Source organism: Hemicordylus capensis, chromosome 1 (genome assembly GCF_027244095.1).
Source record: "Hemicordylus capensis ecotype Gifberg chromosome 1, rHemCap1.1.pri, whole genome shotgun sequence".
Taxonomy (NCBI): Eukaryota; Metazoa; Chordata; class Lepidosauria; order Squamata; family Cordylidae; genus Hemicordylus; species Hemicordylus capensis.
The window spans coordinates 331,959,956-332,507,164 of NC_069657.1; the positions used below are offsets into that span (position 1 = coordinate 331,959,956).

Below are 547,209 nucleotides of genomic sequence, written 5' to 3' on the forward strand. Positions count from 1 at the left end.
CACATGGACTGGGCAAATTCACATGTGGGTACTGACAAAGAGACCAAATTTCTAGACATGCTAAATGACTGTGCCTTAGAACAGTTATTCACAGCCCTTGGACTTAATCATGAATGGTGCCCAGGACCTGGTGCAAGATGTCAAGAGTTGTGGAACAACGCTGGGGAACAGTGATCACAGTGTGATCCAATTCAGCTTATATATGAGTGGATCACTGCCAAGGAAGTCCAACACAGATGAGGTAACTTCTCCAAAATGAGGGGACTGGTAAAAATGAAGCTGAAAGGGAAAGTCAGGAGGGTCAAATCACGCTAGAAAGCATGGAACTTATTTAAAACCATAATAATAGAAGTTCAGTTCAAAAGTATACCAAGAAGGAGGAAAGGTACCACCAAGTTCAGGAGATCGCCAGCATGGCTAACAAGTAGAGACAGGGAAATTATAAAAGGGAAGACAACTTCCTTCAGAAAATGGAAGTCCTGCCAAAATGAGAACAAAAAGGAACATAAACTCTGGCAAAAGAAATACAAGGAGACAAGAAAGGACGCAAAAAGAGTTTGAGGACCATATAGCTAGTAGTGTCAATGGGAATAACAAAAATTTCTTTTAAAATATCAGAAGCAGAAAACCTGCCAGGAAGGCAGCTGGATCCTTAGATGATGACAGTGTGAAAGAGATTATTCAGGAGGATAAGGAGATTGCAGAGAGGCTGAATGAGTTATTTGCATCTGTATTTATGGCAGAAGATACTGACCATATACACACTCCTGAACTGAGCTTCTCGGGCTTAGAGGCTGAAGAACTGGGCCAATTTGAAGTAACGAGAAAGGATGTTCTAAACTGACATAGTGTCAAGCATTTTCATGCATGGGAGGGGCATTTTCAGCTGCAATGCCACATTTTCCATCATGTATAGTTCTGCTCTCAGACTAATATTTAGATAAGGGAGACGCAATAGCTTGCTGGACCCCTCCAGATCTTAGGAACCATTTTAATTACAGCTCTTTGATACAGTATGAGGCAAAATATGTTAGCCTGCAAATTTGCTTTGAGATTCTTTTAAAAATGAAAGGCAGCCACAGGAGGCTGTATTCTTGTGAAGACAGACAGATGGGGAATGGCTGCTTAATCCTTTCCCCTTCAGCAAGTGACAAAACAAGGTTGGAGTGGGCTCTGGGACAAAAAATGAAGATGGGCCACAAAAAATGAAGATGGCCCCCACCACAGCCTTCTTCTTCAGAGAAGTGCGAGGGCTGAGCAAAGATCAAGCTGTTGCCCAAGCATGGGCAGAGGGGCACCTCGCTCCTTTTGGAGCCTGGACCTAAAGGCCTTTGGAGGGCCCCCCCCAGTATTTAGAGGCCCCCAGGGGGTGTGGAGGCCCTGGTCTTTGGCCCGGAAGTCCAGGGGTAAGAACGCCTCTGGCCATGGGAGCCTCCCTCCTCCAGGGGCCCAGAGACATATATCCCCCCCCGCCCTTGTTCAACTGTAGTTATGCCCCTGCATTCAGCTATTTTTCAATTCAAAATAATCCTCCCCTCTTTGCTATTTTTCTCCCCATGGGAAAAAAGATACAAGTTGCTGTATCTCTCCCCACACAGAGAAAGAAGCAGCTTAGGGTGGCTTTCTTTTTCTGTTCTGTTCTGTTTTTTAATACAAAAAACAACTACAGCTTAGTGACAGAGCATATGCTTTGCATGCAGAAAGTGCCAAGTCCAATTCCTGGCATTTCCAGTTGTTGGATTTCAGCAGTATCTGGGTATCTGTACCTATTTGGAGTTAAATATGTGATAAGTTGGTAGTAAATGGAGAACTACTAATTCCTTTTTGGAAGCCCAGCCTGTGGAAATCATTATTTTCAGCAGTAACTTCATTCTCTTACTATTCTATACTTCCTCACTTATTTCTCCCTTTGGTGTGGTTTCCCAACCTCTCCATTATTATCAATGTATATATCAAAAGTCCCCTCTGCTGTATTGCTTTGACACAGAATTACCATACTCTTCAGTGTGAATCATTTACTAGGGATGTGTGAAACGTTTTGGATACAAAACGTTTTGTACCCAAAACAGCCTGTTTCGGGTGTTTTGTAGACAAAACAAAACACCCATTTTCCAGATCCAAAAGTTTTGTATACAAAACAAAACGTCCCTGTTTCGGCTACAAAACATTTTGTTGTTTCAGACCTCCATTTTGTGTTTGACATCTCTTTGAATTTCCCACCCTTCCAGCCTTCTGATCGGTGACCTAAATCATGGGCTGACCTGCTGACAATTCCCTCCTTGTTCTGCATTGGCTCTTTTCTGCTTCTTGCCACTCTTTACTGACCCCACATTGGTCAGGGGAAGGATTGCTAACCCATGGGGTGCTGGGTTCTGTTGATTCTGTGGTGTTCTGAGTGTAGATTTTCTGGTAGCATATGAGAGTGGATTCTTGTTTTTCACTGAAAATCTCATATGCTACCAGAGAATCTACAATGAACACCTCAGAAACAACAAAACCCAGTACCCCACGGGCTTGTGGGTATGGAAGTGGTTGGCACCCTATGTGCACTACACAACCCCTCACTCTGGGCAACCCCAGTGCCCCCCAAGTGAAATTATGGGGCTGCTGAAACCTAAACCTCCATTATTCCCTATGGGAGAAATCTTAGACACTTAAACTTCATCAAATCACAACAAATCAGCCCTTTGCCCAATTTCTTTGAAATAATTCTGGAAGTTTCCTTGCCCCCATTGGGCACTACCACCCACCACACTCCAATCTGGGTCATCCCTTTCCCCTTGATTTGAAGTGATACATTTGCTGGAATCTCCATTATTCCCTATGTGAAAATTCTTAAAGATGTGTAAACTTTAAAAATTCACAAAAAATCAGCCCTTTGCCTAATTCCTTTGAAATTTGGCTGCTAGCTTCTACCCATTGGACGCTACCACCACCCCCCACTCTTTTTGCCCTGGGACCCTTTTTAAAAATTCAATCGATTTGGATTCGGAAAATTCGGCTACAAAACAAAACAGGGCTGATTTGGATTCAGAAAATTTGGGTACAAAACAAAACGGGGGTGTTTCAATTCGGATACAAATCGAAACAAGAAAATTCCAAAATGCACACCCCTATCATTTACCCATGATCTGGTTAAGATAAATGAGTAGACAGTGCTGAAGTCAATGGAATTGGAATCAAAACATGAATCCCAACCCTTCATCTTAACTGAATTATAAATCAGGTTATTGGCCCTTAGTAAGCATGTGATGGACAGGATTGTTTTTTTACACAGCACTGGGGCTCATCACTGTAGGGCAAGCTAACCTTCACTGCAGATCCTTTTCTAAATCTACTTTACTTCGGTGTACAATGGCTGCATCACTTGTCATCTCATGGATCAGATGGAGTACCTCCAATAGCTTTACGTTTTGAATTAAATAATTCCCATTGTTCCCTGTTTCCTCTACATTTCTCTCTCTAAAGGTTTAATTTAAGCAAGGCTAAAATGGTTTGTGGCACAGGGACAAGAAGGATTAAGCATTAAGAATCAAAATGTGGATATGGAGGGTTTCAAAAGAATTGGGTCAGTGACAGAGCAAAGAAAGAGCAATATAAACTATCAGACTAGAAATGGGACAGCTAATAAAATACCCATTGCACAACAATTGGACAGAAATATATTTACCTGAATCAGACAACTCTGAATTTAAGATGGCCCCCTTTAAAAGTAGAGGTTAAATACAGGTTGTACCTACATTTACTCAAAATGAACAGGACTCTGAATTTAAGATGACCTCCTGATTTCTAGTATCAAAAAACCTTGAAAAAAACCTAGTCTTGAATTCAGGTAAATACAGTATGCAGGTTTTTTTCATTGTTAGAACAGGTGCATCTTAATGGATTTGGTAGACTTTTCAGGTAAATAAGTGATTCACTGAACAAATGAATATAGTAATAATAAACTACATACATACAAACTACATACCATACATACCCAGTCCGTTCCCATTCAAGGGCAGAACAGGGCATTTATGCAGCATTTTTAGAATGTTCAAAGCACTTCACATATTTTCTTATAAACCTGACAACAGCCCCATAAGACCTTATGTTTTTGTGGCACAAGGCAAAGACATTTTTATCTTCTCAGGCCTTTTTCAGTAAGAGCAGAATAATGTTTAACCTGTTCTTGCTGCTGCTGCTTTGTTTTCGTTCCTGTTTTATTTTTGTTGTAGTTATTGATGTTTTGTTTAAATTGTTTTTAGTAAATGAAAAGCCACCCTGAAAGGATTTTTCTATGGAAGGGTGGGGCACATTTTTAAAATAAATAAATGCATTTTTAAAACTGCATTGAAGTAAGTTGTACTGACATCAGGGGGAATTATTCCAAGTAAATATATTTGGGATTCAGCTGGAAGTCAACTAAATAGGTGTCTAAACTGAACACATAACCATGTAGAGGACATTTGGTAAATACCGAAGGCCTCAACCTGGAAAATAACATACTGGCAATTCTGTAAGTGCCCAAACTGGATTATATAGCTTTTGAGTCCTGATGTTGGAATCCTTATAGCATAAAATCATAAGTTCAAAAGTACAACATTGCTTTTTTATGAGAGTGGGGAGAAAATTCATTTGTGGAATAATTCCTCTTCTACTACCAATACATACTGTGGTTAATTTGTTAATTAGCACATATTAGTGCACCTTTCTATATACCTGAGCTATATAAGCATTCCAGGGAGCATGACAAATAATGCTGTATGCTTATCTGGACTTCTTAGTTATTTTCCTAACAGCTACATGGCTACCAGTGTTTGAAACTCAGGAGAGGATACAAATGAACACAGGAACCTGCCTTATACTGACTCAGACCATTGGTCCATCTAGGTCAATGTTGTCCACTCTGATGGATAGCAAGCGGCATTTGGGGGTATCAGGCAGTTTACAGCCTTACTTAGAGATGCCAGAAATTGAACTGGAGACCTCCTGAATGCAGAGCCTATGATTTTCCACTGAGCTACAACTTCACTCCAGCTTCATAAGCAATGTTTAGGATAGTATGGGAGGCTGCTGTTCAAATAAAAAGGTCTGAAATCTTGCTGAGCACATGTTTGTTGAGTACACCTAAAAGAGCTCTCTGGACAGTGGCCATAATCAGGGATGTAGGGAGCTTGGCAGGGGGCAGGGGACAAAGTCTGACCAGCGCCTCCCCCCACCCCCTGGGTCCAGGGAAAGGAGCTCCCTTTCAGCAATTCCACCAACCACTAACAGGCAAAATGAAACTCTGCCAGGGCTGTCACAGCCCTGCTCTTGGAAATGGGCCCACCCTCCTTGTGTCTGACATCAGGCACAGGGGAGGGGCCAATCCCAGGAGGGTAAAGTCCATTCCTTCCCAACCAGTGTGAAACATTGGCTGGAGAGGAGAGGGGCATGCCTCGTGCTCCCAGCTGGCAATCACTTTCCTCGCTGGCTGTATGCGGGAGGGAACAAGAGGGAGCTTTGAGGGGGGCCCTGACCTTTGGGGCCTGGGGACAATTGTCTCCCCTTACTCAACGTTTGCTATGCCTCTGACCATAATAAAGCATTACATTAAATTCCTGTGACTGCATTCTGAAATGTAAAGTGCTTTTTCAGTTAAAGTCTTTGGAATGGAAAAGGGCGCCAGATGCTTTAGGTTTGTTTTCTATAAATGAAAGGGATACTTTTATATTTTCCAAACATTTTCCAACAAACATAAAACCTATGATCAGAAAACAAATATTGTTATGCATTATAGGGGGGAAATATCTAACTTCTGTAGTCATGGCTTAAAAACTCCACAGTTAATAATTTTACATTCTACAACTGGCCTCTCATTGAATGTTGATGTTGCTTCCAGTTTCCGGAGAACCTCTGAACCTTCTATCACCTGTCTAAAGCAGGAAAAACCTAGTAAATACTAGGAAATCACAAATCATTTCTAAGTCTAGTCACTGCCACAATACTGTGCAAGTTTAAATGTTTCATTCTTCCATTAAACAGTGCTCCCTCCCACATATTTCAATAGTAACACTTAAAAAATTGGATCTGGAATTTACTAAAGAGATCTTATACGTACCCAAAAGCCACATATTTTTCATTCAAGTAAGGTGCTGGCTGCAGTGTGACATAGAACTGAGAACCATTGCTGTGGCGCCCTTTGTTGACCATTCCAAGAACCCCTCTTTTGTCATGTGGAACTGCAAAACTTTCATCTAGAAAACAGTTCATAAATCTGTTTTTATAATGGTTGCAGTTTCTTCTTTTTCACTGGTTTCTTTTTTACACTGATTCAGTTTTCCCATTCTACATCTCCCTTTCCTACATTTCCAATATCTGGTTCAGACATAATGCTGATACATGGTTTAGCATTACAAGAATGTGCATCAGCAAACCTCAGACTCACAGGCTCTTCCCTCCTCTTCCATCCTCTGTCATACTTGAGTGAAGAAGGTTTAAAGCTTCCATTTGTGGTTAGTAACCAACGACAGTTTCCTATTTCATCCAAATACAGGAAATTGTGGTTTGTACAAACCATAGTGAACAAAACGCTAAACAAGGATCAGATCCTGGTTTGTTAATTAACTATGGCTTGCAAACACCAGTTCCCTATATTCAAATAAAACAGGAAACTGGTTTGTTACAAACTACTAACAGAAGCTTTTAAATGAGTGCAAAGGAGGAAGGAAGGCGAAGCATGCATGCCTGAAGCTCACGGCAGCACTTCCTTGTAATGCTAAATCATGGCCCTGTCAAGGGTTCTGTCACTCTTCATAATAACCCTCGTAGAACAACAATATTTTAAAAGAAACCCTCAGTTTCCAGCAAATTCCTCCTTGAAACACCCCCTTGCCAATTAGTATAATAATTCAAGCTCATTGCACTGAAATGTCAAATCATGCTATTCATTTCACAGGGCAGTATCATGTGGACACTTTTGAACACTGTGGAATGTCACAGATAATGTTATTATGTGAAAGGTGTATTTGTCAGTCTCCACAGAGCATTCAGTCTTATTTCTGCCAGCCTTAACATGAAACCTTGGACATCTAACCATTGTTGTAGCACTGCTCATTACCCACACTTATCCATTGCTGCAATATTGTCTATTTACAAGCTTCTAGTTCAGTAAAGCTGCAACAGATTTGCCCTTCACCTGTAGAAAAAGGTTGTGGAGCTATTTGGGTTAGCACGGCATTCTACCAGGACAGTTTTAAAACCCTAATTTAAGGCATTCACAGTTCTAATACTGTTCTATCAGTGCACATACTGTGGATTTGCTAGCTGAATTTTGCTGCATATATAGACATGGGTGTATCTAGGGCGGGGCAGGCAGGGCACATGCCCCAGGTGCCACTTGAAGGGGGTGCCATTTTTTAAAATTAAAAAAATGGCTGCCTGAAACAAAATGGCCACTGCACATGCTCAAATGGCCTCTGTGAAGCCCTAGGCCATGCCAGGCCTTGCAGAGGCCATTTGAGCATGCACGGTGGCCATTTTGTTTTCAGCAGCCAATTTTTAAAACAAAAATTATTTTTAAAAATGGCCACCGCACATGCTCAAATGGTCCCTACGAGGCCCTAGAGGTCAGCAGGGGGAGGGGGAACCTTTGCAGCCCCCTATGGCCTTTAGGAAGCCCCCTGAAGGGGCTACAGGTAAAACAATTAAAAAATTAATATAATACAAGTCACTGTACACATATCTAGTTTGGCACTATGTACAGAGAATCAGGGCTTGTGAATACTGAGTGGAAGCTTATGAGCTAGGATTGTATTCATTTGCTCTTACTTTGCTTCTTGTGATAAATGAGTTAAATGTGATGTCTTAATAATATTAATGGTGAATTTGTCTTTGAATCAGTGTGAAATCCTTACTATTAAGGCCCACTGGAAGTTTCTTGCTTTCCTTCTCTCATTTTAACTGTCTTTCTGAAATACTAGAATATATTCCAAGCAGTGACACAGTTTACTCAGCATATCCTTTACTCTGCATATCCTGGGAAAAGTCAAATTCTCCATTTGTTTTTAAAACCTATGTAATAGTGATGCTACAATGCATAGTAGAGACAGGCACTTCTGTTTAGTTTTCCAAGTACACCTCCACATAGTATTTGGGTATTTCATGAGCCCCAGCATACTGAAATTTGTAATTTTCAGCATTTTTTGCTCTGGCTATGTCCACTGCTAAATAGTTTTTGAAATATTAAAAGATTAATGAGCTTGACTTGTATTTTTCAGCTGATATTATGGTAAAGTTATCTGAAAGATGGGTGTCAGATGTTTGGACAGGGGGCACAATTTCAATGTTTGCCCTAGGCACTATTTTCCCTAGATGTGCCTCTGTATATAGATTATTGCTGTGTAAAATAACAGATTAACAGATTTATTTTATACTGCACATATAAAGGTCATTCACATGACCTAAGCTTACCTGGTTTGGGGAAGGCTGGGGGGAAGGCAGGAGCCATTAATAGCCAATATCCTCATTTAGACTGTTGATGCTTCCTAATTTGATGTCAGCAGGAAATTTTAACATACTCCTACCTACCTTCAAATACAGGTCCATAAATTGACTCGCCGCTATTCCCTTTTCCTCCATTTATGTCTGCACATTAATTAAGAAACAAAAAAAAAGAGTATGGCACATTATTAACCTGGCACATTATTAAGTATAATTCATACATTAACATGCCCCAAGAGTGGCAAGCAGACTTCATAGCATTGTTGGTAGGTAATTTTAACAGAGATCTCTATTTTGTAATTTTTGGCTCAAGTATTTTGTGTTGGATGGTTATTTGTTTAGGTTTGGGTCTATCTTACCAATACACTTTCACAAAATTCTGCATAACCCCTGCTAACTTGGCAAAGAGGCACCTTTTAACATTGTGATTCTCTTTATTTTGCAGGGGGACTGTAATTGGCCCTATCCATCCCCAGCACAGTACCTCCAGTGACTGTTGCTGGTGTCTATCTTGTGTTTCTTTTTAGATTGTGAGCCCTTTGGGGACAGGGAGCCATCTTATGTATTTACTATTTCTCTGTGTAAACCACCGAGTCATTTTTGGAAGGGCGGTATAGAGGTAAAATAAATAATAATAAATAATAATAAAACACTTAGTAGGCTTCTTTACTCAGATGATATCCTAATTTCTCTTAAAAATGTGTGTGTCATCTCTTTTAATTTTTGTTTTTTGCTGACTCCATCCACTTCAATGACAGTTCAGACCTCTGTACACAAAGGAGTGGAAGGTCTGCTAGCCCCACTGAAATAAAATGGCGGGGAGCAGCATTCGTACATCAAACTGCTCATGCTTGCAGCAAATCTCTGGGCTGACTTGTTTGGAAGTGTTTGATTGAAAAGGCTAAGGGAAAAAAATATGGCTTTTGTTAAGTAATAATATGCCATAAATACTATTAGTGTAAACTCCAAGTCTGGTTTGCCTGTAATGTGTGAACAATGATCCATGCTACATCAAAGCTGTAGCAAACCTTTATTTTCTGAATAGGTTTTCAAACCCACCTCCTCCCTGTAGCCAGCCATTTTGTACAAGTCGGTGGAAGATTGAATCTTTGTAGGTGAGCACCAGCCCAGATGCAGACGTCCCTTTCTCTCCTGTACACAAACATTGGAAATTCCAACATGTCCTGGGGCAGGTATCAGAATAGAGCTGCCAAACCAAGAGAGAAAGAGCATAATAAGACGGAGGTACTGACTGGGGTGGGTGGGCCGAGAGATGGCCTGTTCTGGATAGGGTTACACTCCTCCTGAAAGATCAGGTATGTAGCTTGGAATTGCTCCTGGACCCCAAGCTCTCTCTGGTTTCTCAGGCTGAGGTGGTGGCCAGAAGTGCCTTCTATCAGCTTCGGCTGATACGTCAGCCACATCCATTTCTGGAGGTGAATGACCTTAAAACAGTGGTACATATGCTGGTAACCTCCAGGCTTGACTACTGTATTGCACTCTACATGGGGCTGCCTTTGTACATTGTCCAGAAACTACAATTGGTACAGAATGCAGCAGCCAGATTGGTCTCTGGGACAACACGAAGGGACCACATAACACCAGTTTTAAAAGAACTGCACTGGCTGCCAATATGTTTCTGGGTGAAATACAAAGTGCTGGTTATTACCTATAAAGCCCTTAATGGCTTGGGTTTAGGGTATTTGAGAGAGTGCCTCCTTTGTCATAATCCCTGCCGCCTGTTACGATCTTCTGGAGAGGTCTGGTTACAGTTGCCACCGGCTCGTTTGGTAGTGACCCAGGACCAAGCTTTCTCTGTGGCTGCCCCCAGGCTCTGGAATAAGCTCCTTGCTGAAATAAGAGCATCTCCTTCTCTGTTTGTTTTCAGGAAGAACCTCAAGACTCTCCTGTTTTCTCAGGCTTTTAATTAGAATTGATTTTAATAATTTTAAAAACTTGCTTTAATAATTATTTTTATTCTATTGTTTTTATTGTCATGTATTCTAAAATTTGTGACTTTTAAATATCTTAAATTTTGTACACCACAATTTTGTATTGTTTTAATATCTGGTTTATTTTTAAATTGTTAAATTGTTTTAAGTTTTTTGTATATGTTTTTAACTTGTTTTATGTTATTGTTAACCACCCAGAGACGAAAGTTTGGGGCGGTGTACAAATTTGATAAAGATAGGTAGATAGATAGATAGATAGATATTATTATTTACATTTTATATCCCGCTCTTCCTCCAAGGAGCCCAGAGCAGTGTACTACCTACTTAAGTTTCTCCTCACAACCACCCTGTGAAGTAGGTTAGGCTGAGAGAGAAGTGACTTGCCCAGAGTCATCCAGCAAGTATCATGGCTGAATGGGGATTTGAACTTGGGTCTCCCTGGTCCTAGTCCAGCACTCTAACCACTACACCATGATAAATAAATTTCCACCAGCTAAGCCTCAGTGACAGCCCCTTATCTTTTCATTGAGGCGAGGCAAGATACATGTCACACTTTGCAGGCATTGCAATGTAGTTGCTTTGTGCATTTGTTTGCCCCCCCCACCACCACCCACACACTAATTTTAGTTGAGGTTTTGCTATAGTGAGAGATAAGCATACAGGCACTTCCTCCTTCAAAGCTGCAGTGGCGTGGAAGTGGCATCTTGGAACAGTGAACAACTGCTACTTACTGTGCCTTCCATACCCCACACCCCTCACCTTCCTTACCCCACACCCCTCACCAGTTCAATTTTTGGTATGTATGTATGTATGTATGTATGTATGTATGTATGTATGTATGTATAAATAAATAAATAAATAAATAAATAAATCGAAATTCTACCAAAAAACCAAACAAGCTAGCATTTAAAAGAAATGGATACAAATTCTGCTTTAAATTCAGGGGCACATCAGCTTCATCACTGGAATGAGCTTTTCAATTTCTTGATGTAGAATTTGAGTCTGCAAATGCTGAGCACAGGATTCGAGGCTGGGCTCTTCTGTAACTTACCTCAAAGAGCAATTGTCCTATAGGCTGCTCCTGAATAGCAATGTCCAGGAACACAAACGTGTGCTGCCAAGAGAAAGAAATCCAACCCAATGGGCAACATGGAATATAATGAATAACCAGGTAAAAGACTTCTAACCATGAGTCACACTTCAGAAGGTGAAAGGTTGAATTCCAGTCAAAGAAGCAGCAAATTTGTTTGGAACTTCACTGAAGCAGTGGTTTTCAACTGTTCTACTTTCAGGAAACCCTTTCACCAGTCTGCTGAGGAATCTCTGCATTTTGCAAATGATTCAGGTATATGTGTTCGGGTAGACATTTATTGTATGAGAAAGAGGTTTCCAATTTTGGGGCCTCAGATGATGTTCGACTACAACTCCCATCATCCCCATGCACAGTGATAGGAGAAATACATAGCAATTCAATGCTTGCACCCTTGTAAGCAGAATGTTGGTGCTGGCTGAAGGAAACAGCACAACTTAAGATAACAAGTCTAAAAGAAATTGAGGAAGGAAGTGATAATGTACACAAATTATTGGGTTGTTGTTTTTCAACAGCCTCTCTGGATTATTAGAATAAAACTATCTTTTCTGTTGTAATATATCTGTAATATATATTTTTAATGGTAAAAACTCTGTCAAAACTCTGTCAAAACATTCCTCTCTGGAACGGTGTCACTGTGGGGTTGTTCTGTGCCCCACCACTCCTCCTCTCCAAGACATGCAGGGTCTCATGAGCCCTCCCCCTCACACAGGCTTGTTTTGATCCAAAACTTGAGATGAGAACTTAGCTGGCATACAGCTCTCGCACTGTGCACAGCATAGCATATTTTCCTCACCCTTTGTGGCCAAGAATGACATCGGAGGACATAAAAATTATTCATTTATATCCTACCAGGTGGTCTCTGATCTAGACACAGATGTGCTGAGCTTTAGAAACCATGCTCGGGGCCATGGGATGCAAATTGGACCTCTCTGTTGCACTGCTAGAGGACAGCCATGATGAAGCAAAGGCCTGTACATTTACTGGCTGCCATTGCAAGGAAGCCAAACCATACACTGGCCTGGTTCAAATATCATGTACTGATCATCCAGTCCGTAGAATTAGAACATACTGCAGGTTCTGACTCTTCTTCTTCTTCCCTCTCACATGTAGATTATTTCCTCCCTTTTGCACATGTCTTCTAACCACAGTTTGCTGCAATATCTGAATTTGACAGACCGGTTAGTGCTAACCTACAAACAATTATTGGAAGGAGCTTGCAGTCCATTATTTGGAGGTTCGCACTAAGATTTGCCTGATAGCAAGCTATGGTAAGAAGTTCTTAGCATAAGAACCCAAAAATTCTTACCATAAGGACCTCAAATTGAGAACCCCTGCCCTATACAATAAATATTTACCTGAATTGTCTTTACTAAGTACAATCTGGAAATGAAGGAGTGCACGAGTGTGTATTGGTGGGGATGTGCAAGCTTGTGGTACATTCCTGGTCCTCCAAACTGATATGGAGGATTGTTTGAATTGAACCTATACAGATCAAGGAAAAAAGCCAATCTGAATCCAATCCCAAATTTGGGAAGAAACATTTTGAAAAGTATTTAACAATGCTATTATTTTGTCATGCCCCAGGTGTTCACAGACCATTCTATTTCCTTTTGAAAACCACAAGCCTACCTGTTTTTGTTTCATGTATTTGGTGAAGAAATCCTCTGTAATAGCTTCGTATAGTGCTGTAGGTTTAAAGTCCTTATAATCCCAAACATCATAAGCCCACTGTAGCAACATTTTTTCATCTCCAATGAGCTGGTTGTCAATAAAGCACATCACATTGGAAGGATATTCCCATGTCTCCCCTCTCAGCTCCTGCATTTAGAGGGCAAAATGAGAATGTTTAACCATCAATCAGTACCACCTTAAGTGGTGCAGTGGGGAAATGATTGACTAACAAGCAGAAGGTCGCTGGTTCAAATCCCCGCTGGTACTATGTTGGGCAGCAGCGATATAGGAAGATGCTGAAAGGCATCATCTCAGACTGTGCAGGTGGAGGCAATGGTAAACCCCTCCTGTATTCTACCAAAGAAAACCACAGGGCTCTGTGGGTGCCAGGAGTCAAAATTGACTTGATGGCACACTTTATCTTTCTGATGCATTTAGCAGAAAAATAATGTATTAAATGTGCAGGTTTTGCAGTGGTGAGCAAATTAAAAATACAGAGAAGAATGAATCTCAAACTAGGAGATGAAATTCTCTTGAGAGTGCAGCAGATACTTCCAGCCTCACCCTGACCCACTCAAAGTATGTGTTTTGCTATGCTATGAAATACATTTCGTCTGTATACCTGATCTTGGATAGTGTCCCTAACGAGCGCTTTACTTCTGAGTTTTCGTACTTGGATAGCCAGTACCATAATATTAAAGTACTTGAATATTATACTCCTGCTATTTTCCTCACAGTGCCTGGGCACTTTGGGCAGATGGTGAGAGAAAAATTGCCCCTTTCAGACGTATCCCTTGAAGCAGCAAGCTGGAGCACCAACCAGAAAGTCAATCGTGTTGTAAGGAGGAGCTTCCTGTTTCAAGCATCAGCATCTACCAGTGAATAAGACTGCAGTCCTAAGCTTGCTAGGAAGTATGCCCTATTGAACTCAGTGGGCGTAGGTGCTTCAGTTTACTGTTTCAGGCCAGTCATTTGTTCCTCATTGTGTCTCTTAATGTTCATCAAATCTTTGCTGACTTGTTTTTGTGTGAGTTTGTGCTGCAAATACACCAAAAACAGTACAGGGACAAGGACAGACAATGAGGAACTGATTTGATTTTTTTTTAATGCAACAAAAAACACACATGTTTAAGTACAGATTTAAAATTAAGGCAAGCAAAAAGTATTCAGATATTGAAAGCTATATATGCATTCAGGCATTTCTCTGTGCTCAGTACACTGCAGATCAAGCCCCATTGCCTTAAAAAGCTTTTATGAGCAAAATCTGGAGAAGGAATAGAATATTCAGTCACTCTGAACCTTATGTTTGCTTGTAATACAATTCAAGTCAAGTCACTCTGCCTTGGAAGCAAAATATACCTTTTTTTTCTCCTGTAGGTATTCATCCCATGCAAATTCCAGCAAAGGAAGCACTTTAGGCTCTGCTATTTTGGCTGGAAAATTCCTCCTCAGAGACTAAATATTCAAAAGAAAGAGAAGCTATAAAAATCCAAGTACTTGCCCAGTTATAGTATATAATGGTGATCTCAAAACACATACAGGTTGAGTATCGCTTATCTGGACTGCTTGGGACGAGAAGTGTTCCGGATTTTGGATTTTTCCTGATTTTGGAATATTTGCATAATGAGATACCCTGTACTGTACCTTTACCAAACAGAGCAGAAACCAACAGAGCTCCAAAACAGATGCCAACAGAGTAGGCACCAAACTGAGCAGGGAGTGGAAGATGGGGTCTTTCCCTTTTCCCTCTAGCGCCAAAGCGAGAACATCAAAAACATTAATAAGCTTCACAATAAAAACAGAGCCGCAACTAGAGAGAATTACAGACAAAACCCATCACTAACAGCCTTCTGAAATAAGTAAGTTTTGACTGCATGTTTAAAAGCAGCTAAATTGGGCATCTGTGAGTGAGTGAGTTGAGGCATTTTGTGTTTTGTTTTTGTTACGGTGTGGTGTCCGGATTTCGGAACATTCAGGATTTTGGATGTCCGGATAAGGGATACTCAACCTATATAAATAGGTGGTGATAGAAGCATGCCAATTATGATGCTTTCATACAGCATCATTTCACTTGGAAACTGATTTATATATAACCAGGTTTCCATAGTGGTAGAGTTGTGTTTGTGGTGAAGTAGAGGCAGGATACATGCAATCCCATCTATTAGCAATATGGTGGTAATAATACTGTCCTGATAATAATGCTGACCAGGTTTGTTGGAAATATTACAAACCCCAATCTTAGAATAAATGGTGAAGATGCTCCTTTTTATACAGTCGTCCCTCGCCAACCATGAGGGTTTCATTCCGCGAAAACCTCACGGTAGGCAAATTCGCAGTTGGCGAGGCATTACAGTCAGTGGATAGGGGGTGGTGTTTAGGGAAATCACAGTTGCGAAGTGACCAAAAACAAGGTAATAAATTGAAAAAATTGATCCCTGGAAATGTCTCCCCGACCCCTGGAAACGTCCCCCCTGAACCCCCCAAAATCAACCCTGACCCCTGAAATCCCCCCCAAATAATTTAATTTCACCTGAAGGAGAAATAGAGAGTTATCTTAATATACGTATTGCGTCACCTGTATATCAACTAATACAGAGATTAATTCTCATTCCCTTCCCTTTCATTCCTCACAGATATCTTTCTTGGAGCTGCCTGGGGCCCTTCTATTGTTACAATCTGTGCTTAATACAATTCTCTCCCTTGTATTCAGATATCATGAGTGTTAGTATATTTTAAAATGCGAAAGGGATGATTCAGACAGGGAGAGGCCTTATTTTTCATGCACCTGCAACCACAAGGCAGAAGTAGAATCTGATCTGTCACATCTGCAGAGAAACTGTTGCTTTCCAGCAGTGCTATCCGTGACCACAAGGACTGGCAAAAGTGCTGTCATGGCCACATGAATCACTGTCAGAGAAACAGTGGCTGAAGCCATGGATGATATCAAAAGCATTTTACCTCATCTTTTCATTCTGTAGAATTTACAAGGCAGCTTATAGCATAAAAATAGTGGCTGACATGATGTGCAGCATTACAGAGCTATAATGCTGTGCTCCGGAGTTGCGGCAGACTCCGAAGGCAGCCCCAAGACTGTAAAAAAAAAAAAAAAAAAAGGATGGCAGTGCAAGCAATGCTTCTGCAAATTTCCCCATTTGTGACAATGGGAAAACATGTGGAAACGCTGTGGGGTGATTCTCAGATTGCCAAAAGTGGGCGGGCAGGGTGCGGGCAGGGGGAAGGCTGCTTTAAACACACCTTCTTCCCAGACAACCAAGTTCTCTTTTGGGAGCGTGAACTGTGCTCCCAGATGAGCAGTGCTATGTGCCTGCCGCGCTGAGGCTGGGATGATGTGTCGTCCCCCCGCCCCGAGATGCCACAGTGCACTGTGCAAGTGTGGGGTGCATTGTGGGGATTCCCCCAGCGATAGCTGGGAGCCTGTGCCAGCGCCAGCACTGGTTGGGAGCAGCTGGCGCTTGCACACGAGCAGGTAGCCCGAGTTAAGTGTGCATTCATGCCCTTAACCTTGGCTAACTGGTGGGCTCAGTAGGTGGGATTGGTGCTGCAGTGTCACTGGGATGCACATTGATCCAAGTGGTCCGCCCAGGCTTCAGTGCCTTAGCCTGGTCTTGGCTGCTCCCGAGATCAGCCTCTGCTTGTGCTACCACCTGTTCGTAACAGCCTTTAGAGTCTGCAGCAGCTCCGGGCCATAGAGTTACAGCTCTGTAATGCTGTGCATCATGTCAGCCATTAATAATGAAAACAAGACAAAGTATTTAAAAATGGAAAGGAAAAAGAATAGCAATAAAAGCAGCAGTAGAGGCAAAACATCTGTTATTAAAGCTTGGACAAATACATCCTTCTAACAAATATAAAATTCAACAGAGTTGCTACCAGAAAAACATCTCTGTTGATGATTTTTCAAAGCCAGGGCACCATCACAGAACAGGCCTTGTCTGCAGTTGCTACCAACCTAACCTTGTAAGGTGGAGGCAGCTGGACAAGGGTATATAAAAGTGAACTTAGGGCAGCTTTATATGTGAGCAGGTAGTCCTTTGGATACCAAGATTGCAAGCCCAAATCCTACATCCACGGATGTGCCCATTTGGATGTTGTTTCTCCCTATAGCTACACTCACAGGGAGATTTGCAAACTACTAGCCCAACATTGCAAACCAAATTGCTAAAAAGCTGAGGACTTATCAGTCTTTCTTATGTTCTAGACACTGATATATTCCGACTTCAATGTAAATTCCAACAGGAGATGCAATGATGTGTCCACATGATGCTAGAAGTACGTTGGGTAAATGCTTAGTTCCATTTGCTGACAATCTGTGAAAACACTATGTCTTTTCAATATGATGTTTATTCTAAGCTGAAAAGACACTTCCCTACCCCCACCCTTACCTATAGCATTTAGGATACATATGATACATTTCCAAAATAATGTGGATGCACACTCCTGTTGAAATTGTTGCTGAAGTTGGAATATATCACTGTCTGAAAGAACTCCAAGGGAACAGAAAGATTTTTGCTCCTGCATTAAGTAAATGACATCTTTTCCAAACTTGACAGATGGGCCTTCAATCCCTTTCAGCTCTAGAAGACAGCCATAGCATGTACTTTCAATACTACTGAAACTGTTGGAGAATCATAGGTAAATATGCTTCACAAAAAATTGGATGAGAAAATAATTACAAAATGATACTTTTTAAAAATAAAAATGATACATTTTTACACATGACAAATAACTGCCACACCACGGTTCTGTAACAGAGCCTCTGGGTGCGGGGTCTATATGACTAAGAGAAAGGTAATCATTTACAGTTCTGATCTACTTTGGCTAGTAGCAGGGTAGAATGGACATGCTAGTTTGAGGGTGCCTACCATATTATATTGTCCTCACAACGCACGTTTTCTGTGAAGCCTTTGGCACAATCCCGCTGTCCATCTCCATACCTTATGGTAACTATGCATGCTTGTGTGTGTTACTGAAAAAAACTACACATTCCTTTTCCTGTTTACCCTTGCCTCAATTTCTCCCTCCTTCCTCTGTGGTCTGCCTGTGACTGTTTTCTAGATTGTATGCCGCTCTGGGTAGGGACCTGCTGTCTCTTCCTTTGTAATGTAAATTGATGGCTCTATATCGATAACAGCAATGATAAAAGAGGCAAGGTTCTAAACAGACCATTGTTAGTGATTAGCCCAAACCACAGTCACACTATGGGAAGATAGAAATTGATTGTTAACGCTCAGAAATCAAGCAGAAAAAGAGTGCAAGAAATTGAAAAAGTTATGTTAGCAAACTGTTGCTGCTATAGGAGGAAGCGGGGGGTGGGTGGGTCTGCAAGTTACCTCTGCTGCACAGGCTGCCATGTGAAAGAAGGGTTCTTTGAGAATCCCCACAACCTCTATCTCTTGCCCCACAGGCCCCTTGACACCTTTAGCTGACATAATTCACCAGGTGCCTGTCTTTTTGCCTTGCCGTTGCTACTTCACTTGTCCCTTCCCCTCAAACAGCTGAAGGAGGAATATAAACAGTTCCATTCACCATAGTAACACCAATCAGATGCAGCCATGCTGTACAGCTGTGAGTTCTACTAGTTTATGATTGGTCCACTCTTCTCTTTTGCATCTATGCAACACAAGAGCATACAAAAGCCGTGGTTATCTTGTGTGCAACATAAGTCCGATTCTGGGAGATGTTAGAAAGACAACATTCAGAGTTTCCGTCTTTAATTTAATGTAGGAATGGTGAGACTAGGGACTTAAATTTCATTTGAGTAATGTAAATTGTGATGCTGATCAAGTTATTTACATTGTAAAACCAAAGTTGCAGGGCTTCTTTTTACCATTACATGTGGAGGAAGTTGATGTCTGTAACAGGATTAACTCTAAAGTCTCATGTAATACAAGTATTATGGTGATGCAAGAGCTTTTAGAATAGCAGATGGTGCTTACCAATAGGCACATAGTAACGCCGCCCACGCCCCCTGCCCCTCGCTACTGGCTTTGTTTCAAGTCACACACATAGGATGAGAGTACAAAAACTGATGGAGATAGATTTAAAATGAATATTATGCTGGACTTGGGCCGAAATAAACAAATACAAAAAATACATTTAAAATGAATATGTATCCACACTTTTAATTAAAAATTATAGATTTTTGGAAAGCATAATCTGTGCAAGGCAGTAACAAAAGCAGGTGTTACTCGAGTAGCTTTTTCTCTAAGCTGGTCTGGAAAACAGAACTCTTACGGTTATAGTCTTCAAACCACGAAATAGAAGTCAGATTTCCCCAATCTTAATTTATGGGGAAGATAGGGTGTGGGGGACGACGACTATAATTTTACTATTCTTCTTTCTAGGCTCTGGTTAACTACTTTTTATTTACTGGATTAGTATATAGAAAGGAATGAGGATTAGTATATAGAAAGGAATTAGTATAGAAAGGAATATAGAACAATATTGGACCTCTGAAAAGTATAAGCATGCATATGTATTCAGTACTTGGTTTGGGCCCCTTTTGCAGCAATTACTGCCTCAATGTGGCGTGGCATGGATGCTATCAGCCTGTGGCACTGATGAGGTATTATGGAAGACCAGGATGCTTCATTAGTGGCCTTCAGCAATTCTGCATTGTTTGGTCTCATGTCTCTCATCCTTCTCTTGGCAATGCCCCATAGATTCTCTATGGGGTCAGGTCAGGCGAGTTTGCTGGCCAATCAAGCACAGTATACTGTATACTTTTCAGAGGTCCGATATTGTTCTATTCTACAATCCTTGTCTTCTTGGTTCCATGTAATATTCTAATTTTCTGGGATTGTGGATTTGGGGTTTTCATGAGCTGTACGCCATGATCATCACAATTATAACAAATTAAGGCTTGACTTATCTCGCTTTGCATGTAATGCGTCTGTCTCATATATCAGTTTCACCTTTTAATTTGCATTACTGAAATTAATGGACTTTTGCACGATATTCTAATTTTCCGAGTTTCACCTGTAGTGTCGCCAAGTACTGTGCGGCTGCAATCAGCATTTGTTGGCAGATGACAGGCAGGGAGTCCTATCAGCCTTAATCTGACTCTCTGTGACTCTGGGCAGGCCCTGCAATTGCTCACGCACCTCCTTTTTTACTGTTCCTTATAACCTTTAATCTGGCTGTTTTCCAGTTTTATTACTCAGGCTTTTATATATTTCTGTCCTCTCATGTCCTTTAACTTTATTACATCCATTTTTATGCCCCCCCCCCTTTATGCCTTTCATGAATTTTTATGTCTTTTACCATTTCTCAGGCTTTTAGGCCCTCATGCTTTTGGTATACTATCTACTGTTTTTTAGTATTTTTAGTCCTTTTAGTATTAATATGTACCATTTTATATGTAATCACTTTTTATCTACTCACTTTTAACATGTAATCACTCTTATACTTTATGCTGGTCTGTGACCATAATAAAGATTGATTGCAATTAAGATATTAGCCACAGTGGCCATAACTTATAATTAGAGGTGTGTTACTAGGAGTAAGCTGGTAATTCCGGATCCGTTCGCGACCTTCAGCCTTCCTCACCTTTGCAGCTCCTGCTAATGTGGACCTCTGGTTCTGTCCATTCTCTCTCCCAGCTTGCCTTCCCTTCAGGCTCCTGTTGGCCTGGTTTTGCTGCTGTTTCTTGAGAGTATTAAACCTAGTCAATGTTCCTAAGTCCTTGGGCTTTCTGCCATTTTGTGTCTCTGCCTGCTTGGTTCCAAGAGGTCTTTCGGCCAAGCCTGCTCTCTTTAGAATTTGAGCAGCTCCACCAGTGACAGCCATCCCTTCTGCAACATTAGGACAGATAATTCAATCACACTCAAAGACTTTATTATTACTACCAAATTCCTTTGCACATTACACTATTATTACATGACTTTATCATCTGATCATGGATGTTGGCTAAATTGTTAACCAAGGCATGCACATGCTTTTTAGAGTTCATTTTTTAATCATCATAATCATATGGTAGTCCAGGATTTTTGCCAACGTGCAGCCTTTGGCACTTGAAAGAACATAATGAAGATCCTTTATTTAGGGTAGATTAATAGGTTGACTGATGATGATATTAGGAAAATATTATATTGCTTTGCTTGTGATTTTATTCCCTGGTAAGACAAGAGGTTTTTTATATTATGGATCTCCTATCTGATTCAGATAGAGCAGTAACTCAAAATACAGCTAAATATCTTGTCATTACAATAAGATCTCAAGTAATTAAATAAGGTTACACTTTGGAAGTTTATTTAATTTTTAGGTACTATATTGGGTTTTAATAAAATAGTCAGTGTTTCATGAAGTGTTTTATGAAAGATTCTGTTTTTTCCTATGAGTTATGAGATTATCTTGGATATATTAGTTTTATTTAATGTTTGAAATTTTAACTTTATCTTATTTTTTATGGTGGAAACGTCTGTGGATCTAATAAACACTGATTGACTGAGTTGAATTGGCAAAAATTTCTAACTGGCAATCAAACACAGTTCTAAAATGATAATGTGTAGTATGTTACAAATATGTATGATAGTTCTTAAGATTAAAAAAAACCCTCCTTTGTTTTATTTTCTAATACCATGGCACAGGTGAACCACCTGAGAAAGTATTCCCAACCAAAACATATTCACTTAATGTTTTGCATGATCAGAATCAGTAGTTTTCCAGATCGTCCACAAGCAATGAGAAATAAAGTCATAACGAAGTCAATATATAAGAGTATTTTTTCCACAAGTAAAAGCAGATAAGATGAAATGTACTCTTGTCTTTGAATAATTAATTTTTCTGAAATTTTCTCATTTTCTTTGGTAAAAGTTCAAAATGCCTAGAAGAAATGAGAGCAGGGCCAGCATCAGCAACTTTAGCATTTGCCAAGGGCCCGGTGCCCCTACTGACGCCTGCCTCCCTCGGCCCTCCAACAAATTAGATCCAGGCAGTAATTGCTGGCTGGCCGGGCTGGCCTCTCCACTTACCAGAGTGGTGGAAGTAGGTTTATTTGGCTGGCTGCAGCAGCAGCATTCTAGCTCGTGGCTGCTTCCCACCAAGTCTCCTTTGCACATGGTGCCCTGAGTAGTATCATGATGCTTTGTGTGTGGAGGCGGGGCGGGAATGGTAAGTGGCATCTGCCACATAGAACACTGTTGTGCTGTTGCCAACCCACTGAAAGTGAAAGAAACCCACTTTTAGTCAGGATGGGAAAGGGAGGAGGGCTGACCCAGGTAGGCCTGCTGAGGTTACCTTGCATAGGGCCCCCACAAACAGAGCCTGTCCTGAATGACAGCATGAGCTTCTCATTCATATTCCAACAGCACAGTAAAGCTGACCCGTATGTTTTTCATTAACATCCAGGAGAGTTGACAAAGAATTGAAATCCCTGGGAAGGAGCTTCTGATTAACAAGCAGAGTTGGCAATATGCAGATAAGCCACATATAGAAAAATGCTAATAGGAAAAGTGTGGAACATCTTTTATGCCTGTTGGCTTTTGTTTTTAAAAACAGAAAAAACAATTTTACAGGTGAGAACAGACAAATGCATCACATTTCTTAACAAGTCTTCCATTTAGTGGGACAATGGTTCATTTCTAGTGGCTGAATTTCTAGATTGTATGTCTCATTTCCAGCCCCCCCCCCCCATTATTATTTTTTAAACACCATTCTAAATTTTCTCCACAAGAAATTTAGTAATTTTGTTATATTTATGTCAAGTCGAAATCCCAAGTCAAAAAACAAAACAGTTTTCAGGAAATGAGTTGAAAGATGTCCCGTCTCAAGTCTTTTATTGTGTTTTGGAAGGATCTTTATTAACAGCTAAGGCAGATTGTATGAAGCCACTCTAACTTAGAATAAAAATAGTATTTCTCTCATGGCAAAATAAGATTGTGATTTAAATCGCTGTTAAAACACTTTGCATTGATTTCCAGCATGCACTTCCAAGGATGACCAAGAAACTCTGCAGTGGTGGCGTTTGTTCCCATTTTGCAGATTAAAAGCTACACTACCAAAAGTTTAAATGGTTTGGCTGTGGTTGCAAAATAAATGAACCCAAGATTCCTAGTCTAAACAGCTAATTGCCACATTCACTATCACTTTTGCATTCAGTATGTTAGCTTGAGTTCACATAAGGAGTAAGAAGTTGCCCTGAAAGTTTGCTGTAGGAGATGTGGAGTGTGCGGGGGTGGGCGTGCGCGCGCGCGCACACCTCCCACCCAGCCCCCAAGGCATCCCCATTTACTTCAACAGAAGAGACAGCTCTGTGCAGAGTTGCATAAAACAGCCCCAACCATTGAAGTGAATGGTCAAGCTGCTCCAGGTACGCAGCATATGTAGGGCTCTATGAAGGAGTGAATAACAGTCAACAGATGAGAGTACTACAAAATAATAAAAATAAAAGAAGAGCGTTTCCAGAGAATTGGAGAGTAGTAACACCGAGCCAATGCAGACGTGATGTAAAATAATGCTGACTCTCTAAGCCGTAGTGAAGAGGAAGAGGTTGCAAGACTGCACATTTCATACCCCTCCTTCTTCCCCCTGTGCACAAATTCCCACTGCCTTCCATTACTACAGTCAAGCACTGCATCCAATCAGGATGGAGGAGGGAATAGTAGCACAGTGGTAGAGCACATGCTTTGCATGCAAAAGCTCTCAGGTTCAATCCCTGGCATCCCTCTCCGGGTGGAGAGGTGCCGACAGCCAGCGCAGACAATTCTCAGCTAGATGGACCAAAAGGTCTGAATTTGTATAAGGCAGCTTCTGATTAACTGTGATTATTACAAAATCCTGCAGTAACCTACAACAGTCAGTGTCCAGCATGGATTATTGTTCCAGTGTTGCTGACAATTATACTGAACATTCCTTATATCCAAGTGCATCAGATTTACTTTACAAAAGGAAAAGAGATAATGGTGGCTGGGCGTAAAAACTCTTGCACAACCAAGGCAGAAGCAGAAAGAGCATCAGAATGTTTATCCGAGTGCGGATTTGTATTAGCATGGCACTACTTCCAATGTATGGATTTTTTTTAATGTGCATACCCACCCACAACTAGAGCTAGATCAGGATGCATATGGGCAAGCATAAACGTACAGCATAAATAAGTAAAACAAAAAACCCACCAAATCCAGTTTTGTACCCGTAGTTGGCCCTGTGCACATATGCTTGAAGGTGCAACTTTACTCTACTCACCTTTTCAGAGTGTGCATGTGTTTGCATGTCAATAGGCAAGTTTTCAGTGTGGAATGAAAATGGTAACACAGCCAGCAACATTTCATTTGCTTATATGAAATGGCAATATGCATGTGCTAGCCTATAATGCGCAATTTCTTTTTCAGGGAGGAAAAAACCCTCAAATGATACCTGAGGCACTTTATAGACTTCCAAGAGTATCCATGACTACAGAGAGGCAGAATGGAAAACTGTGGATATAGGAAACGTTTTGCACATCCTTAGTTGACACAGGAATATTCCAAACCTATTTTTAATAATCCAGAATTAATCTGAGCTTTCACTGGCCCATGCTGTCATGAACTAGGCACATAGGAGAAAAATTATTAAAGATATCTGCTGTTGGCTAAAAATAAAGGGCTTAATCCAGCCAAAGTTAAGCATTTTAAATATAGGGCAATTTCAATGGGAGAATTAAACATGTGCCTAGATCTCTCACACTGAAGTCGATGTGATGTTGGAGTACTTAACTTTGACTAGATCAGTGATTCTCAAACTTGGGTCCTCAGGTGTTATTGGACTTCAACTCCCATAATCCCCAACCAAAGGCCACTGAGGCTGGGGATTATGGGAGTTGAAGTCCAATAACACCTGAGGACCCAAGTTTGAGAATCCCTGGACTAGATCATATCCACAATACCTTAATATTTATTGTAATTTACGTAAAACAAATATGGATGCTGGGTAGGAAACCATCCTATTAAGTTAAAACAAAAACAAAACAAAAAAAATTCCCCAGCTACAATAAAGCTATTCGTCAGTGTTACCAAAATGCAAAGTTAAAGAGATAATAGATGAAATACCACACAGGCTACATGAAAGAGCTCATTTCACTCTTGCTAAATAAATATCTGAGAAGCTGATCAGCCTGCACTATAATACATCTGCCCCGCAATAAGATGATCACCAGACATCTAGTCTACAGTCAGAGATGGCTGAGGTGATTCAGAGACTTGTACAGTTTGGGTCTGTCTTTTGCTAATTGGAGGAGGCAGGCCTGTGTCTTGGCTGAGGCGAAATGGCTGACTAGGCTCTGGGGCCGCCTGCATGGGCTGGGTTGGATGCGACGTCCCTGTCGCTATCTGAAGCACTCCTGCTTGATTCTGATTGGCATGGAGGTGTTCCAGGGCTTCTTTCGAGAGTGTGATGACATGCATCTGCTCAGCCTGAGTGGACTCGATTTGGTTGCTCATGAGATTGAGACTCTGAATCTGGTCTGTTGGTTCTGGCTGGGTTGAAAGCAGCAAGTTCTGCAGCTGTTGTGGTGGCTGCGTGAGAAGGGTAAGACTACCTGCCTGGTCTGCCATGACATTCTGGGAAGCGTCAGCAGTGACAATGCTAATCCCTTGGTTATGGCTAGGCACAAAATTTATGTTGTGCACTGAATCCGAAACTAGCAGCTGGATCTCTTGTGCTCCCGAGGTGGACAGCTGATACTGCTGCAGCTGAAGAATGTTCTTGTCTTCCTCTGCACTGCCAGGATTGGGAGTTCTGCTCACTTCCTGTAACTGTTTCTCTTTGATGTGGATCTTCAAATGAGACTTCAAGTTGTCTAAGCGTGCAAACTGCACACAGCACTCCGAACAAGAAAAGGGTTTTTTGCCAGTGTGCAAGATACAGTGTCTCCTCTTGGCACTGGAATCAGAAAAGGATTTCCCACATATGCCACACGTGTATGGCTTTTCTCCTCTGCAAGAGAAGACATTTTGATTTCATCAGATATATTCATACTTTGTAAGACACAGATATTTTAAAATAAAAGATGTACAGCATCGGTCCAAATGTGGCTGCAATGGAAATGTAGTCCATTATAGGCCTTCCTCGAAAGGCCCCAAACCGGCTGCAGGTGGGGGCATGTACTCCTTTGGGAGGGAGGAGGGGAGCTGGAAGGAGCTCTCCATTGCTGCCCCGCTATGCAGTAGTGCTGCTTTAAGGTAAAAGGGGAAACTTCCCCCTCGCCCCACCACCACCCTCCCAGCTGCCACCTCATTCCACTGCACAATGGCGTTTTAAAATAAAGGGGGATTTTCTCCTCGCCCCCTGCAGCTGCCTCCATACCACCACTGCAGCAGCTTTTAGAAGAAGAAAAAGGGGGGGGGACTTCCTCCTCGCCACCCCACCCTCACGGTGCAGCAAATCCTTGGCTGCCTATGGGCGGCAAAAGGCTTAATCCACCCCTGCCTGAAGGAGCAACCATCCTGTCAATTAGTCACCCATGTTCTATCTTCTTCCCAGAAGACAAGAGGATGGCTATCAAAGAAATGCAATAGGAGAATTTGCCTATCTAAAATGGCATCACAAGTTTTAAGCTTCCATTTAACTTGCCATTCTTTAGCCAGTGTGTGTAGTTACATGTGAACAGGAAGTTTACATTCTACGGGAGTCAAGAACTATATTCTGCTACTGGATACTTCTCAATCTCTCTTCAGTGGAGCTGAAGCCTTTATTAAAAGGAGTTCCACAACATCAATATAGTAAAATATGGTGCATAGTATGTATTAAAAAATTGTGGAGGGAAAGAGATGCAAATCAAGTTGATTAATCACTGAATTGTTAAACAAACAAGGAAATTAAATTAAAACAAAAGATTACTGTAAAATATATTGTGCAACAAACCACTGAAACCCAGCCAATATTTCTGTAGCAACCACAGTCTAAAACCTGAGAATTTAACTCTAGTATATTAGTTAGTCACTACATCTAAGGAGGAATATGTTTTAACTCAAAATCAGCAACCAAAGGAAGACAATGCACATTTGCAACAGAACATTCACTGCCCAGAACTCCCCTAAATGATAACACTTAGCATTTGTATAGCGCGTCTGAGTGCTTAAAGCACTTCACAAATATTATCTTCTAATAATTATTAGGAGGCTGAGAGTGTGTGTGGCTTGTCTCAGACCACCTAGGGAGGTCACTGCAGAAATAAGATTCAAGCCAGAGATCTGTAGCTCAGTCCCTTAGCCACAACACTTCACCAAAATTCCCTCCGACCACAAATTGTGTACAGACTCAACCAACATTTTGCTCAAGAAATATTAAATGCTGGATACCAAGAGTATTCCATGGGGTTGGTCAGTTCAAAATGTTACCTACCTTCTGGAATCCAAGGACATGTTTATACTAGCCAGTCTTCAAGCCAGTTTTAAAGCCAGCTTCACTGTTATGGCTTTTGCCAAGCAATCTTAGAACTGAAGTAGTTTGAAGGTACAGATAATTTTATATTATATACAGGCAACCTCATTACTTGTGGACTCTATATCCGTGGTTTTGTGTATTCACGAGTGTCTAATTGACACCCAGTTTCATTATCCATGGATACGAAAGTGTTAAAACCCACATATCTGCAATTCCGACAGGGCTGGAAGTGATCACGGAGGTAACTTCCAGGCATCATTTTTCTGGAGGAATCATTTTGTGACTCGTTTGTTTCTTTTTCTTTAAAAAAAACCCCTTTTCCCTGTGATTTCTCACAATTTTGGGGGCATTTCGTGTGTGAGAGGGGGCATTCCTGAGCAGATGGGAGCATGAAAACAGTAACCAGTTTTAATTATTTTTGCTCTTTTTTTGGTGTTATGGGGGCTTTGGGGGGCATTTCATGGATTGAGAGGGCATTCCTGAGCACATGGGAGCAGAGTGCAGCAAACAGTTTTAATTATTTTTGTGTTTTTTCACATTTTTTCCACCTTTTGGGTGCATTCTGGAATCTAACCTCTCTTTCCCCATAGGCATAATGCCTCGTTACTTGTGGTAGCAAGCGGGGAATGGAACCCCTGCGAGTAATGAGGTTTGCCTGTACATCAGCAAAGTGACATCAGTATAACAGACGGGTTAAGAGAGGTACGGAGGATTTGCGGATAGTTAAGTAGAGCAACCTGGATTCAGAAAAGGACCTTGCTACTCCAGGCTGCTACTAAGGTGGCAAGTAAAAGTCTATTCCTCCCTCCTGTTGTAGTTAGAGGGTAATTATGCCCTGACAGTTTCTTGAACCCAGCTGGAAAGCGGACATGGGAAGGAATAGCCAGAACACATGAACAGAGGGAGGAATTCCACTCTTTGCTTGTATGGTACAGTTTTTCTCTGCTTCTAGCTTCCAAGCTTTAACACTGGACATGGCAAGTGGACCACAAGTCCCTACATTTTATATACATGAGGCAATGTAGTTTCCTCACAGAACATGGTGTTCAGAGTTCCTTTGGAGGAAACCATCACATTTAAACTGCTGCTAAAAGCATTTCTAATGAGGACATGCCCTCAATTTTGGGAAGAGGGATGTGCTGTGGGGGCAGTGTCATTTCTCCTGCTAAACCTTTCCTTCAGGAAGACATGTAAAACCTTTGCTCTCTGAGTGTGTGTGTGTGGCAGTTTGGTGAAATAGTTAAAGGGGGAAGACCACTCTTGCCTCAAATTAGCTTGGTTGCAATTTGTATCTTGTTTTTAAAATGTTACTTCAAAATACTGTAATATATAAGAAAAATCACAGAATAGAATTCATGTTCTTCAATCTTGACTATGAGCAGCATCCAGACCATTAGTCATGACTAAACACCATTGAAATGAATGACAAATTAGTTATGACTAATATTGCAAAAACAGCTTTATTTGGGGGTAGCAGACAGCACCCCACCATATTCTTGGAACTGTGGGACCACAGCTTCCATTTTGGATACCTGAGCTCACAGGGTTGTGAACTCTGCACATGCCCATATGTGGCAAGACATAATGGTCACTTAGCAATAAGCAAGACATGGGGCAACACTATCCTGAGGTTGTAACTACAGTGGCGACTGGAAGGGAGGAATTCCTCTCTTTGCTTCTCTGCCAAAGAGAAGGAAGCTGGCAAGTCCACTCCCCAAGCCAAAAACACTCTCTAGGGAAGTAAACTCCCCTTTACCAAAGAGATAGCACCAGCTAATCTTCACCACAGTAGCTCAGATAAGTGCAACAACTCCCCACTTCACAGTCAACTGCTAATGAGCTGGCTGCAACTAGGAGAACTTGTTAAAACTTAGGAAATTTATCTTGCATCTGGAGAGACATCTCCTGTCCAGATAAGCTTTGAGTACAACAATTTGAACCTTCCACATACACTTTGCCCAAGCCATTCAAGCCTTTTGTTCAGTGGGTCTACACACAAATTGACCAGTTCATGCAACTCTGAATTACATTGTTCAGTGCGAGTTTCAGCCCCTCCAGTGAGGAAATGACTTATGTATTACCTCAGGACATGATTTTGACTACAAGCATCCCTGCCCAGCCACATGGCATTGGAATCAGAATTGAAATCTGCATGGGAGTCCAACAGGATCCTTACCATACTGGCTCTTAAGCTTGCGAGTGGTAGCTCTATGCAACTTGCCCTTTCCTGCTCTTCTGCTGCTTTCGCCCTGCAAGGAAATCTGCTCGTCTTGTGGTCTTGTGTCCCCTTTTAAAGCAAAGGTTGCATTTGGATGGGAGACTACATGTGAGCACTGCGAGATCTTCCCCTTAGGGGATGGGGCTGCTCTGGGAACAGCACCTGCCTGCTTGCATGCAGAAGGTTCCAAGTTCCCTCCCTGGCATCTCCAGGATAGGGCTGGTAGAGACTCTTGCCTGTAACCTTGGAGAAGCCACTGCCAGTCTGAGTAGACAATACTGAGCTAGATGCACCAATGGTCTGACTCGATATAAGGCAACTTCCTATGTTCCTGTCTACAAGTGCACCGGATAAACCACCAAATGATAGGTAACACTAACCTTCAGTCCCTCTAAATCTCCTCACCCCCTTCACTTTCCTCTCAATTTCTGCATCCAAACCCTTTCTACGGCAAGCTTTATGCTGACTGATCTACAATTTGAACCTTAAGCTAAAATTCCTCTTTGTGAGATTCTTGTTAAGACTGTTAGTTAAGATTTTATTACTTTGCCTAACCAAACCTTTTCACTTCCTGTACCCCAATTTTATACCCTAATAAATATGTTGTATTGTATATAGGTGGTTTGCTATGAACCACACCGCCCATTGAGATCATCTGGAGAGGTTCGTCTGCAGTTGCCACCGGCTCATCTGGTTGCTACTCAGGGATGGGCATTCTCTGTTGCTGCCCCGAGGCTGTGGAACATACATCCTGCTGAAATAAGAGCCTCCCCATCTCTTACAACTTTTTAAAAGGCAGTCAAGACACATTTGTTCACCCAGGCTTTTAATCAGATATTGTTTTGTGTTTTTAATAGTTTTAACATTTTAAATTTTGATTATTGCTTGCATAGCTTAATATTTTTATCTGTTGTTTTTATTGTTTTGTTGTAAACCACCCAGAGACTTGTGTTTTGGGTGGTATACAAATGTGTTAAATACATACATAAATAAATACATACATACATACATACATGCTTCCTCATCATTTCCAGATGAAAGCTTTGCTCAAGTTTAATGCTGTGACAGACTGCTCCCCCACAGCCAAGTTGATTCCCAACGATAACCCAAAAGTATAGTTGGAGTGTCTAGCCAGCACTCTGGAGCAGATCTATTATTAAGTCCTGGTGGAACTAGTTAAGATTAACTTAGTCTGGATGTTGCCCGTAGATTTGGACACCAAATATAAAGGAAAACCTCGTTATTTGTGGGGGGTTCCATTCCTCACTTACTACCATGAGCAATGAGGAACTGTGAGTAATGAAGCATTATTCCTATGGGAAATGGGGGGGTTAGGTTCCAGGAAGGAGGAAAAGTGCTTAAAAAGCACAAAAAACCAGCACAGGGGAAACACAAAATTTTGTACTGTACTGTGCTCCATGTGCCCAGGAATACCCCGCAAAGCTGCTAAATGCCCCCTCCCCCCAAAAAAAAATCACAGAAAAAAAGAGGTTCTCCCCTCCAAGAAATGAGGCACAAAATGGCTTCGATGGACAAAATGGCAGCTGGAAGTGACCTCCACAGTCACTTCCAGCCCTCTAGGAACCACAGATATGTGGGTTTTAACTCTTTCATATCTGTAGATTCTGAAAACATGTGTCAAACAGACACCCCCATGGATATGTGGAATTGCGAATAGCAGATCTGCAAATAACAAAGTTCTCCTGTACTATGGACACAGGTATTTACTTGCTTCAAAAAGTGACAGCATGTGTAACAATATTCCTTTATTTAATACTTGCAACCTGAGTTGTCGTGGTTAACCAGGGTGTAACATCTTTACTCATAAGCGTTTCCTGTGATACAAACTCACACGGAATGAAAGAAATAGTGGCATACCTGTGGATTCTGATGTGAGTCTGAAGGGAGCTTTTTGCTGTGAAAGACTTGCCACAGATTTCACACGTAAATGGTTTTTCACCTACAAAAACACTTTGGTTAGTATGCTATCACTGCTTAATTATAGGATATCATAATTAAACATCTTCACTTACAATGTGCAAGGGTTTGGCATTTATCTTACTAATGAAATAACAGCAGCTCAACTCTAAATATTCTTTGTCATGCACATTATATGCAAGAGGCCCCACAGAAACGCAGAAGAAAGGGAAAGCTTGCTTTAAAAAAAAAAAAGCAAATAAAAGAAACAAACTAGGGTGCCCTTCTGATGTTAACGTCAGAAGGTGTGGAAGGTGCTGTAATGTATCCTTCCTCCATTGCTGCAGGAATGTCACAAAATCTAGGCCACATGGGAGGAGCTCACAATGCAGCTTCTTCTCATGCCAGTGCTGCTGTTCCTGAAACTGGGGCAATGCTGGCATCAGAAGGAACTGCACTGTGGACTCCTGCCACATGACCTAGATCTTCCAGTTTCTTAGAGCAGCATCTCCCACACCACTAAGGTAATATTGGGAGGGTGCTTTATTTCCAACTGAGAGTTCCAGTAGAAGAGAGTTTCACAGGTAAATAGAGTATTATAGCATTTGCTGCATGTTATTCTTAAGTGTTCCCTAGTAATATTTTTATGCATCATCATCATCATCATCATCATCATATTTATTATTATTATTATTTCTTGTTTACACAGTCAGACAGGTGTTATTGACTGGTTTGTTTTATCCAGACATCGAGTCTTTCTCAAGGACCTGGGATGGCTGAATTTTATTGTCAATTGTTATATTACTACTACTACTACTACTACTACTACATTTTATATCCTGCTCTTCCTCCAAGGAGCCTAGAGCGGTGTACTACATACTTGGGTTTCTCCTCACAACCACCCTATGAGGTAGGTTAGGCAGTAACCCAAATCAGTAAGCCATTTATTTATCTGTTCTTTTTGCAATACACTCATGGTTTCCAATCACATGGCTCTGTAGTTACCTATTTTCTAAGCTGAAGAGTCTGACTTCCCATCTTTAAAGTTCCGCATATCACATATTCACGGCAAGATTGATGATTCTCTGGGGCATGTGGCTGCCTCCTAGAATACATCTGAGTGATGTATACATCTGAGTGACACCTTGTGGTGTCTGCTTTGGGCCTAGCTGGCACTAGAGGCAGGCCTCTTCTTCAGCCTGGCACTGCTTACTCAAGATTCCTTGCCTAGGGCTATGTTCAGGAGCCAAACACATGTCTGACTTTGTGTGGTATCACTCAAAGGAGGACTTTCTTTACTTTAAAGAAAAAACAAAGGAAGTAACATTACCTGTATGTGTTCTTAAATGTTTCTTTAATTGAGCTGCATCCATGAATTTGCGATGACACAGGCTACACTCTGGTAACAAATGGCCTTATGATAAAAGGAAAAAAGAAATGGCCATATTTATTTATTTCTTACATTTCTATGCTGTCCCAAACCTGCGTGTCTGGGCAGTTTACAATTAAAATAATTTAATGATCACTTAACAATTAAAATCATTTAAAACATTAAACGTTTTTAAAATGTTTAAAAACCAGTATTAAATAATAATATATATATATTTTTAGAACCATAGATCTAATTAAAAGCCAGAGTGAATAAATTTATTTATTTATTTATTTAAATGCATCTTTAGTGCCTTTTAAAAAGTTGCCAGACATGGGGAGGCTCTTATCTCAACAGGGAGCGTATTCCAAAGTCCAGGGGCTGCAACGGAGAAGGCCCGTTCCTGAGTAGCCGCCAGACGAGTTGGCAGCACCGCAGATGATCTTAATAGGTGGTGGGGCTCATAGTGAAGAAGATGTTCTCTTAAATACCCAGGGCCTAAGCTGTTTAGGGCTTTATAGGTAATAACCAGCACCTTGTATTTTGCCCAGAAACGTATCGGCAGCCAATGTAGTTCTTTCAACATAGAAGTAATATGGTCTCTCCTAGATGACCCAGAGACCAACCTGATTGCTGCATTCTGAACCAACTGCAGTTTCCGGACTACATAGGCAGCCCCACATAGAGCACATTACAGTAATCCAGCCTAGAGGTTACCAGCATATGTACTACCGTTTTGAGGTCATTCATCTCAAGAAACAGACACAGCTGGCGTATCAGCTGAAGCTGATAAAAAACATCTCTGGCCACTGCCTCAACCTGGGATACCAGGGAGAGGTTCGGATCCAGAAGCATCCCCAGACTGCGTACTTGTTCCTTCTGGGGGAGCGTGACCCCATCCAGGACCAGCAGATCAAAACTGTCTCCTGTGTTCTGACCCCACACAATGAGTACCTCCGTCTTATCTGGATTCAGCATCAGTTTGTTATCCCTCATCCAGCCCATGACTGCCTCCAGGCAGTATAATTTTTAAAAAGTGCCTGTGATCTTTTCTAGTTGATTTAAAATTTCTGTCCTATCCTTCATCCCAGTACAGATCCTCTATGTGCCTCACAACACCAAAGCAAAACACAAATTTAACACATCTAAAACCTGATCAATACCACAATTAACAGCAGCAACATAAAATTGTAAAAATCATAAAAGCAAATTACTTCCTTACAGTATTCACTTCAACCTTGAATAAAAGATAATAGTTACTCTATCTTCCCAGAGCTGGAGCTGATTAACAGATTTGTTGTCTATCTTTTGGCCTTAACACAGATTTGGGTTGGATAAAGCAATAAAACTAGTAATTATATTACATGTGCTATTCTCTGGACTGGCCATCAGCTGTCAATGGTCGAATGTACTTGGGCTCATCTACCTACGGGCTTTCCCAACTCCTAGTGATTGAATTGTGTTTGCTTCAACTGACTGATTTCAAACATATCTGTTTTCGGGAGATGCTCCTTTATTTTATTTTATTTTATTTTCATCTTGTAAAACATATTTTCTATCCCAAATAGCCCTATTCACATGTTCAGTGCATGTATAATCTGTGTATTGTGTACACACCAACAGATCTACAATTATTCACACATGTTCAACACACACAGTAGTACTTCCTATCTGCACCCTGCACTTGAGAGGGACTTCTACCCAGATTCACTTTTTTATTAAAGTGAATGCATGTACAGTCAGCCAGTCAGTCATACAAAAACATGTGCAAGTGTACAGACACCTGTATACACGTACAATATAATGATGAACAGAGCTAATGTAGCAGCCTAATTTATTAATGGAATTGTTGCAAGAATAGAGTGGGGAGAGAGAGACGAGAGCTACATATACTGCCATGAGCTTCTTAGAACAGGGGATCAGTTCCAAGGTATCTGTAGTCCAACATCATCTGGGAACAGTGTTCCCTCTAACAGGGGTTCCCAAATGTTGTTGACTATGACTCCCAGTATTCCCTGCTGCAATGGCCTTTGGCTGGGAATTATGGGAGTTGTAGTCAACAACATCTGGGAACCCCTGTTAGAGGGAAGACTGTCTGGGAACCCCTGCCTTAGAGGGAGAGTGGAATAAAAGTGTAACCAACACTCAGCAGCTTTGGTCTCCATTTCCAATTATCTCCTGAAATACTCTTATCCCTGAACGCTTATTAGTCTTTCAGGTGCTTGTCCTCTACTTTCATCCTTGCTTTTGTCAACACATTTCTATTTTAAAATTACTTATTTCTACATTTTGTGAAACCTTTGTTTCTTCCTACTTGGTGCATTGCTGATCCTGAAACAATCTAAGACTACATATTGGCAGGAAGTATGTAGAAGGACAGCAGAACACTACAGTTCATGCCCAACTCCACAGCTCAGGAGCAGTGTTCCCTGTAACAGGGATTCCCAGATGTTGTTGACTATAACCCCCTGAATCCTCAGCCAAAGGCCATTGTAGCTGGAATTGCTGGAAGTTGTAGTCAACAACATCTGGGAATCCCCGTTACAGGGAACACTGATTAGGAGGATAATGTTAGTCCTTCCTAGCGTATCTTTGGAGTCCAAGGCCAGAGATAACATTGATTATATGATCTGAGAGACATAAGTACATACATTTTTACATTACATGGAAGTGCCAAAACAGGAAGCACAAATGAGTCTCCTATTTCTGTGCCTTGCGGGTGGTAATCACACATCTTCTCCGTGAGGAGATCCATGGTCACCCAGTACAGGAGTAGTATTTTCATTCTTTAGAAGGGAAGCAAACATCTCCATAGGTTTTACTGCAAGCACAGAAAGAGGAATTGTAACTCACTCATGTTTCCTGGGTCAGTGCTTCCACACCAAAGCCAAGTGACCTTGAGAACCATGGATTTGCCTCACTGACTTCAGTCTTCACAATAAGAATCCTGAAGATTACAAAGTAATGATCTATCCCAAACAAAAAGATATGGCCGATGACTATACTGTATGGGGTGCACCCTGCCAGCCACAAGGTGGCTACCACAAGACCAGGAAAGCTAGTCTTGAGGTAGCAAGCATGACTTGTCACCTTAGCTAAGCAGAAACCACCCTGGTTGCATAGGAATGGAAGACTTGACGTGTAAGCACTGTAAGATATCCCCTTTAGGGGATGGAGCCACTCTGGGAAGAGCATCTAGGTTCCAAGTTCCCTCCCTGGCTCCTCCAAGATAGGGCTGAGAGAGATTCCTGCCTGCAACCTTGGAGAAGCCGCTGCCAGTCTGTGAAGACAATACTGAGCTAGATGGACCAATGGTCTGACTCAGTATATTCATTCATTCATTCGATTTCTATACTGCCCTTCCAAAAAATGGCTTAGGGCGGTTTACACAAAGATATAACAAACAAACAAACAAATAAATATAAATAAGATGGATCCCTGTCCCCGAAGGGCTCACAATCTAAAAAGAAACACAAGATAGACACCAGCAACAGTCACTGGAGGTGCTGTGCTGGGGGTGGAGAGGGCCAGTTACTCTCCCCCTGCTAAATAAAGAGAATCACCACGTTAAAAGGTGCCTCTTTGCCAAGCAGCTTCTTATGTTCCCACAGGGTGGAACAACCTTTTCTCAGCTCCGCCTTCTGGGAAAGACTCTCCAGGAAATCACTGAAGAACACTGCCCGGTAACACCAGCCTCACAAAGCAACCCCAAAGGATACAATGACTGATAGTATCAAAAGCCACAGGTCCATCTCCTAGTGCATGTCACTCACCAGGCAGCTCCAGTTCAAAAACTCAGACATCCCAACAAAACCCACCATCCCATTCACAGGTATTTGTTATACCTGTGTGAACTCTGTAATGACTCTTCAGTTGTCTCTTCTGGCTGAAGAATTTCCCACACTGATCACAGGTAAAAGCCTTCTTACCTTAAAGAAAGATATTTTTAACAGAGGATTTCAGAAGACATCACTACAGATGTTAATATATACTTTAGATTATGTTTAGTCCAGGTACTATTTAAAAATATGACAATACATTGAGCAAAGTATATTTTAAGGAAGCTGAAACATGCAATTAACATGACATTTCCTAATGCAAGATGTGGCGATGATTTAAAGCCATTTTAGATGGCTTTAAAAAGGGTTAGACAAATTCAGGAAAAATAAATCGGTTCTGGCTAATAGCTATACGGAACCTCCATGTGCCGAGATAGTATACCTATGAATATCAAGTCAGAGACAAGCAACAGGGGAGAGACATTTCTTTCAAATCCTGCTTATGGCTGCCTATAGGTATTTAAGCTGGACTATCTTGGAAACAGTACTACGCTAGATGGACTTTGGACAGATCTAACCAGGCAATTCTCATTTTCTGGCATTTTCATTTTCAGCACTGCTAGATGGCTTTGGACTTTGGTTATGGCTTACCTGTATGCAAGCTCATGTGTTCCAGAAGGGAGTGTTTTGTGGTTAAAGCCTTATTACAGACGGTGCAAATGTATGGCCGTTCTCCAGTATGCATTCGCTCATGAACCTGGAGAGAGTGCTTCTGGGAAAAGCCCTTGCCACATTCACTGCACTTAAATGGGCGCTCCCCTAAAAACAAGGTACCAGGTCCGTGAATGGCAAATAGTTAGATGTTTCAAGTCGACAGAAAGATGCTTCAAAGCAATTACTTAGAGAACAACCACCACCAAACAGTATTTTTAGAAGTGTAGAAAGAATAAGAAAAACAAAGGAACAACAATACTTTGGAGCAGGGCTGCACAACCGCAGCCCTCCGGCTGTGGTTGGACTACAACTCCTATCCCAAGCCACAGTGGCCAGTAGTCAGGGATGGTGGGAGTTAGGGTCCAACACCATCTGGAGGGCCACAGTTGTGCAGCCTGACTTTAGAACATTTAAAGTGCCTGACATATATTATCTCAGCAATCTTCACAACAACCCTGTACAGTGGGCCAGATTAAGGGGCAGAGGCTGGGAGACAGGATTATCTAAGCTCAATACAATAAAGGTAAAGTTGTGCCGCGGAGTCGGTGTCGATTCCTGGCGCCCACAGAACCTTGTGATTTTCTTTGGTAGAATACAGGAGGGGTTTACCATTGACATCTCCCGCGCAGTAAAAGATGATTCTTTTCAGCACCTTCCTATATAGCTACTGCTCAATATAGGTGTTTCCCATAGTCTGGGAAACATACCAGTGTGGATTCGAACCAGCAACCTCTTGCTCCCTAGGCAAATTACTTCCCTGCTGCACCATTAGGTGGCTTCAATAGCAATATCTAAATGTTGACCCTGGGACACATCTCAGTTTATTATACAGCAATTGATGTGGAAACATTAGGCTGGTTTTGTGAAAGATATGTTTGCCAGGTTCTTCAGCCTGGAGGGCCAAGCCTTCCCCCAGCCCAAGGTGTAGGAGGGTAGCTGTGACATCATGGTGACGTGGGTCTGGATCTCCCACAGGATGTACAAGTTGGCCCCTTCTGCATTTAGCTGGATAAAAAGTATTGGGAAGTAAATCCTGGAGGTGCCACCACTGTCAATCATTGGAAACTTAAGAGCTAAAACATTTATTTGTCAAAAAAACCTCACAGTTGAAACAATCAGAAATCAGTCTGCCTTTCACAGGACATGAAGTGGGAAACTATTTTTCAGTACTTACCTGTATGACTCCTTCGATGAATAGCTAAAAAATGGTTATATTTAAAGTGTTTCCCACAATCTTTGCACTGAACTTCTGAACCTGTTCGCTTTCTTCTCCCATCACTCCTCTTTTTCAGCCCACTCTCCTCATCATCACCAATCAGTTTATAATCTCTTAGCTTGATAGACCTTCGTAGCCTGCGCTTGCTGTAACGACTTTGACTGGTCTGCATACTTTGGCATTTAGGATCAGAGTTCTCATCTTTTTCAGTAGAGGGAGAGATCACAGCATCTGAACTACAAGCGTGCTCCGTTTCTCTTGCTTCTCCGTTTACTGGAATCCGTTCCTTGGAATCTCGGTCTCCTACTACAGTATTTTTTTCCATAAAATTTTGCTCATTGTGAACCGAGTTGTTCTCTTTTAGCTGTGCATCATCAGCAGAAGATGTCCCTGCTTTTTCCTCCTGGATGTTCTTCACTTTTCTTGGTCTTCCACGTTTACGCTTTGGTGGATCTTCATTTTTCTTGTCATTCACAAAGACGACGACTGTGGATCCACTGTTAGGCATGGCAGGTAACACATTATTTGGATTACAATTCTTCTGATGGTCTGTGTACGCTTTTACTAAGTCATTTACTTTGAGGAGATGAGCGGTGGCCAAAATTTGCTCTGTACTTTTTTCACTAGCTTGCAGACAGCCGGTGTAGATAAATTCCAAAAGGGCACCAAAAGCATCTGCCACCATCCCTTCCAGCATATAGATTGACTGGCCAATCTCTCCCTCATCAACAAACATCATTGAGAAATATTCACTACTGGCAGCAAGTAAAGCTTTGTGAGCTCTGAAATGGACATTTTCTACAATTAAAGTGATATCACACAAAAAATCCTTTTTCCTCTGCTCTTCAAAGTTTGCCAGAATAGTATCCCTGTGAACCTTTGAGTGAATGACTATACACTTCTCCAAAGCATTGGGAACTGCTTCAGCCATTATTGCTGGAAACAAACAAAGAAAGAAAAACATTGGTCATGATCCAAAGAATCCCTGCGTGAACAGAAAGTGGTTCTGCATGTAAACGGGGTGCATCCCTTCAAATTTCATTAGAAGATTATCTAAAGGATCTCCCAACCTTCAGAAATGATTTTTTGGTGGGTAAAGCTGTGGTTGGAAAGTGGATTGGAAAAGCAATAGTGTGCACATAAAGTACCATACACGGGCCTTTGGATTCCAGCCATAATTATTAGAAGTCAATACTAAAACATTAATTTGCACAGATGACTAAACAATTATAGACTAAATACAAACACTGGCTGAACTCCTAACCCCACACAAATCATATGGTAAATTTGCCACTGATTTCTACAGGACAGAATCCACTGCTATTACAGACAGAAGTGCTTTCTTCTTCTTGTTAAAAAGGTGAACTACAATTATATACGATTTCCCTCCTAGCCATATTATTTTTTTTTAAAAAAAACTTTGCTAGTAGTGAGTGATGTACCATTTCTGGAAGTGTTTTATAGGAAGAGAGAAACTCCAAACGTTCCTGGAAAAACTGAAATGTATGTAATGCTGACTTTATAAATCCAAACGTTACTTACTACTTTAAGAACATGTTATATGTTAACCATGTGCAAACTATATGTATGCACAGCAAATACATTATTTATTTTGATGTAAACTACCCTGAGCCATTTTTGGAAGGGCGGTATATAAATCAAATAAAACAAACAAACAAATATCTATCATATCACCGCCTGATCTCTTTGCAGTGTACATAGATCAAAATACAATGTAAAACAGAATCAGAACAATAAACCAGATGCAGTTGATAATGGAGAAATAGATTTGGGTGTTATCAGCATATTGATAACACCCTGCACCAAATCTCCTGATGATCTCTTCCAGCAGTTTCATGTAGATGTTAAAAGAGCATTGGAAACAGTATGGAGCCTGCAGAACTCCTTACAGTAACTCTCGCTTTGCAAAGCACCAGTTGCTAAGAGACACCATCTGGAATCTACCCGAGAGGTAGGAATGGAACCACTGTAAAACAGTGCCACACAATGCCATCCCCCTCAGGCTACCAAGCTGCAGAGAGATGCAAAAGAATCAGCAGAGTCACACTCCCTCTGTCATTACCTAATTGAAGACCATCAGGATGACCAAGGCAGTCTCAACCCCATAGCCTGCTCAAAAGCCAGTTTGAAATGGGTCTAGATAGCAGGGCCTATAGCCCTAGGGACATAATAAGAGACCAGATCCTCTATTTAGGGCAGCACTAACTTTCATTCACAGTAACTCCTGCTGAATACGCAAACACCACTGTGTTCTACTTTTTAAAAAAATCACTTCATTTTCATTTCACTCTTCTTCCAAGGAACTACATGGTCACCCTGAGTTGATCATCACAGCAACTCTTTGAGGCAAGTTATGCAGAGAAAGAAAAACTGGCTCAGGGTCATCCAGTGAGTTTTATGGCTGAATGAAGATCTGAACCTGGGTCTCTCCAGTTCTAGTCTGACACTATAACCACTACACTAAGTGCATAGATTCCTAGCTGTTGACTCAAGCCAGGAACCATACATGCAGCTCCCAGATGAGTGCACAGTGCAGAAGTCTCCATCCATGTCATATGGAAGGAGTGTGGTGTAGTGGTTAGAGTGCTGGACTAGAACTGGGCAGACTCGAGTTCAAATCCCCATTCAACCATGACACTTGCTGGGTGACTCTGGGCCAGTCACTTCTCTCTCAGCCTAACCTACTTCACAGGGTTGTTGTAGGGAAAAACTTAAGTATGTAGTACTCTGGGCTTCTTGGAGGAAGAGCAGAATATAAAATGTAAATAAATAAATAAATAAAAAGAAGGCTTCTAAATATGTCATATGGCCTTTAAAGACACATCTGTTCAGCCAGGCTTTTAATTCAATACCGTTTAATAGTTTTAACATTGTCTTAAAATATTGTTTTAAGGTTTTAAATTGTTGTAATGTTATAACTTTTTGCTGTCATTTATTTTAACCAATGTTTTAATTCCTCTGTTGCCATTATTTGTTTTATCTAATGTTTTAACTTTTCTGTTATTTTTTATTGTAAGCCACCCAGAGACGTAGGTTTTCGGCAGTATAAAAATATGTTAAATAAATAATATATTTATGCAATAAGAAGTATAAATTCTTCAATTACCAGACGTAATTATTTGTTGGCAAACAGGAGAACAACCCACCAAACAAGATTAGAGGTCTGGCTGGGCAGACAGGCAGAAATTAAGAAGTGATGGGAAATCACTGGCGTTGAGTTGCTAATGTTCTCCCCCCTCCCGCAGGGGAAAAAAGAAAAAGAAACAAAGGCTACTGTGCCTTTTAAGTGTTGCATAATAAGGAGCCATGCACCAGATGATGCTTTCCCCCCGTGCTTGCACCTGACCCAGATACCTATCATTAGAAGGCTAATCTGATGGATTTCTGCTTCTGAAGCAGTTGCTAAAGGCAAAGGACGCGTGCCAGCAAACCAACCAACGCTGCAACCTCACGTTAACAATTACTGTCAACTGGAAAGTTAGAGAAGAACCAGAGAAGGCAACTAGAGCTGGGGGGACAAACGGCTTCTTCTGTCATTGATTTCTGACAGCCTCCGGAGATTAAACAAGACCAGGGAAAGGGCAAGTTCCCCCGCGCCGCAACGAAATCAAATGTCTGTCGTACAAGCAAGGGGTGCAGGGGACTTACCACGTCATAAGAAGACCCAAGGACGGAGCCCAGGGATAGGAAGCAGCTGAGCAAGATGCACCGCAGCCCAAGGGGGGCGCGCAGGTCTAAAGCTGCCGCCGCGCATCCCGGAAGTGACGCCACTATGGATGTGGAAGCGGGCCCATAGAGGTAAGTAAAAAACAGAGTGACCAATTTCATTCTCTACGGGGAAGTCTTCCTGGTAATGATTTGGAGCCATTCTCCTTGCCTTTTCGGCGACGAAAGTGAGAATTTATCGTCGAAATTAATGGAGAAATCTGGGATTCCCCCCCCCCCACATGCCGCTTCCCTTTCAAAAGGTAGCAACAAAGGCATGAGTTGTGACCTTTTCCAACTGATTTCGTGTGTAGAGAACTGGATTTTAAGCATTCCCCCGTTATTGTCTATAACCAGCAGCTCTCAATCTTGTCCTAGGAGAGAAACTGGACGCTCAGAAAGCCTGCCACTCTAGGATTTTTGTATCGCTATGGGTGGAGCACAGAGAGCGAGAGAGCGAAAGTGCAGCGATTGGGGAAACGGGTTAGAGAAGAACTGAAGCAGCCATTGGAGGGAGCGTGCGTGGGGCGCGGCAGCCAGCTGTAAAGAAGGAACTGAAGGGGTCAGATGCTTGGCCGGTTCCTTGTTGCCACGCAGCAGCTGCTAAACAGATGCTGGAGACTGCTGAGAGAAGAGAACCGGCACGTCCCGGTGTTACAGTATAACAGGGACTGACTGTAAAGTTCTTGTCACTGCAATTCATTAGAATCTAATAAAAAAGGACTGGATACGCACAGCCAGGGCCGGTTCCGGACACGTGGAGGCCCACAATGTACAGGCAGGCCTTGATTGTCAGGAAGACGTCGGTGCTGTGCTCTCGGCTTCTCTGGCTGTTGGGGTGGGCATGGCACCATGGGGGCTGTCATGGAGAGAGCGCCTGCACATCTGAAATTGCAATAACATCACTGGTGCTGTGGAACAGAAAATTACATACTATTGCAGAAACGGGCCTGCAGATATTGCGCCACTCATTTGAGGGCTATGGCTTGGCTACTTTAAGTGCCTTAAGCGGCAACCTTCTGCTTTTTGTTGTTATTTTATTATTATTTATTCACTTGCTATACCGCCCTTCCGAAAATGGCTCAGGGCAGTTTACACAGATAAATAATAAATAAATAAGATGGATCTCTGTCCCCAAAGTGCTCACAATCTAAAAAGAAACATAAGATAGACACCAGCAACAGTCATTGGAGGTGCTGTGCTGCGGGTGGATAGGGCCAGTTACTCTCCCCTGCTAAATAAAGAGGATCACCAGTTACAAGGTGCCTCTTTGCCAAGTTAGCGGTTTGAATACCCACTGGTATGTTTCCCAGACTATATTGGGCAGCAGCAATAGGAAGATGCTGAAAGGCATCATCTCATACTGCATTGGAGGAAGGCAATGATAAACCCCTCCTGTAATCTACCAAAGACAACGGCGCCAGGAGTTGAAATCGACTTGACAGCAAACTTTACCTTTATGGCTACTTACTGAATAGAGGTTAGCCCAGGCGTGCAGCTAGGAGGCAGTTGCTTTTCCTCTGCTAAATTTAAGGGAGTCACCACTTTACAAGGTGCCTCTCTTTGTTCAGTTAGCAAGGTTAGCTAGCAGAGCGGATCTAGCCTTCCACAAAAGTCTTAGACAGATGTGATCTAGGGCAGAGTACTGTGAGATATCTTTGAAAATGCAGCATTTCTTATTTCTTATCTCTGTCTGGTATAAATGTATTGTAAATTAATACCCACCAGCTTTGTGCATGTCCACTAAGTTGCATTCAAATGTTCCCAATGCCCCCATCAAAAGGTATATTATGTTGCAAATGATAATTTGGGTTTCACCCTTTATTGTTTCTTCTAAATCCCAAAGCATCTATAACTGGGAAGTGGTAGTGGTGAGGATCTCAGGGTAGGAGAATTTAATCTGTCCCCAAATTAATTTTGGTTCAGAGGTCTTTGAATATATCCTGGTCACCTAACTAGACCAGTGACAAAGTGCTGGGTTTCTGATGTGATAGATTTTGGATTCATCCCATATGTTATTATTATTGAAATTCCTGTAGTGCAGCTAGGGACATAGCAAACTACCAAGCACAAATACACACATGCCACATTAAAAAACAACAACCACCCAACAGACTCTTCTTTAAACCTGATCGTTTTGTGCAAAGCTCTCATGGATTCCAGGAGAAGATGGATTAAGGAACTGAGAGTCATCCAAAGCCAAGGGCACTGGCAGCTCAGTGCATGAGAAGCAGATGCGGGAAGGAGGATAATGGAGATGGAGGGGTCTTGAAGCCTGGGAAGGAATGTGGACACTGTATGACCAGAGGCACTGCCCTAGGCTGGTGTGTGTGAGACACTGAAGGACCTTGGAGCAGTTGAAGTTTTTACAGAGGAAGTGTGCCAGCAAAAACTTCAGCACTACACCTCCTCGCCTCCCGGAAATGTAGGGCCAAGTAGGTTGTGCTCAGCTGGCATCACTGATGCGTAATCCATTCAAGTTGAGGAGACACAGCATGCTATCAGAACAGACGGGGAGTCACACCCACAGCACATGTGTGGTACACAGCCACACACACAAGAACGCACAGCGAGTTGCATACACACAGAGCTTCCTTTATATTCTCTCAGAGCCATACACAACACACAATTCCTCATACTGCTGCTGGGAGTAGGGGGGCATGATGGTTGGCAGCTAGGCTGTGCTCCTAAATCCCTACAATTAGTGCTGGATGTTCCCTCCTTTCTGACCTTTGCTTAGGCAATACATATCTTTGCCTTCTCCTTTTCTACCAACAATAAATCCCTCAAGTATGATTGCCTTCCTGGAAGCCATTTCCCCACCCACCCTGATTGCCCTGGATGCAGAGTCTGGCAGCTCCTGCAAGTTGCCTGGGGATGCATTTGCTGAAGAAAAGGGCTACTCCCCTGGGCACTGCCACCACAGATGGCACTGCAGGCACAAACATGGCCCCAACAAGCAAAGGGTGGGGGAGACACGCACTGAGAGCACACCCACCCTGACGTTATATATACATTCAGGTGAACCCTGGTATCCGTGGGAGTTCCGTTCTCCGCTACAACCGTGGATAACGGAACCACAGATACTGAGTCATTGTGTCAACGGGACTTGGGTGGTTAGGTTCCTGGAGGAGGGGAAAGGCTAAAAATGGCTAAAAGCTTTCTAAATTCAAGAAACAAAGTGCTGTATCATGCTCTGCAGGTCTCCAGATGTCCAGCAATGCTCCCCGCTGCCCAATTTTTGGTTAAAAAAAAATCCCTTGCAAATGAGCCACAAAATGGCTCCTGTGCTCAAAATGGTGGCCAGAAATGACCTTGGCGATAATTTCCAGCCATCCCAAACCACAGATATGCAGAATTAACCCTTTTTAAAAACTGGTTTCTCCCCTGCTGAGATTGAGTGTCAATTACCCTACTGTGGATATGTGAAACTACAGATGTCGGATCCACGGAGAGCAAGGTTTCTCTGTTAAGCAAGATTATCACACTGTGCAAAATGTGACACAAAAGTGCAAAATAAGACCCAATTGGTTAGAACTGGTCTACAAAAAAAAAAGCAGAAGAAAAGCAATACTTACAAGCTGAATATTGTTTTATTTGAAGTATAAGAAAGGTGGAAGCTAGTATTTCACTAACTGAGGAAGTAAGTATTTAATTAGGAAAATAAAGTAATTAATAAAAGAAAGTCAAAAGCATGCTCTAAGGCCATATAATACATTTTAAATAAAGTATTTTAAATAAAACTGTATTAAATGTATACATAGCAATAGATTGTAATAATTTTGCATTAAAACTGATTTTTTAAAATGATAATGTAACCATTTAAAGAGAATGGGGTTTTTATCATTAGTTGAAGAATGTTGTAGGAGTATGCCTCACTTGTAAATACATACTTGGAAGTAGGGGCCATTTAAATTGATTCAATGGATTTCCAAGCAGCAGCAAGAATGAGTAAGGGCTGCAAGATTCACTCGCCAATGTCTTTGTTGACAGCAATGTCTATTGCTATCATTTTTGCAAGTAATCCGGTTAATTTCCATGAAACTACAGAACAGTCTTTTGTAGGGCAAGATCCACATGTAATAAGTCCATTTCTTCATAGTAAAGCATTGAGATATGAATGCATGACTTCTTCACAGATGTGCAGCATTTCAAATTAATAAGACATTGGGTCCACATCTTTGAGAGACAAAAAGGTCTGTAATTTGTGATTGAAGTCAATAGGTCGATTTTGAGGCTCCTTATACTTCTGTGTCATTTTGATACCCAGATAGGGGATAAGTTCACAATGATCTATGAACCGTTCTAACTTCCTCTTGTATTTCTTCCGTACATAATCTGAGCTCCTGGGGTTATATGCTGCAGGAATTTAAATAAAACTGATTATCCTATGTCATTTTCATTTTGTAATTCATACTGCTTTTGTAATTCATACTGTATGAAGTCAATTGTAGAATGACTTATGCCAACCTGAGGACATCTTATAGATTGACTTATTATAACTGAATACAATTCTCCATGTTTGTGGTATTGATAATCATAGTGCTACAGTTACCTCTGGCTAAAAGTCTCTTGCTGCACTTAACTCAGTTATTCTAGTATAAGCTGAAGTCCAAACTATTCACAAAAGTGGCAGACATATCTCTAAATGTGGATCTGGTCCATTTACCTTTAAAGTAAAGGGAAAGGTGTGCAAAGGGCCACAACGGCAGGGGCTGCTGAACCATTCTCCACCCAGAGCTTTCCCCTTGTAGACCCTCCCCTCAAGAACTTTCCCAGCAGGACTCCTGTCTAATATTGGAGCCTGGTTGGAAGAACAGTACCTGGATGAATTGCAGGGAGACACTTTGCTCCTTTAATTTGATCCCTCCACATTATATGTGAATGGAGCAGGTCTGCATTTAAGTTTATGAGTCTATCACCATCTCAGTCAGTGAGAAATGTTTTTTCTATAACCTACCTCCACATTCAGAGGCAGGGTACCTCAAAATATGAGTCACAGGGGAGTAACAGCAGGAGAGGAGGCATGCCTTGATCTCCTGGTTGTGGGCTTCCAGAGGCATCTGGTGGGCCACTGTGGGAAACAGGAAGCTGGACTAGATAGACCTTTGGTCCTACCAGCAAGGCTCTTATGTCCTTATAACTTGTATGTCCTAAAGTAGGGCTGCACAACTTCAGCTTTCCAGCTGTTTTTGGACTATCACTCCCGTCATCCCCACCACAGTGGACAATAGTCATGGATGATGAGAATTGTAGTCCAACACCTATGGGATGGCTAAAGTTGTGCAGCCCTGTCCTAAAGTGACAAATCAATGCTACAGATATTGGGGTAACTGATGCATGCTTTAATCTGAAGCATGCCTTGGAATGATTCAGATGTTATTTATCCTGTATGAACCTTTTGGGATTCTGCATAGGGAAGCTATCAGAAAATTGGCTGAAGATGTGAATGTTTCCATTCTTACAATGGGCCTATATACAGTAAAATCCAACTAATGCAACTGGCAAAGCTTCTCAAAGTGGGCTGCATTTATCAGACTTTGACCTAATGTTCCACCAGCTTCAAGGCTGGTGTATTTGGCCATTATTGTCTATTTCCCTGAGTCATAGAGTTGCTAACAGGTAAATGTAATATCAGAATTGTCAGATTTACAGTATTTATTTATCCTGTACGTAAAAAAAATAAAATTAATGAACTCATGTATGAAAATTCACAATTATTTAATAAATATTATAGCACATATTTTACTGTACCTTTCAAATGATAGGCTATGAATAGCAGAGCAGTTTTTTTCACACTTAGAAATGGAAATTTTGGCTTTAAACAACCTACTTCATTCATAGCTTTTATCAGAGCTGTTGCTACTCCCTGCAGATAAAATATTATTATTAGTGTAGCAGTGCTTGTTCATCATTTGAAGAATCATACTCCAGCTTTCCAATTTCAAAAACGAAAACATTCAAGGCATGAGGGGCTGTAGCAGGAAGAGGAGATTTCAATATGAAACCAAGATCAATTAGTTTGATCTTGGCCAAGATCAAAAGCCAAGATCAAACTAATGGCATCCCATTAGGGATTTCAGCAAGCAATTTGGAAATTAGAAGAGAGAGGTATTCAAAAAGGAATGAGGGTGGGGAATAAATCACATGCAACCAACAACATACCCATTTGGAGCCCCCAAAGTTGAGTCCTTTTAAATTTGAGCACAATTAATACAAAATAATGATAATGATAACCTGTTCAAGGTATCCAGTCAAGGGAAGAGCTGTTAGCAATATTGGCTCCTTCTTGGGGGGAAGTTTTTGTGGAAGTGTCTGATTCCAGTATTTTTCTGGTAATCTATGAATACAGAAAGTACATATTTTCAATATCTACACACTAAGCAATGGTTAGAAGTAAAAATATTAATGTATTCAGTACCTCATAAACTTCTGAAGTTTTTCTTCGCATTCAAAAATATACAGCTTTTGGCGATAAAGCACAGCATATTCAATGCTGCCGGGTACCAGGGCTTCATACCTCAAAGGAGATAGTGAAAGGAAGACATTATATACTGATGAAAGTTCTATGAGTTAAAAGATGCCTGTGCTATTTAAGACATAGCTACTCAAGAGTATCCAGAAAATCTACAGTTTATAAAAACATATGAATGTAATGGAGTATACAGGAGGGCCTCGATATTCATGGGGGTTCCATTTCATGGTACCGCTGCAGATACACAAACTGCAAATATCGAGGCATTAGGACAATGGGGAATTTGAGGTTAGGTTCCCGGTTGGGGAAAAGCATCTAAAAAACATCGGATTTGAGGGGGGATATGGTGGTGGTGGGGAAGCTGCCTACTGCTCTGTGCCCACAAATGTCTCCAAATCAGCCAAAAGTAGCTGTTTAAACAACAACACAGCCATTTTGAGGCTCCAAAACACAAAATGGCAGCAGGAAATGACCTCTGTGCTCATTTCCGAGCACCCCGACCCACAGATACGCAAGGTTGACAGGTTTTTCTCCCCTTTCCCCCCACGTATGCCAAGGTCGGGTGTCTTTTACCTGACCATGGATACATGAATCCATGGATATAGAGGTCCTCCTGTACTCTCACCATATGATTAAGCCATTTTAAAATCTGAATTAGAAAAACTGCCTTTTTCTCATTGCTGAAGGGCAATCTGGGGAATTTTTCAATCATCATCAAAGTTTTTATTGTAGGATTTCATATCATTTATGTTTAATTTCCATTTCCATTTTTGAATGGTGACAAGTTTTTTAAAAGCAAAATCTGGTTCTATAGATTTGTATAGTGATTGTCAGCTTTAATAGTAATCTGGATGTTTATCCCTCAAAGGTTAAAGGTCTGATTATTTTTAGGAAGTGAGTTTGTGTCTTATTGAAAGGCATCCAGATCTTTAGCAGAATGGAGTTCCATTAATGGAAGCTCCTTTAGATCATGGAAGGAATGTTGTGCTCTCACAAGGAGAATGAAAAGGAGCTTCTGCTGATGGAGCACGGCTCTGCGAAGGGGCTGGATGCCACCTACTATCTTCTGGAAGAGAGCCAATAGTTCTTGTTAAGGAACTATTCCTGTATTTTTTCCCCAGGAGCTGGTGCTGCATCATGAACGTCTTGTATCTCCTGAAATAGAACATGCGCACAGTAACAAGGAATTGCTAGTAATTGGGATATCTTGAAAGGAGGCTGGAAGGCTTGTTGCTGACTGTATTAGGAGAGTCAAGAGACAGAATCCAAAGAACTGTGACCGATATCCAGACTAATAAAGCAGCAGTGCTTCTGACGAACACTCCTTACCTGTCCTTGCTTGTCTCTACTTTATGACCCCTGCTTTGACTCCTCAGGTACTTCCTGTAGTGAGTCAGTCCTCTTCCTTTCCTCTTAGAGAGAAGATGGAAACATCTCTCCCCCCCACCTATTCATTATGTAGTTGATAGATAGGATAGGTCTTTCCTATTTCAAATATACTTCACCAATAAATCAATTTAGTGTAGACTCTACTGTAATCTCAATGTGTGTTCCTTAAATAGCTGCAACAACTAAACTCTGCATTCTGTAATTGGAGTGGTAGCTTCCATGGACTTTGCTAAATAATCTCAAACTCCAACAGTGTAGTGGGAGGGGGGATTTCAACAACCTTCCCTTCCTCCCAAAACTCCCAGTGCCACCCAAAAATATGTACCTGAAGGTTGTGCAGCCTACAGGCACGTATTTTTGGGTGGTACACAAGGCTTTTGGGGGAAGGAAATGTTGTCAAAATTTGCCACCGCTGCACAAGCAATGGTGCAGCATTAGTCTGTAACACTTAAGCAGCACTGGTTCTACATCAGTGCTTCTCCCATAGCATTAGGTGCTTCACGTTAGCCTGTGTGACATGAGCTTGTTCAAGAGTTCATGCTGATACTACAACAGTTCGTTCTATAACATTTTCCTAGCTTTTGCTTGTGTAAGAGCCTGTACATGTGGAAGAACATCTTTGGATTTCACTTTTCTTGCACAGTGTTCTAGTGCAAGGTGTAAAACAGCTCTTCTGTGAGCAGAAGATGCTTTTTGCATGTAGAAGGGCACTGTTGTCTCCACACAATAGAATGCAAGGATTCCTGGATCCTATGTAACGTCAACAAGTTGACTCCACATATACTATTTAACTAGTTATCTCCACTTTTGGTTTTTAAAAAATTCTTCAAAGTTGCAAGTCATAACAAAATGAATGCTGAATCTGGTGCATTGCAGAATACTGTGCTTCAAACATAGTATTCTTATTATACTCCTGACCATTTGTTGACAATCTGTGAAAACTGTCCCTTTTAAGCACTACTTTAAAAGTAGTACAGGAATCCCTCCAGTATTGCAGGGGTTACATTTTGGGAAAGTCCTGCAAATAGTGAATCTGCAATATTGGCGTGCTTAACCCAACCCAAAAAAATAGTTTAGGTTTTGCATTCAGGTGGCTTGAGTGGCTGGGACACTTAAAGATCGCTCTTGCCACTTGCGCCGCTTGTTAAAGCCTCCCATTGCACCAGCTGGGGAGTCAGGAGAGTGGCCATTTAAACAAACCCCCCATAGGTGGGGAGGTTTAAAGTTTAAATGGCTACTCTCCTTACTTCCTAGCTGTCATTTAAGGATGCTTAAAGAGGCAATGTGAGTGGCCAGGTGCCTCTCCCTCTCAGAAGCACGGAGGCTTTAAGAGGCAGCGTTAGTGACCAGATGCCTTTCATGCTATTTTTTAAAGCATCTCCCATGGGAAGCAGAGAAGCTTAAAGAGGCAGTGGGAAAGGCACCCAGCCACTTATGCTGCCTCTTTAAGTCTCCCTGTGCGCCACCAGCTGGGAAGTGGGGAGAGTGGCTATTTGAACTTTAAATCTCCTCACCCACCCATCAGCTGATGGGTGGGGAGGTTTAAAGTTTAAATGACCATTTTCCTGCTTCCCAGCTGGTGTGTAGGGAGGCTTAAAGAGGTGGTGTGAGTGGCTGGGATAGTTTCATTATCGGTGTGTGTGTGTAGAAAACCACGAATAAATAAGACTACCCCCCACCCCATGACAATTAAATTGGTATACAGGCAGGTGGCCTGCGATTAAGCGAAACCACGGGAAATAAGTCTGTGGATATCAAGTGCCACCTGTATTTAAAGAGGATGGACTTTTGATGGATTTTTCATGGAATATCAGCAAATTGCCAGCAGATGGCACTACGAAATAGCATGATATCCTTAAATGTCATCTGGACGACCCAGAAAATCTCTTGTCACAATTTGTTCATGTTTGGATAAATTGTCATCTGGAAATGCCATACTAGAGGGCTCCTTGCTAATACATACCATATTTTCCTTCATTATATTGTTAAAAAAAATACTTGGAAGTGCATGTATTTACCTTTGCTTGCCATCTAGATAGGTGACTGGACAATATCCTTGCAGTTCAGCTTTCATAGGGAATAAAGCCTTAACTTCTGCTGCAGTCAGTTTCTTTGGTAGCATATTTGGAAGAGGAAGTGGATGAGGTGCTAATGGTGGCACATACAATTCTGGTGCATTCAGGAATTTCTGCATTGAAATAAGTAGGACATTTATAAGAAAAAGAAGCGGTTCACGTTTTAATTAATAGAAAAATGCTCATGAAGTTACTATATTAAAGACTGGGTGTATCCTTTTAATTCTTCATACCTTTTTGTTATTTACAATTTATTAACAGCTCTCCTTTTTAGGTATCCTCCAGTACAGAGACAGGATTTGTTCAGAGGACAAGATCCAGTTAGTAAGGGGGAGGGAATAAGTCAGTTATAGTGGTTTTGATGAAAGAGGTGGGTAAGGACAGGAAGGCAATATGATAGAGGTGGGAATCTATTTTAGGAAAAGGCAGGTGTTTGTGTATCACTCTCCTTCCTCAGAATCACAATAATTTAACATATATATGGAGTGTGAGTGTTTGAAAGGGAAATGTTAAAAAAAGCAATTCTTTTGACTGGGATAATTTTTCAACTCCTTTTGACTACAGAGATTATAAAAAGACAAACAGTATAATTGCTAAAATACAACAAAAAATTACCTTTATTAGAAGAAAACATTACTTGTAGTCAACTTCTATGTGATTACTTACCAGATCAATAATATGCATGTTCTAACCCATTTTGTTACTCACATTCAGTTCTTCTTGTCCAGCCATTTTGTAGTAATGTCCTCGAAACTCTGCTGCAAACTGCAGAGAACGAGTTCCAGAACAATCAACAAGCTCTCCCTTTTCTGCCAGACTGACAGGACAGTACTGCCCAAACTCTCCCAGCCGAGACAGCAGTTCTTGTGGTGAAATACACAGGTCAGCAATACTGGCTGCTTTTCCTGTCAACAGTGGAATACAATTCTGTTTTGTGGAAATCCACAGCTACAAACTGAGAACTGATATTTGCAAATAGCTCCGACAGAAAGTTAGTTTGATTAATTAGTGTGAAAATCAAGGTTAGAAAGCGTTTAGTAAGTGATTTTGACATGTATTAAGCAACTGCTGGAGAAACCCTTTCCTGAATATAGAAAATGAGTTACTTATACATGATTAATTTATTAGCATGCTTAGTACGAGTTAGCTATACTAGCGGTATCATCTTTCGTCCCTGCTGAAACATTTCATTTAGCAAATGATTTAGCAAATTGATTTTTTTATATGGAGGAAACTAAATCATAACTTGACTTTGCCAAAATATCATTTCCCACTTCGATTTTAAAACAATCTCAGGTCTGCTTGCAAGTTTATTCAACATGTCTTCGAGAATTAGAATACTAGTGATTTTCTTTTCAACTACTTTGGCGGAAACTTGGCTGACCTGTGCTTGTTTATTTATTATATTTCTATCCTGTATATCTTCCATGAAACCGTATTTTGTACCGTGGGGAGTGGGACTCAGACAAGGGATTCCAGAAATCAGCCTCTGGAATCTTACACACACACACACACACACACACACACACACACGTGCGCGCGCGCACACACACACACAGAGTTTCTGTTGCAAGCCTGGTAGGTTGTGTTTCTTAGGTACCATTTAGGCGGCAATACCAGCCTGCCTCATCTGGCTGATGTCTTTTGACCCTCATAGGCTATGTACTGTATAGCCTTAGCTTGAGAACTTGCTCCACAGTCTGAGAAACCTGCCTGTTCTGGCTCAGACTTGCTTTTAGTCCAATTGGTCAGTTCCTCCCAGACTCCAACTGCTTGGAGTCTGACCCTTGTTGAGGCTGACAGGTTCCCAAGTGGTCTCAACCATGTACTGAACAGAATTGCTTAGCTTCAGTAATGTTGCTGCATCATGTGCCTTCAGACAATGCTCTATCCCTTAGCTGTTTCCTGCTGTTAAGAGTAAAGTTCTGTTTTCTCCCTTGTCCCAAAAGCAAACAGCACCACCATCTCAACTACTACTGTATATGTGGGTTGAAATCCACATTGAGAACCATTGTAAAAAAACAAGCTATACATTTATTAAATTAAAAGTATGGCTGTAAGCAACAAAGTTCATATGGTGCAGCTTTGGGCTGAGGTCTTTATCTCACCCTATTTTACTCATTATTAAAAAGCATTTGCCACCTGAATGGTGGGCTTTCTTCTCCCTTTCTCCTGGAGATCAGTGATCTTTTAATGTCCCAGGAGACAGAGCAGGGAACAGTTAGGTGCTGAGTACGACTACACACAGAGGAACGCATTAAGTTCTTGACATTAAACCTAGCTGGTTTCAGAAACATAAATAAATAAAGGGTTGCAGCTGGTAATATAACAACATTGCAGCCAGTAATATCACAACAGAAGTACACACATGGTGACTATCAAGTTAACGTCTTGACATTAAAATATTTTACACATGCAAATCTTGTCAGAAAATGAAAACTAGGATTGTTTGGATGTTACTTACCAGGAAGAACTATCCAAGGCCCTGAATGTCTGTTGACAGCTGATCCACATTTTTCAAATGCAATATGCTCCATTTTAATGGAGAAAGTCTGGGAGTTGGACAGGGAGTAACTACATTCTAATACAGCTGAGATCAGACATTATTAAAGCCCAAGACTCTAACTGAGTTCAGATTCTCTTTAGTAAGTATGTCTGAACAGGTCATTAGTTTCCTCCATAAGATCTGAGCCTCTGTTTTAACCTTCAGAATTACTCTTGCTTTTTATTTAGAGGCAAAATCAAATCCAAATGTAACTCAATGGATTTTAAAAATTCTAACCCATTAACAGCCCCACCCCATTCATTTAAAACAGGATTCTTTGCTTACCTTGTCGTATTCTTTCCAGATAGATCTGGATTTGTTTAGTGATCTTTTGAGTTTCCTCAAGCACTTTGTTCCAGATCCACCATTTGCTATGGGATCCATCTATCACATACCAGTTCTCGTGCTGGTCCTCATAGTAAGCTCTGATTTCTTCAGTTTGTGCTCTGTAACATGAATTCTTGATAGAAAGAATACTGGTGCTGTCGTGTATGGGATAAGGAGGCCTGAGAAGACAATTAAGAATGCATTAATATAAGGCTTAACTAGATTGCCTCCTAAAAACTACAGTGTTTCATATCTTATTGGTATATTCACTGACTAATGTGCCTGTGTAAGTAGGGTGTACAGGGACACAGCAGCACCCTATGCACAACTCCCCCACCCTCTTATGCTGTTGCACAAGAGGGCTAAGAGTCCAGAGCACTGCCTGAGCTCCAGAAGACAGAGCCATCCATTTTTTGTTTCCGATCTTACTGAGAGCTTCTAGAATGTGGAGGATGCTCCAGACTCTTAGCCCTCTTGCACTATAGGGCAAGCACAGGGAGTTGTGCCAAGGGGTGCTGCTTTGCATGCCCTGCTTACAGGCACACTTTGTTAGCCACTGTTCATCGTGATTGAACCACCAAGTAATGAGGACATCCAAATGCCCTGGATATTGTATCATGGAAGGGTATAGAGGATCCAAGTCAGAAGGTTAAAGATACAATGTAGTGAGCAAATGGGGGTGTTGGAGAGTTTGTAATAAATATACAAACACGGCTATTAAGGGTGTATGGAGAATTTAAATGAATGGGAAAATTATATATAACTATGAATAAGAACTCTGACATGGCTTATAGTCAAACAGCTTTATCGTAAACATCTTTTCAAAAAAGGTAGATTTAAAAAGGCTTATGTTGCTATCATTTTAGGGAATTATTAAGTCAAACCTTAGTAGCTACCTGTTAGGGCTTTGCTTATCCTGTAGTGCTCTTCTGAAAACCTCCTTCACATCAATGTCTAACTCGAAGATTTTTACTGGAATTATTTTAATATCTTCTAAGTGGCCTACTTGTTTTCTTGTCACAGGGTACCCATCAATAACAACTCTGTAGAAAAAAATGAATCCAATTCAGATTTGACTTCAGGTTTATTTGTGGGCAGTATCAGCTCCTGTACCATTAATGGTTGCTAATGAAGCACACAGATATGACAGCAAATTCTGAAATGGGAATAATCAAATACACAGAGTCAAACTGCATGTTCACTTACCATTATCTTCAATGGCACTGTACAGGTTTATGGAGTTATCTGAAAGCTTATAGTCAGCATTTTACATAATATAATAACTAGAGTAATACATTTTGATGGGCTTGAATGAAACTAGAACAAGTTATGACACTTAGAAGCCCACTTGCACCAGGGGAGTACGGAAAACGAAACTATTGTTTTATAGGTATTTTTCAACCACTAGGAACTAAAATAAAATTCTGACACCTATACATAGAAACAGGTTACTCAAATATAATTTATGATATGGAGGTGATCCGTTGTATTCATAATGAATGAGTTCTGCACCTGTGCAGGGACCTTGCAGATAGATTGACTAGCTCCTTGCTACACCTCCAACTGCCCTGCACGTGCTCCGTGCTTCCATTATTTTCAGCAGTTGGGATGTGTTCTTGTTCAGTTTCTTGCAGACTGTCAAGTGTTGACGATCCTTTTGTCTTTCCTTTTCTTAAAAAAATTTGATTGCAGGGAGGTCCGGGTGGGATTTATGAATACAAAGGATCACCTCCAGTTCATAAGTACAGGTGAGCAACCTGTTTATCTGGATCGTGATCTGTTGCATTCATAATGAATGGGTGATTAGCCAGCTCCACATCTGTGGTGGACACAGTAGAGCCTGTCTTTATGGCAGTACCTGTTTCAGAACACTCCTTCCAAAACTTGTCTCCCTTTGTAAGACACAAATCAATGGCGTAATGTCTTATAAACGGTTGGTGCGAAGACCATGTTGCTGCCCTGCAGATTTCTGCCATTGAAATTCCTGCCAGATTGGCTGCTGAAGATGCATAAGCCCTCTTTGAGTGTGCCTTAATGGCCTTTGGAGGTTCTTTCCCCTGATTTTTGTATGCTAGCATCAGCTGAACTAACCACTGGGACAGCCTCTATCTTGACACTGGCTGCCCCTTGGACCTCCCCTTGTGCACCACAAATAACTTGTTTGTCCTTCTTATGTCTCTTGTCACATCCAGATAATACAGCAATGTGCGCCGCACATCCAAGGAGTGCATGGCCCTTTCCAGTACTGTCTCTGGGAAAAGGTTGGTAAAACTATATCCTCATTTAACTGGAATTCTGTTAATACTTTTGGTCTGAAATGTGGATCCATTCACAACACCACCTTGTGTGGATAAAACGGAGTGTACAGGTGGTCAGCTCTTAGCGCCGCTAATTCACTCACTCGCCGTGCCATAGTAATTGCAACTAAGAACACTGCTTTTAAAGTTTTTATTCACAATGTCGCCTCTCGTAATGGTTCCTATGGGCATTCAGTGAGGGCAGCCAGCACAAGCTCCAGCACAAGCTCCAAAGACAAGCTCCATTGCTGCATTGGTCTCTTTACAGGTGGGTACAAGTTATTCAAGCCTTTTAGGAATTTCTTACATTCCTGGTGGGAAAACACGATTGTGCCATCCCATCCCTTGAGTTCAGATGATATCACTGCCTGATGGACCCTGAGGGACGTGTTTGCCAGCCCCTCCATCATAAGAGTTGTCATGTAGAGCAGGACCTGCCTAACTGAAGCCTTTCTTGGGAAAAATTTCAAATAATTCTGATAGCTACCTGGCCCCCCTTGGGCACTACTACCCACCACACTCTGCTCTTGGACACCCCTTTCCCCCCGACGTGAAGCTATACATTTCCTGACACCTCCATGCTTCTTTATGGAGAAAAGCCTTAAAGTCGCGTAAACTTCAAAAATCACTTAAAAATCAGCCTTTTGTCCAATTCCTTTCAAATAATTTCAATAGCTTCCTTGACCACCTTGTGAACTACCACCCACAGCACTCCACTCTAGGACACCCCTTTCTCCCCGACGTGAAGCTATACATTTGCTGCAATCCTCATTATTCTCTATGAGGAATTCCAAAATAATTTTAAAATCCACCAATAATCAGAGGAGTGTCTGATTGCCTTGGAACTTTGTGGATAGTAGGCACCCCTGGTTGTCTACCACCTACCCCACTTTTGTGCTCCTAGGTGCTCCAAAATAGGGGATATGGGCTGGTTCGTGTCCTATTATACCCTATGAGAAAAATAATTAAAAATATTTCAAATATTCATAAAAAATCATAGGGGTGTCTGATTGCTTTGGGGTTTGCATGGTTGTTGGCTGGTTGGAATAATGGGCTGGTTGGAATACCATTATAGCCTATGAGAAAAAAATAGAAATAATTTTCAAAAATTCATAAAAATTGTACGAGTGTCCGATTGCTTTGGGGTTTGGGTGGCAGGTACCCCTGGGTGCGAGCTACCATCCTACCAATTTTTGGGTCTCTGAACTGGTTTGAACCGGTTCGAACCAGTTTGAATTTGAACTGAACCAGGGGGAGGTTCGAGCAAAACCAAACCAAACCACCCCCTCCTGGTTCGAACCTGGTTCGAATTTGAACCGAACCGGGCAAACTGGTTTTGTGCACATCCCTAACCTAGCGTGTGGGGATCTTGGGTTCAAATGGCATTCCAGATTGTAGATGTGAACTGACAGTCCACCAACTCAGCGCCTCCATTATTTCTTGTGGTAGAGTGAGTAATTTCGGCTGGCTGTCTTGGTTGGGGCAAAAGTTTTTTAGATACCACATTTGCAATGTTCTCATCCGCAGGCATGTGTTGCAAACTTTGGAACTGCAGAATGCCATCAACCTCATCAGCCTGTGGATCACTTCTGCTGGTTGCCGAGGTTGTTTGGTGATCTGGTGTATTAGGTCGCTTATTTGCTGTTATCTGTCCAGTGACAAGTAAGCCCTGTTTGTCTGCATATCCAGCTCTGCACCTATGTAGCTTATATGTCTCTGTGGAGTTAAGTGTGACTTTTTCCAGTTCACTTTGATGCCTAGGTCCTCCAATAGGTGTAGTACAAACTGGATTTGTGAAAGTAACTTTTCTTTGTCGTTGCTGACCATATCCAGGAACTCTAGAGACGATTTTGATCTGCCTGTTCTAGACGGGGTCACACTTCCCCAAAAGGAACAGGTTCGCAGTCTGGGAGTACTTCTGGATCAACGTCTCTCCTTGGTTTCTCAGGTTGAGGTGGTGGCCAGGGGTGCTTTCTATCAGCTCTGGCTGATACGCCAGCTGCACCCGTTTCTCGAGATCAATAACCTCAAAACAGTGGTACATTTGTTGGTAACCTCCAGACTGGACTTCTGTAATGCGCTCTACGTGGGGCTGCCTTTGTACGTAGTCTGGAAACTTCAGTTGGTTCAGAATGCGGCAGCCAGGTTGGTCTCTGGGTCATCTCGGAGAGACCACATTACTCCTTTGTTGATGGAGTTACACTGGCTGCCAATAGGTTTCCAGGCAAAATACAAAGTGCTAGTCATAACTTATAAAGCCCTAAATGGCTTAGGCCCTGGGTATTTAAGAGAGCGTCTTCTTCGCTATGAGCCCCACAAGCCGCTGAGGTCACTTGAGGAGGTCCGTCTCCAGTTGCCACCAACTCGTTTGGTGGCTACACAGAGACGGGCCTTCTCGGCTGCTGCCCCGAGATTGTGGAATGCGCTCCCTGCTGAGATACGATCCTCCCCATCTCTGGCAATTTTCAGAAAACACCCGAAAACACATCTCTTCAACCAGGTTTTCTCAGCTTTTTAAAACTTGTTTTTAAATTGTTCTGATTATTTAATTGTTGTTTTATGATGTTTTTAATAGTTAATCATTGCTTTATGTTTTATAATTTTTGTTTAATTATTTATTGATTTTAATGGTGTTTTAATGTAAACCGCCCTGAGCCTTTTGGAAGGGCAATATAAAAGTTTTAACAACAACAACAACAACAACCCCCAGGGAGGCACTACCTTGACGTGGTTGTGGGGCTTGTGTGCTCTGATGAAGGTGAGAGCTATGCCAGAGGTCCAACCATACTGGACAGGTCTCACCAGAGGAGCCAGACAAAGAGTGCCTCTCCCATCAACAATATGGTGAGACGTAACTTTAACAAATCTATACCGGATCGGTCGTCGCCCGAGTCAACAAGGACCGCACCAGGTGCTATAGTCCCTGGACATCTGGTGGCAAGTGGGCTACAGGACTCAGGATCTTCAGTTGAGCAACCAGGGCTGGAGACAGCAAAGCTACTGGAAGAAACGTCGCTTAACCGAAAAAAATATACGAAAAATGCCAACAAGGAAATAATGATCTACTATTACAAGTCTAGTCCAACTAGAAGACGTTATTTAAAAAGAATGTACCAAATTTGGAAAGAGAAGCATCCAGATACAGAAATAACAGAACAAAGGCTAGCAGACCAGAGAAGATTCATAATAAGAAATAAAGTATTCACAGGAGTTGAGCTGGAAGAAATGCAAAGATCAACACAGGCTCAAGATATGGAAGAAGAATTATCACCAATTGAAGAAGTTGCTCAGGCGCAGATGGAGGAGGTGTTGGAAATAGAGGATACCGCCATTGCTGAACTGTTTCAAAATCAAAACCAGGCAACCTCCCCTTTGCCTTCACCTCAAAAACCCAAATGCCGTTTAACAGAAAAGCAACAAGAACTAAAGCAAAAAATAACTGAGCACATGAACCAAACAACCACCAGGGTTCGACTTCCTGCTCTAAAAACAGTTGCCAAAAAACAACTTGCTCAGGCATTAAAAGATGTCAATGCTGCACTTGCAGAAATAACAACCAATAATTTGCAAGAAACAAACCAACTAATATACAGTGCAGCAACAATAACAACACAAAAGCTCGGATATAAGATCAGTGGACCTGTCAAAAAAGAAAGCAGTACATCACCTAAATGGAAGATTCGATTAGAAAATAAAATCTCCAGGCTTAGATCAGATGCTAGTAAATGGAAAGATATGAAAGACAAGAAGCTGAAGAATGAAAACACCAAACAGTATCTGATCCAAAAATACCACCTAGATTCAAGGAAAATTAGAGAAGTCCTGGAAATAATAAAGCGGCAAATAACAGCAGTGTCAAAGAAGATTAGCAGATATGAAGCCAGAATTACACAACACAGGCAGAATCTCCAATTCCAGTAGAATCAGAGATGTTTCTACCAAAGCATAGAAGGAGAAACTGCAAGAAACGTAGAAACACCAAATAAAGAAGAAACAGTGCAATTCTGGCGGAAATTATGGGACAATCCAATAGATTATAATAAAAAAGCAGGCTGGATGAAAGAGGTCAAAAAAAGTAACCAACAAATGCAAGATCTAATAATAACACCAGAATTAATAAGTGAAAGAGCAAAGAAAATTAAAAATTGGACTGCGCCAGGCGACGATGAACTGCATGGCTTCTGGCTTAAACACTAACAAGCCTTCATAAACAACTATCAAAACAGTTCAATCACATTATGAAATGCGGTGATATTGAACAATGGCTAACAACTGGGAAAACTCATCTCATAATGAAAGACCCAGCAAAAGGTGCAGTTCCAAGTAATTATAGACTGATCACCTGCCTGCCAACCATGTTCAAATTATTAACTGGAATAATAGCAGATGAGGTGATGCAACACTTATTAACTAACAAACAGCTTCCAGTTGAACAGAAAGGAAATTGCCCGAACACCAGAGGCACAAAAGACCAGCTGCTGATTGACAAAATGATTTTAGAAAACTGCAAGAGAAGAAAAACCAATCTAAGTGTTGCATGGATTGACTACAAGAAAGCCTTCGATTCATTGACTCACACATGGATACTAAAATGTTTAGAAACGACTGGTGTCAGTAAAAACATTCAGATATTTATTAAAAAAGCAATGAGCATGTGGAGTACACAGTTAACAATCAATGGCGAGGCACTTGGACAGGTTAGCATTAGAAGAGGCATTTTCCAAGGGGACTCACTATCCCCTCTATTGTTTGTAATCGCCATGAACCCACTTTCACAAATACTAAACAAAACAAGCCTCGGATACCAAACATCTAAAACATCCAGTCAAATCAACCATCTGCTGTACATGGACGATCTGAAGTTCTATGGAAAGTCCCAGTCGGAAATCGAATCACTGCTAAACACTGTCCGTATATTCAGTAGCGATATAGCAATGGAGTTTGGACTAGACAAGTGTGCTGCATTAATAATGAACAGAGGGAAAATAAGAAAAACAGAAGGAATAGAACTGCCCAATGGAAACAACATCAAGAACCTGGAAGAGAAAGAACCTTACAAATACTTGGGCATTCTCCAGGCTGATAACATCGCACACACTGAAGTTAAAAGAAAAATTGGAAGTGAATACATCAGGAGAGTCAGAAACTTCCTCAAGTCCAAATTCAATGGCGGGAACATCATACAAGCCATAAACACCTGGGCTATACCTGTTATTAGATACACTGCAGGAATAATAGACTGGACCCAGGCAGAGCTAGAGACGCTAGATCGTAAGACCAGGAAAATCATGACCATCAATCATGCTTTGCACCCCCGCAGTGATGTAGATAGGCTCTACATCCCTCGCAGCTCAGGTGGAAGAGGAATGCTGCAAGTCCATCAAACAGTAGAGGAGGAGAAAAGAGGCCTTGAAGAATATATAAGGGACAGTGAAGAAGATGCACTTCAGATGGTCAATAACGCGAAACTATTCAACACCAATGAAACAAAGCAGGCCTACAAGAAAGAACAAGTCAAGAATCGAGCAGAAAAATGGAGAAATAAGCCCCTGCATGGTCAATATTTGCACAATATAAGTGGGAAATCAGACATCACCAAGACCTGGCAATGGCTTAAGAATGACAACTTGAAGAAAGAAACAGAGGGTTTAATACTGGCTGCACAAGAACAGGCACTAAGAACAAATGCAATAAGAGCAAAAGTTGAAAAATCCACCACAAACAGCAAGTGCCGCCTTTGTAAAGAAGCAGATGAAACAGTGGACCACCTGATCAGCTGTTGTAAGAAGATCACACAGACTGACTACAAACAAAGGCATGACAAGGTAGCAGGGATGATACACTGGAACATCTGCAAAAAATACAAGCTACCTGTAGCCAAGAATTGGTGGGACCATAAAATTGAAAAAGTTGAAGAAAATGAAGATGTAAAAATATTATGGGACTTCCGACTACAAACAGACAAACATCTGCCACACAATACACGAGATATCACTGTAGTCGAGAAGAAAGAAAAACAAGTCAAAATAATCGACATAGCAATACCAGGGGATAGCAGAATAGTAGAAAAAGAAATAGAAAAAATAATACAAATATCTACAAATTGAAATTGAAAGGCTGTGGCAGAAGAAGACCAACATAATCCCAGTGGTAATTGGCGCCCTGGGTGCAGTTCCAAAAGACCTTGAAGAGCACCTCAAGACCATAGGGGCCACAGATATCACCACCAGCCAATTACAAAAAGCAGCTTTACTGGGAACAGCCTATATTCTGCGACGATATCTATAACCATTGACAATAAAATTCTGGCATCCCAGGTCCTTGGGAAGGACTCGATGTCTAGATAAAACAAACCAGTCAATAACACCTGTCTGACTGTGTAAGAAATAATAATAATAATAACAACAACCCAGTCATCTAAATATGGGAGGATCACAATCCCCTCCATTCTTAAATATGCCATTACGACTGCCATTACCTTTGTCAACACCCGTGGTGCTGTTGACAAGCCAAATGGCAAAATCACATATTGGTACGATGTATCTCCTACTGTAAACCTTAGATACCTTCGATGAGCTTTGTGTATTCCCACTTGGTAATATGCATCTTTCAAGTCCAGTGTAGCTGCCCATTCTTCTTTGGCTAGAAGATGTCTCATCACCACCTCCATAATCCATCCCCTTCAACTTCATCCTCATCTTATGGGGATAAGTCTGGGAGTAGTTTCTTCCTTGTTGCCTTCTTAGGTTGCACTGGCACTTGTGGCTGCTTGGGTGGAGTCAGCGTTTGACTAGCAGTAGATGCCTCTGTGGGCACTGTTTCTCGTTCTCTAGCAGGTGCTGGGGTTGTATGCAATGCTGCGTGCTGCACCTTTTGCAAAGCCTCTTGCTGTACTTTACAAATTTGATATTCTGCGTAATCATCTGGGTAGACCACTGTAGGGGTGTGCCTAAACCCACAGCTATGGGTGATTTGGCAACACTGCACGCCCTCTGATATACTGGTGGAAGTTAAGCCCTGAGTGGCAGCATACTGTAATGGTGACTTCCACGGGGCATAGCCTGGTCCTGGACGTGCAAAAAGAGAGATAGGTCTTGACACACCTGTTTGGTCAACTGTCTGTCTCAATGGTGACATTAGACGTATTGGATTTGTACTCATGGGTATCAAGCGTATAGGGTTAATTGTCAGAGGCTGTGTTCTTACTGGTGACATCGATGGGATTTTCGGTACCAATAACGTTCCCTCAGCATCGTCGTGCTCGATATCAAGAACCCACTTGTGAATCCTTGGAAAGTTGAGCCAGATGGTGTACTGTCAGTAGATTCTAGGATTGCAAGCAGTGATGTTGTTGTCTTTGGGTATAAAGCAACATCCTCCTCTCCTGCCGCCTCTTCTCTGAAATCTACATAATCCACTGCCTGGTAGGTTTGTTGTGGCGTTCCTGCTGGTGAATGTATAGGCGTTTGTGCTGGAGATAATTCTGTTGGCTTTCTGTGTTGGTGGTGTCTCTTCTCCACCGTCTCTGGGCACTTGAATTTCTGCTCCTTGGTGGCTTTAGACTGCGTTGAAGCAGGTTCCACTAAAGAAGTAATGTCGACACTCGATCCCGTGCTCTATATTAACCTTGACGTCGAAGGGTGCGTTGGCCTCGGTGTCGGTGTCTGAAGTGCCTCATCATACAAGGCTGCCCTTAGTCAACGCGCTTGGTTTTTTAGTGTTTGTTTTGAGAACGAGCAGCATATCTTGCACGACACTGGACTGTGTTGCTCTCCAAAACACTGAAAGCATGCGCCATGACTATCCATAGTCAGCAGCTTTGTGCAGCACTCTGTGCAGCGCTTAAAAGTTGTCTTTGCTATAAGTTTTGAAATCTTGTGTGTGTGTGTGTGTGTGGATGGATTTAGCTTAGAGAGTAGTTATTTAACAGTCCTTTGTCAGTAGGGGTTGTTCCAATCCACTCACCACCAGACAAGTCCGGAGCTCACTCAGTTTATTTTCTTGCTCCTTTAGCCATGCTGAGGAGTTGTTATTCTTGTCAGTCCTTAGTCTTTTCTGTTTAAATCAAGTTTTTACTGAGGAGCAAATATTACGAGGTGTAGACACTTAGGCAGTCTAATAGAAACTGAACAAATAGACACCCCAACTACTGAAAATAACGGAAGCACGGAGCATGTGCAGGGCAGTTAGAGGCATAGCGAGGAGCTAATCAATCTATCCGCGAGGTCCTTGAGCAGGTGCAGAATGCATTCATTATGGGTTCATTATGCAGGCGCGGAACCCATTCTGGTCCGTCTCCATTCATTATGCAGGTGCAGAACCCATTCTGGTCCGTCTCCAGTTGCCACTGGTTCATCTGGTGGCAACGCAGAGGCGGACCTTCTCTGTAGCTGCTCCCGGGCTGTGGAATGCACTCCCAGCAGAAATTCATAGTTTGAGATCACTGCTGTCCTTCAGGAGAGCCCTTAAAACCTTAAAAGCAGCGGGCGCTGACATACGGGCAAGTAAATGGGGTTAAGGAATTGCTTACTCCCTTAACCTCATTTAAGAGCCCAGTTTCTTAGCTGGGCTTGCCATTGAGGTCCCACCGGGAGGCTCCCAGAGGTTTCCATGGGCAGCCAAGCCTGGGCTTAGCTGCCCTAGCCCAGTTTTGGCTACTCGTGAGAACAACCTCTCTGTCTTGCTGTTTTATCAGGACTTTAAGCAGCTATAAATATATAATTGGAAGGTCAGACAGCAAATTATATTATGTCCTTCAAATAAGGTGCTTATTGTCATTCTTCCATCATACATGATACTAGAACAGTCCCACCAGATATGCTTGTAATTTTCAGTCCCAGGAATCTCTAGTTCAAAAAACCTGTGTGAATGCTTGGAGAATCATTGCCAACCAGAATAGATGCACTGGGTTAGATGGAGCAATGTTCTGAATCAATATAAGGAGCTTCATCTGTTCATGTGTTTACTTTTTGTACTCTTAGTTGACTATGACAGAGTACAGATGTAATGTCTTTATTTAAGGTTAGTACATACAAAAGAGCAAGGGCCACTTTACAATCTTTCATCAAATCGATGCTTTTAAAAATCAGATTCCCATATCTGTCTAGTTTTAATATCTTCTGACTATATTTCCAACATAGTGCAAATCTTAGACTGTAAGAGTTTGCCCATATAAAATTTGCACACAAAAAGCCAGATCCCTCAATTAATTGATAGTTTCTTGGCATCTTATCACAACATCAAATTTTGAAATAACTTGGGATACTTTGTTCAAAAATAAATAGCTGTGGAATATTATTGGCAAGGATGGGATCACAGATGAGGAAAGAGACTGCAAGAAGGCCAGGTGAGAACAAAATATTTTAGGGGGGAAATGTACATACTAAAGGGACTGAAAAAATGAACAAGGGATGAAAATATTTGCTATTTATATCAAAACCCAGTCTTACTTCAGTGTTCAATGGCAAGGGGTAGAATCCTATGCTATACTTCCAGCAAAAAAGGGTATTTTTAGGATCATAAGAAGCTGCCTTAAACTGAGTCAGAACATCTAGCTCAATATTGTCTATACTGACTGGCAGCGATTCTCCAAGATTTCATGCTGGAGTTTTCCCCAACAGCCCTAGCTGGAGATGCCAGGGATTGAACCTGGGACCTTCTACATGTAAGCAGATGCTATACCACTGAACTATAGTCACATCTGGAAATATCTTACAGCCAGAGGTGCACCTAGGTAATTTTGGAGCCTGCCTCAAGGCCTTTTGCCCCCGCCCCCCACTGCTCCTGCTGCTGCCAAAAGATAAGCTGCAATGCATTATTTTTTACACTGGAACATGCTCAGGGGAAGCTGGAAACTCTTTTTGTTTTTAAGAAGCTATTCTGAATAAGATACTTCCCACTGACTTGCAGAGAGATATCACATTTTGCATGGACAATCCTGCAACTTAAATTAGTGGACTGCTCAGCATTTGGAGGCCCCCCAGGCCTGCAGGGGACTGGACCTCCACCCAGAAGTCCAGTCCAAACAGTGCCACTGCTTACAGCAGACACTGAACAAATGTAGTCACCCATCCAAATTCAATGAAAGTGAACCCTTCCTAGCAAAGAGGACAATTCATGTTTGCTTACGCAAGACTGGCTTCCCACAGAAGGGTGGTAGGAGAGGGGTGGCTGGCAAGAGCAGGTGTAAACATGGCTGCATTGATGATTTTGGAAATTGCTGTGCTACATAGCCTTTTGGGAGGGTAGAAGTCTAGCTTTGTGCCAGCAGAACACAGTGGCTGGAGGAGCTACTTATGACAAGTGGGAAAGAGAAAAACACAGTTGCTTATGAAGGGTTTTGGAATCTATTCTATATCAACATGGTCCCAACTACCCTTCTGCAAACAATTTGATGTGATACTAAAATGAAGGTCACTCACCCTGCAGTGTTACACACAGTATCCATCAACGCAATATCTAGAGCCTTCATGGCAAGTTCATCAGGGGCAGTCAATCCTTTGTGAAGGTGCCACTTCAACACAAGTGCTAATTCGGTGTCTGGCTGATTATTTAAAATCATACGGATGGCATCTCCCATGGAAAGGCGCATTACTCCATATACACTTGCAAACTTCTTGGCAACTGCAAAACATGTTTGTTATTACTGAGAAGATTTGATCAGGTCAGTGCAATATATTGATCATTTATTGATCAATACTGATCATTTATGTACATAAATTAAATAAAAAAATTGATTGTGAGTTGCTTATGTTCTCTACAAGGAAAACTCACAGCAATAAAAGTTAAGAGAAGAGTAGGTTGCATATGATTGCCAGAATACAAGGCTTTCCAGGAGTAGTCTTCTGAAGGTAATCCTTGTGCATTTTATTATCTATATATATAATTCTCCTGGGTGTGCCTTAAAATGTGTGTCCCAGCGCCCAGCTGATTGGCTGGGCAGCAGACGCGCCTGATTTGCTGAGGTGCACCCAGGAGGATTGGTTGCCACAGCTGCAACAGGCCCAGCCGCGGAGGAAAGGCCCAGGAGGGAAGAAAGAAATTGGCGGGGGGGGGGGGAGAAGTGGCCATGGGGAGGAGAGGTGGATGGGCCCGGAAGCGGAGACTGGGGCAGAAAGTGGGGAAGAAGAGGTAACCGCTGGCCCCAAAGAGCGCACAGATGCTCTATGCAGGGTCAGCTAGTTATTTTTTATTTTATTTTTACACTTTATATCCTGCTCTTCCTCCAAGGAGCCCAGAGCGGTGTACTACATACTTAAGTTTCTCCTCACAACAACCCTGTGAAGTAGGTGAAGCTGAGAGAGAAGTGATTGGCCCGGAGTCACCCAGCAAGTATCATGGCTGAATGGAGATTTGAACTTGGGTCTCCCCGGTCCTAGTATTTTATGTTTTGTTTTCTTGATTAAACAGCAGAAGCTACTGATTCAGCCAAATTAAACAGCAAAAGCTACTGGGTGATGTAACTAAATTATTTGACAGAAGTCCTTTTGAAATTTGGCAGTCCTTTAGAGCAGGGATTCTCAGTGTTGGGTCCCCAGCTGTTATTGGACTTCAACTCCCATAATCCCCAGCCCCAGTGGCTTTTGGTTGGGGATTATGGGAGTTGAAGTCCAATTACATCTGGGGACCCAATGTTAAGAATCCCTGCTAGAGTAACTCCTAAGTAGTACTATTGAGTAACTTAGTCTGGATGTCAGCCACTGATTCCAACTGATTGGAAACTAATTTTTGCTTTTTCTTCAGACTAAGATAGCTGATTTTTGTCAAAGTATTACAATTCTTGCTGCTATCCCATCGCTATTTAATGACACCCATGTGGTAGGCAAGGCATTATGCAAGGTATAATAAGAACCTGCAATCCTAGACATAGTATAGGCAGGGAAGAATTATATAGCCAGAACTGTTTAGAAACCTGTTGTTACAGTCAATTACCTGGGACTTTTACACACAGCAGACTTTAACGTGAGTTTATTGGTAGGCTTTACTGCAACCTCGAAGTTGTCCCAAAAACCAGACGCAAATAGTGGATTTTTTTACCCTTGATATAAATTGGGCTACGCTCTAATGCACAGTGAAAAACCTGAATTGTGTGTGAACTGCTCCCCAGGACTTCGGGGTAAATCTGTCCTATATGTGAATGCACCCCCTCCATTCTGGAGGAGATGCGAGTGGGCTTTAAATGCCCCATGTGAAAAACTTCTTGGCTGAACAAGCAAGCCAATTTTAAATGAAAAAGCAGCTTGCCTGTTTCATAAGATGATTTACTACAATAAAAACCTTCAGAACAGCTCCAGTTTTGTGCGTATTTCTCCCTTGCCAGCACTATGGCTGTTTAATAGCATAGTCCAAAGTAGTATCTCTGACAAAAGAGGGAAATAAGACTCTCTTTATAAATACAAATGTGTGCCCTGAGGCAAAGACCATGTTTTTTCTTTAAACAGCATAGGCATATTTCAGATGCAGGATGCATAGATCTGTTGTGGTTTGGTGACAGTACCATAATCTAGCTTCTTGACTGCCTAGTAAGTTTTGACTGACATGTACTATCACACACCTATTTATGAACTAAAAATCTCCTAAGAAGCAATGCCATTACCTGTGGTCTTTCCAGATTTTGGAGGCCCAACAATTGCAATTTTAACTGGAACAGTAGATTTAGGTTTGGGCTGGCGAAGATATTTGATGGGATTTTTCATGAATTTATCTCTATTTTCTTTACTTGTAAAGAAATAAACACAGTTTCGATGGATAACTGGAAAGCTTGGAGTAAACTGATCTTGATAAGGCTTGATTGCATCTCCTTCACTTAGCTGCAAAACATACAGAGTTGCTGATTTCCATGACTACAATGGTAACCGTAGCAAATGCTTATGTACATTTTAGGAAACAAATATTAGTCTTTGGTTTGTAAGGTTTAGGCAGTTTCCCCATTCTTCAGGGAAACTCACTTATAGTAGCTCAAATAATTGTTGAGAAAAATTGATTAGATTGGTCACTTACTCACAGTTAAAATATGCTACTGACGGAAGCAGCTTTTTAAATGCATGCATTCAGTTGAAAACAATTACATAGTGAGAATGGTAATAGTTTAACAATCTAATATAATTTTTATATTATAAATGCAATAACATTTTTAGTGTATCTGAAAAAAATACATATACTCACATTGTTTGAAATATTTTACCTGAATTAAAAGAATCTATCTGTTTGATAAGTGTCTGCCATGGAAACATTAAGGATGCCAAAGGGGAGGAGGGGAGCAGCAGAGTAGAGCAGAAGAGGGTCTTAACTAAAGGTTGTATAAAAAGTGTGTGTGTGTGTGTGTGTGTGTGTGTGTGTGTGTGTGTGTAACTTATGTCTCATCCCAACCATCTCAGGAAAGAGTTATATATGCATGCTTCCTTCAGACTGCTGGGAAGTATGCCCTAGAGAAAAAGTCAGTATGCTATGAAATGTAGCATGTGGAATGTGGCAAAGCAATAGACTTTGCTTCCACTCAGCCAATACAAGAACTAGCACAGAGGAGCAATTAAGAAAGGCTATCACTGTTGTGACTGGTTGTGTTTTGTGTCAGTTGTTACATGTGCTCTTTATATGTGTTTAACTGTTAATTTATTCAATAGAATACAACCAGTTGTTGTAAGTCTGTGCAGGAGGATGACTGGCATCAGGACTAGGGAGAACCTTGCAGGAGGAACTAAGAAACCCTGCCTCCGGAATACCAGAAGAGGCAGACAGAGCTGAGTGCTTTCCAGATTAACTCTTACAACAGTGTCACTATGGATCTGCAAAGTGTGCTTCCATATTTCCCGTGTTGTGACACTGCAGAATGACAGCAAGGTGCCATTCACATTTCCAGTGCCTTACTTTGGATTTTATCTTTGCAATTTAGTGCTACAATGTTGCAAGTCCGTTACAGAGAAATAGCTGTATTTTCCCGTTGTAGGAGTTTGAGATTCTGGGGATCGTTTTCAATATGATCTTGCCAAGCCGAAGCATTTTATTGCTGTTCTATGATGTAATCTGGAAAGCGCCTGGGGAGACCATTAAAGTAAGTTGAGGATAATTTCTTGGTGAATGAAGAAAGGAGAAGGTGATCTGTGGGCTTGATGAGTTAGGGTTTCTGAACAAGGAGGATTAGCTGGTGTGAAAGTCAGGACCTGTTCAGGGGGAAACCCCAACAGACCTCACAATCTGTCGGATTTGAGTCGAGTCTTTCTCCACTTGCGTTCCAGTTGCCTACCTTGCCACTTCAGCCCCCATAGATCTTCCTACGTATACCAAGGGGCCAATTTTGAAGCGGGTCGGAGGGGAAGCTTGGGAGCAAGTGTGTCTACTGCCCTAGTGAGCAAGTTGTCCCAATTCTCAACCAGGGCATCAACAAGATCACTGGCAAAGCCAACATTGAATCCCTCCAAGGCTTCTTGGAATCTTATTGGATCCAATAACCTCTTCGGGTGGACCATTCTAATAGGCCCCTCACCCCTGAAGAGGTGGGAAGTGGTTGTAAGTCCAACCTTAACCAGATGGTGATCCGTCCATGACAATGGGGAAATCACAGGAGTCCCCAAACCCACGGAACACCACCCTGATCCGAGTAAAAGACCAAATCAAGCGTGTGACCTGCAATATGTGTCGGTCCAGAGACCACTTGGGATAGGCCCATAGTTTTCATGGCCGCTATTAACTCCTGAGCTACTCCGGACAGTTTGGTCCCGAAATGAACACTGAAGTGTTCAAGCACCAAGAGTCTGGGAGACTCCAATGTGAGTTCTGCAACCAAGTCCTTGAGCTCAGTAAGGGATTCTGCTGGGCAGCGGGGCAATCGGTACACTAACAGAAGTCCCAATCTATCCCTGGTCCCCAAACTTAAGTACACACATTCAATATGGTCTGATACCCTAACAGGGACCCTGGTAAGGAGATGTTATCCTTATAGCTCCTCTTGAAAACTGTAAGGGAAACCAGGAGATCTAGTACCCATAGTGCTGACACCAGTGTCATCCCTGCAGCCAATGAATGTGTGAAGCCACATGTATGCCATGGAGAGGGGTCTGCCAAATGGGCAGCAGTCAGTGTACCTGGTGTCGTAGTTAATAGTGTATTAACAGTCCTGCTATATGAATCTATGCACACTGTTATTACATACAAGAATCAGCAAAGACATTCAAATTATTGGTTTTAAGGTATTGTTTTTAAAAGCAACCAAAATGTACTTCTCTAAATGCTCATTACCTTGATTGGGTCCCACTGACCAAAATTACTTGGATGTTTATAGGAAAGAGCTATTATCTTGCGTGCAAGTGATAAACTTAATGGATAACACTTCTCAAAAATGCTTTCACGATTTTCTACTAGGTCCTTCAGCTTTTTATGCAATTGGTAGCACACAATGCGAGGTTTTCGCGTGCATCCAAGTGTTATTTGGGGTATCAATAATTTTTCCAGTTCCTCCTGAGAAAAAAGAACATGACAGAAATCAAAAGCATGCTAAGCAATGTAACAGAGTGAGAGATATACATCAGCATCCTTAGTGTAGGCTTGCAGATCATGCAACAAATTTACCAGTCCACACAAATGGTTTTACTTGTACTTGTGTATAGTGGTACATCTGGTAAATTATTTGTTCCTTGCAAACTGCATTCTAATTATCTCTTAGGAAAATCCACAGCTAATGTTAACTACTGTATAGCATTTTTATCTTGGAATTTGGCTACCTAGGTATTTATTTTGTCTGGAATCACACACCCTTTTACATATGATCATTTTCATTGTTTTAAAAAGTCATTAAAATATTTTCACAAATCCTTATTCTATTTTTTAAAACACATCTTATCATGATATTTGAAATAATCACACTTTGATTATTTCTCTATTAGTCATAGGACCAAGGGCTAATTCTCACAACAATTTCAGTCCTGCCATCCCTGGAAAAAAGCAAGCCTGTTAAGGCTTCCAGCCTCATTAGCCTACGATGGGGCAGTTATGAGAGAGAGCTGTTATGCACAAAGTTCAGCAGATTAGCTTTGGCATATCATGTCGGTTGATATAGCATTTTCTCCAGGCTGAAAAAACTTCACATGTTGAATATCTTAGGAACGTAGGAAGCTGTCATACACTGAGTCAGACCAGTGGTCCATCTAGCTCAGTATCTAGCTCACAGACTGGCAGTGGCTTCTCCAAGGTTACAGGCAGGATTATCCCTCAGCCTTATCTTGGAGGTGCCAGGGAGAGAACTTGGAAACTTCTGCATGAAAGCATGCAGGTGCTCTTCCCAGAGCAGCCCCATCCCCTAAGGGGAATATCTTAAATGCAAACCAGAGCAGACCCTGCTTAGCAAAAGGGACAATTCATGTCTGCTACCACAAGACCACCTCTCCTCCTTGTTACACATCTCTTCTTCTTACACATCTGTTAAAGGTACCAAAGCCATATCAGAAAGAATAAAAGAGGAAACCCCACTCTCATGCTTATGACCTCCCCCCTCCTACTTTTCTCTCACATTCAGGAAAAAGCAGAACATTGGCTTACATGTCCTGCAACGTGACACAGGCATTGCAGAACCAGCCATGTCCCTGTGGACCTAACACATGCAGTGACAGTCCCATTATTCCCCATGGAAGTAGTTCATGATGTGTGACTACACAAGAGCTCAGTAGTTGCAGTACTGCCCTGTTGCACAGCACTGTCGCCACATGTGTTAGAGCCCCACAGCGGTGTGGGCGGTTCTGCAATGCCCATGTTACGTTGTGGGAAATGTAAGCCAGTGATTTCCAATACAAGAGAGCTAAACTATAAGAAGCCAAATATTAAATTCCAGTGGCTGACTTCTTGACTAATGAAGGATATGTATTATTAGGGTCTTCACGGATGCAGCAGGAGCCTCATGCAACTCCCTCACTCCTTTTGCGCTTGCACTGTTGTGCAAGCATGCTAGTGCCACCTGTGCTCTGGAAGCGCTCTATGAAAGCGGAAACACATCAATGGTCTTTGTGCTCTTACAAAGTGCTTATGTAGCATGAGCAGTGCTCAGAAATATTAGCTAAGGTTCTACCGCAGCTCTTGTATGGGGCACAGCTTGGTCCATATGGGAGGATAGCCCCTCTGGAAGCTGTTCAGACAACATTTTTGAGAGCAGGGCAAAATGAGAGCAGGGCAAAATAACTTAGCCTTGCTATCAAACCGAATTAAAGTCTGGAGACCAGTGTTCTCTCTAATTTTTTTTGTCTGTGTGAGGAATGAGTTTTGTTCTGGGCAGCAGTATCAAGGCAGTGTATGCATACATGAATTCAGAGTGGGGCCTTCCAGATTCAACCTGAGCAGAATCTAAGATTAAATGAGCAGACATCAGGAAACATGTGAGCGCACACACCTTAGAGAGAACACTGCTGGAGATGGGCCTAAAATTGAGCCAGCTGCATATCTTATTTCCCTTATAATTCCAAATCACTGTAGAGCTTTTGCTATAGCAAGATTTGATGGGCTTCCACTGAGTCTTAGACAGATGGTTCAATAGAGTACCTTATACTGATCAGGCCTGTTCATGTGGTATGGAGAATACTTAGGACATATTTTATTATATTGTTCATTCTATAAGGATCTCAGAAAGGACCTGATTACTCCTCTTTTAGTGGGCTACATGGGACACAGAAGATTTTTTCTCAGATGCCTCTGAGAAGCCCACAGGCAAGAGGTGAAAGCATGCCCTCTCTCTTGCTGTTGCTCCCCTGCCACTTGTATTTAGAGACATCTTGCCTCTGAGGCTGGAGATGGCATATAGCTCTCAGACTAGTAGCCACTGATAGACTTGTCCTCCATGGATTTATTTAAGCCCTTCTTAAAGCCATCTAGGCTGGTGGCTGTCATCACATCCCATGGTAGAGAATTCCATATATTAATTATGTGCTGTGTGAAAAAGTACTTCCTTTTGTCAGTCCTAAATTTCCTGGCCATCAGTTTAATGGAATGACTCCTGGTTTTAGTTTTGTGAGAGGGAGAATTTTTTCTCTCTGTCCACTCTTTCTACTCCATGCATAATTTTATACACCTATCATGTCTCCCCATAGTTGCCTTTTTTCCAAACTAAAAAGCCCCAGATGCTGTATCTTGCCTCATAAGGCTAGACTTGTCCCTAATAATCTTAGTTGCCTTCTTCTGCACCTTTTCCAGTTCTACAATGTCCTTCTCAAGATATGGTGACCGGAACTGTATGCAGTACTCCAAATGTGGTCACACCATAGATTTGTATAATGGCATTATAATATTAGCATTTTAATTTTCAATCCCCTAATGATCCCTAGCATGGAATTTTCCATTTCCACAGCTGCCGCGCACTGAGTCAACACTTTCAATGTGCTGTCCACCACGACCTCTTTCCTGCTGAGTCACCAATAGCTCAGACTCCATCAGAGTATATGTGAAGCTGGGTTTTTTTGCTTCAATATGCAATTACTTTATGCATCACCATCACACTGGAAATGATAGAACTTATTTCTGAGTAAATATATGTAGGCTCAGAGTGTTGTTAATATGAATTACAGGTGTGTTTCTGATTTGGAAGATTCAAAGATATGAAAAAAATCTTGCCCCTCAGAATGTACTTTGCCCTCACTGCCTTCCCAAGGTTTTTTCTGCTGCAGCAGCTGAGTCTTAACATAACCCCTTCTCCAACCAAAACATCTGAGCTACAGCTATCAAATAGATACTGTTTTGTCATTTCTCTTTCCTTCTGTTTACACATGCGGTTTTCAGTTATTTCACATACAAGGACTGATCAGGTCCACACTTGCTTAGTTTCAGAAATGCTGCAGCATCAGACTAATCTTCTTAGGGCTTATGGAAGCATTGGTGATACTGAACTAGATGGACCAACAGTCTGTCTCAGCATGAGGTAGTTTCATATATCATAAATTAATAGAAAAGTATGATCAGATCCTTTAATGATAAGATGGCATTATTTTACCATTATCTCAAAATACCATGGTCTTGAGCAGTGTTCCCTCTAAGGCATGTGCAGGCATGTGCGAGCACTCACAAGTTTTTGGATGTTGGCTCAGTTAATTTTAGATCCCACTCAGTCTGAATCAGGAAAGCCCCATTCTAAATGCATGTGCAGTTGTGAGAGAGTGAAGCAAGTTGTTCTGGTAAGAACTAATCTGCCTACTTCCTTTCATTATAATCTTAATTGATAATTACCATCCTCACAAGTTAGCCCACTTCAGCCTTAAACATTCACACATCCACCATCTTGAATTGGGGTGGAGTACATCATTAAAACCGCTGTTGAGGTGTCCCTATGTGTCGCTACTAGTGTTCCAAATTTGGTTCAAATTGGTTAGGAGGTCCACAAATTATCCCATTTGCACCTCAAACATTCATGTGTCTGTCAACTTGAATCAGGGTGGATGACATCATTATAAACTATGCCATTGAGGCATCCCTATGTATCCCTACATGTATCCCTACATCCCAATTTCGTTCAAATTGGTTAGGCTTCACAAGTTAGCCTACTTGCACCTCAAATGGTCACACGGCTACCATCTTGAATTGGGGTGGATGGCATCACAAACTATGCTGTTGAGGTTTCCCTATATGTCCCTACAGCTGTACCTAATTTGGTTCATGTTGTTTGAGGCATTGCAAAGTTGATAAGGGCACACACACACTCACTCTGCCAGGTTGTCTCATAAGCTTACTTTCCTTAAAGAAAGTAGGCTAGAAAATTGGAGGGAATACTGATCTTGAGTATAGTTTTACTAATGAAGAACAGGTTGTGAAAAGAGATGTTGGTTTACTCTGAGCTGTTATACTCAGAAGTAGGGCTTACTTGCTTTGTTAAAATGGATAACAAGTTAATTAAAAAGAATTATATCACAGCAAAGGAGACTGTACTGTTCGAAATAATGAATCCAAAATTCAGGGGCTTAGCAAGGTGGGAGGTGACTATGAGGCAAGATCTGAGGATGGAACGCTCCCATCTTTGCTGCCCCCTGCTAGCCCTGCCTGTCTGCTCCACACAGTGCCTCCTGCTGCCAAGACTGACACCGTCAGTTCCCCAGAACAGCCCCACCCCCTAAGGAGAATATCTTACAGGGCTCACACATGTAGTCTCCCATTCGGATGCAAACCAGGGTATTTGTGCGAAGTGTAATATACCATAACACATTATATAATCCAAATTTACCTGTATTGTTTGCATATTATTAATATCTGTTTCATATTTCTCTGAAATTTCATTTCTCATGCGATCAATAGCCTCTGCCTCCTGTTCCTCTTCCTCATCTTCTACCTCATCTTCTTCTTTTGGAAACTCATCTTCCAGAAGAGCTTCAATATCATCTTCATCCTCCTCATCATCCTCATCATCAGCAATCTCACCGTCAAGCCTTGCTGCAGAACTCTAAAAGATGAAATATTTAACTACTATTGAAATATTTAACTACTATACAATTCCCCACAAGACTCTGGAAAAAGGAATTTATGGTGCTATATTTCAATTCCTTTCCTCCAAAGAGCCCCTGGTGGCGCAGTGGTAAAACTGCCGCCCTGTAACCAGAAGGTTACAAGTTCGATCCTGACCAAGGGCTCAAGGTTGACTCAGCTTTCCATCCTTCCGAGGTCGGTAAAATGAGTACCCAGAATGTTGGGGGGCAATATGCTAAATCATTGTAAACCGCTTAGAGAGCTTCCAGCTATAGAGCGGTATATAAATGTAAGTGCTATTGCTATTGCTTAGGTCTTCATTTGAATACTGATGATTTGCAGAGATGCTGCAGTGTAATGCCCATGGAAACCAAGATACTGCCAAAGTTAAAAACTGTAAAAGTCTTACTGATTTATATGGGATAGAATTGATTGCATTCTCAACTCTCCCACTGGGAAAAAAGCGACTAAAATTGCTTGTTTACTTATTTATAAAAAGCTACTTTCAGCAAAAGAAAAGAAGCTCAAGCTAGCTATTCCCTTGTATGCACACAGTTTATGAAGCTTGGTGTTATGCTATCTGAAAGCACCCTTGATGATCGGTGCCTGTTTGCATTTGGGCAGTTGTTACAAAAAGCTGGGGCCACTCTATCTGATCAAAAGGCAAGTTTGCTTTCCAACTTGCAACATTTATCCAGAGCAGCTTTATGTTTCTCAAAGGATAAACAATTTGGGCTAATTTTTCATCAGCAAACTTTTCAGTGTTGAGTTTCTTAAGGAAAGTAAGGTTTGTAGGTAATACGGTCTAAATTTTGCTCTGGTGAAAGCCTTATACTTTACGTAGGGGTGGGAGGAGAGAGAACTATCAGTTCAATAATTACTCATCCAAGTTATGATAGTTGCAGCTGACAGAGCAGCTTGTAGTTGAATGAACATGCAGCCTGATTTTAGAAAACCACTGCAGCAATGGGACTCACAAAGGTGGTGATCCTCAGAAAACTATCGCAACAATGGCACTCACAAAGATGGTGAACATACAAACAACATGTAAACATTGCCACTCTGCATTTTTTCATGCTAGACTTTGATGCCATTTGTTCACTCATTTATTTTTGAGAATATCTGTTTCTTCCAAATAGTTGCATTTCTGTTAGGTTCCCCAAGTACCTTCCTGGTTTTTTTAAATGGAATTTTGGAATTATTTTTGGAGCTTTTTCCCCTACTATAGCACAATGTACATCTGTTAGTTTACTTTTCAGTGTGAACTGACGTAGCACTATTGTCTCAACTGCTTTGAGGGAATGTTATGTGATATGATTAGCGAGTAATGCCACCACCATGCCTTTGTCATTATATGGTCCACAATTAGTCGCTTAAGATAAGCTATGCATCTTTATCTCTCTTGTGCTCTTATTTAAAACTAGTATTTTTAAGCCCGATAAAATAACGGGCTCTAGTAGACCTTTGGGGCCAGCCTCCTCCTACTCCATACCTCCTCCACCCGGCCGGGCCCACCGCCTCCTCTGGCCGAGGCTGCGGCTCTGCTGCCGACTCGGCCACATCGCGTCCTCCTCCACCCGGCAGGGCCCACCGCCTCCTCTGGCCCCACACTCTTGCCTCTCTTCCCCTCCCTCCCACCCCAATCTCTTGCCCTCCCTCCCCCTCCCCCTCCCACCCCTCCCCCTCCCCTCCCTCTCAGCCTCCTGCCCCACTCCCTCTTGCCCTTACCCCTCCCCCCTGACCCACTCTCTCTTGCCCTCCCCCTCCCCTTGCCCCTCCCCCTGCCCCACTCCCTCTTGCCCCTCCCCTCCCCCTGCCCCACTCCCTCTTGCCCCTCCCCTCCCCCCGCCCCACTCCCTCTTGCCCCTCCCCTCCCCGCCCCACTCCCTCTTGCTCTTCCCCCTTCCCTGCCCAACTCCCTCTTGCCCCTCCCCCTGACCCACTCCCTCTTACCCTCCCCCCTGACCCACTCCCTCTTGCCCTTTCCCCTCCCCCCTCCCCCTCCCCCTGCATTTTTAAAAGTTGGCTGCTATCAGGGAAATGGAGGGCTTTAGGGCCCAGTGGACGCAGGCAGCCGAAGGCGCTAAAAAGAATAGAGGAACTTGGCTGGGGCGGCCAGCGGAGCCTCTTGAGAGCTGCTGCAGTCTCCACGGCTCCCTCTTCTCTCGCTGCGCTTTTGCACCTGGGGAGGGTCGCCACCCTTGCAGGAGCCACTGCTGCCATGCGGGAGACGCTGTTCAAGGACCACTTCTGGGTGAGGCTGCGGCGCGGGTGTCAGTCCGGCGGACAGCCACCGCTCCCCCATTCCCACCTTCTGTCCCGGTATCGGGGCCCACCACGGGCTGCCCGCCCGCTGCTGGGCCGGCCCCGCAACCACCACCCATCGCCCCACCGCAGCCGCCATGGTCCCCAGTCACCGCCGCCATGCCCCCCCCCCACTGCCCCGCCGCAGCAGGGCCGGTTCCGCTGCTGCCCTCCCCGCAGCCCATCCAGTCCCAGCCCCAACATGGCCGCCTGGTGCCTGCGGCCATTTCTCCCTTGGTCCAGTCCATCCGGTCCGGCTTCTTCTCGGCCCGCTGCTCTCCTGTGGCCTTGGCAGCCGGGCCGGACCCACTGCCATCTCTGTTCCCTGCCCCAGTCTCTGGCTGGGCCGCCTCTGTGCCCCCATGATTTCCCCTCCTGGCCTTGTCTCCTCCTCCCGGTCCCAACATGGCCGCCTGGTGCCTGTGGCTGTTTCTCCCTCGGCCGTTCTGGGCATGCGCTCCACGCATGCCCAGAATGGCCAAGGGAGACACAGGCGCAGACACCAAAGGACACGGGCGCACACCCAGGCACTTTATTATAAAAAATAGGCATGTTGCATTGCTTCAGACTAGTGTGTTGTCATATACTGCTCATGGGGCGGGGGCAGGGTAAGCAAACTACTTCTCCTTCCAGCAACAAAATCAGGAAGCTTTAATGGGAAAGAGGTGGCTGGATGGGTTTAGCCAGCCACAGTGGCAGGAGTGACACAAGTCCTTATTGGGGAAAGGGTCCATTCTCCAGCACCTGCAGCTGGCAGGAGTTCAGGAGAAAGGGCCTTTAACTTAACAGATATAGTGACATATTGAGCGCCCCAGTAGGGGTGTACAGATATACCCCTTTGAAAAAGAAAAGAGAGAAAGAAACCCTCCTCACCCATCTCAAAGTAACAGCAGCAGCAATGGCAGTGGGAAGAGTTTGTGATAGGGGAATGGAGCGCTGGTTTAACTTACCGTGAAGGCTTCTTCTTGTTGCTGGGACCGAGCACACCTCTGGGTTATCCTTCCCGTAAGCTCCAAGGCAGGACAGTTGATTGGATAGAAATAGAAAGCTACAGCTACTTGAAGCTGAGGGGGATAACCCCGCCCAGTTCTTTCAGTTCAAGGTGCAAAAGGCACAAATGTAACTTTAACTTTAACATACCATACAGAAGAGTAACAGATCATAACAAGGCAGTATTATACAGAGTAAGATAAAATACAGATCCGGGCTTAATCCTCATGAAAACACTAATACCAAGAACTAAGATGGTCAACCAGGAACAGGCAAGGACTTCAGGAGGGTTTGTCGAGGTGTCCTTGGTCCCAGCAACAAGAAGAAGCCTTCACAGTAAGTGAAACCAACGCTCCGTTTTCTGTTGCTGGGACCACAGACACTTCTGAGACACACCACAGTGAAGACTCATCTAGGGAGGGATGTCCTTGTCTATTCCTGGGGAAGCACCTGCTGCAAAAAACACCTTCCAAAGGCTGCTTGGGAAGATGCATGTAGGTCAATTTTATAATGACTAATAAAAGTGGAAGGTGATTTCTAGTTAGCTGCCCTACAAATCTTGTGGACAGGAGCATTTGTAGAGAATGCTGCTGAGGTGGCCGCTGCTCGGGTGGAATGAGCGAGAACTTGCATAGGCGGCCGCAGATGTTGGACCTCGTAAGCCAACGTTATACAAGCTCTAATCCAACGTGTGATGGTTGGAGCTGACATGGCTGACCCCATGGTACTAGGATGAAAGGAAACAAATAAGGTATTTGTGGTCCTAAAATCCGTCGTCCGTTTAATATATTTTTTGAGACAATTTATGCCATTGTTTTTCCAAACATCCAATTTATGCCATTGTTTTTCATTGGGATGAGCTGGATGAGGACATAAGGAAGGCAGAAAAATGTCTTGTGATTGGTAAAATGGTGTAGCCACTTTGGGCCGAAATGAAAGGTTTGGAATCAGCTGAACCAAGTCCTCCTGGAAGATGCAGAGAGATTTAGAAATGGAGAGTGCCCTTAACTCTGAGACACGTCTAGCGGAGGTTATCGCCACCAGGAAAGCCAATTTGAATGACAATAACTTTAAAGATATGTCTGCCAGTGGTTCAAACAGAGAAGATTGCAATGCTTTTAATACGGTATTTAGGTCCCATGATGGAAACCTATGAACGGTCGGGGGAGATAACATGGTCGCCCCTGAAAGAAAACGTAGGAGGTGTGGATGGTTTTGGCACGCCGTGCCCGAAATGCTGGAAATGAGCCCTGCTAGCGAAGCTGATTGTCTTTTCAGTGTTTGGATGTAGGCCTTGTCCATCCTTCCTGTAGGAATTGGAGGAGATGGTTCAAGGAGACATTGGTCTTGGGTACTGAATGTCTGTTTAACCAGCGCAAGAAGAACCGCCAAGTGTATTGATATATCCTGTTCGTTGAAGATTGGCAGGACTCTAGCATTGTTTGAAGTACCTGTTTGGTATCTCCCTGCTGACCTAAGATTCTCCACTCAGTTTCCAGGCAGCTAGTCTAAACCAGGCTGGATTGTGGTGCCACACTGGACCCTGAGTAGCAAGATCTTCGGACATGGGGAGAATCCATGGTTCTTCCGTAGCCAGATGAAGAAGTTCTCAGAACCATGGACATCTCGGCCAGAAGGGTGCCACCAGAATGACTGTTGCCTGCATCATGCTGATTCTCCACAACGCTCTGGCCAGAAGAGGCATTGGTGGGAAAGCATACAGCAATCCCAGTGGCCAGGGACTGGATAGGGCATCCACTGCTTCCGCTTCCTGGCAGGGAAAATGGGACATGAACTGCGGAGTTTTGGTATTTTTTGTCGTTGCAAACAGATCCATGACCGGTATTCCCATGCGTGCTGTGATCCTGGTGAACACATGCGTTGAGAGTGTCCATTCCCTCGGTAACAGGTCCTCTCGGCTCAGCCAATAGGCCATGAAGTTGTCTTCTCCCTTTATGTGATATGCATTCAGAGAGCCCAGATGGCCCTCCGCCCAGGTGATCAGACGGGAGGCCTCCTGATGTAGCAACTTGGAACACGTGCCACCTTGCCAATTTACATGGGCCTTTGCGGTGGTATTGTTGTAAATCTGTTGGCTCAGCTAACCCGACAGGATTTACAACCCCTTCAGCTCACTTCTGTGAGTTAAACAGAAAGACTGGAAATAAGAGTAGCAGCAAAGCTGCACGAATGAAAGCGAAAAAGACTCACAAAGAAAAATAGTAGCAAACAAAATAAAGGCCCTTGAACTAAACTAGGTATCCCCCTCTACAATAACTGGAAAAACAACAGAGCAAGGAATGAACAGAACAAGGAGCAGGGAATGAACAGAATAAGGGCAGGCTGGAACATGAAAGGTTGAAGAATGCTAAGTATGAACACAGTCTGCAGTAAGCGAAAGTTGCTAACAGCAATCTGTGCCAATAACAGTCTGCTTAATATAGGGCTCAAGATAACCGGCAGCCAATCAGGCTTTCCTGACTCAGCACTTCTGTTTCCTCTCCTGTGATATCTTGCACCTGCATGTCTCCCACTGAGCCTTTCTCTTGAGATGCCTTCTTAACACAGGTGAAATTCCAGCTTCCTCCTGATCAGCCTCTTCAGCACTCATGTCTGCCAGCTGTCAAGATTCCTCTGTATGCTGCCGTTCCAGCCCAGGTCCAGAGTCTGTTTCCCCAGCCAAATCCTGCTGCTGTGCCTCTGAGCCTGCACTCCCAACCGAGTCCTCCCGTTCCTCCTCTGACTCAGAGGTCTGAGCCATGACAGATATTGCCTGTTCACACTGAGATATGAGTGCCCCGGAGGCAGTGTTGAAATGCCAATAGAACCAGACAAATTGCCCGCAGCTCTTTCCAATTGATGCTGTGGCTCCTTTCCTGGACAGACCATGTCCCTTGTGAAGTTAGTTTGAGACAGTGAGCTCCCCAGCCCCTGTTGCTTGCATCTGTGGTTAGAATAACCTTTGGTGGGCCCAGAAATTGTTTCCCCCATAGAAGGTTTTGCGGAAGCAGCCACCTCCTGAGTGCTAGGTGCACAGATTCTGGGGGGTGTAGCTGTACGATCCATTTCGCAGCTATGGCTTGCTAATAAGGCAGGAGGAACCTTTGGAATGCACGGGAGTGAAACCTCGCCCACGGGACTGCTTCGAAGGTCACGACCATGAGCCCTAGGAACCTCGCCAAGGTGGATAGTAACACCATAGATCTCTAGGAAGCCTGCCAGATTTCTGAGGTGAGCAGTAAGAATCGATCGTGTGGAAGAACAAGGTGGTCGATTTGCGTGTCTATAAGGACACCCAGGTGCTGCAGATGGCAGGTCGATGAGAGCTGACTCTTTGATAGGTTTATGCAGAAGCTGTGATTCCGGAGGGTGCACAGAGCGGTGTTTAAATCTCAATGTGCTGTCTGTACTGATTATCAAGAGAAGTAGATCATCCTAGTACACCAGGATCCGGATCCCCTGAAGCCGGAGATGTGTCACCAGTGAAGCCAACACTTTGGTAAAGACTTGCGGAGCTGACGATAGGCCGAATGGATGTGCCACATATTGCCAATGTCGACCCGCATAGTGGAAACTGAGCAAGGACCGACTGTGATTGTGGATGGGAACGTGCAGATAAGCCTCCTTCAAATCTATGGATGTCATGATGTCTTGATGATGAAGGGCCTCTGCAACTGATCTTAAGGTTTCCATTCTGAACCGTTCCCTTTTCACCCACCTGTTTAGGAATTTTAAATCCACAACAGCCCTTCTTGTTCCGTCCTTTTTGGGGACGGTGAACAAAATAGAATAGATGCCCTCCAACCATTGCAGGGGTGGAACAAGTTCCACTGTATCAATTTCCTCTAGATGATGAATCACTTGAAGAAGCTCGGAGTGCCTGATAATAGAGCGCAGACGTGGGATTGCGAGAAACCTGTGAGGAGTGGGAGCTACTAAATCTATTTTGTATTGCTGGTCTACGGCCGAAATAAAGTTTTACTTACTTATTTTGTACCCGTCCCGTATCACCTTTAAAGTCCAATTGTCTGAAACGGATGCTTCCTAGGCGTGGAGGTGCTCCATCAGACGACCACCCAGTTTTTGAAGCGGCAAGTCATTGTTGGCCTTTGGCCTGCTTATGCTGGAAGAAGGGCTGCTTATTGGAACCAGTGTTCCTATAGGAACGGCGTTGTCTGTTCCAGTTGAACCTCTGGGTTCTAAAGTCTTGACCCCGGCCCCTACAGGACCGGAATCCACAAAAGGGCTGAAAGGAGGACTGAGTTTGCTGATAAAGTCTTTTGAATAATGTCTTATCAGATTTTCTTGGGGCTTGGCACGGCCCTTTTTTGTCTTTGGATTCTACTAGCACATCCTTAAGTGCGTCATCCTCAAACTTTTGTTGAAAAGCGGTATATAAATATTTGTTGTTGTTGTTGTTAAGTGCGTTCTCTCCAAATAACTTGGTGCCGTCATACGCCACAGTGGTCAGATTATTTTTAGAAGTGGCGTTGACCTGCCAATGTTTAAGCCAGAGCTGGCAGCGCCCTACAACCACAGCAGCAGATGCCCGTGAGACAAACCTGATTGAATCTAAAGTGGCGTCAGCCATAAAGGCCCGAGCCTTTTGGATTTTAAGCAGTTGCTGCCTCAGCTTTGTTGGATCTGTGGGTATGTCATTCAAAAGGTCATCCAGCCACAGCAGAGAAGCCCTGTCCACCATTGATGCTGAAGCTGCAGCCCGCGTGGTCAGGGATGTATTATCATGGACCTTGTAAAACAATAGTTCTGCCTTTTTGTCAGTGGGATCCTTGAGTGTGACCTCACCATCCTTTGGCACTAAGGAGCCACTGACCAACAGGGCTATCGGAGCATCGGTATTGGGGGTCTTTAAGAGATCCACATGTTCCTTTTGGTAAGAATAGAGTCTAGTGGCAGCTGAAAGGGTTTTTCTACTAGCCGCTGATGATGCCCACTCCTGCTTTATAACTTCAGAAAACAAATCTAAAGGTAAAGGTAGAAAGCATTTATCTTGGCACCGCTCTAGGAAATACTAAATCTCCCTTTCCAGACTGAGTAAGGTCAGGTCCTGAATTAGCTTGCAGGCCAATAGCCTTGACGATCCTTGACATCAGGGGAGAAAAATCATCTGCAATAAAGAGGCATTGGAAAATATTATGTCCCACACCCTCACCTCCAGACCACTCGCCCTCCTCCTTAGGTAGGGAGTCTGGATCCTGAATGTCTCCCTCCAAATTGCCCATATCATCCCCAAGGACAGTGTCAAAAATACCAATGGGCACTGTCCCTGAGGTAAACTTGTTTTGAACTAGGGGTATGGAATTTGGGGTTTTGGTGATTCGGTTCAGGACCCAAACTGAATCACCCCCGTTCTGTTCTGTGCCCGAATATGGGCTACCTGAATCACCCCTGATTCGGTTCGGATTCGGATTAAATCCGAATCTGAAGCGATTCGGGTAAAAAAATGGGTCCCAGGGGCAAAATAGTGGGGTGGGGTGGTAGTGCCCAATGGGTGGAGGCTACCACCCAAATTTCAGGGGGATTGGTCAAAGGGCTGATTTTTGGTGAATTTTTGAAGTTTTAGTGTCTTTGTGGCAGATAGGGGGTATAACGTGGGATCTGGGTCAAAAGAGTGGGGTGGCGTGGTAGTGCCTAATGGGTGGAGGTTACCACCCCAATTGCAGAGGGATTGGGCAAAGGGCTGATTTTTGGTGAATTTCTGAAGTTTACGCGTCTTTAAGGTTTTCCCCCATGAAGGGTGTATTGCTTCACATCGGGGGGGGGGGAAGGGGTGTCCTAGTGCCGGGTGGGGTTGGTGGTAGTGCCGGGTAGGGGCAAGGAAGCTACCTCAATTTTTTCAAAGGATTTGGGCAGAGGGCTGATTTTTGGTGAATTGTTGAAGTTTTTGCGTCTTTACGGTTTTTCCTCATAAGTTATAATGGAGCTTTCAGCAGCCCCATAAGTGCACTTGGGGGGTGCTGGCAGAGGCATAACTAGGGAAAACGGCACCCAGGGCAAGCACTGAAATTGCGCCCCCTGTCCAAACATCTGACATCAATCTTTCAGATATCTTCACCATAATATCAGCTCAAAAATACAAGTCAAGCTTGTTAAACTAACCCATGTAGTATACCCACATCATGAATCACACATCATTTCCAGGATAGTGCAATCATCTACTTTTGAAAGAGGTGGCAATTTCCTAATGCGATAGTTGCCCACAGGAAAGACTGCAGATCCTCCAATGAAATATAATTCACTTTTTGCAGGACGTAACATTTGAAGCAATCAATAGTCATGTTTGCTGTTGCAATGACACAGCAAGGATGGAGCAACCAAAATGTGCAGGGTTCCTCCTTTTCCAAACTCCCCCGTTGCCCTTTGGTATTTATAAAGTACATTACAGGTCTGCAATCAACCTCTGTCTGCATTTAGACATACTGGAGAAGAGAGACTTTAGCCCACGACATCGACAAACCAAACTTTTGAGTCAGCATTTCTCTCTTTTATCTCCATTTGCACTATCCAACTAAGGCACTGGACCCAGAAACATGCACTTGAGGGGATGCAATCCGTTATAACTGTTATTAGAAAATGGATAGGAGGAGGGGGGGGAAGACAAGAGATCTGCAGCTGCTTCCTAAGAGCATTTTGGGATGCATACCAGACAGTGCATGTTAAGCCTTGCGTTCAGAAGAGCTCTTCCCCTCCTAATTCAGGCGGTCCTGGAGCAGCGTCTGCCCCCCACTCCCTGCGCGCCCAGTTTCTTAAAGGTGGCTTCTCCCGTCCCTCCTGCATACTGGCGATTTCCGCCTGGGAGAGAGGGAAGCGGAGTTGGAAACCTACCTTTTTGTCTTCCTTCTCACTGCCTTGCCTCTTCTCTGGCAGCTGCTGCTGATTGCTGTCACCGGCAGTTTCCCCTGCCTGCCCATTCTGCTGCTGCTGCTGACAGCCTCCAGACCCCTGCGCATGGTGGGGGATGGGCTCCGGGCACTGAGAAACTCCAATCCACCGGATTGCAAACAATCCATCTTCCAATCCACCGGATTGCAAACAAATCCACCGGATTGCAATCCATCTTCCAATCCACCAGATTGCAAACAAAAGCAGGCGAGAACGACTTCCCACCCTCGATACACTATTTCTCAGGATTGTTCTTTTCTTTTCTTTCTTTTCTTTCCTTCCTTTTTTTTAAAGGAGGAAGCCATGCCACACTCACATGGTTGCTCTCCGCCTCTCCTGCACCGATCGGGTGGCTGCGATTTCACGTGCACGCACGCACACACACCCCGCACACAAACTTTAGATCCTCCAGACTTTTGCAGCCAACGTGGGTGTCTGACTGTCCTAGCTGGTGAGGAGTGGCCTTCCGTTGCCCCGCGGCTGGCGAAGCAGATCGCCTTGAAGATCAACTCCCAGTCCTCTGGGGTGATTATTTACTGGGGTGATTATTTACTTTGTTGGAAGACTATCCGTATATCCCAGTTCCACCCTGCCTCGTGGTCGCCGCGAAGACGAAGTCCACGTGCAGGCGGCGAGCCAGGCCAGACATGCATGCGCGGCGTGTCCTCCTCGCCAGGCCAGACATCGCATGCGCAACTGGTGGGGGGGCGCCGCCGTGGGGAGGGGAGTGAGCGTTCCGTCAGCGGAGTGATATGAATGATGATGAAGAAAGGTCCGTTGACAACACCGAAGCAGCAAGCAAGCAGGCACTGCAACTTTAGGTGCCCTCGCCGCGGTGCCCAGGAGCAATGGTGGGGGGCGCTGGGACCCGAGGAGGGGGAGGGGGACTGCTCAATGTATCCGACACTGCCTGCTGCGCACACAAAAAAAATTCCGAACAAAAAAATTTTTTTCCCGGGAAAAGCAGGGGCAAGGCGGGGGCACTTTTTGGCGCCCCCCACGTGATCCAGCAGGGTGGCGCCCAGGGCATGTGCCCCCCTGCCCCCCCTATCGTTACGCCCCTGGGTGCTGGGGTGGCCCAGAGAGAGTGGTGGTGTAGTGCACATAGGGTTCCAACCACCCCCATGGGTTTCTAACCCATGGGGTACAGGGTTCTGTTGTTTCAGAGGTTTTCTGAGTGTGGATTCTATGATAGCAAATTAGAGTGGATTCATGGTGTCTCAATGAAAATCTCATTTGCTATCATAGAATCCACACTCAGAAAACCTCAGAAACAACAGAACCCTGTACCCCATGGGTTAGAAACCCATGGGGGTGTTTGGCACCCTATGTGAACTACACCACCACTCGCTCTGGGCCACCCCAACACCCCCTAAGTGCACTTATGGGGCTGATGAAAGCTCCATTATAACTTATTAAGAGGAAAAACCTTAAAGACGCAAAAACTTCAACAATTCACCAAAAATCAGCCCTCTGCCCAAATCCTTTGAAAAAATTGAGGTAGCTTCCTTGCCCTAACCTGGCACTACCACCAACCCCACCCCGCTCTAGGACACCCCTTTCCCCCTGACGTGAAGTGATACACCCTTCACGGGGGAAACCTTAAAGACGCGTAAACTTCAGAAATTCACCAAAAATCAGCCCTCTGCCCAATCACTCTGCAATTGGGGTGGTAGCCTCCACCCATTAGGCACTACCAGCCCACCCCACCCTTTTGGCACAGATCCCATGTTATGCCCCCTATCTGCCACAAAGACACTAAAACTTCAGAAATTCACCAAAAATCAGCCCATTGCCCAATCCCTCTGCAATTGGGGTGGTAACCTCCACCCATTAGGCACTACCACCCCACCCCACTATTTTGCCCCTGGCACCCGAAATTCGAGCAGACGTCACATCCAACCTTTTTGTATTGACGTCAATGGGATGCAAAAAGGTGGGAAATTCAAATAGACGTCATAGCTCAAAACGGAGGGCGGGGGGGAAGAAGGCAAAAAAATGGAGGTCTGAATCACCCGAATCTTCGGGCCCGAAATTCGGGTGATTCGGCTCGTGCCCGAAATTTCTCGGATCTTTTCGTGGGTGATTCGGTTCGGCCCCGAATCACCCGAAATTCGCTGTTTCGGGCACAGATCGTTCTGTGCCCAAAATGTTTTGCACATCCCTATTTTGAACTAAGGGCCTCAGGTCTGGATCCCCAGAGACCTGGCTGGATTTTTCAGAAGAATGGTAGTCCTTGGTGGCAGAAGCCCTATCCTTGGACTTTTTATGTTTTTTAAGATGTTTCACTTTGGCCTTCGACTTGTGGGGAGAGGGACATGGAGAGCTAGATGAAGCCAAACTTTCTGAAGAAGTTGCCTGCCTCGTGCGCTTTCTGGATCCCCTTTGTTTCTTAGCAGGTCTGATCTGGTAAATAGTGTCAGTTATGGTGTTTTTTAAACCATACCTGCCACTCAGGGGGAACAGACCTGAGCAAATTAGATTGTGGGACAAAAGGAGATGGTTGATTCTCAGTCCTTGCAGCACCCTCTGCTGCTTGTAAATTAGAACTGGTAGATTGGGAGGATTCTAGCCTGTTCTCTCAATTTCCCGCCAAATTCGCTGAGGTACCCTGCAGCATTTTATAAGGGCCCCCTGCTGCCATCTTGGGTGTAGCTGCTCCTTTAAAAATACCCTGCGCCCTGATCTCAGTCAGGGAGGCTGTGGATCAGCTACTGGGTACCTTTTACCTAGGAAAAGCCACTGCCCAGAGGACTCACGATTTCCCACAGTTTGTTTGTAAAGTTGGTGCTGGGCCCACGAGGAAAAAGTGAGGTGCGGTCTCAGTGGGTGGCCCGATTCCCAGACCTCGTGAATTGCCGGTGCTTGCGAACAGGGCGGAGACGCAGCCAGTACAAGTGGCCCACAGGAGGCCGTATCTGGTGCTGAGGGACTCTCCACGTCCAGGGTTGGGCATACGAAGGGCTCGGAGGTGGCTGTGGCCGACTGGGAAAAATGTGGCGGTCGGGGGCATGCACGGCCCGAAGGCGATCGTGGCCGACGACTGAACGCGGCCCTCCGGGAAAGTCAGTGTGTGGGCCTCTCCCCTTTGGAAAGCGAATGCTGTAGCGTGTTAATCACCCCAATCGCCACATGCAGCGAGGGAGGGGAGTAAGGGAAGGAGAGGGACCAGCAGAAGAAAGATGAAAGTAGGTGGGTTTTTTAAAAAAAAGTTATAACATATTCAAGATAAGAAGAGAAGGGAATAAGAAAGGAGCAATCAGTAAGGAAACAATCAGTATTAGCAAAGATATGAGAGAAGGTGCCTGGAGCTTTCAAGGACAGAAAAGAACTGGGAGGGGTTATCCCCCTCGGCTTCAAGTAGGCGTAGCTTTCTATTTCTATCCAAATCAACTGTCCTGCCTTGGAGCTTATGGGAAGGATAACCCAGAGGTGTGCTCGGTCCCAGCAACAGAGAAAGGGTGGTCTGGTGAAATGCATTGAAAGGAAGCAGCATGAGGCTTTTCATTGTGTGGGGACTAAATATTGTGTAATTAGCACAGGGTAAGGCTAGTGCTTCATTTAATATTAGCAAAACTCTTGCTCTGTGTTGTTATAAAAGGAGATCATGGATACAATGTTACATTAGAGCTGGTCTTAGCAAGAAATGTTGGGCTGCTCCTGATTAAAGCAGTGATGGACAGACTTCAGTTGCAATCCAGTGGTGGATCACAGATTGATTTCTGGTAGACTGAAGCCCATTTTCCTATCTGCTCCACTCCACTTTTCCAGAAAATCCCTCCACATATAAAGCAGTGATTCATACATAGTGTCAGTGCCATGTAAGTATAGGCATGTGACCTATGCAATTTTAGAACTTCAGCTTACAGGCATGCTTTAGAAAAGACTGTGCCAATGTTGTGTTTGAAGCATGCCTTGTTCAACATGGTGCTGTCATCACCACATTTGCTGAGAGATTATGTAGTGTTGTGTGGGAGCAATGCCAATGGTACAGTTGGGCCAAAGGACTCGGTAGTTGGCCCATAATGGGTTTCAAGTCAAATGTTTAGGATCTTTATTCTCTTAAGGTCCATGCTGAGAATCAATTTAAGCCAACATCATATTTTGCAGCATAACTTTATCTATTATCAATAATAATAAAATAGCAATTTCAGATTAGTTCAGTTATATCATAATTACATTCTTTACACATTTCATATATGCCATGTTGAAAGAAAAAGCCAAACCTTTTACAAAATAAAATAAAATCCTACCAATTGTTATTTTCTTACCTCCAGTCTCCTTTTTGTTAGCTCTGTTACAAGTTCTGCCCTTCTTTTGGCAATAAGTTCCTCCTGTTAATAAAAGATCATGTGTATGTGTTTTATTTGTTGAGCAACTTGGACTCTACAATTCAGTTTCAAAGTTTTCTCATGGACACTTGATGTTTAACGTGAAAAGATATTAGGGAAAGTTACCGTTTAGTTCATCACTGTGAAACTTGTGAAAAACTATCCAGGTCTTGTGATGGTCATGTTTCACTTCTCTTATACAACAGTAGTTTATGAAATCATTTTGGTGCTTCGTTCTTTCATCAGTCCCTGGCAGCTATAGAAATGACTCTAGGTTTTGACTGACAAATGTACCTCTCTTAATGGTACGTTCCTAATGTGTAGTTTAGCCTTTAAGATCAAGAACCACACTGCTCTTGCTGTTTCATAAAACTCATACCCATAGGAGGTTTAGATCATAGTTATAAGAAGGGCAACTGTTATCTCCTTTTTGGAAGCTGAATTTTATTCAACTTTTTTTTTAGATATTGCAACTTTATCAAGTCAATATACAAACAAAACACAGTACCCAAAAGCAGGTGATCTCTGCTAGATGTGTGGACTGCAATGCTTTATTGACTTGATATCTCATAACATTTCCCCATCTCCCTTTCCACCCACCCCCAACATAAAACAGGACTACTGCAGAGACTTTAATTAAAAAACTGCCATTGACTTTTCTATCCATTGTACATGGACTTTTCTATCCATTTTCTATCCATTGCCTAGCTTTGTTAAATACAACAAACAATACTTACTCTGATTTTTGCCTTCATTTCCCTCAGCTGCTGCCTCTTTTCCATTTTTCTGTTTTGTTTCTCTTTCCATTTTTGTATACAAGGGGGAAGAAGGCGGGCAGAAATGTCATCTTCTTCAACTTCAAGGAACATTGCAATATCGGGACAAAGTGAACGCTCTGCTAAATACTGGGCCTCTTCTGTGGTTCGGGGAAAACCATCCAGTATGAACCCTGTTGATCTAAAGGAAAATAATATGTGGAAATAATACTATTAAAATCCAATTTTTTTCCTACTAAAGGACAAAAATGAAAATTTATTGAGCAGTTCCTCCTAGTGAGTATGGGACAGGCATAAATGGAGAAAGAAAACGTTTGTGGTTTGCCAAACAAATTTCTTTCTCCACTAAATTATTTCTGTTAGTGAATTAATAATTAGATAAGTAATCTAACATAACTGTAAAGATGAGGCAAAATGTAATGTTAGTCACAGGCCTGGTTCAGTTGTCAAACATAACCATGGTTTAATCCTGATTCTGTATGACATTCCTGAACCTGGCACTCATGTACAAGGGGAGGAAGATTTTTATTTCCCATCATGATTTAGAAGAAACTGAGATTAATTGTGACATTCAAATCAGGCAAGTCCTGGCTGGTTTTAACAAAGTTTAGGAACAAGCCAAGATATGAAACTAGAATTTAAATCCAGTTTCCTTTCCTGAGTGGTAGGGGTGTGTGAACTGGTTTGAGTCTAACTGGCCAAATTTGAATAGTTTGAGCTCAAACTGGACTGGCCCTCCAAAAAGGTGGGCCAGTCTGACTTCAGGCTGAACCGGGAGTGGTTTGATCAGTTCCAGACGGGTCGGTGGCAACTGCAGACAAACCTCTCCTGATGATTTCAATGGGCGGTGGGGCTCATAGTGAAGATGTTCTCTTAAATATCCAGGTCCTAGGCTGTTTAGGGCTTTATAGGTTATAACCAAGACCTTGGATTCTGCCTGGAAACTTACTGGCAGCCAGTGTAGCTCTTTTAGTATAGCAGTGATATGGTCTCTCTGAGATGACCCAGAGACCAACTCGGTTGCCACATTCTGGACCAACTGCAGTTTCCAGTTGGAACGAACGAAGGCAGCCCCACATAGAGAGCACTGCAGTAGTCAAGTCTGGAGGTGACCAGCAAATGTACTACTGTTCTGAGGTCATTTATCTCAAGAAATAGACACAGTTGATGTATCAAACAAAGCTGATAAAAGGCACTTCTGGCCACTGCCTCAACATGAGACATTTTGTGAATCATCTGCAAGGTTAGACTGCAATGGGTCTCAGATAGTAACTGATTTCCAAAGGACAGAAGGAACCACTTATTGTATTTTAATATACAATAAGTGGTATTTTACAGAGAAGAGATTAATAACACTTCATAGTTAAATACCAAGAAGATGACTTTGTACCATATTCCAACCAAACTCACTTCTAAAATGTACTGTGAGCAAGGCCTCTCTCATAGAGCTTAGAGCACAGGTGAACTCAGATGAAGAGAGATGTTCCCTATGGTATCTTAAGTAAGGCCCTTACTTAAGAACTATATACAAAATTTTGAGAGAGAGAGCAAGTGCACATGATCATTTTATATACATAATTACCGAAATGGCTCCTTTGTCCACCATTCAGGAACAATATTGTCAAGAACCTCCGCGGGCAAGGGTTCATTTTCTATTAAGTTTGCTTTGATTGCTTCTTCCTCATCTGTTAATTGCATTTCTTTCTGTTAAAATAATCCACAGTATGTGTAAAAATGTGATATTTCCTTTGCTTGACAGCACAATACAGAATCCATCTAAAGGATGTCACTGCTCAACATTTTCTAGCAAAAACAATATACAGTTTTCTTAAATTCTGATGCACAATATTTCACATACAGCAAAATCAAACTAGGATTGATTGACACATGTATGTTCAGCTTTTGATAACTTTGTTATGAAGTAATGACTCATGTGTAAGAATGAGCTGTCCCAAATCAAATGCCACAAATAGGACTTTGAAATCACCTCAAGCACAATTATTTTCATTGGGGTGAGTTCAATACAGGATGAGCCATGTCTCTTTATGTATGAACCAATCGGAAACTCTCAAGAAAAGACCAAGTTTTCAGTTTCTTCTATCCTCTTGTCTTACTTTTTGAAAAACCCAACACCTTCAAGTACATCTTTAATGTGTGTCATTTCAATACCTTCTGCAGTTAGCCCTCAGTTTGGTCACACTGTACTTACTTCAAGAAGAAGAAAAAGACTTAAGTTGCCTATCATGGGACCAATGCAGCTACTTTAGCCCCCAGCCATATAGTGGGCATAATGAATATTTGAAATATTATGTGACTTTTCAACCCAGCACAGCATCTCTCCAGTGGCTTTTGCTTGGTTCTTTTCCTTGTGGTTGGGTTTGGTTTTTTTGTTTTGTTTTAAGATTGTGAGCCCCTTTGGGACAAGGAGCCATTTTCTCATTCTTTTTCTCATTTCATTTGTTATAGAAACTACCTTGCAAACCTCTGTTGAAAAGTAATGTATAAATATTTTTAATAAATAATAATAATAATAATAATAATAATAATTATTATTATTATTATTATTATGCCCCCAGTGAGGCACTACCTTGACCCCCAGTGAGGCACTACCTTGACCCCCAGTGAGGCACTACCTTGACGTGGTTGTGGGGCTTGTGTGCTCTGATGAAGGTGAGAGCTATGCCAGAGGTCCAACCATACTGGACAGGTCTCACCAGAGGAGCCAGACAAAGAGTGCCTCTCCCATCAACAATATGGTGAGACGTAACTTTAATAAATCTATACCGGATTGGTCGTTGCCCGGGTCAACAAGGACCGCGCCAGGTGCTATAGTCCCTGGACATCTGGTGGCAAGTGGGCTACAGGACTCAGGATCTTCAGTTGAGCAACCAGGGCTGGAGACAGCAAAGCTACTGGAAGAAACGTCACTTAACCGAAAAAAATATACAAAAAATGCCAACAAGGAAATAGTGATCTACTATTACAAGTCTAGTCCAACTAGAAGAGGTTATTTAAAAAGAATGTACCAAATTTGGAAAGAGAAGCATCCAGATACAGAAATAACAGAACAAAGGCTAGCAGACCAGAGAAGATTCATAATAAGAAATAAAGTATTCACAGGAGTTGAGCTGGAAGAACTGCAAAAAGCAACACAGGCTCAAGATATGGAAGAAGAATTACCACCAACTGAAGCAGTTGCTCAGGCGCAGATGGAGGAGGTGTTGGAAATAGAGGATACCACCATTGCTGAACTGTTTCAAAATCAAAACCAGGCAACCTCCCCTTTGCCTTCACCTCAAAAACCCAAATGCCGTTTAACAGAAAAGCAACAAGAACTAAAGCAAAAAATAACTGAGCACATGAACCAAACAACCACCAGGGTTCGACTTCCCGCTCTAAAAACAGTTGCCAAAAAACAACTTGCTCAGGCATTAAAAGATGTCAATGCTGCACTTGCAGAAATAACAAACAATAATTTGCAAGAAACAAACCAACTAATATACAGTGCAGCAACAATAACAACACAAGAGCTGGGATATAAGATCAGTGGACCTGTCAAAAAAGAAAGCAGTACATCACCTAAATGGAAGATTCGATTAGAAAATAAAATCTCCAGGCTTAGATCAGATGCTAGTAAATGGAAAGATATGAAAGACAAGAAGCTGAAGAATGAAAACACCAAACAGTATCTGATCCAAAAATACCACCTAGATTCAAGGAAAATTAGAGAAGTCCTGGAAATAATAAAGCAGCAAATAACAGCAGTGTCAAAGAAGATTAGCAGATATGAAGCCAGAATTACACAACACAGGCAGAATCTCCAATTCCAGTCGAATCAGAGACGTTTCTACCAAAGCATAGAAGGAGAAACTGCAAGAAACGTAGAAACACCAAATAAAGAAGAAACAGAACAATTCTGGCGGAAATTATGGGACAATCCAATAGATTATAATAAAAAAGCAGGCTGGATGAAGGAGGTCAAAAAATGTAACCAACAAATGCAAGATCTAATAATAACACCAGAATTAATAAGTGAAAGAGCAAAGAAAATTAAAAATTGGACTGCACCAGGCAACGATGAGCTGCATGGCTTCTGGCTTAAACACCTAACAAGCCTTCATAAACAACTATCAAAACAGTTCAATCACATTATGAAATGCGGTGATATTGAACAATGGCTAACAACTGGGAAAACACATCTCATAATGAAAGACCCAGCAAAAGGTGCAGTTCCAAGTAATTATAGACCGATAACCTGCCTGCCAACCATGTTCAAATTATTAACTGGAATAATAGCAGATGAAGTGATGCAACACTTATTAACTAACAAACAGCTTCCAGTTGAACAGAAAGGAAATTGCCCGAACACCAGAGGCACAAAAGACCAGCTGCTGATTGACAAAATGATTTTAGAAAACTGCAAGAGAAGAAAAACCAATCTAAGTGTTGCATGGATTGACTACAAGAAAGCCTTCGATTCATTGCCTCACACATGGATACTAAAATGTTTAGAATCAACTGGTGTCAGCAAAAACATTCAGATATTTATTTAAAATAGCAATGAGCATGTGGAGTACACAGTTAACAATCAATGGCGAAGCACTTGGACAGGTTAGCATCAGAAGAGGCATTTTCCAAGGGGACTCACTATCCCCTCTATTGTTTGTAATCGCCATGAACCCACTTTCACAAATACTAAACAAAACAAGCCTCGGATACCAAACATCTAAAACATCAAGTCAAATCAACCATCTGCTGTACATGGACGATCTGAAGTTGTATGGAAAGTCCCAGTCAGAAACTGAATCACTGCTAAACACTGTCTGTATATTCAGTAGCGATATAGCAATGGAGTTTGGACTAGACAAGTGTGCTGCATTAATAATGAACAGAGGGAAAATAAGAAAAACAGAAGGAATAGAACTGCCCAATGGAAGCAAGATCAAGAACCTGGAAGAGAAAGAACCTTACAAATACTTGGGCATTCTCCAGGCTGATAACATCGCACACACTGAAGTTAAAAGAAAAATTGGAAGTGAATACATCAGGAGAGTCAGAAAAATCCTCAAGTCCCAACTCAATGGCGGGAACATCATACAAGCCATAAACACCTGGGCTATACCTGTTATTAGATACCCTGCAGGAATAATAGACTGGACCCAGGCAGAGCTAGAGACGCTAGATCGTAAGACCAGGAAAATCATGACCCTCAATCATGCTCTGCACCCCCGCAGTGATGTCGATAGGCTATACCTCCCTCGCAGCTCGTCCATCAAACAGCAGAGGAGGAGAAAAGAGGCCTTGAAGAATATATAAGGGACAGTGAAGAAAATGCACTTCAAATGGTCAAAAACACAAAACTATTCAACACCAATGAAACAAAACAGGCCTACAAGAAAGAACAAGTCAAGAACCGAGCAGAAAAATGGAGAAATAAGCCCCTGCATGGTCAATATTTACACAATATAAGTGGAAAATCAGACATCACCAAGACCTGGCAATGGCTTAAGAATGGCAACTTGAAGAAAGAAACAGAGGGTTTAATACTGGCTGCACAAGAACCGGCACTGAGAACAAATGCAATAAGAGCAAAAGTCGAAAAATCCACAACAAACAGCAAGTGCCGCCTTTGTAAAGAAGCAGATGAAACAGTGGACCACCTGATCAGCTGTTGTAAAAAGATCACACAGACTGACTACAAACAAAGGCATGACAAGGTAGCAGGGATGATACACTGGAACATCTGCAAAAAATACAAGCTACCTGTAGCCAAGAATTGGTGGGACCATAAAATTGAAAAAGTTGAAGAAAATGAAGATGTAAAAATATTATGGGACTTCCGACTACAAACAGACAAACATCTGCCACACAATACACGAGATATCACTGTAGTCGAGAAGAAAGAAAAACAAGTCAAAATAATCGACATAGCAATACCAGGGGATAGCAGAATAGAAGAAAAAGAAATAGAAAAAACCACCAAATACAAAGATCTACAGATTAAAATTGAAAGGCTGTGGCAGAAGAAGACCAAAATAATCCCAGTGGTAATTGGCGCCCTGGGTGCAGTTCCAAAAGACCTTGAAGAGCACCTCAAGACCATAGGGGCCACAGAAATCACCATCAGCCAATTACAAAAAGCAGCTTTACTGGGAACAGCCTATATTCTGCGACGATATCTATAACCATTGACAATAAAATTCAGCCATCCCAGGTCCTTGTGAAGGACCCGATGTCTGGATAAAACAAACCAGTCAATAACACCTGTCTGACTGTGTAAACAAGAAATAATAAGATATTATTAAATATTATGGGACTTCCGACTATAACAGACAAACATCTGCCACACAATACACCAGATATAACTGTAATCGAGAAGAAAGAAAAACAAGTCAAAATAATTGACATAGCAATACCAGGGGATAGTAGAATAGAAGAAAAATAAATAGAAAAAAATCACAAAATACAAAGATCTACAAATTGAAATTGAAAGGCTGTGGCAGAAAAAGACCCAAATAATCCCAGTGGTCATTGGCGCCCTGGGTGCAGTTCCAAAAGGCCTCGAAGAGCACCTCAACACCATAGGGGCCACAGAAATCACCATCAGCCAATTACAAAAAGCAGCTTTACTGGGAACAGCCTATATTCTGCGACGATATCTATAGCAGCAACAACATCGACAATAAAATTCTGGCATCCCAGGTCCTTGGGAAGGACTCGATGTCTGGATAAAACAAACCAGTCAATAACACCTGTCTGACTGTGTAAAATAATAATAATAATAATAAATAATTTTCAATTTTCAGTATGTCTTCATCCTATTTTTGTTCTTTAAGCTTCGAAATAGTCTCTGTGTATTCAGTTTGTGTGTGAATAAAGATTATATGACTCTAAACACTTTAATTTGTTTTTCTTTCTACAGTTTCATCTTCAAAGCCACATATTATTTCAATGCATTATAGTACAGCTGGATGGGGAAATCACATATGCAAAGAGCTGTTCGATATGCAATTCCCCAACCTAATCTGTCAGCTGGGGCTGCTTGTATTAGATATTCTGAATGGCATCCCACTTAGATAACCAAAATGATGCCCATTAGCTGTTTGGGACAGAGAGCAGGGGACTTTATTTAGTCAACAAAACAGGTTGCTCACCTGTAACAGATGATCTGGAGCTGATCTGTTGTATTCATAAAGAATGGGTTCTGCGCCTGAGCAGGGACCTCGCGGACCGACTGACTAGCTCCTCGCGACACCTCCAACCGCTCTGCACGTGATCGTGCCCATACTTTAATAGGCGGTTGGGGCGTGTCTTCCTCAGTTTCTGCAGACCGCCAGACACCGTCTTGCATACTGATGATCCTTCTTGAAACTTCAATTTCACTGCCTTGATGTTGCGGGGAGGCTGGGTGGGTATTATGAATACAACGGATCACCTCCAGATCATCTGTTACAGGTGAGCAACCTGTTTATCTGGATCGTGATCTGTTGCATTCATAAAGAATGGGTGATTAGCCAGCTTCCCGCTTTGGCGGCGGGTCATCAAGGCAGCACCCTCTTCAGGATACTTCGACCAAACTCTGCATCTTTCGCTTGCCGTATGTCCAAAGCATAATGCTTCACAAAAGGATGACATGAGGCCCATGTGGCTGCCCTACAGATCTCTGGCAGTGGCACACCTGCCAAGTTTGCTGCTGATGCTGCATAAGCCCTCGTTGAATGCGCTTTAATAGAACTTGGGGGTGTCACACCGAGCATTATATGCTAGCCGCACGGCACGTACAATCCACTGCGCGAGCCGCTGACGCGTCACTGATAAGCCCTTAGGCTTGCCACGGTAAATTATGGACCTAGTAGCATGCAGATAATACAGCAAGGAACGCCTTACATCTAGCGTATGCATCTTGATTTCCAACTGCGTTTGTGGGCCTTGGAAGAACACGGGTAGTACAATATCCTCATTGATATGAAAATCTGATACTATTTTGGGCCTGAACCTAGGATCCAGGCGCATCACTACTTTCCCCGGGTAAATTTGGGTGTAGGGCCGATCAGCCCTAATCGCAGCCAATTCGCTCACCCTACGTGCTGACGTCATTGCTATTAAGAATACAGTCTTTAAAGTCAGCATGCCCAAGGGCGCAGCCCCCAAAGGTTCAAACGGTGCTTCCGTCAATGCATTCAAAACTAAAGTTAAGTTCCATTGCTGAACGGGACGCCGTACAGGTGGGTACATGTTATTAACCCCTTTCAGGAATTTCTTAATCTTGGGGTGTGAAAACACAGTCTTTCCATCCCAGCCACCATGCCCGGCAGATATAGCCGCCAGGTGCACCCGAAGTGATGAGTTTGCCAAGCCGGACATTTTCAAGGTCGTCATATACAGTAACACCTGCATGATGGACGCCCGTTTAGGGAAGAATCCTTTCCTTCTCGCATAGCTGCGAAATCTCTGCCATTTAATATTGTAATTACGCCGGGTCGAAAGCCTCCTACTATTAAGTAGGATCCTTTTCATTAACCTATTAGCCACGCTGTCAGCTTCAGCGTGTGTAGTTGTGGGTGTAAGATCATCCCCCTTTCTCGACTTAGCAAGTCCGGGTAAACGGGAAATTGGTGATACCGGCCCTGTGACAGCTTCAGCAGAAGAGCGAACCACGGTTGTCTGGGCCACCATGGTGCCACCAGAATCCCCTGTGTCTCGTCCCTGAGAATTTGCACTAATACCCTGGGGACCAGCGGTTGTGGGGGAAACAGGTAATATAGGCCCCCCTTCCAGAGACGCTGGAACGCATCTCCCAGTGAGTGTTTGCCATGTCCTGCACGAGAGCAATAACTCTGACATTTTTTGTTTGCAGCAGTGGCAAACAAATCTATTTGCGGCGTACCCCACTTCTTGAACAGCGGCCGAAGGTAACACTCGCTCAATTCCCATTCGTGCTGCTGGTTCAGCTGAAACGATCTGCTCAGCATGTCCGCCTGAACATTGTCCTCCCCTTTGATGTGCAACGCCATAGGGCGTATGGAGTTCGCAATACACCAGGTCCACAGACGCCGGCTCAAATGACACAGGGTTCGGGACACCGTTCCACCTTGTTTGTTGAGGTAAGCTATGGCGGTTGTGTTGTCGAGGTTCACTTGTACAACCCTTCCCTGCAACTGGGGGCGGAAAGCCTTCAACGCCAAAAACACCGCTAAAAGCTCCAGATAATTTATGTGCTTCCGTTTTTGCTGTGGAGTCCACCGACCCTGCACCTGACAATGACCACAGTGCGCTCCCCAACCCCATAGGGAGGCGTCTGTTGTCACCCAAAAGGATGGTGTCCAGGGTCGGAACTCCCTTCCTGACAGTAGATTGTCTCGTTGAATCCACCACCGCAGTGACCTCAGGACACCGACAGGGATGAGTAACATCTTTTTCTGGCCGTCCACATTCGGACGGAAATTGCGCAGGTACCACAACTGAAGGTTGCGCATATTTAGACGGGTGTAAGCTACAGTAGAATTGCAGGATGCCATTAGCCCCAGAAGCCTCTGGACGGCCTCCGCTGGTTGACGTGGCAACTTCTCGAACAGAAGCACTAGATCCCTGATCTGCTCGTACCGTGACTCCGGCAGAAAAGCCCGCTTCTTCGCAAAATCCAGTATCGAGCCTATAAAGTTCACTCGCCTTTGGGGGTCTAGATTGGATTTCTTCCAATTCACATTGATTTCCAACTGTTGAAGCAGCTGCAAGACCAATTGTGTCTGAGAAAGTAACCCTTCTCTGTCTGCGCTCACCATAAGCCAGTCGTCGAGGTAAGGGTACAGCCTTACGCCCTCTGTTCTTAAGAACGCTACGACTGTTGCCATCACCTTTGTGAACACACACGGGGCTGTTGAGAGCCCGAATGGCAAAACTGTGTACTGGTACGCTGTATCGCCTACTGTGAAACGAAGGAATCCCCTGTGACTCTCGCGAATCCCTATGTGAAAATAGGCGTCCTTCAAATCCATGGTGACCGCCCATTCTTCCTTCAGTAAGAGATGCAGAATGCCCTGTAAAGTGACCATTCTGAACTTCCTCGTCTCTACATAATAGTTCAGCTCTCTCAAATCCATTATTGCCCTTATTCCCCCATCCTTCTTGGGGATCTGAAAATATCTGGAGTAAAACCCCCTCATCCTGTCCATCCACGGCACACGCATTATTGCTTGTTTCTCCAGCAGCACCTGCACTTCGTCCTGAAGTACTGGTGTTGACCTGGTGTATTCCACACCCTGGAAAGGTGGCAAATTCTTGAACTCTATTGCATAGCCATAAGTTATAATCTTCAGCACCCACTGATCTGATGTTTTGTTGTGCCACGCATTGGCGTGGCGTGCCAATTTGATGGATACATTGGCTAACGCGAGGCTGATCTCGGGAGCCTCGGGTACTTTGGCTAACGCGAGGCTGGTGTTGGCAGCCTCGGGTATTGTAGTTGGTGTCGATATGCGCTGTTGCGGTGGATGGACCTTCACTTCAAAGAGACTGCTTAGATTGGTCTTTAGCAGCCCTCTGGCCTTTAGGTTTCTGATAATAGGGCCTATTCCTTTGATAAGGCCTGTTTTGTCTCCTGTAGTCTCTTCGATCCTGCTTATTCGAATACCTATTTTGCTGTCTTCCGTAGGGGTGACTACGAGACTGCTGACTAGCTGAAGAAGTGGATGTCATGAACGTTTTTGCCGTGACCTTCATCTTTTTCCAGGATTCCATGGTGTCATCCGTAGAGCCTGCAAATAGCCCTTTCCCATCAAAGGGCAAATACTCAATTTTATCTTTCATCTCTGGCTGTAAGTTAGTAGACCTCAGCCACGCGTGACGTCGCAAAGTAATAGCTGTTGCCATTGCCCGCGATTCCATCTCCGCTAAATGCTTGTACGTGCTCAGCAACTGCCTGGTCACCACCGTAGACTTTTCATAGGTCTGTGCTAGAGCCTTTTGTAAATCATCTGCGGACAACGTGGACGAGTCCTGGAAAAAAGTGTCCCACAGATGGTGGGCATACCGTGTCATACATGCAGCATAATTAGCGATTTTCACTGCTAAACTGGACGTAGAATAAACTCTACGCCCCAGGACATCAAGCTTTCTCCCCTCTTTATCAGCAGGGGTAGTATGGCGTTGCGCACCCTTTGACGATGCACACTCCACCACTAAAGAGTTCGGGTCTGGGTGCCTCACCAGGTAAGTGTTATCAGCCTCTTTCACCCTATACAAACTCTCCAACTTCCTCGAGGTGGGCGTTGAAGTCCTCAAAACAGCCCATGCCGACTGTGCCGCCTTCGTAATTGCTGGAATCATTGGTAGCGACACAGGGTGAGTAACCTTAGCTTTTGCCATCATATTATACACAGGATCCTTCAGATCTAAGACTGGTAGCTGGACTTCCAGGCCCAAAGCCTCCGCCATCTCACGTAGTTGCGCATGGTACGCTTTTAGTTCCTCTGAGGAAGAGATCGAGGTACCCGGCGCTACCTCCTCTGGAGGGTCAGGCTCTCTGGGCTCATGCATGGTACTTCCCTCAGTGTCTGACAAATATGATGTGTCTGAGTCGCTGTTCCTACTGCTCCCAGTCTCATGTGACGAAACACACTGCGTAGCAGGGACAAGGTTAGAAGGTGCTCCTTGCAACGACACTTGGGGACGTATGGACTCTGAGCGGTGTGGCAAGGACGGGTTATCTTGCGGCAATCTGGCCTCCAATGGACGCTGCCGTTGTGGCAGTGGATCTTCACGAAGTGACTGCTGCGCCTTCCATATCTTGTATTCCGCATAATCTGGTGGAAAAAACACTTCGGGGTTGTGGCGGAAACCACAAGCATGTGTGATGAGGCCCACAGCAAGAGACGTGGCCGTTGATGCATCTGCCGTTCGTGCCAGAATAGGTATGGCTTCGGCAGATTACGATGTTCCACCAAAGGAGTCATGAGCTGTCGAATGGGACTCGTGGCTGCTGAAATGAGTCGAGTAGTCTCTGGAGTATGCATGGACGGTCGCCCCGGAGACGCAGACGGAGTCTTAGGCACTGCTGTCCCACTCAGCTGGTCGAAGGTAAACCCGTGAAAGGTCGACCCGGATGGCGTGCCTTCACTTGAATCCAATAGGGCCAACAATGGAGTCCGAGTTTTCTGCACAACAGTTTGTTCCTGCATGACTCCCTCACCAAAGTCCATATAATCCTCCGGATGATAAGTCACCCTGGGCGACGCCGGAGAGTGAGTTGGGGTTCTTGCGGGAGTTAAGTCCGCCACCAGCCGGTGTCGGTCCCCAGTCTGGAAAACACTCGGTGTTGAAGCAGTACATTGTTCTGTAACCTGAACCCCCGCAATCTGTGTAGACGAGGCTTGTAACTCTGACACCTTCGGTATCGAGTCGAACCCCGTCGACGCCGACAGCAGCGGGTCGATCGATGTCGGTGGCGAAGTCGACGCCGGTAATGCCCGATCTCTAGATTCCGTTCGATGTCGAGCTTTTGATGCCGACGTGTGTTCGTGCCTCGACGTCGATCTCGACGCCGACCTCGATGTCGATGGCGAACCTTCCGATGACGGGGAACTTTGTTGCACCCATGGAGACGGAGTCACCTTCAAAGTAGTATCCCAATCTTCTGCCTTGGTCTGTAAACCCGTCGGCGAAGGAGTCCTACTACGGACTCGTGTCTTTTTGGACCTCTTCCTCGGTGGCGAGGAAGCGCCCTCTTCATCTGTGGAGGAATATCGCGCCTTTTTGTGTTTGCGCCGCTTCTTCTCCACACTCCCGGGCCTTTTAAACTCCTCTTCCACAGTGGCTTTAGACTGCGATGAGGCAGAGTCCACAACAGGAGGAATAGAAGTCGACGGTAGCGTAACGCTCGTTACCGACATCGATGTCGAGGGCCCCGAGCCCGGCCTCGGCGTTGGGGGTCTAAGCGCGTCCTCGTACAGTGCCGCCCGCAAACGCAACGCCCAATTTTTCAAAGTTTGTTTAGAAAAAGAGCAACAAATCTTGCAGTTCATCGGGTTATGTTGCTCACCAAGACAAAGCAGGCAGGCATCGTGTGTATCCGTTGATGGTAATTTTGCTCTGCAGTTAGTGCAGCGCTTGAAAGTTGTCTTAACCGCCGCTTTCGACGCCATAGCGCTCAGCGCCTCACGGCCAATAATAATGTTCCCATTTACGATTTTCTTAAGGGATATCCAAAAGACGTAGTCCAAAACAGTCCAAAGTTCAAAGCCAAACGTAGTTCCAAATCCGTTCCAGTCGTTGTACCGTGAAAACTATTAATTTACCGAGGAGCAATCGATCTGAGGTTTAGACGCAATGGCGGTCTAAAAGAAACTGAGGAAGACACACCCCAACCGCCTATTAAAGTATGGGCACGATCACGTGCAGAGCGGTTGGAGGCATCGCGAGGAGCTAGTCAGTCGGTCCGCGAGGTCCCTGCGCAGGCGCAGAACCCATTCTTTATGAATGCAACGGATCACGATCCAGATCCTTCACTTCCTGCTGAACAACAGATTGACACTAGTATTAATTAAATAATAAATATGAATCAGGACCTATGCCTTCATCTTTCTGTAAAGTGAAGGCTCAGGTCATACTTCACCACATTACTGAGTAGAAGTTTTAGTCTTATCAAATCTTTTGAACTACTACATTAGCGGCTATTCTTGATGTAACAGAACAATGTACAGGAGAACCTCATCAGGGGTGTAGCAAGGTTGGAGTGGGCCCAGAGACAAGATTTTAAAATGCGCCCACCCCTTGAAGCTCAGCCCATGAAGTAAAGAAATCTTAAATGAGGCTGAATAGTGATAACAAAAATATCTATCTATCTATCTATCTCCCCTATGTGCCACAATAGAACATCATCCTAAATTATTTTTTGAAAGTTTTTGTAAATTGTGGATGATGCAAGTCATTTAATGGTACTAGAGAAAGACATGCTGTTCTGGTAGCTCCAGGTCTTAACACTCACATCAATTTCGGAGGATGAATACAACTGAAGGAAGCTCAAGTGGGTGCGCGGCTGGGGGAGTCAAATATTAGTCGTATTCATATCTGTGGCCTTTGGGGGGCTCTAACAGCTTTGCCTTCATTGTCAGGTACAGGATGCTGTGGTGACTATTGCGAGATAAGCCACTGCTTTAAAGTCACAGTTATCTCAGCTTCATAGTACCAGGCTGTTAGTCAAAGTAAAGTAGAGGAAAACGAACAGAAATAGGAACCCTAGTCTCATTTTGAAAAGATTCTTTGGAAACAGCACCAGTGTTATATTAGCCAGTGATAAGCATTTAAATGCCCGAGTTTCCATTATGCCTGCAGAAGGTACTTGTTTGGCTAATTTAGATCGCTATGTTGTTTAGTCAAAATACCATATTGTGAAGTAAGACAAATAAGATAAAATTAAATTAAATCCACCTGCTAATCTATACAGTGAGATTAAAGTTCAGTTGATGCAGTCACTGGAATAAATGATAATGCATTTCCTGAACTTTACAACTTCAGGCTTTGTGTGTATGTGTACATATGCATGTTTAAATCCTTCTCCACGACAAAACCTCCTGAATATAGAAAACTAGCATGATGGCAGTGAGAAGAGATCAGCTTAGGTTTCCCCCTAATATGTTATTTCCTTGTATAAAGTGTGCATGAAGCATTCTCATAAGCAAACCTCCATCTACAGCCTGAAGTCACATATTTGGGAAAACCTTTACTATATGATTCTGATGATTGGAGAAATTGGCTCTTAGCATCTACCCATCCACTTAGGAAGATATTAATGTATTCTAGTATTACATCTTGAGTTCGCCTAGTCTCCTCTTCACTCTCAAGTTCAACTTCAGTTACAGTATCAGGAATAGTTGGACTGGATTCTACGATTTCTTGCATTAGAGCAGCAGAATCTTCCTCATCTTCTTCTTCTTCTTCTTCTGGTCCAACTCTGTGTCCTGTTTTGATCCTGATCAATTCCTGTAAGCGTTCGTCAAACTGAATGTGAAAGATGCCTAGTTTGTCTGCTAACCATCGGGCACAGGTGGTTTTGCCTGCTCCATGTGAACCTAAGAGTAATACTCTTATAGGGGGAGCCTGAAAAAGAAAATGCCAGTATAAATGTTCTGATTGTAAAAGACTATCAGTTTTCTGTTGAATAAATTTATACTTGGATAACTTATTTCAGAGGTAAGCACTGTAAATACTTATCAGAAGTATATTATCTGTTGATGCTATACAGCAGGGGTGGGGAACCTTGGTCCTCCAGCTGTTTTTGGACTACAACTCCCATAATTCCCAGCCACAGAGGCCAATAGCTAGGGATTATGGGAATTGTAGGCCAACATCTGCAGGAGGGCCAAGGTTCCCCACCCCTGCTATACAACATCTATAACTAAATCACATACATAAAGAAGAGATAAAATAACAAAAATTCATTCATTCGCCTCTTACTTTTTAACACTTCCCTTTTTCAGTATTCAACTCAATCTCACACTTTTTGCCTTTAAGAACAGCAGTTAATAAGCAAATAACATACATTTAACAGAGATATCAAAAGTCATAGTTTCATGAAACAGCTAAACTATTAGCATTACAATTATGCCCTTATTCAATGTGTCTGCTCTGTTTTAAGGATATTTTAAAGATCTCACATAGTTGATCAATACAGAGTCTGAGACTGGGGCCTAATCTACTGAGATACCCATGCTCAAGCCTCAAAGCTTTCTTCAGGCACAGAAGTGGGGGGAAATACCTCTATACTGAGGCAGTGTAAAGCCTCTGATTAGTTAGGCCTGGTATAAAAACTAGGAGCCTGGCCCTTGCCTGTAAGCAGATCATTCAGTACCTTCTGACTGCTGCACTTCACAGCCCAGTCCCTGCTCTTGCCTGGCTCAAGCACAAGCCCTTGCTTTAGCTCCAGTGCACATCTTCACCCTCAGCACCAGCTATTCAATTAAAGTTCTTGCTTCAGGCCCACATTCGGGAATTGCTACCAATGACTTTAGCCTGTCTCTGACATTTCTATTTAGTAATATCAATGTGTATCAAAAAGGTTAGCTTCAGTGGAAATATACGGTGCAGCTATCACCCTTCATTCTGGAGTAGTTATCCAGGTGCTATTTCACAGCTGTACCAGGTTTTTGGAACTAAAACAGTTTTTGTAAGCAATACATTAGCTAAGGAATATGTTGTATTGGACCAATGTTTGTGATGCTTAAAAATCCTGTAAGCTTGTGATATAGACAAATGCACTTTCCAGTGTCACTGGGGAAAGAGAATGCCATTACTTGTATTGTTACTCAGGACAGATATATTATTAAAGAACAATAATACATATTTGGACAAAATATTATTGCAATCATTATTAATTTTTGATATCTAATATGGACATATGAAATATTTTTAAAACTTGCATACTTTTAGTGGTTCGTTGTGAGTTACATACTCTTCAGGGTTTTCCAAAAATTTGTCTCTGTTTTCTGGAGTTGAAAAATAGTAGTATTTTTCTCTATATTTAGCTGCATTTTCAGGGCTTCCTGGATAAAGAATAAAGTTTTCCTTCAGAATCACTGGACAAAAATGCTTTGTGTCTCCCATGTGTCTCTTCTTTTGAGCAATTTTTTCCTCATCCTAAAAATAATAAAAATATTTCTGATAATTGAACAATACTTTGATAAAAACCTAACTCAGCATATTGACCCTGATTTAGATAACCCACTATTACATTTGAGGAGTACTTTCCTCATCTTGGATGTGAACATTTTGTTAGCTCCAACAGTGTGGTTCACCCATAAACACATGTGGCGTGGGGTAAAGAGGGAGCTTCAGCTGAGTCAGGGAATCTTCCCTCGCAATACAGGGAGTGGTGAAGGCTGTCCATGTAAGTATCCCAGGTGCTACTTGTAAGGTTCCCACAACCCCCTGACAGTGATATTTTGTGTTCCTAGAAGGATAGAGCTGCATCTGGAAAACATGTTTCTGCCTGGGAATAGCTCTCACTATATTGCAACAATGTGACGTAGTCCAAAGAAAAGTAGGCTGCAGGACGTGTTCTATTAAATTAAGCCGAATGTAAACACATAGGCTGCGTTCAGATGTAGTGTGAGGTCATTGTTTATGTTAAACATCAAAAGTTTATTCCTGTCTAAATTCTATTGAGATGGAACTACTCCTGTTTCTATGATGCAGAGGTCTTCTTGGGACATGGTAATGACCCTAACTTTGGTTTGTTAATAATCTGTGAATTTAGATGCAATAGGAAACCACAGTTAGCATAAAAGCTAGGGATGTGTGAGCAGGTCAGGAGGTTTGAAGGTCAGGAGGTTCGGGATCGGAACCCCGGTTCCATCCGGACCGGAACCGAACTTCCTGACATGTTCGCAATTTTTAAAAATGAATTTAAAGTACCTTTAGCCCCTTTGGGGGTCTTCCTGTATGCCGCTGGGGGTGGGGTCTACAAAGGTTCCCCCTCCCCCACTGGCCTCTGAAGTCATTGCCGCGGCCTGGGAAAATGATCATTTTCGGGCCTCCGTAGTGTGTGGTGGTGGCCATTTTGGCCACCACGCATATGTAAATGACCCCTGCGAGCCCTGCCATGACCCAGGGCTCGCACAGGTCATTTGCGCATGCGCGGTCACCATTTTGGAGAAAACAAAATGGCCACTGTGTATGTGCAAATGACCTCTGCAAGGCCCTGGGTCATGCCAGGGCTCGCAGGGGTCATTTATGCATGCATTGCGGTGGCCAAAATGGCCACTGCGCACTATGGAGGCCCCAAAATGATCATTTTCCCGGGCCATGGCGGTGACTTCAGAGGCCGGCGGGGGAGGGGGGACCTTTGTGGACCCCTCCCTGGGGCATACAGGAAGCCTGCCAAAGGAGCTAAAGATACTTTAAATTCATTTTTAAAATTCGTGAACGTTTCCGGGCCAGACCGGACACGTTGGCCATGTTGGGGTCTAAATCCACACGCATTTATTTGGCTTCGGTGATGATATCAAAAGTAACTGGAGATTGTGCAGTTGACTCTCAACGTTGAGGTGTTGGAACTTTCGGCATCGATGGCAACCGATGTGCCATTGGTGCAGGCAACATTGATGTTGCTTGAGATTTAGTGGTTGATACCGAGGTCAATGTTGAAGTTCAAGGCTGGGTAACCAATGCCAAGATTGTTGTTGATGGCTGAGTCAGTGTCGGTACCGAAGCTGGTGAAATAGGTCAAAAGGAGTCCAACTGCATCCATGACTCGATGAAGATGGTGTTGGCGATGTCAACACTGCTTGCAGACCAGCAGGGGATAATACAGAAGTGCTCAATGTCATCATGGGCACAGTCGGCCTGGAAAAGCTTGGAGGATGGCAGCTTTTGTACCAATGTTTTTTTTGAGCAGGCTCATCTCTCTCTTCTTCAGAAGACTTGCGCTTCTTTTTATGCTTATGTGTCAGCAATCTGGCCACCCAGAAGGAAAGTCCAGGAAGATAGTCCACAATACAAACTGGGCTGCAGAAACGAAACACAGCTCGGAATAATTCTCTATATCAGGCTTGGGCTGAAAGCTGTCGACACGAGGGTTGACAAATGTTGTCTTCCAGCAGCTAACAGAAAGCTGTTGACGTGCTTTATAGTCCAAGCTGATAGTCCAACTCTCAGCTGGCAGGGATTCAAGGCTTATCAGCCCTCTGCAAGAGGCGTTTACTCCTCCTGATAGTTTCCAGCTGTGCTCTTCATCTTGTGACACGCCGTTGCTGTGGAGTCAGTGGGGGTTGCCCGCACAACTCATCCTCTAGTCTGTCCATCACTGTTTCTGCTGCCCCAGACTGCGGTGCCTGCTCTGAAACAGCAGCCAGACCCTCCTCAGCCATCTCTTGGGAACTGACAGCTGGCCTCTGCCCCTCAGGCACCCCTGCATTGGCTGAAAGGCTGTCAGCTTCCCCTTCCTCCTCGCTACCTGAGACCGAGGGCATGACATTATGTCAATGGGAGATAGACTCCTTCAGTTGGCACAGGTTCTTTAAAGACATAATTAGCTGCTGAGATGGACACTCCCAATGTTGAGGGTTTAGACTGCGCAAAGGATGCAGCCCTCAACACAGTCCTCGATGCCAAGATCGATGGATAGGTTGATGGAGATCGAGGCATGGCAGTAGCCAGAGGTGCACCTAGGTAATTTTCAAACCTGGACCTAAAGGCCTTTGGAACCTCACCCCCTGCTTCAAATTAAACATTGCTTAACACGTACGTTCTTGAGGGCACAAACCACACCATCCAGGACAGACTAAAGACAACTTGGGGGCCCCAGGAGGTGTGGAGGCCCTGAACCTCGGCCCCAAAGTCCATGGGTAAGAGTGCCTCTGGGTATAGCGGATCTTAAAGCATCTTCATATAGCACTGCCTGCAGATAAAGAGCTTGATTAAAGGTTTGGCAGGAGAATGAAGCACAGATCTTGCACATAGTGGTGTTCCCCCAAGCAAAGCAGGCAGAGATCGTGACAGTGTGTGGAAGGGAGCTTTCCCCCACACTTTTCAAAGGTTTTCTCAATGTCCATGGAGAAAATGATCAAATAGGTAGAATAAGGTATGAATCAGAATCAGGGCTATAAATTGAAATAATAAATACCGAGCCGATATAATCCAAAGAGAGTCAAAAGTAGTCCAAAGTCGAAGCTGATAATTAGAGGAATTTTAACCAAGCTGATGTCTCTCTTTCTCTTTAGTACAGAACTTATCCGAGGACCTGCAGCCACCAAGGCATTAGTGTTTTGGTGGTCATAAAGGAACCCAACAAAATGGTGCCGAACCACCAAAAATAACAGATGCATGGCATGTGTGTGAGGCGGATTTTGGTGCCACGAGGAGCTAGCAAATTCCACCCGGGAGGTCCTGAGCAGGTGCAGAATCCAGGCTTATGAATGGCAACAGATCTCGATACAGATACTGTGGTTTGTAAACCACCTTCAAACTATGGGTTCAGATTCTGGTTTGTTGACCCCAAAGAAACCACAGTTTGTGAGAAGGCTTGGGTTCAGACATAACATGAAACCATTCTTTCACTAAACAAAACATAGTTTTGCATTATGTCTCAATCAGCTATAGTTAAAACACATAAGCATTCCAGCATGGGGATGCACACAGAACTGGAAGGCTGGGGGGCGGGGATTGCTTTAAGGACCAGGGAGAGTGCTTTTACCCCTCCCCCCCCAGTGCTGTGCTTTAAAACGGTCCTGCTGGATGGCAGCGTACCTCCTTGCTGCCCTAGTGCCTAGCAGACCGGAAGTACCTAGAAGTGCCCAGTACGCGAGAGCGCAATGTGCACACTCAGTGAGCACGTCTGGGTACTTCCAGTCCTCCATGTACCGGGGTGGCAAGGAGGTACGCTGCCACCTCATGGGACTTTTTGAAAGCACAGTGCTGGTGGGGGAAACACAGCGGGCTGTGTGTGTTTGTAAGAACAACCCTCCCTGGTCCTTAAAGCTACCCTGCCTTGGAACTGGCCAGACTTTCAAACCGGTTTGGAGGATCATAGAAGGGCCTCCCAACTGGTTCATGCACATCCCTATTCCAGCATTCTTTAAATCAGGGGTGTCAAACTCCAATTGTTTTGAGGGTCAAATTTTTCACTCACCAAGTACATGGTGCCACACACATAACATTTTCACTAAAAATGTGAATTCTACCTGGCTTTAGCACTAAACTATCAATTCCACCTCAATTAGGCTGCTGCTCTGGCATGCAATAGCAGCCTTGACCATCTGCTCTACTAAATTATCAGCCTCTAGACCAGGGGTCGGGAACCTTGGCCCTCCAGCTGTTTTTGTCCTACAACTCCCACCATCCCCAGCTCTAGACCAAAAGATGCTTCAATAATCTGTGATAGGTTTAGTAGGGGGTGCCAACAAATGAACTGGGAATTCTTAAAAGTCTGAAAAGGTCTGTAGGCATGATGTGACACCCCTCCTCCTGATTGTGTTCACTTTATATACAGATCCACATTTAAGTACATTACAGTAAATCATTGCTTTAGATCAGGGATTCTCAAACTTGGGTCCTCAGGTGTTATTGGACTTCAACTCCCATAATCCCCAGCCTCAGTGGCCTTTGCTTGAGGATTATGGGAGTTGAAGTCCAATAACACCTGAGGACCCAAGTTTGAGAATCACTGCTTTAGATAATGCTGAACAAAAATTCCAGATCATAGCATTCCTGTACATAAGCAAGAAAATGTAAATTTAGAAAAATAGAATTTCTTGTCCTACATGCTTGAAAAATATTAAAATGTATAGCTAGAAATCTATCAAATGCAGGATGCTGCTTGCTGCCTACTTCTTCCTCCTCCTCCTCTTCTTCATCACCATCCTCCTCCTCCTCTTCTTCCTCTGCCAATGCATCTGCTTCAGCCTGCAAATCTTCTTGTTCTTCATCTTCGTCTTCAGGACCCAGTTCCCAGCCATGATACTTAAAAGGTTCTGCAAGAGATATTCAACTTTCTCAATTTAACACTTTAAAAAAAAACAGAAGTAGGCAAGCAGGCAGAACCAGAAGTAAATAATGACAAATACTTGAGTTTGTGGGATCACAAACTCTGCACATGCCCAAATGTGGCAAGACTTGCAAATGGTCGCTTAGCATAAGCAAGACTTGGGGCAACGCTACCATGAGGTCATAATAACGAAGACTGAAAGAGAGTCATCCCCATTAAAAAAAACCCTCTCTTTGCCTCTCTGTCAAAGAGAAGGAAGCTAGCAAAGTAGACCCCAGGTCAAAAGCATCCACTCAGAGGAGAGTAAAAATAGGTTGCTTACCTGTAACAGATGATCTGGTAGTGATCTCATGACATTCATAAACAATGGGTTCTGCGCCTGCACAGACTAACTTCGGGTAAAATTTGTTAGCTCCTCAAGAAGCCTGCAACTGCCTACTGCACTTGCCCTGCAGTATCTTATAGTGGCGGTTAGGCATCCTTCTCTCAGTTTCTTGTTGGCCAACTGGCGCTATTTTCCTAAGCATCTCTGCATGTATAGTACGTTTTGCTTGTGCTCTGTAGTGGGAATGGCTGGGAGGGTTTTATGAACGTTGTGAGATCACTACCAGATCATCTGTTACAGATAAGCAACCTGTTTATCTGGATAGTGATCTCATGACAGTAATTAACTGCCCAGAGATGAAAGTTTGGGCAGTATATAAGTTTTAAAATAAAATAAAATAAAAATCATCATCATCATCATCATCATCATCATCAATGGGTAAATTACGAGCTTCCCTTAGAGAGGAGAGCTGGTCTTGTGGTAGCAAGCATGACTTGTCCCCATAGCTAAGCAGGGTCTGCCCTGGTTGCATATGAATGGGAGACTTGATGTGTGAGCATTGTAAGAGATTCCCCTCAGGGGATGAAGCTGCTCTGGGAAGAGCAGAAGGTTTCAAGTTCCCTCCCTGGCTTCTCCAAGATAGGGCTGAGAGAGATTCCTGCCTGCAACCTTGGAGAAGCCGCTGCCAGTCTGTGAAGACAATACTGAGCTAGATAGACCAATGGTCTGACTCAGTATATGGCAGTTTCCTATGTTTCCTATGAGGTGGGAGCTGCAAGCTAATGTAACACCCTTTTCAGCACTGCTCTTCCGAACTCAGCTGCTGCAACAGAACGAAGGTCTAAAACAGAATGCTTGACAAATGTTTGGTCTGAAGCCCATGAAACAGCCATGCAGATGTCCTTGAACCTAATACCAGACAAATGTGCTGCTGATGTTGCATACGCTCTTGTCGAATGAGCCTTCACTGATCTTGGTGGGGCGACTTTTTTCAGTTCGTAAGCCATCATTATGATTTCCACTAGCCACATCCTTTGGCGTGATGGTGTTTGGCCCTTTTGCTGGCCACTCACACAGACAAATAGATGTCTTGTTTTCTTCATCCTCTGTGTACTCTTTAAATAGAACAGAACTGCTCTATGCACATCAAGAGAATGCATTGCATGCTCCAAAAGCGAGGATGGATTTCTGAAAAAGGCTGGTAGAACTATATCATGGTTCAAATGAAAGTCTGAGACTATCTTTGGTCTGAAGTCTGGATCCATGCACATCACTACTTTGGATAAAATTTGTATATGGTTCATCTATAAACAGTGCTAGAAGCTCGCTAATGCATTTTGCACTTGTTATTGCCACCAGGAATACTGTTTTCAATTCCACCAATTTCATAGCAGCAGTTGCCATTGGCTCAAAAGGTTTTTTCGTTAATGTGGAAAGTACAAGAGACAGACTCCACTTGCCCATGGGCTATCTTACTGGTAGTTATTTATGCCCTTCATGAATTCCCTGCACTTAGGGTGGGAGAACACTGTCTTTCCATCCCATTCACAGTGACGTGCTGAAATTTCTGCCATATGTACCTTAATAGAGACATTTGCGAGTCCCTTTGTTTTCAAGGATGTAAGGTATAGCAACACCTACCTTAGTGTTGCATCTTTGGGTGCAAAGTGTTTTGATTCTGCATAGCTGCAAAACCTCTTCCATTTGGCCCGATATTTTTTCCTGGTGGACCTCTTTCTGTTATTCAGTAAAAAATTTATCAGTAACCTATCCTTCATGCTGTAAGATTTAGTGTGGCTAAGTTCAGGTGCAGCAGTTGACCTTTCTTTTAAGTTATCTGGTCTGGTAGCTGTAGTAGTCTCCTGTTGTTCTGACCAGACAGTCTGAGTAGTTGCAGGAACCATGGTTGTCTCAGCCACCAGGGGGTTATTAAAATTCTTCTGGTCTTGTCCTGCAGTACCTTGGCTACCACCCTGTTCAGCAGGGGATATGGTGGATACAAATAAAATGTACTCTGAGTCCATTGAAACTGGAATGCATCGCCCTTGGAGAGGCTTCCCAGCCCCCTCCTGGAGCAGTACTGCTTGCATTGTTTGTTCTGGTCAGTTGTGAATAAGTTGACTGTTGGTGTCCCCCAACAGGCGAATAGCTGTTCCAGGAGTAAGGGATTCAGTTCCCATTCATGTTGTTGGAGCATATTACTCCTGCTCAATGCATCTGCTAGCATGTTGTCTTCTCCTTTTTTGTGGATGGCCATCGTATGAATATTACGTGCGATGCACCAGTTCCACATGTGTAGACTGAGTTGACACAGTGGTTTTGACACGGTGCCCCCTTGGTTGTTTATGTACGCAATTGCGGTGGTATTGTCCATTTGAATCTGAATCACATGGTTTGTGATGGTGTTCTGAAAAGACTGCAGAGCCTTGAAAGCAGCTACTAGTTCTAGGAAGTTTATATGCAATTGTCTTTCCCAAGCAGACCAAAGGCCTTGCACCCTTAGTTCTGACAGATGAGCCCCCCAGCCCTGCATGGAGGCATCTGTTGTCACTGTCAGCGTGGACACCAGAGACTTGAATGGGATTCCCCTCTGGAGATTTGTACTGTTGGTCCACCAGTGAAGAAAGGCCAACACCTTTTTTGGTAGAAGCAGGAGCTTGTTCTGAGGATCTATACTGGGATGAAATTCCGACAAGTACCACGTTTGCAGTTTCCTCAGTCTCAGTTTCATATAGCGCACCGTCGAAGTGCATGAAGCCATCAGGCCCATGAGTACCTGAACTGCTCTTGCTTTTTGGAGTGGTGTCGTATGGAATACTTCCACTATTTCTTAAATGCGTTTGTGTACCTGTCTTCTGGTAAATACGCCCTCTATTTGTCCATGTCTAGTACCACGCCAATGTACTATAGTTGCTTGGTAGGTTGTAGATGTGACTTTTTCCAATTGATCTGTACCCCCAAGTTGTGTAATAGTGATGTCACTACCTGTACGTGGGAGGTTAACTGTGTCCTTGTTCTTGCAGTGAGGAGCCAGTCGTCAAGATATGGAAAGATGGAGAGGCCCTGCATTCGAAGGTAGGCTATGATTGCTGCCATACACTTCGTGAACACCCTCGGGGCAGTCACCAGGCCAAAGGGTAGCACATTGTACTGGTATGCTTCTGTGCCCACTGTGAAGCGCAGGTACTTCCTGTGGTTCTCCTGTATGCCAATGTGAAAGTATGTATCCTTCAAATCCAGCATTGCAATCCACCTTTCTTCGTGTAGAAGTGGAAGGATTGTTTGCAGCGTTATCATGCGAAACTTTTGCACTTTGACATATAGGTTCAACCAATGTTAAGCCCATTATTGGGCGTATGCGCCCATCCTGCTTTGGGATCTGAAAGTACTGGGAGTAAAAACCTGTTTGACTGTGAGCCCACTGCACTGGCGTAATCACCTGTTTCTCCAACCATTCCTTGACCTCCTTCTTCAGGGTCTCAAGAGTATATTTTATTCCTGTAAATTCTGGCAGACACATGAATTCTAATGCATACCCCATTGTGATTATACGTAACACCCAGTGGTCTGATGTTATGTGGTGCCATGCTGGGGCATGACTTGCCAGTTTGATGGTGACCCTGGCAAGCATCAAGGTGTTGTTGTTCCTTGCGCAGATGGTAGATATCATTGTGTTGTTGGGTGCAGGTGGGCTCTGATTGCAATCAAAGGTACTGCTTGGCCTGCTGTGTGGCCTTGTTACAGTTCTGCTGGTTAGTTTTATTTCTAGCAGCAAATGGTTTGCAGTTGTATCTTTGATACGGTTTCCTATAGTCTTTCCGTTCATTTTGTCGAAACGTGTTTTGTCTCCTTTGGAAAGGTTGGTATCTAGTATTAGTATACCTTTGATTCATGAATGACTTCGCTGCCCCCCCCCATTGCTCCATTGTGGTATCTGTTTCCTCAGAAAACAAGCCCTCACCATTTAAGTGGAGTGCTTCTATACGGTCCCGCATATCCTGTTGTAGCATGGTTGAACACAGCCATGCGTGCCTCCTCAGCATTATTACAGATGTTAGGGTGTGGGATTCCAAATCTGCTAGATGCTTTGCATTACTTAACTGCTGGAGTGATGCTGTCGTTGTCCTTATAAAAGTGCTCTCAGATTTCTCTTGAAACTCAGCTGGAGTCAGATTAGCACGCTCTTCGAACAAACTCTCTCACAAGAAATATGTATATTTAGATAAACAATATAATTGGCAATCTTAATAGTAAGGTATGCTGTTGAATAGGTCCTCCTGCCAAGAACATCCAGAGTACGTCCCTCCTTATCCGATGGGGTTGTGTGGCGCCTTCCACTTCTGGATGATGATGCACAATCTATCACCAGCGAGTTAGGAACAGGATGTTTCATAAGGTACTAATTGTCTTCTTGTATTCTGTACAGCGTTTCCAGTTGTTTCTATGTTGGCGTGGACATCTGAACAACTTCCCAAGCTGATTTTGCAGCTTTGGTAATGACAGGTAGCATCGTTAAGTATACTGGCTGTAGTCCCATTATCCTTTTCATAAAATTGTACACTGGGTCATATAGATCAGTCATTTTTTGTTTAAGGTCCAAGCCCAGTACTTCAGCCATCTCTGCTATCTGTTGGTGATAGGATTTCATAATCTCTGTTGGCAATACCAACGGAATTGTAGATACATTCTGGCTAGGCTCTGGGATGTGTTCCTCAAATTTTTCCACTGAGGAGTCTGTAGCATAACTTTCCACTTCATATGAAGAGTCCAGTTGTTCCTCAGTTGGGTGGCTTGAAGCCCCATGTGTGTCTATAGCACTGTCTGCTGAAGATGCAGGCAGATTTCTATTGTCCCTCCTCTTGCAGTCTCTTACTTGGATTGTTTAGGTAGCTGTGTAGCCACTATCGGTAAGGGAGGAAAACTTGTTTGAAATGGAAACTGTTCTTATTTTCAATCTTGGTTCTTGTAATGCGACCATCTATACAGATGTGTCTCTGCAATCTTGCTTGTTCGGCGTTACTTGTGTTGCGGTCTGTGTCAAATGGCTTCTTTGCATCTGCCATTGTCTAAATAAAGAATACTCTTCTGGGGATAGGGTTATGGAGGTATCCCTCCAACCTCTATGTGGTAGTAACCCCAACACAGGAGTGATCTTATATGGGCTTGTATATGACACCAAAGGAGTCCTTGGTGCAGAAAGATGTTGGTCCAATTCTTCCTACTCCACCTCAATGTCCAGTCCGTGACTAAGGAAACCTCTAAATGGTGTCGAAGGTGACAAGTGTCTGTTCGCTTGTTCTTGATGTCAAGGAAACTGGCTTCAAACGCTGTGGTTTCGACGTTGATGGCAACTGTAGTGTTGTTGTTGCCGATGAGAGAGATGCTGCTTGGTGTTGTAATTCCAGCGTCTGCTCACTTGGCTTTGATGTCAAAGATGTTGATATTGAGTGTGGCTGCCTTGGTGTCGAAGGAGACTGTTGTGGAGTTGGTGCCGGTGAGAGCAATACCGTGCAATGCTGTGACTCCGATCGATGCCGATCTGATGTTGAGGCCGATGGGCTTCTCATTTTTTGCAACCCTGTTGGAGAGGGGGTTGTCTCAGATGTCTTGCTGCTATTTTTTTTCTTGTGTGCTTTGTTCTTATGTTTCTTCGGTGGCAGTGCATCAGGTGATGGCTTGCCCTTTCTTTTTGGGCTGGCATATATGGCCGTCAGTCCCTTGAAGGGTGTTTCATCCCCGAGGTAGAGGCTTCCGACATCGAGAATTTTGACTGCGTATATGTTGCAGTTCTTGGTGCAGATTTCAAGGTTGAACTCGAAGTTGTGGGAGTTTGAGGCAGAGATTTTCCAGGGCAGAGTGTGTCTTCCATTAATGACACCTTAACTCGGGCTGCCCAGTTTTTCAAAGTCTGCTTAGAGAATGATGAGCAGATTGAGCAGGCTGTGGCGCTATGGCCCTCCCCCAAGCACAGCAAAGAGAATTTGTGGCCATCAGTTGAAGGGAGTTTCCCCTTGCAATTTTCACACCCTTTAAAGGTGGTCTTCTCCCTAGGAGCTTTTGTACTCATAGGAGGCACATTAGGGGATCTATACAAGAGGGTAATCAATTCCAGTCCAAGGTCAAGGCAATATATCCCACTGTAAACAAGTTAAAATAGTTAAGGGTCTCTATACTGTTCAGCGTTCCATAGTCAAAGTCTGTGTAATCACTCAATAGTTTCCAAATTTAGTGGGAAAAGCTTAGAATAGTCGTTTCTGTTCCATTTTCTAGCCGTTGAATGGATTTTTTAGTTTAGTTGTTTATTTCTGAGGAGCTCTAGTAATCCGAAGATGTGATTGCTAAGGCGATCAGAAAGAAACAGAGAGAAGGACGCCTAACCACTGCTATAAGATACTGCAGGGCACGTGCAGGAGGCGATTGGAGGCGTCTCGAGGAGCTAACAAATTTTACTCCAAGTTGGTCTGCACAGGCACAAAACCCATTGTTTATGCCTGTCATGACATCACTATCCAGATCAAGAGAGATTGCTCCACTAAGCATCTCTACAGTAACTCAGCCACCAACTCCCCATCCCACCATCAACAGCTAATGAGCTGGCAAGGACTAGGAGAACTCTTTAAAACTTCAGAAAATTTATCTTTGCACCTGGAGAGACATCTCCTTTTCCAGATAAAGGTCTCCCATTAAGACCTCCACATACCCTCCCCCAAAGTCATTCCTCCGTTTTGTTCAATGAGTTCACACCCAAGTCAACCAGTTCATGCAACAATGAACTTCATTGTTCAGCATGAGTTTCAACCCCTCCTGGGAAGGATCATGATCCATGCATTGTCCCTGGCCATGTATACTGGTTTTTGAGAGTGGTAATTTGACACCACTTGCTCTTTCTTTCCCCGGCTTTTCTGCTGCCTTCCCTCTGAGAGGAGATCTGCCCATGTGCCCATCTACAAGCACACCAAATGCGTCTACAGATCAGAATAGGTAATACTAACCTTCCACCCTTCTAAATCTCCTTGCCCCCTTTCTTTTCTTCCTTATTGCTCCATTTTAGCCCTTTCTACAGCAAGCCTTAAGCTGATTTATCTACAATTCCAACCTTAAGCTAAAACGCCTCTAAGTGAGATTCTTGCAGAGACTGGTAATTAAGATCTTGTTGCCCTGTCTAACCAATTTCTGCTTTCCTTTTTTTTAAAAAATGCTTTTATTAGTATTACAAGTAGAAACAGAAAGGTTACATCTCTGAGACTCCAACAAGATCAAACAAGTTTACATACAAAGTCTATCCTTCAAAACCAAAACGAAGGAAAAATACAGTAGTGTTTGTTGAATCTGAAGTGTCCTAAACTAGGCATCAGACATCAATAGCAATCAGTAAAGAATCTTGAACTCCACAATGGGAAATTAGAAAAGAAAAAGTCTGTCCCAATGTGATTGATCATCCCACTATCAAACGGTTTGAGAAGGAGAGAGCCAACCCGACTAATCTATATAAAGTAGATATGATACAATTATTTCGAACTCAGGGCAAAGCATCACCAATACTCTGTGGTTTGAGCATCACAGACATGAAAAATATTAGGTATTATTGATAAGATTCTGTATTCTATAGGAAGGGGAATATAAGTCCCCTTGCTCTAATTTTGTCCTACTGAATTAAGACCTGTATAAGTAATAATAAGAAACAAAATTTATTGAAACTTTCAATAAGTGGGATAACTTTGTCTTGTAACGTATATATTTAATAAAGTATGTTTTGTAATATGTTATTCTCCAATACTCAACAAAGGAAGTTTCCTAAACAAATCGTGAAACTTCTAGCCTTTTCCATCCCATCAATATTAAATGAGAGATATAATATATTAACTTATATGTTAAGCTGGTGGGGTGAGACAATCTAAAATGATCACAGGTCATCCATGATTCTAGCCAAACTGAAAATGAATTCAAAGAATTTTAAATGCCTTGTTCTATCCAACCGAATAACCAGTTTACAGTAGGAATCACAGCAGCAGACTTCACCAGCAAGGTGCTGAACAGTTCTCTTCCAAATGAATTTCAGTGTTATGGATAGCAAATATAGGAATCTAAATAAAGATTGATCCTACATAAGAGCTCAAAAACAAATGTATAATTTTAGTTGTACTTCAAATATGTCTCCAATATATCCTAATATACATTATTAAGTACAGTACCATTTATAATATTGTAATATCCATACAATAAAGGGGAAAGGTATCTCAGGCAAGACATATGTTATATGTCACTGCGTTCAAATCACACCCTGAGTTGCTTCAATCCCTTCATACTAGCTCTCTCCTCCGAAAACCATTCGGCTACCTCCTAAAAAATCCATGGGAGATTCAAACAGCTATACAGAGAAGGCTTGTTAATGTCTGTAGGCTCGACTAAAAACCTAATCGTCAGAGGGAGTAGAGTTTAGAACTCTCACAAAACATTCCCCCTAAATTGAGTTAATTATTGGGCAACTATATATGCAAAATGGTTTCAACCAAGATTATCCAATGGAGAGGAAAATAGGAGTTAAAGAACGCTAATTCTGGCATACCAGAAGTAATATGTGTGTTATAAATATAAAGCCAAATATCCACCAGTTCATGAAATTCAATCGCAAACTGGAATACAAAAACCATAGTAAAATAATGAACAAAGATTAGCTAAACCTTTAGTAGTCCCACTCCTCTGTAATGAAAACCAAATAAACATGCCGGAGAGATAAATGGAGGGAACTAAATTCAGCCTTGACTGATCTTTGTAACCTACAACTGGGAGCAAAAAAATGGCAATACATTATCCCCTCTATACATGTATCTAATCCTTCACAGTTTGCTTCCAATTGTTTGCTTTCAGCTAAACTTCTCAAAGTGTTATTATTAAGTATAATAATAATTATTCAGATATTCATAACAAGTAATAAAAACCCGTGGGAAGAGAGGAGGGAATAGTAAATTGAAGCTAATAGAAGATACAGAGTACTCTTCAGCTGCTTGTCATTCTTATCCCTTTAAAACTATAATGTCCTGTGGTAAGGAAAAACCAATAATCCTGTTCCATATATTTGGATATGTTTCGATTGTTGCGACACTTTGTTTCTAAGAATTAAGTTTGCAAGGATATTCTCAATTCATCCCTAAATCCCCCTTTCTTAATACATTCTCATTATGTCCCTAAAAAAGAAAAGACAGGAAGATATATGTGACAATTCCTTAGGTCTATTAAACCATCGGGTTCCCACAATGCAACTTAATTCCTGATTAGCTTGTTACCCATATTGGACCTTATTTAGAACTCCCTAAATATTATTGTTTAAAATATAAAGGACAGTTAACACAGGGAATGCCTTGAGGGACCAAGTATTAAGGCTTGGTATTAAGTTATTCTCCGGGTTACAGCTACAAATGAAACCGAAAATAATCACATATAATTCAGTTTCAATCATGCTGATACGTGTTAACTCCTTAGGTTAAGACTTTAAGTTCTGAGGTTATTTCAATATTAGACCCTGTATGGAATTCCCTAAATATTATTTGGTAGGAAAAGGAGGGGGCGGAGAGGAAAAGCAATACAGAAATACATTGAAGAAAGTGCATTGAACACAGGGAATACATTGGCAAGCCAATTAATGAGGTACAGTATGTGCTTATACTCAAAGTTAAAACCTTTAGATAAAATAAACCTTGAATTAATCACATGTCTTGAAAAGTCAAATAGAAGGAAAAATGCATCAAAGAAAAAAGTGGGAGTCAACATTTAAAATCTTTGAGGCTTTGAGAATCTATCTGCTCACCCAGCAAAGGGTTAACGTGAAATCTTAGAAACTGTGTCCAGAGACATTTTCTCATACAGGAGAGACCAAACAATGCAAGGACTGTAACCTCGAAATACCTAAGAAAAAGCTTCTGCGCAAAGAAATCTCTCCAATTGAAATCCTTCCGCATGGACCTCACCGCAGCTAAAAGCCAAGTAGTACTGTTAATACACACACACAAAGTAAACAGCTGAAGCAAGTAAACTTTCAAATAAAATTAAAACTTTCAGGTTTGTTCTATTATAAATCTTCATCACTCCAGCTCAGCCAAGTAGGAGGTATGGAATTCTTCAAAGTAAAGTCACAGTCTCAGCAAACTCCGTCCCAACACTTCCGTTTCTCTAGTCAGAGCTTGGGTAGATAGTTAATGATGAAAGGGTGATTATTCAGCCATAAAACACGTTGTCAGCCGTGTAAACAGAAGGAACTGTAAATGGAACTTTTCAGAGCAGTCAAAGACAAATCCTCCCAGAGAGCAGGTAAATAGAGTTTATCCAAGTAGGGCTTTGTAAGACAGACACGAACTGGTTAGATATGTGGCTCTGCAGAAACGATAAGATTAAAAAAACCAAATCAAAAGAGAAAAAACAAGCCATTCTTCTATCCAAGCCTGTCGTCTTCTCCATTCCTCTTCTCCATTGCAAATACATCTGCCAGAAAGTTCAAGGTGGGGGAGGGAGAGGTTCACGAAGAGATAGGGAGAAGGAAAAAAAAACCCTTAATAGTCTCCAACGAATGCTGTAAGTAATTTAAAGTTCAAGAATAAAATAAGAAATAAGTAATTGCTGGGATATCAGACATTTCAAAAAATTCTTCAAGACACAAACTGAAAGCTGTTAGTATTGGAATGCTGAGATCTCCAGCATAGTAAAAATAGTGAAAAGTAAGCAAGAGCTTTCAGTAGAGAGAGATTTAAAAAAAACAGCAACACCATAAATCCGCCAAACTCATGGCCGTGGACATCTCAGAGATGTATTAGTAAAGATAAGAAGAAAAGAGCAGGTTGTTGGTAATTAGGCAGTAGAAGCCTCTCTTCATTCGGTCCGATGATTACAGGAAGGTCTCTCTAGATATTCATCCAGGGTTTTCCAGACTTTTCAGGGTCTGAAGACCCCCTAGACTCATACCTCGAGGGAGTGGACCGAGCCCCCGCACACATACTGACCTCCATCTGACCGATGGAAGGTGATAAGACCAAATGATTGATGAAAACACTGACAGGTGGTTTAGTCAGTAATTTTTGTTCCTGGCGCCATCTTGCTTTCCAATTTCTGCTTTCCTGAACCCGATCTTTATCCCTAAATAAATATGTTGTATTACACTTAGGCTTCCTCATCATTTCTGGATCAAAACTTTGCTCAGATTAATGCTGTAATAGACTGTTCCCACATAACTAAGCTGATTCCCCACGATAACCCAAAAGCATAGTCAAAGTGTTCAGCCAAGCACTCTGTAGCAGATCTATTAACACTGGATGCAAGACTGCCTGGGAACCACATAAAACCTGCTCTGTGTTCCTCTGAGAAAAAGCCAGGTATCAATGTACTAAATAAAACACACACATGTAAGGCTGAAGAAGTCTCTTTGATTTTTCAAATACTGATTGTGGCTTCTTTCATTTCTTTTCTCCCTCATACCCAAAGGCCGAGAAAGCTTCTGAGCCAATCGGATTCTATAGTAGCCCTGAACAAAGTGACCCATCAAGATGAGTATACCTCATCAGTCTTTATTAAGGCCAGGCAGATGCTTATCAACTCTGGTAGGTAGCAAAAACCCTGAGGTTGCTTACCAGGTTATCTTTGGGTGATCTGGGATCATTCAGAGAGTGGGTACTGAGTCTGCACAGTAGCCTTCACTGAAGGATTTTGTATCTCCCCGAAGCACTCTGTACCTCCGCCCGTCATGTGCAAGGCATGCTCAGTATCTTTGGTGGCAGAGCACCTCTTGCTCAGTTCCTGTACGACCACTTGAGAACTTCCACTGGAGATACTGAGGTAAGATTATTTATGGATTATCATCCAAGTAATTGGGAGGTCAGGTGGGTGTTGTGAATGATCCTGGATCACCAAAAGACCACCGTTACACATAAGCACCTATTTATTTTTGAGGTGATCTGGGATCCTTCACAACATGGGTGTTTAGTGAACTCACTGATGGAAAATGGTGGAGGGTGTGAGCGTGTTACTTAGAGCATCTTCTTCAGAACTGCCCACCCAAAGTTAGCTTCAGCCACTGTCTGGATATCTATAGTGTAATGTTTTATGAGTGTCAGATTTGAAGACCAGGTGGCTGCTTTGCAAATGTCCCAAATACTTATTCCAGACATATGCTCTGTGTAGGCTGCCATGGCCCTAGTGGAATGGGCTTTGATGGTAGTTGGATGTTTGACTCCCTGTTGCTTATAGCAAATAAGGATGTGCAAACTGGCTCGCCCTTGAACTGGTTCAACATAGAGCCAGTCCAGCTCAAGGCTCATGCTCAAGACAGACTGGGCCTGGTTCCACTTGAGGTCAAGCTGAACCCCGCCCCCTGGGCTGGCTCAGGGCCAATTCGGGGGGTGGGGATTCTATGATTTTAAAAAGTTTTTTAAAAATGTCTTTTGCCTTGGGGAATGCTGCCAAGGCCACAGGAGGGAATGTCTTCAGTGGTTCCCCTCCCCCCATCTCCCCCAGGGCCTTCAGCCTGTTTTGGGGCTGTTTTGGCCCTTTCTGAGGTGGAGGTGGCCATTTTGGAGGCCACCATGTGTGCGCCCTGGCCATTTGCATGGCTGGGACCAGAATGGCCCGAAAACAGGCCAAAATGGCCTGGGGGATATCGGAGGAGGTTGGCACAGGGAGGGGGAACCACCGGAGATCCCTCTGCACCCACAAGCAGCACCCTCCAGAGGCCTCTGAGGCAGTAAGTCTGCCATTAAACAAACAAACAAATAAACATCCCTGGCATTCCCGAACTCGTCCTGAACCAGCTCGAATTTGAGCCAAGCTGGGCCTTCGTTCGGTTTGTGCCAGGAAAACCGGTTTTGTATACATCCCTAATAGCAAAGAAATACCAGTTCCAGCAGCCAATCTGAGAGTCTTTGCCTGGAAATAGCACCTCCCTTGTTCCTGCCTTTAAAAGCAATAAAAAGACTAAACAAGACTTCCTTAAGAGCTTAGTTCTGTCCATGTAAAACAAAAGAGTCCCTCTGATCAGGGGTTGAAATGTTGGTTCTGTTCACTAGACAGACACACACAAAAATTATCTGTCAAGCTATGTTGGTACATTACTCATCAGGATTTCCCCCCCTCCCCTCATCTGGCATCATTTTCCATTTGTCACAGACTGGAATCTCACGGCGCTTTCTCTGACTGTGTCTCACCGGGTGGAAGACAGAGAGAAACCACAGCTGTAGTTTCTGGATTTTCAGGCAGGCATAGTGGATCACCATATTGCAGGAGGCCATTAGGCCCAGTAAGCGCTTTATTGAACGTGCAGGTTGTACAGAGTTCTGTTGGAACAGAGTCACTAGATCCTTGATTGAATCGTACCTTTCTTCCAGCAAGGATGTTCTTTGGCTTATAGTGTCCAATACTGCACCTATGTAGTTGGCCATCTGCATAGGTTCTAGATGGGACTTCCTCCAGTTGACTTGGATGCCTAAATCCCGAAGGACCATCAACACATAGCGGATCTGAGAATGCAACATGCTTCTGTCCCTTAATGTCAGAAGCCAGTCATCCAAACAGGCATAAATCGTAATCCCCTGCATCCTGAGGTAGGTGATCACTGCAGCCAGACATTTCGTAAAGACCCTTGGAGCGGTGGACAGTCTGAAGGGCAATACGTTGTATTGGTACACTTGGCTGCCGACCGTGAAGCGCAAGAATTTTCAATGTTGAGGTCTGATGTTGACATGAAAATAGGTGTCCTTGAGGTCCAGCGTTGCTAACCACCGTTCCCTCTGAAGGAGAGGAAGTATTTGTTGCAATGCCATCATTCTGAATTTCTTGACGCGTATGAACTTGTTTAATTGGCAAAGGTCCATGATGGGACGGATGCCCCCATCCCGCTTCAAAACTTGAAAGTAGCAGGAATAGAACCCATCTCACCTGTCCGCCCACTGCACTGGGGCAACAGCCCCTTTCTCCAACAACTCCTTGACTTCCTCCTGTAAAGCAGCAGATGGAGGAGTCAACTGCATTCCAATTGATGTGAATTCAGTTCGTCCCTGGGTCCGCCTTAAGCCAATCAAACAGACACAGTGGGAATCAATTAGAGGCTTGGTTTAATGCTCTGCAGAAGCAGGTAGACAATGGGGCTCACGCTCCACATTGAATACAAATTGGTTATAGGTGCATCTTACATTTATACAGACAATCTGAATGATGCTGACATAGTATACGTGGCAGTAAAATGGTGGACTAAGTATCTAGTACGCATGCGAATGATTCATTGTTCATCTGGTGATCACTCCTTATTTGGTTACATCCTGTTTTATTAACTTCTCAGCAAAGAACGGTGAGAACCAAGTTTCTTTAGATACAATTTAGTGGAGAGAGATAATCATGTGAGGCCGTGTCCTTGAGCTGGCCTGAGCTGGGCTGGGTTACTTTAAGTTAGAATTAGGTTTTCTAAGCAAACTTGGAGATGCTTTGGTATTCTATGTAAAATGGAGTTACTTTGGTTTACTCAAACACATCACCGTGAACCATGGAATCGCCTTGAATTCAATGCCGTACCCTGAAGATATGATCTTCAAGACCCAGTGGTCTGATGTTATATGTTGCCATGCAGGGGCATGATGTGCCAGCTTGATGGAAGGCTGTGTCAGAGGTGGATCGATGTTGTGATCCTTCAATTGAGATGTGATAGCCCCCGATGGCAGGAATGGGATGTGGAGAGGTGACGGTGAGTGGCCTTGCACCTCAAAGGCGTTTTTGTGTGTCCGATACTTTGGGATGCTGGGACTGTGATGGTTTGAACTTGTTTTGGTAAGAACGTCTCTGGTAAGGTGGGTATGACTTTCGGTAATCCCTGCACTCCTGTTGACGGAACGAGAGCCATTGCTTGTTGTAGGTCGAGCATTACTTGGTTGAGTAGGTTGAGGTAGATGTTTCCGAGGTGAATGTCTTTGCTGTAAATTTAGATTTCTTGAGCTGTTCCATTGTGGCATCAGTCATTTTACTGCTGTGCTGTCGAAAGGAAGACCCTCTATCTTGTCCCTTATATCCAATTGCAATGTGGTCGATCTCAGTTATGCATGTCTATGGAGGGTAACAGCCGCTGTCATGGCTCTGGACTCACTCTCAGCTAGATGTTTCACAATGCTGAGCTGTTGCCTTGTGAGATCACCTGAGCGTTTTAAGTCTTAAGAAATTTGTCCCTGAATTCTTCCGGAGACAAAGTGTCAAGGTCAGTTTACAAATTTCCCCAGAGAACATGTGTATATTTGGCAGTGCATGCTGCATAGTTCACCACTTTGATGGACAAACATGCAGTGGAGTAAATTTTTCGTCCACGCAGGTCTAACTTTCACCCTTCTTTTTCAGGTGGAACTACATGTAGTTTACCAGTTTTGGATGCAGAAGCACAGTCAATAACCAAGGAGTTGGGAGCAGGGTGCTTCAAGAGGTAGGTATTGTCTTTTCCCATTATACGGTAAAGGCTTTCCAGCCTCTTGGATGTCGGAGTGGAGGTATGCAGGATCTCCCAAGTGCACTTTGCAGCGTGTGTAATCACTGGGAGCATCGGGAGAGCTACCAGTGCTGTAGATTGCTGTAGATTGTGTCTAGAGCCCCTGGTGGCACAGCGGTAAAACTGCCCCCCTATAACCAGAAGGTTACAAGTTCGATCCTGACCAGGGGCTCAAGGTTGACTCAGCCTTCCATCCTTCCGAGGTCGGTAAAATGAGTACCCAGAATGTTGGAGGCAATATGCTAAAAATCATTGTAAACTGCTTAGAGAGCTCTGGCTATAGAGCGGTATATAAATGTAAGTGCTATTGCTATTGCTATTAAGCATAAAGTTACAGATAGGGTCGTCTATAGTTGTCAATTCGGACCGTAGGTCAAGTCCCAACGCATCTGCCATGGCCCAAATGTGCCGGTGGTAGGCCTTCATTTCTTCATTGGGAGACACATATACAGAAGAAGCTACATCAGCAGGGTGTCCTCCCACAATGGTGTCCTCCCCTTCAGGGTCAGATTCGAAGTCCGGCAAGCCAGTGGGTGATGCGGGCTCTGCAGTTTGAGTCTGTCCTGCGGTGGTCATCAGCGAAACAGAGACGGCTGGTATCTGGGTTGCTATGGAGCAAGTCACATGAGGTCTTGTCTGAGCAGCCTGATGTGACACGGTAGGGGTGGCGGTTTGAGTAGCAGCAGGGATGCCAATAGTGGGATGGTCCCTGGAAGAACTTTTAGGTAGTGTAGTCAGCGACATAGCAGAAGGAAGCATCGTCAAGGGTTCCCAAGATCTGACTGCTTCCGAGGAAGGAACCTGAGAGCACGTAGTTGTCACCGGCCCAGAGCCCGATACGTGGGCAGGAGGCATATGGGTGAAACTGCAGGTGTGCCAAGGCAGAGGACTTTGCAAGTGGCCTGCTGAGAGTGACGATACTGGACAAAGTGGAGGAGCAGAGGCGGACCGGGAGTCATCTTCTGATGGAAGGAAACCCTTAAATGTCTATGTTGATGGAGTATTTGCTATTGAATCCAGCAGTGATAGAAGCGTGTGCATTGTAGCAGGATGGAGGCCCACCTTGGCATCTGCAGTGGTGTCCTCGATGTTGAATGTTGGGAGGGGTGACCGATGTCGAGGAGTGACTTGCTTTGACGCCGAAATCACCAGTGTGTGTGGGGTCGAAGGAATGGCAGGACCAGTCGCAGTCGGTGTCGATGGAGGAGATGAAAGGACCGGAGTTGGCGCTGGTGAGAGTGACCTTGCCCTCGGCATCGAAAATGTCGGCATCAAGGTTGAGCTCGGCATTGATGGCTGGGCAGACATTGGCGCCGCTGTAGCCGGTTCCACATCGACCGGCTGATCAGAAGTTGAGAGAGTTGGCAATGCTGCTGAAGAACACTGAATGGCAGAAGGAGACGGAGTACAATCTCGTGTTAGATCGATCAACTTCTGTTGCTTATCCAGGGTCAATGCACTTGCAGACCGAGGTCCAAATGCAAAGGCGGTTGGAAAAGAACTGAGGAACATGGCTCCCAGCCCGCCTTTAAATAGCACGCTCTGCGGGGGGGGGGGGGGGGGCTTGGATGCCTCATCAAGCTGAGGCATGGCTACCGTGGGTTTCCTGCACAGGCGCAGAACCCATTCTTATGGTTGTTGATGGATCTCAATCCAGATCTTATTTGTAACAAAACTTAGATCGTTTTGGCATGCAAGGTCTAGGAGCCTTTGTCTGAGGACTAACTTGGCATGTTCATGGCCCCACAATATCAAAAGCTCAGGAGAGAATCCAAGTGAATAGTTCAGCAGTCAGAAAGAAACTGACTGCAAAGATGCTCAACTACCACAAGAGGGGACTGCAGTCACGTGCAGAAGGTGGTTGTGGGCATAGCGAGGAGCTAGCGAATTCTAACCAAAGCTGATCTGCGCAGGTGCAGAACCCAATATTATGAATGTCTAGAACCACTACCCAGATCCATAAATTACATACCGTTAGCCAGACCCTGGTTTCCACACTTGGTATACCTATCTCTAAACGTAAAATCACATTGGGTACACAGCAAGCACTTGAAATGATCCTGACAGCTAGACTACTTTCATTACTCTCCTCTGCTGTCCCACAGTACCTATGTCACCTACAGAGGCAGGAGGGAAGCAAAACCATGTTGTACTCCTGTGTCAGCACTGATACTAGTTCAATTTCAAAGCCTTGATCCAACCCCTAATTAAAAATGAATAAAATTGCCAACTGCATGCAAGCACACTAATCTCTAAGATTTTATTGTTTTGTCCTTTTGGACAAAATGGTACACAGCATTCACTGAATAAGGAGCTGAAATTTCTGCTATTTCTACAGTCTAGGGCAGGTAGCACACAAAATGTTCAGAGTGTCTCTGAAGGTGGGTTACAAGTACAGATGTAGCTTGAAGCAAACCTTTATGATGATATAATGAATACATACTGTTAAATGCTTCCATATTTTTAGACTAAGTGCCAATAATGGGCTTAACATCACATGTAGTTTGGCACTGATGGCCTTGTTTTTAACTGAGTAAATAGCAGTCAGATTGGGCCCCACCCCTCAAATCAGGAGCATGTAAGAGGTAAGGCACTTTCACCTTATCCCACACTTGGGTCTAAATCAGAATTGAGACTTCCAGCAGCTGCCACTGTTGCATTTTCCCTTGTTAAACAGCAGCCATGAGGTCTCCAGTTCTGATTGGGACCATGGCAGGAGGAGGTAGAGTTAGCCTCCCTGCTCCCCCACTGTGGTCTCAGGCCATGGGGCTCCCAGGCCAGCTTCGAGTTACAAATGTAAAAGTCCACCCACCCTAATCATGAGCTTAACATCATGTCGTTTGGCCCTAACATCACTGCTCTTCTGTTACAGTTTCTTTAACCAAATGTATCGCAGGCCAGAATTAATGTAAAAGTGAAAAGAATTACTTACGCTCCATAGCCAGAATACTCTGATTATACAGCATCTCTGTAGTCTGTCCTTCAAGCTCTAAATCAGCAATCTGAACTAAAGGTGACTCTGTGACTGCTGGCTCCAACTTTTGCCACTGATGCATGAACTGGGTAAGTTTGTTTTTAAGTGGCTCTATTTCTGGTACATCTGGGAAGCCATCCTCAGGAAACTCAGGTAGCTTGACTCCTGAACAAATAAAACTATGTTTCAGGAAATACTTTACTATTGAATGAATCATACAATAGAATAATTTCAACTGATAAGTTCTCATGAGTTGCTTTTCACTGAGAATTTCTTCAAACTTATTGTTCTTCATAACTATATTTTTAATATTTTTTTCTTCCTATCTTAAAATCACATTTTGCAGTTGCCAAGTCTATTGTGTTGGTCTGTTATACATTGAAACTGCTAAATCAAAATAAACTAAAGAGAGGTCCAGTCACTTTATTACATTTGCATTTGCATTATTTACAAAGCAAGCATATTTAAGGCCACAATTGTTCATTGCAAAGTGGAATTTCAGATGAGAAAGCATAAGAGCATGGAGATAACTAAAATGTGCATCTATATTAGATGGCCAGATATAATGGAAGAAGAAAGAATCTTGATCTCTAACCTAGTTCAGATGCAATGCTTCTTGGCTTAACTGGCAACTCCATTTGTTCTTCACTTGCAAGATATTCTGTTGATTCTGTAAGAACAAGTAGAGAATGAGTTATCCTTTTGCATCCTTTATAGGAAAAAATAGAATATTTTCAAAATATTAATGGAGTAAGCATTGGAATACATATGCACTATAAACAGGTAGGGGAGGAAAGGTTGATATTCCAAAAGCAGCCAAAGGTTTTTAAAAACCCCATTACTGTGTCTCTGGGCTCTACTGCCGCGGCCTCTGCAGTGTGGTAATAAAAACCTAGGTATGATGCTGGTGTGTCATTGGCAGATGGTTTCTTTTTTCTAAGTAGAGTTTGTGCTTTCCAGTAATATGGTGGGCTTGTTTAGAAGAGATAACCATCAAATAAAATTAAGATGGCCATTTTAAACTCAGTTCTCATCTTATGTTTCATGTACAGTATAAGGGTACTTTTGAAAACTTCTCTAGATCTAAGCCCAGGTTTGAATGAGCACCATCACACAGTTGCCAAGGCCCCAGAGCCTCAGGAAGGTCCACCAGTGCTGCTGATCTTGACAAGCCAATGCTGCAATTGTTGCAATGCATGTAACAATCTTTGCTGATAGCAGTGAATACTGAGCTCCTTGGGAGGCTTGAGCCCCTTCTACACCCAACATCTACAGCCAACAACTGATACTCCCCCTCCTCCTCCTTGCCTGCTCTTCAGCTGCTTCCCCTCCTGTCTAGAGCGGGAAGGCAGGCAGCACTTGGTTCCCCTTGCAGCACTGCTGCTGTTTACTCACTCAGCTACAAAAACATATGAAAAAGTGACAGCTCTAGGGATGGCAAGAAGCAGCTATTACCACTCACTCACCCACCTCTCTGGGTGGCAGTGATGACTGAGGTCCATTCCACACTGGCAGCTATAGGGAGAGGGCAAGGGTAGGAATGGGAACAAGACAAAGCTTTCTCCCACCACAGCCCATTTGTTATGAGTGGGCAGGGGAACAGAAGGAGTTGAGATGGTTGGGGCAACAAAGGGGGGAAGGGGAGCACTATCTAAATGTTCTCGAGGACCATCCAACCCCTGGAACCAGTCCAACAAATAATCCTTGATGTATCCTTTGCTCTTTACTTTTGGAATAATTTCAGTGAGCACATGATGCTTCACAATGGTCCCTAAAAGTGACTGAAAATTACTGAGCCAGTCATCCTTCCAAATCAGTTCCACAACAGAGTGTGAACATAAGGGAAATGTGTTAAGAATATAAAGAAGAAAGGAAGCATAACTGGAAAATCAACAATCCATTCAGTGGCTTGCTCTAATGAGTATGCTTTGAGGGACACAGCACATATCTTAGAAGAAGTAAATGAGACTCTTGTAAACTGCTATGAGGATCTTGTACATTGGGGATGCTGGGCAACTCTTTCAGAAACAAATAAATAAATGAAAACAATATTACCTGAGTGCAAAAATCTAACCTGTTCTAAGTGTCTGCTGCTCTGTGAAATCAACCAACTGCTGTGTTTCAGTAGATAGCCGTGCTCCAAGAGACTGTTGTGCTTCATCAAGCTGACTCCCAGATACTACTGACTCTGTGATTTGATATACAAAAAAGTATTCCATAAATCACTATTCTAGATTATTATTATTTATACAGCAGCATCTTTGAAGTGCTTTACAAAGACTGAGAAGACAGGCCCCTATCCCAAAGGGCACACAATCCAAAAACAAAACACAAAGGATATAATGGAGGAAGAGGAAGGAAACAGGAAAATCCAAGGAAGAATATGCAGTTATTTCTTGTGACATGTACTTATTGTTATTATTAAAAATGTTTATAAACCATTTCTCATCAAAAAGAATTCTCAATGCACTTCCGGTTGGGACTGCCAACGTAGCGGCTGCCTCCCTGACAAGGGAGGACTGAGCAGGAGAAAAAAGAGGATTTTGAGGCTTCAAAATCCTCCCTACATCGTCCTGGATTAAAGGATTAGATTCAAGATAACCCACGTCTTCTCATATGCTGGTTATTTGATACAGGGACCGGGCTGAAGAGCTCGGTTTGCTGTCTCAAGTTGATCAGCAGGGAAAGGGGCTCCATCTTTGCTGAACTCCTGCTCAGGAATCTTAAAGCTGCCGAGCAGACAATCTCTTTGGCCTGGATATAATTAATGTGCAAAGTTTAAAGAAGCTCACCTCTTCAGTGAATGATGAATGATGATGACAAAAGGTTGAAAATCCTCCTGCGTTTCTGGGAAAGTTGCCACAGATAAGCCTGTAAGTTCTTTCTTGGATTACAATTAAAGAAAGGATCTTTTCTTTTCCTGCTTCTTCTGTTTAAGAGTTTAACCGATGCTTAAAAACTTTTCGTATTTGGAAAAAGATCTTATTAGTGGAAATTATTTTTATTTTTATTTTATTTTATTGTTGTTTGAAGAGTTTATGGAAGAGGAGATTTGCTGTTTGCCACTGAAGCTGTCTATCATTAATCCAGACAATAACAGCTAATTACGGCAAAAAGGCATTTCACACTACCGTGAGAAAATTGAACTGCCAGTGATAAGATACATGAGTTGTGGTGTAGAACTATTTATATTTGGAAAATAACTACAGGCTTCTACTTTCTCTTTGGAGATCAAGGACAGTAAACCCTGCTGTGAAAGTGCTCTACTCCTTTCTCTCTCCTCTAAGAAAGGGGAGTGGGGAAAAAAGAAAGAACAAGAAAGAAAGGAACATAATGGAAAAAAACCAACACTAAAGCTAGATATACTTATAGTCCAGGAAATCTTCCCTTCCAAGTCTAGGTGTGGGGGAAGCCATAATGTCTGCATATTTGAACCAAATACTGAAGGAGATGAAACAAATACTTCAGTCAAACGCTAATGCTCTCCAACAAGTTACTTCTGATATGCTTCAAGTGAAACAAAATTTGCAACAAATTAAACAAGACACACAGACATTAAATGATAAAACATCAAGTATTGAAAAAATAGTTAAAAAATCAACACAAGATAATAAAGAATTTAAAACAAGGGAGGACACCTTGGAGAATGAAGTGGGGTCACTGAAGGATGACAAGGAAAACTTATTGGATCAAATGGCATTGTTGGAATTTAGACAAAAAGAGAGATCTTCAAGGTTCAGAGGTATTTCAGAAAGAGTTGGCTAAAACATCAAAAAATTGCTGGTGGAGGAGCTTGTATTACTTTTGGGAATCCCAGCTGAAGAGGTGAAGTCACAGATTGAGGCAGTTCTTTGCTTAATGAAAGAAACACCAGCCAGAATTCCAAGAAAAACTAAGGATTACAAATTTTTGACAGATGTTTTGAATTCCAATGGAATATACTTCAGGGGGGAATTATTGGAGGGAGTTTCTTTTTTCTTTTTTAAGGGTAAGAAGAACAGATTTACTGAGCTCCTTAAAGTGCAAGAATTCTGGTGGAAATATATATATATTTTAAAAAACGTATCTTTTGAGCATCCAGTTCTTCAACACATAATTCAAATTAGACCAAATGGCTAATGGAGATTAGAGGACTCTCTCTTGGAACATTAATGAGTTAAATACAAAAAACAAAACAAAACAGACTCTTTCATTCTTTTGAAATAAAATTTGGATATTGTGTGTTTGTAGAAGACATATATTAGAAAGCAAGAGAAAAATTTTGTAGTTAATAAGGCTTTTGGACAAGGATTTGTTTACCTAGACAAGAAAAAAAAAGGGGGGGTAGTATCTTATGTCAAATAATAATTTGAATCTAAATTGATTTTCAATGATGAGGAAGACAGGTTATTAGTACTGGAAATTCAAATATTTGGAATTAAAATAGTGATAATTGGAATTTATGCCCCTAATGAAAAGAAAGCTGAATTTTATAACTATTTAGATTTATGAGTTGGATTTGATGATTAGATTTTAAGCTCTGACAATTAGTTTCTAAATGTATAAAGTGTTACTTTTGGAGAAGACAAGAGAGGAAGTGGTTAAAACGTTTATGAAAAAGTGGGCTCAAGATGTGGGGTGCAATATAGAAACGGCAATCTGGGAAAAATTATGGAAAATTGATTTAAAATTCACTGTATCTTATGCTCTAAAAGGAAATTATTATAAAATAATGTATAGATGATATTTGATAACAAAAAAAATGGCATTGATGTATATATGTATAGAAATGGAAAAGTAGTGAACTGCCTTTAAAAGAAGATTGGTTGATAAAAACTTTGGAATATGTGGAGATGGCAAAATTTATAACATGGATAAGAGACTAAAACTTAGAATGTTTTAAAGAAGATTGGAAATTATTTTTGTTGTACTTAAAGAATTCCTACTATGGATCTTACAGCTGGATTTGAAATCTGAAATGCAGGTTGGGTAGATTAATGGTGGTGGAAGGTTTAAATTTGTGTTTTTTATTAATATTATAATAAGGGTAAAATTTATAGTTGTTATCACGAAAAGAGGTGTGCGGGAAGTCAATTTGTAATTGTGTTTATTATGACTGTTATTGTTAAATAAAAATTTGAAATTAAAAAAAAGAAGAAGAAGAATTCTCAATGAAGTTTACTTAGCAAGAGGTATGAGCAAATGGCTCTCTGTCCCAAAAGGGTTGACTGCTTAGGTTTATTTATCGCATAGTGTGGTCCTGGGTTTGTTTGTTTTTTCAGATGGGTGGGTTTTAAGAAAAGATTTAAAGTAAATAGGAGACATGTCAATAAACTAGGATTCACTATTACCTGGTTTTTTTGCAATAAACTCATGGAAATCTTTTTTTAAAAGAACAAACTCCAGACACAGGAGAAAATCTGTAAGTATTGGGTCCCAAGAATGAGTCCAATCTAGGCAATTCATCTCTTTAGTGGGGGAGAATCACACAGATTCGCCAAATCACACATCCAATGTATGTGTGGTTTTAAATTTTAAACTGTTTAGTTGTTTTTATCCCATGAAATTGTTTAAACTGTTTTTATTCTGTGCAATTGTTTTGTTTTTACTATGTTTTATATTTGTTGTGTTTTAAACTGTGTACATCGCTTAGAGATACACAAATCAGGTGGTATATAAATATGATAAATGTATGTATATATGTATGTACAGTATGTATGTATGTATGTATGAGCCAGTATGGTGTAGTGGTTAGAGTGAGGGCCTAGAACTGGAGAGACCCGAGTTCAAATCCCCATTCAGCCATGATACTAGCTGGGTGACTCTGGGCCAGTCACTTTTCTCTCAGCCTAACCTACTTCACAAAGTTGTTGTGAGGAGAAACTTAACTATGTACAATACTCTGGGCTCCTTGGAGGAAGAGCAGAATATAAATGTAATAAATAAATCAATAAATAAATATGGGGAGGGCAGCTTGGAAACAGTTATTCATATTCTACTATTTTGCTCCCTCTATCTTGACTCTAGGAGTGAATTACTGCATCCATTACTAGAGCAATTTCCTGGTAGGCCTGATTCCTTTTATCTTAACTATTGTTTAGCTGATACTAATGATGAAGTCACCAAAGTGGTAGCCAAATTTATTTATGGGGCAATGAGACAGACATCCCACCATGGTCTTTTATAGGTTTGATTCTACGGTAGTTTTAGTTTTATTTCTATACATACTGGTAGTTTTAGTTTTATTTCTATACATACTGTTATATATTTACTCTATTTATTGTAATTCTGAATGGCGGTGTTATTGTCACTTCTGCTTCTGTTTGGCCTATGGCTGCAATAAAAGTAAACAAATAAATAAATATGTGTACGTGCGGACTGCTGGATCACACAATACATTATGTATAGGAGCTTAAAAAGGAATACTCCTAGATCTGATCTTGACTACATGAAGGGCATTGATTGATTGACTGACTGATTGATTAAGTGCCGTCAAGTCGGTGTTGACTCTTAGCAACCACATAGATAGATTCTTTCCAGGATGATCTGTCTTCAACTTGGCCTTTAAGGTCTCTCAGTGGTGCATTTATTGCTGTTGTAATCAAGTTCATCCACCTTGCTGCTGGCTGTCCTCTTCTTCTCTTTCCTTCAGCTTTCCCCAGCATTATGGACTTCTCAAGAAAGCTGGATCATCACATAATGTGTCTGAAGTATGATAGTTTCAGCCTGGTCATTTGTGCCTCAATTGAAAATTCTGGATTGATTTGTTCTAGGATCCATCTTTTTGTTTTCTTGGCTGTCCATGGTATCCTCAAAAGTCTTCTCCAGCACCAAAGTTCAAAAGCATCAATGCTTTTTCTATCTTGCTTCTTCAAAGTCCAGCTATCGCATCCATAGAGTGTCACAGGGAAAACCATTGTCCAAACGATTCTAATCTTTGTAGGTGTAGAGACGTCACGGCATCTAAATATCCTTTCCAAGGCCTTCATTGCTACCCTACCAAATGCTAGTCTGTGGCGTATTTCTTGACTGCTGGATCCTTGACTATTGACAGTCGATCCTAAAGGGCAGAAGCTATCAACCACTTCAGTGTCTTCATTGTCAGTTCTGAGGCTGGTTGCTGTACCTGTTGTCATTAGTTTAGTCTTCTTTACATTTAGTTGTAGTCCCATTTTTTTCACTGCGCTCCTTGACTTTCATTACTAGAGCTTGTAGATCATCTGCATTCTCAGCTATCAGGGTGGTGTCATCAGCGTAGCGCAGGTTATTGATGTTCCTTCCTCCAACTTTAAAACCATGCTCATCTTCTTCCAATCCAGCTTCTCTCAGTATATGTTCAGCATATAAATTGAATAAAGAAGGAGAAATTATACAGCCTTGTCTTATTCCTTTGCCGATCTGGAACCAGTCTGTTTCCCCATGTTCCTTCTGGACTGTGGCTTCCTGTGCTGTGTATAGGTTTCTTATGAGAACAATGAGGTGTTCTGGGATGCCCATTTTCCTAAGGATATTCCGCAACTTGACACGGTCAACACAATTGAAGGCTTTTCTGTAGTCAATAAAGCACTTATTGAGTTCTTTCTGGTATTCTTTGGCTTTCTCAATTATCCAGTGTGCATCAGCAATGATGTCTTTTGTTCTTCGGCCTTTTCTGAAACCATCTTGAACATCTGGCATTTCCTTTTCTATGAAGGGCTCTAATCTATGCTATCCTGCAGCCTCAAATGCTATCCTGAGCATTATTTTGATGATGAAGGACATTACTGCAGCCATTACATGAAGGACATTACTGCAGCCTAAATGTCTGAAAACTATGCTATTGAGAGTTATGTTATTACCAGAAAAGAACTTAGTGAAGAAAAATGAAAAGGAAGACCATGTAAGATACTGATAAAGTGTTTCACAGTCTTTGCTAGATAAAGGGAAATCTTTGACAGCATAATCATTACATTATTTCACTGTACTTAAGATGATAAATTTTAACAATAAGAGAAATTCACTGGTACTTAAGATAACAAAATAAAAAGCAAAGAAATGGAAGGTGGCAGCACAGGGTTTCTTTTGGCAGTAAAATGGATAAAGTGAATAATTCCAACCTTTAGATCTTATTTTCTCTTTAGATGCAGAAGATTCAAATGGATGAACTTGGTCTGATTCAGACAAAGACTGCTGCTCTACAAGATCTATGGATTCTGTGGGCAAAACAAAAGTATGTCCATTGCCTTTTTATATTGCCAGTACTGAGATCCTTTTAATCACTCTGGGTACCAACCCTTTGATGTATCTCACAATTAGGGTATGGATCATTTATTATTACTATTACTACTACTACTACTATTACTATTTTAGATCCAGTATACCACACTAGCTCATGGAGCTATTGCAGTGTGTCCTCCGCCTTCAATTACTTGTGCAATTTTTATGTCCAAAAGGGAGAAAGATGGCTTCACCTTTCTGGCACCTTGCACTGTCCATGTAGTATTTTACACTAGGGCTGTGCAAAAAATTTCGGGCACAGATCGATCTGTCCCCGAAATGAGCAATTTCGGGTGATTCGGGGCTGAACCGAATCACCCTCGATGTCCCCCGATATTTTTTGGGGCTGAGTCGAATCACCTAAATTTCGGGGCTGAAAAATTCGGGTGATTCGGCTCATGACCAATTTTGGGTTTTTGTTTTTTTTTTGAAGTTTTAGTGACTTTGGGGCAGTTCGGGGGCATAGAATTGGATCTGGGCAAAAAGAGTGGGGTGGGGTGGTAGTTCCTAATGGGTGCAGGCTACCACCCCAATTTCAGGGGGATTGGACAAAGGGCTGATTTTTTGGGAATTTTTGAAGTTTTTGTGTCTTTGGGGCAGTTTGGGGGCAGAAAGTGTATCTGCCCCAAAAGGGTGGGGTGGGGTGGTAGTGCCTAATGGGTGGAGGCTACCACTCCAATTTCAAGGGTATTGGGCAGAGGGCTGATTTTTTGGGAAATTTTGAAGTTTTGGTGTCTTTGGGGCAGATTGGGGGCAGAAAGTGGATCTGCCCCAAAAGAGTGGGGTGGGCTGGTAGATAGTGCCTAATGGGTGGAGGCTACCACCCGTCCCCAATTTCAGAGTGATTGGGCAGAGGGCTGGATTTTGGTGAATTTCTGAGGTTTTTCTTCATAAGGTGCAGTGTGCTAGATTGATATTCATAGTAAATGAGAGTGTGAAAAAGTGAAAGTGGGGTCATGAGAGTTCTTTAATTGAAAAAAAATCTCATCTGCTATCATTGAATGAGAATTCACACCTCAGAAAATAAGGGAAAACATCCCTTCAGAAAAACTTCTGAGGTGTGAATTCTCATTCAAAGATAGCTTCCACCCATTGGGCACTACCACCCCACCCCAAAATTTTGCCCCTGCCCCCCCCCCTGAATCAATTCGGATTTGGATTAAATCCGAATCCGAACCAAATCAAGGGTGATTCGGGTGGCCCATATTCTGGCACAAAACAGAACAGGGGTGATTCGGTTCGGGTCCCAAACCGAATCACAGAAAATCCAAATTGCACACCCCTATTTTACACTATATCTATTCTACTGGGGACAGGCTTCTCTCCCCACTCTGCAAAAACTCCTTTCACTTCCAGCCACTCTGAGAGAGTGAAGCCCTTCCTCTACTCTCCTATCACTGTACAACATGTGGGCCTGTATAACAGACCACTGCAGCTCAAATCAAGATGCCAGTTATTTGGCTATTTAATTTTAGTTTTTATCACCATTTGTTAAAAATATATATATGACAAAATGTTACAATATGGTACAATAAATAATCTCCTTAATATTTTATAAGCATGGAAAAGCTACACAATACTAAATATGGCTGATTCCTATAATCATTGCTTGCCATTGATGTGATATTAATATCAGTTGAAACCATGCCTATTAAAGGGTCATTAACTATGCCCATGTCAGCCTACTAGCCTGTATTGTGGCTTGCTAGATTCTTGACCACTTGCCTGTTTCTGCAAAGGCAACAAAAATAGGAGCACTTGGTAGGCCACCATATATAGCTGGTGGTCTGCAGTTTGGCTTGAGAAGTCACAAGTTGTACAGACTGGGCTTCAATTCCAAGAATTCCATTAAGTATTCCTAAGAACCTTTGCATGTGTGTCATAGGACTTCCAACTTATTTGTCCTTGTACAGCAATCTTTAATCAGCAATCTTTTTAACAGCAAATCACTTTTGTCATAAATCATTTCCCCCATTAATTTCATTATTATTGTTGTAGCTGAAGAGATCTAGCATGATTAATAGGCATTATGGTCACTCACACCGCTGCTGCACTTTTTCTAGTTACATAAAATATTGTGCAAGAACATTAATGCCTGTTCATGGGTGCCTGTAATATGTGTGTCCTGCTCAAGCACCAACTTTTGTTGTGCTTATGCATGACTTGCATTTAAGCCTTTGTATGTAGTGGGGAAATATATTTTGACAGGTGGTGTTAGCCATGTATTTACACTGGCTGACATCCTGATTAAATTACACACCAGAAGTCCCACTGAAATTAATAGGATAAATTAGTCATGAATTTGCCGAGTACAGCATAGGCATAATTCCATTGAAAGCCGTCGAATACCTGCACAACTTTCAGTTTTAAAAAGAGTGGTATGAAAGTCTCAAGAAAATGGTATCTTTGTTACTTTTTCCTCAGGTGGCACCACAATTGTTGTCTGACTAGTTTCTGTCTAAATTCATGAAACCAGAATCAGGAAAAACAATTCCAAATACTGATATCACATTGTTTTTTACCTTTTTCTTCAGCAGCTTCTTGAAGTCTCAACAATTCTTGCAGTTCTTTTCTGAAATTAAAAGATTGCACTGATATGAATGATAATATGACTGAAACAATCCTTAATCTTACTGAATGCAAATGATTATGGAAAACACAGTTCATTATTAAAATAAAAGTATGGATTTTCCATGGGACTTGTCTTTTGCTTAAAAGTCTATAATTTTAAAAGTTTGTCTGTGAATATGCCCTCTGATAAATTGGTCGCAATGTAAATTAAAACTCAACTAGCTGACCCCGCACAGAGCATCTATGCGCTCTTTGGGGCCGGCAGTTACCTCTTCCCCTTCTGCCCCAGTCTCCGCTTCCTAACCATGGCTGGCCTGTGCCGGGCCCAGCCGCCTCTCCTTCTCACTGCCACTTCTGCCCCCCCTTATTTTCCCCCTCCTGGGCCTTGCCTCCGCGGCCGGGCTGGGCCTGCCGCCACCTCTGGCCTCCGCGGCCGATCCGCCGCCACCACAGTGACCAATCCTCCTGGGTGCGCCTCAGCCAATCAGGTGCCTCCGCCGCCCAACCAATCAGCTGGGCGCTGGGACGCACATTCCAAGGCACACCCAGGAGAATTAAATATATAGATATTTGAGCTGTACGATGATCTCTCTGTAGCTAATATCTTTAATGTTAATTTCAAATGTTCATCTATACATTTTACCTTGTTTCTTCTTCTTCTTCTTTCTTTTTTAAAGCTTCATCTGTAAGTCTTTTTATAATCTTAGAATCAATTTCTTCTTTATTTGCTAGATACAATCTATTTAACAACACTCTTCCTGAAATGTAATGGAAAATGATGTCATATACTACTCTTTAGAAAACAACATGCTTTTAAACAACTAAAGCTGCTTTATATAAAATGAACATCTCTTTCCTTAGAAAATAAAGAAAAAGCCATGAATAATGGTAAAGGTGAAGCAAGGGATGACTTAAGACAGCGGCTGACATCTTAATGAAGAGCATGAGAAAGTAGGGTCTGTGTGCACTCAGCTGAAGTCCTTGAACAACTCTCAGAATTCTTTTGTGCTCATGCTGTTGTGCAAGAGCACTAATACCTCTGAGTGTTGCTCACGTTCTTGAAGCACTCTGTAACAGCGGAAACACATCACTGAACACTTCCAGAGAGTAAGCAGTGCTTGGAAGTATTCATGATCTTGTACACAGCACAAGAAGACGGAAGTGGGGTGGGCATGTTTCACAAGGGCTCAAGCTGTGTATCCACAGACCCTACTAATGGGATGAGTGTTTGTCCAGGGACTGGGAGAGGACTGTGACCAGCTAGAACCTATTGGAGCTTATTCCTGTTTCCTTGCCTCCTCAGGCCAGGATAAATAAAACCTGCAGTTGTTGAGGCGCGCCTTTATATGTGCCTTGGCATCACACTTGGCAATGCACTTGGAGTACTGGAGGCTTGATTCTCTTTTTTTAATGTACACTGCTTAATTCCTATAGCAAATAGCAGTAGTTTAATAAGGCTATGAGGGAACCTAATTAAGGACTACACTCTGAAGCTTGTTAGAGCTCTGAACTTGAAACTTTCCTTAATTTCTTTCAAATACTTTCAGAACAAGATCGGAAGTGACAGGGAAGATATAGTTATATTGTTAAAACTGTATCTTCCCTGTCGCTTCCGATCTTGTTCTGAAAGTATTTGAATGAAATTAAGGAAAGTTTCAATATTTTAATGTGTTTTTAATGTGAAATAAATATTGGTATTATATAACTATAAGATCATTATGGTGGAAACTAGATCTCAGAAAAACAACCAAAAGATTAATTCCACCCCATTTGATCTGAAATTTGGAAAACAGGGAAAAAAACCAGGTTGCTCACGTGTAACTGATGACCTGGTAGTGATCCGTTGATATCCATTAGAATGGGTTCTGTGCCTGTGTGGAAGCCTCTCAGTGTCGAGTTCTACAGCTCCTTTTCGGCATCTGCGCCCTGCCCCACATGACCACATGGCTATTTAAGGCAGGAGGAAGCGCAGGCACCTCAGTTCCTTGGAGACTGCTGAAGCAGTCGAGTAAGCAGGTAAGTTCTACTATATCAAGGTAAGTACTACTGCAGAGGGGAGGTTCGGGAGGGTCTAATGGATATCAACGGATCACTACCAGATCATCAGTTACAGGTGAGCAACCTGTTTATCTCATTTGTGATCCGTTGAATCCATTGGAATGGATGTTTAGTTAGCTCCGTAAGGAGGAGGGAGCAGTAGAGTTATTGCAACACCCTTGTGAGGACACCTCTCCCAAAATTTGCCTCTGTAGCACACCGTAAGTCTATAGCATAGTGCTTTACAAATGGTTGTTCAGAAGACCATGTAGCGGCCTTGCAGATGTCTTGAAAAGATATGCTGGACAGGTGAGCAGCCGAAGCACCATAAGCTCTTGTGGAATGCGCCTTGATGGTCTTTGGCGGCTGAACTTTCTGTAGAGAGTAAGCCAGACAGATGGCTTCGACAAGCCAGTGTGATAGTCTCTGTCTAGACAATGCCTGTCCTTTGTTCACTCCCTTATAGGCGACGAATAGTCTCTTAGACGACCAGAAAGGCTTAGTCTTAGAAATGTAATAGAGAAGCGCTCTGCATACATCCAAGGAATGCAGGGCCTTATCCAACGGAGTGGTTGGCGACTTAAAGAAAGTGGGTAGCACCATGTCCTGAATGATGTGGAAGTCCATCACAATTTTAGATAAAAAGGTGATATCCGGCTGGAGGAGAACCTTATCCGGGTAGAAGTGGGCATAAGGGACATCCATTCAAAGGGCTGTAAGTTCACTCACCCTACGAGCAGTGGTGATAGCCACCAAAAAGGCTGTCTTCAAGGATGCCAGCTTCAACATTGCAGAACGTATGGGTTTGCAGGGCCGTTTGGTTAGGGCGGAGAGGACCAGCAAGATGCTCCACTGTTCAAGTGGTTTATGGATAGGAGGATACAGATTAGTGAGGCCTTTTAGGAAACTCTTGCATGAAGGATGGGAGAATACTGATTTTCCATCCCACCCTGGATGCCTAGATGACAGTGCAGCCAAGTGGACCTTGATTGACACATTTGAAAGCTTTGCCGATTTTAGAGAGATCAAATAAAGTAGGATCTCATGGACTGAGGCCTCCTTAGGGCGGAAAGCATGGCGAGAAGCATAGACAGCAAATCTTTTCCATTTGCTAGCATAGTTTCTTCTTGTCGATGGCTTACGTTGATTTAACATGATCCTTTTCAGCAGTTGATCTTCCACGCTGTTAGTTGCAGGGTGAGTACTTCTGGATGTAGAAGGCATCTGCCTTCTTAAATCAGGAGGTCTGGACGGTTCGGAAATCTCTGATAAGTATTCGAAGCTAGTTTGAGTAAATGTGGAAACCATGCTTGGCGGGGCCACCAAGTCGTGATCAGGATGCACTTCACATGGCCTGCCAGCAGACGCGCCACAACTCTACTCTGCAAAGGGGGGAACATGTAAGTCCACTGTTCCAACCAGTCCACCTGCAAAGCATCTCTCAAAGGCAGGTGGTCATGGCCCACTCTTGAGCAGAACAGCCTGCATTTTGTGTTCTGTGCTGTAGCAAATAAGTTGACCTCCGGGTGACCCCAGAGTAGGAATATCTTGTGTAGATATGTGTCGTTCAGTTCCCACTCGTGTCGGGTTTCCATCGAGAATGAACGGCTGAGGCCATCCACCAGTATGTTGTCCATGCCCTTGATGTGGATGGCTTTCGGAGTGATGCTGTTCTTGATACACCAATGCCAGATCTGAATGCTCAGGGCAAACAGCAACCTGGAGACCGTTCCACCCTGTCTGTTCAGGTAGGCGATGGCGGTAGTGTTGTCCAAGTGTAGTTGTACTACCCTCCCTCTTAGCATCGGGAGGAAGGCTTTCATGGCCAATAACTCCAGGAAGTTTATGTGGAACTGGCATTAGTCATGTGCATGGACCGGTTCGGAGGCCATTCTAAAGGCCTCCAGACTGGTCTGGACATGAGTGGTTTGGGTTCGGATAGATTGGGTGGGGGGTTCCAATGGGGGGGGGGCTTTACTTACCCCTCCCAACAACGGCACCGTATTTTATTGAGCAATCGGGTGGCAGGATATCTCCCTGCCGCCCGCTTCATTCCCCACTCGGCTGGTAGCCGCCTCCTTCAAGCCCCCTGCCGCCCCCAAGCCCCCCCTTCTTGCTAAATCCCTTCTAATTGCAAGAGGGCAGCAGGAGAACTCCCTGCCGCCCCCTTCCCCTTTGCCGGTTTGGTTGCAGAAGCCATTTGCAGCCAAGCCGGTAAAGGGGACGGCAGGGAGTCCTCCTGCCGCCCGTTTTCTAAAAGGAACTGCTCCTTTTAGAAACCGGGCAGCAGGAGAACTTCCTGCCATCCCCTTTGCCGGCTTGGCTTTTGAGCAGGCGAAGGGGACGGCAGGGAGTTCTTCTGCCGCCCAATTTCTAAAAGGAGCAGTTCCTTTTAGAAAACGGGCGGCAGGAGAACTCCCTGCCATCCCCTTTGCCGGCTTGGCTGCAAATGGCTTCTAAGAAGCCATTTGCAGCCAAACCGGCAAAGGGGAAGGGGACGGCAGGGAGTTCTCCTGCCGCCCTCTTGCAATGGGAAGGGATTTAGCAAGAAGGGGGCAGCTGCCAGCCGAGCGGGGAATGAAGCAGGCGGCAGGGAGATATCCTGCCACCCGAATTCTGAATACAAAAGGAGGAGCTGCCAGCCGAGTGGGGAATGAAGCGGGTGGCAGGGAGATATCCTGCTGCCCGATTGCTCAATAAAATACTGCGCCGTTGTTGGGAGGGGTAAGTAAAGCCCCCCTATCCTTATTGGAACCCCCCACCCCAGTGCCGGACCGTAGCTCCGCGGTTCTGTGCACACTCCTAACTGGCATTGGCTGCTGGTCCAGAGGCCTTGTGCCACTGTGGCATTGCAATGACCACCCCAACCTTGAAGCGAAGAATCTGTTGTGACTGATGGAGCCTGTGCCTGAAAAGGTATTCCCCTGAGCAAGTTGAGCCGTCGTGTCCACCAAGAGAGGGATCGCAGGATTGGTTGAGGCAGACGTAGTTGCTTTGTTGGGCTGTCTCTGTTTAGGCAAAAAGAAGACAGGAACCACAGCTGAAGCTTTCACATTTTCAACTGGGTGTAGCACACAGTTGACTTGCAGGAGGCCATCAGGCCTAGCAAACGTTGTATTTGTCGTGCTGTCTGTAAGGGATTGTGTTGAAACTCCTGAACCATTAGTGCTATGGTCTGGTAGCATTCCTCCGGCAAAAAAGCTCTTCCAGTATCGGCGTCCAGTATTGCACCAATGTAAGATATGGTGGATATTGGGATCAGGTGAGACTTCTTCCAGTTAACTTGTATTCCTAAGTCCTGGAGAAGGTCCAACATGTACTGAATCTGCAAAAGTTACTCTTTTTTGTCTCTGGATGTCAGCAGCCAGTCGTCCAGTTAGGGAAACAGTTTCAGGCCTTTTGTCCTTAAGTGAGCCACTACCACCGCCATGCATTTGGTAAATACACACGGGGCAGTGTAGAGACTGAACAGGAGAACCTGATATTGATATATCAATGTTCCTACCGTGGTGGGATGGCCGAATCCCTATATGAAAATAGGCATCTTTTAAGTCTCACAAGCCACCGCTCCTGATGTAGCAGTGGTAAGATGTCCTGTAACATTGTCATCCAATACCTTTTTACCCGAACGAACTTGTTGAGATGCCTGAGGTCCATAATCGGTCGCATCCCGCCATCTCTTTTCGGGATTTGGAAATAACGGGTGTAAAACCCCTCCAGTCAACGTGCCCATCACAGTGGGACTAATGCTTTCTTGTGCAGGAGTTCCTTCACTTCTTGTAGTAAGGCAGGTGTTGCTCTCGTAAAGCAAAGGCCCCTGAATAGCGGGCATATCTTGAACTCTATAGCGTAGCCTGACGTGATACTCTTTAAGACCCACTGGTCTGATGTTATGTGGTGCCATGCTTGCTCATGACTTGCCAATCTGATGTTGTTGTTGTTCACTAATAGAACCGACCGGTTGATGGTGTAGGCCAGGTGGTCGACCTCCTTGATATTCTGGGAGGGAGAACCTCCTTGATGTTCTGGGAGGTTGATGGAGCAATAGAGATGGGCTGTGCTGTATTTCAGAATCGCTGTTTGTTGCCCTCTGCCTGTTTCCTGCATTGTGCAGGGGTATATCTACCCTTCTGTTGTCCAGGGCGTTTATTAAAAGGTTGGTAACTTTTGTGGAAGTGCCAGCATTCCTGTGGTTTGTAGGATGCACAGGGATGGTAGTAAGATCTTTGCTTGTTAAGGTACAAAGTTGACGTCAATGAAAAAGTGAATATTTTGGCTGTGAATTTTGATTTCTTCATTTTTTCTATTGTTGTATCAGTCTCGTCTGAGAAGAGGCCCTTACCATTGAACGGTAGACCTTCTATCTTATCTTTCACGTCCTGTTGCAGGGCTGCGGACCGCAGCCAAGCATGACGATGGAGGGTAATCGCAGTGGTGATAGATCTAGATTCCGGCTCTGCTAAGTTTTTTGCAGTGCTCAATTGCTGACACATGAGGTCCCCTGCTTTCTGTAAAGTTTTCTGGAACCGAACTTTGAACTCTTGAGGAGACAATGTATCAATACCCTTTTCTAGTTTTTCCCAAATGCAGTAGCTCTATTTAGCCATGCAGGCTGAGTAATGAGCCACTTTGACAGAGAGACAAGAGGTGGAGTATTATTTTCTCCCCATAACATCTGATTTTCTGCCCTCCTTATCCACTGGTGTGGTGTGTTGTCAACCTGACCTGTATGTGGTTGCACAGTCAATGACCAATGAGTTTTGGATAGGGTGTTTGAATAAGTATTATCCTGTTCTTGTACCCTGCAAAGACCTCTAACCTTTTGGACGTTGGTGTGAACGTGTGCGGAACCTGTCAAGCTCACTGAGCAGCATTTGAGATGATGGGCAGCAGAAGTAGAGCCACCGGTTGTGCTGACTGGGACCAGGCCATGAAATTGTAGACTGGGTCATCAATGGTCTTGACTTGTGAGGATAAATCTAATCCCAAGGCGGTCGCCATCTGTTTTACGTGAGAGTGGTACGCCTTTATTTCTTCCGTCAGTGAGATGTGGGCAGGTGTAGCCACATCCAGCGAGGGGTCAGCTTCCACAGTTTCCGTGTCAGATTCAAAGTCGGAAGAACCATGGTGACTGTCATCTGATGCAATCTCAGAAGGAGAGTGGTGTGAAGGCTCACTACCTGGTGACTCTATACATGGGCGGGGGGGGGGAGAGTAGGCAAAGATCAAAGATGGGTCCTCTGTTTGCACCGCTACCGCAGCGACCTGTTGTATAGTTTGTGTCGATCTTGTAGACGTAGGTTGCAAAGTTTGCGTGGAAGCGTTGGAGAGCACCGGTTTTGATGTAAGGGGGCTCCCCCCATAGAGAGTGGATGGAGTGGCAGAGCGGCGGTATCTTGAGACACAGCGGCCGAAGATGTGGCCCATTGCCAAACTCGATCCTCATCGTGGTCACAGGCCATTCCTGGCGAAGTTGTGCCAGGTAATGAGGTCTCTTTAGATGGGATACTTTGTGACTGAACCTGCATGTGTGCCACGGTGCTGTGGTGGAAAGTTGTGCAGTGGTCAGTAATTGTGGGTTGGAATGAGGAGCGTCTTCCTCCGAATGCGGAAAGCCTTGGAATGTAGAAGGAGTGTTAGCTGCCATGTCCAACATTGTAAGGAGAGACTGTGTTGTCCCCGGATCCAAAGCCGTCACCTCCATATCTGAAAGGTCGGCCTCTTCCACTGTAAACGTCAGGGGAGCTCGGAATTGAGGTGTAACAGCAGTAATATTTGTTGGTGTGTTCAATGCTAAAGGCTGTGCCCCGTTCCCCGATGTCGAAGAGGACCGTATAGGGGTCGGCGCTGGCTGTAAATCTCAGAGACTCGGTATCAGCAGTGTTGGTATCGGTGGTGGAAGTTGAGTCAATGCTGTGACGTTGGAAGGACTCGATGCTGAGGTCTCTCTTGGTGTCAAGCTCGGTTTTGGTGTCGATATCCCAGCTCGTTGAGCTGCCATCGATGCAGATGGAGTGGTCGATGTCGAGGGTCCAGTTTGTTGACCTGCTGTCGATGCCGGTGGAGTGGTCGATGTCGAGGGCTTCGATATCGACACAAAGACCACCTCCTGAGTGGACTTCGGCAATGGAGTCAAGCTCGATGTTAACAGCTTCTGCATTTTTGCAGTGGGTTCAGTAGCAGTAGCCATTTCCTCACTTGATCTCTTCAAGGACTTATGGCCTTTTACGGAGGGCAATGGGGTTTAGACTGGGCGGAAGCCAGGGCTCCTGAGCCATGCGCCTGAGATTTTTTTGTTGCAGAAGAAGGTGCTGCCAGATCATCATCGTAGATTGTGGCCCTCAAACAAAGCTCTCTATTTCTCCTCATTCGCTTAGAAAATTATTGGCAAATTTTACATGATGGGGTTACATGAGCTTCACCCAAACAGAGCAAACATAAATTATGTGCATCCTGTGAGGGCAATTTTGCCTTGCATTTCTCACAGTGTTTGAAAGTCTTTTTTCCCTTCAGGGTATCCATAACCATATGACAATACTCACAAAAGACACAGTGGTTAAGCAATCTGAGGTCAAAGGCAGGTAGCAGTTCAATCGGTTCATCAAACAAACACTTTTTAGAGTAGACAGTAAAACGCTAAGCAGTCCAGGGTCTATAGTCAGAAAACAGTCTGATCAGGTGGCAAAAACAGAACCGCGAAGCAGAGAAATCTTTCTGAAAGCCAGTCCAAGGTCAGAAGCCAGAGAGTACAAACAGGGATAGTAAAACTTTCACAAGAGATTAAGGAACCAGAACGAAGGAGCCGCAGAAACCGAGTGAACCAATCTCCATGGCGGTCACAAAGGAACTGAGGTGCTTGCACTTCCTCCCACCTTAAATAGCCACATGGTCACATGGGGCAGGGCGCAGGCGCTGAAAAGGAGCTGTAGAACTCAACACCGAGAGGCTTCCACGCAGGCGCAGAACCCATTCTAATGGATTCAATGGATCACGCACCAGATCAGCCGTTAACTACTATACTCGCAAGAAAATCAAATTTAGGAACTGTAACTCTTTTTAGTGTAGATTGTTATCCTCAGCTGATTAACCAAGATAGTGCCAGACAATAGCAATGTTTGTTAGCTTCTCAGAATGAACACATAGATTACTGGACACAGATTTTCTAAGTAATTTAATATTCTTGATGTTTTGATTAAGCAAGTACATCTCAACCTACTCCTACCCCGGCACTATTGTATAGTCCTATGGATAATCTTCTACCTGATGATAATGAAAAGCTTACAGATATGTTTAAGTTTCTTCGGGATCAGTGCTTTGTTCCCAGACCCAGGCCCAAGAAGACAAAGAGACAAAGTTTGGGGTATAAGGGCCACGCTTTATTTAACATAAGAACATGCATGGCGGACTGCAAACCAGGTGAATAATCACCGTAATAAAACAGTGTGGGCACCTAGGTGTGGGCTAGGATTCTAACGTCCTACCCAACACCTAACAGGGCGACACACCCTGGCTCAGGAAAGAGGCAGGTAAATCCCGCCCCATTCCTTCAAAGTCAACCTCCCCCTTCAGAAGAGAGGACCTGGACAGCTCCTGGTCTTAACCACCCCGGACCGCACTGCCCAAAGGTTGGTGAAGTCCCGAAGCAGGTTTCATGGCAATCAACATTTCCCCGTGCCGCACAGGCAACAAAGGAGCGATTGACCAATCCACCTTTAAATGTCCAAGGGTGCTCACCAATAATCTAAACCTCCCTTACCCATCAGCCCGCACTGTTCCTGCAAATGTGGCCAACCTAAATCCTAACTAACCACTGAGTACAGAACGGAGTAGGTGAAAAAAAACCCAACAATAGCCAATGCGTTGAAAGCAAAAAATTCCTACTCGGCCCCAAAGGCGACCAGTCTCTAGACCCGCTCTGCATCAGGGAAGGGAGGGCGGGGACGCTGAGAAGCGAACTGAGCTACCTCGGCGTGGCCCAGGCGTCTACAGCCCAAGCCACGCCCCCACCCAGCCGATCAACCAATCGGGCCGCTTCTTAGGCCTCATGAGATCGGGCTGGGACAAACTCCCTCCCCCAGCACGAGGCGAAGGGGAGGGGGATTCTTTCAGCAAAGATCCATGAGAATATATTTAACAGTTTTGATTAGTTAGGGAAGGAAATATCAAGATTCAAGACCAGTAAGATGGTGATGCTAGATCTTATTGAAGCAGGAATACTTAGCGGCTCCTGTTACTTTGACAAGACCTACATAACTTCCCTTTGGATCCTGGACAAACAGTAGTCTAACCCTCAACCTACAGATACCAAGGAGGCAATTGAATGAAATTATATCAGACTGAGAGATGCATAAGGTACTGTTGACAGTACAAGTCAACAGCTAAAAATATAGTTTCAAGGAATTATCTAAACCGTGCAGATATGACATTTTCAGACCCTGACCTGATTATAATAGATGAATGGCATGAATCTTCCCTAAATGAGAATAATAAAATTGACTCTATGATAAGATTGGTGGGGGAAGGAGAAGAGGAATCCTTTAAGGGGAAGTTAACACAAAGTTATGAAGATCAGGAGCCTGAAATTTGGAGAAAACTGATCCTCCAATGGGCTCTCCCCTTTGTATTTTGATATTTAATTGGCCACTGAAAAGGCTGAATGGCTTTTGGATAACTGGAACTGAAGTCCTGAGAGACATACTGGTCAAGGTCAGGGAAACTTGGGATGATAAAGGAGACATGGAATGTTCCTGTTTATATCCTGCTAAACACAGGAAATCTATGGGTATTAAAGAGATGTTTCCCCTCCAATATAGACTGTAGCTTGCTTTTTGGAGATTGTTACATCAGTTTGAAGATGAAAGCATATATTTTAAATGGGAAGACCTGCAAAATATCTAGAAATTTAATTCAGCCTATAATTGTCTTTTGACATACTCAAATTGCACAGACCAAAGAAATAGAGACATATTATTAAGAGGATTTTCTGTGAATCATGAAATTTGAGGGAAGATTTCTCCCATTTGTCATATATCCTAATAATATTTTAATTAAGAAGGAAAGATGCTGATCTCGGACATGGGGGAACGCCTCCCACAACCCCCTTAGCTAAAGACCCAATATATCAACAGTCAGCTCAGGTGAATCTAGAATTTAAGGGACAGATAGGAATTTTTTTAGTGAAACAGAGATGAATTATGGAGTAAAGGAAGTGGGCAGAGACAGAGTCTTAATCAATTTTATGCATCAGCCACCCCACCCCAATAAAACCCTGGCTTCAGTTTTTAGGACATTTTTGCAACCCTTTGATATTATTTGTCTTCAGGAAACATGGTTAGGGAAGGCACAGGTTTGTATCTTGAGGGGTTTATTTCATGTTATTTTCCTGCAGTTAAACACTGTTGGAATAGGAGGGGCAGTGGAGGTTTAGTCATATTATTTTTCAGTAAAACTTAAGTTGGAGGCCAGGGTGATTAGCATCTCTAGAAATAATATCCTAGCATTGCCAATTGAGAGTAAATTGAACTGTGATTTGGGTCCCTTAGTCTGTTTAAACTTGTATATTACTCCAAACAGTTCATTGCAGTATTCAGAGAGCCTTTTGGAGGATTTAACTGATGCATTGGAAACTGCACCAAACATTTCTTGGAAACAAGCATTGCAGTCTGTGGTGACTTCAATGCTTGTGTTGGTTCTGATGAAAATTATTTAAATATGGAGGATAGTTATATTTTTCTGCTTACTTGGACTTCACAGGATAAGGTGTTCAACACACAAGGCCAAAAATTGACAGAGGCCATGTCTGGCTTCCAGTTAGTCTGCCTGCATGATAGTGATTTCTAGGGATGTGCACAAAACTGCTTTGCTTGGTTTGGTTTGAATCCAAACTGGGCATGTTTGGTTTTGCAACCCCCTCTGCATGCATGGTTGGAAACAGAGCATACTTCTAACTACCAACCTAACTACAGAACTTTCTGACCTAACTACAGATCCTTCTAACTACTGACCAATCCATTAATTGTATGTCTGCTCCAAAATTTGTAGTCATTTTTTGCTCCAGAAGTTAGTAGATTGGGAAGAAGAAAATTCCATTCTTCATCATACCGGTACAATCGGTACGATCCCCACCACACATTAAGGTCATCTGAGGAGGTCCGTCTTCAGTAGCCACCAACATGTCTGGTGGCGACTCAGAGGTGGGCCTTCTCTGTTGCTGCTCCTGGGCTGTGGAATACACTCCCAGCAGAAATCTGCAACCTGAGTTCATTATTGGCCTATCTGTTTGGCCTGGCCTGGGTTTTTAAACCGTAGAGGTTTGGCCTGGTTTTCCAGGATTTTAAAAACTATTTTAATAAGTGTGTGTGTGTGTGTATACACACAGTTAATTGATTTTAGTGTTTTAATGTAAACTGCCCTAAGCCATTTTTGGAAGGGCGGTATAAAAATCAATCAATCAAACAAACAAACAAACAAACAAATCAATCAAGAACAGGCTGGGTTTAGAAAAGAATATAGCACAACAGACCAGATTTCTGTGTTACATCATTTGATACCAAAGTATATAAATGGGCCTCCCGAAAATGATGTAACACAAAAATCTGCTCTTGATTTTGGAACTAAACCCTGCTGCCAGTCTCTGAGAAAATTATAATGAGAGGTATCGGAGGACCCCATCAGGCAAAAAATGCTATCCAGATCCTGGCTTGACCCCTTTGCTCCTTGGGGCAAGTGCTTTATTTGTCTAACAAGACCCTTGCTTGTCTCAATCACTGAGAAGTTCTATCATATGGGAACACACATTTTGGCTCTTCATTCTTTGACCAGCAGATGGTTCACATCATCCATACTCACTTCATACTGAGGAAACTACCAGCCTCTTTGAACAATTCTATGGCACTCAGGCTACATACATCCTGGCCACCACAAGCCTGGTATAGCCCACTAAATAGTAGAATTTGCCAGAAGCAGGACTTGAAGCTGAAATGTTTTGGATGATGCATGAAACCACAAAAAGACCCAAGAATATATTACACTTAGTTGCATGTAACATTTCCTAAATGCCTTTTGTATTTTAACCAAGAGAAATCTTAGGAGGCTTTCTTTACTGGTCATTTCCCCACTCCCATAATTCAGTTGTAGAGTTCACGTTTATGCCCCTGATTCCCCACTCCCATAATTCAGTTGTAGAGTTCACGTTTATGCCCCTGATTCCCCACTCCCATAATTCAGTTGTAGAGTTCACGTTTATGCCCCTGATTCAGTATCTAGCATCTTCAATTAAAGGTAGCAGAGCTGAGAAAGAACTTTGCCAAACACCTCAGAGAAACCAGCCCCCAATGGATAGTATATGGGTAGAGCAGCCAATGGTATGACCCCATATAAGGCAGCTTCATATGTTCATACACTTTTTACCCTTCAGGGAATAATATATGGATACTTGGATCACCTGGCATTTCGTGTGTCTGTGTGTGTGCCCCCTCCTGTCAACTCTGCAATGTCTGGACCAATATGAACCAAATTGGTACAGTTATAGGGACACAGAGTGATACCTCAAGGGCATAGTTTGTGATGATGTCATCCACTCCAATTCTAAATGGCAGATGTGTGAAGTAGCAAGTGGGCTAACTTGTGGAACATCTAACCAATTTGAACCAAATTAAGTACAGTTGTAGTGACACACAGGGACAACTCAATGGCATAGTTTGTGATGATGTCATCCACCACAATTCAAGATGTCGGATGCATAAATTTTTGAGGCACAAGTGGATTAACTTGTGAACCGCCTAACCGATTTGAACGAAATTTATTACACCTGTAGGGACACATAGGGATGTCCCAATAGTGTAGTTTGTGATGATGTCATCCATCCCAATCCAAGATGGTGGACGTGTGAACTATTGAGGCACAAGTGCACTAACTTGTGGACTGTCTAACCAAATTGAACCAAATTTGGTACTGTTGTAGTGAGTGACTCACAGGGACACCTCAATGGTGTAGTTTGTAATGATGTCATCCTCCCTGATCCAAGATGGTGGACATGTGAACATTTGAGGCACAAGAGATCTAACTTGTGGACCTCAATTTGAACCAAATTTAGTCCAGTTATAGGGATAGTGAAAGGAAAGTAGGCAGATTAGTTCTTACTAGAACTTGTTATTTTTTAAAAGGAGAACATTATGCACAAGTATGCATATTATACAGAAAGTATGCCATGAGTATGCCTCTTAGGAGTCAACATTGCACATTATTTTTTTAAAAAATATTTCAGTAAAACATTGGAAATTGCTTTTATGAAACAAAGGTTTAAATTCTACAGCTGGTGGAGTGGGGGAATAAAATGATGTGTTAAAATGATGAGTAATGCATTTAGTTTATAGTAGTGCAGTTGTGAGGACTGCTCCAAAAATCATTTTACTTTTAGCTGTTCAATTATAAATATTTACTAACCATTTTGTTCAGCATTCTTCAAACAAATCAGAATATCAGGAAGTAGTCCTTTTTCTGACAAAGCTGCCCAGTGCTCTGGCAATGGAGGAAAATTATCCACTACCCATCCTCCTTTTTCTGAAGCACCAGGATATCTGGCCTTATTTGTTTTAGTAAGCTGTAGAAAATATAGAAAATTAGTAACAACAATTGGGACAAGAAACACCACTCCTCCAACTTTGGTGCAAATCCATTGCAAAATGTCTAAGATAAGATATAGCAGTTTAGTTTTTAATTCCTAAAAAGAGGGTTCAAAGTGTTGGCAACATTTTTCACCATGTATAATGTATATTTTTAGGTTTTTTAATATGATTTTCCATACTGGACTGGTGCCTTTTGCTGGTTTGAAAAACATCAATCTAGTGATTTTTGAGTAATTACTGTTCAAAATCCCCATAACAGGGAAAACAGCTCAGTCTGCCCACTAAGAATTCTGAAGCCAAATTTGGCAGGGGCAAGTCTTGGTAATTTCTAGAGAGTGACTTCCTGGTTCTGAACATAGGTGCCTGATAAGGATAAATGGTGAACACTCTGGCACTTGTATAGTTAAACAAACATTCCTCACCCTCTCTTTTCTTTCATGGACATTTATTTTCTCTCTTTGCCCCTTTCTCTCACCCCCACCAAATGCGGAGAAGCAAAGCTCTAGGCAAAGCCCTTGGAATAAATAACTAGAAAGTCAATTGATTCCACTGGAGCTTATTTCTGAGAAAACACACACAGGAATCAAGAGCAGCAGATATCCTAGGCAAGAATGTGGGTTCTGCTACCCCGCCCTGACCTTCAGCAATGCATAGAAGGGGGCAACCCTTCTGAAGAGGGAATTCCATTTATTTCTCTGGGGCTTACTTCTGAGTAAAAATGTATAGGATTGGGACCAAGGTCCCCATGCTAGGAATTTCTGAACCTCAAGAAAATCTTAAAAACCATTCCCACCCAGCACCAAGAAACCATCATTCTGGTGTAGACTGCTCTTGAACATGGGAGGTTGTACATCAGCACCAAACTGCCAGTGAATAAGGAAGCTTCACTTGGCCTTCCTTAAGAAATGAAGCCTCCATATTCACAGGTAGTTTGGCTCTCATGTAGAACCTCCATGTTCAAGAGAAGTCCACAACTCAATAATAGTTTGTTGGCACTGAGTGGGATGGTTTCTGGGATTTCCTTGCTGCACTTCTTTGGAGCTTTCTGGAAGCATGTAGCTGAGCACTGTGAGAAAGAGGATGCTGGGCTAGAGTATACATGCCTTTCCTAGGAGCATTTTGATAACTGAAACTGGAATTCTATATGCACACCTAGAAGGATGTAAATTCCATTAAAGTCAGTGGGACTTGCTTCCATATAATGAGGGAACAGTTAAACAATCCCTGAAAAATGGTCTTGGGGGAGGGGAGAATAATGGAAAGGTCCTTTAAAAATGTGAATAGAAAAAAAAAAGTTAAAATCCTGTGAGGTAAACCCATCACCACCCCACTCAGCACACAGATTGTTCTCAAGGAATCTGACATTAGCCACAGCATCCCACAGGGCATAAGATCTGTTAGTATATTTAAAACAAAAATGCCAATAATCCATCTTCTCCTACTTGGAAAAAATACAGCAAGAAAGAGATCGTGACTGACGTAATGAGGAACATTACTCATAGTTATCGTACTGAAATTAAAGGAACATGTTAAGAAATGCCTAATGTCATTTTAATTTCAATAAGACTACTTTGACTAAGCCATTATCCTATCAGCCATTAACCATTAAGTGGAGGCCCGAGGTTTAAAGGGAAGAAATCTATTTTGTCTATGCTCAGAGGCTTGTGCACTTGTGTACACTTTTAAATATATTCTACTTTCTAAGAAAGAAGAGACAGACACCAATAATTAACATGCCATAACTTTAGTCGTAATAGAAGCAGAAGTAGAAGAGGAGGAGAAGCAGCAGCAGCAGCCGCCGCGGGCAGAAGAGCTTGTATCAGCTCCCCAGGGCTCAACTGTAGCCAGAGAACAGGCCCTAGAAAGATAGCAGGGAGGGTTGCTGCTCAAGCTTTATGTGTCCTGAGTGAAGGAAGGAGAAACAGAAGAATAAAAGGGCTCATATAAGTCTCCATCCAAAAGAGTTGGGGGTTTCAATAATTGGGGGGGGTGCTTTTGTTCTCTAGGGGATCATAAAACAGAGTATGAGTCACTATATATAAATGGCGGCCACTGAAGGTGGTGCTGCGGGGTGTGGCTGACCACACAAATGGCCTCCATGTGTGTGCAGAGGCCAGGTGAGTGCAAGAGCCATATCGCCGCACAGGATGCTGGGCTGAGTGCTGCTGCTCGAGGCAGCTTGCAGATGCGGAAGTACCACTGGTAAGCATCTGCTAATTTACTTCTAAAGCCTCTCATCACCCCCCTCCCCCGCAGCGTTGCCCTCACCAGCCACCACTACTATATATGGTAAAAAGGCAAAATTCAGAGGGTTACAATTTCAGTCAGATTGACTTAAGGCCTACCACTATTTTCCTAATGCAGGAGAACCCCGTTACTTGCGGGGGTTCTGTTCCTTACCTACTGCTGCAAGTAACAGAACCGTGAGTAATGAGGCATTAGGGCTATGAGGTTAGGTTCTAGGGTGGAGGGGAAAAGTATTTTTAAGTGGCAAAATTGACCCAAAACTACCTGAAATGGGCCCTAAACCACCGAAACTCACTGTGGTGTGCTCCACGGGTCCCCTAAATGCCCAGGAATGCCCTCCAAAGAGTGAAGCGCCCTGGAAAATCACGGGGAAAGTCCTTTTTAAAAAAAAGGAGCCACAAAATGGCTCCTCCTGGGCTCTGTGAAACAAAATGGTGGCCAAAAGTTACCTCTGAAGTCACTTCTGGCCTTCTAGGAACTGCAGAGTTTTAACCTCTTTGTATCTGCGGATACTGAAAAAGAGTGTTAATGAGACACCCATGGATACACAGAACCACAAATAGCGGCTCCAGTGCATCGACCTTTTGCACCAACTATCATTCTGACCACTAGGGGCACTGGGAGTAGAGATAGTGAGTCAGGGTCTCCCAAGCTGTTCTAGCTGTCTCTATTCTATGACCTCTGATTGGATTCTTCAGGTATTTCCTGTTGAGAGTGAGATTCCTTTCCTTTCAGAGAGCAGACAGAAACATCTCTCTCTCTCCCTAACTATTCAGTATGTAGTTCTATAGATTAGGATTAGGTCTTTCCTATCCAAAGTGTACTTCACCAATAAATACTTAGTATTTAATTCTACAAGAATCTCCATGTGTCTTCTCTAAATAGCTGCAACAACTAAACTCTGCATTGTACTCTGTAACTAGAGTGGGTAGCTTCTTTAGTGCTCTGCTAATTATCGGGGGGGGGGGGATATTACAACCCCCAACAAGACCTTTATGTTCTGATCAAATAGTTTCAACTGTATAAAAGAACTATGCCGTGAGACACAAATCAACTTGCTTTGAGGACCCACTTCAGACTTCCGCAATGAGTTTTGACAGCTACTCAGCCAGCAGAACTCCAACAAAGACAGAATCTTTGTCAGTAACTTTGTCAGCGGAGGGACAATTGGGGCAAAGGTTTTAATCTGCAGCCTATACTCTAGACCCGTGGACCAAGATTCCTCCACGTACATAGTTTTTCATCAAACTCAAGCAACAAACTCTAAGATTCAGCCTGTTCCACCAAGCTGCTCCTAGATTCTGTAATGGGCATCCTCGCTTCCTCCCCTTTGAAAGATTCCTGTCTCCATGTTCTTCTACCAGCCCCTCCTCCCCTCCTTATAGCTGTGATTCTCGCAGTCTCTGCCCTTCCTTCTCTGCCTCCCCCTCCCCTTATCTCTGCTCTGTACAATGCTAGTGTACAATGCTAGAAATTGATAGGAATTGTTAGCCTTGTTACTTGCCAGCTCACATATTTTTTCATTTATTCCATTGGAATAAACTATTTAACATAAAGTTGTTGTTTGTGCTCTTTTGCTCTTTTGCCAGGAACTGCTGTGGCTCGTAGTTCTTTAGGAACAGACAGCCCCTAGGGCAGTGTTGGCTAAATCTCTTTCACTCCAGGGAGTTTTCCAGATTACTCCTTGCAACAGGTTCGCAATGGGTCCGCTAAGTGCCCCCTGCATTGCCCATGTTTCGACATCACGGTCGCAGTGCTGTCACCAGGGTGCCGTCCATATTTCCGATGTCTTGATTTGGGTTTTATTGATGTGTTATAGCCCTATAACGTTGTAATAACATTGGAGCAAAGTAGCTGTATTTTTCCGTGGTAGGGAGGCTTGCAACAGAGTTTATGTGCTGCAGCGTGTTGTGGTATGGATGGATCCCATGCTTGCCTCTTCCGTCCCCTCGCCATGGGATTCCAAGAGTCACCACAGCCGCATCCCTTCTGGCCCCACTGCTGGTGCTGGTGCCCCCCCACTCCGAGGGATTGGGTGGGGCCAGTGGCACACCTAGGAAATTTTTGCAGCTGGACCACCCCCACTGTGATCCCCACATGAGCCCCCCCTTGTTAAAAACACACTCCTGTATTTGAGGGGGCTCTGCTGCCGCTACCCTGCCTAACTGCCGGTCTTTTCTATAATTTTAGCTGCCATGTGCGTGGTTGGGAGGTGGGGGGTAAGCATGGCAGCACGGTGGCAGGCAGAGCAGCCTCTGGGCCTGTCCGTCTGGTCCAACGGCCCTTGAGAACTGCGAAGTGCGCCCGCGCAGTTGGAATTGATTATTGCAAGCCCATGACATTGTCATTCCTGCTCTGAGACCCCATCAGCCTGAAATGGAGGAGGAGGATGAGGAGGAGGAGGGGACAGTGAATGTGATTCTGGTGGAATATGGACACCCCCGTCCACAAAACCCTTTGCAGTGGTGGGCAATTTGAGCAGCCACAACCCTGTCATGATGCATTGAGAAACACATTGAAAAACGCTGTGCTTGCGGTTTCCAGCTGCTGTTTAATACTGCAAATCTAATAATCTGGAAAATGCCCTGTGTAGCTCTTGAACGTACACAGAGTATAAAGGTGATTTGGCACACAACACTCCAGCCCAATGTCCAACTGAAAGACCAAGGCAAAGTGAGGGAAAACAATGGCTTTTTGACTTAAGGGGTTTAATGTTCAACCATCATCCAGAACTTATCTAAAAAACAGCATTTGTGATATGTGAGTTAATTTGCATATTAGACCAGAGGCTCCCAACCTGTGTTACTCCAAATGTTTCTAAACCTACAACTCACCATGCCCAGCTAAAATTTATTGTGTTTGGATTCAATAAATAATAAATTTATTATGATGGCAATTGTAGTTCAGAAACATCTGGAGTACCCCAAGGTTGGGATCCCCTGAATTAGACAATTATAAAATCATTTAACATTACTGGATGTTGTCTCAATTGATTAAAACTAGATGAAATATTTTGATGTTCAGAACACAGATGACTGAGGAGCCATTCAAGAAAGCCATTTCTGTTTTACAAACACTATATAAAGCCTAAATACATTGCAATCCATAGAGTAGTCTTGCCGTTTCGTAGTCTAAACCATTCAATTTTTATTGTTATCAACTGTAATTTCTTTTCTGAGGAGCTAAGTGATCCAAAGAAGTGATCACATTGGCGGTCAGAAAGAAACTGAAAGAAGGACACCAAACTGCTGATATTAATGGCTGCAGAGCACGCGTAACCAGCAGTTGGGGGCGTCTCAAGGAGCTAACAAGTTTTACCTGAAGTGGTCTGCGCAGGCACAGAACCCATTATTTATGAGTGTTGTGGGATCACTAGCCAGATATATTTGTTTCTCATTTCAAGTGAAGTAACAACTCTCTTCTATTATTATTATTACTATTATTATTATAATATTATTATTATCTTGTTTACACAGTCAGACAGGCGTTATTGACTGGTTTGTTTTATCCAGACATCGAGTCCTTCCCAAGGACCTGGGATGGCTGAATTTTATTGTCAATTGTTATAGATATCGTCGCAGAATATAGGCTGTTCCCAGTAAAGCTGCTTTTTGTAATTGGCTGATGGTGATTTCTGTGGCCCCTATGGTGTTGAGGTGCTCTTCAAGGTCTTTTGGAACTGCACCCAGGGCGCCAATTACCACTGGGATTATTTTGGTCTTCTTCTGCCACAGCCTTTCAATTTCAATTTGTAGATCTTTCTATTTGGTGATTTTTTCTATTTCTTTTTCTTCTATTCTGCTATCCCCTGGTATTGCTATGTCAATTATTTTAACTTGTTTTTCTTTCTTCTCGACTACAGTTATATCTGGAGTATTGTGTGGCAGATGTTTGTCTGTTTGTAGTCGGAAGTCCCATAATATTTTTACATCTTCATTTTCTTCAACTTTTTCAATTTTATGGTCCCACCAATGTTTGGCTACAGGTAGCTTGTATTTTTTGCAGATGTTCCAGTGTATCATCCCTGCTACTTTGTCATGCCTTTGTTTGTAGTCAGTCTGTGCGATCTTTTTACAACAGCTGATTAGGTGGTCCACTGTTTCATCTGCTTCTTTACAAAGGCGGCACTTGCTGTTTGTGGTTGATTTTTTGACTTTTGCTCTTATTGCATTTGTTCTTAGTGCCTGTTCTTGTGCAGCCAGTATTAAACACTCTGTTTCTTTCTTCAAGTTGCCATTCTTAAGCCATTGCCAGGTCTTGGTGATGTCTGATTTTCCACTTATATTGTGCAAATATTGACCACGCAGGGGCTTATTTTTCCATTTTTCTGCTCGGTTCTTGACTTGTTCTTTCTTATAGGCCTGCTTTGTTTCATTGGTGTTGAATAGTTTTGCGTTATTGACCATTTGAAGTGCATCTTCTTCACTGTCCTTGATATATTCTTCAAGGCCTCTTTTCTCCTCCTCTACTGTTTGATGGACTTGCAGCATTCCTCTTCCACCTGAGCTGTGAGGGAGGTATAGCCTATCGACATCACTGCGGGGGTGCAGAGCATGATTGATGGTCATGATTTTCCTGGTCTTACGATCTAGCGTCTCTAGCTCTGCCTGGGTCCAGTTTATTATTCCTGCAGTGTATCTGATAATAGGTATAGCCCAGGTGTTTATGGCTTGTATGGTGTTCCCGCCATTGAGTTTGGACTTGAGGATTTTTCTAACTCTCCTGATGTATTCACTTCCAATTTTTCTTTTAACTTCAGTGTGTGCGATGTTATCAGCCTGGAGAATGCCCAAGTATTTGTAAGGTTCTTTCTCTTCCAGGTTCTTGATGTTGCTTCCATTCGGCAGTTCTATTCCTTCTGTTTTTCTTACTTTTCCTCTGTTCATTATTAATGCAGCACACTTGTCTAGTCCAAACTCCATTGCTATATCGCTACTGAATATACGGACAGTGTTTAGCAGTGATTCGATTTCTGACTGGGACTTTCCATACAACTTCAGATCGTCCATGTACAGCAGATGGTTGATTTGACTGGATGTTTTAGATGTTTGGTATCCGAGGCCTGTTTTGTTTAGTATTTGTGAAAGTGGGTTCATGGCGATTACAAACAACAGAGGGGATAGTGAGTCCCCTTGGAAAATGCCTCTTCTGATGCTAACCTGTCCAAGTGTCTCAACACTGATTGTGAACTGTGTACTCCACATGCTCATTGCTTTTAAAAAAAATAAATATCTGAATGTTTTTGCTGACACCAGTCGTTTCTAAACATTTTAGTATCCATGTGTGAGGCAATGAATCAAAGGCTTTCTTGTTGTCAATCCATGCAACACTTAGATTGGTTTTTCTTCTCTTGCAGTTTTCTAAAATCATTTTGTCAATCAGCAGCTGGTCTTTTGTGCCTCTGGTGTTCGGGCAATTTCCTTTCTGTTCAACTGGAAGCTGTTTGTTAGTTAATAAGTGTTGCATCACTTCATCTGCTATTATTCCAGTTAATAATTTGAACATGGTTGGCAGGCAGGTTATCGGTCTATAATTACTTGGAACTGCACCTTTTACTGGGTCTTTCATGATGAGATGAGTTTTCCCAGTTGTTAGCCATTGTTCAATATCACCGCCTTTCATAATGTGATTGAACTGTTTTGATAGTTGTTTATGAAGGCTTGTTAGGTGTTTAAGCCAAAAGCCATGCAGTTCATCGTCGCCTGGAGCAGTCCAATTTTTAATTTTCTTTGCTCTTTCACTTATTAATTCTGGTGTTATTATTAGATCTTGCATTAGTTGGTTACATTTTTCAACCTCTTTCATCCAGCCTGCTTTTTTATTATAATCTATTGGATTGTCCCACAATTTCCCCCAGAATTGCACTGTTTCTTCTTTATTTGGTCTTTCTACGTTTCTTGCAGTTTCTCCTTCTATGCTTTGGTAGAAACGTCTCTGATTCGACTGGAATTGGAGATTTTGCCTGTGTTGTGTAGTTCTGGCTTCATATCTGCTAATCTTCTTTGACACTGCTGTTATTTGCTGCTTTATTATTTCCAGGACTTCTCTAATTTTCCTTGAATCTAGGTGGTATTTTTGGATCAGATACTGTTTGGTGTTTTCATTCTTCAGCTTCTTGTCTTTCATATCTTTCCATTTACGAGCATCTGATCTAAGCCTGGAGATTTTATTTTCTAATCTAATCTTCCATTTAGTTGATGTACTGCTTTCTTTTTTTACAGGTCCACTGATCTTATATCCGAGCTCTTGTGTTGTTATTGTTGCTGCACTGTACATTAGTTGGTTTGTTTCTTGCAAATTATTGGTTGTTATTTCTGCAAGTGCAGCATTACATCTTTGCAAGTTGTTTTTTGGCAACTGTTTTTAGAGCGGGAAGTCGAACCCTGGTGGTTGCTTGGTTCATGTGCTCAGTTATTTTTTGCTTTAGTTCTTGTTGCTTTTCTGTTATACGGCATTTGGGTTTTTGAGGTGAAGGCAAAGGGGAGGTTGCCTGGTTTTGACTTTGAAACAGTTCAGCAACGGTGGTATCCTCTATTTCCAACACCTCCTCCACCTGCGCTTGAGCAACTTCTTCAGTTGGTGGTAATTCTTCTTCCATATCTTGAGTCTGTGTTGCTCTTTGCAGTTCTTCCAGCTCAACTCCTGTGAATACTTGAAGACAAGAAAATGACTCCACTTATGTCCATACAACTTTCTCGTTGAAGGTTTCCAAGCTGCAGTCAGAACGTCTCTGAGTTTCATCGGGAAAATGGCAAGATCTTCCAGACAGTCAGATGAAGAGAACAGTTCTCTGGATGGAGCATAGAAGAGAGCGTAGAAGATGGCCATCAGATATGTTGACCTGCCTCTCTTGCAACCCAATGGCCACTCAGGCGATAATGGGCCATATGAGAGCCCCAAACAAGCTCCAATGCATTGGTGGTAATGACCCACTTTGGAGGTGGCAAATGAAAAGGAGCACCGAAGCGCAGATGACAGACCTCGACCCACCAAGTGACTTTCTTGTACACAGCTCAAGAAGGTGTGCACTTTAGATGCTCTGAATCCCAAAAGGGGTCAAAAATGTCAAGAAACCAACTCTGAATGATACACATCCTGAAATGTGCATGCGGGAGACCATATCTGGTTGCAGCCATATGACCTAGCAGGCTCCAGCCATGAAAGCTGATGCCAGTTTTACAAGTGTCCTTATATGGGCCTCTGGAAGAAAGACCTTCTCCAAGTGAGTATCGAAAACCAGTCCTATAAACTGTATCCTGCAGACTGGCTCTTACTGAGACTTCTTGAAGTTGATTTGCAAGCTCAGGTTCTCCAAAGTGTCTATGGCTGTGTCGAGGGACTCCAAAACAGCCCTTTTTGAACCTGCCGTGATGAGCCAATCGTCTAAATATGGCAGTATTTGTACCCCTCTTTCCTGCAGAAAAGCCACCACCAGGGCAAGGCACTTCGTAAACACCTTTGGGGCTGTTTGTCAGGCCAAACGGCAGGACCTTGAACTGATAGGTGCCCCCCCCCCCAGCTTGAAAAGCAGAAAACGGCGATGCTGCAGGCGGATAATATGCATCTCGTAGGTCTAAGGAGACCATCTACGTCTCATTCCAACACGACCAAAATAGTTGGCACCGACAACATACGGAACCTCTTGTAGATGATGTGCCTATTCAGGCCCCTGAGATCTAATATAGGGTGTTAGCCGCTATCTGGCTTTGGAACGATGAAGTACCAGGAGTAGAACCCGGGACTCGCCACTTGATTGCATCTTTCAAGAGAAGGGCGAAAACCTCCTCCTCTAGTGCAGGGGTTGACAGTGCAGTCACAATCCCAGACAATAGGGGTGTCTGGTCAAACTCCAAAGCATAACCTATGCATATAATAGAGAGGACACACTGATCCACAGTGATTTTGTCCTTGTTTGCGGCAAAGGAAGCAAGGCGTGTCCGAAAGGTCCAATAGTCACCGCTTCTTTTGAAAAGAGTTTGGTGGCTGCTTCTGGAAAGTGGGCTTATTGGCCTGAAAGCCAGACTTGTATCGAGGCTGAATGAAATACTTTATTACGATCATTGATCAGTTATATATACAAACAGATGATACTGCATTCAGATAAGAAGTAAATCATACAGAATACATCAACATAGAAGCCTTAAGTAACAACATCTAAAAAGAAGGACTAGAGGTTAGCTGTTGACAGACCTTAATAGCTGCTGCACAAAATTTGGCAACCTTGTAGGTGGTAGGTTTCTTATCTGCCAGGAGGAGTATGGCGTAAAATTCAGCATTCTGGCTGGGAAAGTGTGATATCAAGGGAGAAATAAAACGGCACTGGCTATCATTATAAAAAGGACAAAACAACAGCACATGGTGGACAGATTTGCTCTCACCTGAGCCACAGGGGCATCGCCCCGCTGCCCAACGGAATCCCTTACTGAGCTCACGGACTTGGTCGCGGAACTTGCGTTGGAGTCTCCCAGACTTTTGGTGCTGGGGGACTTCAATGTTCATTTTGGGACCAATTTGTTTGGGGCAGCTCAGGAGTTCATAGCGGCTATGACGACTATGGGCCTATCCCAAGCGGTCTCTGGATCGACGCATATTGCAGGTCACACGCTTGATTTGGTCTTTTATTCTGATCAGGATGGTGCTCCGTGGGTGGGGACTCCTTCGATCTCTCCGTTGTCATGGACGGACCACCATCTGGTTAAGGTTGGACTTACAACCACTTCCCACCTCCGCAGGGGCAAGGGGCCTATTAGAATGGTCCGCCCGAAGAGGTTACTGGATCCAGTAGGATTCCAAGGATCCTTGGAGGGATTTAATGTTGGCTCTGCAGGTGATCCTGTTGATGCCCTGGTTGAAAACTGGAACAACTTGCTCACCAGGGCAGTAGACACGATTGCTCCTAAGCGTCCCCTCTGACCTGCTTCAAAATTGGTCCCTTGGTATACGGAAGATCTACGGGGGCTGAAGCGGCAAGGTAGGCGACTGGAGCGCAAGTGAAGAAAAACTCGACTCGAATCCGACAGATTATGACATGGAGCACATTTAAAGATCTATGCTCAGGCGATATGTGCGGCAAAGAAGCGGTTCTTTTCTGCCCGTATTGCCTCTGCGAGTTCACATCCAGCGGAGTTGTTCAGGGTTGTCAGGGACTAGTATCTGCTCCCTCTCCCTTGAACCAGAATTTGGAAGCATCAGTTACCCGCTGTGGTGTGTTTAATGAATTTTTCGCAGACAAAATCTCTCGGATTCGGGCCGACCTAGATGGAGACTCCACAATTAATCTGATGTCGGAACTGGAGGTGTCCGACAACCCCTCTTATACGATTCGGCTGGATCAATTTCAGTTTGTGACTCCTGAGGATGTGGACAAGCTGCTTGGAGCGGTGAGGCCTACCACTTGTCCTCTTGACCCTTGTCCAACATGGCTTGTTCTATCTAGCAGGGAGGCTGTTGTAGGCGGCCTGGTAGAAATCATAAATGCTTCTCTTAGGGAGGGCAGGATGCCTCTTTGTCTTAAGGAGGCAATTATTAGACCTCTTCTAAAGAAGCCTGCATTAGATCCCTCAGAGTTGAGCAATTATAGGCCAGTTTCCAATCTCCCATGGCTGGGCAAGGTAATTGAGAGGGTGGTGGCCTCTCAGCTCCAGGCGGTCTTGGAGGAAACTGATTATTTAGACCCATTTCAAACTGGTTTTCGGGCGGGCTATGGGGTGGAGACTGCCTTGGTCGGCCTGATGGATGATCTCCAATTGGCAATGGACAGAGGAAGTGTGACTCTGTTGGTCCTCTTGGATCTCTCGGCGGCTTTCGATACTATCGACAATAGTATCCTTCTGGAACGTCTGAGGGGGTTGGGGGTGGGAGGCATTGTTTTTCAGTGGTTCCGCTCCTACCTCTCGGACAGATTCCAGATGGTGTCGATGGGAGATTGTTGCTCTTCAAAATCTGAGCTTAGGTATGGTGTTCCTCAAGGCTCCATACTCTCTCCAATGCTTTTTAACATCTACATGAAACCGCTGGGAGAGATCATCAGGGGATTTGGAGCTGGGTGTTACCAGTATGCTGATGACACCCAGATCTACTTCTCCATGTCAACTTCTTCAGGAGTTGGCATATCCTCCCTAAATGCCTGCCTGGAAGCAGTAATGGGCTGGATGAGGGAGAATAAATTGAAGCTGAATCCAGATAAGACGGAGGTACTTATTGTGCGGGGTCAGAACTCTAGAGACGATTTTGATCTGCCTGTTCTAGACGGGGTCACACTTCCCCAAAAGGAACAGGTTCGCAGTCTGGGAGTACTTCTGGATCAACGTCTCTCCTTGGTTTCTCAGGCTGAGGCGGTGGCCAGGAGTGCCTTCTATCAGCTTCGGCTGATACACCAGCTGCGCCCGTTTCTCGAGATCAGTGACCTCAAAACAGTGGTACATTTGTTGGTAACCTCCAGACTGGACTTCTGTAATGCGCTCTATGTGGGGCTTCCTTTGTACGTAGTCTGGAAACTTCAGTTGGTCCAGAATACGGCAGCCAGGTTGGTCTCTGGGTCATCTCGGAGAGACCACATTACTCCTTTGTTGATGGAGTTACACTGGCTGCCAGTAGGTTTCCGGGCAAAATACAAAGTGCTAGTTATTACTTATAAAGCCCTAAACGGCTTAGGCCCCGGGTATCTAAGAGAGCGTCTTCTTCGCTATGAGCCCCACCGGCCGCTGAGGTCACTTGAGGAGGTCCGTCTCCAGTTGCCACCAACTCGTTTGGTGGCTACACAGAGACGGGCCTTTTCGGCTGCTGCCCCGAGATTGTGGAATGCACTCCCTGCTGAGATACGATCCTCCCCATCTCTTGCAATTTTCAGAAAACACCTGAAAACACATCTCTTCAGCCAGGCTTTCTCAGCTTTTTAAAAAATTGTTTTTAAATTGTTTGATTGTTTAATTGTAGTTTTATGATGTTTTTAATTGTTAATCATTGTTATGTTTTATAATTTTTATTTTAATTATTAACTGATTTTAAGGTGTTTTAATGTAAACCGCCCTGAGCCTTTTGGAAGGGCGGTATAAAAGTTTTAATAATAAATAAAATAAATAATAAAATAAATAACTGACTGGCCAGAGGGGTTTTCAAAAACCTTACCGATAAGACTGCTGACGGTAAGGCATCATATCTTGCTCTAAGGAAAACCCTGTGATGGCTTGGTAAAGAGAGGGACAATAGCTAGCTAGCAGGTTCCTGGTTGAAGTCACCGAGGCACCCTCTTATGGTCTCTGGGATGGAGCTTAAATCGTTCTGATGTTCAGTGTTTAAGACCCTCTGTTTGAGGATCTCCTTGGTCTGACTGTAATCTAATAATGACAAATGTTCAGCAGAGAGGCCGAGTAATGACAATTTACCCATCAGAGCTCGTGTCCAGGTGGATTGAAACCTATCGGCTAACATAAGAGGGATCAATCCCAGAAGGAAGAAATGTATCCTAAGCTAATAACTGAGGATTAAAATCCATGCTTTTGTTTCCACCCTCTGGAAGCCCGTTTCCAACCTCGACGCTGCATTGGAGATACATCGAGGGGCCCTGAATACTGCTCTAAGAAACTTAGACTGGATTATCTCCAGTGGCCTATAGTTAGGTCAAGGGCCCAGTTGTGAGCCATACAAAAGTTGGGCCAATGATTTAGCAGCAAATAACTTCTCCACCTTTGGAGCGAAAAATCTTAACGTTGCTGAAGCACTTCTTTGTGCCTATTGGGCAACATAGTCCACATGGGCCTTCCATGACCGAGTGGCACAAAAAACCACACCCAGATATTTAAAACTATTGACCTGCTCTATACAATGGCCTTCTATATGCCAATTAAATCTTTTAGGCCTCTCGGCAAAGACCATATCTTTGGATTTCCGGAAGTTAATTACCAAGTGGTTGTACTTGCAGTAAGTGGCCGAGAGCCTAAGTGCTCTCCTAAGGCCCACAGGAGTTCGTGAGATGATAGCAACAGCATCTGCATACAGCAGGATTGGGATAGCTGCACCTACAATAGTTGGGGAATGTAGAGCTGGATCGGAGAGACTATTAGCTAGAGTATTTATATAAAGATTAAACAAGGAGGGTGCCCAAATGCACCCTTGTTTAACTCCTTTACTAGTGGTTATGAAATGTGAAAGTAAGCCTTGAGGATTATATCTCACTCTTACACTGGTATTATTGTAGAGCTTCTGAATAAGAAAGGGTAAGCGCCTATCAATATTAGTGTCTCTGTGTTTTCCTCAGAGGCTTATCTTCGAGATTGAATCAAAGGCTGCTTTGAAATCTACAAAGGCCACATACAAGGAAGACTTAGGTTTGCTGCTATATTTCTCAATCAGATGGCGTAATACCCGGGAATGGTCCATGGTTGACTGCCCTGTTCTAAAACCAGCCTGTTCATCTCCCAGAATACTTTCAGCCTCCATCCAGTCTTGCAACTTCCAATCTAAATGCCTCATGTAAAGCTTACTTACAACACTCAACAGGCTAACTGGGCGATAGTTGGCAGGATAACATCTATCCCCTTTTAAAAATATGGGCTCCTTGGAGGAAGAGCGGGATATAAATGTAATAAATAAGCAAACAAACACAGGCCTGAAAAATTGTATTTCCCATTCTTGGCCAGCTGAGGGGGAAGAAGGAGTCTCCCATCTTCTGGTGGGACAGCATGGTAATAGGTATATAAAGCTGTGTCATCCTGCCTCATCCTTGCATTAAAATCACCTCCCACTAGAATATAAGCTAGGGGGTTGGCTTCAATGCATTCCTCTAAATATTTGCTTAGACATTGCCATTGCTGCCCTACCTGGGAATGCTTACACAGAGGGATTAAGTATATATTAATCAGAACCAATTGAACATGATTAAATTGCAGTAAAACTGCAGTCACCCACTGGGCATGAAAGGGCATGGGAGTCATCTTCACATGAAGTCCTGTTGCAATTAATAAGGCCAATCCTCCTTTGGGTCTACCCCACTTTTTGCTGGGCAGGGCATTGACATATCGTACATAGAAACCATCCACCTCAATCTTATCCATGGCCCAAGTTTCCTGCAGGAAAAAAAATATATTTTTTTCTACAGCTACATTCCAAGTGCAGAGGGAGAGTCCACATTGATCTGATAATTTGTCACTTGGGTAATACAGCAGTGGCTGGGAGCGAAGCCTGCTCTTCAGGCAGATTTAATTGCTGAACTGGATTAGTAGAGCTCGGGGCCTTATCAGATTCCATTGGGCAGACATCCAGGGGAGATTGCTCTGTTATTTGGAGGCCTGCTGGAGGAGACATCTTGGGACTGGATTGATCCTTTTTCAAAGATTCTATAAGTTGAGGAAAAGATGGAAGGGGCCCCAGAAGGTCCCATCCACACCTTTTATCTCCTGGCTCTATTGTCTCACATGCACCAATTGCAGCTTCATCAGGTACTCTGTTTCATACATAGAGCTCCTCTCCACGAGCTCAGCAGATTTTAGAAAACCCTCCCCGACATTTAACTGTTCGTTAGCAGATATATCTTCTAGGATAACAGAAGATATGTGAGGGGGTCCATCTGTATAAATTCAGAGTTCAAAAATTCCATTAAGTCCTTGTCTAGAGCTACATTGGTTAAAGCAAATTGACCATGTTTCCCGGCAGCCTCTGTTTTGTCAGGAATTGAAATTCCGGAGTTTATTTATTTACTTACCATATTTTTATACCACTCAAAACTTATGTCTCTGGACGGTTTTCGAATAGCTTACACTCAGCGTGCTGTTGGCCAACTTTTGCAAGAGGCCTCACAATTGTTTGAACTGAGGACAGAGCCCGTTTGAGATTAAGCAAATTTTTATTGATTTCATTTATTCCTTGTTGTATCTCCTTTGCCGAATCATTTCAGGAGAAGGTTAAGCTATCCCCTTGAAGGCTATCCAGAGTTTCAACTGTAATGCCTTGTTTCTGTGAAACTATCTCAGCAGCTGGCTGTGGGAGCACATTTTCCACAGTGGGCTTATCAATGTATGCAAACTCAGTATGGCTGTAGAAGATCTTGCAGTATTAACCCTTGCTGGTAGTAATGAGAAAATGGAGGTGTTTTGAAAAACATGGACAGGAAAATTTGATAGCCAGCTAGAAAAGCACTCATTTTGAGAAGCATCAAAGTAACAGAGGCTGTACCGGATCTTCCAACGGAGAAGATCAGCTTTTTCATCAACAGCATCTCCAAAGAAGGAACTGACAGGGGCTTCTTCTTCTTAGGAATAGGCTGTAGATGCTGTCCCACTGGTAGAGGAGGGACTTGTGCTGCCACCTTCTTTTTCTTCTTCGGGGCATCCAAAGGAACAGTAGGATGTGTTGATCCCAACGGAGGCTGTGTCAGCCCAGGCAACGTGTCTGACGGTACAGAAGGGACCGAAACCACAGCCAGATCTGAAGCAGGCACCGACGGTATTGGTACCGACACCATCTGCTCCAATGCTGGAGGAGCGGAGTCCAATCACTCTGATGGTACCGAAGAAGCCATTTTCAAAGACTGCTTCAACGAAAAGGCCTCTGACGGACGGAGGGCTAGGTCCCACAGGGCAGCACACAAGCGAGAAGCCCTATTCTTTCAAGCCTGCTTTGTGAACCTTAGACAATGGATGCAGGTCTCAACCATGTGGGATTCCCCCCCAGGCAGAGATGACACTCAATATGAGTATTGGGGGAAGGGATCTTAGATCCACAACAGACACACTTTTTAAAGTTTGTCGTGCCCGGCATAGAAAGTTCCTGGCCACCCGGCCACAAAGCTCCATCCCACCTGGGATCGGAGAGAAAACAAATGGGGAGAACCGAGGTGGGTGGGTGAAAAAATAACAACACCAAGAAAAAGACGCTACTACGTGAAGAAAAGAAAAATAACAAGGCATGAAACCGGGAAACAAGAGAAAAAACAAGAGAACTAATAAAGCCATAGTCCTACTCATTGCAGAGCCCAAGATTCCATGACATCTACTGAAGTACGGATGACGAAGACTGAGGCGATGTGGAGTGGCGCAGGCGCATATAGCGGCTGGGGGCGGGGTTTCCGCCTAAAGCAAGAGAATTGAGAGTGTTAGGTTCCAACGAAGTCTCTGAGCAGGTGCAAAGACCATTGGTGTAAAAGGCACAGACCATGTTGAAGAACTGCATGTGCTGGGACTGTGGGTAACGAGGGCTACCTGTATATGTACAGGAAAACCTTGTCATCCACAGACCTGACACCTGCAGTTTTGCGTATCTGTGGTTGGGTGATTGGCACCCGACCTCAGTATACATGGAAAAATACGTCCAAAAAAAGGTTAAGATTTACATATCCATGGTTGGGGGTGAGAGGAAATGACCCCCGAGGTTATTTCCTCCCGCCATTTTTAGTAGGGAAGCCATGTTCTGGCACATTTTTGTTAAAAAGAGGGGGGAGAATGTGATTTTTTTTACAGGGGGATGAAAATTCCAGTATTTGAGGGGCATTGCTGGACATCTGGGGACAGACAGAGCATGGTAGGGCACTTTCCCCCCAATCCCCCCCCCCATTTCTGCACGTTTTGGTCGGCTAGGGAACCTAACTCTCCCCCCCCCATTGCCATCATGCCCCGTTATCCATGGATTATCTGCGCCGCCCCCCCCCCCCACCGGCTGAATGGAACCCCTGAAGATAATGGGTTCTCCTGTATACAGACACAGACACACACCAGCTAACATGCATCTGATGAAATGGGCTCTAGTCCACAAAAGCTCATGCTACAATAAATTTGTTAGTCCTTAAAGTGCTACAAGACTCTGTTGTTTTTGCTGATACAGACTAATAAGGCTATTTCAGTGGACAAAACATTAGTGCACTATCTTAACCTAACCTACATTATTTGGTCAATGTATCACTTATATTTCATGTAGAGAACCTGAAAAGAATATTGATGCAAATACAAATCGTTTGGTTTTTTACCTCTATGACGGCTTCTTCTAATGCATCAGCATATGTTTCTGGTGGGAGCGTTATTGGAGCCAGCATTGCAGCTTCAATAGCTTTCTCTACTATTTCTTGGACCTCTGGGTGGTCAGAAGTAACCGTCAATTCTGATGATTTCATTGAGGAGTCTGTTATAAGTAAATTTACACTTATATTTTTATAAAAACAGGTTGCATACCTGTAACGTATGATCTGGAAGGGATTTGTTGTATTCATAATATTGGGGTTCTGCACCTGCGCAGTGACCTCACGGACCGATTAGCTAGCTCCTCGCTCCGCCCCTAACTGCCCTGCATGCGATCGTGCTCTTCTGCACTCTGGCAGTTGGGGCGTGTCTCTTTCAGTTTCTGGAGGACCGGCATTTGCTTTATCTTTCCATTCTAGCTTCAACCTTGTCCTGCTCAATTTTTGTGGGGAGGTTCGGGCGGGTCTTATGAATACAACGGATCCCTTCCAGATCATACGTTACAGGTATGCAACCTGTTTATCTGGATAGTGATCCGTTGCATTCATAATATTGGGTGATTAGCCAGCTTCCGTCACGGCGGTGGGCATCATCTATGGCAGGACCCGCTTCAGTACACTCCTCCCAAACTTTCCTTCCTTTGACTGGCACAGGTCTATTGCGTAGTGTCGTATAAAGGGCTAACCCGACGTCCAAGTCGCGGTTCTGCAGATGTCCTTTAGTGGTACACCGGCCAAGTCTGCAGCCGAAGAAGCGTAGGCCCGTGTAGCGTGTGCCGTGATAGTCCCTGGTGGCACTCGATCCTGACTAGTATAGACCTGTCTAATTGCCTGCACAATCCATTGTGCTAGTCGCTGATGGGAGACAGGCTTTCCTCTAGATGTTCCCGTGTATAAAACAAATAGCTTTTTCGTACGTCGCAGACGTTTTGTGGCATCCAGATAATATAGCAGCGCTCTGCGCACATCCAGAGCATGCATCTCCTTTTCCAGGCTGGTTTTTGGATCCTGGAAGAATGTTGGTAGAATGATGTCCGCATTGATGTGGAAATCAGATGTTATTTTGGGACGGAACCGTGGATCTAGACGGAGAGAGACCTTATGCGGATAAATTTGCATATATGGTTGGTCCATCCTAAGGGCAGCCAGCTCACTCACTCTCCGTGCTGTCGTGATCGCTATTAAGAAGGCAGTCTTTAAGGTCAGCAATCGCAAAGTTGTTGTAGACATAGGTTCAAATGGAGATTGAGTCATCGCCTGCAACACTAACGTCAAGTCCCACTGTTGCTGTGGGCGCCGTACTGGTGGATACAAATTGTTCAATCCCCTGAGGAATTTCTTGCATTTCGGATGGGAAAAAACTGCATTTCGGATGGGAACCATCCCTTATGTTCTGATGAGATTGCCAACAAGTGCACCTTCAAGGAAGTATTTGCCAGCCCTGTTATCTTCAGTGTAGTCATATAAAGGAGTACTTGAGTCACTGTGGCTCTCCTTGGGAAGAAGCCATGCTCTTTGGCGTATTGCCTAAACCGTCTCCACTTACTCATATAGTTGCGGCATGTTGATCTCTTTCTATTATTTAGTAGGATCTTATCTAATAACCTATGCGCCACGCCGTGAGTCATAGTGTTTCCACTTGTGGGTACTGTATTGCCCCGGCGCTCTGTGACAACAAATCAGAGTGCGTGGGGAACCTGTGGTACACTCTTTGGGACATTCTCAGCAGTGTTGAGAACCATTGTTGCCTGGGCCACCATGGCGTTATCAGAATAGCTCTCGTGTCGTTTCTGAGTAGCTGCACTATCACTCTTGATATCAGTGGCTGCGGCAGGAACAGGTAAAATAGACTCTTGGTCCATCTGTATTGAAATGCGTCTCCCCGAGAACCCACTCCAACACCTGCACGAGAGCAATACGTTGGACACTTTGCGTTTGCAGCTGTCGCAAATAAGTCTACCATCGGCCATCCTCAATTGTTGAACAGCGCCGACAGGCAGTCCATATTCATTTCCCACTCGTGCTCCTGATTGCACGTCAGGGACCTGCTGAGTCCATCCGCTTGAATATTGTCCACTCCTTTTATATGTATCGCCATCAGTACAATGTTCTGAGCCACACACCAATTCCAGATGTCTTGACTCAGCACACATAGCGACCGTGAAACTGTGCCTCCCTGCTTGTTCAGGTACGCCATTGCCGTGGTGTTGTCTAGTCGAACCTGCACTACCTTCCCGTGTAGCAGTGCATGAAAAGCCTTCAGCGCCAAAAATACAGCCAGGAGTTCCAGGTAGTTTATGTGTCTTCCTGCCTGCTGCTTCGACCACTGCCCTTGTATCTGATGGTGTAGACAGTGCGCCCCCCAACCCTGCAGGGAGGCGTCCGTCGTGACACTGCATGTCGGTGTAAGATGTCGATAAGACACGCCCGACCATAAATTGCTTGAAACTGTCCACCACTTCAGAGACTTCAACACTGCCCGAGGGAGTGAAATCCACTTTTGTTGGCTGTCTCGATTTGGGCAAAAGTTTTTCAAAATCAAGTCTGCAGGGTTCGCATATGCAGTCGTGTGTTGTACACCATTGCATTGCATGACGCCATAAGCCCTAGCAGCCTTTGAACCGACACTGCCCTCTGTCTGGGATGTAGCTGAAACATCTGCACCAGTTCTTTGATCTGAGCATACCTGGACTGTGGTAGGTAAGCCTTCTTGTCCTGCATGTCCAGTATTGCCCCGATGTAATCGACCCGCCTCCGTGGGTCTAGCCTGGACTTCTTCAAATTCACCGTGATTCCTAAGTCTTTCAGAAGTGCGAGTACATACTGGACTTGCGAACGTAACTCTTCTCTTTCGTTGCTGACCATTAACCAATCGTCCAAGTACGGATATATCACTATCCCATTGGTTCTTAAGTAAGCTACAACAGCTGCCATGACTTTGGTGAATACTCATGGCACTGTGGATAGGCCAAACGGCAAAACCTGATATTGGTACGCTGTATCTCCTACGGTGAACCGCAAGTACTATATGAGGTCCAGGGTGACGGCCCATTCTTCTTGCACCAGTAGGTGCAAGATACTCTGCAGTGTTATCATCCTGAACTTCCTTGTATCCACATATAAGTTCAGTTGTCTCAAGTCCATTATTGCTCTTACTCCCCCATCTTTCTTGGGGATTTGGAAATATCAGGAATAGAATCCCTGCATTCTGTCCATCCACCTCACTGGTACAATCGCCTGCTTTTCCAACAACACTTGTATTTCCTCTGTCAGGACCTGGGTTGGTCTGGTATAGGTTATTCCTTGGAAAGGTGGCAAAGCTTTGAACTCTATTGCATAGCCATACCTTATGATATTCAATACCCATTGGTCTGATGTTATATTGCGCCACGCTTGAGCGTGACTGGCCAGTTTGATGGTAGCACTGACCTGCACAAGGCCATTGTTGTGGGCCTTGGGTGTTTGAGCTTGTAGTGTAATTGGTTGCAGATGAGGTGGATGGACCATCCCATCAAAGAGACTGCTTTTGTTGGTCCTTGCCTTGTTTCTGTCCCCTTTGGTTTCGTTGCATATAGGACTTATTTCTCTGATAAGGCTTATATTGTTGCTTGTAGTCCCTTCTCTCCTGTCTGAATCTTGAACGGCCTTGCTGGCATCCATAAGCACAGAACTTTGATGACTGTCCACCACCCACTGTAGCCATGAATGTCTTGGCAGTGAACTTTGACTGCTTCAGCGATTGCATAGTAGAATCAGTTGTTTCTGCAAAGAGGCCTTTGCCATCAAAAGGTAAGTGTTCTACCTTATCGCGCATGTCCTGTTGTAAATTAGTCGATCGCAGCCACGCATGGCGCCGTAAGGTTATGGCTGTGGTCATCACACGTGACTCCGTCTCGGCCGCATGTTTAAATGTGCTCAGTAGGTGACGCGTAATGACCGTTGCCTTCTCATATGTTTTCTTAAAATTCTCTTGAAACTCCTCCGGAGACTTTGCCGCTGAGTCTTGGAACAGTGTGTCCTAAATGTGGTGACCATATCTTGTCAAGCAAGCCGAGTAATTAGCAATCTTGATTGCCAAGCTCGATGTGGCATAGACTTTTCGGCCCAGGACATCTAGTTTCCTGCCCTCTTTATCACCAGGTGTCGAATGTTGCGCTACCCCCCTCGAAGAGGCGCACTCTATCACTAATGAATTTGGCTCCGGGTGTTTCACAAGGTAGTCACTGTCAGTCTCCTGCACTCTATATAGGTTTTCGAGTTTATGTGAGGTAGCTGTCGAAGTTTGCAGGACCTCCCATGCAGTCTTTGCTGCTTTAGTTATTGCCAGTATCATGGGCAAAGAGACAGGGTGAGACACTTTAGCACGAGCCATCATATTATAGACGGGATCTTTTAGGTCTAGCTCAGTTTGTTTCAATTCAAGACCCAAAGCTTCCGCCATCTCACGTATCTGAATATGGTACGCCTTTAGCTCCTCCGAGGGCGAAACCGAAGTGTGCGGGGCTACGTCAGATGGTAGTTCTGGCTCCAGTGGTTCCTCCAGTATTGATGGGTCGTCCTCTTCAGAATCCGATGTTTCTGATGAGTCCGCATCCCCAGAATCTGGCACTCCCAAAGGACTCACCGGTACCAGCGGTTGCTGTTTTGCTGGAGGGGCAGATACTCTTACTGGTGCGCTGACAGATAAAGTCCCAGTGGTAGGCACTAACGCAGGTCGGGTCGATACAGCACCCAATTGTTGTTGCGCTTTCCATATCTTATAATCAGCGTAGTCCGCTGGATAAATCACTGGCGGAGCGTGAGTGAACCCGCAGGAGTTATTAACTTGCGATGTCACCCGTTGGTCAACCCATGAAGATGGCGGGCAAACAAACATCGGAGATGGTCTGGTCACTGCAGCCCTATCCACCATTAGAGGTTTTGGAGTCTGCATCGGGCTAGTGGCCGCCGAGACACGTTGCACCGGTTGGAACACAGCTGACAAATGCAGAGGAACTCGCTGCGGTGAGGCTGAAGAGGTCCTCGGTACCGGTAGCATCGAGCATGGAGTATTCGGTACCGATAGAACTCTGTTTCCACGTTCCTGGAAGCCATGAAACGTAGCGTCTGTCGGCGTTGTATCTGTTGATTCCAAAAGGGCCAGCAAGTCTCGTCTTGCCCCCGATCCCGCAGTCATCTCCCTCTCTGCCGCTTCTTCCCCAAAGTCCAGGTAGTCCTCAGTCCTGTATTCCTGCCTTGGAGTCACGGCCGACGAGACCAGCGGGGTTTGTGCTGGGGTGAGCTCCATCGCGCACCGTCGATGCTGATTTTGTGTGTTGGTCAGCTCCAGTTTTTCGGGCATCGATGCATCTCTCGACATCGAAGTCGGCACCGTATTGGTCCTCGATACCGAGCCTGGCAATCCTGGTAGAGTGGATGACACTGACATCGACATCGATGTGATGGGGAATTTGAAGCCGATATCAAGTCCCATGTCGATGTCGAAAACATTGGCGCGTTTAGCTGTTGCTGTGTGACTGTCGACATCGATACCGACATTGGCCCAATTGGCGTCGGTAAACTCTGATCTCCCTCAACACCGAGTCCCACGGCGTCGAAGCAGTCGACTCCGCAGAGTCCCAGTCTTCGCAATCAGACCGGCGTGGCGGTGGAGATGGAGTGCGGCTATGAACTCGAGTCTTCTTCGTCCTCTTCCGAGGAGGCGAAGTCTCGCGTTCCTCCTCTGTTGATGATTTTTGTTTGTGCCGCTTATGTCGATGATGCTTCTTTTTAGCATCAGCTGGTTGCTTAAACTCCATATTCACAGTGGCTTTAGACTGCCTGCTGGCAGGGTCCACTAACGGAGCGCCTGCCCTCGACAGCGTGGGAGTGTTCAGCCTCGACATCGTGGCCGGCATCGAGGTGGTTCCTGACATCGAGGTCGACGGCCTCGGAGTCGGTGGGCAGAGCGCATCATCATAGAGCGCCGCTCTGAGTCGCAGTGCTTGATTTTTCAACATTTGTTTCAAAAATGATGAGCAAATCTTACAACCCGCCGGGTTGTGCTGCTCCCCCAGACACAATAAACAGGACTCGTGTGAATCCGTTGAAGGCGGATCCGTTGAAAGTTGTCTTGGGTCTGTCTCTAGCCGACATGGCCTCCACCATCGTACTGCAGAAATGATCGTTTTTATGCTTTTGAATCCTCTTTGTTAATCCGATTTCAAGTTCAAAGTGCAATCCTATTGTCGTTTAGCCTATTCGTCGTCCTAGTCCAGTCCTTAGTCTTTTTCCCGTAAATCAATTCACTAACTTGCCGAGGAGCTAACAGTCCGAGGTGTTGACGCAATGGCGGTCAAACAGAAACTAAAAGAGACACGACCCAACTGCCAGAGTGGAGAAGAGCACGATCGCGTGCAGGGCAGTTAGGGGCAGAGCAAGGAGCTAGCTAATCGATCCGTGAGGTCACTGTGCAGGCGCAGAACCCCAATATTATGAATGCAACGGATCACTATCCAGATCATCATATATACACAGCTAATAATACATTCATTTCACCAGATACAAACAGTACTTTCTACACTACGGACTAGTAAAGCATTTTATAAGTGTTACAAAATGCAGTTTCCTGTTAATACAATAAAATATAATATAAACTTAGTTAACAATACACATCACATCCCTTCTGATGTGCTATTCTTGAAGGTCTCTTACCTCCTAATTAGGGATGTGCACGGAACCACAGAAGCGTGGTCCGGCACTGGGGGGAGTGTCTCTTTAAGGGGGGGTGGTAGTACTTACCACCACCCCCGCCGCTCTTCCTCCTCCGGTGCTGGTGCTTTTAAAAATCTTCTTGGGGCGGCAGAGTTCCTCCCTGCTGCCCCTGCCCCTGCCCCTGTCCTTCTAAGCCTTAAACGGAGAAGCAGGGGCGTATCTAGGGTAGGGCAGGCAGGGCACGTGCCCTGGGAGCCACTTGAAGGGGGGCGCAATTTCTTAAAATTAAATTTTTTTAAAAAAAATGGCCACCAAAAACAAAATGGCCACTGCACATGCTCAGATGGCCCCTGTGAGGCCCTAGGCCATGCCAGGCCTCACAGAGGCCATTTGAGCATGCATGGTGGCCATTTTGTTTTCAGTGGCCATTTTTAAAAAAACCAATTATTTTTAAAAATGGCCACTGCACATGCTCAAATTGTCTCTGCGAGGCCCTGGAGGCCAGTGGGGGAGGGGTAACCTTTGCAGACCCCCCACCCACGGTCTATAGGAAGCCCCCCAAAGGGGCTACAGGTCTTAAAAAAATAATTTAATATAATATGTCACTGTACACATATTCAGTTTGGCACTATGTACAGAGAATCAGGGCTAGTGAATACTGAGCTGAAGCTTATGAGCTAGGATTGTATTCATTTGCTCTTAGTTTGCTTCTTGTGATAAGTGAGTTAAATGTGATGTCTTAATAATATGGCTATTAATAGTGAGTTTGTCTTTGAATCAGTGTGAAATCCTTAGTACTAAGGCCCACTGGAATTTTATTGCTGCTCTCTTTCTCTCATTTTAACTGTCTTTCTGAAATACTAGAATATATTCCAAGCAGTGACACAGTTTGCTCTGCATATCCTTTAATTATTTTCAGAGTATCTGGGAAAAGTCAAATTCTCCATTTATTTTTAAAACTTATGTAATAGTGATGCTACAATGCATAGTAGAGAATTAGATAGGCACTTCTGTTTAGTTTTCCAAGTATACTTCCACATAGTATTTGGGTATTTCATGAGCCCTAGCATACAGAAATTTGTAGTTTTCCAGCATTTTTTGGTCTAGCTATGTCCACTGCTAAATAGTTTTTGAAATTTTAAAAGATTAATGAGCTTCACTTGTATTTTTCAGCTGATGATATAGTAAAGTTATCTGAAAGATGGGTGTCAGATGTTTGGACAGGGGGCGCAATTTCATTCCTTGCCCTAGGCGCTATTTTCCCTAGATACGCCTCTGCGGAGAAGAGCTAGCAGTGCGCATGCGCCCTGTGCGGCGCGCGCTTGTCTCCGTCGCTGGCGCGCATGCGCCACATATGTCATGTGGCGCGTGCGCGCCAGCGGTGGAGACGAGTGCGTGCGCCGCCCAGGGCGCATGCGCGCAGCTAGCTCTTCTCCGTTTAAGGCTTAGAAGGACAACGACGGGGGCAGGGAGGAACTCTCCCGCCCCAAGAAGATTTTTAAAAGCACCAGCGCCGGAGGGGGGAGAGCGGCGGGGGGGGGGAGAGCGGCAGGGGGGAGTACTACCACCCCCCTTAAAGAGACACTCCCCCAACCTTCCGAACCTCCGGACCGCCGGAATTCCGAACCGGTCCGGAGGGCTTTTCAATTGTGCCTGAACCGAACCATGCACACTACTACTCCTAATATCTGTGTACATGAAATCAAAGGCCAAGGGAAGAAATATAAAGCAGTCAGAGGAAAGGAAATATCTTGCAAGATAAATGACAAGACAGACAAGCTAACAAAAGCTACATAGTGTAGGATGGTAGTACTTTCACCACAGTCTGCCAGGAAAGATAGTTGTGGAAGCAAAGTCCTGATTTAGGCAAGGAATAATAACATCCAAAGAGACTCAGAACCTCTAATCCTTTCTTGATAGAAAGTCACTAGTGTGGTCCTTTCCTTGGATTCCTCTAACTTCAGAGTGAGTGAAAAAAGGGAAATTCTGGGTTGGTGGTGTCACTACATAAGGCTAGGATAAGTATAACAAATTATCATGCAAGAATGTAAGAACTGCATCTACTATCTCAGCAACATCTGCTTTGCAGGAAAGCTCCTTTGATGGAAACTGGGGCCCATCACACACTAATCTGACTGGACAAAGCACTTCTTCCTGTGGCTTCCGGCGGCTTCTGGTAGGATACTGTGCGAAACAGGATGCTGGACTAGATGGGCTTTGGGCCTGATCCAGCAGGGCTGTTCTTATGTTTCACCACTACTATTAGTTCTGCTGCCACCACCACCATCACTTCTGTTATCTACTGTAGATATAAATAATACCAGTTTGTTCTTCAGTCTGGGATCTAGAAGCTTCTTCAGTCTCATCCTCTTCTTTTATAGTACTCTCTGGCACAAGTATAGAATGGAAAGAAACCAGTCAGTGCTGTCCACAATTATTTTTGCATTGGTACATTCTCTCTCTCTCTCTCTCTCTCTCTCACACACACACACACACACACACACACACACACACACACACACCCCATATAATAACCTAACAATTAGTTCAATACATTAATACTGCAAGGAGTCTTCATTCCAAATGGTGTGCTGCTGGAAATTAAACAAACAAGGAGGATCCTGTGAACCCAAAGTGTCCACCTTCACAGGACACAGCCCACTCAGTTTGCTAACTGGGCAAAGAAGTATCTTCTAAAGTGATGGTTCTCTGATTTTTAGCAGCGGGGGGTGCAACTGTTTCTATACAGCACGAGTGGAGTGTCTTTCCAGTAGCTGCTGCTGGCATCTAGCTTGTCTTATTTTTCAGAGTGAGGGCCCTTTTGGGGAAGAGAATCATCTTATTCTTTTTTCTATATAAACCACTCTGAGAATTCTTTTGTTGTTGAAAATCAGGGTAGAAATATTCTTGTTAATAATAACAACCACAAGTCAGCAGGCACACCTAGAACAGGGACTTGTGCTGAATCACAATGGGTGGGTTTTAGGGTTGTGCATTTTGTTTGTTTTCTGTTTTGTTTTTGGCCCGAATCCGAAACACCCCCATTTTGTTCTTTGTTCAAAACCAGTCAATCCGAAACACCTCAATTTTGTTCTTTGTTCGAAATTGCAAAATCCAAATCCGAAACATTGTGGATTTTAAAAAATGGCCCCAGGGAAAAACTAGTGGGTGGGGTGGTAGTGCCCAATAGGTGGAAACTACCACCCAATTTTCAGAGGAATTGGGCAAAGGGCTGGTTTTTGGTGAATTTTTGAAGTATAGGATTTTTCCCATAAGGAAGAATGGAGGTTTTAGCAAAAGTATAGCTTCATGTTGGGGGGAAAGGGGTGGCCCAGAGAAGAGTAGGGGGTGGTAGTGCCCAGTGGGGGCAAGGAAGCTGCCAGAATTATTTCAAAGGAATTGGGCAGAAGGCTGATTTTTAAAGATGTAATGGAGTTTGCATGTCTGTAAAGTTCTTCCCCATAGGGAATGATGGACCTCCATAATTCCTGCCCCATAACTGCACTTGGGGGGCACCAGGGTGGCCCAGAGCAAGTGGTAGTGTAGAGCACATAGGGTGCCAACCACCCCCATGGGTTGCTAACCCATGGGGTACTGGGTTCTGTTGTTTCTGAGATGTTTTGAGTGTAGATTCAGATTCCCTGGTAGCATATGAGAGTGGATTCATGGTTTGTCATTGAAAATCTCATATGCTACCAGAGAAGCTACACTCAGAACACCTCAGAAACAACAGAACCCAGCACCCCATGGGTTAGCACCCCATGGGGGTGGTTGGCACCCTATGTGCACTACACCACCACTCACCCCAGTGCCCCCCAGGTGGAGTTATGGGTCTGCTGAAACCTCCATTATTCCCGGGGGGGGGGGACCTTAAAGAAGCCTAAACTTCCAACAATTCCTAAGAAATCAGCCCTTTGCCCTATTCCTTTGGAATCTGGGTTGTGGCAGGCACCCCTTGGGACACTGCCACCCAACCCACTGTTTTGCCCCTCAGGCCCCCTTTCTGCCCCAAATCTGCCCCAAAGACAGGTCAACTTCAGAAATCCTTTAAAAATCAGCCCTTTTCCCAATTCCTTTGGAATCTGGGTGGCAGCAGGCACCCATTGGGGCACTACCACCTGAACCACTCTTCTGCCCCTAAATCCCCCTTTCTGCCCCCAGTCCACCCCAAATAACATCAACATCACACATCAACAACAGCAGAGTTTTGGAAAAAATCAGGCAGATTTCCAAAGGTCATGAACATCCACTTCCCCCCCGCCCGAAATGCAATTGATTTACACACCAGGGGTGTAACTACTATTAGGCAAGGGGAGGCGGCTGCCTGGGGGCCCCCATGCCTCGAGCGGCCCCCAGAGGCAAGTCACATGAGGCAAGTCACATGACTATATATTGTGAAGAGTGTGTGTGTGTGTATCAGTGAGGGGCCCATTTTAAAATTTTGTCTCTGGGCCCACTCCAGCCTTGTTATGCCCCTGCTACACACAACAGTGTGAAACAACAACAATGAAATGCACACTTCCCCACTGGCCAATGAGGGTAAAATTTACCCTTAAATTTGCTTAAAAGGAATAAGGAGCCAATTGCCAGCAGATCGCTGGCCAATCTGCAGGCTGGAAGGGCTGGAAATTCAAACAGATGTCAAAACTCAAAATGGAGACTGAAGGAGAAAGACTTTCTGCAATTGCAAAATGGAGTTCCAAAACAGCCGAAACAACAAAACGTTTTGTATCCGAAACAGAGATGTTTTGTTTTGGCTACAAAATTTTCTGTTTTGAGTATTGGGTGTTTTGTTTTGGCTACAAAACAGCCGAAATGGCCTGTTTTGTGCACAAAACGTTCTGTATCCGAAACGAAATGCACATCCCTAGTGGGTTTCTTTGAGGACTGGAAAATTCTTACATATAACTGGAAACAGTTCATTTTTAGGGCAAGGGTGAAGGGTGGCTCCAAGTGTGCCTCAGCTAGGAGAGGTCTGAGAAACACTGCCTTAAACCTAGAATGACCCAAACTTGCCTGTTGTCAGGACCTAGCCAGGACCAGGACACTCTCCTGGAGAAAGAAGAGGAGGAAGAGCACACTCTGACTGAGGCCTCTGGCCCTGACAAAAGCCCCTGCTCAGAATCTGAGCAGGCAGAGCTTTTCGCTTCTTCTTCAGTTACCTCCTTGTAAGAGCCAAGTGCTTGCTTGGCTGCTTTGACCTCCCTCTTAATGAGTGTACAAAGGAGGAGGAGGAGGCCAGCTCAGGTTTGGATTGGGGCCAGCATGAGATTCAGGAAGGGGAAGGACTCCTTACAACTATATAGCCCCTCCATTTGAAGACAGCTTTTGCTGGGTCAACAGCTCCTTAACAGAACTGCTGTAGCTGGACATCTACTTGCACCAGTGCTGCCTACTCATAGGGGGATTGAAGAATGTCTAAAACCAGCACATATCGCTGCGCTCTTAAGTCTGGCTTGTGTTTGATTTCTACCCCTGACAGAAGCCAGTGATCAGGAACAGCCTTGCACCCACGTGCAGGTAAGACTAAGTAGCAAGAATTGATCTGTGATTCAGTATAATATGTCCTATAGACTAACAGTGAAAATAACTGTACTGCAACAGAAGCAAGGATTTCATCAGCCCTGCAAAGTGTCATAAGGACTGACTGAGACACATATTTGAATGTTCCCTCTTGTAAACACTCTATGACCAGCATGTCAGACAGAAGATTCTAGCTTAGTTTTTTCTTTTACCTGCTAGTTTTGAAAGTGTTTGGTGGGGGTGGGGGGAGTGGGGGTGAATCAACATTTGATCCTCCCAACCCCATGGACTTCAATAAAAAAGGAAGAGATGAAGGCATGTAAGGTACAGGGTGGAGGAGATATCAAATCAGGGCCTTCAGAAGCCAGGTTCAGGGAGCTTAGTCCCTGGGCTTCCAGGGTAGAACCCGGGCAGAGGGAGTTATTTTTGTTGTGCAGCAACACCACCAGATCATGGCTAGCCTAGCCAACCAGATGAGCTGGGGAACCAGAAGAAGCCTGGCTGTTCCTATATAATGATTGGTTTAAATTTTAATCCCCAGCCTGACCAACTCATCATTCTGAGTAGCTGCATAAACTCCTATGCCTTGCATCACTTCACCTTCCTCTGACCCCTGGATTGACACCTTTGGGAATGTGACTTTTACTACAAGCCTGTTTCTGCACACACTCTTCCCGCAATCTCTATTTACTGCACTTGACTGTGACTTCTGCTTGTCTCAACTCTTATTAATCTGCCTCCAGTCCTTTGATCTCTTCTGTACACTTTGGAACCTGAACTGAACCCAGATGCTTGTCTTCTGGTGGAGACTTGATTGAGTTTTACAGTTGTCCCATACTCTCCTATTGACAATATTAATTTGAGATAACCAAATTGATAACTTGAGATAACCACCTCTTGGGCTAACAGATGTTTCAACACTGGGTAGTACTGAACTTCCTTCTTCCTCTGGAACACTCTCTTCATTATCATCTGTTTCCCTCTCAGCAAGTTCTGTAGCAGCTAGTGCAGCTATAATTAAATAGGAGAAACTCTGTCAAGAAAAGACTGCTATATTTTCCAATGGAAACACATTTTTATAGACCAAAAGAGAACCATCATTTGGGGTGGGGGAAAAACCTGACAGAGTTTTAACATGCACATGAGGCAAATTAAAAGGAAAGAGCCCTTCAGATACTTTGTAAGCAATACGGAATGTTAATTCTTCAATTATTTGGGGGGCGGCAGTTATGTGGGTGGGGGAGAGACATTTTCAATATTTTAATAAGTCCATTTATTCATTCATTTATTCATTCATTCAATTTTTATACCGCCCTTCTGAGCTGGCTCAGGGCAGTTTACAATTAAACCGTCTAAACAGTTTTTGGTCTATAAAAATGTGTTTCCATTTGTCAATCAAAATTACTAGCTTCACAAGCATTTTACTTTCTGTTAAATATAAGAATGTATAGAGAAAATGAAATGAAGAATGGCCACCACCTTTCACTTGGCAACTTTTTATAATGCAAAACACATGGATGAGCGGATGACTGAGGATAATAAATAGAGCTCTGCTGGCCCATGTAGTCCAGAATTCTGTGTCCTATAGTGGCCAGCCAGATACATCTAGGAAAGGCCCAAGCTCCAGAGGCATACTGCCTCTAAACTGGAGATTTTATATAACCATTAAATAGTCACACCCCATAAATTTGCCTAAAGCCCTTTTGAAAAACTAACAAGGATAGCAATGTAATGCAGTGAAGCTCTTTCCCAAATCACTTTAATTCTTTTTTAATAAATGTGGACTATTGCCACTTATCCCCAGGGAGTTAACAGAACTGTCAAACACAGTGTGTGTGAGTGTGTGTGTAGCCTAAATATCCTAACATTATTAATTATGTTGTTCTTGTGATAACATTAGTGACATCCTTCATCTGAAAAAGAGACAAAGGAGCCTCCAGTAGGACACAAATAACTGAACACTTAAATTTTATATAAAACAAAGGACTATATAACCGTTTCTTCACCTAGTTCCTTTATCTGTCGCTCAAGTTCAAGTTTTTCTTTCACTTTGGCAATGCCTGTCTCTGTTGCTTCACTACGAGTCCTCTTAATGAGCACTACTCTTGCTTCTTCAATATGTCTTTGAAGAAGAATATCCATATCAAGAACCTAGAGAAAACAACTGAAAATTAGGTTTTTGCAAATTGGGGTATTGTACTGCAATGGTTCTATTTCATCTTGGAATATAGTTTCAGAGGACTGTTGTTCTTCTCCATGAGAATTGTCTTATAGAGCTGCTGCCATCACTGCCAAGTTATTTGGCAGTGAATCCTCCCTTCCAAACTTCAGAGAATGAGAAGAAGAGGAGCTGCCACTGAAGATGCTGAAGGACTTGGTGGCAGTAGCTCCTCTTCTTCCCATCCTCTGATAGGGGTGTGTGTGAACCGGTCCGGAGACCATTCTAAAGGCCTCCGGACTGCCGGACCGGTTTGGACCGGGCTGGTTCGGGTCCGGTTGGGGGGTATTTCTTTAAGGGCGGGAGGGCTTGCTTACCCCTCCTGCCTCTTTGCCCCCGCCAGAGGCCGTATTTAACAGAGTAACAGGGGCGCTGGAAACCAGCCGCCCCCCCCGCCCCGCCGCGAGCAGATTAGGGGAACTACCACTGCCGCCGCTGTCGCCCGCCCGCCAGCCCTCCCTCCCAGCCGCTCGCCCGCCCGAGTCCTCACCCGATGGAGGCTTTAAACAAAGAGAGGCGCTCGCGAACAGAGCTCCTCTCGCTTTGAAGTCCTGCAGGCGACTGAAGGAGGCAGGCTTTGCGCGCGGGCATGCACGCACCACAAAGCACGCCAATCGCTGGAGGCCCGGTCTACCCACCGGGAAAAGGCTGGGTAGACCGGGCCTCCGATCGCCGGAGGCCCGGTCTACCCGCCGGCGATCGGAGGCCCGGTCTACCCGGCCTTTTCCCGGCGGGTAGACCGGGCCTCCGGCGATCGGTGTGCTTTGCGGCGCGCGCATGTGCGCGCAAAGCCTGCCTCCTTCAATCGCCTGCAGGACTTCAAAGCGAGAGGAGCTCTGTTCGCGAGCTCCTCTCTGTTTAAAGCAGCCATCTGGTGAGGACTCGGGTGGGCGGGCGGGCGGGCGGCTGGGAGGGAGGGCTGGTGGGCGGGTGACAGCGGCGGCAGTAGTACTTCCCCTAATCTGCTTGCGGCAGGGTGGGGCGGGGGGGCCGGCGGGGGCGGCTGGTTTCCAGCAACCCCGTTACTCTGTTAAATACGGCCTCTGGCGGGGGCAAAGAGGCGGGAGGAGTAAGCAAGCCCTCCCTGCCCTAAAAGGAAGGCTCCCCTTCGGTGCCGGTCCGGACTGCTCTGGACCGTGCACATCCCTATCCTCTGAGACTGGAAAGGGAGGAGCTGCCACCACTGCCGAGTCCTTCAGCAACTTGGTTTCCTCCAAACCTCAGAGCAGATGTGGGTCTGAGCCCAACCTGAACCACTCAAGATGCCAGCTCTGGTTATTCCTTTATACTAATTCCTAGAGATACTAACGTTTCTTCCCGCCTTTCTCAGACATGCTGCTGCATTTCACTGCACCACCACACTGGCCTTAAATACATTCCAGAAGAGATTAGTAAGGTGTTTAGTAAGATCAGTAAGATGTTTCCCAATACTATCTCCTCTGGAAGAAGCTTTCCACTAACTAGCCTGATACATTTTAGCCTACTTTCCTGTAGGTTTATGAGATCAGCTGGCATTCTGTGTATCTGTGTCCCCCCGCCATCAACCTCACAATGCCTGGACCAATACGAACCAAATTTGCTACAGCTGTAGGGACACATAGGGATGCCTCAAGGGCATAGTTTGTGATAATATCCACCTTAATTCAAGATGGTGGATGCGTGAACATTTGAGTGGACACATGAACTGTGCCTCACAATTGTAGTGAGTGACACACAGGGACACTACAATGGTGTAGTTTGTAACAATGTCATCCACTCCAATCCAAGATGGCGGATGCATGAACAGTTGAGGTGCAAGAAGACTAACTTGTGGATCGCCTAACTGATTTGAACTAAATTTGCTACTGGTGTAAGGACATATAGGGATGGCTCAAGGGCATAGTTTGTAATGATGTAATCCACCTTGATTCAAGATGGCAGACGTGGATATTTGAGGTACTAGTGGGAACTGGTTGGAACCAAATTTGGTACAGCTGTAGGGTCACATAGGACATATCCCAAAACAGGTTGCTTACCTGTAACAGATGATCTGGTAGTGATTCCACAACATTCATAAATTATGGGTTCTGCACCTGGGCAGATCAACTTTTGATAGAACTTGTTAGCTCCTCGAGACGCCTTTAACCGCCTCCTGCACGTGCCTTGCAGTACCTTATAGCAGCAGTTAGGCATCCTCCTTTCAGTTTCTTGTTGGCCAGCTAGCAGTCTCCCTCTACGTATTGTATCTTAGCATTGCATTGAACTTAGCTTGGGCTCTGCAGTGGGGATGGCTGGGTGGGTTTTATGAATGTCGTGGAATCACTACCAGATCATCTGTTACAGGTAAGCAATCTGTTTGTCTGGATAGTGATTCCATGACTGTCATAAACTATGGGTGAATTATGAGCTTCCCTAGAGGAGGTGGGAGCCGCAAACTATTGTAGCACTCTCTTTAGCACTGCCCATTCAAACTTAGCCACCACCACAGAGCAAATGTACAAAGCATAATGCTTGACAAAAGTCTGGTCAGAGGTCCAGGAAACAGCCATACAGATGTCTTTGAATTTAATTCCAGATAAATGTGTAGCAGATGTTGTGTATGCCCTGGTTGAATGGGCCTTTATAGACCCTGGAGGGACGACCTTCTGCAGATCATAAGCCATCCTTATGACTTCTACTAACTAGTATGATAGTCTCTGGTGTGATGGGTTTTGGCCTTTCTGATGGCCACTTACACAGACAAAAAGATGTTTAGTCCTTCTTATCTTTTGTGTCCTTTTAAAATAGAACAAAATGGCTCTACGAACGTCAAGAGAATGCATAGCATTCTCCAAAGGCAAGGATGGATCCCTGAAAAAAGTTGGTAGGACTACATCATTGTTCAAATGGAAATCAGAAACTATTTTTGGTCTGAATTCTGGATCCAAGCGCATCACTACCTTGTCTGGGTAAAATTTCATATATGGCTTGTCTATGCGTAGAGCTAGAAGCTCACTCAGGAATTTTGCAGATGTTATGGCCACGAGAAATAATGTCTTTAATGCCACCAACTTTAAAGAGGCCATAGCCATTGACTCAAAAGGTCTTTCCACTGAAGTAGTAAGTGCAAGAGACAGGCTCCACTTGTTCATTGGATGATCAATTGGCGGGTACAAATTATTTATTCCTCTCATGAATTCTTTACAGCTAGGGTGGGTGAAGACCCTTTTTCCATCCCAACCACTGTGGCGAGCCAAGATGGTTGCCATATGTACCTTGATAGAGACATTAGCGAGTTCGCTTGATTTATATATAGATATAAAGATATAGCAGCACTTCCTTTAATGTTGCGTCCTCGGGTGTGAAGTGCCTTAATTCCGCATAGGTGCAAAATCTCTTCCATTTGGCCCGATAGCTCCTTCTGGTTGATCTTTTTCTGTTAATAAGCAAAATATACCTCAGTAACTTATTCTCCATGCTGTCAGATTCAATATGGCAAGGTTTGGATGCAGCAGTTGGCCTTTTCCTTGAGATATCTGGTCCAGCTGCTGTGGAAGTCTCTTGTGGTTCCGGCCAGAAAGTTTGAGTAGCTGCGGGAACCACAGTTGTCTTGGCCACCAGGGAATTATTAAAATTCCTCTGGTCTTGTCCTGCAGCACTTGTTCAGTAGAGGAAACGGTGGGTACAAGTAGAATGTACTCTGAGTCCATTGAAATTGGAATGCATTGCCCTTGGATCGTTCTCCCAGACCCATCCTTGAGCAGTTTGTATTTCCTGTTTGCATTTCCTGTTCTGGGCGGTTGCAAACAAGTCAACCACTGGTGTTGACTTGGAGGTGAACAGGTCTTCCATAAGTAGGGGATTCAGTTCCCATTCGTGCTGCTGGAGTACTGGGCTCCTGCTCAATGCATCTGCTATTGAGTTGTCTTCTCCTCTTATGTGGATGGCCATCATGTGATTGTTCCTCACTATGCACCAATTCCACATCTACAGACTGAGTTGACACACTGGTTTCAATATAGTGCCTCCCTGGTTGTTTACGTAAGCAATAGTGGTGGTATTGTCCATCTGAAGCTGGATCACCTGGTCCCTGATGATGTTCTGAAATGACTTCAGAGCCTTTAAGGTGGCCAGTAGCTCTAGGAAATTTATGTGCAACTGTCTTTCTTGAGCCGACCAGCGGCCCTGCATTCTTAGATCTGACAGATGAGCTCCCCAGCCTTGCAAGGAGGTATCCGTTGTAAGAGTCAGTGTGGGCACCAGAGTCTTGAATGACATTCCCTCTTGGAGATTCCTGCTGTTGGTCCACCATTGTAGTGAGACCAATACCTTCTCTGGTAGATGCTGGAGTTTCCCCTGAGGATCTATACTGGAATGAAGTTCTGACAAATACCACATCTGTAGTCTTCTCATTCTCAGTTTTGCATAGCAAACTGTGGATGTGCACGAAGCCATCAAGCCCAAGAGTACTTGCACTGTCCTGGCTGTCTGTAGCAGTGCATCCTGGAAAACTCTCACTATAATCTGGATGTGTTTTATCCTGTCCTCTGGTAAGTAGGCCTTTTGGTCGTCCATATCTAGTAGTGCTCCAATGTATTGTAGCCACTTGGTGGGTTGCAGATGTGACTTTTTCCAATTGATTTGCACTCCCAAGTTGTGTAACAGCGATGTCACAACCTGGATGTGGGAGGCTAATTGCATCTTTGTCTTTGCAGTGATGAGCCAATCATCCAGTAATGGGAAGACGGAGAGTAGGGTTTCATGTTTTGTATTTTTTCTGTTTCGATTTGTACCAAATCCGAATCAACCCCATTATGTATTTTGTCCGAAATTAAGCCTTCCGAATAACCCCAGTTTTGTTTTGTATCTGAATTAATCTGAATTAATTCAGATTTAAAAAATGGTTCACATGGTCAAAAGAGTGGGTGGGGATTATAGTGCCCAATGAGTGGAAGCTACCAAAAAAATTCAAAGGAATTGAGCAAACTGCTGATTTTTGGTGAATTTTTGAAGTTTGCGCATCTTTCAGATTTCCCCCATAGGGTATGATGGAGGTTTCAGGAAAAGTATAGCTTCACGCGGTGGGGGGGGGAGGGGTGGACCAGAGTGGAGTATGGTTGGTGGTAGTGCCCAGTTGGTACAAGGAGGCTAACACAATGTTTTTTCAGAGGAATTTGGCAATGGGCTGATTTTTAAAAGAATTAATGAAGTTACGCGTCTTTCAGATTTTCCTCCTAGGGTATAATGGAGGTTTCTGCAGTCCCATAACTCCACTTGAGGGGCACTGGGGTGTCCCAGAGCAAGTGGCAGTGTAGTGCACATAGGGTGCCAACCCATGAAGTACAGGGTTTTGTTGTTCTAGAGGTGTTCTGAGAGTAGATTCTCTAGTAGTATATGAGAGTGGATTCATGGTTTTTCATTAAAAATCTCATTTGCTACCAGAGAATCTAAACTCAACATCACAGAAACAACAAAGCCCAGTACCCCCAATGGGTTAGCAATCTGGGGGGGGGGGGGGGTTGGCACCCTCTGTGCACTACACCACCACTCGCTTTGGGCCATCCCAGTGCCCACCAGGTGGAGTTATGGGGCTGCCGAAACCTCCATTATTCCCTATGGGGAAAAATCTGAAAGACGCATACACCTCAAAAATTCCTAAGAATTCAGCCCTTTGCCCTATTTGGAATCTGGGTGCACCACCCTTGGGGCACTGCCACCCAACCCACTGTTTTGCCCCTGAAGCCCCACATAAACAAGTTGAAAGAGTGAAGAGAATGATGAACAACAACGACACTTAATTTTTTGGCACAGTTGAGAATTTTGCAGCAGGTGGGAGCCTGTCTCTGTGGCACTAGCACAGCAGCACAACCCATTTGTGGATTCAATCAATCTTTCAATAAAAATGCTCCCTCCCCATGGAGTGACCACAGGTCATTTGAGATAGCAAGATAGACCAATGAACTGCCTTGGTACTATGGAACAGCTTCAAATGTTCATTTAACTGAAGTGGAGTGAGCCGTAGCCCAAACAAATCAGCCTACTGTTCAGAATTGTTGAGATTTATCCTCACTGCATTTAAGAAAGTGCAAAACCATGGATCATGGTTACAAGAAAGAGAGAAGCAACTCAGATTCCTGGGGATGTCAATAGATTGACAGGGGTATTCCCCACTCCCCTCCTTTTGTCTCCTGTAGTGCCATGTGGATGACTTGTCCCTGCAATGGCAAAAGTTGTGAACCACCAGACATCATGTCCCACCAAATTACATTGTGGCCTAAATTACATTAGACTGCTCAACTTTGGCAGCAGAACTTAGACACCACTATAACTCATAAAAATCAGAAGAAAACAAAATAGCTCTTCAAAAGACCCCTGAACAAGTCAAGAGATTCTTTCTAAACCTTTGGAAAGAAAAACCTGTGTAATTTCAGAACTTTCCTAACCAGCTTCTCGAAAAGCTTCTCCACACAATTTATACAATGGCTTTTAGCAAGAGCTTTGGAATCGCATTGAGCTCCCAAAGATATTTGGGTATTTCTGTCTCAAAATGCTGCCTTCCAAATCCCTTTGCAAGGTCAGTTTGCATTTCAATCACACTGAATATAACACATACTTAACTAAACCATTCATGCTCAACAGCTTTTTGCATATCTTATCTTCTGGTAATCACTCAGTGCCTCAGCTGGACTGGAGAGAGTCAGAGAAGTCAATTTCAATTGCAATGCTTTTCTGAAGAACAAAGCATTCTGACTGAAACATAGTCATTTTGATTTGGAAACAAAAATATCTGTTTTTTAATTCTTGATTTTGTTTTGGTTACAAAACCTCTGAAATTGCCATTTTCGGGCACAAAACGTTTTGTACCCAAATTGAAATGCACAAGCCTAATGGAGAGGCCCTGTATTCGAAGGTAGGCTATGATGACTGCCATAATCTTCGTGAAGATTTTTGGGGCCATCACTAGGCCAAAAGGAAGCACATTGTACTGGTATATTTCTGTGCCTACTCTGAAATGTAGGAACTTTCTATGGTTGTCCTGTATCCTGATGTGGAAGTATGCGTCCTTCAAATCCAGCACTGCAATCCAACTTTCTTCGTGTAGAAGTGGGAGGATTGTTTGCAGTGTTATCATGCGGAACTTCTGCACATCGATATATAGGTTCAACCAATGTAAGTCCATTATAGGGCATATGCCCCCATCCCGCTTTGGGATCTGAAAGTAACGGGAGTAAAATCCTGCTTGACTGTGAGACCACTGCACTGGCATGATCGCCTGTTTCCTCAACAACTCCTTGACCTCTTCCTTCAGAGTCAGAGTTTCGGGAGTGTATCTTATCCCTGTAAACTCTGGCAGAGTCACGAATTCTATTGCATATCCTGTCATGACTATCCTTAGTACCCATTGATCTGATGTTATACTGTGCCATGCTTGTGCATGACTTGCCAGTTTGATGGTGACTCTGGCTGGTGTCAAGGTGATGTTTTTCCTTGCGCAGATGGTCGTTATCGTTTTGTCTTTGGGTGCAGATGGGCTCTGATTGCAGTCAAAGATACTGCTTGGCTTGTTGAATGACACTGTTGCAGTTCTGCTGACTTGGTCTATTTTTAGGAGTGTATGTCTTGCGGTTAAACTGTTGATACAGCCTCCTATAATCCTTTTGCTCACTCTGGCGGTAAGTGTACTGCCTCCTTTGGTAAGGTTGGTACCTAGAACCCGTGTATCTTTGAGCCATGAAAGACTTTGCTGTATTCTTTGACTTTTTCCACTGCTCCATTGTGGCATCTGTTTCCTCAGAAAACAGACCCTTCCTATCAAAATGAAGCTCTCCTATACACTCTTGCATATCTTGCTGCAAGGTGGTTGAATGCAGCCATGCATGTCTTCTCATCATTACTGCTGACGTTAAGGTGTGAGATTCTGATTCAGCTAAATGTTTTGAATTAGCTAGCTGTTGACGTGTTGCTGTTGTCATCCTGATGAAGGTGTTCTTGAATTTCTTCTGAAATTCAGCTGGAGTCAGGGTAGCATGTTCTTTAAAAAGACTCTCCCGCAACGAGTGTGTGTATTTAGATAAACAAGCAATGTAATTTGCAATTTTAATAGAAAGGCATGCAGTTGAATAGGTTCTTCTGCCAAGGACATCCAGCTTACGACTCTCTTTACTGGATGGAGTCATATGGCGTCTTCCACCTCTGAACAAAGATGCACAATCTATGACCAGTGAGTTTGGTGTTGGATGTTTCATAAGATATTCATTGTCTTCTTCCTGTATCCTATAGAGAGTCTCCAACAGCTTCGATGTCGGTGTGGAGGTCAGAACAACCTCCCAAGCTGATTTTGCAGCCTTGACCGGTAGCATCGGTAAGTACACTGGCTGCAGTCCTGCAGTCCTCTTCATAAAGTTATACACCAGGTCATCTAATTCAGTTGTCTTCTGCTTGAGGTCTAGGCCAAGCACTTCAACCATTTCCACTATTTGTTGATGATAGGATTTAAACTTTTCCTTTGTTAAACTGATGGTGCTGTTGACACATCTTGACTTGGTTCTGGAACATGCTCCTTGGATTCTTCTTCTTCTCCTGAGGAATCTGAGATGTAACTTTCAGCCTCGTCAGAGAAATATCTGCTCTTCAGTAGGTTGATTCGTAGTAGCATGTGTGTCCATTGTGCTGTCAGCCAAAAAAGTTGGCAGATTCCTTGCGTCCCTCCTTTCGTTGTCTGCTACTCATAAGGTTTGGGTTGTCGAGTGCTGTACCATTCGAGTAGGTGCCGATGGCAAGGGAGGGAAACTTGCCTGAATAGAGACTGTTCTAATTTGTGACCTTGGTTCTTGCAGTGTCAGTGTCTGTATAGATGTATCCCTGAAGTCCTGCTTGTCCGGTGAAACTTGTGTTCCTGTCTGCGTCAATTGTTTCCTTTGTCTTTGCCATTGTTTAAATGAAGAGTACTGACCAGTAGACACGATTATGGTATCACCTCACCCCCTATTTGGTAATAGCCCCAATACTGAGGTGGTCTTATATAGAGTTGTGCCCGATACCAAAGGTGTTTTTGGTATTGAGAGATGTTCGTCGGATTCATCATCCTCGGCATCCAGCCCATGGCTGAAGAAACCTGATGGGGTCGATGGGGTGCTTTCTCCAGACTGTAATAGCTGCACAATGTCTGGTGCCAGAGTAGTGCTTAAATCCATCACTACCGCTGCTCCGACACCGTGTTGATTATCATGGCCAATGTCATGCTCGGTGCTGTGTTGGAGGTCTTGCATGGTATCGTGATCAGTGTTGAGGGTGACTGATGTTTTCTTACTCTTTTCAGACGGGTGCCTGCTGATCTTCGATGCCGACAATGGTTTTGATGCCGACAATGGTATAGTAAGCTGAGCCTTCGACATCGATGTCATCTCTAGTGTCGATGAGAAGGAGGCTCTATGCTGATAGGGCTGCAATGTCTGCCCACCCGGCCTTGATATCGAGGACGTCAATATCGAGTGAAGCGTCGAAGGAGGCTGTTGTGGAGTCGGGGCTGGAGAGAGCGATACTGCCTGATGATGTGACTCAGTTCAATGTTGATCCAAGGTAGACACTGGTGGGCTCCTGCTTTCTTGCAACTCCGTAGGAGAGGGGATTTTATCTGAGATTTGGCTACGATGCTTCTTCTTGTGAGTCTTATGTTTTTTAGATGGTGGTGCCTCCATTGACGGCTTGCCCTTTCTTTTTGGGCTGGTCTGCACAGCAGTCAGCTTCTTAAAGGATGTCTCGTCCCTTGAGGTCGAGGCTGCCAGTCCCAATGCCAAGAGTTTAGACTGCGTTGATATTGCAGTTCTCAGTGCTGATTGCAAGGCAGACCTTGATTTTCCTGGGCAAAGTGTGTCTTCCATCAAGGTGACCTTATATCGGGCTGCCCGGTTCTTTAACGTCTGCTTAGAGAAAGCTGAGCAAATTGGGCAGGTTGCCACACTATCCCCCCACCCCCGGCACCATAAACAAAGTTGGTGCCCGTCAGTTGAAGGGAGTTTCTCCTTGCAGTTTTTGCACCTTTTAAAGGTGGTCTTCTCCCTAGGAACTTGTAAACTCATGGGAGGTATTACAGAAGTTTATACAAAAGAGTATTTAAATCCAGTCCAGGGCCGAGCCAATAAATCCTTCAGTAAACAAGTTTAAATCTATGAGTGTCTCTTATACCATTTTGCCATTCTGAGGTCAAAATCCGTTTTATCTTTAAAACTGCTAAAATTCCGAGAGTAAAGGGAAGAGTAGTCATTGTCCGTTCTGATTTCTAGCCATTAAGTAGATTTTATTGATTAATTCTGAGCAGCTCTAGTGAACTGAAGATGTGATTGCTTAGGCAGTCAGGAAAAAACTGAAAGGAGGATGCCTAACCACCACTATAAGATACTGCAAGGCACGTGCAGGAGGCGGTTGAAGGCGTCTTGAGGAGCTAACAAGTTCTACCCAAAGTTGATCTACGCAGGCACAGAATCCATAGTTAATGATTGTAGTGGAATCACTATCCAGATCGCATAATTTGTTTGTGATTATGTCATCCACCCAATTCAAGATGGTGGACACATGAGCGTTTGAGGTGCAAGTGGACTAACTTGCAACCTGCCCAACCGATCTAGACCATATTTAGTCCAGTTGGAAGGACAGTGAAAAGTAAATTGGCAGATTAGTTCTTACTAGAATAACTTGTAGAAAGGTGCATTGTCTGGGGCTCCCTGTCAGCAAAGCTAATGTTTATTTATTTATTTAACACATTTGTATACCGCCCCAACCCAAGGTCTCAGGGCGGTTCACAATCAAAGCAAAACAAACATTAAAATCAATTAAATTCTAAAAACAGTTTAAAACAAATCAATAAAGAATCCACAATTTAAAAAGTTACAAAGTTAAAAAGCTAAAAGTCTTTAGACACTTTTAAAAAGCCACTAGAGATGGGGAGACTCTTATTCCCATGGGAAGCACGTTCCAAAGTCTCGGGGCAACAACAGAGAAAGCCCGTCCCTGGGTGGCCACCAGACGACATGAAGGTAGCCACAGACGAGCCTCCCCTGATGTACGCAGTGGACGATGGGGATCATGCAGAAGAAGATGCTCTCTTAAGTACCGTGGGCCTAAGCTGTTTAGGGCTTTATAGGTTATAACCAGCACTTTGTATTTTGCCCGGAAACTTATTGGCAGCCAGTGCAACTCCTGTAATATAGGAGTAATATGGTCTCTTCAAGATGACCCGGAGACCAACCTGGTTCCGCATTTTGTACTAATTGTAGTTTCTAGACTACGTACAAAGGCAGCCCAACATAGAGCACATTGCAGTAATCAAGTCTGGAGGTTACCAGCAAGTGTACTACTGTTTTGAGATCATGAACCTCAAGAAACGGATGCAGCTGGCATATCAACCGAAGCTGACAGAAAGCGCTACTGGCCACTGCCTCAACCTGGGGAACCAGGGAAAGGTGTGGATCCAGAAGCACTCCCAGACTGCCTACCTGTTCCTTCTGAGGAAGTGTGACCCCATCTAGAACAGGTAGATCAATATAGCTTCCCGAGTGACGACCCCACACAATAAGTACCTCCGTCTTGTCTGGATTCAGTCTCAGTTTGTTATCCCTTATCCAGCCCGTTACTGCTTCCAAACAGGCATTCAGAGAGGATATGCCTTCTCCTGATGATGTTGACATGGAGAAATAGATTTGGGTGTCATTAGCATACTGATAACACCCAGCACCAAATCTCCAGATGATCTCTCCCAACAGTTTCATATAGATATTAAAAAGCATTAGACACAATATGGAGCCCTCAGGGACCCCATATAAAAGCTCAGATTTTGAAGAGCAACAGTCTCCAAGTGACACCATCTGGGATCTGCCAGAAAGGTAGGAGCAGAACCACTGCAAAGCAGTGCCTCCCACCCCCAACTCCCTCAGACGTTCCAGAAGGATACTACAGTCGATAGTATTGAAAGCCGCTGAGAGATCTATAAGGACCAACAGAGTCACACTTCTTCTGTCAAGTCCCAATTGGAGATCATCCATCAGGCCGACCAAGGCAGTCTCCACCCAATAGCCCATCCGAAAACTAGTTTGAAATGGGTCTAGATAATCAGTTTCCTCCAAGACTGTCTGGAGCTGGGAGGCCACCACCCTCTCAATCACCTTGCCCAACCATGGGAGATTGGAGACAGGCCTGTAAACTCCGAGGGATCCAAGGCAGGCTTCTTAAGAATAGATCTAATAATTGCCTCCTTTAAACAAGGAGACATCCTGCCCTCCCTCAGAGAGGTATTTATAATTGCCACCAGGCTCTCCACAACAACCCCCTTGCCAGATAGTATAAGCCACGTTGGGCAAGGATCAAGCAAACATTCCAAACAGCTTGTCCACATCCTCAGGAGTCACAAACTGAAATTGATCCAGTCTAACCACACAAGAGGAGTTGCTGGATACCTCTGCATCTGACACTGCGATAACTGTAGAGTCTAGATCTAGATCGACCCGAATACAAGAGACTTTGTCCACAAAAAAAACTCATTAAAAGCATCACAGCGGGCGACTGATGGTTCCAAATTTGGATTCAGGGGAGTAGGGGGCCCTACTAGCCCCCTCACAACCATGAATAGCTCCGCTGGACGAGAGCCTGCGGAAGCAATACAGGCAGAAAAGAAACACTTCTTTGCTGCACATATAGCCAGAGCATAGATCTTTAAATGTGCTCTATGTTGCAATCTGTCGGATTCGAGTCAAGTCTTCCTCCACTTGCGCTCCAGTTGTCTACCTTGCCACTTCAGCTCCTGCAGATCTTCCGTACACCAAGGAGCCATTTTTGAAGCGGGTCGGAGAGGATGCTTAGGAGCTATCATGTCTACTGCCCTGGTGAGCTGATTATTCCAATTCTCCACCAGGGCATCAACCGGATTGCCAGCACGGCCAACATTAAATCCTTCCAAGGCTTCTTGGAATCCTATTGGATCCAATAACCTTTTTGGACGGACCATTCTAATAGGTCCCTCACCCCTGCAAAGGTGGGATGCAACTGTGAGTCCAACCTTAACCAGATGGTGGTCCGCCCATGACAATGGGGAGATCACAGGAGTCCCCACCCATGGAACACCACCCTGAACAGAATGAAAGATCAGATCAAGAGTATGACCAGCAACATGTGTCAGTCCAGAGACCACTTGGGATAGGCCCATAGTTGCCATGGCTGCTATGAACTCCTGAGCTGCACCAGACAACCCGGTCCTGAAGTGGATATTGAAGTCCCCCAGCACCATAAGCCTGGGGGACTCCAATGCCAGACCCGAGACCAAGTCCGCGAGCTCAGTTAGGGAATCAGTTGGGCAGTGGGGTGATCGATACACCAACAGAAGTCCCAGTCTATCCCTGGTCCCCAAACGTAAATACACACATTCAATATGATCAGACACTCTGATAGGGATCCTGGTAAGGGAAAGATTATCCTTAAAGACCACAGCTACTCCACCTCCCTGCCCCCACTCCCTTACCTGCTCCTCTACAGAGTACCCTGGAGGGAGAAGCTGGGCCCCCAGCCTCCCGCAACCAAGTCTCTGTGATACACACCAGGTCAGCCCCTTCAGCCCTGATCAAATCATGGATTATTTCAGATTTATTTTGGACTGACCTGGCATTACAAAGGGACAAGGCAAGGTTCTGTGGCTTGTTGGCACTGCTCCCCAAGGTCAAAGAGCTGGCAGGGCAGCTGGAAGGGGAAAAAGCTATTAAGTTTCTGATTTCCCTTCCCCTGCAACAGCCTGCTGACCTGCCAATGTAACTTCTTCTATTCACCACCACCACTGGAATAGCCACACCTATTACATGCCTAATTGCCTATGATTCTTACTTTTATTAAAATAATATATTATAAAGTATGAATTCTTGTTATTAAATTATAAATATTACTGTATACTCACCTTTCCTGTATAATGGCTTGCAATCAGTTTACAGAGGGCTGATTTACCAGATAATTGACATCCAACTACTATAACTTTACAAGGTGGAAGGGGCATGGGTGGTAGTAGGTAGGGCCGAGGATTCAGCATAAATGCTTTTAGTGCTTCCTCTGTTGAAAGAATGTACATCTTACCTAAGAAGCTAAAAAGGAAAGAAAACCATGCAATAAGTTTAGAATAGTAAAACTCCCATCAAGGCACACATACAACATTGGTATCCTGTGCCAATTTGCTTTTGGGTCAGATTTAAAGTGCTGCTATTGACTTTCAAAGTCCTACATGGCTTGGGACTGGGGTAACTGTCAGATTGCATTCACCCATATGATTCTGCCAGGGCCCTTAGATCATCATCTCAGGCCCTGATTTTAGCCTTACCACTGAAGCAGATCTGATTGGCAGGGACCAGAGACAGGGCCTTCTCAGAAGTGGCTTCCAGCATTGGAATACCCTCCCAGAGGTGCTTCATCTGTCTCCCTGATTAATTTTAAAAATAATTTGGAAACCACAGGTTACTCACCTGTAACATTGGTTCTTCTAGTGGTCATATGTACTTCTACACATATGGGCTATGCACCTGCGCAGAGACCTTGTCAGAATCTAACAAGCTCAATTTCTCCTGCTTTGGGTGGGAACCCTGCCCCCAGCCGCTATATGTGGCTACGCCACTCCTCGTCCCCTCAGTCACATAGTCCAGCTTCAGCAAACCCTGCGGGGAGGACAGTAGAGTGTGTAGAAGGACAGATGACATCTAGAAGAACCAATGTTACAGGTGAGTAAACTGTAGTTCTTCGACTTGGTCTCTGTCTTCTACACATATGGGCACATAACAAGCAAGTACCCAAGGAGGAGAGAAGAAACAGAGGCAACATGTAATCTGCCAGAAAGATTTATTTCAGAACAAGCAAATTAAACTGAAAATAGATTGCAGGACACTCCTGCCAAATACAGCATCATTTCTTGCTCTAACATCAATAGCATAATACTGAATAAACTAATGGGGCGAAGCCCACGTAGCTGCCTCACATATAGTGTCCAATGGGACTGCACGATCAAAGGCCACAGAGGCTGCCACGGACCTAACAGAGTGTGCCTTCACAGTAGCAGGCAACTGCTTACGGGCCAATTTATAACACAGTTCAATAGTGGAGACGATCCACCTGGACATGGATTGGACTGAGACTTGGAGCCCTTTACGTGGCCCATCGTATAGTACAAACCAGGAGGGAGACTTCCTCCACTCAGCACATCTCTGAACACAGAAGGACAAGGCCCTTCGAACGTCTAAATGGTGTAGCTTTCTCTCTGCATCAGATGAAGGATTTGGAAAGAACACAGGCAAAGTGAGTGGGGATGAGTGGTGAAACATGGACACTATCTTTGGTAGGAACTTGACAACTGTCCTGAATACAACCTTGTCTTTATGGAACTACAGGTACGGTTGGTCAGACCTCAGGGCCCTCACCTCACTTACCCTCCTGGCAGAGGTAATGGCCACCAAAAAGGAAACCTTCCAGGTCAAGAGACATGGGTCAGTAGAAGCCAAAGGCTCAAAGGGTGGCCGCAAAAGACCAGCCAACACCATGGACAAGTCCCAGGCTGGCGACATGACCGGATCGTCTGGGAACATTATTTATTTATTTATTTATTTATTAAAACATTTTTATACCGCCCAAAACTTACGTCTCTGGGCGGTTTACACCAGAATAAAAACAAAGTAAAACATTCGTTAAGACAGAAATGGTGGGGGGGCGGGGCGGGGACACACACATTACAACAATTTAAAAATTTTAAAATAATATTTTAAAACAGCATTAAAACCATTAAAACAACATTAATTAAAAGCCTGGGTGAAGAAATGTGTTTTAAAAGACTTTTAAAAAGCTGTCAGAGATGGGGAGGCTCTTATTTCACTAGGAAGCGTATTCCAAAGCCTCGGGGCAGCAGCGGAGAAGGCCCGTACCTGAGTGGCCACCAGACGAGCCAGTGGCAGCTGCAGATGGACCTCTCCAGCAGATCTCAGTGAGCGATGGGGTTCATGATGAAGAAGGCGTTCCCTTAAATACCCAGGGCCCAAACTGTTTAGGGCTTTATAGGTTATAACCAGCACCTTGTACTTTGCCCGGAAACATATCGGCAGCCAGTGTAGCTCCTTCAATACAGGAGTTATATGGTCTCTCCGAGATGACCCAGAGACCAGCCTGGCTGCCGCATTCTGGACCAGTTGTAGTTTCTGGACTATGTACAAGGGCAGCCCAACAGAAAGCACATTACAGTAATCCAGTCTGGAGGTTACCAGCAGATGTACCACTGTTTTGAGGTAATTCATTCACCTCAAGAAATGGACGCAGCTGGGGTATCAGCCAAAGCTGATAGAAGGCACTTCTGGCCACTGCCTCAACCTGGGACACCAGGGAGAGGCTCAGATCCAGAAGCACCCCTAGATTGCGTACCTGTTCCTTCTGGGGAAGTGTGACCCCATCCAGAACAGGCAGATCAAAATCATCTCTCGGGTTCCGACCCTGCACAATGAGTACCTCCGTCTTAGCCTGATTCAGTCTCAGTTTGTTATCCCTCATCCAGCCCATCACCGACTCCAGGCAGGCATTTAGGGAGGTTATGCCCTCTCCCGATGATGCTGACATGGAGAAATAGATTTGGGTCTCATCAGCATACTTGTAGTACCCTGCACCAAATCTCCTGATCATCTCTCCCAGCGGTTTCATGTAGATATTAAACAACATTGGAGACAATATGGAGTCCTGGGGAACATCATACAAAAGTTCAGATTTTGAAAAACAGCAGTCTCCAAGTGAAACCATCTGGAACCTGCCCGAGAGGTAGGAGCGGAACCACTGCAAAGCAGTGCCTCCAACTCCCAACCCCCTCAGACGCTCCAGAAGGATACTTTGGTCGATTGTATCGAAAGCTGCCGAGAGGTCCAGAAGGACCAACAGAGTCACACTTCCTCTGTCAAATGCCAATTGGAGATCATCCATCAGGCTGACCAAGGCAGTCTCCACCCCATAGTCAGCCCTAAAGCCAGTTTGAAATGGGTCAAGATAATCAATTTCATCCAAGACTGTCTGGAGCTCGGAGGCCACCACCCTCTCAATTACCTTGCCCAGCCATGGAAGGTTGGAGACAGGCCTGTAGTTGTTCAAGTCCGAGGGATCCAGGGTAGGCTTCTTCAGAAGCAGTCTAATAATTGCCTCCTTAAGACAAGGAGGCATCCTACCTTCCCTCAGAGACGCATTTATAATCTCTGCCAGGCCTTCTACAACAACTCCCCTGCCAGACAAGGGTCAAGAGAACAGGTGGTAGGCTGCACCATTCCAATCAGCTTGTCCACATCCTCAGGAGTCACAAACTGGAACCGATCCAACCTAATCACACAAGAGGAGTCACTGGACACCTTCACATCAGACACCGAGGTAACTGTGGAGACGGAGTCTAAGTTGGCCCAAATACGAGAGATTTTTTCCACAAAGAATTCATTAAACACATCACAGCGGGTAATCGATGGCTCCAGATTCTGATTCAAGGGAGGAGAGGCACTCACTAGCCCTCTCACAACCCTGAACAATTCTGCCGGACGTAAACTTGCGGATGCAATACGGGCAGAAAAGAATCGCTTCTTTGCCGCACGTATCGCCTGAGCATAGGTCTTCAAATGAGCTCTATGTTGCAATCTGTCGGATTCAAGCTGAGTCTTTCTCCACTTGTGCTCCAGTCGTCTACCTCGCCGCTTCAGCCCCCGTAGTTCTTCCGTATACCAAGGGGCCAGTTTTGAAGCAGGTCGGAGAGGACGCTTAGAAGCAATCATGTCTACTGCCCCAGTGAGTTTGCTGTTCCAATTTTCCACCAGGGCATCAACATGATCACCAGCAGAGCCAACACTAAATCCCTCCAAGGCTTCTTGAAATCCTATTGGATCCAATAACCTTCTTGGGCAGATCATCCTAATAGGTCGCTCGCCCCTGCAAAGGTGGGGTGTGACTGTGAGTCCAACCTTAACAAGATGGTGGTCCGTCCATGACAATGGGGAAATCACAGGATTCCCCACCCACGGAACACCACCCTGATCAGAGTGAAAGACCAAATCAAGCGTGTGACCAGCAATGTGCATCAGCCCCGAGACCACTTGGGATAGGCCCATAGTCGCCATGGCCGCTATGAACTCCTGAGCCGCCCCAGACAAATTGGTCCCAAAGTGAACACTGAAGTCCCCCAGCACCACAAGCCTGGGGGACTCCAATACCAAGTCCGAGACCAAGTCCGTCAGCTCAGTTAGGGACGCTGTTGAGCAGCGGGGCGATCAGTACACCAACAGAAGTCCCACTCTATCCCTGGTCCCCAAACTTAAGTACACACATTCGATATGGTCCAACACTCTAACAGGGATCCTGGTAAGGGAAAGGTTATTCTTATAGACCACAGCCACTCCACCTCCCCGCCCACGGTCCCTCACCCGCTCCTCAACAGAGTAGCCTGGAGGAAGAAGCCGGGACCACACTGGGCCCCCAGCCAGGTCTCTGTAATACATACCAGGTCGGCACCTTCATCCAGAATCAAATCATGGATGGTTTCTGATTTGTTCTGGACTGACCTGGCATTACAGAGGAGCAAGGTGAGGTTCCAAGGATGATCAGCACTGCTCCCCAAGGTCAAAGAGCTGGCAGTACATCCGGAAGGGGAAACAGCTATTAGATTTCCAAGTCCCCTTCCCCTGTAACGGCCCGCTGACCTGCCAACGTTCCTTCTTCTGTTCCACACCACGACCGGAATGGCCGCCCCACAGTCAGCGGACACGCCCCCGTCTCCCCATCTCCAGTTAAGCCTAGACACATTCTAAGAATGTCTCATCCAGGACAAATTAAAACAGAAGCTCCACTATTAAATGCCCCCCCCATACAAATGCCTAGGCCAAGAGACCTGGCCCTCGCCCTCACTGTCCCCCAAAGTGGCTCCCCCAAAAGGGCGACCCCTTTGGTGTCTCCCCTTCGGTAGCGACCCTGCCAGTGGCGGGCCCACTGCCACTGGCAGAAGCCTATATAGCCCTGAGCAGGCAACTCTAGGCAGCTGGAATGCAGGAAACTGCCAAGTCACCCTCCTCCCCGGCCCCAATCCTGCAAGGCCTCACCTCAGCACAGCAACCAGTCCTGTGGGGCAGATAATAGACAGGGGGGCAGCAGGACAAGCAGGACAAGCAGGACAAGCAAACAGGCAGGCACCCACAGGCACCTCACCCACAGGCAGGCACCACAGGCACCTCACACCATGGGGTCTACCTGGGAGCAGATGTTGTCTTTCCTGCAAACATGTGTATCAAACCCTTCAGAAAACTTTTAACAACCGAAAATTTAAACCAAGAAGTCCAGTCTGATGGGGAACAGGCCACAATGGCTGCCAAATACACCTTAAGGGATGAAAGCTTTAAACCAGACTCCTTCAATGACAAGAGATAATTACAAATATCCTATACAGAAGGATTAAAGGCATCAAACCCATGCAGGGCAGCAAAGGACATGAAACAAGTCCATTTATGGTCATAGGACCTCCACGTGGATTGTTTCTGAGCAGCTACCAACACCTCCTGCAGTCTCAACAGGAAGTTGCCAGAACCAGCCATGAAGTCAAGTAGAGGAATCGAATGTCTGGGTGCAACACTTGTCCCTGCTCCTGGGACAACAGGTCTGGCAGGACAGGAAGACGCTTGCCTCAGATGAAGCATATGCCGGCTCCTCAGTCACGACCAATTCGAAAGACTCAGCTGCTACAGGTGAATTAGAGCGTCTCAATACCGATGATTTCTACGCCGGACGATCTGAGGTCATCTTAGTCTTCTTAGGTGCTGGAGCTTCCGATACTGGGACATCTTCAGCTTTTGGGGAATCAGAGACAGATGCTGACCAGCTGGCAGTTGTCTATGTAGTTTAAGTTTCTTCTTCTTAACCTTCGATGCCGATCCCGATGAGTTCAGGGAGGCCTTCAGTACCATAGGGGGCTGATACAAAGGGAGCTCCTCTGAGTGTGCCCTTTCACTCGAATCCATCAAAGGCCGAGCGTTCAAGAGCATCGATACCGGTACCGGGGTCTGATCTTCGGTCTCCACAGTAGCAGACACTGCATGGTCCGACGGTATTGATGCAGCCATTCTCAATGACTGTTTCCAAGACAAGCCTTCTGAAGAACAGAGAGCCAGATCCCACAGGGCTGCGCGCAAGCAAGAAACCCTATTTCTGTGAGCCTGTTTCGTAAACTTCTGGCTAAGCTGTTGCTAAGCTGAAGACTCCACGATATTAACTGAAGCATGGACAAAAAAAGACTGAGGGGATAAGGAGTGGCGCAGCCGCATATGGTGGCTGGGGGCGGGGTTCCCACCCAAAGCAGGAAAAATCGAGCTTGTTAGATTCTGATGAGGTATCTGCACAGGTGCATAGCCCATATATGTAGGAGGCCACGATGAAGAAACCTTTTAAAAGAAGCTTTTAAAAAAATGGTTGCAACTGGATTGTTCATTTTTAATCAGTTTTTAGTCCTGACTTCTATTTTATCTTGTTTGCTGCTTTTGTTTTTGTTTTTATAATAAATATTTATTGCTTTTATTGTGTTTCACTGTAAGCTGCCCCAAGCAGCAGTGTGCTGGAGAGGTGGAAATAATGGGATATAAACCTTTCAAACAAATACTGGATTTCGGCCTACCTGACTGCTAAGTCTGGTGATCCCATTACAATTTCACCATCTTTTAAAGCCACAGGACATGCTCGTCCCCATCTGCTGCGACGCCATCTGTATCTAGGTGCTACAAGTTTATAGGATGCAATGATCCGAAAAAGTTCATCCTGATTGCCAAAGCAACAATAAAAGCATGTGTAAGTTGTGTTACATTTTTAAAATGTGACCAGAACATTTACTTTTACATGTCTTCAAAAACTGTTGCACTGACTTTACATATTAACAACATAAATTGTTGTAGCTTTCCATATGGCATTATATGATGATGGTAGGGGTTAGAAGATTGATTAAAGGCCAAGGAGAACTTTTTGACAGTTTTAATAGGGCCATTTGCTTTAGACAGGAGGCAAATAAATGGAATGAAATTTGAAAGAGATAATAAACAGTGCTGAGCTGACAAGTCAGGATCAACTGCATCATCCACACAGTTGTGTGTTTGGATCTGCTAATTGTGAAAAACTAATTCATTGCATCTGTATCAGTAATACCAAAACTCCTCTTACATGATCACATACTGCAGACAGTTATAATACATTTGAATACTGGGCTTACATTTTCTACTCCATCAAACATTTCTTCCTCTGCACTTTGTAATCTGGTGATAAGGGCTCCATTTCGTATGCCCATGGACTGAAGACGGATTATTACTGACTAAACAAAGAACAGAAGTTAGAATAAGCTGCCGTTAAACATTTAGTTAATATCATTTGTGTGCTATGAAATATAAAAACCACAGGAATTTGGAAATTTACTTCAGTGCTGCAAAATAACCAATTGATGTAAAAAACTGGTCTAATAAAAGACACTAGCTGTAATCTGGATTCCTAAAAAAACCAGGTTGCTTACCTGTAACAGATCTGGTAGTGATCCAATGACATTAATAAATAATGGGTTCTGTGCCTGTGCAGACCACTTTGGGCAAAACTTGTTTTTGTATGGAACTCTGGATCCAAATGCATTACCACCTTTTTTGTTAGTGTATGGCTCGTCCATGCGCAGTGCAAGGAGTTCACTCACTCGCTTTACATTTGTTATTGCCACTAGGAAAATTGTTTTCATGTTACTAATCTCAAGGAAGTGGATGCCATTGGTTTGAAAGGCTTTTCCATCAATGTGCAGAGCACCAGCGACAGACTCCATTTGTCCACAGACTGTTGCACTGGAAGATACATATTATTTATTCCCTTCATGAATTTCTTGCATTTTGAGTGGGAGAAAACAGTTTTCCCATCCCAGCCATTATGGTATGCTGAAATTATAGCCAAATACACTTTAATTGACACATTTGCCAGTCCATTTGTTTTTAGAGATGTGAGGTAAAGCAGTACTTGCCTTAACATTGCTTTTGGGGCTTAAAGTGTTTTATTTTAGCATGTTCACAAAATCTCTTCCATTTGGCTTCAATCCATCTTTCTGATTGAAGCTTTCCTGTTATTAAGTAGGATCTTCCTTAGTAACATATCCTCCACACCGTGAGTTTCAGTGTCTGTAGATTGGATGCAGCAGTTTCCCCTTCTCCTGACTTATTTGGTCAGGACGCTGAGGGAGTTTGCTGTGGTTCCGGCCAGATGGTTTGAGTAGCTGCGGAAACCATGGCTGTCTTGGCCACCAGGGGGTTATTAGAATGCCCTTAGTCTTCTCCTGTAGCATCTTGGCAACCACTCTGTTCAGCAATGGATACAGTGGGTACAAATAAAATATACTCTTGAGTCCATTGGTACTGGAAAGCATCGCCCTTTGAACATTACCCCAGTCCCGTCCTTTAGCAATATTGTCTGCATTTCTTGTTTTCTTGTGTAGCAAAGAGATCCACCAGAGTGTGAATAGTGAAGGGAAGAGGGAACATCTTGGGCTGGCAGTGACTGTGTTTTTGCTTCTGCCCCACCTTTCTTCAGGTGTGTACAATCTATGGGGCTGACTCTGCTGCTTTGAAGCTCAGGCTGAGCCAGGGCCTGAAGAAGGGAAGAGGGAACATCTTGGGCTGGCAGTGACTGTGTTTTTGCTTCTGCCCCACCTTTCTTCAGGTGTGTACAATCTATGGGGCTGACTCTGCTGCTTTGAAGCTCAGGCTGAGCCAGGGGCGTGAGCCTCTTGGCATGAGCCGAAGGGCGAGAGCACAAGAGCTCTCGTCCTTGTGGCTCTCAGCCATGGGGCGAGCTGCCTGGGGCCCTGAAGACCTTTTCCTTCTGCCCTGAAGATCTGTCTTCCCACAATTAAGAAGCTAGCAGGAGATCACGCAAGTCTGGTCCTGGTTTTTTATTAAGCCAAGAAGCCGTGGTGGGTTAGTCTGGGGAGATGTGCCTGGGAGAGCAAAAAAGTGGGTCTGGAGAGGGGGCAGCAATATCACGGGTAGCGGGCAGAGGGAGGTATGGTGGTGGGAGTTCGGCAGGCCGTTACAGGGGAAATCGGTCCAGGCAATTGAGGCCTGTTCCTTTTTCCGGCCCTTCTCCCAACCCTCTGACCCTAGGGAGCTCTGGGAACACTCCTTCGAGGATTAGGGTGCTGCTGCTGAATGCCATGTCAGTTAACGCAAAAACATCTCTTATCCATGATCTGATTGTGGATGAGCGTGCTGACCTGGTATGCGTGACGGAGACCTGGTTGGATGCGCTGGGCGGGGTTGGTCTCTCTCAGCTTTGTCCTCCAGGTTTCCAGATCGTGCAGCAGCCCCGCCTCGAGGGTCGGGGAGGAGGCGTTGCAGTCATCTTTCGAGAGACTCTCCCCGTTTCCAGGTGCCTGGTCAGGCAATCTCAGAATTTTGAGTGTTTGTCCTTGAGGGTGGGCCTCCGAGATAGGCTGGGGATTCTGCTGGTGTACCGACCACCCCGCTGCACTTCAGTCTCCCTACCTGAGCTGGCGGGGGTGGTCTCGGAGGTGGTCTCTCCGGCTTGGTGGAGCCCGTTCGGCTCCTTGGTTTTCCTCGGAGCTTAGGGCGATGAAGCAACTCGGACGACGGCTGGAGTGACGCTGGAGGAAGAGTCGTCACGAATCCGACCGAACATGGGCTAGAGTCCATTTTAGGGACTACTCCGTGGCGGTGGGGGCGGCGAAGAAATGCTTTTTCTCCACCTCCATTGCGTCTGCTCAGTGTAGACAAACAGAGCTGTTTCGTGTGGTGAAAACCTTGCTCCACACATCCTCCCAGACAATGGGGGAGGAGCCATCTACAGCTCTTTGTGATCGGTTTGCCTGTCGCTTTGCAGATAAAGTCGCTTGCATCCGTGCTGACCTGGACTCCAGAGTTTTGGCAGTTCTGGCAGACGTGCCTTTGGTACCATCTGGTCTCGTTGTGTTGGATTCTTTTTGGTTGGTGCGGCCTGAGGATGTGGACAAGATCCTGGGCAGTGTGCGGGCGACTTCGTGCGCTCTTGACCCTTGCCCTTCATGGCTAATAAAAGCTGCCAGGGAGGGGACAGGCAGATGGCTGGAGGTGATTGTTAATGCTTCATTAAGGGAGGGCAGGATGCCATCGTGCCTTAAGGAGGCGGTGGTAAGACCTCTATTAAAAAAGCCCTCCCTTGATCCCTCCAACCTGGACAACTATAGACCTGTGTCTAACCTCCCCTTCTTGGGCAAGGTGATGGAGCGTGTGGTGGCGTCCCAGCTGCAGAGGGTCTTGGATGATACGGATTATCTGGACCCTTTTCAATCTGGCTTCCGCCCCGGGTATGGGACTGAGACTGCCTTGGTCGCTCTAGTGGATGACTTACGCCGGGAACTAGACAGGGGGAGTGTGTCCCTGTTGGTTCTGCTGGACCTCTCGGCGGCGTTCGATACCATTGACCATGGTATCCTTCTGGGCCGCCTCTCGAGTATGGGAATCGGAGGCACTGCGTTGCAATGGTTTCGGTCCTTTCTTGAGGGGAGGGTTCAGAAGGTGGTGCTGGGGGACTACTGCTCGGCCCCGTGGCCGTTGGCCTGTGGGGTCCCGCAGGGATCAGTCTTGTCCCCTATGCTGTTTAACATCTACATGAAGCTGCTGGGAGAGGTCATCCGGAGATTTGGACTGAGTTGTCAGCAATATGCGGATGACACTCAGCTCTATCTCTCCTTGTCATCTGATCCTAGAGAGGCGGTGGATGTCCTTAATCGGGGGCTGGAGGCCGTGATGGGTTGGATGTGGGCTAACAAACTGAAATTGAATCCGGATAAGACGGAGGTACTGTTGGTCAGTAGGAGAGCCAATCGGGATGAGGAGATTTTACCGGTTCTGGATGGGGTTGCACTCCCCTTGAAGGAGCAAGTACGCAGCTTGGGGGTACTACTGGATCCGGCTCTGCTTTTGGAAGCTCAGGTGGAGGCGGTGGCCAGGGGTGCCTTTGCACGGCTTCGGCTGGTGCGCCAGCTGCGTCCCTTTCTCTAGAAGGCAGATCTGGCCACGGTTACCCACGCCTTAGTCACGTCGCGGCTGGATTACTGTAACGCGCTCTACGTGGGGCTGCCCTTGAAGAATATCCGGAAACTGCAGCTAGTGCAAAACGCGGCAGTGAGGGTTTTATCCGGAGCTGCCCGTTGGGAACATATCACCCCCATTTTGAAAGAGCTGCACTGGCTGCCAGTTCGTTTCCGGGTCCAATTCAAGGTGCTGGTTTTGACCTTTAAAGCCCTAAACAGTTTGGGCCCGGGGTATTTGAGGGACCGCCTGCTCACAAGGGTTGCTGCCCGCTTGACGAGGACATCTGAGGGGGCCCTGCTCCAGGTGCCGACAATGAGGGAGGCCCGGCTGTCGTGCACTCGGGACAGGGCCTTCTCTGTTGCTGCCCCCAGACTCTGGAATGCTCTCCCAGTGGCCATTCGTTCCTCGGACTCCATCACGGCTTTTAGAAAGCTTTTAAAGACTTGGCTTTTTACCCAGGCTTTTACATGATCATTTTCTACTGCGGCTTCTCTGTGTTTTTATTTGTTGTATTGTTTTTATGCCTGTTTTTATATGTTTTTATACTTTTAACATGATGTTTTTATTGTCTTTTTATTGTATGTTTTTAACTTTTGTAAACCGCCTTGGGGTTATCTTTTTAACGAAAGGAGGTATATAAATGCAAAAACAAAATAAATAAATAAATAAAAATAGTTCTATCAGTAGACATGGGTTCATTTCCCATTTGTGTTGTTGTAACAGTATCTGTGATCTGCTCAACGTATCTGCCAATATGTTGTCTTCGCATCTTATGTGGATGGCTACGATGTCTATCATTTGTTCAATGCACCAATTCCACACCTGTAGGCTGAGCTGGCATAGTGTTTGTGACACAGTCCCGCCTTGGTTGTTTATATATTTAATTGCAGTGGTGTTGTCCATCTGTATTTGCACTATTTGGTTTGTAATGGCTCTTAGGAATGACTTCAGCGCCCTGTAAGCCACAAAGAGCTCTAAAAAGTTTATATCTAACAGCCTTTCCTGAGCCAAGGCCCTGTATACTTAAATCTGACAGATGTCCCACCCCCCCAGCCCAACATGGAGGCATCTGTTGTTAAGGTCACTGGGGGGAACCGGTGTCTTGAATGGCATTGTCGCAAATCTGTCAAGCTAGCCAGATGGAGCGTAAAACAGGCAGGCAGAAGTATAACAGCAAAGTCTTACAGGAAGGAATTCTCCAAACCAGGGCCAGTCCGAGTCAATCCAATCAGAGTCCAAAGCGAAATCCACGGGCAAGATCAACACAGTCCAGGGTCCAAACACGGTCAAGGCAATACATAAACACAGCTGATTAGCTCACAGGAAATTGATGTTGCTATCAGCAGGGAAGATGTGGTACAGTCATCTTAAATAGGCTGACCCCCAGTGCTGTTAATTAAGAGTTCCTGAGTCAGCAGCTTTGCCTGTTGTTCTACACATGCAGCTCCTTAACTCTTGCTGTCCGACGTCTCTCCACAGCTGAACGCTTAACTCTTGGACCGACGCCTCTCCACAGCTGAGACTGGTTGCACCTCCTCCACAAGAGCTGCCTCACCCGGGTCCAACTCATCTTTGACTCCCCATGCGTCAGACCCACTCTCCTTTGCAACTTCTGGTCCTTGCCCTCCCTCCTGTGCTGTCAGCTCCGTCCCCTCCTCCAACTCCTCCTCGGAGTCTTCCAGAATATCTTGTTTTGTGGATCAATATTGGGGCGGAATTCCATCATGTACCACAACTGCATTTTCCTTAACAGTAGTTTCACGTAACGTACCTTTGGCATACAGGAAGCCATTAGGCCCATTAGCACCTGAATTGCTTTCACCTGTTGTTGTGGTCTTGTATGAAATGTCTCCACCATCTGGACTATCCTTTCGAACTTGTCCTCTCAGAGATGAGCTCTGTTTTTCCATGTCCAGCACTGCCCCAACGTACTGAAGACACTTGGCAGGCTCTAGATGTGACTTTTCCCAATTGATCTGAACCCCTAAGTCACTCAATAGATTTGTTACACACTGTGCTTGTGACAATAACTGTTGTCTTGTTTTTGCAGTCTGCAGCCAGCCGTCCAGTTATGGAAAGATGGAGAGGCCCTGGGTCCGAAGGTAGGCTATGATCACTGCCATACATTTTGTAAACATCCTAGGGGCTGTTGCCAGGCTGAAGGGTAGTACATTGTATTGATGTATTTGTTTGCCCACTGTGAAGCGTAAGTATTTTCTGTGGTTCTCCTGTATGCTGAAATGAAAATATGTGTCCTTCAAATCCAACGTTGCGATACACAACTCTTCGTGTAGAACTGGAAGGATTGTTTGCAGCATTATCATGCGAAATATTTTCACCTCGATATACAGGTTCAGCCAGCATAGGTCCATTATAGGACAAATACCCCCATCCCTCTTTGGGATCTGAAAGTATTGGGAGTAAAATCCCATTTGACTGTAAGCCCACTGTACCAGAGATATTGCCTGTTTCTCCAATAATTCCTTGACTTCTTCCTTCAGTGTTATCATCTTGGGAGTATATTTTATCCCTGTGAACTCTGCCAGTGCAATGAATTCTATTGCATATCCTGTTTTGACTATTCTCAAGACCCACTGATCTGATGTTATATGATGCATATATTATATAATGTTATATGGTGGCATGACTTGCCAGTTTGATGTTGTGTCCAGCATATGCCAATGTGATGTTTCTGGCACTGATGGAATGTGTCAGTGTCTTGTTGGTACTTACTGATACAGGTGGGCTTTGCGACCAAATCAAAGGTGTTGTTTGCCCTGCTGTGCTGTCTTACTGTGGTTGGCCTGGTTTCCTTTATTTTTTGCCATGTACGGCTTCCGATTATCTTTCTGGAAAGGTCTTCTGTATTCCCTTCGATCATTTTGGCGGTATACATTCTGCCTATGGTGGTACAGTTGGCACCTTGCACCTGCAAATTTCGGAGTCGCTGTTGTGAAGGTTTTTGCTGTGTTTTTAAATTTCTTCCATTTTTCCATGGAGGAATCAGTCTCCTCACAAAATAAACCTTTGCCATCAAATGGCAGTGCTTCTATCCGTTCTCGCATCTCCTGTTGAAAATTAGTTGCATGCAACCAGGCATTCCTTCTTAGTATTATTGCTGTGGTCAAGGTGTGTGACTCCGACTCTGCAAGGTGTTTTGCATTACTAAGTTGCTGTCATGTAGCCATGGTTGCTTTCCCAAAAGTGTTCTCAAATTTCTTTTGAAATTCTTCTAGTGTCAATGTAGTGTGTTCCTCAAACAGTGTTTCCCACATGGAATATATGTATTTTGATAAGCATGCCATGTAATTGGCGATACTGATTGTTAGACATGCAGTAGCATATGTTCTTTGACCCAAGACATCTAGCTTTTGCCCCTCCTTATCCACAGGTGTGTGGCGTTTTCCACCTTTGGAAGTTGATGCACAATCTATTACCAATGAATTTGGTACTGGATGTTTCATTAGATTATTTATTTATTTATTTGATTTCTATACCGCCCTTCCAAAAATGGCTCAGGGTGGTTTACACAGAGAAATACTAAATAAATAAGATGGAGCCCTGTCCCCAAAGGGCTCACAACCTTAAAAAAAAAAACATAAGATAGACACCAGCAACAGTCACTGGAAATACTGTGCTGGGGGTGGATAGGGCCAGTTACTCTCCCCCTGCTAAATAAAGAGAACCACCACGTTAAAAGGTGCTTCTTTGCCAAGTTAGCAGGGGTAACTGCTATTCAGTTCCACCTTCAAATATTCATTTTCACCTTCTTGAATCATGTATAGTGACTAATATTTTTGATGTCGGAGTGGAAGTCAGGATTACCTCCCAAGCTCATTTCGCAGCCTTTGTAATTACTGGTAACATTGGTAGTTATACTGGTTGTAACCCTGTTCATAAAATTATATACTGGGTCATCTAGATCTGTTTTCTGTTTCAGATCTAGGCTCAACTCTTCGGATATTTCTGCTATCTGTTGATGGTAAGATTTCATCTCCTCCATTGGCGATATAGATTGTGTCGTTGGTACATTCTGGTTTGGATCAGAGTTGTGTTCATTGGACTCTTTGCTTGCGGAATCAGTAGCATAATCTTCCTCTTCATCCAATATTCTGCCTGTACTACAGAAAGGCTGCCTGTGTTTCAACGTGTCATGGAATTTCAACCCATCTTGTTCGGGCATGCACCACTAGTGCTCTCTATTGAGGAAGTGGCTCTTTTTGTAGGCCTTGTGTTCTTTTCTGTAGAGGAAGTCTTCTTCTCAGTATTGGTTATATCTGTTTTCTTTGCCACTACCGTTTGTGTTGCAATACTTCTAGGCACAGGTACAGTCTGTATTCCTATGGCTTGTGCAGTTGTTTGCTCTATGGGCAATTGTGTCTGTGTTTGAGTGGATGTTACAATTTGGAAGTGAGATGGTGGAATAATTGGCGGTGGCTGAAAATTTGTTTGTATGGTGGCATCTTGAATCTCTGTACCTGGTGTGTGTCTGCACTGCTGCATCCTGATTTTTTATTCCGATTGGCGTAACCTGAGTTGCCATCTGCATCATTTGTGGGGTTGCTGTTCTTTGAGTCTTCCATATTTTGAATTGTGCGTATTCATCTGGTGAGATAATGGAAGTATTTCCCCCTCCTTTTTCAGGTAATAGCCCATGTATTGGTCGTTCCATATATGTTAGTCATAGACATCAAAGGTGTCCTCGGTACTGAAGGTATCTGTTCTACTTCCTCTTCTTCTTTGCTATCCAGTCCATGGCTTAAGAAGCCCCTGCATGTGGCTGATGAAGGTGTACTGTCACTAGATCCTAAAAGTGCTATGATGTTCCTCATGGCTGAAGGATCCAATGCTGGTTCGGCATCAAGCTTGGCATTGTGGATGATGCTGAAGGCAACTCGTGATCAACCTCCAGGTTTCGAAGCCATGGACGTCACTGCCGACAGCGGTTGTCTTTGTGTCGATGGAGACTGTTGTGGAATCAGCACCGGAGACAAAGAGATTACTAGATGTTAAGGTTTCAAAACAGATACATCCCTTGCATAGTAATGTTCTCTTGATGCCGAAGGGCTTTGGGAAGTTGACACGGACTCTCCCATATGCAGTAACCCTGTTGGAGAGGGTGTCGTTTCGGCTGTCTTTGATTTTACATGGTGTTTTGAAGGTTACTCTGATTTGTCTGTTTTTCCGATGGTGGTGAAGAAGTATCCGCCCTTCTTTTTCTTTTTTCCTTGTTCCACTTGGGATGGGTTTCCAGGGCTGCTGGCTTCTTTATGGGCGCTTCCTCCTTCAAAGTCATTGCCATTGCCCCAGACACCAAAGATTTAGACTGCATATTAGTAGCAGTCCTCAGTGCCAATTTTGACATCAAGCCCAATGTGGAGGGTGACTATGGCATCTGGACTCAGCACGTTCTCCAGTAATGCCACTTTCAGGTGGGCATCAGGGGCGTACCATCCATTAGGCAAGGGGAGACAGTTAACTCCTGGCCCACTGCTTCAAAGGGCTCCCCAGAGGCCAGTCACACACACCCGTCCCCTACGGCCATGGCACCCGCAGTGCACACCCGATTGTAGCTGGCTGGCTGGGCTGTGCAATGGCCGGTGGCCTCAGTGTGGTAAGGACGGCGATGGGGCAGGGCTTTCCCTTGCCTTCAAAAGGCAAGACCAGCTGCGCCTGCGCGCCCTCTCTCTTCTGTACGGGCAGGGGCGGGTTAGGCCTACCTGCTGCCATGAGCAGCAGGTGTACAGCACGCAATCATGTCATGCTTCATGTGAGGTAAACAGAAGCTGCTTGCTGCCTTTGCTGCATTCTGCAGGCGCTCCTCTCCTTGGCACTCCTGCGTCTTGCTGTTCCCTGCTCTTGCTCCTGCTCGGCTGTGCCTCTCCCCCTCCCCTATTGTTCTCCCCCTCTTCTCCTCGTCTTTGGTGCACATATGTGGCCACATTCCATTGACTCTCACCTCTTCTCTCTTCTTCCACTCACATCTAGAGCTAGCGGTGTTGTAAGCCAGAGCTAGCAGAGCACTCCTTTCCTGCCTTTTCACTCTTGAGAGATATTTATAGGTGGCATCACTTTGCTCCCCTGCTCCTTCCCACAGGAGGGACTTAAAAGGGACAAAAACTAATCACTTTTGCGAAGAAGATTTCTGGCGAAAAGGGGACCTCACTGTGCAAACAGCGGCCAGGACTGGGAAGGCTAGAGATGCTTCATACTTCCTTCCCTTGTTATCTCCTTTAAAGTCCTTCCTGTGGGAAGGAGCAGGGGAGCAAAGTGGCGCCACCTATTAATCTTAAGGACTTCTTGGCTCCGAAGGACAAGCCAGCTTCCAGGTAGCGCCGGGCATTTTGCAGTTGGTTACCAATTCATCTTAAGAGCTTTTCAGGAGAGATTTGGTCTGTGGCTGTATGTGGTCAGTTCATGCTAGATGGGAGTGATGCTGTTTTTTGTCCAGCAGCACTGGGACGTGACGAGAGCCCTTCAGAAGTGTTATGCAGCCCTTGGCATGTTATTCTTGGCAATAAACAGGCACCAAGTACTATCCCCAGTTAAATGTGGGACCAAGCCCATACTAACAGCAGCCAGATCAAGTAAGCCCTCATCGTATTAAAATAGTACCTTAATAGCTGTAAAAGGGCATTAAATCTATATGCTTTTCCTGACCCTACCTGTAACATTTTCTGATAAAAACATTCCCAAAACTGAAGCTTATCAAAAACTATCAGAGGAGTTCTATGTCTCAGGAAGGACTCGGCGGCCTTACTTTGCTATCCATTGAATATGAACGAGCAAAGAAAGTGGATATACAAAAGATCATAGACAACTTTGCTGAACTGAAAGCACGAAAGAGGCCATTGCATTAAGTTCTGGATGGTGGTGTGGGATAGCATAGTATATGGCTGGTGGTGTTATGTCATAATTGGGATATTCATTCATTCATTCCATTTCTATACCGTCCTTCCAAAAATGGCTCAGGGTGGTTTACACAGAGAAATAATAAATAAATAAGATGGATCCCTGTCCCCAAAGGGCTCACAATCTAACATAAGACAGACACCAGCAACAGTTACTGGAGGTACTGTGCTAGGGGTGGATAGGGCCAGTTACTCTCCCCCTGCTAAATAAAGAGAATCACCACGTTAAAAGGTACCTCTTTGCCAAGTCTGCAGGGGTTTATGTGCAATTATTAAAGTTCTTCATTGATATTTTTGTATTATTTGGCTCTGTTGTTATTTACACCTTGTAACTGTAGCTGGGTTGGTTGGCAGAGACATGGGGCCTAGAGAAGGAGAGTAAGGCAGCGAGGGGCCGATTTAAAAATTACATCTCTGGGCCCACTCCAATCTTGGTATGCCTCTGGCAGGCAGCCCGGTTTTTAAAAGTCTGCTTAGAAAAGGAACTGCAGACTAACTGCAGGCTGCTGCGCTATGCCCTTCTCCCAAGCACAACAGACACAGTTCGTGTCCATCTGTTGAGGGGAGTTTGCTCTTACAGTTTACAAACCTCTTAAAGGTGTGTAAAAGCTCTTCTCACTCATGTGAAGCATGAAATGTATTTTGCAAGTAAGAGTAGTTGCTATCCATTCTGAGTAATTGCCAGTAATTTCCACCAGTAACTATATTTTAACGTAAGATGTAAAATAGTCCATTTAATGTCCTGTTATCCTATAAACTGTAAAATGATTAAATACTTATCGCAATCCACAGAGTAGTCTTTTCCATTCCATGTCTAGCCATTTTATTTCTATTTTTTTCACTGTAGTTTATTTCTGAGGAGCAAAATAATCCGAAGAAGTGATAGCATTGGCGGTCAGAAAGAAACTGAAAGGTGGATGCCAAACCACTGGTATTAATGGACGCAGAGCATGTGCAGCCGGCGGTTGGGGTGTCATGAGGAGCTAACAAGTTTTACCTGAAGTGGTCTGTGCAGGTGCAGAACCCATTCTTTATGTGTGTCATTGGATCACTATCCAGATTTCCACATTTCTTTATGTGTGTCATTGGATCACTATCCAGAATTCCAATCTCTGAAAGAGTAATGACCAGGGGCACATGTGCACATTCCAACAACATACAGTGGCCAGGCTATGTGTATTATCATACCGTTGGACCGTGCTTATTGACAATGAGGAAAGTCATAAGAACAGCCTTGCTGGATCAGGCCCAGGGCCTATCTAGTTCATCATCCCTTCCCCCACAGATGTCTCAGGGAAGCCCACAGGCAAGAGATGAAGGCATGCCCTCTCTCCTGCTCTTGCTCCCCTTCACCTGTTATTCAGAGGCATGCTGCCTCTGAACCTGAAGGTCATATATAGCCATCATAGTAGCCACTGATAGACCTGTCCTCCAGATCAGGGCTCTAATCAATATTTATTTATCATTTTTCTAGAAAAGTAAAGTGCGCCATCGAGTCGGTGTCGACTCCTGGCAACCACAGAGCCCTGTGGTTGTCTTTGGTAGCATACAGGAGGGGTTTACCATTGCCATCTCCCGCACAGTATGAGATGAAGCCTTTCAGCATATTCCTATATCTCTGCTGCCCAATATAGGTGTTTCCCATAGTTTGGGAAACATACCAGCAGGGATTCGAACCAACAACCTTGCTAGTCAAGCCATTTCCCCACTATACTGCCTGATATATGCATCTCTAGGCAGTGTACAAAATTTTAAATATTTAAAAGTCACAGATTAAAATATATGACAATGTTGTGTGATGGATCATAGTAAATCCAGTACCCATTATTCTAAACAAAATTGCAGAATATGCAGTAAGAATAATTGTGCCTTTTTAATATGTAATACGTAATATTTGCTGAGTTCTTACTGTAAAGAGTTCTTCTGCACGCTTATTTCCATCTAGTTCAATAAGATACTGGGAATCATGTTCAGCCATTAATTCCTGAATATTTAAACACAGAAAATCACATGTTTGATAACTGAATGCAGCTGGCTCAAAAAATTACATCAGATGAAAGTCCCTTAGATTATGCCCTCTTCCCCACTACACACACTTTTTAGCAGATTACTAGATGAGCACAATTGCACAGAAGATGTATTACAGAGAAGCACTTACATAGCAAAACATTTTTAAATGAAACAAGTTACTGAAAATCTTCACTAAAAGTAAGGCAAGAGATTGCACATTGCTTGTGACAGCAGAAATGAAATTGTGTTGTTGGTTACTTTATGAACAGTGGATGACTGTGACATTCATGCGACCACAATCCATAAAGCAACCACATATGTAAATTTAGTTTTATCCGGTGTGTGTGTGTGTGTGTGTGTGTGTGTGTGTGTGTGTGTGTAGTCTTCAGAGCCTCCACTATGTTTCCGGGAAAGTACAAAATGCTGGTTATTACCTTTAAAACCATGAATGGCTTAGGTCTGGGTTACCTGAGGGAACGCCTTTCTCTACAAGATCCTCAGCACTCATTGAGATCTTCAGGAGGGGTCTGTCTTCGGGTGCCACTGGTTCATCTGGTGGCGACCTGGGATAGGGCCTTCTCTGTTATCGCCCTTAGGTTGTGGAACACACTCCCCATGGGTATAACAGGATTGTCTTCCTTGGAAGCCTTCAGGAGAGCCTTAAAGACCCATCTTTTAGCCTGGCTTAATGATATCTAGTTTTAATGTTATCTAGTTTTAACTGTAATCCTAATCGGCTTTTAATTTTAATTGTTATGTATTTTTTATTGTAATGTAAACCACCCTGAGCTACCTTTGGAAAGACAGTATATAAATTAGATAGATAGATAAGAGTACCACCACCTATTGTGATATTCTAATCCAGGCTTCCGGTTCTGTGCTATGACTTCTACCGCTGTGATTAGTAAGTTTAAAGTGAAAGGTGTGGGAACATGTCACTATACCAGTAGCGGGGAGGGGAGCCCACCAAAATACAGTGGAGAAAGAAGTTCTAGAAGATTCCCCAACATGGTCTCTCTGCAGTCAAAGAGCCCAGGAATGTGAAGCGCAGAGACCACATTGAAGAACAATGGTTTATAGGGGACTGGGCAGTTGTGTCATTAGTAGTGCAATTCTTGGATCCATGGGTAGCAGGTACTAGCCTATCAGTAATATAAAACCATTTAGAAGAAGTGAAAATCTGGTACCTTGGTTTATTATTATTTCCTTACCTCTAGAAGCTGTAGCATAGTATCCTTATAGATAGTAACTCTCCCTTGTACATTTTCAAAAAAATCTTCTGGTCTCTGCACTAAATTAGGTAAAATTTCTGTCAACATGACTTGATCAGCTAATGCCTAGGAGAGAAAAAAATTACTTGGCTTCATTATAGTAAAAACAGAAGATGGTAAAAAACAGGTTGCTTACCTGTAACTGGTGATCTTTCTGGTGATCTATGTTCACTAACAAAATGGGTTCTAGGTAGGGGTGTGCATGAAACTGTTTGGCAGGTTCAGTTCTAATCAGCCTGGCCCACTTCTGGGTGCAATCGTACCGGGTCTAGTCCAGCCATTGAACCAGGCTGAACCAGTTAATGGGGCCAGTTTGTGGGTATACTTGTAAAGGGGAAAACAATGAGGATTCCCCTTTACAGGTAAAAGGGGGCATCCCCTATCCTAAAGGCCAGGAAAAGGAAAGGAAGGGTACTCCATACCTTAGTGGAGGCTGCAGCAGAGAGACATTGGTGGCAGCAGCAGGGGATACTCCAAGCCCCCACTGGCCTCCTGAACGACAGGCCAGGCCTGCTGTGGCCCAGTTCGGGCTTGTACTACTCAATTTTTCAATAGGGGTAGAAAGGATTTCAGAGTGTGCAATACTGCCAGCAATTCCAGAAAGTTTATATGTAGGGAGTGTTGTTGCAGTGTGTATTTGCCTTGGGCATGAAACCCTGAACAGTGTGCTCCCTGGCTCTTTAGGGAGGCACCTGTTGTTGTCACTGTGATCAATGGTGTTTATTTATTTTTTATTTACATGTTATATCCCGCTCTTCCTCCAAGGAGCCCAGAGTACTACATAACGTACTACATAAGTTTCTCCTCACAACAATCCTGTGAAGTACTTTGGTTGAGAGAGAAGTACTTTGGTTGAGAGAGAAGTGACTGGCCCAGAGTCACCCAACAAGTATCATGGCTGAATGGGGATTTGAACTCGGGTCTCCCCAGTCATAGTCCAGCACTCTAACCACTACACCACGCTGGCTCTGGCAGCGCTGGTTGGCAGTTCAAAGGGCACACCCACAGATAGAAAGTTTATTCTGGTCCACCACTGCAAGGTTTGTACCACAGGTGGTGGAAGAGTCAGCCACATGTTCTGGCTGTCTTCATTCAGTCTGAATACTGATAAAAGCCACCTTTGGGGTTGGCACATCTTGAGCCTTGCATGGGTTACAGTGGCTGTGCAAGATGCCATCAGATCTAACAGCCTTTGAACAGTATGAGTTCTGTGTCTTGGGTTGAGTCAAAGGGTGGAGATCAGCTATACAATCAACTCCCTTCTGTCCCTGGTAGGTAGATCCTCTTAATCTCTAAGTCAAAAATTGTGCCTGTGGATTGAATTCGCATTTGCAGATCTAGGACAGATTTCCCCCCAGTTCATTTTGATTCCTAGTTTTACTAGGAGGTCTAGGGTGTACTGAACATGAGATATCAGATCCACCTTACAATCTGATATCACTAGCCAGTCATCCAGGGAAGGAAAAATAGATATTCCCTGTGTCCACAGGTGTGCTGTTATTGCACTTACACACTTTGTAAAGACACGGGGTGGTGTTGAAAGACCAAATGGGAGAACCATGTACTGGAAGATTCTGGGAAAGAGAGTGCATCTCAGATATTTTCTGTGTCTCAGCCTTATTCCCATGTGGAAGTAGGCATCTTTTAGGGCTAGTGTCACAAACTAATCTTCCCTTGTTAGTAGGGGAAGGATGCCTTGTAAAGATATAATCCTGAATTTCCTCAGTCTCAAGTATTTGTTTAGTTGTTGTAAGTCCATAATGGGATGGAGGCCTCCATCCCATTTGGGGATCTGGAAATATCTTGAGTAGAAGCCCTTCCCTTGACCCTTCAGAGGAACTGGTACTATAGTACCTTTTCCCAGTAGAGAATGTACTTCCTCTTTTAAGGCAGGAGTTGAGTGGGTGTGTTTTATACCTGAGAAAACAGGGAGGTTGGTAAATTCTATGTTGTAACCACTAATTATAATGCTCAGCACTCATCCACCTGATGTTATGAGATGCCAAGAGTGCGAAAAGGATGCTAGTTGGATGTGAGAAGGCGAGAGTACTTGAGATATTTCCAAAGTTAGAACATCAAAGAATCTGCTTTGATTGGTCTTGCAATTTTGCCCTTTACTGTCTCTGGTTGTACAGTTTTTTTCTGGTTGTACTTGAAAGATTTATTATCATCTCTTCATTCAGATAATTTGAATTGGTATCTTTGTCTGTGACCTGTATTTTTGTTTGTAGGTTTGTTGTTGAGGGTTAGAAATGAAGATCCTCGCCGTGTATTGGGACTTCATCATTTTTTCCATTGTTGTGTCGGTTTGGGTGCTGAATAGACCTTCCCCTTCAATCTTATCCTTCATGTCATTTTGAAGGGCTGTTGACTGAAGCCAAGCATGTCTCCTAAGAGACATAGCACCTGGTAGTGCACGAGATTATGTTTCTGTCAGGTGCTTTGCAGTATTTAGATGTTGCCTAGTGATGTCTGCAGATTTGTTCAGGGCTGTTTTGAATTTCTCATGAAACTCCTCTGGCCTATCCTTCAGGTCTTTTCCCCCCGATCATCCCAGATAGAGTAGTGGTATTTAGCCACACAGGCCATATATTTGGCTTTAAAAAAAAAATAAAAATGGCTGAGCATAATATGAAGTAAAACCTACACCCCATCACATCTAATTTCCTCTCTTCCTTCTCTACTGGGGCTGAGTGTTGCTTACCTGATTTGCTGTTAACAGCACAATCAACCACCAGTGATTTCAGTGGAGGATGCTTAAAAAGGAAGGGGCAGGATTCCTCTTGAATCCTATAGAAGCTCTCTAGTCTCTTTGACATAGATGTTGAAGCTGATGGCGCATCCAAGAATATCTTTGCTGAATTAGCCAAGATCGGTAGCATGGGAAGAGATGCCAGTTATGATGATGAAGAACTGGCTATGAAGTCGTACACTGGATCTTTGATTCCCTGTGTCAGTGCTTTCAACTCCAAACCTAATGCTTTGGCCATAGCTGCTACTTGTATCCTGTATGATGCTGTCTCCTCTGTCAGCGAATTGGATGGTGGGTTTTTTACAGTTTTATCTGGGAAGGGTCAGAGGGGTTCTCCATTTTGGATTGAATCTTCATCGGAAGAAGAGGTCGAATCATATTCACCATCAGATTGTTCTTTCTATTTTTCAGGTGACTTTTCTGGTGTTAGAGAATGGTGGATTATCTGCAAATCAGGATTAGTTTCAATGAACTGCCTTCAAAAGAGGATTGGCTGATAAAAATTTTGGAATATGCGGAGATGGCAAAACTTACAACACTGATAAGAGATCAAAATTTGGAAGGCTTCAAAGAAGATTGGAAACCATTCTTGTTGTATCTAAAGGATAATTTCCCTACTATGGACTTTACAGTAGGGTTTGAAATTTAGTAAAAAACTGCAGGTTGGGTAGATTAACTGTGTTTGTAAGGGTTTAAATTTATGTTTTGAATTATTATTATAGCAAGGGTAAACTCTATAGCCGATGATTCACAAAGAGAGGTGTGCGGGAAGTCCACTTTTGTGTATATTGTAATGAATGACAATATTATTATTGTTAAAATCAATAAAAATTGAATTTGGCAAATCAGGATTAGTTTCATGCATATGGGTTGAGGTCTTTTGTTTCTCCTTTTCAGGAGGTGCAGTAGGAACCTCAGGCCTCTTGAATGGGGAGTTAGTAGCAGGTCTAGGTGTGAGTCTTTGTTCTTTGGCAGGGACTCTGTCCAGATCTTCTCTCAGTTTCAGCCTATAATTGAAATCATATGGTAGAGCAAGCAATTATAAATAATAAGGGTATCTGTAACATCTGAGATATAGCCGGATCCAGGAACCCTGGAGAGCCCCAATAGTCTATGGGTCTTGTCACAGATGCATAGTGCAGAGCAGAGTAGTGGTATCTTGCTCTCCATGGGTAAGATAGAGAACATTGAGGGGTCACCCTTACAGGGGATGCTGAAGGAGTTTCTGGAACTGCAACAATTTCAGAATCTTCATCACCATCCAGTCCATTTGGTACCCTGCCTTTGGTGGGGGTTTCTTGTGTCCTGGCCTTTGGTGTTGTCAATGCTGGCAACGCCAGTACATAGACAATAGATGTGGGCATTGTGAACATTGATGTCAGTGTTGATTTCTGAGTCAATAAAGACATAGACGCTAGAAGAGCTCTTGTCTTCTATGTACTATGTTGTCACAGGAACTGGGAAATAAATGGACAGAATCCTTCACACTTCAGAGTGGGGGTCAAGAAGGATATGAGAAGAATGGCGCTCTCCAGCTGAAAATGATGGTCACATCACATAAGCGATTCGGCAGAACCAAAGAGTGCCTCAAGGAGCTTGGAATTCTCAAGTTGAAGTTATGGTTGAGCTTATGGTTGAGAGTTATGGTTGAGTGGTTGCCTTCTATGTCAGAGTCGATACCAGTAAATGTCGAGGACTTCATGGTTTGCGGAATGCCTTGCAAGTAGGGATGTGCATGGTCCAGACCGGCACCGAGGGGGGTTTACCTTTAAGGGTGGGGGGGGTAAACTTACCCCTCCTGCCGTTCTTCCCCCTCTGGCGCTGCAGTTTCAAGTGAAGTTTTTGGGGCGGCAGCATTCCTCACTGCCGCCCCTGCCCCCGTTGCCGCCTGGAAATCTCCGTAATAGCAGCACGCATGCACGCGTGGTGACGCGCGCGCGCCTGTCGCCGCCGTGTGCTGTCGCCCCAAAAACTTCACCTGAAACTGCAGCGCCGGAGGGGGAAGAGTGGCGGGAGGGGTAAGTTCTAACCCCCCGCCCTTAAAGGTAGACCCCCCCTCGGTGCTGGACCGCCAGACCGGTCCGGAGGCCTCCAACATGGCCTCCGGACCAGTTCGTGCACATCCCTACTTGCAAGCTTTGACATTCTCTCAACACAGTTGATGGAGTATGTGGGGACGGCTTCAGAGTCAAAGTCTTCTCTGTCACAGTCAACATCGATGGTTGTGCTGTTGATATTTACAGTTGGCAGTGCTTGGAGCTCAATGAGCCTGGCAAGTCTCCTCTATGGTATTTATGTTTTTTGTGGTGTCAACGTTGGTCATCCTTGTTCACAGCCTCTGGTTTCTTAAATGTGGAGTCTCCTTGTTCTCTGTCAGGAAGAAGAGCTCAAATTATAGATGGAGGGGAATCCCCCAATATCGAATTCAACACCGAGGGTCAGCAGTCGGTCAACACTGATGCTGTCGAGGTTGATGGAAGGAGAGACCTTGGCATTGGAGTCAGGGGTCGAAGTGCAGTTTTGTACAACGCTGCTCAAAGACTAAGTTCCCTGCTTTTCCACATTTTCTGTGAGAAAGCCAAACAATTTTTGCAGGATCTCATGTTGTGGTTTCCACCCAGGCAAATAAAATACTCGTTATGCCTGTCAGAGGAGTGTAGCATTCCTCTACAAGAGGCACGCTTAAAATTTTTTTTAAACAGTCCATTAGACCAGTAGCCAAAATGTAACATGAAAGGAAAACCAGAAAAAGACTGTTGGCAAAAAGCCAGAAATTTCAGCAAATTTCACCAGTAGCCCAAATGTAACATAAAAGGGAAACCAGAAAGGCAAAAAGCCAGAAATTTCAGCAATAAATGAACAAAGTTGAGACAAAACTCATATATCCTAGAGATCTACATATCAGGCAGTATAAAAATGATTTTAAAAAGATCAAAAGAATAACCTGCTAAGCAGTCTGTAGGTCAAAACTAGAAAAATCAAGCGAAAGATTTTCTCACAGGAACTGGGAAATAAATGGAATGAATCCTTCACAATTCAGAGCGGCGGCGAAGAAGCATCTGAGAAAAATGGCATTCTCCTGCTGAAAACGACGGTCACGCCACATGAGCGACTCAGCAGAGCCAAAGAGTGCCTCAAGGAGTTTGGAATTCTTCCACGAAGGACAACTGTGCAGGCACAGAACCGAGGTTGTGAGGGAACATGGATCACCTCAAAGATCTGAGGAGAAGCACTCTCCTGCTGAAAAGAACGGTTGTGCCACATGTGCAATTTGGTGAAGTCGAAGAGCGCCTCATAGAACTCTGGATTCCTTCTGTGTGGGTTACTGTGCAGAGACAGAAACCATTTTGTGAGGGAACATGGATCACATTAAAGATAGCTTGGTTCTAGTTTTTATTCTGGCTTCACAGAGTTACACATATGAACAGTTGACTCAGTTGTACAAAGCTGTTAGCTGCTGGTGTTTTTTTAAAAACCAATCTGCACCATGTTACAAATGAAAAGATGTGGTTTTAACACAGAATTCTGTGGCAAAATTCTGTGAATGTCAGCACTCACATTTCTAGATTTTGGTATAGTCCACCCACCTTGCCCACCCCACCCCACACCAGGCACACAAGAATTCTACAAAGGGAAGAGCTCTGAGTGAGGAGCTCCTGTTGCATGCACAGAACCTGCACATGCATTGGAGTAACTAATTTGTGGACCTTATGGTCTAAGAATGATGTGTAGAATGTTTCTGATGAAGGCAGATAAACCAAAGTGAAATTGAGCTTTTCCAGTGATCAAGGGTATGGAATTTCTTCATCCCTCTAGTCAGGCCTGCTCAACCCAGGCCCCCTTAACTTAGGCCCCCCAGCCACAGTGGCCAATAGCCAGGGATTATGGGAGTTGTAGGCCAACATATGCAGGAGGGCCAAAGTTGAGCAGCCCTGCACTAGATGCTGGATTCCTACATCCTTGCACACCATATGGTGGAGTTCATGAACTACTCTTTCACCATAAAACTTTTCCTCACTCCTCTCCTTGGTTGAATCCAAACTGATCATACAATATCTACTAGTCACAAGTGTCTGGATCCCAATGTACAGTTGCAAATCAGAAATGGTGCAATAGTAGCTAACCATCAACCATGGTTAAAGGGTGAGGAATGGGGCACTGGATAATGCCCCCCCCCACCACTCCCCTTGCTATGCAAAAATTCCTCCCTACAGCCCTTAGTCATGGCTAGCTATTATGTGAACATCAACACTTACCATGCTTAAATGTAACCTAGGTGTGCTCTTAACCGAGCATTTCACTTCCAATTCCACTATCTGTTTTTTCAGCACCTTTATCATGATAATGAGGCAAATAAAATTGTGTTTTTATTGGCCCTCATTTAAATGGTGGCTGGATAAGAACTGAACTGAGTCTTTGGTACAGCTTTATTCTAGAAGAGAAGTGCAACCCTGATCTATTAAAATCAAAGAGACTTCTTGATGTTTCCCTCTCTCATTTCCCTCTCAAATATGAAGAAAGTATACAGCCTTATCTTACTCCTTTGCCAGTCTGGAACCAGTCTGTTTCACCATGTTCCGTCTGGACTATAGTTTCCTGCCCTGTGTATAGGTTTCTCATGAGAACAATGAGGTGTTCTGGGATGCCCATTTTCCTAAGGATATTCCACAACTTGACATGGTTGATGCAATCGAAGGCTTTTCTGTAGTCAAAGCACGTATTGACTTCTTTCTAGTATTCTTCGGCGTTCTCAATTATCCAGAGTGCATCAACAATGATGTCTCTTGTTCCTCGGCCTTTTCTGAAACCAGCTTGAACATCCAGTTATTTCTCTTTCCATGTAGGGCTCTAATCTGCGTTGGATGATCCTGAGCATTATTTTGCTAGCATGTGAAATTAAGGATATTGCGCAACTATTTGCGCACTCTGTTAAGTCTCCTTTCTTTGGTATGGGTATGTAGACTGACCTCTTCCAATCTGTTGGCCCCTGTGTTCTCCAAATTTGCAGGCATAGTTTGGTTAGAACCTTGACTGATTCTTCTTCTGTTGTCTGCCATTTTTCTGTAGCTATTCCATCTATTCCTGTAGCCTTCCAACTTGGTAATCACCGGAGTGCTGATCTAACTTCATCTTCCCATACTAGAGGTTCTTGCAAGTAGGGATATCTTCTAGGGTATCTTAGATGTTGACGTCCCTACTTTCAGTATATTCCTTTCATCTCTGTTTGATCTCCTCAGAATCAGTTACTATCTGTCCTTTGGTATCCCTTAACATACCAATTCGAGCTTGGAACCTCCCTCTGAGTTCAGAGATCTTTTGGAAAACTTTCCTTGTTTTTCCGTGTCTATTTCCATCCTCGAGGTCTTTACAGATGTCATTGCAGTACTGTTCCTTGTCTCTTCTAACAGCTTTCTAAAATTCCCTATCAAGTTCCTTCCTGAGGTCTTTATCTTTCTTGACTTTGGCTTCTCTCCTCTTCTTGGCAATTTCCACCATCTGTTCCAACATCCATTCCCTCGCTCTTTTTTTTTAAAATGCTGGAGAGTTTCAGCTGAATGTAAACTTGGGGACATTAACACAGCCATTTAGGCTGTCTATCTTAATATCATCCCTTAGTCCATTTGAGAGCACCCTCTTTAATATGATCTGTGCATCATTGATTGTCAAGGGCAGGCATGCAGAGAGGTGTTCTCTATACTTGAACTACAATTGTGGACTGTTATTTGATATGCAGAGATTAAAAAGAAAGGTATTTGGATAACATTAAATTGTATTAATTTAATTCTTTATAGCTACCCACTCTGAGGCCTTTTTTCCAGTCTTTCAAGGACAGGACACAATTTCAAACAACATACAGGTGAAACTCGAAAAATTAGAATATCGTGCAAAAGTTCATTAATTTCAGTAATGCAAATTAAAAGGTGAAACTGATATATGAGATAGACGCATTACATGCAAAGCGAGATAAGTCAAGCCTTAATTTGTTATAATTGTGATGATCATGGCGTACAGCTCATGAGAACCCCAAATCCACAATCCCAGAAAATTAGAATATGACATGAAACCAATAAAACAAGGATTGTAAATAGAACAATATCGGACCTCTGAAAAGTATAAGCATGCATATGTATTCAGTACTTGGTTTGGGCCCCTTTTGCAGCAATTACTGCCTCAATGCGGCCTGGCATGGATGCTATCAGCCTGTGGCACTGCTAAGGTGTTATGGAAGACCAGGATGCTTCAATAGCAGCCTTCAGCTCTTCTGCATTGTTTGGTCTCATGTCTCTCATCCTTCTCTTGGCAATGCCCCATAGATTCTCTATGGGGTTCAGGTCAGGCGAGTTTGCTGGCCAATCAAGCACAGTAATCCCATGGTCATTGAACCAGGTTTTGGTACTTTTGGCAGTGTGGGCAGGTGCCAAGTCCTGCTGGAAAATGAAGTCAGCATCCTCATACAGCTCGTCTGCGGAAGGAAGCATGAAGTGCTCCAAAATCTCCTGATAGATGGCTGCGTTGACCCTGGACTTAATGAAGCACAGTGGACCAACACCAGCAGATGACATGGCTCCCCAAATCAACACAGACTGTGGAAACTTCACACTGGACTTCAAGCATCTTGCATTGTGTGCCTCTCCATTCTTCCTCCAGACTCTGGGTCCTTGGTTTCCAAATGAGATGCAAAAGTTGCTCTCATCAGAAAAGAGGACTTTGGACCACTGAGCAACAGACCAGTTCTTTTTTTCTTGAGCCCAGGTAAGACGCTTCTGACATTGTTTGTTGTTCAGGAGCGGCTTGACAAGAGGAATACGACATTTGAAGCCCATGTCCAGGATCCGTCTGTGTGTGGTGGCTCTTGATGCACTAACTCCAGCCTCAGTCCACTCCTTGTGAAAGTCCCCAGCACTTTTGAATGGCCTTTTCCTGACAATCCTCTCCAGGCTGCGGTCATCCCTGCTGCTTGTGCACCTTTTTCTTCCACACTTTCCCCTTCCACATAACTTTCTATTAATGTGCTTTGATACAGCACTTTGGGAACATCCAACTTCTTTTGCAATTACCTTTTGAGGCTTTCCCTCCTTATGGAGGGTGTCAATGATGGTTTTCTGCACAACTGTCAAGTCAGCAGTCTTTCCCATGATTGTGATTCCTAATGAACCAGACTGAGAGACCATTTAAAGGCTCAGGAACCCTTTGGAGGTGTTATGGATTGATTAGCTGATTGGAGTGGGACACCTGGAGCCTAGACTGTTGAACCTTTTCACAATATTCTAATTTTCTGGGATTGTGGATTTGGGGTTCTCATGAGCTGTACGCCATGATCATCACAATTATAACAAATTAAGGCTTGACTTATCTCGCTTTGCATGTAATGCGTCTATCTCATATATCAGTTTCACCTTTTAATTTGCATTACTGAAATTAATGAACTTTTGCACGATATTCTAATTTTCCGAGTTTCACCTGTACATGATAAATCTGAGACTCTTAGAGGAGACTCTTTCACATTATGCATTTTGTTGTAATGAAGGCGCCCATCACTTTAAGTTGCCTGTATATGATTGTTAGTATTTCATATATCTGTAACACAGCTCCATTTTACTGGGGAAATATTTCATCCTTGTTTGAATGCTACTATTCTATCTATTGATTATAAGTTGTCTGTATGTAGAGTAGTTCATATATCTGTAACACAGCTCCATTATAGATACTCTTCTATCTATTTAATTACAAAAGAGAGCTAAAGAAAATATTTTCCACAACCTATTTTTGAATTATCCTAGGGTCTTCTTTTACTTAAAGGTAAATTGTGCCGTCAAGTCAGTGTTGACTCACAACATACTTAATATTGCGTGTTTAGCAGATCTGAATAAGTTACCTCATCTGTCTCGTCTTCCTCCTCCTCTTCCTCTTCCTCTTCTTCCTCCTCATCTGCAGTTTTACGCGATTCCTTCTTCTTTTTCCTCCGTTTTTCAATTATATCAGGATCCCACTCCTCCCTTTGGAATATATGCCCTGTTTCAGGGAGCTGTCTTTGTCCAGAAATTCTTTGGCACAAATCATAATCAGGACACTAGACACAAATAGGGAAAATGTTGTTTAAGTAACAATACGATTCATCCTTAGTATAAAAATATCATAGTGAGTACAATCAAAGGAGTTCCCTGCTCTGCTGAAACATTTGTGCACATTCCTAGTTCCATGTGACATTCCTGAGCCTTGGGAGCTTGTGTTCCCCTCTGTCCAGTTCAGAAGAATTCTACTTCTGAGTGAGTTTAAAAACAAGCCAACATTGTTTGTGGCATCCAAACCAACTGATCCTGATTTATTCTAACCAACATGCTTGAAATAAACCAGGATCTGACCACAAAGCTTGAAGTGGCTATCAGATATCTTATTTATTTCAAGCACATTGATTAGAATAAGCAGAGACTGCTTGGTTTGTATGTCATAATTTACATTGGTTTGTTTTTAAACTTAATCAGAAGCAGTGGCGGCAGAGGCGTATCTATAGTAGGGCAGGCAGGGCATTTGCCCCAGGTGCCACTTGAAGGGGGGCGCCATTTTTTAAAATTAAATTTTTTTAAATGGCCACTGAAAACAAAATGGCCACCGTGCATGCTCAAATGGCCTCTTTGAGGCCCTAGGCCATGCCAGGCCTCGCAGAGGCCATTGGAGCATGAGCGGTGGCCATTTTGTTTTCAGTGGCCTTTTTTTCTTTTTAAGTTATTTTTTAAAATGGCCATTGCACATGCTCAAATGGTCCCTGTGAGGCCCTAGAGGCCATCGGGGGGGAGGGGGAACCTTTGCAGACCCCCCCACGGCCTTTAGGAAGCATCCTGAAGGGGCTACAGGTACAAACCTTTTAAAAAAATTAATATAATATAAGTCACTGTACACATCTTCAGTTTAGCACTATGTACAGAGAATCAGGGCTTGTGAATACTGAACTAAAGCTTATGAGCTAGGATTGTATTCATTTGCTCTTACTTTGCTTCTTGTGACAAGTGAGTTAAATATGATGTCTTAATAATATGGCTATTAATGGTGAGTTTGTCTTTGAATCAGTGTGAAATCCTTACTATTAAGGCCCACTGGAAGTTTCTTGCTTTCCTTCTCTCATTTTAACTGTCTTTCTGAAAGACTAGAAAATATTCCAAGCAGTGACACAGTGACACAGTGGGAAAAGTCAAATTCTCCATTTATTTTAAAAACTGATGTAATAGTAATGCTACAATGCATAGTACAGAATTAGACAGGCACTTTTGTTTAGTTTTCCAAGTACACCTCCACATAGTATTTGGGTATTTCATGAGCCCCAGCATACGGAAATTTGTAGTTTTCCAGCATTTTTTGTCTGGCTACGTCCACAGCTAAATAGTTTTTGAAAGATTAAGAGATTAACGAGCTTGACTTGTATTTTTCAGCTGATATTATGTTAAAGTTATCTGAAAGATGGGTGTCAGATGTTTGGACAGGGTGCACAGTTTCAGTGCTTGCCCTAGGCACTATTTTCCCTAGATCCGCCTCTGAGTGGTGGTCAGTGAGTGCTGGGGAGACAGAGAGAGGTACCTTTAAAAAGTGATTACTGGTGGTACTGCTGGCACCTACAAGCCACAGCGAGCAGTGGCTCCCTGCCCAGCATCCCACACGGTGGCTGCTGTGACTCCAACACTCACCTGGCCTCTGAGCATGTGTGGTCACATACCCGCAGTGGCTTGCAGGTGGTGGTGGTTCAGTCGGTAATCACTTTTTAAAGGTACCTCTCACCGTCGCCCTAGTGCTGCCCTCACCAGCCGCCACTGATCAGAAGTAAAATTCTTCTGAAGATTGTCTGGGTAAGGGAGGAGATCATGTGTGCTCCCAAGGCTCAAGGATGGTGCATGGAACCAAGATTTAACGGTGGTTCCATGAGATGTCTGAACTGGCTCAATGGATCACCTTTATCAGAAGGGTTAGTTATGCTGATGATATTTTCTTCCCTCTTAAACTAGAATGTCGGTACCATAGCTACTGCCGAGGAAACATCACAAAGTGAAACTGGAAGTAGTACATATTTTAAATGGTAAGAGCACAGTTGACAAGCTTCTTTTACACCTCTTTAGTCCTGCTACAGTTTTAAGCCTCCTCCCCACAAAGATGACTTTGACAACCAATTTTAATTTTCCTTACATAGACTGGGTACTATGCCCAGTCTCACTGCATGACATTTTTCCAGCAGCAGCAATTATGGCACCAAGCACTTCTCATTTTCAAAATTCAAATGTTGCCTTAAAATTGTAGTGAAACTCACTAGGGTTTCAATTCTAGGAATTCCAAATAATGGAGAGCAGAGAGGCAAGGTTACACGCTGTCACTAAACAGACGCAAGGCACATATCCAAACACAGGTGAGATTAAAAAAAACATATAGTCGTTCAGTTCACACCTGAATGTGACCAACTTATTTGACAGATGCTTATACTGCCTTAAACTTATGTCTCCGAGCAGTTTACAACAAAGCTCAATAAATGATAACAGAAAAGGTTAAAACATTAGTTAAAACAAAATAAATAACAGAAAAAGTTAACACATTACAACAATTTAAAATTTTAAAACAATTTTAAAATTATTAAAACAACATATAATTAAAAGCCTGGGTGAACAGATGCATCTTTAGTAACTTGATTGAGCTACAATAGCAGCCTAAGCAGCCTAAGGTGCAGCATTGTTTTGCCCCAGCTAGGATTTTTTAAAATAGTCCTTTTAATTTGCGACATGGCAATAACAGCCTCTAATTTAAAAATGACAAATTGTTTTTAAAACAGGAACAATTGTAGTTAAAACAAAGATATGGCAGAGGGTGCTCCCTCCAAGCAAAATAGGAGGATTTCAAAAGTCTGCTCACACAAGATCATAATCATCCTAGGATTACTTAAGTAATCCTGAGAAAAATATCTTGTGTAACATGACCTTTGAAGAGCTAAAATATGAGAACTTCCTATCATGGGCCAGAATTAGACTCCACCCCTTGGACTGACCAGCAATAAAGAATCATGGTTTCTTGCCTGCAATAAGAAATGAGTAAGAGTTTGAGGCTCTATACACAATCAGTGTGTAGAGCCTGGGAGGGTTCTGCGGGAAGAGTGGGCTTAGCCTGCTTTCCCCGCAGACGAGCAGTTGTGTGGCCCTGGGCAGCCGCCACCACAACTACCAGTTCCGTCACAGAGCCGGTCTGGGCTGCAGGGATCAATGTGACAAACAGGGTCACTCGGCCCCTGAAAGTCCCAGGATGCCCAGTGCAAGCCTTCATGGAAAAATGACAAACTCCTCGAGGGAATCTCAGTCCCCATCTTGCTCACGTGGCACCATAGTTAAATTTGGTGGGAGAGCACCTCTACCCTTCTGAATGGCCGTTACGTAAATTTAAAATGGATAGGTGAGGACAAGTCAGGTAAGCTCTTTGGTGGTGGTTGTACTTTGTTCTTTTTCTCCTTTAAAAAAAAAATCCTAGAAATGAGGTAGGTCAGGTGTGTGTCGTGAGTGACCATGGATCCCCCATAGATCACCTGTTACAGGTAAGTAACTTATTTATCTTTAACGGGATCCATGGTCCCTCACAACTTGGGTGAGTAGCACACTCAGCAAGTTGGAAGTGGGAGCTAGGATGCAGTTACAGAACCATCTAAAGCACCGCCCAACCAAAGTTGGTCTCAGCTGCTGATTAAATGTCCAATGCATCGTGCTTCACAAAGGGTTGGTCAAAGGACCAGGTGGCAGTTTTGCACATGTCCCTTATACTAATGCTGGACATGTTGGGCCATTGAGGTGGCCATGGCCTTAGTAGAGTGTGATTTGATCCAAGAGGGGTTTTTAACCCTTTGGTGGTTCTAACAAATGAATTAGTTCAATGAGTCAATGTGACAAACATTGCCTGGAGATAAGTAGACCTTTATGTTTCGCATTATAGGAGATGAAGAGATCACTGGATTTCTAGAATGAATTTGTCCTGACCAAATAGTAGACCAGATCCCTGACATCAAGGGAATGCATAGCTTTTTCAAGGGCAGTCGAAGGATTCATGAAGAAGGTAGGCAGAATGATGTCTTGATTTAGATGAAAATCAGATATTATTTTGGGCTTGAAGGAAGGATCCAATGGAAGGACTACTTTATGGGGGCGGGGGGACTGGATAAGGAGAATCAGAGCATAAGGTAGTGAGCTCACTGACTCTCCTGGCCATAGTGATGGTAATAAGAAAGGCAACTTTAAGAGATAGGGATTTTAGAGACACGGGGGAAAGAGGTTCAAAGGGAACTTTGGTGAGTGAGGAAAGGACTAGAGAGACACTCCATGGTTTGTTGGGTGCTCGGACATGAGGAAAGAGGTTGTTGATTCCCTTTAGTCTGTTTGAAGTCTGAGTGAGAGAATACTGTTCTTCCATCCCATCCTGGGTGGGTGTCTAGCAGAGAGGGCTGAAGATGCACTTTAAGGGAAGTGTTGGAGAGGCTAGAACACTTCAGTAAGGTGAGGTAAAGGTAGGATCTGGTGGATAGAGGCACCAAAGGGGATGAAACCTTTAGAGATAGGATAGAGAGAGAAATGTTTCCATTTGCATATGTAATTTCAATGAGTACATTCCTTCCTTTCATTTAAGAGGATTGAATCTAGAAGTTGTCCAAGTGGTCAGACTGCAGTTTGGGATGAAGCACCTGGCCTGAGTTCTGAGAAAGCAGAACCTGGTGCAGGCGAAGACATTGGTGTTGGTCCTTGGATAGACGAAGGAAAATAGTGAACCAGGGGTAATGGGGCCACCATGGGGTTACAAGGACGCACTGAGTCCCCTCCTGTAGGATTCTATTGATGATCCTGGGAAGAAGTAAAAAAGGTGTCCCATCCAAGGTTGTTGAAATGCATCTCCCATGGAGTTTCCCCCCGCAGCAGCCTTGGAGCAAAACAGGTCACACTTTTTGTTGTGTTTGGAAGCAAAAAGGTCTATTGTAGGAGTTTTCCAATGTTGGAATATTTGAAGGAGGGCAGGAGTGTTCAATTTCCACTTGTGCAGCAGGGACTGGTTGAAGTCCCTGCTGAGGGTGTCTGTTAGACTAGAGCATTGTCTGTGCCATCTAAGGCCACCAGAAGGACATGGTGGCTTATACACCAGTCCCATAGACGAGAAGCTAGCTGACAAAGGGGACAGGATGCGGGCCCTTCTTGGTGATTCATGTAGGCTATCGTCATCGTATTGTCCAAGAGCAGTTGAATTATTTTGTTTTTCAGCAGAGGAAGGAACAATTTTAGGGCATGAAAAGCCACCAGGAGTTCCAGGAGGTTTATGTGAAAAGGGCATTGTTGAGGAGTCCAAAGGCCCTGGTTGCAGAACTGCTGACAGTGGGGCCCCCAGTCCTCCAGAGAGAGGTCTGAAGTAAGAGTGAGAGAAGGTTCTGGGAGTTTGAAAGGCATGCCGAGGCAAGGCATTTTATCCACCAATGGAGAGATTTTAAAACTGGAGGTGGAAGAGGAAATTCCATATTCTGGGTGTTGGTGTTTGGTCTGAACACTGGTGTTTGGTTTGAACATTGACAGAAACCAGAGTTGGAGTGTTCTCATGTGAATGCAAGCATGTGGAATAGTGGTGGTGCAAGAGGCCATATGGCCCAGGAACCTCTGCATTGTACAAGCTCTTTGGCAAGGGTTAATGAGGCAGGAGGAGATCAAGTTTGTGATGGAGAGCTTCCTGTCCTCTTGAAGGTATGCTTTTCTTGTCACCAAGTCTAGAAGGGTGCCAATGAAATGTATTTGGCACTGGGGCATCAGATTGGATTTTGACCAGTCTACTTGGATCCCCAGACAAGATAGAAGATGCAGAGTGTAATGGAGTTGTGAGAGAAGGGAGTCTAATAGAGGGAGTCCTTCTCTCACGTGTAAGAAGCCAATCATCCATTTAAGGGTAGACTAACATACCCTGGGTTCACAAGTGAGTTATGATGGCATTCATGCACTTGGTGAAAACTTGGTAGGGTGGCTGTAGAGAGACTGAAAGGGAGTACTTTGAATTGGAAGGCTTGGGTGCCCCGAGTAAAACAAAGGTACTTTCTGTGTGAAGCCTGTATTACAATGTGGAAATAAGCATCCTTTAGGTCCAGGGTTATAAGCAATTGTCTTGCATTAGGAAAGGAAGGATGTTCTGTAGAGAGAGCATTCTGAATTTTTTTGTCTTCACAAATTTGTCTAGAAATCTCAAGTCCAGGGTCCAGACAGTCCAGTCAAGTCCAGACAGAGAGGCCTCTGTCTTTCTTCGGGACCTAAAAATGCCTCGAGTAAAAACCCTTCCGCATTTCCTCTGGTGTGACAGATTCTATGGCTCCTTTCCAGAGCAGTGAGAGAACCTCCTCTTGGAGAGTAGGAGTTGGGTGAATGTATCTGATCCCTGCAAAGGTAGGAAGTGTGGAAAATTCTATGGCATAACCGATGGTAATTATGTTTAACATCCATGTGTCCAATGTAATAAGACACCAAGTTTCTGAAAAGGAGGCCAGATAGATGGGAAGGGTTGATAGTTGAGGCACTTCCAGGTGACAACCATCAAACAGACTGCTTATTTTTAGCTCTCTGATGTTGCTTTTGTCTAGGCTGGAAGGAATGTTACGGCTTGTTCTTAAAGCTCTTCTTGTACTCCTTCCTATCTGAAGACCTGAACTGGAATTTCTGTTTGTTGTAAGGCCTGTAGCGCTGGGAGTAAGGCTGTTGAGATGAGGAGGAAGTGAATGTTGTATAACAGGATTTTTTCATTTTCTCCATAGTTTTGTCAGTCACATTACTGAAGAGGACTTAGCAAAGTAGGTTTTCAATTTTCTCTTTCATTTCTTGCTGGAGGGGTGTTGATCTCAGCCAAGCATGACAACGTAATGAGATAGCACCAACAAGAGCACAGGACTCCATTTCAGTTAGGTGCTTGGCCGTGCTAAGATGTTTGGTGGTTTTCAACAGACTTAACAAGGGCAACTTTAAATTTGTCCTTAAAGGCATCAGGAACATTGGTGAGGTCTTGCTTAAGGTCTTCCCAAACAGGGAAGTAATACTTAGCCATACAGGCCATGTAGTTGGCTATTTTGATGGCTAGACAAGAAGAAGAGTAGAATTTCTTGCCCATGGCATCGAGCTTCCTTCCCTCATCTGACAGGGCAGAGTGTGATTTGCCAGATTTGCTGCTCATGGCGCAGTCAACAGCTCATGGCACAGTCAACAACCAGAGGTGGGATGCTTGAACAAGAATGGGCAGGAAACCTCCAGAATCCTATAGAGGCCTTCAAAGCATCTAGAGGTGGCAGTAGAAGTTGAAGGGGTATCCCAGGCAACCTTGGTCAAGTTGGCTAGAACTGGTAGCATCGGCAGCAATGTTGAATGCAAAGAAGAAGAGTTAGACATGAAGCTGTAGACTGTAGCAGTGACAATATACAAGTGTCTTTATTTCTAGTCCCCAGGCTTTAGCCATGTCAAGGACTTGTAGTTTCCTGAGTTGGTCTCGGTCTCCTGGGTTGGGGAAATAGAGGGAGGAGCGGTAACATTTTCATTTGGGGAGGTGCCAGATGATTGTTCCTTTGTGACTGATTCCCTTGGGAGGGAGAGGATTCGTATTCCACACCTTTTTGATTTTAAGTGCCAGCAGTCTGGTTCTATCTTGGCTCAAGTGCAGCCTGTCCCTTTTGTACAGGCCTTGCTTGCCCCCAAATGTATCCCAGTGCCTAACAAATCTAAACCTCTCCTCACGGAACCGTCTCATCCACGCATTGAAACCCCTCAGTTTTGCCTGTCTCACTATACCTGCATGTGGAACAAATAGCATTTCTGAGAATGCTACCTTGGGGGTCCTGGACTTCAATACACTACCTATCAGCCTAAATTTGGCTTCCAGGACCACCCGACTACATTTCCCCACATCATTGGTGCCGACATGCACCACGACAGCTATCTCCCCCCCAGCACTGCCTAAGAGCCTATTTAGACGCTGCGTGATGTCCACAACCTTTGCACCAGGCAGGCAAGTCACCGTGTGGTCAACACGAGGGTTATGAACCCATCGCTCTATACCTCTAATGATTGTATCACCCACTACAAGGAGGCCCCCACCCCCCAGAGGAGTATCCCTTGTACGAGAGGATATGGGCTCATCATCCATGGAATGGGTCCCTTCTAAAGGAGCATTTCCTGCTTCATCAGACCAATGTCCTCCTTGCCCAAGACCTTCATTCTCCCTGACAGCAGAGAAGCTACCAGCCCTGGAGTTGGATGCCTCTATCACGTCCCTGAAGGTCTTGTCCACATGCCTCTCTGTCTCTCTGAGCTTCTCCAGATCCGCCACCTTGGCCTCAAGGGAACAAATTTGTTCCCTGAGAGCCAGGAGCTCCTTGCACCGAGCACACACCCATGACTTCTGCCCATGGGGCAAATAGTCATACATGTAGCACTCTGTGCAATACACTGGGAAGTGCCCCTTCCCCTGCTGAATTTCTATCTTCATACTGTTTTTGTTGGCTGTTTACAGTATTTAGAGATAGTTTATTAGAAGTAGTTTATCTGTTTATTATTATCTGTTTATTAGATAGTTTATTAGAAAGATAGGTCTCAGCTGTAATGGTCAGCTATTTAACTGTCCAAACAGCCTTGCCCAAGAATATAAGGGAAATGAGGGAGGGATTTGTATTTATGTTTTCTTCTCCACCAGGCTCCTTGTGATCACAGGGGCTTGTTCCAGGCTCTCCTGCACACTTCCCTCTAAACTCCTGCAAAACTCCTTCGTCCTGTTTGCTATCCCTGTTTGCTATGTTCTGTTCGCTATGCTCTTGGGCCTTCACCTCTTATGTAGAGAGTAGTCTTCCACCTGAGACACAGGATGTGAGTCAAAGGAATGTCAAAAGAATGTGGGGCCTCCCCCAGCCCTAGTGGACTCCACCCCCTCCAGGCAGGGACAAAGTAAAACAATGGAGTTTGCTAGCCCTGGCAACTTCTAGCCCTGGCAAATAACACACACACACACACACACACACACACACACACACACACACTAAGACTTACCCCTTAAAGAGAAACTATCTCCTGAAAATCTCCCCTCCTCCTGTTAGTTAGTTTGAAGGGGGAAAGGCTAGATGTTTAGAGAAGCTTGCTCCTTCCTCAGCTGTGTCAGCTCTTCACAGAGTAGTCTTCCAACTGAGACACCATGGATGGCTAGTAGACATGGATGGCTAGTAGGTACAGAATGATGGTATCTTTCATGTCATGGAAGATATGGTGAGTACTTAGGAGTAGCTTACTTTGGAAAGCCAGAAAGAGTCTTGGGAACCGGTGAAGGATTTGCATCCTCATCAGTGTCTAGGCCTAAAAGAGATAAGACTCTAAAGGTCAATCCTGAATGGGTATTGGTGGAGCACCCCATGAAGGATTCCAAAGACCTGGAAGGGCGATCCTGCACTAGCTCTAGAGGAGCTAGTGCAGCTCCTCCAGCTCTAGAGGAGAGTCTACTCTTGCCAGATCCAGAATGTATGGTGTGTGCTGGGGAGACATGGCCATTGTTGTCATCAAGGTCGTTGGAGCTTGTGTTGTCTTTAGAGTGGTTGTCGGTGTCGGGACAGCAGTGGTCTATGCTGGTGAGTGTCAGGACGCATGAAGCATTGATGGTGTCTAGGTCAGCTTCAGGAGAGAGGTCAATATCAAAGGAATCAGAGTTGAATAATCAGCTATGGCGATCCCTCTGTGTGGTGGTTAGCGATGGGATATGGGGAGAGGTCTTTGATGTCAAGGTCAATGTCGAAGCAGCCAGTGTTTGGAGGATGATGGAGGACTCAAAGAATGGTGTTTGTGCTTCTTGTGTCAGAGGTGGGTACTGACTTTCGGAAGTGCTTCCAGAGTCTTAAAGGTTGTGTCACCGCAGCCTCCATCCCAAGACGGGGTATGGGAGGCGGGTGTAGAAGTCGAGTCTGAAGCCACTCTCAAGCCTGAGGGGTGGTGGTCAGGTGACAATGATGTCATTGATGGGATCGGCAACCTAGGCATTGGAGTTGGCAGACAAAGCGCTGTCTTTTTCAGGACCACCTGCAAATGAAGTTTCCTACTTTTTCTCGTCTACTTCGAGAAAGCCAGAAAAATTTTACAAGCATGAACTTTGTGGTTTCCCCACAAGCAAATTAAACACTGTTCATGCTTATCAGAGAGGGTAATATTCCCCTGCAGGATGTACACCTCTTAAATGTTTTTTTAGAGTCTAAGAGGCACTAAGAAATGGTGGGCAAGGTGAGGTAAACAGACTGTGGTCGAAGCTGGAAAGACACTGAGGAGACTGAGCCAAAATAAAGTCCAAAAGCATAGTCAAAACACTGACTGTAGGGTTGAAAAGCCAGAAAAGGAGTAACAAAACCTATGTTTTATCCACAGGAATGAGGAGTGAACAGAGCAAACCTTCCTGAAGCACCTAGCGCAGCAGTCACGAAGGAACTGAGGAGACAAGTGCTTTCCTGCTGAATTTAACAATAGCAATAGCACTTACATTTATATACCGCTCTATATCCGGAGCTCTCTAAGCGGTTTACAATGATTTTAGCATATTGCCCCCAACATTCTGGGTACTCATTTTACCGACCTTGGAAGGATGGAAGGCTGAGTCAACCTTGAGCCCCTGGTCAGGATCGAACTTGTAACCTTCTGGTTACAGGGCGGCAGTTTTACCACTGCGCCACCAGGGGCTCAATGGTGCCACATGTGTGAGACAGCGGTACTGAGAGCGCTTTGAGGAGCTTGATATACTTCCACAAGGGCTTCTGCGCATGTGCACAACCCAAGTTGTGAGGGATCATGGATCCCCTTAAAGATTAGTAAGTAGACAGAGCAGGATCAGATACTAAAATGGTGCAATAAAGAGGTAACTTAAGAGATCTGGAAAAAACATCTACCCTGTGTTACTCATTACCCTTTTAAAGCACCCACTGTACTTACAATTATGGAGGCTATTTTTTCCTCCTCTGGGGCACTTAGCAATAGCAAAGGATGAAAACACAGCCCTCAAGGAATAGGAATACTGATGTGCACACCACATTTAGCTAGCTGGCGACGTAGGCTGTACTCATGCTAGGACTTCAAGGATCCCAGAGTTGAACCACTTGCACTATTATTTCTCATTTTCCCTTGAATTTGTGCACAGCAACAAGAGGCTTTTTCAGGGTTTCCAACGGAACAATGTACCCAAGAACCAGTAAAAAATTCCAATTGCTTTCCCCATTAGGTTTCCAATTGCTGAGTTAGTCCTTTACATGGCAATTAAAAAGTTTTCCCTGCTTGTCTGACAGGAAGGAAAATCTAAAGAGAAGTCAGGAATAAGGCTAGGAGAGACCCGCAAGGAGCTGCTTAGACACACTCCAAGGTCTTTAATTTTTCTCCACATCTCCAGGAACTAATAGCAGCTTAGTATGGAGAAGTTGGTTATTCAGATGAAATCTGAAACTAAGATAGCTGGTCTAGCATCAAAGCCAAGCTTGACATCTTTACTTCTTCTGAAACAAAAAATATGACCGTCATTTAATTGCTGGTGTTAATGAATTTTCTGTTAATTTGACTTTTACATAGCCCATTATGTAAATTAATGCTTTCTCTGCAAGGAGGAGGAATGAAGGGGAAGGTTGTTGCTCCCCAACCCTGCAACCTCCTCAGGCAGTAAGAAGGGGCAAGAATTTGTCTGGCACTGTGAACTGGCAAAAAAGTGGGGTGGGGGGAGAAGAGAGAGGCGCATCTAGAAATGTGGCTGCCCCATCTAATAATGATGGCTGGCTACAGGGCTGGACCAAAACCCTAATAACTGTAAACCAGCTCCTTAAAAGCCCAGGTGAGTGAATGAATGAGTGAGTAAATGCTAGCAATACCAGAGGAAAAGTATTCCATCCACAGGCCTTCTGTGAGAACTAGATTGTTTAAATGAAATGTTTCACCCCTATATAAATAACATAAAATAATATAATAAAAGTTGTTATAAATGAATAACATTTCCACTGTATTCAGAGAACAATGCAATCCTATACATATTTACTCAGAAGTAACTCCCACTATGTTCAGTTGGGCTTACACCCTGGTAAAATTGTTTAACATTGTAGTCTAAGTATGAGATTGGCTAAGAAATGATCAAAACTGTATTACCTTAATATTAATGAGGAAATCAGGTTTTAATTTTAGATTCTTAATTAAATCTATCTGTTCTGGTATAATCATGTATTCCTCTGAAAGAGAAGGAAAATCACAGAGAACATAACCTGCAAAAAGAAAAGCACACACACAACTATTTAACATGTATTTTATGTGAATAGTTTCAAATACATTGGCCAAAATCCAGACTAATCCTCTGCCAACATTCTTCAGTTTTCCTTGGCATAAACAGAGAACGGACAGTTTTAGTGATCTTGTCTTCCTTCTGTAGCTGTTTGTGCCTTCTGAAATGATCTCCCTGAGGGTCCCTCAACCATCAGGAATATAGTTTTGAGAGGCACAGGCAGCTACAGAGAGGAGGAGAGATCACAAGGTCCTAGAGATATGAAATCTAAACAAATCAGGCTTGATTGCTTTATACTGAATATATTACCAACTGCATTGGTAGCAAAATATATCATGAAAGACACTTTACAATTACTTTATGCCCAAGGCTACCAAATACATAATTTACAAACATCACACACACACACACACACACACACACACACACACACACACACACACTATCTATCTATCTATCTATCTATCTATCTATCTATGTTTTCTGGCTTTATAAAGGGCAGATTTGTCGGACTCTGGCTGGTGAGCATACAATAGACAGGAGGGAAAAGAAAATGTGTACCAAAGTGAATAACTTCTGGAGATTCAAGCTTTACTTGAAGCATCTTTATAACAAGTTCTTCAGGAATACTTTGACCTTGGTAAAGCAATTCCTTACTCTAAAAGAAAAAAAATTATAAAATATCATTCTGTGTATATAAAAATATAAACAGAGATCCACAACTTATTACTGCAGTGTGTATCTTCAGTCCATAAAAGGAGTTTTCCTGTCAGTCTGGAACAGGAGTCTTGTAGTACTATTCAGGGCTCACCAAAGGTAGAGAGGTTCAGGACTGGGAAAGGGAAAAATACACTTTTCTTTTTCATCAGCCTAATCTCCCCCCCCCCCCGCTGTATAGTGCTAACAGGCTAGTCCCAAATTGGAATGCTTTCATTGCTAAATGGAGGTGAGGAAATATCTCCGAAGAGTGAGAAAAGGAAAATTCATCTTTTTTTCATTTTCTCTCTCCTCAAATCTTCCCATATGGTGCAGGCAGGGGAGAGTTGTAATCTCATGGTCACATTTTTCCAAACTATGTGCCTACATCCAGGGTTCTGCAAGCCTTTAGAGACTCAAGCAGATCAATTCCCTTTTCATTTTCCATGCCCCCAGCCCCAACATCTTTAACATTTTGTGGCTTAAGTTTTCTCAAAAATGTGTAAGACCTGAAAGCTAAAGAGTGTATATCCTTGGGCCATTCTTGGGGTGTTAAATTTTTTCTTTTTCTTTTAATTTACAAGTGAATATGTTTTTGCACATCCGGGAAGTCCCCCAAATATGTAGAAACTATTGAGATGAACTGGACCTTCGCTGGCAGAACTGTTTGAGAATCATAGCCTTAATGAACTGAATATAAAACAGACCCGGTAAACCTAATCAAAATATATGTGTGTTACCTTGAGTCCGTATTCTGTTTCTGCTGTTATGTTCTCATCTATAAGCTCCAAAGCTAAAAATGATAGATCATATAGAATAAAAATATAACTGTTGAGATGCCTCATTATGTATACATGTGCAATATGTCAGAATACAAAGTAGGAGTTTAGACTACTTTAAATGATTATTAAGCAGCACTTGTTTTAACAAAGAATTGTTTGTTATTCATACATTCCCATTCTACTGCTCATACATTCCCATTCTACAGCCATCCTTCCATGGTGAGATGAAGAAACTATCCTCAGATTGGGTGGGAATGGGTACAGCTTGCCAATGGGAAGAGATGCAAATGTTCCATTTTGAAGGTTACTAAGAAATGTGAGGCTTGGTCCCATCATTCTTTATTTCTCATCACCTGGTAAAAACTTGGTTTTTACTGTTGGCTTTTAGTAGTGATCAATAGTTGCTTTTTGGTATTCCTGTGCTGTCTTTTTACCACCTGATTTTATTTGCTGTTATATTCCTTATATTTTTATTACTACAGTGTTTTTGCAGCTTTTATTGTTTGATGATTTGTTGCTTTAATCTGTTTATTCATTGTTAGCTATTTGTTTTATAGGAAAATTAGGTACAAACTGCAATATAAAATAATAATGAATGTATTTCTTGTTGTTCCTGCATTGTATAACATCTGAATTCGTTTTGAATCCCTTAAATAAATATTACCTTTAACAATGCAACCATGCTTCTTCCAAGGGTACAAAAGAGTTGCCACAAACTTGTTATATTTAACATAATTTAATCTTAAATATCCCAAATATGTAAACCCGGTCTGAATAACTGGAGGCCAACCACCATGCTAAATGCAATCTATTAGGCACTTATAGTGGCCTCCAAGTGCTTGACAACTTGCTTAACATAGCTTAATGCTGTAGCATTACAAGAATCCAAGTGTTCTTGAACCATTCTATTGTATAAAGTACTATTCTATTCTATCCAGTAAATTTTTGCAGTTTTTTTTGTTTGGACATTTGTCCCCCGGGGGGGGGGTCCTGTAGAGAGTGTGGGGGAGGAGTCAGAAAAGGGAAGGGAAGGAGAAGAAGAAAATGGAGTTGTTGCTGAATAAACCTGTAGTTAAATCTACATAAGATTTACTTGTGTGTGTGAGGGAAGCAGCTATAAAACAAGTACAGTAATCCCTCGACCTACGAACTACTCGACATCCGATGTTTTCGAGTTACGAGCGACAAAAAAGACCGGAAGTAGTTGCCGGTTTAGATTCAGCTTACTCGACCTACGAATTTTTAGATGCAGTTTCCTCGACTTACGAATGTTTCCAGACTTCTGTGGTGTGCACTTCGACTTACGAAAATTTCGACCTCCGAACGTGCGTTCGGAATGGATTAAATATGTAAGTCGAGGGACCACTGTACCTGTATCTTTTCTCCACCTCCACCCCATTGAGCTAACAGCAGCTTTGAGAGAGATGGATTTAGATGTGGAAAATGCTGTGAAAGGAAAGAGCTAAACACCCTCAGTATACTGTCTTGCTCTTCAAAACAGCCATATGGGGCCCCCAATTAAAAAGTAGGAAACCCTGATCACAGTGCTCCTCCTTTACATCCAGTTAGGTTTCACAATCTGGGTTGTTATTTTAGCCACCAGAGGGCTCCCATGTTTTTCTGATTAATGCAACTCAAGCATACCAGGACTTGCAAAGAAAAAAGTTAAACTGAGCTATTTTTCTGGGGAAGGACTAAGAACTGAAAAAGAGAGGTTGAAGTGCTGATGCTTGCCAGATTGCACTCCAGAGATAGTTGCCAGATTGCACTCCAGAGATATTTACACAGTCAGACAGATGTTATTGACTGGTTTGTTTCATCCAGACATCGAGTCCTTCCCAAGGACCTGGGATGGCTGAATTTTATTGTCAGTGTTGTTGTTGTTATAGATATCGTCGCAGAATATAGGCTGTTCCCAGTAAAGCTGCTTTTTGTAATTGGCTGATGGTGATTTCTGTGGCCCCTATGGTGTTGAGGTGCTCTTCAAGGTCTTTTGGAACTGCACCCAGGGCGCCAATTACCACTGGGATTATTTTGGTCTTCTTCTGCCACAGCCTTTCAATTTCAATTTGTAGATCTTTCTATTTGGTGATTTTTTCTATTTCTTTTTCTTCTATTCTGCTATCCCCTGGTATTGCTATGTTGATTATTTTAACTTGTTTTGTGTGGCAGATGTTTGTCTGTTTGTTGTCAGAACTCCCATAATATTTTTACATTTTCATTTTCTTCAACTTTTTCAATTTTATGGTGCCACCAATTCTTGGCTACAGGTAGCTTGTATTTTTTGCAGATGTTCCAGTGTATCATCCCGGCTACCTTGTCATGCCTTTGTTTGTAGTCAGTCTGTGCGATCTTTTTACAACAGCTGATTAGGTGGTCCACTGTTTCATCTGCTTCATTACAAAGGCGGCACTTACTGTTTGTTGTTGACTTTTCTACTTTTGCTCTTATTGCATTTGTTCTTAGTGCCTGTTCTTGTGCAGCCAGTATGAAACCCTCTGTTTCTTTCTTCAAGTTGCCATTCTTAAGCCATTGCCAAGTCTTGGTGATGTCTGATTTTCCACGTATGTTGTGCAAATATTGACCATGCAGGGGCTTCTTTTTCCATTTTTCTGCTCAGTTCTTGACTTGTTCTTTCTTGTAGGCCTGCTTTCTTTCATTGGTGTTGAATAGTTTCGCATTATTGACCATTTGAAGTGCATCTTCTTCACTGTCCTTGATATATTCTTCAAGGCCTCTTTTCTCCTCCTCTACTGTTTGATGGACTTGCAGCATTCCTCTTCCACCTGAGCTGCGAGGGAGGTATAGCCTATCGACATCACTGCGGGGGTGCAGAGCATGATTGATGGTCATGATTTTCCTGGTCTTACGATCTAGCGTCTCTAGCTCTGCCTGGGTCCAGTCTATTATTCCTGCAGTGTATCTAATAACAGGTATAGCCCAGGTGTTTATGGCTTGTATGGTGTTCCCACCATTGAGTTTGGACTTTAGGATTTTTCTAACTCTCCTGATGTATTCACTTCCAATTTTTCTTTTAACGTCAGTGTGTGCGATGTTATCAGCCTGGAGAATGCCCAAGTATTTGTAAGGTTCTTTCTCTTCCAGGTTCTTGATGTTGCTTCCATTGGGCAGTTCTATTCCTTCTGTTTTTCTTACTTTTCCTCTGTTCATTATTAATGCAGCACACTTGTCTAGTCCAAACTCCATTGCTATATCGCTACTGAATATACGGACAGTGTTTAGCAGTGATTCAATATCTGACTGAGACTTTCCATACAACTTCCGATCGTCCATGTACAGCAGATGGTTGATTTGACTTGATGTTTTAGATGTTTGGTATCCGAGGTCTGTTTTGTTTAGTATTTGTGAAATTGGGATCATGGCGATTACAAACAACAGAAGGGATAGTGAGTCCCCTTGGAAAATGCCTCTTCTAATGCTAACCTGTCCAAGTGTCTCACCATTGATTGTTAACTGTGTACTCCACATGCTCATTGCTTTTTTTAAATAAATATCTGAATGTTTTTGCTAACACCAGTTGTTTCTAAACATTTTAGTATCCATGTGTGAGGCAATGAGTCGCAGGCTTTCTTGTAGTCAATCCATGCAACACTTAGATTTGTTTTTCTTCTCTTGCAATTTTCTAAAATCATTTTGTCAATCAGCAGCTGGTCTTTTGTGCCTCTGGTGTTCGGGCAATTTCCTTTCTGTTCAACTGGAAGAAAGGCAGTTTCCTTTCTGTTCAACTTATTGATTAATTTTATTATTATTATTATTATTAACATTTTATATCCTGCTCTTCCTCCAAGGAGCCCAGAGCGGTGTACTACATGCTTAAGTTTCTCCTCACAATCAAAAGATGCTGTGGCTTCTCCCACCCACTCCTTCTTGCCAGTCTCACACCTTTCTTTCTTGCTAGCTGAAGTAAGGACTCTAATTTTCATTCCAGTGGACAATGGCCTGGGTGATATCTGAGGTGGAAGAAGTTGCAGCATCTTTTGATTGGGATTAAAGTACATGATGATATGTACATGAACTGCATGATATGTTGTTGTGAGTTTTAAACAGAGATCCTTATTACATCTCTGAGGAGGAGGGTGAAGGGCTATTTTCTATATCAGCCTCCTAAAGCGAGGATTCCTAATGTTGAGTTCCCAGATGTTGCTGTACTACAACTTCCACTGTGGCTGCATATGATGGGAACTGTAGTCCAAAACATCTGGGGACCTAAGGTTGGGAATCCCTGTCTTAATGGATATAAATGAGAATCCTCCAGGAAACTGTTTTGATTACATTCACATCCCCCCCCCCAGGATTTCTGAATTTGCCTATAATTTGCAGTGCAAATTATCTGGCTCGTGTTTTAGATCAGGATCCTAAGACTTAATCTCTACAGAAGGATTCTGTACCTATTTGATTGTCAGCCCACTTAATCCAAATGCTAATCTGATAATTTAAAAATAGTGCTGTATTTTTTCCTGCAATGAAACAAGTAATTAAAATGATTATTAATCATGGACTTGTTGCAGAAACACTTTACATACTCAATTTTAAAAAAACTTTCTATCACAATTATCACTTTTTTTCTTATCAGTCTTTTCAAATAAAATTAGGCTGAAACCTGTTAATAATGGAGTCTATTTGGAAAGGTCAAACTGACAACTCAGTTTTATTGCATGTGACGAATGTACTTCAGGGAGACCTATTAGTGTAATTTTAGCCCATGTATAGATAATCTACCATGCAGTGCAATCCCACGCATATCCAATCTGAAGTGCCACTGTATTCATAGGGACTCACTTCCAGAAAAGTGATGCATTTGGAATAGCCTTACATGTGGGGGAAGGGGAATTCCTTTTTTGTTTGCTTGTTTATTCAAACAACACCACCACCCACCCACCCAAATAGTGAACACTCTTGAAATTGCAGTACGTTGTGGAGGAAGGAATCACCTTTTAAGAAAAAGAATACATGAGCTCCATATGATAAAATGAGGACATACATTTAAACAAGATAGCTTCCCTAAAATGAGCTCAACAGCTATGGATATCAGTTGTGTGCAGGTGCCTGTGACAAGTTCATGGAAATATACACCTCTCAATCAGAGTTAGTTGTACTGATTGTGATGGGAAGTTTTAGATTTTAGCACAGAAGTGCTACAAAACTTCTAAAAAAATGTTTGGCAGTGAGTGACTAAAATGCTTGGGCGGGGGGAATGTACATAATAAAGGAAGACAGGTGCATTTATCTAACAGTAGAAGAATGTAAGGAGAGTACTGTTTGATCAGGTAACTGAACGCTCATCTAGCCCAAAGTTCTGCTTGCAAGCAAAGCAAGAAGGGGGGAAAATCTCCCTTATTAGCCTTTTAGCTGTTTAAGCCTTTAAAGTCTTTTGAGGAAATCATAAGATTATTCAGAGCAATAATGCTGACCATTTCATTAATCTAAAAGTATATGGAATTTTAGGAAACAAATGTAAAGAATGAAACACTGTCAAACTAAGACAACCATTTTAATATTTACCGTCTATGAGTGTGCATTTCCAAATCTGGGCTATTCTTTTAGCTAATGTTTTCTTCCCAGTACCCTTAAAATAAAATAAAAGAAGGATTGTTTACAACTGGAATGATTTTGTTATACACAAATGAAGAAACATAGGACATATACATTGATTTTTATTTTAGTAGTGATTATAAATTCAATTCAGCCTTTCATGTCACTAGGTGTCATAAGGTCAGAAATTGCCCCGAATATCTTTTGGAATGTATTTCCCACTGTTAAATGTGCTCTGGTTGTCCTTGCTGACTTTCAGAGAAAAAAACATATTTGACACTTTCTATCTTGCTAGCCTTGGACAGCCTAGCAAGTGGCAAAAGTGATTTGATTCTACCTTCTATGTCATAAACACATTTACTCATGAATTTCATATTGAAAATAAAAAGTTATACAAAGTAAATTTCTCTACTAAGTGAAATTGGTAGTGATGCAAAAGAAGGTAAGAACTGAGCTAATCTCTGCACCCTATTACTTAGTGTGTGCCTAAAGATATATAGGCTAGATGTATGTAAAAGCAGGAGCCACTCTCCTATCTTGGAAAGCACACTCTTCATGTTGTTGTCACACATGCAATCTTCTGTTAAGGACTGAGTTCAGTGGGAAACAGGTTCTGTCAATTTGAAGGAGCTGGGAAGAGTGTTGATTGGCTGTGCACCTGCAAAATCATGGAGCACTCTCTCCTGAGTAGTTTTTCAACTTAAAACTCAACTCAATGTTGTAAAACTGCAAAAGATTGAGGTTTATTTTTTTAAACCAAGCACCATCAAAAACCAGGAGATCTATGTGGTGCTGGGTGTCCTGTTTGCTAGAGGCCTGGGAGAACTTGTCCCTGGTGAGCTGACAAGAGGATTTTTAGCTGTGTGTATGAGAACAGTGTACAATGTAGAAGAGTAGTGTATATAATGTTTATATTATTTTGGGAGAGAGGGCCAAACCAGCAAGGAAATCAGTATTCAGTTCAAAGGCAAATATGTGAGTCATGTGTTGTATCTCATATGGCAAGTGTGTAACACGTGTCCACCTTTGAGGGTTCCCAGTTGGCATATCTTAAACTGTCAGGACAAATACAGTTGCCCAGAAAAAAATTTAAGGATGCAATACTCAAGATATTTACTTTGAATGTAAGGTAAGTCTACATGTTACCATCATCAAATCAAATAAGCTGGGCTTATCCTCCACATCACAGCTTGTCATCACACAGCATTGAGTGCTTTGGTGCTCTTTTTCTGTCTGGCATGGAGAGTTTTCATGCCAGTGCAGCCTATTCCTTCACAGAAGTGTGAAGATCAGAGCCCATTTCCAGCTTTCTCTGCAAAGTGATGGCAAATTACCTGCCCCCTTTAAGTACAAGCATGAAGGAAAAGTCATTGTCAAGTTCACCAAATGTGTTACAGGAAGGAAGGAGCAGAGATGCTTGTAATGTACCCATCAATACGCCTGCAGATAAGAGTTTTTGCTTGCTGTGAGCCCTGTTTATTAATGGTGTGGGGACAAATGTTAGTGTTGTTAAAACCTAAGGCTAAAAGGTTACTGTTCTAGCAAATAGCTGCTGAACAATTATGAGGGAAAGATTGTGATGCCTATGCACACTTACCTGGATGCACACTTACCTGGATGTAAGCCTCACTGAACACGGTGGAGCTTACTTCTGAATAAACATGCACAGGACTAGACTGTCAGTGAGTATAAGTCATGAATATAAAACATATATAAAGTTCCCAACCACCATCATAGACCCAGGTGCCAGTTTAATTAAATGGGATATTCTTTCTTACTGGTTTTCCAAGGATGAGAAAGCAGGTAGGCTTAGACATAAGGAAGAGTCTGTCTGCTTCATCTTCATCATATATATCTACAAAGGGGTAAGATTGCACCTCCTCTTGAGATACCATTATTAAGCCTACATTAGGATGAAAACAATTATTAATTGTTAAGATTGTTAACTGTTTTAAAGGCGGGGGGCTTAATTTGCTGACAGGAACTCTGATCCCCAAAACAACATTGCTAAATCACAAAGCAATGGCAGAACCCTATTACACAGGCTAGTCCACCAATGAGGCATAGTGAGAGGCAACAGCCTCAAGTAATAGTGCCCTGCTGCCACTCTGTAACTCGCTTTACCTTGCTGCCAGAAGTGCTCCTAGGTAATTCTGGAGCCTGGGCCTAAAGGCCTTTGGAGTCCCACCCTACTGCGCTGCAAGTTAGGCAGCATCCCCCTACACACACACACACACACACACACACACACACAGTGACACATGCAGTATTTTTAGCACATAGGTCCTTGAGGGCTCCATCAGCAACTGAACTCACAAGAATATAAGAATATAAAACAAGTATATGTATGCAAATATGCATTAGAAGAAACATTTCAACACACAACTTAACATATTCCCATCCCACATATTTATTTTCCCACTTCTTGCTATGTCTCTAAAGCAGAAGCTGCGGTGAGCACACTACCTGGGACAGACTAAAGAGGATTTGGGGGGCCCCAGGGGGTGTGGAGGCCCTGGTCTTTGGCCTGGAAGTCCAGGGGTAAGAGCACCTGTACCTGCTGCTGCCAATATCCCCACCCTTTGAAAAGGAAAGGGGTAGGGAATAGAGTAGCAGAATATCGACATATCTTTATTTCGGTCAGCGACCAGCATGAGATTAAAACAAATGTAGAAGAGAAGACAATCAAACTTCTACTACAAACAATAAAACCAAATAAATTTTTAAAGTCCTCCTCAGCATATATCAAGGTACTGAAAATACTACTAAAAATGCATAATTAAGAATAAAAGGAGGCAGCAGTATTTCATACTTATTTATTTTATTTATTTTTACATGTATATTCTGCTCTTCCCCTAAGGAGCCCAGAACGGGGTACTTATGAGACTATTACACACAAATCAAAACTCAAACAGTTGCCTTCCCGACTCCTGAATCTGAGAGGGCTTAAACAAATCAGGAGCTTGGGAAATTTTTTTTGTTAGATTTACTGATGATATACAGGTGACCTCAATACCTGTGTGCCCACCTGCAGTTAGCCACATTGTAGCTACAAAAGTTGCTCTGGGCTTAAATCCATCACCTATTTTCCCATTATTAAGCTCTTACACAAACGGAGGGTGGGTAGCAGAATATTGTGAGTCCACACTTCCTGTTGCTTTTGCTTTCTGCCATGAGCCAGTTCCCATTGAATTCAATGAGGCATACTTCCAGGGAGTGAGATATTGAGTTGCTGGCTTTGCCCCCCTCCTGCCTTTTGAAAAAGGCTGTCACAGCCATCACAAGATATGAAAAAAAAAAGAAAGAGTCTTTCAAAAGAGCATGGGAAAGAAAGTGTAGTGGTGGTGGTGGGGCAAGGCTGTGTTGGGGGTAATGAGAGAGGTCGGGGGGGTGGAGGCTATGAGTGTGGGAAATTCCTCTTTGATGAGTTTTGCATGCTACAGGTAATGTGTTCCCTCTAAGGTGTGCACGTGTGTGCATGCTCACATGTTTTTTTGATGACCACTCAGTTAATTTTAGATCCTGCTCAGGTTGAATCAGGAAGGCCCCACTCTGAATGCATGTGCACAAACACTGCTTTGATGCTGCCACCCAGAACAAAACTTATTCTGCACACAGATGAAAAACACTGCAGGTAATGGGCCCTCTGGAGGTGGAGGAGGTCTGTGTGGGTGGGAGAAAAGGAAATTCCTCTGTGGTACATACATTCCATGTGTCACAAGTATGGAGATAGGGGCAGCAGCTCACCAAGCTGCTTTAGGAGCAGATAGCACTTGGGCCAGTTCTGCCAATGAATTTCCAGCCCTCTCTTTCCTGTTGCAGGGTGTTAAGATGTTTATAAGACAGTAAGGTCATTCTCACTACCATAACAAGGGTGAGGAGGATGGGCAAGTATGAATATTCATATACCACTTTTCAACAAAAGTTCCCAAAGCAGTTTAAAGGTAAAGTGTGCCATCAAGTCGATTTTGACTCCTAGCACAAGAGCCCTTTGGTTTTCTTTGGAAGAATATAGGAGGAGTTTACCATTGCCTCCTCCCGTGCAGTATGTGATGATGCCTTTCAGCATCTTCTTATATTGCTGCTGCCTGATATAGGTGTTTCCCAGAAATTTTAAAAATTGCTCCTTGTCTTTTCTGGTGCGCACCCATGCAATGTTCTGCAATGTTCAGCATGGATCTCTGGAGGCCAGGAAAATTAGTCTCGGCTTTCAGGAATCCCAAGATGCACTGTGCGAGCAGCACAGTCCATTGAGGGATTCCCCTCAAGCCAGGTTCTCTAGGCACCCAGCTCTGTGTATTCATACGACCCCCAGACCTGTGCATTCACACTACCCCGGACTTGAGGGTAAAGGGCACGCTCATGCTTTCAACCCAGTTAAAAGTCTGTGTAAAAAATGCGGGCTACTGGGGGAGGCAAGGCCAGTTTTAGTAGTGTGCACGGATCGGTTCGGAGGCCATTCTACTGGCCTCCGAACCGGTCCGGACAAGGGGTGGTTTTGGTTCGGGAGGGTTAGGGTGGGGGGTTCCATTAAGGGCGGGGGGGGCTTTACTCACCCCTCCCGAAGCCCCCTCAAGCCATTTTAGCTCTTTAAATCTCGCCCCGGACCGAGTGCTAAAGCGCTCGGGCGGGCGGTGGGGAGATGTCCGTCCGTCCGCCCGCCCCCTTCCCTGCCTTCTGCGAAGTGCAGGGAGCCTTCTGCGGGCGAGATTTAAAGAGCTAAAATGGCTTGAGGGGGCTTCGGGGGCGGCAGGGAAGTATCCTGCCGCCCGATTTTGAAGTCAAGAAGGAGCCCCGGAGCGGCGAGCGATTCTGCGGCGCATTTTTTAAACTAATTATGGCACCAAAGCAGCAAAGCGCGGGAGGGGTGAGTAAAGCCCCCCCGCCCTTAATGGAACCCCCCACCCCAGTGCCGAGCCGCAGGTCCGCGGTCCGGTGCACACCCCTAGCCAGTTTGGCTCGATCCTGGCACTTCACGTGAGCAGCCCTACCCCAGGTAGGGCTGATCATGTGAATAGCCTTATTTTAAACTGCAAATCCCAGATGTTATGTTAAGCTGGGTGGGTTCAACGGAATATGGATGTCATTAATGTTGCCTAATTTTCAGGAGCATTTTTTACTCTGCTTATTTAATGTGCAAGTGTATGTGAGTTGGGACCTACCTTACTTCCCTCTGATATGCCAAAGATACCACAGTTTATCCAGCACGTAGACCAGCATAGCTTTTTGTTTAATTAGCTGATAGTGTCTACACTTTCCAGGGCATAAGACTCCCTGACACAGTGAGACTAACTTTTGAGTAAACATGGATAGGTTGGGGCAATTCGATAACAACCCTATTATATTTTTAAAGATGAAGGTAGGCTGCAAATGGGTCCACTTTTACACAGGATGTCCCCATCCACTGGAAATGGGGTGGTAGTTCAGTGGTAGAGTATCTGCTTTTTATGCAGGAGGTTCCAAGGCATCTCCAGATAGGGCCGAGAGAGACTCTTACCTCTAACCTTGGAGAAGCCGCTGCCAGCCAGTGTAGACAATACTGAGCTAGACAGACCAATGGTCTGACTGGATTTAAGGCAGCTTCCTATGTTCCAGTGTTATATTAAAAATTAAATTCAAAAGGAATCCTAACTGTACTTAAAGCACCATTCATTAATACTATAGTTTGCTAAAACAGTTAGGAGCTCAACAGAGCCAGTGTGGTATAGTGGTTAGAGTGCTGCTGGACTAGGACCAGGGAGACGGGAGTTCAAATCCCCATTCAGCCATGATACTTGCTGCTGGGTGACTCTGGGCCAGTCACTTCTCTCTCAGCCTAACCTACTTTACAGGGTTGTTGTGAGGAGAAACTTAAGTATGTAGTACACCGCGGGGCTCCTTGGAGGAAGAACAGAATATAAAATGTTAAAATAATAGTTCAGGACTCAGACTATCAATGCCAATGCTTGCCCACTCTCTTTCTTCGCCCATTAGCTCTCCTCAGTTCAGCTCCTGCTCAGTTTTCAAGCCACAAGAAGTTCGCTACTCCTTGAGGAAAGGCTTCAAGTTCACCCTCTTCCTCTTCTTTATGACTCAGATTGCTACAACTTTATGATTGCTACAACAATAGCAATCGTCGGTCTTCCCCTCCCGCTTGAGCACGGGGGAAGAGCTCAGCAACTGCCCCAATTACCTCCCCGCTCTCCACACCCCCATCTTCCAGGGTGGCAAACTGCCTCGAGTTCATTGACAGAAAGGCAGTATAAAGACGTATTCAAGCAATGCGTCGTTCTCCTTAATCCACATTAGGGGGATCGTGGGGCAGAAGGAAGTTTGGCTGGGAAGCGTGGTGGGGCTACCCCTGCAGCTATTGATGACGAGCCCGGGGTGGCGGCACTTACTGCGTGATGATGGGGCCAAGCCGGGTCCCGTGGCGTGGCCTCCCTGGCTGCTGAAGCGGGGTGTGATTAACCTCCCACGCTACTCCGCAGTGATTTGTGTCTCTCTCGTAACCTTGGAGACTGCCGGCTGCCCGGTCTCTCCCGCAACCTCCCCGCTCGCTTCGCCCAATCAGCGGGCTGCCGCCGCAGCCCTTCCGCGCGAGCCTGATATTTCTGCAGCCCAAAGTACTGCTGCTGCTGCTGCTGCCGCCTGGTCAACGGTCATGCCTAACACAGAGAACGGGAGCAGCGCGGGGGCGGCATTGGTCGCCCGGGCTGAAGGCGGTGGAAGTTGGAACACGCGCCGGGGGGGTTCCGAGGGAAAAAAAGGGGGTTTTCCTCCAGGGATGGGAGCCCTTTGTGGGAGGGATTCGGGGCCGCCGTTTGGGATGTTGATCCTTGATGGGTTCTGCGCGGCTATGTGCAGTGCACACACCGAGTAAGCGGCATAGGATTCGGGGGGGACTGACTGCTGTCTAAGTCACACTGTCCGTGCCTCTGAGCAGGCTGGCCCTTTACGTGCCGTGCAGTCCTGTCCTAAGCCGCATCCTTAATCGGACAGTAACGCGGAGTTCAGTAGAACTTGCTTCCTAAGGCAGGGCGCTTAAGATCGAAGCCTTAACACGACACACCCGCCAGTGCGGTGCTGAATAACCAACAGAGCACAGACAGACACGATACAGTTACTTAGCTCCTTGCCCCCCCCCCCCCCCGCGACAGCTGGAGCTCAACTTCTTAATAAGCCTGCCAGGGAGGATGGGCATCGATCCCAAACGCAAAATGGCCGAGGTGGCAACACACGCAGTCATGTGGCCACGCGCTTTCCCTGTCTGTCATTCTTCTGCGGCTGCGCATAACAGGGTGGCCCGGCCTGTTTTGTTTGGGTGTGCAAGGTCCTCGTTCCTTCCACCTCTAAATAGTGAAAAGGGGTTTATGGACTCCTCTACCGCTGAGCAGTAAGTTTAGGGTCGGGGCCAGAACAGAAAAAGGAGGAGGACGCGCCGTGGCTGACAGGGAGTAGCCCTCTCCCTTGCTGTCAGCATGCCTGCTGTGGCTCCGATTATCAGTTCGGTGCAGAAGCTGGTGCTGTACGAGACTAGAGCTGTAAGTAATTCCTGCAAGGCCTGCTCACTTCTCCCACTGTTTGTCACATTGAGGTGTTCTCTGGGTGCTCCAGTGGGAAGCGGGAAAGACACTCGGTTATTTTTACTGGGTAAGGAAGAGCAAATCTGAACCCTCTCTAGCGCATTTTACTGCCCCCACCATATGCATGTTTACACAAAAGTCTCGCTGTGCTGTGTTTAGTGAAAACTTACTCCCAAGTGAGTGTGCAATCCTGTGAACACTAAGATCCCCCAAAATGCAACTTATTCCCAGTGTGTGTGCATAGGATTGTAGCCTAAAATTTACTTGAGAGTAAGCCCTTTCAAAGTCATTGGTATTTGTTTCCAAATGTGCAGTGATGCGCTGCAAGTAAAAGTTCTCACCTACACCTCTCAAGAACATATGGATTATTCTGAAAGATGGTGTAGATTTTTCAGACGTTTCAAGCAACAAAAAGGCCAAATTGCATCTGCTGTTCTGGACACTCTAGCCTGTAACTTCATTTTTTAGTAAGTGCTTAAGCATTACTGGTTTTGACAAGATAGTTACTGGCTGCATTGTGTCATAAAATCAAATGTGCTGAGCCACAGCCATTATTTTGCAAATTATTTCAACAAGCATGCTACTGAAGCACGTAGCTGAACACTGAGAAAATGTGGTTAGAACCTTCACGTGCTGAGTCAGTATATCTCTTAATACTGTTGTTTTGTTTTTATATAGTGCAGTTTGCATACATGGCACTTTTCAAGTAATGAAAAGATGGGTTCTGGCCCAGTAGGCTCATGCTGTCTAAAATTGACACAAGGGAAGCAGCAGAAAGGGAGGGAAGTGGAAGCAAGGAAGAATATTAATGTTGTTTAATGTTTACATACTTAAGCAAATTTATGGTATGGTGTGAGGATTATCTGCATAGTCACTTCTCATTGGACTAGATAGAATCCCCCCATTTCCTTTGCCAGTGTTGGTGGTGACTCTGCTTCTGCTGCAAAACTTTCCCCAGAGACATGAAAACAGTTGTCCTCCTCCTTTACCATTTTTAATGTCAGGTCTGGCACTACCAATTGTTCTTGGGGTCAGGTTGATGCTCTGAAATTGTCTTCATTATCTGGTTGTGGGCTTTGTGGAAGCACCTGGTTGGTCACTGTTGGAAATAATATGCTGGACTGCATGGTCCATGTTGGAAAAACCATATAGGAACATAAGAACCTTGTGGGATGGGCCCTTGATCTGATCCCCCAATGCTGTTATGTTCGCCAATAATAATAATAATAATACGATTTCTATTCCGCCCTTCCAAAAATGGCTCAGGGCAGTTTACAAAGAGAAATAACAAACAAACAAGATGGCTCCCTGTTCCCAAAGGGCTCACATTCTAAAAAGAAACTTAAGACACACACCAGCAACAGTCACTGGAAGTACTGTGCTGGGGGTGAACAGGGCCAGTTACTCTCCCTCTGCTAAATAAAGAGAATCACCACAGGGTGCCTCTTTGCCCAGTTAGCAGTTTTTTCCCTTAGAAACACTTCGTTCAAGGAAGATGATTAGATTCCCTGCAACAAGTGAGGATGTGATGAGTAAGAGGGCCACTGCAGTGGGCCTTGAAGCCTCTCACATAACACTAGAACCAGGGGTCATCCCATGAAATTGATTGCCAGGAAATTTAGGACCAACAAACAGAAGTACTTTTTCACACAACACATAATCAACTTGTGGAATTCTCTGCCACAAGATGTAGTGACAGCCAATGTCCTGGATGGCTTTAAGAGGGGTTTGGATAACTTCATGGAGGAGAGGTCCATCATTGGCTATTGGTTGGAGGGCTATAGGCCATCTCCAGCCTCAAAGGCAGGATGCCTCTGAGTAGTTGCAGGGGAGTAACATCAGGAGAGAGGGCGTGCCCTCAACTCCTGCCTGTAGGCTTCCAGAGGCATCTGGTGGGCCACTGTGTGAAACAGGATGCTGGACTAGATGGGCCTTGGGCGTGATTTAGCAGGGCTGTTCTTATGTTCTTAGGTGCAGATCTTGGTGGTAGTAGCAAACAACAAATATTTATATACCGCTTTTCAACAAACATTTCCAAAGCGGTTTACATAGAAAAATAATCCTCTCTAATAAAACGCTTGGTGTCCGTCCGTGGACGGACACCAAGTGTGTGTCCGTGCCTCCCTCAGCTGTTCTGAGCATGCGCGGAGCGCATGCTCAGAACAGTCCGAGGGAAACACGACCGCCAGCACCCGGCGGCCATGTTGAGCGGCCAGAAGGTGCCGCCCCAAAAAATCCAGGGAAGAGGCCGCCCGCTCTCCCGCCCTCCCAGCTGCCCAAATTCTCCTTCCCCGCTCCCCCCCCAAATGATTAAAGGCCAAAATGGCCCAGGAAAATGCCTCCGCGGCCGCCGCCAACCACCCTCCCAGCTGCCCAAGACCTTACCTGTAGCAGCCCGCAACAATCGGGCGAACTGAAAGCAGTTTTTGCGCAGAAGAGAGGAGCTCCCGAACAGAGCTCCTCTTTGTGCTTAGCCAATGCCCAAACTGCTGCTATGGACGGAAAGGACGCAATAGGTGTCCTTTCCATCCATAGCAGCAGTTTGGGCATTGGCTAAGCACAGAGAGGAGCTCTGTTCGGGAGCTCCTCTCTTCTGTGTAAAAACTGCTTTCAGTTCGCCCGACTGCTGCGGGCTGCTTCAGGTAAGGAGGTCTCGGGCAGCTGGGGTGGGGGGGGGGAGGCCAGAGGGAGTGGGGCAGGGGGGGAAAACTCTCCCCTACTAGCGCCCGTTATTACAACGGGCCAGAAAACACTAGTAAATAAATAAGATGGATCCCTGTCCCCAAAGGGCTCACAATCTAAAAGAAATGTAAGATAGACACCAGCAGCAGTCACTGGAGGTGCTGGGGGTGGATAGGGCCAGTTACTCTCCCCCTGCTAAATAAAGAGAATCACCACGTTTAAAAAGTGCCTCTTTGCCCAGTTAGCAGGGGTAGCACTAGCAAATATTCAAACAAGAACTTTGAAGGCTGACGTGGAGAAGGGTTCCATGTGAACAGCAGTTGAATGTGGGTCAATCAGTCCTAAGAGATAGGTGAGCACTGTTCCGAAGGGATGGGCAATGGACTCCGTTGCCCTTGGCTGATTGAAAGGGAGTCAGGTTCAGATCTCCAAATCCAGAGTGGTGGAGACGGGTGCTGTGAGGCGTCCAGTGTGGTAACACAACCAATCCTGGAGAAGCCAGTGGGAGCCCCAGGCAGTGTTCCCTCTAACATGGATTCCCAGATGTTGATGACTACAACTCCCAGAATCCTCAGCTGCAACGGCTTTTGCTTGGGGATTATGGGAGTTGTGGTCAACAACATCTGGGAATCCCTGATAGAGGGAACACTGGCCCCAGGAAGAGTTCTCTTTTTATTGTGAAGGGCAGGGCGCCCTGGAATGGGTTCGTGCTGAGAGAGAGGCCTGAGCCTTGGAAAGCATTGCAATTCCGGCATCACCTGGTCAGCTCTTGCTGGCCGTTGAAAATCCAGGGGAGAAGATGTAAATCTCACTCTAGGCTGTACCCATATCCTGAACCAAGGTGAACACCCTCTGGCATGTTAGAACAATGTAGGTGAGGGAAGTGGTATGGGGTGTGAAGTGGGGCTCTATGTGAGCTACAGCTGGAAGAGGAGCTGACCCCTCCCAGGGGGCTTGGTAGCAACTCTGGATGTAAGCAGAGCCCTTCCTGTGGGGACAGGGCGGAATGGCTTTCTGCCTCAGCTGATGCTTAGCAGCTGACTTAGAACTGGTGTGAAGCAGGGGAATCCGACTGTTTAAAATCACGCAGACCCATGGTGGGTATGGACGCGATGTGATTTCTGCCCGGTTCTCTGAATGTCAACGTGAAGAAATTCAACAAAGCGTGGGTAGATGACGGGAGTAACTATGACTCTCTTAAGGTAGCCAAATACATCTTCATCTAATTAGTTGTATGCATGAATGGATGAACGAGATTCCCTCTGTCCCTACCTACTATCTAGCAAAATCACAACCAAGGGTAGGGCTTGGCAGAATCAGCAGGGAAAGAAGACCCTCTTGAGCTTGACTCTAGTCTGGCACAGTGTTCCCTCTAACAGGAATTCCCCGATGTTGACAACAACACCCAGAATCCCCAGCCAAAGACCACTGCAGCTGGGGATACTGGGAGTTGTAGTGAACTACATCTGGGAATCCGTTAGAGGGAGCAGTGGTCTGGCAGTGTGAAGAAACATGAGGTGTAGAATAAGTGGGAGGCCTGCCTGGGCTGCCGGTGAAATAGGTGAAATACCACTACTCTTATCGTTCTTTCACTTACCCTGTGGCGGGGGTGGGGGTGGCGAGTGAGCCCTGAGGGGCTCTTGTTTCTGGCTCGAAGCGCCTGGCGCGGGCCAGGTACAACCCACTCCGGGGACAGTGTTGGGTGGGAGGGTTTGACTGGGGCAGTACATCTGACAAACTGTAATGCAGGTGTCCTAAGGCAAGCTCAGGGAGGACAGAAACTCCCGTGGAGCAGAAGGGCAAAAGCTTGCTTGAGCTTGATTTTCAGTATGAATACAGACTGAAAACAGGGCCTCACGGTCCTTCTGACCTTGGGGTTTTTAAGCAGGAGGTGCCAGAAAAGCTACCACAGGGATAACTGGCTTGTGGTGGCCAATATTCATAGCAATGTTGCATTTTGATCCTTCGGTGTTGGCTCTTCCTATCATTGTGAAGTAGAATTCACCAAGTGTTGGATTGTTCACCCACTGATAGGGAACATGAGCTGAGTGTAGACCATTGTAAGACAGGTTCGTTTTACCCTGCTGGTGATGTGTTGTTGCAATAATAATCCTGCTCAGTATAAGAGGAACAGCAGGTTCAGACACTTGGTGTATGTGCTTGGCTGAGGAGCCAATGAGGCAAAGCTACCATCTGTGGGATTATGACTGAACGTGTCTAAGTAAGAATCCCCCTTAAACATAATGATACTGTAATGCCATGGGGTCTCGCTTGGCCTCGGAAAGGTGGCCGCCCAGCCCGGTGCCGAGAGCCATCTGCCTCGTGAGTGGAGTGCAGCCGGGGCTGCCTCCCGCCTGTAGTGCACTGCACATTAGTGGGGAATCTGGTACTAAATCATTCATAGATGAACCGATTCTGGGTCAGGGTTTTTTACATACCAGAGCAGCTCCCTTGCTGCGATCTATTGAAAGTCAGCCCTCGACACAAGCTTTTGTCTCTTCACAGGGGGTGCTGGGAGAGGCCGGGTCTGCCGCAAGCCAGCACCTCTCCCACGCCAGACGGATAGACCAGGTCTCTGTGCCCTTGCTTCCAAAAGCCTTGTCCTCGGTAGAGGCTGGGTCTGCTACTGGTTGACACCCCTCTGCCTCCCCTGGGACCGTGTCTCTTCTTCTTGGAGTTGGAGAGAAGAGGGAGGAAAAACTCCAAGTCTCAACTGCCTGCCCTTAGCCGCCAGCGGCTGGAAGACCTGGCCTCCAAGCCCCGGATGCCAGCTTTACTGCCGACGCCTTAATACACTGCCCAGGCCATGGCCAGGCTCTCCCCAGAAACCCTCCCGGGGTGGGGGGCCAGAGAAGAGAGAGAGGGAAGGAAGGAAGGGAAAAGCCAAATTCTGGGCCAGTGGCCAGGTCTACCCACAGGCAGTGATGGCAGGGGAAAAGAAAGGACAAAATTCAGACTGGAGGCCAGGGCTACTCATAGGTGGCCATGGCAGGTAGACCTGGCCTCCAGTCCATAGAGGCCAAGTTTATCCACTGGTGCTAATGGCAGGGGCAAAGACCCAAATCCGGACGGGAGGCCAGGTCTACCCATAGGCGGCCATGGGTGGGTAGACCTGGCTTCCAGCCAGTAGACCAGGTCTCTCTTCTCTTTTCTGGCCATGCAGGGCCATGCTCTTTTCCTATTCTTTTCTCCTGGTGTCACCCCCTCCCAGCCCCCTTCCTGGGCTTAATTCTCCACTTTTTTTTCAGGCTGTTGACTTATTTATTTATTTATTTAATACATTAATACATGACTTAAGGCAGATCCAGTCCAGCAACCTGTTTCTCTCACACACAGTGGCCCACCAGATGCCTCTGAGAAGCCACAGGTAAGAGGTGGTTGAGGACATGCCCTCTCTCTTGCTGTTGCTCCCCTGCAACTGGGATTTAGAGGCATCTTGCTTCTGAGGCTGGAGGTGGCGACCTGTAGCCTAGTAGCCTGTCATCTGTGAATTGGTCTAAGCCCTTTTAAAAGCCATTCAAGCTAGTGGCCATTATCGCATCCTGTGACAGAGAATTCCATAGATTAATTACACGTGGTTTGAAAAAGTACTTTCTTCGGTTGGTCCTTCAATTCCTGGCCTTCAGTTTCACAGGATGGACCCTGGTTCTAGTGTTGTAAGAGAGGGAGAAAATATTATCTCTGTCCACTCCAGGCATAATTTTATATACCTCTATCACATCTCCCTGTGGTGGCCTCTTTTCCAAACTGAAAAGCCCCATATGCTGCTATAGCCTTGCCTTATTAAAGGTAAAGTGTGTTCTCAAGTCGGTTTCGACTCTTGGTGCCTCATTAGGCCCCTGATAATCTCAGTTGCCCACTTCTGTACCTTTTCCAGTTCTACATTGTCCTCTTTAAGGTATAGTGACCAAAGCTGTATGCGGTAGGTACTACAAATGTGGCCGCACCATGGATTTGTATAAGGGCATTATAATATTAGCATTTTTATTCCCAATCCCTTCCCTAATGATCCCTAGCATGGAATTTGCCTTTTTTCATAACTGCTGCTGACTGAGTTGACACTTTCAAGGAGCTGTTCACCACTACCCCAAGATCCCTCAGACCTATCAGAGTCTATGTAAAGTTGGGGTATTTTTTTGCCCCAGTATGCATCATTTTACACCAACTGAACTGCATTTGCTGCCCTATATCCAGGAAGACCACTGGTCCATCTAGCTCGACATCATCTACACAGACCGGCAGTGGCAGCATTTCCCAGGTTAAGGACAGAAGAACAGTCCTGCTGGATCAGGTCCAGGGCCTATGTTGTTTCATAATACACACACACACACACACACACACACACACTCCACCAGATGCCTCTGGGAAACCCACAGGCAAGAGCACAGGGCCTACCGCCTCTCCTGCTGTTATTCCCCTACAACTGGGATGTAGAGGCATATCACCCTTTTGGCTGGAGGTGGCCTATAGCCTTTGGACTAGTAGCCATCGATAGACCTGTCCTCTGTGAGTTTATCTAACCCCTTCTTAAAGCCATCCAGGCTGTTGGCTGTCACCACATCTTGTGGCTGGGAAGGTTCCATAGGTTAGTTATGCCTTGTGTGGGGAAAAGCACTGTTGGCCCTAAACTTCTTAGCAATTGGTTTCATAGGATGACCAGGGTTCTAGAGGACCTGGAACCTTCTGCATGCAGGCATTCAGGTGCTCTTCCCAGAGTGGCCCCATCCCCTAAGGGGATGTAGTCTCCCATCCAGATGCAAAGCAGGGCAGACCCTGCTTAGAAAGGGGGACAATTCATTCTTGCTACCACAAGACCCGCTCTCCTGATTTGATCGGATCCAGCCAAACAATTAGTAGTCAGGCCGCTCCTTGGCCTGCCTACCAGGGGAGGGGAGGGGAGAGCAGGGGGCGGGATGAGCAGAAGAGAGCAACTGCCATGGGAGATAACTTTTTCTCCCTCTATCACCAGAACATAATGTGAGGACAGCCCTGCTGGAGCAGGCCAATGCCTATCTAGTCTGGCATCCTGTTTCACTACAGCAGCCCACTAGATGTCTCCGGGAAGCCCATGGGCAAGAGCTGAGGGCATGCCCACTCCCTAGAGAAGCATCTAGCCTCTTGGGCTGTAGCCGGCCGTCCTCCATATATTTATCTAAGGGCTTCTTGAAGCCACCCAGGCTGGTGGCTGTCACCACCTCTCTTGGCAGAGAATTCCATAGGTACCACTCATGGCCTCGTGGCATAAAGGAGATGCTTGAGGCAGTTTGACGGGAATCGCTTTTTGATGCTAAGGTCTTCCGAGTGCCACTTTGTACACTGCTGCTCAAGCCTCCTCTGATGTCAAAGCAGGTGAGTTAATGGTGGCCAGAACTACCTGTTTTCACCCAATCTCCTTTTGCCTACATGGACCCATTGTGACATCACAGTAGACCAGCCACTCATTGTCAGATGACAGCTGTAAAGATGCTGGCCTTGAACACAAAATAGTTTGAGGTTAGTTCAACCATCCGATAACAAATGCTTTTGTAAATAAGGAAAGATAAGGCCCGGGGGAGACCCGAGTTCAAATCCCCATTCAGCCATGAAACTCACTGGGTGATTCTGGGCCAGTCACTTAACTCTCAGCCTGACCTACTTCATAGGGTTGTTGTGAGAGAGAACAAGACTGCATATACCTCTCTGGATCCTTGGAGAAAGAGTGGAAAATAAATGTAAATAAATAAAGATAGATAGATTGATTGAAATAAAATCTCTCTTCCCACCCCTACCCCCTTAACATTGCATCTGATTTCAAATGGATCTGAAAACTAATTCATTCAATTAGGGGTAATGGCTGTTGCCCTTAGGGGATGGCAGGTCTCTCAGCTCTCCTGCTTCTGTTTGTCTTTTTTTCTTTTTAAAATGGTGGTGGTTTTATGGTTTCTAACTGTTTAACTGATTTTAAGGTTTCAAATGTGATTTCTATGGAGTTCTATTGTATTTTAACTTTTGCAAACTGCCTTGGGATGTCTTACGAAAGGCACTGTAGAAAGCAAATGACAGAATGCAGTCTTCTGTCATTTCCAGCTAGCAGTTCTACACCCCAAGAAGTTCTTCAGCAGCATAGAATATATTTGTGAGCAAATACTGTGGCCTTTTAACTTCATGTGGCAAACTGAGGCACTTACATATAATTCTTGTGTGACTCTTGGGTTGTGCAAGCCCCATGCTTAGAAAGAACAGCATAAGAATTTTCTAGGATGAAGAGAGACAAAGAAGAATGACTTGTTGCTTCTTCTCATGAAAAAGAACTTGGTCTAGTAGACAAATACACACTTATTATGGAAAACTTTATTGAGGATATTGCTTTCTGCAGATATCTCAAATAATTTGATGTTTAACTTATGTAGTGTTTTGAGAAATGGAAGAATGCTGTTGAATTCACAGCACTTTGAATTAAGTTCTGATTCCTTATGTAAAATTTGGATAAGTGTCCCAAAGATAGATGACCCTCCTCATTTTTCCTAGGGAACTGACTTCTGTTCTAGCTATGTGTTGGACTACTAGGCTGCAATCTTAAACACACTTGTTTGAGAGTGATCCCTATTGAGCTCTGTGGTTTGTACTTATGGGTAAACCTGTTTAGGACTGCTCTTAGCTTTTCAGTCTCCTTAATTGATATAGTCTAGTTTACAGCCTTGTAAAAATGTGGATTATTGGTGGTAGCTGCAAATTCTGTGGTGTTTGGATACTGATGCAAAGTGTAAATAATTATTATACATCCTAATTGGATAGCAAGTAAAGTTAATCTAAACTTGTTTGCATGTTGCAACAGTTCTGTTGAATATCTAAAGTCTTTTTAAAGTTTAATTTCCTCCAAACAGGTGGAAAGTAATCATCCAAAATGTTACTGATGATGGGTTACAGTTAATACTAAAATAAAAGATTCTCTGCAATCAAAGCATATGGGATGAAGTGGGGGAAACAAGCAGTCATTTGGGTACTGTCTTGTATTTATTCAGTCCCTATAAATTACTTGTATCTCCTTTCTATTAAAGTTATTCATGTTTTAAAGGATTCTCCCCCATTGCTTATAAAAGGTTAGCGTAATCTTTGACCTATGTACTCTTTCTATCTTTCCTCCTACATTTTAACGGAAGGCTAAGCTGACCTTGGGTCATACATCTGTTTGTACGAATAATATCAAGCTATTTAATTGCAAAGGGTATAGTGATGGCAGTGATCAGCTATTTTGGACTTGCTCTGCATTTTACAAAGTGAAATTTTTGTTAAAGTAGTTTGAGTTGAATCCAGTACATCTAAAGATGGACCATGTCAGAGCACATAGCTTGGAACTAAGGGGCAAACAGCTGTTTTTCTAGGGTTATTGCAGAGGTAGCTATGGTTTAAAATTATGTTTAAAAGTATGAAATGTTTTCTGAAGACTTAGTGGTTTTTATGTAATTTGCAAAGATGTTGAATTTACACGGGTGCCTTGGATACAGTCGTCCCTCGCCAACCACACTTTTCCCAATTGCGGTTTTGAGTATCCACGACTGGGAAATTGTGACTGGTCTCGCCAACTGTGACTTGAGCATATGTGATTCTCATGGGACTTCACTGGCGTAACTTCCGAGGACGAGAGGCAGGAAAGAGTGAAGGAGTGTTGGAGAGGTGTTGGAGAGGTGGAGTAAAGAGAGAGACTGGGAGAAGTGGAGGTGAGATGTGTGAAAACTGTACAATATTGGGGGCTGTACAGTAATGATTGCTGTGCTTTCACTGCTGCTGGGGGGAGCCTGCATTTCACTGTTTGCTGCTGCGGGGAGCCTGCATGTTTTGGGGGACTACATGGCTGCTGTGACTTCACTGCTGCCTTTGTACTGTTTGCTGCTGTGGGAGCCTGCATGTGCTGGTGGGGATTGCGGGGGGCGGGGGCGGGGTGCTGCATGGCTGCTGTGTCTTCACTGCTGTGTTTGCATTGCTTTTTAGGAAGAGGTAGGAAAGCGGAGGGGAGAGAGGGGGGAGAGCATTGGAGAGAGAGAGAGTCCGGAAAATGGGTCCAAAACATGCAGGCAAGGGAACAGAAGGTGCTGTGGCCAAGGACAAAATCAAAGTCTTGGACTGCCTGAAGGAAGGCCAGAGCAACAGCACAGTTGGAAGACTGTTTGAGGTCAATGAATTGACCAGGCTTTCAAGAGCTACTACACCAGGTGGAACTTCAAACACATCGCTGACCTGATGGATAGCAACCCCAACATGACCCTGAAGGAAGCCTGCAATGGATACAACGTTGCCTATGCCTTGACCATCAAGGAGGCAATGGATGAGCTCAGGAGCAGCACCCTGAATTCCCGTTGGAGGAAGCGGTGGAAGGAGGCTGTGAGAGACAACACTTCTGTGCCAGCTGCGGAGGAAGAGGTTGGAAGGATAGTGGTTTTTGCCAGGCGACTTGGCGTCGATGGCTTTGAGGATATCCAGCCAGCTGAAATTGCTGAGCTTCTGGAGTCATACTTTGAGGAGCTCACAGAGCAAGACTTGGAGGCCCTGATCCAATCTTCCAGTGATCTGGAAGAAACTGGTGAAAAAGAAGACAATTGGAGGGCCACAGCAACATTGACCCTTGAAAAGATCAACAGAGATCATGCCTCAGAGCTGGCAGATGAGGCAGTGGACATGGACCCCTTTAGGCAGCACAGCTTGACATTCAAGCAGGGACTGATATATTGATTCAACCCTACACAGAGGTCCAAAAAGACCTGAGGAGGAAGTTGGCACAGCCAACCCTCCTGAGCTTTTTTGAGAGAGCACAGCCTGGCACTTTAGAGTGGCCTGGCACTTTGGGGAGCAGCTGTGAACTGCCTGCAACAGAGGGCGCATCGGAGGAGGAGGGTGCTGGTACCCCCTTGTCCCCTTGAAAATCCCCCCCTGAGCCACCCCACCCCTCCCTCAGCTCCCTTCCCCCTGATTGCAACCCACCACATCCCTCCTACCCCTCCTCAGCATCCTGACCATCTGCATGGCTGTCATGTAGGAAAAGCTTCTCATTCAGATTTCTTGTGTTCTGCTGTTTTCTTGTGATTTTTAAAGTGCATTTGAGTGGTTTGCGGGGGTGGCTTCAGGAGTTTTCCAGGGGCTCTATCTGCTCATTCCTCTTGGTGACTCTTGGTAACTCTTGCTGATTCTGTTGATATAGTACAGTGTTTAGGGAGATTTGAGCGGGGGGTGGGGTTAGTAACATTTCCCTCTTGATTTTTAGATGATTTTGCAGTCACGGTTCCCCTAACCCCCTGTTTTCCATTGGTTTCAATGCCTCGCCAACCACGAATCTGTCAAATGGGGTTCTGCGGGAACGTAACCCTTGCGGTTGGTGAGGGATGACTGTATTTAGAATAAAATCACCCCTTCTTTTCTCCATTCATTTGATTCATCTCTGTCCTAGAAAAGGATGACCTTCTTACCTGTAATGTTTTCACCCTAAACTAGATGATTTGTGAACCAGTTATTTTTAAGAGATGGTAGTTGACTATTTAATTGCTCTCTGTTTTTTAAATCTAAGATTAGTGAAGGAATTTATACCCACATAAAGGAGTTAATTATTCTGTATATATATCTGAGATGTAGCAACAATCCATCACAAGAAGGAACAAGAAAAGTTCTAATTTTTTGTTAAGAGAAGGATTGGAATGCTGACATGTTTATGAATTTTTGCTTGATCATAAGAAATTTTATGATATGAGTTTAACTCCCAAGTGGAGTATCAGGCAGCTTTTAGTGACTCATATTACTCTGTGCAGTTTGTACAAATGGCTGTGCTACAATTTTGAATTAACTACACTTCTTGGAATTTTTCATATAAAGTCATTTGTAAGCAGTTCTGCCATGCATTGTCTTTATGTTCTATATGAGCTGTACTAGAAGCATTATAAGTAAACTAGTTTTTTTGTAGGCATTTTTCTATCAGGTTCTTATATTTATATTGTCAATAAAATGCCATAGTGATCATGATGCAGTGATGTATTTCCTAAACTGGAACTTTGACTATACTGCAGTTTCCTGATGTAGCTTAAGTCTAATCTTAAATACTGAAAGCATGAAAAGTCATCTAATTTGAGGCAATCCATGACAGACAGGGCTTTGTTTGGAGAGACCACACCTCTCTTTCTTTCACCCAAATAATGGATGAGGGCTCCTCTCTTATTTGACTGAGATCGCTGTATTGTCAAATAAACAGCAACAATTACATTAAAACAGCAGCAGAGTGCAGAGAAAAATGAGCCAATCCTGCTTGTGTGACACCACAAATAACCTATGAATGTTGAGAGACCACTTGCTTACAGACCAACAAGTGTAACGTAATCTGAAGGTGAAGGCTGAGTTTTATCCAACTTCAGGACATGAGGGATTCTTAAATGAGTCATTCTTCGATAATGCAGATGCTTCCTTTGATTCAGTGACTTATTCTGGGTGCAGTGAACCATCCCACAAAGAATGGCTTCCTTATTCATTGCAGCGAAGAGGCACATGCATTTATTTGCATGTGTACTTCTCCTCCTCCGCTCACACTTGTGTATCTGAGATTAAAAACTAAATCGTTATAGGGATCTCTAGATCATGGTGAATGCCTAGCAGCAAAACAGACTAGCAGCATTCTTTAGAATTGGCTAAACTAGCCACATTAGAATCAATTAGCTTGGTAGGGCCTTTTGGTACAGACTGGTCAGCTGGGCAACCTTTTTTTTTTTTTTTTGGCCTATGCATGCAAAATTGCAATATTTTGCTTTTGATAGTCAGAGGAGTACATTGCCACAGGGAATGCAAGTGGATTCTTTTTCTTCGGGCTCTAAAAAGCTAGTTTTCCTATGTACACTAGTATTGCTTACAATTGGAGCAAGAGAGAGCTTGTTTAGAGATGCTGCAGTTCCTTTTCTCCAACCTAATAATTCAATAAGCCCAGTGACAGCTAGGGGTGTGCATGGAACTGATTCAGTTTGAGCTTGAGCCAAACTTGAACCAGCCTACCAGCCCGTGAGCCAGTTCCAGTCGAACTGGCCCTCAGCTGGTTCCGAGTGTTGAACTGGACCAAACCGGTTCAATTGTTTGAGGGTGTATTCCCTTAAAGGGGAATCCAGTGGGGATTTCCCTTTACAAGCAAGGGGGAACTGACTACCTTAAACTTCCTAATAGGGACATTGAGAGGGCACCTGTAGATAGAGGTGGTGGCGTGGCTCCTCTGAAGTATCCAGACTAGGCCCGGCACTTCTTTACAAGCATGCCGCATCGGACCAGTTCTGTTAGAACTGGGGCCGGTTTGGCTCAAACTCAGACCTTGGCGGGGGGGGGGGGGGGTGTCTAGTTTGGTCCGAGTCCAAACTGCTTGAATCAGGCCAAACCAGTTTCAAATAGAACTAGTTTTGCACATCCCTAGTGGCATCAGCAGGCCAGTGTGGTGGGGGAGGAAAGGGTAGCACTGCAGTTTGCTACTCAGCTGCTTGCCGCAGTGAGTGGCAAATGCCATGCTTGCTATAACATAAGTAATGTTTTGCACATTGGTTAAAGTTACGGGTCCTTGTTTTGTATGTTTTCTATGTGCTGAAAATCGATAGTCTTGGGCTTTGATGTGGAAAATCCAGATTCAGCTATTTCACCTATGAAGATTTTTAGTGGCCTTAAGCAAGACAATGTGGCTATGCAAACTACATCCAGAGCCAACTATTTTGCATTATCTTCCAGATACTGCAAGAAGACAACTCGATCAATCAATCCTTTACTGCAGTCATTGACCAGCAGAGCACAACAAAGATTAAGCAGAACAAAACAATTGGATTACAAGCCATTAAAATGAAACAATAACTAAGGCAAATTAACCTATTGTTGATGAATTTTACAAGCTATATAACAAAAATTTGCAACAATTAAAGAAATCAAATCATTCTGGTCGGACAATACATATTGAAGATAAAATAGATCTATATGGCTTGGAAAATTTACTATAAAAGGGATAATAAAACAAGTTCAGATATCCTTCTAAAAGAGGCAGTATAGGAGAACATGAGCCAAGCTAGGTATGGAATTTTTTTACACTTTTCTTCCAATGCAACAGAACAACTGTCATCTCCATGCAGTGCCAGTGATGTGAATTTGGTTCGTCCCTGGGTCCGCCTTTAGCCAATCAAACAGACTCAGTGGGAATCTCTTTTGAGGCTTTATTGCACTGCAGTTGCAAGGTATTCAACGGCTATGGCTCTACATTGAATACAAATAGGTTACAGCTTGAGGTGTTCTTTTATACAATCAACAAAATGGATGCTGACACCCTAGACATAGTATACGTGGCAATAAAATGGTGGACTAAGTATCTAGTATGCATGCGAATGATTCATTGTTCATCTGGTGATTACTCCTTATTTGGTTACATCCTGTTTTCTTAACTGTCAGCAAAGAACAGTCAGAATCTTGTGAGAACCAAGTTTCTTAGATACAATTTAGTGGAGAGAGATAACGACGTTGATCATGAGAGGCCGTGATGTCCCTGAGCTGGGCTGGGGTTACTTTGAGTTAGAATGTGGTATTCTGGGCAAACATGGAGTTTCTTTGGTTTTCTAAACACATCACCAGGAGGACCTTGCAGAGTGTTCGGCTTTGGCCAAAGCTGTGCATGGACATACTTAACTCAGTGTGACACTAAACTATTGTTTGGCACCACATGAAGGAGCTTCAAGCTTATGTGCACTCCTCTTCATGTTGCAGTTTCTTCTCTCTCTCTCTCTCTGGAAATGAACCATAGTTTATCATTACATGTGAACTACTATAAATTAAAAATTTAATCAAACTGTTTGTGTATATGGAGGAGAAAGTGCATGAATCCAAGCCATGCTTGCATAGCAGCAAACTATGTTTTGGCCTTAAAGCTGAACTGAGATTCTCTCAAAAATTTATCTGTTTTACAAGGTTTTTAGGATATACGCAACAGGAACTCTGAGGCACTTCATACAAAATAATTTATCATTATGATACTAGAGTTGTTTGATTATTCTCCCTCTATACCACAAATTCTCCCCCTGCATGGTTGATATTTGAAAATAAAAAGAGAGAAATTTATTTGTGCATCTTCATCATAACATGCAGTTTGTCCCTTTTTAAAATGGTATCAACTAGATATGCCAGAGATTGAACCTGGGTCTTCATGCATTTTAAAGCATAAAGTACACATTTCTGTGTAAATGTATAGATTCAGGCGATGTGAGCTTTTTGTGTCTGCTTTTTGCATCAGAGCCAATATAACTAGTTTGAAGAGCATGGTGGTGAAATAAATCTTACAAGACAAAAGTGCCAAGCAGGAGCATGTATCTCCTTTATTCTTTATATCTGTTTCAGTGGCTTTTATTAGGAATGTGCATGAAATGGATTTTGTATCCTGTTTTGAGCTCGAAACAAAATGCAGATGGCTGAAACGTTTTGTTGAAACAGCAGTCGACCCAGTGGTTTTGACAAAACAAACCTTAAAACTTTTCGAGTGTTTCAGCCCTAGGGAACAATAGGGAAATTTGATACACTTCATTGTTCCCCATAGGCAAGGTTGATAAAAATAGATTAAAAATAAATTGATTTTTTAAATTTTTAAATTGGATTTTTAATTTTTAAAATCAATTTATAAAAAAGAACCTAGGTCAAAGATATCATTGTGAATGTTAATCATAGCTTCCAATTATATTCTATGAACATGTTATCAGCAATATATGGGGCTGAGAGATTACAGACCTGATCAATCCTATTCTGCAGGTGGTATACATGCAACACACACAGTCAAGCCCTTGCCCCCTCCCCATCAGAGTGGGAAGACATTAGGTCCATTCACACGTTGCATTCAACACTCAAACAATGAGTGTACTGTGTATACTGGCACAGATCTGTACACAGGTACAGTCATTAACATGTTATGCTGAATACAGGTACAGAAATACACTTCCTATCTGTAGCATCATGCATTTGAAGGGCCTGTGTCAGCCTCCCCTCCCTCTAAAGAGTTAACTGGAAGTGAATCCTTGTTTTACTGACAGACTGGTGATCTACAGAGATTGCTCAATCAGTCCACCCCGGGTGGGTGGGACCTAGACAGCTGTTGCTGGGAATTCTGGGAACAAGAAAGGAAAAAGCTAGGCTGGAGGTGCACAGGAGGACATGTGGCAATGGAATTTGCTGCAACAGGATGACTGTAGCTCTTGGAAGACAGAATTGCAGGGGCTTAATTCTCTACAGGAGTTTGGTAAGTTCAAGGAAAGGAAGCCTGGACTTTGGCTTCAGGAAGATCAATTTAGAGGAAAGTTTGTTTAGTCAGTCTTTGTGTTAGAAATGTATATTTCTTTTGTGTGTGTTTAGTATATCCCTGATACTGTTCTAGTATTGTTTACCTGCAACGTAATTAAAAGAAGAAACACTATCCTACGTCCAACCCACCTAGGGCGTTGCAAAAGACTTTGTAAACATTTGAGCATGCATTAAGAAAACCTATTTTTGTAACCCTACTAAGTATTCTTAACTATATCTAAAAGCTGAGAAAGCTTCAGATGGAAGCAGTCTGTAGTAATTGAATAAAATGGAGGGTTTTTTTTAGTTTTTACAAGCCTCTCCGAGTTGGTTTTTAAGAAAGGTGGGGGCGGGGTGAAGGGGGATTTTTCTAGTGCAAACATGTCCTAAAATATTCAGTAGCTATTAGTTTTCACACCACATGCAGGCTTGCACGTGGAAGACTTTTGTACCTGTCCAAGAGCAAAATTAAGAGTTTTTTCTGGGTTATCCTGCCCCATGCCCAGAGAGTTTCTGTTGACAAAAGGGGTGGTGGTGGCATCATTCTGAACCTACCAATAATACAGGCAGCTCAGCAGGGATGATTCAGCATTGCTTTCCCTCACATGAGCTTGTGCTGAGACAAAAGCTTTAATTTTAATTTTAGAGAACTTGCGTTTTGGGCGGTATAGAAATGTATTAAATAAAATAAATAAAAATAATTCCCTACTTTGTAAATGAACACAGGTACAGTCATTCATATAAACAATTTTACAGACATCTGTACACTCGTACAACATAATGTCTGTGTCAGGTTAAAGAAGGCCAGTGACTGAATAGAGGATTTGGGTGGGTGGAATAGATCTCAGCAAGGAGGAGTCGTCTGGATATAAATGCAAGGGACTGGGGAGGCGAATAGAATGTGAAACCAAAAGTGAACAGAACATATTCATGCAGTCCTGAGGAAATGTTTTTGGAGTGTATCTCCACTGTAGAAGTGAAATGCCTATCATAGCAGCAGGCCGTAAAAGAGACCCCATTTGTGAATATTTTAATGAAGATCCTGTACCTGTGGATATGACAGGCACATAGGCGAAACTAGCGGGGGGCAGCCAGGGCACATGTCCTAGGTACCACTGGGGGGAGTGCCAGTGCCATTCTGCCCCCCTCCCCAATTCACGGATGTTTTTAAATTAAATTTTTTTTTAACCTCTAGCCTCTTCGGGAGGCTTCCTAAGTGCCGCAGGGGGGGTATGCAAAGGTTTCCCCTCCCCTGCCGGCCTCGTAGATCACTGCCTGTTGGGCTAATTTTCAGGCCTGTTAGGGCCTACCAAGATCAGTGTGGTGGCCATTTTGGAGGTCGCCGCACATGCTCAAAAGGCCTCTGCGAGGCCTGGCAAGGCATAGGACCTCACAGGGACCATCTGAGCATGTGTGGTGGCCATTTTCTTAAATTTAAAAAAAGGCTGCTGAAAACAAAAATGGCCACCGCACATGCTCAAATGGCCTCTGCAAGACCAAGTCTAGATTTTTCCCTGATCTAGGTAGTCAGAAGAATGCAAAGTTGTTGGCAAGGGACTTGAGCATTTAAAAAAGATATAAATGGCACAAAAGTAAGTTGACAAACATCCCTTAAAAAGACAATGTCGGTTTAATACCTTGTGAGCTGGCAAAACTGAAGGGGGGGGCAGAGAGGCAAGGAATAAAATAGAAATATTCACTCGCATGCTGTTTAATTCTCTATACAGAGCTCTATCTTTATCTGCATATATGTCAACCTATCTGATTATAAGATTTGTGGGATTTCAAATTTGGAAAGAGCCTGCTTTTTAACTTGTGTGGTGCTTAAAAAACAAAACAAAACTGAATATCACACTGTTTTGCTGTTTTGTGGCTAGTTGCAACTTCCACCTTGTTCTTGATCAGGCTGCTGGATCCAAGCCTATTGTAAGCTGCTGGATAATTTCAGATTGTTTGGGGCCCCTAGGATTTCCCAATGCAACAATCTCCCTTTAAGGCAAAAGCTATTTGGACAAGGGGGAAAAATCCCATCCCTGAATTTCTTGGAGGCAGCAACCTGTTGTGAGGTGTGCTGAGGTGGCAGAGCATTTGCTAAAGAGAGCTTTCACTGCTTAGCTCTAAGGAGGCATGCCCAGCACATAGATGTGCTGCGTTTCCTTGGAAAGGCGACTGGCACATATGTGCCACATGTGGTTGTATGTGTGTGTATGCATGTGTGTGTTGCTTACAACCTGTTTCTCCTGAAAGTGTCTGAACTTGTATTTTTGAGCTGATATTATGGTAAAGTTATCTGAAAGATGGGTGTCAGATGTTTGGACAGGAGCGCAATTTCAGTGCTTGCCCTAGGCACTATTTTCCCTAGATACGCCTCTGGACAGGCATGTGTGTAAAATCCGAACAGTGCAATAAAGAAATGCAAGGCCTGGTTACCCAAATGAAACAGCATTATGAGATTTGTGCACCTTCTAAAAATGAACCTTACATCTATCCCAGAATATGTATTAAAGTTATATTAGACAACAATAATGTACTTTTACTAGAAAATGGTGATTAAATAGAATCATCCTGACATCATCCTTAAATTGTGATTTGATTTAAATCAAAGCAATCGTGCCCATAGGTAGTTCCTAGGGACACTAAAGTGGGTTGAGTGGTAGGGTAAGATGGGTGCTACCTTCCACCCAACCCACAAAAGAAGTGGGCAAGCAGGTGATTTTAAACAATTTTTTAAACCTTTCCCCAACCTCCCCCCCAATAGGATCAGAAGCCAGTGCCAGAAAACCAAGGGGGAAACAGGCCTCCAAAATGGTGCACAAATCGAGACAGAGTTGTTTTGTTCCAAGCTTGAAAAAGGCCCCCTTCGAGTTGAAATGTTTTGTACACCTCTAGCTTTTATTGCCTTAGGAATTATAGGTGGTTGGGGTTTAATATACTACTGTATAATCCCTAATTTTCTTCTTGTGAGTGCTTAATTTCTCATGAGGAGCTAGTGAACCTTTCCACTTCCAGCGTTCAAATGATTGTTTTGTAACCTTGAATGGAAATAATAAATTTCCTCTTTAGAAAAAGGAGTCTGTTTTAAAATAATCTCACTGTCTGAAGTAGTTCTAGTTCAAGTGTACTTCTGATGTTGAAGGAGAACTATGGCACAGAGATAAATTGAAATGCTACAGCATCAGTGAGTCTGAAAGTTCCTTCTTTGTAAGCTAACACAAATACAGCTCTCGACTTCCACATCCATCTCACTGTTAAAGACCATCTCTGTGTTTACATTTACATTTACATTGTCTGTGAAGGGCTCCCCCTGTGAGCTCATAGTCTTCCATAGTGAATGTGGAAGACCCTGGTTATTGGTAACTAGCTGTGTGCGTGCACACACATGTGCAGAACACCCATAGAGCTCTAGTTGAAGCTAATTGAGTGGAACATTCTTAAGCAATTAGGAACTGCGATCTTGGAAGCCTGAAGCTTTTCTCTTCAGTTTGGTGGAACTGATACTGCAGTTGTATTTTTGTGCTTCATGAATAATAGAATTGACATGCTTGCTTAGTCTTTGTCAATGCTGAATTACATCTTGGAAGATGGTTGGCCACAGCTGACAGTAATGTTGACTGTAATCTTAGGTGAAAGTACAAGATTACATACTTCAGCTAAATGAGTTCATTGGAACCACTGGGTCCCCGCCCCTACTCCGATCCCCTGGTGATATCTGAAAAATATTTTTACAAGACTTACAGTATGATTTTAAGAGAGAGAAATAATCCCATTTTTTTTCATGTGTCAATATGACACATGTGGTGCTCCTGTTATGGACTCCAGTCCTCGTGGCCTTTCCCCTAACCTCTGTTATGATTTTATTCACTTATATTCAGTCTAAATACAGGCATAGGTCTTTCCAAAAGCACACAGTGGCAAGGAGACCTTGCTTCAAGAAAAATGAACTGGTTGAAAGAATCATAAACAATCTTGCTGACTATAAGCTTTGACCTTTTCGAAAGATAGATTTAAATAGAATTCCAGAATAGAATTCTATTTAAATAGAATAAAGGGTACTCTTCTAGTTGTATTTTATGTATTAGGGCCATAGCTTAGAAGAAAACCATTTACAGAGAAACCTCACTATTCGCAGACTCGCCATCCACCTTTTCATGTATCCACAGGTGTCTAATTTGCACCCAAATTCATTATCCACAGATACTAAAGGGTTAAAACCCATGTATCCACGGTTCCTAGAGGGCCAGAAGTGACCACGAGGTTACTTCCAGCCACCATTTTGTAGGCTTTTTTAAGCAGCATGTTAGCAGGCACCATTTTGTGGATCATTTCTGTTTCAAAATGGCATTTTTTCTGTAATCTTCTGCGGTTGGGGGGGCATTCTGCTGCTTGGGGGGCATTGCTGGGCACAAGGAGGACACAATGAGATCCCACAGAGCAAGGCTCAGTTGTGTTTTCACTCATTTTTTTCACTTTTGGGACTTTTTTTGCCCTTTTTATTCCTAACCCCCGCCCTTCCCCATAGGCATAATGTCTTGTTACTTGTGGTAGTAAGCAAGGAACAGAAGCCCATGTTCTATGTTATATATCTCATTGTGGCACATTTGCAAAGACCAGGAAGGTTTTCACACCCAGCTTTTAGTTCGCATGTGCTCCAGAATGCAGTAGGTGTGTTCACATATTGGCCAAATTTACCCCGAAGTCCCTGCAAGCTGTCGGGGGCACTTCACACACAATTTGGGTTTGTTTTTTACTGTGCATTAGAGTATAACCCGATTTAGTATCTGAAGTTGTTGTTGTTGTTTTTAATCCACTTTTTGTGTCGGGTTTTGGTGGCAACTTCGAACTCGTAGTAAAGCCTCTCAGTAAAGCGCGCTATCTGGGAAAGCTCCTGGCAATTGCATTCTGTATAAGGAAGAGCTCCACTGTAATCCCATCCCCTCATGGGCGGAACCACCATTGGGCAATCGGGTTCAAAGAACCCGGGCCGCCACCAGTCGGGCCATGCCTTGCGGCCTTGACACGCCCCCAGTGTCTGATGTCAGATGCGAGGGTGCTGGATTAGCTCCCGAGCAGGGGCTGTGCGGCCCCCATTCAGGAGTTAAATAGCTGCTGCATTTGCAGTGCGGCCAGGAGCGGCTCTTCCCTGTCTTTAAGTCAGGGAAGAGCTGCTCCTGGCCGCGCTGCAAATGCAGCGCCGGCTGGACTCAAACTCCCAAATGGAGCCATGTGGCTCCGTTCAGGAGGCAGACCACACACCCCGCTTCTGACGTCAGATGCAGGGGCGTGGCTAGCCCCCGCATCTAATGTCAGACGCAAGGGGTGGGGTGAGCAGGGCTGCTGCTTCGGATGGACACGGACCACTGGCAGTCTGGCTCCATGCCTGCATCCCCTCCTTCCCTTCACACCCAGCCTTCACCTCCCACACCAATGCCAATGGTAACTGAAAATGACCCAAGGGGCCAGGAAGGAATACAGCAATGGTTATAGCATTTAATGCTTATCAATCAAGGCTGAAGACCAGGATGAGAGAAGATGGCAACAACCTTTGAGACATCTTGCATCAAGCCACAGGGTGCCGGAGATAAGGATTGGAATGCAGAGACATGACACCAAAGGGCGAGGGTGATACAATAATATCTAAGACCAAAATCCTGGAAACTGGCATCAAGGTTGGCTTGTTGGTACCTTTGACAGACAGGAACTGACCACCTCCAAAGGACCATCAGAGGTGAAGAAGAGCATTTGGGGTTCAGATCAGTTCATCAGAGGGCAGGTCCAAAAGGCGCATCTTTACCCTCTCAAGTACTGTATCATTCGTACCCTACCTTTGCACACCCCCATCTTTTCACCACACTCTAGCATCTTGAACACTGGGAGAACTAGCAAACTGGCCATTTGGTGGTTCCCTACCACTGCGTAACGGACTTTTCCCTTTTCTTTTCTTTCCCCCTTCACCTTCCATCCTTTCCCTTCCTTGCTAGGTAGATTTGCTTACATTTAGACTATATTAGGAATTTTGTCGTTTTGCTTGCCAGAGCCTTTTCCTTACTATATTTCTGAGCATATTTCTACAAGTAGAGTTACAAAAGACAGCTTTGGTCTGGGTCTGCTCACACATCCACTGGCATTTCCCCTTAAAATTCAGTGTAGAACCAACCACCTGGGCCACAGATAGGGGGCAATACCCTTGAGAGGCTGTTGATTGGTGAAGCCACACCAGTCTTTTGGACAGGGTAGACCTCCCCGGTTGGGAGCAGCACCCTGTAGTTTGAGTGGGGAGCTATAGTCCAATCAACTATTGGCAGGGTCCCGAATCCTTCATTGGTCCCATATCCTACAGGGATTGGGGAAGAAGAAGAAGAAGAAATAAATTAATGCCAGCTTCTGAAGACAGAATGCCTAGAGTCTCTTCCGTTGTTTTAAGAAGCAAAGTTGTGGAATCAAGCCTGCAACTACTGAAGAATTGGTCACCACTTATGCATTATTTTACTATTTTTCCTTATGGGGTTAGGGCTGTAATCTAGTGCACACTGGAAGTAAGTCTCTGGAACTTAGAGGGATTTGCTTCTGAGTAAACTTGCATTGGATTGGACTGTAAGCATGATTAATGATGAGCACCCTATTTTGTGAAAAAAGCCAGCATTGGGGGGAAAATTGGTAAAGCAAGAATTGCCTCCAGCAAGTCAGTCCTGCACTCTGTTCTTGCTGTCAATTACTCTCGGTATAGAAACTAATTTAGTTTGGTCTGCTCCTTTGTCACGTAATGTATACGGTGCAAGTGGTTGGAAGTCCTTTTAAAGATACAAATTGGAAATAGAGAATCTGATATATGCCATTTGTGTATCCTTTAAAAAATATCCAACATGTCAAATATGGGGAAAGCTGCGGCATTTATATAAAAACAATTGTGCATTTGTCTTTGAGTACAGTGATATCAGACATTTTAAAAATCTGAAGTATTAAAATGGGTCAGCTCCAAAGATGCCTCGCATAAGACAAAGTACTTTTGGTCAGGCACGGGAAGAGCATGATTTCTGCCAACCCCCTCCTGCATCAGCAACCCCCCTGTGCCATATCCCTCACTATTCCTGATGGCCTCCTACCCTCATTGGTTGGAGGGGGCAGTAAGCTGCAGTAAGGAAGAGAGGGTCAGAATGCTTTTTGCAGTTCTCTGAATTGAAACCAATATGTTCTATTTTAAAATTAGAATAATAGTTTTTGACTGCTTATTTATTTCAGAGTACCTCGATCACAGGATTAACATTTGTTTGGCATTGTTGTGATTTCTGTTCTTTCTATAGTTGGCAGCAACAGGTTGCTGTAGATAATAATTTGCTTAAATTATTTTTCTTAAAAACATTAGAAGCTCTGTGGAATATACCCCATTAAGATGGGGGAAAAAAACTTTGATTAGAATCAGGATGGACAGGATAATATGTTTGATCTAAGATTGTAAATAAACAATAATAATAATAAAAATTATTTAACTTTTTGTCACGATTTGTTGCCACAACCTAGAATAAGTGGCAAGGCAGTTATATAGTTCTCAAGCACGATTGATTGAGTGAGTGAGTGCCGTCAAGTTGGTGTTGACTTTTAGCGACCACATAGATAGATTCTCTCCAGGATAATTTGTCCTCAACTTGGCCTTTAAGGTCTCTCACTAGTATATTCATTGTTGTCATCATCGGGTCCATCCACCTTGCTGCTGGTTGTCTTCTTCTTCTCAAGGGAGCTGGGTTTTCACATAATGTGTCAGAAGTATGATAGTTTGAGCCTGGTCATTTGTGCCTCGAGTGAAAATTCTGAATTGATTTGTTCTATGATCCGTTTGTTGCTGTCCATGATATCCTCAAAAATCTTCTCCAGCATTAAAGTTCAAAAGTGTCAATACTTTTTCTGTCTTGTTTCTTCAAAGTCCAGGTTTCGCATCCATAGAGTGTCACGGGGAAAAAATTGTCCAAACAATTCTAATCATTTTAAATTGTATTTTTATTATTTTATCCATAATATAAAGAGAAAAACATAAGAAAAATAGGAATAACAAAAGAAAAAAAGAAAAAAACAAGATGTGATCAAACAATACAATTACAAGGATACTCATCACAGTCTGTTTACTTCCACCTGAGTTCTTTACACCATCTCCATCTCTTCTTCTCCAATCTGAAAGCGAAATGGCTGCAAATTGGAAAAAGTTAACAGTGAAGTCAATAATTAGTGTACCTGTTATCTACACAGAGCATTCAGCATTAAATTTCTCTTTAAAAAGAAACCAAATCTCTGGTGAGGAACCAAACCCTGTGATATATTGAAGAAATGGTTCCCATGTCTGAGAAAAAAAATCTTCAGACTTGTTCGTAATATGTGCAGTAATTTTGGCCATTGATGCATAATTCCAAAGTTTATGATACCAATCGTCTAGAGACGGAATCAGATTTGTTTTCCAGCAAGAAGCATAGAGGATTCTTGCTGCCTTTATCATATATAAAGTTCAGTGTATCTTGCCGAAATATATGGTTTAGTGATATTTAACATAAAAATCTCCGGGGGGCGGGGGGGGGGAGGAAAGTCTATATGCAAGATTTGCTGCATCTTCAAATGTATTGTTTTCCAAAAATTTTGAGCTTCTTTACATGTCCACCAGATATGATAAAAAGTACCTTTCTGTTCTTTGCATTTCCAACAATCCCCAGAGTATTGATTGTTCATCTTTGAAATCTCTGCTGGGGTAATATACCAGCGTCGGTACATTTTATGCCAGTTTTCCCTCAAGGTACTATTCACTGTAAAAAAAAAATTGTTCACCTTCCATTGAAATTTCCACTGTTGCATCTCTATTGTTCTGTTAAAATTCTGCATCCATTTTATCATACAGTCTTCCACCTGTTCTGATTCTGAGTTGTATTTCAGTAGTAATTTGTGAATACGACCCAACAAATGCTCTGAGTTCTTTGTTATTAGAGTTTCAAATTTTGTCAAGTCTCTCAATTTTCCACCTTGCTTCCGTACTTCTTTAATTATACTGTCAATCTGTGAGTACAATAGCCAGGAAGGATGTTCATCACACTCTTGACTTAGACATTGAATGGATTTCACTTCTGATATTCCTGTCATAAAACTTTGCAAATTGTATGTTCTCCATTGATCAAATTGTTTTGCATGTTCTTCTCCATGGAAATACATATTCGATATCGAGGCTATAGGTGACAGTGCTGGACTTATCCTTTGTTTATACTTGCCCCATATCTTTAATAGGCTGTGCCTAATGGAATGATTTTTAATTTCTACATCCACTTTCTTGACCTCTGTCCACAAATATCTATGTAGACCATTAGTCATATCTGATCCTTTGTAACCCATCCATATGGGGCTTTGCTCCACTCTGCAATCCATGTTGAACAACTGGCATGGTAATACGGTTTCAAGTTTGGGGTGGGGTGGCTAAATCTCCACATTCTTTTGCATCTTGCATAATCTTAAATTTCACTCTGGGCTTTTTATTCACCCAAATAAGAGTTCACCTGTCTTTGCCATTTGTTTAAAGACTTCTCTTCAATTCTTATTGGTAGCATTTGAAATAAAAAATTAATTCTAGGCAAGACATTCATTTTTAATCACTGAAATTCTGCCTAGCCATTAAAGATTTAATTTTTGCCATCTGTTCAGATCAGCCAGTATTTTCTTCCATACCAGTAAATAATTATTTTTGAACAAGTCTTTGTTTGTTGCTGTTACATTAATCCCTAAATATTTTACTGGTTTAATACTGGACTGAAATCCTGTTCTTTCTTCCAATTCTTTCAATTCCTCTTCTTTAATATACCATGTTACCATCTACGTCTTACTATTGTTCAGTTTGTATCCAGAAACCTTCCCATATTGTTGGGTTTTCTCCATTACATAGTCCAGCGAGATCTTTGGTTTGGTAATAGTTAATACTACATCATCCGCATATAGCTTTATCTTACGTTCTTGCCTGGCCATCTTAATTCCTGGTATTCTTTCTTCCTGCCATATCTCCCATGCCAATTGTTCCAGAGCCAGAATAACAATAAAGGTGAAAGTGGGCATCCCTGTGTTGTACCTTCTGTAACAAAACAAGTCCTTGATATTACGTCATTCACTATTACTTTCGCTTTCTGCTCCAGATAGATACTTTGAATCCAAGAAATAAAATTCGGCCCGCAATTCATCTTTTCCAGCACAATAAGCATGAATTGCCTTTCCAAATTGTCAAAAGTCTTTTCAACATCAAGAAAGACCATCACTGTTTCCTTCCCCTTTATGATAATGTTCTCAATGGCATTCAAAATATATCTTAGGAACATAAGAACAGCCCTGCTGGATCAGGCCGAAGGCCCATCTAGTCCAGCATCCTGTTTTGCACAGTGGCCCACCAGATGCCGCTGGAAGCCACAGGCAGGAGTTGAGGGCGTGCCCTCTCTCCTGCCATTACTCCCCTACAACTGGTACTCAGAGGCATCCTGCCTTTGAGGCTGGAGGTGGCCCACAGCCCTCCGACTGGTAGCCATTGATAGATCTCTCCTCCATGAAGTCATCCAAACCCCTTTTAAAGCCATCCAGGCTGTTGGCTGTCACCACATCCTGTGGCAGAGAGTTCCACAAGTGGATCCCGTGTTGTGTGAAAAAGTACTTCCGTTTGTTGGTCCTAGACCTCCTGGCAATCAATTTCATGGAGTGACCCCTGGTTCTAGTGTTGTGTGAGAGGGAAAAGAATCTCTCTCTCTCCACTTTCTCCACACCATGCATGATTTTATAGACCTCTATCATGTCTCCCCACAGTCGTCTTTTTTCTAAACTAAAAAGCCCCAGGTGTTGTAGTCTTTCCTCATAAGAAAGGTGCTCTAGGCCCTTGATCATCTTGGTTGCCCTCTTCTGTACCTTTTCCAGTTCTACAATGTCCTTTTTAAGATGTGGTGACCAGAATTGTACGCAGTACTCCAAGTGTGGTCGCACCATAGTTTTGTATAAGGGCATTATAATGTTAGCCATTTTATTTTCAATCCCCTTCCTAATGATCCCTAGCATGGAATTGGCCTTTTTCACAGCTGCCACACATTGAGTCGACACTTTCAACGAGTGTCGAATTTCAATGAGTGTTAAATTATCTTTCACATGTCTCTTTGGAACAAATCTGGTCTGGTCAAAATGTATTATATCTGCTAAAAATCTCTTCAGTCTTGTCGCCAAAACAGCTGCAAACAGTTTGTAATCCACATTCAATAATGAGATAGGCTTATAAGATTCCGGACATGTTGGGTCCTGTGCTTCTTTAAAGATCAGTATAATATAAACTTCTTGCCACTTGGCAGGTATACTGTGACAATGTTGTATTTCATTCATTGTCTGAGTTAATGGTTTAACCAGTATATCTTGAAAAACTTTTAGTACAAGGCCGAAAATCCATCTGGACCTGGCGACTTATTCAAATGTGTTCTTTGTATTGCCTCTCTAGTTTCCTCCTCTATGATCAGTTTATTTAACATCTCTTTGTTGCTCTGTAAAATCTTTAACTTGTGAAGTATCTAAATATTGCTTAATCTTGTCCTTATTTGGGGATTTAGTTTTATATAAACAAGAGTAGTACTTCACAAATTGTTCCGTCATCTCATCCGTGGTCGAGACAAGTTCCTTGCCATTCCATATTGAAGTAATAGTCCTCTTCTTTTGCTCTCTTCTCAATTGATATGCCAGTAATTTTTCTGCTTTATTACCTTTCTTATAATATTTCTGTTTCGTAAAGTTCATTTTTTGTAAGTCTCTTTGGCATCCATTAAATCTATTTGTTTCTGCAATAGTTTCATATTTTGTAAAATCTCTTCTCTGTAGGTATAGACACGTCATGGCATTGAAATATCCTTTCCAAGGCCTTCATTGCAACCCTACCAAGTGGTAGTCTGTGACGTATTTCTTGACTCCTAGATCCTTTACTGTTGATGGTCGATCCTAAAAGGCAGAACTCTCCAGCACTCCAGTGTCTTCATTATCAATTCTGAGGCTGTTTGCTGTGCCCGTTTATCATTAGTTTAATCTTCTTTACATTTAGTCATCGACACCATTTTTTTTACCGTGCTTCTTGACTTTCATTACTAGAGCTTGCAGAGCATCTGCATTCTCAGCTATCAAAGCAGTGTCATCAGCGTAGCGCAAGTTATTGATGTTTCTTCCTCCAACTTTAAAACCACGCTCATCTTCTTCCAATCCAGCTGCTCTCAGTATATGTTCAGCATAGAAATTGAATAGATAAGGAGAAAATATACAGCCTTATTTTACACCTCCGCCAATCTGGAACCAGTCTGTTTCACCGTGTTCCGTCAGGACTGTGGCTTCCTGTGCTTGTATAGGTTTCTTATGAGAACAATGAGATGCTCTGGGACACCCATTTTCCTAAGGATATTCTACAACTTGACATGGTCAACGTAATCGAAGGCTTTTCTGTAGTCAATAAAGCACATATTGAGTTCTTTCTGGTATTATTTGGCTTTCTCAATTATCCACCGTGCATCAGCAATAATGTCTCTTGTTCCTCAGCCTTTTCTGAAACCAGCTTGAACATCCGGCATTTCCCTTTCCACGTAGGGCTCTAATCTGCGTTGGATAATCCTGAGCATTATTTTGCTCGCATGTGAAATTAAGGATATTGTGTGATGGTTTGTGCAATCTGTTAAGTCTCCTTTCTATGGTATGGGTATGTAGACTGACCCCTTCCACTCTGTTGGTCACTGTGTCGTTCTCCAAATTTGCTGTCATAGTTTGGTTAAGCACCTTACAAAAAGATTAAAATGCTGCTGTTCTTAATAATTAAAACATCAATTAAAATAAACAAAAGCCAGTGAGAAAACTATAAAAACCATAGGCTAATCAGTGTAAAGATTTTGTTAGAATAAAAGGTTATTGATGATATTCTAAAAGGGTTAAGTTGCTGATCAGGTGGGTTTCCCTCAAAAAGGAGTTTCACAGCAGATGGTGCCATGTATATGGTGTATAAAATTGGGTGAATTTCTCTTGGGCTTTACAAATGGGAATACAGGATCTGTAGAGCCCGCAAGGCTGGAGAAACAATCTATCTGTAATGTACTGAAAACCTTGGGGCCTAGAACATCATCCTATTTCTTTTTATTTTCTCCCAAATAGTTTGATTCTGCCTTTAGTTGAATCTGCAATTTCATTGGTATGTCGATAGTTGTGTTGCTAAAGGTTGTATTGGCTTCTCTTATATACATTCATTCTCTCTCTCTCTTTATTTTATCCCAGCGGTATTTTCTTGTTGGAAGCAATCATGCAGAAACCAAATATCGTGTCTTGAAAATTGATCGCACAGAACCAAAGGATTTAGTTGTCATTGATGACAGGGTAAGTACTTCACAGTCTGTGGCATTGTGAAAAAAACAGTGTCTGGGAATAATAAAATATTTTAGTATTTTGAATTAAAATGGGATTCATGGTACTCAAAACCCCTTTCTTTTAGCAAGTTGTTTTCCAGAATACTTGTTTCACTTATGTTATATCAGTGTACTGTACTGGAACTTTCTGGACTTGCTGAGTCATAAATTCCATCTTCTACACTCAGAGATGTGGATTTTCTGGAAAATTTTGAACAGAAAAAAATTCTCAAAAAAAATTCCCATGCAATTTTTGTTCATCTGCACCTTCTGTGCAGCACTGGGCAGATTATTCATTTGTTAGAAATTCAAACTTGCAGGTCTATTTTTTTTAATTCAAATGCTCTGTCTATAAAACATATATGTACTATCTTGCCCACTTCCTGTTTGTTTTTGCATATTTCTGTTTTGCCCAATAAAAACCATCTCTGGATGGTTTACATAATATACCAAAGTTTAAAAACACAACCAACCAAATGTAAAACATTAAAATGATTTGGTGTGAACACTTGAAAAACATTAATTACAAATTTGAAATTGCCAATTTTGCCTAATATTGCAGTAGTAGCCATTCATTGTTATTAATGAATTTTATGAAACTGTGACCTATATCCAGATTAGTATTTCACACATACAGCCATGTGAGTGCTGGACTACCATTGTGCTGATACTTGAGCATCACCAAAATATGTCCCTGAAGGTTGCATGACCCTCAGGGACATATTTTGGTGATGTACAGTGGGCTTCAGAGGGAAGGGGAGATTGGCGAAAAAGTGCTCCTTCCCTCACTCAAGCAACAGCACAGCAGTGATCTGGAATCTGTATTGTTGCATGCAGGAACATAGGAAACTGCTATATACAGAGTCAGACCATTGGTCTATCTAGCTCAGTATTGTCTTCACAGACTGCCAGCGGCTTCTAAAAGGTTGCAGGCAGGAACCTCTCTCTGCCCTATCTTGGAGAAGCCAAGGAGGGAACTTGAAACCTTCTGCTCTTCCCAGAGCGGCTCCATCCCCTGAGGGAAATATCTCACAGTGCTCACACTTCTAGTCTCCCATTCATACGCAATCAGGGCTGACCCTGCTTAGCTAAGGGGACAAGTCATGCTTGCTACCATAAGACCAGCTCTCCTCTCCAATGTATGTATGCAGTCCTAGTCTGGATGCTGGCCAGTGAATTTTTTAAAATGGAAATTTCCCCCACATTACTATGGAAATTTGGGAAATGGTTGAAACATGTTGCTGCTTTCTTTGCTTATTCATCAAGTGAAGTGACTATGAGAACCATGGACTTTTGGGGCCTTCTGCCTTCACTCTTAATTGCGAGCCCATTCCATAGTTCTGCCTGTCACGTAGTAAGGTAAATTTTTACTAAATTTTGGATGTAATGGAATGTGTAGTAAAATGGTAGCCTGCAGCTACCCATTGAGAGGTCCCTCTGTGTGATCAAGATTTACAGAGAATTTGAGTGGGTTTCTTCTGGTTGTTGCCATGAAAGTGTTTGGAATGATTTCCTGTGGAAGTCTTACGCTGAGAATGTGGTGATGCAATTTGCAATCTGAATCCATTTTCTGGAATGCAAAGGTCTAGCACCTTGTTTGAGGATTCTTCTTGAAAAATAATCATTTTGATTCATAATTCCTATACTTATTTCAGTTCTGCAAGCATGCCTATAAAGGAGTCAAACCAAATCTGAACCCAAAAGCTGGTTCAGAGAGACTTATAGTGAACTCAGAACTGAGCCTGAATCTAAGATCTCTTAGTTGCCTTGAAATAAATTTGAAACTGAAGCCCTAAATACAAGAAGTGGAAATTGGTTCAAAATAAGTTGTTCAATAACAACTTAAGCATTCAGTTTTCCATTGTATGATTAATGTTTTTGTTTTGTTGTGTGTATTTTGTTTGTAAAACCCTTCCAAATTCAAAAATTAAAACTATTTGTTCTCAAGTGAAATAGCTATTGTATAGAATTAAGTTTATAATATTCTGCATGAAATATATCTACACTGCTTCAAAATGACTGAACTGATTACTAAATCGCTTTTTAAAAGTCACTTTCTGAACAGTCATTATCTGAAACAGAACTGAACTGGAGAATTTAAGAATACTAATGAACCCAAACCAGAATTGAATCCATTTTATTTTTCAACTCCCTGACTCCAATTGAAGTAAATTTTACAGAGGAGTCAGACCCCAAAGTGTAGGCAAGAGTGCATGTAAGAGGTATATCTGTACATTGATCATTTGTCCCAGGGACTGTATCAAATTGCATCAGTGGATAGGTATTTATTTAAAGAATGTATATCCTGCTTTTTCTTGTGAGCAAATCAAAGCAACCAGCAAGCTAATTTGCATAGGTTTTTGTCCAAGAGAAGATGCTGAGGGTGAAAATTTCAAGGTGGGATGACAGTTAAATTGTTTTTCTGAGTGGGGGTGGGGGAACAGATAGAGGGAATGGAATTTACTTAAATATTTGTGAAGACTGTGGGGTCTCTTCAGCCCAACTGATATGAGTAGAGACCCTTTCAAATGAGCAAGAAGACTTGGTGCAATCACTGGGGAACTGAGGCCTACCCTACATGTGCAATAGTTCCCAGTGAAAAGCTGAAGAAATGTATCACTACCTGAATGCGAGCTACAGTTGCTGGAGTCCTATGATTGCTGCCATCCTGACTAACAAAGCACTGATGCAATGGTAGAAGCACTGGTCTAAGGGGGTGGATTTGGACAACTTTCCTCTCCCCTAGAAATCCTCCGTGTTGCCCAGAAATATGCTCCTGAAGGTTGCGCAACCCGCAGGGGCATATTTTTGGGTTGCACAGGGCGCTTCATGGGGAAAGAGTGGTCATTGACATTTGTCCCCACTACTGAGCCAGCAGTGCAGCTGAGTTAGCTGTACTTAACTGAAATTCTGTGAAGCACTGGTACTTCTCCTGTTCAATCAGTGCTTTGATAAAGTGTCAACCTTTGTTGCCAACTAGGATCAAGACTTTGAATAAAATGGATTTTTTATTCCCTCTTTCACAGCATTTAAACTTTATTCCCTGAATATTCATTGTAGATCTCAAGGTGCTGGTTGTTTGTCAATATCGACAGATTACAATGTATATCAACATGCTTAAATTTGTAATATTATTGGGATGAATTGTAAGCAAATTCTTTAGTCTGTCCTATGTTAGAGTTAAACTTTATGTGATTATTTCAATCTGAATTTTGAGATAATTTTGTCTAAAGCATGTGGAGAAGACCTAAAACACCATGGACTGTGGGCTTAAGCAACACTTTAATCCCCATTTTAAACCTGACCCACTTCATGGTTGTGCATCTCACGGTAGAAGTGTGCAAGCTGGCTCAGTTTGAGCTGGCTTCATGCTGAACCAGACTGGCCTCAGCCAGTCCCAGTTCAAACCGAGCCTGGTTCAAACTGAGCTGGCTCTGAGCTCTACTGGTAAAGGGGAATCCAGTATACCAATAAAGGTAAATCTGGTTTATAAATAAAGGGGCAGGGCAGGGGAGGCTTTCCTAAACAAATGGGGCAGGAGGGGAGTAATTTCTTACTTACAGTGCAAGCAGTGGCAGCCATGGGGGGCGGGGGGCCACAGCTACCCCCACTGGCCAACTCCCCCAGAGTATCCTGGGCTGATGGTGGCCCAGTTCAGGCCTTTGGCCCGGTTTTGGCCTCGGCACATGTGTGGGAGCCATTTTAGTGCATGTCCAGAGGCCATTTGTGTGACTATGCAATCTGAGTGGTCATGCAAATGGCACCCACATGTGTACAGAGGCCCGGGCTATTCTGAGGGAGGCCCGGGGATGTGGAGTCCCCGCTGCAGCCATGGCTTGCACTATAAGTAATGAATTACTCATCTCCCACCTCCTCTAGGCTTAGGAAGCCCACCAGCCCTACCCCTTTACTGATAAAGGGGAATCCTCTCTGGATTCCTCTTTACCAGTAGAGCTCTGAGCCGGTTTCATGTGGTTCGGCAGTTGGGTCCAGTTTGACCGGTGCCAAAACCAAGTCAGGCCAGGTCAATTTGAATCCGGCCCAGATTCGAACTGAACTGGCCTGGCCAGGCCAGTTTTGTGCACATCTGTACCTTGCAGCACCTAAGTTATGCTTTGGTGCTCTTTAAAATGTGTATGAAGATGAATAGTAATACATTTATCTACCAAGATGTGGAATAGTCCATTCTATGGCCTCTGTATGCAATTGTACTATGCAATTTTTAAGGAGCCCTAAATTTTCAGATGTTGATTGCCCTTTTTCATTTTTAAGCATGTTTATACTCAGCAAGAGGTGAGAGAGCTGCTTGGCCGCTTAGATCTGGGCAACAGGACAAAAATGGGACAGAAGGGTTCCTCTGGATTATCACGGGCAGTCTCTGCTTTTGGTATAGTAGGTAAGGCATTGTACTTAATTACTTATTGCTTTTTGGAAATCTGCTAACTTACAAAAGTTAGAATTCTATCAAGATGTTACAGATGGAGGTGACTTATAACGCATAAACAGCCCCTAAGAGAAATTTCAAGTTCAGGTGAAATTGGGCCAGTGAATGAAAGTGAGGTGCTGAAAGTAAGTGTGTGTGTGTGTGTGTGTGTGTGTGTGTGTGTGTGTGTGTGTGTGTGTGTGGTGGGGTGATAACGATGCAGTGACAGCAGCATGATTCTTTCTGATACCACCACCAGCAGAAGTCTTCGATAGATGAACATGACCATTCTACACACACACACACACACACACACACACACACACACACACACACACACCCCAAATGCCCAGGATACAACATCATTTTGGGGTATTCTGAGGCGGGGAAGGCAGCTGACACACACACACACACACACACAGGCTGCCAGAAGAGAGACATCATCTTTTTTTGGTAGCCACATGGCTGTGCCCAGAACAGTTCTCAAATGTTATAGCCCTTTTGTGGAGTTGCTGCCTTTCAGAAACATTCATGTGATTGTCATAAGATATGAAGCAACCTCTCACAGGTCTGTTGGACTTCATTGGTAGCTTTAATCTTCCATTTACTTTGAAAAGCATTAGGTGTATGCAAATGACCTTCTTTCACCTCAGAACTTCTCTCCCTCTCCACTGTGGCCTGGTTATCTTGGTCTTCAAGATATGATTCACAGTCCAATACACAGCTGAGCACTGTTAAGGTCATTGCTTTAACTGCATTTTAAGTTTGTTTTGGATTGTTGTCATGAGATTTTAAGTAGTAATAATAGCATCTCCTTCTCTGTTTGTTTTCAGGAAGACCCTCAAGACTCACCTGTTCTTGCAGGGTTTTAATTAGAATTAATTATAATAATTTGTTTTAATAAGTGTTTTATGTGATTGTTTTTATTGTGTTTCATGGATTTTGATCAGTGACTTTTTATATTGTGTTAAACTTTGTACACCACCTAGAGATGTACATATTGGGCAGTATAAAAATATGATAAATGTCTATGAGGGCAGCCACTTTTATCATCAAGAGCAGTGACTCTTGTCTTGGAGAAGTTGAAAAGAACTGAAGGATGAGCCTAGCTCAGCAAGGCATTCATAATGTATGGTTATAGGATACTATATCTCATCTATATATGAATTGCTAGTGCAAATGATTTGTTCTTCTTTGCTTTAAAAAAACCCAGCTATCCCATCTTTTTGCATAACCATTTCCAAGACAGCTGAAAACAGAAGTTAAAAATCATAAATTAAACCTTGAAAAACAATGGCAGCTGTAATACTACAGCAGCAACAACAATAAAAGTAGAACAGCAGCAAGGTAGACCTAAAATACATTGATCCTTAAAAGTTGAGAATAAAGAGTTCATGTGACACTTAAAGGCTAACAAAGTAAGCAGTGACCTAGTGTACATTGAAAAGGTCCACACCACTGAAAAGGTCTTATTTCCAGTTTTCATCCATCTAACTTTTGAAGATGACACCTTGAGTGCGACCTCTGAAAAGATTAAAAATCAGGGTGGTACATATAGGAGCAGATGGTTCTAGTCCTTGTTAATGCTACACACATGTTTGGGTGTGTGTATGTAACTCTCTCTCTCTCTCTCTCTCTCAATTATTATAGTAGACAGAATGTATTTTGTGCAGTTAGTAACTATAATTCCTGCACAGAATCGGAGCAGCAGACCAAATGTCAGAATCTCTATTGATGGGTAGTTAAGATAACAGTGATGTGCAATAATATTCAAAGAGAGAAAACTTCATCTGATCTCTCTGTCAAATATGTATAGAAAGTGGTGGGGTGGGGGGGGCTTATTCAGTAAACAACCTAAAGCTATTGGTTTGGCTATAGTATTTTCTTTTCACCTGCTAGGCAGGGGTTCTGAATCGTGTGGAGATGAAAATTTTTTCGAAGTGGAAACAAGGACAAAGCGCAGAAAAACAATCACTGAGCAGTCAGTCACATTGCAGTGCTAGACACTGATGGAGAGTACTTGAGTTTCCTTAGTTGACTCTGGTTGCGCACTTCATGAAACATGCCTTTAGAATCCAATAAATAATTTTGTAAAGAAAAATGTCAGTGAGCATCTATTTTGCAAAGCACATTTTTAATTTAGGTTTATTAATTATTTAGTATACAATTTAAAAACAAATACGTGCTACTTTAACAAAATTCTGTAAAATACAGGAAATCCATTCATGAATGACAGTCTTTCCATCTCAAGCTTTCTAAACTGTTGGAAAGTATTATATAAGTAACTGAAACATTGGAAAGGGTTTGTACTTGGTTTTAGCCTTTTAGCATTGTATTGAATTGAAAGACGATAAAATTAATGAAGTAATTTATTTTTCCTATAGGTTTTGTCAGATTTTTAGAAGGTTACTACATTGTGCTAATTACAAAGAGAAGAAAGATGGCAGATATTGGAGGACATGCAGTATATAAAATAGAAGATACAACTATGATCTACATTCCGAATGACTCTGTACGAGTGACCCATCCTGATGAAGCAAGGTAAAGGGTCATTTTCATCACCTTTTTTTGTTTACATCAACCAAAAAATTGGCTATGTCATCAACTGCCAGAGACCAAAAGAGACTGCAAAACTGAGTAAGGGCTATTTCTGTGGGTTGGTGTTGTGTCAACATACAGCTCCTTCTGCCACTCTGCAAGTAAGACTCTAGATCCTGGAGGATGTTGTTAACTGCCAAGGGCCAGAAGACTCTGCTATGGGTACACTCAGTTATCCTTATTATAATTGCAGTGCCCATCCAAAAGAGTCAGAAGCCCAACCAAAAGCCCTTCTCCTATTCTTTTGCCCCAAAATCTCTGTGTCTCTGCTTTTAGCCATTTTGCTCATGCTGTTTAAGTGAAAAATCTGCTCCTGACCCTCCCTTCAGAAAAGGCCTTTCACACAGAACTTTACCTGTCTTATCACTGCAAAAAGCAGAGGCGTTCTTACCCCTGGACTTCAGGGCTGAAGTCTAGGGCCTCCATACCCCCTGGGGCCCCCCAAATTATCTTTAGTCTGTCCTGGATGGTGTGGTTTTGTGTCCTCAAGAACCTACATGTGGAAAAAATGATGCTTAACTTGCAGTGGGGTGGGTGGTCTCCAAAGGCCTTCAGGTCTAGGCTCCAAAATTACCTAGGTGCACTTCTGGCAAAAAGTATCACTTATGCCAGCTTCATACAGCCTCTTTTGTCTATTTTCTTGCAGCTAAGATGTCATGAATTTGGCTATCTCTGAGTTTCTCTCTAAGTAACTAAAGTACAGCAATTTCTGCAGCTCCAAAGATGAGAGATGGGTGTGTATGGGTGTGTGAGAGAGAGTGTAAGGATAGACAAGAGATGCAAAATAACCTTATTGATCTTTATTGACGATCATCTCTAATAGCTGAAGTTATAATATAGATTTGCATTGATTAGCATTATTATTACAGGAAAGGAAAGATTGTGCCAATGAGTCGGTGTCGACTCCTGGCAACCACATAGCCATGTGGTTTTATTGGGAGAATACAGGAGTGGTTTACCATTGCCTTCCTCCGCCCTTGCCGTTGTCACTGAAGTGAGCATCCGCCTCCAGCACCTTCCTGTATCGCTGCTGCCCGATATAGGTGCCTACAAATATATATTTACTAGGCACAGTCTGGGAAGCACACCAGCAGGGATTCAAATTAACAGCCTCTTGCTCCCTAGGCAAGTTGCTTCCCCACTGCACCACCCCAGCTGATATTGCAGAACCCAGCCCAAATGGCCTTTAAGTTTGGTACAGTATCTTGATCAGAGTTTCAAAAGCTTCTTCATCAACATTTCTGTGAGAACATCACAGCCACATTGTTCCCAGAGAAAGCTTCTCTGTCAGCATTCCTTCAGCATAAGCACCCTATTCTCAGAGACCAAAGTTCAGAGCTGCCGTGCAGAATCTCATGGTCTGTAAGCGGGCCTGGTATCCATCTTAGGTGAGGGTCTGACTGTCGCTGATACAATCTAAGCTGAGTCTACCTCATACACTACACTCCCCTGCAACTTTTATTCAGAGGCATCTTTCCTATGAGGCTGGAAGTGGCCTATAGCCATTGGTCTACTAGCCATTGATAGAACTGTCCTCCATTAATTTGACTAACCCTCCTTTAAAGCCATCCAAGCCAGTGGCCATCACCACGTCTTTTCTTTGCAAGACTGGCCCTGCATCATCACCTTGCATCATGGCAAGACTGGCCCTGAATTTCAGGATACCATTGAAAGAATTAAACTGGTATAACTTGCAGGCCACCAATTTTAAAAATAAAAGTGCTAACAGTTCAACAGAGCATGGCTGAATGTTTGAGAGGAAATGTTAATCTGAGTTATGTTTACATTGCACATTATTTTATACATCAAAGCATCATCTCTTAGCATCATTTCTGCTATTTCTGGATTGGGAAGTAGACAGGACACTTCTATAATAGATATTCATCTTATGGGCAACTTCTTCTGTTGTGACGTTACAATATGCTGTCACATGTTTCTTAAAAGTGGGGAAATTCTAACTATTATGGTATGTTGCATCTCTCTTTTTGGGTTTTGATCTTGGCTGTTGGTCCTGGCTGTCATCTACTCAGAGCCTGAATACCTTTAGGGTAGGAGATCAGTTTGTGTAACAAAATACACTTTAATTTGATGGACAAAGAGTAGAATACAGAATTTGGCCATTCCCGCTGTAGGCAACTCAGGGGCAGATGACTGCAATACACACTTAAATGTCATTGTTGGGAATGATAAAGAGGTGGTACTTTGCTTCAGCAATAATTCTGTGTACTCATCTCCAAAATATATTAGCCATGTACTTTAGAGCCAGTGTGGTGTAGTGGTTAGAGTGCTGGACTAGGACCGGGGAGACCCGAGTTCAAATCCCCATTCAGCCATAATACTAGCTGGGTGACTCTGGGCCAGTCACTTCTCTCTCAGCCTAGCCTACTTCACAGGGTTGTTGTGAAAGAGAAACTTAAGTATGTAGTACATCGCTCTGGGCTCTTTGGAGGAAGAGCGGGATATAAATGTAATAATAATAATAATAATGCTGGTGCTTTTGCCATTAGCAAAAGTGTTAGTATCTGCTGCTTTTTCAAGGCCTTTTATTACTAGGGTGTATATGTCTATGTCAAAGGGTTGAGAATGTAAAAGGTATATCGTAATCTGCCATTTTAGGAGATAATTTTTAAGCTCATAAACCAATATAAATAAATAAGAATTTCAACAAGATGAGAACATCAATCAGACAAAAGCTTCAACATGTGTCTGTTGTAGCAACAGCATATTTCATTGTTGTTGGAGGGCCCAGGTGCTAGGGACAAGGAAACATTTTATGTAAGAATACTGCCTTACTAACCAGTGTTTCCTTGTTTAGATATCATCGAATTTTTCAAAATGTGGACCTGTCTAGTAACTTTTATTTCAGGTATGTGTTTAATTCCAAATGTAGTTCATTAAGATGTTGCCATTGGTTTTTAGTCAATGAAGGATACACAAATGTTACATTTCCTCTCCATTATTTCTTCCAAGAGTTCAAACTAGTATTCATAGATCTCAAAGTCACAATGTCAAGTTTAGGTTTAAGTGTTTCCTTTAGATCAGGAAAGGAAGGAAACAAATATTTTAATAATGACCTGCTAAAATATATCTATTTGTTATTAACTACATTGGTTGCAAGGTTGTTCCTAAATTTCAGAATTTATTGTGTTGTCAACTAATCTTTGACGTGATCCATGTTCCCTCACAACCTGGGTTCTGTGCCTGTGCAGTAGCACACCATGGAAGAATTCCAAGCTCTTTGAGGCTCTCTTTGGCTCTGCTGAATTGTGCCTGTGACTGTTATTTGTGGCAGAAGGGTGTCATTCTCAACCACCATGCTGCTCGGATCGGGAAGGGTTTGCTCTGCTCTCCTCGTTCCTTTGCTTTTTGCTTTTTGCTTTTTTGGGCTTGACTTTGGACTGTGTTTTTGACTATTCTTCTGCTAATCCCTTCAGCTTGTTCCTCTAGTGATTTTTGGCTTGACTTGGACTGTTTTTCTGTTCACTGTTCTGCCTCACATTCTGGGCTCACCTGGAAATCCTTCAAATAGAAGCTTGTCTTGATGGTCTCTTTGGCTTTGAAATCGGTCTGTTTTTTTGTTTGTCTCATCCCCCTTGTCTCATCCCTATCGCTCTAATGGACACTCAAATAACATTTTAAAAGTGTACCTCCTGCGAGTGTACTTTATCCTTGTTGAAAAACACAAAGAGTGTTTGATTTGTTTGGGCAAAGAGCACAACAATGAGGCCTGTCAAATCTGTCTGGTCTTCTCTCACCAAACTAAAAAGAGTCAAGAGCTTAGTCTTTGGGCTGCTCTTTACAAGACCACACTTCGACGTTCGAGGCCGAACTACCCAGGACCATCAATACTGACACTGATCAGCCTACGCTCTTTGCAATTGAAAGTGTCATCTTCTTCCATAAGTCACCTTTCAGGCACTAGACCATCATCAGCTCCGGTGTCCTCTTCGCCACCTTCTGCCCTTAAGGCTCTTCACAAGGACCATGAGGAAACTGCTTTCAAGAAGCCCCTACTAACTTGGCAAAGAGGCACCTTTTATTATTTATTTATTTATTATTTATTTGTTCGATTTTTAGACCACCCTTACAAAATAGTTCAGGGCGGTTCACAAACATCAAAGACCCTTTAAAACAATTTAAGAGCACTGGAAGGCCAGGCCGAACAGGTAGGTCTTTAGGGCTCTCCTAAATTCCGATAAAGAATTCAAATTACGGATGTCTGCAGGGAGCGCATTCCACAGTCCAGAAGCAGCTGCAGAGAAGGCCTGCCTCTGGGTCTCCACCAGACGAGCTGGTGGCAACTGGAGCTGGACCTCCTCAGATGATCTTAGCGTGCGGTGGGGATCAGACCGAAGAAGGCGCTCTCTAAGGTAACCTGGACCTAAGTCGTTCAGGGCTTTAAAGGTAATAACCAGCACTTTGTATTTTGCTCGGAAACATATCGGCAGCCAGTGCAGCTGTTTCACAACAGTCATAATATGGTCTGTCCGGGTTGCCCCGGAGACCAGCCTTGCTGCTGCATTTTGAACTAACTGAAGTTTCCGAACTAAGTACAAAGGCAGCCCCACGTTGAGCGGCAGCTTTTAACGTGGCGATTCTCTTTATTTAGCAGGGGGAGAGTAACTGGACCTATCCATCCCCAGCACAGTACCTCCAGTGATTGTTGCTGGTGTCTGTCATATGCTTCCTTTTAGATTGTGAGTCCTCAGGGGACAGGGGTCCATCTTATTTATTTATTATTTCTCTGTGTAAACCGCCCTGAGCCATTTTTGGAAGGGCGATATAGAAATCATATTATTATTATTATTATTATTATTATTATTATTATTAATAATAATAAGCCTATGGCAGTTGATGCCGATGTGCAGCATCAACACCATAAAAAACCTAAGCGTGGGTTTCAGGGATCACCGAGCCCTAAGCATTGCAAGACTTTTGTCTACTTTGACAACGTCGGCGAGACCTAAACCGTCCACTTGTAGACATCTTTGACTTCACCTCACACCCCTTCGCCATCATCTGCCCAGGTTTCCTTGCCCTCTTGGTTACTCATGTCAATGTCAAGATTTTCACCTTCATCCATGTTGACTTTGTCCATCTATTCAGGTGTCTCTGACCCTGTATATAGGATTGACTTCAGCATCAACATTTACCCCATGTCTTCCCAAGTCCACTATCATTGTGCCGCCTTTTTTGACATTGACTTCTACTCTGTTTCTTCCCAAGTCCTTGGTCGTCACCTCTTCTTCTTCAACATCCACTACTACATCTTATCTTAAACCCTCAGTTATCGCTTCTTCTTTATCAATGTTGATGGCAGCATGATCTACTCCTGCTAAGTCCTTTGAGCATGGTGACCTTTCTGAAGGGGAGTACAAGTCTTCCTCCGAAGGAGATTCGGTCTAAACAAAAAACCCTTCTGATCCGTTCCCTGATGAGACTGTTACCAATCCTTCTTAAAGTTCACCAATAGAGGAGACTTACTCGTACCATGTCCAAGTTGCTGAAATGGCTAAAGCTTTGGAACTGGAGTTAAAGACACCAACGCCAGAGGTTAAAGACCTGGTTTATTATTCCATCATGTCCACTTTGGCCACACAGTCTGCTGCCTTGCCAGTGTTGCTTGTCTAATTCAGCAAAGATCTGTTGGGGTGCACATGCTGCATCTACATCTACTTACTTGAGAGCCTCTATCATATCCAGGAGGACTATTGCCCCCTTTTTAAACATCCGCCTCCTAACTCAGTGGTGGTGGACTGTGCTCTTAGTGGCAAATTGGGAAAACTCATTCTGCCCCAGTCAGATTCAAAAGCTGCCCCACATTTATGGGGGAAATACACCCACTCAACTCCTACCTTAGCAGAAGAGGTACATTCCCTGCTGGAGAAGGGTGCAATAGAGCCTATTCCCCTATAAGACCAGGTGGCGGGCTTCTATTCAAGGTATTTCCAGGTGCCAAAATGAGATGGAGGCCTTCCAGCCCATTATGGACCTTTGCAGCCTGAACAAACATGTAAAAACCAGGAAGTTCAGGATGTTATCCTTGCACACTATCCTCCCCCTTGCTCATGGAGGACAATTGGTTTGTGACTCTAGATTTGAAAGACGCGTATTTCCATGCGGGGATACATCCTGCCCACATAAAATACATGTGTTTCACACTAGGACAACAAGCCTACCAGTATCGGGGCCTTCCCTTTGAACTCTCCATGGCCCCTTGTGTATTCACCAAGTGCGACAGTGCCATCATTGCACAACTCTGAACTCAAGGGGTCTCCATTTACCCTTTTCTTAGATTATTGGCTTCTCATGTCATATGACAGGGAAACTCTTGTCTGTTTCATTCAGTTTACACTGAGTCTCCTAGCAGACCTAGGCATGTCAGTGAATATGAAGAAGTCGGTGTTAACGCCTCACAGGCACATATGGTTCATTGGGGCAATTCTGGTCTCCACTACAAGGTGTGCTTATCCTCCCAAACAGAAAAAACTTCTGATCAAACTTGATTTCTAATTTTCTCTCAATCTAAAGCAGAGCACATGGTCAGTTCAAAAGCTGCTAGGCCTCATAGCCTCTTGCATTGCAACTGTGCCTTACGTGAGGCTTCACATGCGCAGGCTCCATAATCGGTTTCTGTCAGTGTTCAGATCAAACTCTGACAGCCAAAACATGTGGCTGGTTCTTCCATCCTCCATCCTTAAACCTCTGCTTTGGTAGACAAAAATGGACACTCTGTCGACAGGCATGCCCTTTTGAGATGCCATGGCTCTCAGTGACTCTAACCGCAGATACTTCCTTGACAGGTTGAGGAGCACATTGCTGGGGCCTTCACACTCATGGACCCCTCAAGAACAATCTCTACAAATCAATCTCCTTGAACTCCTTGCTGTTTTTCAAGCACGGAAGTCCTTTCTGCCTCTGCTCTGGGGGCAGATGCTCCAAGTACTCTTGGACAACATGGCTGCCATAGCTTAACTGAACTGTTGGGGTGGGATGGTTTCCAGGTCCCTGTGCAGTGTGGCTCTACAGCTTTGGGATTGGAGCGTTGCCCACCATGTGTACCCAGTTGCCCTTCATATCAAGGGCATGGACAACGTTCTGGCAGACTCCCTCGGCAAGGAATCAGGCTTGACCCATCAGCAGGAGCATGAGAAGCTCAACTCAGCCCTGCTGAAGGTCAACCCAGCCCTGCAGGAGTGGGTTTAAACTCAGTGGGGGATGCCTTTCAGATGCTGTGGACAGAGCATCTCTTTTACCTTTCCTCCTTCTCACCACATGGTGGCCGTGGCAACTGTGGATTTCAATCATCTTCAGGCTGTTGCAAGGTATCTGCCAACGCCTCCCACTTCATCAGAACCTTTGGTTTTAGAACGGAGGTCATGTCCCCCATCCTGATCTCCGTCTGTTAAATCTGGCTGTCTGGAGGTTCGATTATTAGATGCAGTCCTACTGAATGAGCAAAAAGAAACTACACACAGAAGCTACATGTGTAAATGGAAGCATTTCTCTGCCCATGCTGAAGCTATAGGCTTTGATCTTTTCACTGCTACTATCCGACAAATTCTTCTCTACCTAATGGGCCTCAAGTGTTCTGGTATCTCCAACACCTCTCTCAAGGTACATCTGGCAGCTCTTTCTGCAAGATACCATGGCTGGGATGTATGGTCAGATATCATATTGCCTGCCTTCTTCCAGAACCCTTCCTCCTTACTGGAGAAGTCGATGCAGAGCCCTGCTCTACTAACTGAACCATACAAAACCCTTCCATAGGTTCAAGAAATTTCATACAAAGGGGAAAACAAGGGGCACCCTATTTCTCACCAACAACTTTCCCATTAGCTTGTCAAACTCATTTTCATGTGTTACTGCCAACAGGTGATTCAGCCCCCTTCAACAATCAGGGCTCACTCGATTCGGGCCATGGCCACGTCAGCGACTCACATGTCTGGAATCCGTATGAAGGACATCTGCAAGGCAGCCACATGGTCTTTGCACTTAACTTTTGTAAAGCACTGCGCTATGGGCATCTGCTCAGTGGCAAAGATCAACTATGGTTAGGCAGTCCTCAAGAAAGTAATCTGAACAGAATCCTGGCTTCCATCTCCATTTTGGTGAGCTAGCTCATTGCTCAGGTTGTGAGGGAACATGGATCACCTCAAAGATAAGCAGGTTCCTTACCTGTAACAGGTGGTCTTTCTGATGATCCGTGTACACTCACAACTGCCACCTGGCCTCCCCACTACTAGTATTCCGCCATAGCTGTACTGATTTGCCTGACTTACCTGCCTTTTTCTACGGATATTCCTCTTCTCTCATTGCAGTAGCATATCAGGAACTGAAGAGAATGGTGCTCTCCCGCCAAAAATAACAGCCTCGCACGTGTGCGATTCGGCAGAGCTGAAGAGCGTCTCAAAGAGCTTGGAATTCTTCAATGGCGGGCTACTGCACAGGTACAGAACCCAGGTTGTGAGTGAACATGGATCGCCAGAAAGATTGCGTGTTACAGGTAAGCAACTTGTTTTTACTCATTCCATACCTATAGAAAAAAGTGTGGGTGCTGCAGTTATAATTTTCCTTTTTAAAAGAGTACTTTAAAGTTAGCTGAAAACTGCAATCTTGGAGAGCGACTAAAAACACACCCTGATCGGCTGATGCAGTTATGACATCACAACTGTGCTCATTTGTAGGACAAACTTGCTGCAGCAGGTTTTTACTCTCTCGTCTTCTTCAGACTTTGCTGCCAAAATCCTTTTGGGCTATTAGGGTGAGCAAACTGCTGTCTTTTTAGAGTGGGGTAGAAAAGGTGGGGGCTGCTTCTTCTAGCTACAGTTACTTTTCACTGATCAATCTGCAGATTCTTTTGCAAGCTGCTAAAATCTTGCCTTGATACTACAGGCCTTTGGTGTATGAGGTTGCTGCTCTGATTTGTGTGGCATATCAAGGGATACTAAGGAACTCCCTCTTACTCCACCACCATCCTGGGAGAGGGGGTGGAGTAGTGGTGCAGGGAACAGCATCTCTGCAAAAGCATGATTTCTAGGACAGACTGAAAGGCCATGGAAGCTGTGTTTCATGAGTCTCACACATTTTCCTAAAGGGAAAAGCTCCTGAACTGGGAGGCCCAAGAAGATTAAGATAGGCACAGAGCAGGAGGGGGCTGTCTAGGATGTGTGGGGAAGTTATGGCACTTCGCCTGGAGGCTCAAAAAATATCAGACACACCTGTGGCATTAATTGAATTTATGTAGGGATTCCCTACCCCTGCCAAGAAAGATTCCCTCTGCCCTAGTGTCACTGCTCTTTAATCCTGAGTGTATGGGAGAGGGCACCCTGTAGTTAACGATGATGAAAGAAACACACTCTGCAGGTATTGGTGGTGATAAAGGCAGTCTGAACTCTAACAAGTCATGGCATTGTGTATACCTAATGTCATAAAGGGGGTTGTGGGCGAGCAGTTTATCGGAATAGAGAGGAATTTCTCAGTAAGCTCTTAATATCTTGTACAGTACAAAGATATGTCATTGAAAGTAAAGGCTCACCAAAACCAGCATGTCTCTTTTAACACTCAGTATTTTTGAATTACTGCTGCAGAGTTGGGTTAATCATTAAAAAAAATTTCAGGAATGTTGGATTATTTATTTCATGTATATCTCATCCTTCATCCAAGGAGTGCAAGGTGGCATACATGGGGTTATCCCCATAAGGAGGTTGGGCTAAGATCAAGGTTATTCAGGTTGTGTTATGACTGAGCAATAGTTCCAAGTCTTGTCCACTATATCATGCTGGTTCTCTCTATACCACACTGGGTTAGCATTCTACTTCCTAGCCAAATCTAAAATCAGGCTGCTTTCTGGTATTGTGGCTTCTAAGCTGGCCTCTTACAAGGTACAGGGGCAAGCTTAGAACCTGCAAAACCACAAAGCAGCCTGATCCACACTTTGGAAACCACATATTTAAAGTGACCATTCCATTGAAGTGTATCTCTAGTTCTATTACTTATATTTTCATCTTGATCCCAGCTACAGCTATGATCTGTCCCACTCTCTTCAGTATAATCTTACTGTTCTGAGGATGCCTCTTGAAATGCTTAAGACAGAAACAACTCGAACTCGGCAGGAGAGCTTTGATATTTTTGAAGATGAGGGACTTGCAGCGCAGGGTAGAAGTGGTGAGTATGGTTTAAAAGAAATAACCTTGCATGTAGCTGAGTGCAATTTTAAATAGAAATCGTGATGAGTATGTCTTAAATAGAAATAAGTAACTTTCCATATGTTGCGGGGAAACCCTCTGGAACCTTGCCCTCCTGTTTAATTCAGTCCCTTGCGTTCATCCTTCCATCAAGATTTGACAGAGAATGGGCGTCTTACTGAACCAAAGAGGATTAGGCAAGCTTCCTGCAATAGAACTCGTTGCCTGACAGAATTGAGTCAAATTCAACGAGGTGGTGTGTGCTCAAAAAAACTTCTTATTCATGATCATGAAGACAGAATATAGTCATACAAAAAGTCTGATAAGCACTGTGTGCCCAACATACGCAGTTGCCGGTTATATAGATTTAAAAAGCAAGTAAATCCTACAATACATGTCTTTGTGAATAAACAGATGTTTTCATGAGGTCCAACTAGCCTTGGACATGAGCTACTGTTTGGCCTATCTGCCCTCCCTACTCCTTATCAGTCTACTGAGTGGGGAATTTGTCTCAGGACCTTGGCTACATACATCATCTCCTGTCAGGCTCTGGTATTTGTTCCTTGAAAAAACTTGTTCAGGCCTACTGGCCCTACGCTCTGTTAGGAGCCTGAACCAAACTTTTATACACTTATTTGTAGGCCTGGATTAAACAATTCTACATCACATATATTTGGAATTATTTCAGTTGCAGAAACATCTAGCTTTTTGTAGATCAATACAGTGTTGTAACAGCCCCAAGTTAATAAAAGATTACATAAAGTGCCAATTACATCTGGGTATAGCATGAGGTTAGGTTTTTGTTGTTGCTGTTGAGCAAAACAGTTGCTATAAATGATGAATCACTTATTTTGGTAACTTAAATTGTACCTCAAGAGGATAATTGGACATGCTGACATCTTTTTGGTGCCTGATTATTCAAGTAATATGTAGACTCAATAGATTTGAATTAATACATGAAAATTTTGTAGCTTATAAATAGTGCTAATAGATACTGCTGTTTGTTCAGCAGTAGCAAATATTAATTGGGGAAATGTAGAGCTTCTATATTTTGTTAAAGTTGTTGTGACTGGGAACAGTCATGAATTTTAAGCCAAAGCCTTCGTTTCTTTCCTTTTTGGATTAAGCATGTAAAATGATTAAAACTATTATTAGTATCTCCTCCCACCCCCCACCCCCTGATTATCTCTCTTTCCCCACAAGATACTCAAGTAAATGTATGACTATTCTGTTAGTCATATTAGGCATCCCATCATCATGTGATCAGTCATGAGTTAGAAGCAATCCTCCTGTATAATGTCCAGGAATCTTGTAGGACCATGCATAGTAACTACATTAAGTCTCACTTAACCTCTGCAATCTGTCGAACTCCCATCATTCTGGGAGTTTAACTTCCCTTCCAACTTTGTTTGAAGGAACCTTGGTACAAAGGGACTTTCTTAAAGGCCACTGAGTTCTAGGAAATTGAAATCTTTCCTTCCTCCAAGGAGCGTACACATGCCATCATCAGTATAATGTAGGAACCCTAAGAAGGAACTGTACTGGATCAAATCACAGATCCATTTAGTCAAACATCCTGTTTCCAGCATTGGCCAGACTCTGGTATCAGGTCTATCTGTCCCTATCCAGTGATGGTGATGCATATTGTAGGTTGATATAGGAAAATAAATCATCCCTTAAGTTAGTGCTTTGTTATGGGACATAAATAGTCTAATTAAGGTCTCTAAAAACCAAATTGAAAATACATTGTATTGTTAATGTTTCATTTCTCATTTGCAATAATTTTTCAGGTGTATTTGGAGTTTGCAGTGAACCTTATAGAAAATATGTGTGGAACGGCAAACTGCTGGATATAATCAAAACTTCTGTTCATCGAGATTGGCTCTTGTACATTATTCATGGATTTTGTGGGCAGTCGAGTATCCTTTTATTGTTAAATGTGAATATTAGTTACGGTAACTAAATTGCTGTTTAAAGAAAAATAAACATTAATATGCAGTACATGGGTGTGCCAGTTTTACTGATTCACAAATTAACTAGCTGGATTTTAAGCATCTCTTGAATTTAAAAGCTTGGAAGCGAGGACATGAGCTTTTATTTCATACTCTGCATCAGTGGGGGGGTTTTTTGGTGACAGTATGCACCGGTACACAGTACCGGCACCTACCGATACCCTGTCCCACCTAAGCTTGCAGCGGCAGCTGCAGCAGTTCTGAGCGGGGAGTGAGTTACCTAGCACAGTCTCAGGTGATTTTGAAGCTTAGCCATGCCCTCAAGCTCTGAAAACATCCATGTTCATGCTTGGGAACTGACTCCCTGCCTGGGGAATTGCAGCAAGAGGGAGGGTTTTGTCATGTCACAGTTTTACAGAAGTTGTAGCCCTTATAAAACAGTCTGTCCAAAATAGTACTCTGTTTTCCCCCTCACTCAGTATTACTGTTACAAATATTTATACACTTCTTTAAATGTGGTTTTACATAGTATAAGAAATAAAATGGTCCCCTTCCCCTAAAGCAGAGTTTCCCAATCTGTGGTACTCCAGATGCTGCTGAACTTCAACTCCCATCATCCCCAGCTACAATTTATTGTGGGCTCACAATCTAAAAAGAAACAAGATAGACACTAGCAACAGCCACTGAAGGAACTCTGGGCTGGGGTTGGGTAGGGACAGTTGTTGTTGTTATATTACATTTATATACCACCCAACTCACGACGACTCTGGGCAGTGTACAAACCTTAACAAGATTTTTAACAAACTCACAGTAAGGACATAATAAAATCACAATACAGTCACAATAAAATCACAATAAAAATGAAACAATATATTTAACAATCTTGAAAAGCTAAGCCATTTCAAGGAAAAAACTTTAAACAAACAACAATATATTGAGGATAGATCCAGAGGCCCAACATCCCACCCTAGCCTTCAGTCCCACCCCCAAAGCCTGGCCGCAGTCAGTGGCTGTGCCACTGCCCCAGCCCTGGCTTTATAGCTGGGCCAGCCACATCCCCACTACTCTCACCAGCAGCACCCAGCTAGCCACGATGACCCACTCAGCCAGGGAAAGGAGCAGCCTGCAGGCTTCAGGTAGGAAGAAGGTAGCAAGGCCTAAGAGGCTCAGCTTCTGCAGTCCCAGAAGGATAATTCCTGTCCAAGTCTCTCGGGCCACGCAGCAAGCAGGAGCGAGGCAGATGTTCAGACTCCTCCAGCAGTTGCTCTCTCCCTGCTAAATATACGAGTTGCCCCTTTTAAAAGGTGCCTCTTTGCTCCATTAGCAGGGTAATATGGGTTCTTATGAGTGGTATGGCCATGCATTGAAGTGATCCAGCCTTTAACTGCTGCAGGGCCTTGAATGAGTATTTAAAAGGTGGTTAAGATAGTGAACTGGCATATAGAGGGCCATGTTCAGAAGTGAGTCTGGTTTCTCTGAAATTTTAACTAGGGACAATTCAGAGAATTTTTTGTGTTTCTACCTTTGCTACTGAATAAAACATATTTTTTAAAATCAAGCACATGTGTTTCTGAGCCTTAGAGTAACACAAAACTGCTCCTGTGGAAAGTCTTGGATCAAATCAATTCAAAATAGTGTAGTGTAGTGGTTAGAGTGCTGGACTAGGACCGGGGAGACCCGAGTTCAAATCCCCATTCAGCCATGATACTTGCTGGGTGACTCTGGGCCAGTCACTTCTCTCTCAGCCTAACCTACTTCACAGGGTTGTTGTGAAAGAGAAACTCAAGTATGTAGTACACCGCTCTGGGCTCCTTGGAGGAAGAGCGGGATATAAATGTAATAATAATAATAATAATAATAATAATAAATATGCATTTAGTTTCAAGTTGCGTTCCTTCCTGAACATTAATTTAGTCTAAGGTCCTATTTTTCACATTCTGCCCATTATGTGCACATTTTATGTAAAATTCTGCGTGTGTTTGTGCTCTCTCTCTCAGATGAATCTTTTGTGTGCTTGAAGCACTTCCTTGTATGAACATGGACAGATCACTGTTGTTATCCTCACAATAATTGGAGGGCTCTACATTGGATAGACTGTCAAATCCATGCCTCAATTATTTCTAGTTAGGCTGTTTAATTGTCGGTAAATAGAGTTTGCATCCATTCCTCAATCTAAGCGCAGAAGCTTTCCAGACATGCACACACAAAATCTGTGTAAGAGCCTTACAAGGGCAGAACAAAAGCTCCATCCTCACAATTAGCCATTAAACACGACCCTTGGGGACATATTCCTGACAGAGGAAAGGACTTTTGCAAGGAGATGAGAGAAGCGCAAATTGCATCCCCATCCCACTCTGCCCACTCAGCACTGTGAGCCAACCCTCATTTGCACCTGACTCTTTGTGAGGACAGAGCTGGCTCCTTGTGACTGACTCCTTGTGAAGACAGAGTTCTTGCCTTGCCTTGTAAGGTTGCACTGCATGCGAGCCACTGCCTGTATAATTTTATTTGTCCTTTTATTCAACCTTTTTATTCTGGTTCAAAGCAGTCAGTTTTGGGTATCTCCAAAGTATTTGAAGTTCTGAGAAGAAATACTGAAGTGAATATCACTTGACGTGGCTCACTGCTCATGAATTTGTAGGAATCCTTCTTGAGGTGCTTTCAGGCCCTCTGTGCTTATTTCACTCCTACTTGCACATGACAGCATTCTGTAACACTTGAAAGCTGTCCCTAAATATCAGAAAAAGTAATGGGTTCTCTGGCATGTACTCCAGTTGTGTCTTTGGAGAAATCCTTGTTCTCTGTTTCTTTTTCTGAAAAGAATCCATTATGATGAAAGTAGCTGCCAGTTTATAGGGGCTTTGGACAAGGAGGAGAACCAGATGTATTGTTGTTGATAAATAGAACTTCGGTCTTGCTCAGTTTGAAAGATTAAAATGACAGTGATAGATTGTGAGAACATACTGTTCATTTCTTCTTTTTTATGAGAACAATACACCTGATGTGTGTCCGTGCATATGCTACGACTAAGGGTAAGCTAAAGGGAAATTGGCATAGGATTACATAAATCTATAAACCTTAACATGGCTTCCAAGAACTTCTCATTTATGGTCGTCCAGTATATGTCACTCTGATAGCTAGAAGATCAAGTAAATTTGCTGGAACACGGTTTCTAAAGAGAGGAGCAAACTGTGAGGTAAAATAGATCATAGGTTATCCCACTGAGTATGAGAATTGTGTGAACATGTTTTTGCTATGGAAAACAGGACCAAGTTCTTTGACAAATGCTTTTGTACCATTTTGACGACTGTTAAAGCAAGTATTTTGAACACGTTAAAAATCTATTTTTAAGAATTATCGAAAGTGTATAACTTTTTAGTTTTAAATTCAAGTAATTTCTGTGCTTAAGAATTATATAAAATACTAAAAAATAGTGTGACTGACTGACTGGATATATCTCTTCCAGGCTGTGACATATTGCTACAGTTATACTTAAATTTCATGATCACACTTTTGCATATTTGCATAGCAGACGTTTCTTTGTACATTCAGGGTTTCTCTAAAATAGACTGACAAACTGCTATGGAATTTGGTTTAACATGGGCTCTTATACTCAAGTGGAAACTGTAGGTGATTATTGGGTTGATAGTTTTGCATTTTTATGGGGAGACCAGTGATTCAGGGACACTAACTTGCCTATCCGTTCTGTACCCAGAAGTGAAATGAGTATGTACAGTTTCCATAACGACTTGCCTCAGTTTAGCACCAGCAACCTATATGTGTGGATTTAGATATGCACATGTGGATTTAAATACATAGGTGCATAACAGGGATGTTTCCCAGAAGAAAGGTCACATCCAACAATGGAGAAATACATACAGAACCCTGTTTGGATCCCTTTCTGAAGGAATTACAAGAGCAGCAGCTTGCATATTAGTCTTCTGTTGAACTCATGGGTCTCTGGTTCAAAGCAACTGTCCTTATGTAGATGGAATCTGAAATTAATAGGATATTCTTTCAAGTGGATATGTTTAAGACTGGAGTGCCAGGCACTAAACTATGATTGAGATAAGATGATATGTGCCATAATATGCACACACAAAAATACATTGTTTAGCTCTACTATTACTATAATTAGATAAAGTTATGGTGCAATTTTAACTTACGTGCAAACATCTGAAAATGTTAAATAATATACAGTGTGTTGTCTTTGCTTTTTTGGTACAGGGAGATGTAGCTAATGAAGTAGAAACTGAACAAATACTCTATGATGCTTCAGTGATATCATTTTCTGCTGGGAGCTATTCATCTTACGTGCAAGTGCGGGGCTCTGTCCCTCTATATTGGTCTCAGGATATTTCAACTATGATGCCTAAGCCACCAATTACATGTATGTTGAGAATATTAATTATGTTATCTTAGGGCTTGTACAGATGAGTAGTGTCAAATCACTAGCTCCTGTTAACACAGGGAACACATGCTTTTCATGTTGTCGCTTCAGATCAAACTAAGCTTTTGCCTGCAAACTTTGGTTGCTGGCCAAGGTAAATGATGCTTCTGTTGATTGCACAACCGTGACACTTACTATTATCATAGGCGTTTGTTGGGTAGTGGTTGTGAGATCATTTGATGAGATATGCCCACTCCTCACCCTTCACTGTGCTTATCTTCTAAATTTGAGCTTAGGGAGCACTGAATACTCCTTTCACGCCTTCCTTCCAACAACGGAGTACACATCTTTTTTTTTTCTTAACAGATAATCAGGTTAGCTTTCCTGAAGCAAAATCGCTACCCCACCCCAACATTTGAACAGGTGTCATGTTTGCTACTGCTGCAGGAGTGTGGCTGATGCTGGAATTGTGCTAAGATGAAATTTGTTCCTAACAATGATAATCTCTACAAGCCTTTTAGTATTTAACACATAATAAAGCAGTAGAAAAGTATAGGCTACTCTTGCAAAAATATTTCTTACTAAGATCTGTATTGATTATCAATGATATCAATTGATTATCAAAGAGCCAGCATAACATAGTGGTTAGAGTGTTGGACTAGGACTGAGAAAACCTGGGTTCGAATCCCCATTCAACCATGAAACTCACTGAGTGACTCTGGGCCAGTCCTGTATCTCTCAGCCTAGCCTAACTCACAGGGTGGTTGTGAAGATAAAAATAACCATGTGATCTTCTCAGACAAAAAGAAGGGGAGATATATGAATGACTTGGTACTTAGTTTTCATGGGTACATAAGATACATAATTTAATTTATAGACAGGAAACCATAAGGGCTAGGTGACATCTATCATGTTGTCATATTACTTTAATATGCAATGTCTATCTTCTAGTGAAGCAGTCATAAATTCAGGGTACAAGACAGCATTCTTCATTGTCATTTTCCTGTTACTCTTCGTTTTTATTGGGAAATATGTGAATTTAGAAAAACTATTCATGTTCAGCATATAAACTCAGCATTTGTTTGGCTAAGAATGGTTCTGATGTGTCAGTAATTATTACTAAGTTCATAATACCTGGATGAATAACTTAATGACAATCACTGGGAGTAAGTAATATAACTGGAAAAAAGAATTATGAAATAAAATATAAAATTAAATAGATATTTGGCAAAATTATATCTAAAGCATAATACTTAAGCAACCAAATGGTGAAAAGTTTTGCAAGGCTACAGGAAAATTAAAGTGTGCCGTCAAGTCGATTTCAACTCTTGGCACCCACAGAGCCATGTGGTTTTCTTTGGTAGAATACAGGAGGGGTTTACCTGCAACCTAGCTGCACAGTATGAGATGATGCCTTTCAGCATCTTCCTATATTGCTGCTGCACGATATAGGTGTTTCCCATAGTGTGGGAAACACAGTACAAAGTGATAAAACATACATTAGAAATCTAGAAGATTCCGTATGCCATGATCTTTCAGTTAATATGGGAAAGTGTAATGTGTTAAACACAGATTATTGAGTTAAAACACTTTGTATGTCTTTCTTACTCATCAAAAAGTTGCACAGGAGAATAAAAGCAGTTGTCTTATTCCTTCCTGAATATTGCTTAGGATTGTTTTATAAAACATTTACTAAGGACCTAATTAGACGATAAAAGGCCTGGCTGCTCATGTCTCTTTACGCTTTCTTGTGACCTGCAAAACAAACATGTGCCATACGTGTCCTGTCCCCTGCCAGCCACTTATGTGAGGGAGGCAAAATGTGGTGATAGCATGCCATGCTTTGGTTTGGTTTCAGTGTTATATCGAATAGTGGATCAAAAGGCATGGAATCACAAAGATTCTGTTAGCACAGTAGTGCCTTTGTTGGCAATGACTTTTCAATGCGATTTCTAGGGCTTGGTAAGCCTTGCAAAGGTTCATTTCTGTTTTTTTCCCTTCAAACAGAAACATCAAATTCTATATTCTGTTTTTAGTTACATTCCTTAAAACAGTCAAAGCTCAGGAATCATGATTTCAAAGATTAATGGAGAGATGAAGAATATTGCCAGTCCTGTAGAATCAGAACTTTGTACTATTTTGCTATGGTGCAAGACTGCTAAATCTTGGGGAATCTGTGAGTCTAATAACAAGATCCTAGTCCTACGACTCCTAATAACAGAATTCTTTATACATTATTAACCAAACAATAATTGCTCTTTTTCTAGTGGACCAAGCAGACCCATTTGCGCATGTAGCTGCACTGCACTTTGATCAAATGCTCCAGAGATTTGGTTCCCCCATCATCATTTTGAATCTTGTAAAGGTAAGGCATTGTTCTAGATATGTTTGTACCATACATCAAGCTAATGAATGTTGATATGGCTTGTGCTCATTCTTACATGTCTGTATCTCTGAGAGGAATGTTAAGACCATTCCCTGCCCCCTGCCCTTGTATTTTCAAATACAAGATAAAAGGTAAGTGAGCATGATACTGGGCTAACAAGTTGGTGGACTTTTACTGGACTAATTTAAATTGGTGATGGAATAGGCAAGCATTTTGATTTTTACAGAACTGTTAATTAGGAAGTTCTGTTGGGATCAACACAGTACTTGCTTTCTATTGAACTTGCCCACTTGACGTCTTGCTGCTTTTATTATCCATATTTTAATTTTTCTATGTTAAAATTCTATAAATAACTTTAGAACTCTGTTAAACAAAGATGTCTGAGTCCCAGCTTGTATATATCACAGCCTTCTGCTGGTGTGGTGAGGAGTTGCAGTATTGGAGAAGGCATTCCTACTTCTTCTAGATTAGGGAAGAGGAAATCATGAATGGGAAAGATCTTATTCACTGATAATTTGTCCGTCTTCCACTATTATTTTTACTATTGGGTCTTAAGCTATATGGACTGCCACAGTTTCTGAAAGTTAACTGGCAAGTTTTAGAAGTAAAATTGAAGTTTTAGTGGTGATTTTGTTCTCCTCTTGATAATAAAAATCTGTGAATAGTAAGGCCTTTTGTGCCAATATTTTACATTAGTGGCATAATAACTTCTGTCAAACTTAAACAATTGGCAAATATTAATGCCTATGGTAAAATGCCTTTTATGAGTTAGAGCTTTACCTCAGCACACCTCAACTATTTAGATACTCTTAAGGCACTAATGAAAGTGCTTCATTAGTGAACTGAGAAATCATAATTATCTCTGAGGGATCCATGGTCCCTCACAACTGGGTCTTCTGCGCCTGCGCAGGAGGCCCGTGGAAGAATCTATAGCTCTGTATACGCACTCTCTGGCCCTTTAAGGCATAGTGATATTGGAGACTACAAAGCCTGCTGTGGAGTGCCTCCCTCTTCAGTTCCTTCTTGTCCGCCGCTTGTGCTGCCTCTGGAAGAATCTGCTCCTGTTCCCTCATTCCTGTGAGAAAGTGAATCTTGTAATTTATTCTAGTTTTGACTTTGACTGTTTTTTCTGATGATTCTCTATCTGATCTCCTGTACTTAGACCTGGACCGTATTTTAGACAATTTTCTATTTTTTCTATTTGGATATTTGACTTGGACTGTGTTTGACTATTATTTGGATTGTGTGTTCTGAACTTGGCTTTTAATTTCTGATCTGGCTGACCTCTGAGAGTTTCTGGGCTTGGCTATGTCTACTCCTAAAAGTTTTAAACTTGTAGAGGCACTATATCCTCTTCTGACAGCCATAATGACTGCTTCATATGCTTAGGGGATAGCCATAATACAAGTGCCCTCAAGGTCTGTTTGTCTTTTAAGAAAAAGACCCATTTGAGCAGGGCATTACGGTTGAAAGCCTCTTTATATGAGAATATTATCTGTCCGGGGACCCCGAGATTGAGCCCACCATTGCCACCAAAAACCATGGCGTCTAGTCTCTCGACGCTGTCGGCACTGACCATCTTGGCGTTCACCGCCTCGTCTAATGCTGAGTTTCAGAAACCAAAGGAAAGGGGTTGAGAGCACCCACTGAAACACAAACATGGTCACTGTTCAAGCTCGGGAAAGTCTCACAAAAAGCGCAAGAAGCATGCTTTGGCTTCATCGCTCTCCGATTTACCGAAGTCGCGCTCTGAGCCAGACTCAACCCCGAAGCCTCCGACTCCATCCTCTTCCACCAAGACTCCATTGCCTTCCATGGCGCGACCGGATGCCTTCCTTTCTTCTAAATCCTTGAGTTGGAGAAATCGTTGGCTCCTCCGGTGTCGGCATCCCTGGACATTCACCAGCGTTGGCTCTTTCAATCTCAACTTCTCCTGCTTCGAACCACTCAACGCCATCAACATTTATACATCTTTAGTCGGTGTCGACAGCACCCGTCCCTTCTTCTACCTCTTTGGCCCCGGCTTCACTCAACAACACCAAGACCACTTTACATCTTTCACCATCGCCCATTGTCATTTTTATGGGCTTGACACCTGCACAGACCCCTACCCAACTTTCACCATTGAAGCCTCCAACACCATCTTTGGACTCTCCGGCAGTGGCAAACCTGCTTCAGAGGGAGTTGGAGCACCTACTGGGTTCTGCTAATTCTAATTTTATGTCTCTCCCTCCCCCAGCAGTCATTGAAAAGTAATCTCCAGCTCATAATGCCTTCTATGTGTTATTTCTTACCCATTTTAATTTTTCAAAAAAGGCTTTTCATCTCTTTTTAGAACATAAATTGGCCAGAAGAAATTGTGCCAGGGTGGGGAGAACTACCTAGTAACTAAAACTGGACAAAATTGTTTAAGACAAAATTGTTAAACATATAGAAGAACAGGCCTTGTTGAAGGAGAACCAGCATGGCGTCTGCAAAGGCAAGTCTTGCCTCATTAACCTTTTGGAGATTTTTGACAGTGGCAGCAGGCATGTGGATAAATGTGATCCGGTTAACATAGTGTGCTTGGATTTCCAAATACATTTTGACAAGTTCCCCATCAAAGGCTCCTGAGTAAACATAGCAGTCATGAGATAAGTATAGGTTCATGTGTGGATTGGTAACTGGTTGAAGGATAGGAATCAGAGGGTAGGAATAAACCATTCTCTAAATGGAGGCAAGTAAGAAATGGGGTCCCCCAAGGATCTGTAGGTCCAGGGCTCTTTAACTTGTTCATAAATGATCTAGAAGTTGGGGTAAGCAGCAAAGTGGCCAAATTTGCAGATGACACCAAACTTGACACCAAACTACTTAGAGTAGTGAATTCCACAACAGATTGTGATGAGCTCCAAGAGGATCTCTCCAGACTGGGTGAGTGGGTGACAAAATGGCAAATGTGGTTCAATGTAAGCTAAAGTGATGCATATTGGGGCAAAAAGATCCAGTTTCACATATACACTGTGAACAACTCAGTGCACAGCAGCTGTGAATAAGGCAAATTCCATGCTAGGGATCATTGGGACGGGGATTGAAAATAAAAATGCAAATATTATAATGCCCTTATACAAACTTATGGTGCTGCCACATTTGGAGTATTGTGTATAGTTCTGGTCACCATATTGTAAGGAGGTCATTGTAGAACTGGAAAAAGTGCAGAAGCCAGCCAAGATGATCAGGGGCCTGGAGCACCTTCCTTATGAGGCAAGGCTACAGCATCTAGGGCTTTTTAGTTTGGAAAAATAGGTGACTACAAGGAAGCATGATAGAAGTTTATAAAATTACTAGCTCTACCCACACAGAACATCTGCGTGCTAGTACAGAGATGGCAGCGAGAGCTCCTTCCTCTGGCTCGCTTTCCTCCCAAATGCCAGGTTGGGCTGTTTTCGGGCCATTTCGGGCCTCGGAAACACAAAAAGCAACTCCATCTGGCATTTGGGAGGAAGGTGGGCCCAAGTAAGGCACTCTCGCCACTGTCTCCACCCAGATAGAGGTGAGAGTTCCTGCCTTGGGCCCACCTTCCTCCCAAATGCCAGGTAAGGCCGTTTTTCAGGGCATTTGGGAGGCAGGCAGCCCGTGGGAGCAGCCCTTGCTGCCATCTCTGCCATCATCCCCGCTGCACCACTGTGCCTTTAAAAGGCCACTCCCATTCCAATACACTACAGCATGCCACACATTGCCTTAGCAAAGAGTAGACAGGGATAAATATTTCTGTCTCTCACATCACTAGAACCAGGGTTCATCCCATGAAACTGATTGCCAGGAAATTTAGGACCAACAAAAGGTAGCACTTTTTCACACAGTACATAATTTTATCTATGGAATTCTCTGCCATTGGATGTGAGGCTACTAGCTTGAATGACTTTAAAAGGCACTTAGACAAATTCATGGAGGACAATTCTATCAGTGGCTAGTAGTCTGATGGCAACAGGCCACCTCTTGCCTCAGAGGCAAGATGCCTCTTCCCTGAGGGCTTCTCAGAGGCATCTGACTGGGCCACTGTGGGAAACCAGATGTTGGACTAGATAGGCCTGAGCCAGCAAAGATGTTCTTATGTTCAATATAGGTTTTTTTTTTTCACCTGCTTTGTTCTAGGACTCTTACAGATGAGCTGCTCAGTATCCAATCTGGTATTCCAAAAATCCATTTGCCTAAAGATATGACAGTCCTGTAGGAGTATTTGAATGTCTGGCCTGCTCAGTCTGAGTCCACTTTTATTAGTGCCTCAACCTGGGAGAAAAACCATATTAGTATCATCATTGCAAGGCACCGTGAAATTAAGTTTAAACCAATACTGTGCATGTAAGACTGTTCACCAGGACTTCTAAACAGAACAGAGTGCAGCCAAGAAGGAAATTAACCCATACAAACCATTTAATAGCCACAGTGTTTATTCCCAAGGCTTGAGTTCAAATACAGGAATTTGGAAAAGACTGATGTAGGAAAGAGGCCAGTTTGTTGGTACTGTTCCTCTAGTTAGCAAGACTGTGGTCCTCTAGAAGAAGTTAAGTCACAGGAGCTCCTCTACCTTCCCACACAGACTTCAGAGTACCTTCACAAACACAAAGTGAAGTTTGAAAATAGGAAATCTGATCTCCATGCTTGACTCCCAACAATCCTGCAGCATTTCAAGAAACAATACAAAGTCCCAGGGCCAGCCTGTCCATATAGGCGACCTAGGTGCTAAATATTAAGGGGCATTGGCACTATCATGCCAAAGTGAATAGCTCTAGTCCTCCTGCCAATATGACTTCAGCAAAGCCGTTAAATCCCTTCTCTCTCATATATGCACATGTGTGATTGCTTGTCTTGCAATCGCACCAACACACTGTCTTGTGTGTAGATCCATCCAGGATCCTCCTCCTGCATGGGTGTTCCTACGTGACACACTGGTTCTGCTGTGCAAGCTGCTGTTGTCTAGTCCCAACTAAGCCCAGCTGCCGGAGTGGGAGGAACTGAAACGGAGGTAAACTGAATGGAACTGACTGGTTAGAAAAAAGGAAATGTGTGTTCTTACTGATCCATGAAATACCTTTTTGTTGTTTTTTGGTGGGGGGAATGTTTTCAGTCTAGACTTTCTCATTTTTCTCTATACTGAATGGATGGGCAAAATCATATTTCACCTATGGTGCCAAAACTCCTAGAGCCAGCCCTGCAAAGCCTTTAAGCAGATGTGTAAGCTTCCCTTTTCTTTCTTTCAAAAAGGCATTATAGAGCTTTATTAAACTAGTTATTACCTGGGGAACTTCTCATCCTAGGAGGGAAAAACTAGAAAAGATAAGTCGTTGGTTTTTTACCAGTTGCTAGTAGCAATGCTTCCTCCATATTCCACAATCCCTCATGGGCTGGTCAGTGTTGCTGATAAACTCATTCAGCACATAATACCTGTGTATTGGTGCTTGTATTGCTGGCTGCCTAGATGAACAGGTTTTTTAGATGATGCAATTGAGTAAATTACATGGGCATAGTATCTTAGATCAGAAGATGGAGGCAAGGGACTAGCTACAAGAGTGATGATTCACATTGCCATCTTTAAATTATATCCAGCTGGTAGAGGAGAACTTGGACTCAACCCAGGTGCTTCTTGTCATAGCTCTCTAGATTCTAGAAGAAATAAGGTGAAAGCTGCAATTTATTTATTTATTTACATTTATAAGCCTCCGCAACCAAAGGCTCTGGGCGGTGTACAACAATTTTAAAAAGACCTTCCAACTTTAAAAAGACATAAAACACACAATTCAAAACACAGTGCTAAAAACAATCTAAAACCAATTCAAAAACAATTAAAAACATTTAAAACCAATTAAAATACTTTAAAAAACACTTTACAAAGATTGGAAGGCCAAACTAGAATAAAAGGTTCATGAAAATTATTTAAACCCATCCTAAAGCTAGTAGAAAGCCAAAGTAGAAAGCCGAAGGAGAAGTGTTCAAGCTAGCACCAAAAGGTTAATAAAAAGTCTGCTGTTAATGCAGGGGCTGGGGCGTGTCTCAAGATCACCAAGTGCTTGAGGTGCTCTTACTAGGTGTTCTGACTTTAAGCCTTTTGATCAGCAAGTACTTATCTTGATAAGGTAAAGTAAAGTTGTGCCGGTGTCAACTCCTGGCAACCCCAGAGCCATGTGGTTTTCTTTGGTAGAATACAGGAGGGGTTTACCATTGCCATCTCCCGTGCAGTATGATGTGATGCCTTTCAGCATCTTCCTAAATTGCTGCTGCCCGATATAGGTGTTTCTCATAGTATGGTATGGAATCCCCCACACATACCAGCGAGGATTCGAACCGGCAACCTCTTGCTCGCTAGGCAGGTTACTTCCCCGCTACGCCATTAGGTGGCTATATATCTTGGTATCTCAGCTACATTATTGAAAGGACATTATTATTTTATTTTTTACATTTCATATCCCGCTCTTCCTCCAAGGAGCCCAGAGCGGTGTACTACATACTTAAGTTTCTCCTCACAACAACCCTGTGAAGTAGGTTAGGCTGAGAGAGAAGTGACTGGCCCACAGTCACCCAGCAAGTATCATGGCTGAATGGGGATTTGAACTCCGGTCTCCCCGGTCGTAGTCCAGCACTCTAACCAGTATACCACGCGGGTTTTTAAAGGAGACCACACTGGACATCTAAAGGAACACAAAGTGCACACAGTATCCTTCAAGCAGAACATCATTCATTAATCAACTCTCCTAACTAATTTGCATTGCTTTTTCTGCTGTCGGCCATTTTGCCTTTAATACATTAGATACAGTTAGGATTTGCTATTGGCTTCCAGAGCCTTTTGGATTTAAAAACACACACAAACACCCCCTACTTTGTCAGTTTGCCATCCATTTAACCCTAACCAAAGCAAGCTGTATTGTGGTCAACTGTCAAAAAATCTGTTGTAAAAAACCAAAACCAATTTTTTGTTGTTGGTTTAAACATTTAGTCTGTCTAAACATTTTTTATGTTTAATGCTTTTAAATGTTTAGTCTATCCTTGAAAAGCGGTCATTTGACTGGTATTGGATCAGATGTATTTTGTTACACATCACTTAAATAATATTACTATACAGTAATATTGAAAGCACTATTAAAAGTGGTGCAGTGGTGAAATGCTTGACTAACAAGCAGAAGGTTGCTGGTTTGAATCCCTGCAGGTACTATATCACAGCAGCAATGTAGGAAGATGCTGAAAGGCATCATCTCATACTACTCAGAATGGTAAACCCCTGCTGTATTCTACCAAAGAAAACCACAGAGCTCTGTGGGTGCCAGGAGTCAAAATCAACTTGACAGCACACTTTACCTTTTAATATTGAAAGACTTATGTGTTACTTTTTGCTTCATAGCTGTTTGTATGACGGGCTACTAATTGTGAAAAAGACACAATACCAGTACATACTTTTCATAATTATCTGATTTATGCAGTCTTTGTATACACGATAGGTAGTGGGGCTTTAAAAAATTGTTTTAGATTGTGATTGTGTGCCCCTTTTGGTGATAGGGAACTGTCTTATTTATGTATTTTTCTGTGTAAACCGCTTGTGAACTTTGGTTTAAGAGTGGTGTGTAAATATTTCTAGTATTTTATTTATTTATTTATTTAATGGATTTTTATACTGCTTCAAACAAAGTCTTGGGGCGGTAGTAGAAATATTTGTCTAAAAATAAAAGCTTTGTCTGGTAGGCCTCCCCACTAAAGCCAGCAATGTGAGTAAGCAAAATGGTGGAGTGTGGACCAGCCTTTAGGCCAGTCAGCATGAACTATCTGACCATATATGCGGTGTGTCTTGCATTTGTTTGTTTTTACATTTATATCCCGCTCTTCTTCCCAAGAGCCCAGAGCGGTGTACATGGTTATGTTTATCTTCACAACAACCCTGTGATGTAGGTTAGGCTGAGAGATAAGTGACTAGCTCAGTCACCCAGTGAGTTACATGATTGAATAGAGATCTGAATTTGGCTCTGTCCTCTCCACTACTAGACCAACCTGCTAACCATGGCACCATGCTGGCCATCAGGTCCATCCGCACCCAGCCCCATGGTGGGCAGGCAGTCCACAGGCACACACTGGCCAAGGTGGCAGTGGCGGCAGGGTGGGGGACAGTGTGCTGAGGTGCAGGTGACAGCAGGTCAGGGGAGAGTGCACCAAGGTGCGGGTGGCTGCGGTGGTGGGGTGGGGGAAGAGTGCAGCCGGCCTGTGACAGCCTCCCTCCCTCCCTCCACGGAGGCTGGCCTAAGACTGTTCCCGGCTTCCCCGTGGCGGGGTGGGAGGGAGCAGGTGAACTAGCGAGCATATGATTTGCTCGCTCAAACATCACGTGCTTCACTTGATTGCATGAGCCGGGTGGCAGCAGTGAGAGGGAGTGGAGGCTGCTGTGAAGCCTTCCTGATGCACTAACAAGAAGTCCCAGGTCAACCTCTCTCCCATCAAAAACCAGGGGAGAATGGAGGCTTCTACTTTTTATTGGGAGGTATTTCAGCCAATGGGGGTGAGCCACCTTTCAAAATGCATTTTTAAAAATACAGTTTTCAGTAGCAATGCTGTGAAGGCCAGAAACCGTTAACTGCCAGGGCCACTACTGAAAAGACTTGTCACCTGTGCACTTTCTAGCTTTCAGCCAACATATCTCCTCCATCAGTCAGGAACACCCAGAAAAAGAGAGTGAAGGACTGCAACATGCTCGTAGTCCATTTCATGCTTCACTCCAAAAGCAACAAAGAGTGTAATAAATCCATTTGGGCTTTGATACAGTGCCAAAACACCAGTGGACTGGGGGCAGGGGAGAAGCGGTTTAGAAATAATACTAGAAGCTCCTAACAGGAGCTACAGAATGTTGCCACTCCCCAGTGAAAGACAAAGTCTCAAAATAATGTATAGCCTTCTCCCCAAATAAGGTCTGAGTCCCATATGATTCCAAGTAAGGCAAGACTGTCTTCTATTACTGACAGATAATTAACCTGGATAACTCCGCTATCTGTCATTTATCTAGCACCAATTAGGATTTAATACAATTCGCACTCTCCTTACCTCACCTCCTTCATTACAGTTTTATGCACCAAAAAAACCCACACATTCTCATTCTAAGATATTAAGTCATTTTAGGGGGGAAACCTTGATATTTTGAAAAGGGAGAAAACACACTAAAAGGCAGCAGTATAAACCTACACATTAGTCATTATGCATTGGGAGGATTTGCCTGAAAAGCAGCAGTAAATAATTTAAGATATTTCCATAGTGCTTTCAGAGTACAAAATGCTTCTACAATACTTATCTCATCCTGACAATAGCTGTGCAGAGCAAGCCACTCTCACCCTTTATTAAGTCAATGCTAATCCTTGAGTATATCTGAATATGCATGGCCAGTAGGGCTATCCCCAGCGGGGTGCGGAGTTGGGGGCCCCTTAACATTTCAAATAAAATAAAATGCATACAACATAAAATACATACATTTTATGTACAAATATACACAGTTTAACACATTTGCATTCCAAACCTGAATTCCAAAATTCAAGTGGGAAAGCAAAGCACCGTACCATCAACCATCCAAATTATTCACAGAATGCCCACTGCTCCTCCATTTCAAAAGGAAGAAAATAATCAATCTGTTTCTGACACAATATTTGTTATCCTACATTTCTGTTCTCTTTTCCTCCAAGGAGCCCAAAGCAGTGTACATGCTTGCTTATGTTTATCTTCACAGCCACCCTGTGAGGTGGCACTCCTCAGCTGGCACTCTTTATCCTGAAACTATACAGTTAATCCATCTTGTTCTGCACAGATAGATATATCCCTTCCCTAGGTTCTCTGGTAAGAATTTAGAAGGTCTTATTGGCCCCTAGACTTACTACATCACTCCAGAGAAGTCTGCAAGCATTCCAACAAGAATCCCAGACAACAAGGCAGAAGCAAGACCTGACTAAGTGTTTCTTTTTTTTTTAAGCTAAAGAAGGTATTGCTGATTAATTGGAAGTCTCTCCTCATCCAGAGCCACCAGCTTGCTGTTCTGTGAAGAAATTGCAGTGCTTAATACTTAATTGCTTTAAGATTTTTCAGACAGATGCTTCCAAGTTATGCTAACTATGGCCCTCCAAATAATTGAGAAAAGGACAAAAAACCAATATCCTATGGTAGAAAGGCTTGTTTGGTGTTTCTAGAGGTGCTGAGGTGGATCTGCAAGCTTCTTAGATCCCTTTGACATGATGCTGAGGGCAAAATTTATACATTTTGACAGGCAAAAATTACTGTTTGATAAAGAAGCTCTTTTCTCCTGCCCACCGTGTTCCTCAGTCGGTGAACCAATTGACTTTCTGACGAACATCTCAGTTCTTAAGATGAGGACCGATAGAATAAGTGGAGCTTGGCTGTTAATGGAATTTTCTTTCTTTAAATCCAACACCTGCTGTTGCAAATTGTCTTAGAGGCATTTTTTAAATTTTAAGGCAGGAGCTTTCATTCTGCTAAGCTGCTGATCATAATTTTGATGAGATGGTTAAATTTCTCAATATGAATTTTCAAGGAAGAAACGTTTATAAAATAGTTCAGTGAAATAAACATATATCTAGCTTTGAAAAGGAAAGGAAATTGTATATAGAAGAATCATTTTTATTTAGACAAATATTAAGTGGTACGTCACACTGTAGGTGCTTTGGATATTGAAGAACTAGCATAATATTATTTCATGAGGCTGTTCTTCTAATGTACTTACTGAGCCAAAGGTTAGATATGAATCCTAATATGTTACTGTTTGAATCTGTGGGTTTTTTTGTTTTGTTTTTTACATTCCTTTATTATTATTATTATTATTATTATTATTATTATTATTATTATTATTATTAATTCAATTTCTATACCATACTTCCAATTAGTGCTATTCATGGACACCACCAGTGATGAACGTTGTAATCCGATGAATTCATCTGTGTTTGTGTGTGTTCATGAAACTTCAGAGTTGAACTTAGTTAATCCATCTGCTAAAGTGGTAAACAGATTTGTTTTCCATTTGGAAGTGTGCTTTTAAAAAGCAGTGCACGAGGCTGCTGTAAACAACATTATAGCTGGCAACAAAATGATTTTGGCTCTTATATTTTTAGATTCATTCAGCTTGAACTATAATGTTTGTCTAGGCTCACACGACTCTGCCATGTGAATCCTTATATGCTCTTATTCACAGGGCTTCTGTAGTGTGGCTGAAAATGTGTTTCCCTGAAGGTCCTCAATACTAGGATGTTATAATTAATTTTCTCCTACCACTTAAGTGTGGAGAGTGGGAGAAAGTATAATCCTATGCATGTGAGCAAACATTTGAATAAAATACAAATCAGCCACAGAACCTTTCTAATTCAGGTATTTCTACTTGTTTCGCATTTTAATATTTTATTGGGTTTTACAATATCTTAACAATCCAATTACATTTAATTAAGTAAATATTGACTTCCCGCTTACCAGTCTGCGTGGTTCATGTTAGCTATACATATAAACCTTTGCTATAGTAATTCAAAAACATATATACTCCACAGTGCAACTCGATTTTACCCTACCCTGCTGTTTTTACTAAATTTCAAACCCTGCTGAAAGGTCCATGTTAGACAAATAGTTCTTTAAGTAAAGTAAGACTGGTTCCCAATCTTCTTTGAAACATTCCAAGTTTTCATCCCTTATAAGTGCTGTAAGTTTTGCCATCTCAGCATAATCCAAATTTTTTTATCAACCAGTCTTCTTTTTGAGGGCATTTTATTGTCTTTCCATGTCTGCGCATATACTATTCCAGCCACCATGGTTGCATACATAAAAAATGTTAAGTTTCTTCTGGAAACTCTCCTTGAGTTATTCCCAGCAGGAAGGATTCTGGCCTCTTAGGAAATGTCATTAAAAAAAATTTCTTCAGCTCATTATATATCATATCCCAAAAGGCCTTTGCCTTTCTGCATGACCACCACATATGGAAAAAGGTTCCTTCACATTGTCCACGTTTCCAACATTTCTTTGAAACATTTTTATACATTAATACTAATTTATTTGATGTCAAATACCATCTGTACATCATCTTATAATAATTTTCTTTTAAAGTATTAAATGCAGTGAACTTTAAATCAGTTTTCCATAATTTTCCCAAGCTGCCATATCTATATTATGACCCGCACCTTGAGCCCATTTTATCATAGTCGTTTTAACCATTCGTCTCTTGTCTTCTCCCAAAAGCAACAACTTATACATCTTAGAGAGTAATTTTTCATCATTTTCACACAACTGCTTCTCAAATCTCGACATTTGATCCTCAAATCCAACTTTAAGATCCTTATAAATTTCGTTTAGCTGATGATACTGAAACCAGTTACTAACCAAATTTTGTACTTCGATTAGGTTTTTTAATTTACAGCCCTTCTCTTGAAAACATAACTAAGGTGCCCCATTCAGATTGCATATTTGTCTCTTTACATGCCAAAGCTTCAATCGGGGATACCCATAATAGAGTTTTAGATTCCAGCCATTTTTTGTATTTTACCCACACTCCTATTAGACTCCGTCTTACATAGTGATTAAGAAAATCTTTATGCACTTTGCTTTTATCGTACCACAGATATGAATGCCATCCAAACCTTCTATCGAATCCTTCCAGACTGAGTATTCTGGAATATCTTAATGTTATCCATTCCTTTAACCATGTCAAACAAACAGCATCAAAATACAACCTTAAATCCGGCAGAGTAAGACCACCTCTTTCTTTAGCATTTGTTAAATTTTTAAATTTAATTCTTGGTCTTTTCCCTAGCCAAACAAATTTAGTTATGTTCTTTTGCCATTGCTTGAAACAGGTTAACATATTAATTATAGGAATAGTCTGAAAAAGAAACAACATTTTAGGTAAAACATTCATCTTCACAACTGAAATTCTTCCCATTAAAGATAAGCTCATTCTAGTCCATCTTTGCAAATCAATTTTTACTGTATTACATATTGTGATATAATTATTTGAAAACAAAAAAGAATTTTTGTTTGTCAGCCAGACGTCCAAATATTAAATTTTCTTCTCCACTTTCAATTCGCTTGTTTCATAAAGTCTATCATTGGATTTCTGGTCCTTTTTTTTTTTTTTTTTTGTCAACACCTTTGTTTTACTCTTATTTATATAAAACTCAGCCAATTGGCCATATTGTTCTATTTTTTCCAAGAGCCTTCCAATCTTCTCTAATGGATTTTCTAGAAAAAACACCACATCATCCGCAAAGGCTCTAAGTTTATACTCCTGATTCCCTACTTTTGGGCCTTGTATTTGTTCATCTTCTCTGATATTTCTACAAAGCACTTCCAGAACTAATATAAAAAGTAATGGAGAAAGTGGACAAGCTTGTCTAGTTCATTTTTGTATTTTACAATTATTTGATAGTTCCCCATTTATAATAATTTTAGCATATTGCTCCAAATATATTGTCTTAATGGCCCTAATAAAATTATTACCAACTCCCATTGCATCCAGGAGCCTCCACATAAACTGCCAGGAGACATTGCCAAATGCTTTCTCTGCATCCAGAAAGATCATAGCTATCTGTTTATCATTGTGTTTTTCATAATACTCTAATACATTCAGGACTGTTCTCAGATTGTCTCTTAATTGCCTTTTTGGCAAAAAGCCTGCTTGATCTTCATGAATAAAAACTCTTAGTATAACCTTCATTCTCCTTGCCAAAATGGCAGCAAAAAGTTTATAATTATTATTTAACAGTGAGATTAGCCTGTAATTCTTTTTTTCGCATTTAAAATTTTTATTGGTTTTTACAATATCTTAACAATCCAATTACATTTAATTAAGTAAATGTTGACTTCCCGCTTACCAGTCTGCACGGTTCATATTAGCTATACAAATCTACCATTGCTATAATAATTCAAAACACATATACTCCACATTGCAAACCCGATTTTACCCTACCCAACCTGCTGCTGTTACTAAATTTCAAATCCTGATGAAAGGTCCATATTGGAAAAATAGTTCTTTAAGTAAAATAAGAATGGCTCCCAATCTTCTTTGAAACATTCCAAGTTTTCATCCCTTATGAGTGCTTTAAGTTTTGCAATCAGATTGGCCTGTAATTCTTGACTTGCGTTGAATCTTGATCCGGTTTTGGAATTACTGCAATGTTAGCATACTTCCAAGACTCTATTTCTACTTGTTGGAGAATTTTTTTAAGGTCAATGAGTTCATAAAATGTAGTTCGTTGTTTAGTACAACATGGAAATGAATAGTAATTAGTAATAGTGCATACTCTTTCTGCTTATTTATGTAATTATGACTTCCATGGCAAACATTAACACTATTGTTAATAGAGAGATAGCTTGGCCACAGTTACTCATGCTCTGGTAACCTCTTGCTTAGATTACTGCAATACATTGTACGTTGGGCTGTCTTTGAAAACAGTCCGGAAACTGCAGCTAGTACAAAATAGGGCTGCAAGATTAACTTAGACTGGACGTTTTGATCACATTACGCCAGTGCTTCGTCAGCTGCACTGGCTCCCAGTCCGTTTCTGGTCCCAGTTCAAAGTGCTGGTTTTTAACCTTTAAAGCCCTAAATGGCTTGGGAAACCTGAGAAAGCACCTTGCCCCATATTTCCCTACCCTTACCTTAAGATCTTCAGAGGCCCACCTCTGAGTGCCCCTGCCAAATGAGGTGAGGCAGGTGGCTACCAGGGAGAGGGCTTTTTCAGTGGTTGTACCCTGTTTATGGAATAGCCTCCCCCATTAGTTTTGCCTGGCTTCATCACTTTGTTCTTTTAGATGTTAGGTAAAGATCTTTTTGTTCACACCGGCCTTTTAAATTTGGCTTGTCAGATTTGATCTGATTTTTAACTAATTTTAAAATGAGTGTTTAAGCTGCTTTGTATTATAGTTTGTATTTTCTTTTTACCATTTTTTGTCAAGATTTAATGTTTTATGTGTTTTTATTATATGTTTTAATCTTTTGCTGTAAGCCACCTAGAGAACAATTTGTTATGGGGCAGCTAATAAAGTTTATTATTATTTATTATTACTATTGTTTCCAAAAATAAAAAGGATGAGCCTCAAATTTGGAAAAACATCTGCTTCAGAATTTGGTACCCAAAGCATCTATTATGTGACAAAATGTTTTCAATCTAAACCTCATATTTTTAACCGTTTTGAAATAAACGTTCCTGGTATTCTCTGCTGAACATTCTCATTTTTGCATGTGCCCATTGATGGATGTAATCTATAATGGGCTTCTTAATTTTCATTTTAATTCCCTGCTCTGTTCTATATTCTTTTGATCCGTCCGCTTTTTATTCTGAACTCTGAATCCATGAAAGTTTTTGTGATAGAAATAGGAATTTACTGACTGTTTGTGATTCTGCTGTGTTACTGTGTGTGTGGTATCAGCTGGTAATATAACTTTACAAGAATACAGGTTTTACTATATTGAAACTACTTTTGACATTGACAACTGCTCTGTTTAAGATTTTGAAATGAACTTTTGATATGGATATAACCGTAGTGTGAAAAATTATTGGATTTGTGGGGACATTAAATAGATTACTGTTCATGTAGGAGGTTAAAAATAGCCCCTATCCATAGGCTCACACTATAAAAGTCATGAGACATAATGAAAGAGGGACCGTGTCTAAGGGAAATAGGATGAGAGATCTATGATGATAAAGGGGGAGTGGGTGGAATTAAAACTAGGTAGAAATAGTTATTGCACACTTTACAATCAAGCTTTGAATAAGTTTTATAGGAAACTGTGCAGTTTGCTGTTGCCATATATTTTCATCAGGAACAAATTTTGTAATTTGAATAAAGTTTTGATGTCAGAACTACAGCATAGCTTATTTTACAGATGTTCTGGCAAGAACAAAATTACTACATAATGAGAGTTTAATATAAATGGGAATGCTTTGTTCCTATAGTTTTCACAGAATGGTGTTTCCCATGCTTGGGCAGCGGTTCCATGTGGAAGCACAAGAAACTTCACGTGTCTTCCTGGTAATAGGCCCGTAAATGTTTGATACCCAGGATTTCCCAAACTGTGATTGACCTATGATTTCTGGAATTAAATAAGTGTTGCTATGAGAGAGAAAAACATTTAACACTTTAGAATCATTGCAGAAAGCCAAATAATAAGAATAAAATGTTTCCAAAGGTTATAACTGGGTGGTTGGGGTCCTTTCCACTCCCATATAGAATTATGTAGTAAAAATCATAGTAATTCTTCTATAAATTGTTCCATTGGAAACAAACATGTCTTCACATGAGACCCAGAACCTTGCTATGAGCTGGTTTTCAGCAGTCTGGCAAGATAAGGAGGTCCCGGCCTGTAATTTTGCCACCCCCTGTGATTGATCCCCACAAAAACCTGTCCATGCTTCATGGAGGCAGCCAGGAACAATCCCTATTCTGCAGCGCACTGCCGCTATATTTGCTCATATATTTGTGTTCTATCTTTGCTCTTATTTTAAATGTCTTGGTACTTGTACCATGTTCAGTCAATGTTTCTTTTTGAAGGAGCGTGAAAAAAGAAAACACGAAAGGATATTGAGTGAAGAACTTGTTGCTGCTGTGACCTACCTTAATCAATTTTTACCTCCTGAACATGCAATTGTGTATATTCCTTGGGATATGGCCAAATACACAAAAAGGTGTGTGCATTTTTATCTCTAGAACTGAAACACAAAAATGTAAAGATTCCCCCTTCTGTAAAGTTCTAATAAAACTAGTAAAGTTCTGTAAAAATGTAAAGTTCTGCTGGGTGGTAGGGCAGAAGAAGCTTCATCATCAGGTCTTCTAGTCCAGTTTTTGAGACTCATTTTTTATGGACCTGGAAATCAAGTTTCATTTGTGGGAACCTAGTGAACTGTGGGAATTTAGATGTACTGCAAACTTATCCAGTTGTATCTACTGATAGTATTTTGAAAGTCTAGCAATTTAATCTTGTATTTCAGAGGCTTTTTTCCTTTACCTAAGGCTTAAGCATTCCATAAGTCCACATGGCCCTGTCCTTGTTTTCTTTTAAACTGCATATTCAAAATGTCTAGATCAGGGGTTTGCAACAAGGGGTACTAAGACACCAGGGGATACTCGGGCTTTCCCAGTGGGTACTCAGAGCCTTCCTGCTCTCCACGTTGCAGCTGCATGATTTCCCCCCATCTGAGGACCCCTGGCTTGAAGCTGATGTGTCCTCAGTGATGTGTCTGCTGCAGAAGTGGAGAGATGAGGGTGAAGACCCTCCTCCTCTGCACCTGATTGGATAGCAACTTGCTGAAGCTCAGTGCATCCCTTTCTTCAGCCTGATTGACAAGCTTCAGAAAACTAGCACGGATTACTCTTATTGAAATTAAGTCCTATTCATTTCAGTGGGAGTGCTCATGAGTAACTTAATCTGGATATAAGCCTGGTGTAGCCTGTCTCATAACTGTAACATTTAAATGTGCATGCACATACACAGGCTCTTGCACACTCTCTTTCTCTCATGCGCTCTTGCTTTGGGGCACCTGAGCTGAAGGTGTGTGACAGAATGAATATACTTGTTAAAAAAAAAATTGGGAACACCTGATCTAGATGAATAACACCAGCTGACATGTTCAAGGCTTGACTTGGTTTATGCTTCAGGAGAGCATCAGAGATTTTCCTTTTACTTAGAAGACTCAGAGACAAAGTTTGTGGTCTGCTCTTTTGAAGATGCTATAGCTTTGCCCAAGAGAAATGGAAGTAGCTAATATTTCATTTTCTACTGGTAATGTTTCACTTCTCAAAGGGTCTCTGCCTTCTTTTTATGGCTACGAAACTGCATGAAAACCTTGCTTTTGATACAATTCATGCAAGAGGCTGGTGTGAACTGAATTCATTAAAGACTCTCTTCAATGAGGGGAAATCTGTGTATTCACTGTTCTTTTTTATTCTCTTCTAGCAAACTGTGTAATGTCCTTGACAGACTGAATGTGATTGCAGAGAATGTGGTGAAGAAAACTGGCTTTTTTGTAAATCGTCCTGATTCCTACTGCAGTGTCTTGCGCCCAGATGAAAAGTATGTATGAGAGCATAGCATGTTGTGTTTAATTCTTGAAGTCCTCATTCGTTTAATACCAATACAAATCAAGTGCATATCACATGTGAAATTATGTTCCTTATTTTTTTCATTAAATAAGGAGATAGCCAATCTCTTTGCTCTGCATATTATGGTGTGTTATGAATTAGGCTGTGAGCAGATCCCCTCTCTTTTTTATTCTGTGCAGATTTGGTTTTCCTGGAAGATGACGACAAACAGTTCTAAGAACAGTTAGTTATTTGTAAAGCAGAAGTCAGTGAAGCTCTTTTCGTGGCTTCAAGAGCATTCATTTTATGTTCTTCTGCATATAGTAAAGCAGGAAGTCACATCTGATGAATTTTTGTTACATTTCTAGCACATCTTTCTTCCATGGAACTCAAGGCCATGAAGTTCCTAGTTAATCTCCCATTCAAGCACTGACCAGACCCAGACCTACTTAGTTTCAGCATGATCTATCAGATATAGATAGATAGATAGATAGATAGATAGATAGATAGATTCAGCAGATATATCAGCATATGCCCTAGGATGTGAATGAACAACTACTGTAAACTAAATAGGACTCAAAACAGTAGTTCATAGCATATCAAAATCTGTCCTATATTGAGTTCCCCTGGATTATTTGAAACCTGGCAGATCGAATTGCTCTTTTAAAACATACAGCCAGTTTCAATCACAAATAATTGAAGTCATATTGTATAGGAGCCTCATAGTCTGGGAAACATAGCAGCAGGGATTCGAACTAGTAACCTCTGGCTTGCTATACCCTAGTTTTATTATTCACAAGGCAATTGCTTATCCAGACTTAATAAAGTTGTTGTATTAAATATGCTAAATAAGTCCCAGTTACTCTCTTGATAGCAGAAAAGAAATCTGTGTTGGGAAGACTCCGGTCCAGAATAGGGAGCAAAGCTTTAGTGGAAATGTCTGCAGGGAGCCCTTCTCTCTGCCTGTTTCCTGTTGATGGGAATGCAGTTGTTGTTGTTGTTGTTGTTTTAGCAGGGCTCTGTAGCTCTGAGTCCCTGCTTAGAAGAAAGAGTTTGGAGGCGGGGAAGTAAAGAAAAAAGTAGGGTAGGGAGTGAGTGAGAGTTGGAGTTACATCAGTTTCTTTCCCACTCTTGAAAATGCTTGAGAGTTTGTCCAGTGACATACTTGATGCAGTTGCTGCTAGAGCAGATTCCCTTTCCATCTGAGTTGAGACTTTGCCCCCTCAGCCACAGCAGGTGCATGAGCAAACTACTCCCCTTTTGTTGTAGCCAAATAACATAAACTAGCCAACTGTGCACAGAGCATCTGTGCGCTCTTTGGAGCCAGCTGTTCCCCCCTCACCCTCCCTCCTGCCCTGGTCTCTCTTGACCTCCCCCACTTCCATTCCTCTCCCCACCACCACCTGCACAGAGCATCTCCAAGTGGGCGGCCAAAAAGGGCTGGACCGCCGCCATTCCTCCTGGGCGGCAAACAGGGAAGCCCCGATGCCAGTTTCCCTTCCACCCCAGCCTCCAACGGGCATTGCACATTCAGCCCCACTTCCTTCCCCCCAAGCCATCCCCCCAGCCTCTGTCCCAGTCTCCGGTCCCAATGCCTGCCTGCCTGCTTCTCCCCCCCCCATTCCCCCAGGCCACTTTCCCCCCCACTCCATGCCCATGGTTTTTCCTGTATCCTGACGCCCGCCTCCTCACTGCGGCTGCCAGCTACTGCCTCACCTGGGCCTGCCACCTCCTCTGCCTCCACGGCCTCCTCTGTGCCGCCTCCTCACAGCAGCCATTGCAAGCCTCCATCGCCTCCTTGCCACCGCTGCGGCCGGGCCCACTGCCTCCCCGCCGCCACCTCCTCCCCGCCACCCGCCACCGCCTGCCTCTCCTCACTGCCATTAGTTTTCAGTCTGGCAAACATCAGCCAACCAACATTCAGCCAATCAGGTTCCTCCCTCGCCAGCACACATAGCCTTGCCACATCCCCATGCATGATTGGTGGCTGGCTAATAGAATTAAGTATAATGATGATAATGAATGATTTGAGAAGGGCATGCAACCCTGTAGATGTCTTGATGTCTCATTCCCTATTGAGCCCCAAAGGCATGGCCCCCCTACAGCAGTGTCACAACTTTCTGCTCAGCTTCGCAAATACCACTTGATTGTGGTCTTTGGGTAAAATGGCACACAGGGTTCTTCTTTCCCAAAATGGACAGTCCTCTCCTAGCTGTCTAAGTAGATGATGTGCTGCCCCTTCTATACTGCTCTTACTTGCTAAGCAAGTGGGAATGACAAAGATGTGACTGGTGTGTCACCCCTAGGTGAAGCTCCTTTCCAGCCCATTCAGCCGTCCTCTCCCCACGTTCTAGGAACTGATAGTCCCTAGATAAAACACTGTGGTGAATCTCTGTTCTTGAGTGTAGCAGCCTGGCCCATCTCAACTGCCTCTCTGACATTTCCCTCTAGGACTTTTCCCTTGCAGCTGAAGAGCAGTTTGTACTTCTGCACCCACATTTGAGAATGCACCCACTTGCTCTAAGTTTTGACTAATTGGCTCCTTTTTATTTCTGTTGTATTTGTTGCAGCATAGGTTCTGGGTGGGGTTGGAGGGAAAGTGAAATTTGAATTATATCCTGGGCCCCTGCTCCAGAAATGAGGTCTTTCCCATTGTGACTGCCTTGCTACTTCTCAGACAATAGTAATTACTGTTTAGATAGTTCCTCCCTATCTCCCACTTTTCTTTTCTTTTTTGGTAAAGATGTATTCACATGAAAATGGAATCTCCTATATTGGAAGACCATGAACAGGATCTTCTGTGTGCTTTAAGACTACTACTTTTATTATTTTGCCTATAGTAAATCAATAATCCGACTCTGATGATTATATAAGAAATACAAAATAACTTTCATAGAATCTCCCCCTCTTAGGGATCTTTTGCATGATTTGAAACCTGATAGTCAGTTGTCCTTTCTAAATGCAGTTTCTACAGTTCCATTGAAATCAGTGTTATATATACAATAACACGTTTGTGCTCTTGCACATCTCTTGTTTCAGTCCAGTTTGAGTAGCACTTACTGAGATATATTGTTCTTCATGCATGTGGCTGATATCTTAAGTCGGCAAAGCAGGCAAAATTAAAATTTTAAATATTCATACCAAGGAGGCTTAAATTTCAGTAGTTGGTTATTCATTACAATTCATGAATTAATTTGAAAATAGTTGCATAGCTATTGATCATTGCACACAGTTACATGATATTAATGTACTCTCGTGTATTATTCAACAGCCATTAATATTAAATAACATTGCTTAATATTAACAGACAAGTAATATATTTTGGAGTGTAATATGAGTTGTTCTTGGAAAACAATTTGTCTTGAGGTTCAACACTCCTGTTGCAGTGCTAAACATACCACATCAGGGGCATAACGATAATAGAGCAAGAGAGGACAATTGTCCCCATGTCCATAATGTCTGCCCCCCCAAGGCCCTGCAGCCTGCCCTGCACTCTTTCCCAGTCACTCCCAGTCTGGTCCTAGCACAACTGAGCACCGACCTTTTTGTGCAGCTCAGGCTTGTCTAGGAGGGAAAGGCTCTATCCAAGCAAGCTGCTACAGCTCCTTCTCTCTCAGTTTCTCAGCTGTTTGGTGGGTGGGTGGGGCTTAGAGATGCCTCTAGTGCAGGCCTCGTTGAAGCCTGAACTCTAGTGCCGGCTGTCTGTCTGCTACAGGCAGCAAGGAAGGAGGCAGAGTGGCCAGAGCTGGCTGCCCTTGCCCGCCACAGCCCTGTGCAGACCTGCTGACCAGCCCAGCCCAGCCTTTGCCTACTTAGTAATGGAGATATAATCTGATTTCCTTTTTGTGGTTATCCACCTCCTTGGATATTTAGGAATCAGCTTGCTATAGGGCTGATGTGGGGAAGGGGGATGTAGGGCAGATTGAGAAGAATCTGAATATTTAATTTGAAAACGATTGGGGAATTTGTTGGTTTTTAATATATATATTATTTTTAACAAAACCCATCAAAGGTCCTATAAGTGGCTTGTTTCATGGCAGAAAATTTACAAAAATATCTGGAACTGAAGCCCTCCTTAGACTATCATTCCAGCCCAAATGGAAGAATCTGCCCTTTTCCTTCATAAAAAAAGGGGTAAAACACTCTTCCCCAGCCTTTAGATCACCTGGAATGACTTGGCATAGGTCTTTGGTATTAAGCAGACATGTAGGGCAGGGTAGGAGGAATAAGTATATTTAAATTGAAGTGGATTAGACAAATGGTTTGTTTTATATATATATATATATATATATATATATATATATATATATATATATATATATATATATATATGAATTAAAATCCCCCCCACCAAAAACAGTCCTGTAAGTGGCTTGTTTCATGGAAGAAAATTACAAAAACTTCTGGAATAAACGATATCTGTAAATGCACTATGCTCAAGTTGGTTTGCAACCCAGAAGGTCTGAGTGAGAACTGTGAAGCATGTGTTGTGCTTTTTATTTATTTTTCCTGTAGAAATGCACTATATGTCCAAGCTGGTTGGACATGTCCAAAAACCTCACTCATACTATTTACACAACATGTCATCCATCAGTATGATTCTGTAATGATATGAAATGTTAAGGAGACCCTGCACATGCTGATTTACCCCCGCCCCATACCCCACTAGGGATGGCCCTGCATTGAGCAGAGAGTGAGGAGGAGCGGATGTGCTGGGTGACCAAGTGTGACAGGACCTGTGGTGGGGCCCCGCCAGCCTGCCTGATCTCTCTTCCAGGTGAGGGGGGCAGAGGGTGCACCCAGGCCGTGGGAGCTGCACCACTGCCAAGCGTGAGTGTGGCAAGACCTGCAGGTAGGGCCTCCACCAGCCAGCCCGATTTCTATTCCACATGGAGGTCGCCTGCCTGCCTGCACAGCGAGGGGCCCATTTTAAAATCTTGTACCCAGGCCCACTCCAACCTTGCTATGCCCTTGTACCGCATGATCTACATACTAATGTCATTTGCCAGTAGCTCTATGTTATTGGGAGAAATGTTCCCACCAAAATTGGGCTCAACACCTCCATGATATCATTCTTCATTCCTCAAATTCTAATGGTTATGCCCAGCATTTAGCTAATGGAAAAGAGCCACCACAGGAAGAAGATGGGTAGACAACTTGAATAGAGAAAGTACTTGGCTGAGATGGAAGAATGGTGGTTAAATGACATAACTGGAGAGTGCTTCCTTGACCCAACTCATCCCATCCACTAGGAAGATATGTGGCTATGTATTTTCCAAAACATTAGAGCCCTAGGATAAGGAAAATAAGACCCCTGGTCTTTATAGTGAGGTTGAGAGAAGGGGACCAATTAGTGTTTAGGAGTCTTCACCCTCTTCTAAATGCAATTCTGCCAAGTGCCCTGAAGAAATAAAGTTCCTCTTCTCACTTCAGCCACTATACCCTTGCCCAGGCCCATCGTTAAGGCACGGTGACGAGGGCCCTCCCCTCGGGCCTCGCACCTGGACAGGCCCCGCAGGGGCAGCAGCAGCGGCACCACACATGGCGTGGCAGCTGCAGCACCACTGTCGTGCCATGATGTACTAGGGGGAGGGGGGCTCCAAGTGAGCAGTGAGCACCTGCCTCTCTGCTCACTCGGTCCAGGCAGCCTCTCATGGCGCCCAACACCGCATCAGATATATTGGCGAGGGGGGCGGCAAGCAGCGAGCAGGCTGCCTTCCTGCTTGATCGGCAGCAGGCAGGCAGCCTCGTGCGCTGCCTGCTATGACTGGGGCTGGTGAAGTTGAGAGAAAACGAGCAAGTGAGATGGGGAGGGGAAACGGTCAGGAGGCAGTGCGGAAGCCAGCAGTGTTAATTCTTGCTTTCTTATGAATGCGAAACTTGATAGACAATTTTGATCTGCCTGTTCTGGATGGGGTCACACTTCCCCAAAAGGAACAGTCTAAGAGTGCTTCTGGATCCAAGCCTCTCCCTGGTGTCCCAGGTTGAAGTAGTGGCCAGAAGTGCCTTCTATCAGCTTTGGCTGATACTCCAGCTGCGTCCGTTTCTTGAGATGAACGACCTCAAAACAGTGGTACATCTGCTGTTAACCTCCAGACTGGATTACTGCAATGCACTCTATGTGGGGCTGCCCTTGTATGTAGTCCGGAAACTACAGTTGGTCCAGAATGCGGCAGCCAGGTTGGTCTCTGGGTCATCTCAGAGATAACATATTACCCATCTCCCCATCTCTGACAGCTTTTAAAATGTGTTTAAAGAAGCGTCTGTTCACTCAGGCTTTTAATTAATATTGTTTTAATGGTTTTAATGCTATTTTAAAATATTGTTTTAAAATTTTTAAATTGTTGTAATGTTTTACTTTTTGTTTTTGTTTTAACTAATGTTTTACTTTTTCTGTTTTGTGCCCCCAAGAATGTACGCACGCGTGCGTGTGTGTGTGTGTAGCGGGGTCGATGGATGCGCTTGCCAGGGTTGCTGCTGTGAGGAATTGAATCTGGTTGGAGGAGATAACTTTCAAAAGCGTGGCAATGGACACGCTGCTTGCAAGCAGTCTCTCTTTCCATAGGCAAAGGGGGAAGCGGAAGAGTTTTATCGTGGTGTGTGTGTAGAGAACTGTCTGTGTATGTTTTGTTTTACGTGCGAGTGTCCACTCCATGCTTGCAAAACTCCTAAACTCTTCAAAAAAGCAAAAGCACAAGGAAGGCTGGGGGGGGGGGGCGGGGCGGGGCGGGGGGGGGGGCGGCGGAATGCCTTCCATCCAAGCACTCAACTATGCTGAGTGAGAGAGAGAGAGAGAGAGAGATCATTTGTTCAGTCACCTTATTACAACACTGAAAGAGAGAAGCAAAGCAGCTCCAACTTCTTGCCTGCTTTTCTGAATGATGGGTCCTCTTTCCCACCCAGCCCCCAAGTCGCATTAAAAAGTAACAAAAATCCCAATGTCTCCACCCTCCCCCAATTGCCTTGTTGTTTTTTTTTACATCTTTACCTTCTTGCAGATTCAGTTTCTTAAATATTGGATCCTTTAGAGACAGAAGGGGGAGTAGGTAAAGAAATATGTGGCATGGGAATACGTTAAGTTGTGTCTTGAAATGTTTCTGCGAATACATATTTGCATAAATATACTTGTTTTATACTATTACATTCTTGTGAGTTCAGTTGCTCTTAGTGCCCTCAAGAACCCACGTGTTAAAAATACTGCACCACTTTGGGTTGAAACAAGGTAGGATATTAAGTTGCAGTAAGCTTTCAGAGGTGAGGTAAAACTGGGATGGATTGAAGAAGGGCTTGGGGGAAAGGAAGGAACAGGGATCAGGAGCCAGTGTGGTGTAGTGGTTAGAGAGTTGGCCTAGGACTGGGAGACTTGAGTTCAATCTCCATTCAGCCATGAAACTCACTGGGTTATTCTGGGCAAGTCATTTATCTCTCAGCCTAACCTGCATCACAGGGTGGCTGTGAAGATAAGCATAAGTAACTGAAGATGTACACTGTTCTGGGTTCCTTGGAGGAAGAGCGGGATAGAAATGTAGGATAAAAAATATTGTGTCACAAACAGACTGATTATTTTCTTCCTTTGAAATGGAGGAGCAGTGGGCATTCTGTGAATAATTTGGATAGTTGATGGTGCAGTGCTTTGCTTTCCCACTTGAATTTTGGAATTCACGTTTGGAATGCAAATGTGTTAAACTGTATATTTGTATCTTGTTTTTACATAAAATATATATTATTTATTTATTTGAAATGTTAAGCCGGGGAACCGCACATGGACTGGGGTTCAGAACATTCTCTATATGTATGTGAAAGAGCAAAATGTAAATATATTTGTGCCAGCAGACTACATGCCGGAGAAATCTTTTGGCTGATCTTTCAATGTCTGTTATAGCATAATCAAAACCAGGTGTCTTTGTGGTTATTAATTTATAAAACATCTATATATATAATTCTCCTGGGTGTGCCCAGGAAAAATGCATCCCGGCAGCCCAGCTGATTGGCTGAGCTTTGGGGGCGCCTGATTGGTCCTGGCGGCACACCCAGGAGAACGGCGGCGGCGGCCATGGCCGCTGGTGGGCCTGGCCTGGCAGCGACAGGGACAGGCCGAGGAGCCGAAGCGCCAGGCCTGGCCGGGCGAGGTGAGGAGGCGGCAGGGGAAGCCGGGTGAGGCGGCGGCGGGCCCAGGCGGAGGAGGTGGCAGGCCCAGCTGGGAGGAGGTGGCGGGCCCGGGGGAAGCCGGAGGCTGGGGGAAGCCGGCCCGGGGGAAGCCGGAGGAGGCAGCAGGCCGGGCGAGGCGGCAGCGGGCCTGGCCGGAGCCACGGACGGCGGTGGTGGGCCCCGGCAGAGCCCAACTAGAGGCACAGATGCTCTGTGCCCGGGCCCACTAGTGTATAGAAAACCTTTCTCTTACTGAAATAATGCCTGAGGCAACTTACAGCAATAAACCATAGCCCCACCCCCCAAAAGAGCCATAGTAATGACTCCTACGAAAAAAAGGACATAGTAATGTCCACTTACTATGGACATAGAGAAAAGAGTAAGACAGCATTTTTAAAAAATGCATAGATTTTGCCAATTTTTTAGGTACCGAAAATTAAAATAAAAGTGAGGTACAAGCTGGCTGTGCAGACTTTGAAGCCTTTGCAAGAGCTGCTCTTTCCTAAAATGAGTTTTCCTGGCCATTGACTGAACTGTTGTAAGTCATGGCATGTTCATGAACCTTCTCCTGGTCTGGGATTTAGAACTGTCATTAACGAGGACCTAGAGAGAAATGCTGTTGTTTCAGAGATACGCTAAGATTCAAGTTATTGCTGTTGCTGGACTGATAGGGTGAGGAAGAAGGAGCACATTCATTTTCACAGATTCTCTGTCATTAGGGGGATAGCAATACCTGGATTCATTCCAGATGCCTTTATGTCCTCCACTGATCATCATTGTAATAGATATGGCTCTAATGAAAAGAAATGGTGATTTGAGCTCAACTCCTTGGGTTATGTTTCTTCTGTTTTTTCCATCCTGTATGGGTAATGATGAAGAGGAGTGAATGGTTAGCTTCCATCTTGATTAAGACTTTGAAGGAAGGAATCTTAACTACTTCCTCCCTTGCCTGTGTGAGGACTTAGTTCCTATTGTGTTCTAGAGTCAGCAGAACTCAGTTAAGCTCTGATCTTGTGGTAGCAAACATGACTTGTCCCCTTAGTTAAGCAGAGTCCGCCCTGGTTACATATGAATGGGAGACTAAGAGTGCAAGCACTGGAAAATATTCCCCTCAGGGGGTGGAGCCGCTCTGGGAAGAGCAGAAGGTTCCAAGTTCCCTCCCTGGCTTCTCCAAGATAGGGCAGAGAGAGATTCCTGCCTGCAACCTTGGAGAAGCCGCTGCCAGTCTGTGAAGACAATACTAAGCTAGATAGACCAATGGTCTGGCTCGGTATACGGCAGCTTCCTATGTTCCTATCTTTAATTTCATTATGGAAATCTGTTTGTGGTCCCAACTGCCACCTGTTGCTATCCATAAGAATGGGTACTGTGTGCAAGATCCTTGCAGGCAGAATACTATAGCTCCTTGAGACACCTGCACTTCGCCCCACACAGTGGCATGGTTGATATTTAAGAAGAGCCAGATGCCATTTTCTTCAGTTCCTTTCAGACTGCCGTTGCTCCTTGTGATCTCATAGTACCCCACACTCACTGCCTATAGATGAAATATTTTCTACTATTCATTGTGCTTTCAGACAGCTATTAGCTGAGGGTAGTCTGGACATGATTCTTACATTATAAGTGTTTTGCAAGATATGTTCTGTCTTACAGGTGGAATGAGCTGGGTGGATGTGTGGTGCCCACTGGCCGATTACAGGTAATGAATGGAATTGATTGTAAAAGTGCTGTTAATATTGATCCATGCTCTGCAAAAGACAAAGGGGAAATGGGGGGGGCGGGGGAAACACCTTCAAAAACAATTGATTACTATTGATTACTATAACAGGTAAATATATATCTGTTTCATAATAATACCCATAGGCCCAACTGATATTGGGTTTCAATAATCTCTAAACATCTTGTCGGTCAGATGTTAAAATGAATATGAAGGTTTTGAAAGAGGTATACATCACCAAGAATAATTAATTAAAAACCACGCAATATATCACACTAGGTAGATATATAGATATAGATAAAGATATTATTGTGGTTTGTGGCAATTCTTGGTAATGTACAGCTGTTGATTGTTAATACAATATGTATGTGCCCCCTTTTAATTTGTTCCCAAGATTTTGAATGAGAACATATTGTTCCGGAGGTGCTTAGTATAGTAACTACTAAGCTAATTCTTGTTCAGCCCATTAAAAGCCCATTTTTGTTCAGTAAGCAAAAAACAAACCTTTATTCAATATTCAACATTGTGTTCATAATTTCAGTTTCAATACTCTTAATAAACATTCATGCTTCCAGGTTTTCATTATATATATTTTTGTGACTTGCAGAACTGCTGCATGTGAGAATTAATTTTTTTTAGCTCTTAATCTTGAACTATAGCTACACACCTGTATGACATAATTTTATGTCAGGAAGCCCATATTTGATATCTGTGGGCTGGATTTCCTGCAGGGCAACTTGCCCACCCACAAGAGCCCTCTGCACTTCCTTAAAAGGTTCTGAAGGTCAGGGGACCCTCGGGAGTAGGGTGGGATGAGGCAAGGGGAGCTTCAGGCGATGGGTAAAGTCTCCACCCAATTTATAGGAATTCTCCCCCTGCACGCCATCTTGCCGCATTTCAGAAGGCCCCTCTTCCCTTAGGTTAGACTCTTTAGGGATTGCTATGGGGAAAAGAAGAATTTATTTCTTGCATCCATCCTTATATAAATTTATGAACGGTCTTCAAATACTAATGCTAGTAGTAGAACAAAAAATAGATTTTTCATTAGAATGACACCTAAAATTTTCACGTACATTGATATTGGGCAAGGCAAAACTTCTGTATTAAACTGTTTCTCAAACAGTGGCTATGTTATTGATTAAAATTTTGTTCAGTATGCTACTTTTAGCATGAGAATGCTGCCATGAGTGTAGGAATCGAGGAAATTATGAAAAATTATATTGTCCGTAATGTTAGCTCATGGTTTTTGGATTATACCTATGTGCATTTGGAGCAGGTTTTCCATATGTACAAAATGACTTGCACAAATTAACATGTGGATGTTGTGGGAGAATCTGTAACAGTGAACCATATGTGCAGCCTTCAGGATAGTACAGTGGATTTGGGGGCAACAATAGCGGTTATACCCTGAAGAAGAATGTGACATTTTATTAATGACTTTTAAATTAACTGTAGGTTCTTACATTTATTGAAAACATTTCTTTCTTAGACTGGAATTCTTCGAACTAATTGTGTAGACTGTTTGGATCGCACAAACACAGCCCAGTTTATGGTTGGGAAATGTGCTTTGGCCTATCAGCTTTATTCATTAGGGTTGATTGATAAACCCAATCTACTGTTTGACACGGATGCAGTTAGGTAAGATGTTTTCAGACGCCTATATTTTTCTTTTGCAAGCGTTAATTAAAATGTAGGAGTTTGCTTTTTCTTTTATTAATACTTCCATAGCTTTTGTAGCCCTACATTTTAATTTCAAATCAATATTAAGGTGTTTTAAAACTTTAAACGTGAATAAATTTTTATTTAACTCTAAAATATTCTCTTCATACACCTATAATGAGATTAAACATGTTTCTAGTGCCACTTATACTTAGCGTTTACTATATCAGAACAGTTAAAGCAATCAATTCTTTTATTAGTTAGTGCCAAATGAATACCATCCCCCTTTAAGTGATTGATTGGTAGCACAAATCACTTGAATTTGAAGTAATATCGGATTCAAGTGATATGCTTTCCAGTGTTGTGGAAAATATTATTGCCACTATTAAAGCCCATAACATTGCATAGGTGGCTTAACAGATGAGGAGGAGGGAATGTCTGTTGTTTTTCCCACTTCAACACATTGCTTCCCTGCTCCTCCCAGAGTAAACTGGGGGAAAGTTTTTTGGTTCAAGGAGAAGCATTGGAAACACACTGTCTATCCCACCCTCCAAAGCTAGGTCTACAAATGCATTATAATACACGTATACTTGAGAAAGTAAAGAATAGTCTCATGAATAGTCTTGGGGTCGAAACCTGCTGCCTGTAAAACCCAATATTTGAAGCAAGTTTTGTTCACTTAACTACTGTGTTCCAGACTGTAGCTTATTCTGTTTTGTCCCATAGAATTCACTGGGAGGCACTGAGAACTGAGTCAGACCCACCCACATAGTACAGCCTTGTAGGGGTGCAAATCGCCCCTTCTTCCCATGCATTTGAAGAGTTCTCCCCCTCATTTTACTGAATGCCACCAAACCTAATAATCCTGTTTCTTTGCTTTTTGTATGTAAGACATAAGTACTGTACAGAACCTGAGACCTTTTAGGCAACACTCTTTTTTTTTTAAAAAAAAGGCAATTTCCTATATAGAAGAAAGAAACAGAAACTGGGACCTCCACTGTGTGATATCTATGCTATGGAATGCCCTTCTGAAGGAGGTTTGCCTGCCACCATTTCTGCTAGTCCTTCAGTGAGCAGTAAAAAGGCATCTATTTCAGCAGACTTATGGTATAACTCTTTTTATAATTCTTAATCATTTGGCCCTCATTTTAGATTATTTGAAGAACTGTATGAAGATCATGGGGATACACTCTCACTCCAATATGGTGGTTCTCAACTTGTCCATCGAGTAAAAACCTACAGAAAGATAGCACCTTGGACCCAGCATTCTAAAGATATTATGCAAACTCTTTCAAGATACTACAGTAATGCTTTCTCGGGTAAATTATATTCTCTGTGATACTTTCCACCTTGTTGCCTATGAATCTATGCATAAGTATCTCTCCTGGTTTACACATGAATTTGAATGCAGTTAAAGCTGCCAGAGCTTTTAAGTGTAGCACAACCGAATGCACAAAACCCTTGTTAAGCCTCAAGAGTTAACTCCAGTTTGCCCTGACAAACTCCAATTGGGACCTGAGCAGTGTTCTCTCTAACAGGGATTCCCAGATGTTGTTGACTGCAACTCCCAGAATCCCCAAGCAAACGCCATTGCAGCTAGGGATTCTGGGAGTTGTAGTCAACATTTGGGAATCCCTGTTAGAGGGAACACTGCACCTGGGGTTTGCTCAGTGGTACACCGCTGTTAACTGTGGTTTTGCCACCAAAGCGTTATGCCCGAAGGTAGATTCATCCCTAATTACAGTTAAGTGCCTCTGTCGGACAGCAATAATCTCTCGGATATTCAGCCCCACCCCCCACATCCTTCCCTCTCTTCCCAGTTCTGTCTGGCAGCAGCAACATGTGCTGTGAATTTTAAAGAGACACAAGCCTCCTACTCATTCCTACTGCAAGGCGCTTTTCACAGTAAAGTAAAAGCATTCTTACAATATCTGTTTTGTATACACTAACACCTTCAAAAGCAAGCCACACTTCTGCAGCTGAAATCCTTATGCACTCTTACTGAAGAGAAAGCCCATTGAACTAAATCATTTACTTTTGAGTAATCCCAGCAAGCCTGCAAACTGTTCTTGAAACTAAGTTACACAACTTACCCCCGCCTCCCTTCACACAGCCACAGCCTGTTTTGGATCTTATCTTGATGTTTCAGGCTTAACACGTCTATATGCGTCATGAAATAGTAGCTCTTTTTCTGAGTTTCAAGAACAGTTTGCAGGATTGCTGGGATTACTCAAAAGTAAATGATTTAGTTTAATGGGCTGTCTCTTAAGTAAGAGCAACAGTTCTCTCTCCCTGCCCTGGACTGCTTCATTGCACATAGCTAGGAGCAGATTGAGGAAATGGTTAAGCTGTCATCTTCCCGAGGAAGCTAGTGGAGCATGAAGGACATGCCCCCTTTGAGATTTTGGCCAATCACAGCCACTTTGTGGTGTTTACTGGGATGTCCTGAAACAAGAGTTTTGTGGGCCACAGTTTGCTGTACATCTGTGGTGTGAATTGGAGCTAGGATTTTTAACTCCAGTTAGCATTAACTGCAGTTAAAGTGAATGTGTGAACCTCTATCATCTTGTATCCTTGTAATTAGTAACAGCAGTCAGTCTTGATAAAGAGAAAATTTAGTTTGTAAATAGTTTTAAAAACTGGCTACATGGTATTATGATAATAAAAAAAAAACTGGGTCAAGTTAACATGGTTATAGTTTACAATATATTTGGATCTGGCTAAACTTTAAATTTAGTAGCACAAACCCGGAGTTGAGACATAAGGATAGAACAATATAGTAGTTGTAAAGCAAGGCAATGTAACACTAAATAAATCTTGCCTAACCTCAATTAACAGGATGGTAGCTTCAATGAGCCATCAAGTGCCTTGCTTTTTACTGTCTCAGTTTAGGCTGTAGGCTGATCCAAACCATCATGAGTGCAAAATGTTCTTGCATGGGTAGAGGACCGTGATGCTTCTTGGAGGAGCTACGCTGGAAACCCCCCCCCCCCAATTTGGGGTGGGATGTTTTGGGGATAGACAATGGGACTGTTGTTGAAAAGAGGAGCTAAAAAGTCTGTTTGTGTAAGCAGAACCACCTACCACACTTTGGATCCCATATGTTAGGAGTCTGCTGCTTGAGAAAACTATATTCCTGTGTCTTATTTCCTTAAGGAAAGAATAACATATTTCAAAGCCTAGAAAAGAGTGTTTTACACACTTTAAAAGAATTATTTTTTGCATTAGAAAATAGTAAACTACTAGACATATATATAGTTTATCTTGACCTTGCTTGATATCTTTTTGCCACTATTTCTTGCCCATTCGTTCACTTGTTAATTCCTCACCTGAATAGAAATCAATAGAAACTGTTGTTTCCATAATATTAGGTCTTCCAGACATGGAAGACATGGAAGTGGAATGTAAAGGGCTGCTGGTTCTGTTCTTGTTTTACTTTTTTCACTGCCTTAGAACATCCCATTGCATTTGCTTTGAAGTGAGCACTCAAGAGGGAGTGAGATACAGTATATTTTTCTGTTGCCAAAGTAGCTGGGGTGGGGTAGTTTTGAGATTGTGAGCGGAATTAACCTTTTGTTCCTGCTCTGTGATCTCACCCAAGTCTCCCTGCCCTCCACCCCATCAGTTACTAATTGAAGAGGGGAAAACCTATTTAGAAGCAGTTTAACTTATTTAAAAACACGTGCCCATGTTTTCCCCTCTGCAATTAAAACCGCTTTAGTGGGGTGGTGGTTGGAATTGGCACGGAGGCAAAGAGTTAAAGCTCTCCTCCCTTCATGTCACAGACCCAATTCAAATAAGGGCTCCTTGTGGCTGCTTTTTGATTAAGAAAAAAATAGTGAGATCTCCAGGTATGGAACTCTTACATAGCATTAGATGGAACTTCAGTCCAAGACGCATAGCATCATTACGTGCTATGCAAGGACTGTTTCTTCATAACTGCTGTTGTTGTCGTCATCATCATCATCATCATCATTATTATTTTTACATTTTTACACTCTTCCTCCAAGAAGCCCAGAGCGGTGTACTACATACTTGAGTTTCTCTTTCACAACAACCCTGTGAAGTAGGTTAGGCTGAGAGATAAGTGACTGGCTCAGTCACCCAGCTAGTTCTATGGCTGAATGGGGATTTGAACTCGAGTCTCCCCGGTCCTAGTCCAGCACTCTAACCACTACACCACGCTGGCTCTCATGTATGGGGTCTGCCCCTAGTCATGGTTCTGTGTTCCCATTGCTAATCTGGGCATAAAACCTTTTTCCAAGAAGCATGTAACTGAGTATTCAAGGCAGACTATTTATTTATTTATTTATTTATTTATACATACATACATACACACATACATACATACATACATACATTTATTTATATCCCGCTCTTCCTCCAAGGAGCCTAGAGCGGTGTACTACATACTTAGGTTTCTCCTCACAACAACCCTGTGAAGTAAGTTAGGCATTTCATAAAAGGTGGGTGCAAAACTGATATCCAAGCAGACATGACTCTTACTAAATACATGAATCTATGAGAGAGAGAGAGAGAGTGAATTGAAATAGCAGCACCAAGATTATTTAGGCACATGCTTTTCTTCACTGCTTGGCTAAATTGGAATTTTGAAGCAACATTCAGGATGCATCCAGTCATACATAATTTGAATCTGCTGTGAAACTGCATTTTGGCCAGATGTATAACCTTTTCTTAAGCAGTGAGCTCAGTGGAAACTCATTATTCCTATTTTTAATTTGTAGCCAAGGAGGCTTTCCACTGCACTGATTGGCTGACCTTTATGGCATTCTCAAGTCTGCCTCCTCTGGAGCAGCTTTTCAAGTTTAAAACAAGTGTTGTTTTTTTAAGTGCTGAACAAGATCTTAACCAAAGTTAGTGGTGGGGCCCTGCTCATGGCCCCACCACTAACAGAGAGCGGGGACTAGAGAAAGGGCATTTTCGGTTGTATCCCCTCAGCTTTGGAATGGCCTCTCTGAAGAGCTGCTCCATGCTTCATCCCTCAGTGTATCTGGAAGGTTTTTTAGTTTTTAGTTCTCAGTTCTTAGCTTTCTATTAACTTTTTATTTGAAACAAAAATTTTGTAATTTTAAATGTGTTTTTATTCTGTTCTTTTAACAGAATATGTTAAATATGTGTTTAAATATGTTGTTTTATTTTACATTTTATGTGTTTTGCTTATGAAGTGAGCCGCCCCGAACAGTAGTATATGGGGGAGGGGGGGATAAATATCTGAAATAAAAATAATAACTACAAATAAAGAACAGATGGTTCAGTGTACAGATGTCAACTTCAGTGTTCCATGTCTCACTTATATCCCAGATACTCTCCCTAAATCTAACCAGGCACCTGATTAGCACATAAAAAAGGAGGGGGGGCTGCTTAACACTAACTCTGACAGCCCCCCCCCATCAGAGTTAGTGTTAAGCAAGCAAAGCTGTGAGCCATCAATTTCCACCTTCCCCTCCCCACACATGCTAAGATTAGATTTAGGGAGCATAAGAGTTTGGATTTTAAACAGTGAGATATAGAACACTGAAGTTGACATCTGTATGTCAAAACGTCTGTTCTTTATTTGTAGTTTTTATTTTATTTTTTTAAATCTACGCAATAAAAAGGTCTGGAGAGAAGATTTTGGTGTAGATCCATTATGCATATTGAGTCGTCAGTATATCAACTAATAATAAATAATAAAAAGATAAACTTGCAAGGTGGGTGGGTGGGGTGGGGGAAGTAACAACTCGCCTACAGTATGAGGTAATGGGTGAAGAGGAAAACAGCACTGAATTCAGAAAATGCGTGATCTTCAAGCAGTGAGCACTGGGCATGAGGCCAAGATTGCCAAGCAGCACAAAAGAAAAAAAGAGAAAACCTGCACCAACCCACTTACATACACCAAATGTCTTCCCACCCCCACCTAAAGTCCATTTCACAACATCCAAGATGGCTATCATTGCATGGATCTTTAGTCTCTTCTAGCCCTGGAGCAGCCTGCCTCACTCCCATGCAGTCATTGGGGGCAATGAGAAAAAAGGTAGGAGGAGGGGGGAGAGAGCACTACCAGTGATGCCTCTCTTGTAATAGCCCCACCTTGGTAACAGGATTATACTTCCATGCCTCTAGGAGGCCAATAAGAGCTAGACGAGGCATTAATTAATTATATTGTCCCCATTCACACGTGACACCAAACCGGAATTAAATGTTTCAGTTTGTAACTCCAAATTGCACAGCAGATATTGACCAAACCGCAGCTCGCCAAACTTCAGTTACAGGAGAGGGGAGTCCCTCCCTGCTGCTCAGCATCCAAAGCAGATCTCAGCAAGCTACATGGCCAGACTGTGGGCAACGCATCAGCACATCTGCCTCCTGGACGCGATTGGCCATGATCTCAAAGGGGCATGCTGAGTATGGTCATGCATTTCCGGAGCTTTCCGCTCAGCCTCTGCATGGAAAGGGCATTTAAACCCATATAAATGCCATGCCATGGCAGCACTTCTTCTACCGGAGATGCACCACACACACACACCCAAGACCCAACCCAAATCCTGCTGTCTGACAGCTTGATGCCGAGGGGCTCACCCTCTCATGAGAAGGCCAGTTTATTGTGGAAGGCTGTGCCCATGTAAGAGCTCACAAGTTGAACCAACCCACTAAAACACACAAGAGGGCCCACTTGTGTGAGGCCCCCCAACTCCTAATGATAAAAAATAGAAAAGATTCTCTGCAACCTCCTCCCCCAAATCCTCTGAAGCCTTGCACGCACCAGGAGGACATCTAGATGGGACATGTGCCATGGCCCAGATGGAGGGGAAGGGGGAGACACTGGGACAGATCTTTAAACCCATTCAGAATCCAAGGTCTTGGTCCGGTGTTGTGCTGTATGCAGATATGCAGGAGAGGGGAGCCCCTCCTGTGTGTTGAGGATGGCTGTCCTCAACACACTGACCGCCACACTGGTTGCCATTCCAGGGAGCTGTGCACATGTCTACATCAATGGATGGGCTGTCGGGCACAATTTTGCAGCAGCTTGCCTGCAGTCCCCAAGACAAGGGAAGCAGTCTCTGGGGTACCCCTCCCCTCAGCTGTCCTCAGCACAGTAACCAGGCTCTCTTTGGAGCCCCCATGGCCTGACACTCTTGTGAGGAAGATGTCAGTGGGAGAAAGAGATGTTTTTCCATCTGGCATCAATTCAGATTTGTCCAGGCAATTCTCTCCCCTCCCCTCTTATGGTGCTTCGCATGAGTTGTGTGGGGTGGCCCCCATAGCATTTTACTCTTATGACTGAGCAGTGAGCTGTGTCTTTGAAGATGTTCAGCTTACCACTACTGACTCTGGTGACAAGCCTTGATAATGAGTAAGCCAAGGAGCCAGGACCACCAAAAGAGGAGTGAGCTGCAATTGGGGTGGTAGCCTCCACCCATTAGGCACTACCACCCCACCCCACTCTTCTGGCCCAGATCCCACTTTCTGCCCCCGATCTGCCCCAAAGACACCAAAACTTCAAAAAATCACCAAAAATCAGCCCTTTGCCCAATCCCCCTGAAATTTGGGTGGTAGCCTCCACCCATTGGGCACTACCACCCCACAACACTCTTTTGGCCCCAGGACCCGTTTTTCTTACCCAAATTGATTCAGATTCGGATTCGGCTAAATCCGAACCGAATCGGGGGTGATTCGGGTGAGCAAAATTCGGGCACAGAACAGGAGTGTTTCGGTTCAGGTACGAACCGAAACATCGAAAATACCGAATTGCACACCCCTAGTTCCAATGGCCTGATACTCTTGAGAGGGCGCTGTGCACCCTGGGTCTCTACCCATCATTATCACAAAGGAAGAATCTCTTCTTTCGCTGGAGCAATCTTGATTCAGCTGCCTGGCCCTGCTCATGAGTAAGCCGGGGAGTGAACATCCCCCCTCCCTCTTCCCCAACCTTTCTGTGAAAAACATAGAACTTGGCTGCTCCAGAATCTCTGCTTATGGCATCTTCTTAAACCCAGACAGGAGTGCCCCCCAAAGGGAAATAAACAGTGTTCAGGCAGCATTGGCTGCCTGAAATGCAAGGGAGAGAGGAGCTTGCAGGGCTTCGGAGGCGGAGCCCGAGTAGGCTGAAGGCATGATACAGTTCCTGGAGGGCGGCAAGGGTGGAGTCAGGCCACTGCCACTCCTGGCAGCATTTTAAAAAGGTATGCTTAAAGGGGGCACTCTTCCCTCCTCACCCCCCTCCCTGCAGCCAGCCGCAGCAGCGGCAATGTTTTTTAAAGTGAAAAGGGGGAGATTGCCCCTCGCGCCGCCCCCCACTTCAGCTACCACCGCCCCCAGAGAGGCACAGCAAAATCTGAGGAGCGGCAAAAGTTGCTGCTCCTCTAATTTCGCCGCCATAGGCAGATGCCTCTTCTGCCTCTGCGGTAATCGACGATTGCTTGTCTGCTTGGTTTTTGATGAACAAACAAACTGACATTTAACAAAATAAAGCTTGACTCTGCACCATTGTGTCAACCTTGATTGTGTGATCACTTGATTGAACAGAACTTTTAAAAGGTGTGCCATTATTTCTATTATTTTAAGTAAAAATAAGCAAATAGTGTTCTAATATCTTTTTTAAAAACAGGCAACAGTTTTCAAACAATTGTTGAAAGTGTTCCCTTTCTGACAGGCATTGTAAATTGACAATTTATTTCACTTTTCAAATATGTTGGAAAAAATCATTCTAAAGTGGTATTTCTGATCTGTACGAGAAGGCTGTTAATCTGCTGCAAACTTGAATGTCAACGTTGCTACATTTGTTGCTACAGATTTCTGGAATCTAAAATAGCCTATTAGTCCAGAAACAGAACTACAATCAGCTTCCCTTTAACTGATATATAGGAAAGTAATCTGATTATTCGGTCCTATTAAGGATGGTGTACTATAGTACCAGTTGTACTAAACCTGGTATTTTAAGAGGTTCTTTGCAGAGTAAGGGAACTGAAGTGTTCAGGCTAATTTAATTTCTGTGCCTCATCAGCTCCTGGTTATGTGTCTTTTTACAAACAGTGTGCAAAAAATGTGCTCTAGCACACGTACATACTATGTTTACTTAAAAAAAAAACACCAAACTCGGTTTTCCTATTTCAGCAACCATGCCTCAAAGAGAGAGAAACTAATGCTTCATCAGTGCTTCATCTTGCACTGTTCAGTTTTACCTCTTTAAATTAAGAATTGCCTTTATTTTATCTATCCATAATATTCAGTTAGTTTTCATACTTAGTATATAATAGTAACTTTTACAAGAGCACGTATATTGTTTTCCTTGTTACTTCTCTCATTCATTTTCTTTCAGTTGCATTTTTAAAGTAATTAATTTCTTTTAAACGTAATAATTTACCTTGCTCTGGTCTGAACTGTATCTCACATTCTGTATGCTAATATGGTAGTTTCTGACCATTAATTCCTTCACTTACTGTTGTCTGAAAGGAAAGCTAACTCTCATTTTAATTCCATCTTTCATAATTCTCTGAAAACCAAGTGTTCCCCCTTCATTCCACCTTTCTCTCATGCACATTCCTTTCCTGTTCCCTTTTCTATGTTAACCATGATGCAGCTTTGTGTGCACTAACTGTAACAAGAGATTTGATTACCCATAATCCACTTAAGAGGTTCCTCCTTTGTCATGAACCCTGCTGCCTATTAAGATCATCTGGGGAGGTCTGGTTATGTTTGCCACCAGCTTGATTGGTGGCAACTCAGAACCCGGCCTTCTGTGTGGCTGCCCCAGGGCTTTGGAATATCCTCCCTGTCAAAATAAGAGCTTCTCCATCTCTGATTGCTTTTTAAAAGACCCTCAAGATGCTCCTGTTTTCTCAGGCTTTTAGTTAAAATTAATTTTAAACTGTGTAATTGTTTTTATACGGTCGAATTTTTTAATTCTGTTTTTAAATTTGTTGTATATTAAATTATGTACACTACCTAGGGATATACATATCCAGCAGCATTTAAATATGCTAAATAAATATCCTAAAATTATTAAGCCTTTAAACAATAAAATAGTCTTCATTTCTGTAAATTGTGTATCTTATAGCTAGTATATAAATTGTGTATTATTGCCAGTATGGACCACTATGAACAAATCATGGCTTACATCTATCTATCTATCTATCTATCTATCTATCTATCTATCTATCTATCTATCTATATTTCTCAAAGGCATACCCATCACTAATCCCATGTGTGGCAGCTCTCGTGAGAGTTTGCAAGTGAGCTGCCAGAAAAGGGAAAGGAAAGCGGCAGCACCAGCAAACAGGCTTGTGGGCAAAGTGGGAAAGATGGTGGAGGGGAGAAAGCGGCAGCGGATGGGCAGGGGGAGAACTAGAGGCGCAGATGGTCTGCGCCCGGCCCAGCTAGTTTAAATATATTATTAAACCCACCCTCATCAAGTACCAAGGGTGAATGAGGAGACAAACCACAAACTCACAATGGAAAGTAGTTCAGGATATCGTTTCCCATATATTATAGAATATCGTTTCCTATATTTGTGTGGGAAACCAAATATCTCTCTGGTTCATGAAACCAAAGAGATAACCAAATCTATTATGTTCCCCTTGTTGTGGGGAACAAAGATACAAGAAGTCAAAAACTTACAAATGGATTGTGTTCAAAAGTTCATCTGTAAATCAGATTTTAATAATTCAGAGCACATATAGTTCTCAAGAGCAACAACATATGTGCAAGTCAGCGCTGGTATTGGGGACTCCCTTAATGCAATATGTTATGGAGCGATGTATGTATGTTTGTATGTAAGATGTTTGTAACTCGGGGAGTGTCTGTATATCACTAGATTCAAATAAAGCATGATATTAGAGAAGATTGTGGATGTGAAATTGTAGAAAAAGAGTTGGAATCCTGATGTAGCAAGAGTCTCTGATTTTTTTTGTAAAGGAAATTTTCCACTTAAGTTAATATTGTTTTGGATAATTTAGGAGTTTACTAGCTCTGATAGAAATGGGTTCAGAGTGGTTTCTTAGTAGAATCTAAATCATCATAATCTTGCATGTTGTGTGTTGTATAAACAGTATAACAGTAACTAAGGACATTTTAAAAGATCACAGTGTTTCTTTTCATGCTACATACTTCAAATCTCACCTATTGAGTTTTGAGGAGCACATTCTCCTAGATGATTGCTATGCGGGGTTTTATAGAGCATCTTATAGAAGAGACCAATTGCAAATGTACAAATTCTTCAGAAGAAGAAAAACATTGTGCCAGATAGCCACAATTATGAATTGAGGTTTCATAAGTTTTCATGTATCTCATCACTAGAGATTTATTTTGAGGCTTAGGCTTGATTGTAATTTTCTCTTTGCCATAAACATTCTTGATTGCTGAGTTGAACTTTGCCAGCTATCCATTTGACAGATTAATATTCTAGTTTCTGAATACTAGGGCCAAACTACACATGGATGGAACCAGAGCAGATCGTACAAAGAAGCAAAACTTTGAGACTTGCAGTGAGGTAGAGATGGGAAAATATGTTCTGTGTAAGAAGCAGTTGATGCTAAAATAAGATTGATTTAAGAAGGAGAAGCAAACAGAAAACTAAAGTAGCACTCTGTCATGTTGCTAGTGGTACCACAGAACTATACTTCACAAGGAATAAGGGTCTTCTACAAAAGAAATTGCATTCTTGTGTGACTCTCTCCCCCTTTGTAGAGTATATTTACACTTATATCCTGCCTTTCTTCCATGTTGGAACTCAAGAGGCACACAGAGTTACAGGTGATCTCCCATCCTGAGCAGACACAGACCTGCTTAACTTTGGGAAGGTTATTGCCTCATGTGCCCTGCAACTATTTAAATTTTACCCCAAATGTTATGGGTTCTCCTGCCCCATTTCATATTATTGGCTGCTAAGAGTCAGGAAATGCAAAACATATCATTGCCACATCATGGGTTAAGTCCTGTAATGCATCACTAAAGGAGAAAACACAGCACAGAGGTGTCTTTTAAGCTGCAGCCTGTATTTCTTGTAATGTGGTGTTCAAAAAATTAAGCCTCAAAATATGACTCTGTCTTCTAGATGCTGACAGGCAAGATTCAATTAATCTTTTTCTGGGAGTATTTCAGCCTGAAGAAGGGAAGCCTCATCTCTGGGAACTGCCTACTGATTTTTACCTGCATCAAAAGGACACAATGACTTTTGTCCAGCCAAGACGGAGGTATTTCTCATTTCTGCTAATGCACTTGCAAAACATACTGATATTTTAAGAGATTAGAAAGAGCATGCCCCAACTGTATTTTTAGTAAGTGTTATAAATTCCTTGAAATCTACATAGTAGCATACATGTAAATGAAAAGAGGGCAACGGGTAGAGAATGTTACTATTCAACCTTCCCCCTCCCCCTTTAAAGAATCTGATGAGGTATGTGCTTCAACACACGAACACCCTCCCAAAATATTCTGGTTTGGTGTGTATAAAACATTTCTAGGCTACTTCTTCCACAGTCCTCCAATCAGCTTATGTAAAATAAAAATAAGACTAAACCAAAAGAACAAAATCACACAACAATGGCTAAAACTGTTAAGCCAAATGCAACTTGAAAAAGCTCTTGCAGGAAATGGGTAAAGAACACCACCTCACATCAATTCATACTCTGCTAGCTTGTCCTGCTTCTAGCTTTCACCATCCTAGTCCGGCATAAAAAAGGCCAATTGAATAGGACCAAATTTACTGAGTACTGCTGGGACAAAAAATTAGGGATGTGCAAAAAATTTCGGGCACAGAACAATCTGTGCCCGAAATGAACAATTTCGGGTGATTCGGGGCCGAACCGAATCACCCCCGATGTCCCCCGGTATTTTTCGGGCACGAGCCGAATCACCCGAATTTCGGACCCAAAAAATTCGGGTGATTCGGTTCATGGTTGATTTTTGGCGATTTTTTGAAGTTTTAGTGACTTGGGGGCAGTTCGGGGACATAGCATGGGATCTGGGCAAAAGGAGTGGGGTGGGGTGGTAGTGCCTAATGGGTGGAGGCTACCACCCCAATTTCAGGGGGATTGGACAAAGGGCTGATTTTTTGGGAATTTTTGAAGTTTTGGTGTCTTTGGGGCAGATTGGGGGCAGAAAGTGGATCTGCCCCAAAAGAGTGGGGTAGGCAATAACATCCCTTCAGAAAAACTTCCGAGGTGTGAATTCTCATTCAATGATAGCAAATGAGATTTTTTTCAATTAAAGCTCTCATGACCCCACTTTCACTTTTTTCACACTCTCGCTTACTATGAATATTGAATGAATCAATCTACCACACTGCACTTTATGAAGAAAAACCTCAGAAATTCACCAAAATCCAGCCCTCTATCCAATCACTCTGAAATTGGGGATGGGTGGTAGCCTCCACCCATTAGGCACTATCTACCAGCCCACCCCACTCTTTTGGGGCAGATCCACTTTCTGCCCCCAATCTGCCCCAAATACACCAAAACTTCAAAAATTCCCAAAAAATCAGCCCTCTGCCCAATCCCCCTGAAATTGGAGTGGTAGCCTGCACCCATTAGGCACTACCACCCCACCCCACTCTTTTTGCCCAGATCCCATGCTATGCCCCTGAACTGCCCCAAAGTCACTAAAACTTCAAAAATTCACCAAAAATTAGGACTTTGCCCAATCCCCCTGAAATTGGGGTGGTAGACTCTACCCATTGGGCACTACCACCCCACCCCAAAATTTTGCCCCTGGGCCCCTTTTTACCCCCCCGAATCGATTCAGATTCGGATTAAATCCGAATCCAAACCGAATCAAGGGTGATTCGGGTGACCCAGATTCGGGCACAAAACAGAACAGGGGTGATTCGGTTCGGGTCCGAGCCGAATCACCCGAAAACCCGAATTGCACACCCCTACAAAAAATGCTATAGGAAGAAGCGGATTCTCAGGGGTGTTTGTTTCTGGAAGTGTAGCACTTTATAGGTCAAAGCCAGTACCTTCAACTGGGCTTTGAAGTGTTAGGTGACTCCTTTTTGCATCTGCACCAGCTGAAGCTTCTGAATACTCTTCAAGGAAAGCCTAACATAGAGCATTGCAGTACTAAAGCCTGAGCATCACAAAACATGAATCAGTATGACAAATGACAGTTGTGACCAGGAAAGGACAGAACCTCCACAAGTTCAGCTGATTGAGTTGGAGAGACTTTATCCAGGGGTGGGGGGAGCAAAACCATATCAGTAACCCACAAATAATGCACTTTCTGGTGGATCATTCTCAGCTCTGTAATACAGGGGTAGGCAACTTTGGCTTGCCCCACTTGTTTAGCTTTAACTCCTATCATACCTACCATGTTTCCCCGAAAATAAGACATACCCATAAAATAAGCCGTAGCAGGATTTCTAAGCAGTTGTGCAATATAAGCCATACCCTGAAAATAAGACATAGTGGTGATCTCTCCTGGCTCAGTAGCAGGCTGCTTGCTAAAGCTTTTCCCCTATCCCCCTGGTGTTTGTGTGGGGTGAGAGAGACCCACAGACAGGGGCGTAACAATACTGGTAGGGGTGGCAGGCTGCAAGCTGAGGCATACGGTAGAGGGAAGTACGGTAAAAATCTCCTCCTCAAAAATCTCCTCTCCTCCTGGCGGCGGCGCACGGCAGCGAGAGTACGCCCGGAAGATACGCCGGGCCAGACGGCAGGCCTCAGCATCGCTCTGCGCACTCCCACCCGCCACTGCCGTGCTTACCATACCGGTACTCTCGCCGCCTCCCGCGGCGAGAGTACCGGTACGGTAAGCACGGCGGTGGCGGGCGGGAGTGTGCAGAGGGACGCTGAGGCCTGCCGTCTGGCCCGGCGTCGTTCCCGGCGTACTCTCGCTCCCTCACGCCACCGCCGCGCTTACTCTCGCTGCTGCCCGCCACCGCCAGGAGGAGGGGAGATTTTTGAGGAGGAGATTTTCTGAGATTTTTACCATACTTCCCTCTACTGCATGCCTCAGCTTGCAGCCTGCCACCCCTACCGGTATCGTTATGCCCCTGTCTGTGGGTCTCTCTCACCCCACACACACACCAGTAAAGCTGCTACTCCCCAACACTGACCAGCAACAGTCTGTGGGTCTTATATGGATCATATGAGAGTTATGACGATGTTCCAGCAGAAGATGACTTAACTATAATTGAATAAATGTAGATTGTTGTACCACACTTAATAAAAATAAGACATCCCCTGAAAATAAGCCATAGTGTGTCTCCTTGAGGAAAAATAAATATAAGACAGTGTCTTATTTTCGGGGAAACACGGTAGTCATTGTGACTGGAGATGATGGGAGTTGTAGCTAAACAGCTGTCAAGTTTACCACTGCTATAATACCTGGAAAAGCTCAGCTGAAAGCAGTTCTGCTCACAGAATGATGGTGGTGAAAATAGATTTCTTTGCCATTACCTCTACCTAATAGGCCTGTAAATGGGCTCTATGGCATTCTCAGATTTGTTGCCAGTTTGCTGTCAGTGTCACTCTAGCCATCTCCCTACTTACTTCAAGGATGACTGGAAGCCTTTAAAGGCAGAGGGAGAAGATACCTCAGGGAGTGATTTTTCAGTCACCTTATTCCACATTTCAGCCAACATATTATCTCCACAATCTCTAATAAATTGTAGGGGTGTGCATTTTGGAATTTTCTTGTTTTGATTTGTATCTGAATCGAAACACCCCTGTTTTGTTTTGTACCCAAATTTTCTGAATCCGAATCAGCCCTGTTTTGTTTTGTAGCCGAATTTTTCGAATCTGAATCCGAATCGATTTGGATTTTTAAAAAGGGTCCCAGGGCAAAAAGAGTGGGTGGTGGTGGTAGTGTCCAATGGGTGGAAGCTACCAGCCAAATTTCAAAGGAATTAGGCAAAGGGCTGATTTTTTGTGAATTTTTTAAGTTTACACATCTTTAAGAATTTTCCCATCAGGAATAGTGGAGATTCCAGCAAATGTATCGCTTCAAATCAAGGGGAAAGGGATGACCCAGAGCAGAGTGTGGTGGGTGGTAGTGCCCAATGCGGGCAAGGACACTTCCAGAATTATTTCAAAAAAATTGGGCAAAGGGATGATCTTTTGTGATTTGATGAAGTTTTACGTATCTAAGATTTCTCCCATAGGGAATAATGGAGGTTTAGGTTTCAGCAGCTCCATAATTCCACTTGGGGGGCACTGGGGTTGCCCAGATCGAGGGGTTGTGTAGTGCACATAGGGTGCCAACCACCCCCATACCCACAAGCCCATGGGGTACTGGGTTTTGTTGTTTCTGAGGTGTTCATTGTAGATTCTCTGGTAGCATATGAGATTTTCAGTGAAAAACAAGAATCCACTCTCATATGCTATCAGAAAATCTACACTCGGAACACCACAGAATCAACAGAACCCAGCACCCCATGGGTTAGCAATCCTTCCCCTGGCCAATGTGGGGTCAGTAAAGAGTGGCAAGAAGCAGAAAAGAGCCAATGCGGAACAAGGAGGGAATTGTCAGCAGGTCAGCCCATGATTTAGGTCACCCATCAGAAAGCTGGAAGGGTGGGAAATTCAAAGAGATGTCAAACACAAAATGGAGACTGCCTCAGAGATCACCACAAAATGAAGGTCCAAAACAACAAAACATTTTGTAGCCGAAAGAGGGACGTTTTGTTTGGTATACAAAACGTTTGGATCTGGAAAATGGGTGTTTTGTTTTGTCTACAAAACACCCAAAACAGGGTGTTTTGGGTACAAAACTTTTTGTATCCGAAACATTTCGCACATCCCTAATAAATTGTCTAGGAGCATCCCAAAATCTTATGGGAACCAGAAGGCTCAAGGGACAAACTCTCTTAACTGTATGTTAAGCAAACCTTTACACAAACTGGTCCAGCCCCATTTGTGCCTTGATGAGGCAATGGTCTAACCATAACAATAATGTCACCTTGGAGCTACCAGTTGCGAAACCACTAGAATCCTAGCTAGTCAGGAATGTAAATCCAGGGCGTGGCCTTTAATCTTTGTAGTAGTTCTTACTAATATATTGCTTTCCAAAATAAAGTTAAAGAGGTCTGTATATCAAAAAGGATAAGTAAATGGTTTCCTGTCTCAAAGGGGTTCACAATCTACAAAGAAACACACTAGACACACCAGTAAAGGCCACTGAAGGGATGCTATGCTGAATTGAATAGGGACAGTTGTTCTGCTGCTGCCAAATTGAAGACAGCTGATGCTCCAAAAGCTGCCTCTTTGCCCTGTTATTGCAGCTCAATGGTTATCATAAAGATCATGAAGTCCACTAGACCAAGGATTCTCAACGTTGGGTCCCCAGATGTTATTGCACTTCAATTCCCATAATCCCTAGCCCCAGTGACCTTTGGTTGGGGACTATGGAAGTTGAAGTCCAGTAACATCTGGGGACCCAATGTTGAGAATCCCTGCACTAGCCAGGGCAAAAAGGCTAACAAAATGGCCTTCTAACACAGGATCATACATTAGAGCTTTAGCTTTTCACCATATTAAAAAGATGACTAAATGAAATTACCCTTGTGGGAATTATGTGGCAAGGAAGCTAAGAGCCTCCAAAAATGCAAATAAAAGCCCTCTAAAATGTAGAAGGCTCAGAAAATGATGAGGGGCTTGATAAAATGTGCTTGTTCATCATTAATCCCATCATAGACGATATTCAATATGCCTGTAGCATATCTATGGTCACCATCTACTCAACACTGGAGGAGCTATTATTCTTTTCCCAGGAACATTGCTATTTGACCACTGAGAGAATGTGATGACCACCACCACCCACCCCTGGTAGTCTTGCAGAGTGTACAGAATAAATTAAAAGCTCTTAAAATCATCTACTTGCTTCATACAATGTGTTATGTATCCTAGGAATTCCAGAACAAATTGTTCTAAGATCTTTCTTTTGCCTGCAAAAGGTTCTGTTAAAATAATCTACAGTCATCCCTCACCAATCACTGTTTTCCTGATCATGGTTTTGAGTATCTGTGACTGGGAAATTGTGAGAGGTCTCACCAACCACTACCAGATTATCTGCAGTTTGGTGAGCTTTTTTGTGATTTGCGGGGTGGGGGTTCACCATTTTGGGAGGTTCGGGGGTGATTTGGGGGTGTTCTCCTTCACTCCTCTTGGTGATTTCAAAGGATTCCGGGTGACTTCTGGAGATTTCTTTTGCATTTTTTTTCTTTATTTTTCGGTCTTTTCACGACCGTGATTCCCCAACCCTGTTTCCGAAGCTTTTCAGTGGCTCGCCAACTGCAAGGTTTTCCCAGAATGGAACTCACAGTTGAGGGATTACTGTATTTCTGATTAGGGATGTGCAGCTCGAAACATTTCAACTCAAAAAAGGGCATTTCAAACTCAAAACAGAACACCCTTCAAATAAAGGGCCTGTTTTGAACTCAGAATGTAATGACCCTATTCTGAGTCAGAATGTTTTGTCCAATCACCATCTTGGGCTTCCGGTGAGGGGCAGCGGGAGATATCTTTAAAAATAATTGCTGCTGTGCATGCGCAGAGGCCAGAAGAATGCCATAGGCAGGGCAGCCTCAGCCTGAAATGCCAGTCAGAGTGCTGCTGCTTGGCTATAATCTACCAGTAAAAAAACGTCCAGATCTGTCTTCAGTTGTGGTGTATCAGTTTTAATTCATTCTTGCTGCTTTGCTCTCTAATGTAATTCTTAATGGAAAAACAATGTTTTATAAACAAGCCATATCTGAATCTGTTAACATTTCAACCAAATTGATTTGACTGGTGTTTAGAGCAGAATGTGATATTACAAAGTTTGTGTCTATTGTCTTTGAGCTCTTCATCTTTTTAAAGTATTTAATTTCTAGGTCATGTTATACCTTCAGCCATATATTATAGACTCTTGAGACCAATAGACATCTGCTGTGCAGTTCAATATATCTATGCTGACCCTGCTGACTCCAGAAAATTCTTCATAAAAGCACAATTACACAATTGAGACTCTAAACTCTCCAAGCCCAAGAGGCTTTTTATTTTTTCTCACTTAGGTTACCAAATCAGATTATTCCTCAATCAAACAAACAGCAGGGTCTTGAGGCCGGTTTAATGAGGTATAAAACAGTAGACACAGGGACCACGATCCATACCTGTGTGTGTTTGTTTGTGTGTGTATGGCATTTCATGCTGGTTATGGCAGACAGAGATCAGAGAGCATACATGGCTTGTCTCACGTCCATAGCATATAGTAGGAACTTCTATATTCATTGGACCTTAGCCAGGTTTTGAAACACAGGATAGTACTTTTTGGATAGATCTAGACCAATTTTGAGACACATGATAGTACTTTTTGCTGGCATATGTCTGTCAACCATTTAACTATATTCTGCATGTTATGTTCAAAGACAGATTATGATTTGCAAATATTTAGATTGGTTACGGACTAAAATTAAAGTAACATTCACATGTTTTTGTTTCAAACTTAAAGCTACACTTTCTGGTGGACACCAGGTGTATTAAAAAACTTGCCAATGCCTTATGATGAAGGTAAGCACTATTTGTTTGGGGAAGTAAAATGTATCTTTTGTTTATTTTAAGAGTAACAGAACTCCATATTATTTATTTATTTTGAAATTTCTTGTATACTCCCTAAGACTCTAGGCGGTGAACAAAAACAATAAGAGTAGCAATAATTTTTTTTTTTAAATTAAAGGGCAACGGCTTGGCAAAAAAGGTAGATCTTGAGAAGGGTCTTAAAAGCCACTAAGGAGGGGGCTGAACAAATTTGGGGGGAAGGGTGTGCCAAAGAAGAGGGGTGGCCACACAGAAGGCCCTCCTACAGGCACCACGGACTACCCCAGGGCCCGGGACACTAAGGAGGGCCAACTGAGAAGACCTCACAGGACAGGATACAACTGGCCGAGAGAAGACATATAAAATATCAACATAAAATGGGCATAATTACAAGAATAACAATAATGAAATAAAATCATGATCTTGTTGGATTACAGTGATTAAAAGCAGTATGTTGCCAAAATTGTTTGAATAATCAATATAGATTTCAAGTTGTGAAACAGAAGTTTCCTTGTCAGGAAGAAATTGGAGGGTTGTAAAAGCAAATAATCATTTTTCTATAGGAAGTTAGTAACTGTCCTTTAAAAAATACATAGCTAGTAATAAGGGGTTTATCTCTGCATCATATTTTTAAAGAAATCATAATATAATATGGGCGAGTATATGACCTTTACAAAATGAGAGGAAATATTGAAAATGCAACTGCTGGAAAAATCTTTTTCCAAAATCAGAAGATGCACATTCATTTTGCGTAGTATGTATGATGTTTAAGACTTATGGCCTAATGAATTTTGAGGCTTAAAAGTGTGTCTACTGCTGGGAGATCTCCTTTCTAACATACACTTTTGCCTCTTGTGTCCCTATCCAATACCTTAATTCAAGTGATCCCAGCAGAAAGCAGCACTAGTTGAAGGGATTAATTTCTGTCCAGTCCTCTTTGTCTGTTAGAATAACCAGGTGGCAGTGAGACACTGCAAAGGCTTAGTGTGTTACTTGGTTTGAGAGGCAGAATGGCACAGATACTTTAAAAAAAAAAAGTGCTGTACTTTGGCCCTCACTGATCTAGTACCGTAACAAAATATGCCATCCCCACTTAATCAGTAGGTACAGGAATTGTCATTCTCTGCTTTAAATAAGAGCAGATCTGTACTCCAATACTGCAGGGAGGAGCACATGGCCTTTAAAGGATGAAGTAATGCAAAAACGGGTTTTTTCAAAAAACAAATTTCATGAGATGGCAGCACATTGCTGTAGGTGGCTTAGACTATAGGTTTTGGATTATGGTTATAATTGATTTCTTTTTTATCCTATTTGTTGCCCGCATCAGGTGTTAGAAAAACAGTATATAAATACAGAAGGACCTCAGTATTCATGCAATTTCCGTTCTAAGCAATTACCATGGATAACGAAATCACAAATTCTGAATCATTATGTCTATGGGATCACGGGGGATGTTACTTTTTAGAATGTGAGCCCTTTGAGGACAGAGTTCCATTAAACCTCCCTGAGCCACTTTTGGAAGGGCAGTATAGAAATTGAATTAATAATAATAAGAAGAAGAAGAAGAAGAAGAAGAAGAAGAAGGTGGTTTAATACTGGCTGCACAAGAACAGGCACTAAGAAGAGGGTTTAATACTGGCTGCACAAGAACAGGCACTAAGAACAAATGCAATAAGAGCAAAAGTCGAAAAATCCACCACAAACAGCAAGTGCCGCCTTTGTAAAGACGCAGATGAAACCGTGGACCACCTAATCAGCTGTTGTAAAAAGATCGCACAGACTGACTACAAACAAAGGCATGACAAGGTAGCAGGGATGATACACTGGAACATCTGCAAAAAATACAAGCTACCTGTAGCCAAAGATTGGTGGGACCATAAAATTGAAAAAGTGGTAGAAAATGAAGATGTAAAAATATTATGGGACTTCCGACTACAAACAGAAAAACATCTGCCACACAATACACCAGATATAACTGTAGTCGAGAAGAAAGAAAAACAAGTCAAAATAATCGACATAGCAATACCAGGGGATAGCAGAATAGAAGAAAAAGAAATAGAAAAAATCTCCAAATACAAAGATCTACAAATTGAAATTGAAAGGCTGTGGCAGAAAAAGACCCAAATAATCCCAGTGGTAATTGGCGCCCTGGGTGCAGTTCCAAAAGACCTTGAAGAGCACCTCAACACCATAGGGGCCACAGAAATCACCATCAGCCAATTACAAAAAGCAGCTTTACTGGGAACAGCCTATATTCTGTGACGATATCTATAACAATTGACAATAAAAATTCAGCCATCCCAGGTCCTTGGGAAGGACTCGGTGTCTGGATAAAACAAACCAGTCAATAACACCTGTCTGACTGTGTAAACAAGAGATAATAATAAATGGCTCCTGAAATCAAAATGGCAGCCAGAAATGATCTCCGAGGTCATTTCCAGCCAACCCCAATACGCAGATTTAACCTCCCCCTCCCCAATTTTATTTTGCATATACTGAGGTCGGGTGTCAATTACCTGGCCATAGATATGCAAAACCTCAGATGCTAAATCCATAAGTAATGAGGTCTTCATGTATGCACATTTTTGCCTTAGTCAATGTTGTATGGAGCTATGTCAAACTGGTAATTTAAAAAATAGTGCTGTTATAGGGTGTTTTCTATAATTGCCTGCCTTCTTTCTTTCTTAGACTGATGTTATAGACACATTTACCTGGGAGTAAATCCCTTTGAATTAAGCTAGATTTGCTTCTGAGTAGATATGCATAGAATTGTACTGTTGGCTGACAGTGCAATAGTTTGAGCAAACATTTTGATTCAAGGAGGATCAAATGTAAGAGATTTGTAATACATGACAGCATAATTCTATATTTTAACAAGAAACTTATAAATATATATTTAGAGATTCCAAGATGTACACTCTTAGCTTTTCTGAGATGCTAAGTTAGTAATATATATTTTTTCTTTTATAGTGACATGCGCTGAAAACAGAAGAAAGTTGATGGTGAAGAGATTTCATAAGTTTGATGAAGAGATTGACATTCATAATGAATTTTTTCGACCTTATGAAATCAGTAGTTTTGATGACACCTTTTGCTTGGCAATGACAAATTCAATACGGTATGCCTCCCCCCACACCATGTTTTAATCAAAAGATAGCATTTTTAGACACTTCTCATTTCAAAAGTGAAATTTTGCTGAATTCTTTAAAGAGTTTTATTGAATGGCATAAATTCCAATTAAATAAAATTTAATTTTTAAAATAGCATTCCTTCAGGAGCAAATAAGCTCCTAGAATTTGTAATGCCAAATGCTATTTTTTTTTAAGAGGAAAGGAAGCATATGAGATTGCCATATCCATTTGTCTCCTTCTAATAACTTTTGTGTTTACAATCCAATACGAAGTCAAATTTACCATACATGGGAGGAGGTTTTAGAGGAACCTTGTCATGGCCTTAACCTCCACAATCCACCACATTGTTTTAAGATGGTAGCCATTCAAAGTATTGAAAATACATTGTCTATACTTGTAACCCATGTGCTGACAGTTGGATACAAACAAATTCAGAACATGTGGGAGGAGGTCCTAGGTAAGGGTCACCACGTTAAAAGATGTGCAGACTGAAATCATTCTACTCAGAACTATTTGATCTTTATTGTAGCTGGAAAAATTCCCAACATGGGTGATATGCCTGCACATTAGGCCCATGGAAGGATTTCATAGCTCCTCTAGTTGCTCTAAAGCTCCACCCTTCACACAGAGCACACTCAATATCTTGGGCAGCAGAGCACCTGTAGCTTAGATTCTTTTCAACTATCTCAGCATGTACCACATTAAGGTTCATTCTTGATTTTCATCTCTGTTCCTGTGGAAATTAAAAGAAAATTGGTTTAGATTCTCAGGCTTTGTCTCAAACATATTTCGGCTACTCTCTTTTCTATTGTTTTGGACGCTTGGAAAATGTTTAAAGTCCTTCTAAAGTCTTTTCTGCCCATAATAATAAATTGCATGATCCATGTATTACTAAACAATACGGCTGCAATTGCCTATATCAATTGATAAGGTGGGACAGTTTCCAGGTCCCTGTGCAATTTGGTGATTCAGCTTTGGGATTGTAGCATTCTGCACAAGGTTTACCCTATAGCTCGCCGCATAAAGGGCATGCTTAGCTCTTGCTTGAGCAGGAAAACAAATCCCTTTCAACAACACGAGTGGGAAGTCAACCAATAAGTTCTCTACAATCTAGTCCAACAATGGAGACACACACACCCTGACAGAACTCTTAGCAACTGCAACCAACAAGTAGTGCAAGCAATGTTGCTCAAGAGCAGGCCTAAGAAAAAGTCTCGGGGATGCCTTCCAAATTCCATAGAACGACCATTATTTTTACCTATTTCCCCCTTTCCTGCTATTAACCATAGTCTTGAGCAAAATCTTACAAGGGAAAATGAAATGCATCGTTATCACCCCATGGTGGCCAAGGCAACAGTGGTTTCCCCTTCAACGTTCCAAGGAAATCCACTACCTGCTTTCCTCAGCAATAAAGTTTTTTGTCTCAAGCCAACGACCATGTCTTCCACCACAAACTTCAAACCTTGAATCTCAGAGCATGGAGACTAGATTACTAGACAATATTTTACTGAAACAAAGGAATGCATCCACTAGATGCAATTACTCTTGCAAATGGAAAATATATGCCCAGTACATTCAAAACAAAAAGTTTGACCTTTACCAGGCCTCCATAAGACAAGTTTTACTTTATCTTACTTCCCTAAGCAGTTAGGACTTTCTAACTCTTCTGTTAAAGCCCACAATGGCTATTTCAACTATTCAATCAGGGTAGGATGCTAAAAAAACTCTTCTCGCACCCTGATTCCAAGAGGTTCCTAAGAGGTATTATCAACTTGTTTTCCCCCAGTGAAGAAACCTGTAGAACCTTGGAGACTTATTTAGTACATCCTTCTTTGACAGAGGCACCATTTGAACCCCTTGCCTCTGCTTTGTTGAAATTGCTAACCCTAAAAATGGCCTTTTTGATAATATCTGCAAGGAGGGTCAGTGAATTGACTGCATTAAAGTTAGACCCCACCCCATACTAAATTCTTTCCTGACAAAGTAGTAATGAGGACTGAACCCTCTTTTACACCTGAAATAGTTTCTGACTTCCATATCAACCGGGATATCATTCTCCCTGCATTTTTCTTGAATCTTATCTCCACTCTGGAATGATCCCTCCACTTTATGGATGTCTGTAGGGCCCTTCTTTTCTATTTGGACAGAACTGAAGGCTTCAGAGCTATTTGTCAGTTCAAAGGTCATAACAAGGGCAATACTATTTCCAGACAAAGATTTTAACATTGGCTCATATAACTCATTTTCCTGTGTTATGAACTTCAGGGAGTAAAAGCTCCTCTTACTATTAGAGCCAATTCCACCAGGGCAATAGCTACCTCAGCAGCACATACATCTGGAATTAGCATTAAGGACATTTGTAAAGCAGCCACATCGTCTTCTAACCTACCATTCATAAAGCACTATGCCATTGATATTCGTACAGCAGCTGTGGCTAATTTTGGATGGGTGTTTTTAAATAAAGTTCTTTAGTTACCTACTCGCACTGTGCCACCTCTTTGGTGAGTTCGTTAATCACCCATGTTAGGAATGATCCCGGATCACTATAAAAATAAATAGGTTGCTTACCTATAACAGGTGATCTTTGGGTAATCCAGGATCATTCACAACACCCGCCCACCTCCCCACTGCTTAGATGTTATATCTAGTCACTTTCCTTCAGCGCTTCTGGCAAAGAACAGATCTCTTGCGGTTGACCAGGAACTGAGAAACAGGTGCTCTGCCAGCCAAGATACTGAGCGCACTCTGCATGTGAAGGGTGGAGCTTCAGAGTGCCTAGAGAAGCTATTAAATCCTTCCACACAGCTACTGCACAGTCACATTACCCATGTTGTAAATGATCTTGGATCACCCAAAGATCGCCTGTTACAGGTAAGCAACCTGTTTTTTAATCTGCTCTGCACTTCATTGAAATTCACCGAGATCTGTATGTATGCTCAACTGCATACTTTCCAGGCTTGTTGAAGTGCACATAATTTCCCATTCAAAAGCATCTGATGTAGATATAAAAGAATGTACATAGTAAGGTTTTTTTGGAGGTTCTATTCTGGCATGAGTAGATCTGAGCAATTCCTATTTATCTGAATCAGCCCTGAGTCTAAAGCTATTGACATGTATATTTGCTTAGAAGGTACTATCCTCATATTTCAGTAAATACAGTATCTACTAAGTTACAGTATCTCATATTTGTCTTTATTTGTATCTTATGTCTACTTTTATTTTGTTGGTGGGAGACCGAAATAAAGTTTGACTTGACTTAATATCTTGTATCTGAGATGGCCAACCCAAGAAGTAAACCAAATGGTTCAGACACTATGTAAGCAAAGATTAAACCTTGGCTTCATGTACCATGTCTCGGCCTGAGGAGCATGCACTCTCCTTGCCCGTGTGCAAGTTGGAAGAATTCGGCTTCTGATTATGGCTAGCAACAAGCCAGGATCTGTTGTGTCATCTAAACTGGCCAATCGAGACATGTTCTAAACACAGCGCTTGAAATAAACTATGATCTGAACCCATTTCAGGCCCTTTGGTTAGAAAAAGCCAGAATCAGTCTGTTCAGATGTTATGACCAATCCTGGCTTGTTACTAACCACAATCAGAAGCAGAACTCTTCAAACCCGCACATGAGTGAGTGTGTGCTCCTGAGGCTGAAATATAGTTTGTAAAGCCAAGATTAGTCTTGGTTCTGCAAGGTGTCTGAATGGCAGTGTTCTGTTCAATGTCAAGCCCAATGACGGTGCTTCCTACCTTAAGTGTAGGAGAAAACATAACTCTGACCATGAAAGGGTTTATTCTTGTTTTACTGATAGTGGTTTGTTCATTTTTAACTGTCATTATAGAAAATTATGGGTTAAATTCTGCTTAAATACTTCCAAAAATACTTTAAGCATGAATAATTTGGCTTGTTTTTCTTTTTTCTTCTGGAAATTGTCTGAAGTTATTATTTGGTCCAGCTTGATGAGAAAATATTTTCATAATAGTAATTTATCTTATATTTTACTGTTGCTCTTTCCCCCTGTCCCCCCCCCCCCCCCAGAGATTTTATGCCCAAAAATGTTGGTATTGATCCCAGCCCTTTCACTGTCCGTAAACCTGATGAAACTGGAAAATCTGTTTTGGGGTAAGAGAATCAATGTATTGTGAATCAAATATGTAATGCAATCACACATTTTCATTTACTTTAGTAAAACACTCTATGTTTTAAAATAAGTTAAGCATAATATATTGAAGCTTGTAGATAATCCTTGTGAATAGAACTTGCAAAAATTTTGTGCATGTGTAAACAACATACAGAATTCAGATGTGAGACACAAAGCTAAAATGTATTCACAAGGCTGAAACATGAGTATTTGATACAAAGTATTGAAACATAAGACTCCTGTAGATTTCAACAGGTTTCCTGCTCTTTACGATCAAGAAGATGGAGGACAAGGGCAGAGTTAGCCTTTTGATTTTGTCCAGTGAGATTTGTTTTGTTGGTAAGTATCAATGGAAGGAACATAGGAATCTGCCTTATACTGAATCGCATCAGGGACACATTCAGACATAACAGCTAACTGGAGTTAAACGTGGCTGAGGTTGTAACTCCATTATGCACAAACGCACAAAACCGTGGTTAGGGGCCGAAAGTGACCTCCAGTTTGCCTCGCCAAACTCCATTCTGAACTTTCGGTTATCTCTAAGGTTTGCTGCTAAGACCTGAGGTCGTTTTGCCTTCTGACTTGTGGTGCTGCTATAACTGTGGTTTCGTGCCAATTTTCAAACTGAAACCATAGAAGTTGCGGCACAGACCTGCTTGCTGGCAACCTCTCAGAAAATCAGCCCTCATATCCTGTCAGCTATGCAGTGAAGGAATTGCCAGGCTACAGGGATGCCACCAAACCCCATCCCGGACTTGTCAAGCTGCACAGTCATTTGAGGGCATCCCCGACTCCCACTCTGCTCCTTGCTCCCCCTACCTGCCAAGCAAGAGGGAAGGGGATGGGATGACAGGACAGGCAGATCCATGCTGAAGATAGTGACCGGTTAACAGTTCTATTCATGAGCTTCTGCCCCAACCTGGGCTTTCCCCCGCTCCCTGGGCATGCCTTCCAGGGAATTGTCTTCCTCCAGTGGGAGGAAAAGATCTCACAAGAGCCGTGCCAGCAAGAGTCCTGCCTACAAAAGTGGAGGACACATAGGAAAGAAGAAGCAATTAAAAACTGATGCTTCCCTCTCTCTCTCAGAGGCGGCAGCAGGAGAAGTGAGCACTGTGAGTACCAAGAATAGATTTATGGCTCTGGGCAAGGAATCTCCTTCCCTTTCACCCAAGGAGGCTGCTTCATGCAAGCCAGCACCTCGGAAGGCAGATATAAATCAAGCTGTTCTGAAATTGTTTCATCAGAGGGCCGAGTGGGGAAATTCCTTGAGGCAGGGGTTTCATAGCTCCCAGGCATGCACCTCATCCCTCAACTGACCTTGCTACTCAGCAACTCAGCAGTGCTTGTTTAATTTCAGCTAAATCCTTGATTATAATCCTTGGCTGACATTCTACAGTGACACTGTAGGAAAAAATGGACAATTTAAGACAGGTTTTTGACCAATTCATCATAAAAAATCAACAAGGGGTTAAACACACAGCCGACACCAACAACCCGCAGCCAGCTCCCTCCCTGTGTCTGAATCGTTCCCCAAATGCACGATGCTTTATGGGCCTTTGGGAAGCAAAGTTCCAATGAGTTACAAACATCTCTAATCGTCCTTGAGTTTCCCAGATATGATTATCGCAAATGGGTTAGCCGCCAGGCAATTATTAACTAACAGCCACTCAACCCAGGGCACACTGGCCAGGCGTGAGAGGGAATGGGCATGGGGACATCCCCAAGCAACCCATGAGAAGGACCATCAGAGGGGAAGGGAGAGAATTGCCTGGACAAATCTGAAATGATGCCAGATAGCAAAAGATCCCCTTCTCTCATGAACACCTCATTTACAAGAATGTCAGGCCATGAGGACTTGAAATAGAGCCAGGTTTGCTGTGTGTATGGGAGCTGTGGGGAGAGGTACCCTGGAAACTGCTTTCCTTGTCTTGGGGACTGCAGACAAGCTGCTGTAAAATCATGCCCCCTGCTAGTCCACACACCGATGTGTACATGTGCATCCTTACCAGCGCCCCAAACGGTAATCCTGCTGTCCTGGGGTGGCAACCTCAAACCGCAACCTCAGACACGTTTACCTCTGGTTAGCCCTTACCTCTGGGTGTAGCCCATTGGTCCATCTAACTCAGTAGTATCTACATTGGTTGGTAGCGGCTCTCCTAGGATTCAGGCAGAAGCCTTTCTGAGCCCTACCTGGAGGTGCTAGAGACTGAAACTAGGATCTTCTGCAAGCAAAGCAGATGGTCTGCTACTAAGCCATGGTCAAACTCATCCTTCAAGAGCAGCCATTGTAGCACTAGCATGCTCAGAAACTGTTAGGGCTGGGCTGTCTTTTTGTTTGCCTTTTGTATATGTTATTGATATGTTTCAACCAGCAGGACAACTTGTTCTTCTAACAATATACAAATCCATTCTGATAGCCTTGGTTCTTCCAGTCTGTTCTCTTGATTTTTTTTTAAACATCCTTTTCTTTAAAGGAACATCTAGAGCAGAGTTTTATTTCTTAATTCTTCTCATCAGCCTCTAAAAATCTATTTGCCCAGAATACAGTAGATTTATATTTCTAAAGAGGAAACTACTTAAATGTATGCAAGAGATCAATAAGAATATCTGTGCTGGGAATCTTAAAGTGATATTGTGTACCTAATTTATCATGAGAAATAGAATAGATCAATTATATTTTTTGGTTCCAAATAGTTTAAAGACTATTTTAAAGACTAATTGCTGCTCTTTAATCCATATTTTCAAAGTATAACAGTGTCAAAATGTTCTGATCTTAGTTTAGAACTATTAAACTACTTCACTGGTTGGCAATTTACAGTTTTCTATTGCTGGGCTGGAAGTATTAGCAAATGATTCAGTTCATCCATCAGAACTTTTTGAAAGCCTTCTCTGTTTATAAAAAAATTGCAGAGATGTCCCTGAAAACCTAAATATTAAAGCTATTTTGATTGAGTGTATAAACCCTAATGTTTTTGCATCATGTGATTTGGTAGTCATTGTCCAAGTCAGGATAACCGGAAAGCCCAAGAGATCAGAGACAGAATAATCTGTGGCTGTAGTTGGGGAATTGTGAGTAGAATAAAGAATCAGCTGTCAATAGTTAGAGGACTAAAAAGTTTGACTGGCAAATGGGACAAAAAGTAGCATGTATAATGGAGCTTTTTTCAAAGCTGCATTGTATGAGGGCCTGTTCAGATGTGAATGTTCCTGATAACTAAGGTTAAGACATCAACAGTGGACTGCAGGATTATGTGCGCTGTTCTCTGGTCTCCCTCCCCCAGTCCCTATTCACTTTTGTGCAAATTTGTTCCAACAACCATGGCCTGGATATATCATTGTCTTAGGAGCAGCAATGCTTTCCTCTTACTCATACTTGAAGTCTGAATTCATGTGTTCAGTTCTCCTTTCCCTCTTGCACGCAGTTCTCCCCTGCCAGCCTTTACCACATTTAAGGCTTATGTCAACAAAAAAATGGGTTAATGCTAAGCATGGTGCTGTCCTTACTAGGTTTTGCTAAACCTTGTGCTGACAAAAGTCTTAATCATGATTAACATGGCAGTGGAGGTAGGAAGAACAGCATTTGCTCACCAGAGCTGGGCAGGGGGGAGCATTCTGTCCGATATCATCCCTTGCCGCTCAGTTGCTTAATCACAGTTAAAGGAATGTGTCAGCGTTGCATCTGTTCTGGCTCTAATGAAATACCTAGGGAAAGCAAGATGGTGATGTTGGACTTGCATGCAGCATAAAGGAGAAGCCAACTCTCTTCTTCCACCACTAACCTTTTGAAGGAAATAGTTTCCCAATCTAGGTAGCTCTCCCTTGATTTCATAACGCATAATAACTCTGAGAACTTGCTTTAGGAACAAAAGCAACCGAGAGGAAACTGTGCTGCAGCGTAAAACAGCTGCTAGTGCTCCACCACCACCAAGTGAGGAGGCAGTGTCGAGCAGTTCTGAGGATGATTCTGGGACTGATAAAGAAGATGAGGGTGCAGTGTCTCAGCGTTCAACACCAGTGAAGATGACAGATACAGGAGATAATTCCAAAACAGAAGTAAGACATTGTGCTTATGTGCAGCAATTTCCCTTATTATGACATACTTGTTCCATCCTGGTATTTAATATGCTTTTCAGACATTTGTTTGTTTGATTGATTGATTGATTGATTGATTGATTGATTGATTGATTTCTATACTGCCCTTCCAAAAATGGCTCAGGGCAGTTTACACAGAGAAATAACAAACAAATAAGATGGCTCCCTGTCCCCAAAGGGCTCACAACCTAAAAATAAACATGATAGATACCAGCAACAGTCACTGGAGGTACTGTGCTGAGGGTGGAAACTTACTGAAACATTCATCTCTGATTTACTTTGTCAGTCATCTTCATTATTTCTCAAGCAAGGGCCTCTTTGGCATGCAAAAAAAATGCAGTGTGAGAGCTATTTCCCACTGTGCTGAGTTTTTCTCAGTGCTGGGATTGCTCTTTAAGAGAGATGAAGCCCTCTCTTAAAAGCTCTAGGAAGAAAGCACCGTGAAGGTGCTCTGTGAATGCCTTTCAAGATAGTGCAAGGCCTCAGGAGGGCTCAGTTTCCCTTAAAGGAGTCCCCTGGCACTGGAAAAAGTACAGCACTCCACTGTGAAGATGGTAGTCTCTGCTTGGTGGCAGGGGGACTGTGCAGAGTATTCAGCTTTGGCTGAAGCGTTGCACAGCCCAATAAATAATTAGGGAGCCGCACTTAAGGTTGATGTGGACTCTTGTTCACCCCCAGGCCTTACAAAGAAGAACACTGCTTTATGTGCTTGCTGTAGAGGGGCAGAGTATCTCACTCAACAATAGGAGAAGAAATCACATCCTTTTAGAAATAAGATACAGGAGAACGCCAGTGGGTGGGGGGTGGGGTAGAGAGCGAAACCGCAGATAACAGGGCATTAGTGCAATGGGAATTGGGCGGCGGGGTAGGTTCCTAGGGCAGCAAAAAATGGGATACAAAGGATTGGAAAGTGGGGGAATGCCCTTCAATGCTCTGTGTGTTCCTAGCTATCCAACAATGCCCCCTAAATGTTCAAAATTGCTAGGTTTATCCTGTTTAAAAAATCAGTTTCCCCTCTTTTCCCACAAAAATGAGCCTCAAAATGGCAGGTGGAAACGACCTCAGCGATAACTTCCACCCATCCCCAACCCACGGATACGTGAGTCTTAACCCTTTAACTGCCAGATTTTTTCATTTTGCCGGGGTCAGGTGGCAATTACCCGACCACAGGTACGTGAAACCGCAGAGGGCATGCCCATGATTAATGAGGTTTGCCTCTAATGAGGAAACGACCTCAGCGATAACTTCCACCCATCCCCAACCCACGGATACGTGAGTCTTAACCCTTTAACTGCCAGATTTTTTCATTTTGCCGGGGTCAGGTGGCAATTACCCGACCACAGGTACATGAAACCGCAGAGGGCATGCCCATGATTAATGAGGTTTGCCTCTAATGACATTTTGAAGCCATAAAAATTGAAATGGGATGTGTTGTAGTGCTTAAAAAGCAATTTTGTAATTGATTAGGTTTCAGAATGAAAATATCCCTTTAGGAATTGATTTGTATCAGTGTTATAAATTAAAACTAGGTAATTCAGCAAGTGGTGAAGAATGGCTCAATGTAGAATTGACTTAATAAAGAAAAATTGCTTAATAGAGTATTTTCAAATATGAACACTAATTTTTCCAGATGATACTCTTGCGGAGAATATAGTACCATTATAATACCTAAAAATTGGCGGATGCTAATAAAGATCTGCAAACATAATATCATGAAGGAGCTTAACAATTTTATACCAATGGAATCTGTACTGTTAATATGGCTCAAGGGAATGAACATTGAAGGTAGCGGATAGGAAAAAGGCAAATTGTGGTGCCACTTGTCCTTGCAGTAGATGATGTATGAGAGCAGTTGCTCCAGGGAGTTTGCCTGCATCATCAGTTCATTAGTATTAAATGCTTGCTCTGGGAGAACGGATCATAAAGTGGAGCATCTTCATAAATTCTGAGAGCTCTAGGGCTGATCCAAACCATTTGTTTCCCTAAGCAGTGCACCGCAAGATCTCTTGGAATGTTGCAGAGGTTGCTAGCATTCATCCCCTCAGATTGTGATCTGTGCATGATCAGAACTTTATCTCAGACTTCTTTGCAGCATTGTAGGGGATACTGTGGCACACCTGATGGACTGCACACTAGTTCATTGGTGCCCTAAAAATGCTGGTTCCCCACATGTCCGCTTGAGGGGTTTGTGCTATTGGACTATCGTGAAAGGTTGTCTGTCTGTCTTTATTTATTTAAAATCTCGGGTGCTATTCTTGTTTTGTACACCACCTTGAGTCTGTGGATTGGGCCATATGTTAAATCTTTTAATTAATTAATAAATATTATTTTGAACAGACATTGGTTTGGGTCAGACCATGATCTGTTGGATCATGAATGCAAACCTGAAGAGATCCATGCCTGTGAGTTACCAACTTCTTACTGGAGGAGAAGCTATGATGGAGCAATCTTTAACTTAGTTAAATCACAGTCATTCAAACCCAGAAGCTGTGGCTCAACTATACTTTATAGTCCAAAGTATGAAACTGGGATCTGATTCTGGGTTCAGATGACATGCAGAGCTGTAATTTAACTAACAAATACCGAAATAGGACCTTTGAAACAATGTATTACTTGAACTGTAAGCAGAGTTTGTACTAACTAGAATCTCCTTCTCTAGAGGTTTTCAGACTGGATGGTCCTCTGTCAGGGATGCTGTATCAATTTCCTGCACTGAGCAGGGGGTTAGATTAAGAGACGACACAAGGTCTCTTCCAACTCTAAAGTTCTGTAATTCTATGAAAAATATTTTTTTTAATGCAATTGATTAGATTTCAGGCTGAAAATATTCTTTTAAGACTTGATCTTTTAAGGCAGGCATCCCCAAACTGCGGCCCTCCAGATGTTGCTGAACTACAACCCCCAGCATACCCAGCCACAATAAATTGTGGCTCGGGATGCTGGGAGTTGTAGTTCAGCAATATCTGGAGGGCCGCAGTTTGGGAAAGCCTGTTTTAAGGATACCTACCTTGCAGCCAGGCATGCAGATTGATGAGAGAGCACATGGACTCAGAGCTCCTTAAGCTCATGTTCACAATCTATTAAACCATGCTTTGTTGTGAGGATTTGGCCACTGATGTTAGACTGTGCAAATGGACTATGACAATGGAAATATGCATTCTATTTCAAAGAGGCTGACATTCAGTGCAGCCTTATGAGAATGAAGCAAGAGTTCCATCCTCGCAAGGAGCCAGTAAACTAGCTTGTGCAAGTCTTGATTTTCAGCACTACACAGGCATAGGAGGATGTGGTCACTATTTTAACTGCTCATATACTGAGTCAGACCATTGGTCCATCTAGCTCAATATTGTCTACCGAGACTGGCAGCGGCTTCTCCAAGGTTGCAGGCAAAGTCTCTCTCAGCCCTATCTTGGAGATGCCAGGGAGGGAACCTGGAACCTTATGCTATTCCCAGAGCAGCTCCATCCCCTAAGGGGAATATCATGGGTGTAGCAAGGTTGGAGTGGACCCAGAGATAAGATTTTAGAATGCCCCCACCCCCGCCACTGAAGCTCAGTTCATGAAGTAAAGAAATCTTAAATGAGGCTGAATAGTGGTAACAAAAAGCATAGTAAAATGTGTGTGTGTGTATAAACACCTATGTGCCACAATAGAACATCATCTTTTTAAAAGGTTTTGTAAATTGTGGACGATGCAAGTCATTTAATGGTACTAGAGAAAGACATGCTGTTCTGGTAGCTCCAGGTCTTCTCTACACACACACACACACACACACACACACACACACACACACACACACTTTGGAGGATGAATAAAACTGAAGAAAGGCCGGGCGGGTGCGCAACTGGGGAAGTCAGTCATGTGACTTGCCTCTGGGGGGCCCCCCCAAGGCAGTGGGCCCCCAGACAACTGTCTCCCCTTGCCCTATTATAGTTACTCCCATGGGGAATATCTTACAATGTCTCCATGTACTCTCCCATTCAAATGCAACCAGGGTGGACCCTGCTTAACCAAGGGGACAAGCCATGCTTGCTACCACAAGATCAGCTCTTCTCACCAGTCAGATATGTAAACTGTCAGTTATGTAAAACATCTGGCAGTAATATAATTCACCTTTCCCAGACTACCAGGCTCTCCAGTGACAATTGTTGTTTGTTCATTGTTGATTTTTCCATGCAGTAGCTACTGTTGATCTTCACCAATGAGCCCTGGACAGAACAATGCATCTTCCTCATAGATGAATGTGCTGTAAGACTAGTTAAGTTTAAATTATTTTAACCAGCATTTTCTTAAGACATTGGATAAAGATGTATCTGGGGCCATATGTTCTAGGGCTAGCTTTATCTAAGTCAAAATTTAATTAAATTGTATTTCTGCAATCCATTAAAATTAAGGAACAATTGTCGTATGCATATACTCATAGCATTGGAGTCTAAGCAATTTCTGTACTTGGTGTGTAAAACCAGAATTTGATACACTAACTACCTGATTTTTGGTGGATGATTTTAGTTCTTAGTAAAAGAGTTTTTCTTTGTATTCACAGCTTACATGACATGTGCCAAATGCAGTCAAAAACTCAAATGTGTGTGAGTGTTAAGCCTGCACACGTTTATATGGTTCTGCCCAATTTTTACAAACTCTTTCAGCCTACTTCAGATTGCATGCTTCCAGGTCCCAGACCCCTTGCCCATTCAAATATTAGAGAACTATATAATAAAGATCTAGGGGGGGAAATTACCCTTCCATCATAAGCATTTCAGCAGCTTGCCAATAATTCTCATTAGGTCTTCAGGGAGGCATAAGAGGCATATACTATTATAGTTTTAGATAAATAATACAATAACAAAAAAGATATGACACGGAGAAGCCTTCACATTTTTTTAAATTCCATATGTCTAATATTAAGAAATCTGTTTAGTTTTTTGTTCTGTTGACTTTTTAGAAATGGCTGCAAGTAATTATTGTGCTGTTCTGTGACTGTAATAAAAACTGACTGACTGTAATTATGGAATATATTATTTAAGAGAGAAATTGCAGGAAATGGTAAACTCAAAACATAACTGTTATGTATTTCCAAACATAAAGAAGCATTCCTACTGCTATTGACAACTTCCATTATATGAAAAAACTACTCCGTTTTGGAAGCCTTATCATAATTTGCAATTCAACTGATAGCTACTGTATGAAATATTGCAATTACTACTTACTACAATATGCTATTTTAGCTAAGACAATTTATTCCACTGATACAACCCTATGTATGAATCTCCAAAGGTTATCAGCTGTTTCCTCGAAATGTCAGAGGATTATATATTAGCATCCCACCAAAAAAGGTTTAAAATGTTGTAGAAGAAACTAAATAAAAGGGACATTAACATATATTGGAGGATTTTTTAATTATGGCTACCAGTCTGCTTCCGGGCTAGATTCAAGGTGCTGGTATTGACCTTTAAAGCCCTACGCAGCTTGGGGCCGGGGTACCTGTCAGATGATATTTGCCCAAATGAACCTGCCAGGGCCCTCTGCTCATCATCTCAGGCCCTGCTCATGACCCCGCCACTAACAGAGATCCAGTTGGTGGGGACTACAGACAGGGCCTTTTCAGTTGTGGCCCCTCAGCTTTAGAATGCCCTCCCTGAAGAGCTTCGTCATGCTCCCTCCCTCAGTGTTTTTAAAAAACATCTTAAAACACACCTTTTTAAGGAGGCTTTTTAATGCTCCATTATTATTATTTTGTTATATCTGGTAGGTACTTTAGCTTCTTTAGCTTTTTATAATGTTCAGTTTTAATTTGAACCTAATTATTGTGGTTTTAAACTGACAACTTTTTTCTTTTCTTTTCTTGTTTAATTCAGTTAATTTTATTGTATCTTGTGTCTATCTTATTGTTGTATAGTAGTGCACTGGAGGGGGGGTGTAAATATTTTAAATAGTAATAATAATTAGCCTGTTTTCCTCAAGGAAAGTAAGCTTATGAGATCGCCCAGCTGTCTGTGTGTGTCCGTCTGTCCATCTCCTCTATCAACTTTGCAATGTCTGGACTGATTTGAAACAAATTTGGTACAGTTGTAGGGACAACTCAACAGCATATTTTGTGATGATGTCGTCCACCCCAATTTTAGATGGTGGATGCATGTGTTTTGGATGCGCAAGTGGGCTAACTCATGAAGATAGTAATTATCAATTAAGATCATAGTGAAAAGAAAGTAGCATATTAGTTTTTACTAGAACTTGTTGTTTTGTTACTAGTTTAATGTGTAGTGGGGTGTGTGTGTGTTTTAAGGCAGCCTTTTTGATGAAAAGTTCTATTGACAAATCAAGGACAGCCACAAAATCTGCTGTGGCCCCTTGTAGCAGTTTTTTCATGTGAGCAGTTTTGAGGGTAAGTTTATTACTTCCACAATCATATTTATGACTCAAAATCATGAATAAATATGTGCATCAAAATCACAGTTTGTGATAGAGAGATGTAAGACTCTCATAACCGTTATTGTTATTGGTAAACCTACTAGAATGTTATAATTTTTGTGATTCTAATAAATAACAGATGAACTGCCGCTTTTTTTCCCTTTAAAAAATATTGTGTATTTTTACTGTATCAGCTGCACAAGTAGAATGTGCTTATACTCGTGTGAGGAAGTCACTGGTTGCACTCCTCCCCAAAAGCTGTTCTGGAGAGTTCTTACCTCTCTGGAGTCAGTGGGGGTGAGTGGGTTTGCACACTGTGGGAAATCAATTATGCTTTCCTTTGGCCTTCTCGACATATAGCAAGATCTTTTGATTTAACAGATCAAAACAAAGCCAATAGATCTTTGACTATAATCTTTTTTTCCCCTTTCTGATCATCTTGAAAACCAGTTGTACATTTTCTGTAGAATTTTTTTCTTGTGTTCTATTTCTTTGGCTGTTGGCTTGCATGATCTTTGGCATTTTCTTACCTATTTAAGGACCTGATCTCTTCCTGGCAGCAAGGCACTGAATTGCCTTGATCCATTGCCTAGCTGGTCACCTTGCCCGCCCTTCATGCATAGTAACTGGAGAAAAAAATGAGTCACAGAGAGTTTATTGGGAAACAAAGGCCACACTGTAAGATAACAAAAATTGTTCCAGTAATTTAAGAAAAGATGAAGTTTTGGGCAGGATGAAATTAAAACATAAAAACATGGAACAGTGACACATTCTCTACTGAACTCCAATGTAACTTTGCAGCTATTTTATACTTGCTTATTTCTCATATATATGCAATTTCCTTTAAAACCTCAAAATTAGGAAAATAAATAAAAACTGTTTTCTGTACTATTTCAAATAAAATGCCCAGCAGTGCATGGATAAATAATATTGTGAAGTCTTTATTTAATCTCTCCCTCTCAAATATGAAAATGTATAAAATATCATAAGCCCAGATCTTGTAGTATATCCTGAAACATTTTCAATTCAGACCTCAAAACTTCATGCCGCAGCCATTCAGTTCTTAGGTGGAATTTGCTGCTAAGTGTGTTTGGTGCTGCATGGATATTGGACATATCTATCAGACCAGTCTTGTGCTCTCTTCTTCCCCCTCCTTCACCTAGCTGGGGGCAGGATTGCACTACACTCTCTTCCCTGTGTAGGGAGCACTCAACTTGCCTTTTGGCACAGCTTCTGTTTAAAAAGCCTTTTTTGTTCTGTAAATTCCCTTTTCAGACCTTGGGTAACTGAAACATGAATGCAGCCTCAGAAAAATTACAAATCACAGAGTCACCTGTCTAAAAGGGAAGTTAAAGACCAACAAAAGGCCTTTTAAACAGAAGCCTCACCAGAAGGCAAAGTGGCTGGTTGAGTCATCTCTACAGAGCAAAGATGATGTCACACTACCTGTCTAACACCCCCCACCCCCAGGTTCCAGGTAGAGCAGGGCTGCAGATGTTGGCCTACAACTCCCATAATCTCTGGCTATTGGCCACTGTGGCTGGGAATTATGGGAGTTGTAGTCCAAAAACAGCTGGAGGGCCTAAGTTGAACAGGCCTGAGGTAGAGGAACCTGGGTGGGGGGTTCAGCAGATATGTTGGGTCTCCAACCAGCCCTGAGATGCACGACAGTTGAGAGTCTGCTGTGGCCCATCCCAACATAAGTGGGACTGTTGAATCAGAATCTGACACTTAGGTCTGTGCATAGGCCTAATACTTATGGCTCTTTGGAGAGGAGGATGGTCTATGACTGCTGAGTGGGCATTGGAACGATGGGCTGCAGAAGCCATTCGTGTCATTTCTGGGCATTGGGATGCACCTGCAGCTGTTAATATGACTGTTTTGTTGTATTTTTATTGTTTTGCTTTTGTTGAAAACTACCTTGTGATTTGACAGGGTCAGGTGTAAAAATTTTTCCTTTTCATTAAAATGAATGCTTATTCTGATAAAAACATATCCTCTTTCATTTTAGAATGCAGTACAACTTATAAAAGATGTATATGGTATTAATCTCTCAGAAGCGCCTTCAGAAGATGATCTGAGCATATACACAAGGTAATACATTTCTAGTTAACTTACTGATATGGAGAGAGAACAAGTGAAAAAACATACTAGAAAAGTAAAAGTGGGCATATTCCAGCTGAAACTGTATATAACGTCCCATTTGTTTCAGTGGGAGAGTGAAGAATGTGTTTGTTTCTCTCGCTAAAGTCATGTGAGTCACCAGAGAAGACTGGAGGGGATAAGGTAAGAGGCTTGGACTTTGCCAGCAACTCTCCCCAGCCTCGACTGGGGGACTTGTTGCTGCCTCCCACCCCTCTTGCCTGGCCTGGACATTCAGAAGATCGGCTCTGCTCAGCTTTTGCTCTGCTTCCCTTGGTTAGCATTGTGGCCTTCTTTTCCCGATTGCCAGATAATCTATTAATTACATCAGCCCTGTCTCAGAGTCTTTCATGAGAGGAGAGACTCTGGGTTTCTTTGGGTTTATAAGGAAGGAGGGGATAAAGTAAGAAGCTTGGACTTCACCAGCTCCCCAGCCTGGACTGGGAGATTTATTGCGGCATCCCACCCCTCTTGTCCAGCCTCCACAGCCAGAAGATCGGCAATGCTGCCTTCATTAGCATTGTGGACTTCTTTTCCTGATTGCCTGATTGGCGACTGCCAAAGGGGGCCAGCCTTTGGTGACAGGCCTTAAGTGTGCGACTGAGGGCAGGGGCAAAGTATGTTATCTCATGGTTGTATTAGAAGCTGAAGCTGTTGTTGAGAAAGCTTCTATTGAGTCTTGGGTGAAGTTAGTCTACCATGTGATGAGATGGGGGGTGTCCATTGATTGTGGAGCAACTATTCCGGTGGTGGCGTGGAATAGAAGACGTAACGTTGGCAGGTCAGCAGCCTGTTAGAGGGGAAGGGAAATCAGAAATCTAATAGTGGTTGCCCCTTCCAGCTGTCCTGCCAGCTCCTTGGCCTTGAGGAGCAGTGTCAACTACCCACAGATCCTCACCTTACTCCTTTGTAATGCCAGGTTGGTCCAGAATAAATTAAAAATCATCCATGATCTGATTATGGATGAAGGGGCCAGCCTAGTATGTATCACAGAGACTTGTTTGAGGAAGGCTGGTGGCCCAGTGCCTCTGCAAGGGTGAGGGGCCTATTAGGATGGTCCGCCCAAGAAGATTATTGGATCCAATAGGATTTCAAGAAGCCTTGGAAACATTTAGTGTTGACTTTGCCAGTGATTCTGTTGATGCCCTGGTGGAGAACTAGAACAGCAAGCTCACCAGGGCAGTAGACATGATCACTCCTAAGCATCCTCTCTGACCCACTTCAAAATTGGCCCTTTGGTATTTGGAAGAACTACAGGAGCTGAGGCAGCAAGATAGACAACTAAGTGTAAGTGGAGAAAGACTCTACTCAAATCAGATAGATTACAATATAGAGCATATTTGAAGATCTATGCTCAGGCAATATGTGCAGCAAAGAAGCGATTCTTTTCTGACTGTATTGCATCCACAAGCTCATGCCCAGTGAAGTTGTTTAGGGTTGTGAGAGGGTTAGTACATGTTCCTCCTCCCTTGAATCATCATTTGTAACCATCAGTTATCCACTGTGAAGTTTTAAATAAGTGTTTTATGGAGAAAATATCTCACATTTGGGCCAACTTAGACTCAGACCCCACAATTAATGCAGAGTCTAATGCAGAAGTGTCCAGCAACCCCTCTTAAATGATTATGCTGGATCAGTTTCAGTTTGTGACTCCTAATGATGCAGCTAAGCGGTTTGGCCTACCACCTGTTTCCTTTACCCTTGTCCGACATAGCTTACACTATCTGGCAGGGGGGTTGTTGTAAAGGGCCTGGTAGTACTAGATATAATAAATGCTCCTCTGAGAGAGGTCAGGATGCCTTCCTGTCTAAAGGAGGCAGTTGGCACCAGCTTGTCTGGTGGCTACACAGGGACGGGCCTTCTCTTTTGCCACTCCAAGATTCTGTAATGCGCTCCCTGCTGAAGTAAGAGCCTACCCATCTCTGATAATTCTTTAAAAGTGTTTAAAGAGAGTTTTTTCACCCAAGCTTTTTCACCTGACTTGTGGTTTTAAATTGTCTTAATTTCTTTCTTAAAAGTTATTAGAGATGGGGAGGCTCTTATGTCAGCAGGGAGTGCATTCCAAAGCTGGAGTTAAGTCTGGAGATTACCAGCAGATGCATCACTGTTCTGAGGTCACTTATCTCAAGAAATGGACACAGCTGTCTTATCAGCCGAAGCTGATAGAAAGCACCTCTGGCCACCGCCTCAACTTGGGACCTCAGGGAGAGGTTTGGATCCAGAAGTACCCTCAGACTGTGTACTTGTTCCTTCTGGGGAAATGTGACCCTATTGAGAACTGACAGATCAAAATCATCTCCCAGGTTCTGACTCTGCACAATAAGTAAATCATCTTATCTGGATTCAGTCTCAGTTTGTTATCCCTTATTGAGCCAATCACTGCCTCTTGGCAGGCATTTAGAGAACTTATGCCTTCTCCTGATCATGCTGACATGGAGAAAAAGATTTGGGTGTCATTAGCATATTGATAATGCCCTGCACCAAATCTTCTGATGATATCTCTCAGCGGTTTCATGTAGATATTGAAAAGCATTGGAGACAATATGGAGCCCTGAGGGACACCAGATAAAAGTTCAGATTTTGAAGAAGTATAGTCTCCAAGGGACACCATCTGGAATCTGCCTAAGAGGTAGGAGTGGAAACACTGCAAAGCTGTGGCTTCCACCCCCATCCCCCTCAGACACTCTAGAAGGATACTATAGTCGATGGTATCAAAAGCCGCCGAGAGATCCAAAAGACTTTGCTATAACCTGCCCAGAAACAGGAGTTTGGGGAGGTGTACAAATATAATAAATAAATAAATGTGGTAAATATTCACTCTCTCAACAAAAAATATTGAGCATTTATTGAAGTTGATAAGAGGAAGCTTTGATGGACCTCTAAAAGTGCCTATGCTAAAGCAGCTGGTTTTTTTAAAAAAATTAGGTCAGAACCTACTGCATTACTCACCTAGAATATTTAGTTTCAGGGAAAGTGTGGTGTATGTTCCAGCTGCTCTTTAAGGAACTTGATGTCCCTTACTAAAACTGTATGACTCTTACAAGGTCTGCAAGAGACGTGTCATTTTCTTTATTTCAAAAAGTTCTTTTCCCACTGTGACTTTTCTGCTTCTATTCATAGGTTTGTTCAATTGGGACAGAGTCAACACAAGCAAGACAGGAGTCACCAACCACTTTGTTCTAAACACTTGGATGGAGTTATACATTTGTAAGTACAGTACTGGGCATTCTGTTTTGATGTTTCTGCTCATAATCTTCTTAAGTCCCTTTCAAAATCTCCTCCTCTTTCTAAATAATAGTACTATATTTAAGATCTGTAATTTCAAGGATTGCTCTTTTATATGTTTAATTTCATAAATCAGTTAGTAAAACCAAAGTGTGGTAGCTTTCTTACATTAAGGGAAATTTTATGTAACTTTTGCTTTAGGGAAAAATACAACTGTCTCCACTAGTAAGCACAATACACGAGCCACCTAATGGCACAGCTGGGAAGTAACTTGCCTAGGGAGCAAGAGGTTGCTGGTTCAAAGCCCCACTGGTATGTTTCCCAGACTATGGGAAACTTCTATATCGGGCAGCAGCAATATAGGAAGATGCTGAAAGGCAGCAACTTTTGCGGGAGGAGGCAATGGTAAATCCCTCCTGTATTCTACCAAAGAAAACCACATTGCTCTGTAGGCACCAGGAGTCGACACCGACTTGATGGCACAACTTTATTTTAAGCACAATACACAGAGCACCTTTGCTCAAAAGATTTTCCTGGGAGGTGTTGGAGCTAAGCGACACATCCTGCAAATGAGTACAATAGCCACCTTTTTGTCAAACGTAGCCTTGTGGAGGGGCAAAGATAGTAGAGACCTGGGCACATGGAGAGGGGAAGATTTACTATCCCCCCTCCAAAGCAGCAAATTGCCCATGAAGCATTTTTTATTCAGGGGGCAAATTACTGCTTCAGAAGGACAGTTTTTCCTCATGAAAACAGAGCATGGGGAAAGTGAATCCTTCCTGCCCATCCTGGTCCCAACCAGGTTCTTTCTCCTCTGCTGGCGCTGCAGTTTTTTGAGGAGGTAGACAACCAGGAGCAGGAAGGGAAGCACTTCCAGTCAGAAGCACACCTCTGTAGTTTGGTCCTTCAAATATGATTTCTGTATTTTTTATTCCATGATTTATTTTATTTTAATTGATTTAAAATATTTATACCCAGCCACTCCAGTACACTGCTGCTTGCGGCAACTCACAACATCAACAAAACACACATAATGTAAAATGAAAGATTAATAAAGTTAAACAAGTTAAAAGACCAGGCTAAAACCACTTTTACAATTACCATTTTAGAAATAAAGTTTCAAATGAAAAATAATTAATAAAAAATGAAAAACTGAGAACTATAAAAACTAAAGAACCTAACAGATATAAGCAGCAGATAAAACATTAAAGAGTCTCTTTTAAAAGATGTGTGTTAATTTGTTTTTAAAAAACACTGAGGGGAGGGAGCACGGCGAAGGTCTCTGGGGAGGGCATTCCAAAGCCAAGGGGCCACAACCAAAAAGGCCGTGTCTCTAGACCCCACCAACCAGAGCTCTGTTAATGGCGGGGCCATGAGTTCCAAAGTGATTAAAGTGTAAGTATAGGGAACTGTTCCTACCAAATAGTTACATCATTGTTTCAAAATTTCTAGCTTGAACTGAACCGCCCATGTTGGCTCTAATTGCCGAGGGGGCTGTTTGAACTAATGGAGATAAGTACCTGATTCAGCACCTCTGTCTCTGTGTGAATTATGGGTGTGAGCTGTTCTGAATCAGTGTTTGTTACCCCAAAATTCCTCTCTCTGGCAATGCCCATAGTGTAATAAGGTTGGCATCATGATTAATGCAACATGCCAGAAAGATGCATCCACATTGTGGGGAGCTTCCCACTAACAGTGTGCAGCAGAGGGAGCATTTTTTTCAAATCTTTCCTGCATTTGGAAGAGCTCTGTGTCTTCTAAAAATATGTCCCTGAGGGTCACGCAGTGCTCAGGGACACTTTTCATAAGGTACAGAGCACTTCCAAAGGCAGGACAGAACTTCAAAAATCGCTCCCACAAGCATATGTTTCAGTAGTGGGGAAGCCACTACTGCTTCTGTCTTCATTGCAGAGCATACTGACCATATACGGACTCCAGAACAGAGCTTCTGAGGCTTAGAGGCTGAAGAACTGGGCCAATTTGAGGTGACGAGAGAGGATGTTCTAAACTGTCTTGAAAAGCTAAAAATTAACAAATCACCAGGGCCAGATAACATCCACCAAAGAGTTCTGAAGGAACTCAAATGTGAAATTGCTGATCTCCTAGCAAAAATATGTAACTTGTCCCTATAATCAGGCTCTGTACTGGAGGACTGGAAAGTAGCTAATGTAACTCCAATTTTCAAAAAGGGAACCGGGGGGATCCAGGAAATTACAAGCTACAGCTTAACTTCTGTGGTGGGTAAATTGATGGAAAGCAAGGACAAAATAGTTAAACAGGCCTTACTGAAGGAGAATTGGCATGGCTTCTTCAAAGGCAAGTCTTGCCTCACTAACCTTTTGGAGTTCTTTGAGAATGTCAACAGGCCTGTAGATAAAAGTGATCCAATTGACATAGAATACTTGGACTTCCAAAAAGCTTTTGACAACGGTCCTCACCAAAGGCTCTTGAGTAAACTTAGCATCATAAGGGGATAGGGGTCATTTAACTTTAACTTGTTCATAAATGATCTAGAAGTTGGGGCTAGCAGCAAAGTGGTCAAATTTGCAGATGACACTAAACTATTAGGGTAGTGAAATACATGTGGTCATGTATTAGACTGTGAGGAGCTCCAAAAGGATCTCTCCAAACTGGGTAAATGGGTGACAAAATGGCAAATATGGTTTCGTTATTTATTTTATTTATTGATTGTTAAATTTGTATGCTGCCTTTCATTAAAATAATCCCAAGGCGGTTCACATAGAAAAATTAAAACAAGACTATAAGAATTACATAATTAAAATATTAAATTAGAATATAAATACATAGATCTGACTAAAAAGATTAAAAATACAGGCACAATATAACCATACAAAATTACAAAGCAGCAGCAGTAGACAATCATATAGAAGCCTGGGTAAAAAACCAAGATTTCACACAGTTTCTAAAAACTGTGATGGTGACCGAGGAGCGAATAGCCAACAGGAGAGCATTCCAGAGTCTGGGGGCAGCGACAGAGAAGGCCCTGTTCTGCGTGCACGACAGCCGAGCCTCCCTCATTGTCGGCACCCAGAGCAGAGCCCCCAGATGACCCTGTCAAGTAGGCAGCAACCCTTGGGAGCAGGTGGTCCCTCAGGTATCTAGGGCCCAAACCAATAAGCGCAATAAGTCAAAACCAGCACCTTGAATTGGACTTGGAAACAAATTGTCAGCCAGTGCAGCTCTTTCAAAATGGGAGTGATGTGATCCCAGCGGGCAGCTCCAGAGAAAACCCTAGCTTGCCGCATTTTACACTAGCTGCCGTTTCTGAATATTCTTCATGGGCAGTCATGAAGAAGCCATATAGAGCGCATTTCAGTAATCCAGCCATGACTTGACTAAGGCGTGGGTAACTGGCCAGATCTGTCGTCTTGTGAAAGGGATGCATCTGGTGCCCTAGCCAAAGGCATCCCTGGCCACTGCCTCCACCTGAGCTTCCAAAAGCAGTGCCAGAACCAGCAATACCCCCAAGCTGTGTGCTTGCTTCTTCAAGGGGAGTGCAACCCCATCCAGAACCAGTAGAATCTCCTCATCCCGATTGGCTCTCCTACTGACCAACATTACTTCCATCTTGTCTGGATTCAGTCTCAGTTTATTAGCCAACATCCAACCCATCACGGCCTCCAGCCCCCGACTCAGGACATCCACTGCCTCCCTAGGATCAGGGGACAAGGAGAGATAGAGCTGAATGTCATCTGCATATTGCTGACAACTCAGTCCAAGTCCCCAGATGACCTCTTCCAGGGGTTTCCTGTAGATGTTAAGCAGCATGGGGGACAAGACTGAACCCTGCAGGACCCCATAGGCCAATGGCCACAGAGCGAAGCAATAGTCCCCCAGCGCCAGCTTCTGGACCCTCCCCCCCAAAAAGGACCACAGCCACTCCAGTACCTCAGATTCCCACAGTCAAGAGGTGGTCCAGAAGGATACCATGGTTGATGGCATCAAACACTTCTGAGAGGTTCAGCAGAACCAATAGGGATGCACTGCCCCTGTCTTGTTCCCGGCGTAGGTAATCGACTAGAGCGACCCAGGCAGTTTCAGTCCCTTATCCAGTCTCGATAATCCGTATCATCCAAGACCCTCTGCAGCCAAGACGCCACCACACGCTCTATCACCTTGCCCCAAAAGGAGAAGTTAGAGACAGGTCTATAGTTGTCCGGGTTGGAGGTGTCAAGGGAGGGCTTTTTAAATAATGGTCTTACCATTGCTTCCTTGAGGCAAGATGGCATCTTGCCCTCCCTTAATGTAGCATTAATAATCACCCCCAACCTGTACCCTATCTGGCAGCTTTTATTAGCCATGAAGGGCAAGGGTCAAGAATGCTTGATGTCACACACTGCCCAGGATCTTGTCCACATCCTCAGGCTGCACTAACTGAAAAGAATCCTACACAATAGGAGCGGATGATACCAGAGGCACATCTGCCAGAACTGTCAAAACTCTGGAGTCCAAATCAGCATGGATGCGAGCAACTTTATCTGCAAAGTGACATGCAAACTGATCACAACAAGGGCTGTAAATGATTTCTCCCCCATTACCTGGGGGGATATGTGGAGCAATGTCTTTGGAGCAATGTGGAGCAATGTCTGTGGAGCAATGTCTATACTGAATAGCTCCGCTGGTCTGCACTGAGCAGATGCAATGGAGGCGGAGAAAAAGAATTTCTTCGCCGTCCCCACCACCACGGAGTTGTCCCTAAATTGGGCGCTAGCCCATGTTCAGTTGGATTTGTCACAGCTCTTCCTCCAGGGTCATTCCAGCCATCGCCCGAGTTGTTTCACTGCCCTAAGCTCTGAGGAAAACCAAGGAACAGAACAGGCTCCATCAAGCTGGACAGGGTGTTTAGGAGCAACTGTGTCAACTGCCAGGGCTGTCACCAGGGATTCACCAGGGCCTCAACAGAGTCACCAGCTCTGGACACTGGAAAGTCCCTGAGGGTTGTCTGAAAACTGAGTGGATCCATAAGCCTCCAGGGACGGACCATTCTAATTGTTCCACCACCCCTGCAGAGGGCAGATGGAGCAGTCAAACTAAACCCCACCAGAAAATGATCTGCCCATGTCAAGGGAGTTGTCTCAAACTTCCCCACCTCCAGATCATTTATTCTCTGGTCAGCATAGTATGTCCTACCATGTTGGTAGGGCCAGATACCAGCTGAGATAGGCCCATGGTTGGCATGGAGGCCATGAAATCCTGAGCTGCTCCTACTTGGGGTGCCTCAGGGTGGACATTGAAATCCCTCGATGACTCCCATGGGGGCCGTGGAGGAGGATTCTTCAGATGAAGACACAGAGCAAGGGGAGCAGGCTGAAACTCCAGACAGCGCAACAGAGCCAGAGCTGACAGGTTTGCAGGCCCCTCTGCCTTCTTCCCTGCCTCCTTCCCTCCCTCCTCCTGATGAAGCCTCTGAGGTCACTGACGGCGAGGTGCCTGCCCCAGATCCCCAAATGTGACATTTGGCCAGAGTACAGGCTTGGAGGGAGGAACACCGTAGATCAGAGAGGCTAGCCAGAAGGAACAGGTGTCCGAGCTCTGGTCCAGCCCTATCTCTGATAAGACCCCAACTGCAGTGATGGGTGGGGCTCTCAGCACTCTGCCTATTTAGAGCAGCCTGGAAACAACGTCCGTAGTGACCAGCCCTACCGTGAGCAACCTTGACCCATGTGGTGTTGTCTGACTCTGTTTCGTGTGAACCCCTGATCCTGTGGACTTCCCAGTTTAGATCTCTGGCAACATTTATGACTCTCCGATCGTCCGTCCGTCTGGTGTTGACTACTGGCTACATCCGACTTTCCGTTCCTGTCTCTGCTTTCCAGCTCTCCTTTCCCCTCTGAAAAGAGTGGTTTTTGCAGCAGCTGGGCAGTCGACAAAGGCAGGTCATTACATCAAGACAATAAGCTTGGGGGACCTGAAAGCCACCTACGAGACCACCCCTGCCAGCTTAGGCAGGGAGACTGAAGTACAGTGGGGTGGTCGATACAACAGCAGAATCCCCAGCCTATCTCAGAGGCCCACCCTCAAGGACAGACACTCAAAATTCTGAGATTGCCTGACCAGTCACCTGGAAATGGGAAAGGTCTCACAATATATTACCACAACGCCCCTCCCTGACAATCCAGATGGGGCTGCTGCAGGATCAGGAAACCTGGAGGACAGAGCTGAGAGACCAATCCCACTGAGCTCACCCAGGTCAGCATGCTCATCCACAATCCAGTCGTGGATGAGAGATGTTTTACCATTTACCGAACTGGCATTCAACAGCAGCACCCTAATCTTCGAGGGAGTGTTCTCAGAGCTCCCTGGAGCCGCTGGGTTGGGAGAACAGCTGGGGAAAGGAATAGGTCTTCATTGCCTGGACCGTTTTCCCTAGTAACAGCCTGCCCAACTCCCACTGCCATACCTCTCTCTGCCCGCTACCTGTGATACTGCTGCCTCCCAGACCATACCCACTTTTCTGCTCTCCCAGACACATCTCTTCAGCCCAATCAGCCACAGCTCCTCTGTTTGATAAAAACCAGGTCCAAGACTCACTCAGTCATACTCTCTTGCTGGCTTCTTGATGGAAAAAAGGAAGGTCTTCTAAGGCCCCAGGCTACTTACCCCAAAGCTAAGAGCCACAAGGACGAGAGCCCTTGTGCTCTCACCCTTCGGCTTGCGCCAAGAGGCTCACACCCCTGGCCCAGCCAGTTCTTTGTAACAGCAGCAACCCCACTGGAGGAATGGGGCAGAGGCAAACACAGTAGTCAGTGCCCTACCCAAGCTGTCTCTGTTCCTTGGTTCACTGTAAGCAAGTGCAAAGTGATGCAAATTGGGGCAAAAAACTCCAGATTCACTTATACACTGATGGGGTCTGAGGTGTCACTGACTGACCAGGAGAGATATCTTGGGTCACGGTGGACAGTGTCAACTCAGTGTGCAGCAGCAGTGAAAAAGGCAAATTCCATGCTAGGAATTATTGGATTGAAAATAAAAATGCTAATATTATAATGCCCTTATACAAATCTATAGTGCAGCCACATTTGGAGTACTGTGTACAGTTCTGGTCACCATATCTTAATAGAACTGGGAAAGATGCGGAAGAGGGCACCAAGATGATCAGAGGCCTGGAGTACCTTCCTTATGAGGCAAGGCTACAGCATCTGGGGCTTTTTAGTTTGGAAAAGAGGTGACTACAGGTAGTCATGGTAGAAGTTTATAAAATTATTCATGGAGTAGAGAGAGTGGACAGAGATAAATGTTTTATCCCCCTCTCACAACACTAGAACCAAGGGACCTCCCATAAAAATGAACGCCAGGAAATTTAGGGCCAACAAAAGTACTTTTTCACACAGTGCTTAATCTATGGAATTTTATGAAATCTATGGTGATGGCCACTAGCTTGGATGGCTTTAAAAAGGCCTTGGACAAACTCAGGCCTATCAGTGGCTACTAGTCTGGGGGCTAGAGGCCAGCCTCAGAGGCAAGATACCTCTAAATACCAGTGGCAGGGGAGCAACAACAGGAGACAAACCATACCCGCACCTCTTGCCTGTGGGCTTCTCAGAGGCATCTGGTGGGCCACTGTGTGAAACAGGATGCTCTTTAGGATTAGGCCTTGGGCCTTGTCCAGCAGGGCTGTTCTTATGTTCTTCAGCCTTTGGCTGCGTTAGGAAGTTTCCTGTTGTGTTGCTTTTTTAGCCACTATGTCAGCCTCTCTTTTTAATGTATATTTTTTATGTTTTTTAAAAACATATATCTTGCAACACTTCACATACATTATCGGTAATCCTTTCAACAGCCCTGTAAAGTAGATGTGGCCATGTATTAACATTTCAGGCTGAGATTTGAACTCTGTGCCTCATAGAATTGGTTCGGACATAACATGAAATAATAATTCAGCACTATGTGAATGAGCTTAAGGGAGCCACCAGCTTGCAAACATTCTTTTCGAATTTTCCTTCTCCTTAATACCATGTTACATATGAACTTTGAGAACTGCAATTTATTAAACCAGAGTTTGGATATCAAACCACAATCAAACTATGGCTTGATATTCTGGTTTATTCCCATTCCAATTAGTTCTTTTAAAATGCATCTCCCAAATTCATACATCATGTGAAACTATGGTTTTGTTCTAAAGTGAAAGCAAATGCTTTCACACACCTCTTCTCTTGCTTAAATGGGGAGGGGTGTGTGTGTGAGCCTGCAGCACCTTCAAGTCTTTTTCAAGTAGCACTAAACTGTTGCTTAGCACTGCACCTGAAGTGGAACATAGGTTAAATATTTTTTCACTAGGACAGTTTGTGGTTTAAAGTCTTGTAAGCAAAGCTCTTTTATTCAGTCCCTGCTGGGGCTATACTATTGCATGTATGCATACATTTTTTAAAAAATGCTACTGACATATAGGTGGCGTTCATTTGTGGGGTTCCATTCTTGGCTACAATGAGACCTTGAGACAATGGGAATTGGGGGGGTTAGGTTTCTGGAGATGAAAAAAGGACTTTAAAAAGCAGAAACAAGGGAAATAAAGTGCTGTACTATGCTCTGTGGCTGTGTCCAGCAATGCCCCCCCAAACCATCAGTTTCACTGATTTTCCACAAAAACGTGGGGTGGGGTTTAATGACAAAAGAGGCACAAAATGGTTCCGTTTAGCAAAATGGTGGCCAGAAATGACCTCAGAAGTATTTCCGTCCACCCAGGAACCACAGATAGGCGAATGTTTACCATTTTTTCAACTGTGTATAACTAGGTTGGGGCAAGATTGCCCAACCACAGATCCGTGAAACTCTGGGTGCCAGGGCCGCAAATAATGCATTTAATTAGGAAAAAGACTGCACTAGAACCTTTTTCTCTGATTTGATAGTTTTCTAAATGCAAGATGTTGCATTTCCCCCCACCTGAAGTCTAAAGTGGTCAGACCGAACAGGATGCTACCTTGTGATTATTTTGAATGTGTAGATCAGCTCTTAAATCTTATTGGAACCAGTAGAATTTAATTTAATTACACACAACTGTTTATTAGCTAGTAGCCTGTATGTTTGGCAGAGAGGGTCATTGATTCAGTTTTAAAATGCTTAAATAAAAACTTTAATTTGTTTGTATTAAATTCAGATTTGGTCAAATATTTTTTGTAGATTTTGAAACCATACAAAAACCTCTTTTTTCTGCTGGCAAAAGTGAAATGAATGTACTCACCACAAGTGGTGATTTCTCTTTCAAAGAGCATTCAGATTTCTAAAAAAGACTGGAGACAGAATATAGATCAAGCTGCTATATGTACAAAATGAATGGTACAGGCTTATTGTAATTTATTGAATCATTAGAACCATGTGACATTTTACTTTTTGGAGTGATCCTTTAAACTGCAAAGTTTAGGCAATTACAGATTTATATTAAAACAGTATATATGCTGTAGTTTTCCTTGATAAAGGGTGACTCTTTCTTCTTGGATGCAGTACATTGTTGCTAAGATACCAACCAATTAAACACTCAATGCTGTTCTGTAAGAAAACATGCTATGTACAATTCACAATATATCATTTTCTTGTAATACACAAAAGACAATTGAGAGAGACAGCTGGTGAAAAATAAATAGGGAACATGTATACTCTGTCTGTTCAGACCATTTTAAAGAAAAACCAAGGTTGTAATGAAAATAATGCTAAAACTATCAAAGGTAGCAACACAAAACAAAACAGCAGTAAATAACATACAGCCAGAAAGAAAGAAAGAAAGAAAGAAAGAAAGAGTAGCTCCATCAGAGCAGCAGCCAGTAACCCACCCTCAAAGGCCTCCTGAACAAGCCACATTTTGGTCAGGTGGCCGGAAACACTTAATGATACAGCTAGGTGTGCATTCTTGGGGAGAGCATTTCACAGGGTTGGTGCTACAACTGAGAATAGTACTGTTCCTTGTCCTGTTGCACTTCATTTGGTGAGGAGGGGACATGGATCAGGACCTGCCAGCATTATATGATCTGCCAGTGTTGGCAGTAGAAATTTGAATCAGTTCAACTTTCTGGACACTTTGTAAGAGCAGCCCGATGAAGAGATCTTAAGTTGTGCGAAAGAGGGTCCTTCTAGAGGAAAGTGTGCATACCCTGGCAGATAGCAGAGCCACCTTGGACTCACTACAAATATTAAAAATTCCATTAAGCCTAGTGCTGTCATAGTCAGCACAATACAGAACTTTTTTCCCCTTGTACTATCAATTTGGCTTGCCAGTCTACCTGAAAAAATGGCATGCCCATTCCATTTTTCTCACTCCCCAATAGAATAGCAGTATCCTATTAGCGCATCCTAATAATTGCACAGGAGTGTATGAATGCATGATAATATTAATGCATTTCCTCCATCTTGTGCTGAGGCTACACACTCAGGGATGACCTCCATATGCTGCAGCCAGGGAACAATGACAGAATCATAATCCCTGATGCCAGCCAGGGAATGATTGCAGGAGTAGGACCCATGTGATTGTCCCCAGCCATGTGGTGCCAGGAAATAGCAGGAATGAATTAGCAACTTGCCATGCTCATGCTAGTGCCACAATATCTGAAGTGCACTGATCTCATTGACCATTTCAGTGTGTTGTCTGAAGTGGTAAGCATTTGCCTTGAGTGGCCATTAAGGTGCAGAGCTGCTGTACTTTTATAGACCATGTGCCCCTTGGCCACTGCTGAATCAAACCTAGATAAAAGCTTGCACACGGGTCTAGCAGCTGAAGCTATTAGATCCAATGCGCACTTTAGTTGGACAATTCAAAGTACATTTTGAAATTAGCTTTATTTATTATTTAAAATATTCCACTCCTCCAGCACAGTAGCAGCAGCTCAAGTGGCTCACAACAATAATCACAATAAAATAACGCATGGAACTAAAAATCTGTAATCCCAGTTAAAACCAAGTTTTAAACCCAAAAATCTCTGATATGGACAGCAATTTAAAATACTAAAACGCTCTCTGAAGTGGGGGTGTCTTTAAATCCTTTTAAAAACTCAGTGGAGTAGCAATAGCAATAGCAATAGCACTTACATTTATATACCGCTCTATAGCCGGAACTCTCTAAGCGGTTTACAATGATTTAGCATATTGCCCCCAACATTCTGGGTACTCATTTTACCGACCTCGGAAGGATGGAAGGCTGAGTCAACCTTGAGCCCCTGGTCAGGATCGAACTTGTAACCTTCTGGTTACAGGGTGGCAGTTTTACCACTGCGCCACCAGGGGCTCTTGTAGAAGCCTGACAAAGCTCTTTGGGGGTGGGGGGTGGCACTCAAAGCTGAGGGGCCATGAAAAGGCCCTATTCCTGCTACAATTATTGTATTGTATTTTCATCCCAGACTCTGGAATGCTTTCCCGGTGGCTATTTGCTCCTCTGTCTCCATCACAGTTTTTAGAAAGTGTGTGAAATCTTGGCTTTTTACCCGGACTTTTATATGATTGTCGCTATTGCTGCCTCTTTGTATTTTGTATGGTTATCTTATGCTTGTATTTTAAATCTTTTTAGTCAGATCTATGTTTTAATATTTTAGCTTAATATAGTCTTGTGTTAATTTTTGTGTGAACCACCTTGGGATTGATTTAATGAAAGGTGGTATACAAATTTAACAATAAAATAAATAAATCCCACATCTCTCCAGGAAGCTCAAGTTGGTGTACATGACCTCTTCCTCCACCTGTTTCTTTATATTTTGCTGTTTTATTTATTTTATTATTTATTTATTTATTTATTTGATTTATATACCAGCTTTCCAAAAATGGCTAAGGGTGGTTTACAACAAAATAAAAACAATTAAAACCAGTTAACAATTAAAATTAAAACTATAAAAACAGAATAAAACCAATTAAACACTCAAACAGTTAAAAACCCTGGAAAACCAGGGCAAACATTTAAAACAGTTTACAACAATTTAAAAACCCTGGAAGGCCAGGTCAAACAGAGAGCTTTTAAGGGCTCTCCTGAAAGACAATAATGAACTCAAATTACAGATTTCTGCTGGGAGTGCATTCCAGAGCCTAGGGAATGCACTGTTAGCATTTATGTTGTTGGAGGAAGTGTTAAAAGATTGCTACTGAGAGATCTGCTGCCTGCCAACAAATGCATTGTATGAGGACTTCCACACAATCAAATTTAATTCATTTGAAATGCTTAATAGCTTTGAATTTAGGATTATGTGACATATTGCTCTGCAGGCTAATTTTGTTAGTTTCCTCCTCCAGAAGTTTATATACAGTATTGTAGGCCAGGAATGCATTATTTAGGAACATCATTGGTTTCTCTATATACAAATAAATGTTCTGTAGCTCTGGGTGAGATACTTAGCTTACCTTTGAGTATTGATTTGAGTGTACTGAACTGCTTTGGCAACTAAACTTAGACTAAGACTTCATTTGGGGGGACTGTTCAGATCTCCAGTAAGGAATATGCATTGTTTTAACATAACGTTTACAATCTCTAATTAGCAAAAAGAGAAAACAACCTAGAAACAGTTTTCAAATTAAAATCCACATTCATGAATCCGAAGAGCCTGATGTTCACACCTAAAATGGTTCTGCGTGCTCACAGAGGCCCTGCTGATTTTCCGTTCCCACTGCACTGAATGTTTTGAAAGTTTTGTTGATGGATCTTCTACCTTCAAGGAGGCATTTTTCTGGTGCTGCAAGAAGGTAGTATGTGCCTGAAAAGCAATGATACAGCCATAAGGTGCTAGAGACTAGGGGTGTGCAAACAGTTTTGGGTCAAACTGAACCACCCTCTGTTCAGTCTGACCCTGGACTGAATACCCCCCAAATGTTCGCTGACTTCTGTTTTTAAAACAAGGGGAAAATTTTTTTTACCTTTCCCCCTTTTTTCAGAAAAAAAGAAAAAAAATTCAAGAGAGAAAAAATCGCGAACCCCCTACCCCAGACCAGACCAGGGGGTTCGAGGGGGTGCCTGACCACACCAGGCCAGCCAGTTCCGTGCATATCCCTACTAGAGACTGGCACTTTTCTTGCCTATGAAAGTTTTAGAAACTAGAGTTCAGTAGCAGTTCCCTTGGGGAAGGAAGTGAGGGAGTTAACATCACTAGTAACATCACTACATAAACATGGCCTATCATGGATGCCACAAAAGCATATAGGACCTATGTCATCCATTCATTTTGGAATGTTATTTTATATAGTAGCAAATGGAATTCCTTGAGTCTGTTCTGGAGATGCCAGTAGTAACGTGTTTCTCTTGCTTAATGTTAACTTTCTTTTACTTCACAGAACACACATCTCTGCTTTCTCCCAAGACAATATTTATGAAGTCCAGCCTCCTAAAGTAGACAGAAAATCCATTGAAATCTTTCATGCTCATATCCAGGCTGCCAAGGGTATCATGCAGCCATTGGGCAAAGACGACATCCTCCTGTACAGAGAATACATTAAAAACAGATACATGTGAAAAAGGACTGTGCACAACTCTTCTGAGTTCTGAATCAATGGATCCCAAAAATCTCTTGAATGAGGAGTCAGTGAGAAAGCACCACATATGTCTCTGCTGTGTGTTCCCCCACGCTCCATATGTCAGATAGCATAATCTAACATGGCTTTGCATTACTAAATAGGAATTCTTGTTTGAGAATTGTGTAACATAAAAAAGTCTTTGAAGGCAAGTGCGTATGTAAATTGTTCACATTTTTTTTTAAATTTATGTATATAACATGGTTCAAGTTACATATACTGAAGAAAAGGAAAACACTCCCAATACTAGTTTTCTACACTGTGGAGGTTTTTGCCCCAGCTTGAGTTTATGTGTTTACTGTGTGACCACAAATCATGTGTGTTTTAGTCAGACTGATTGAAGAAAAATAACGCATTCAAGATGCATCAATTCGTGATGTTCATAGGTCATGCTCTGAAGCCAAGTTTTATTGGTCTAGTGAGGGTTTCTGAGTAGCAGGAAAGGAAGTGTCAACAGGCTACGTAATCATACCAAGAATCTGAAACTGCAGTTGGCTCTTGTTCTATATCTCCCTCTGTAGTTGCTGTGGGCAGAATCCCAGCATCATCTCAGACATTTATTGTCTGCTGCAAAGTAACTTCTAGAATGTTTCTGTTTGAGCTGAGTGTCATGAAATTTTTATTTGCTAAAGTAGTCCTGTATTTTGCTATTAAGTAATAAAAGAGAGAGTGTGTGTGCACAATATATGTTCAAATTGAGAGACAAAGAGTACTGTGTTTGTGTTCCTCGTTACCTATGGAAGGACTGTCATTTTGGAACAGTAGTGTTCCCTCACAACTGCTATGAATCCTTTGCAAAGTGTGCTACTATTGGATCCAGTAATATTATATCTATTAGCCACCTATTGGAGCAGCGGGGAAATGGCTTGATTATCAAGCCAGAGGTTGCCAGTTTTAATCCCTGCTGGTATGTTTCCCAGACTATGGGAAACACAGGGATCTGTGGTCACCAGGAGTCGAAACCGACTCAATGGCACACTTTACCTTTACTGAATTGGTGAGGGATTCAGATTTTCACCCCAGAAGTAACCTGTTCTTTGTTTTGTTGTTGCTTCTTGTTTACAGATGTTTTGCTTTGATATTTAACAGTCCTCTTCCACTCAAAGTCAAAATCATTCGGATTCCAAATCAGTCATTTTTACCTGTGAAAAACTCTTTCTTTTCAAGAGATTTTGCTAACTATTTTTTCTTGTCATTAGAATGAATTTGTCTTTAAAACACAAGCGTAGAAGAAAAAATGGTGAATGTTAGGGCCAAGCACTTATTGCAGCCACATCAGAGGGCTAAAAGAAAGTGTTGAGAGAGTTGCCTGTACATCTGGGCAAGTTGAAGAGCCCTCCCTGTCCATATTACCTGCCCTTGTAGCAAACTGCTTGCTATCACCTGCCTAGTGTTGGGTAATGGCCAAGCCAACAGCCATGTGCCTGTTGACAAATAATCGGCAGGTGAAGTCTCAGCCATGGGTTCAGAGGCTACAGTGATGTATTTGCAGACTGCAGGTGCTCTTCATGACAGCCCTCATGGCCATGCCCACCCCAACAGCCAGAGAAGCCAAGAAACACCAATGCTCCATCCCTGTGCATCCCTCCTCCGCTACACCACTGAGTGGCTAGCAGCAATCAGCTGGCTCTGCAAGATCTGCCAGTGTGCAGTGATCTACTATGCAAACATTCCAGATCTCGCTACCACAGGAAGCTATAAAGTGGGGGAAGACTTCCTTCCGAAATAGGAAGGCCTGTCCAAATGAAGAGAGCAGAAAGGAACAAAAACTCTGGCAGAAGAAGTGCAAGGAGACATTAAGGGAGGCGAAAAGAGAGTTTGAGGAACACTTTAACTAAAAGCATCAAGGGGAATAACAAAAACTTCTTTAAATACATCAGAAGCAGGAAACCTGCCAGAGAGGTGGTTGGACAGTTAGATGATGAGGGAGTGAGGCAGATTATTGAGGAGGAAATGGAGTTTGCAGAGAAGCTAAATGAGTTATTTGCATCTTTTTTCACAGTGTAGGGTACAGTGTAGGATACATGTGCCTGAACTGAGCTTGTCAGGGACAGAAGCTAAAGAACTGAGTCAGATAGGTGATGAGAGATTTTCTAAACTGGAAACATTAAAAATTAACAAATCACCAGGGCCAGACAGCATCCATCCAAGAGTCCTTAAAGAACTCAAATGTGAAATTGCTGGCCACTTTGCAAAAGTATTTAACTTATCCCTACAGTCAAACTCTGTACAAGAGGACGGGAAAGTAGCCAATGTAACCGATTTTCAAAAAAGGATCCGGGGGGATCCGGGAAATTACCGGCCGGTTAGCTTAATGTCTGTTCTGAGCAAATTGATGGAAAGCATTCTCAAGGATAAAATTGTTAAGCCTAGAAAAACAGGCCCTACTGAAAGAACCAGCATGGCTTCTCAAAGGTAAATCTTGCCTCACCAACCTTTTGGAGTTCTTTGAGAATGTCAACAGGCTTGTAGATAAAGGTGATCCAATTGACCTCAGCTTTCAAAAGCTTTTGATAAAGTTCCTCATCAAAGACTCTTGAGAAAACTTAGCAGTCATGGGATAAGGGGAGAGGTTCATGTGTGGATTGGTAACTTTTTGAAGGATAAGAAAAAGCGGGTAGGGATAAATGGACACTTCTAGAAATAGAGAGAAGTTCCCCCGGGGATCTGTACTGGGACCAGTGGTTTTAAATTTATTAATAAATGATCTGTAAGTTGGGCTAGGCAGCGAAGTGGCCAAATTTGCAGATGACACCAAACTATTTAGGGTAGTGAAATTCACAACAGACTGTGATGAGCTCCAAAAGGATCTCTCCAAACTGGGTGTGTGGGTGACAAAATGACAGTTGTAGTTCAGTGTAAGCAAGGGTAAAGTGATGCATTGCATATTGGGGCAAAAAAAACCACCCAGCTTCACATATATGTTGATAGGATCTGAGCTGTTGATGACTGACTAGGAGAGGGATGTTGGTCGTGGTAGACACCTAATTAAAAGTGTCAACTCAATGTGTGGCAGCTGTGAAAAGGCCAATTCCATGCTTGGAATAATTAGGAAGGGGGGTTGAAAACAAAACTGCTAATATAATTCCCTTATACAAAACTATGGTTTGGCCACATCTGGAGTACTGTGTACCGTTCTGGTCACCATACCTCAGAAAGGACATTGTAGAACTGGAGAAGGTGCATAAGATATAGAACTGGAGAAGGTGCATAAGAGGGCAACCAAGATGAGTGTGGTGGTGGTGTCGTCAAGAGCACTTTCCTTATGAAGCAAGGGTAGAACACCTGGCACTTCTTAGTTTAGAAAAAAAGATGACTGAGGGGGAAACATGATAGAGTTCTATAAAATCATGCGTGGTGTGGAGAAAGTTGATAGAAAATTTTCTCCCTCATAACACTAGAACCATGAGTCATGCCATGAAACTGATTGCCTAGAAATGTAGAACAGACAAAAGGAAGTACTTTTTCACACAACACATAGTTTACCTGTGGAATTCTCCCACGAGATGTGGTTACAACCAACAGCCTGGATGGCTTTAAGAAGGGTTTAGATAAATTCATGGACATGTCTATCAGTGGCTACTAGTTACCTCCAGCCTCAGAGGCAAGATGCCTCTAAATACCAGTTGCAGGGCAGCAACAGCAGGAGAGAGGGCATGCCTTCACCTCTTGCCTGTGGGCTTCCCAGAGGCATCTGGTGGGCCACTGTGTGAAACAGGATGCTGGACTAGATAGGCCTCAGGCCTCATGCAGCAGGGTTGTTCTTATGTTCTTGTGTTATGACTTTTTAGACTTTTTCCCAAAGGTGCCAAATCTTAAATGAAGAAAATTGGATTTCCATTTAGAAATTAGATCAATTTGGAATATTTCTTCTGCAAGTGGTCTTTTTATTTTTAAGAGCATATAGCAGCATGCTACATTTAAAAAGCTAATGTTAAATCAGCAAACATTTGCTTTGTAAAGAAAGCATAGACTACTTTTAAGAAGCCCATCTACTCTGACCCATTCCTATCTAAGGTCAAAATTTTCTGAACAGTAGCACCTAGTTTTAGCAGACTTAAGACACAAATTCCATTTGTATGGGAGTGGTTATCTATTAATGGATGGAAAAATATCTTTTATGTGTAATTTATTTTCTACCCATATATGCTAAAATGTAATATGTTGATGTTTTTTTTCTATATCTGTTGTAAATGCTGTTCAAACTTATAATATGAAATACTTCAAAGGTTTTGTGTGGTTCATTTCTAGCAGCTAACCTTGTTCCCTTTTTTCTTTACATTAAATATTTGTACCTGTAGATAGCTTAATAGACCTATCAAAGCAAGAAAAATATATTTTATAAGAAATGGCAGATTGCTTGTAAAAAGAATGGAATGTGTGGTGGTATGTTTTTAATGTAAGTAGATTTAAAACAAAAATACAGTTATTTTTCTAGTTGAATTTTATGCTGAGATACTCCCTGGATTGTTGTGGTGATATACTGTTTCTGGAAAACGGGTTTGACACGTTTTAGACTTTACTAAGCACATTTGAAATTAATGGGTGGCATCCAGGGGAATGCTTGTGCAAGGGTATGTGCATAAGCTAGCTTTCTTGTCTCTTCCTCCTCACAGCATCCTCCCACACACCCCAAAAAGCTATTCCTGCAAGTCAGGGGATTCTCAGCAATGATGTGGAATGAGGTACAGGGGGCTGTGGAGAGGGGAAGCTCTGGGAACCAAAGAGAAGGTACTCCACCGATGGAAGGTGCCTCTGCTTGGTTTCCAGAGATTCCCCTTTCCTCCTACAGCCCCTCACACCACATTCTTAACTAATTCTACTTCTCCAAGAAGGCTTTGAGTTCTCTCTCCCTTGAAATGGAGGTTCAGTTCAAAAGCCGTTTGTGTTCTGGCATGGGGTCTGTTTGCCCTAAAATTACTTTTTAGATCCCAGTCACTGATAGCACATTGTTTGATTAATTTTGTATAAAAATTATTTTATGCATATGATGGAGCAAATCCACAGAGCCTCAGTCATTACCAGTCTCGCTTCTAACGTGAATCTAGGTGATGCTGCGCTTATCAGTTTGGAAGCAAAATGGCCAGGATCACTCAAAAACAATATAGTGATCTTTGCTCTCTCAGGGGATTCTCCAGGTATGCAGGTATATTCATTTCTAAATTAAACTTGGTTTTTTTTAAAAAAAAGACCTGGCAAGGACCTGTGGGCTACTTCTAGAATTTTAGAAATGCTGAGGGTGTTGACTTTGGAGTCAAATGGGAGGACTGCTTTCACCCTTAACAGCTTATAGTATCTGGAAGGGGGAAAGGGTATTTGGGTTGGACAAGTTGCTTTTCGTCAGGCTAAAAATGGGAAGTACTGAGGAAAGAAAATAGAAAATCCTCAGCACTTCAGTGCTTTATAAGAGTGGGGAAAGGTTTCAGGAGAATGGAAAAGTCATTTTCCTTTCCTGAAACTTTTTCCTACCTCACCCTCCTGCAAGTCACAAACAGAAGCACTGGAGTTCTGTGGAGTTTACTGGAGTTCTGAATGGGAGGCAGCCTTGTGAGAATACATTTTAGACATTCTTAAGTTTAACCAGCAAAGAGTGTTGGAATTTATTGTCATTAAAGACATCAGAAACATTTTAAAGGGACTGATAACAGTTGGATATTTTAAAATAGAAATTTAAACAAGTTTTATTAATCACCATTTAAGTAAACAAATTAAAAGCCACAATGTTGGCAGCCTGGAATGGAAATCCAGCAAAGAGATAGTGAGTTGTGATTAATCTAGAGTCTTCACTGAAGTTGGCTTGTGGTGTACATGCTCTTAAACTTTTAGCAGTTATGAAGGTTCGTGATATAAGATGGTACCTGGTTGAAACTGAAAACCAATTGGAAGTGACCTCTTTATCCAAGCTAACATCTCTGTACCCACAGAGCAGGAAATTATCCTCACAACCACAAGGAATTGCTATATGTGCACACATTCCAGTGATTCTTAGCTTAAAACATCATCTGCAGCTAGGGATGCTTTATATCAGCTTTGGCTGATACGTCATCTGCGTCCGTTTCTCGAGATAAATGACCTCAAAAGAGTGGTACATCTGTTGGTAACCTCCAGACTGGACTTCTGTAATGTGCTCTACATGGGGCTGCCTTTGTACGTAGTCCAGAAACTTCAGTTGGTTCAGAATGCGGCAGCCAGGTTGGTGTCCAAGTCATCTCGGAGAGACCACATTACACCCTTGCTGATGGAGCTACACTGGCTGCCAACTGGTTTCCGGGCAGAATACAAAATGCTAGTTATAGCTTATAAAGCCCTAAACGGCTTAGGCCCTGGGTATCTAAGAGAATGCTGCCTTCGTTATGTTCCTCACCACCCATTGAGGTAACTTGAGGAGGTCCGTCTCCAGTTACTGCCAGCTCGTCTGATGGCCACACGGAGACGGTTCTCGATTACTGCCCCGAGATTGTGGAATACGCTTCCTGCTGAGATGCAATCCTCCCCATCTCTGACTTTTTTAAAAAAACATCTGAAGACCCATCTCTTCACCCAAGCTTTTTCAGCTCTTTAAATCTGTAGGTTATAATTCTATGCTGTTTTAAAATTGCTAAGCTGTTTTAATCTTTTATATTTGTTTTAATTGTTTCTATGTCATTGTTAACTGCCCAGAGACAACGTTTGAGCGGTATATAAGATAGATAGATAGATAGATAGATAGATAGATAGATAGATAGATAGATAGATCGTTTCCTTTCCTTGTGTTTCCTGCCATGAATATTCTCATCAGGTAAAAAGTCATGTTTCCTATAATTTGAAAAACAAACACTTGCCCCCACAAAAATTCTCAGTGAAGGAAATATAACGTGTGAACTGGCCTAGAAGAACTCTATGTAACTGAAAGAATGCCAAAAGACAGTAAAGCTGATAAAACTGAAAAATATGCCAGTCAGAAGCTAGGAATATGCACGAGTCACTTGTGCAGCCACCAGCAGAACGGGGAGTAGTTTTCTTTTGAAGGGAACAGCTCCCCGCTCCGCTGAGCCAGTTTGGTACTTCCCAGAGGTGGCACCAAGCCGGCTCGTGCGTATCCCTATCAAAACCAGAGTGGGGTTTATGAGAGCATGTTTCTCATAGTCAAAGCCTTTTCAGAACACAAGGCTTTACTTGACTACAACATAAGGGGTGATTTTTAAGCTTGTCATATGGAAATTGAAGACCTTGGGACTCTCTGTGTATTACATAAGTAATTAACCATGACTATTGATTCATGATGAATACACTACTTCCATACCTTTTATAAAGCTTGGCTAGCTTTATAAGCTTTTATAACTATATATTTTCTCCCCTAGGAAACTGAATACAACTGTCCTTGCTTTATTTGACCAAATGTTCATTTTGGCCATACCCCAGAATCCATTCCAGCTCCTATTCTAGATGCATTTGGAAATATTCTGGTAACGATGCTCTAATGCCATTATGCGTTCCAGCTGCTTTCTGCGCAGGTAATTGCTTACTTAAGTAATTATCATTTTTTTCAACACTGGCTGGGTAGTACTTGTCCAGCAATTAACTTGCTTAATTTGGAACTGCTGTTAAGTGGCAGTTCTGCATAGGTGCTTTCTTTTCCTTATTAAGCTGCTACTGATGTGTTCCTGCAGTCATGAATCCTCATTCTGTGGTACAATAGTTATTGCTCTTTTATAAATCCCAAGGCACTATTGTTACACTCAATTTACTGTAAATCAATTTATTTTGCTCTGTGCCTACATTTAACTTGATATTTGTTGTCCCTCAGACTTGGACTCCATGGCCAGTGTTCTTTGTACTTTGTTTTACTGTATATGCTCTAAAGATAAAAAGCTTATTATTCTTTGCTCCTCTTCAATTAATTTAAGTAAACTAGTGTCACCTTTTAATTTCCAGGACAACATACAATATAGTGACAAGCTTTTAAAAAACAGGTTGCCCCTTCTTTTATTAACATGGTATTTATGAAAACTGGTTTCACATTTTATAGCCTGTGTGACGGATTAGGGCCAAACGGGATCTCACCTGCCCTAAACCACAACCCTTCCCTAAAACCCCTGAATACTATTGCCTTTAACTTCTCACTATCGCCATCTGTTCCCTCAGGAACAAAAAACTGCAACACTCTCCTGCAATCCTTAGTGAGGTAAGGTAGATGTGAGGGGCAAGGATGATCAGAGCCAAGAAGGGTATTCACATGCATGTTCACATGTTAGGCTGTGCGTGTGAAGCGACAGGAGTGAGGTCACTCCCAGTGCTGCCCCACACCAAGCCCCACTTCTTAACCCAGGATTTAACCAAAATCAAGAAAACCTGCCTAGGTGAAGGCCACCAGGTTAAATGGCATATCCCTGGCCCACCACCATTTCCAGCAGTGAGCTGGGGGTGGGGCAGCCACTGTGCAGCTCTAATAAGAACAGCCGCCATGCTCATGCCCCGGGGCACCCTGGGATGTGGGAGGAGGAAGTCTTCCCGCTCTCAGCATTTCCCTTCACCACCCCACCACTCTTGTGGGCATGTGGTGTGGCAGAGAGGAGGACGGCAGCTGCTGGTCTGCCAGGTAAGGCAGACAAGCTCCTGCCTTGCCCACAGCCTTCCTGCCCTCTCCAGACAGGCTGTGTGCACGACCTCAGCATACAGCAATAACAAGAAATGCTGGTAAGAACTAATCTGCCTACTTTCCTTTCACTATAATCTTGATAATTACCAACTTCTGACTCAAACATTCACAAGTCCACCAACTTGAATTGGGGTGGAGGACATCATCACAAACTATGCCATTGAGGTGCCCCTATAACTGTACTAAATTTGGTCCAAATTGGTTCCCACTTGCAGCTCAAACATCTGTGCATCCACCATCTTAAATCAGGGTGGATGACATCATCACAAACTACACCATTGAGGTGTCCCTATGTATAACTCACTGCAATCATACCAAACTTGATTCAAATCAGCTCGGCGGTTCACATGTTAAGCCACTTGCGCCTCAAACATTCACGTCAGCCATCTTGAATTGGAGTGGATGATATCATCACAAACTATGTTGTTGAGGTATCTCTATGTGTCTCCACAGCTGTAGCAAATTTGGTTCAAATCGGTCCAGGCATTGTGAATTTGATGGCGGTGAATACAGATACACGAACACACACACAGAGCTGGGTGATCTCATAAGCTTACTTTCCTTAAGGAAAGTAAACTAAAAACAGAACTTTATTTGATGAACAAATAAAGGTTGAAGATTATATTAAGTAGTGCTTGTGTATCTTGCTTGTTTATAACTTACTTCAGAGTGAGGATGTGAGATCAAAGCTGGATGGAACAGTGCCAATTCCTAACCAAAGCTAAGTCCAGATCTCCTTCCCTAACACGATCAAACCTAGGTGCCTCAAAGAAAAATCCTCCCGTCCTAGTTTAGCCAATTCCTCTTCTATAGGCTGGCTCAACCCTGACTCTATTCCAAGCCAGTGAGGGCTTGGATCTTGCACCTTTAAACCAGCTTGTGGTTCCACTGAGGTTCCACTGGCCTCCTCCCACTTTGGCACCTAAAGCAATTTCAGTTTTCTCTGATGCTGCTTTTCAAAGAGGCTTTCACACCCCTCTCTTCCAGAATCCTCCTCAGAACCTTCTCTCTAGTTTGTCATCCCTGATCCTGCTCAACATCATATTTTCCCTCTCACCATCTCATAGCTGATTGGCGGTTATAATTCTAGATTCCTTTGTTGATCGTACTTCAGGCAAGCTAGTTGTTCTGATGGAATGAGCTCGGAACTTTTCAACTTGGAATGGGGTCATTCTGTTCCGAGCCCGAAACAGGCCCTTCATTTGAAGGGTGTGTTCTGTTTTGAGCTCAAACACTTAAAATGGCCCGTTTCAAGTTGGAACGTCTCAAGCTCGAAATGCTCTGCACATCCCTAATTGTATTCCTATTGGTTCTAGCCAGTCCACTTCTGATCCAGTGACCACTTTAGTTTAGTTCCCAGTCCAATTCGAATTAGTTGATTTTTCAGTTCCCTAAATTTGAATATTATAAGGTGTTCCAAAAAGCACCTCAATTACGACACCTTCCAGAAAGCACTGGTTTTACTTTCCTGATTGACAGCTTCCAACAATGTGTCCGTTTTTACTGCTGGCCTAGCTGACAGCTTCTGGCCTTACTCAGATTTATACTGGTTTACAATGAATTTTTTTTAAAAAAAAACTCTGTAAGTCCTGATATTAGTCTGATTCTCCAAAGGTTGTCAGATCTCCCCTGACTACCCTGTGCTCACTGATTCATCCCCCAACCTCTTCGCTCTTGCAGTCTCCTTTGATCTCTGACCTCTCTACTTGCCCTGGCTCTCTTGAAAACATTGACTGGTCTGTTTCCTTTTACCGGTGGACCTTTGTGGCTAGAGGGAGGTCATGGCCCTTTGGCTGCCCTTGATGTGGCTCCTGTGACACTGGAGGGCTGCGTAGTCTTAACAGAATAGCCAAGGAGAATATGAAATATATGAGCAACATTTAGTGACTTAAACTATGCAACTTTTGCCTACAGATCTTGTGGGTGCAAATTAGTCAAGTAGTTTTGAAGCCTTTCATTGCAAAGTATTGGTCAGCAGATAAATGACAATTATTATGGATGGTATGTAATAATTTTCTTTTTTTCTTCCTTTATTCTTCTACATATGCAATATTTTCCACAAGCTTTTTAACTTGTTTAATGCAAAATCAAACTTATTTTAACTTGTGTGTGTTTTACTGTCTTAAAATTCTGTGTATTAGAAGGGAGCAACCCACCGCTCTTCTGTCTGTACAATTTCCCCCCAAAGTATGTCATTTCATACTCAACATATTCTGGTATTCTTTTAAAAAAATATAAGATCACTTTGAAGTGTTAGATTAATCTCTGTAGTGCTTGTGATCTCTTGGTCAACTTTATATTAGCGCTGAGTTTGAGAAGTGTACTGTTCACTACTGCTCCCTGGAACATAGCCACCATTGAGACAGAGAACTAATGTCCAGGGGCTGTGAGTGTCTGGGGGCTGCCTGCCACCTCCCTCTAAGGTGTAGGTTCTTGTACTCCTGCGCTGGCTACTCAGCCCCAACTCGCCCTGGGAACAGGCCTGCCTTAAAGGGGCTAAGTGTTCTCACTGGCATTATGGGGCGAGGGGGTCGCCTTGTGTTCTCACTGGCATGGGTCTACACTAGACTACAATGAATACTTATATACTGCTTTTCAACAGAAGTTCCCAAAGCGGTTTACATCAATATAAATAAATAAATAAAATGACTCCCTGTCCCCAAAGGACTCACAATCTAAAAAAGAAACATAGGAACATAGGAACATAGGAAACTGCCATATACTGAGTCAGACCATTGGTCCATCTAGCTCAGTATTGTCTTTACAGACTGAAGACAATACTAGCTCAGTATTGTCTTCACAGACTGGCAGCGGCTTCTCCAAGGTTGCAGGCAGGAATCTCTCTCAGCCCTATCTTGGAGAAGCTAGGGAGGGAACTTGGAACCTTCTGCTCTTCCCAGAGCAGCTCCATCCCCTGAGGGGAATATCTTGCAGTGCTCACACATCAAGTCTCCCATTCAGATGCAACCAGGGTGGACCCCGCTTAGCTATGGGGACAAGTCATGCTTGCTACCACAAGACCAGCTCTCCTCTCCAGACCAGCTCTCCTATAAGCTAGATACCAGCAACAGCCACTGGAGGGATGCTGCTGTGCTGGGGATGGATAGGGCCAGTTGCTCTCCCCCTGCTCAATAAAGAGAATCACCACTTTTAAAAGGTGTCTCTTTTCTCCGATAGCAGGCAGGGGTAGTCCTGCCTCCCTGAGTTGGCACAGCTGCGCCAGCTCAGTGAAATCACCAGGCCATGTCAGCTCAGCTGGAGAGCAGCCGGCGCAGAACTGGGCTTGAGTGTGCCCACTGAAGTAGCCAGAAGCATTCACGTTCCAACAGGAAGGAACTACATCCCCCCCCCCTGCTGCCAGCAAAGGTTGGGGGAAGCACCTTGAAATAATGTCGCAGGGGCCCCTGCAACTTTGCTACACCCTGCCTAGCTGCTCCCTATGACTGTAGGCCAATTCTTTAGGTTCTGAACATTTTCATTAGATATATTCAGATTCACAACGTCTGGATTTTCTGTTTCAGAAGTGGTGAGCAAATGACATAGTTGGGAAGATGGCACCTTTCATACTCAATTTTGCCACAGAAGTGACATGTTCCTGAAACAACAACAATTTCAGATCTGTATAATCCTTCTTGAAAGGAACACAGACTGAGCTAATGGAAGTGGAAAAGGGCTGTACGCTTACGATCTCATTGCCTTATTACTGGCAATTCGTTCAAAAGTTCTAATGCAGTAAAAGTTGCCACTTTTATATGCATTCTTTCAAAATCAGAGGAAATAAGTATATTTCTGCTGCAAGTAATTACTAAACAAATGATTGTGTAAAATGAACTGAAATAATTACAAATATTAATATTTGGCAGTTGCACACACTGTAGTTTTCAAGTCTATATATTTGACTGGGGAAGAAAAATTAAAGCCATTAATCTGTTTCTTCGAATCAACCCAAATATTCAGCTGGAAAAGTGTGGTAACCGATCACATTTTAACACTATTAGATGCTGTTTGAAGGAACATGCAATCTACATTGCCTTATTTGACCCAAAACTGAATAATAACATCTAAATTTCATTTTTTAAAAAAGTTTGTCAGCCTTAGAAAATATGAAGAAATAATGTAATAAAGCTGGAATGGAAATTGCTTGTTTCTAGCCCTAATCAGTCAGTAGTGGTCAGGAGTTTTAAAAAAATTTAAAAAAAATAAAAATAGCCAACCATATGGCATTTCCACAAATTCATTAGGAAAGTAGAGTTTTTCCAACCCTTTAAATACATTTATTTAAAAACCCACTATATTGTAGTAGCCTTGCTTTGCTGTAGTTATGAGATGCATGACAAATATTTTGGTTCTAATTAGTCTACTTGTCGTCTGTTCTTGCTTCTTAACCTTTCTTTTTTACTGGTACAGCAATCAGAGGCTTCATCATGCACTGGTTTCTCATAATTAAAGTGAATACACTGTGTGACTTCCTCAAATAGTTCAAAAACATTCTTAGAAATGTTTTTCCTAGCAGAAATAAAAAAAATGCATTTGTTTTTATCAACATAATCAAACAAAATAAAAACTGCTACATTCTGGACTAGCTTGATAAGCCTGCCTAATCACAGTAGCTAAACAGTTTCCTGAGGATGGTGTAAAAGTGCAGGGGGGGGATGTCTTTTTGTTAATCCCCAGTCTCTAGAAGTCAAGTATATTCTCTCTCTAAAAGGCAATTTCAACTATGCTGAATGAAGATAACCTCTCTGTGTGTTCATCTATTTGTAAATAAAATGTTCTGCACTACTTTGCCATCACAACAATTTATGGCAATACATTTCCTGTCAATTCTGGAAGATGGCTGTATTTATATTTTGAAAAAATGTGAACAATTTCTCCCAAATCACTGTTCTATAATCAAATTTTAGAAGCTTTCTCCTTTTCCTTCAGTCATCTAGTGTCTAAAGTACGCAGTTAAAATTGTTTAAATCTTGCTTCATAAAGAAGATCATGCCACTCCTGAATCAATTTATTTGCCCAACTGGACCATAACTAAGTGAATCCAAAGCATTATTAAATCCATGGATACAAAAATTAAATTATTCAAATTGCTGGCATTCATTCTAGCCTTGCTACAGCTTAAGTGGTATATCTGGATTTATTCTGTAGTAAAAATGTTAACTGTGCATCAAGAGGCCAATTCTAAAATTAGAATTCCAAAAAGGGGATTTGATCCAATTCTTCTTTGCATCTGTAAATACTCAATAGTCTGAAATCATGTTTCTACAGCATGCCAAAATAGGCCAGATCCACTTCTGAATACATTTTTCTGAATAATCTTTTAATAGATAATTGAAAACTTTTGATATCTATTTAGGAGATGCTTATCTTTACTGGGCAAATTGGTTGGGATATGCAATTTCAGGCATTATCCTGGAACAGCTGTGCATGCCAATATAGTTAAGATGAGGAGTGTTTTCAACATTACGTGATTATAAGCCTTGAACATTCTGTTGCTTATAAAGTCAAGCAAGGTATCCACCCAATCAGTGTTCCTCTAAGGCATGCGAATGTTTGTGTGCACACACTATTTGTCTGCTCAGTTAATTTTAGATCCCGCTTGGGTTGAATCAGGAAGGTCATACTCTGAATATACATGTGCACACATTGCCTTGATACTGCCACCCAGAACAAAACTCATCACACATACAGATGGGGGGCAAAAAATAGAGAGAGAACACTGCACCCAATCCCTCTGAAATCATGCACACATCAAATAGGGAGGAAATCAACCCTCAACTTTGGTGAAAACCCTTTGCAAAATGGTTAAGACTCAGCAGTTTAAGTTTTTAACTCCTAAAAAGACGTTTCAAAGTTTTAGTGGCCTTTCCCCACCACATATAATGCAGATTTTAAAATGCTTGGTGTCTTTAGCATTCCCGCAAATTTTGTCCATAGGAAACTAGTGCCATTTGCTGGTTTGAAAAACATCCATATAGTGGTTTTTGAATAATAACAGTTCAAAATCTCCATAAAAACAGGAAAAATAACTAAGGGAAAGTTAGCTAAGAGCATTACTGAGTCTGCCCACTGAGAATTCTGAAGCCAAAGTTAGGAGGGGCAAGTCCTGGCAATTTCTAGTGAGTGACTTCCTGGTTCTGAACTTAGGAACAGTCTATGAGTAGGGATGTGCACAAACCGGTCCAGTGGTCTTTGCACAGACCGCCGAACCGGTTTGAAAGATGTTGAGAATTCTCTGTGGTAAGAGATACCCTTCTAATATAGCAGAGTTCACAGAGGCACAACACAGCGGAGTCTGCCCAGGCTTGCGTGTATGCTAAGAGTAAAATAACTTGGAGCCAGTTCATAGTTTCAAATCAATATATGGAGTATTTATTAGTGAACTCCATTCTAGATAGTAAAGTGGAGAGATGGGATCTCTAATCTAGCTAGCTAGCTGGATGCAGATGGATTCTGCATCTCTGCACACATGGTTCAGGAAGAGAGGAGCTTGCATATTGCAAGGGAGAAAGAAAGGAAAGAGAAGGAAGAGGAAGTGGCAGGCAGGAAGGAAGGAAGTCAGTCCCTAAGAGCAGCAATCTACATACCAAAGGGATAGTGTCAGAGCAGTAGAGAAGGGATGACTAATGTCCTAACCTCTCTAGACCTCTGACTCATTAGTCTGTCCCCCTCTGTAATTGAAACATGACAGCACAAAGTCCTTCACTTCCAACAAAAGACTGGTGTTTGAGCCACTTTGAAGGGGTGTGTGTGTGGGGGGGGTACCTTTAAGGCACGGGGAGGGTATCCTTACCTCCCCCCGCTATGTTCCCCCCCCCCCCGAGCTGCTTCAAAAACTGCTGTCACAGGGTGGCTGTAAACCATCTTGCCACCTCAGTCAGCGTAATGCTGGAATTGGCCAGTGAGCATGCACCAGAGGCGGAAACATGGCAGGGGAGTTAAGGACCCCCCCATCCTGCTCCTCAAAGCTACCCCCCCCCCACCTCCCGGGTGTGCATGGAACTGGTTCTGTGCACATCTCTATCTATGAGCACTCTGGCACTTGTATAGTTAACCATTCCTCCCCCTCTCTTTCTTTTCATGGACATTTATTTTCTCCTTCTGCCCCCTTTGCTTCCCCACTTTGGTGGGGGTAAGATAGAGGCGCTCAACAAAGCTTGGAATAAATTACTAGAAATATGTCCATGGATTCCACTGGAGCTGAGTAAACACACATAGGATTCAGGAACAGCAGAGATCCTAGGCAAGAATGTGGGTTCTTTCCTCCCCACTTCCTCCTAGTCCCTCAGCAAAGTATAGAAGGGGGCAACTCCATTTATTTATCTGGGGCTTACTTCTGAGTAAAAATGTATAGGATTGGGCCCACGGACCTCATGCTAGGAAGTCCTGAAGAAGACAGAACCTCAAGAAAATCTTAGAAACTATTCCAACCCAGCACCAAGAAACCATCATTCTGGTATAAACTGCTTTTGAACATGGAGGTTGTACATCAGAGCCAAACTGCCGGTGAATAAGGAAGCTTCACTTGGCCTTTCTTAAAAATTGAAGCCTCCATATTCATGGGTAGTGTGGCTCTCATGCAGAACCTCCATATTCAAGGACAGTCTACACCACAATAATAGTTTGTTGGCACTGGGTGGAAATGGTTTCTGGGATTTCCTTGCTGCACTTCTTTGAAGCTTTCTGGAAGCATGTAGCTGAGCACTGTGAGAAAGAGGATGCTGGGTTGGAATACACATACCTTTTTCAGCAGCATTTTGATAACTGAACCTGCAATTCTATGTGCACACCTAGAAGGAAGTAAATTCTATTAAAGTCAGTAGGACTTGCTTCCATATAATGAGGAAACAATCACTGAAAAATGATCTTGGGAAAGAGAAGAATAATGGAAAGGTCCTTTTTAAAATGTGAGTGAAAAACAATGTAAAAATCCTGTGTGGTAAACCCAACCCACCCCCACTACTCAGCACACAGGTTGTTCTCAAAGATTCTGACATCAGCCACAGCATCCCACAGGGCATAAGATCTGTTAGTATATTTAAAACAAAAATGCCAATAATCTCTCCTCTCTTACTTTGTAGAGAATGCAGCAAGAAAGAGATAGTGACTGATGACATAATGAAGGACATTACTAAAAGTTATCCTACTGAAATTAAAGGAACACACGCCGACCCCGCACAGAGCATCTGTGCGCTCTTTGGGGCAGGCTACCTCTCCCCCGCCCCCAGTCTCCAGCGGGGCTGAGTGCCGCCGCCAGCGGGGCCAAGTGCCGCCGCTGCCGCCAGCGGGGCCGAGTGCCGCTGCCACCGCCAGCAGGCCCGCCAAGAGCCACTTGCCAGTCTTTGCGGCCGGCCTCTTTGGGGGACGGCCACCTCTCCTCCACCCCACCCCACCCCAGTATTGGGGCCCGCCACGCTGCCGCCGCCTCGCCCCTCGGCCTGTCCTCCTCCTCGCCTCGCGGCACCGCTGGCCAACTGTCCTCTCTCCTGGGTGCGCCAGCCAATCAGGCACCTCCACAGCCCAGCCAATCAGCTGGGCTGCCAGGACGCATTTTCCCCTGGAATTTCACCCAGGAGAAACTCAAGTATGTAGTACACCGCTCTGGGCTCCTTGGAGGAAAAGCGGGATATAAATGTAAAATAAAATAATAATAATAATAATAATAATATAGATAGATAGATGTTAAGGAATGCCTAATGTCTTTTTAATTTCAATGAGACTCCAAAGCCCTGCAGCAGTGCTGAGTGTGCTGCTGAGTGTGCTGCAATAACTGCAGGAGCCAGTGGCAGCCAGGAGATGGAGCAGATCCAGTTTGGGGCAACACATTGCCAAGTCTGGCCAGACTTGGATGTGGTTGCTGGATAGTTCATTTTTTGCCTGGCAACCAGCATCTAGAGCGAGAGGGTGTTTTCCATGGCCAGGAACATGGTGGCACCCATCGCACATGCATGGATGCTGACTTGGTGGAGCGGCTGTTCTTCCTGAAGGCCAACCTCCCCCTGCTGGGCAATCCAGAGCTGGCAATGGAGGACGAGTGACTCATAGTCACCCCCACCCACTGCAACTCTACTGGCAGCTCACCCCACCCTGGCCAACCCCAAAACCAGAGGTATCACAGTCTGCCCATTAGTGCTGCTGACCATGGAGACCTGCACACATGTCACTGCCATGACCAATGACAAGAAGAATGACTGGTGCCCTGACCCATGTGTCAGGCTGTCAGCTGGGGCCCAGCACCAATCTGAGGCTATGGTGTTATCCAGACACAGGCAGGCAGGGATGTACGCTCGAGAAGAGAAGAAGAAAGAAGACTTCTCATGGAAAGAGTATAAGCTTTGTTTCTTGTCAGACCATTGGTCTCTCTGTGCTAGACAGGATGGAAAGGAGCATTTGATTATTTAGTTTTCTCAGCACTAAATATAACATGCTTGCTTACTATTGCTTGTTCTTCACTATCTGGAGCTCAGATTGACAAAGGCAGACTATGCATGCATGCATGCCTTTCTTGAGTTGCAGTTTGTTCTATTTGTGAGATGGTGCTGTGATGAAAAATGGACAGTGGCAGCTCAGGGGTGTGTGTGTGTGTGTGTAATATTTCTTGGTGATTGCTGTGATGAGCTCCATGTCTGGCCTTGAGAGTAACTTGTGCTTCACTCACTGAGCTGGTCTGCTCTGCAACCTGCGTTGCAAGGTATACTCAGTCACAATGTGGCTGAAGATGATGTTCTAATTGGTCATTCATCATTTTGCACCAAAGATGATGAATGAGCAAAGATGAATAATGATAGTGGATTATTTGTTCATTCATCATTGTGCACCAAAGATGATGAATGAACATCTTTGTTCATCTTGGTTCATGTATCATCTTTGGTGTAAAATGATGACTGACCAGAGAATCCACTATCATTCTGCACCAAATAATCTGCTCTCAGAACATCTCAAACATTGAAAATAACAACAACAAAAAAAAAAAACCAGTATCTCATGGGCTTGTGGTTGGAGGTGTGGTTGGTACCCCATGTGCACTACACCACAACCCACTCTGGTCCATCATGGTGTCCCCCCATGTGTAGTTTTGTTGCTGCTGAAATCCCCATTACTCCCTATGGGGGGAAGCTTAAAGACACAAAAACCTCAGAAATTTGTTTTTAAAATGCCCCTTTGGCCAATTTCTTTGAAATTTGGGTGGTAGCTTCCACCCATTGGGCAATACCACCCAACCCACTGTGGCCACAAAATGGAGGTCTGAATCTCCAAATTCCTTCAGGTCCAAATCTGGGTGATTGGTTTTGTTCCCAAATCTGGGCAATTGAGCACAGGGTAACTTGTTTGGTCTACAAATCACCCAAATCAGCTAGATTCAGGTACAAATCATTTTGTACATGAATCAATTTGCACATCCCTAGTTGACATGCATAAGATACTCTTAATTAGCTCATCTGTCCCACCATGCCTCAATATGATAATAATTTGAGACATTTAGTACAAATTGTTGTTCTTGTATTGTATTATTTTATTGTGACATTATTTATTAATATCCTATAAAAACAGCTTTGGAGGAATGCCATGGCAGAAAGCGATATATAAACATTTTAAATAAATCAGGTACAATAAATTGGACTGCAAGAACTTTCTCTACTGACATCTTGAGGCTGCAAGAGGCTGCTGACTGGGCCAAATGTTATGCCCTCTCCCAGAAACGTTTATTTTCCTCTTCTTATTTGTATCCAGTCTGCAGAAAGAGTTCTGTGTAACTAGATCTCTTATGACATTGTGAATTTTCACCCTGATACAAATATTGTTTTATTGTCCCTGTAGTTCTTAGCTGTTTTTCCTACATGTAAAAGTGCATGTTTCCTTTTTCAAAAAAACCAACTGTAGGAATTTACCATTTACTCACCCTTTCCAAGTTATAGTAGAATAGTTGGAATCATAAAGAATGATAAATGTGGATTATTCTGCTGATTTGGGACACCAGTACAGGGATGCAACTCTTTGGTTTCACAGATATTTGGGTGAACACTGATTCCAATGAACTTGCAGCGCACACACACATGCACCCTGATGTCATGTGGAGGTGGTCGCTCTCAGCACAGCCATTTCCATGCAGTTCCTCACCTTTATGGCAGCAGGTGTGTGTCTGTGTGTCTGTGTCTTTTCTGGTGGAACCAGAGCCCATGGGGACATTTAGAAGGACAGTGGAGACATCAGTGTAGCTCCCCCCAGCACAAAGTGGCACAGGGGTTTGCGGGGGGGGGGATATGCTGCTAATGCATCAAGATTGGAGCATCTGATGTACAGCTCTAATAGATATGTTCAGTCAAAACCACCCCTTAGCCCCTTGTGTGATGGAAAATACTCTTCCACCAGTGCACATTAGTCTGGATGTCAGCCTGTGCCTCATAGATTATTTGCATACATTATTAAGGGACAGATCAATGAGCCTGGTCTTAGATCTGATTCAAGTGCTGAATTATGCAGCAGAGAATACTCGGTGTAACGTTTCTACATGCACATTGTCAAGATTATGGTTCTCCCCTCCCCCAACAAATTTCCCAAAATGATTCACACAGCAGAACTTGTGAAATATCCATTCATGAATATTCTCAAGAAATCATCTGTGGATGCCAAACCTTATGTCAGAATTGGTTCTCCAGTCAATGTATCCAGTACTGTACTACTACTTTGGTGGCAAAACGTGTCTTGCAGGTGCTGTAAATATGTCTAGTTTTTCAGCACCAAATCCTGTCTTCTCTTTTCTGTTTTTCTTTCTCCTTCAACCACTCGTAGCCCCCAGCGCTGGCATTCTACTGTCAATATTCCACACTATATGAACCAGGTCTTGGATTTCTACAATAGGCTCAAAGGACACTGAAATATTCTACCAGTCACAATGGTTGACAATCAACCATTGACAATCATTGTAGTTGACAATCATTGACAGTCATTTTAGTTGACAGTCATTGTAGTTGACAATCATTGTTCATAGTTCAGGTTTAACGGAGCATACTTAATTTCAAATTATATCACAAAGGACATAACACTGATTAGCAATATATTTTTGTACTTCAGTGATCACCAAAATTTGCATGGATGTATTAAATTAAAGGTCTGCAGGTGAGAAGTGGACAAGTCATCTTGTGTTTTACATTTACTAAGAACATAAGAACAGCCCTGCTGGATCAGGCCTGTGGCCCATCTAGCCCAGCATCCTGTTTCACACAGTGGCCCTCCATTGGAAGCCTACAGGCAGGAGGTGAGGGCATGTCCTCTCTCCTGCTGTTACTCCCCTGCAACTGGTATTCAGAGGCATCCTGCCTTTGAAGCTGGAGGTACCCTGTAGCCCTCAGACTAGTAGCCGTTAATAGACCTCTCTTCCATGAAGTTATACAAACCCCTCTCAAAGCCATCCAAACTAGTAGCCAACAGCATATCTTGTGGCAGAGAATTCCACAAATTGATTATGTGTTTTGCGAAAAAGTACTTCCATTTGTTGGACCTAAAAATTTTGGCAATCAGTTTCATGGGATGACCCCTGGTTCCAGTGTTATGGGAGAGGGAGAAGAATTTCTCTCTATCCACTTTCTCCACATCATGCATGATTTTATAGACCTCTATCATGTTTCCCTGCAGTCATCTTGTTTCTAAACTAAATAGCCCCAGGTATTGTAGCCTTGCCTCATAAGAAAGGTGCTCTAGGCCTCTGATCATTTTGCTTGCCCTCTTCTGCATCTTTTCCAGTTCTGCAATGTTCTTTTTTAGATGTGGTGACCAGAACTGTATGCAGTACTCCAGGTGAGGCCACACCATCATTTTGTATAAGGGCATTATAATATTAGCAGTTTTATTTTCAATCATCTCCCTAATGTTCCCTAGCAAGGAATTGGCCTTTTTCACAGCTGCCGCACATTGAGTCAACACTTTCAACCAGCTGTCCACCACGACCGCAAGATCCCTCTCCTGGTCAGTCAGCGACAGCTCAGATCCCATCACCCTATACATGAGGTTGGGCCTCTTCATCCCAATGTGCATCACTTTACACTTGCCAACACTCAACCGCATTTGCCACTTTGTCGCCCACTCACCCAGTTTGGAGAGATCCTTTTGGAGCCCTTCACAATCCGTTTGGGATTTCACTACCTGGAAGAGCTTGGTATCATCTGCAAATCTGGCCACCTCGCTGCTTACCCCTGCTTCTAGATCATTTATGAATAAATTAAAAAGCACCAGTCCCAGTACAGATCCCTGGGGGACCCCACTTCTTACTTCCCTCCATTGTGGGGAGAAACCTCCATACTGAGATTTCTTTTATAAGAACAATGCATTCTGTTCACATTACACTCACAGGATGTCAGTGAAGCATGTAAAATTTCATTATTTAGTACTTTATTGCTGCAATCAGGGAATCCAAACCCAGGAAAATGCAGTTTGCCCTCTGTAGCATCCCAGGCTATCCACAGCAGGCTGCCACACAGGACTCCGAACGAAGTCATATCTACAGTTCTGCCATGTGCATTGCCACATAGCACAGTGGGATGCCCCCCCTGCATAGTGAGCTCTTGCAGCTTCACTACATCAGATCTGTAGGCAGTAGCCTTTTTCTTCACCAGATTGGAGTCACTGAACTGGAGTCCGTATCCAGTTCTATCCAACTGCCTCAGCCTATCTGTTCGACTTCCCTGGTGCTTCACCTGAGGATCAATGCAGCAACATTACTGCATGCATAATGTTTTCATTACCTTACATGCAGCATTGCTTAGGGCCATGAATTGCACAGGTAACTGTATAACTAAGGAGACCTTTTCAGCGACATGCCAAAGACCCTCTGAATCATCCATGTATTTTGCCAGCAATAAAAACACCAGTTCTCATTGTATGAGATGACCTGCTGCAAATTCTCACTTTCATTTAGGAACATAGGAAGCTGTCTTAACCCGAGTCAGACCATGAGTCCATCTAGCTCAGTATTGTCTACACAGGCTGGCAGCGGCTTCTCCAAGGTTCCAGGCAGGAGTCTTTCTTAGTCCTATCTCGGAGATGCCAAGGAGGGAGCTTGGAACCTTCTGCATGCTAGCATACAGATGTTCTTCTCAGAGCAGCCCCATCCCTTAAGGGGAATATCTTACAGTGCTCATGCATGTAGTCTCCCATTCAAATGCAAACCAGGGCAGACCCTGCTTAGCAAAGGGGACAATTCATGCTTGCTACCATAAGATCAGCTCTCCCGATTGTCCAGTCATCAGAAAAACAAAATGAACAAAATCAATTCCCCTGAAAATTGCCTCACTAGAGGCAGCAGCCCTGGCCATATTCCAGCATGATAATTACTTTTATGTTTCTCCACTAGTTTAATAAAGATTGGCTTTTTTGAAACACCACCACCAACAGCCAGTTTTATTGGACTGTATCTGCCATGGAGACAAGTTTGCAGATTCAGTATTTCTTTGATCTTCACAGTTCATGTATGTTGGCACCTCAAGCCATGTCGGTCCTACTCAGCTGCACAGTTCTTGAGGACAATTACAGCAGGACCAGCGTGATCAAGGCATGATACATGATTACCTGGCAGAAATTTCTGCATTCCAAGCCAAAGAAGTAGGAGGCTGGAGAAGTAGACGTGTGATAATTTTTGATATTTTTAACAAATTAGTTACGCAGGTTCTTCAGAGATAGTTGATTGGGGGGATGCAGCAAATAAGTATATAATAATCCAAATGTCTCCAATTGGAAGACATCTGGGTCTCACAGAAACTTTGTAATGCAAAGAACAGGTAAGGTAGAGCAAGAGAAACTGTGCCAGGCAAGCTGGAGATTAGAAAGCCTTTTTAAAAATCTGATGCCTGGGACCTGTCAAATCTACACAGTCTTGACTTCACTGTTTAAATACACAAACTGAATATAAGTATCAATAGTTGTTAAATGTCTGGTTGTGCTAAGATAGTGAACAGTGTTGGGGAATCAGAATATGCATGACACTTTCACAATGAAGAATTTCTCCCTGGACATTATCATAGTAAGTGGCATTTTGGGGAAACATTGTGCCTTGTATGGATGCATCATGTAGAGAAATTACTCAGGTGCATCTATAGCAAGTGAGTGGCTGAGTGTGGAAGCTGCATGCATCTGTCAAATTTCTGCCCAGACATGTCCCTCCCCAGCCCAATATTGAGCTGAAAGACCAAGGCAAAGTGTGGGTGTATATAGCCTAATGGGAAGGTGGCAATCTCAGCTTGCAATTTTCATACTTTTTGGAATGTGAATGGAAATTTTAAGTAACTTAACACTCACCTTTCAATTATATTTAGGATAGAAGCGTTAATGTAAAACACAGCATTGTTTTCCTTTCAGAAATCTAACAAGTAGGACAAGGTTTGCCCCTCAGAAATGCACTTTGCCCTTCTGTGCCCCCTACACACACACACACACACACACACACACACACACCCCAACAACAACTTGAAATTTGTAAACAAGTTAATGTCTCTTCTCACTGTGACTCTTGTCATTTCCTAGATCTATGAGGTCTCATGACACATGCTGTCCAATGGGAGAGTTTTCCCACATTTTCCTGGGTACTAATGCATTTTTCTGGGGTTTTGGAACCTTCTGGTAGTGTGGCTGTGGTCTGGAACCTACTTGCGAAAACAGCATTTTTCTATCATTCATGGTTTGGTCTGAGAGTTTCATGTCAGTCAAGTCAATGAGGCCGAAACATCTGTCTGTCTTGTCTGTCTGTCTATGCCACTGAACCTAATGTCTAGTATCTAGATGTCTAGTATCTAGCACCCAGAGAGTCTAATACCATTTTAATTAGGACTTTTATAAACTGCAGAGCTTAGGGATTTTTTTTACCAGGTTCATAAGAATATAAGAACAGCCCAGCTGGATCAGGGCCAAGGCCTATCTAGTCCAGTATCCTTTTTCACCCAGTTGCCCACCAGATGCTCTGAGAAGCCCACAGGCAAGAGGTGAAAGCATGCCCTCTCTCCTGCTGCTGCTCCCCTGCACCTGTATTCAGAGGCATCTTGCCTCCGAGGCTAAGGTAGTGAACCTATAGCCCCCAGACTAGTAGCCATCGATAGACCTGTCGTTCATGAATTTGTCTTTTAAAGTCATACGAGCTAGTGGCCATCACCACATCCCATGGCAGAGAATTCCATAGATTAATTACACACTGTGTGAAAAAGTACTTCCTTTTGTTGGTCCGAAATTTCCCTGCCTTCAATTTCATGGGATGACTCCTGGTTCTAGTGTTACAAGAGAGGGAGAAACATTTCTCTCTGTCCACTCCCTCTACTCCAAGCATAGCTTTATACACCTCGCTCATGTCCCCCCGTAGCCACCTCTTTTCCAAACTAAAAAGCCCCAGATGCTGTAGCCTTGCCTCCTTAAGGAAGGTGCTCCAGGCCTCTGATCATCTTGGTTGCCCTCTTCTGCACTTTTTCCAGTTCTACAATATTCTCCTTAAGATATGGTGACCAGAGCTGCATGCAGTACTCCAAATGTGGCTGCACCATAGATTTGTATAAGGGCATTATAATATTAGCATATTTATTTTCAATCCCCTTATGATCCCTAGCATGGAATTTGCCCTTTTTCACAGCTGCCATACACTGAATTGACACTTCTGACGAGCTATCCACCACAACCTCAATATCTTCCTCCTGGCCAGTAACTGACATTTCAGAACCCATCAGTGTATATGTGAAGTTTAGGGGGGAAGGGGGGTTGCCCAAATATGCATCACCTTACATTTGCTTACATTAAACTGCATTTGCCATTTTGTCATCTACTCACCAAGTTTGGAGAAATCCTTTTGGAGCTCTTCACAATCTGTTTTGGATTTTACTACCCTAAATAGTTCAGTGTCATCTGCAAATTTGGCCACTTCACTGGTTGTCCCAACTTCTAGATCATTTATGAACAAATTAGAGAACACTGGTCCCAGTACAAATCTCTGAGGGACCTCAATTCTTACTTCCCTCCATTGTGAAAACTCTCCATTTATACCTACCCTTTGTCTCCTGTCCAACCAGTTTCCAATCCACACATGTACTTGCTCCCTTATCCCATGACTGCTAAGTTTACTCAAGAGCCCTTTGTGGGGAACTTTGTCAAAAGCTTTTTGGAAGTCCCAGTATACTATGTCAACCAGCTCACTTTTATCCACATGCTTGTTGACACCCTCAAAATACTTCAAAAGTACAGTGGTCCCTCTACTTACGAAATTAATCCGTTCCGAATGCACATTTGTAAGTCAAAAAGTTCGTAAGTCGAAAAGCGGTTTCCCATAGGAATGCATTGGGAACGGATTAATGCGTTCCGGAGCCTAGAAAAAAGACCCAGACCCCCAGTAAGGCTTGCAAACTGCACAGGAACATTTCTTTTCAAGAATAAACAGGCAGTAAACAGGCAGGCAAGTCAAGGAAACCGCATGTAAAATTCGTAAGTCGAGGAAACCCCATCTAAAAATTTGTAAGTCGAAAAAACCGCATCTAAAACCGGATCTAAAACTGCCATTTGTAACTCGAAAAATACTTATGTTGAGTAGTTCGTAAGTCGAGGGACCACTGTATAGTGAGGCAAGACCTGCCTTTCCAGAAACTATGCTGGTTCTCCTTCAGCAAGGCCTGTTCCACTATATGTTTAGCAATGTTGTCCTTAAGTATGGCTTCTATCAATTTACCCAGCACCCAAGTTAAGCTAACCAGACTAATTTCCCAGGTTTTGAAAATGGGAGTTCCATTAGCTACTTTCCAGTCCTCTAGTACAGAGCCTGATTGTAGGGACAAGTTACATATTTTTGCTAGGAGATCAGCAATTTCACTTTTGAGTTCCTTCAGAACTCTTGGGTAGATGCCATCTGACCCTGGTGATTTGTTAATTTTTAGTTTTTCAACAGTTTAGTTTAGTTTCAGCATCCTCTTGTCACCTTAAATTGGTCCAGTTCTTCAGCCTCCAAGCCTGAGAAGCTCAGTTCCGGAATGGATATAAGGTCAGTATCCTCTGCTGTGAAGACAGATGCAAAAAGCTCATTCAACTTCTCTGCAATCTCCTTATCCTCCTTAATAATCCCTTCCATATCCTCATCATCTAAAGGGCCAAACACCTTGGCAGGTTTTCTGTTTCCGGAATATTTAAAGAAGTTTTTGTTATTCCCTTGACATTTCTTGCTATATGCTCCTCAAACTCTCTTTTTGCTTCTCTTATTGTCTCCCTGCATTTCCTTTGCCAGAGTTTATGTTCCTTCCTGTTCTCTTCATTTGGGCAGGACTTTCATTTTCTGAAGGAAGTCTTCTGCTTCCCTTTTATAGCTTCCCCAACTCTATTTGTTAGCCATGCTGGCATCCTCCTGAACTTGGTGGTACCTTTTCTCCTTCTTGATGTACATTCCAACAAAGCTTCTATTATTGTGGTTTTGAATAAAGTCCATGCTTTCTGGAGTGATTTTATCCTCCTTACTTTCCCTCTCAGCTTCCTTTTTACCAGTCCCCTCATTTTTGAGAAGTTTCCTCTTCTGAAGTCCAATGTATCAGTGTTGGACTCAGAGGCATATCTAGGGGGAAAATAGTGCCTAGGGCAAGCACTGAAATTGCGCCCCTGTCCAAACATCTGACACCCATCTTTCAGATAACTTTACCATAATATCAGCTGAAAAATACAAGTCAAGCTCATTAATCTTTTAATCTTTCAAAAACTATTTAGCAGCAGACGTAGCCAGACAAAAAATGCTGGGAAACTACAAATTTCAGTATGCTGGGGCTCATGAAATACCCAAATACTATGTGGAGGTGTGCTTGGAAAACTAAACAGAAGTACCTGTCTAATTCTCTACTATGCATTGTAGCATTACTATTACATCAGTTTTTTAAATAAATGGAGAATTTGACTTTTCCCAGATACTCTGAAAATAATTAAAGGATATGCAGAGTAAACTGTGTCACTGCTTGGAGTATATTCTAGTCTTTCAGAGAGACAATAAAAATGAGAGAAATAGAGCAAGAAGCTCCCAGTGGGCCTTAATACTAAGGATTTCACACTGATTCAAAGACAAACTCACCATTAATAGCCATATTATTAAGACATCACATTTAACTCACTTATCACAAGAAGCAAAGTAAGAACAAATGAATACAGTCCTAGCTCATAAGCTTCAGCTCAGTATTCACAAACTCTGATTCTCTGTACATAGTGCCAAACTAAATATGTGTACAGTGACTTATATTATATTCTCTCTCTCTCTCTCTCTCTCTCTCTCTCTCTCTCTCTCTCTCTATATATATATATATATATATATAAACCTGTAGCCCCTTTGGGGGGCTTCCGAAAGGCCTTGGGGAGGTCTGCAAAAGTCGTCCCCCCCCTGCTGGCCTCTAGAGCCTTGCAGGGACCATTTGAGCATGTGCAGTGGCCATTTTTAAAAATAAATTTTGTTTTAAAAAATGGCTGCTGAAAACAAAATAGCCACTACGCATGCTCAAATGGCCTCTGTGAGGCCTGGCATGGCCTAGGGCCTCTCAGAGGCCATTTGAGCATGCGAGGTGGCCATTCTGTTTTTGGTGGCCATTTTAAAAAAATTAATTTTTAAAAATGGCACCCCCTTCAAGTGGTGCCCAGGGCACGTGCCCTGCCTGCCCCACCCTAGATACACCCCTGGTTGGACTTCCTTGGCAATGCTTCACTCACATATAAGCTGAATTGGGTCAAACTATGGTCACTATTCCCCAGTGATTCTACAACTCTGATATCTCGCACCAGATCCTGGGTACCATGCACTCAGGATTAAATCCAAGGTTGTCTCCTCTCTGGTTGGTTCTGTGACCAACTGTTCTAAGGCACAGTCATTTAGCATATCTAGAAATTTGGCCTCTCTGTCAATACCCGCATGTGAATTTGCCCAGTCTATGTGAGGGTAATTGAAGTCAACCATCATTACACTTCTGTCTGTCTATGCCACCTCTCTGATTTGCTTCTCCAACTCCAGGTCACTCTCAGTGTTTTGATCCAGAAGGTGATAGCATGTCCCTAGTAACACATTTCCTTTCAGTCCTCGTATTGTTACCCATAATGATTCGGGAGAGGACTCTGGTCCTCCTGGGTTTTCTAGCTCATTGGATTCTAGCCTTTCTTTAATATACTGTGCTACTCCACGCCCAATCCGTCCCTCTCTGTCCTTTCTGTAGAGTTTGTACCCAAGAATAATAGTGTCCTACTGGTTCTCACAGTTTCACCAGGTTTCCGTTATGCCCACTATATCTATGTTTTCATTAATAACCAAGCACTCTAGTCCGCCCATGTTGGCTTGGAGGTTTCTGGCATTGGTATATAAACAGTTATATAATTATTCTTTTACCTGGCGTTGGTGTGTGCTATCTCCCTTACTGTCATTTGCCCTTTTTGACCAGCTGTCCATCTGCTCTACTTCTGGTTCTACATTATCCCCTTCTGGTTTATCCAGAATGTTTGCACCCTTGCACCTTAGAGGATTTTGCTTGCTGAACCAGATACCATGCAGTTCTTGTTCGGAATCCCCTAGGTGTCATTTTAAAAGCTGCTCTGCAACATTTTTTAATTTTAAGCACCAGCAGTCTGGTTCCATCTTAGTTCAAGTGGAGCCCATCCCTTTTGTATAGGCTTCATTTGCCCCCAAATGTATCCCATTGCCTAACAAATCTAAACCCCTGCTCCTGGCACCACTGTCTCATCCATGCAATGAGGCCCCTCAGCTCCACCTGTCTTGCTGGCCCTGTGTGTGTAACAACTAGCACTTCAGAGAATGCTACCTTGGACTTCAATATGCTACCTAGCAGCCTAAAGTTTGCTTTCAAGGCCTCCCAGCTGCATTTCCCAACATGGTTGGTGCTGATATGCAGCACGGCAGCTGATCCACCTTTTCCCTCTTTTGCTTTTCTTACCATCAGCTGGATGAAGGGTGAAAGCTAAACTGCTCTCATTTTTTGTTTTGATTGATCCTAATGGTAATATGTTGTGTAGTATTTAGTACACAACAGTACATAATAACTCCAGACAGAAAGAGACCATAAGAACAGCCCCGCGGGATCAGGTCCAAGGCCTATCTAGTCCAGCATTCTGTTTCACACAGTGGCCCACCAGATGCTTCTGAGAAGCCCACAGGCAAGAGGTTAGGGCATGCCTTCTCTCCTGCTGTTGCTCCCCTGCGACTGATATTGAGAGGCATCATCATGCCTCTGAGGCTGGAGGTGGGCCCCATTTCCACTGAGCAATGAACACACTAAGTAAAACTAGCAGATACAACAGCTTGGCAGATTTAATGTACTTCAGTACAAAGTGAAACCTAACTGCAGATTCACGAAACAATTCAACACAAATAAAGGTGTTGCCTTAGCTTGTTACAATGTTCTTGCATCTGTATCAGCAGATTACTGCAGGGCTAGAAATAGTTGTTTATTTAAAATGCTTACTACCGTAAACATATTACTGTAGGGAAGGCCTTTCCCCATGAGTAGATTGTTGATCAACCAGAAGAGCAGTTCAGTCTGAAAACTTGGCTGTGTGTCCAGCTCTCTCTTACTGGATTGTGGCAAATATTTGAGTGTCAGCCCTTAAGACTGGGGTTGCTCATACTCAGTATTGTCTCAATATAAGGTATTGAGCCCATTCTCCCAATTGAGTGAGAGCTACCAGGCAGGCAGCAGGGAAGGCTGCTTAAACTTACCTTCCCCGCTGATGTCTGCTCCTCTGTTGCTTGGTGCACTCACCGCATGCCCAGATGACCCTCTGCTGCCCCAGGCAGCGTGGAGGATCGGGGGCCAGGATGTGTCATCTGGCCCCCAGAAATCCCATATCTTTATTTATGTATTTATTTATCATATTTTTATACCACCTGATATGCATATCTCTAAGCGGTGTACAAAATTTAAAATATTTAAAAGTCACAAATTAAAATACAGGACAATAAAAACAATATAATAAAATTATTAAAACAGGTTTTTAACATTATTAAAATTAATTCCAATTAAATCCGAGAGAACAGGAGGGTCTTGAGGTTCTTCCTGAAAACAAACAGAGAAAGAGATGCTCTTATTTTAGCAGGAAGCTTATTCCAAAGCCCTGGGGCAGCCACAGAGAAAGCCTGGTCCTGGGTCGCTACCAAAATGAGCCGGTAGCAACCGTAACCGGACCTCTCCAGAAGATCGTAACAGGCGGCCGGGATTATGACAAAGGAGGTGCTCTGTCAAATAGCCTGAACCCAAGCCATTAAGGGCTTTATAGATAACTAGCATTTTTAGGCCCGTTAAAATAACGGGCGCTAGTAGGCTGGTCCTGCCGCCGCCGCTTCTCTCCCTTCCGGGTCGGGTCTGGTTCCGTCGCCGCTGTCTCTTCCTTTCCTGCAGCTGGGCCGGACCCGCCGCCACCGCTGCTCCGTTTCCTGCGGCCGGGCCGGTCCCGCTACTGCCACAGTTCCCCTCCCCGCAGCCGGTCCGATCCCGCCGCCGTCGCCTTTCCCTTTCCTGCGGTTGGGCCGGACCCACTGCCGCCGTTTCTCCCCTCCCCACGGCTGGGCCGGACCCGCCGCTGCTGCCTCTGCCCTCCCCGCAGCCCGGCTGGTCCCGCGGGCGCCACCTCTGGCCTCCCCGCGGCCAGGCGACCAACATGGCTGCCTGGTGCCTGCGGTTGTGTCTCCCTAGGCGTGTTCTGGGCATGCGCTCTGCACATGCCCAGAACAGCCGAGGGAGACACGGACGCAGACACCAGAGACACTGGCGCACACCCTGGGTTCTTATTATATAGGATAACCAGCACTTTGTATTTCACCCAGAAACATATCGGCAGCCAGTGCAGTTCTTTTAGAACCAGTGTTATGTGGTCCCTTCGTGTTGTCCCAGAGACCAATCTGGCGGCCACATTCTGTACCAATGGTAGTTTCCGGACTATGTACAAAGGAAGCCCCATAGAGAGCACATTACAGTAGTCAAGCCTGGAGGTTACCAGCATATGTGCCAGTGTTTTAAGGTCATTCACCTCTAGAAATGGACGTAGCTGACGTATCAGCAGAAGCACCACGTGCGTCTGCGGTACATTGTGGGGAACCCCTCAGGGACAGGCAGGCATGGCTACAGTGCTGGCTAAAAGCAGCCAATGCTGCACACGATCAAAACGCCAGGGCTAAGGGAGTGCTCCCTCCCTTAACCTCGTCGAGGAGGTGGGTTTTGCAATGGGGTTAGGTGGTGCTGGCCCACCAGGATCGTGCCCAATCCCAGTGGTTCTCACGTGCAGCCTAACCTGGGCGGGACGTCCCTAGCCTGGTTTAGGCTGTGTGTGAGAACAGCCTCATTGGCTCTGTTCCCTATCTGTCAAATGGGACTTACTACGTCAGCACAGGAGGATAGACCTATGAATTCTAAAGAATTATTGCACAAAATGCTGTATAAATGATTAATGATAAAAGTATGCAAAGCTTTAGATCAGGGTTTCTCAACGTGTGGGTCCCCAGATGTTATTGGACTTCAACTCCCATAATCCCCAGCCCCAGTGGCCTTTGGTTTGGAATTATGGGAGTTGAAGTCCAATTACATCTGGGGACCCACACGTTGAGAATCCCTGCTTTAGATGGGAAAAAATTAGCCTTTATTTTGCTGTGAATGTTAAGAGCTGGATAAAACCCAAAATAATAATCTTACTCTCTCTAAGGGGGAGGGGAAATCAATAAACCAAAGATAGATCTCTGAAAAGCCGTTAACCTTGTAAATGGTAAAGAGGTTACTTATCTAGACTGAAGTGTGCTGTACCTCACTGGCAAAGAGTCTGATGTTGAAGTGCTGAGATTAATGCTCCTCTTAGCTAAACTGGTCACATGCCCCAGGCTGAGGCTGATGGGGCTTGAGCAAACAGTTCCAAGGAATGCAAGGGAGCGAGTTACTGGCAGCCATTAAGTTAGCTGGAGAGTAAATAGAAGCCATTGTTGAGAATATCAATAAAAATGCAGGTTGCTGGCATTAGGTTTAATGATAAATCATCGGGGATTAATAATTACAGCAAGCAACACAGTTGAAGATAATCCCAACTGTGCTGCTTTATATTTAAAATGCAGTTGTCATTGCACAAAGGAGTAACTAAATCGCTGTAATTCGCATTTTGTCTCTCACACACGGAATCATATGTGTGTTGGCCATAAATGGGTAGCTGAGGGCGGGCGGGGGGGGGCAAGGGAATCAGTTCCCCCCCCAATTGAAAAGACCAAAACTAGCAAAAAAAGTGTGCAAACAGCAAATATATATAAACATGCAAATTGAATAATTATATTTTTGTATATATGTGTGCTAAATTCTTTAAATAAATATTTATATGTTTATTTAAAGAATTTAGCACACATATATACAAAAATGTATTTTTTTTTTTGCTAGTTTTGGTCTGTTCTTTACATGTGTGGCCCTTTTGTTACATGTTCCATTGTATCCCCCCCCTCCCCAGATTGAGCCAGACCCATTGAATTCAATGAGGCTTACTCCCAGCTAATAGAGTATAGGACTGAAAAAGTCCTGTGGATGCCCATGTGACCATATATTAGAGATGCCTGGGGTTTTCAAACTTGGGTTATCAGTACTACAACTCCCATCATCCCAATGGATGGGGATGATGAGATGGCCTTTGTGGCCATTGTGGCTGGGAATGATAGGAGTTCTGGGGGATCCAAGTTTGAGCAGGGCCATCAGAGAGCCCTGGCAGGGTACAGGGCAAATCAGCCAGTGCGGGACCCCCTTCCAGTTAATTCTAATGGGGGTTAAAAGAGCAGGGTCTGGGGTGGCTGCCCTGCTTGCCATGGCCTAAGGACAGCCCTGAGTTTGAGAACCCCGGCATGCCTAATATTTAGTCACATGGGCATGCAAAGTCAAATTGTTACTGGGCCCATCAACTCTTACAGCTTCCCCTCAAAGGAAGAGGCCAAATGTGCCATGATATGGGAGTTCCAGAGCTGGAACGCCCAACAACCTTTTCTTTTTCAAAGAGCAAGCTGGAGTGGTGATTTGGTTCAGAATGGCAGAGCTGGGGGGAATGGGGTTTCACTTTGTGTTCTTTTCTGATTTCTGACCTCAGTCTTCCTGCCCTGCTACTCCCAACCAAAGCTGGTACAGTATTGCCTGTAGAAGGGGAAACTTACAGGAACCCTTGGTGTCTGTAAATTGTTTCTCCACGACTAATAGCAGCTTTGGAGAGGGATTTTAAAATGGGGTCATGGTGTGCAGGGTGGGAGGGTTAGAGTCCCCCCCCCTCCACCTCTACCATGGCCCTGATTCAAATCTCCCCAACTGCTTTTTGAAAAAAAGGAAGAGACATATTTGTGTCTCTTGGGACCATGTCTAGTATGGCCCACACCTCAAATTATTTGTTGTAAACCTCCCTGAGCATTTTTTGGAGGGGGCAGGATTATTTATTTATTATTTATTGAATTTATATCCCGCCTAATATCAAAATCTCTAGGTGGTTTACAGAATTAAAGCATAATATAAAATATAAAACATTTAAAATACATAAAAAGATAATAGATAGACACACATTAAAATTTTAAAAAACGTATATAAATCAAATCAATCAATAAATAAAATCTATTGCTTTTTATTTTGAAGTTTTATACAAATTGCATAGAGAACATGATTATTTTTAAAAGAAAAGTCAACAACAGCCTTTCAGTAATTTTCCGTATTTATTTGTCTGATGTTTCTACTGTATGTTGCTATAGTTTCTCTTTCAAGGGACCTACAATTTTCAAAATGAGACAGAAACTGCAGACAGTACAACAGGTGATGGGTATCTGCCGCAGTGCTTTCCTTTTAAAATTGTGTACAAATGGCTCTGATGAATTAGACAGGGATCAGTCCCAGCATTCTGTGTCTAGCAACAGTCAGTCTGAGTGGTTCAGAAAAACTGGGCAATGAGATGCTAACAGAATGCTCCATTCAGTGTCATTACCATATGATGCTGAAAGCCACTTATTTTATTCAACGATACAGCTTTTACTTTTGAATTATTCCACAGCTTACACAAGTATACAATTTAGGGACAGCCTAAAAATGAAGGCACAAGCCCATTGTGAGTGCCACTATTTCAGTTATGGGGAGGGAGAGGGATTTCATGAATCAGTCAGATACAAAGTGATTGGTTCTGTCAATGCCAGCAACACTGGTGATTTGCTTGGCAGGACATGGATTGCAGTGGAGCACACTGAATGCATCCTTGGGCACTTGAGGTTGGATTGGGTCGAGTGTTTTCATCAGAAGTTAATGAAATCTGAAATTCATTCTGAATAAGGAACTGTGAGGTATTTATTACTTCCATGAAAGAATGAATGCTTAAAAGGAAGATAATGCTTTGGAAACTGGGAACGTAGTGAAAATTGGTTAGACATTTTCATCCCATATTGGTAGCTATACATTCCTATCATATTCCTCTCTCAAACAAGTGTCTGGTGTCATTGGTCTTTTTGAAATGTAGTTCTCCTGTCATGTGTGTATAGTTAAAACGAAGCTTCTTTGTAACATTTTCTGTTTATTCATTCAGTTACATGTTGACTTTGCTCAGTTAGTATATCAGTTTTGTATATTCTAGGTGTTATTTCAAATCATCAATGCTGATGCTTGATGCTCTTATTTAGAGACTTGCTCAGCATGCAATCTATGATTCTGGAATGCAAAAAGTCATGTTTTCTATAGCCTGGCCTTCTTTTGTGTAATCTGGCACATCTATCTCCCCCAAAATACAAAGCACATATTTGAATGCATATTTCTGTTAGCAAGAAATTTGGTTTATTTGTTTTGTTTATTTCCTTTTGCCAGAGAACATGGTCTGCCTGGCAGCATTCACACTTATTTTCCATGGAAGTGGTGTGCAACTTGATGTGCCGTGTCATGTTAGCCCTCTTTTCGCAGGCCGCAAATGGCACAGCATGAGGGGAAATGGGCTCTATCTGTTCTTGAAGCGTGAGCAAGGTTTTTGTTTTTTGTTTTTTGTTTCTATTAAGTCAAGCAGAGGGGAAGGATTGTACCTTCCCAGAGAGCCACTGCCGAGACCACATCCTCCCTTGCCCTCTGCTTTATGTGCAGTGCCCACAGTCATGGCATGCTGGTATTCTGAAATTTTCACCTTGGTATCAAACCACTCTTTACCTGTCTGCCTGTGTTTTTAAATGTCTATGAAAGTGAATCACTGCAGTATCTAGGCAACAAGATAATAAGAGAGAAAGAGGGGAAATATTGGAAGCTACTGTGACAGGTATTCTTCTCATAGGTGCTGGGAGCCCTGGAGCATCAACAGAAGCCCTGGAGCATCAAATGGGATACACCACTTCCCCCACCCCCTGTATCCTTCACTGATTCTTCACTATGTGCAATGTCACAGGATTGCCATTCAGAGCAAGACCCACAAACACAGGATAATTCTCCTAGGGCATGGTTTGAAGGCACATTCTATAGCTACCTTGCTGAAACTAAGCAGGCCTAGAGTTGGTCACTGCCTGGATGGGTGACCTCCTGTGAACCCCATGTACACTGCCTTGACTTCCATTATGAAAAAAAGCAGAATATAAATGTAATAAACAAACAATTGCCAAGCTTAATCCCAGTTTGAGGGAAATGGGCTGGTTTCTCAGAAAGGGGCCATCGCTCGTTGGTGAAAAGCTCCATGTTCAGACCCTGGCTTCTTCTGTGAACAGAGCTAGGAAACACCTTTGCTTGAGAATGTGGAGAGCTGTTGACAGTCGGAGAAGACAGTGCAGGGATAGATGGACTCAGTACAAGGTGGGCCTCCATGTTCAGTCAAGCCAGATTCTGAGAGACTCCAGCTGGCACAATCTAAAGCGATCTTTGTATTCATTCTTTTGTTGTAGTACTAATTGCTTCTAGCAGTTGACCACCTACCCTACTACTCTGAACTATAAGGGTTAGTGTGAACCAGAGCTCACCATTAGGGCCTGGGTCACTGAGGTTTATTGACATGGTTATCTCCTGCTGATGAATACCCATCTCCCAACCCAGCTAGCCACTGCCATTCTTAGACTAAGTTGCTACAGGCAGCTCTTTCACTAGCTGAAGTCCCAGGCAGTTTGGAAGAGGAAAGAAATAGAATGGAGCGCATTTATTTATTTAAGATTTTGGGAGCTGCCTGGAGAAGGTGGAATGTGACTGCCAACATTTGCAAAATGGGGGTGGCTGGGTGGGAAAACTGGTCCTGAGGTAGAGCTAATGCTGAGGAGCAGAGCCTAGCAATGTCTCCAAAACCTTTGCTGCCTGTCTGCAGGGTGGGTTAGGGGAAGCAAAATGCTGGACAAAAGAGAGTCATTTTGGGTAAACGAGAAACCTTAATTGTGATAGACTATATCACAGTATATATTCAATATAGCAGACAGAATGTTAGGAAGTGGCTTTTATATAGACTCGTGCCTGCTGTCATCTAGATGGGAGCAATGTATATGGAGGGAAAGGCCTGGTATACTGCAGAGATCTCATGATGGTAGGAGGGTTGCCCATGCCCTCCCCCATCAAGGGAGACTGGCTGTTTGTTTTTGGGGTTGGGTCAGGTTTTTACCTCCTATGCTGTGTTGTCTTCATATGTTTTACCCCCCATCTGCCCCTCATAAGAGTGAATGTCAGCCATTCCACTTGGCAGGTTGGCTTGCACACTGCCCCCAAATGGTAAAGAACAAGCCTCTCAGGCAAGGAGCTCTCTCACAGGTCACCAAAGACTAGAGGAACATCTTCCCTACCAGAAACATCTACCTTTTGCCTGTAAATACTGCCTCCAAAAAAATTGATTTCAGGCCTTAGGGGACATTTAAATTCAAAAGGGTCTTTGATCTCGTGGATCATACTGAAATATTGAAACTGGGCTCCCTTTTTATGACCATTCCATGTGAGTTTGTGGTGGTTTCTTGGACACAATCCTTTTTTTTGGTACATTCCTGACAGGAACTTTGCTACAGATCATCCTTTCTGCCTCCTCCACAGAACAAACTGTTACAAGGCCAAGAGCCCTTGTAACTATCACATCTGCCACACAGGCTCTATTTCCGGGATCCATAGAAGCAGTGAGTGCTTTGGTACCAATTGTGCCTTCCTCCTTCAAGTACACTAATGTAACAAGAGGGCAGCAAAGTTCTCCAATAAGTGATTGAATCAAGCAGGTGAAAAAGTGAGAGCTATTAGCCATTGCGCAGATGGAGGGAATCGCTCTCACAGTAAGCTCCCCTCTTTCCCTATGTTTAGCTGAAAAAGAATACATGTTAACTATATGCTCTTTCCGTCTCTCTGGGACCAATGTATTAATGAAATGGATGGTGCCTAATTCTATGAAAATGTGTCAAAATGGACCAATTAGCATCACCAGTCTAGAAATATGAGCAAGGCACGTGAAATATTCATGCCAGGCATCTATGCTCATGTACACGATCTCAGCCAAAAGGCCAAGAAGCCTGGTGTAGTGGTTAGAATGCCTGGCTAGCACTGGGGAAACCTGGGCTCAAATCCCCATTGTCAGGGTTAAAATGTGGGCAGTGGTTGCTAAGTTGTGCCAGGCTCAAAGCTGGGACCAGGAGATCCAGGCAACGAGCTGGGGATCAGAGATTAGGCTGGAAGCCAGGGATCAGGACGATGACAGAGACTGAGAAGCAGAGTAGTCAGACCAATGAAGAGTAACTGCATTAGGAAAAATGAGAGCTTGATACTGAAACAAGGGCTACCTCTTATCCTCATCCTGCTTCAGGGAAAGCCAGTGAGGCTGTTCTCACGACTGCAGGAAAGTGGGCTAAGGGAGCCCAGCCCACTTTCCTGCGGTTGTGGGAACTGCCAAGAGCTGCATGGCTCCCAGCGATTAGCCCGCTTATGCTCCCCCTCCTTGAATGAGGTAAGCAGAGCGAGCGCTTTGCTAACCCCATTTTCACAATCATGAGTCACCACAGTGCATCTCTGTGCTGTGGTGACTTGCAAAGAGACCCCCACCAGGAGACGAGAACAAGCCTCCCGGTCTCAGGGGCCTCCCCAGGATGCCCCTTGCTCTCGCGTGGGGCATCCTGTGACTTCCAAGGGCTGGGTGGCCCCCAATCCCTGCAGGCCCTACCAGCTCTGTGACGGAGCCGGTAATTATGTGGGTGGCTGATCCAGCTGTCCAGGGCTCTGCGAGTGCTCATGTGCAGGGGCCTGGCCCGCTCTCCTGTCGAACCCCATCCGGCTCTCCACACTGCTTGTGTGGAGAGCCTCAGTGGCTGATCTCATGGGACAAGGCTAACCCAAAGCCTTAGTGTCACCATGCAGATCATAGAACATGACACTACTCTGGCCCAAAATTCACCTTGGACTAGATACGATATCTCAGAAGTCTGGTACAATATTTCAGAAGGCTGAGAAAATGAACCACGGAAATGAATCCTATCTGAGAAAATGCATCTCAGATATGATACCTCATAAGGCTGTTGTGAGGATAAAATATTGGGCAGAGGGTGGGGAATTTATATGCTGCCTCTAGTCCTTTGGTAGGATAGAAGTGTAACTAATAATGTCTAGCTATATGTGAATTGGTAGTAAGGACAGGACATCTCTGCACCCACCATTTTCTCTGTGGTTCATTTTGGAAAAGGAGGGACCTGTGGAGAGGGCTGTTGGGGAACTAGCTCCCCCCATGTCCCAACATTATGAACTCTTATTAAACAAGTGGTTCTAGTAAAAACTAATGAGCCTATTTTCCTTTTACTGTCTCTACAACTGGACTAAATTTGGTTCAAATTGAGGTCCACAAGTTAGATCTCTTGCACCTCAAATATTCATGTGTCCACCATCTTGGATCAGGATGGATGACATCATTACAAACTACACCATTGAGGTGTCCCTGTGTGTCACTCACTACAACTGTACCAAATTTGGTTCAAATGGGTTAGACAGTCCGCAAATTAGCCAGCTTGTGCCAGCGTGGTATAGTGGTTAGAGTGCTGGACTAGGACCGGGAAGATCTGAGTTCAAATCCCCATTCAGCCATGAAACTAGCTGGGTAACTCTGGGCCAGTCACCTCTCTCTCAGCCTAACCTACTTCATTGGGTTGTTGTGAAAGAGAAACTCAAGTATGTAGTACACTGCTCTGGGCTCCTTAGAGGAAGAGCGGGATATAAATGTAATCTTCATCATCTTGGATTGGGGTGGATGACATAATCACAAACTACACCATTGGGGCATCCCTATGTATCCACACATGTAGTAAATTTGATTCAAATTGGTTAGACTGTCCACAAGTTAGTGCACTTGCACCTCAAATGTTTACGTGTTTGCAATCTTGAACTGGGTTGGATAACATTGACACAATCTACGCCGTTGAGATGTCCCTATGTGTTCTTACAGCTGTAGCAAATCTGGTTCAAATCAGTTAAGCAGTTCACAAGTCAGCCCACATGCACCTCCAAGTTTATGCGCCCACCAGCTTGAATCAGTGTGGATGATATCATCACAAACTATGCCATTGAGTTGTCCCTGTGTGTCACTCACTGCAACTGTACCCAATTTGGTTCAAATGGGTTAGACAGTCCACAAATTAGCCAGCTTGTGCCTCAGATGTTCACGCGACCACTATCTTGGATTGGGGTGGATGACATCATCAGAAATTACGCCATTGAGGTGTATGGATGTGCAGAACCAGTCTGGCAGTCCGCGGTCCGATGGTTCGTTCTGGGGGTTCGTGAGTTCATGATCAAACCGAAACCTACCCACCCCGCCCGGTTCCATCCAGACCAGAACCGAACCACCAATCTAGTCCGGCAGGTCTGTGAACGTTTTTTAAAAAAATAAATTAAATTAAAAGTAAGTACCTGTAGCCCCTTCAGGGGGCTTGTTGTAGCCATGGGGGAGTCCACGAGGGTTCCCTCTCCCCCCACCGGCCTCCCTCATAACCGCCACGGCTGGGTCAATGTAGCCTTTTTGGCCCTCTCGGGCCTTCGTAAAGGCGAGCGGCCACCATTTTGGCTGCTGCCGCACATGCACAAATGCCCTCTGCAAGGTCGTAGGCCATGCCCGGCCTCACAGAGGGCATTTGCGCATGCACAGCAGTGGCCAAAATGGCGGCCGCTCACCTGTACAGAGGCCCGAAAGGGCCAAAAAGGCTACATTGACCCGGCCGCAGCAGTGATGAGGGAGGCCGACGGGGGGAGAGGGAACCCTCACGGATCCCCCCGTGGCTACAACAAGTCCCCTGAAGGGGCTACAGGTACTTACTTTTAATGTAATTTTTTTTAAAAAAAGTTCACAGACCAGTCCGGGACGGGACCAGACCAGACCAGGGTGGGGTTTGCTGGGGGCCAGACTGAACTGGCCCGGTTCCGTTGGAGGCCAGTCTGGCGTCGAACTGAACCGGGCCAGACAGTTCCGTGCACACCCCTATTGCAGTCTCCATCTTGGCTATCTGGACTCACAGGACTGCAAACCCTCCATATGCCCATATGTGGCAAACTCTCAGTTAGTCCAAGCGACGCGGGGCAATTTTACCCCAGTCAAGTATGACATGTCTGAAAGAGGGTGCTAGCTGAATGAGAAGGGTGCTAGCTGAATGAAGGAGAATGACTATTTCACAAGAGAATAATCAAACTCCTCTTGTGGTTGGCACAAAGGATTAGTGGTACAAATGATTAATTGAACTAATCACCTCAAAAGGAGCGCAGATAAGGCTGTTTCACTCCCTCCTCACTATCCTCCTGACTCTCTCTCTCTCACTCCCCCTTCTTAAATCTAAACACTCCACTCGTCCTCTCTCTCTGGTATGATCCTCACTATCACAGCATTCATGGTCTGGCTTAAACCAGGGAAGAAACTGATTAGTATGAAAAGCATTCCAGTTTCCACACTTAGAAGGTCTTCCTGACCCACGAGATAAGCTTTGAGCTTGCCCATTTATTCTGTCCCATACAGGTTTTTCAAACCATGTCACTCCATTGTCTTTCAAGATTGCACACACCTGTGATTGAATCATACAGCATGTATTCTTTTGTTAACCACGAATGTCATCCCCTGCAACCAGGAGGTGTAACCTGTGTTTGGTCCTCAGGCATGTTTGTGCTTATTTTAACTCTGAGCCCCACTAAATGGTATGATCCTTCTTCAGACCCACCACTTGCATGTGCTTTGTCTCTGGCAATTCCATCTACCACAGCCATTGCTCCAGCTCCACTTTCAGCTCTTGACTTGGACCTAATCTCCTGATCCAAACCATGCTCTGCAAAGCCTTCAGTGTAAACAGAAGGCTGATGACACTCTGGACCAGGTCTCACGATCAGTGAGACCCGGTTTCTTCCAGTGAGCGGGGAGAGCGGGCTACACACGAGTGTGGAGGGAGCCCTGGGTGGCTGGATCGGCCGCCCACACGATTGCCGGCTCCATCACGGAGCCTGCGGGGGCTGGAGAGCTTGGGGGCAAGCACGCAGGGCATATTAGGGAGAACCCCAGAGCCGGGAGGCGGCTTTTCGCCTCCCCTCCAGGTGTCTACTCGTGAGTAGCTGTGCCATGGAGCTGCATCGCGGCTACTCGTGATCAGAGAGCCCAATTTTGCGGAGCACTCACTCCGCAAACCCGGGCTAAGGGCAGGGGTACTTAAGCGGGTTAACCGCTCAAGAACCACCGGGCTCGCAGCCGAGCCCGGTGGTTCTTACGATCAGCAAAACTCGGGCTAGGCTCTCCTAGCCCATTTTTCGCCGAATGTCAGAATAGCCCCTCTGTCTCATTTTCCCATCTGAAATGCCTTCCACTCTCTGAAGAAAACCAGAAAAGCAATGCCTTTCTCTAGCTGAATGTGAACCCCGCAGTCAGTGAAGAGAGATTAACTGAGAGCTAGTGTAGCAATTGAGCTATGAGCCAGGAAGTGACTGCTTCAGACCCTTCTCGGCGGTGTTTCACATTTCACTCTCTTCTTTTATCAATAATTTATTTGATTTTTCCACAACATAAGTCACACACACACACACACACACACACACACACACACACACACTTCACTCTCTTCTTGATACTGAAGCAAGACCTGCCTCTTACCCTCTTCCTGCTTCAAGGAAACAAATGGAAACTACCCCAACATGGAGGTAATAACAATGATTTATGCTTTAATGAGATTTCTATCCCACTTTTCAACTATATGATGACTTTCAAATAAAAACAATATAATTCTGCAGTAAAAACTATTTGGTCCAAGTAACCAAAACAGTTACAAACAAAAGCCCTCTCTAGACCTTATTAATCCAAGCCCCACTCATGCTTACAGCAGCGAAAATGGGGACGAAGTCTCATCTGTCCTCCCCTTGCACCCGATGAACACACTTACAGCACCATTTGTCTGAAGAGGGGCACGCTGTAAATGTGTTCAGTGTCGATTCTGTGAGCTGCAACCTGGGTGGAGCCAAGCTGCAGCTCATGGAATCATTGCTGAACACATGGCGCTGCCCCCTTCAGAGACAGACAGTGCCGTAAGCAAGTGTACCCTGGGGGAGGGGTGACAGCCGAGTGGCAGGACTTCCTCTCCACTGAAGCCTGAGTGGTGCTTGGAACAACCTCTGAAGAGGGCTAATCAAACACTAAGCCGAACACAGCGGAAAAGCAGCCACAAAGAACATTAAATGCCACTAAATGCTCAGGCAAAGAGAACTGGTTTTGCCCGACAGTGAAACAATAGTAAAGAAGGCACCTGGCAGATATATTTGGGGAGATAATCCCATAAATGGGGCTCCACTACTGGAAAAAACCATATTCCTTGTCATCACCTGCCCCACTACCAAAGGTGGGAACACCTGAGCAGGGCCTTCATTGAAGATCATAATACTAACCTTCCTTACAAGGTGGTTGTAAGGATTAATGAGGTAAGTTATATGAAGCACTTGGGAACATAGGAAGCTGCCATATACTTAGTCAGACCATTGGTCTATCTAGCTCAGTAATGTCGTCATAGACTGGCAGCTGCTTCTCTGAGGTTGCAGGCAGGGATCTCTCTCAGCCCTATCTTGGAGATGCTGCCTGGGAGGGAACTTGGAATCTAGATGCTCTTCCTAGAGCACCTCCATACCCTAAGAGGAATATCTTCCAGTGCTCACACTTCTAGTCTCCCATTCATATGCAGCCAGGGCAGACCCTGCTCAGCTAAGGGGACAAGTCATGCTTGCTACCACAAGACCAGCTCTCTAAATCATAGGGCCCAGTGAACATTGACTGCTGTAGCTTTAGCTGGGATTTTCAAATATTTTTGGCCAACCTAGTCTAATACTTGCGTGCACTGTTCGTATTTGCCAACACCTGCAGCTGACTTGTAATACAACAGACTATAGTAAATTGTTTGTTAACACATTCATTCATCCCATCCCATATTGTGAATGTTTATGTGAAATTTCTATACCAACATGGCAGGTCAAATTTTGATGTCAAATTCTGAGTCTTGATATTTGAAAATGAGATCGATGTTTATATTTTGCAGTATATCATTTCAGCATGGTTATATATTCTAATAAATGCAGTGATTTCATTCACTTCACAAACCCAGGAAACCCACACATGGCTGACATCCTGAATAACCAAGTACATGTGTAAATATCGGGTGTGCAGGTGGCACACAGCAGCACACTTCATGCAACTCTCCCTGTCCTCCTGCGCTCCTGCTATTGTGCAAGAGGACTCGAAGCTCTCCGGAGTGCTCCCCATGCACCACAAGTGCTTAGTAAGAAACATGCTGTGGAGGGCTGACTCCCTACAACATGTTCCCAATCTTACTACGTGCTTCCGCACTGCAGGGAGTGCTCAGGATTCTGAGCCCTCTTGTACAACTGACGGCGTAGCCCCTTTTGGACAAGGTGAAGACAAATGTCCCTGCCCCCACCCCAGGGTTGGGGGTGCCAAGTCACGCCCTGCACTCTCCCCACTTTGTCTTTTCCCTTTTACAGCTGACAAATGAAGCACTTGCTTGCTGGAAGCTTGAGGTGTGGCCCCTCACCCCTCCTTTTCCAGCCAGCGAGCTGGGTGGGTGCTTGCTTCATCTCCCTCACTCAAGGGAGAGAAAGCAAGCACCCAGTTGGTCACTAGCGGGGAGGAAGCAGGAGAGGGGCTGCGTGGCCCCCCTCTCAGGTGCTGGCTATGCCCCCTGCATCAGCATCATCACATGCACAGCGCTGTAATGATGCACAGTGCTGGGGTGTGGGGCTGCTGGCTAGTGTCTGTCCCCAGGTCACTGGCAAACTCTCTACACCCCTATGTGCAACAATGTGAGCACAGGAGGCCAGGGGGAATTGCACAAGGGGTGCTGCTGCATGCCCACAGCACACACCCTACTTCCATGCACACTCCATTCAGGAAGCCGGCTACTACTTTTACTGTCACTTCGATGACGAAATCCTCAGCCCTTAAGGCACTTCCCTGGAGCAGTTGATACATCCTGTTCAAGAACTGCAGTCTGAGTCTCTTTGAGAAGGGGTGTGTGTGTGTGTGTTTTGAAGCAAACCTACCATTTCATTGCTACACATTGTTGTGGACCTTTGTCCGATGTATGTGATTGAAAAAGCACCAGTATAATCAAATTAATTTTCTTTGTTGCCATGGAAACATCCTTTTGCTAATTTCTTAGCCAGAATGCTTCAATGGAGGAAGGCAATCCTTTTATTTAATACATCTCTGATAGAAGTGTTTGCTTTTCACATTGTGGGAAGATGCAGCAGCATGCCTTTGACAATGAAGATAAGAATATCATTTCATACAGCTTGTAAGCTAACTAGTATTCAGGTTCTAATATTAGGCGCTCCTACAGAGCATGCAAACTTGCACCTTGGGCTTGTTTCCTAGGTGACCAGTGATTGGTTTGCTGGGTGACAAGACTAGCTCAATTTGAGGAATGTGCCCTTTGAACACCTCAGTAACAATGATTCATCAAAAAACAGCCAACCAGCAGCAGTTCGCGGAGCAAAATTTATCTTATGTTAGGTGACAATTATCTCTGTGGTTGCTTTCAGTATGTTCCATATAACCCACTGCTCATTTCACTGGGAACTGTGGTCAAATGCCAGCCAGCAGCCCCGCTATTGATTCTTACCATCACTAGGGTGGTTTGATTCTGTACAGAGCTGCCTGATTGGATCCTGCTTGACACTCAGCTGCCCTGTGGGACACTGAACAGGCCATCCTGCCACTTATTGCCTCAATTTGCCAACATGTAAAATGTAGCTCATGATCAATGGAGCTAGTTTCTTGTACTAAAAAAAAGTCAGGTTCCACAGCCAGGAAATATATTTTCTGTGGTTGAAATGGAAGACCAGCCTCGGATTAGGACAATCTAGGATTTCATTTGGCACAATCTGAGGGCTGGAATCAAGGAAGGAAAAGGGGCCATAATACAGTGGGAATTTTATAGGTATAAGTGGAGGAAAGGCATCAAGAATGCAGATACCTTTTCTCCTCTCCTCAAATGTTTATTTGCGGTCATAGACCAAAATTTAAAGCATACATAATAATACACATATAATATAATAATAATATATTCAAAGAATTGCTGCCCTTCCTTCCCTGCTGTTACTCTATAATGCACCAGGAAAGAAAGCAATGTCATTATGTTGCATCCTTTTCCTGGTGTATTACTGGGAGGGAAGTGGCAACACACAGGTGAGAAAAGTCAATATGTTGCTTTGAGGCTGCTCAGAAGGCAGCCGATTTCTAAGAATTGGCTTTTCAGAGAAGCCAGATCTTCTTTAAAAGTGAACCCCCTTAACTCGGTATTGTACCAAATTGTCTACCAATATTGGAGACATTTTTCATTAGCATTGTTTCAGCGTGTTGCCTCAGACCCTATTATTGGCCTGATGCAATGCACAGCCCTATAAGACAGCACCAGTATTGGTTCAGACAGTTTGCTATAAAAGTGAAAAACCCAAACTGCACCTTCTTGTTGCTGACTACTTTCCTCCCGCCACCAAAAATTTAAAAAATGGTCAGAGGTAGAGCTTGGAGACCAAAAAAAAGGGCATCTTTCACTAGAATCTGCTGCTACAAGTGCTTGTTTCATATAGTTTTATATTGAGGCTGTTATGAGCACCCCAAAATACTAATACGTATATAGAATATAGGCCTGTGTCTGATTTCATTTATATTAAGAGTTCAATTCAATGTCTGAACTGGAGGTGAATCTCATGACTGCCTGGTCAATGATTTGTAGAGGCAGGAGGAATCCTGCATTGTTTTGTAAATTGGGTGAACTGCCTGCTTTGCCTCTGGGTGAGACATTCCAGCATTGCATTGTGAAACTGGATACTTAACAAAACACAAAGGGCTGGGCCTGAGCTAATCAATCTGCTAAAATATAACTCACTATCAGATAATGTCTGTGGAAGAGGCCTGGGGCTGAACTCCCCCCGTCCTGGCAAGAAATCTATGCTAATCATTGTCAGTGATTGGCTCTGCCATGCCCCAAGGGGGATTACTCAGTTGCTGTCTATAGAAATTCCGTCCTGGGAGAACACCTGTAGGTTTAGTCTTTCCACTAACACTTGCTTCCCCCCCCCCCCCACCTCCCTTCCTGAGTGCACAGATTGCAGAAGATGAGATTCAGAATTCTCTGAACTGGCCAATATCCTGAGTAATTAAAAGACATTGTCCTGAAAGTAACAGCTTTGTCACCCCTTCTGGGGAACCCCGGAAAAGATGAGATTTGTATAGATCAAAGAGAAAATACACTATAAAGAATGAGGCTTTTTAGACAGAGAGTTCAGCAATCTTTGCCTACAGCAAAGCTGCTCACAGGATCCCAGAGTTTGCTGCCAAAGCTGCGGGGCCAAGCAGGAATTCTGTCCATGAACAGAAACTACAGCAATGCCTGAGTTTTGCTGCCCAAGCTGCCTGATCTGAGCAACTGCAACAACTCCTGTCTCAGCCAAGCGCCTCACTCCTTCAACTGAAGTGATCCTCCGCTTTCAAGCCTCTGATCCGGGGTAAATATGCTGCCTGGAATTCCCTCATCCCTTCTCTTTTTACTGCTCGCTTCTCCTTCCCCCCCCCATCCTCCACTAATCACCCCAAAACCGTGCCAGCCCGCAGCCTTCCTCCCCCCTTCTCTTCTGCCTGTATCTGAAGTGTATTAGACTTTAGGAAGATTTAAATGCATACACATATGGTAGTTAGGCACTCGGGTGAATACTGATACTGGGTAGGATGTTCTGTCTAAATACTGTGGCTAATATTGATAGAGGGTTCTGCTTTGCTAGATTATGTTGTTATTCTTTTATACTCAATAAAGCCCATTGAATCTTTGAGTGGTTGGATCTCTTTTCTTCCTTGTTTCCAGATCAAAACGTGGTCACCAATATAAAAGAACTTGACCCAGACCTATTTTATATACTAGCTAATGAGCATATTTAGTATATAGATCAGGCCTGGTCTGTAACAAAGCCAGCTTTGAACATGCTTTCAAGTTAGGGTTGCCAGGTTCAGATGGTGAGAAAAGTTAATATCCATACCAAAAAAGCAGAAATAGGGGACACTTTTCACCCCCCTAAAGTCTCAAAAATGTCTCCTCTTTGCATGAAATGTGCATATGTTTATTGGCATTATATATGCATATTTTGATAAAAATTGGATAATTTGAGAATAAATGCAGCTCACCACTGTGAAGCTGGTGGTGACCAGGTGAGTTGTATGTCTGCTCAGTCTGCTGCCTAGATGCAGAATTCTCAAGGCCCCTGCTGCTTAACCATAAATTCACCTCCTGGCTAGGTTTACCACAGACACACACACACACACACACACACACGGAGTCCTCTGTCCTCTTCTCCCATGGATCACCCAGCCTGCTCTCCCCAGCCAGGCCAACAACTTCACTGCTTGGCTCCAGGCAGGGCAGCCAGCGAGCTACTGAGCCAGCCTCTTTGCATGCTGGTACAGTGGTGCAGTTCAAGGGCATTCTCACAATATGAGCTGACTGGATTACCCCCAGGTGACTTGTGTCATCTGGAGCAGTGGGAGCTCTCCACTCCCTACTGCTCCAGACCCGTGGAGCTTGACTTTTTTACCAAGGTAGAATGAACCACACAGGTTCCTACTCACTTGCTGTAGTCTGTGGTTGGGCAGACTACAGACATTTATGTATTGCTTTTTAACAGAAGGTTGCAGAGTGATTATCAAAGAAAAATAAATAAGAAGAAGATGCTCTCCTATCTCAAAGGGCTCACAATCTTAACAAACAAAAAATGCAAGGCAACACCAGCATCAACCATTGAAGGGATGCTGTGCTGGGGTTAGATAGGGCCAGTTGCTCCCCCCCATGCTAAATGGAAGGCACCACTTTAACAGGTGCCTTTTTACACCAGGTGGTAACTTTTAGCAGGGGTAACTGCTAACTGAACAAGGTGAGCTCACTGCTAACGTCATAGCTGCCGCCGCCACCACCCCATGAAGGAAGCAAGCTGCACCTGCTGGGCCCACCTATCCATGTTTCTGCACCACGTGGCTCTGCCACCTGCCACTGAAGCAGAACCTCCCCTCTGGCTTCCCCATTGGATGGTCAGTCAGTAGGAAGGGGGAGGAGGCAGAGGAAGAGAAGCTGCTTGTGAGAGCAAAGGGTTCTGAGCGAACAAAATGTTCCAGCTGCTCCCCAGAACTTCAGACACCACAATTTTTTAAAAAAGCTGTTTGGTCCCCAAAATAGTATCTATTCCTCTTAATGGGGAAAAAAAAAGTCATTTGGTCCCCAAAATAGTTGCATGTTCTCTATAAAGGTCCTAGCTGTTAACTCTAGCTCAAGTATGCCAGATTTAGCTAAGAATGTTGTGTATGCAAGATAGAAATGAATTTCATTGGATCTGATGTTGCTTCCAGATTTCAGACATTTGCCTAAACTCATTGGGAATGGAACCTTGCCTCCTGTTTTGTTGTTGTTGTTTTAAATGAAAGCAGATATTTTCAGTGTTCTGAATATGACATCACTAATAGGAGATAGTTAGTGTCAGACTGGGGAGAGTCAAGTTCAAATCCCCATAAAGCTCTCTAGACAACTGTAGGCTAGTCAGTGGGGCTGTTTACACAACCGCACTCTTGTGCGGTTGGGCAGGCAGTTCAACTTACCTCCCCACAGATGACCACTTGCAGCTCCGAAGGTGTGCAAGATACTCGGCAAGATGACCAGTGCTGGCGGGAGTAGTGTGGATGAATCTCTTTACTGCTCCCGGCAGAGCGAGTAAAAAGAGACTGGGATTCATTGTCCCAGCCTCCAGAGATCCCACAATGCATTGCCAACATGCTCCAAAAGATGGGCATTCTAAGCACCTGTTTCTGTGTGCATGCTGGTGCTTGGGAGGCAGACTGCCCCAGCAGGAAGCTGGATGGGGCAGTAGAGAGCAGGTAAGGACCTGCTCTCCTCTTTCTTAAAGCTCCCGGTTCCCCCTCCCGAACTGTGCTCGAACCACTGGTTGAACCGCAGTCTAGTCCATGCACATCCCTATCACCAGGTGCTTAAAAACTGTAGCTAGCTATATTGGTTTGTGGCAGAAGAGAGGGATTCCATAAGCTCCAATTGGTCATGTTTTAAATGGTTGCTTTATTCTGCTTTTATTTTATTTACTTTTGTGAACTGCCTAGAGCCTTTGGAGTCAAGCAGTATATAAATTAAACAAACAAACAAACAAACAAACAAACAATAAAATAATATTTTTTTTTAGGACAAAACAACACTACACAACATTTTAAGCAAACCTTTCTGCAGACTCTTAGGGCTACTACACCATACCCTGTGAACTGCCCCTTCCTCCTTTTTCTTTTCTTTTCAGCAGCCAGGTTGATAAAGAGTTCTGGAGAACTTGAAAGCTGGTTTAAGATTTTGTATAATTTTGAATGATCCTAATCAAGATATTACCAGATTTTGAATTTAACCTCATATGGAACCTGCTGTCCTTTCTCTGTCACGTGAAACCCTGTTTCTTTGCCTGAGCCTCCGACATATTTTCAGGTTGTAATCTCTCATATTTACTGCTTCTGCTGCTCCGATTTGATTTGGTTTTGATCAGTGTGTATTACTTGTTTGAGCTTAATTTTGTGGACTTTATTCTTTATTATCCTGTTATGGATGGTGTTTAGCCAGATTGGGAGCTTTGTAACTGAAGGGCAACATACAAATGTGTTAAATAATGCCACGCTGATTCTGCCCTACACAAGTCTACAACTCACAAACTTACCTTTCTCCAAACTTACCTTAATCCAAACTTTGCATTAGAAATTAAGTACTTTGACACCAGGAAATGCAAAGTTCTGTTCCTAGTCTTAGTAATTAAAAATAAACAATTTGTCTACTTTTGTTGTACTATGATCCTTACTGTGAAAAGGATAGTTCTTGTCACAATCTCTCTATCACTGACATGAAGAAGCCAGTGGCCACTTTCGGACGTAACACGGAACCATGGGTCCAATGGAGCTCTACCTTTCGCCATTTGTGTTATCATTCTAATAAGAGGCATCACCAATGCACCCGCAGTTTCACACCACTCCCCCTGCTTGCCTGTCTGCATTCAGATGAAATGGAGAGCGATATAACTGCAGTCTCGCTGACTGCAGAGAGGAAGGGGAACTGGCTGTCGGGGCTTCCTTCTTTAATGAAGGATAGCCCCGGCAGCCAATAGCAGCCAGAGCAAGGGAGGAACTTCCTCTCTCAACTCCAGTTGCTTAAGGGGGAAACTGAAGTGCCAGCGTTTGGATGTAATGGTGGCACCACCAAACTGGAAGTCTAGACAATGGACCTCACTACAGACCGAAGGTACAATGAGGAGTTTGGGTAGGGAAACTATGGGTCCAATTTTTAATCAAACTGAAGTTGCCCGCATTCGGATGTACAGTTAAGAAAACCAGAGGTGAAGGGGCCTCCAGTTTTGTGTTACGTGCTAATGCAGCCAGCGTGTGGTGCCAGAGAAATAATTTGAGAGTAAGTTGAAAAGCATTAATGATTAAAAGTGGGATAGAAATACTTTAGTAAGTAATAATTACTAGCTGAGCCCGCACAGAGCATCTGTACAGCTGTGCACTGATCCTGTGTCATCCTCCTGCAGCTCGCACGCTCGCTCTCCCCCCCATAGCTCGCTCACTCGCTCTCCCCCTGCAGCTCGCTCGCTCTCCCCCCCGCAGCTCGCTCACTCGCTCTCCCCTCCCACAGCTCTCTCCCCCCACAGCTCTCCCCATTGGGCGGGCCAGGGCCAGGCCACCCCGCCGCTGCCTCCCACCTCCTCCTCCCGGCTGGTAGGTCTTTGCCCACCGTCTGCCCACCTCCTCGCCGCCGCCATTATTTCTCCCCACCACCGCCTCCTCTTCCTGGCCGGTGGGACTTCACCCGCCATCCACCCACCTCTTCTGGCTGGAGGGGCTTTGCCCACCAGGCCTCCACCTCTGCATTGTGACCGCCGCCATTATTTTTCTCCACTTCAGTGCTGGAACTCTTGCATGCTCTAGAGCATCTGTGCATTAGTACTTGATTGCTCCTCTCACCTCAGAGATCTCCCCACCCTCACCTGAGCTGCACTCCTGCTCCTCCTCCATCCCATTGTTTCCATCCCCCTCACCCTTCTTGGCTGTGGCTGCAGCATTGCTGGTGCCTATTGGCCAAGCTGCAGCCCCCTATCCCCAGAGACCTCCCCACCCTCACCTGAACCCCACTCCTGCTCCTCCCTCCAGGAGCAGCAGCAGTGGCTGACCGGACCATTCCTCGCTGCTGCCACCACGGCTGCTTGTTCTCCTCAGGCCGCTGACAGGCCAGGGCCCGTCCTTTGCCTGCCTGGCTCTGACAATGGCCTCGGTAGCCCCAATCAGCAGCAGTGGTTGACTGGGCCCTTCCTTGCTGCTAGTGCTGCCATGGCCGCTCATTCCCCTCAGGCTGCTGACAGGCTCAGGCCCGATCCTTGCCCTTCCTTCTGTCTCTCATCCTCCTCTCTTATTTTTCTCTTTCTCTTTCCTCCACTCGCTCTTCTCCACTCTTTCTTCCCCCTCCCTTCATGTTTTTTCTCTCTCTCCCTCCCTCCCTGAGTTAACAGATTTTGTTCATCTTGTTTCCTCATTTAATTCACACAATGGTATCCTCCTTCTCCTGAAGGGGCTCTTTCCACTCTCATGACCCATCTTTTTGCAGACCCCTGCCTGCTATCCTTTTTAATATATCGATTCCTCTGCTCTACAATCAAGAACATCTTCCGACCAGTAACAGTTGCATTCCAACTGACCTTAACCATCACAGGCTCCTCCTCCTTATCTGCATAGGGAATCCCCACTGCCCAATCACCATAGTGCCACAGGCTCCTCCTCCCTAACTGCATATGGAATCCCCACTGCCCAATCGGGTGCTAACTCTATCAGCCAATCGCCTACTTTCTACCACGTCCCCACGCATGGCCCATCTTGGAGAATTAATAATATAGATTATCATAAATCAGTCTTGTACAAAATACTATTGTTGTGCATAGAAAGAGAAGAGATAGCAGATTATCAATAATAGGTACTGGACTTGGATTCCTTGTTAGATCAAAAGAGACATCTTTATTTTATTTTATTTTATTTTAAGAAAAAGAAAAAGATGGGGCTTAAAATGTTGTTTTCTGCGATTGAGTACTAGCAAGGTCACACAGCCTTGGTTGATTTTTATTCCCATAGCCATCCCAGCATTAACAAGTCCCTAAAGCACTTCATTTTATAGCATGACCATCAGGAGGGACCCAATCTGCTTTATCTTCCCTTCAGTTCCTGTGCCTATTTTTAGACACATTGGCCTGATGCAAGAAAGTGTCTCCATCTGTCTTTCTCATCAAAACCAAATGCTTTTGTTGACATTGGCAATCAAATGACATTTGCAAACCAGAGGCCCAGACAGTTTTCACTGTGACTCTGACCAGTTGAATGGATTTGTGGGGTTAGTGCACCGTTTTGTTTTCAGCACTTTTGTGGCTTTTGTTCACGTTAGTGCAGAGCTTAAATGAGATATACATGTGGAATATTTGAAAAACTCACAAGGGAATATGAAAATATCAAGTGCGTGTACTTAGGAAACTATTACTTAGTAATTCAGGATAGGATAGAGTCTGCAAAAAAATTAATACAAATAAAAGTAGCTTGTTTTACCTGGATCCAGTGTAACGTCGGAATATTGAGCCTGGACCAGAGAGACACGGTTCAATATTGCTGATCAGCCATAAAGCTCACTGGGAGACTTTGGGCTTGTCGCTGATATGTTCTAGTCTAACCTATCTCATGGTGGTGATGAAATGGAATATTAAAATTTGGTACTCAGCTATGAGTTCCCTGCAAGAGGAGTGAGATAACAAATAAGATAATTGATGATAAAAAGATTTGCCTTCTTAAAATGATGACTATACTCTCCCTAAATGTATATCTGTAAAATAGCTAAGTGGACAATTTACTAAAGGTATTCTGTAATGCTACCTTAAGTGGCACAGTAGGAAAATGCTTGACTAACAAGCAGAAGGTTGCCGGTTCAAATCCCCACTGGTACTATATCAGGTAGCAGCAATATAGGAAGATGCTGAAAGGCATCCTTTCGTATTGCGCTGGAGGAGGCAATGGTAAACCACTCCTGTATTCTACCAAAGAAAACCACAGGGCTCTGTGGGCGCCAGGAGTCAAAATCAACTTGATGGGACACTTTACCTTTATTCTGTAATGCTAGATGAGGTAAATTTATTTCAAAGTGGATAGAGAGAAGTTTTTTCCCCTTCTCTCACAACACTAGAACCAGCGGTCATTCAATGAAACTGATTGGTGGGAGATTTAGGATGGGTACTCCTTTATGCAGAGCATAATGGTGTAGTAGTTAGTGTGTGTCAGACTAGGATTTGGAAAATCCAGGTTAAAATCCCCACTTGGCCCTAAAATCACCTTGGGCCAGTCATTTTCTCTCATCCTAACCCACCTTACAGGGTTATTGTGAGGATAAAATGGTGGGCAGATATGCAATCCTGAATTCCCTGGAAGAAGGGTGGGATATAAAATAAATGTAATGAATAATCTATGGCACTCCCTACCACAAGATGTGATAATGGCCACTAGCTTAGATTTCTTTAAAAGGAGATTAGACAGAGTCACAGAGGACAAGAATATCAATGACTTGATGACTATATGTTATCTTCAAGTTTAGAGGCAGTAAAGGATCATGGTGAGAGAGGGGATATGCCTCCATCTCCTGTTTGTGGGCTTCCAAGAAGCATCTGGTTGGCCACTATGGGATCCTGGACTAAATAGGCCTTGGTGTGATCCAGGAGAGCTGTCCATATGTTACTTTCATCCTCCCTCCTCACAAGGTATATGAAATCACCTAATCATATAATGGAGAGCATAATGTCTACTTACATCATATCAGGACCCCACAGATCATAATTCAATTATACTGGCACAATTGTGCCAGAAGTTGGAGAGTGTTTCCAACTTTCCACCATTATAAACCCTGAATATTCTATTGCTTATAACATCCGAACCATTTGTCTGATCTGCCTGGCCATTAGCACACATTCACTAGGTGACAAGAGATACCTCCCCTGCAAATCTGGCAAAGATCTGTTGGGAAATGGCTTAGATAGAGCAGCTTATACTTTTTCTCTTTTGAACAGGGGTTTAAAGGGTTGGCGACATGTTTCCAGACCGAGGAAGTGCTGTTTAAATAATTTTGTAGTCCGTTTGCGTATTTTCAGACTTTAGACTGCATGTCAGAAAAGTGCCTTTTGTATACCTCCCTGGACCCAATTGATATTTCACAATTGATCCTCAAAGTTGGGTTTTAAGAGGCAGAAAAATGCATCTTCGGTGCTAAAAGAGTCTGTGCAGTAGCAAGTCACAGTCCGGCCCACAATAAACATGGTGGCTGACTCACCGCTCTGCCCCTCCAGCTGCCCCAACCCTTCTTCTTGCTGGGAATTCTCTCTGGTAAGAGAATCCCTTTTTCATTATAGCAGAGTGTGCAGAGGCACAACACAGCGGAATTTGGTTAGGCATGCGTGTATGCTGAGAGTAAAGTAACTTGGAGCCAGTTCATAGTTTCAAATCAATATATATGGCATTTATTAAAGAACTCCATTCTAGATAGGAAAGTGAGGAGTTAGGATCTCTAATCTATCTATCTAGCTGGATGCAGATGGATTCTGCATCTTCTCTACACACATGGTGCAGGGAGAGGAGCTTGCAAGGTAGAAGGAACAGGAAGAGAAGAGAGGAAGGAAGTGGCTGGAAGGAAGGAAGTCTCCTGAGAATAGCAATCTACATACCAAAGGGATAGTGTCAGAGCAGTAGAGAAGGGATGACCAATGTCTTGACCCTCTAGCCCTCTGTCTCACTAGTCTGTCCTCCACTGTCTTTGAGACAAGAGACAGCGCATAGTCCTTCACTTCCAACACTTCTCTGGCCCGATGGCCACTCAATCCCTTCCGGGCTACAGTGTAGCTGGCCCAGTGTAGCTGTGGCCTCATTGTCCTTGCCACTTTGCCCTTCCAGCTGCCCCACTCCTAGCACTCAGATGGCATCTCATGTGTGGACAATGGCTGGCATTCCTGCTGCCCACTGCTGCCACTTCTGCTCACCACTCCATTCTGGCATGCACCCTTCACCCATTCTGGTGCACTCCGAATCCTGGCCCCCAACAAGCTGGCGTTCCCTGCCACCTGCCCCTACTTCTGTCCTCAGGGCTCAGATGGCCTCCACGCATGTGTGGACTCCAATGATCAGAGATGCATCAGGCAGAAATTCATCAGGGACATTTCTAGGAAATATTAGGGAAACTGTACCTGTTAAATGTCTGCCTGGATGCATCCCTCCCCAGCCCAATGTCCAACTGAAAGATCAAGGCAAAGTGTGGGTCCATGGAGCCTTCTCTGTGGTGCAGCACTGAAAACACACGCAAAGCAGACAACTAAAAAAAAAAAATCAAAATCACATGCCCAAGTCAAATCATGATATGCATCATAGGACCAAGGAATGAAGTGTGTCAGAAGCACTAAGCACTTTCTCTCTCTCATCACGTGCATATGCAAGATCCATATGCAGACCCACAGATGCTAACATTTGGATCAGGGATTCTGCATGGCCCTGACTGGCTTCTGCTGGTGGGCTGCTATTCTGTTGCTGGCAGGCTGAGCTATATCTCCTTGAATGCTGTCATTGAGTGCACCAAGTGGGGAAGTGAACAAGTGGGTGTTGGGCTGGTGGTACATAATTCTCAAGCTTACCTTGATCAACTAACCTTGCTATCTTCATGGAAGCATTCAAATAGAGCTACCCACAGCATGGCTCCTGCCTCCTCCAAGGCACTTACCTTCCTCTCTTCGTCCTCTTCAAAGCTATCATGGCACCTCTGCCACGCACTACCATCAAGAGAGAGGTGGACCAGTTGCCAAGCCAGAGGGAGGTAACAGCCAGGTGTGGCCTTTTCAAATGTTGTGCATGCAGGTCAGTACTATGCTCATGCACACTCCCTCTTCTTTATCTTTCATCTGGTGTCCCCCACATACACATGCTAGGCTGGGGAGGGATGTCACCAGAAGACGACAGCCCACCTGCTGTTTTTGAGTCAGAGTTCCAGCCCTTCCTAGCTGCTCCAAGCTTTTTAACCCTGCCATGGGTGTTGCCATCTACATTAAAGCTGTTCCACCTGGGCATAGCACCCAGCACCACTACCAGAAAGGAGCACCTGTAATGACCTGCCTTGGCCAACTGCCCAGCAGCTGCAAAAACCACTCTTTTCAGAGGGGAATGGAGAGTAGTCACAAACATTGCCAGGAGTCAACATCAGGAATTCCACAGGATCGGGGTGAACACGAATCGGGGGTCATACAACAGCAAACAGGTCCAGATTTCTAGATCAAGTTTGCTCACAGTAGGACTGGTCACCACAGATGTTGTTTCCAGCACAGGTCCAGTTTTCAGGCTGCTGTAACTGGCAATGTGGTGAGAGCCCCACCCATCACTGCAGCTTGGCCTTGTCAAGGAGGTGCAGCTGGGTCAGAGCTGGAATATCTGTTCCTTCTGGCCAGTCCCGACCTACGGAGTCCCCCCCTTTTAGCCTGTACTCTGGCCAAATGTCTCTGTTGGGGATCTAGAGCAGGCACCTCAATTTCAGCAGCCTCAGAGGCTTCATCCGGAGGAGGAGGAGAAGGGAAGGAAGAGGGGCTTGCAGGCCTGTCAGCACTGGCTCTGCTGAGTCGACCAGAGTTTCAGCCTGCTCCCCTTGCTCTGGGTCTTCATCTGAGGAATCCTCCCCCATGACCCCCGTGGGGGTCATCACATCATCCTTGGTTGCCTACAACTAGACTTAGGTGCCCCTTGCCTTGGATAAGCTGGTAAGTTGAACTGCGGGTAGCCCTGCTCACAAGCATTTGGATTGGCAGCCCAGCCAGGCAGCCACTTGTGCTGCTGCCTATAGCACCCTGGCTGAGCAAGTCCAAGGCCAGAGACCTAAGGATATCACATTTTCAGGAAGCATGATTAAAGCTGTATAGGGAGTAGCAAGACAAGAAAGGAGTGTGGCTTGCTTGCTGTCTTGTCTAGGACTATGCTTTCCATGTTAAACCCTGCTCTGGTCTATGTAAGCTGCCATTAAATTATGAGCAATGGGAAGGTTACCTTTTAGTTACTTCTCTCTGTGTTTTCTTTTTTTCATCTCCCTAGGAGATTTTTATTTTTATTTTATTTTATTTTTCCTTTCAGGCTGTTGGCTTAGCCTCCAAGTCAATTTATTTTCCTGAGGTTTCTACAATGATTCAATTTTCAATTATTATTTGAAATGTACTGTACTTGTCCCGAGCCACTGTATGTTAACTGCTGAAGTAATTGCCTATTATCAATAATATTTTTGGTAGCTTTGCATTGCTTGCATATTTAAAGGAACTGCTGCAGCAAGTGAGTGCTGGACCATCACAGAACATTATTCAAATAACCTCGGGATGAGAGCTAATTTGTTTCTCTCCTAAAGATCAGAGGCTCATAAAGATCCAAAGGGCTTTTCTTGTTGACCTACATTCTAGATTTTGATGTCTCTTGGAGCATCTTTCTGTCTGCACTTATAGAACTGACCCATCATAAATTATGACTTTCCCCCATTAAGCAATATATGATAACCTTTCTGACACTGCCAAACCTCATTAACTGTCATTTAGTTTCATCAAAGTCCAACCTAATTAAATTAACAAGAGCACAGCCAGAACATCAAATTGCTTTTAATGCATGTGTCAGCTACTAAATTCTGCTTTTGTCTTAGACCTCCTCTGTCAGCCAAATTTGAATTGGAAGCTAGTTAGTTTGTTTTCTACAATGTACAGGTGCTATACAGAAATATTGATACTCTGTCTTCCAAAATATGGATATTAGGGATGTGCACGGAATCTGTTTTGCCAGTTCAGTTCAAATCTGGACCGGATTCAAACCAGCCCAGTCTGGCTTCAGGCTCAGATGAACCAGTTCTGGTCTGGTTCAGCCATTGAACCGGGGTGAACAAGTTTGCGGGCCTGTTCAGGAATATACTTGTAAAGGGGAATCTGGCAAGGACAGTAAAGGGGGTATTCTTGTAAAGGGGAATCCACTGCCACCCCTGGCCACCTCCAGAGACTTTCCACTGCCGCCTGGAATTAAAAGTAGTAAGGACTCTTTTGCTCCTGCCTATCTCCCTTGCCTATTTTAGGGAATCCCCATTTATTCTTGCATATTTATAAAGGGGAATCCTTGTCGGATTGCCCTTTACAAGTATACCCCCGAACCGGCCCGCCAACCAGTTCTTGGAACCGGGGCCAGTCCAGTTCAAACTCAGACCACCTGAACCAGCTCAGCTCGATTCGAACCATGGTTTGAATCAACCTGGCTTGCACATCCCTAATGGCTATAGACCTTACAAATTTAACTGAAGCAAACTTTCTTTAGCAAAAATATCATTTCTGTGTGGTAAAATGGCCTATAGATGTATAATGAGGCATATCTGATCTATAAACACATCATGTGGCTAGATTTGGGCTGTGGTCAGAGAGGCAGGGATGGATAAGATGGATAGGAAAAGAAGAGCCCTGTAGGGTTAGACCAAGGCTCCGTCTAGTTCAACATCCTGTTTCCATCCAACAGTGGACAGCTAAATGCCTCTGGGGAATTCCATAACATTGCAGGAAGGTATGCAGAGGTGTACTGCCTCTAAACCTGCAAGATCTTTTTAGCTTTCATGGCTAATAATTGCCACTGATAGTCCTAACCCCCTGGATTTGTGTTAATCCCTTTTAAAGCCATCTCTGTCTGTGGCCATCACTGCATCTAGCAGAGAACTCCATACATTAATTATATGTTGGGTGAATGAATGCCGTCCACAAATCCTGGTTGTCCTATCAATCCTGGTTGTGGGTTAGCCTCTGCCCTCCAAACTAGGGCTGCAGTAGCTTGAACTGTTACATGATAATATTTGGCACTCTTGCCCTAGCTAAGTTTTTATCCCCTCCCTCCTCCCTGAAGGTTCAAGGGCAACCCCACATAAATCACCGAGTGCTTTAAAAAAAAAAAAGGGAACGGCAGCAGGGGCTCCCAGGTAAAAGGACAGCATATAAGTGAAATTAAATAATTAAATAAAATCCTTTACAAGAATGATGGGGCATATCTTTCATTCAAGGGTCCTGATTGCTTCTAGTCTCATCTGTAGTGGGATTTGTATGCCTTTATTGTGGGCATATAGGGTGAAAGATATTAAGCAATGCTAGCTCCTTCTAATGGCAGGTTCAGTGCAGGGTGGAAGGAAGGACAGCAGCGGTAAACATTCTAAGGCACTGAAGTAGTGAAGTGAGGCTTTACCTAAATCTCTTGCAGTCAATCCACTCCAGGAGCTTTCTCACACAGGGACTTTACTCCAAATCTCCTCCAGAAGGGAGGGTGTGTGTTCTCACTACAGCCAGATTCCCATCGAGGTCAGTTCAATGTCTTCGGAAGCACCCCACACACAAATTGGGCTTTCCCTGCTGGATTTCACCTCATCCCAGTTTATATATGAGTTTTTAAAATGCTGATTTTCAGCAAAGTTTCCTGGAAATCCACTGCAAGGCACTGACATCAGTCTTACATTTACATGATGAGAACTAGTCACACCTATGGAATGCAAAAGCAGTTACTTAGCTGCCTTGGCTTCAATCATGAGTCAAAGAGTTGAAAACCCAGTTTTCAGGCTTTTTGCTCGTCGAAATTTTTTGGAGCGGGAGAGTTGGGAGGAGGATTTGCCGTCTTTTGCAGAAAACGAGCATTTCCTTGCATGCAATCCAAGCTGGGATGAGGCTACAAAAGCAGAGGCAATGCCAGAGGAGGGCTGACACATGGTGTGTGTGTGTGTGTGTGTGTGTGTGTGTGTGTGTGTGTGTGTGCTGGGGTCATGATGGCAGGGGGGAATAGAAAGCCAAGGCTGATGGCTAACAGGCAGTCTGATCCACAAACCAATTAAGCAGAAGAGTATGTGTGTGGACTTCAACAGAACCAGATCACAGAGGGTCCTTTAATTACTAAACCCTTGGGGGAATGGGAGACGTGGCGTCCCACCTCCTCTAGGAAGCCATTGGCCACAAGGAAAACTCAGAAGCAAGCTATTAGGGATGTGCGAAACGTTTCAGATACAAAACATTTTGTACCCAAAACAGCCTGTTTCGGGTGTTTTGTAGACAAAACAAAACACCCATTTTCCAGATCCAAAAGTTTTGTATACAAAACAAAACGTCCCTGTTTCGGCTACAAAACGTTTTGTTGTTTCAGACCTCCATTTTGTGTTTGACATCTCTTTGAATTTCCCACCCTTCCAGCCTTCTGATCGGTGACCTAAATCATGGGCTGACCTGCTGACAATTCCCTCCTTGTTCTGCATTGGCTCTTTTGCTTCTTGCCACTCTTTACTGACCCCACATTGTCCAAGGGAAGGATTGCTAATCCATGGGGTGCTGGGTTCTGTTGATTCTGTGGTGTTCTGAGTGTAGATTTTCTGGTAGCATATGAGAGTGGATTCTTGTTTTTCACTGAAAATCTCATATGCTACCAGAGAATCTACAATGAACACCTCAGAAACAACAAAACCCAGTACCCCACGGGCTTGTGGGTATGGAAGTGGTTGGCACCCTATGTGCACTACACAACCCCTCACTCTGGGCAACCCCAGTGCCCCCCAAGTGGAATTATGGGGCTGCTGAAACCTAAACCTCCATTATTCCTTATGGGAGAAATCTTAGACACTTAAACTTCATCAAATCACAACAAATCAGCCCTTTGCCCAATTTCTTTGAAATAATTCTGGAAGTTTCCTTGCCCCCATTGGGCACTACCACACTCCACTCTGGGTCATCCCTTTCCCCTTGATTTGAAGTGATACATTTGCTGGAATCTCCATTATTCCCTATGTGAAAATTCTTAAAGATGTGTAAACTTTAAAAATTCACAAAAAATCAGCCCTTTGCGTAATTCCTTTGAAATTTGGCTGCTAGCTTCTACCCATTGGACACTACCACCACCACCCACTCTTTTTGCCCTGGGACCCTTTTTAAAAATCCAATCGATTTGGATTCGGAAAATTCGGCTACAAAACAAAACAGGGCTGATTCGGATTCAGAAAATTTGGGTACAAAACAAAACGGGGGTGTTTCAATTTGGATACAAATCGAAACAAGAAAATTCCAAAATGCACACCCCTACAAGCTATGTGTGAACCCACACATAAGAAAACTCACAGTAGAGAGGGGAGGGGCTGCTTCCCTAATGCTGCGAGTTTCATTTAAAGTGGCTTCCCTCATCGGATACTCCAAGAGCTGGAAGTCCTGTATGGGAAAGCTCCAGAGGACTTGAGGTAGGCCCTGATGGCCTCTCTTATTTCATGGCTTACCAATTTGGGGGCTGATGAGGGCCTCCCCAGCACACTTTAAAGGGGTGTACCCCTGCTAACTGAGCAAAGAGACACCTTTTAAGGTGGTGATTCTCTTATATTTAGCAGGGGGAGAGCAACTGGCCTTATCCATCCCCGGCGCGGCATCCCTCCAGTGGCTGTTGCTGGGGTCTGCCTTGCATTTCTTTTTAGATTGTGAGCCCTTTGGGTACAGGGATCCATCTTATTTATGTATTACTTATTTTTCTATTTTAACCGTTTTGCGAACTTGGTTGAAGAGCGGTATATACATATTTGCAGTAGTAGTAGTATTGGCAGTGAAAAGCAAAGAGCAGTCATAGTACTGATCTAATGCCTGGAGCTGAGGTAGGATTACCCGCACAAGGCAAGCAGCAAGAAATGCTGAGCTCTCCCCTTGGTAGCAAGCATACCTGCCCTAACTTAGATGTGATTGGTTTTAACTAAAAACGTCGTAGCTCCAGATACAAAGTTGTGCTCCTTAATTCATCCCATTTACTGAGTTTTAATTCAACAGGTGTGAGAGGCCAAAAATGAAGGAAGTGATAAGAAGACCATAAAATCTCATCACTCCATTCCAAAGTAAGATTGCTCACACATCCCCCCTCCCCACCCCAAATCACACACAAATTAACCCACATTCCTCTGTTTACAGTATGTCACATGCAGGCAAGCATGGGCAGAGGAGGTGCACCATACATTCCAGGCTGGCTGCAGAGCAGAAAGCTGCAAGTGACTCAGCAAGTGAGTCAAACTCACTACAGAGCTCCAAGAAAGAAGTGGGGGGAAGGCAGGATTACTAATACAACTGACCTGGAGTCAATTGCTTCTCAGCACTAACTCCTGCAATCATGGATTTAGATGTGGACTGTGAAGCAAGAGGCATGCATTTTATCTCCTTTGTAGGCAGTTTTAGGGAGGCATAAAGTTCAAACTAATGACTTGCTTTGAATTGTGAAGATTGGCAGTCCCTGCTATTGCCAGAGGAGGGGAGAGATGCCCAAAACATGGGGAAAGGGAGCATGCTGGCTTGAAATCAGAGAGGTTCTTTACTTCCACAGAATATTAGTGCTGTGAAGCCTGCTTCTGGTTTCCAATCTCTTATGTCCTCATTCCAGTTTGATTAAAGGTACTCCTCTACAATGTGAACCCTGCCCTGTGCTTTGCCATACCTGCAGAACAGGTTGTCATGGAAACGTTACCTGGCATACTTAGCAGTTCAATGGCCCTGCCTTTGTGTGGCCCATTAAGGGGAAACAGTACTCAGCAGCTGAGCAGCACAGAGCACAAGAGGTTTGCTGAGCAAATTGTTTCTAGATTTAGCTCTAGCAGTTTGTTTAGTTAAATGGTCTCCATTCCAAGGCAGACAGTGCAAGGTGTTTACTTTATTTTACTGCTCATGAAGTCGATAGGTCATTTCTGGGATGCTTTTACACTGATAGATGAAAAATATCTGATGTAATTTTGGTGGTGTTCAGCATCAGACACCATTAAAGTAGAATATTATTTAACTAAAGCATCCAGACTAAGTTCAAAATATTTTGAAGAGCATCAACATTTCTGGATTGCAGGGGTGGTCCAAGAGACAGGAAACTGAGGTAGGATCACCCTGCAACACACCAACAGGCATGAAGAGCCACCTCTCTTCCTCCTCCTCCTCCCCTGTTGGATTTGAAAAGGAGGGGAGGGGAGGAGATAGGAAGTGGTGGGCTGGCATGTCTCTCCACCACACTCCTCTCCTCCACTTCCTTTCTGTTTTGCCCCCCTCTCTTCAATTCCAGCAAGTGCAGAAGGAGAAAGTGGCAGCAGGTTATTTGGGGTGGCAGGGGGTGTGGTTGTTGTTGTTTTAAAATAATTGTCATCTCCCTCCACCCACTGATAATCTGCCTCCTGAGGCAACTCTTTCCGTTCACTTTATGGACAGGCCAGCTCTGATGGATTGTGTAGCGAAGCATATTAGCTGTGTGAATGTACACAAGCTATGTCCATAAGTGCATATCTAATAAGATGAAAGCTGGACAAGATCTGATGCTATAGAATACTCCGTGTCCATTTTAGTGCCCACATGGGCCGCAAAATGTCAACTTCAAAAAGCTGCTTCATGACCTATGCAGCAGCTGTGTTCGCCATAACTACACTATTGTTACTAGGGGTGTGCAATTTGGGTTTTTGGGTGATTTGGCTCGGACCCGAACCGAATCACCCCTGTTCTGTTTTGTGCCCGAATCTGGGTCACCCGATCACCCTTGATTCGGTTCGGATTTGGATTTAATCCAAATCCAAATCTGAATTGATTTGGGGGGTAAAAAGGGGCCCAGGGGCAAAATTTTGGGGTGGGGTGGTAGTGCCCAATGGGTAGAGTCTACCACCCCAATTTCAGGGGGATTGGGCAAAGTCCTGATTTTTGGTGAACTTTTGAAGTTTTAGTGACTTTTGGGCAGTTTGTGGGCATATCATGGGATCTGGGCAAAAGGAGTGGGGTGGGGTGGTAGTGCCTAATGGCTGCAGGCTACCACCCCAATTTCAGGGGGATTGGGCAAAGGGCTGATTTTTGGTAAATTTCTGAAATTTTCATGTCTTTGGGGCAGATTGGGGCATATTGGGGCAGAAAGTGGGGCCTGGGGCAGAATAATGGGGTGGGGTGGGGTGGTAGTGCCTAATGGGTGGAGGCTACCACCCCAATTTCAGGGGGTTTGGACAAAGGGTGATTTTTTTGAAATTTTTTGAAGTTTTAGTGACTTTGGGGCAGTTTGGGGGCAGAAAGTGGATCTGCCCCAAAAGAGTGGGGTGGGGTGGTAGTGCCTAATGGGTGGAGGTACCACCCCAATTTCAGGGGGATTGGGCAGAGGGCTGATTTTTTGGGAATATTTGAAGTTTGGGTGTCTTTGGGGCAGATTGGGGGCAGAAAGTGGATCTGCCCCAAAGGAGTGGGGTGGGCTGGTAGATAGTGCCTAATGGGTGGAGGCTACCACCCATCCCCAATTTAAGAGTGATTGGGCAGAGGGGTGAATTTTGGTGAATTTATTTTTATGAGGTTTGTCTTCATAAGGTGAAGTGTGCTAAATTGATTACTTCCTCATATTATTCATAGTAATAGAGAGTGTGAAAAAGTGGAAGTGGGGTCATGAGAGTTGTCTAATTGAAAAAAAATCTCATTTGCTATGATACAATGAGAATTCACACCTCAGAAGTTTTTTCTGAGGTGTGGATTCTCATTCTATCGTAGCAAATGAGATTTTTTTCAATTAAACAACTCTCATGACCCCACTTTCACTTTTTCACACTTTCCTTTACTATGAATAATATGAGGAAGTAATCAATTTAGCACACTTCACCTTATGAAGACAAACCTCATAAAAATAAATTCACCAAAATTCACCCCTCTGCCCAATCACTCTTAAATTGGGGATGGGTGGTAGCCTCCACCCATTAGGCACTATCTACCAGCCCACCCCACTCCTTTGGGGCAGATCCACTTTCTGCCCCCAATCTGCCCCAAAGACACCCAAACTTCAAATATTCCCAAAAAATCAGCCCTCTGCCCAATCCCCCTAAAATTGGGGTGGTAGCCTCCACCCATTAGGCACTACCACCCCACCCCACTCTTTTGGGGCAGATCCACTTTCTGCCCCCAAACTGCCCCAAAGTCACTAAAACTTCAAAAATTTTCAAAAAAATCATCCCTTTGTCCAAACCCCCTGAAATTGGGGTGGTAGCCTCCACCCATTAGGCACTACCACCCCACCCCACCCCAATATTCTGCCCCAGGCCCCACTTTCTGCCCCAATATGCCCCAATCTGCCCCAAAGACATGAAAATTTCAGAAATTTACCAAAAATCAGCCCTTTGCCCAATCCCCCTGAAATTGGGGTGGTAGCCTGCAGCCATTAGGCACTACCACCCCACCCCACTCCTTTTGCCCAGACCCCATGCTATGCCCCCGAACTGCCCCAAAGTCACTAAAACTTCAAAAAATCACCAAAAATCAACCATGAACCGAATCACCCGAATTTTTCGGGTCCAAAATTCGGGTGATTCGGCTCGTGCCCGGAAAATATCGGGGGACATCGCGGGTGATTCGGTTCGGCCCCGAATCACCCGAAATTGTTCATTTCGGGCACAGATCGTTCTGTGCCCGAAATTTTTTGCACATCCCTAATTGTTACACTGGCATTTGTCATAGCAAATAGGGTGAAGGGCTATGCCCAGCATCAGCACATAACATCCTTGAGCAGATGCCAGAGCTCCAGTACTTCTGTAGGGCCTACTGCTTATGCCTGCCTTGTGCCCACCCACTTTTTCAGTTATTCTCTGATGCTGCACAGCTTTAAAAATACCTGTAAAAGTTTCCACCACCATGTATGATAGGCTAGCTCTCAATGGTCCTTGGCTGCTGTCTTGTTTGCCCTGGTGTGGGGCTATTCTGGGTGCATTGCCAGGAGACATTTTTAAAAGTTTAATTAAAGCCACACAATGCTGAGAGAAAGGCTGGAGAAAAGGGGGGCGGGGGCCAATTCACCTGCCACTGAGAAAAGAACGGCTGCCCCACAAATCAGGGGAGGCACAAGCTGGGAACCAACCCTGTGAAGGATATGCTAGCGCATAGGGACAGAAATTTGGGGCTGGGAGGCTGATTGTCTTGCAGCACTCCTTTATGTGCTCTTCATAGTTTACCAGTGTAAGCACATCACAAGCATAAAGCATATTGCCCTTAATACACAGCCATAAGATAAAATTCTACATCTATATGAATGCAGGATGAGTATGAACATGGGCAGAGCAGAATGCATGGGCCTTTCCCATGCAATCAGCACTGACTGAGTGGCTTTGTATAAAGATCACTGCTCGTATGAGTTCCATTGTAGCTTCAACTCATTGCAAATGACAGTTTTAACAAACAGAAGCAGCTTCAGAGTTTATGGATTTGCTCCAGATTTTGTTGGAAGTTGTTGCATGTGTATATGTTGTCATTGCTAGTATATCCTGAAAACAGGACCAGCATGAGGGGCTGGCATCACTGGCTTCCAAGGGCTTCAGGGCTTCAGAAGGAGGATACTGATCCCTGAGAAAACCTCTGTGTCCCAGTAGCCTTTGTGTGGTGGTAATGGAGAGACTCTCTTGGGGCCTACCCAGGTAGGAGGGGGACCATGGAGAGCAGGTTTCTAAGAACCCCCTGAAGCCTGGAGCCAGCCCTGTCCACAAACATGAGAGTATGGAGACTGCTAGTGGGCTTCTTGAATGGTGACATTTTGAATGGTGGTGCCAATTCAAAATATAAAGTTTTGCTCAGGTCTGTTAAATATGCTCAGAACACAGTTGGCTATCAAACTATTTCACTGCTTGGTGTTTCAACAAAAATGTTAGGATGATTAATTTTACAGTGCAGATCAGTAACTATGGATAATGGCGGCAGGGGGAAAGAAGTGTTTTGTTTTGTTTTTTAAGGAAAGATATTATTTATCAATTAAGCAATGTAGTAATTTTAATAACTGCAATTTGTTACATTGATTTATTAGAACTAAAGGCTTCATCTTCTTGAGAATTTCTGTGCATAATATGGAAAAGTAAATTTAAGAAAGCACTTCATTACAAGAGCTTTAAGCATCCATAAATTTTACTTGCAATTCTACTTTGAAATAATCTTCTAACTGGAAGTAGACACTCACTGACAATCTTCAAAGCTGCTGTTGCAGGGATGTTGCTGCAGACTCCTAAGCAGCAAGGATGCAGGCACAAAAGCAGCATTCCTGCAGTTTTTGCCATTGTACCAAATGAGGAAAAATGAGTATGTTACTTTCATTCCTGTGTGTTGGCAGCAGCACCCTCACTGCTTAGGAGTCCTCAGCAGCATCCCTGCACCTCCTTCCATCTTCCTAACAGCTGTGGAGAATGTCAGCCACTATTTGTATTAATTGAGAAAAAAATGTAGAATATGCTTCATGAATAATGTCCTAACCATAGTGGAAATCAGTAGAGTAACACTTGTACCATCATGTATACATTGGCTTTTAATTATTTATCTATAATAGATAAAAGCACAAAGGCTGGTTAGAGGACTTAGTCTAGTTGAAGTAAGATTGTTAACTGCAGCATGTGGGTATAGAAGTTCAATACAGAAAACATTAAAAGTGAAAGTGAAGAGGGGTGAGCAATAATAATGCTGTGCAAAGGATTATTTTCAGCCACACACAAATTGTTGAGCTGTTGAAGTGAGCTAAATACTACACAGTCACAAACTTAATTGGAGGTGTGGTATATTTAGGGATGAGCGGAAAGGGATGTGTTTGTCGTAAACATCCTAAGCAGTGGTAAAAAGCAGCCCCACCTTTGGAAAAATTTCAGGGTTTCATTTGAAAGGAAACAAAAGTGTCACCCATTCAGGAAAATGTTACCTAAATTTGTTTCATTTGCCCTCAGTGGTGTCAGCACATCAAGTCATATTGGGTAAGTATCATTGTGACATCAGCCCATTCAATATGTGATCCCTATCACCTATGTGACTGATACAGGAAACATTGTCCCCTTTGGCCTTGTTTGGAACTGTGACTGGCTACCTTGCATTGTGATGTCAATCATCGCATGATCCCCGATTGGATGGGACAGCCCACATGAAGAACAGTATGCAATCATTGGAGAAATAAAAATTGTGTCCAAATAGCAGACAGGGAAAACAATGACAGTGAACAGGCTCAAAAAGGGTATGCTGTGCATTCTCATAATTAAGGAATTTGGGAGGAAATAGTTTGTCCCCACCCAAAATATAACTTCTTCTCTTTCATCAAATACAAATAAGTGAACAGTCAGCATGGCCCGACTATTTACCCTGCTCTGAAAATCATGAAAAATTGAAGTGTAAACCACTGGCTTTTCAAAGTGCTGCTGAATACTTGTTATGCTTATTTTAATCCAGCTTATTTTAATTCAGTATCATTTATTATATATGTGTTACTGACTACATGTGAATACAGAGCTGTATAAATATTATGTTTGTGCTCATTTATTATTATTATGCATCTTCTGCAGAAGTAGATTATAATTAGGAAAGCCTATGCTGTATTTTAAAAAGATGCTGTTTTATTTAGTTACTACTGTTGGCACCAAATAAATAAACAGAAACAATATTCTGTTATATTAACCTTTTTGACAGTATTGATAACTTTGAATTAGATAAAAACTTTGAGTTAGCATACCTGATAAATCACTAAACCTATTTAGACAAGCACACTGTCATGGGACATATAAAATGTTTGCAAATAAACTTTGCCATTAATGTTTAGATTTGCAGATTCTAAGCATTCTTAGTAGTTCTCATCTCAAAAAGGGAGATTTTAATCTTTGTTCAGTAAGTAAAATGGAGATGTATTTGGCTAGGAAGAGAAAGCATCCTATTATAGTATCTGAGAAATAAATAGAATAAAAATTGAACAAAAGAAGACTGGTTAAAAAAAAGAAGTTATCAGGATCATATTCAAACTACAGGATGCAAATGCTAGAGGCCAGCATGACCTATTCATGTTAGCTGATTGATTTTATCACTTTAAAATGCACCATTAAGGAAAGACATTGAAAAACTAGAGAAGATTCTAGAAGATTCGAGAAGTGTGACAAAATGAAAAGTTCTTATTGCAAGAACTGTTTGAAAAGACTGGAAAAGAACTGTGCATGTTATTGGGACAAAATGGTTGAGTGGGTACATTATAACACTTGTAAAATGCTGTTATAAGCAGGATGTTAATTATTTGTTTTCTGCTGCCATTAAGGGAAGAACAAGAAGTAATGATTTTAAGCAGAGGCAGGTTTTAGGCAAGAACTACGTGTTACAGGTCACACCAGATACTGCTGATAATAGCACTTGCAAGTATTCCTAATATGTGGCAACACTAACTTCTGTCATCAGGACATCATCATGTTCTGTATCTTCCTGTCTACACAACACTGGCCGCAGCTGGAAGGCATGGGGAAATGCATATAATAATATCATAACATAGGTTAGTGTCTTCCTAAGTGTTTTAAGGGAAAATGGGAATCAATACAGAGATGCGAATTTTGGTAGCATCCTCATGTTGTAATATGTAATTCTTCTCTGACTTTACATTTTATACTAACCACATGGTTCTGTGGTCACCAGCACAATCTCTCCTTTCCTTTTTCAAAACCCAAGCATGAAAGGCATACACAGAGCCCTAATGCTTCCCCAGTCACAGCTTATTTCTGTTCCTAACACAAAGGTTTTATAATCCTGTTGCCCTTTTATTATCTAAATCATGGCAAATATTTATTGAAAAATAAACTAATTCATGTGAATATGGTGGTAATATAATTTTATTAATGAAAGCTGGAGGTGGTATCTCTTCTGCTTTTGGAGTATTAAACAGATTCCTTCATAATTTTCTCATGAGGAAGCAACAAGAAAGTGCAGAGATTTTCATTTATACTCCATTTTAATAGCAGGATCTAATTATCTTCTAATCACAGCCTGATTTTCTCTTTAAGGAAATGATTTAGGAACTACATAAGATTTTAATCTTTTTTACAAATAATAGTAACTCCACTACTCCGAGTATTTTATGTCATTCTCTTTGATTGCAGCACATCACGATGAATAATGTTGAAGTTGCCATGCCATATGGCAACATATGTTTTGTTGCAAGCGTCAAGCCCTTTTACTATGAAATATGTACAGTAAGCATTAACAAAGGTTCCTGTGTCAATGGTTTAAAAACCATTTAATTGTTGTTTTATAGCTTCCCATTTCTCTGAGTAACAGGAAATTCCATAGGCCTTTTAAGAGTTAATTTCCTTGTGAAGATAAAATACTTGAGTCTTATGTTGTCTTAATAATATCTGTTTACAAATTTGCAGGTATCAGGCAAGCATCCAAATAGATCATGGCTGTACTTACTGAAAAGAAGCATCAATTTCCCTCAAAGCAAATAGCATAGTGTTGGACTCCCCTGTCCCACCCCGCAACCATCAAAGCTGTTTCTCCCCAGCCAGCTGCACAATCTCAGGGTTTCTGCAGGTTACACTTATCTCTCCACCCTGCACCATGGTTCATAAAGTCTACCTCATCATGGGACATTAATATAAATTTAGGAAGCATTTTCTACCAATCAGCGTCCATTTAAAGAAATGACTTCAGCTACTGGCAAAACTAAAGTGCCATATGCATACACATATTAATATTAAAATAATTATTTGCTTTAGCCAGAACAGTTACCGGCTAAGCTGCACTTAACACGCATGATCTAGAAAATTCCCATGTCTTCTACTTTGGGACCGTTAGAACACCTACTAGATTGTTGATTATATGATGCAGGAGTTGTCAGGTAGTGTCAGAAGGGTATCTAATTGTCCCCATTACAGGAATTATAGTGTCTTTTTGTAGGATGGAGTGGGTGAGTGCTGATAGAAGAGGTGAAGACTTCACTGTGCTACATCACTTGATTCCAGTTCTGATACAATATTATTTTACCTGCTAATTTCCATTTCTTCTCTCCTACTTTCTCATTCGAATGCTCCCCATTCCCCAGTCAGGACTGCATTAGATTGCTAAACAGCATTCTAGCAGAGAACATTCTAGCAGAGATGTTCCACACTTTTTCATCTGAGATTGCATACTGTTATTTGGGAATGGGTCTCATAGAAATCATTAGGACTTCCTTTTAGTCCATGGGATTGGGCTGCAAGACAGCAATTTAAAGCACTTTCTTGGAAGTATATTCCACTGATTCCAATAAGAATCACTAGCTGCTGCTACTGTTATATTGTCTCCTTGAAATATGTACAGGTATAGCATTTTCACTTTGCAAAGTACTTTATGGCATTCTTCTGCTTGGTCTCACAACACCATACTCATTTTCAGTACACAGATGGGGAAACTGCTTGAGCATATGAGCCTAAAGACATCCATGATTTCATGATACGGGCTCTAATTCCAGCTCTCTGTCCACGGAACCAGAGTGGTTCTCATTTACTTCCATGTAGATAATTTTTCATGTCAGTCCAATTGACTTCAGTGAAACTAAATTATTATATTTAGCATGTTCAACAACAACTAAAGTCATCAAAGGGGTTTACAGCAAAAGGAATTATCAGATGGTTCCATGTCCCAAAAGGTCTCACAATCTAAAGCCAACACAAGAGAGACACCAGCAACAGCCATTGGAGGGAAACTACGATGGGTTGAATAGAGACTATTTATCTCCTCTTGTTAGATATAAAATTACTTTAAAAGGCATTTCTTCCAACTTTAAGTTGAAACTCAGTTCAAATACTTTGTAGTAACCATTACTATACAGATGAGGGTACAAGCATGCCTCAGCATAGGAACAGAATTATTTTAGGACTCCCTCGAGAAAGTGCATTTCTCCTTACAAAGGACTCCTTTAAAACTCTATAGAAACAGGCACAGCTCAAGAACTTCAGGGGCCTGAGGCAGGAGGAGTGCCAAATGCTGTTCCCTTACCTGGTGTCATGTGGTGGCACCAAATGCTGCACCCTTCCACACCAGCAGGTGCAAAGAGTCACTCCTTTGACGACTCCTCCTCTTGCTCTGGATTTTAAAAGGAGGATAGAGATGAAGAGTGCAGGAGAGAAGAGTGGTGAGAAGATGTCCTCACCATTCTCATTTTCCTCCACTCTCCTCCTCTTTAAATCCACTAAGCACATGGTGGGGGCAGGGAGGAAGAGTGGTGTGGAAGCTGATGGTGACGACCACCTCTATTCATCTCCTAGACAGGCTGGCCCTTTCTAGAAACCTCTAATGTGGGTGAAAGGCTACAGCTGAGGGCCAGCTCACCTTCACAGGACATTTCATAGCCTCTGGAAGAATCCTGCTGGTTGCAGTTGGTGTTGCAGAACATAACTGCAGCCAGCAACACATTTTCACGGATCATGGAATACTCTTAGGCTCCCTCCCACATCAACTTTCCTGCAACAAGTGACAGCTAGTAGTAACTGAGCTAGTAGTGCTTTGGTGTCTTGACAAAGGAGGTTATCTGTATGTGCCCACAGTTGGGGGGGGGGGAGGAGGTGGGCTCTTCACGCCTTATGCCATTCGATGTGCACCTAAACATGTAAAGTGTGGATGCAACAGAGACACGTTTGCCAACCCGTGTATCACACAGGAACACTTATTCGGGACTGACTGCACTTACTCAAGACTGGCGTGCGGAATGTACACGCAGTAAGTAGCAAGCCAGCCAAGGTTGGTCCTGCATAATGGTGAAATGGCTCTTGTTCTGGGGAAGTCCCGACTTCTTCCAGCAGCCTGATATGAGCAACAAAAGCCGACGTGGTGTCGGCTGTACTGCGGTGGGTTGCGGCGCGTTGCAGCAGATGCCCTGCTGCTGTCTGCCAGGGGTATTATTGACTCTAGCCCGGCCCTGAGGGTTACCCCGCTTGCTTGCCTTTGCCACCTGGCGCTTCCTTTTGCTCTTCTTCCCTCAGCGGGTGGCGGGCAGGCGGCTGCTGCGGTCCCTCGGCCGCCCCTCCCCCAGCCCCAGTGCTCTCCGCTTTCCTCAGCCTCCCTCTCCCCCCACCCCACCCAGGGCTGCTGCTGCTGCTGCTGCTGCTGTTGCCTGGCCTTCGCCTCTCCTCTCTTGCTGCCCAGTCCACGTGTGCCTCCTGCCCCCTGACTAGTCTTTCTGCTGCCACCACCCGCACTCCGCGCTGCTGGAGCCTTCCAGTCCCTCCTCCGCTTCCCTCAAGGATCTCTCTCTCCGCCACAACCCGCCCCTCCGCGCACAGACACCCTTCGCCACACGCACGCCCAGCGTCGTCTGGGTTCTTCTGTGGTGTCTTCCCTTCCCCTCAGTTGCGTGGCTGGCTGGCTCTGCCTCTTCCCCGCCCCCCGCCCCCAACCCCGCGCACCGCCCCGAGTGCTGTTAGTGCGCGCGCGTCCTCCCTCCCTCCCTCCCCTCCCCGCTGGGGGCTCTGAGGCCAGTGCTCCATGTGCGCGCTTGGGGAGTTTTGTGCCCTGCCCTCGCCTCTGTCATTTACGTCAGACTCAGAGAGGTCTGCGCCTCGCGCACTTTCTCCCTCAGTCTCGAGACGCAGCCGGGCTGCAGCCGCCTGCTCTCGGCTCCTGCTGCCCGCCCAAGGCGAAGAGGGGACGCAACACCGGCCGCGCTGCGGACAGACAGAGGCGGGCAAGAGCAGGAGCGTTCCCCATGAGAAGCCTCTTTCAGCTTTGAGACGAAGTAAGGGAGCAAGTGGCTAGAGAAGCGCGCGGGGAGGGGGGAGAAGCGCAGCTCACTGTGGTTTGCTGGGCAAGAGGGAATTCAGGGCACACAGCGCACGCAGCCGGTGCCACCCCAGCGGGACCTTAACAGGCTTCTTTGGCGCTGTGGTCCAGGCTTCAGGTCTGCTCCTAAAGAGGAGCAAGCAAGAAACCTCTTTAGGTTCAGCACCATGGACAGAGGTTAACTCCTGCAAGCCGGGCTAACTGAGTCAAAGCAGCAGATATTAATAATTATCCATCTCGATCGATTTGTGTGTCTTTTTGCTCATCTGTCCTCCGTATGTTTGCAGAATAACTCCCTCTTCTCCTTTCTTTAAACATACTTCCTTGCCCTTCGTGTTGGGTTTGCTCCTTCCTTGCTCACTCTCTTTTCAGAGTCCTGTGTGCTTTTCCCACTTTGGTTTGTTCCCTGTGGCTGCACGGGTTGAATTTGACATTTTCTTTCTCTTCTTTCTTTCTCTTTTTTTAAAAAAATGTTATTACAGGTGGCACGCCTGGTTGTGGCAGAGATGAATGAAAGCGTCGCCTTGAATGAAACCAGGGGCCCTGTACCCTGGATTCAAACCAGCAATGGCAATTATTCTCTGGAGCTCTCCTCCAAGCTCCCAATCTTTGTCATCAACCCTTGGGATATTATGCTGTGCATCTCCGGAACCATCATTGCTTGTGAAAATGCCATAGTAGTGGCCATTATATTCTACACTCCCAACCTGAGAACCCCAATGTTTGTGCTGATTGGGAGCTTGGCCACAGCAGACCTCCTGGCTGGAGTTGGCCTAATCCTCAATTTTGTTTTCCAGTATGTGATCCAGTCAGAAACCATCAGCCTTATTACAGTTGGCTTCCTAGTTGCCTCTTTTACTGCTTCTGTGAGTAGCTTATTAGCCATCACGATTGATCGCTACCTGTCCTTATACAATGCACTGACTTATTACTCTGAGAAGACTGTCTTCTGTATTCATCTGATGCTGATCATCACCTGGGGAGTATCCCTCTGCTTAGGACTGCTACCTGTCTTAGGCTGGAATTGTCTTGAAGATTATTCCTCATGCAGTATTGTCAGACCCTTGACCAAAAGTAATGTGACTTTGCTGTCTGCCTCTTTCTTTTTCATTTTTATCCTCATGCTCCACCTGTACATTAAAATCTGCAAAATAGTTTGCAGACATGCACATCAGATAGCACTCCAGCAGCATTTCCTGACCGCATCTCACTATGTTGCAACGAAAAAGGGAGTCTCTACACTTGCTATAATCCTTGGGACCTTTGGAGCCAGTTGGCTACCTTTTGCCATCTACTGTGTAGTTGGAGATTCTCATTATCCTGCTGTGTACACTTATGCCACACTTCTACCAGCTACCTACAACTCCATGATCAATCCTATCATTTATGCCTACAGAAACCAAGAAATTCAGAGGTCCATGTGGGTTCTCTTTTGTGGCTGCTTTCAATCTAAAGTGTCCTTTCGTTCAAGATCCCCCAGTGATGTCTAAACAACTTCTTCCTCTGGGTACTTTTGCACAAAGTGACAATCTTTGGTGAATTACAGTGCCTGGTATAAACCAGATCTATGTTGTGAATTTTTTTTGTGGGGGGATGTTTAAACAGTAGCACTTTATGTATGTGTATTCTTGAGAATGTGAAAGGTGCAGAGCTTTTGGTTGTGTGAATCAAATCAAAACAAAACAAAAAACCCCAGTGTGATTGTATACAAGATTGTACATCACATTTGTAAAGTGGAGGCATTCGAAGACTACGTAATTATAGCACTTTATTTTTAGCTGCTGAACTGCCAAAACAGTGTTACCATTTTAAAGGGGGGGGGGGAGAGAGAGAGAGAGAGAGAGAGAGAGAGAGAGAGAGAGAGATGATTGGTTGTTTGGGGATGCGAGTGATAATATATTTTGCTGCACAGTATTAATAAATTATGACATTTTGTATGCAAATAAACAAATTCATTACATATTTTCATTCTCTGTGTTGAACTGATTTATTAGCTTTTAAAAGCCTAGGAAAACTTTCACCTAGCTCACCTCTATTTACTTGAAAATATTCACTGGATGCATCTGTCAAGGTGAAATTAGGGTACTTACACAGAGGAACTATGCCATAAAATAAGTACACAGATTTATTATTTTGTTTGTTTTATTTTCATTGTGTAATAATTTATTTTCCAGGGGGAAAAATATTTATTTTCCAGGAAATAAATAATAAATAAATAATCAAGCATACTGCAGAATACTATTTCTTCCTGGACCTCAAAAGGCCTCTTCTTTGTTCTGTAGTTATAGATTAAAGTATCAAATAAAACATTTCACAAGAGGAAGTTAGATCCAAAATACTCTTCTAACTCTCAGATGAAGACTGCATACTATTGGATATTTTCTACATGAGTTCCATTGAAATATGCATGAATTAAAATAAACTCCCATTTATTTTGTGGGTTAGCATAGACAAATTCTTATGTGTTCCAATTTGCCCTTCTTTATGGATTAGTTCAGATTTTGTTACTAACTGTGTGTGGCAATCCACACACCCTGAATGCCTCTTTTGTCCTCCCATCTGATTGATAATTAAGACTATGCACAGCTTTGTTGACTGAATGCCTTGGGCCACATTCTGGTACTCCATTTATTTCCTGAAATGATTTTTGCTAGGAGCAACAAGTGAGTATTACATCTCAGCTTGGAAAGACTTACTCATCTGAATACAAATTAATACATAACTGAATACTTTACTACTACAATTTTTAAAGCATATTCAAAACCCAAAATATCATCGGGCAATTAACCATTTAATTAGGAGTCGATTGATAGAGATTACTTCTGCTTTGTATGTAGATACTGCAACATACTAAACGTTTTCTAATTTATTTTTGAAAGCAGATGTCATTTACTTTGTAGGTCAGAATTTCTTTAAAATGTTGTATTCTAGGTGTTATCTTTCCCCCCTAAACACTATACTATTTCCTGAAACAAATTACCAAAACACTGCATGCTGCAAATGGCTCAAAGAACAAAGCTAAGTATATGAACAATTTGATCCACCAACATTGAGATTGGGTCTAGATGTGCAGTAGAATGAGGTAGTACAAGACTGAGGTGATAAAATGGACTTTACTACTTCAGTTCAGATTACAGGTGTGAGGTAGCACCATTGAATGCTGCCCCATGATTCCCTGCAGGTAGAAAACTGGCACATCAGGGAGGAAGATTCTAGCCTAACCCTTTGCCCACAGTGCTATTTTCTGTTTGCAAAGAGCTTTTCATACAGGGGAGTATTAAAAATGTGATCCTACACACTGATGTTGTGTGACCCATTTTAGCACATTAGTGTTTTATCACCTCATTCTGCTGCATTTATAGCATCTTTCCTATAATTATAGGCATTCCAAGCATAATGTTAACAAAACTGTGGATATGAGATGAAATTCCCAAATCTAGTGCAAGCAATCTGCACACAAAAATGGGCTTGCATGTCCAGATAATCCACTGCATGTGGGCGAAAAATCCTGCCTTCAGTTACGGGCTTGTTTTTATGCTCCTGCACTTTCTGAAGGGCTGGCACCATCTCACTTCAAGAGCTCTGAAACTCATTTAATGCCAATCACTTATAAGACAGGGAGAAAGTGGGAGGACAGTGTCTACACTCAGTCTGGCCACCCCTCCCACCTCCCAACTGCTGAACAAATGAGCAGAAGCTTTGACAACACTGATAATCTAGGTAAGGCAGGAGGAGGCGTTTTATGAGAGTGCTGTTGTGCCGATGCTTCCCTAGAAAGGAGTGAGGGTGTTTTATGACTACAGTATAGTGCTAATGCAGTATTTGTTATCTTTGTTATTTGCTACTACACAGCATAATTTGGCAGCCAAAGCTGCAAAAACCAAAAGCACGTGCGATAACATGAACAATAAAGGGAGCACATGTTCACATGTGTATATCACTGGATCTTTCATCACTTGGTAACTTGCAATGTGAACTGCTTCCATTGAAAAAATTTCTTATATTTATATCCCTCCTCTCAAGACAGCATAAATAAAACTCCCAAGCAGTCTCCCATCTGGGCAATGACCAGATCAGACCTGCAAGATGTCTGTGCCTTCAGAGCACATGCCCTGGGACAAAAGTATATTTTTTGAGGTTATATGAAACCTCTGCCTGCAGTCTTTGATTTGTGGAAGTTGTTTCACACAAGCAAGTTATTGGCATTAAGTCATCATCACATGATGAATAAGCATGTGCGAGCAGGGCCTAATAGTTTCAGTGACACCGTTTAGATTGTACTTATCTACTTGTAGTAGTAGTAGTAGTAGTAAACATTGTAATACCTCACAAAACTTCAATAATTTGATAATCTGCTAATATTGGATGGGCAATATCTTTGGTTACTGACATTCTCTGTCATTATATAAATACTATATAACAGTATTTATTTACATTTTATATCTATATCCAAAGACCTTAGATTAGGGTTTCCTATCTTTGTTGCTAACGTTAAAAAATGTTATTTTAACAATAAAGTGAGATACGAAAAGATAATTATATGATAACAGTCATATACAAGGTAGATTCAAAAATCATCTCAGTAATAAAACCACATTATTCTCAGCTTCATACAAAAAGGATGAAGCTTCAAACCTCATAGCACTAAAATAGACTTGAAGCACTTGAGTAGTATTACTACTAGAATATAAAAGAGATACATCAGGCAATTAAAAAGAGAGAACATTCTGAAGATGATCAATTGAATGGATTGGGTCTTTGCCCTGAGATATGTAGTCCCAAAATGATTGCCATTTAGAGAAGATCAGAGCATTGGCAAGGTGAGAGTTTTGTTTCAAGCTGGAGGATATTTTACCCTGATACATTAAGTCCCAAATGTTTGTAAACCATAGACAAATAGAGATGTGACCTTTCTTGTTCCATTGGTTACAAATAACAAATTTAGCAGCCATACTGAGTAATGAGAAAAGTTCTTTTTGTGTCCCTAAAGAGAGTATCTGTGTGGGGAATCCAGAAGGAAATCAATAGCTGTCAATGAAGTCTAGGTCTGTAAGATAACATTAATGTGTGTACTGACCCTCAGCCAGAACTTCTGCAGAAATGGGCAGAGCCACCAGATGTGGAAAAAAGTTTCTTTCAAACCACAGCCTTTCCAGCAATTGGGGGATGTTTTAGGAAAAATGGCCAGTAGAGGCATACACCATCTCGTCAAAATTTTGAAGGCAAATTCCTTTACATTTAAAGAGAAAGAGGAAAGAGAGTATGAACCAAATTTCTCCAAATTTCTTCAGGTAAGTCAGTGTTCAGATCTTCCTCCTATTTCTTTGCATAAATCGAAACTATGTCCCATTTAGAAGATATTAGAAGATCATATATTTCTGACAAGGAGTCAGAGTGAGGGTAGTCATTATCTAAAATGAATTTCTCAAATGTGGTAAGTGAACAACAAAGTAAGGGCAGATTGTCTTTATAGGAAACCAACTTAGAAAGCTGAAGATATTCAAGCCATGGTAAAGCAGAACAGCAATATTTATCAATTAGCTGCTGTCTGGTAAATAGTTTGCCTCTAGAAATTAGATCAGCAAAGTTTTTCATGTAATTTTTTTCCATATAGCAAAAGTGTGTGGAAGCCTGGCTGGCAGAAACTGAGTTCGACCAAATGGAGTAGAGGCAGGTGAGGGAGAGGGAGCTAACATAGACCTCCATTTGTCCCAACGTAGGAGTGATGACAGAAAAGGGTTGTTGTGAACTAAAGAAGGATGATTGCTATGAGATTGCCAAAGGATTTCCTCAAATGACTATGGACAACAAAAGTTTGGGTGTCCAGTGTTGGGTACCTGCTGTATATATCAGGTAATGTATCCGAGAGGTACAAAGTGAGGATGTTGGCAAAAAGACTGATCATGTGTTTGACATTGCTAATAACATCCCTGTATGTTAAGAGAATTGTGTATAGCCTATGCCAAAGGTTCAATAGGCAAGGCAAATAAAAGTGGTGAGAGAGGACAACATTGTTGGGTCCCTCTCTGAATACAGAACTGCAGAAAAGTAACATTCAAGTGTTGGAGCAGCATATTGCTCTTTGATAACTGACAGAAATTTGGGGTCAGCAATGGCTTTTCCAAGACATTTGCAGATGAACAAATGCTTTCTAGATGATGGTGGCCCTAGATGAACAAATGCTTTCTCTGAATCAAGTGAAATGATAGTCAAAGGTGTTTTGTTGGACTGGGCGTGTTGAATAATGTTTAAAGTTCTTCTAAGGTTGTCAAACAAATTTCTTCTAGGAATGAAGCCAGTTTGCTTGACATGGACATAATAGCTGATGAATGTATTTAAGTGGTGAATTAATAAAGCTGTAAATATTTTTACAGCTTTAATAAATGGTTAATAAATGATATGGGGTGATAAGGTCAGTGGAATCCTTGTAGGGTTTCAAAATCACAATGATTTCAGTTTTTTCCATGATGGAATAATGACAGCAGTGTTTAGAGCATATTGTAGTTGAAAAGATCAGTTAGAGGTGATTTAAATTTTTTAGAACATTGGCATGAAACCATCTCTGTCTGGAGCTTTGTCTAATTTTAAGTTGGAAATAACATCTTTTATTTCCTCTTTTATTAATGGTTTTTTCATTAATTGAGCGTGTTCAGAGGAAAAATGGAATGGTAGGTATTGGTCTAAGATGGAAGAGATAGTAGCCCGAAAGAGAGAGTCAATTCATAACCATTAGTAAAGATATGTAATATGTCCCTAAAGATATGTAAAATGTCTTCTAATGACCAAGATATTCTGAGGAGATTTGACCAGCTTAATAAATTGGATGAGTGATTTGTTTTGAGACTCTGTGAGCGATGAATTTGGTGACCCTTGATTCTCTCTCAAACGACTTCTGTTTTAAATATGCAAGCTGTTTCAGAACTCTATTAGATTTGAGAAGGTCAAACTTGCTTCTGGCTTGTTGAAGTTTTGCATAGGTTTTCTTTCCCCCTCTTTTAAAAATGAAGCTATTTAAAAATATGAATTTCTTTAAAGAGGGAGCATAACTTTCTCGAGGTTTGACACAATACTTATACAGGATCCCCCAATAACAGCTTTAGCTGCCTCCCAGACAGTCTCTGTACTTATGCTACAGTCTTGATTAAAAGAAACATATTCAGAGATATTGTCAGAAAGAATGCAAGTGGATTCTGTATTGTTTAAAAGAGATGCATTGACTCTCCATGACGGTGGAATTGAGTGTATGGGGGTGGGTGGGTTGCCAAATGTGTAAGTACTTTTGTTCCAATCATGATCTGACCATCCCTGATCACTGATTGATGCTAGGAGTAGATTAGGTATTAGTGGGGAGGATATTAAAGTCAAATCAATTCTTGAGTATGACTGTTATATTGAGGAGTAATATATAAAGTCCCAGTAAGATAGATGAAGGTAGTACTAGGAGTCCACCAGAACCTGGAGATGCTGTGCAAAAGAAGAGGGATGATATAATAAAGTGGACTTTTTGAAAGTAATAGATCTATCGGTGAAGAAGTTGAGTGTAGAATTAAAATCTCTGATGATCCAGTTAGAAGTCTTAGTCTTATCAGCTTTTTGAAGACACAAGAAATGAATGTAATTTGGTGAGTATTTGGTGTATAAACGGAGCCAAAAAGTGGAGGGAAATCTCCAAGGACACCAAGCAATATAATATATCTGACCTCAGGATCAAGTATATAGAGAAGCTCAAATTGCAGTTTTTGGGTATCAGAATAGTGACACAGTGAGCTTTTGATGTTCCTGAAGTGTTATATTGGTTAGGAAAACACTTTTTGTTAAGTATAGAGAAGGTGCCTTTGTTGTATGAGTTTCCTGAAGTAGGACAATATCAGATTTAGGTGTCATAAGGACACCTACATTCTGGCAGCATGTTACTTGATCATAGAATCATTTGGCAGTAATCCTGGCTCTCTATACTGGCATGCCTAGTCCGTTGCAATTAGCCAAATGTATTTTAAGAGTCTTCATTGAGGAGACAGAAAAGCAACAGAATAATTGTTCATTGTCCTTCTAGATAACCTATAAACTCAAAATTGCAGGGATATAAACACAAACAAATCAGCAAGGTACTTTGCAGGGGAAAAGCACAAGAAAACAGCTAAACTCCCTCCACCATTAAACCCCTTCCCCTGAACAACAGCCTTGGCTAAAACAAACAGTAATTTACTTTAATGGCAAAAATATTGTATATCTTAGATATAAACCCAATAAGAGGGAGAACCTGAGAACAACTACAACTGTTCCCGTAAGTGTCAGCAACTTAAGGAATTAAGCCTTTCACCGGCTAAGCCTACGTAGCTGTTATTAGTCATCTTTTCCCCCTCTGAGTCTAAGAGCTGATTAAGTCTTAAGGGGTCAATGAATCAATCAATCAATCTTTATTACAGTCATTGAGCAGCATAAAGCAAGATGGGCAATTACATAATAATTTTTTAAAAACCAGAGTGGCAGTGGTAAGGTAAAGTTGTGCCATCTAATCTGTGTTGATTCCTGGTGACCACAGAGCCCTCTGGTTTTCTTTGGTAGAATACAGGAGGGGTTTACCATTGCCATCTCCCACACAGTATGAGATGATATTACACCGTAATACACACTACAAGCATATAATGTAGTAAGAGTAATAAAAATAATAAAGGATTTAAAATACAACTATGGCTGTCTAAGAAGTCTTAAAGAGAGTAGAAGAGGAGACCCAGAGAGTCTTGAGGAGCCTGTATCCCTCTTCCAGATCCCTAGCCAAGAGAATCATTCCTTTAAATTGTACTTCAAGTCGAAATGGGAAGCACCAGAGATATTTGATCCAAGCTGAGGATAATGTCTCAATGACTGGCACTATAGCCTGTTTTTTTCCAGGGTATCTGAAGAAATATCTGGGTAAACTTGGATGGAGCAATTCTGATAGTGGTATATACGCCATATAATACTCTTGTTTAGTGGGTTCCAAGGGAGTACTCACTCAATCTATAGAGCCCCTGCATTTTCTCCCCTCCTCCCTCCCAAATGAGTGTACTCCCCATCTGTAGTCCTATAGGCCTTTCCCTTTCAGCTTATTACCGGTGGTGATTGATATTGGTGGTCATTACCACCACCCTGCTAACCTTTCTTTTTTTCATCATGCTCAGCCACAGGTTCAAGTAACTCATCCACATTAGGGATATGGCAACATTTTGTCCATACTTTATTCCAAATTCCCATTTAGGGAATGAGGCATTACACTGAACATGCACCAACCAGAGATAATATTTCCACTTGTTAATGTTTAGTTCTTTACCTGATATCATATTTTGTTTTAGTGATACTGTATAGCTTATGATGACATCTTTTACAGTGGGTTGGATCCAAACTTAGTGCTGCACTCATAGAAGTTCTTTCTGAGAATGGAAGGAGAGTTGCACTCACTGTCACAGAAGGAATCCTTGAATAAACACAATTAAGTTTTTTGTTCATAGAAGGAGCTTCCGCAAATGTAGCAGTAAATTTGGATCCAACCCAGTGCATTTAAATGCTTCATTAATGTTAAAATGTTAGTTCACACAATCTGGCTCCAAATGGTATTAAACTAATTTGGCTATATTAAGCTAATTCGGCTATATCTTCAAAAATCTTTATCATAAGAGCTAAGTTCCCAACAGACGTCTAAGTCCTTTGGCATTTCCACAAGTAACAATGACACAAGTGATACATTATATTTATTATATTTGTTTGTTTATACAACCTTTTCTTTAGAAAGATACACACTGTTCTGGAAGGGGAAAAACACTGCATCTTTGTGCGCAGTGTAATATGGGATGGTATTACAAGTGGGAATGGGTCCATCGCTCATTGGCAGAGTACCTGCTTTGCATGCAAAAGGTCCCAAGCTCAATCCCTGGCATCTCCAGGTAGGGCTGGTAAAGATTCTTGCCCGAAACCTTGGACCACCGCTGCCAGTCAGTGTAGACAATGCTGAGCTAAATGGACCAATGATTTGACTCAGTATAATGTTCCTGTGTAAGTGTCTATTTTGTCAACCATATATTCACTAGAAACGCACTGTGAGTCAGAGAATGATTACAGAGCCAGCAAAATAAGATGCTTGCATCTAGGGGTGTGCATTTTGGAATGTTCTTGTTTCGATTTGTATCTGAATCGAAACATCCCCATTTTGTTGTGTACCCAAATTTTCTGAATCTGAATCAGCCCTGTTTTGTTTTGTAGCCAAATTTTCTGAATCCGAATCGATTTGGATTTTTAAAAAGGGCCCCAGGGCAAAAAGAGTGGGTGGTGGTGGTAGTGTCCAATGGGTGGAAGCTACCACCCAAATTTCAAAGGAATTAGGCAAAGGGCTGATTTTTTTGGTGATTTTTTTTTAAAGTTTACACACCTTTAAGAATTTTCCCATAGGGAATAATGGGGATTCCAGCAAATGTATCGCTTCAAATCAAGGGGAAAGGGATGACCCAGAGCAGAGTGTGGTGGGTGGTAGTGCCCAATGGGGGCAAGGAAACTTCCAGAATTATTTCAAAGAAATTGGGCAAAGGGCTGATCTTTTGTGATTTGTTGAAGTTTACGTGTCTTTAAGATTTCTCCCATGGGGAATAATGGAGGTTTCAGCAGCTCCATAATTCCACTTGGGGGGCACTGGGGTTGCCCAGAGCGAGGGGTTGTGTAGTGCACATAGGGTGCCAACCACCCCCACACCCACAAGCCTGTGGGGTACTGGGTTTTGTTGTTTCTGAGGTGTTCATTGTAGATTCTCTGATAGCATATGAGATTTTCAGTGAAAAACAAGAATCCACTCTCATATGCTACCAGAAAATCTACACTAAGAACACCACAGAAACAGCAGAACCCAGCACCCCATGGGTTAGCAATCCTTCCCCTGGCCAAAAAGCAAAAGAGCCAATGGGGAACAAGGAGGGAATTGTCAGCAGGTCAGCCCATGATTTAGGTCACTGATCAGAAGGCTGGAAGGGTGGGAAATTCAAAGAGATGTCAAACACAAAATGGAGACTGACTCAGAGATCACCACAAAATGGAGGTCCGAAACAACAAAACATTTTGTAGCCGAAACAGCGACATTTTGTTTTGTATACAAAACTTTTGGATCTGGAAAATGGGTGTTTTGTCTTGTCTACAAAACACCCGAAACAGGCTGTTTTGGGTACAAAACGTTTTGTATCCGAAACGTTTTGCACATCCCTACTTGCATCCTTTTTACAAATAACAGAATGCACTTGTCAATGCATGGTTCCCCCTGCCACCATTTAATACCAATGTTCACTTGTTTAAGGCAGAAGTTATGTGGAGCAGGCTTCTGACAGGTCATGCCCTCTGATAGCAAAGTACTTCTTAGCATGGTGACTCCATGACTGTATCAACATGCCTACATCAGGGCAGTTACACTTTAATCCAGTTCCCAATAAATGTTAAGACCAGCATTGCTCACTACTCTCAATAATTGGTTAAAATGTTTTTAGTTTTAAATACCCTCCTGCTACTACCATGAGACCCAATCTTTCTGAATAGCTGCAATCATTGTATAAATAAGGCAAAAGATGTTGTGTCTCGTAGCTCACTAATCATTTCTGGGAAGGAGTAATCCTAAATGGGGAGGGCATTTTGGTTTTGTTCTGGTTAACTCTTGGACTAGAACTGACGTCAATCTAGTTGCAGTAAAAGATGGCTTTTCATTTCCTCACACACTTCTGATCTGCAAGGATACCTGAGCAGAATAACATTAGCACCAGCTATACAATTTCTGCCTCCCCAAATCAGAGAGCCTCTGGTTATATGCAAATGTTGAAAGCACCTTTGGAAGAGATACTATGCATTGAGCAACTTGGCAGGTTGCTCTCTCTCTCTCAAAGAATTTTTCACTTTTTCTGCTTGGAGAGTCATTTACAATTGAGAAATGTTGCTTGGTTCTGTGTGTAGAAATCCCTGAGTGAAATTATTCAATGAGAATTTAACAGCAAAGGTTATTTTATTTAATCTGGAGATAATTAGACCATGCTTCCTGCCTCCCCCCCAACCCGCCCACATTGCAGGTATTACATTAGCATCACACAGTTAGAAAGACAGCATTATCACCAGTTTACTGCTGCTGTACATGGATCACTGGCAAAGATAACGTGCAAAGCAACACAGATGGTAGAAGCACCACCCATGCTGCTGTGCCTCCATAAACACTATTGGCAGTGTTGCACAACAGGGAAGTTCTGCTCCATTGTAAAGTTGCATGCACACAGTTGTGAGACTGTTGCATTAAAACACAAGAACATCCCTGCTGGATCAGGCCCAAGGCCTATCTAGTCCAGTATACTGTTTCACACAGACAGTGGCTCACCAGATGCCTCTGAGAAGCCCATGGCAAGAGGTAAAGACATGCCCTCTTTCCTGCTATTGCTCCCCTGCAACTGGTATTGAGAGGCATCTTGCCTCTGAGGCTGGAAGTAGTTTATAGCCACCAGACTAGTAGGCATCGATAGACCTGTCCTCCATGAATCTGTCTAAGCCTCTTTTAAAGCCATCCAAGCTAGTGGCCATCACCACATCCCGTGGCAGAGATTGTGCAACTCTGTGCACAAATCAATCAATCAATTCCTTTATTATGGTCACAGACCAGCACACTCTGTGCACATGTAGCTTTACAATGGAATGAAACTGCCCTGTGGTGCAATGCAGTAGAAGCAGCACAGGCAGTATTCCTACCAACCGCCATGCCCCCTTGCATGGTATGTGAGCCACTTTTCTTAGTGTGTGTGTGTGTGTGTGTGTGTGTGTGTGTGGGCTCAGGGGACCTACTCTTTCCTTTTGGGTTTCCAGTGCAAGCTTACTCAGATGTAAGTCCCACAGTGTTCAGTGGAGTCTTTTGACCTCACTACTTACATATTTTTTCTTTTTATCAGTCTAACATACCTTACAAGGCTGTTGTAAGGATAAAATGGAGGCATCATGTACACCACCCTGAGTTTCTTGGTAGCGATGTGCATGAACCTGTTCGGCGTTCTGTTCTTAGAGGTTCGGAACCCCCGCATTCCAACCAGTTTGAATGCAGGGGTGGGGGCGGCTTTAAGGATGTGTGCGTGTGTGCACAGCACTTCCGGTCACTTCTGGTCAGGAAAACAATGGGTGGCAAGGAGGTACAATGCTTCCCCACCGAACTATTTATACACAGAGCGCCGGAGGGCGAAGCGGGTTGGTGGGTGGTGGTAAGTGCAGCCTCCCCAATCCTTAAAGCCACCCCGCTCCACCATTGGCTCAAAGGGAGCCGGTTCCATGCACATCCCTGTTTCCTGGAAGAAGAGTGGGATACAAATAAAATAAATAAGTGCGTGCATGCACGCATGCATCCAATATCTCTGCCAATTTAGTAGGGTTCGTACTTCATGCCTCTGAGGTATGGGGATTTTTGCCTATACACAGGGGGCAGAATTAAAACAGTCATCTAATAAGAGTTTAAAGCCCACTGCTATGAATGTTTTTCTTCCATAAAACTATTCTGGAGATCATATATGTGTTCAAAACCATTTTTGAATTCTGCAGTTTTGAAATACTGAATTTAATAAGGTTTTTGGATGCAAGAACATTTCGCAACTGCATTTTGAAATTAAAGTGTACAGTCCAGCTACAGTTAAGCAGATTTAAGTCTCATTGACCAACGTGTTATGCAGCATTCCAGTGGGAGTGTGCCCATGCTGGGGCTGCTGCAGTTGCGAACAAGCAGCTGTGCAAGCAGCCCTACTGCAGTTATTCTGATTACAGTGAATGAGAATCACTGCACTAGCACTGCTTGCACAGCTGCTTGTTCGCAAATGCAGCAGGGTTACCTGTGTCTACGCAACAGCCCCAGCATGGTTCACACCACTGACAGAACGCTGCACATCATATTGGCCATTGATTCCAATGCAAGAGAATTACAAATGTCACTTTTTGAGAATGAAAAAGATGTTGGGAATTCAAATATGGAGCCTTCACATCACATTTAGTTTGGTCCTAAGAACTCAAATAATTCTTAACATATATGAAAAAGCTGTTGATTTTAGATATATTTTCTGTTATTGGTTTCCACTTAGTTCTGTTATGATTGATAGCAGCATTATTTGGCTTAGCTATGCATACCTTTGAAGTATCACAGTGTTATAATTTCCCTGCAATGATAGATATAATTTGTTTGGGTTGTGGGATTTCAGAGAAAGCAGCATTCTACCTTGACTGTAGAAATAATAGAAACTACATATTCTTGCAAGACGTGGAATTTTTACCCAGCAGCCAGTTATATTTTAGGGAAATGTTAATGTGTTTTGAATGTATTTTTATCTGATTTTTAAATCTTTTTATTGTGTTATATTTTATGTTTTAATTCTGTACCCCATCTAGAGATTTTTATACTAGGCGGTATATACATTCAATTTATCTATCTATCTATCTATCTATCTATCTATCTATCTTACTTTGAAAGATGGTGTTTAATGTTTTTTAATTAGATAAATTTACATATTTCCCCATGAACACCCATTCCCAGATACAGCAGCTTTTTAACTGTTGTTTTGGTAAATTACTGTGTTAAAAGGAAGCATACTGATTATCTGCTGATCCACTTTCCCAAGGATTAGAATCCAGTGGATTAGAATTCCCAAAGATTAGAATCCTCAAGAATAATCCAATGACCCATTTTGTTTGTTCTGAAATATAATGTTTATACTCCTTGTTGGTTATGTGGTAGAATTAATATTTAAAGGGGGAAATTTCCCCCTAATCTTAAGAGGAGAAATAATAAGAAGTGGTGTGTAGATTACAATTTGAGTAGGATTTTAAGATCTGATTGAAGTGATTAAATTCATGATGAATTTTAAAATAACTAAATGTTTGCCATTATTGTAATAGTTGCCTCTGTATTACAGGAAAATAATGTTTTCTCCGTACCTTCAGGCGGACATGATTTGTCACTTCTGGTTAATGTTATTGACTGTAGATAAAAGTGAATCTAGTTACCCCAATGTTACAAAAAAAGACTTTCTTCACAAGATCTAAGAGGTATGAAAATTAAATTAGTCTGAATTCATTAGCAGGCCCAGAGAAAAGGGCTTCTGCATGGTTAACCCTTTCAACAAGTTCTAGTCTTGTGATTTCTATAGAATCAGAAATCTAGTATGGAATGTAAAAGTTGTCCAGTTACCTGGTCTAGCGTAAAATATCCTGAAGAGGATTCAAAGGACCACGCATCTAGTTCCACATGGTATAATGCTTCTTAAATCCAAAAACGATATTACCTTTAAAGGCTTTAAATTAAAGCCCTGAGTGGCTTAGGCCGGGTTACCTGTGGGAACGCGTTTCTCTACAAGATCCCCACCGTTCATTTAGATCATCCGGAGTGGTCCTTCTTCAGGTGCCACCAGTTCATCTGGTGGTGACCTGGGATCGGGCCTTCTCTGTTGTTGCTCTTAGGTTGTGGAACATGCTCCCTGTGGATATAAGAGGATTGTCTTCATTGGAAGCTTTCAGGAGAGCCTTAAATACCCATCTTTTTAGCATGGCTTTTAATTATGTATAGTTTTAATGCTATCTAGTTTTAATTGTAATTTTAATCTGCTTTTAATTGGTTTTTTTATTTTAATTGTTAAATGATTATAGGTGTTTTAAACATAAACCACCCTGAGCCACTTTTGGAAACACAGTATATAAATAAAATAAAATAAAATAAATAATATGGAAAATGAAATGTATTATAAGAGCTTCTTCCATTCATAGGAAAAGTTCTGTTTGTGCCGGACGGGAGGGGGTGATTTTTGCTGAACACCCATCCTTTTGCAGCTCCTGAACACTCCAGATTACATGCTGAGGGTCCCTTGACCCTCAGTAACAGATATGCAGAGGGCAGAAGGAAGGCGGATTAGCAAAAAGTGCTCCTTCCCATTGCACTAATGTGGGGTGCAGGTCTGAGTTTGAATCAGACAGCCTTCAGTTCTAAGAACCAGTTTGTGGGCTGATTCAGGGATACTTGTAAAGGGGAATCCTTGAGGATTACAACTAAAGGGGGCATCTCTAATCTCTATGCTAAAGGAGTGGGGGCGGGTGGAGAGAGAAAGCAGCCTCCGTGCCTATAGAGGAGGCCACAGCAGAAGTGGCAGAGAACCATAGAAGGTGATGGGGTCTCCTCCAAGCTCCCCGTCAGCCTCCTCACTGACAGCCCAGGCTGGCTGTGGCCCAGTTTGGGCCTGCGCGCACATATGGAGGCCATTTTCAGGACCTTCGTGTATGCACGGAGGTCACAAACATGGCCTCTGTGAATGCGTGCAGGCCCGCACTGGGCTACAGCCAGCCCGGATTGTCATTCGGGAGGCCGGTGGAGGACTTGGAGGAGTCCCCTCCGCCACCCCCCACAGCCTCTGACGGCTCTCTGCCACCTTCGCTGTGGCCTCCTCTAAAGGTACAGAGGCTGCTTTCTTTCTCCACCCCAGCCCCCACACCTTTAACATAGAGATTAGGGGTCCCCCCACCCACAAAGCTGGACCAGGCAGGGTCAGTTTGAATCCAGTCCAGATTTGAACCAAATTGGCAAAACCGGTTCTGGGCCCATCCCTAATGGGATGGACTGGACTGCCTGATACGACGGTGGCTTGAATGGGAAGGTTGTCATTTCAAATAAAAACTCTCAGTCTGGGTAGTTTTGCATGTCATTTTAAGTGTACCAAGAATGAACCAGGAAACAGTAGCCAAAATCATGATCAAGTAATGAACTTTGCTCCAAACGTTTGTAGCTTGAACTTTGTCATCCACTCACACACTGGCTTATCGCCATAATTACTCAATTTGTGCCATTTCCCCCCTGTCTACACACTAAACAAAACCCAATCTGTGTCATTCCTTTAAATGGGCATCCAGGATTACTTAATCCAGGGAAAGAATCTTTGTCAACACATGCTACTTGGTGACTAATTGTTATAACATATATTTAGCACAAGCATATGTGGGACTGACAATTGGGGAACATTGAAATTCTAAATATATCTATACATTTCAAAGGAAATAATTCATTATATGATTCCTTGTTAATCCCACCCCCCAAATTGTACAGTTTGTTGATTTCTGTGTTCTGGACTACTTGTGCTGCCAATACACAGCATTACAATGCTGTCAACTTTAATTATGCTAATTCCTTCTCACAGTGACACTTCATATGCTGCAACCCACCACTTGTATTGACGCAATATGATAATTTCAAATGTCCAATGGTATCTCTCTCTTTATTTGTTCCTTCTCTCCCCTCCCCGCTTTCTCAGTGAATTTTCAGTCTAAAACATATTGGATTTGCATCTGAAGCAAATCCACCAGCAGATCAACTACAGTATGCCACCAGCCTGACCTGGAAAAGATATTTGTCATTACAGAGTGCATCATGGAGACCTGGTTGGGAGAGGCTAGTGGTCTGGTGTGGTCCCAGTTTCTCCTGCTAGGTTACTCTGTAACCCAGCAGGTAAGAGGATGGTGAGAGGATGTAGGCAGGGAGTGGGGTGGCTATGATAAGAATAACATTCCCCTTACCAGGATCTCTATCAGGGAATTGGCCTATATTGAATGCACGTACCTAAGTCTAGGGACCAAGGATAGACTGGGACTTATGTTGGTGTACCGATCACCCCACTGCCCAGTGGAGTCCCTAACTGAGCTGATGGACCTGGTAGCGGAGTTGATATTGTAGTGGTCCAGGTTGGTAGTGGTGGGGGACTTCAGTGTTCATTTCAGAGTAGCTCAGGAATTCAGAGCAGCCATGACAACTATGGGCCTATCCCAATTGGTTTCTGGACCAACACACAATGCTGGTCACATTCTCAATTTGGTCTTTTGCTCTGATCAGGGTGGTATTCCATGGGTGGGGGCTCCTGTCATCCCCCCTTTGTCATGGACAGATCACCGTCTGGTTAAGGTAGGACTTACAACAACCACAACCCACCTCTGCAGGGGTGAAGGTCCTATTAGATTGGTCCACCCACCTGAAGTTTTTATTGGATCCAATAGAAGGGTTTAGAGTTGACTTTGCTAGTGATTCTATCAATGCTCTGGTGCAAACATGGAATAATGAACTCACTAGAGCAGTAGACACAATTGCTCCTAAGCATCCTCTCCAACCTGCTTCAAAATTAGCCCCGTGGTATTTGGAAGAATTACAGGAGCTGAAACAGTGAGGTAGATGACTAGAGCACAAGTGGAGGAAGACTTGGCATGAATCTGACAAGTCGCAAAACAGAGCACATTTGAAGATATATGCTCTGGCAGTGCGGGTGGCAAATAAGTGGTTCTTTTTTGCCCATATTGCTTCCACAAATTCATATCCAGTGGAACTATGTACCCACTCCCCCTTTAATTTGAACTTGTAGCCATCAGTCACTCGCTGTTATGTCTTTAATGACTTTTTTGCAGATAAAATATCTCATATTTCAGCCAAGCTGGATTCCACAATTACTGCAGAGTCTATTGAGGAGGTGTCCAGCAACTCCTCTTGTAGGATTAGATTGGATCACTTTCAGTTTGTGACTCCTGATGATGTGGACAAACTGCTTTGGACCTCTTCGCACCTCCTTCTGTCTCTTTGTACCACCTTCAGTCTCCTCCTCCTCTTTCTTGTATTCTCTTTCTTCTCCACCACCAACCTTGCCTTGCCACTAAAAACAGCTGAATTCACTACTTTTTACGCCAAAATACACTCAGGGAAAGATTTATTTTCATTTTTGTATTTTTAGAAGAAATTCTGAACATACCTGCCAATACCAGATTTTTCATGGGCACTCCTGCCACTCTTCCTCTCTCCCATGCAGAGGGAGGTACTTGTTGCCAGGTACTTAAAAGGTCCAGGGCTTGGGCCCACAGGGCTTGCCCAGGACCCACAGCCTCCCCACATTTTGATAACTAAGCCCTTTGATGCTCTCTTAAAGGTATCCAACACTCTCCCCTCCACTAGTTTGCTTCATTGATAAAAACGCATCTCCCTTTTCTTCTGCATCAGATTTCTCCTGCAATCAATACACAATACAGTTGACAACTAGTGTGGTGTAGTGATTAGAGTATTAAGACTATGATTTTATTTATTATTTTATTTATTTATTACATTTATATCCTGTGTTTCCTCCGAGGAGCTCAGAGCAGTGTACATGGTTATTTTTATCCTCACAACAACCCTGTGAGGAAGGTTATGCTGAGACATACATGACTGGCCCAGAATCACCCAGTGAGTTTCATGGTTGAATGGAGATTCAAATTCGGGTCTTCCCGGTCCTAGTCCTCCATTCGGTCATGAAACTCACATTGTGACCATAGATGAGACACACTTTCTCCTTTCTCCAAACCTGCCTCACAGGATTGTTGTGAAGATAGAAGTGGGGAGGAATAACATGTACACTACCCTGAACTCTTTGGAGGAGGAACAGGATGTGTATCATAATAAAATATATGCATTGATTGATTAAGTGCTGTCAAGTTGGTGTCGACTCTTAGTGACCACATAGATAGATTCTCTCCAGGATGATCTGTCTTCAACTTGGCCTTTAAGGTCTCTCAGTGGTGCATTCACTGCTGTCGTTATCAAGTCCATCCACCTTGCTGCTGATCGTCCTCTTCTCTTTCCTTCAACTTTTCCCAGCATTACAGACTTCTCGAGGGTGCTGGGTTTTCACATAATGTGTCCGAAGTATGATAGTTGACATTATGTTGACTTCTAGCTACATGCACTCCAATCCTAAGCATGTTAACTCAGAAACAAATTCAAACAGGTTTTTTACACCTAACACAGCAGCAAGCAGCCCCGTTTGATCTCTTACAGGACAGCAGAATGTGTTAGATGGAGTTACCCCAATTTCTTAGGATTTAAAAACAACAAAGCATTTTATTTGCCAGCATGGTATAGTGGTTAGAGTGCTGGACTAGGACTGGGGGAGACCCGAGTTCAAATCCCCATTCAGCCATGATACTTGCTGGGTGACGCTGGGCCAGTCACTTCTCTCTCAGCCTAACCTACTTCACAGGGTTGTTATGAGGAGAAACTTAAGTATGTAGTACACCGCTCTGAGCTCCTTGGAGGAAGAGCAGGATATAAAATGTAAAATAAATAAAAATTTAAAAAATAAATAAAAATATTTCAACCAAGCATTTCAAGCATTTCATTGGCAAGGGAGATTAAAAATGAGATTCTTGTGATCTGATGTGCAAGGCCTTATTTTTCAGCAAGTTATAAAAATAGACTTTTGGTGGGGGAATGAAAATAGGAATGTGCACGGAACTAGTTCGGAGGCCCCATGGGGTGAGGGTGAAAGAGGGTGCTCTTACTCCTCCTGCCTCATTTCCCCCACTGGCACTGCCTTTTAAAATGGTCCAGAAGGGCGGGAGTGTACCTCCTTGCCACCCCGGTGCCTCCTTGGACCGGAAGTGACCAGAGTTGCTGCTGTGTGTGCATACGTCACAACATGTGCACAAGCAAGCATGATGTCGGTGTGCATATCATGATGTGCGCATGCGCAGTGGCAACTTCCAGTCACTTCCAGTCTGAAGAGGCACTGGGGCAGCAAGGAGGAACACTGCCGCCCTGCCGGACCATTTTAAAAGGCAGTTCCAGTGGGGGAAATGCAATGTGAGGGGTAAGAGCACTCTTCCCCATCCTTAAAGAGATTCCCCCTCCCCACCTTCGAACTGGCAGGCGCCAGTTCTGTGCACACCACTAAAGGAAAATGCTTAATGTTCATTTTAGCCATATGTGAAGCTATTTTCAAGAAGTTTAGGGTATTTTAGTCCATTAAAAGACAATGTGTAGGTATATGAGCTACTGTTACAAGCACAATGCAAAAGAAAATAGTAATGATTATAAGGGGGAACATGTTGATAAAGAACTATTTCCTCATATTTTGCTATTTAAGCCATTTTGAGAACTTTGTTGCTAAAAAAAGCAGCATACAAATATTTTTAATAAGGAGGGGGGGAGAACACCCCTACACACAGAGAGAGAGACCAGATTAGAGCTATAAGCAGTTTAGTATCTTCAGAAACAAAAGGCAGGTACAAAAGCAAAACCAGATCCATTTTGTGAGTGCATTTTTAGTTCCCTATTATTCCTTTAAAAGCTTTTAATACTTTTGTACTAATTTCCTCACAAGAAGGCATATTGTTGGCAAGCAGAGCACTCATTCTCTCACACACATGGGATGGGACTTCTCTTACATGTACACACATATACACACGGTTCATAGTGGGGGAAGAGAAACACAGTGGCTTAAGAAAGGGGAACAAATCACACACAAACTTTAAAAAATTGTTTTAAAAATGTTTTTCTTTCTTTCTCCAAGGGAAACAACAAGCTCAACAACCAGCCTCATTCTGCAGTTACATTCAAGTGCTGAGCAGAGGAGGAGCACAAGACTCCAGGAGAACGAATAAGTCTGGGAGAGCTGGCAGGGAAGTTAACCCTTTTTTTGACTTTCTGCTACTGCCAATCTCCTTGAGACTCGACCCAAATTCACAGGGGGTGCAACTGCACCCTTGTGCACACACCCGGATCTGCCCCTGCTGACGGATGATCTCCAATTGACTATTGACAGGGGGAGTGTGACTCTGTTGATCCTTTTGGATCTCTCTGCGGCTTTCAATACCAACTATGGTATCCTTCTGGATTACCTGAGAGGGGTGGGATTGGGTGGCACTGTTTTACAATGGTTCCATTCCTACCTCTCTGGTAGATTACAGATGGTGTCGTGTGGAGACTGCTGTTCTGCAAAGTGAGAGCTAAAGTATGGCGTCCCACAAGGCTCCGTACGGTCTCCAGTGCTCTTTAACATCTACTGCTGGGAAACTGCTGGGAGAGATCATGAGAAGGTTTGTTGCAGGATGTTATCAATATGTTGATGACACCCAGATCTATTTCTCTATATTGACCTCATCAGGAAATGGCATAACTTCCATAAATGCCTGCCTGGAGGAAGTAATGGACTGATAACGAACTGAAGTTGAATCCAAATAAGATGGAGGTACTGACTGTGGGGGGTTGGGACCTGAGAGATGGTTTAGATTTGTCTGTTCAGGATGGAGTTACACTCCCACTGAAAGGTCAGGTACATAACTTGGGAGTGCTCCTGGATCCCAAACTCTCTCTGGTTTCTCAGGTTGAGGCAGTGGCTAGGAGAGCTTTTTATCATCTTCAGCTGATATGCCAGTGATGTCCATTTCTGGAGACATATGACCTTAAAACGGTTGTACCTATGCTGGTAATCTCTAAGCTTGACTACTGTAATGTACTCTTCCTGGGGTTGCCTTTGTAGGTAATCCAGAAATTACAATTGGTACAGAATGCGGCAGCCACACTGGTCTCTGGGATAACCCAAAGGGACCACATAACACCAATTCTGAAAGAATTGCACTGGCTGCTACTATGTTTCCAGTCGAAATACGAAGTGCTGGTTATTACCTATAAAGGCCTTAATGGCTTGGGCCCAGGGTATTTAAGAGAGCACATTCTTTTTCATAAACCCTGCCGCCTATTACGATCTTCTGGAGAATTCTGGTTATGGAGAAGTCTGATCGTTTGGTGGCGATCCAGGACTGGGCTTTCTCTGTGGCTGCCCCAGGGCTTTGGAATATGCTCCCTGCTGAAATAAAAGCATCTCCTCTGTTTGTTTTTAGGAAGACTCTCAAGATCAACCTGTTTTTGCAGACTTTGAACTGAAATTAATTTTAATAACCTGTTTTATTTTATGAGATTGTTTTTCTTGTGTTTTGTGGAATTTTAATCTGTTTTTACTCTTTTATATTGTTTTCCAGTGTGGCCAGAACCTAAGGGGTATACTCATGAGTCAGATGGGCCGTAACCCAAAATTTGGCTTTAAAAAAGCCAAATCTGGCAACAGAGTTTTGTACACCACCTTTTTGTACATTTTGTACACCACCTAGAAATGTACATATCAGGCAGTATAAAAATATGATAGATAAAAAAATAAGTAAATACACAAATAATGTTCAGTGATGTCATGTGCCATATAACTGTGATTGCATGTGGCTGATACTATGCGCTTATTGCTAACACAGCACATGATAATCACATATTTATTTATTTTTACAAAATATTCCACAAATATACACTAAGGTTGTTCAAATGAGCAGCCCGACCTGGGCTTGTGCAGCCTTTCCAAGACAGGGATGCTCATGTGAAGCCCCAGGATAGGGGCTGATCCCAACGCTGCCCACTGGGACGCCCAGGTTTTTACTTGGGTCCCCAACTGTGTGTCTATCCGAGCAGACACATAGCAGGGCACTAGAGCGCCCGGCTTGCAGGGGAATCCCCTCAGGCACTGCTCTCCTCACGTGGTGCATTGAGGAATATTAGAAGCCAGGCTGCGTTTTCCTGGCCTCCATAACGCTGCCCTGTCAGGAGTAGTAAAGCTCATGTGGACGCATGATCTGTGCATCCAACAGAAGAACAAGGATCATCTAGGGGGAAGGTAGGACCGATCCTGCCTTCCTCCAGAGCCTTCCACACCCCAGAGAACGACCTTATTAACTCATCAAGTTGTACCAACCGCATACATTTTACACACCTACAAAAAATGCAAATCTATTAGCCACCATCTCCTGAAGGCCTAAAGTTTATTTAATCCCATGTCAGAACTATGCTTGTATAAGAACATCTTTGGCCATCTTTAATCTTACAAATTAAGGACAGCCTGGACCTTAACTGTATCAATGAAGAAAAGAAAACATGTAGCAGAACATGAGAGGATTTACTGTGACGACAGTATAATAATAGAAATGTAGCCATATCGTTTACATTAAAGGTAAAGTGTGCCGTCGAGTCGATTTCAACTCCTGGCACCTACAGAGCCCTGTGGTTTTCTTTTGGTAGAATACAGGAGGGGTTTACCATTGCCTCCTCCCATGCAGTATGAGATGATGCTTTTCAGCATCTTCCTATATCACTGCTGCCCTATATAGTACCAGTGGGGGTTACTTAATAATTATTCATGGAGTTATAGAAATGGTGACCATTGCTAATTGTCATTATAGCCTCTTAAGATTTCAGTTTTCAGAGCTGGGTATAACCATCAAACACTGTGCATTATGTATGTAGAAATATAATGCACAATTTTTGGTGGTTATTCCCAGCTCTGAAAACCAAAATCTTTGAGGTTGTGGAGGCTGGAAGAGCATAGTTATTAAAAATGTGCATTGAATGCATACTTGATATTGCTCTTTGCTACCCCCAGAAGCTTCCCTTCCCCCACAAACTCAAAACAAGGCTGGATGATATTGGTTTGGACATGTATTGCTGTCTTTCCACAGAAAAATGCACTTACATACTTTAAATATTTATACCCCACCCCTGCTGTACACAACTGCTCAGGGCAGCTCACAAAATTACTCTTTCATAAGTATTGTACTTCTTAGGGACAGGTCTCCTAAAATATGAACAATCCATATACCTCTGTAATACAAAGCTGCTTGGGCCTCACTTACTCACTCACTCACTCATTGATTGATTGATTGATTGATTTGATTTGATTTCTATACCGCCCTTCCAAAAATGGCTCAAAAATGGCTCAGACTCACTGATATGAAACTCCCAGACCAAACCACCAAAGAAAGAAATGTGCTGTTTTCGCTAGTACCTTGCCCAGTGTGCTGTTTTCCAGACCTTGCCCAGTGTAAGAAAAAAAATCCAAAACCTAGGAAAATTCATTACTTTCCTGGAAAATACGGGAAAACTCTCCAATTGAAAAGCATGGGGAATTAGACCTCATAGAGCTAGGAAATGACTGAAGTCACATGGTCATGGTGGTTGGTGGGGGAGGGCAGAAGAAAATACCTAAAAACAGCTAACGTCTCTACTGCTAGTACCCAGGATACTGCGGGAAGCCCAGGAGGCTTATGGGAACCTGCAGGGAGGTTTCCCCACCCCCCACTGCTTAGTTGCCCTCCGCATATGTACTGCGGCCATTTGAGTAACCAGCACAGCACTTGGCTGCCATTCTGACCACTCAAATGGCTGTTGCACATGCACAGAGGCCAGCTGGATGGCAGGGGTGGAGAGGCCTGCCCATGAGCTCCTGGCAGCCTTGTGAGTTTCCCTCAAGATGGTGGGTGCCAGCAGCAGTGATGTTCGCCATTTTTCACAGGTATTTCCCCTTGCCCTTGCTGCCCCCCCTGAACTGCCATCACTGGCAGAAGGTTTGCAAAATGTAAGCTGCTGGTGTGTGTGTGTGTGTGTGTGTGTGCACTTTGAGGATTCTGGTCAGTTGAGCAGTGTATAAATATAATAAATACATGCATGCATGCATGTATACATACATATACACTGGGAACAGGTGCCAACCCTCCAGTTAGTAGTATTTTATTTATTGCTAGGCCTTCTTTCTTTCAAAGAACCCAGGAGAGCATACACCATCCCCTCTTGTATCTCCCTGGAAGCACATGAGAGCCCTACTTCCAGTCTTGAGAACAATATACCAAGTTTGCTTGTGTCATACGAATCCACCATTCTCAGCATATCCTACCCTACTTGTGACTGGGAACCTGGCTTCTGTCCCTCACTTCAAATCTAAGTTACAGATGTCAGATTCCCTGTTGCAAGTCAGGTAGGATATGCTGAGATTGGTGGGTTCATATGACGTGACCAGTTGTGTCATATCATTACAGGGACCAGGAGTAGAGGCTCTCACTGGGATGGAGGAAATGGTGCATGCTCCGAGGGCAGCAGCAACAACTTCAGGTGCTGCTGTTACATTGGAACCCACATAGTGATTGGATCAAGGTCACTTAGTAAGCTTTGTTGATGAACAGGGATTTGAACCTGAGCTTTCTAGTCCACATCCAACACTCTGGCCATTACATATCCTTGGCTATAACAGAGCAGAGGAGTCCATTTTTCTAGATGCTACCAGCAGCAAACAGCAGCAGCTACCAAGATGCACATAAGAACATCCCTGCTGGATCAGGACCAAGGCCTATCTACTAGACCAACATCCTGGTTCACACAGTGGCCCACCAGATGCCTCTGGGAAGCCCACTTGCAAGAGCTGAGGGCATGCCCTCTCTCCTGCTGTTGCTCCCCTGCAATTGGCACTATTTAGAGGCATCTTGCCTCTTAGGCTGGAGGTGGCCTATAGCCCTCAAGACTAGAGTGAGGAAGCCATTGATAGACTTGTCCTCCATGAATTTATCTAAGCCCTTCTTGAAGCCAGCCAGGCTGGTGGCTGTCATCATATTTTGTGGCAGAGAATTCCATAGGTTAAAGATATCTAACAATAAAAATAAATATGTTGTGTGAAAAAGTACTTTCTTTTGCTGGTAAATTTCTTGGCAATCAGTTTCATGGGATGACCCCTAGTTCTTGTGTTATGTGAGAGGGAGAAAAAATTCTTTCTCTCCACTTTCTCCACACTATACATAATTTTATAGACCTCTATCATGTCTCCCCACAGTCGTCTTTTTTCTAAACTAAAAAGCCCCAGGTGTTGTAGCCTTGCCTCATAAGAAAGGTGCTCTAGGCCCTTGATCATCTTGGTTGCCCTCTTCTGCACCTTTTCCAGTTCTACACTGTCCTTTTAGAGGTATGGTGACCATGGCAGTACTCTCCAAGGCACTACTGCACCATGGCAGTACTCTGTTGCCAAAGGAATAGCTTTGTAAAGCAAAGATTTCACTATGTTATGTGAAGAGTTGATGCACAGATCAGGAGAAAATCATTCTTTAAGATATCATTCTTTCCCCCTTTAAAAGAAATATGGTTCTTTTTCTGAGCCTATTTGTAACCGTTACCTTTCACATCCCCAACTCTGTTTCCCTATATCAGGGATTCCTAATCTGTGGTACTCCAGGTTAGGAATCCCTAACCTGTGCCTGGGGATAATGGGAGTTGTAGTTCAGCAACATGTGGAGTACCACAGGTTGGGAACCACTGCTTTATAATATCTTATGCTATGATTAAGCACAAGTGGCTACAGATCTCAGGTTTAATTCCTGTCATCTCCGAGTAGGACTAGAAAAGATCCTTGTCAGAAACCTTGGAGAGCTGCTACTAGTCAGGGTACTGAGACTCCTGGATCAGTGGTTTGACTCAGTATAAGGCAGTTTCTTATGTGGAACTGAATGCTAGATGTAATCTTGTGCATTGGACGAAATGTATTCAGGGTCAGGCTGGTTTGTCCAGAAGATAGAACAGATAGATAGATAGATCTGGTTTGTCCAGATAGAACATAGGATATTTGCTTAGGAGGATATTGATATCCCAGATCTCCAGAATAATTAGGCAGGCTGGTGCATTGACCATACCCTTTCTTGGCAGAAGGCCTCTACACCTTCTGCTACAATTTCTTCCTTCTCGCTTCCCCCTTCCCCAGCTCCTTCCCCACCAGTGTGCTTCTTATGCATCATGAAAACACTTGTCCTTTCATCTTCCTAGCACAGCAGCCAGAACAAGTTCTTATGCAACACTTGCTCTCATGAATTTTCGTTTCCCAGCAATTATTCAATGTTCTTGTCTCCAGGGTCCTCCTCATGTTTGCGGCACTAGATGGATGCTAAGCTTCCCAGTGTTGGGAGAGAAGTGGTCCAGGTTTTCATTCATCTTTTTTGCTCAACTGTTTCTTATTCATCTGTACACAGGAGATAAGGAAAACAATGTGTTCCCTTCAGAAGATAGTTGAAACAGGCAAATTGACTGCAACAGACAGCTGTAAGGAAGAAATCCACAAAGCAATTAAGCTGGTATATTTCTATGTTTAAAATGACTGACAGCTCAATCCAAAACACATTGCTTGGAAGTAAATCTCCTTGAATGGAATAGAACTTACATCCTGAAAAGTGTACTTAGAATCAGAATAACAGTCCTACATGTGGATTTGGATGTGTGTCCAGTCCTTGTGACAGACCTGCAGAAGGTTGCAGATTGGGCTCTTCCAATAAAAGATCTGGGTGGCACAGGCAAGGGCAGTCCACCCAACAGGTAGGGGGACCTGAGACCTGGCACTGAAGAATAGTTGGGATGGATCTGCAGCATTGTCAGAGACCTGATCTGCAGCACCCAGCAGCATTTGCAGGGAGCAGACAACTTGCTCTGACCACTTCCAAAGCCTAACTGCGCACCTATATCCCCATCTGCCCTACTTCCTGTTCTAGGCTCCACCCTCTCTTTGAACTCTGGGTGATAGACATCTCACCTGGAGCCTTGCCCTCTATCACCAGACATGGCATAAGGTTAATGGTTTGGTCATTCCTTGGGGGTGGGGGCTGAGATGTGGGAGGTTCTGGCTTGGGCATCATGGCGCAGGGTACTCCAGTGGCCTGCCTAAAGGTTTTCCCACAATGGTAACCATGTCGGAGTCCACATCCAGCTTCTCTACAGCCCAAGCTCCAGGACTACAGGATCCGCCTGAGATGGCTGGCACTTCCTTTCTGAATCAGTGTCCTGGTCACTGCTCTCAAGGCTGAAGTAATTAGAAGATGCATTTGCCACATTCATGTTGTTTTTTCCTGTAGGTATAAAAATTTGTGTGCGTGTGTGTCTGGCTTTACCAGTCATTGATATGCATGTGTTGCCCTGTTCACACATTACTCCAACAGCATGGTTGCCACTAGGGAGGTGAATCATGTCATTTAGCTATTGTTATGAAGGGTTGCCTACATAGCTTGGCAACAATGCTAGAAACATCATCTTATGAGAGATTTCCCTGGCACCTTAACGCTTCATTTGAACTACATTTTGGCCTTTCGTACAAAGAGCAAACCTAGCATTGGGGCACCCATATAATTTGGCTTCTCACAGCTGCCACTGTGTGGATAGCAGATATAAACTGGCCCTCTAATTGTGCCAATCACTTTAACATAATCTAATTACACCCACTGAAAAGCAGCCATGGGATTTTCAGTGAGCAGTTCTTATAGGCATACTATTGTACATCAGTGCATCATAAGGCTGAAAGCTCACTTCATGTGCATGTAGAAATAGCTTGGTTAATGGTTAAGTGTGTGTCTGAATCTATCCTATAAAGCTCTAAAGCTATCAACAATAGGGTTGTAAATTGGGCTGGAACTTTGTTTTGTATGGAAGTTATGGGATTTCATTTCTTTTATCTCCTAGTTCTTAGCTGTCGTGAACTCCATACTTTCAAACCAGTTTGCAAATGGACTACCAAGAGGGGAGTTTATGCACAATAGAAATTACTTTTTCTATTCTGGCCGGATGCACATTTTTCATTTATGAGCTCAAAGCACAGCATTACTGGCGAGTGGAGGTAACTGCCTTTCAGAATTGTTACAGCATCCTATATGAAATGCATTTTACAAGCTGTCACCGCAAACAATAGATTGTTTCCAAAATAATAAGTGCTGCTACTTTTGCTCGCTGGCTAGACCCAGCAGAGTATCATAAGACTGAATGGCAGCATGACCATTCCAGGCAATTCTGTGCTTAAGTGGCTGATGTGGGTTTCTGGCTGATCTTGAAGAGGTGACAGGATTCCTGGCAGAGCGCTGCTCACAGAGGCCTGGCTGTTCACTGGCACAGCACTTTCTCTGCTGGACGATGAGGCTGTGGAATTATCGTTAGTTCTAGTGAGTACCAGGATATTTGAGCCTGACCATGGTATGTGCATTATGTTGTTCTCAGAGGAAGAACCGCAAGTGTTGATTAACAATGTTTGACCTTAACACATGGTTGTGGCCTGTGCTGCAAAGAATAATATGATGCCCCCACCCCACCCCCACGAATCTGTGGATGAATTCTGAGGCAATGCTGCCAAGCTAGCAGTGGTAGTAGGCAAACACTCTCAGACCAGCTAGGCAGAGGTGGCAAGGGCATTCTTCGCTTGTGACGGGGAGGGGAAAGAAGAGGCATGCCCCAGTGGGGCAAGGAGGGGAAAACAGCATGCCCTAGTGGGGTAAGGAAGGGAGGTGATGGTGGGCACCTGGGAGGCCTGTAGAGTGGCAGCTGTGCTGGCGGGGACCCGTACTTGGTGCTCCCTATGTTCCTCCTTACACTTGCCCATGAGGCAACCACTTCACTCTGCTTCCTGGAAGGACTCCTCCTGATTGGGCGGTTGCCTTATGTGGGGAGGCAGCTGCTTAATGGGAGGGCCTGGCATGGCTCAAGCATGAGCGGGGCTTGGATTAACAACATCAAGAGGGCTTCTTTGTATTGCAGAGGATTTCAGGCACAGGACAAGACTGAGTGGAAAGGTGGAGGGAGGTCAGCTCTGGCTCTAGTGAGGCAATGTAATGGAGACAGTAAGAGTCAGTCCACATGTACACTTTAACTGCAGTTAAAGCTGCCAGAGCTTTTAACTATAGTACAACTGAACACACAAAATCTCTGTTAAGCCTCAAAAGTTAACTCTAGTTTTCCTTGACAAACTCCAGTTGGGACCTGAGGTTTTCTCAATGGTTTGCCACTTGATAACTGTGTTGCCACCAACACATTATGCTAGAAGGCAGACTCGTCCCTAACTGGAGTTAAGTGCCTCTGACAACAATCACTTCTCGGGGATTCAGTCCCACCCCTCCCACGTCCTTCCCTCTCTTCCCTGTTCTGTCTGGCAACAGCAATGTGTGCCATGAAATCTAAAGAGACACAAACCTCCTAATAATTCCTGCCGCAAGGTGCCGTAAAGTCTTTTGTTTCCCAACAAAGTAAAATCATTCTTTCTATATCCCTTGTGTATACACACACCTCTAAAAGCAAGCCACACTTCTACAGCTGCAATCCTATGCACTCTTACTTAAGAGGAAGCCCATTGAACTTGATCATTTACTTCTGAGTAATCCCAGCAAGCCTGCAAACTGTTCTCAAAACTCAGAAAAATAGCTACTATTTTATGGCCTGGGTGGTCGCATAACCCACCCCCACTTCCAATCACACAGCCACAGCCTGTTTCGGATCTTACACTGACATTAACATTTTTATGTGCGTCATGAAATAGTAGCTGTTTATCTGCATTTTGTGAACAGTTTGCAGGCTTGCTGGGATTACTCAGAAGTAAATGATTTAGTTCAATGGGCTTCCTCTTAAGTTAGAGCAACAGTTTTCTCTCCCTGCCCTGGACTGCTCCATTGCACATAGCTAGGAGCAGCGTGAGGAAAGGGTTAAGCTGTCATCTGCCTGAGGAAGCTAGTGGAGCGTGAAGGACATGCCCCCTTTGAGATTGTGGCCAATCACAGCCACTTTGCTGTTATGATGATGCTTTGCCCACAGCTGGGCTGCGGAGCTTGCTGGGACGTCCTGAAACTAGACTTTTGCTGGCCACAGTTTGTTGTACGTCGGCGGCGCAAATTGGAGTTAGGATTTTGAACTCCAGTTAGCATGAACTGCTAACTCCAGTTAGCATGAACATACTCTTTATGTGTGAACCAAGCCTAAGTATGACATAATTCTTCTGTTAAACATTTTGAGAAAATTTCCTTGCTGAGAAGAAAGTTTAAGCTAATGGCATGTTATTATTGCTACTGTTATTGCTCTTTCTCAGTGGTTACAGATAAATTCTTTCATATACAAGAATTTCACTTCATTTTTAGTAGTTCAAACACACACACACACACACACACACAGGGGCAAGTCAGCTAAAGTTAGGGATCTTTTAAGATTCACATGCTGAACTCATTTCCACTGAAAGAGATGGATTTACGAGTGCAACACCTGGGTTAGGTTGTGCCCAAATCACCTGTACATTGTCAAGTCTATTGCACAGCCTACCTATTTGATGTTAACTTCTCTATTTCGTGGCCTACACATTTGATGTTAACTTCTGATAGTGATATCTTCAAAACTGACAAAAGTTGGCTAAAATCACCTCTTCATTTCTCTAAAGGAAAAGTTCCTTTTCTGATTGCTCAAATTTATTTTCGAAAGGCCCCTCTCTGAGCCTTTTGACCTCATATAAATACATGGCAACAGTTTCTTGGCTGTTCCATTACTTTGTTATATTGATCTACTGCACAAGGCTCATGGTGTTATGGTCAAACAGTCCTGACTCTCCAGCTTACATCTACAAGGGCAGACAAGAGAATTATTACTCAGTTCAATTTCCTGTCAAGCACTATTTCTCAGGGGTGTCTTTTTTTTTTTATTGCATTCTTCAAATAGATTTGCCTGCCTGTACACTCTTTTGTGGTGTGATCCCTTAAAGAGTCTCTTAGGGATGATCAGGATTTGTTAAGTGCCTCTAGCCCCATTCCCATATAGAGACTGCACTTCTAGAAAACTAATATGTTTTAATTCTAGTCCCATTGGTCTTTATTTGAGCGATAACATGATCCTTGGTATAGGCCTTTCATTCTACTTCACTGAAGGATATCAGCTGGCAGTGAAAGAAGATACAGAGGGGATTTTATTTAATGCCATTAATGCCTCATGCTGATTCCTTAAGAAAGTATGGTTCTTTCCTGTAGCTAAGTACTGGGCAAAGAAATTGGGAGAAGGAAGCGAAATTTAGCCAGGTTTCAAACAAATGTTCATACAGCTACTTAAGCTTGGGAGGGGGGAAAGCACACACGCAAAATACATAAAAAGAGCACATCTGGCAGATTGACCCACAGACAGGCAAGGCCCACTTCAAATTTGGGCTTAGCCCAGATTGGGTCCAAATTAACTTAGTTAAAAAGGGCTCCATTTAGAACTTGGTCCAGGAGAACTTATGTGTCACATGGCATGCTGAGTTGACCCCCGTCCACACAGCCAACCCTCCTTGCCATTGCCTCTTTCCCTAAATTTTCCCTGTTGGGGGATGGCATAGTAGAGGCAAGGGCAAGGTAGGAGGCCCTGGAGGATCCAGACTTAAGTCCTGGATATTCCTACCAGTTTCCATGAGGATGTAGTTCCCAATGCTTATGCTTCCTAGCATCCATGTGAGCATCCACTAATAGTGGAAATAGCTTTCCTGTGTTTCCTTGCAGAAATGGGTGTTGCCGCATGTGCTCTCAGGAGCATCCAGATCTTAAGTCTGCAGCCATCACTGAGGCCTCCCTACCACCATATTTCCTTTGCAAGTATAAGCCTGTTCTATAACTGCTTCCCTCATAAACACAACGTGATCTTAGGTAGATTTAACTGGGATTTTATTCAGAGCTCCATTTTCTCCTTCTCCTCTCCTGACCTTTTCTTTCTGACTCTACTCAGCACATTCTCTACAGGATCTCCACTGGGACAAACATTTAAATAACAAAACACAAAAGATTACTAGATAGAATACAACATCCCTCCCCTTTATAACAACCAAAATTTAGTGACAAAATCTTGAAGCCTTTTAGGTGGTCTCCTGTCGTGCACACTTCTCCTAAGTCTTGGGTCCCCTGGCATAGGAGCTGTTCGTGTTTTTTCTTCTGTTACCGAGGATTGTCCATCACTTTCATCGGCCTCATCTGTGAGGTCAAAACTGGAGGCAAGATCAAATTCCTCTTCAGTTCTTCTCTTGAGATCAGACTCCCTTCCCTCTTTTCTCATAGGCCAAATTCAGATATAACACAAAAGCGAAGTTAAACAGGGGAGAGGATAGAACTCCATGATGTCCAAATTGATGAAATCATTGTTTTGAGCTGAAAGCAAACTGCGGTTTGCCTCACCACATTCTAATTTAAACCTTCAGTTTGCACAAAGGTTTGCCACCACCTTTTAAACATGATGATTCTCTTTATTGAGCAGGGGGAGAGTAACTGGCCCTATCCACCCCCAGCACAGTACCTCCAGTGACTGTTGCTGGTGTCTATCTTATATTTCTTTTTAGATTGTGAGCCCTTCAGGGACAGGGATCCATCTTATTTACTTACTTACTTATTTATTATTTTGCTATGTAAAACGCTTTGGGATCTTTTTTGTTGAAAAGCAATATATAAATATTTGTTGTTGTTTCCATCGAGACTGCTGGTTTGGCCACCAAAGCATTGCATCCGATCCCGGATGCCATCATAACCATGGTTTCATGCCATGATTTTCAATTGGATTTTCATGCCAATTTGATTTTCAAATTGCAATCATAGAGACAGCGGCGCAGACCTGCCCAGGAATACAGCCGCTCCATGGCCGCAGCACTTCTTGCTGGCCGCCTCTCCGAGCAGCAGCCCAGCCCCTCCTCTCACCTATCCAAATATGGAGTTGCCCAGAAACAGAAACACCGCCATGTCCCATCCAAAGCTTGTCAGCCTGTTAAGTGGCACAGTCATACAGGGGCATTCCCTCTTTCCACACTGTCCCTTGCTCCCCGCACTTGGCAAGCAGGATGGAAAAGGGACAGGATGACAAAACGGTTATTAAGTGTTTTGCTCCTCAAGATTGAAGCAACAATTATGTATGTTCACAAGCATACACATTCCATAAGCAACATAATCAGGGCAACATAAGCAGGGCGCCCCATTATAGCACCGGGAACTGAATAAATGATGGGGGGGGTACCCAGGGTTGGGTTTAAAAGGCAGCCCCTACCAGGGATTCTTGAGCAGCTAAGTTCTATTTTTTTCATGGAAAGGTTGGAGAAATGGGCCCAACCCCTTCCCTTTGTGGGGTTTGTGGTCCCTATGCTTCCTCATGAAAAGGGCCGGTCACCAGGATCAGCATTGCCCCAAAGGAGTGATTCGACATGTATGAGGAGGATGGATGCTGACCCAAGACGGATCATGCTCACTCAAGAGTGCCAGGCCATGGGGACGCCTCCTCTGAATTCATGAGAAGAACCTTCATAGGGGAGGCTGAGCAAAATCTCTAATAATGTGTGTCGACAAAACAACCCCTTCTCCCACAGACCGCTCTCTCACAAGAGTGTCAGACCATTGGGGTTCTATATCAAGCCAGGTTGCTAGATGAAGGAAAGCTGAGGGGACGGTTACCCCGGTGATTGCTCCAACTGTCTTGGTAATAGGGATGTGCACAAAACTGGTTTGCCCAGTTCAGTTCAAATCTGAACGGGACCAGGCATGTTTGTTTCCCCCCCCCCCTCAAATGGGGGCCCAGCTTGGCTTTGAGCCACTTCAGGCTCGGTTCAAGGGTGGGGGGGGCATTAAAATAGTATAAAACAAGGAATTACTTACCAACTCTGCTCTCCTGGGGTCCTTGGAGCTCAGGGCTCCTCTCTCCCATGATTCCCCACACCAGCAGATCTGCATATAGTGAAATGCCAGACTGAACCCGTGAGTTTAAAATGGGTTTAAAGATCTGTCCACGCACCCAGTGCCCCCCCATCCACACATGCGTCCAGGCTCTGACATATGGAGTGTCTAAACAGTAGTGGCCGGTAAGGGCAGTGCCAGGGGGGCCCCTTGAAAAATTAATCAGCAGGTGCTTACCCGCATTTAGGCAACACCTGCAGGATGCCTCAAGCAGCATTGTTCCACCCGCAATCCTGCGTGGGGCAGCAGCACTCCACCTGGCATTTCATTGGGGCCCTGGTCTCTGCATGTATTTGTGCATGCAGGCATTTGTGCATGCGCAGTGGCCAAAAAATGGCCACCACACATGTGCAAATGGCCTCTGCACAGCCCTGGGCTATGCCAGGCTTCACAGAGGCCATTTGCACATGTGCGGCAGCAGGAAAAATAGCCACCGCGCCAGTATACGGAGGCCCAGAAGGGCCAAAAAGTGCATCCGAATGGGCCACAGTGGTGATTACCGAGGCCAGCAGGGAGACGGGTGAACTTTTCAGACAACCCCCTCCGCACCCTGTGGTCTTTAGGAAGCCCCCCAAAGGGGCTAGAGGTAAAGAGGGGGAAATTGATTTTTTTAAAAATCACAACCGCCCCCCGGACCAAACCGGGGGGTTTAAAGGGGGGTCAGACTAAACTCGTCCGGTCAAGTTCGAGTGCAGTTTGCACTCAAACTGAACTGGGCCAGCCGGTTCTGTAATGCAGCAGTTCAGGAATATAGGCCTAGAAATGCAACGAAAGGAAGATGCAGGAACTATCACAAGCTTTGGGGGGCTCACACTGGCCTTTTGTAGGCCAGTTCAAAATCTCATCGCCAAATGTTTTATAACTGCTTCCCTCACAGACACAACATAATCGGGGTGGGGGGGGGCTGCTGATAGGGAGACCTGATAATAAGGACAAGATAACACCTGTCACCAGCCCCCCAGCCCCTTTTCGATTGGGCCTGGATTTCAGAGGAAGTTGGGAGAGATGCAGGGAGTACTTTGCTTTTGCCTTCCCCTTCCCCTTCCTCAGTTCAACACCATTGCTAGTATTAAGAGCTGGCACCGTTTATACTTGGAAAGGGAATACTCCTGTTGGGCATCTAGAAAGCAAGTGTAACCCCTCTTACTCAAGAAATGGGGGTTGGGGGTTCAAGTCTCTATATTTTCTGAGACAATGTATTTCCACCAGTGGCTGCAAGAAAGAAAAATTCTCATGCCAAACTCAAGGATTTATAAGCATTTACAATTTCTTTGTACATATGGATTGGTTAAGCACATATAAAGATAAACTTCAAATATCTGTTTACAAAATGGTCCAAATCATAAAACATACATACAATGTCATCGTAAGGCTATTCTATGATAGCTTCTCTTCCACAAAGTAGCACGTGGCTTGATAAAGAAAACCAAACCAAACACAAACCCCCAGTCTATTTATTTTAAGAAAATTGTCCCAATAGCACTTTTGCACACTTCCTATCCCTCTTACAAGAGGTCTCTAGGGTGTGCAGCTGAAACAAAGAAAATAAACGTGCAATGAGCTGATAGGGCTTGTCCAGAGTCTCAAACTGGTGAACAGCTTGATTGAAGAGCAACTGCAATAAAGAAGCAAGTTCATAAAACAGAAGTTTCCAAACCTTTTCTCCCTCTCAGATCAGGAGCTTTCTGCTTCTGCTGGGCTTGGAAGCTCCAGAAGATTCCAAAGACCTTCTGGAACTCACAGTTAAGAAAGGAGGAGGGGGGAATCACTACACCCTTCAGTTGCCAAATTCAGGGAGCCTCTATTCCACACCATAAACTAACAATAATAATGGTAAGAATGTATATGGGGTTGTTTAAAACAAGTATGCAAACACGCAAGCAAGCAAGCAAGCAAGCAAATAAATCTGCAGTTCCACCACAGCAACTCTTTGTGCAAACATCTGAATAGGACACGATTCTTCATAACCCAAGAAAACATTGCTGGAGAGAAAAAACATTGAGGCGCTACACACAATCCGTATGTAGAGCCTAACCAGGTTCTGTGGGGAGAGTGGGCTTAGCCCACTCTCCCCACAGACGAGCAGGGAGCTCGCCCTGGACAGCCGAATCGGGCACCCACGTGGTTACCAGCTCCATCACGGAACCAGTAGGGGTGGTGGGGATTGAGGGCCACCTGGCCCCTGGAAGTCCCAGGATGACTTGCATGAGTGAGCAGGGCATTCTGGGGAGACCCCCGAGGCCAGGAGGCTTGCTGCAGCCTCCCTGTCAGGGGTCTCCTTGTGAGTCGCCACGCTGCAGAGCCACACTGTGGCAACTCACGATCAGAAAAATGGGGTTAGCTTCGCTCTGCTAACCTAGCTGAAGGGGAGGGATATTTTGGGAAGTTTGCTGCTGGGAGCTGCATGGCTCCCATTGCAGCACATGACCAGGAGAAGCCGGGCTAGGCTCCCTTAGCCCAGTTTCTCCTGGTTGTGAGAATAGCCTCATTGAGTCTTTCCCAGAGAATTGAATATAGTATAAGAGAAGCATTGTTGGTCATCATGACACTCATCCCACTATTGGCTCCAATAAATAGGTTTGTGTAAAGTTCTAGAAATCTCTTTGGTCAGAAACCATAGAAAAATGAATGTGTGTGTGTTTTTAAAAAGACCACAATGTCTCCTTCATATAATTTTCAACTTCCTTATATTATTATCTATGTCCAGGTGATGATGGGTATGTCAAATGGCAGCATCTCATGGCCTTTGGCACAACCTGGGTCATTTCATTCCTGGAAAACTAGTGACATGACCGCAGTGTGATGTCACATTCCACATACATCTTTGAATATAATTGTCATTGAATTGTGTGTGTTTTATGTTAGAGAGGAGAGTTGGTTTTGTGGTAGTGAGCAGGAGTTCTTCCTTGTGCTAATCAAAGGCCACCCTGGTTTGCATTTGGATGGATGACTATAGGTGAGCACTGTCTCTGCTGTAAAATATTCCCCTTGGGGGATGGGGCAGTAATCAGTGGAAGATTCAGGGGTGTAGGGAGCTTGCCTGTGGCTGGAGGGCACAGTCCCCCAGCAGCTCCCCCGTCCCTAGTATTTCTAAGTGTGCATGCATGGGGAGCACTCCCAAGCCACGCCCCTGCATCTGATGTCAGACACAGGGGGCGTGGCCAATACCAGTGACGGGGCCCGTCAGCCCCTACAGAGCTTCCCCAGTCAGCAGTTCATGGAATTGCTGACTGGGAGCTCCTTTCCCAGTCAGCGATTCTATGAACTGCTGGTTGGAGAAGCTATGCAGGGGCTGATGGGCCGCATCCCTGGTATTGGCCATGCCCCTTACACATGATGTCAGATGCAGAGGGTATGACTACTGTCCTGGAGAGAGTCAGTTCAGACCCTCTCCCATCCTACCAGGCAGCATTTCATTGAAATGCTGGCTGGCTGGGCTTCCCCTCGCCCCAGCCCAACCAGTGTTTCAATGAAACAGTGGCTGGCGGGAAGAGGTTTGTGCCTCGTGCTCCCAGTGGATGAGTGCTTCATTCACCGGCTCATTTCAGGAGAGGGCAAGGGAACACCCTGCCTGAGGCCAGAGGCTGCCTTGGTGCCCTCTCCCCCAGACCCTAGCTGCAGTGGGATGTTCATCCCCCCTTGCCTAATTGCCCCCATACCTTTGGATATAGTATCCGCTTGCAGGCAGAAAGTCCTCGTTTCACTCCCTGGCATATCCACGTAGGACTAGGACTCTTGCCTGAAACCTTGGAGAGCTGCTACCAGTCAGTGTTGACAATACTGAGACAGATGGACCAGTTGTGGAGGGAGGCCAGTGGCGGCCCGGGTTCTGCTGCCGCCACAGCCCCCTAGCCCCACCCCCTGCATCTGATGTCAGACTCAGGGAGCGTTTAGCCACACCCCAGCATCTGAGATCAGACACGAGGGTGTGGTTTAGCCTTTTTCACAGCTGCCGTGTACTGAGTCAACACTTTCAATGAGCTGTCCACCATGATCCCAAGATCTCTTTCCTGGTCAGTCACTGACAGCTCATATCCCTTCAGTGTATATGTGAAGTTGGGGTTCTTTGCCCCAATATGCATCACTTTACAATTGCTTACATTGAACCACATTTGCCATTTTGTGACAGCTCCTCACAATCTGTTTTGAATTTAACTGCCCTAAATAGTTTTGTGTTATCTGCATTCAATCCACCTATATTCTACTCCATTGGAGGACCATAATGTAATGCTATTACAAGCCAAAGCAAAATTCAGAGGTATATTTGTGCATAGAAAAGCATGGCTAGGTGTGCCTTGGATTAATTAATGACGTGCAAGTGGCACTTTTAAGTATGCCATCATGAATATAAATTATCACACGTTTAGCATCCTGTCAAAACGAAGCACCTGCCACCAAATGTTGAGATATCGAAGTGCCAAAACTGAATCTATCTGAGCCAGACTTGAAGCCTAGTCAAGAAATACTCCGTATAATTTTTTAAAAAGTTATCCGTGAGTTGCTGTCTGGTTTGCAATGAAACAGCAGGCTTTGCAGTCAGTCTGTATATCTCTCTGGATTGTTTTTGCTTCTATTTAATAGCTTTCTGCAAAACCTTGTTGGGGAGCACTGACTCCTACAAATCATACCTGTGGGTAGATGGCAACTCATTAAAAATTCCTGCAGGGCTTCTACCCAGTTGAACTTGAGCTTGTTACAGAGAAATTGCTGAAGTCATTTAGGGACAGTCACGCAAGGAGCACCTCGGCTATGGCAATGGAAGGAGTAGATCATAACTCTTTAGACTGTTTAACTGCTTTACAGTGTTTTGTTTTTTATTTTAAGTGCTGATGATTTGAGAGGTGGGGAATTGACAATAAAATTCTATAATGAATCCATTTTCAAACTACAAGGACCCAGTCCTGATGTATCTTCGGTTCCCTGCAATCCTCCTGCCTATTTGGCTGGCTCTCCTGCTGGGAGAGCCAAACTTTTGCTTTTAAACAATCCTTCCCCCTCTGCTGACTCATTCCTTTCCTCCTAGAAGCTCAGTATGGGCCAAATGCCCTAAGGAGCTCTGCTCTTACAGCATGGGAGGAGGGAGCACCAGGATCCAAAGAAGGTGGTATCCCCTCACCTGCCTGACTATTATTATATCATTATTTCTTGTTTACACAATCAGATGGGTGTTATTGACTGGTTTGTTTTATCCAGACATCGAGTCCTTCCCAAGGACCTGGGATGGCTGAATTTTATTATCAATATTATTATTATAGATTTCGTCGCAGAATATAGGCTGTTCCCAGTCAAGTTGCTTTTTGTAATTGGCTGATGGTGATTTCTGTGGCCCCTATGGTGTTGAGGTGCTCTTCAAGTTGTTTTGGAATTGCACCTGGGGCACCAGTTAGTTACTACTGGGATTGTTTTGGTCTTCTTCTGCCACAGCCTTTCAATTTCAATTTGTAGATCTTTATATTTTGTTATTTTTTTCTATTTCTTTTTCTTCTATTCTGCTATCCCCTGGTACTGCTATGTCGATTATTTTAACTTGTTTTTCTTTCTTCTCGACTACAGTTATATCTAGTGTATTGTGTGGCAGATGTATGTCTGTTTGTATTATTATTTCTTGTTTATACAGTCAGGCAGGTGTTATTGACTGGTTTGTTTTATCCAGACATCGAGTCCTTCCCAAGGACCTGGGATGGCTGAATTTTATCATCAATACTGTTGGTTATTATAGATATCATCGCAAAATATAGGCTGTTCCCAGTCAAATTGCTTTTTGTAATTGGCTGATGGTGATTTCTGTGGCCCCTATGGTGTTGAGGTGCTCTTCAAGTTGTTTTGGAATTGCACCTAGGATGCCAGTTACCACTGACAGGACAGATTCATCTCACCAAAAAAGAGGACAAAAGATGGCAAATCCAGGAGCATAACTACCATTAGGCAAGGGGAGGCAGTCATCTTGGGGCCCCACTGCCTCGAGGGGCCCCCCAGAGGCACATCACATGACTCCCCACCAGCCCATGTTGCACCCCCCGTGAATTATGTTGAGTCTCTTGGAGATCGGCAGGAGCTGAGAGTAAAAAAACTGGATTCCATGTGAACTAGATATTCACTGTATTCATAATGGGGATGTGAGTGTGAGTGCACTATATATTGTCAAGTGTGTTTGTGTGTGTATATCAGCGAGGGACCCATTTTAAAATCTTGTCTCTGGGCCCCCTCCAACCTTGCTACGCCCCTGGGCAAATCTGCATAAAATTTGCATGTACTGCTATTATATGTCCTGCCCTGCCTGCTAACTTGGCAAAGAAGCACCTTTTACCGTGGTGATTCTCTTTATTTAGCAGGGGGAGAGTAACTGGCCCTATCCACCCCCAGCACAGTACTTCCAGTGACTGTTGCTGGTGTCTATCTTATGTTTCTTTTAGATTGTGAGCCCTTTGGGGCAGGGGCGTAGCAAGGTTGGAGTGGGCCCAGAGACAAGATTCTAAAATGCCCCCCCCTCACTGAAGCTCAGCACATGAAGTAAAGAAATCTTAAATGAGGCTGAAGAGTGGTAATAAAAAAAACATAGTATTTTTTTAAATATATATAAACTATGTGCCACAATAGAACATCATCCTAAATTAATTTTTAAAAGGTTTTGTAAATTGTGGATGATGCAAATCATTTAATGGTACCAGAGAAAGACATGCTGTTCTGCTAGCTCCAGGTCTTAACACTCACATCAGTTTCGGAGGATGAATACAACTGAAGGAAGCCTGGGAGGATGCGCGGCTGGGGGAGTCAGTCATGTGGCTTGCCTCTTGGGGCCCCCTCAAGGCAGTGGGACCCCAGACAACTGTCTCCCCTTGCCCTATTATAGTTACCCCCCTGCTTTGGGGACAGGGAGCCATCTTATTTATTTATTATTTCTCTGTGTAAACCGCCCTGAGCCATTTTTGGAAGGGCGATATAGAAATCGAATTATTATTATTATTATTTCTTGTTTACACAGTCAGACAGGTGTTATTGACTGGTTTGTTTTATCCAGACATCAAGTCCTTCCCAAGGACCTGGGATGGCTGAATTTTATCGTCAATACTGTTGGTTATTATAGATATCGTTGCAAAATATAGGCTGTTTCTAGTCAAGTTGCTTTTTGTAATTGGCTGATGGTGATTTCTGTGGCCCCTATGGTGTTGAGGTGCTCTTCAAGTTGTTTTGGAATTGCACCTAGGGTGCCAATTACCACTGGGATGATTTTGGTCTTCTTCTGCCACAGCCTTTCAATTTCAATTTGTAGATCTTTGTATTTTGTGATTTTTTCTATTTCTTTTTCTTTTATTCTGCTATCCCCTGGTATTATTATTTCTTGTTTACACAGTCAGACAGGTGTTATTGACTGGTTTGTTTTATCCAGACATCGAGTCCTTCCCAAGGACCTGGGATGGCTGAATTTTATTGTCAATTGTTATAGATATCGTCGCAGAATATAGTCTGTTCCCAATAAAGCTGCTTTTTGTAATTGACTGATGGTGATTTCTGTGACCCCTATGGTGTTGAGGTGCTCTTCAAGGTCTTTTGGAACTGCACCCAGGGCGCCAATTACCACTGGGATGATTTTGGTCTTTTTCTGCCACAGCCTTTCAATTTCAATTTGTAGATCTTTGTATTTGGTGATTTTTTTCTATTTCTTTTTCTTCTATTCTGCTATCCCCTGGTATTGCTATGTCGATTATTTTCACTTGTTTTTCTTTCTTCTCGACTACAGTTATATCTGGTGTATTGTGTGGCAGATGTTTGTCTGTTTGTAGTCAGAAGTCCCATAATATTTTTACATCTTCATTTTCTTCAACTTTTTCAATTTTATGGTCCCACCAATCTTTGGCTACAGGTGGCTTGTATTTTTTGCAGATGTTCCAGTGTATCATCCCTGCTACCTTGTCATGCCTTTGTTTGTAGTCAGTCTGTGCGATCTTTTTACAGCAGCTGATTAGGTGGTCCACTGTTTCATCTGCTTCTTTACAAAGGCGGCACTTGCTGTTTGTTGTGGATTTTTCGACTTTGGCTCTTATTGCATTTCTTCTTAGTGCCTGTTCTTGCACAGCCAGTATTAAACCCTCTGTTTCTTTCTTCAAGTTGCCATTCTTAAGCCATTGCCAAGTCTTGGTGATGTCTTATTTTCCACTTATATTGTGCAAATATTGACCATGCAGGGGCTTCTTTTTCCATTTTTCTGCTCAGTTTTTGACTTGTTCTTTCTTGTAGGCCTGCTTTCTTTCATTGGTGTTGAATAGTTTTGTGTTATTGACCATCTGAAGTGCATCTTCTTCACTGTCCTTGATATATTCTTCAAGGCCTCTTTTCTCCTCCTCGACTGTTTGATGGACTTGCAGCATTCTTCTTCCACCTGAGCTACGAGGGAGGTATAGCCTATCTACATCACTGCGGGGGTTCTTCTTCTTCTTCTTCTTCTTCTTCTTCTTCTTCTTCTTATTATTATTATTATTATTATTATTATTATTATTATTATTATCCAGCATGGTGTAGTGGTTAGAGTGCTGGACTAGAACCGGGGAGACCTGAGTTCAAATCTCCATTCAGCCATGATACTAGCTGAGTGACTCTCGGCCAGTCACTTCTCTCTCAGCCTAACCTACTTCACAGTGTTGTTGTGAGGAGAAACTTAAGTATGTAGTACACCGCTCTGGGCTCCTTGGAGGAAGAGTGGGATATAAATGCTAATGCTAATGCTAATGCTAATGTTAATGCTAATAATAATATGAGAACACTGTTGCTTAGGCAGCCAGAGTCCAATTTACCACTTCAAGTGACTTGCGTTTCCACCACCACCATTTCCCTCACTCTCTTTGTACAATACAATACCATACAACGAATATTTATATACCGCTTTTCAACTAAAATCTCCAAAGCAGTTTACACAGATATAAATAAATAAATAAAATGGCTCCCTGTCCCCAAAGGGCTCACAATCTGAAAAGAAACATAAGACAGCCACCAGCAACAGCCACTGGAGGGATGCTGTGCTGGGGGTGGATAAGGCCAGTTGCTCTCCCCCTGCTAAATAAAGAGAATCACCACTTTTAAAAGATGCCTCTTTACTTAGTTAGCATGGGGTTTGTATGGGCTGGTAACTAGCTTAGAAGCTGAATTTGCATCTATTATATCATTTTATTATATTGTTTTATTGTATATTCCCCCTCTGGGCGGAGGGGGGATTAAAAAGAAGAAAATTAAAAAGAAGAAAACAAAATTAAATTAAATTAAAAAGAAGAAAACAAGGGATAGCATCTAGGCTAGCACTCCCATGAACAGGACATTCTGCTCATGCAGGGGGTGTGTGATTTTCACCTATTCTATTCCCCCTTCCCCTATGCTCCACCTGCACCTCAGAAAATTATACTCCTGAGAGTTCCTCAACCCTCGAGGACATATTTTTGGTTTGGGCATAAGAAGTTGCCGGGGTAAGGCCCCTCCCTTGCATAAGCAAAACCTCTCTGTTGTTAGACATACTAGACTGGATGCTACCCAATGTTGGGGTTTGTGATTATTTAGCAAAGCATCAAGGAAGCTACAACTCCAGTTACAGAGCACAGAGTAGGCTTGAGCCCGAAATGTTTCGGAGGCCATTATAGAGGCCTCCAAAATGTTTCGGCTACCAGGGCTATTTCGGCATTCTGGAGGCAGCGGGGTTTTTCCCTTAAGGCCGTGGGAGGGTACACTCACCCCTCCCACCGCATTTCCCCCACTGGTGCTCCATTGTTTTAAAGCCCCTCAGGCCACAGCGTTCTTCCCTGCTGCCCTGTTGCCCTCATCGGCCGGAAGTGGCAGGAAGTAACGAGTGTGCACACACAGGCGATGGGCACATGCACACCCAGTACTTCCAGTCACTTCTGGCCGATGAGGGCAATGGGGCGGCAGGGAGGAATATTGCCGCCCCAAGGGGCTTTAAAACAATGGTGCGCCGGCGGGGGAAATGCGGCAGGAAGGGTGAGTTCACCCTCCCCCGCCCTTAAGGGAACACCCCAGCCACCTCCAGAACAGTTCCGGGCACATCCCTAGTACAGAGTTTAGTTGTTGCAGCTATTTAAGTAACATGCATGGAGAGCACTGTAGAGTCTAAACTAAATTGATTTATTGGTGAAGTAGATTTGAGATAGGAAAGACCTATCCTATCTATCAGCTACACAATGAATAGGTAAGTAGAGAGAGAAATGTTTCCATCTTCTCTCTAGGAGGAAAGGAAGAGGACTGACTCACTACAGGAAGTACCTGAGGAGTCAAGGCAGAGGTCATAGAGTAGAGCCAAGCAGGGACAGGTAAGGAGACCCTCACTAACTACCTCTACCCCCAATGCCCCTAGTGGTCATTAGGATAGTTGGTGCAAAATGTCTCTGCACTGGAACTCCATCCCCAAGGTCCTAAAATCTAGAGCATGTGCAACTTATTTTCTGCCTGTTTGAATCTGAGGTGGGGGATATCAGGACCAGATGGTTCATTATGCTTCTTTCTTTCAAGGAATGCATATTTTAGCCCTGCAATGGCCCCATGAGGTAGGTTAGAATTAGGCAGTAACGGGTCAAAGGTCACCCAGCCAGCCAAGTCATGATTTAAACCTGAATTTCCTCAGTCTAATTCCAAACCATGAACCACAACATCACATTGGCTATAAAGATTGGGTTTCAGTGGAGGACTTCACCCTTTCCTGTGGAAAACTGGGGCATGGCAGTGCAGCAAAGGTACACTCCCATTTTTATTATTGTGACAAAGAAATACAGAGATGAACATGGAACGGAATGAGTGAAAAAGATTGTATTAGTAGTCTTTTACATAGCACTATTTAATGTGCTTTACAATCTTGTATTAAAATAATATATCTTTTAAAACAGATATACAAATACAACTAAGATAACACAAAAATAAAACACTGATTATAAATAAGTTGCAACTAATCCAATTTACACATGCTACAAAAACAATAAGATAACTTTAGACTCAATCTCTCTCTCTCTCTCTCTCTCTCTGTATATATATAGTCTAAAATTATATATATACAAGTATATATGTATACGTATGTTGTTATAAAATTATATATACACACACAACTTTTTGTTATTTTTCTTTATCCCATTAAAGGAAAAGATTGCTTTACAATCTTGATGATGTTTTTATCCAGGTTACACCTTTCAAGTAGGTCATTAATAATTCTCACATGTTGGATGATAAGCAGAAGCCGAAAGACAGAAAAGTTCTAGCAAAGCAGCTCTTTTAGAAAATAGTGGGAAAGAGTAGTCATCACAAAGGGTGGACAGAACAAAGAAAGAAATTACTAGATGGTTCAAAGAGCTTCCATACTGGGTGAAATATTAAAACAAATAAGCACAGGATCAATAAGCACAGGATCATCAGCAGGCGAGTTTCTTTGGTGAGAAACAGTGTGAGATCATAAGGATGGGTCATAGCGGGGGAAATCAATATTTTCTCCATCACACTTAGACGTATAGGGCAGGGGGGACAGACATGTGTCTGCACTTTTATTAAAACTTTCCGCAGAGTACCATATTGTGGGGAGCGGGGAAGCAAGCAGGAGGCAGATGATCAGCTAATTGTGTCCCAAAGAAGGCAGTGGTTAAACTTCATTTGTAGAAAATATAAGTTCATCCGGCTCTCCATTCTCTTTTACTATCCTCTATGCCTGGAACTCTTTCCCAGAATATCAGCACGGTACTATCTTTCCTCTTTTTTAATCCTTCTTCAGAAGCCACATGTCCCACAGATTCCTTTGTTCAGATGAGTAGTCCAAGGGCTCCAACTAAGAAGCTCAGCCAATCAGCAGCAACCCTGAACCAAGTGGAACCCTATTGGCTCCTAGTGTCACCTAATCCCTGCAGAGCTGCAATACCACCCTCTAGCCATCTGCTGTGGTGGAGCTGAAGCATTTCACAGAGCAGGCCAGTAGCCTTCTATCCAGACAAGCTACTATGGTGGAACAGAGAGTAAGGCATCTGGGTCTTACTGCTAGTCCCTGTTTTCAAGCTACTGAATATCTTGACCTTCATCCAACAAAGCCTACTTTCAAGTACATACAAGTACTTTCATTTGTCCAGAGTTGTGAAGTGTAACTCTGATGCAGCAGTCTAGGCTCCCAGGGGAGCACAAACAGCCAGATCTTACCCAGTGCTGTCATGTCCGGTTATGGGCACAAGCACAGGAGTGAGCAGGCCAGAGGCAAAGAATGCCACCACAATAGCTATAGACAGGCATATTGAAACAACTGGGCCTGGGGAAACCTCACAAGATCTAGGCAAGATTTTGTGAGGGCGCCTGGGGCTCTCATGATGATGTTGTCAAACTCCATAAAAGCCTGTTGTCAAACCCCATAAGAGAAGCACTGGTGAGGACACAGGAGAGGTAGGTGGTGAAGCCTGCTGCTTCTGGAGAGGGATACAACCAAATGAACCAGAGGAGGAGGAAAGAGGTGATGATGCACAACTCCCTTTCTGCCCTGACGGAAGCACCTGGAAGCTAGGACATAAGCCAGTGAAGAGACTACTGCACACACAACTCCTACCACACCCACATTCATCCCTTCCCCTTCCCTCTTCCTGCTCTTTTGATAGTTGCTCTTGCTCTTCCCTTGAGCCAGAGATTTGTTCCCCCCGCCTTGCATATAGAATGAATGAATACATGAATAGCTGCAAATCTGCCATTTGAGTAAGAGCTCCTGGACACTAAAGAAACCTAGTTTGTTATTGTATCCATCTATTTTGGTCCACACACCATATATTTTGGTGTCTAGGATTAAGAATGCTGAGAAGACCCTGCACTGGAGGAAGAATTGTAAAATTAGTTGTCAGTATAGTCGCCATTTGAGTTCAAACACCTTTCTTGCCTGTCTGATGGTGAATTCTGTTGGAACTGAGAATTCTAAGACATTGCTCTTAGCACCGCAGTAACTGCTTCTGGCCACTAGAAGCATGATAAGATGTTAATAGGTCTGTCTTGGTCAGTTAAGAGTCAGAACTGTTCAGTTGTGGTTGAAGTCTAGTTTGGGTATGCTGTTCTATGTCTCTCTCTCAGTATATGACATTTTAGTTTCTTAATAAATCGTTGGGTTTTGAACTCAACCTACTGTCTTCAGATAATCTCTTGGGCTAAACTTCTTTACCACAAGAACATACTCTGCTGTATGAGGACTTTCATAAGAACATAAGGACAGCCCTGCTGGATTAAGCCTAAGGCTTATCTAGTCCAGCATCATGTTTCACACAGTGGCCCACCAGATTCCTCTGAGAAGCCCACAGGCAAGAGTTGAGGGCACGCCCTCCCCTGCAATTGGTATTTAAAGGCAACTTGCCTATAGCCCTCACACTAGTAGCCAGCGATATACCTGTCCTCCATGAATTTGTCTAAGCCCCTTTTAAAGCCATCCAAGCTGGTGGCCATCACCACATCCCATGGCAGAAAATTCCATCAATTAATTATGCAGTGTGTGTGGCAAAGTACTTCCTTTTGTTGTTCCTAAATTTCCTGGCCTTCAGTTTCATGGGATGGCCCCTGGTCCTGGTGTGAGAAAGGGAGAAAAAAATTATCTCTGTCCACTCTCCCTACTCCATGCATAATTTTATACACCTTGATCATGTCTCCCCTTAGTTGCCTCTTTTCCAAACTAAAAAGCCTCAAATGCTGTCGCTTTGCCTCATAAGGAAGGTGCTCCATGCACCTGATCATTTTGGTTGTCCTCTTCTGCACCTTTTCCAGTTCTACAATGACCTTCTTAAGATATGGTGACCAAAACTATACACAGTACTCCAAATGTGGGTGGCCACATTTTGGTAAAAATTTGGTAGTACAGTTGTACTGATTGACACATAGCGACACCTCAGTGGTGTAGTTTGTAATGATGTCATCCACCCTGATGCATGATGGTGGATGCATGAATGTTTGAGGCGCAAGAGGGCTAACCTGTCTAATCGATTTGAACCAAACTTGGTACAGTTGTAGTGAGTGACACACAAGGACCTCAATGGCATGGTTTGTGATGACATCATCCACCTCAATTCATGATGGCGGATGTGTGAACATTAAGGCACAATTGGGCTAACTTGTGAACCACTTAACCAATTTGAACCAAATTTGCTACAGGTAGGGACACACAAGGACACCTCACAAGCGTAATTTGTAATCCTGAATCAAGATGGTAGACATGTGAACATTTGAGGTGCAGTGGGAACTGATTGGACCAAATTTGGTACAGTTGTAGGGACACATAGGGACACCTTAATGGTTTGGGACCCTTAATGGTTTGGGTCCTGGATACCTGAGGGATCACCTGCTTCCAAGGGGGTCTGCCCACCCAGCAAAATCATCAGAGGGCCTTTGCTCTGTGTGCCAATGTTGAGAGAGGCAAAATTGTTGTGCACATAGGACAGGGCCTTCTCTGTTGTTGCCCCAGGCTCTGGAATGCAATCCCAGTTAATGTTCACTTTCTGATGTCCATGGTTGCTTTTAAAAAACAGCTCAAGACTGTTTTATTTACTCTGGCTTTTACCTCTTAATGGCTGCCAGGTTTCTCAGCTTTCTTGCTTCTGTTTATCTTTTTAAGTGTGAGTGTGTGTGTGTTTATGGTTTTTAATGTGACTTTAATGGAATTTTATTGTATTTTATCTTTTGTAAAGCACCTGGAGATATATTATGCAGGGCAGTATAAAAACTTAACAATAAAATAAATAAATAAAATTAATACTGGTAATGACCCACTGTGACCCATTTCAAAAGATTACGTAGTAATGAGTTACATACCATGATCACAGTATAGCTGTTGAGATACCTTAAAGCACGAGTTCCCAAGCTTTTTAAACATGTGTACCCCTTTGGTTATAAACCTTCAGCTCAGGAGATTGTGCATGTGTGTGCATGCAGGTACACACACACACACACACACACACACGCACACACAATGGGACAAGTTTACTTGCCCTATTAATTTCAGTGGGAATAAAGTAAAGTGTGTCGTCGAGTCAGTGTCGATTCCTGGCACCCACAGAGCCCTGTGGTTGTCTTTGGTAGAATACAGGAGACGTTTACCATTGCCTCCTCCCACGCAGTATGAGATAATGCTTTTCAGCATCTTCCTATATCGCTGCTGCCCAGTATAGGTGTTTCCCAGCGGGGATTCAAACTGGAAACTTCTGGCTTGCTAATCAAGTCATTTCCCTGCTGTGCCATTAGGTGGCTACTCAGTGCTAATTTTCTGAAGCTTGTCAGTCTCTCAGCCATCAGCTGAGGGGTTCGTAGCCAGCCAATCAGGAGGAGAGGAAGAGGGTTATCGCCCTCCTCCTTCCCCTTCTGCAGCAGGCACATTGCTGAGGATGTTTTTGCTTCATGCCGGCAGCCATCCTAGATGGGGAACAAATAGTACAGCTGCAGCATGGGGAGGCAGGATGGCTCTGAGTACCCCTTGATAGCCCTTCAAGTACCTCAAGGGGTACTAGTACCCCCTGTTGGGAACCCCTGCCTTAAAGCAATGGATCGGGGTCAAAGGGGCTCAAGGTTGACTCAGCCTTCCATCCTTCCGAGGTCGGTAAAATGAGTACCCAGAATGTTGGGGGCAATATGCTAAATCATTATAAACCACTTAGAGAGCTTCGGCTATAGAGCGGTATATAAATGTAAGTGCTATTGCTATTGCTATTGCTGTTACTAAAGGCTTGTATCAGCCACCTCCACTTAGTTTGACTCTATGTGAGCCCATTTCCTACCCACACACACCAGTACAGGACAAATAGGCACGTTTGGGAAGCAAAAGGCTGTTGTCCCATACATGAGTGTGTGTGCGCGCACGCACGCGCACACACACACACACACACACACACACAAACACTTATATAGTGCCTCTGATGAATCCTAGAGATGCTGGCTTGGAATATTGGAATAGACCTTATTGATTTCAGTAGGGCTTGCTTCCTAATAAGCTTGCTTGGAAAGGCAGTTTCAGGTTTCTGTTTCTAGCTGCCATTGCTTTATTATTTATTTATGCCTGAGACTGTCTTATGATGTAGAGAGGTGTCTGGCTGTGCAAGAGATGCTGGCGAGAACCACACGTGTAAAGGACACATGACATGTGAAGATTATTTTATACTACAACAGTGTTTGCCAAGTAAGACAATCTGTGCAGTTGATATTTTTCCTGGCTGTTTACTTTCCTCTGAACACTGAGTTAATAAAGACATTTCGAACAAATCGTATGCCTGGCAATGAGAATCAGTATTCTTTTTACTGCAGTCACTTCGTCTTACAAAGAAACTGGCTACGGAAATCTTATGAGTGTTCTCCCTTTGGTGCTTTTTAACAGAAGAAATGAAGCAGGGATTGAATAAAACCGTGATGCAATCATGGGCGCAGCAGTAACAATGATGGAAGCATTCTGATCAGGGATCACCCAGAGGACAATCACAAGCAAAGTCCCTTCATTGCTTGTTATGAATACTAACAAACAGGGGTTTCAGTGAAAACCTGGCTTAGGCAAGTTGATGAATTCATGAGAATGGCTATTAGTAAGTGTTTTGTTTGTGGTTTTTTTTGAAATGGTTGTATTTGAATGCTTGTATTTGAAAAATGCATAGAAGATCCAGCCAGCCTCATAATGAGGCAAACTGAGGAGGTCACTGTGGGTGGCAGATGATCAGGCAGCACAGTGGAGAATATGTAATATGAGACTACCTAACTCACCTGTCCACCACCTAACTTGGTGGCATAGGGGTGCCCACCTGCTTGTGTGGCACCCCTACATTGCTACTTGCTCCCTCCATTTTCACCCTTTCCCCCTACTGCTTTTCAAAAATGTACAAGGGGCACATATGGATGAGGGGTGCAGAGGATGGTGAGCAGCATTTGGCTGCTCCAAGATGGTGAAAGAGTTATTGTTGTAAATAAGAAGGGAAATGGGGTTAACACGAATGCCAGCTAGTGACTGCACCATAGCAAAAACAGTAGTACTTCTGAGAAGTGTCTTTAAAAGATGTTGTAGTAGGAGGCATCTTACAAATATTCATACAGATCTGCCTTATATCAAGTCAGGATATTGGTCTATCTAACTCAGTATTGTTCACTCCAACTGGCAATTGACTCCCTAGGGTCTCGAACAAAGGTCTTTCTCCTCCTCATCTTCTGACTTCTACCTGGACCTTTTCACGGGAAAGACCAGGGGTTGGACCTGGGGTCTCCTGCCACTGAGCTTTGCCCCCTCCTCACCTTAAGTTCCCACCTTCATGTTTGTTTTGGCAGAGCAGAGGAGCACTATGGTATCCAGTGACTGAGAAGGCCTCTTCACATATCTTCATGAATATTTTTATCAGACCATCTCAGCTATGCTCACTGAGTGCATCGTCTTGCAACCTTCACAGCCCACAAAGACAACCTCCCTGCAACTGGTCTCCATCTTTACTGACGTCTGGTCTGGCTGTAAGCCTTTTACTTGGCAGCTGGAGAAACTCCTCTGCATGTCATGCCCTCAGAAGAAGTCATGCCCTCAAAAGCTACGGCCAGATGAAAGCGCTGACTTGAACTGTGCCAAAGACTTTGCCATAAAGTCCCTTAGTGCATTCCATGTGCGTGCAAAACTACACACAGACATTGGATTTATTTACTACATTAATATCCCACTTTTTCTCTAAGAAATCCGTACATGTTTATATTTATCCTAACCTGAGAGGTTGGTTAAGCTGAGAGATAAGTGACTGGCCCAAAATCACCCAGGGAGTTTCATGGCTGAGGAGGGATTTGAACTAGGGTTTCTACTTTCCTAATCCAACACTCTAACCACTACACCACATGTAATAAAACCCTCAATGATAGGCACGCAACTTTAGAAAGGGGAGAGTTACAGTGGATCAGCAGCATGGGAGGGGAGGAGTGCTTAATTCTACCTTCAGTCACTTCCTGCCCCCCTGCAATGGAGTACCAGTCTTAAGCTTCTGAGGTAAATGGTAATAGTAAAAATAAAGTGTGCCTTCCAGTCGGTGTTGACTCTTCCCTTGCTAAATAAAGAATCACCAAACTAAAAAGGTGCCTCTTTGCCCAGTTAAAGGTAAAGTGTGCCGTCAAGTCGATTTCGACTCCTGGTGCCCACAGAGTCCTGTGGTTGTCTTTGGTAGAATACAGGAGGGGTTTACCATTCCCTCCTCCCACGCAGTATGAGATGATGCCTTTCAGCACCTTCCTATATCGCTGCTGCCCGATGTTGGTGTTTCATGGATTCGGACTGGCAACCTCTGTCTTGCTAGTCAAGTCATTTCCCACTGCGCCATACAGTTGAATACCTATTGCGAGGGTCGGGGGAGCAGTTGTCCAGGGAAATAAATAAGCAAAGAAAGGTTAAGCACCCATCCATTCCCTGCCTTTTATCTGTTGCAAATCTCCTGCTTTCTGAAGCATGTCTTGCCTAGAAGAGGTCAGGGTGTAGCTGTAATTGCGGGGCAGGGGGGAGGATAAATACCCTGGTCCCTTGGGGGAGGGGGCCCACCAGCTGGGTGGTAGGTTGTTGTGGTGTTTTGTTTTGTTTTGCTCTGCCCCTCACAGGTGTGAAGGTGGGAGTAGGTAGGGGCCAGGGCTGGACTGGGGGCACTGAGAGGGCAGTGGAATATATGTGGGGAGGGTGCCAGGTTTTGAGCAGAATGGGTACTTAAGGGTGGGAGTATTCATTGCTGCCAAGTGTGGTGGGGCACACCGGGAAATTTTTTTTTTTTTTTTTTTTGGTCCCAGGGCTCACTTCAAGCTTCCTATGGCCCCAGGAGAGGCAGTCCCGAGAGCTTTAGCACAACATGTTTTTCTGTCTCCCCAAGATGATATAAAAGCAAAACTGCAATGAGAAAGGGGGCAAGGCAGAGGCTTTTTCCTTTCAAGATGGCTGCTGGAGCTTTCCCAGATAGCAGGCTTTACCGCTGGTGTACTGAGAGGCTTTACTTCAAGTTTAGTGCAAGATATAAATTGGGCTACACTCTAATGTTGAAGGTTCTCCTGGAGAGAATCTATCTATGTGGTTGCTAGGAGTCGACACCAACTTGATGGCACTTAATCAATTAATCAATCAAACAAACAAACACTCTAATGTGCAATAAAAAAAACCCAAATTGTGTGTGAAGTGCTCCCTGATAGCTCGCAGGGACTTCGGGGTAAATTTGGCCAATATGTGAATGCACTTCCTCCATTCTGGAGGAGATGCAAACTAAAAGCTGGGTGTGAAAAACTCTGGGGTATTTTCCAGATTACACAATGCAACATACTTGCAATGTGTTCACTAAGTGCCCATCCGTATTGCCCGTGCTTCCACATGGGTGTTGCTACGTTGTCAGAAGGGTGCCGTTCACATTGCCCATGCCTGGATTTGAATTATAACAGTGCATTTTTGCCCTACAATGTTGTAAATGTGTTGCATGAAACTAGCTGTATTTTTCCGTAGTAGCGAGGCTTACAGTTGCAGCGTGTGGCAGTATGGGCAGTTTTCTCCCCATTTCATCTAAAATTGACTTTTTCTGCTTCTTCCTGCTTCTTCAAATGTTGAGCTCTCATGACAGGGGCGGGAGGAGTCGGTGGGTGCTGCATACGGTGGGGAGGGCGGGGAGGTCTCCCTTCCCTTCCACCCCCCTCTGGAGGCAGGGGAGGCGGTGGGCACTGCATACAACAGTAAGGAGGAATAGTCTCCCTTCCACCCACCCACCCCCATTTTTTGCTCTTGCTGCCCCTCTTCTAACCCTCTCTGATCCCTTCTTTGATTTTTTAATACTTATATACATGTCTTTTTGTTCAAAGGTGCAAGCCCTTTCACAATGTGTTCCCATAGCTCTGACTTGTGCTAAGAAGACAAGATTGAACTGCGCTTCCCCCTCCTGGTGGGTTTGTGCAAAAGCAGCAATTAAAAAAAAAAAAAAACCCAGTTGCCGCGTCAGCAGCTCCACCCCCTGTCTGCAACCCTATTGGCCCGAACTGGAGGAGGAGGAGGAGAGGGCATAAAATGTGATTCTAGTGGAGTATGGACACCCCCCTTTCCAGAAAACCTGATGCAGTGTTTGAGTATGGCTGGGCTAAACCATGCCCAATGCATAGAGGAACGGATCGAGAAGCACTGTACTCGTGGTTTCAATCTGCTGCCTCATACCGTGGAACTCTGCAACACTTAAACTGGCGCAAATCTCGTAGTCTGGACTCTGGAAAATGCCACGGTGCAGCATTCAGCTTGCAAACTATAAGGGCTGGAGAATATTGGCACAATAAGAAAGTATGCAGTTGGCCATAGGACAACACGCCCCTAGGAAACATGCTTCTGTGCTAGCAGCTTGGTTCCTATAAGGTTCTTCAAGAACTAGCCTCAATTGAGAGTGTAGCTTCATGTGACTGCAGAACATTCCAACACAGATTGTGGCAATTCCTTGTAATGCAAGGGTCGTGGGGAGATTAAAAACACAGCAGAGATGGGATGGGGGAAAGAGCCAAACACATCCATCTTTCTTTACTTTTCACCCCCAATTTCTCCTCTCCCTGATAGTTTTTCTCTTGGTGGATATTATTCACCCATCCGTCTCCCACTTACTGTAGGAAGCAATGTTTGAGAAAGCAATGTCTGAGAAAGCAAGAACGGCATGCTTTCCCCAAATCACTGCCCAAATGCACATTTTCCCCAAGCGCCTGACCACATGCACTTAGAATTAAGGAGTAGGTTCTGCTTATAAAGCAACTGGGAGGGATCCCTTGCATGTCTAAGCTCTACTCTACTATTTCTCTTTTTAAAAATTACGCATTGCTTCCAAGACCACAGTCCAAATGTTCGGGTGGTGGGTTTTTTTTTAAATGTTTACAGCAGCTAGCTTATGGTAGTTGTAGCGCTCCCATAACACCAATAAAACTTATACAAATAGTTCCCATGTGACCATACCCACTCACACATGAGATTTTATCTACACCATTATGTTCTTCATGTGTGAAGCTCACATGTATTTCTGTCTACCAGCATGTACATTCATTGGAAGTCAGGGACCAATCACAGCTTCCTACCACTTGCCAATATTGTAAAATAAGCATGCACCCAATATTCAGATCTGGTGGTGTGCGCGCATGAGTTGGTTTATTAAGTAAGTCATTGATTAAAATGTACATCTTGTATTTCATAAAAATTCCAAAGTGGCTTACATAATTCAAATTAAAAATACACAATGAAAGCACAAAACCAACATCCCCTGGTCCCCAGGACCAGATTAACATAGTAGCAAATGTAGCATTTGCTACGGGCCCCGCATTTTCTAGGGCCCCGCATGCCTGGCTTGAACGTCTGCCCCTTCTTTCTGTTCTCTATTTGGTGCTCTCTGCTGACTCTCCTCATTGCCTGCTGCTGCCCATTCTCAACTCCGGCATCGCTCGCCTCGCCGTTTAAGCAAGGTCTTCCTGGCACCATGGGGTTGATTGGGTTATCTATTATGTTAAGCAGCACGGGAGGGAGTAGTAAGAACAACAATAGGAACAGATAGCTTGCAAAGGGGTCTCAAAGATAACTTAATCGCCAGGGAGTTGGGCCTTATTTGTTTAAACTGTAAAAGTTTTTAAAAACATACACAGAGAGAGTAAAAGAAATAAAAGCAGTTTAGATTAAAAAACAACTAACTATTAATGCCGGGCGGAAGAAAGGAAGCTAAAGAAGATGCTAGTTGAATGTTGCCAGCGTTTTCCGACTGACTGGGAGAGGGTAAAGATAAACGATGAGAATGTGTACCTTTAAGAGGAAAAAGAAAGCCAGAAGTAACTCAGATGCACGGCAAGAGGAGTCTCAAAGTTTAGTGGATCAATTGAGGGGAGCTTGGAAGGAGATTATATTATGGTCTTGTTGGATAATGTCACTTATATCCTCCTTTAGTATCTAGTGCTGTTGGTAGGGAATCTGTGATCATTGCTTTTCAAGGAACTGCCAAATTTAAGGTGAGCTCCTTTCCTCTCCTCTAGAACTGAAATAACTACTGCTGCGTTGCCAACTTCATTAGCTTTACATTGGGATGCCCGTTGAAATTGTCCAAAGATAAATGGAGGCTGCAAACCTAAACACACTTACTAGAGAGTAAGGCTCATTGAGTTCAGTGGGACTTACTTCTGAGTAAACATGCTTAGGGTTGCACTGAATGATTTGTGCATTTCCTCCTTTTAATATTAAGCATGTTAGTGTAATTTAGATTGAAAGAGGCTGTGCCTCCTGCCAAAAGATTGTCTTTTGGATACTTCTGTTTTCATGGAAGTTGCTAATGCACCTCATCATAATCACATTCATTTGCAATGCATCAACTATTTTAAATATACATCTGCTTTCCTGTCAGGCTTGCACAAGAGGTTAAACATATATTCTTAATATTGTCAAATGACCCTTTTAATGTGATGGCTGCTGGGATCCGATATGTTCTGCACACATTGGAATCAAACATCCACTGTTGTTTGCCAAAATTGCTAACAGGTTCAGATTTCTCAAAGTACAGAATTCCTGAGAACCTTTTAAATTTGAACATTCAGAGTTTTGTTCCCCACCCCCTTTCTCTTTGTGAAAATAACTCCAAAGGAGAACCCATGGTCAGGAGTCACAAAAGTGTGTGTGTGTGTGGGGGGGGGTGTTTTGCAAAGTTTGTTGACTGGCTGGCTCAGCTGAGTGGAGGCATGGGGCGGTTGGTGGGGGGGCACTAGGCAAATGAAAAAAGTGAATTACTTTACTATGCAAGTAAATAATTTATGTTTCAATATTTATGTGCATTTTTTTAATTTGGGGCCCCTTCATAACATATGCTACAGGCCCCACACTAGCTTAATCCGGCCCTGCTGGTCCCCATATACTTGTGTGTGTTGAACAAGTTTCCAGGAATCTCAATCTCCTTCATCTCCAGCTTGTGAAAAGTAAGAAAATGCTGCCACCTGTTGGTGAACACTTTCATTTTCACAAAGTGCATTAGATTCTAAACTTCTATTTTCCCTTAGACGTTTATTGTATATTAGTGTTTTCAAGCCCGTTAAAATAACGGGCGCTAGTAGGGGAGAGTTCCGCCGCCACTGCCAAGAGTGCCCCACTCCCTCTTGCCCCTCCCCCCGCCCCACTCCCTCTTGCCCTCCCCCTCCCCCTGCCCCACTCCCTCTTACCCTTTCCCCTCCCCCATTCCCTCTTGCCCTTACCCCTCCCCCCTGCCCCACTCCCTCTTGCCCTTGCCCCTCCCCCCTGCCCCACTCCCTCTTGCCCTTACCCCTCCCCCCTGCCCCACTCCCTCTTGCCCTTGCCCCTCCCCCTGCCCCACTCCCTCTTGCCCTTGCCCCTCCCCCCTGCCCCACTCCCTCTTGCCCTTGCCCCTCCCCCTGCCCCACTCCCTCTTGCCCTTCCCCTCCCCCCTGCCCCACTACCTCTTGCCCCTCCCCCCTGCCCTCCCCCCCTGCATTTTTAAATTTTTATCTTACCGGCCCTCTGCTCCTCCTCCCGGGCGGCAAACAGTTTACAGTTTACATTTTTGGAAGCGGCGAGGGGAAGCAGCTGCAGGAGGCGGCAACTGGGTCCGCTGCAGGAGGCGGCGACTGGGTCCGCTGCCGGCCGCGGCGGGCCTGCCACGCCACGCGGCCTGCCGTGACCGCTGCCGCTGCTTGTCCGTCGTTGCGGCTGGCTGCCGAACAGCCACCGCTCCCCGCATTTCCACCTTCAGCCCCTGGTATCGGGGCCCACTGCGGGCTGCCTGTCCGCTGCCGGGCCGACCCCGCAACCACCAACTGTCGCCCCTCTGCGGCCACCGCCGCCGCCATGGGCCTCACTCGCAGCCCCGTTGTCCCATTGCCCGGCATCGGCTCCAGTCGCTGCCGCCTCCTGCTGCTGCTTCCCCTCGCCGCTTACCGGGACCCAACATGGCCACCCGTGTCCCTGCAGCCGTATCTTTCTCGGACATTCTGGGCATGCATTCTGCGCATGCCCAGAACGGCCGAGAAAGACACGGGCAGGGACACAGGATTACAACCAAGCTCTTTATTATAGAGGATGAATAAAACTTATACAAGTTTTATTGTGTGGCAGTGGCCACACTCAAGCACTGTGCAAGGCACTATATTTTTAGAAACTGATTCACTTGGAAATGAAATCAAATTGCATATCACATGACAAGGAGCAAACAACTTATAAATATACACTACATCTGAAATTATTTTCATCAGTTTTTTTCTGGCTGGAATTCCCTTTATTGCTATCCCAACTGTATAAAAACAAAAAATCCTGAAGATTATAGGATGAGTAAAATAATCAGCTATCTTACCAACAGCTTAGTATCACCCACCTCAATATATTTTAGGCAGTGTAGTGGTCATATTAGCTCTGGGTTTAAAGCTTGATCAGCCATGAAATTCACTGGGTGACTTTGGGCCTGTCACTATCTCTAGCATAAACAGCAACCTCACAGGGTTACTGGAAGGATACAATGGTAGGGGGCAGAGAACTATATACAGAAAGTCCTTGACTTAAGAGGCTCAAAGTTAAGAAGAAAGGCATTTGAGACATGGCTAAATTGCCACCTTGTTTCTACTGTACAACACAGCGTGGGATAGGCGGCTGCACTAGGTGGCTGCTGGTGTGTGGGCGAGAGGATGAAGATGTGACACATTGTCATTGAAACTGGCAATCATGGTGGCAGCAGCTGCTGCGGCAGCATTTGAAGCTGCAAGGGAATTGGCTGACTTGCCCATCCAAGATGCTCCTCACTAGGGATGTGCACAAAACCAGCAAAGCTGATGCACTGTCAAACTGGACCCGGATCGAGTTCGAACCGAGCCAGTTTGAAAGGGCTTGGAGCTCTACCAGTAAATGGGAATCTGCTGTACCAGTAAAGGGTTAGCGGGGGGCAGGGGTGTAGCTAGGGGAGAGGGGGCCCATGTTCTCCCCTCTTCCTGGTGGCCCCTCAGAGTGAGGGAGATCATGAATAAAATAGGGAGGGTGGAGCTGGAGTCCCCTCAGCAGCTAGGGTCCCCGGGTTCTTTGAACCGACCTGCTCAATTATAGCTACACCCCTGAGGGGATCTTCCCTAAAAGTAGGGTGGGTGGGAGGGGAATTAGAAAGTCCGTTAAAAGTGCCGCCACCATATGGGGGGGGGGGGTAGCAGAGTGGCAGTGGCTCCTCCCTGGCCTCCCCCTGAGTAGCCCAGACAAGTTCAGCCCTGGTTCAGGCCTGGGTTGGGCTTCTCAAACGGCTGTCCCTGGTAATTAGCGAGGGCTGGAGCCTATGACACTGCACTGGGGTGTGGAGGCGGGGATGATAACACCTTGACTTTTCACAAAAACACATGACACAGCTAGTTGATCTTTTATCACATGGCACTTTTTCTCTTCAAAAAGCTATGAGCCAACGGAACAGCAGAGGGCCCCCATTCCTTCCGAGAGTTATCCTGCTGCATGGGCTGAAAGCAAAAAGTCTTTCTTTCATCTCAGGACTGCGCGGCAATTGTTAACAAAATCCTTGATTAATACGCAGGCTAGTGTGTGCACCTAATGAAAGAAGAGGCGAGCGCACGCCTGAGGCAGTGAGAGGGCGACAGAAGTTACTATAAGTTGTATAGATGGGTCTTCTTTTTCCTTTTTCAAAATTGTAACTTGGTCAGAAACCTTTTTAAAAACCCATTTATTTTGCATATCTGGGTGTGTGTGTGTGTGTGTCATTTTTGTTCAATGTAATGCAATTTGCATTCATCTAAGAAAAACAGTCTGCAGAAATGAGATGATATATTTCTATGTGGGTGCAAATATCTACATAAGCTATGTGGACTATTGCTTCCCACTCCTTAGTTTCAGGCTGGAGTATAGTGAAGGTATTTGTAAGGGTGAATGGAGTAAGAGGCTTATATACTAAGGAGATCTATAGCAGAGCTCTTCCCCCCACCCCCACAAGAAGATTTTACTCCCTCCGATTCTGCAAGTAGAAAACATTATCAAAAAGACCATCTGATGTGGGGGTTGTGCTGTGACACTGTTTAGGACTTTAAAAGCCTTGTGTGGAAAAACATCCAGCACAGCATCCCTCCAGTGGCTGTTGCTAGTATATGCCTTATGTTTCTTTAACATGCACAAGGTTGCTGGTTCAAATCCCCACTGGTACTATATCGGGCAGCAACGATATAGAAAAATGATGAAAAGCATCATCTCACACTGCATGGGAGGAGGCAATGGTAAACCCCTCCTGTATTCTACCAAAAGAAAACCACAGGACTCTGTGGGCACCAGGAGTCGAAATAGACTTGATGGCACACTTTACATTAACTGGACAAAGAGGCACCTTTTTTAGCGTGGTGATTCTTTATTTAGCAGGGGAAGGATAACTAGCCCCTATCCATCCCCAGCACAGTACCTGCAGTGACTGTTGCCGGTATCTATCTTATGTTTCTTTTTAGATTGTGAGCCCTTTGGGGACAGGGAACCATCTTGTTTTTTTGTTATTTCTCTATGCAAACCGCTTTGGAAACGTTTGTTGAAAAGTGGTATATAAGTTGTGCTGTTGTTGTTAACATTGTGAGCCCTTTGGGGACAGGGGCTTATCTTATTTATGTATTATTTATTTTTCTGTGTTGCCTCTCTAACTTCTGAGATTGTATCAGATTGCTGACACTGCTGCTGCTGCTGCTGCTGCTACTACTACTACTACTTATATATTAGTCTTCAACCAAAGTTCTCAAAATGGTTTAAATATAAAAATAAATACATTGATAAGATGGTCCCCTGCCCCAAGGGGCTCACAATCTAAAAAGAAACATAAGGCAGATACTAGCAACAGCCGCTGGAGGGATGCTGTGTTGGGGTTGGATAGGGCCAGTTGCTCTCCCCCTGCACAATATAAGAGAATCACCACTTGAAAAGGTGTCTTAATGGTAGGCTTCACACACATCAAGCTGGCTCCATATTCATTTGGGAAGACATTTCCTTTAAAAAAAATAATATTAAGATCTTCACCAGATGCACTCTTTCATGTCCCACCAACATCTGAATTTCATTGGGCTTGGATGCAAGAGAGGCATACCTCAGCTGTAGAACTCTTTGCCTAGGGCAGCCCACCTCCTCTCGTAAATCTTTCACTGGCAGTCGAAGACCTTGCTTTTTAGACAAGCTTTTTGTCTGTAGGTTAGCTTCTCTGACAATCATGTTTTTATTTGGGATATTGTTTAGTATTTATCTGCCACTATGGCCTGCTGTTTTGTGTGTGTGTGTGTGTGTGGGGGGTAATCTTTCTTTCAGTATCATTTTTAATAATGCAAGTTGCCTTGAACTTTTTGATGGAAAGGCAGGATATATATCTCTTTAAGAAAAATCTGAGCTGAAACACATACCGGGCAGCCCCTCTGGAATGCAACTTATTCAATGTTTTTTACTCTGCTAACACAGAGTTTCAAAGGAAAACAGCTCAAATTTTACAATTTGTAGACTACAGTTTTTACTGGCACTGAATGTTAATTTTTGTTGTTTTTTCTATGAAGCAAAGAACAGAAAGAGTAGAACCCCTCCCCCACCCCCATGGCAAATAGCTATAGGAAATCTTTGAAATGTGGGCTGAGTTGGGCAGATTCTCCTAACAGCAAATTAATCAGAGAACATTTTTGCCATGAGCAAGAAATTGCCATAAACTGGGGGGAAATATGGCTGCCACAAGCAATGGTTCTCATTGGCTAGAAAATGGAAGACAATTCTTAAGAGTTGATCTATGTTCCTGCAAAATACCACTTGCTCATGAAAAGAAAATCTCTGTCAAGCAAAGGCTGGAAAACTAATCTGCAGGCAAAATATTTATAGTTAGTTTTATTCTAATTAATCTGTTCATTAGAATAGGAGACAAACATCTTTATGTCTGTCTGTAGATTATGGATTGTGTGCAATTCATCGCAGTTATTTCTGGCAGCCGCTCTTGGCATACTATTTTTATTTCTCTGAAGGCAGAACTTACCATTGAGCTGCTTGTTGAAATCTTGCAAGAGGCAGAATAGATTGCTCTAGAGTACAGGGCAGGAAACAAAAACAGCCTCCCACAGGCTAATAATCACCAGCCTACTTTGGGAAGCATAGAAGTTACTAGTTCTCTAGCTGTCAGTTTTACTACCTGCCTACGCAGGCTGTTAGAATTCAGTTGTAAGTTATTTTGTGATGTCAAATTAAACAGCGCCTTAAGTTATCCTTCAGTTAGCTAAATTGATCTGCTTCTTGATCCTGGTTGCTCTTGCTATTGCTTGAGAACAGTCAGAGAGGCATGGCATGCCATGTTCACAAACATATTTTACTTCTTTAAAACCTCCAGAGGGGCTGGCCATAATATGCAGCAGCAAACACAAAGCATCTTATGACACCTTAAAGGCTTACAGATTTATTATAGCACAAGCTTTTGCAGGCTCCTCTTTATCGAATGCATGAAGCAAAATCCTCAGTAGGGAGGTATACATGTATATACAAATGCACACACAGAACTGAAAATGGCAGTCAAAGACAGGAGATGCAAATGTCAAAAGCCTAGCCTCTTGACAAGCTGAAATGTATACAAGATAAGCATGGTGACAATTTGCAGTTGGTGATAACCTCCTAGCAATGCTAAATTAACGTTCTAATGTGATTAAATCTTTCTGCCTTGATTGAGGTCTGTGCGATAGTCTCATATTCTAATTCGGCCAGTTCATGCTCTATAATCTCCCTATGAAAGTTTTTGTTGTTGTTGTTAAAATAATTCATTTGTAAGGTGTGTCCTGGAAGACTGAAATGTTCTCTCACTGGTTTCTGAATGTTGTTATTTGTTCTTCAAAGAAAGATGGAAGGAAAGCATGTGAAACTGCATCACCACTTTGGAAGGAAAGGTACAGCCCCCCCCCCTTTTTTGCAAGGGGGTAGAAATTGTGCGTGGCATTAATAGCTGATTATGATTAATGCGCAAAGAAAGCACGTGGGGGGGTGGGTAATATTAAACTGAAGCTAGCGAGTTTTCATAGCATGGCTAATTAAATAATTAAGCAATTGTATTATTTCTGGATGGTGTGATGAATTGATTCCTGCCCAGTAGTTAACTGCTTCCTTGAGGCAAGACACTCCCTCAAGCAGGCTAGCAACATTCTAGTATTTTCTGTTGTTTCACAGTGAACATTTTTGTCCTTACACAGTAATTGTGTAGCTCCAGACCAGGGACAAAACTTGGTTTTGTGAAAGTACGCCTAAGGATGCATTAAACTACAGAATCCATTGTGGAAGTTTATTCTAGTTCAAATAAAGTACAGAATAAAGGAGATGGCAATGCACTAAAATTATTGTACTCAAATTTCAAATGAACCAAGATGGGCGGGAAATTCTTCACCTTTCCATAGGCCGTCATTCAGCTCCATCCACTCCCTATTTGGTACCACACCGCTTTGGGTCCATCCTAGACTGAAACTGATCTTTGTAGGCCATGTCAGAAGAAAATTGAATTTCTAAGGATGAGATGACTAAATCGGAGCAGTGTCTTGAATAAAGATCTATACTTTTGTATTATGTTCTTCCATGGAGCTCAGGCTTGCATACATGGGTTATACTAAAAGAACATAGCAGGTCTATTTCAGAAATAAATCCAGAATTATTGTTTAGACTTCTGGAAGACAGTTAACACAGGTAAACTGGGAGAGTTGCTACCCAGATTGGATCTCCCAGCTTGAGTGAGAGGAATAAAGAGCAGCCTGGGTCTTACCAAAGGAATATGCCCACAAGGGACATTACCAAACAGGAGAGATTTGCGTGTGATATGGAATTCTAAGTGAATGCAACTTTAGTTGTACCTTGTCAATTATAAGGAGCTGATCCTGGTAGACTGCTGTGATTTGCATTACTAGTGGCCAGTTCCCCTTATTCCACCAAAGGATGGTCTCTAAAGTCCAAAAGCAGATCCATCGAGCCTTGCAGTTTTGAAAGCATGAAAAGAGCAGCCCAATTTGAATCTAAAAGAAATAATCACAGCTTCTCTCACTGTTGGAAATTTGGGGAAAATGCTCCTAGCCCTCCAAAACATGAGAGTGTGAGGGGAAAGAGAGAAGAATTTGAAGCTATTGTGAAAAGTGGAAGGAGCCAATACAGAGCATAATCCATACAATATATATTGGCTGACATCCAGACTGATGTCAGCTTCCACTCAAGGTTAAAAATAAATAAAAAATAAATAAAGGTTGACTGTGAATTGGGGTTATAGGTGATGGGGATGGAGCTAATATATGATGCCATTTGCCCCAAATTTGAATGGTGTTTAATAAGTATGGACTGTCTTTGCACATTGATGGTCTGCTTTTCCAGGTATGCCATAATATTTCTTCAACATTAAATAGCAAAACTGATTCTCTAGGTTCGCCCATGTTTGGTCATCGTGAGAAAATATACGTTTACGTAACCGCGAAAGTATTGTGGAGTTATAGTATAGTTGTAAATCTGAATATTTTAAACCTCCATTATTTGTTTGTTGTTTTAGTATCACTCTTTGTATTCTTGGTTTTTTTAATTCTGGATAAAATTGTCCAGTATTTGCTGCCATTGTGAGATCTGGGCTTTAGAGATAGGACATGGAATAGTCTGAAATAAAAAGAGGATTTTTGGCAAGATTATCATTTTTATTAAATGAATTCGTTGTAGCCACAATAACTTTAAAGAATTCCAGTTATAGAGATCTTGTTCAATCTTTTGAAAAAGTGGTGCATGGTTAATCCCAATGAGTGAGGC

The 547,209-nt window shown here is 43.3% G+C and overlaps 5 protein-coding genes and 1 long non-coding RNA gene across 14 annotated transcripts; 3 read left to right on the forward strand and 3 right to left on the reverse strand.

Annotated features, from left to right (window-relative positions):
• Positions 1-5,730: 5,730 nt before the first annotated feature.
• PPIL6 (peptidylprolyl isomerase like 6) lies at positions 5,731-18,715 on the reverse strand. 2 transcript variants are annotated; one of them, XM_053298950.1, is made up of 8 exons: positions 18,531-18,715; positions 14,539-14,634; positions 13,138-13,326; positions 11,467-11,529; positions 9,523-9,670; positions 8,551-8,607; positions 6,083-6,218; positions 5,731-5,897 (listed from the first exon to the last, which is right to left on the reverse strand). In XM_053298950.1, the coding sequence occupies exons 1-8, from the start codon at positions 18,627-18,629 to the stop codon at positions 5,786-5,788; spliced, it is 900 nt and encodes a 299-aa protein (XP_053154925.1). In that variant the 5' UTR covers positions 18,630-18,715; the 3' UTR covers positions 5,731-5,785. The 2 variants fall into 2 exon arrangements, with proteins under 2 accessions (XP_053154925.1, XP_053154997.1); XM_053299022.1 differs by lacking the exon at positions 11,467-11,529 and having other exon boundaries at positions 18,531-18,714.
• Positions 18,716-22,648: 3,933 nt separating this feature from the next.
• Positions 22,649-42,597, reverse strand: ZBTB24 (zinc finger and BTB domain containing 24). 4 transcript variants are annotated; one of them, XM_053299925.1, is made up of 7 exons: positions 42,441-42,597; positions 38,730-39,707; positions 37,493-37,660; positions 36,908-36,991; positions 33,024-33,107; positions 31,655-31,736; positions 22,649-26,109 (listed from the first exon to the last, which is right to left on the reverse strand). In XM_053299925.1, exons 2-7 carry the CDS (start codon positions 39,700-39,702, stop codon positions 25,335-25,337), a joined length of 2,166 nt encoding a protein of 721 aa, XP_053155900.1. In that variant the 5' UTR covers positions 39,703-39,707; positions 42,441-42,597; the 3' UTR covers positions 22,649-25,334. The 4 variants fall into 4 exon arrangements, with proteins under 4 accessions (XP_053155900.1, XP_053155949.1, XP_053156020.1 ...); XM_053299974.1 differs by lacking the exon at positions 37,493-37,660; XM_053300045.1 differs by lacking the exons at positions 31,655-31,736; positions 33,024-33,107 and having other exon boundaries at positions 25,829-26,109.
• A 3,474-nt stretch (positions 42,598-46,071) lies between these two features.
• On the reverse strand, positions 46,072-264,187 carry AK9 (adenylate kinase 9). 5 transcript variants are annotated; one of them, XM_053299458.1, is made up of 41 exons: positions 263,396-264,186; positions 258,794-258,870; positions 256,986-257,049; positions 251,421-251,473; positions 250,546-250,642; positions 249,855-249,967; positions 237,578-237,772; positions 226,890-227,015; positions 225,578-225,652; positions 212,914-213,012; positions 212,329-212,468; positions 205,588-205,768; positions 191,485-191,629; positions 190,373-190,489; positions 186,277-186,342; positions 177,275-177,426; positions 158,891-159,047; positions 145,053-145,167; positions 144,361-144,410; positions 141,679-141,774; positions 135,678-135,791; positions 134,199-134,273; positions 133,562-133,768; positions 114,649-114,791; positions 109,747-109,959; positions 108,133-108,423; positions 94,913-95,034; positions 93,292-93,511; positions 92,495-92,557; positions 77,788-78,003; positions 72,840-73,058; positions 70,201-70,414; positions 68,027-68,228; positions 56,205-56,351; positions 55,267-55,487; positions 53,145-53,341; positions 52,380-52,549; positions 48,919-49,017; positions 48,735-48,837; positions 48,252-48,366; positions 46,072-46,856 (listed from the first exon to the last, which is right to left on the reverse strand). In XM_053299458.1, exons 2-41 carry the CDS (start codon positions 258,830-258,832, stop codon positions 46,654-46,656), a joined length of 5,634 nt encoding a protein of 1,877 aa, XP_053155433.1. In that variant the 5' UTR covers positions 258,833-258,870; positions 263,396-264,186; the 3' UTR covers positions 46,072-46,653. The 5 variants fall into 5 exon arrangements, with proteins under 5 accessions (XP_053155433.1, XP_053155358.1, XP_053155508.1 ...); XM_053299383.1 differs by having other exon boundaries at positions 258,794-258,918; XM_053299533.1 differs by lacking the exon at positions 141,679-141,774 and having other exon boundaries at positions 258,794-258,918; positions 263,396-264,187.
• Positions 199,946-218,338, forward strand: LOC128346711 (uncharacterized). Its single transcript, XR_008317157.1, has 4 exons — positions 199,946-200,016; positions 200,974-201,233; positions 214,257-214,385; positions 218,237-218,338. It is a non-coding gene; the product is annotated as an uncharacterized LOC128346711 (long non-coding RNA).
• Positions 263,705-407,297, forward strand: FIG4 (FIG4 phosphoinositide 5-phosphatase). Its single transcript, XM_053299812.1, has 23 exons — positions 263,705-264,538; positions 294,818-294,916; positions 299,218-299,341; positions 301,753-301,909; positions 304,782-304,832; positions 311,985-312,133; positions 313,944-314,072; positions 317,201-317,301; positions 318,333-318,495; positions 320,763-320,860; positions 337,415-337,548; positions 338,817-338,933; positions 348,740-348,785; positions 350,293-350,441; positions 351,615-351,781; positions 362,515-362,653; positions 369,888-369,946; positions 372,944-373,091; positions 377,141-377,224; positions 381,104-381,296; positions 389,755-389,837; positions 393,006-393,092; positions 406,362-407,297. The coding sequence occupies exons 1-23, from the start codon at positions 264,476-264,478 to the stop codon at positions 406,537-406,539; spliced, it is 2,718 nt and encodes a 905-aa protein (XP_053155787.1). The 5' UTR covers positions 263,705-264,475; the 3' UTR covers positions 406,540-407,297.
• Positions 407,298-481,041: 73,744 nt separating this feature from the next.
• Positions 481,042-483,317, forward strand: GPR6 (G protein-coupled receptor 6). The gene is made up of 2 exons (XM_053283733.1): positions 481,042-481,305; positions 481,832-483,317. The coding sequence occupies exon 2, from the start codon at positions 481,856-481,858 to the stop codon at positions 482,837-482,839; it is 984 nt and encodes a 327-aa protein (XP_053139708.1). The 5' UTR covers positions 481,042-481,305; positions 481,832-481,855; the 3' UTR covers positions 482,840-483,317.
• The last annotated feature ends 63,892 nt before the right edge of the window (positions 483,318-547,209 follow it).

Coding starts and splice junctions, on each gene's coding strand:
- PPIL6 (XM_053298950.1), bottom strand. CDS start 18,629: ATGTCAGCTAAAGGTGTCAAGGGGCCTGTGGGGCAAGAGATAGAGGTT. Junction 11,530..13,137: donor AATACATGAAACAAAAACAG/GTAGGCTTGTGG, acceptor TTCTCTTGGCAG/CACACGTTTGTGTTCCTGGA. Junction 5,898..6,082: donor GAAAAATATGTGGCTTTTGG/GTACGTATAAGA, acceptor TTCCTGCTTTAG/ACAGGTGATAGAAGGTTCAG.
- ZBTB24 (XM_053299925.1), bottom strand. CDS start 39,702: ATGGCTGAAGCAGTTCCCAATGCTTTGGAGAAGTGTATAGTCATTCAC. Junction 33,108..36,907: donor TCATTACAGAGTTCACACAG/GTATAACAAATA, acceptor TTTTATCATAAG/GCCATTTGTTACCAGAGTGT. Junction 31,737..33,023: donor ACATTTAAGAACACATACAG/GTAATGTTACTT, acceptor GTGTTTTTGTAG/GTGAAAAACCATTTACGTGT.
- AK9 (XM_053299383.1), bottom strand. CDS start 258,910: ATGGTATCTCAAGAGGAGGTGCAATCTTACCCCTTTGTAGATATATAT. Junction 212,469..212,913: donor TGTTTGATGGAGTAGAAAAT/GTAAGCCCAGTA, acceptor TTTGGCAATCAG/GATGAACTTTTTCGGATCAT. Junction 114,792..133,561: donor GAGTATTCTGGCTATGGAGC/GTAAGTAATTCT, acceptor TATCTCTTGCAG/AACCTTTTAAGTATCATGGC.
- FIG4 (XM_053299812.1), top strand. CDS start 264,476: ATGCCTGCTGTGGCTCCGATTATCAGTTCGGTGCAGAAGCTGGTGCTG. Junction 317,302..318,332: donor AGAGAGGAGCAAACTGTGAG/GTAAAATAGATC, acceptor TTTTTGGTACAG/GGAGATGTAGCTAATGAAGT. Junction 338,934..348,739: donor GTCTTGCGCCCAGATGAAAA/GTATGTATGAGA, acceptor TCTGTCTTACAG/GTGGAATGAGCTGGGTGGAT.
- GPR6 (XM_053283733.1), top strand. CDS start 481,856: ATGAATGAAAGCGTCGCCTTGAATGAAACCAGGGGCCCTGTACCCTGG.